This window comes from Apostichopus japonicus, chromosome 6 (assembly GCF_037975245.1).
Source record: "Apostichopus japonicus isolate 1M-3 chromosome 6, ASM3797524v1, whole genome shotgun sequence".
Lineage (NCBI taxonomy): Eukaryota > Metazoa > Echinodermata > Holothuroidea > Aspidochirotida > Stichopodidae > Apostichopus > Apostichopus japonicus.
This window is the reverse complement of record NC_092566.1, coordinates 5,050,756-5,542,455: the sequence shown is the minus strand read 5'-3', so window position 1 is coordinate 5,542,455 and position 491,700 is coordinate 5,050,756. Positions and strand designations below refer to the sequence as shown.

At 37.2% G+C, this 491,700-nt stretch overlaps 18 protein-coding genes, 2 long non-coding RNA genes and 1 other non-coding gene across 36 annotated transcripts; 9 read left to right on the top strand and 12 right to left on the bottom strand.

Annotated features, from left to right (window-relative positions):
• Positions 1 to 16,999: 16,999 nt before the first annotated feature.
• On the top strand, positions 17,000 to 28,608 carry LOC139969267 (sodium- and chloride-dependent glycine transporter 1-like; the record flags this gene model as incomplete). The annotated part of the gene is made up of 13 exons (XM_071974182.1): positions 17,000 to 17,012; positions 17,551 to 17,682; positions 18,738 to 19,083; positions 20,155 to 20,286; positions 21,220 to 21,262; positions 21,966 to 22,100; positions 22,544 to 22,647; positions 23,386 to 23,510; positions 24,010 to 24,122; positions 25,298 to 25,428; positions 25,795 to 26,010; positions 27,070 to 27,234; positions 27,722 to 28,608. Coding segments are annotated over 11 exons (1,317 nt in total), but the record flags the coding sequence as incomplete, so codon positions are not given.
• A 260-nt stretch (positions 28,609 to 28,868) lies between these two features.
• LOC139968774 (uncharacterized) lies at positions 28,869 to 38,013 on the bottom strand. Of its 3 annotated transcripts, none has more exons than XM_071973142.1 (3): positions 37,290 to 37,984; positions 31,024 to 31,367; positions 28,869 to 29,712 (listed from the first exon to the last, which is right to left on the bottom strand). In XM_071973142.1, exons 2-3 carry the CDS (start codon positions 31,326 to 31,328, stop codon positions 29,064 to 29,066), a joined length of 954 nt encoding a protein of 317 aa, XP_071829243.1. In that variant the 5' UTR covers positions 31,329 to 31,367; positions 37,290 to 37,984; the 3' UTR covers positions 28,869 to 29,063. The 3 variants fall into 3 exon arrangements, with proteins under 3 accessions (XP_071829243.1, XP_071829241.1, XP_071829242.1); XM_071973140.1 differs by lacking the exon at positions 37,290 to 37,984 and adding an exon at positions 32,401 to 32,724; XM_071973141.1 differs by lacking the exons at positions 28,869 to 29,712; positions 31,024 to 31,367 and adding an exon at positions 35,148 to 35,974 and having other exon boundaries at positions 37,290 to 38,013.
• A 10,803-nt stretch (positions 38,014 to 48,816) lies between these two features.
• Positions 48,817 to 52,270, top strand: LOC139968775 (uncharacterized). The gene is made up of 3 exons (XM_071973143.1): positions 48,817 to 48,938; positions 49,978 to 50,319; positions 51,615 to 52,270. The coding sequence occupies exons 2-3, from the start codon at positions 50,015 to 50,017 to the stop codon at positions 52,261 to 52,263; spliced, it is 954 nt and encodes a 317-aa protein (XP_071829244.1). The 5' UTR covers positions 48,817 to 48,938; positions 49,978 to 50,014; the 3' UTR covers positions 52,264 to 52,270.
• A 23,674-nt stretch (positions 52,271 to 75,944) lies between these two features.
• On the bottom strand, positions 75,945 to 89,404 carry LOC139968789 (CDGSH iron-sulfur domain-containing protein 2 homolog). Its single transcript, XM_071973180.1, has 4 exons — positions 88,955 to 89,404; positions 87,433 to 87,611; positions 85,869 to 86,882; positions 75,945 to 79,479 (listed from the first exon to the last, which is right to left on the bottom strand). The coding sequence occupies exons 1-3, from the start codon at positions 88,959 to 88,961 to the stop codon at positions 86,796 to 86,798; spliced, it is 273 nt and encodes a 90-aa protein (XP_071829281.1). The 5' UTR covers positions 88,962 to 89,404; the 3' UTR covers positions 75,945 to 79,479; positions 85,869 to 86,795.
• A 1,426-nt stretch (positions 89,405 to 90,830) lies between these two features.
• On the top strand, positions 90,831 to 172,458 carry LOC139968786 (protein FAM13A-like). Of its 4 annotated transcripts, XM_071973164.1 has the most exons (28): positions 90,832 to 91,084; positions 107,858 to 108,049; positions 118,542 to 118,751; positions 130,060 to 130,249; positions 137,463 to 137,700; positions 139,913 to 140,016; positions 141,460 to 141,561; positions 142,753 to 142,817; positions 144,487 to 144,559; positions 145,182 to 145,362; positions 146,579 to 146,676; positions 147,127 to 147,223; positions 147,439 to 147,497; positions 148,078 to 148,168; positions 148,684 to 148,742; positions 149,181 to 149,803; positions 150,892 to 150,994; positions 154,038 to 154,097; positions 155,527 to 155,586; positions 160,891 to 161,026; positions 161,654 to 161,735; positions 162,672 to 162,871; positions 163,506 to 163,589; positions 164,713 to 164,790; positions 164,943 to 165,047; positions 165,303 to 165,505; positions 166,488 to 166,644; positions 167,525 to 172,458. In XM_071973164.1, exons 2-28 carry the CDS (start codon positions 107,896 to 107,898, stop codon positions 167,600 to 167,602), a joined length of 3,690 nt encoding a protein of 1,229 aa, XP_071829265.1. In that variant the 5' UTR covers positions 90,832 to 91,084; positions 107,858 to 107,895; the 3' UTR covers positions 167,603 to 172,458. The 4 variants fall into 4 exon arrangements, with proteins under 4 accessions (XP_071829267.1, XP_071829265.1, XP_071829266.1 ...); XM_071973166.1 differs by lacking the exon at positions 141,460 to 141,561 and having other exon boundaries at positions 90,831 to 91,084; XM_071973165.1 differs by lacking the exon at positions 155,527 to 155,586.
• On the bottom strand, positions 120,799 to 124,208 carry LOC139968790 (uncharacterized). Its single transcript, XR_011793534.1, has 2 exons — positions 121,595 to 124,208; positions 120,799 to 121,170 (listed from the first exon to the last, which is right to left on the bottom strand). It is a non-coding gene; the product is annotated as an uncharacterized lncRNA (long non-coding RNA).
• A 3,542-nt stretch (positions 172,459 to 176,000) lies between the features above and the next one.
• On the top strand, positions 176,001 to 226,602 carry LOC139968772 (protein bicaudal C homolog 1-like). Of its 4 annotated transcripts, none has more exons than XR_011793532.1 (20): positions 176,001 to 176,837; positions 194,991 to 195,037; positions 197,620 to 197,689; positions 205,382 to 205,461; positions 206,758 to 206,973; positions 208,440 to 208,673; positions 209,550 to 209,756; positions 210,571 to 210,702; positions 211,496 to 211,649; positions 212,204 to 212,344; positions 212,936 to 213,988; positions 214,491 to 214,612; positions 215,576 to 215,748; positions 216,395 to 216,552; positions 217,266 to 217,411; positions 218,195 to 218,351; positions 218,878 to 219,050; positions 219,346 to 219,445; positions 220,318 to 225,123; positions 225,321 to 226,602. XR_011793532.1 is itself a non-coding variant. In XM_071973134.1 (19 exons), the coding sequence occupies exons 1-19, from the start codon at positions 176,534 to 176,536 to the stop codon at positions 220,407 to 220,409; spliced, it is 3,759 nt and encodes a 1,252-aa protein (XP_071829235.1). In that variant the 5' UTR covers positions 176,001 to 176,533; the 3' UTR covers positions 220,410 to 226,602. The 4 variants fall into 4 exon arrangements, 2 of the variants coding, with proteins under 2 accessions (XP_071829235.1, XP_071829236.1); XR_011793531.1 differs by having other exon boundaries at positions 220,318 to 225,255; XM_071973134.1 differs by having other exon boundaries at positions 220,318 to 226,602.
• On the bottom strand, positions 221,651 to 250,799 carry LOC139968773 (heparan-alpha-glucosaminide N-acetyltransferase-like). Of its 4 annotated transcripts, XR_011793533.1 has the most exons (19): positions 250,517 to 250,798; positions 249,278 to 249,498; positions 248,227 to 248,348; positions 247,290 to 247,411; positions 246,576 to 246,645; positions 245,978 to 246,035; positions 245,146 to 245,243; positions 243,859 to 243,935; positions 243,296 to 243,326; positions 242,314 to 242,450; positions 237,356 to 237,477; positions 235,282 to 235,403; positions 234,544 to 234,673; positions 233,682 to 233,768; positions 233,199 to 233,273; positions 231,005 to 231,075; positions 230,386 to 230,498; positions 228,688 to 229,602; positions 221,651 to 226,091 (listed from the first exon to the last, which is right to left on the bottom strand). XR_011793533.1 is itself a non-coding variant. In XM_071973138.1 (18 exons), the coding sequence occupies exons 1-18, from the start codon at positions 250,632 to 250,634 to the stop codon at positions 229,421 to 229,423; spliced, it is 1,956 nt and encodes a 651-aa protein (XP_071829239.1). In that variant the 5' UTR covers positions 250,635 to 250,799; the 3' UTR covers positions 221,651 to 229,420. The 4 variants fall into 4 exon arrangements, 3 of the variants coding, with proteins under 3 accessions (XP_071829239.1, XP_071829238.1, XP_071829240.1); XM_071973138.1 differs by lacking the exon at positions 242,314 to 242,450 and adding an exon at positions 241,243 to 241,379 and having other exon boundaries at positions 221,651 to 229,602; positions 250,517 to 250,799; XM_071973137.1 differs by having other exon boundaries at positions 221,651 to 229,602.
• Positions 250,800 to 255,604: 4,805 nt separating this feature from the next.
• On the top strand, positions 255,605 to 268,689 carry LOC139968770 (AN1-type zinc finger protein 4-like). Its single transcript, XM_071973133.1, has 9 exons — positions 255,605 to 256,273; positions 256,790 to 256,865; positions 257,155 to 257,222; positions 257,861 to 258,050; positions 261,916 to 262,063; positions 262,771 to 263,688; positions 264,088 to 264,139; positions 264,812 to 264,935; positions 265,569 to 268,689. Exons 1-9 carry the CDS (start codon positions 256,135 to 256,137, stop codon positions 265,702 to 265,704), a joined length of 1,851 nt encoding a protein of 616 aa, XP_071829234.1. The 5' UTR covers positions 255,605 to 256,134; the 3' UTR covers positions 265,705 to 268,689.
• Positions 268,690 to 271,191: 2,502 nt separating this feature from the next.
• On the bottom strand, positions 271,192 to 275,262 carry LOC139968771 (uncharacterized). The gene is made up of 2 exons (XR_011793530.1): positions 274,368 to 275,262; positions 271,192 to 272,071 (listed from the first exon to the last, which is right to left on the bottom strand). It is a non-coding gene; the product is annotated as an uncharacterized lncRNA (long non-coding RNA).
• A 2,489-nt stretch (positions 275,263 to 277,751) lies between these two features.
• On the top strand, positions 277,752 to 287,198 carry LOC139968769 (uncharacterized). Of its 2 annotated transcripts, none has more exons than XM_071973132.1 (3): positions 277,752 to 278,025; positions 281,204 to 281,389; positions 282,740 to 287,198. In XM_071973132.1, the coding sequence occupies exons 2-3, from the start codon at positions 281,276 to 281,278 to the stop codon at positions 282,938 to 282,940; spliced, it is 315 nt and encodes a 104-aa protein (XP_071829233.1). In that variant the 5' UTR covers positions 277,752 to 278,025; positions 281,204 to 281,275; the 3' UTR covers positions 282,941 to 287,198. The 2 variants fall into 2 exon arrangements, with proteins under 2 accessions (XP_071829233.1, XP_071829232.1); XM_071973131.1 differs by having other exon boundaries at positions 277,764 to 278,025; positions 281,207 to 281,389.
• A 1,656-nt stretch (positions 287,199 to 288,854) lies between these two features.
• Positions 288,855 to 294,462, top strand: LOC139968768 (prefoldin subunit 1-like). Its single transcript, XM_071973130.1, has 4 exons — positions 288,855 to 289,013; positions 290,006 to 290,172; positions 291,326 to 291,410; positions 292,306 to 294,462. Exons 1-4 carry the CDS (start codon positions 288,978 to 288,980, stop codon positions 292,393 to 292,395), a joined length of 378 nt encoding a protein of 125 aa, XP_071829231.1. The 5' UTR covers positions 288,855 to 288,977; the 3' UTR covers positions 292,396 to 294,462.
• Positions 294,463 to 295,352: 890 nt separating this feature from the next.
• LOC139968767 (low-density lipoprotein receptor-related protein 2-like) lies at positions 295,353 to 338,814 on the bottom strand. The gene is made up of 16 exons (XM_071973128.1): positions 338,311 to 338,814; positions 314,614 to 314,691; positions 313,847 to 313,978; positions 312,790 to 312,992; positions 310,685 to 310,869; positions 309,754 to 309,975; positions 309,151 to 309,338; positions 307,023 to 307,377; positions 306,212 to 306,316; positions 304,789 to 305,204; positions 304,282 to 304,410; positions 302,019 to 302,144; positions 301,487 to 301,781; positions 300,735 to 300,890; positions 299,963 to 300,122; positions 295,353 to 297,945 (listed from the first exon to the last, which is right to left on the bottom strand). Exons 1-16 carry the CDS (start codon positions 338,336 to 338,338, stop codon positions 297,586 to 297,588), a joined length of 3,138 nt encoding a protein of 1,045 aa, XP_071829229.1. The 5' UTR covers positions 338,339 to 338,814; the 3' UTR covers positions 295,353 to 297,585.
• A 13,885-nt stretch (positions 338,815 to 352,699) lies between these two features.
• LOC139968766 (non-selective voltage-gated ion channel VDAC2-like) lies at positions 352,700 to 362,711 on the bottom strand. The gene is made up of 9 exons (XM_071973127.1): positions 362,558 to 362,711; positions 361,247 to 361,353; positions 360,423 to 360,472; positions 359,208 to 359,292; positions 358,623 to 358,743; positions 357,582 to 357,692; positions 356,244 to 356,360; positions 355,122 to 355,330; positions 352,700 to 353,711 (listed from the first exon to the last, which is right to left on the bottom strand). The coding sequence occupies exons 2-9, from the start codon at positions 361,311 to 361,313 to the stop codon at positions 353,620 to 353,622; spliced, it is 852 nt and encodes a 283-aa protein (XP_071829228.1). The 5' UTR covers positions 361,314 to 361,353; positions 362,558 to 362,711; the 3' UTR covers positions 352,700 to 353,619.
• A 3,222-nt stretch (positions 362,712 to 365,933) lies between these two features.
• LOC139968765 (uncharacterized) lies at positions 365,934 to 372,414 on the bottom strand. Its single transcript, XM_071973126.1, has 3 exons — positions 372,171 to 372,414; positions 370,172 to 370,633; positions 365,934 to 368,554 (listed from the first exon to the last, which is right to left on the bottom strand). The coding sequence occupies exons 1-3, from the start codon at positions 372,286 to 372,288 to the stop codon at positions 368,052 to 368,054; spliced, it is 1,083 nt and encodes a 360-aa protein (XP_071829227.1). The 5' UTR covers positions 372,289 to 372,414; the 3' UTR covers positions 365,934 to 368,051.
• Positions 372,415 to 374,145: 1,731 nt separating this feature from the next.
• Positions 374,146 to 374,217, bottom strand: Trnap-ugg (transfer RNA proline (anticodon UGG)). The gene has a single exon. It is a non-coding gene; the product is annotated as a tRNA-Pro (tRNA).
• A 4,672-nt stretch (positions 374,218 to 378,889) lies between these two features.
• Positions 378,890 to 404,790, top strand: LOC139968763 (uncharacterized). Of its 2 annotated transcripts, none has more exons than XM_071973124.1 (18): positions 378,890 to 379,102; positions 381,060 to 381,319; positions 381,944 to 382,072; positions 382,531 to 382,697; positions 383,307 to 384,107; positions 385,040 to 385,171; positions 386,089 to 386,673; positions 387,572 to 387,818; positions 388,182 to 388,352; positions 389,630 to 389,928; positions 391,081 to 391,264; positions 392,192 to 393,465; positions 394,991 to 395,503; positions 397,497 to 397,656; positions 398,153 to 398,856; positions 400,707 to 401,436; positions 401,871 to 402,107; positions 403,535 to 404,790. In XM_071973124.1, exons 2-18 carry the CDS (start codon positions 381,067 to 381,069, stop codon positions 403,627 to 403,629), a joined length of 6,681 nt encoding a protein of 2,226 aa, XP_071829225.1. In that variant the 5' UTR covers positions 378,890 to 379,102; positions 381,060 to 381,066; the 3' UTR covers positions 403,630 to 404,790. The 2 variants fall into 2 exon arrangements, with proteins under 2 accessions (XP_071829225.1, XP_071829224.1); XM_071973123.1 differs by having other exon boundaries at positions 381,056 to 381,319.
• A 659-nt stretch (positions 404,791 to 405,449) lies between these two features.
• On the bottom strand, positions 405,450 to 410,695 carry LOC139968764 (nucleoside diphosphate kinase homolog 5-like). Its single transcript, XM_071973125.1, has 5 exons — positions 410,462 to 410,695; positions 409,603 to 409,808; positions 408,854 to 408,954; positions 407,769 to 407,887; positions 405,450 to 406,904 (listed from the first exon to the last, which is right to left on the bottom strand). The coding sequence occupies exons 1-5, from the start codon at positions 410,606 to 410,608 to the stop codon at positions 406,824 to 406,826; spliced, it is 654 nt and encodes a 217-aa protein (XP_071829226.1). The 5' UTR covers positions 410,609 to 410,695; the 3' UTR covers positions 405,450 to 406,823.
• Positions 410,696 to 412,098: 1,403 nt separating this feature from the next.
• Positions 412,099 to 476,148, top strand: LOC139968760 (uncharacterized). Of its 3 annotated transcripts, XM_071973117.1 has the most exons (42): positions 412,099 to 412,221; positions 413,248 to 413,426; positions 414,637 to 414,818; positions 415,402 to 415,560; positions 416,613 to 416,708; positions 419,655 to 419,772; positions 422,539 to 423,135; positions 424,113 to 424,348; positions 427,061 to 427,135; positions 427,790 to 427,964; positions 429,682 to 429,853; positions 430,614 to 430,905; positions 431,098 to 431,283; positions 431,644 to 431,717; positions 432,562 to 432,653; positions 432,947 to 433,544; positions 434,265 to 434,344; positions 434,806 to 434,979; positions 435,626 to 435,862; positions 436,858 to 437,762; positions 438,142 to 438,235; positions 438,663 to 438,929; positions 441,015 to 442,055; positions 442,372 to 442,583; positions 443,474 to 443,566; positions 444,569 to 444,799; positions 445,472 to 445,627; positions 446,275 to 446,799; positions 447,374 to 447,586; positions 449,098 to 450,546; positions 450,844 to 451,011; positions 451,456 to 451,547; positions 452,543 to 452,760; positions 455,595 to 455,738; positions 463,566 to 463,705; positions 465,044 to 465,328; positions 466,430 to 466,520; positions 469,804 to 470,009; positions 471,931 to 472,062; positions 472,417 to 472,635; positions 473,308 to 473,370; positions 473,727 to 476,148. In XM_071973117.1, the coding sequence occupies exons 2-42, from the start codon at positions 413,294 to 413,296 to the stop codon at positions 473,781 to 473,783; spliced, it is 10,677 nt and encodes a 3,558-aa protein (XP_071829218.1). In that variant the 5' UTR covers positions 412,099 to 412,221; positions 413,248 to 413,293; the 3' UTR covers positions 473,784 to 476,148. The 3 variants fall into 3 exon arrangements, with proteins under 3 accessions (XP_071829218.1, XP_071829219.1, XP_071829220.1); XM_071973118.1 differs by lacking the exon at positions 455,595 to 455,738; XM_071973119.1 differs by lacking the exons at positions 412,099 to 412,221; positions 413,248 to 413,426; positions 414,637 to 414,818; positions 415,402 to 415,560; positions 416,613 to 416,708 and adding an exon at positions 417,881 to 418,062.
• A 538-nt stretch (positions 476,149 to 476,686) lies between these two features.
• On the bottom strand, positions 476,687 to 482,605 carry LOC139968762 (NFU1 iron-sulfur cluster scaffold homolog, mitochondrial-like). Its single transcript, XM_071973122.1, has 7 exons — positions 482,447 to 482,605; positions 481,653 to 481,768; positions 480,856 to 480,991; positions 480,396 to 480,580; positions 479,888 to 479,991; positions 479,091 to 479,225; positions 476,687 to 477,978 (listed from the first exon to the last, which is right to left on the bottom strand). Exons 1-7 carry the CDS (start codon positions 482,512 to 482,514, stop codon positions 477,898 to 477,900), a joined length of 825 nt encoding a protein of 274 aa, XP_071829223.1. The 5' UTR covers positions 482,515 to 482,605; the 3' UTR covers positions 476,687 to 477,897.
• Positions 482,606 to 483,313: 708 nt separating this feature from the next.
• LOC139968761 (protein phosphatase Mn(2+)-dependent 1K-like) lies at positions 483,314 to 491,196 on the bottom strand. Its single transcript, XM_071973120.1, has 5 exons — positions 491,053 to 491,196; positions 489,029 to 489,586; positions 488,002 to 488,200; positions 487,361 to 487,478; positions 483,314 to 486,576 (listed from the first exon to the last, which is right to left on the bottom strand). Exons 2-5 carry the CDS (start codon positions 489,513 to 489,515, stop codon positions 486,322 to 486,324), a joined length of 1,059 nt encoding a protein of 352 aa, XP_071829221.1. The 5' UTR covers positions 489,516 to 489,586; positions 491,053 to 491,196; the 3' UTR covers positions 483,314 to 486,321.
• Between the last annotated feature and the right edge of the window lie 504 nt (positions 491,197 to 491,700).

The following is a 491,700-nucleotide window of genomic DNA, read 5'->3' as shown; positions in this document are numbered from 1 at the left end:
ACCAGTCATGCATTTATGATCCTTGTATTTGACATGTTCAATGTTTTGCATATTAGTATGTATATGCATTTTTACTCTGTCTGTATAGGCTATGCATTCAGCCAAGTCTAACAGTAGTACAATTTATGTTTTGACGAAGTACCGGCATTATTAAAACTGCCATCATTATTAATCAAACGTCAGGCCAACTTACTTTTACACGTTCTATTACACAGGCCCTCTAGTGGATAAGCAGTTTGCTAACAGTTTTATTTTAGTTTGATCATTATTTACTCATCGTTTTTCCTTGTTCATACTGTACCCTGCCAAATATTCATACAGTGTATCTCTTTTCAATACTAATAGACTGCTGCACATTATTATTATAACTTATAATACTTTGGTAAATACATAAGTTAATATATAATACTTAGGCAAATATATTTTTCGACTTTATATCCGTCCAATAGATTTCAAGAGCTTTTGTGATTCCCTTTCTATAGTGACAACTCCCTTCTTTAACTACAACGCTTCCGTGCTTAAGGAGATATTTTAAGTTGTAAATACCTGATATTTTAAGTTGTAAAGATGTGTTAATTTTCATGGTGTTTAACTATACTACGCTTCCGTGCTTAAGGAGATATTTTAAGTTGTAAATACCTGATATTTTAAGTTGTAAAGATGTGTTAATTTTCATGGTGTTTAACTATACTACGCTTCCGTGCTTAAGGAGATATTTTAAGTTGTAAATACCTGATATTTTAAGTTGTAAAGATGTGTTAATTTTCATGGTGTTTAACTATACTACGCTTCCGTGCTTAAGGAGATATTTTAAGTTGTAAATACCTGATATTTTAAGTTGTAAAGATGTGTTAATTTTCATGGTGTTTAACTGTAATACGCTTCCGTGCTTAAGGAGATATTCTAAGTTGTAAATACCTGATATTTTAAGTTGTAAAGATGTGTTAATTTTCATGGTGTTTAACTACTACGCTACCGTGCTTAAGGAGATATTTTAAGATGTAAATATACATGATATTTTAAGTTGTAAAGAAGTGTTAATTTTCATGGTGTTTTCGTATCGCTAGTGCTTTAGTTTCTTGTTGAAATATTTTCTTATGTAAATAATGTTGTGTTTAATTTCTTTTAATGTTAATTTCAAGCTTGTGTATTCATGATCATAAATGTGATTTATATAACCAATCATGAATGTTGAAATCTTTTCTTATGTAAATAATATTGTCGTGTTTCCTTTCGTGTTTCCTATCCTATCCGTGTTTCCTATCCTAAGAATGGACTTAACTTGTCTTAAGAAGAAGAATTCACAAAGTTTACTAAAGATCAAATTGAGTAGGCCTATAAAATGAGCAAACTATTATGATTAATTAGTAACAACAAATCCCTCCCAACGGACGGCAATTACATAACGTAAGTATTACGCAACTCTGATAAGGACATAAATATGTTAGCATAAACATACTTAAACAGGGGGTTAAGGTAATTAAAACCCAAGTATATATCTAAATGAATATTAACTTTTTCAAGTCATCAGTAAATATATAAAGTTATGAAGTCGCCCATATTTAATAAACAACATATCATGTGCAAACCTGCAATCAAGGTATCTACTTACTATTTGGAAAACAATTACATTAATAATGTCTAATTAACAATCTCAATTAACTGTCATGTGCCTTCTAGGCAAGGTTGTACAATAATTAACTTAACAAATAAGACAAAGAGAAAAACTTACAGATTATAAATGAGCCAGGTCGAAAACGTTAGCTAATGAAACTGTGTACGGTATGTAAGGCGGATGCGGTGTTGCCTACTACAATGCTGAAAACAGAATGATGTCTGTAGTGAAAACCAACACAGGTCTGTGTGAAAAGAAATAGGTGTGAATCTCCCATTACCATGAAACCCTTCTCATGTGTGGTCAAGGAGGAATGTTTATCAACAACTCTTCCATCCTGACTTGCCCCTGCTGACCTTTCATAACCAGAGCTGTGTTATAAAGTTACAGTTTGCTCAAACTGATCTGACCACAGAGCAGGCAGCATTGGGAAAGATAAATTGTCACAGGTGGCTTGAAGTATAAACAATAACATGTGTAGTACAGTGTAAAGTAGATTCGCCTACTCAAATGGTCGATAATAAATAACATTTACGTGAATGGCAGAACAGTTGCGAAATGGTCGCGCTATATCACTTCATTTTGAAATTTACACTCGAAGTGGATGAGACGCATTTTAAAAAGAATGTTTGTATGGAACGCGAAAATGGCAATATTATTATACTTTTATACTAAGTTTATTGTTGACTAAACTAACATTGTTACTGCTGTTTTACCATGTTGCTGTGTTGTATATGTATATGTATATATATATATATATATATATATATATATATATATATATATATATATATATATTATTAGAGAAAACCAGATAAATAAGATATGACTCATAATTGACAAATAAGGATTAAGTTTTAGAAAATATATTGGAATTTTCGGTCCCCTGGGAACTTCGTCAGCAATACTTGGCAGTCGAATGAAAAGTAAAAAATGTAACACAATGACGCTAGATAAGTGTAAGTTGCAATGATGGAATTAAAACCAAATAAACCATGACTATACAGGAAGCGGATTAAGGAGCAAAGAACGGATTACATATGCTTGTAGAACTGATAGTTGTTAAGGGGTCCCAAGTCTTTGTTGAGGCCGGTGATGTGAGATTTAATACGAAAGATCCAATCGATTTCTTTACGTTTACGTTCAGTAGTTGATTTTAAGTTCGAGGCAATTAAAATACATTTTAGGTTTTTTAGAGAATGACAAGAGTTCTATTGTTTACAGCCAATGCCTTAGACTTAAACGCATTTGCTCCAACCCATGTGATTTTGAACACCAGGTATCCATTTTAACTGGTTATTTCTTGAACGTCGGATACCCCCTTCACTTAATTAGACAGGGTATTTCCAGGGCCGTCAAGTTGAGCCGTGAGGACTTATTAAAATACAAGTCTAAAAGTCCCAACACACGCATTCCGTTCGTTACCAGTTACAACCCCCTCATCAAATCCTTCATTCGCTCCATCAAACAGGAATTTGCTGTATTCCAAGACGATCAGTTTGTAGGAGAATCGTTTAAGGTACCCCCCATGCTAGCATTTCGTCAACCCCCAACATTAACTTTCTACTCACTTCTTCCAGACTCCCCCACTCAGTTTCCACCTCCGCAGGCAATTTCCTTGCGGTAAACCTCGATGCCAAATATGCCCCATATTACCCCAGGCACCGTGGTCAAGATTCCAAATGTTGACTTTAGTCTAAGACCCCCTTCCCTCTCTTGTGATTCTATTAATGTTATTTACATTTTCTACTGTGTACTTTGCAAAGAGGGCAATTATGTAGGTGAAACTGGCTCCCGGTTCCGCTTACGTTTTAATAATCACAAGAAATCGATTCGTGATAATTTTGCAGGATTCCCAGTTTCCGAACATTTCAATCTTCATAGTCGTTCTCTAAAAAACCTAAAATGTATTTTAATTGCCTCGAACTTAAAATCAACTACTGAACGTAAACGTAAAGAAATCGATTGGATCTTTCGTATTAAATCTCACATCACCGGCCTCAACAAAGACTTGGGACCCCTTAACAACTATCAGTTCCACAAGCATATGTAATCCGTTCTTTGCTCCTTAATCCGCTTCTGTATAGTCATGGTTTATTTGGTTTTAATTCCATCATTGCAACTTACACTTATCTAGCGTCATACTTTCATTGTGTTACATTTTTTACTTTTCATTCGACTGCCAAGTATTGCTGACGAAGGTTTCAGGGGGACCGAAAATTCCAATATATTTTCTAAAACTTACTCCTTATTTGTCAATTATGAGTCATATCTTATTTCTCTTGTTTTCTCTAATAATATTTTCTTTTGGAGTAAACGTGGATTTTCGTTATATGATATATATATATATATATATATATATATATATATATATATATATATATATATATATATATTTATATATATATATATTCCAACATCACTGACCCCATGGCCGTGTACAACGAATCCCAATTTGAATAATGCTGTCAGCCTATCCTCCCAGTGTATGATCCTTCAGGCAGTGATCCACCTTGCATGCGTGTGCGGATCTTAGTTTTGGTGGGGTCTTGGTTCTGCAGTTGGTGGGGTCATAGTTTTGCAGTTTGGAGCTTAGTTTTGTAGTTTGATTCGCGTGGGCTTGAAAAAAAACTCCCGCTAGCTCAAATCAAAGCCGTATACTGAGACGGCTCTAGCCCAAAAAGTAGAAGCGCTACATGACTTCGTTGCATGATATTACGTTGTCACATGAACTTATGCCGTTGAATGACAAGTTTGTTTGAAATGCTATCGTTGTAGCGATCTACGTCGATGTATGTCTTCATTACGTTAAGTGAAATAGCGCCGCCATCTATGTTGTCAGCTTGTTATCAGTGCAGTTTACGTACACTAGAATGAATGACTCGACCTGCATTACTACCTAAACACTACTTTGCAACTCGTAGGCTTCACGTGTGTTTATGTTGTTATCGTATGCGGTTTACCCCTCATTACAATAATTAATGACGTTATTACATAAAAAAAAATGACGTTGTCATACTGAAATATGATATTAAAGTCTCAATGTGTGTCAGCCAAATTTTAACTTCGACCTTTCCAGCTTACTGCCCTTAAAGCTCAGTAAAAATAACACCGTTCTATGCAATTTTCATATTAATAATCATTATTTTTATTGAGTTATCTGTCGTTAAACATTTTGAGCTGAATCAAATTTCTTTCTTTCGATTGCGACAGTTTTCTCCATTAAACCCACCTGGTCAGAGTGCATTTAGAATAAGAATCATTGAATCTGCTTCGGACGTTTATTTTCCGAAATTCATCAGCAAACACGTATTGAGACTTTATTTTTGCGTTGCTGTTATACTGTTTCATGTGGCTGTTGTAGACGTTTATGTTACTGTTGCACATAAGTATAACATCATTACATCAAATCACGTCGTCGTCATTTGAATTTATATAGTCATCAATGTAATAAACGTTGATGTTGTTTGATTTTGCCCTTTTTGCGTTCCACATACATGAACACGCAATACTATAACAGGCAGTTGTTATGGACAACTTCCTAGTTAAAACGACCGTGACAACACGCTATAATATGCCTGTAATATGAACAAAAAATCAAATGATGAAACCGTTAACCATAAAAAAATGATAAAAGACTGAAGGGGGAAATTTGGCTATAGACTAGTTACCATATATCCAGGCCTGGGCAGCATGTGATAGACAATACATATGCTGTAAATGTCGAAAATCAAACAAAATACCAGCATAAAAATACTTCAGTGATGTGTAGATCATGCCGTTAATTCGGGAATCAAGTAAAACAGGTGTCTAGACAAAGTACCAGCATTAAAATATTCCACTCTATCTACTTTGAGCTGTGTGCATATGCTGTGAATGTTTGCAATCAAGTGAAACGAGTGACAGTAATATTACTAGAGCAGTTTTCTTCCCGATCGAACACCAATTGCGTGTAATATGTGACGTACTTTTACTAGTGTAGTTGTCAATATGCTATCGTACCACTGCCAGTACTTGTGAATGCTCTACACAATAGGCCTATGTATAGGGCAGATGCCATCTAGTGCCTTAGCTTCGCTGTTTTACAGGGGCGGCCCTTCCCGCCCCTCGTTTGGCCCACCCTGCCTCTCTTTCAACCGCCATTGTATACTTCCCGACTCGCCAACTCCGTGATAGCTCCATGCTTTGACCTTAAAGCGATTTCACCAATGACCAACTCTTCAAATATCCCCGTAAATGCAGTGTGCATATCTACATAACTATATAGCATGTCTTGTTACCTTGTCATTATAGTATCCAAGACAGGCTCTACTTAAACAATTAGCTGTAATCCATGATAAGATAAGATAAGATAAGATAAGATGAGATGAGATGAGATCAGATCAGATCAGATCAGATCAGATCAGATGAGATCAGATGAGATAAGATAAGATAAGATAAACCCGACAAAGGGTAATTGAATGCTCGTATAAAACAAGTATATATAACATCTAAAAAGATAAGAGATTACAAAGTATGAAAACATGTGTACATAGACAACAGGAGGAACGATCAAAAATCCGAAACAATACATTGCACTGTGAGGAGAGGACGGAAATAAAAACGAAAATACCAACAGGGCAAGCATTAACGTCTAAGAAGTAGGTTGTGTTGTGGTCAATAGCAGAGCTCTGGTCTAAGAAATTGAAATCATTTTGAATAAATCACCTCACGACGGGAAAGGTCACGTTTCTGGTCACGTGACAAAAGTGGTTCAATATCTTCTGTGAATAATCATGGAGGTAAACCTCCATGGAATAATGTGTACCTATCTCTTGGAAATCTATACGATTCTACCGTCTATCCGAATTCCAACTTTTTCTAACCTTTATAGTGATAAATCTCATTTACAATTCATCATTGAACACGCTGAGCCCTAATGAAACTACCGTATTTGCTATTTTGCCGTATACTGCTTGGTATTAGAGCACGTTGTCGCCCTTGTTTACCCCAACTGATCACAAGTGCCCATAAACCTCATACGTATATGGCAAGCCATGTGGGACAAACACTGCATAATATATCCGCGTATTAATTGGAATTTATAAGCGTATTAATTCGAATATATACGCGTATATATTATTAGCCAATCATATGGCTTAAATATATCCGCGTATTAATTCGAATATATACACGTATTAATTCGAATATATACACGTATTAATTCGAATATATACACGTATTAACTATTAATTCGAATATATACACGTATTAACTATTAATTCGAATATATACACGTATTAAATAAAATACATATGGGGATTAAATCCAATATATGCACGGATTAATTAGAATATACACGAAAAAACATTTCCGCTCTTGCTGTGTACATATACCAACGATAAATGTTTTGGCGGGCTCGCGAGATCGCTTCAAAAAGCGAAACTTTACACATGTAGGCTACAACACATGTATATTAGAATTAATACGCGTATATATTCGAATTAATACGCGGATATATTATGCAGTGTTTGTCCCACATGGCTTGCCATATACGTACACTGTGTATTGGGGACTACTATGGTGCACTTTGACCTTGTGACAACCCCTCGTCAGAATTAGTCTGTTGAACAGCTATGTATAAACTAAATTTGGGGATGATGGGGGCAGGAATAAATTTGGATAAGGATTATGCTTTTAGTGGAGGTGCTTATATAGGCGTTTTGAAAGCAAGGAAAGTGATAGTAATAGATAGTGCTGAGGTTTTCTTACCCAGGGTATGTTGTGTATCGTCAGGACGGGGGGGGGGGGGACTCATAATGGTATTGGCGGGGGAGTTTTACTGTATGTCAGGGATGATATTGTAAGTGTAGAGAAGTCTCAGTTGCAAGGTTCTATTGTCAAATCTGTCTGGTGCGAGTTGTCTACAGACAATTGTGATTACTATGGTTTTGTTTACCGTTCTTCTAACAGCGATGAAGATAACGATGGCTTGCTGTTTGAATCAATTATAAAGGCTGCTAAAGGTGATGTTGTTATAATGGGGGAATTTAATTTTCCTGACATTAATTGGATAGATGGTTCTTGTGGTAGGAAGGGTAATAACTTATAGGTGTTGTTCAAGATTGCTTTTAACATCAGCATGTTACTTTCCCTTCTGGGGGGGGGGGGCATCCTGGATCTTGTCTTGTGCTCTGATCCAAGCAATGTTGCTGATTTGACGGGTCTAGAAAAATTAGGAACTAGCGATCATGATATAGTAGCTTTTGATGTTGTTTGCAAGGTCGTAAGTTCTGTTAGCAAGGAAAGGTGCCTGACTTTTCGGGATCAGATACAGAGGCAATTGAAACTTTACTAAAGGGTACAGATTGGATTAATTAGTTTAGAGACATGAGTGCTTCTCATTCTTGGATCTGTTCAGCTGATAAGTTAAAGGTCATTATGGAAAATCATGTTCCGTGAAGGAATCGTCGTCGTAAAAGCAGTATGCCTTTCTGGATAAAACAAAGGTAGATGTGCGAATTGGCAAAAACGTAGATTGTGGAAATCCTTTAGAAGTACTAATTCTGAATTTCTTTTGGCCAAGTCAATATTCGTCAGCTGAAGGTAGAACGCGTAGTGTCTGAAGCAAAATTGAATTTCGAAAATAACACTGCCTTCAATATTAAGGACAACCGAAAGGCCTTCCTTTTTATGTCAGGTTAAAGCAGAAAGTTAAAGATGCGGTTGTTTCTTTTGGGGAACCACATGCAGATAATATAGTTACTGATAGTCAAGATCTTGCGGAACTTTTGAACAACTATTTTGTGTCGGGTTTTACAAGGGAAGATACGAGTAGTATTCCAGATTTTCAGGGGGGAAGTGATGGTCCTAAAGTGGGTACGGTCTTATTTTCGGATGAGGTTGTCTTCAAGGAGCTGCTTTGTCTAAATGTTACTAAAGCTTCTACATGGGCCTGATGCAACCCATCGGTATTTGTTGAAAACTTTTGCACACCATTTCACTCTCATTGCTTTTTAGTAAATTTATGAAAGAAGGTTATGTTCCTCAGGACTCAAGACGTGCTCATATTACCCCAATTTTCAAGAAGGGTGATAAGTCTAAGCCCTGTTATTACAGACCTGTTAGTCTTATTAGTGTTGTTTGTAAGGTCATGGAGTCTATCGCTATTAAGTCTATGGTCAGTCACTTTAGTAGTCAGTCTTTGATCAGAGAGTCTCAACATGGCTTTTGTTAAAAAAAGTCTTGACTCACTAATATTTGTGAGTTTATGGAAGATGTAACAAGCTCACAAATAAGCCAGAAGGCTGTAGATGATGTTCCTGGATTTCCAGAAGGTCTTTGATAAAGTTCCCTACCTGCGTCTTTTACTTAGGCTGAAGACTATGGGTGTCCATGGGAATTTACTGTCTTGGATCGAGAATTGACTTGGTAATAGGATACAGAGGGTGGTCATTAAAGGCTGTGCTTCTTCTTGGCAGGACGTTACTAGTGGCAATCCACACGGGTCTGTTTGGGTCCCTTGTTGTTTGTTGCCTATATAAATAATGACATTATTGGCGGAGATATTTTTTTGTATAGCCAAGACGTTTGCTGATGACACCAACCTTTATTCTGAGGTCTATTCCAAAAGCGATTCTGAGAAATTTCAAATGGATCTCGATAAGATTTTTTCCTGGTCTCATGGATGGCTAATGCTTTTTAATATTGATAAATGCAAGGTGATGCATATTGGTAGTAGTAACCAAAAGTATACCTACACTCTTAATGGTGAGGAGTTACAGGAGGTCTTTGTTGAAACAGACCTAGATATCTACATTGACTCATTTCTGCAACCTTTCAAACATTGTCTCGAAGCTGCTAAAAGAGGTAATAGGGTTTTAGGTATGATCAAGAGGAACTTCAGTTTTCTGAAAGAGGACATAGTTGTTAGGATTTATAAGCAGTTGGTTAGGCTTCATCTGGAGTATGCTGTACAGGCTTGGAACCCATATTTTGCTAAGGATAAGGATCCAGTTTTTACTTTGGTACAAAATTTTAAGATTTACAGTAGTAACTCTGTTCTATGCGTGTATCGGGTGCATAAAGGTTCACGACCCTAATAAAATCAATAGGGGTAAATTTGGAATTTGGCCACCCACCATTGAAATCGTGTGAAAGTCACCGGGGACTAGATTTGACATGACAGGAAAAGGTACAATACTTGCAATTTTAACAAGTAACCGCATAAATATTTGTTAACCTTTAATATCTCTAACATCATTAATAATTACTTAATGGTTCTGCTCATTTCGGTTTTTTTAATTAAGTGTTCTTGTCTTTTCTGGTGACGCACTTTTCGCAAAATGCTTTTACGTATCAAAAGAATCGTAAACGGTTGTTTTATGACCATATTCTGTGCACTGCAGTTTATAAAATCTCTCATGTCTATAAAATTGAGTGTAAAGTTCATACTTATTGTCAATCGTACGATAATGCCATCCTTATACTATATATTTATTACCTTGTATAAAATGGAGGGTGATTACGTTTACCTGTACAATTTCGTACTCTTTTAAATAGTTAAGTGTACTACAGGGATCGTAACTCCAAACTCATTGATGAACAGGATATTTGTCGAAAGATGTGTGAACAAGATAAACCTTACAGAAACTGATCGGCATCGTTTTAGTATTGTCTTTAAATCGCGATCGCATCAGTTGTAGAGGCACACTGGGACTTTATATAGAGTTCAAGCACTCCTCATAACGCAATTTCGAACATTGAAGTTTTAACTGTGTACTAACGACAACATCTCTAAACTCAGACTCGAGGTAAGCTAGTAAATAAAAATAAATAAAAAAAATGTACCAAAACCGGAAAATTCCGATAGCAACGAGATTTGGTTTCCACCATCGAGGTCCTCTCAGCAGTAAATATGCATGTTTTTACTAAAGCACCCCGATTAACACATTTCGTCTACGGGTATAGTTGCCATTGGCTTTGAAATCAGTAACACAATTATCCTTGAAACACAGCGGATGTGACTATATATAGTTACTAAGTTTCAGACTGGAGATTCCATTTCTTATATATAGTTTGGTCATCATATATGCAAGTTACTTAATGTATTCTGAGTTTAGTACATTCATGTTGATGACACTCAAAAGGAGATTTCACATATCACATACATCAAAACTCAGTATACGTAGCAGCTTGGCAGAATACTCATAGCTGAAGCCTAAAGTTTATCAAATGATGTAGGCCTATATGCCAACAGGTGGTAGTGAGCCGTATATAAGTTTACTGATTTTATTGTCTCAATGAAATCTACTTCTCGGTTACCCAGTATCAGTTTCTAGTCATCTATACAACTTCTATCCATACTAGTAGAAACGCATTTGAAAGCAGCATGCGATAATTGAACTCAGTACGACAAGAACAATTTGACATGACTGTCTTATATGTTCAAATTATTGTTATTTGATCTGTTGAATGTTAACTTGGTAATATATAGTTATAGAAATACAATATTATTAACGAAGGAAAAACAACTACTAAGTGGTTGACGAATGAAGAATTTCGTTGCAAAATAGAACATTTTGAACACTAGTTAAGGACAGACTATAACGTGCAGTTGTGGTATACTGCAGTGTTACTCAATTTGAAGACAATTCTTTTATAGACCTGTCTTCAACGCCATTTTGGATCGAAAAGTATTCGTTGCGCATTGTTACGGTGTTGATTCATTACAGTCGGTTTGCAAAGTCATAGCAATACATCACGTAATTTAGTAACAAAAGGAGAGGTTATATGCAAATTATTTTCATCCCTTAGTTTGTATTTTATTTGCTTGCACACAGTTCGAAATTGAAAGTTTTATTGTGGAACACCAATACATATTTCGTAAAGAGGGCCGCTCCGCTAAACACTTAGAGCTTGGGGACAGTTTTCTGAGAAAGGTATCAATCACAAAAATACTGTGTAAATGTCTATAGACATCATGGACCACGTACGATCAAACAACCATTTTGTTGGTGTAAATATACACTATGCATGTGTGTAAGGCACCCATAAGAAATGAACTACTAAAGGTACTCAGGAGAGGACTGGAATAAAAATTGTAAACGGGAATTTTCGTCATTTCCATCGAGTTGGGGTATAACTTTGAACAAGTTCACCCAAGTAGTGTGGCGCAATACCATGAATACATTTAAAGGTTAACAGGAGTACCTTGTAATCAATACGCAGTTTGACAGGTAGCCAATGTAGGTCATGAAGTATGGGGTGATGTGAGAGACAGGGCTAGTGCGAGTGATCAGCCTGGCAGCAGAGTCTTGAATGCGTTGCAATTTAGCCAGTTGACTATCAGGGAGACAAAAGAGCACACTATTGCAGTAGTCCAAGCGTGATGTAATGAAAGATGGATAAGTCGCTCGGTAGTTTGATTGTTCAATAAACGACGAATTTTACCAATCTTATAAATGGCGAGAAATGAGGCCCGGCAGATATTATTTACAGTGACACTCCATGTTCAGATTTTTTGTCAAATATGACTCCTAAGTTACGAACATGTAAAACAGGTGCAATCGAGGCATGTGCAACTCTAACAAGTGGGATAGGAGTGACAGATCTGAAACGAGAAGACAGATGAAGCACTTCAGTCTTATTATCATTGAGTTTCAGACTATTTGCAGTGGATCCATTTTTGATATCATTGAGATATGATTCTAACTTAGAGATCTCTTCGGTACGGTTATTACGTTTAGGAAATGTGTATATTTGAGTGTCCTCAGCATACATCATACTGTTTATACCGTGGGATTGAATAATATCCTCTAAAGGAGCAGTACACATAGTAAAACACATAGGACCAATAACTGAACCTTGTGGCACCCCTTCAGTTGGAACATGGACAGAAGATGTTTTTCTGTTTATAGAGACGACCTGGGATCTGTTGGTCATATAGGTTTTGAACCAGTTTAAGGCAGTTTCCGAGATACCTTATCTGTTTGAAAGCCGGTCGAAAAAGAGAGTATGGTTAATGGTGTCAAAAGCAGCAGAGTAATCCAACATCACCAAGACAGCCTCCTCTCCCCGGTCAACCGCTAAGAGCAAATCATTGTAGACACGGAGCAAGGCTGTCTCGGTGCTGTGGTGGCGTCTATAAGCACTCTGCATTTTACCATACAAGTTATTTTGTTGAAGGTAGGTCTGAATCTGATAAGCACAGGCACGCTCAACAGCCTTTGCGAGGAATTTCAGAATAGCGATGGGACGATAATTGTTTAAAATATCAACATCTGAAATTGACTTTTTAATGATAGGGGTTACATGAACAGATTTGAGAGTATCAGGAAAATTGCCATTTAAAAGAAACATATTTACAATTCTATATAGTTATTATGGGCAAAACTTCCTTACAGCACTTCTTGAGTAGCTTCGTGGGGAGAGGGTCGAGACTGGAAGTCGATGACGACGATTCCATTGTCTTCATTTACAGGAGCAAAACTAGGGGGAAATGTTGTATAGAAACTGTAGGACCTTTAATCTCACACGGAGGGGTGTTACTAATGTCGTCAATTATATTTCAAACCTTTTCACAGAAAAAACTCAGAGAAATTCTCAGCAAGTAAGCCATCATCGGTCGTTGTTGGTAGAACCCTGGAGGTTTTACGGATTGTCAGCTTTTCAATTTCTTTGAACAGCTGTCTTGAGTTACAATTCCATCCCGGTGGGTCGGCCCAGATATATGTTGTTCCATGTTAGATGAGAAAGTCATATCACGTAAAGAAATGGCATCATGGTGCTAGCAACTTTCGTAATAAAATCTTTATAACCGCGTTGATTTTAGCGATGTGTACGTTTGGAGATATTTCAAGATAAAGCAGTATCGACCATCAGCATATTTAACAACAGAGCAGTGCATGGGAGTCTGAACGTATTTCGTCAGTATGAATTGTGAATACTAAAGGGCTGACATGGGGACCTCATTGTGTGACGCCAACTTTTAATCTCAGAGGTAGAAGAACACCATTTCTATCATTTTGTTTGCCTGGACCATCCTTCTAGGAAATCTACCAACCAGTGAACAAGCCAAACTTCCTCCATACTACTACATAATTCATTGATTAAGCGGTTTGGTAAATCTGTGTTAAAAGCATTTGAAAATTCAAGAATTACAAGTTTAGATGCTTTAGATAGTCTCTTGTAAATTTAACTTGGACACAATACCAAGGAAAAGGGTAAGTATTGCATCAGTACATGAAACGCCCTGTTTGTATGAAAATTGATTGTGAACACGTGATGACGGATTGCATTAAGCATGTGAGCAATATTTTCTGCATACAATTAAACCCATTTTTTTCTGGTTAGTACGTCCACGCATGGGAGTCAATTTATAAACTCAGTAAAAGATGTGACAAGCTTTGCACTTCTGCTCTGTTGATACCACGTGGTCTCGTTGATCGCAACTTCCAAATATAATTTGAAGCACACATTTACGTTTACATTCTACGAAGTTAGCCTATACGTATAAAAAAGTCAGACTAACATCTTCACCTATAAAGTACCTCGGATGTAAAAGTGTCCGGATCACACTCGCATGGGTCCATCGGAATCCGTTTCTAATTACTGCTTAATACCTATAATGTCTCACAAATGTTATAAACGTTAAAAATGACTTCGTAACAAAATGACTTGTCGTAACAAGAGTGAGGGAGAGAGAGAGAGAGAAAAGAAGGAGACAGTGTATCATATTAACTCTATTAATCAGACATTGCAAGAGAAACACGTAGGGAGAAAAGGGGACTATAGACCATATATATATATATATATATATATATATATATATATATACTCTAACACGATATCAAAGTCGTCATGCTACTTCTAGCCTGCTTTGCGCCGAGGAATGTACCGTAAGCATTGTACAAATAGGTTGCATTTCAAAAAAAAATTCTAAAATACGTAGACGATTGACAGCTAGCCGAACACTCCAAGTATCTATCACATTTGAAGGATAAATTAGCGAGAAGTTTATCATAAGGAACTAAAGCTTTTAAAAGAACAATATGTTGTGATGACATCACATTCCACCTGCTGTTATCCAAACTTTCTCGCAAATGCTTTATATTTATTAAAACACACACTAAAAAGATTAATATATATAAACGTATGTTAAATTTAGATTTAAATCTAAGCCCTCTTTCTCACACAAATTTTTCCCAACGAAATGAGCCCCAACCCCTAAGTAAAACTTTTAAAGTTTGGCTACTGGTCTAGATCGTCGGAGATGCTTGAGTTTTCAAAAACCAAAGGGGAGTGTGAGGACTGAGTGTTTAATCAGCTATAGTATAGTGTTTCACAAGTATATAGGCTACTTATGTATGTTGTTCAATGACCACTTAGTAGCTAGGGATGAATCGTGCACACGTTTGACATACACTTTGAACCATACCCAGTCGTTTTCTTTTGTGGCGGAGACTGACTGCCATTCGATCAAGTTCGTTAAAACACACTAATGAAGGTATTGAAAAATTACTATGGAAACGTTAAGGTGCCATCAAATTGTTTCATTGTTTCTGTGAATAGAAATAGAAATAATTCAACAATATGTCTAATTGTTCAGAAAATAATGGTTATGATTCGTAAACAAACTGACAAATATCTGTGAATGTGATAAGTGAGGAATTCAACATTTTGCTGCGAAATGACAAACTAATTATTTATCAAATGTCATATTTCGCCATACATTTTGCAACAAACTGTTTTCAATATAATCGCAATTAACGAACTTAAATTCAAGTTTGCTTTAAATTATATCGAATCATATACTTAGACAAATCATATCAACTAGCTCTTCAGAATAGTCAAGTTCTGCTTCGTGAGCCATATTGGAATTTAGCATGTGCAATTATGCATGCCTGTTTTAATAAGTTTTATGGTATGACTTAATGCAGAATTATAAGGCGAAATGCAATTATATCTTCCTTAAAGTTTTGTTCTATAGATGGTAACGTAAATTATACTGCAAGAATGCTTGCAAAGTCTTTTATATGACTAAAGGTCGAAAAGTAGAGTATAATTATGCAGCATGCTTTTCACGCTGTATGTTAAAGTGAAAACGTGATTCTGCTTCTACTCTTACTAACTAATTTAGGTTCAAATCTAAAGACTTGTATCAAGTGACTGCTACATTAAGTCACAAGTCTGATAACAGCAATGCAGTACTTCAATGATTCAAGACATGTGTGCCACTGTAAGGTTATATTAATAAAAGAATTTACAAGCAGCACTTAAACACTAGCAACACATGGAATGGATATGAATAGAGAGGATAGCGAGATGCTTCTCCTATAAGACAGCTAACAACGCAATGAGGCTATACTACAGCAACACGCTCTCACGTAGTCATGGTATGCAAAAGCATGGGATGAGAAAGCATTATGCTCGAATCAGAATGTTATCATTTCATGAGTGAGAGCGAAAGTGCTTATAAAGCACCGTACCTTACAGTATATAACACCACCACCACAACCACCAGTATATATTACCGGCAACAAATTGTTTTGTGTAAAAGCGTTTGAGCTCACTATTTAAAAGCTTTTATTCGTTCTACATAGCTGAATTAATTACATCCCCCGTCGAAAAGTTGGAACCATCACGCTTCGTGGCTTTATCTGACTCGGATCAATACAGGGTGGTTAATAAAGCAATATATAGCAATCCATATAACCTATTTTGGTTTATTTGTTAGTTACTTTGTTGGCTGGTAAAGTTTGGATAAATAAAACTTGTTTAATTTCCAGGACTATATATCTTAACTTTTTGTTTTGTATTTGTTTTGTGACCATTGTTAGCTTTCTTTGCATCCATATCGACGTCAGGTGATCATTGTGCATGCATAACGATTGAGGTCATTACATGCCTGTTCGAGATATCATTTTCAAGTTGAAACGCTTTCCTCAAAGTATCGTGGTGACATAATGTACACAATATATATTTATATATAGGTATATTCCAGTGGGTGAAAGTGAGAGCTTAGCATAATTGCTAGAAATTTTCTGCATTCTATGGTAAAAAACCAAATCCTTGTAGGTTTTCTGTATGTCGTAAAAATATTTCAATTTCAACGCAGTGAAATTTGTGACTGCATCTGGCTGCCTATCCTGGCAATTGAGTTGCATCTTCTGAACCGTATTACTGCTACACTAATTTTCCGTCGCCGGAATATTCCTATAATATAATTTTGAAAGATTTATTTCTCCGGTCGATTTGTTTTACAGTTAAAAGAGAACAGAGAAAGAAATGGGTGAAAAAAGGTACAAGCGCGATACATGGAATAACAAGACTGAGTTCATTCTGTCTATGTTAGGATATTGTGTAGGCCTAGGTAACGTGTGGCGGTTCCCATATGTTACCTACGACACTGGAGGAGGTAAGAAACAATATACGTGATAATGAACAATGGCAGGTAACATTGTTCTTACTTCTAATTGAAGAACAGACATTTTGAAGGTTTATTCTATCTATAATCAAAACTTTAATGTTTGATAGATGTTGCATCGTGACGCTTTTCAAACAATATAGCATATATACTACTCTGATATTCGTAGCAATACGTTTTCATTCTTGATCTTTCTGTTAATGTTATGGAATGAATGTCTTCAAGTTATTCTGATTCTTCGTCTTTAGATTTGAATTTGTAAACATTTTCTCAATGCTTAGATTTTACCCATGATGGCCATTGTATAAGGTAGACAAATTTTCAAGTATATATCAGCCATTTGTTTCTACGGGTACGCAATATTTTATCATAAACCTGGTAATGTATACATACAATGAAATCTAGAAGCGATTGAATTATTTGACTGTTTTACTGTTATGTCAAAGTTAAACTTTTGCATTCGTAAACGGTGGAGAATTTTAATTATGATCATGATGATTTTTGGATACTTCATTCATTCACATACAAGGAGCCTTCTTGGTGCCGTATCTCATCATGTTGGCATTCGTTGGTATGCCCATGATGCTAATGGAGATGTCATTCGGTCAGTACTGCAGTCAAGGGGTTCTTACTATGTGGAACGCCATCCCATGTATGCGAGGTATACGTTTTCTTCAAGAATTGATTTACTTATGTAAAGAAAATGGCGATTGAGTATGACCATGAACTACATTAACTTCATCAAAACACCCTGATTTTTGTTTTGTTTTTTGGCTCTTTTAAATAATTGGCATTATTGTCAACTTTTTTTTCTTCATAATATTGTACCTAAAAGATGGAAAAGTTATCTTTAAGAGATCTTTTTCACATCACAGTACATATAGTGTAACAGTGAACATTCCAAATGACAGTTAAAAACCTTTTACGAAAGGGAAATAATTAACAGTTCAATAAGAAAGCATCTATATACCTTTGTATTATACGATAAATGATTGAATTCTCTCTCGTTCTAAATAGAACTTTGAACATTCAGTTTAATTTTACATATTTGAGGACGAATCTTCTCCATGGCAACAGTCTCACATGGAAAGAAATATTATCTAATTTCTGAGAATCATAGACTTGTATTACGTATTTAAACGGAGAAGAAGCAGAATCTTACATATGAAGCTTCTACCGTTCATAAAATTGGAATTCAGATTTTACGAAACGTTACAATTGTGGGTTCTTTCGATGTGTGTGGTGGTTGGTGGTTGGTTTTCTTTCTTTGATATTCAGGCAACTCTTTTGAGTTCATTTCGATAAAATGACATTTACTATATTAGAACTGATATCCCGCAGCAATGCAATTCCCTCTATGGCTTTAACTAATCAATTATTTATCAGAATAATCTCGAAAGAGTTGAAAATTTTGGGAAATACAGCTGTGCTTGTTGCTTGTCAATACCATGGAAGGCATGGAAGGCAAGAATAAAAAATACTTGTCTCGGTCATGCGATGGAACGCAATCATACAATTTTCTATCATTATTTCTTCATTTGGTGGAAAAAGAAAGTGCAATTTGATTGAAGGAGTTTTGGATGTGTCCAAAAATATTCTTTTAACCTTGCAAAACAAGGAGGAAAAAAGTGAATATATATACGACAAGTTGGTTCTTCGGTCTTTTTTGATTGGACATCTCACAGCTAATTTATCTTGCCTATTATGTACATACAGGGGTAGGATATGGAATTTTGATCGTCGTCACGATTTCCAGAATGTCTTCCATGTTGATAACGGCCTACAGCTTCTACTACCTATTCGCGTCCTTTCAAAAGACACTTCCGTGGACTGGTTGCCATAACGACTGGAATACTATTTACTGCAGTGAGTTGCTCAACGAGTGTATCGACCAATCTGGGATAATAGTAGGCAACGGTAGCTGCGTACTAACTAGTTCCATGACGTCATCAGAATTAGTAGACTACGGAATCCATCAGTTACCATCGGGAGTTTATGATTTATCCAACTACACAGATCCTTTGATAGGGCAAAGGTTGCGTGCCTCTGAGGAGTATTGGAGGTTTGTAGCAAATACCCAACTTCCAACAACTGAACATTTACTCAAGCCGAAAATGCTGCAGCCAGAGACATTACACAAAAGACTTGTAGAGAAGAGACAAACACAAAAAACATATTATGACCGACAGACAAAGAAATTACCAGAACTGCAACCAGGAGATAATGTTCGCCTATACAGACTGACAAATTTTGGAAACCAGCCACTATTGCATCTAAAGCTGACCAGCCCAGATCGTACTATGTAGAGACAGCTGAAGGTGTACAGTATAGGCGCAACCGCAAACATTTACTTAAAACTGGTGAAACATTTAGTTATGACAGACATGACGACAAAGACATAGTTAATTCTGACAACCTCTTCAGAGGACCAAACCACGAACACTAATTTTCGAAGAAGTATTAGAGCGAAGACAAAACCACGTTGGCACAGAGGCTATGACATGTGACAAAAGGAATTTAATTATTTTTAGTAGTGAAGCGGTATTAATTTTTTAACCTAGAATCAGTAGTCGAATCTTTGCTAGATATTGATTTTATACTTATGCAGCGTTAGGTCATGATCATTCGAGTATATTTCTGGATAAGTAAATTGTTTCTCATCAAAGTCCTTCCATTTATTTTAACTGAAAAAGGGAGATGTAACATATTGTACTCATTCTACAATATTGTATTTTACACCACCCTTTGGCAACTACAATATGTCATATTATTGTAACTACCAACCTACCCTAAGAAGCATGTGGCTGTGGTCACTCTGTTTGGAATGTTTGTATATGACATATGACGCATGTTAGTAGAAGTAGTTGAGAACAATGAGTATGTATAATGAGACACTCCAATACAGAAGTCAAAGCAATAACAACTGCTCTTTGAATCATATCTTGTATCATTACCATCAAGAATATTACATTGCTGAATTAACACGTATATAGTGAACTTTCTTCGGGACTTGCTGGTTGTTATGAAAATTTGAATTTGTTTTTTTGCCTTAGTAGTTTGGAACATGTTAACGAACTTCCTCGCCAACCACATGAACAACAAACATGATCAATGTCATCTTCTATTTCAACAGCTTGAGAGTTCGCCGTGAGTCGGAGTCGATGAATGAAACTGGCAATGTGAACTGGGATGTCGCGCTCTGCCTTCTTTTATCGTGGCTTGTAGTATTCCTTTGTCTTATTAATGGAATAAAGACTTCGGAAAGGTAAGGCTATATTTGGGTTATTTCGTTACTAAATCACCAGTTTGTTTGAACACTATATGTAAAGCATGAATCCAAACATGAGTCCAAAAAAGCATATATTTTTGACGAGTTTCTGATTTATAAAGCTAATTGTAACGATATTACACTTGCTCTCTGGAGTTCCTTAAAGCAAATTTGTCCTGCGTACAGACGATCTCACCTTGTGCTTTCGCATGGTACGTCTCCCGGTGTTCTTCTTCGGTGCTTCTGGATTTCCACCCGAATCTTGTTGTAAGAATAGTCACAGCTCTGGAAAGGGTACATCCATATTGTAAAACTTCACATTTACCAATATGAAATTCCTTCCCACTGGATACATGGCATCATTCCTATAGAGATGGACGCCTTGCTCTTTCTTCCCTCAAATCGCACACTGACGTTTCATCAAACCAGCCCAAAAAGTATCAGCCATGTTATTTTGCACCGACAGCACAGCCATGTATCATCTTTCAAAAGGGACGAACTACACTTCTCTTGATTCAGACCCCACATAATCTGTTTCTCTGCACGTAAACCAGACACTGAATAACATTCACCGACGTAACCAGGTCTTAGAAAACTGTAGTCACCAAACTACCCCAGGCGTAATTAAAAAACAACCTGGTGGTCCAGGCAGACCTCACTTCCGATAGCGGATTACTGCAGGTCTGGTGGAAATCGCAGTTTGTCGACCTTCGTTTGATCACTTCTTATAAAGGGCTCTTCTTATTTTCGTGGCATCCCAGATGTTCTCAGGATACATGAAGCTGCTATCACGCAAATTCTAAGTATATCATCGAGACTTTTGGCGTCTCTTTTCTAAACATGAACATTCCTCACAAGAATACAATGCAACAATCTTTGCAGCTCTGAGAAGACAGTGGATATTTCCCTCCCCCAACTTTTTTTGTCCAGCCTCATATCCCTCATCAACCTTTTTCTCACCACAACAGTGACAGTAAAATTTGCGGCAATGGGTATAGCAAGTTGTGGCCGTTCTAGGCTTGTCCGTGTTTACCCTTATACTTAGAGATCGTATCCTTCTTCCAATTTCTTGTCATCTTATCACTGACTGGTGGGCTTTACAATGATGACATATTTGTCTGGATCAGCTATGAGAAGAGTCTGCCGGTTTTGATTAATGGCATAATTTTCTTCTGAATACTTTCTCCTGCACCCTTACATCCTTGGTGGAGATCTGCACTGATATGAACGGGGATAGAAAACACAACTGCATTCACCCATATGTATCTTTTGTCCATTTAAACCCATTAGATCCTCTAACTTTTAAGTATTTTCTAAAATCAGTACGTTACGTATTTCATACCTGTTCCATATTTCATTTGGCTCACTAAGTTGCTCTTAAATTGCCACGATTCTATCGACTTATAAATTCATTACTTTTCATGTCTTACATTCATTTATTTATTTCCCAGAAAGTAACAACGTTCGTATCATAGAACGAAAACCAGCCTGTATACACATACACATATTGACCTTTTTACCTGCTACCGTTATCATACGCTACCACGGACGGTGAGATAAAGACATAACAGGGGATAGTCTTTGTTATACCTATGGTCTAATGATGGAATGACAAATCTTTAATAAATCTCCATTCGTTGGTGTCGTGATTTATTTTTTTCCTTATTTTTCTTCAGGTTGTCTACGTAACAGCAACGTTACCCTACATACTTCTCACAGTTCTGTTGGTTCTTGGACTGACATTACCAGGTCATAGAGACGGCATTTATTTCTTTGTCTACCCACGGTGGGAGGCTATTAAACTACCAAAGGTAAGACATACATGTTCTCTTTCTCTTGTAAAGCTGATGTGATCTCTTCTTCATATATACAGAAATGCCGTTCTGGTTGTACCACTGGGTCAGAGATCTTGTCTCACGGCTTTGTGATATTTGAGTTGGAGTAGAATCGGTCGGAGGCTTGGGGAAAGTTGGAAGGCTCTACCTGAATATGGTTTACGTCACCAAGCATTTATTTCATGTAGATACGTGTTTTCACTGCTTTATGTAACACACACACACACACACATATATATATATTTAAGAGGTTCACTCATTCACAACGAAGCTATAACATTTGTTCAAAGACAGTTAATGCGAAACTTGGTTGAAATAAAGACATTTTTAGAATCTAACCTAGTTATCCATGGAAACTAATGTATAGAGGATAATTTGTTTATTTATTCTTTTTCTTTTTCTTTGGTTCTTTAATTGAGGCTTGGCTGAATGCAGCGACTCAGATATTATTTTCTCTCGGGACAGCATGGGGCGGTGTCGTGACTTTAAGTTCATACAGCAAGTTCGACAACAATGCGTTTATGTAAGTATAGGGATAATTGGTATAATGGCTTTCCTATCCAATGTAGAAGGCCTTGTAAGCTTATGCCATTATTTCAGATAATTTAATCCAATGATCGCAATAAGTGCTTAACATAGGCTATACAGGTAAGTCGGCTGATGAGGTAACGGGGTCAACTTGTTACAACTTGTGCTTTGATACTGAATCCATGTGGGTTCCATCGATACGTCTTAATATGTAACCGTATTAACTTGTCATTTGAATGAATATACTTAGTATGCATCTGAAACTGTCAAACATTTAGAGCGGTCGTATCGTGCATGCTATTTAAGGGACTATATACTGAACTAAAAGTAGATGGAAGTCATTTTATAATGGCCATAAATTTTACAAATATCACAACTGGCATGTTATACCCCTAAGTCAATATGCCCCAAACTTGCTGTATACCCATCGCTCCATTACACATTCCTTCTCACGTTTCATAAGGATTACTGTAAATCTGTAGTAGTTTGTATTTTATATAGTTTCGATTATTAGAGACGTTTATGACACTATTAAATCAAGGTATGAGGCGACCTTTATGTAATTATACAAATATGTAGATCAAATACTAACAAATAACGTCTCAGACAACGAGTTTAGCCGAGTTAAGCCGAGTTTATGAATGCAGTAAATCTGCTATGCCTTAATTATTATGTTTATAAATAAAATTAAATCAGAAATCAAACAATATGTTTCTATATGTTCTTTTCACAGAGATGGCATTTGCTTATCCATCGCAAATTCAGCTACCAGTATATACGCTGGTTTTGCTATATTTTCCGTACTGGGCTTCATGGCTCATGAACTCGGAACGGATATCTCGAATGTGGTTTCGCAAGGTTTGTGAAATCTTACTTGGTATAGAAGTATAGAAATATAACTGTTATCACTACAAAACATATCAATTATTCTGGAGGTCTACTTTAGTATTGTATCCAATAATTTTGTTTGTACAAAAGTGTTATTTTAAAGATCTTTAACATTTAAGGTTGCTGACATGGGATTGATTTCACATATTAAAAGAGTTGTCTCTCTGACTCTGCATAATTACGTATTAAATTTTTCTTCTTGTATACTGTGCTATCACAGCACAGGCTGTTGTCAATCACCGTTCCTTAAAGCAACTGGTTGTGTTACAAAGGTTAAAATGCGCTTAGCAGAGACAGTTTTGAATGGTTCGTAGGGGCTTAGTATGTTACATCAGATTTTAAATTCTTTTACGACTACAATTTTCTCAGCAAAGCAATTTCGGCCCGTGTTTTTTTACTACTGTTTTATTCCTATCTTTCCTGGGTTTCATCTCTGTTCATGTACACGACTAAATTATTTCTGTTATAGGTTACGGTCTTGCGTTTATCGTTTATCCGGAAGCAATTACATTGTTACCTGCAGCTCCATTATGGTCAATCTTGTTCTTTTTAATGTTGATCAGTGTGGCCCTGGATTCACACGTACGTAAAAATGTTTCATTTGAAACCATTTTTGTCCTAAAGCAAACTTGTTATGAGGATGGTGTTTATCTGTGCATGTTAACATCATAAAGGTTTGCGTAAATTCCTTACTAACAATGTAGATATATCTTAGTCAGTACACGAAGCCTTCTAAGCGGTATACCTGCAGACGAACAACCTGGCTGAACTTAATATTCTGTATATATGTTGAAAACATACATTTTCATATATTTGGCGTTTTGACGATTTTGTATGATCTCGTCAAAAATATACATTTTCTGATTTTGTCATTTTGACGAGTTGGTGCATCTCGACAATTCATAAATTTTCAGGTTTTCGACATATTGATACTTTGGTATGAAGTCAGCAAAACGTCAGTTTTCATATTTTTGTAATCATGACGAGTGCATCTCTACAAACTCACATTTTCAGTTTTTCAACATTTTGCCGATTTATAATATGTCGTAAAAAGTCAATTTTCAAGTTCTTGTCATATTGACGAGTAGTTGCATCTCATCAAAACGTCAATTTACTTCTACGCTATCGTGTGAGACTCTATTTTCGATGAGGTCGAAAGTCAAGTCAGAGCCAATGGTTTTGCCACAGAATAAACTTCCGATTACGCATATGAGACAACAGTTCCAGTAGAGGAAATCCCGGTTACACACGTATATACTTTCTGTATTCGTCTTCTGTATTTCAAATTCCTGTCGACACTGCAGGAGTGTAAACGCTAAATATAAGATCCGGACTAATGTGGATTTTCGTGATTAAATACTGTCTTAAAAACTATCAACTAATGATAACATGGTCAGTGTCACAACTTCGCAGTAACACGACGGGTTGATACAAGGCCAGATCGAGGGAATTGGAAAGACAGGGAAAGTGACAGAGTTAATCAGATGTGCGAAAAAACTTGCATTGTTTGTGATAAGGCTTTATGTTGGGTGACTTTTGCAGACGCGGCAGCCACAATAGTGTAACATTATATCATTACAGCTTATAGCAAATGCTACTTACAATGATGCTGACGTCAATGAAGGTACTACGGATTGTTTATAAGTTATGATACGACAGTGTTTGGTAGTGTTGTTTAGTTGACAACTTTTTAAATTAAGAGGCTCTTTATGTACAGCCCTTTAATTAACTCGTTATTTGTTTTTAAATCTCCACAGTTCGCTGGTGTAGAAACCGCAGTCACTGCAATCGTTGACTCTCTACCCAACAAATGGAAATTTCATAAGAGGCTTATTCTCTTGGCTTACTGTACCTTGGATTCTTCATGTGTTTCATTTGTACAACCCAGGTAAGTAACTTTCTGCATGATAGGTTTGTGTGATTTCCTTTCAATCATCATGGGATTTATTCTAGCAGGATAAACAAAGTAGAAAGGTTTCCAGGGCAGGATGACGAGAGGTGTGTTGTGTTGGTGTTTGCGTGGGTGCGTGTGGGTGTGAATGTGAATGTGTGTGAAGGGGGTGGGTTGTATGTGGTACCATTGTGTGAACCAGATATTTGGCACGTTTGTTTTTTATGTTTCAAATATGCTCGTATTGTATAGAACACGACATCACCAAACGGAAAGAAAACGACCAACCAACGGGGGGGGGGGGGGATCTCACTTACCTCTCTAAACCTCTACAATTGTCTCTCCTATCCTTTCATTGTCTAGGCCGGACCATACTGGGCCAACCTCGTCGACCAGTCAGCAATAAGTCTCGGTGTAGTATGCTTTGCTCTTCTGGAGGCCGTCTCAATCGTCTGGGTTTACGGTGTCCGACGGTTCAAGAACGACATACGCTCTATGATAGGCGATAAATGGGTGGACCATCCAACTTTCTGGTGGTGGAAGTTACAATGGTGCTTTGTAACACCAACAATCTTGGTGGTAGGGTTTTTTGGTTTAACAAATGATCAAGTAAATGTTATAAGTATATATCATGTTGAAGAGAATGGACAACCACTGTGATCTTAAAACTTTGCACCTTTATGCATGTGATAGCATGTATAGACAACACTTGCAAATCTTACTCTTTTTCGGTAATTAGCTTATTAACAGCTTCAAATTCATGTCAGAGAGATGCTATTTTGTCATACATTTGTCAGTAGCGTGACGCCAAGAAGTAAATTACTTTTGCTTTGCTGTGTGTTTATATAGAATACATACAGATTAAGGACTGCAAACAATGAAGCCAAACGTTACTGCCATATTTGAAACACACCTGCAGCAATTATACTGCCCAGTTGATCGAAGTAAAAACATTTAGTATTGCATTAGAGATGAAGTCGAGTATAGATTCAAACAGAGGTGTTTCGTAGATGGTATATCCAGACATGGTCAAGTCCGTGATCATGGCAAAATACAGTGTCTTCCAAACGGACCTTTATTTATCAAAGGTGTTTAAGGAATTGCTGATCGAAATTATCTCTATCAGGGGTCAATATTGATGATTTCTGTTCTCTTCCCATTTGTCCTTTGTTATTTATTATATGTTCAAAAGTGAAGGTTGAGCTACTAGCCTGGGTAGACCCTGCCCTTCACCCTGTTTACCCAATACCTACTTCTTCATTGTAGAGAATTTCAGCCTTCAGATCTTAGATCCTCGCTTCAGACAAGAAAAAAAAAAGGGTTTCAACAATATGTTACATATTCACTATTGAAGAAAGGAAGAGCTTACATGGTCCCAAACGGAACGTTATTTTCAAACAAACTAGTACCTATTAATGTCACAAACATCCATAGTCCATATAGTCCATATAGTCCATAGTTTCATGTCCATAGTCCTGACGACCACTTACACCGGGGCTCCATATCGATAACCATTATTGGAACATTGGTAGAGAAATAAGAAGCGGCAGGGTGGACCCTCATCACATTGGAACACGATTATACATTGACCACTGCAATTGCGTTTCATCATATGAATCGATTTATTCACCTATGCAGAGCATCATATTGGTTAATTGCATCGACTGGACCTACCCAACATATAACGGACCGTACCCTATATGGGCGCTGTACATATTTTAGGGCATCATTACCATTAGTGTTGCACCTATTCCAGTCGTGATGTTATACACAGCCATCACATCCAGTGGCTCATTTCGTGAGGTAAAGATGGATATTATTGTTCAATATGTATCTATAGTATAGCGGGGTGCTTATCTATAAATGTTTCACTGCGGCATTCCCAAAACGTTCAAACTGTCATATTGTGACGTTTCAACTAATTAAAACAAAACAAGAAACCCGTGGTATCGGATATAACGCTGCTTTATGTATCATTGTTATGATTGTTACATATTTTGAAACCCCTTAAAATACTGTATACAACGAAAATTTTGCAGCCACATCGTTAGACATATCATAAGAACTTCCCTGCTAAAGGTCTATAAATTTGTTGAAATATTGTGCTTCTCCTAGTAATTTTAACAGAAAGTTTCTTGTTCATTTTCATGTTCGTTAATCCGAAGATCACGGGAGGTGCACCTCTCGACCTCACTCGCTCTCCTCTGCTGTCATTCACTTATCTACCCGATGTGTTCCTTAAACGTATATACGTATAACAGTTTCTTTTTATGATTTCCTTTCTTAATAGCGACTGGATATTATGTTTTCACCACAAAATAGTTGGGGACCGATCCTTCGTTCCGACCGCGACCATGCGTGGGAATGCCATGAACAACACGGTACTACCATGGGCGAAAAACTTTATTTGCACCCCTTGACGAACGAGGAGGACCAAAACATCGCGAAAACAGTCCTCTAGTTTTCAGATGGGGGTGTCACATGCTTACATTTTTTAGTTGGGGGAATTAGTTATGATATGTTAACATAGAATAGATCAAAAGTGTAATTAAACATGATAATTGGTATATGATGGTTCATCAAGTTAAACGAATAAATTATACTCTTAGTTCCAAAGTTCGAATCATCCGCTCCGTGGGATTGTCATATGGGTCACTACTATTTACAATAGGGAGCTGCACTAGCATCATAGAGTGACTTCCTTATCAACTAAATTATAGAAATTGAGTGCTTTAACTTTATAACCAACAGTTAATCGTGGCTAGGATTCAGTCTGAGGAGTGGAGGAGCAGGACGGTCGGTATTTTAGTACTGAGTTTGATGGAGATCCAAGTTGCATGTGGTTTAAGGATTTGTAAAATGGTTAAGCATGGCAAATTAAATTTGTAAGTTTGTGTTATTTTCGTACAATTGTTGACTGTCCAAAGAAATGTACGGTATCAGATGCTAGTTCTGGTCTCAAAATGCTCGAAATTGAAAGCAAACTTACTGCAAATTACGCAACATAAAAGCATAAGCTTCCAATCAATCTGAAATTACGAATAAAATGACAGATTTGGAAATAAAACAAAGAAACATATAGTCTTCGTTTTTTAGAACTTGTTACACACTATTCGTCGTTTTCATCCAATTTGGCACGAGAAACTTACAAATTATGTCAATTTAAATTCGACATGGGTCGATCGATATATATATATATATATATATATATATATATATATATATATATATATATATATATATATATATATATATATATATATATATATATATATATATATATATATATATATATATATATATATGTATATATATATATATATGTATATATATATGTATATATATATATATATATATATATATATATATATATATATATATATATATATATATATATATATTTATATATATATATATATATATATATATATATATATATATATTGTTCCTTTTTTATGATTACGGGAAGAACCAAATTAACAGGTCTATAGTATTCTTTTAAAGGTATGATGAAAACGAGGTTACATATATTCGGACCTGTCAATCTTTACACTGAATTATTTGTTACCATACTTTCGTATCATAAGCAAATAGGTGATTTGCTTTGATGTAGATGAAAGTACTTTTTCATTTTACTTCAGCCTATTTTGATACATTTCTTCATAAAACGGTACAGCGCCTTCAATGTATTCCTTCAGTTCAGGGGTCACTTTCCATTCTGGTTTTGATGTCCCCCTTGGTATCTGTGGTGGTTCGAATCCAGTAGACTTTACAGCACGAGAATATACGATAGTCTTCGGCTCTAAGAGAACAAAGTCGCTTGACCCCTTCCATTTCTGTCTGATGAAGTCATCACTACCTTCCCACTGCAAGTAACTCTCTTTGAACGGGATGCCAAGTTTCTCGAAGTATTTCGGAAGGATCACTTCTGGTTTTGTTAGGAGATCATCTGCATCGATAATAACGGGCTCAACTTCGGAAGTCTCAAGCAGATGTTGCCACAACTTGTGCTGAATCTTGTAGAAATCCTTGACTGGAGAGAATGGAGTATCGTTACCAACATGACATTCTTCCCAATCCATGCCAACGGGGTCCAGCCGATTACGAATCATCTCTTTGAAGGAAGTATACGCTTGCGCAGGATGCCGAATGATGAAACTATGACGGCAGGTAACATCTGGCAAATACGAAAGGTGATCAGTGATGGCAAGTGCTTGATCTTTTATGAAAATAATCTTCTTTGGAGTCGGTTTCTCCAGTTGCTGTTTCACCCAAGAATAACTGTAATATTAAACATCAAAGAAACGTTTTTTGGTAAATAATTTCTGTTTCTGCATGCAATTACTCTATAGACAGATTCTGGTAGTTGTCGTGTCAAATTGTCCACAAAGACAACAACGAAAGAAAAAGGAATGCAGCTTGTGGTTTCATACCTATTACGGATTCTTTACCTTTCAATTATGATTTATTTTTATTTAAGAACTCGACACTAAAAAATGGGCGTACACATGGAAACCGTTCAACACATTTCGTAGTTGCCTTTGCAAAACTTTGTAAACTTGTCATTTGAGATCATAAACTGCATATAAATTATTATCGAATGTTACACTTGCTCCCGAGGAGCACACGAACAACAAGTGCGCTAGAATAAATTGTCCATTAATCAGTTGGTGTTAGAATTCTCGAAACATGAAGTGGTACATGAAAGCACTTAATGCTTACATTAACTTTATTAAAACAGCCTACAAAAACGTCCTTCTCTCAAATTGTTCAATGTCGGGCGGGTGCGATTAGGCACGGTTGTGTGTGAAATGACAGCCCTGCAAATGCAATAACAACAAACACAAATACAGCGACTTAATTTGAATCGTTTGAGCGTTGTGATTGGCTGAGAAAAACATCGGCTGTATCCATGGGCGCAGATCGGTCTTGGATAATGGTAGGGACGCGTGTCTGTTCTCTGATATTATCTAAGCGGAGCATGGCGATGGGTTCGAGCGTAGCGCACAATAATTTTTTGGCAAATATCCCTCCCAGATCGTCGGAAGTAACACTTCCCAGACCCAATGATGCTCCCAAACCTTCTTAAGTTTTAGATCTCATGGCTTAGAAATTTAGTTTGGGGAAACACATGGGCGTCTGCAGAAAAATATCAGGGGCACATATAATCCAAGTAGACTTTTGTATACGATGGTTGTGTGGTCCGTTCCCAGAAAACAATTATAGACTGCCGCAAATGCGATTTCCGTCCTATATTTAACAACTGTGGATAAATGTAATAAAATGAGAACTGCTGCATGTATGCATAATGCTGGATCAAACTGAGGCTAAAGTTCAATACAGGGAAATTTGAATGCAGCGTTTGGTCAAGACAAATTGGTGGGGACACGGTATATCATGTCCCCACCACTGACAAATTTGGTGAGGACGCGTCCCGCTGTCCCCACCAGGATCTGCGCCCATGGCTGTATCTATATAGATCTGCATATTAAGTATTCGTCAAACGTGGCACATATGATTACTTTCATGTCGTTAAATGCATGCATGCATACCTTCTTTAAAAGAACTTTGGAATAATGAATTCTCCTTTACCTGATTTCTTTCTGATCAATAACATTAGCATTCTCTTTGACGTCATTCTTCATCGTCTCTCTGATTCCTTTCATGAAGTCACTCGCTTCGATCCTCGCCAGTGTTTCCCTCATCCTCTCTGCGTGAGGATCCCCAACCCTGAAATTCGGATTATAATACGTTTCGTTTAAGTAACTTGCGTAGTAGGGTTCCATCCAGACTTCGGTGTCATCTACAAACGTCATAAACTTCGAGAAAGCAGTACTGCAGGTCCGAGGTACGATCCAGAGAAAGACCCGTTTAGCGTCCGATTGTGATGACATCATAGCTATATACGTTGCCGTTCTTTTCCGAATGATTTTTATCTGTTCAAAAGACAAATACGAATTTGACATTCACAAAGTTGCTTAAATAATGGTTGGTTGGATTTTGTTTTTCTTGCCACGATTTAGTGTAGGCGTACGTTAAAATTGACAGTGCTGTCTGTAAACACAAAACAAAGTCTCGAAAAGCATTGAAATTATTATCAATAATGTTAGGTCATCATCTGCATATGCCCAAAATCTTCTCAAAACGATAGAATACGTCCTGTTCTGCTAACATAGATTGTTCAAGTTTTGTAATATAACAGTTTTGTGCCTATACACAAGTTTCGTTTGAAGGACTGTTGTGATTGTATTGAAGCAGACCCGCAGTACAATATAAAGTATATATATATAACCAGGGTTGGATAAGCTCGCAATTGGTTGAGGTCCCGAAGGCGCCGATTTCCTCCTGGCCTTTAAAATGTGTGTCGTCCGAGGTGCCGAATGCATCGTTTTTATTTGTTTTTCAATTTAGTACGTTTGATCACACTGTACAGTACGTATATGGAACATACTATATATAGATTAGTTGTGATGACCAACATCCTGCAAGGAACTGACCTAAGAAACCTTGTTAGGCTTGTCTAATAGGTCACTCCCTGTATAACACAGTTAAACTAATACATATGAGCAAAAACATACAGCCTATACTATGACCAAAACAAAACCAAACACCAAAAGCAATAAGGGAGTAGGGAAATGTGGTTATAGACAGTTACTTCCCATATAACTTGTTCTTAATTTTCTGCCGAATGATGAAACTATATCATGTTTAATGGTTTGAAGGGCCCCTACGCCACCGGTTGGATCAATAAAAACGCCGGTAGCAATTTATTCCCCAGTAGATGGTGCGTTTCTGTACATACATATATACCACATGTTAACGAAGCAGACTATGCTAAAAGCGAACTTTCCTTTAGCATTTGGAAGGTAAGATTTAAAGACGACACCACTGACTTAGTAGCAGATTGTTTTATTTTATTTTCATATATTACTGAAATTAAAATATGACTTCTATAATATTACACCTCACCTTTTTCTTCAGTGTGAGTCGACGGCGGATGTAGACCTATACACCTCTTCTTGTATTAATGTGATTCGCTGTATATGTTCGTATATGAAGAATGCTCACTTTCAGGAATGCTGACTTTGAACTTTAGCTTTTAAGGGTAGATTGTTTGCCATATATGGAAACGTATAGATGCAGTGAAAATGTTAAGTTGTAATAAATGTACCTTTTGTTAGGCTAACCTTGCTGACATTTTTATTACGGCTACCATGGCCAAAATGACAACAACATAACGAAAAGATCATTAAATATTTCTTCCTCTTCAAAACCTTCGAACTTTAACACTCTCAATCATTCAGAAGTTAGTTCTGACATGCTACATGAAAGTGATTTATTATCACTATCACTACCATTTTCTTGTTTGTCTGATCATGGAGCTATTCGGTAATAGCTCCTTGATCAGATAGATAAGAGCTACAAATACGACAACTTTTTTGTAGAAGAACTTTTCAGAAATTCTAACTAAACAACTCTCCAAGTTTTGTTCCAAACGTTTGAACTATATCTACTTTGCAAGGGATTAGTTCGCTCATTTTGTAAAAAGGTGATAGCACTTTTCCCCCAAAAAAGGTTAGTATGTTAACCGCTCAATTTATCATTTCGATAAATAATAATAACATTTTTACTAAAAGATGATAATATTTTGACGGCATCTTATAGGTACCATAGCAATTACAGGTGTCACGTCATCTGACCCCTATATATAGATATATATATATATATATATATATATATATATATATATATATATATATATATATAAATATATATATATATATATACACGCAACGCTTAATGCAGACTTTTTAGTATATAACACTTGGCAGTGGAATGCATTTCAGTAATATTTTCTTTTGACGTCGTGTGAACAACAGAGCACGCTTGGGTGGCGAATAAAAACATCACTTGTCCTTGACAAATTTGTAAAAAAGTTGTAAGCATGTTATCTAACGCCACAGAAGTCTCATATATATGTTCGTTGTGGGATTTGTACATCATCTGAGGAATTGAGCTGGTCTCTGTTATATCTTTGAAGTATTACTCTGATAGAAAATCATAGGAACACAGTAGAAAGTTGAACATAGCTTTATTTTGTACAGCCGACAGCCTGCATCAATAAACCACCTCTCTTTTTTTGGCGGCGGAGGGGGGGGGGGGTCATGTGGACTTTGCATTCAAAAATGGTCATATTTTGAAGACATCTGTATTTAGATTTCTTCGTGATTGGGGAAAATTTCTCAAAATATGGAATTTTCCTATCAAAGTTTCGCTAAAATTAGGTCTCATGTGAAATTTTTTTTCTTCCGAATGCCTCAACCTACCCGCAAGATTTTAAAATTCCGTCACAAAAAAAAAACCGTCACAAAAAAAAGCTCTACACCCAAAACGAACGAATTAGCAATAGCGCCACCCCCTTGTTATTCAACACAAGCATTTTCACGGTATCGAATTACGGTCAATCACATTTTCATTCCATTTCATTTATTTGTTCCCACATTCAAAATATATTACACAATAATAGAAGAAAATGTATGTGACAAATGGAGGAGGTCTGAGGAAGCCGAGGCCCTTACGAAGCAGACCCCACGTACAAAGACGAGAAAAGAAAAGAAATAATGCATGCATGCATGCATAAGACCAATGCATGCAATAAAATAAAGGTTGCACACACAAATAAACCATGTAAATGTACTTACGTTACATAAGATAGCATTATACAATTTAAAGAATAATCAAATACGTAATGACAAAAAAGGCAAAAATGAAAAAGACAAAAATATATGTATTATCTTAGCCATCTTAAACTGTTCAGTAATTGGATGAAAGTAAATGCTTCAGATATTTAGAAAAGATTTGCAAGTGATGGGACATTTTTAACCGTGTCAGTAACAAGATAATTCCATAATTGGGTACCTGAGAAACTGAAAGATTTTTTGAATGTTAGAGCGGATACTATATAAATGTAAATTACTCGAATGTCTTGTAAAATGGTCATGGATTTCCGAGTTTAAGCTAAAGTGTCTGCATAGCAGAGAGCAGAAGGTTATTGTTAACTTTATACATGAAAATACCTAGTTGAAATCTATGAATGTCAGACAAGGTGGGAATCTTTAAATCTTTAAAGAGGTGCGAAGTGTGAGCTCTATAGTCTGACAGTGTGATTATACGAATAGTTTTTTCTGAAGAATAAACAAGCCATTGAGGTAAGTGGGATGAGTATTATCCCATAAAATGTTATAATAAGATAGGTGCGAGTAGATAAGAGAATGGTAAAGCGTAATGAGAACATTCTTTGGAATAAAATGACTTATTTTATAAAGGACGCCTATAATTTTTGCCGTTTTGTTGCACACTGAATTAATATGAAGTTTCCAGTTAAGTTGAAGGTCAAGATTAAGTCCAAGGAATTTGACAGAATTTGTCTGTGTAACAAAGGTGTCATCAATGCATATTTTAAGATTTTTACACTTGTTGTGAAGTTGATAAAATAACATGAAGTTTGTCTTTTTAACATTAAGGGACCATTTGTTGGATTTAAACCAGTCAGAAACGCGCGTGAGTTCATGATTGATTACGGAGACATAACATAATATATATATATATATATATATATATATATATATATATATATATATATATATATATAGTTATATATATATATATATTATATTATATATATAGTTATATATATAGTTATATATTGTTCCTTTTTTATCATTACGGGAAGAACCAAATTAACAGGTCTAGTATTCTTTTAAAGGTATGATGAAAACGAGGTTACATATATTCGGACCTGTCAATCTTTACACTGAATTATTTGTTACCATACTTTCGTATCATAAGCAAATAGGTGATTTGCTTTGATGTAGATGAAAGTATTTTTTCATTTTACTTCAGCCTATTTTGATACATTTCTTCATAAAACGGTAGAGCGCCTTCAATGTATTCCTTCAGTTCAGGGGTCACTTTCCATTCTGGTTTTGATGTCCCCCTTGGTATCTTTGGTGGTTCGAATCCAGTAGACTTTACAGCACGAGAATATACGATAGTCTTCGGCTCCAAGAGAACAAAGTCGCCTGACCCCTTCCATTTCTGTCTGATGAAGTCATCACTATCTTCCCACTGCAAGTAACTCTCTTTGAACGGGATGCCAAGTTTCTCGAAGTATTTCGAAAGGATCACTTCTGGTTTTGTTAGGAGATCATCTGCATCGATAATAACGGGCTCAACTTCGGAAGTCTCAAGCAAATGTTGCCACAGATTGTGCTGAATCTTGTAGAAATCCTTGACTGGAAAGAATGGAGTATCGTTACCAACATGACATTCTTCCCAATCCATGCCATCGGGGTCCAGCCGATTACGAATCATCTCTTTGAAGGAAGTATACGCTTGCGCAGGATGCCGAATGATGAAACTATGACGACAGGTAACATCTGGCAAATACGAAAGGTGATCAATGATGGCAAGTGCTTGATCTTTTATGAAAATAATCTTCTTTGGAGTCGGTTTCTCCAGTTGCTGTTTCCCCCAAGAATAACTGTAATATTAAACATCAAAGAAAGTACGTTTTTTGGTAAATAATTTGTTTCTGCATGCAATTACTCTATAGACAGAATCTGGTAGTTGTCGTGTCAAATTGTCCACAAAGACAACAACGAAAGAAAAAGGAATGCAGCTTGTGGTTTCATACCTATTACGGATTCTTTACCTTTCAATTATGATTTATTTTTATTTAAGAACTCGACACTAAAAAATGGGCGTACACATGGAAACCGTTCAACACATTTCATCGTTGCCTTTGCAAAACTCTGTAAACTTGTCATTTGAGATTCTAAACTTCATATAAATTATTATCGAATGTTACAATTGCTCCCGAGGAGCACACGAACAACAGGTGCGCTAGAATAAATTTTCCATTAATCAGTTGGTGTTAAAATTCTCGAAACATGAAGTGGTATATGAAAGCAGCTAATGCTTACATTAACTTTACTAAAATAGCCTACAAAAACGTCCTTCTCTCAAATTGTTCAATGTCGGGCGGGTGCGATTAGGCACGGTTGTGTGTGAAATGACAGCCCTGCAAATGCAATAACAACAAACACAAATACAGCGACTTAATTTGAATCGATTGAGCGTTGTGATTGGCTGAGAAAAACATCGGCTGTATCCATGGGCGCAGATCGGTCTTGGATAATGGTAGGGACGCGTGTCTGTTCTCTGATATTATCTAACCGGAGCATGGCGATGGGTTCGAGCGTAGCGTACAATAGTTTGTTGGCCAATATGCCTCCCAGATCGCCGGAACTAACACTTCCCAGACCCAATGATGCTCCCAAACCTCCTTAAGTTTTAGATCTCATGGCTTAGAAATTTAGTTTGGGGAAACACATGGGCGTCTGCAGAAAAATATCAGGGGCACATATAATCCAAGTAGACTTTTGTATACGATGGTTCTGTGGACCTTTCCCAGAAAACAAGTATAGACTGCCGCAAATGCGATTTCCGTCCTATATTTAACAACTGTGGATAAATGTAATAAAATGAGAACTGTTGCATGTAATATGCATAATGCTGGATCAAACTGAGGCTAAAGTTCAATACAGGGAAAATTTGAATGCAGCGTTTGGTCAAGACAAATTGGTGGGGACACGGTATATCATGTCTCCACCACTGAAAAATTTGGTGGGGACGCGTCCCGCTGTCCCCACCAGGATCTGCGCCCATGGCTGTATCTATAAAGATCTGCATATTAGGTATTCGTCAAAAGTGGCACATATGATTACTTTCATGTCGTTACATGCATGCATGCATACCTTCTTTAAAAGAACTTTGGAATAATGCATTCTCTTTACCTGATTTCTTTCTGATCAATAACATTGGCATTCTCTTTGACGTCATTCTTCATCGTCTCTCTGATTCCTTTCATGAAGTCACTCGCTTCGTTTCTCGCCAGTCTTTCCCTCATTCTCTCTGCGTGAGGATCCCCAACCCTGAAATTCGGATTATAGAACGTTTCATTAAAGTGACTTGCTAAGTAGGGTTCCATCCAGACTTCGGTGTCATCTACAAACGTCATAAACTTCGAGAAAGCAGTACTGCAGGTCCGAGGAACAATCCAGAGAAAGACCCGTTTAGCGTCCGATTGGGAAGACATCATAGCTGTATGTTGCCGTTCTTTTCCGAATAATTTTTATCTGTAGACAAATACGAATTTGACATTCACGAAAGTTGCTTAAATAATGGTTGGTTGGATTTTGTTTTTCTTGCCACGATTAAGTGAAGGCCTACGTTAAAATTGACAGTGTTGTCTGTAAACACAAAACAAAGTCTCGAAAAGCATTGAAATTATTATCAATAATCTTATGTCATCATCTGCTTATGCTCAAAATCTTCTCAAAACGATAGAATACGTCCTGTTCTGCTAACATAGATTGTTCAAGTTTTGTAATATAACAGTTATTTGTGCCTATACACAATAATCGTTGTGATTGTATTGAAGCCGAACCGCAGTACAATATAAAGTATATATATAACCAGGGTTGGATAAGCTCGCAATTGGTTGAGGTCCCGAAGGTGCCGATTTCCTCCTGGCCTTTAAAATGTGTGTCGTCCGAGGTGCCAAATGCATCTTTTTTATTTTATTTTTTAATTTATTGTTTTTTATCACACTGTACAGTACGTACATGGAACATACTATATATTAATTAATTGTGATGACCTACATTATGCAAGGAACTGACCTAAGAAACCTTGTTAGGCTTGTCTGATAGGTCACTCCCTGTATAACATTAGTTAAACTAATACATATGAGCAAAAACATACAGCCTATACTATGACCAAAGCAAAACCAAAAACAATAAGGGAGTAGGGAAATGTGGTTATAGACAGTTAATTCTCAGATAACTTGTTCTTAATTTTCTGCCGAATGATGAAACTATATCATGTTTAATGGTTTGAAGGGCCCCTGCGCCACCGGTTGGATCAATGAGCACGCCGGTAGCAATTTATTCTCCAGTGGATGGTGCGTACCCAGACACGTAGGCACGACTATCTAAGCGTAGCGCTACCATCAGTTGGCGCAGAGGGTACAAGAAAAATTTTGGTTCTACAAACTCCCCAGATGGCCGGAAACGGCTCTTCCCGAGTGTTCATTTCGGTTCCCTGGCGTCTTGCTAACTTGAGACACCACATTCAATATCACTTTTAAACCCAAAAAACAAACGAGTTAAAATAGTACGTAATTCAATACTACATAATGTATTTAAAATTAGCAAGGTGCATGTACAGAGTAGTCTTACTTTTCAACTTCTGATACAGCCTAGATGACAGAAGAATAGGTCACCTAATTTAGCCATATTCTTGCTACGTTCATTTCAATAGTTTTCCTGTCTTAAACTTGTCGAGCAAGCTTATGGATTTGAATTATGTGTGTTTTAAAAAAAAAGATAACTTGGCCAAAACAAGTGAGGCCCGGGCCTACAGTGCTACATACTGGCTACGCCCCTGACATATATACCACATGTTAACGAAGCAGACTATGTTAAAATCGAGTCAGAACTTTCCTTCAGCATTTGGAAGGTAAGATTTAAAGACGACACCACTGACTAAGCTGCCAGAGGAAGAAATACCACCAGATTCCAAGATGTCAACCCCAACCATTCCATATAGAAAGGATTTTAAAATCCAGGGACAGATAGGGGAACCTGGACAGAAGGATAAACTTAGCTTTATGTCTCTTATGCACCAAGTGGAGAGTGCCTCCCATAAAGGCGTTCCAGAAAAAAAATAAGTCAATCAGCCCAGGACTGCAGTTCAGGATCTACCTAGAAGGTAGGGACAATCTCAATTTATCCACACAGAGACGACTTTTGCGGGCTCATTTTCAGGAGAGAGGAGCTACAGACCTCTATCAAGAGTTATGCAATGTTTCTCAGGGCGTACGTGAGTCTCCCCAGAGTTTTCTTCTGCGAGCATTGGCATTGAAACAGAAGGTCCTCTTTGCTTCCAAAGAATCAGATGCCATGTTTAAGTATGACAAGCCCCTTGTAAATGCCATGTTCGCCCATGCTGTTTCTACTGGACTCCTCGATGCCGATATAAGACATGACATGAAGCCCTCCCTGACAGATGGTAATCTCACAGATGAGGAACTCATGGAGAAACTTAATTTGGTGACATGCAGAGAGAAAGAGAGGGTGAAAAAGATGCAGCAGAGACGTCCTTTAGCTACAATGATTGATGTAAAGGAAAGTGCAAATCCAGAGAAAATCCAACCTGATGGACAAAAAGATAAAGGAAAGAGTTTGTATGATGAAGTGCAAGCACTAAAGGCACAAGTGGCGGAGATACACAGGGTGTTAACAACAGCAGAACCCGGTCATCAGTCACTACCGAAGAGACGCAGAGGATGCCCTCAGTGTCAGCAGACAAACAAAGGAAATAGTTGTCAACACTGCTACAAATGCGGCAATCTAGGTCATTTTGCACGGTTTTGTCGACAGCCGGGAAACGATCAGGGGTCCCTCCTGAGGGACGAGGAGCATCCCACAAAGGTCTAAAGTCCCAGGATATGCCTAAAGATTCAAAGTACAGAAGTGATGTTGTCTACCCAGTTGCAAACAGAAGAGTGGTAAAATTGGTTGGTGAGTCTTGTGCAGTGTAGTGTCAGATAGAAGGTGTTGAGACGAAGGTTCTGTGGACACAGGGGCACAGGTTTCTATTTTACCCGAGAGATGGTTAAGGGATCACCTAGTAGACAAGTCACCCCGACCGGTTGGCGAGTTATTAGACGGTTTGACGTTGGATTTAAAAGGGGCAAATGATCTTGATGTCCCATACAGTGGTTGGGTGGAGGTCAGTTTAAAGTTAGGAACAAAAGATTCTGGACTCCAGCCACTTACAGTACCGATGCTTGTTTGTCCTGGTGAACGTGAGATGCCTATCCTGGGTACCTATGTCATCCGTCATGTCATTGAGGATACAGAGGAAGAGAAGACTTTGGTTAACTCTTTGCAGAAACTGCTGCCTGGTAGAAGAGAAGGGGCCATTCGGTCTCTAATTGAAGCAGTCTTAGAAGGTGACCAAGTTTCAGCCCGATGTACGACAGGAAGGAAGGACATCTGTGTTAAGAAAGGTCAGATGGAATTAGTCTCATGTAGAGTCCATTTTGGTTCAGAACAGAATACTTTGTCTGCTTTCTTCCATCCTAATCCAGAACAAGGGTGGCCTGATGGGCTGGAAATTCCAGAGACGGTGGTCCCCGTTAACAAGGGATCTTCCTGTAGAGTTCAGATTCCAGTAATCAACACCAGTAACAGAGATTTTTGGCTCAGAAAACGCACCATGCTGGGTTGTGTGGAACCAATCAAATCTTGTCTCCACTTACCCTGTGATGACGAAGATGAAGAGATGACTTTACGGGTACAAGCAATTGTTAATGCTTGTGAAGGAGGTTCTGAGGTGGGCAAAAACATACATGAACGTGCTATTCCTGAAGCCAAAGAAAGTGCCAGTGAACAGATGGAACAATGGTGCCCTCCCGTGGATCTCTCAGGTTTAACTGTGAAACAGAGGGAAGTTGTCACACGAATGCTGAACGAAGAAAATGCTGCCTTCTCAAGAGATGATTTTGACCAAGGTTGTGTTCCTGATCTTCAAATGAGAATCCATGTAAGTGATCCAAGACCAGTGCAGAAAAACTATGCCAGCATTCCCCGCCCACTGTACAAAGAAGGTAAAGACTACCTTCAAGATCTCATCAACCGAGGCTGGGTCACAAGGTCCAAATCCAACTATTCTTCTACAGTGGTATGGGTACGCAAACGAGATGGTACACTGAGACTCTGTATCTCCTATCGAGAGTTAAACAGGAAAACTATCGATGACCGCCAACCGATCCCAAAAATACAGGATATTTTAGATGGCTTGGCAGGTAATTCATGGTTCTCTACCTTGGACCAAGGGAAGGCTTACCACCAGGGGTTTATGGCGGAAGAAAGCCAACATCTGACAGCCTTCATTACACCATGGGGCCTACATGAGTGGGGAAGAATCCCTTTTTGTCTAAAGAATGCACCAGCCGAGTTCCAGAGGGCCATGGAGAATTGTTTAGATGGGTACAACAATCAAATCTGTGTTATATGGATGACATTCTTGTTTTTGCCCCAACTTTAGACCAGCATGTCGAAAATCTCCGGAAAGTCCTCAAACGGTTACAGCTACATGGTGTTAAACTCAAGCCATCGAAATGTACACTGTTCCAAAGGCAGGTCAGATACCTGGGTAGTGTAGTATCGGAAGAGGGCTATAAGATGGACCCTGCAGAGATACAACCTGTCCTAGCTCTGAAGGAGAGAACGCCTACAACTACTGGTGAGCTTAGACAAATACTTGGTTTTTTGGGCTACTACCGGAGTTATGTTGCAAATTTTTCCATTAGAGCCAGACCACTGTATGACCTCCTTGGAAAATCAACAAAGACCAATGACAAAACGGCATCGAATGGGAAAAAGAAGAAGAAGACTAGTAAATTGGACACAAGAACCACAAAGTATTGTCGATGGTCTTATTGATCAGATTACCCAACAACCGGTGATGGCATATCCAGACTTTAAATTGCCATTTATCCTCCACACGTATGCATCGAACCAAGGCCTGGCATCAGTTTTGTACCAACGACAAGAAGGAAAGTTGCGAGTCATTGCTTTTGCATCCAGGACGTTGTCACCGGCAGAAAAGAACTATCATTCTAACAAATTAGAGTTTTTGGCTCTAAAGTGGTCAATTACAGACCGTTTCCGTGATTATCTGCAGTATGCTGTTAACTTCACCGTCTTCACTGATAACAATCCACTCACCTATGTGTTGACAACTGCCCGTCTTAATGCCACTGGCCAACGGTGGGTTTCTGAACTGGCAAGTTTTCGGTTCAACATTAAGTACAGACCTGGCAAGAGGAATAATGACGCCGACACGTTATCACGAATGCCTATTAACGTTGGTAACATGGAAGAATTGGTCAATGATTGTGTCATGGAAATACCTGATGGTGTCATAGCAGCAGCAAAGGAGTTTCTACAGGCGATTGACAAAGGCGATATTAGCTGCATTGATGCTGTACCTTGCAGTTTGGATGCGATTGAGACTGTTACGGCTGCAGCACGACCAACCCTTGGCTCTATAGATGTTGACACCCTAAAAGCTGCTCAAGGGAATGATGATACTATTGGAAAGGTGCTTGAGTACAAACGTCAGGGGCACCTTCCAAAACGAACAGAGAGGAGACAAGAATCAAAGGGGGTGCAAATCTTACTTGGAAAATGGAAGGAGATTGAAATAGATGACAGGGGACTATTACAGAGGAGAACCATAAATAGAAAGCAGCTCCTCCTTCCAGAGAAGTATAGGAAGTTGGTGTTGAAGGCATTACACAATGACATGGGTCATGTAGGAGTCGAAAGAACCCTGGAGTTGACAAGACAGAGGTTTCTCTGGCCATATATGGCTAAGCAGGTTGAACACTATGTTACAAAGGAATGCGAATGCTTGAAAAGAAAGAAGCCTGCAAGACACACAGTTGCACCCATGGTCCCTATACAAACAACTGAGCCATTTGAAGTTTTTTCCATAGATTTCTTGCATTTTGAGAGATGTAAGGGATATGAGTATATATTGGTAGTAATGGATCACTACACTCGGTTCTGTCAAGCCTACCCCACGAGAAACAAGTCTGCAGCTGCCGCAGCTGACAAACTGTTCAATGACTACTTCATGAAGTTCGGGTTTCCAAGGAAACTCCATCACGATCAGGGACGTGAATTTGAAAACAAACTATTTTCAAAACTTCAGGAGCATGCTGGTATCAAACACTCCAGAACAACGCTCTACCATCCACAGGGAAACGGACAAGTTGAAAGGATGAACAGAACCCTGTTAAGTATGCTGCGTTCTCAATCAGAAAAACACAGGAAGAATTGGACTGATTCACTCCAACAGTGTGTGCATGCCTACAACTGCACCAGATGTGAGACCACTGGGTATGCAACCTACTTCATGATGTTCGGGAGATCTCCAAAACTCCCTGTAGACCTACTGTTTGACCTAGCTGAGAAGTCCGAAGAAAGTGGAGATCCTGCAGACTATGCAGAAAGGTGGAAGAGGAAAATGCAGGAAGCTTATGCTCTTGCATCGAGAAATGCAATGAGGGCGTCAAAGAAAGCAAAAGACAGATATGACAAGAGAGTTCATTGCACCTTTCTATCACCAGGAGACCGAGTGCTTGTGAAGAATATGGCCCCCCCATGAAGGCCCTGCTAAATTACGGCCTTATTGGGAGGAACACATCTACGTTGTGGTCAAACAACTTCTACCCGATGTCCCTGTGTACGAACTGACTCCAGCGAGGGGAAAAAGGAAGGAAGAGGACGCTTCACAGGAACCTCTTGTTGCCATGTGACTCCTTGCCATTGGAGGAGCCACAGCCAGAGAGTGGTAAGACCAAGAAGGTGAAACCCAAGAAGTCCCAAAACCTGACTGAATCCGAGGGAGAATCTAGTGACAGTGACTGGGATGTCCCTATATATGTAGCCAGTCAAATGCCAGCTGATAATGTTCCTGGAGGAGAGATGTCACTGTCTGATGATGATGGTGGTAATGTCCAACAACTGGATCCGGACACTCTGACAGAGGAAGGGGGTAACTTGGAAAGAGTAATCCCATCAGATGAACCAGTACCTGAGAATGATCCAGAGGTGCAGCCTGAACAGGATGTGAGGACGTCTAGAATTAGAGTACCTAGAACTGTTTTTACCTATAACCAACTCGGTGTACCAACATATCGGCAGCATCACCCACAAGTTAACACTGTATCTGGTACCCCACCTATTGCTCCATATGATGTCTGGTATCCTATGGCACCCATGCAGCATCAGTGGTTTCAACAGCCGGGCTATCCACCTCCATCGGCCATGAGGTATCCTAGGCCTGTAGCAATGTTTTAGAGAATATTGGTTTTACGTGACTGTAGTATATGTTTTAAAAAAAAAAAAAAATTATGTTGAGTTTGGACCATATTCATGGTTAGACACATTTAGAGACTGGAAAGGCTGTTGATGCTTGTTTTACATGTAGTAGATGCTACCAATATGCATGCTGTCTTTATTGAAATCTTCATATGTGACATGGGCATTCACATTTTATTCATGTACTCAGTGATTATTGATCTTATACACTGTAAAGAAGTATTTCTCATTTGGGATTACGCGTTACCAAAGAGTTTATAACTTCAATCCTTCCCAGGCTCTACACAAGAATTATGTGGTAGTATTATTGCTCTACACAAGTGGGTTGTGTTGTAGTCAATTTAGGTTAATGCCTAGGGGAAGTCATACATGCAGTTAGTATAAATGTACAGAATAATTTGATAGGGTATTGGTCCAGGATGTCTGAGGTATTGGAGTTCATAGGGTGTAACCCTAGAAACAGTCTAGTGTACAGTTATTTTGTTTAATGTTTAGCCGTTATTTTATATAACATGTTAAAGTTAGTGTTCATCAGAAGGAATTAGTTTCATGATATTGTAATTAGTTTTATGGGGTAAGGCAGAGTGTATTTTGCCATGACAATATTTATTTCCATGTCGGGACGACATCTTATGAAGAAGGGGAGAGTGTAATGGGTGAACTATTTAGTAGACCCCCACAAAATTTTGATTGTCGTAATAGAGGGCGCAAGGACAGTTTCTGTTACAACTCGTTGCTGTCCGATCAATCTTACGATCAGCGTTCTTGTTTCTCTTCCCCTCCTTTATAGCCGGATGAGCCGCCTGGCCCCTCATTACCCCAGCCCCACCTAACACCTCTGGGCATATATGTTCGTATATAAAGAATGATCACATTCAGAAATGTTGAATTTGAACTTTAGCTTTTAAGGGTAGATTGTTTGCCATGTATGGAAACGTTTAGGTGCAGTGAAAATGCTAAGTTGTAATAAATCTACCTTTTGTTAGGCTAACCTTGCTGACACTTTTATTACGGTTACCACAAAATGACAACAATATAACGATACTATATATATTTATATATATATATATATATATATATATATATATAAAACTTCTATCAGACTGACCCCATCAATTCCAACTAGCTAACACATTACAGGACTCATATCAGGAGCCTCAAAGACATCTGTATTTAGATTTCTCCGTAATTGGGGAATATATCTCAAAATATGGAATTTTTCTATCAAAATTTCGCGAAAATTCGGTCTCATGTGAAAAAAATGTCTCCCAAATGCCTCAACCTACTCGCAAGATTTTTAAAACTCCGTCACAATAAAAACCGTCACAAAAAAAACTCTACACCTAAAACGAACGAATTAGCAATAGCGCCATCTCCTTGTAGTTCAACACAAGCATTTTCACGGTATCGAATTACGGTCAATCACAGTTTCACTTCATTTTATTTATTTGTTTTCACATTCAATATATATTACACAATAATAGAAGAAAATGTATGTGACAAGTGGAGAAGGTCTGAGAAAGCCGAGGCTCTTACGAAGCAGACCCCCCGTACAAAGACAATAAGAAAAGAAAAAATAATGAACAATGCATGCAATAAAACAAAGGTTGCACACACAAATAAACCATGTAAATGTACTTACGTTACATAAGATAACATATACAATTAACAAGAATAGCTTTTTTTCTGAAGAATAAACGAGCGATTAAGGTAAGTGGGATGAGTATTACCCCTTACCCCATACAATGTTACAGTAAGATAGGTGCGAGTAGCTAAGAGAATGGTAAAGCGTAATGAGAACATTCTTTGGTACAAAATGACTTATTTTATAAAGGACTCCCATAATTTTTGCCGTTTTGTTGCATACTGAATTAATATGAAGTTTCCAGTTAAGTTGGGGGTCAACATTAAGTCCAAGGAATTTGACAGAATGAGTCGGTGTAACAAAGATGTCATCAATGCATATTTTAAGATTTTTAAACTTGTTGTGAAGTTGATAAAATAACATGAAGTTTGTCTTTTTAACATTAAGGGACAATTTTTTTTATTTAAACCAGTCAGAAAAGTGCGTGAGTTCATGACTTATTAAGGAGATAGAGGAATTTGGTTTACTTGTTTTTGGTTTACATGTTCGTAAATCCAAAGATCACGGGAGATGCGCGCACCTATCCACCTCACTCCCTCTCCTCTGCTGTCATTCACTTATCTACCCGATGTGTTCCTCAAACGTTTTTACGTATAACAGTTTATTTTTATGATTTCCTTTCTAAAGAGCGACTAGATATTATGTTTTCACCACAACATAGTTGGGGACCGATCCTTCGGTCTGACCGCGACCATGCGTGGGAATGCCATGAACAACACGGTACTACCATGGGCGGAAAACGTTATTTGCACTCCTTGACGAACGAGGAGGACCAAAACATCGCGAAAACAGTCCTCTAGTTTTCAAATGGGGGTGTCACATGCTTACATTTTTAGTTGGGGGAAATTAGTAATGATATGTTAACATAGAATAGATGAAAAGTGTAATTAAACATGATAATTGGTATATGATGGTTCACCAAGTTAAACAAATACATGATACTCTTAGTTCCAAAGTTCGGATCATCCGCTCCGTGGGATTGTCTATGGGTCACTACTTTTTACAATAGGGAGCTGCACTAGCATCATAGAGTGACTTCGTAATCAACTAAATTATAGAAATTGAGTGCTTTAACTTTATAACCAACAGTTAATCGCGGTTAGAATTCAGTGCGAGGAGTAGAGGAGCAGGAAGGTCGGTATTTTAGTACTGAGTTTGATGGAGATCCAAGTTGCATGTGGTTTAAGGATTTGTAAAGGGTTAAGCATGGCAAATAAAATTTGTAAGCTTGTGTAATTTTCGTACAATTGTTGACTGTCCAAGAAAATATACGGTATCAGATGCTAGTTCTGGTCTCAAAATTCCTCGAAATTGAAAGCAAACTTACTGCAAATTACGCAACATAAAAGCATAAGCTTCAAATCAATCTGATATTACGAATAAAGTCACAGATTTGGAAATAAAACAATGAAATATATAGCCTTCATTTTTTAGAACTTGTTACACACTATTCGTCGTTTTCATCCAATTTGAGCACGAGAAACTTACATATTATGTCAATTTAAGTTCGACATGGGTTGATATATATATATATATATATATATATATATATATATATATATATATATATATATATAATAATAATATATGCATTTATATAGCGCTAATTTTGTACAAACATTAAAAAGCGCTTACTAAGGAAAAAGCCAACCAGTCAGGTCAATCAAAATAAGCACGATACAGATACGTTTTTAACTTTGTATTGAAAGCATCCAGGGTCAAGGTGTCGATACACATCAATTCCACCGGAAGTGAATTCCACAACCGAGGTCCTTTGTAGGCAAAAGCCCTATTGCCTTACGTATTATGATTGATACGAGGAAAATGCAGGGTGATTTGAGAATGTGAGCGCAAAGAGTAAGAACTAGACTTCACCAAGATCATATCACATAAATACTTAGGTGCAAGACCTTTAAAACATTTAAATACTTGCAAGATTAGTGTAAATTCAATGCGTTGCTGTACAGGTAACCAATGAAGAGATTGTTAAGTAAATGTAATGTGACAAAACTTAGGAAGAGCGTATATATATATATATATATATATATATATATATATATATATATATATATATATATATATATATATATATAGATAGATATATATATATAGATAGATATATATATATATATATATATATATATATATATATATATATATATATATATATATATATATATATATATATATAGATATATATATATATTTATGACGTGACACTTGTTGAAATTGCTATGGTACCTTTAAGATGCCGTCAAAATAAAAAAATAAAAAGTGCTATCACCTTTCTACAAAATGAGCGAACTTATCTCTTGCTAAGTAGATATAATTCCAACGTTTGGAACAAACAATTGAGAATTGTTAGTAATCTTAACAGTTGAATTTCTGAAAACTTCTTCGACAATAAAGTTGTCTGTAGCTCTTATCTCTCAGACAAACAACGAAATGATAATGATAGTGATAGTGATAATAAATCACTGTCATGTAGCATGTCAGAACTAAATTCTGAATGATTGAGTCTATTAAAGTTCGAAAGTTTTGAAGAGGAATGAAATATTTTATGACCTTTTCGTTATTTTGTTGTCATTTTGTGGTAACCGTAATATTAATGTCAGCAAGGTTAGCCTAACAAAAGGTTCATTTATTACAACTTAATATTTTCACTGCACCTAAACGTTTCCATACATGGCAAACAATCTACCCTTAAAAGCTAAAGTTCAAAGTCAACATTCCTGAATGTGAGCATTCTTTATATACGAACATATACAGCGAATTACATGAATACAAGAAGAGGTGTATAGGTCTACATCCGCCGTCGACTCACACTGAAGAAAAAGGTGAGGTGTAATAGCCTATTATAGAAGCCATATTCTCAATTGAAAATAAAATAAAACAATCTGCCACTAAGTCAGTGGTGTCGTCTTTAAATCTTACCTTCCAAATGCTGAAGGAAAGTTCGCTTTAAGCATATAGTCTGCTTCGTTAACATGTAGTATATATGTATGTACAGAATGGCCCTATCCTCTGGGGAATAAATTGCTCCCGGCGTGCACATTGATCCAACCGGTGGCACAGGGACCCTTCAAAACATTAAACATGATTTAGTTACATCATTTGGCAGAAAATTAAGAACAAGTTATATGGTAAGTAACTGTCTATAACCACATTTCCCTACTCCCTTATTGCTTTTGGTTTTGTTTTGGTCATAGTATAGGCTGTATGTTTTTGCTCATATGTATTAGTTTAACTATGTTATACAGGGAGTGACCTATCAGACAAGCCTAACAAGGTTTCTTAGGTCAGTTCCTTGCAGGATGTTGGTCATCACAATTAATCTATATATAGTATGTTCCATATACGTACTGTTCAGTGTGATAAAACATAATCAATTAAAAAACAAATAAAAACGATACATTCGGCACCTCGGACGACACACATTTTAAAGGCCAGGAGGAAATCGGCACCTTCGGGACCACAACCAATTGCGAGCTTATCCAACCCTGGTTATATATATATATATATATATATGCTTTGTATTGTACTGCGAGTCTGCTCCAATACAATCACAACAGTCCTTCAAACGATAATTGTGTATAGGCACAAAAATAACTGTTATATTACAAAACTTGATCAATCTATGTTAGCAGAACAGAACGTATTCTATCGTTTTGAGAAGATTTTGAGCATAAGCAGATGATGACCTTAGATTGTTGATAATAATTTCAATGCTTTTCGAGACTTTGTTTTGTGTTTAAAGACAGCCCTTTCAATTTTAACGTAAGCCTACGCTAAATCGTGGCAAGAAAAACAAAATCCAACCAACCATTATTTTAGTAACTTTCGTGAATGTCAAATTCGTATTTGTCATTTGAACAGATAAAAATCATTCGGAAAAGAACGGCAACGTACAGCTATGATGTCATTCCAATCGGACGCTAAACGGGTCTTCCTCTGGACCGTTCCTCGGACTTGCAGTACTGCTTTCTCGAAGTTTATGACGTTTGTAGATAACACCGAAGTCTGGATGGAACCCTACTGCGCAAGTCACTTTAATGAAACGTTCTATAATCCGAATTTCAGGGTTGGGGATCCTCACGCAGAGAGAATGAGGGAAAGACTGGCGAGAAACGAAGCGAGTGACTTCATGAAAGGAATCAGAGAGACGATGAAGAATGACGTCAAAGAGAATGCCAATGTTATTGATCAGAACGAAATCAGGTAAAGAGAATGCATTATTCCAAAGTTCTTTTAAAGAAGGTATGCATGCATGCATGTAATGACATAAAAGTAATCATATGTGCCACGTTTGACGAATACTTAATATGCAGATCTATAGATACAGCCATGGGTGCAGATCCTGGTGGAGGCAGCGGGACGCGTCCCCATTAAATTTGTTAGTGGTGGGGACGTGATATACCGTGTCCCCACCAATTTGTCTTGACCAAACGCTGCATTCAAATTTCCCTGTGGGCGCAGTTTGATCCAGCATTATGCATATCACATGCAGCAGTTCTCATTTTATTACATTTATCCACAGTTGTTAAATACAGGACGGAAATCGCATTTGCGGCAGTCTATAATTGTTTTCTGGGAAAGGACCACAGAACCATCGTATACAAAAGTTTACATGGATTATATGTCCCCCTGATATTTTTTCTGCAGACGCCCATATGTTTCCCCAAACTAAATTTCTAAGCCATGAGATCTAAAACTTAAGGAGGTTTGGGAGCATCATTGGGTTTAGGAAGTAGTATTTCCGCCGATCTGGGAGATATATTTGCCAAAAAAAATATTGTACGCTACGCTCGAACCCATCGCCATGCTCCGGTTAGATAATATCAGAGAACAGACACGCGTCCCCACCATTATCCAAGACCGATCTGCGCCCATGGATACAGCCGATGTTCTTCTCAGCCAATCACAATGCTCAAACGATACAAATTAAATCGCTGTATTTGTGTTTGTTGTTATTGCATTTGCAGGGCTGTCATTTCACACACAACCGTGCCTAATCGCACCCGCCCGACATTGAACAATTTGAGAGAAGGACGTTTTTCAAGGCTGTTTAAGTAAAGTTAATGTAATAATTAACTGATTTCATATACCACTAAATGTTTCGAGAATTTCAACACCGACTGATTAATGGACAATTTATTCTAGCGCACCTGTTGTTTGTGTGCTCTTCGGGAGCAAGTGTAACATTCCATAATAATTTATATGAAGTTTATGATCTCAAATAACAAGTTTACAAAGTTTTGCAAAGGCAAAGACGAACGGTTTCCATGTGTACGCCCATTTTTTCAGTGTCGAGTTCTTAATAAAAATAAATCATAATTGAAAGGTAAAGAATCCGTAATAGGTATGATACCACAAGCTGCATTCCGTTTTCTTTCGTTGTTGTCTTTGTGGACAATTTGACACGACAACTACCAGATTCTGTCTATAGAGTAATTCCATGCAGAAACAGAAATTATTTACCAAAAAAAACGTTTCTTTGATGTTTAATATTACAGTTATTCTTGGGTGAAACAGCAACTGGAGAAACCGACTCCAAAGAAGATTATTTTCATAAAAGATCAAGTATTTGCCATCATTGATCACCTTTCGTATTTGCTAGATGTTACCTGTCGTCATAGTTTCATCATTCGGCATCCTGCGCAAGCGTATACTTCCTTCAAAGAGATGATTCGCTATCGGCTGGACCCCGATGGCATGGATTGGGAAGAATGTCATGTTGGTAACGATACTCCATTCATTCCAGTCAAGGATTTATACAAGATTCAGCACAAGTTGTGGCAACATCTGCTTGAGACTTCCGAAGTTGAGCCCGTTATTATAGATGTAGAGGATCTCCTAACAAAACCAGAAGTGATCCTTCCGAAATACTTCGAGAAACTTGGCATCCCGTTCAAAGAGAGTTACTTGCAGTGGGAAGGCAGTGATGACTTCATCAGACAGAAATGGAAGGGGTCAGGCGACTTTGTTCTCTTAGAGTCGAAGACTAACGTATATTCTCGGGCTGTAAAGTCTACTGGATTCGAACCACCACAGATACCAAGGGGGACATCAAAACCAGAATGGAAAGTGACCCCTGAACTGAAGGAATACATTGAAGGCGCTCTACCGTTTTATGAAGAAATGTATCAAAATAGGCTGAAGTAAAATGAAATGAAATGAAAAAAATGAAAAATGAAATGAAATGAAAAATGAAAAAAATACTTTCATCTACATCAAAGCTAATCACCTATTTGCTTATGATACGAAAAGTATGGTAACAAATAATTCAGTGTAAAGATTGACAGGTCCGAACATATGTAACCATACCTTTAAAAGAATACTAGGCCTGTTAATTTGGTTCTTCCCTTAATCATAGAACTATATATATATATATATATATATATATATATATATATATATATGTGTGTGTGTGTGTATATATATATATATATATATGTGTGTGTATATATATATATATATATATATATATATATATATATATATATATTCCAGAGAATCCACGAAGATGCGTGCACAGCGTACAACGGGATTTCACGTAAACCGACGGGAACCGAGACCAGCGTGCCATCATAAGGAATATACCAGAACAATCGTGTATTGCTCATTACATAAATAACATTCTGACACCTAATTTCTCAAATATTGATTTGTCACGTAGGCCTTTTCAAATACTTTCTATATTATAATATTAGGTTCCTCGCTAGCAGTGACTAGCGTTAGGCTACAATGGGCCCTCGTAACCCCCTCCCCCTTAAAGGAAAGTTTGAATGAATAACAATTTTTTATCTCTTACATTCTGCTATATCTTATCACATATTCTATCAAACAATATGAACTTTGTTACACTTGAAAAAATTTTCGTTAAACATTTATCAAACAACTTTTAAGTTATGCATAATAAATAATTCTGAGTGTTATTTATACACATGCATAGTGACATTATCTTTGTCTTGTCATATATACAATAAATTCATGTGAATCTTGACAAAGCATCTGCCATCACATTGTCTTTTCCTTTTATGTGCCTCACATCAAGATTGTACTCTTGTAAAGTTAAACTCCATCTCATTAATCTCTTATTCTTATTCTTCATTCTATGTATGAAAGTGAGAGGATTACGATCAGTAAACACAAGCACAGGGTAGACAGTGGGTATACAAATATACATCGAAATATTGCAGTGATAACAGGAGTGCAAGACATTCCTTTTCAATAATTGAATGATTCCTGGTTTGAACACTCTGTTCATTTCATTTTTGTCATACCATAGTTTCATTTTGGCTTGACCTTGCTCCAATTTTTTTCTACCTGATTTTGTTGATGGAGAGGATCAAAGTAATCAATAATGACTCTACTAAAAGGCTCATCAAAAGCAGTGATTGGCTTCAAAGGTGCAGGCGGTATATTCTGGTTGGGCTTCTCAACCACCTGACATGTATGGCACGACCTACAGTAATCAGCCACATCACTCCTGATTTTGGGCCAACAAAAATGTTTTAGAAACCTATCACAGGTTTTCCTGACGCCTAAATATCCTGCCATTGGACTATCATGGGCCATGCTCATGACGTCACTGTGGTACACCTTGGGTACAACAATTTGGTGCACCACTTGCCATTCCTCATCAGCAGGCGCATCTAGCGGTCGCCATTTTCTCATCACCACGCCATTTTCTTTGTAGAAGCAGACAGGGTTATCCTCCGCTTCTTGTGGGGTCACTGCCCCTTTAACTAAATAGGTCACTTCAGGGTCACGACTTTGTTCTAAAATCAAGTGTTGCGGCTCAAAGGATCTTCCCTCCCTACCTTTTGGTTATCTCCCGAACTACTTTCTGTCTCATTCAACACCTTGAAGACATCACTCTGACAGCTCTCAGACGCCGCCACTTCCGAGACTGCCTTTTTACTCATTGCCCTAGTCATTACACACGCAGGAAATATTTTATCTTCCTCGTGGCTACCAACATTAAAGGGCGTATTTGTAACAATGGGGTTAGGGAGAACCTTATCCCCTGCCGGGTCATTTCCAAGCATCATGGAAACACCTTTTATCGGCAATTCCGACATAACTCCAACCAGCACTTGACCAGACACCAAACCACACTCTAGGTTTACTCTGTGTGAGGGAACACTGATCTCAATGTTTATCCAACGGAATAATGCACACGTTCCAGTCGAACTCTGTTCACCAAAGGGCAACGTTTCTTCTAAAATGAGCGACTGTGAACAACATGTGTCCCTAACAATCTTAATTTGTTGAGGCGAACAATCATCACTAATTGATATTCTACCCTCCATCACGAATGGTTGGAATTCCTTATTCACTTGATTTTTAGGAAATTCCTTCTTTTGGATTTCCTCGTCAATTCGATTCGAATTCCCTGTGAGGCCACACACCCAACAGTGTTAGGGGTGATTTTGAGGATCCCTCCTGTTTTCTTTGGGAATTTTGATTTTGCAGCAGATAACATTGTGACATGAGATCACCAGGTTTGTTACAATTATAGCAAGTAACTTGCTTTTTGAATCCACTCCCACTTGGTGGTTTCGTGCCTCCAGAATTCCCTTTGCCGCTATTTGCCTTTGAATCGGGTGTCCTTTTTACCTCTGGGGTTCCACCGTTACGTTACGTGACCGTTCTCATACTTAATGTGGAGAACAGATCACGTGGCATGAAACGGAGAACACAAAGATGGAATTATGTTCTTCCTCACCGGTTTCGAACCTCTGGACATACAATCAGCGTCCATGGCATAGTTGGTTTGGTCAAAATATATTACACAATAATAGAAGAAAATGCATGTGACAAGTGGAGGAGGTCTGAGAAAGCCGAGGCTCTTACGAAGCAGACCCCCGTACAAAGACAATAAAAAAAATAATAATGAACATGCATGCAATAAAAAAAAGGTTGCAAACACAAATAAACTATGTAACTGTACTAACGTTACATAAGATAACATTATACAATTTAAAGAATTATCAATTACGTAAAGACAAAAATGACAAAAATGAAAAAGAAAAAGAAAAAATATGTAATATCTTAGCCATCTTAAACTGTTCAGTAATTGGATAAAAGTAAATGCTTCAGATTCTTAGAGAAGATTTGCAAGTGATGGGACATTTTTAACCGTGTTATTTAGATAGGTCCATAATTGGAAACCTGAGAAACTGAAAGATTCTTTTTCATGTTTAGAGCGGATACTTTACAAATGTAAAGTAATAATACGACTTATAATGCGCACACACCACTCAAAGAATGTTCATGGAGCAATTAGCAATTTGAAATGATACAAATAATACATAATAATACAAAACAATGACAGAAGAAACCTAATGGTTCAAGATTATATAAAAGCTTTTGTCATTAAGTGGGTTTTGATGCTCTTCTTAAAGTTAGAGAGAGTAGCTGCATGTCTGATTTTTAAGGGGAGTTGGTTCCATAAGCGAAGGGCAGAAACAATAAATGCCCTATCCCCCCAAGAATGTTTGGACTTAATTTCTTCTAATTTCTTAATTTATAAACAATAAGGAGAATTTTATACATAATACGATATTTTACAGGTAGCCAGTGCAGGTTTTTTAAGACAGGGTGGATATGACAATGCTTGTGAGAATGAGGTACAATACGCGCAGCTGAGTTCTGGATAAATTGGAGTCTATGAATCTGTTCTTGTGGAAGACCGAGAAGTATGGAATTGACCATATCCAACCTTGAAGTGATACAAGAATGTACGATTTGTTCAGTTGCCTTATCATTTAAATATTTTCTTAATTTGTAGATGCCTCTGAGATGAAATGCAGCAGAACTTGTTAGTTTGGAAATGTGGCGATTCATAGACATATTGGAATCAAAACTTACACTAAGATTACGCGCATGAGTGGAAGGGCGAACCTGAACATTACCAATTGATATGCATGGAATATTAAATTTAGCGAGCTGATGACAAGAACCAAAAAGCAAAAACTCGGTTTTTTCTTCATTAAGCTTAAAAAAATTACGTCTCATCCACAAACGGATATCATTGATGCAACTTCCAAGGCATCTGATGGCTTTAACACTCTCATCTTGAGAAGGAGTGAAATCAATGTAAATCTGGGTATCGTCTGCATAAACGTGGTATGAAATATTGTGCTTCTTCAAAATTCTACGAATTGGAAGTGTATAAATAGGGTACCACTGGGGTCCAAGGACTGAACCCTGCGGAACTGAATATTCCATGTATACAGGATTGGATAATTCATCCCCAATACAAACATAATGAGGTCGCCTGTTTAAATATGAGTTGCACAACTCTAGAGCAACAGCATCTATACCCAAGAAACTATTCAATCGCGAAAGTGAATTTCATGGTCCACAGTGTCGAATGCAGCACTCAAATCTAAAAGTACCATAGCCACTATTCTACCATAATCCATTTCAAAAAGTATATCGCTGCTTACTCGAAGTAAAGCAGTCTCAATACCATGATTAACCCTATAAGCAGATTGAAATGGATCATAGACATCATTGGTATTCATTTGATCAGTAATGCGACTAGAAATAATGCGTTCAATAGTTTTCCCCAAGAATTTTAGGTTTGCCACTGGTCTGTAATTCTTTAAACATTCTTTATCTAAGCCATCTTTCCTAAGAAGTGGCCGAATGTGCAACCTTAAGGCTATCGGGGAAACACCTTGTTGAATGGATTTGTTAATGATAATAGATATATATGGCACAAACACATTTATACATTTCTTAAGCAAGTATGTAGGTAATGGGTCAAGTTCATGACTTTGAAGGTGAATTCATAATAACATTAACTTCTTGAATATTTGTTAGGCGAAATAAACATAATTTTGAAATGAGTTTGCCTTCCTTCTGAAATTCAGAAGAACCTTAAATGATTTACGTATAGTTTCAATTTCTGAAGAAAAAAGTCTGAAAAGTTATTTGCAAGAGGTTTGTTTGAGACAGATGTTGGAAGAAAAGTGTTTCTTGATCTATGTAGAAGACTATTCAATATTTTAAATAGTTTCTTTTGATCACCTGTGCAAAAATCTACTTGAGCAGAGAAATATTATATCTTGGCATGTCGGATCAAGTTATTGAGAATATTCCGTTGCTAACAATACTCTTGGTGGCAGGGACGTAGCCAGGGGGGAGCAGGGGGAGCGACCGCTCCCCCCCTTTCAGTGTCGATTTTTTTTTTTTTTTTTTAACTGTTGTTTTTTAGCATGGTATTTTGTCAGTGCTCTTTTGATCTTGAATACTCGTCAGCTCCGTTAACTCAATTATAATCGTAGTAACATTCACGCCTACTGATTCAACTACTTACTTAGTTTGGCAGATGCAATTATCTAAATTTAGCCTATAGCCTATTACAAGCCTACAGTTGGCCACTGCGTAATAAAATACATATTGCCTACCTAACCGCACTCTATGGAATGTCACGAACCGTATGCACAACAACGTCGACAACGTTCGTTCTCATCCTTTCTATGATTCGTCCTAAGTTGTGCACGAACAGCATGTTATGAAGCTAAGCTATAGCAATATGAAAGTTTATATTGTCCATCAGTTAAGTTCGTCAAATGTATTAAAGTCCAGACATTGGACAATAAACAAGAATCATCCTACTGGAAAAATTGTAAAAGAGCACTATGTTTGTCTTTCTGATATATTATGTAAAGAACATGTAAAAGAATTCAAACAGGAAACAAAATCTGCTGATAATATGATATCCGTGATCAGGGGCGTAGCCAGTATGTAGCACTGTAGGCCCGGGCCTACACACTTTTTTTTGGCCAAGTTATCTTTTCTAAAAACACCCATATTTCAAATCCATAAGCTTGCTGGACGAGTTTAAGAGTCCAGACAGGAATAACTATTGAAATGAACGTAGCAAGAATATGGCTAAATTAGGTGACCTAGTCTTCTAATTTAGGCTGCCATTTCTATCGCGTGCCGTTTCATTCAACACTCTACCCGCCGAAAAAGTCTAGAATCCGATCTTGTCAGTTTTTATAACATCTAGTTAAGAACCCGTTTACGCAGATAATATTTCAGTTGAGAAAACAGTTGAGAAATTTGCATCAGATGGCAATCGTCGGATAGCTCTCGCCTTCTCTAATATTAGGCTAACTTAAACATTTACAGTTGTATCAAAGACAATTACTGGCTATAGTTGTATCAAAGACATTTCTGGCCTATCTATATATGCAAGGGCGTAGGAACCGGGGGGGCTGGGGGGCGCCAGCCCCCAGTGAAAAATGTGGAGGGCGGAAGTATCATTCCGCCCCCCCCGCTTCGCAAGTCAGAAAACCCCTTTTTCATTTCCAAATGAGAAAAAAAATCTCATTTGGAGCACCAAATTGCATCTAATGCCTGGTGAAAATACAAAATTAAGTTTACAAAATGGAGTGGGTGTTGAAGTGTGCTATATTGCACCAAATTGCATCTGAGGCTACCTGGAAATGCAAAAATTTCCAAAGGGGAGGGGGACACCCCCTCCCCTTAGACCCCTCCCCCAGGCCGGCCATCAGTCTTCAGCCCCCTCCCCACTCAAAAGTATCTTCCTACGCCACTGTATATATGTATCTACAAGTATCAGCAGTTGAAAAGTAAGACTACTCTGTACATGTACTTTGCTAATTTTAAATACCGAACATTATGTAGTATTGAATTACGTACTATTTTAACTCGTTTGTTTTTTGGTTTAAAAGTGATATTGAATGAGGTGTCTCAAGTTAGCAAGAGGCCATGGAACCAGAATGAACACTCGGGAAGGGCCGTTTCCGGCCATCTGGGGGGTTTGTAAAACCAAAAATTTTCTTGTACGCTCCGCGCCAACCGATGGTGGCGCTCCGCTCAGATAGTCGTGCCTACAATTTTGAAAATCCATATCAGTGCTCCCCCCCCCCCCTTTCAAATTCTTGGCTACGTCGCTGCTTGGTGGTCAACCTCGAGCCGTGAATTCATCCATTTCCTTTCATGCTGGCGACGAATTTTTCGTGCTGAGCGGATTTCATCAAAGAACGAAGGACTGGATGGTCGTACTCGAAGAGGTTTTATCTTTACAGGTGTATGTCGATCCAAGGCGTCTCGTAAAAATGATTCATAAAGATTTACACAGGTATCCAAATCTTGATATTCAAAGTGAGATTCAGCGAAAGCGGAGCAAATATCAGCAGAATAATTGAATAGGTCTAAAGCCTTCAGATTACGAGTTTTAGTCGTAACTGAGGGTATAGGACTGAGGCTTTTGAAGATTCAGGTTGCATGAAAGAGCATAATGATCTGATAAGCCTGGTAATACAGAAATATCAGAAAGCAAGACATGGCATATGATTGATTAGGAAGATAATCAACAATCAGTTCTCCAAAGTCATATAAAAAAGATCCAAAAGAAGAATCTGGAGGACGGTAAAGGGCAACTAAATTCACAGTCCGAGAATTCACTGTTCTTTCAAATTCCAACCTCTCCTCCGGGTTTTTACTTTCTGTGAACATGTTGAAATGAATATCCAACTGGGGTGATATCACCACATAGTATGATATCACCTCTCTTAACCAAGTCTCATAAATGGCATCAACATCCAAACTCTTGTCCTGAACACAATAAAAAAAAAATCAGCTTTGTTCCTAACTGATTGCATGTTAATACAACAGAAAGTAAGTTTTCCAACAATATGTGAATGGCAGAGATTTTAAGTTATCAGAAGTCCTTATGGTAGAATGATGAACTAGTAATAGTCAGTTCTGATGAACGGTCGGAAATGAAAGTTGATATTTTTCTTTGTCTGCGCCTGCCACCCTTTGTCCCTCTATATGTTTTACGATTATGACAAGTAGTTTGTCCTCTGAGTTTACCATAATGTCTCAAGCGGGTAAAGAGTGAGTTCGATAATATGTTCAAAGTATGTAAAAAAGCTATTCGTATAATCACACTTTCAGACTATAGGGCTCACACTTCGCACCTCTTTAAAGATTTAAAGATTCCCACCTTGTCTGACATTCATAGATTTCAACTAGGTATTTTCATGTATAAAGTTAACAATAGCATTCTGCCCTCCCTGCTATGCAGACAATTTAGCTTACTACGATTATGACAAGTAGTTTGTCCTCTGAGTTTACCATAATGTCTCAAGAGGGTAAAGGGTGAGTTCGATAATATGTTCAAAGTATGTAAAAAAGCTATTCGTATAATCACACTGTCAGACTATAGAGCTCGTTAATTACTCTAATGTATTGTAAAATGGTCATGGGTGTCCGAGTTTAAGCTTAAAAGAGGTGCGAAGTGTAAGCTCTATGGTCTGACAGTGTCATTATAGCAATAGCTTTTTTTCTGAAGAATAAACAAGCCATTAAAGTAAGTGGAATGAGTATTACCCCATAAAATGTTACAATAAGATATAGGTGCAAGTAAATAAGAGAATGGTAAAGCGTAATGAGAACATTCTTTGGTACAAAATGACTTATTTAAAAAGGACTCCTATAATTTTAGCCGTTTTGTTGCATACTGTTAATATGAAGTTTCCAGTTAAGTTGAGGGTCAAGATTAAGTCCAAGGAATTTGACAGAATGAGTCTGTGTAACAAAGGTGTCATCAATGCATATTTTAAGATTTTTAAACTTGTTGTGAAGTTGATAAAATAACATGAAGTTTGTCTTTTTAACATTAAGGGACAATTTGTTCGATTTAAACCAGTCAGAACGTGCGTGAGTCGGATATAGAGGAATGTGGTTTACTTGTCTTGTAAAGAATACTGGTGTCATCGGCAAAAAGAGAAGAAGATAATTTCTTAGAACATAATGGAAGATCGTTAATATATAAAATAAATAACAAAGGTCCAAGAATAGAGCCCCGGGGCACACCACAAGAAATATCTCTAAGTAAAGATGAGCAATCATTAAAATAACAAGATGTTTACGGTTGGATAAATAATCACAAAACCAATCATGGGCAACACCTCGTATATACCCATGGAGCTCCATGGTATACCATAGTGAAAAGGTTTACTTAAGAGTATGTTATGATCGACAGTATCAAATGCTTTGGATAAATCTAAGAAAATGCCTAGGGTACAATGATTGTTATCAAAACCTTTTGAAATCCAATTGGAGATGTCTAACGCTGCAATATATGTTGAATACTTTTGACGAAATTCGAACTGACGATCGCTATAATGATATTATGCTTATTGAGAAAATTAATAGTTCTATTGTAAATAATCCTTTCAAAAATATTAGATACAGATGACAGAACTGAAACGGGACGGTAATTGTTTAAAGCGGATGGATCATCTGATTTGAAAATAGGAGTCACTCTTGCAAGTTTGGTTTAGTCAGGAACAATACCAGAAGAAAGTGATAAATTAATAATATGTGTAAGAGGGGCAGCAATTTTGTAACTATTATTCTGGATAATTTTAGTTGGGAAACCACCAATTCCAGGAGCAGAATTCTTTGGTAATTTGTTGATAATCCTAAATATTTCAGAAGGATTTGTTGGTGAGAGAAATAAGGAATATAAGTTAGTATTTTGAGCAAGATAGTCATCGAATTTGAAAAAGCAAACGGGTATTTTCTTTGCTAGGTTTGGACCAATTGTAATAAAATAATCGTTAAAAGCATTAGCAATTTCCCTATAATCAGTATTACCTTTTTCTTATGATTAAAACTTAAATTCATGGATTTGTTCTTATTTGAGCCAATTATTTTATTTATTATTTGCCAAGTTTTATTCAAATTGTGTTTATTTTTTCAAATACTTCAGCAAAAGAAGACTTTTTAGCAGCCCTAATAACACTAGTGAGTTTGTTTCTGTAAATAAAATATGTAGTTTTTTTTTTTACTGGGTGGGCTTACAAATATATGCTTTATAGAGTATTTTTCTTTGTTTTGATAGAATTTTTCATGCTTTTTGTTATCCACGGGGAAGGTCTATGTCTAGCGTTAACTCTGATTCGCTTTAACTTACAAGTACTGTTAAATAAAGAGGAAATTACATCAATAGACTTATTATAAGCAATATTCTCATCAGTAAAATTATACAAGAAATCCCAGTTTACCATTTCAAGTTTCATGTCAAAGTCATTCATAGCATTTAAAGAGGTATCTCTTCTGAAATAATATCTATCATCGTTCAAGGCCTGATCTGAGATTGGGCTACAATGAGTATATGTAAAATGGAATATACCGGAAAATGGTCACTTATGTCAGAAACAATAATTCCACTAGAAGACTTAAGGCTCGAGTCATTACTAAATAGTATTATCAATGAGCGTGGTGGTATATGGTCTGTTATTCTTGTAGGTTTCGAGATATGAGGTAAAAACGAGAAGGAATATATTTGATTAAGAAAATGTGTCACCTGATGATTGACACCATATTGCAAGAGGTCGAAGAAGGTTCTGATAATGAAGAAATCAGCAATGTCGCATTGGCAGATCTTCCTGGTAGACCACAATACAGAAATACTGCAGAGTAGTATAGTTATCGTTCAAGGCCTGATCTGAGATTTGGCTACAATGAGAATGTAAAATGGAATATACCGGGAAATGGTCACTTAGTAGTAAAGTTGAGAGTAGTATAGTACAATAGGGTTCGGCATATGGCTCATCGTTACGAAGGACTGAACCATTGTATTACATGTATAGGTCACGTAGTTTAGTGGGTAATTGATAAGATTAATAAACTTGAAATCGTTAGGATAATCAAGTTTATTGGGTTGGTACCGTATTGCAACGGAAGAGAAAGGAGCAATTAGTGTTTCAGTCCACCCAGGGAGTTGCCCTGGTCCACCCAATGCATAAAAATGAAAACTAGGCTCTTCGCCCCTATAATTTAGATACAAGGCATACATTCATGAGAAAAATGGGAATTGTATAAACTAGGATGCCCATAGCTCAACCGACTTATCTCCCGCCTTGTATAGTAAATATGTGTTGTGTTATAGCTTACCTTTTTTTTTGTATTTTTTTTTTTATAGTTACAGAATATCACTGTAGAACAACAGGAAGACCTGCCCATTCCTCCACCACCCCCCGAAGCAGATGTTGGCACTACTGGTGCAGAACAACCAGCACCGCCAAGAGACTGTCACAACCTTGATGGAGGGACTAGTGATTAAACTGTGAAGTGCAGGGGGGGGGGGTATAATGCAGAGTACTAGAGGGGGTAAATTTGGTTAAACATTGTCCTACGTTACTGTTGTAACCTTGATTGGGACTATTGATTATACATCTATTTACAATAAGCATATATGTTTTTACATTACATAGATGTTGCTATGGGAAGGGATTCATGTGGGTGAGGGAGGGGGTGGGGGTATTAGGGAGGGTGGCAACCTGGTAGTAGATATCATTGAGGGGAGAGGGATGGTTTAACTGGTTTAAATAAATAATACGTTTGAAGTCAAAAGCAATTTGTTTCTCATTTTTTGTGTATTGTTTATACAAATTTTAAATTATGCGCATACTAATTAGCCTTTTATGAGACCCTTGTTCCAGTTATAGCAACAACTGAGATGTCAAAGATGATGTGTAGGCACAACAGCCTCTACTTATCACTCCAGAAGAGCCCTTGACCAGCATGGAGACCATGACTTTGATATAAACCATAAATTCGAAAGCCTGTAAAATATTATAATTTATTCGTGAATGAAAATTTAACGAAACGTCAAAAATCACCCATATCCCTCACATTCAAACGTCAACTTATGTTTTAGTTATTAAATAACATGTCTTGAACTCATCAAACTATCAAAAGTCCAAAAGATTTTATCAAAATTATTTCAAATGGGAAAAGCAAAGTACAGTTTCTATAGAATGACCTCATTTGCATAATTGCATATGTAATTCAGGTGCGTATCCAAGGGGGGGCGTTGGGGGCGCGCGCCCCCCGGGTAAGAAAAAGAGAAGAGAAAAAAAAGAGAAGAAAAAAGGAAAAAAGAGGAGAAGGAGAGGAAGGAAGGGAAAAGAAAAAGAAGAAAGAGAGAAAAAGGAGAGAAAGAGGGAGTAAAAGCAAAACGCGAAGACACCGGGAAGAGAAAGAGGAACAGTGACATCATTACAGCGCTGAAGGGTAGCCAGTGACGGATCAATGATTTCGTAAAAGTGTGACTCACCTTACCCCTTACACCGACAACTCCATTTTTTGACGTTTCCATTTTCCTCTCTCACTAATGATCTATATATATATATACTATATATGGTCTATCATAACGCGTGTGTAGAATTGTGCTATGAAACCAACTGTGGCTGGTCTTGAACTCGACCGTGTCGTCGGGGAACATGACGCATTTTGGGATGGGGGCGACCACCCGCCCGCCCCCCCCCCCATTCAGCATTTTTTAAATGATATCGATAAGTAATTTCAAAATGGAAAGTGCTTAGAGGCAACTTACACGGCCTGGGAAGTGTCATTTCCAGCGATCTGGGAGACATTTTCGGCCAAAATTTGCTTGTACGCTTCGCGCTAACAAATGGTCCTGGGTAGTGCCATTTCCAGCGATCTGGGAGGCATTTTCGGCCAAAATTTTCTTGTACGCTTCGCGCCAACCTATGGTGGCGCTACGCTTAGATAATTTGCCTACAGGCTTCGCCCCTCCCTTGGCAAATTCCTCGCTACGCGCCTGTTTGAATTTGTAACGCAAACAGCAGATATCACATCATATCAGTGAGCATGAAAATGGCGTTCCAGGATGAAAAGCCTCAAAACTGTCCGACTTGCCTGAAAATATAACCAAAAATTCAACGTGCTCATGTCAATATCATATAAGCAAGCATCGGTTATTACATCGCATGCCATCATATACCGTACGGTCCGTTCAAATTGCGCAGTATAACGCGGGATGCTAATGTAAACAACGACATGTCTCATGCAGATGTATAAAAAGCATGGAGGTCCAATTATGTCAAAACTCTCTTTTACATTAGTAATGGCGAATTAGGGCCTGCACCCCCGCCGCGCAGTGGCGGAGCGTCCATATGGTCAGGGGGGCCGATGCCCCCTGACGGACTCAAGTGGACTGCTGGCGCCTTTTTCAGCTCTTTACCACTTTTGAATTATTCTAGATTATTGACTTTTTTATTGCGCTCTCATCTACTTATTGACATTTGTCACATTTTGTTGGTGTAATTTGGCGATGACACCTTATTCTTCGTTTATCTGCAAATTAGCCAGGCCCGGAAAGGGTCATTTCCTGCGATCTAGGGAGTATCTTTACTCAAAAATTTTCTGTACGCTACGCGCCAACCAGTGGTGGCGCTCCGCTTAGATAGTGTCCAGAGCCGTATATAGAGAGAGTTTGGCCAACCATGTAACCGATTTGGATTGGTCGAGAGGGAAAACGCCCACACAGGGTGGTAAAATAGGTCCACTTGAAAACTTTATAGCAGACGACACGCATACTCACAGTGTATAGACTATCGTTTGTGTACACGAAAAAAGTACGAAATTATGAAAGAAATGGTGCTGGAGATGCTGCAATCGGTCAGAACATGGATATTGTTGTTTGATTATCCGACTGACCATAAAAGAAGAGGAATTTTTGGAAGTAGAAAGAACAAGATGGAGATCTAATGAAAAAAAGTCTGTGTAGCCTAGGCCCATACTAGCCATAGGCCCTAGTGTAATACGAGTAATGTACAAGCAATGCGAGAATTTTACGTTCAGACTGGTTTCTGTAATTACATGCATGGCTATTCTCTCTCGTTTTACGATCCACAAATTCGATTTCATTATGCCAGCTCTCCTAATCATAGGCATGGCAGTTTCAGTCGCACATATAGTTATCCTAATTCCTAGTTATTGTATGCCTAGCCAGGCTAAAAAAGTATCACTTTTAGTTTAATGTAAAAGGGTGGGCTAGCCTCTAGGCATCACGTAAAGCCCTAATCCTTAGTTAAGCCCGAAGCATAAGTTAAGCCTGGGCTTAGTTAGACCTGGACCATTCTTGCTATTACTACAACTGTTATAGCACATTACATAATATGGCACAGTATAAGGCCCAATTCAACTAGGTCTAAGGAAAACAAAGTAGCCTAGGCCTAAACTAGTTAGGCTAGGTCTATACTCATTGGCAACTTGTGGGTTGTGTACACATACAGGCCTAATTATATAGACCCTTTTAGTATGCCATAAACAAGTGCCCAAATGGTTAAATGATCTTGGTTTGTGTTAATTGTCAGCATTGGCCTAGCCTTTTTAGGCTAACATGAATTCAGCCTAATTTTTTCTTCTTCAAAAGTTTAGCCTAGGCCTTGGTTTAATTTGGATGCAGTCAACTATCATTTATCAAAGTTGCATCAGTACCTCCTTATTCCCTTAATTGACACCCACATTGACGATTGAAGTTAAAAAAATCTTTTTAAATTATCTTTAGACAGTAAATTTTAATTCCCTGAATTTCAGGACTTTTTTTACAAATCAAAGGTGACATGTGCTCTGAAGAAAAACTCCTAACATAAAAAGCTACAGTTAGCAGACTGTGATAATGACAAACCTGGTGAGTGACTACTAGACTGAAATCCAGTTCCTGCAACCACAGCAATAAAGTCTTTGTTTTAATCAATGCACTTGTGTGTTTGAAACTTTCAAATGGACACTCAATGGCAGTTGGTTAAGATATAAGGTTTTACCTTCATCATGGAGAGTTGAAGGGAATCTGCCTCATCATCTGAATAATGGACTCAAGAATAGCAACAAATCATGATTGGATAATGATTTTGAGTAAGTAAATATCTGGCAATTTGAAAGTTTGTATTATTTTTTTACTTATTATTTAAGCTGTTTAGCTCACACACAAGCAAATGATCAAGTGACAACAACCGATGCAGTATATTTAAAGGTATTGAAGACTTGCCCTAAACCGCATGCCGCGCTCTGAAAAAGTTTACTTTCCGTTGCTTGCAAGTGAAGTTTTTTTTGTGTCGCTACAAAATGCAGACAGTAATGAAACCTGAGACCTTGTTATCTTTTATCTAGACCTGAGATGTCCACGCTGCTATGTGCACTGTGTTGTGGGTATTGACTGTGATGTTTGTATTGACTGTACACTAATGTCTTTTTACAGATGGTAGCAAGCTGTATGCGTATTTTCTGGGGTCAATGGTGGTGTCTAACACTTCTGCTACACCGCATTCGAAACTAGGTCAGATAACCGGCATGAGACGTTTCTTTGTGCGGGAGTCTCCACACCCTTTAAGGAGAAGTATTTTTATCCCATTAATAGAGAAAGAATTATGTTTCAATTGGTAGCATGCAACTTAAAATTTTGCAAACATTAGATACAATCAAACAATAACAAGGTTCATTTACAAGGTAATCTACTGCCCTTTATTTCACATTAGTCTGTCACATCAGAAGGTCACAGCTTTCAATAATTATACAAACAAATTCCCTTGATGGGTGCTTCGTTAGATTCCTGCAAGTTCTGAATGTGGCAATGTGGAGAAGCTTTGGGATAATCTGTGGATAAGACTGCCAGACTATCAACAAGATTCCACATCCATGCAACTCCAACTGCTTCCTTCACCTCCTTGCAGATGTACCACATGTCCAAAAAAAAGTCAGCATTGGTTAATGTAATTAAAATCTGGCTTCCTCCTGAGCTGGCAAATACACATGAATTGTCAAGTACAGAGGTCAGTGTGAAACCAATGAAAGATCTTCTCAGCTTTCAAGAAAACAAAGACTTGAAGCCAAATTGACAGAGGCCACACTGATACCATTCCACTCTCATAAGATGAAGGTATAACACACACTTCATTTTGCTTCTGCGATGCAGTGCCTGGTAGACTGTGAGGGTCACCCAATGGATGTTTTAACAACTGCCTGGTTTATAGAGCTCTGCAACAGATAACTCATCCTAATGTCTAGTCGTCATCCTGTCATGGCCTTGAGCAAGTTGAGCCCACTTCAACACAAAGCAGCTATTGAATTCGTGTCTAGGTACTGTCAAATCCACATCACCATCATTGCTGGTTCCAGCTACGCTGACCATGATAAAAGAGTACAATGAGGGTTTTTTAATTCACCCAACAGAGCTTGCATTCCAGTACCTTTGGGCAGCTGAAAAGATATTCAGAAATTGTTATATATGAGTGTGTTTGTATGCATGCATATGTGTGATTTTCTTGCTTTACAGAACAGCTCCATTTTGATAAGCTATGTAACGCGGAAACCTGCCAATCATATGTTTGAAATAGGACAGGCTGAAACGATTCTTAAATGAAAAGCTTAACGACTTCTTGCATTTTTATACATCACTGTTCAGGTAAGGCAAGTAAGGGCAGTATGAAGAATAAGTAACAATTAATAATTATCATTATGGCCATTTGCTGTCTGCATAATAACAAACTGAATGATGTCATCAGCCCTGTGCTCAGTTGACAACACTGACAAGTAGGCACACTATGTCAGTGTGATCCATGAAACCTTATTAAGGACATGACCGTATAGTATATATGTTAATGGAAAATACATAAGCTACAACATACACCAGTATTCAGTTGTTGCAGGTTTTTTTTTTCTCGACAGACCCATTCAATCTGTTGCACCTACTATAGCCTAGTACTACATTCCTGAGAAATTAACACCACAATATCATTCTTAGGTTTGCCCACAGACTCCCAACTATTGCTAACTCCTACACTCAAGTATATAGTTTAGTTTAGTAGAAAAAAAGACCAGGAGAGACATTCAAGTCCCCATTAAGGACCCTAAGGCTATATGAGAGGAATAAAACCGAGGACATCAAATGTCATACCCAATTACAATGCTTAATGTACTCATCCAAAGTATTCTTAAACCCATTCACACTACTTGCAATTCAACCTTCTCAGGCAAACCATTCATCCATTCACAACCCTTGTATAAGTTGTATTAGACTTTAGAGAAAAAGTTATGCCGAATATTAATCCTACTATGTAACTTCTGGAGTTTAATACAATGACCTCTGGTACAACTACTTTTTGGCAAACCTGAAAAGATCAGTGAAGCATAAATTGTCATTTTATGTGTAGGTCTACTTTATTTAATTGAAGGATCTATTAATGTAGGCCTGATGCTATAGTTGTGCGTCTGTAATCTAGCCTAGCCAGGACTGTGATGTGTGCTTTTCGTTTGTATGACTAAAGTAGGACTAGTAGTATGAGGCGTAAAATAAAACAAGTGTAATGACAGGTTTTCAGCTAGTTTTCTATGCATTTCAGGTGTGAAGATAAACGTAAATGTCATTAAATAACGCATACTCTAATTCATTACCTGATATCCATTTTGTTCCTCGTATGCCTGTCAAAATCTGACATTCTGAGTCGCTTCGTTTGTTCGCAACGAGCACAGTGTGCAAAGCTGCTATATATTGTGTGTGGTGTTTTTCGTGTTTCGCGCAACTGGTAACGACAACTGGACCTATTTTGATGCCCATGGTTTGCGTGTGACGTCACAAATCGCCAGTTGGCCAAACTCTCTCTATATACGGCTCTGATAGTGTCGAGAGCGCCCCTTCAGACCATTCTCGCCACTCCTGACCAATACCCCTAGCTCCGCCACTGCCGCCGCGCCTCCTACGCCTATGTGTGTAGTGTTCGGTTTCGGAAATATCTGCTATTTTTTCATTTCCTTCAACCAAGTTTTATAATAGCCGTTATAACAGGTTGCAATATTTGTACACCAATAAATTAACTGTGTCTGAATTTTCGAAAATTTCTGACCAACATTCTACATCACACTTCCCTCTACTCGTGCAATTTTGACCGGTCTGTTAGGGGTTGAAGGAAGTTTTTTCTATATTGGTTGTCCATAGATGAAATTTTGTACAAGATTATGGGTATGTTTTGAAGTGAGTTTATTCACGAGGAATGTGAATTTTCAAATTCTGAACAAATATGGGGCTTAAAACCTTGAAAAGTGGGCTGACGGGTATTGTGGGCCGCGACGTAGAATCACCTACAAAAGCAAACACCCACAGGAGATGCGATCAGGTCGAACATGATGTGTGCCGGGTTGACAATCTTCAAAAAGGTTATGGATGGAAAAAAAACTATTAGGAAATACTTGGTTCTCAGGGAAAAAAGTGTACATCTGGTTGGTCATTTCAAGCCCGAGAAGTGCCGTTTCCGGTGATCTGGGGGGTTTCAAAACCAGAAATTTTCTTGTACGCTGCGCGCCAACCGATGGTGGCGCTCCGCTTAGATAGTAATTCGCGCCCCCCGGGTTTGAAAATCCTGAATACGCGCCTGTAATTAGCTCAATTCTGAAAACCAAAGACATTTTTGGAAACCTCATTTCAATACCTTTCCAACAATACCTAGGTTCTATTGCCAAAAGTGACTGGATTCTTTAGTAATTAAGATATGTAAATAATTTTACCCAGGGACCTCCTATAATGGTTGTTAAAGTGGGGGGGGGGGGGGTTGAGCCTCAAATGTTTCAAGGGTCATTTGTCTGAGAGCTAAAATTAACATCAACTTTCTTTTAGCAGGTTTTGAATGTTCTACATCGTATATCAAAATTATTTGCCTTATAGAATATGTCGACAGTTTTTAATCGATGGCACCCAATTATCCCGGTTCACACTGGACGATTAATGTTATGGTTGATCTTGAAATTTTGTCTGGTGCTTGCTGTATGACAAAGTTTAAGAAAACGACATTTGCGATCATCTGGTCTTACATGTCCGCAACTACTGATACTATATAGATCCGTACTAAGTGTACCTTATGTATTGCCATGGTCAAATCTACTGTAATCTATTTTGATACATATCTTCGTAAAATGGTAGAGCGCCCTCCACCAATTCTTTCAGTTCTGAAGTCAGTTTCCTTTCTGGGTTTGATAGTGTCCCTCTCTGTGCCTTTGGGGTTTCGAATCGACTAGAATTTACAGCACGGGAGTAGACATTGGTCTTCGTTTCAAGAAGTACAAAGTCAGCCGATCCCTTCCATTTCTTAATGATAGAGTTATCACTAGCATCCCATTGCAAGTATCTCTCTTTAAAAGGGATGCCAACTTTTTCGAAATATTTCGGGAGAATATCTCTTGCGTTAGTTAGTATATCGTGCGCGTCAATAACAACGGGCTCGAAATCTGAAGTTTTTTGAAAATATTTCCAGAGTCTATATTGAATCTGGAAGAGATCTTTTATTGGTATGAACGGGAAAACATTATCAATACGAAACGGTTCCCTACCCAGCTCGTCTTGGTCGAGCCTGCGTAGAATCATTTCGCGATACGAGGTGTACATTTCAACAGGATGCCGAATCATAAAGCTCTGACGGCATTGAACGTTGCAGGGTAAAGACTCGAGACGATCAATAATGGCGAGTGATGGTTCTTTGATAAAAATAACCTTCTTCCCTGGTGTTGGTTTCTCCAACTGTTGTTGCACCCAAGAATAACTATAAAAAAAGAATACATATCAAGAGAGATATAATATGAGCCTAAAATTTCTTCCATGCATGTTACGCAAAAACTTTGGCAAACACTAGCATGTTGAGAGTAAGACCCTCCTATTAAAACTGTAAGAAATGTTCCCTATCCAACCCCCCACCCCACCCCCTGCCACACTTTACAGTAACATATTAATATGCACCTAAATTGCTCCATTGATCCGTCATCTTCACTAAGGCCATTATCCAGCGTTATCAGACCGATTTTTGAGAGTACAAAATGCTGTAAGACTTTTTCGTTAAAAATAACTTAAAAATAAAACAACGTGATCTTGGATGCGAATTGACACTCTATGCTTTGATAACATGTTTTACTACTCGTATATTAAAAGTCATCGATATTTTGGGATGGTTATACCTTATTTCTTTCTGATCGATCACATTCGGATTCCCTTCGATTTTTTTCTTCATCTTCTCTCTATAGTTGCTTTCATAAATTCACTGGCTTCGTTTCTCGCCAACGTCCTCCTCATGTCCTCTGCGTGCGGATTTCCAACCATGAAATTCGGATTGTAGAACGTTTCGTTAAAGTGACATGCGCAGTAGGGTTCCATCCAGACGTCGATGTCGTCGACAAAGGTCATGCACTTCGAGAAGGCGGTGCTGCACGATCGAGGTAAGGACCACAGGAACAGCCGGGTAGCTTCGGTTGATGATCGCGCCATAGTCATGTACTGGTATAGAATGGTTGATCAATTATTACAACAATTTGTTATCAGACAGTTCAGAGGCTTGATCGGTATCGAGTCACATGACTTGTAGAGCTTACGACGAAGAATTGCTACCTACCAAAATAACAGGAAAGCGAAAATAATTTTCTGCTCAACAAACTTTCTTCCTGAAACTGTCGAGTAGAGGATGGGTGTATAAGTATAGTCCCGACAACAGCTGCAAAGTTTCTTGCGGAAGCGTGGAACTCAGTTCAGAAATCCAAAGATAAGCATGAGAGAATATTTATAATGTTCAGTAACTTGTATTCTATCACTACTTGTATCCGCACACTGTCCCAATTCTTTCGCTCGATCTCTCAGGTCTCCATAAATTTCCAGTAACTTCACGCAGCCACACTCTTCATTTTTCTAACAGCCAGCACAACAACACAAGGCCAATTCCAAAGTCAAAGTGAGCTCCCTTTTTCTCACACAATATCATAACTTACCCAATACCAGTAAAAGAAAAATAATCGAAGCCCTTACCATTAAAGCCAGTAATAACTTAATGAATGGCTGTGCTGGACGTCAATTGGATATTTAAGCTTTTCACATCTTGCTGGTCCGTCTGTGCGCTCCGAATACAGTTTGTTCGCTGGTGCGTCTCAGCTCAGGGGAATTGGTTTTAAAGTTTTTACTTATATACACGGAGTCGGTAGTTTGCACCTCATTCCTTGATAAAGCTTTATATATATATATATATATATATATATATATATATATATATATATATATATATATATATATATATATATATATATATATAAATTAGGTAAGTGATTGGAAGTAAAACAGCCAATGTTTGGTTTTTGCAGAGCTTTCGAGCAAAACTAGCTCTTCTTCAGTGCATGATCACCGAAAGTGAAAACTAGTTCTTCTTCAGTGCATGATCACCGAAAGTGGTTACTTACCGTCAGGGGGGGGGGGCATCCGCCCCCTGACCGTATGGACGCTCCGCCACTGCGCGGCGGGGGTGCAGCCCCTAATTCGCCATTACTAATGTAAAAGAGAGTTTTGACATAATTGGACCTCCATGCTTTTTATACATCTACATGAGACATGTCGTTGTTTACATTAGCATCCCGCGGTATACTGCGCAATTTTAACGGACCGTACGGTACACGATGGCATGCGATTTAATAAACGATGCTTGCTTATAGGTTTAATAACATGAACCGGTTGAACGCGCGCGAAGCGCGCGAAAACTGTTGGTTATTTTTCAGGCAAGTCGGACAATTTTGAGGCTTTTCATCCAGGAACGCCATTTTCATGCTCACTAATATGATGTGATATCTGCTGTTTGCGTTACAATTTCGAACAGTCGCGTAGCGAGGAATTTGCCAAGGGAGGGGCGAAGCCTGTAGGCAAATTATCTAAGCGTAGCGCCACCATAGGTTGGCGTGAAGCGTACAAGCAAATTTTGGCCGAAAATGTCTCCCAGATCGCTGGAAATGACACTTCCCAGGCCTTGTAAGTTGCCTCTAAGCACTTTCCATTTTGAAATTACTTAGCGATATCATTTAAAAAAAATGCTGAATGGGGGGGGGGGGCTGGCGGTCGCCCCCATCCAAAAATGCGTCATGTTCTCCGACTACACGGTAGAGTTCGAGACCAGCCACAGTTGGTTTCATAGCACAATTCTACACACGCGTTATGATAGACCATATATAGTATATATATATAGATCATTAGTGAGAGAGGAAAATGGAAACGTCAAAAAATGGAGTTGTCGGTGTAAGGGGTTTGGTAAGTCACACTTTTACGAAATCCGTCACTGGCTACCCTTCAGCGCTGTAATGATGTCACTGTTCCTCTTTCTCTTCCCGGTGTCTTCGCGTTTTTCTTTTGCTCCCTCCTTTTCTCCTTTTTCTCTCTTTCTTCTTTCTTCTTTTTCTTTTCCCTTCCTTCCTCTCCTTCCTGCTCTTTTTTCCCCTCTTTTTTCCTTTTTTCTTCTCTTTTTTTTCTCTCCTCTTTTTCTTACCCGGGGGGCGCGCGCCCCCAACGCCCCCCCCCCCCTGGATACGCACCTGTATAGCCACACAAAAAGACTATGCCACCAAATATTGGGAGGGATATTAGATACTATATCCCCCCACCTAAAATATTGGTGGACATGTCCCCCCCCCCATCCCCCCATGATCGCCGCCCATGGTACAAAGATACGGACAGCCCTGACGTACCCTTCTATAGTGATATTGAAATCACCACATTAATATCCGTTGTTTGTGATTCTACCGCTATAAAGTGCTTATCCAGTTAATCAAATTCTCGCCAAATTAAAACAACAAAATCAAGAGATTTCAAGATAAAACTCCACTCTATGATATCGAACGCTTTTTTCTTTCAAAATCTACACAGAAAAAGAAGACCGCTTTTCTTGAAGAAGAAATAATTTTCTATGAAGGAATTTAATATAAACGAAGTTTTCACCAAATAAACCGATTCTTGATTAAACAGTCTGATATGCGCTTATAATAGAGTGTAGAGTGTGCTTTAATTCTGTTGGCGAGGACTTTTGCACATATTTTCTAGAAGATATAGGGCGAGTAGTTCCTAACTTAGTGAAACACTTAACCTAGATTCGGGATTGAAGTAGTGATAGCACGCCCTTGCTCTCTGGTGAATTTAGTCAAATCATAGCCATCGACAAAAAAGCTCCAATTAGCCGCCAAAGTGTGTATAAAATTCTGCTGAATGAGTCCGTCGCTACCAGGACTGGCCGTTAGGAAAGGAAACATGATATTGCAGTTTTACCGAACCAATGATGACATCCAGTAGCTTAACTAACAACCCTGCCCACCCCCCCCCCATCCCCCTATGATTCTTCCTCCCTACCCAGATTCATGGAAAGAAGTGACTTTTTTGTTACTATAGGGTCGTTTTATACTCAGTGTCAGTTCCTATATAATTCCGAATTGAACAGAAACAAAATCCCACCAAGGGTTTTATTCTCTATTATTACCAAAATAGAAAACTACTTTCCAGTGAAACAAACAAGAGACTATATATCAGCCTTGAACTTTGTGTAAATTCTATCATCATATGTCAGTTACAGGCCTATCCTGTTGCAAGTGAGATACCAGTATATTTATATTTTCTTCAGCGTTGCAACAAGAGATACCAAAATCAAATCAGGCAAACCAGGCAGTAGGCTTATCATTGATACTATATTACATACACGAGGCACCCATGGCTGAAAGTACATTTCTGAACAGCACGTCACACTTTCTAAATTGAAAAGATTCCAAATTTGAGTTAAAATGTTGAATTGGAAGCCACCCGACGTGTAAGTTGTAATCCATAAGCCCTTGCGGGTGTCTCCCACATTTGTGGTCGCTTAAGCGTCGTTAAAATAACTGCTGATTATTATTATTATTATTATTATACTTTCATTTGGCAACAATTTCTTTGCAGTTTCGTTGTATGTAATAGTATAGCGGTCATGTTCGTTAACTTCCAGAACTGACTAGTCGTATCTTTTGCGGGGGGGGGGGGATTGGGGGGAGGGGTAGGATGTCATGTCGCCTGGAGGGGGGATGGAATAAGGGGGGAGGTGCTACCTATAATCTTCCATTCCAAATGTACATGAACTCTCACAACGTTTGTTCCATGCGGCTGCTAGCAGGTAGCACAATGTCACACCCAGTACAAATATTACAAACAAATGAAACGGCAGAAAGAATTTAATTTAACTATTAAATTTATTCAAACTTAAAGCATACCTAAACCACCATCGTTTACTCGTTGATCCAAGGTTCAACGTATAACAGTTTTAAATCGTCACCATCATAAATATTTACTTCCCAAAAGAAATTAAAACATTGAGAAAGCATATGTTTTTTTTTTGTTATTATTTGATGATTATTTTTTTGCTTCTTGCATGTGATTAATGGTCTTATGAAAGAGGAATAATGAAATGTTGCGAATTCAATTAATTTCACCATAACTTTCTCACTTTGAAACATTCAAAAGGTGAAAGATTGCAGACCAGATGTCTTAATTTGACCAAATAATCTCATTTTGAGTAAAGATTGGAAAACTGTCAAAAACAAACACAAGAATCAATTTGAATAAGTGAACATCTAAAGGCACTTATTGATAGGACATGACGTTGAGATGACAACTAACATGGATGAAATAATTCCATATCTCACAAAAAGAACAGAAGAAAATGATGTCAAGGTGTAACTATTGAAGGTATGAAGAAAAATTCACCATAGAGATGGAATTATTACAATTATATTATTACAAAACATTGCCTAATTAAAAATCCAAGTCTCTGTAATATTAGCTCCATGATATTTTCCTTACACAATCAAATGTTTGTTAAAATGATGATTTGTAATGTATTCGTTTATGGTATGTTAGAGTAGCTAGCTATAACGTGAAGCAAATGGGGGGGGGGGGGGGAATAAGGCATAGAATTTCAGCAAAATGGTATCTTGCTAATTTTGTAACAGGTTTACAACAACATGGTAAACACAAACAAAGCTATGAATAATAACAAGAGCCCAAGGGCACTGTGGTTCCTTGCTTGGGGTATATGACAATACACATATTATCAAGCAAGATTGGGCTCAAATAGTCCAAGCAATTGTGGCCCTACATGTACGCATAAAGTAACCAACACTATAGCCAACACTTTTGTGATCACAAAATGTGATCGGATTTTTGATCAAAAGGCACTTTTGAGATCTAAATATGGCGTCGAAAATGTAAGAAGTATAAGGTCACCTACAAGCGGGTCAACAGATATGATAACATTGGTGACCACAGATGACATGACCTTTAAGTTTGAAAATGTTCCACCACCCCATTCACAACTTGTCCCAAATTATCAACCGTGTCACACCTTGGTATTGGGATTTAATTGCATTAAATGTCTAAAAATTAACTTTGAACTTGTATACATAACTTCACACACAAAGGTCACCCGTAGGTCAACCAATTGACATTTTTGATCGGTGAGACCTAAACGGAGCATCAAAACTCTAAAAATTCAAACATGTTTTCTTTGCCCATTTTCTAAATAAAAAATACTAGTTTTTTAACATTAGCTGACCTTTGGTGACCTTGGATAACATGACCGCTAAGTTGGAAAATATTCCCCTATACCATTCGCAACTTGTCCAAAAAAATCAACCTTGTCACACCTTGGCACTGGGAGTTATTGCCTGAAATGTCTGAAAATTAACTTTGACCTCGTATAACTTCACACACAAAGCTCATCGAGGGGTCAACCTGTTGACATTTATGACCAGAAGGTACCTTTAACATCTGAAAATAGCATCGAAACTGTAAAAATCCCCAAAACACGAAAAGGTCACCAGAGGTCAAATTGAGGTCAAGGGTCACCCAGATGTGGGTGGACAATTGGATTACGTAGAAGCAACTCCCAACCCTAACTGACAATTCGTTCTCAAGTTATCGCAAAAATACTAGTTTTTTATCATTAATTGACCTTTGGTGACCTTGGATCACATGACCGTTAAGTTTGAAAATATTACCCTATACCATTTGCAACTACTCCAAAAATATCAACCGTGTCACACCTTGGAACTGGGAGTTATTGCATTAAATGTCTGAAAATTAACTTTGACCTCGTATAACTTCGCACACAAAGGTCACACGGGGGTCAACCCATTGACATTTATGATCAGAAGGTACCTTTAACATCTGAAAATAGCATCGAAACTATAAAAATCCACAAAACACAAAAAGGTCACCAGAGGTCAAATTGAGGTCAAGGGTCACCCAGATGCGGGTCGACAATTGGATTACATTGAAGCAACTCCCAACCCTAACGGACAATTTGTTCTCAAGTTATCGCAAAAATACTAGTTTTTTATCATTAATTGACCTTTGGTGACCTTGGATCACATGACCGTTAAGTTTGAAAATATTACCCTATACCATTTGCAACTACTCCAAAAATATCAACCATGTCACACCTTGGAACTGGGAGTTATTGCATTACATGTCTGAAAATTAACTTTGACCTCGTATAACTTCGCACACAAAGGTCACACGGAGGTCAACCCATTGACATTTATGATCAGAAGGTACCTTTAACATCTGAAAATAGCATCGAAACTGTAAAAATCCACAAAACACAAAAAGGTCACCAGAGGTCACCAGAGGTCAAATTGAGGTCAAGGGTCACACAGATGCGGGTCGACAATTGGATTACATTGAAGCAACTCACAACCCTAACGGACAATTTGTTCTCAAGTTATCGCAAAAATACTAGTTTTTTATCATTAATTGACCTTTGGTGACCTTGGATCACATGACCGTTAAGTTTGAAAATATTCCCCTATACCATTTGCAACTTGTCCAAAAATATCAACCACGTCACACCTTGGAACTGGGAGTTATTGCATTAAATGTCTGAAAATTAACTTTGACCTCGTATAACTTCGCACACGAAGGTCACACGGGGGTCAACCCATTGACATTTTTGATCGGAAGGTACCTTTGGTATCCAAATCTAGCATCAAAACCAAACATTTTCTTTTTTGCTCGTTTCCTCCCAAAATAAGCACATTTTTTCTAATGTGACCTTTGACCTTTTGACCTTGGTTTCAGATGTAGTTTAATCTCCTGATTCCAAAAAACAAAACGAAAAGTCTGTGCAACCATCCTAACTCCGACCGAAAAACTTTGACCCCATATAACTTCGCACATAAAGGTCACACGGGGTCAACCTATTGACATTTATGTTCAGAAGGTACCTTTGACATCTGAAAATAGCATCAAAACTGTAAAAATCCCCAAAAACATGTAAAGGTCACCAAAGGTCAAATTGAGGTCAAGGGTCACCCAGGTGCGGGTCGACAATTGGATTACATTGAAGCAACTCCCAACCCTAACGGACATTTCGTTCTCAAGTTATCGCAAAAATACTAGTTTTTTATCATTAATTGACCTTTGTTGACCTTCGATCACATTACCGTTATGTTTGGAAACGATGCCTTACCCCATTCACAACTACTCCCAAAATATCAACCATGTCGGACCCTGTCAATGGGAGTTATTGCTGTTTTTAATATATTGGTTTTTGGCATCTAACTGACCTTTGGTGACCTTTGCGGGCACCAAAAACAATAGGGATCTTCCTCTTACTATGGGCTATCCACCCAACAAGTTTCATCATGATACATCATTTCCTTATTGAGATATCGTGTACACAAGCCAAGCGTCACATACACACATACCTGTTTAGGGCTCCAAACGGGGCAGTAGGTTTTTAAGGGGATAATCGGGGATATTTGTTCTAAGGGTCATATGGCTTAAATATTAGCTGCACTGGCGTCATTACCCTCTGACTCTTCAAGGTGGCTATTGAATCAGTTCAAATTATGCTTCCTTCCATGAAGGGTCCCTTACCACCCAAGTGTGGACACACATAGTATAGTGCCCTTAACATGAGATCGGGGCTTGTCCCCATTTTGTATGTTACAGTCATTTTAGTGTAGGAAAGGTACCTGTTACATTCAAATCGAGGACATCCTATTGTTCCCTCTGACCTATATCTCTTATCACAAGTTTTAGAAATAAATGTGAGGGCTGTCATTGCATGGTTGTCCATATCATGAATTTACATGACAATGTTGGGTTTTGTAAGCCATTAATATGTCTGCATGGCAACCTCATGTTTACATATACTGCTTGACATCCAAGGAGGACAATGAAGAGGTTCTCCTTTGGAGTGGTCCCCTACGTGCCTATATGTATCTTTCATTGTCACATGTTTGGTACATACTGCTACCATCAGTTTATCTAGACCTGGCCTGTTATCTCTCATTGAGACTTGCTCAACATCTTACATGAATAGTCATATTGTGGGATAATGAACTGTGCATGCTCCCAATGAACATTTAAAAGGTAAGCTGCATCAGCCCTCAATGTAGCATGCAACACTAAATAGGGATTTACTCAATGAAATAAAAACAACTATGGAAAGAAGTGTTCTTCATTCTACAACAAGCTAACATGTATTTATTTTAAACTCAACAAATATTAAACACATTTAAGAGAAGATAAATAATGGTTGTGTGCACCCCACCATAGTGTCAGAGAATAATTGTTGAAAACTCAAAGAAAACACAATTCATAGAAGCTATGACAGAACATGCATGGAAATGCTGAGTATTCTTTTAACAATGATAAATTGAAAACCAAAATCTGATGGATTAGCACCACAAACATATTTACAAGGTCTTGCCAGCTGAATAAATCACTAATTTAACATGCTCTATACCAATCAATGATAAACATGTATTATGTTCAACCTAAACATCAGGCTACCTTAACTACTTTGGTTCAACACATTGACTCTTTTTAATGTATGGTTATGCTTCTTTTGGAAGCCAGTAAAACTGACCTTTTTGCAACAAATGTACCTGTGTTGCAGCAAGTAAAATCCAACTATTACACTGTAAAACACTGTTAAAAAATTTTCATGCTTAATTGCTTTCAGAATAGCAACTTTCCTTCAAACAGTTACTTAAACCATTAAAGACATAAAGTTGATGAGGCACAAGCACATTCAGAAACCATAGTTTTTTTCTTTGACTTTTGCTTGATTATTGAAACTACACTAACACAAACTCAAAAACTGTGTCATTCTGCAGCAATAATCAAACATTTGTTATGAGCATATGAATGTAGAAGGTCGTTAAAAATCCAACAGAAAACATAATTTATACTTTCTAACTTAAACCAACAAATTAAGTCATCTCTAAAATAACAATGATGAAATAAAGCAGTACATGAGATTTCTTCATCATATTTTTGGTCCTGGCAGTTATATTTGGTGTTATACGTGCTGAGTGGTTTTGAGGTTTATTCTCGATTCCTTCGAGAGAACATGCATGAATAGCTTTCTTTTCAAGAAAATTTTGCTGAGAAATGTCTTCAACCAGATGACAGCCAACACAAAACTACCTTTATCACCATCACACTCACCTCACTCAAACAATCATGATGTCCTGTAACATATAATCAGAAGGTTGAATGAGGAAAAAAGCTTACAAAGCTAGCAGTTAAAATTACAAACAATGAAAAAGAGTGAAAGAAAATTTAAGGGCAAAAAGTAATAATACTGTTATCAGTATATGCATGACCTTTTCTCTCTGTAATTAAAGGCCAGGTAGTTGTACTCAGTGTGAATTCAACTGAACTTGCATAATTTGTTAACTACTTAAATGGAAAAAAGCAACAATCCTCCTTTCCCAATTTGTTGTCACAAAGTATGTTTGAATCAGTTTACACTGATTCCACCACCACTTCACCAACAATAGGCTAGGGATGACATTAGATGTCTTCCTGTCATTTAAGCTCCCAGAGGTGGTGAAGTGACCTAAACTGGACATTCTAGTATGTGTGTAAACTATACTCAAAAGTAGTTAGCCACATTAGGAACACACACAAATAATTTAAGGCACCCTGGAATGCAACTGGGAATATTAACAGTGCTCCCCATTTCCAGTGTGCGGTGACCTAGCGTGTTGTACACCTCTGGTACATTCACACCAAGGGTAGTACTAACATCAGTTTAGTCAAAAGTTGCAAACTGTCCACATGATTCACACTAAAACTCCGTGCTCCTCTAACCCCCCACCCCCACCTCTTGCTGGAACACAAAGGAAAAGTGACATGGCTTCCAGTAGAGAATAATACAAGGTAACCATCCAACTGGTGGCAAAGCTACAGTAAAAAAAAAAAAAGGTTTATCCAAGCTTTATCCCTGGCATGATAGTCACAGCAGCTCTCTTGTAAACTCCAGCAGCTCTGAACATCTTGTTCTGTACTTAAGGTCCTTAAGTATATACATCAACATTCACAGGACACAATGCAAATGTTTCATACTTGTTGGCATACAACTACGGACCAGAATATAACAGTGGTCCCCAATTTCAATGAACAGAACTTGTCTAACTCATATTCACACCTTCTGTTTACATTGTATTTCAAACATCACTACAGCAGCATCATGTCATCAACCTTAACAATGTGTTCAAAACTGATTTCTCTTGATCATGTTTTAATTAGCTACACAAATGTATGTTATAGCAAAAGACATACACATGTCTATGAACCCTAGCACCCAATGGGGATACTTATAACAGTGCTCCCCATTGTCAATGTGTGATCACCTGTGTACTCATTCCTCTGATTGGCCCACTTTTCATTTGAAGTCTCAACCTCTCAAAAGCCTATAAGACTGTCCCTAACGTATGCCTTTTATTGAAAATGTTACCATTTTACATTCTCACTGATGAAGCTATAAGTTAGAGTTTCACTAAGGTAACTATGAAATCAGTGAAAGAGACCTCTTCCTGACTTTCTAGCTCTTGGAGTTATGCTGTTTCGAACAAAGTCCTTAACGTTTCTCCAATTTCTTTTCTGAAGACACCTCTCTTTCTTCAAGGTCGCCTGAATAGCTTCCTTTCCTGGCAGCTTTTGCATAGCTATGAAGTTACCCAGGTGACGCTTAACTGCAGCCTGTTCTTCTTCTGACCAAGGTACTTTTTTGGGTCTAGAGGGCACTGCTGTTTTGAAGTTATTGGCTGTATTGGTGAGGGGTGACTCCTTGAATTTCTTCCTTATAGTCAAACTTTCATCACTGACAAGTGGATGTTTGGTCCCTATATCAGAAGGAAAAAAAGAGAAAAAGTAACAATAAAAAAGTAACAAATAATAATTGGCAGGGGGAGGGGGCGGTTGGTTTTTGTATTGTTTTGATATATTTTCCTTTGCATGGTGAGTGGCCCTACTTGTTAAGCTTTGCAAGGTTTTCTTTGCCACTCCCTCATTTATGTTAGTAATTCTTTACTGTTAAACATGTACATTGAGGAAAAACAAATAAATGAAATGAAATAGTTAAATGCTCTTCGATTAAACAATAAAAAAATCTGATTAAATATATGGCATATGTGGTCTTCCAGAGGGTTACTGTCTTTATCCTTAGACTTGTACTGTTCTCATTACAGGAAAATGTAAGTCATAAAAAAAGTGCTATTTCTAACAAAATGACAAATGCTGGGGATCGAAGTTAGATTTAAGCTTCAGATATTACATAAGTGGTAGTTTTGCTCTGCATACAACATTTTCCCTCAATGTAAAATTCTCTTTTCTAAGAAGTGGCATTTCTTAATAGCCTCATATCTGTAACATAGTAAAGGAGTAACACAATTGAATGTAAAAAGGCAACTGAGTAACTGCACTTGATTGAAATTGAAGCAGCAAGGGAACCAAACACTAAAGCCAGATGGAACAAATGAAAGTTTCCACTGTATTGCAGCAGAAACTGCCCCTTTGCAAATGATGTGGTGGTTATCACCCCTCTACCTTTAATCAAAATATTGAATGCCGAAGGATATTGTTAATAAGAAAGCAAATGCATGAAATGAACAGCACAATTAAAACTGAAAAACAGAAATTTTAAACATAGCAACACTAAATACTGTATGGCTACTACTAAATAATCAGTCCATATTGTGCCCTACTTATGGACCCAGGTAATCAACTTCCTGATGACAGCTTAGTTGTTCCTTGGTAACCTATTATGAAGCTACTATTTTGTCTAAATCATATCTGAAAGATGCTTAAGTTACTTATAAACAGTTGAAGAATTGTTATACTGTGAATACTTTTCAATGATTACATTGATGGAAGTATTAAATATTCACCTTTCTGTGCTATTTGCAGAACACAAAAACTAGCTTCTTTGTCTTTGACATTAATATATGTTAATGCCTCCTCCAGTGGACCTCCACGTCTTCTGGTCCTGGTCCTCATCATATTAACTGAAACAAAGACGTAAAAATGTATTCCAGAGTTATAACTTGCATGATGAGACATTTGAAATATCACTCAAGGTGAAGCGCAAACAACTGTTACTACAGGAGTTTGTTTCAAACATGCCCTTGTTACAATATCTAACTCTATGACAGTAGAGTTAGACCTTTTTACTCAATTCAATGGAGCTAACTTATACGCTACTTCCAGTTCTCAACGTATGGTTCGAGCTCCTTAAAATTTTGACAAGGAAATTTTTATTTTGTCCAAATTCAAAATTGCTCACATCCCAACCCCATTCCATGGCGTTACATTAATCAGAACTTGCTCACAACAGTGACACTTCTGCTGTAAAACTGTGATAAAAAATAAAGGCCTTAGAAATAAACTCCATGCATGTCTATAGCAGAATAAATGTACTCAAGCTTGCTGCTAGTTCTACTTCAGACAATGTCATGACGCCTATTACAGGTCACTGCAAACTTTGTGGGCCTAATACAATAGTATTAACATTTGTTCCACATATCACTGACAATTATGAATTGGCTATGTTCCCTAATTGGATTAAATATCCTAATAACTAGGTACAGGACTCTATGCAATGATAGAAAATACCTAACCTCAAACTTAAATCACCAGCTCTTTTCTCAGGCCAACTCTTAACTTAAGATAGCCTAGATATGGGCATGTTCAAAGTTCAAGCAATGAAAAATGTTGAAGTTGTAAACTGAAAGGAACGACGATTCATCATAAACAAAGAGACACCATTCTTTGAGGAAGTCACAGTATAAGCAGTTGTATCTATGGCCAAAGTGACAACACATCTCTACAATTTTGGCCATGTCACTTGAGCTCTTTAGTATAAAATGCCCAACCACTGCTGATGAATCAATATATGACATGACAACTGTGACATCTAACACTTTAATTTCCAAATAGCTGTCACACTGCTCACAGTGACCCTAACAGTCAGTAGTTTGTCAGCCACTTGAAAATAACATAAGGAAGACCTCACTACTAGTGCTACTATAGTGTGTCATTGTTGTTAATGGCAGTACCCTACGTAGAATAGCCTAGGTACTCCTACTCCTTGTACTAACCTAGTATGATAGGTTAGGCCTAAATGTTCAGTAGTACTAGTAGCCTAACGTTGTATCTAGTTAGGCCCGTGTAGACATGTGCTTTGACATTATAGCATGTCTACTGCAGCTGTAGTAAGAATTACGATGCTAAATAAACTGCGCAAAGTAACGATACAACTGCAAGTAGCCTACATCTAGCTCCTCCGGTGTGTAGGCCTTATGACAGAACAATGTTAACTAGCCTAACCTTTTACTAACCTATCATGGGCCTAACCACTGACGATCGGTGGAACTTTGCAGCGCTTAAGCTTACTGAGAAAACCCTTAAACTGCTGGGGGATTTCTGTCAAACATTAATAAAGAAAATCACAAGTGATACCTACCTTATGTAGCTGACAAGTAATCACTTGGATGAAATCGGGGACACACGTGAAGTGGTCATCATCTCTCGCGATCGGGGACGTAGCTTTACGGATGTGTGGTAATAGACTATATGCGACACTTACACACTTAACACACGCAAAAAGACGTTTTGACGGCCAACCGAGGATAGTGCTCAAACGGCCACGAAAATTTGAGGGCGTGCTCCAAGAAGTCTAAAAAGTGCTTTCCGAGTGAAAATAAAATCGGGGATATCCCCGTTCTGCGCGATAGCCCCAGTTCACGGGTCATTTTTCCAGTGTGTATCCCCGATATACGCCCTTTACAAACCCACACACACACACACACACACACACACACATACACACACACACACACACGCCAAGTTGAACGCATAGGTTCCTTGCTTTGCAAAAAGCAAGGAACCAAAAACGGGAACCTACTTGAAGGAAAGCTCATCCCACTGAGTCAATATCATTGTCTAAAGTATTTTGCTAAATGACATTTCCATTTCAATATCTTGGGATGAATGGTTTTTATGAGGAAAACAGCTCCCTGGCTTATATTTAAGTAAATGCAACCGTGAAGGGTCACTACTGTAGATAATCCTTTAAGATTTGTAATGTATTTGTTTATGGTATGTTAGAGTAGCTAGCTATAACGTGAAGCAAATGGGGGGGGGGGGGCGGAATAAGGCACGGAATTTCAGCAAAATGGTATCTTGCTAATTTTGTAACAGGTTTACAACAACATGGTAAACACAAACAAAGCTATGAATAATAAAAACGGGAACCTACTTGAAGGAAAGCTCATCCCACTGAGTCAATATCATTGTCTAAAGTATTTTGCTAAATGACATTTCCATTTCAATATCTTGGGATGAACGGTTTTTATGAGGAAAACAGCTCCCTGGCTTATATTTAAGTAAATGCAACCGTGAAGGGTCACTACTGTAGATAATCCTTTAAGATAAAAATATTCATCTTACTCATTTATTTGCTTTTACATAAGTAAAACCACCTCAGTACCCATTCTAAAAAAGGTGTTAAGTCATGGATGACTAAAAACTTCAAGAAAGTTGAATGGCCAATTGCTTTTAGGATAAAATTATGATTGCTTGAACCACTGCAATGAGTTCATTTTCTTGAGTTCATTTTCTTGGCCTGTATTGTACAGTTTTTTTTTTCTATATAGTTTATTGAAACCTTATACCAATTTTGAAATGTTATATAATTGTTTCATGGCAATGCTTATTATCAGGAACTCTAGCTCCTCCTGTTCAGCAGCAGAGGGCCAACATTGTCTCCGCAACCCTTGTTGTGTTTGTTGTGGCTTCCATCACAATAGGGAAACTGAAATAAACAACAACAGTAAAGAATGCAGTTAAGAAAACAGGTTTGGGAGGAATCATATTTCACACCTTGCCAATCATTTTTAATGGTCAATAAATATTGTTATCTACAGGTACATAAATTTGTGTAGAAATCCTACTATACATCTTTGCATAAATTTGCATGTTGCAATTTGACTAAACTTTTGCTGACTGTGCTTTAACATGTGAATAATATGCAGGCTGAAATTCTTCTCAAAAAGATTTTTTTTTTTTCCGTAGGTGCCTAAAAAGGCGATTTAAACAGGCAACTGTAGCAGTCTTGTTATGTATCATTTTCTTCTTTTTAGACATCCATGTGTATGTTCCAATAGTATTTTCAGAGATACTTACATGGATTACGGCATATATTGAATTAAAATTTGATCATTTTGTTTCCCTTTTATTTCATGTTTTGTAAACAAAAGAGGATCCAGCCAAATGAATCAGCGAGACCATGGTGCGTTACTAGTTGGAAAAGTTATTGCGCCAGGAGTGTGGCAAAAACCTTCAGACTAGATGAAGCTGAATACCTTTCCAGATTTCCAACAACGGCAGAAGGCAGTCGCATCGGATAAATCTTCTATATTGACCGTGCTCACCACCTTGGGTTTGTGTTTATCAACACAGCTATTTACATGATCGTTGGTAGATCTCTTCCCCAACATGTAAGCGACGACGACCAAAACAACCACACCGGCAATCAATATATCTGAAATAGCAGAAACAAAAGGCATATTTGACACCAAGTTTACACTTTACAGTAACCAAGATACTGTCATTCCAGGTGGAGAAAATGTTTCCACACATCACATATTAGCAGCTCTAAAATTGCTCAAACTTTGCTTTTGATTATCAAATACTTTTGTCAATATTTTAAGTTCACAAATTTGTTTGAAGATATCAAATAAGCCGTTTCACATGAGTCATTTCTTTCAGGGTTAGGTGCAAAAATCAGAGTGTGTAAAAAGCTGGCTAAAGTATGTCTTATTCCAATGTTATTGGGCAAACTGCAGCCACTGATAACTAAAGTTCAATATCTTCGACTATCGATCCCATTATTGTACATGCTGAGTTTTGCATTTGGTCAGCAATTTAAACAAACATTGTAATCCTCAAAATAAGATTGGAATACTGTTGACACATTTTCATTCAGGATGTACTGTCCTGAGCCTCAAAATTCAGCTTATTTAATGGTGCCAGTTGATTTTCCCAACTTGGCAGTAAAAAATGAAAGAAGGCTGTTGCGCATTTTCTGCCTGTACACATTACGAACTAACACACATATGAGCAACAATGATCAGTAAAATAAAATATCACAGTTTCCTTCCAAGCATGAACCCTGTATTTATGACAAATATATTGTGGTGCTTCCATACAATCTTTTATGTACAGTAACTATTCCAAGCTATAACAATTGTAAACTTCTGGGTCTGACAGTGTCATTCGGACAAAGACATATCACATGTATATAGCTGGATATGTTCCTAAATAAATTAAAGAGATTTAGGCCTCTATATGGGGCTACAACTATTTGACTGCTCACAGACCTAGAATTTCACAAAATTAAATTTTAGCAAAACCATGCATGTATACATGTTAAACATTCGGATAGGCTTATTTTATAAATAAATATAACCTAAATATGCCTTGGAGTGTACCACTTCAAATATTCTTTTTGGAGGTTGGGAAGAACTCCCTGATACCCCTCTCATTAATGGGAGTCCACTTCAATGACCTTAGGGTCACACCCTTCCCTTTTAAAAAGCCTGGATCCTCCCATGAAGGCTGTCTGAAACTACTTTGGTTAGTACTACCAGCAGCATGCCTATGCTACTCTTTTTGTACTTTGAACTTGGGCAACACACAGACAATAAACAGTTTTGTCAATAAACAGCTACAGTAGGCCATTGGACACAATAAGGCTTCACTCTTTCAATATACGTTTTGAATGGAAGGTGCCCAACGTGCAAATGTCTCCGGTACTACTAAGTTAGGCCTAACGTTACATCAAACCAACACCTTCACGACGTTGTGCCTATTTGACTAACTTACATGACATCGTGTCAGGTGTATCATGAAGATCGTTTAGAGAATCTGTAATCCAGTGCAGTTTTTGTTCCGCTGTATGATACGTTATCCTGTGTCAGGTTGATGTAGGTGCCCAGCCGGTGACAAATATATTTACTGATATAAAGTTGATTTGTACACCAGAAACTTTGTGAACGCTCTTCTTCTTGCACAGGTGGATGAGGAGGAGGCTGCTGATCAATCACAAAACTGGGCACAGTTCTCGTCTGGACAGCATGAAAGGATTCACATAGCTTGTCGGTTTTCATGGCTAGCCATGCATGGATATTCAAAGTAGAGTCCTTTAGCCGCGAGAATCTTCTGATCTTTCAGTAAAATGTACGTTCCGTCTGCCATGCATGGCAGAGTAGGTTTGCAGTTTTGTTGTTTTGTATAACCAGCTGTAAAGTGCAAGGACCCCTAAAGTGCAGGGCATGCAAGGAACCCCTGTGTGATTCTAAACCATTTTGTTTACAACTGTAGCGCCCCCTTTTCAACGGATCCCTATAAGTGCCATTGGCAAGATATTCATATTGCGGTAAACGGAATTGTACATTTCTAGTTGAGTTCATGCTATGTATAGTTCCGAGTCCAGAAATATGATATAAGTTCGTGGGCTTCAGTGTGTTTTTGTTTAGCTTTAGTTTTCGATATCGGCAAAGCGGTTCTAGGACGTATTGGTACAGTTCTCCCTCCTTTACATCCATGAGAAAATAAGTATTTTTTCAACTTAACTTGAACAATAAAATGAGTACCGATGTTATAATGCATGGTCGGAATCTGGATTAGCCAGTAGCAAGCTTGTCTTTCAACAGGCTTCTCAAAAGTAACTGCCGGTCAAATCAAAGGTGACCAGTCAAATGTAATGGTTACATGTTCTTTCTTCAATGTATCTGCAACCTCTACTTAGGCAATTTGCTTCATTGAAGAAAACCCCTTCTATTATTACTTTGACTGAACATTTTACTAACGTTTGTATACTAAAATTTGGGCTCAGTAAAGTTTGACCTACTATTGTAAACACGTGAACCCCGATAACCATGATAGTCTCTCTTCTGAATTATTTGTATCATCAACACTAACATAGAAACTGAAATACTCGCTCTGCTGATATGATAAAATCTTTATAAATCATAAGCTCCTTCCAATCATAAGGTCCCCAGTTCGAGCCAAGATTAATTAACGTCAACTTGAAGCTCGTCATTTCCAGTAAGAAAGAACTTTCCTTCCTTCTCAAGAAGGAACACTGTGGAGTGTTAACTCAGTGGTTAACGGTGTCTTTCAATCATAAGGTCCCGAGTTCGAGTCACTCCAAGATTAATGTATGTCGTCCAGTTACAGAGTTGTTGACAATCATAAGAGTAATAATCATGGACGTGAAATATGAATCTAAGAGATTGACTTCGGTCAGGCTTGCGGCTTTGAAAAGCCAATGAGGCTTCCTCGCGAGTTCCTGCTTGCAGGAGGATCTAAAAAAACTACATACATACAAATTCATGAAATACTTGATAAAAAGCAATCTACCCGAATACATTCTTCAACTAGTAATGCAGAAGAAATACTACATGTATTTTATTGCTGGCACTTTTTTAAACTATAATATGGTTCGTCCAGGTTCTCCCATTAACTTATTTCAAAAATAATGACTATGATGTAAGGAAAGCACATGTCACATTAACATTTTACTGCTTTTCATTTACACCAGAACCGATAACGTCCCTGACTTTTATTTATATCAGACGCCATCTTTTAAACATACACCAACCACTTAAAATTGTAACCGAGGAACTACACCTTCATATTGCACTAAAAGGCTTCCGTAACCATTCCATTTATTTGCTACCCCGTTGAACGCGGTTGAAGCACACACATACCACAAAACAAAACAAACCTTCTTTGAAGCCATTTTGTGGTCGTAGTGCATTTATACGCACAGAAGTTCCAAGTTACACACACGGTATCTTTCCTTAAAAATGTAAATTTTAACAGTTTGCCTTTCAGTGTTTCCAAGCGAACAGTCACAGGAAGCATTTTCTGCCGAATACTTAAGATTTCGAAAGTTGCTACCCTAGTTGTGTCGTCCATGACATAGTCTGAAGGATTGAAGTTTTCAAGGTAGGTTTAGGCTAGCAACGCTAGCCAAGGAGATTTGATAGGCTTATGCTAGGCCTAACCTTAGGCTACACTAGCAATTAAATATTGGCTAGATGTGCTTTGCATCGCTGCGCATGTCTAGGCTTAATTGTGCACTTTACTATGTCTGACAATGTAGGCATAGGGGTTCTTTATTTTGAAGAAAATGAATGATATATCTAGCATAACAATTAACATTAGGCCTACTGCCAAAATTGGAAGCCATATTCAGGCCTAAGGGATTGCCTAGGCTATGTGCAATCTTTTTCTGGGTAATTTTAATGGGAAATTCAACTTAGGTGTGCCTTGAAATTGAATAAGGCGTTCAAAAACTTGTTTGGGATATTTTTGAAATATTCGGTACATATGTGTGATACTAAACAAGTAGGGAAGAACCAGAGGCATGAAACTGGCCACTTTCGGCCAGTATTGGAGTTTTCTACTGTGTGGCATCCTCACCAGACTTACAGGATAAACTGGAAAGTATCCAGAGGAGATGTGCTAGGTTTAGTGCTTCCAATTATTCTAGTGTACCTGGATTTATGCGACCCTTCTTAAGTTAAGGACTGGCTGAGCATTGCAAGCAAAGTAGGCTGATTCTCTGTTCTAAAAGTGTTTACGGTTAGGTAAATGTCCCTTTAGACTGCCCTCCCAATCCTAGTCGTAAGACTGGAAATATACATGATATGCAATTCTGTCATTTGTTTACTTGGACCAAATTGTTATAAATATAGTTTCTTGTCAAAAAGTGTTATTGATTGGAACAGCCTTTCTGCCAGTTTTTTCTGTATTTCTGTTACACAGATTGACCCTGCTTAGTACATTAGCACTCAAAATTAGGACTTGAGTGACCACTTGGTGCAGTAAGGGCATTGAATACTCGTCCCAAACTGTGTGCAGCCATCTGAAAAAGTTAACTTTCTGTTGCTTGCAAGTGATGTTTTGTTTGTGTCGCTACAAAATGCAGACAGTAATGAAACGTGATACCTTGTTATCTTTAGCTGGACCTGAGATGTCCATCGCAGCATTGTGTGTACATTGTGCTGTGGGTATTGACCGCAGCTGTATGTACTAACTGTACACTAGTGTCTAATTACCGATGGTAAAAAGCTGTGTGTATTTTCTGGGATCGATGCTGGTGTCTAACACTTCTGTTACACCTCATTCGAAACTAGGTCAGATTACCGGCATTAGACGTTTCTTTTTGCATGAGTCTTCACACCCTTTAATGGTGAGCTAATCCAGTATCACACAGGGAAGTGCTATGCAAAGTGGGCAAATTGCTACAAACATGCAAATATTTACAGTACTTAGTTAGTTTTTGTACACTGAAACAGACCTACCATTTTTTTGAAAAGTTTAGTTCATAAACAAGCTATATCATAGAATGAACACTACTGTAACTCATGTTCAGTTCTGTTGATGTGGGAAACGTGTTTCATATATTAATATTAAAAAATCAGCTACAATATTGAATGCTTGACCATTGCATAACTGTACTTTGTGAAAAGTACATCTTTGTAAGGTATAGCCTTTCTGTGGGGGGGGGGGGGGAGGGAACCAATGAAGTATAGTATTTGGGAAAGAAATTTTTGTGTCTAGCACATTTCCTCTTTCCAGATTATGATATTATTTTTCCCAAGATAGACTTAAGTGATACGGTGTAACTCAGGCACATCATATAATTTGCAGCCCTGTGTTATGCAATCCCCAATCTGGTGTATGCTTAGATCGTATATCTTTCTAGCACATAGCTACCTCAGTAAAGTTGATTGAGCCTTTCATTACAGGGAATAAATGTATATCATAGCAAATTAGAATGCCACGAAAAAATGCAAATTGCTGCACAAACTGAGATGTACTGTACTATTTATGCAAAAGCATACATACATGATTTGTATTTTCAATGTTTATTGATAAACAAAACGTTAAAATTTAAAAACTCTTTCTTTGCAAACCTCAGACAGTAGATTTTTCCTTTAGTCATGAGCACCACTTCATTTTACTGAACCTTTCCTTATTACTGTAAGTAGGTTTGTTGTCTTTGTACTATTAGCAACTGAGTTTAGTTCCACACACATAACACTTTAACAATGCCTGGCAACTTTGATTCAGTTACGTCATCGGCATCTGTTATTTTGTCAGACAGTTTGTTTACGTTTCCAAGTGCTTACTACCTTATTTGTTTTGTTTTGTCTTATCTACAGTAGTACAGTAAAGTGTTTGTTTGTATTAAGTGATGGCATAAAAACATAAAACGTATACATTATCTGATCTAGGTTCTCATTGTTTGAACTTCTTTTCAACATTTTGTTTATTGTTTAAATTTGATGTTCAGTTTTTGTCTGTCAATAATCTGTCTTTATTCTGTAGAAGCCCCCATTGTTTGAATTCTTATTTGTGAACACCATCTTGAACCAACACCGGTTGGATCGCCCTTATGTCAATGAACTTCCCTTTGTCATTATTATAGGTAGACTCATTCAACTGCATAGAAAACATACTTGTTTTGACTTTTGAGGGTTTTCTGATAACTTTAGAGATGGCTAAACTTCCTGTGGAGCAACCAATGCTATCCTTGAGGGTAAAGTGGTGGGACTGGGGAGGGTAAAAGCAGAGAGAGGTACATCCAGATCTCTTTTTGTCAGCAATTTTGTACTCTAATATTGGTAAAATATGATACTTCATACTCCCATGATAATGCACTTTATTAAATTTATTCAAAATAACAAGCCAAATTTAGAAATGTTGCAAAAAGTGTCTGGACCACAACATTTTTCAGTGTTATTTATGACTCACTAATTAACATACATTTGTCTAGAAAGCTATCAATCGGTGTTTGAGAGGGACCGGTCGTTCAGTACTAGAAATCCTATTTTGAGTAGAACTGTAAAATTATGGTTAAATTGATTGAAGTTACAGTAGTAACTAAACAAAAAAAACCTAGTAATAAACTGTTTCAATTATAGGCTGTCATTTCATTACCTTCCAACGTTTCCATTATTTATCCGATCGGACAACCTACTTATATTTTTTTGACAGCCTCTAGGATATATCCAAGGGAGAAGCAGCAGACATTAATAACAGCCAACCCTGTCAGAATCATAGTTCCCACCCACTGGTTAATTTCCAATGCACCTACAGTAACTCACCTCTCTATATAATAGAGTACTGTGTGCAGTGATTACGCTCAATTTAATATTAATAATATTTGACATTGCAAATTAGTTACTACAGCACAGGCTTGGTCACAATATTTGTAGTTAGTGGAGTATTTGCAGGTTCAAATTATACAATTATTAAAATGTCAAATTGCCAATACTGTATGTATGTGGTATATAGTGTACACAGAACAATAGGTCAGCTCAATAAAAGGTCTACTCCCGAATACTGTATGGGCAATTACACTGTACTGGTACCTGTGACAGGGAATGTTGTCATAGCGATGATGGCATTCTTTATTCATAGTAATTAGATCAGGAAAAAAATAAAACAGACCTGTAAAAAAGGAATGAGACCATTGGACTTTCCAAATCTGTCAGTTTGGAGTATTAATTATAAATTAAATGTACTTGAAATAGTACTTTTATGGATTCATAATATATACCAACTGGTCATCATCTACTGTACAGTAGCTATAGGAATAAGGCACTTTGATTGACGGTAATACCCTCTCCATTCAATTCAGGTGGTAAACCAATTAAAATCCACATTCCAAAGGCAGTGTGATCATTGGAAGAAGAAGGAGATATTGCCATATTGCTTCTAGAGGGATTCTCCACATCGTTGTTTACCATTGTGGTCAGTGAGTCATTAGATTAAGCAGAACTACATTGTACTGTAGGGTCAGTCAGCATAAGATCTGTAAACAAAGAAATTGCTTCTGTAAGGGCTCTGTGAACTTTTCACCCAGTTGAGATTCTCACACCTCTTGCAATGGATTAGCCTGCTGTACAAGTGTGCTTTGATGTTTTCTTGAGCTACTGGAGTGGAATAGTTCTTCATTTTCTAGACAATTATTCCTTGAATTGAATCTTTGATAACAGATTACTGATACTTTATACAGTGTAAACATGGAGAATTTTGTATCATCTCTCCTACAAACAGATATTAAAACAATTAAAAGCAAAAGGGTTTGTCTCTCAGGTTGTTTTGTTATTTGCACTTCCTCTTTCTAAAGAAAGTTGCAAGTGTTTTGTTTACAATTGTTTTACTTTTGTTTTTAACCATGTTTATGATTTTCACTGGAGCGATTACTTCAACAGACTTTTAGTCTGATACTCGTCATTGCAGATACAGTGATTTGTCTACATGTAAGAGTATGTACATTGGGCAGCTATATCGACAATGACGTGTGGTTATAATAGACAAATACAACATCCATCTAAGGAAGTACAGCCTCATGAAGAGGGGCTAATAAAGGAAGTGCTTGAAGGTTGGAAAATGCTTGTTTTGTTACACTTGTTATTTGATATTAATGATTACAGACTGCTGCTGAACATTAACCCAGGAGGCACAGGGATAATCACTGCCCTTGAACTTGCCTGAAGGTTTATTACAGTATAAACATTATGTAACAACTTTAAATGTATTGATAAATTGATGACAAATTATATAGATACTGATAATAATGTGTATAAATCAGATGGTGTATAACTGTATATAAATCAGACCACATTCATACTTAAATCAGATCATATGCATTGATCACTTGACTAAAATACTGAAAGATTTCTGCATCTTTAGGTTAAAACAACATTCAGCATGGTTTGTATCTCAAAGATACGACTTTGTCATATTTTGGAAATATATTATGAATGAATCTGGCAACATCAGAGTTAATGACATCACTATGGCAATTGAACTGAAAAATGTTGTATATTTTCTTTCTAATATTTTCATCATTTAAATACTAAAAGTATTAAAGAAGAAAATGTTCTGAAAGAAAGTTGTTTTTTGATGAAATTCTAAGTACAAACATCCAAATGCATCACATTTCAAGGATAAATCAACAAGAGAGATTATAAATTAGAAAGCACTTTTCAGGTCTGAAGAGCATTTAAAGGGTGTGAAGACTCGCGCACAAAAAAATGTTTCATGTCGGTAATCTGACCTAGTTTCAAATAAGGTGTAACAGAAGTGTTAGACACCACCATCTATCCCAGAAAATACACACACAGCTTGCTACCGTCGGTAATTAGACACTAGTGTACAGTCAATACATACAGCTACGGTCAATACCCACAACACAGTGTATATAGCAGCGTGGACATCTCAGGTCTAGATAAAAGATAACAAGGTATCACGTTTCATTACTGTCTGAATTTTGTAGTGACAAGAAGAAAACGTAATTTGCAAGCAAAGGAAAGTTAACTTTTTCAGAGCGCAGCACGCGGTTTGGGGCGAGTCTTCAATGCCTTTAACCATGGTGACATCACAGACCACCTACTGTGATCCCCCTTTGTGGAGTATAGTACTGTAAGGGCCTGTTTAGCAAACCAAACTACATTTAATCAAGCATATATCGTGAATAAGGGCAAGATACTGAGATGTGTTTCCAACTAAACAGCTTGATATATATTATACAGTAGTATAACAGTGTTTGTTGCTGGAATGATCCCCTTTAATATGTAAAGCCTCTAATTGCTGTTAGAGATAAAACACAACCCTAATTTCAGCTAGCTATGTTTAACATCCTGTGCACCTTCCTGGCTAACGTCTTCTGTTTCCTCCAAATAGAATTCATGTTTGAAATGTGTCATTTACACTTTTATATCATTTGAGGCTAATGACAACCATATTGAGTCATTCCAACTCCAAGCTCTGTTTATTCATTACGTATGCGTGTATACATGTGCAAGTATGCCATCAGGTACGGTATGTGACAGAATTAGTTCGAGTACCATCGGGTCGGTGTCTATGGAACTGATAAGATGTAACAGTTGCAGTGCCAGAGAGAATTAGAAGTTGCACTGTATAGATTTGGAAAATAGTCCTCCCTACGGAACGGTGTGGGGACTCATTCCTGGAAGATTGTTGTGACTTTCGGTTCTTGGAAAGAAGGATGCTTTTTCAAGATTATTTTAGTTCCTGTGTGCCATTAACTATGTGGAGTGTTTATTTACTTTAGCTGCTTCGTTTGGACTTTTCATGAACAAAATGGTCAGTAGTTTGATCCATACATACATGCAGATATCGGAGCTGTTGCTGACTAACGCAGATCTTTAAAAAGGATTAACCCTAGCTAAAAGGTTAGAATTAATTTGCATCTCTTTGCAATCTGAGGTTAAGTAGTTTGCAATGTTTAATCAGGGATTCTAGGCAATGAGGGTGAGCAGCTCGGCAGTAGTTAACTGTGTAAAGTTTAATAGTAGTTCAATGTACTTTATATGTCTACAGTGTAATCCCCACCCCCCCCCCATCACACAGGCATAGTTTATAGTTTACACCTGTAGGTAGAACCGAATTGTATCATTTGACTGCCCTGTTGAAAAGTGTGGCTGCAGATGATTCATACTGTATGACATGTACCTCCATGAAATCTAATGCTACTCAAAATTATTTTGACACTTTGTGCATATATACAGTATATTCCAGTGGAACTTTAACAAATAATGTTCCTCAAACCTTTTCAGTAGGTATTGTGTGTTTTCTTGTGATTTTTGGCATTCTTGTCAAAAAATGAAAATATAGCAATTGTAAGAAATAATGCAGGGCATACTTTTCTCTTCTTTTTAAAATTAACAAAGAACAACAAATATGTACACTGTAGGAGAGATGTGTAGGTTTGGTGAATACAACACCAGCTTTAGGCCTGTGTGTGGATCATAGGCCTAGTACTACTGTTTATGTTATAAATATTTCAGTACAGTATCTCCAAAGTGATGGAAGCTGATTTTGGGTGCCTGAACAGAAACCTGGTCGTATCGGGCAACTGTTAAAAATAGTATTTAACTTATTTGTAACTGAAATACAAGCGAATCTGCTGGGAATTAGGACACTGTTTCCTTATTAGTGATTCTTGAACACTACGTTTAGGCATAATGCTGATTTAAAAAGGAATAAAAATCTGTAATTAGATGGTATTTATGGACTTGAGATATTGGGTATATGGATACAGTACTGTAGTTGTATTGTATCATGTACACATTTCAATATGCAAGTATTTAAAAGTTCGTTCTCTTATCCAGGCAGGCTATGAACGGTACTTCAGCTACTCCAGATAAAATATGGGAGTAGATTGTACATGATCCACTATTCATATTCAATTGTTCCTTGCAAAATGTAAGAGAGATAGAAAGTGCTTCAAATCTTTTGAGAATCATGTACAGTACTGTACATAGTGTTCTTAAGTGTCAGCTGAGTTGGATGCATGTAATGAAAGTTGATCAGAACAGTTTTGCTAAATAGAATTAATACAAACAGGAAATTTAAATTTAGAAACAGGTTGGAAACTATTGGTTCTGTTATGTTACTAAGTTTAATAGTGTTACAGAGAATATTCAGCTTGCTCAAATTCATGTTTTAGCTGTTGAAACAATTTGGAGTTTTGAGAACAGGCCCCGGCCCCTTACACTGTTGCATTGTCAGACATTTTCAAGCGGAGGGGGGGGGTGGGGGAGGTCTGGTGGGGCCAAGAATGTTGGTGATCATTTGTTGTCTGTCAAACACATGTAGGGCAGTGATTATTCACTTCAATAATTTAAAGAGACCTACAGTACTGTATGAAAAATTGTAAAGTTGGTAACCATCCATGCTTTTTCTAGCATATTATAGGGCAGTGCTAATTCATTACATTTAATCATACAGAACTATATAAATTGGAATGTTGGTGACCATGTGTCTGTGAACCTGGTCTGTCTAGATTATTATCCAGTCCTGAAGGCAGTGCTAAATGCTTAAACTCACTTCAATAAGTGATAGAGACCTATGGAAAGGTGAAAAGAAAAGGTGACCATTTGTGGTATTTCTAGGATATTATAAGAACAGCTAGAATTCACCTCATTTAATCTTACAGAGCTATAAAAAGTGTCAAGTTAGTGACCATTTGTGGTTGTTCTAGTACTTAATGCAGTGCTACTTCACCTCATTTAATCATACTGAACTATAACAAGTGCAAAGTTAAGTTAGTGACCATGTGTCTGCCGACTTGTGGTCTGTCTAGCATATTATACAATAGGGCAGTACTGATGAATTCACTGAACAATGAGTGATGGAGACCTATGAAAACTATAGTTGGTGACCATCCGTGGTCTGTCTAGCATATTGGCAAAGCGAATTAATGCACTCTGAACAATTAATTACTCACAGAGACAGAAGAAAACTCAAACAGTTGGTGACCATCTGTGATCCGTCTAGCATATTAATTGATATGTCAGTGCTATAACTTGAATTAGTCATATGTTGAAGCCTGCAAAGAATTAGACTGTTGGTGGCCGTCTCTGCTATTCTTTTGATATACGGTGAAGCATAAATTCTATGGTATCACTGAATGATTTAGTAGCCATACTGCACAGATCAACTTGACCAGTAACTTTTAAACTGCTTGCTAGATTCCTAGTGCTGGTCTATGTAGCATACTTTACAGCAGAACAATAACACACTCTCATTAATCACACAGATTATGTAAATGAGAGAACAAAGCACCTCCTAGGAATGTTTCTACTGTTTTCATCTTAGCTTATCTTGGCCTTTTCTTTCAATTTCTTTCAGCCAAGTTTTTAATTAAATCTTAAAATAATCTAATTGAGTCAGATTGAAGAGGGCTACAGTACTACTTGCCCACAGTAATCCCAGATTGTAGCACTCCGGTCAAGGACTACTACATCATTTGACAGTCAGTCATGCATGCAAGGAAAAAACTGCTAAGCTTCAGGAAATGTCTGAATGAACAGGAGACCGACCTTTCACTAAACCCTGCCAGGAAATAAGCCTTAGGCCTTGGCATTTGAAATTCTTGTTCAGTTCTCATGTATATATTTGATGTGTACTATGTATTTATGTATTTTAGATCCGCGCGAAGAAGCCTCATTGGCTTATCAAAGCCGCAAGCTGACCGAAGTCAGTCTCTTACATTCATATTTAACGTCCATGATTATGAATTGTCAATTGTCAACAACTCTGTAACTGGACGACATACATTAATGTTGGAGTTACTCGAACAGGGGACCTTATGATTGGAAGGCACCGGCATTAATCACTGAGCTAAAACTCCGCTGATGTGACGTACATGATCATAGCACTGGAACTTAAGTCTCAGTGTAAAGCTTTTCGATCCAGTTGTTCCATCTTCTTGCCAGGCGCTATCTTCAAGGGTAATTTTTTTTTTTTTTTGATTGTGTTTTGGTTGAAAGGTTAACACATAAAGTTTGAGAATGCTAATTAAGAAATAATATAGTTTTGCTAAACATTGTCAAATTTTGCAACCCCAGACCATTACTACTTTCTCGATTGAAAGGAAGTATCCGAAGAAAAGATTCTATGTAGATCTATATTGAGATCACAACAATGTACTAATACTAAGTCCAACATGAGAAAAATTCTTTCTCTCATGTTATGTAGGTATAGTACAGTTTAGAAATGTGCATTTTGAAAGGATCCCTTCAGTAGATTATGCCAAAATTTCATCAAGGCATCGATGAAATCAGCAGTATTGGCAAGGAATTTAAAAGATGATATTCTCAAAGTAGTGTTGTTATCTTCCTTCCTTTGTTTTTCCAATGATATCAAATTTTGGCCATCTACATCCATGGATCATGTTTTCTTTAAGTAATTCCACCTTCCCATTCAGTACTAAAAGTACATGTATGCTTTTCAGTTTTCACAAAGAACCGCCTGCAATTGCAAGAGGAACCCGATCCGGCAGGAAATTTGCTTCATTACTGGGCAACTTGGAGTATAAATTTCCAGCTGTTGAGCTGTTTTGGAAATTTGATATTGTCAAAATTGAAGAAAGAAGAGTGTTTTGCCTTATATCATCAGAATGACAAAATCTCAGCAAATGTTGCTGTTTTAGCTGCAAAATATTCATACAGTGATCAGAACAAAGTTTTTACCTTGTTGGGAAGAAGACAAGTTTTCATAAGAGTAAAGACAGCTGGAATTGACCAAACATTGTTATCAGTTTGTTGATCCGTTTTCGGACAATAAAATACATTGATTTATTCGGTTCTTTTTGCTTGCAAAGCTTTAGAAAACTCAGAATTTGTTGTCACCTGTGGTGATTCATCATGAAACTAGGCTTTTGCTTCCTTTTTTTTTTGAACTTGAGTCCTGTACAAAGGATTTCCTGTCAAGCCATGTCCTTTGCAAAAGTTTGTACTGTAAATGAGTTTGTTGATGTATGGAGGTTTAACTTCAAGGTACAGTAAGATTGGTGAGGGGCAGTATTCTCCAAAATGTCTTAAAATGAGTGTTTAAATTATTACTGGTAATTTTCAAAGGCTAAGTACAGTAATATAGTGTGATACAGTATATTAGAAAAACTAATTGATTGTTAAGAGTCACAAATTGAGTTGTTAGAAAAGTAATTCTAGGGATACTGCTGTATGAGCTTCACACTGTTATCCTGTACAGTAGTATGTAGATGTATGTCCACCATTGATTGTTACAAATACGGAGGGCATTTCTATAGATCTGCAACATTGGCCAAGAACCCCCTGATGTTCCCTTCGTCACAAACTTATTCTTTGACAAATTTAACTTGGTTGGATTGATTAATTGAGTCAATTATTTGATGACAAGGAACCACAGTACCTTTGGATAATTCTTTTTTCATTTTTTTTTCTCTTTTTTTTTGGCATTTTGCAAATATGGGAAGTGGGGAAGGGTTGTTTGCAAATGGAATTGGTAGTTGATCATGCACAGTGTTGCATCTATAGTTAAACAGATTCACTTCAAACCCCCTCCTGTGTACTTCTCGGGTCATCTTGCTGAATACATACTGTACATTGGTTAAATACACCTCAGGACTGCAATCCAATTATAGCTACATCAAACCTGTCTCTTCCTTCTGAATTCTCTCAAGAGTTTTGTTTCCTATTATAGTGCATTGCATTGGATAAAATGAGGTATTTCAAGGTACAGAGTCTTAATTGCATATATATATAAATAACTATCTTGGCCATGATATTCTTGCATACAGTACACAGAGCTGGCTTGATGTCTTGTACGCAATGGATTGGTGTCTTGTACACAGTGGATTGGTGTCTTGTACGTAGTGGATTGGTGTCTTGTTCACAGTGGATGTATGTCTTGAAGTCACACTTTAGTACAGGAATTAACTCAACAAGATCTGAACTTGACTGATAGTGCTTACTTTTACATACGTCATGTTTTGCCATTTTTTAGCCGGCTTTGGTCGTTAAAACAAAGTCTCATTAACGGGACTTTAATAGCCTACACTAATAATATTAACCTAGTTTGTAGCTTCTATTATAATGACAAGACAACTATCACAGTTTATGGTAACAACTAAATTTTGATGTTGTACTATGTACTGTGTTGACTTTTATACATGTCATACCTAATTTGTAGGCAGAGTGGCAATACATTCCCTAAAGTGCCCGAAAGAGTCTCGATCATATTGGGGCATGGTGCAAAATATCACCAATTTTGGCAGGTTGGGGGAGATGAATAAAGTTCATATTTCTAGTGCAGACAGGTTATAAGTATCATCAATTGCTGACAATTAAACAGAGACTATATATTAGAACGGTTTTGTGGTAGATCTGTAGACTCTGAAGTTATACATTTTCAAAATAGTGAAGAATCTTTGATGATACAGTTTAATTCATACTATGCTACCTCATGATACTGTAAGGAGTCCTACAGGTACATGCTCTTCTATCTGGGCTGTCCATGACCCCTGTCAGGTCGCATCTTTTCATACTGAGGGTGACCGTTACCGTACTGTAGCATTTCCATGGCTTCAAATAATGAAGATCTATGGTGGGTCAGATGCAGGGTATGTTACTGTATATGGGAGGTCTCAGGAGTAGAAATGGATATAAAATGCATACCTGAATACACATCACAAAGAGCAGACTTGATATAGGCGGGTGGGTATTTTCTATAGTAAAATGCTTATATGAGTCTAACAGCTAGACCGCCTCTCTTCAATCTCTCATCCACACCTTTAGCACCCACCTCCTGTTGGAATTTGGTGCATGCCATTAATATAGTCATTATTATTATTATCATTATTATGCTGAAGTTCACGAACTAATTAATTACCTATTAAATTAAAGACAGGAAGTGGCAGTTAAGGGATTACAAGAAAAATGCAGCTTTTTAGTGCAACTTTACGTATGGTCAAGTCATTGTCTACAGAGAACTAACTACTTTAGGGTACACAGGATTTTACAACACGTGTATTGTGTGTTGACTTCCTGTTTACTCATATATTTGTAAATCATTAAACATATAATGACAATAGAAACATATGAACAGCTTTTAAAAGTGCGTTGTTTTAACTACTGTATCTATGTTCTTAAAAGTGAGCCAGTTGCGTCTCCATTCTTCCTAAAAGGTCAACAGTTTTGAGTGTTTTTCCTGGTAAATGCCATTTTCAGCATGCACTTTTGTTCAGTGTGTCCAATGTACTTGTGCAGTGTGTAATCGTTCATATATATAGCTACATGGATATTACTGGAATCAATTTTAGTGTTCAAGTTTTGTGTACATACAGCATGTAACAGATTTGATGGCCCAAATTGCTATGATACCTGTCTAAAAAAACACAATAAAAAAATCTTGTACACAGTACATATTTGGACTATTGAAGCAATTTTGCAGCAGTATTTGCCATGGACAAAATGTGTAAAAGTACTCCCTGATATGTATCTATGCTGTACACAACAGAGTGAAACAGTACTTATCATATTACAAATATGATAACTTTATATGACTACTCATAATTAATGCAAAACGTGATACATACATAATTAGATCATTTTCTTGTCACCTCAGGAATATTAATACTTTAATATGGTACTGCACGTGCTGAACATTGCATTATTAAAGAAGCTACATTTGCTATGTCGGTGAACAGTTACAGTGTGAATTTTTTGGTGTACCAGTTACGTGGCTGGAACACCCTAGGATATGGAGTGTAGGACATCAGGTTGTCTCAGTGTATTAATAATTTACATGCACTGTTACTCATTTTTAACCTTTTAGGGCTCGTCTATAGTTAGATAAATGTTTGCAAATTCAATGTTGAAATCATCGTCAGTACTCTGTGGATGTATTCTATTGTAGCCAGGCAGGGTTCGGTTTCTTCCGGAAGAAACCTATTTCTTCCAGGGACGTGGAAGAAACTGGAAGATCCCCCCATCAACCAGAATTGCATAACTGGCCATACTGTGTGAATGATTAACCTGGATTGGCCCATGCACTGAGGATTTAATAAAATGAACACCAAGAAAATAGCCGAACTGTTAGATTTAGGCAACAGTTTAATTTCTGCAACTCCCTAAATTACAACTTGTAGTTAACAGGAGGAGTCATCCCAACAGCAAAAAGATCAAACATCTACAATTAAACACAGCTGGCCACGAGCCAGCCCTCATTTCACACTACAACTTCCAGTCGAATCTGTAACCCTCATGTCTTGAGTACAATCTCCACAAAATATGGTCATAGTGGTCAAAGTAATCATAGTAATGAGTGTGCATTGTAGAAGGCCTACACTAGTTTCCAGGGAACACTAGCCAGACGCGTAGCCAAGGGGTGGGGGGCGAAGGGAGCATATTTTTAAAAAAAATTTAAATGTTTTTATGATATCCTAGTATTTTCAAAAGAGAAAATGCTAAGATGCAACTTACAAGGCCTGGGAAGTCATTTCCAGCAATCTGGGAGGCATTTTCAGCCAACATTTTCTTGTGCGCTTTGCGCCAACAACCATGGTGGCGCTACGCTTAGAAAGTTTGCAGTGCCAATTCTACAGTTTCGCCCCTCCCTTGGCAAGTTCCTGGCTACGCGCCTGACACTTGCCCCTCCACTCAGAAACTAGTTTTCAACTAAGAAGTAGGCTATAATCAGGACCATTCTGGTCTACAAAATATTCCTTGCCCATAGTTATTCCCTGAATTGTCCGATGCTAGTAGCCTAGTACTATATTGTGTACAGTATATGCTGTAAGCAGGTCTCCAAACCTAGATATAGACTACCTAGATGACACTATAGTGCTTCTTGTCCATTTATTACATAGTTAGAAATCATTGCAGGTTGTTATGAAACTTTATCAACAGTTTTCCCCCAAAAAATGAGTTTCTTCCATTTTGTCCGGAAGAAACTGGAAGAAACCAATTTCTTCCGAGTGGAATAAACCGCGGTTTTTTCCACCCCCGGAAACCCTGTAGCCAGGTGAATCCATAATTGAGCCATCTAAGCTTGTGACATGTATGGTATTGGTACCCTTATCACAGACATACAAAGCTACAGTGCAGGTTAACGTTTCTTATCTAAAAATATGAAATTAGCATTTGTATAACAATAAAACCTAATCTCTTGTCAAATAGCTAGATGCTCAGACACACTAGCTTTGCCTTTTAATAATCTGTGTACATTTTCCTCTACCGTGTGTGCAATATTTAAGTAAGAGACCACCTACTGTATACCGAGAAATAAATTGTACCCCTAATTTATGGATTGATCCATCATGAACGGTATTGAAGCTGTTAGCTGGTTGTATTAAACGTTGTGTCTTTTCCTCACCCAAGCAATATTTACACACAGCTGTATATCTCTTAGTCTGGGAGAAGTCTATCTGTATGCCTGCAAGCGTTCGTCTGCTCATAAGTACATTATTCCTATTCCCCTGTACACCCTTATATTACTGCATATTACTGTACCCCTTATATTATCAGGTATATAGCAATAATTTGTGTACTGGTTTAAATTGTTTCTTTTGGACACTTTGAAACTGAGGCCTTATTCCATCAGTAACACACGTCGTCTGTACAGTTAGTGAGGTTTAAGTTTGGTTGCCACTTGCCAAAGTATCAGACAGTGTCTTCAGATACAGGTCTTTCTGCAATGAACATTTGAGTATGGTTTGGTACAGTGCCACCGAAGTGGGACAATTTCTCAAATACTCAATGCTATAGTAAAACCTTGAATAAAACTGACTGAAGATTAAATCAAATGCTGAATGCAATTCTAAATTGCTTCATGCCCCCTGCATGATCAACTATGTGAGATACATGTATGTTACTGTACATAGTTACCCTTTCTTTAATAGATCTATTGATGAATTGGTAGAAGATGTTAACGCTGATTGTCCTTTCTTGAATGATTGCTTTCCCTGGAGATCAGGTGCTAGGACTCGACAAAGCAATTAAGCGAACCTATGTAGGTGTGAAGTGATTAATCCTGCTGCATGGGGATATACTTCCAGGCTAATTCTCCCACATCAGACATGTACGTAAATCATTGAAGCTTGACCGGTTCACAAAGGAGAATAGATATTATTTCATCTTTCTGCAGAAAACAATTACCAAGTGCACTGAAATCTTTCGATCAAAGAAAGAAAAGAAACAGGAGGACAAAATTCTTACTGTATGTTAACACCAATTGTTTTTTATTTTTACGACGGCCCTGAAAGTGATAGCAGTCTGGTTCGCTTCTTTGACAATATTCATTAAATGCAGCGATGCACTAAATGCCATCGATGCACTTAAAGTACATCACCATTTCGAAGGTCATTTCATATTTTCATATTTCATATATATATGACAACAGGATGTACATGTCTGAGTTCTCGGCACAATTAATATCAGAAGTAAGACATGTATGTTTTTACTTACTGCTACAGTTTTGCTCCTAAAGGTAATGAAGAAATCATGTGCAAAAGCATACCACAAGATACTGTAAAAGACAAATTTATCTGCACCGTGCTCGTTCCGGATATTTCAGGTAGAGAGCTGTGAAATGAAGATAATTGGTTTGACAGATGATGGTATGAAGAACATTTATGATCTCATCTCCCTACATATAATGTATAGGGAGATGAGATATATACTGTACTTCACTCCACATCAGAAATGTGAGGAATTGTGTGTGTGTGCGTATGTCTGTGCATGAGTGTCAGTGTGTGTGTGTGAGCAAGAAGAGATGTCTGTTGTCGAAGCATTGGCATTCAATTCATTCCAAAGGGTACTGAAATGACTTGTTCAGAAACATATCAATTGCTCAGATATGTTTTTGAGTTTATACCTGTTGTTTGTGTATATATATGGTATGTATGGTACTATAAAGACGTGATTTATTTTGCGTCCTGATGTACCTGGCTACTGATATACCTGTCTCCTCACGCATAGATGCATACAGTGTATCATTTTATCATCACTCCACCGCAGATACACACAGGCGTGTTTTACACTCAAATGGAGGACTCCATTGTTTTTTCCATTGTTCAAATCCATGTGCCCTAACCTAAACAATACCCCCCCCCCCCTTACCCTGAAAAATAGAACTCTTCTGAGGATGGGGTTGTTCAAGTCCTCAGTCAGAATACAAAACCAGTGCATTTGAAGTGTACCATCCCCTTACTTTGAGCATTTAAAAGCTATGAATAAAAAATATATATATCAAGGATTCATACATTTTAAATAAATCTTGTTTTTACAGTGCAATTTAATTTGCATGATTTTTTGTTAAAAATGTTTTCTGGGCAGAGAAGGTCTCCATCACTCAGTCATGCTCTTTTAGACAGTATATGATACTTAAATTCGATCATTCTCTAAATTTCAGGGTTTTATAGGGAGACGGCCTCCCTGTAAGTAACCACCATGCAGAAGATACTGCGTTCTCCTGCCAGTATCAGAAGGAAGGCAACCAAAGGGACCTTTGGTATTCCATTAACAGAGCTGATACGGTCTCAGAATGGACAGCTTATGGTTCCCCATATCGTGGAGAAAATTGTGCAACATCTACAAGCCAACGGTAACTATGAATCAAGGATAACATTTTCAATTTTTAGTGGCGTAAGGTGTACAAATGTGTAAAAAAAAAATTGTAAACAGGAATTTTCTTGAGTTCTTAAAGTATTCAGTGCGTACAATTATTTTTTGTCTCTTCTTTTCTGGCACTTCTTTCTGTTTGCAATTTGAAAATCATTTAAGACATGATTCAATATTCTTTCTACTCAGGACATGTTTCCCAACTTTTGGCACAAGTGCATATTGTACGCTACTCTGAGTTTTAATACACATTGATGTGTACAGTACATTTATCCCACTATCATTTTCTGATTACTGGCTTTTGGTTTCTGTACTGCCATTATGCCACTTTCGTAGCTGATTTTCTCATCAAGTATCTACTTCCCATTCGCCAGGCATCACAGATTATCAAAAGCACTAGACATGAAAAAAAAAAATTATTTAAAAAAAAATATTACTTCCTCTTGAACGAATGAATTTTGTTTGTGTGATCTTTAGTTTTAGTGATTCATCAGAAGAAGAGAGGGAAAAAAAAAACTTTGAGGTACTGTTTAGGATCTGGTAGTTTTGATTCTAAGTACTATACATAGTATAATGTTTTGACTGTGTTGACAGTCATCCCTCATCAGCATGCACGGTGTCAAGTGTCAGGAAGTTGGCTGTCTAAACTAGGTGATTGATTCATAACGATTAGATTTCCAAAAAATCCAATGAGTTTGTTCATTAATTTTCCAAGTCCTCTCAACAACAAAAAAACCAAAACCCCCCAAAAAAATTGGAACAGACACTTGTGGCCTCCTATGTGTTTGCTAGAACATCCTCTTTAGAACCTTGGCCTCGTCTCTGTAATTTCAGTATTTTTTTTCCCCCTCTTCCCTTAAACCTGAAGTATTAAACATCCGAAACAGACAACCTGCTGTGGATCAAATGTCCACTTATAGCTTCATCACTGTTATAAATGGAGCTGGATATAAGGATTTGAATCTAGCCGACCTTTTGTTGGCCCAATAGATTCATCATAAGTGGATGGATATAGTTTGATGGAGCTGTTGCTCTGACAGAGTTGATGTCATAGTTAGTATTTAGAAACTGTCCAAGTCAAGCCAGATCAAATAGAAGCGGACAACTATCGTCTAGTGCAAAGTAAAATTGCTCTTACAAGAATTACAAGAAAGGTGTCTTACGATTAGTTAAACATGTAGATGCCCCTCTGTCCTCCCCACCCCCTTCCCCTTCCCTCAAACTTAGCTGAGCACAGTATGGCTACTGAAATTAAGCCATTTGAGATCAACAGATGTCAAATTCTGTAAACCTTACAAACCAGATAACTGCAAATATGAAGGTTGGATGAACTTCACTTAATTGATAGGCTAAGGTCCACATTAATGCAAGAACATTGGTGATCACCTCAAGTCAGTTTATTACAGTGGACACTTTTAACAATATTGTTTGCATGTGCTACTATGGCATTTTATATTACATAAGGTGGCAAGGAATCACTAGAAGTTTCTTTGTTTGCTGGCTGCTAAATATAAATTCCCAGTCAGTGTTTGGTTCTTAATATTCTTTTCAAAACACTGTACATTTAAACAAAAAGCCAAGTTGGTGCCTTTCCTGTTGCATTTCGAGTCATATAGAATGAAGCTGGAGTCTGTGATCATTGCGTTACAATACACAGTAAATGCAAGATAGTGTGACCTCTATCTTAGAAAAGGGTAGTGGAAGATTACCACCAATTTAGAACTGCATAGCCTCAGGTGGTAGAGCATGTGACTTGTGGATTCTCGAGGTCACATGTTCACACCTTACTCCAGACACTGACTTCTTTCGTTGCTTTTCTTCACGTCAAATGTTGTAAATTTGTATTTTAGTCTCCAGTTGTTGATGATCTGCTCTTTTTCTTGATGTGAGGTTTTTCGTTGTCAGGAAGACCCTTTGAAGGTCTGACTGTGTGTACAGTAACAGTGAAAATTGTCTGAACATTATTGAACACAAGCTTATCCCTGGTGAATAATAGACAACAAAGAATCAAATGTGGAGTCAAATAAAACTAAAACAATTCCATTTATATCAAGTTCAAAGTTTTATTGTGTTTCAAAATTGGTTTCTGATTTCATTTAGTTTCATTTATTATCTACTTATTTATCTATTATTTTTGTAAGCGCTGCACATGCACATTATTTACAATTCCAAGCACTGCACATGTACTTTAACATTAATTAACATTAATTGCAAACATGTGGCATCAGAAGAGAATATTTTCTCGGTTGTAATTGTAAGCAGTTCGTACAATTAGACACTTCCGAAGGAAAAGATTCGACTGCTTGATTGCTTAGTAATGTTACATCATTATGCGAGCACCCAAGCACGGAAGCCCAGCAGAATTGAAAGTAGAGCAGACAGGATATGAAAAGCGTGTTCATAGCAGTGTAACGGCGAGTGCACTCCCGCATCTAGTATGACAGTGGAGGATGACGCCTTTTGTTGATGATGTATGATGTATACAATCGAAGCGATCGCCAGACAGAGAGGTTGCGAATATAATATCCTATCGTGTAAACAAATTAACCCATACCTTAGATTGGCCTCACCGTCACAGTGGAATAAACGTTAGTTTTAAGGATGTTTGGCGGTCTTCCCCACACAAGACAAATGTAAGCTTGTAGAGTACAGTACCTATAGCTATCAGAAGGTTAAAATAAGTATGGAAGATTGAAATAGATAAAAAGGATTTGAATATAAAGTAAATGATTCACCATTAAAGAAGGAAAACATTGTGTGGAGGATATCTAGTTATGGTAAATTATGTTTATCTAATAACACCAGGCCCAGAATTTCCCTAATTTAAGCCACTTGATATAAAAATCTACCAGACCATCAAGAAACCTAATCGCTAAAATCAAATTCCTTCAATTGCATTTACCTGAAATTAATACACAAAAACCAAAAATCAACTTGCACTGGCAGAAAAATACCAGTGCATATTTTCTTCTACCGTGCAAACGGCACCTGTAGGCATTTAGTCAGTAAATAGTCTGAATTTCGAGATCTGAACACCACATTCAAATTTATATAGTCGTGAGGTATACAGCGTCACTACACCATTTTACTGTAGCTCGTCAATGGGTAGGTATGTTTGAGAACAAATATCACTTTCGATTAAGAGTAGTAGCAGCTCTAATTACTGTTGATGAACATCTGTATTGAATTAATCCATCTCTCTATGGAATGCATCTTGCACGTACCATGTTTGGTGGTCTACTCTGTCTCACACTTACTGTACGGACTACGACAAAACTGGCGCCTTTTGTTTTTGGGCGCATCACACTCTGAACCAAATTGAGTTGTAAAAACAGTTGGATCTACGGCTGGAACCGACAAGTCTTTGAGCTAATCAGTTATTAATTATATAGATATTAACAAGATCTGGTAGGAAATTTGTCGTCGCTTTTCGCATCTAGATTATAGAAATATATGAAACTGTCTCCGGGGAATGTAAAATATACAACCATTGATCAGTGCAAAGGTTACACTGATTTTCAAAAGTTTTGATAAAAATTTAGTGACATGAAATTTTGGTTAGTTTTTATCCTCCATTCAGTGAAAGAGCACACATGTAATAAACTGTTTACTTTAAACTCACAAAGCATTTCAAATTAGTCAATTGATATTCTTTACAAGAATTAAATATTTATTTTCTTTCCTTTTTAAGTCCAAACCCACTTTGCGTTGCTCCTCATGCTCACTATGGACCTTTAAATTTTAAAGGTATGCTGTATTGGCCCCAAATATGCTAGATATTCAAATATGGTCACCTCTGGTCAAAATTCTTAAACTGTTTTATTACAACCTTCGAGGAAATTTTTCTAACTGGGACATTCAATCATCTTGTGTGCTCCTGAACAATGTCTGAGCACAATTTGGAGAGTAAAGACCTCCAGGAAAGTACTTTTTGAAAACTTCTAGCAGTTATAGCGTGCTATAATTAAGTTAAATCTTTGTTTCAACTGACTAGATAGTTTATTGTACGGATTGTTTATTTGTTTTGTGTGAACAGAACCTGTGGTGGACTGCCACTGTTTGAAAGAGTTTCTAGAACCAAGGTGTTACAAGGCATTTTGTGATTGTATAGTGATTAGTCAGATAAGCAGATTCTGTGTTTATCTGTTGCTATGCTCACTTGCTGTGCAAGAATGAGGCATCATGGGTGGATGACATGAGTAGCACTTGTTCTCCTTGAGAAGCTCTCTGCCGCCTAAAAGCCAAATTTGCATTATTACTGTCTAATTTATAATGAGTTTACACCAACAGTATCCTTACAGTACATGCAGCTGAATACACACAGTATGTGGAAATTATTTATCATCATTATGGATGTACTGTAATTACCATACTTAGTGTAATAGAAATAGTCATAATAATAATATTAATAATAGTAATAATAATTATGATAATAATACATAGCGCTTTTACATAAAAGACTATATCAAGCACTTTACATGGAACTACAGTAAAGTAATATAAATTACAAATATAAGACACATACAGTACAGCGTTATAATTTAGGAATAAAGAAGTCAAGGCAAAATCAGAAAATAAATAACTAAAAGAACCAATCAATCAATAAATTAATTAATTAATAAAGACAAAGTGTCAGCAGCAGGGCGTTCCTTAGACATGTTGCACAAATATGAAAAGCTCCTATCACCATAAATCTTAGATTTACTTAGTGGTCGATTAAGGGTCGGGGCTTTCGAACGAAGAATGCTCCCACTACAACGCCATGTCAATAGTGCACTCATGTAGGTTGCTGCCTTGCCATGCAGAATTTTAAAACAAAGCATACAATTTTGAAAATGATTTGCTGTTTAATTGAATGGCAGCCAATGCAGTACTCTCAATACTGGAGTTCAAAGATCATGTTTCTTTGTTTTGGTGACTAAAACGAGCAGCATTACTGTAGTATGTACCAGTCATACTTTTAATGCCCAACTTAATATGATCAGCCAAGAATTTATACCACCCACCAGCACTTATTTCAATCTGTCACTGCAGTTAACCAGGACTGTTCATGAATTGAGTGGTTTCATGTTTCTCTGTACTGTATATTATTTGCCTATTACTGATAACAAGGAAGGACTTGTGCTGGTATGGTCTGTCACATTGTTTCATTTTTCCTGAATAACACAGTTATGCTGCAATATAAGAGAAATAAATGTACTGTACCAGTACATCACATCATACGGAAGAATATATGCTTCAGTAAAAGTCGAAATAGTAAAATATTTGTTTCCAACGTACTTAAAGGTACATTAGTCAGTATAGGCCCAAATTAAAGCACGCTATAATTGCTAGAATTTTTCAAAAATTACTTTCGGACTGGAGGTCTTTACTCTCCAAATTGTTCTCAGACATTTTTAAGGAACACACAAGATGACTGAATGTCCCAGTGAGGAAAATTTCCTTGAAGGTTGTAATGAAAACAGTTTAAGAATTTTGACCAAAGGTAACCATGTTTGAATATCTAGCATATTTGGGGCCAATACAGCATACCTTTAAAGATTTACTGATGTAGGATCCACTGTAGCCTCCACAGCCTCAATCAAATCGGTTTTAGTACCCTTGTATGATAAAGTTTTGTTCCTCTATTCTAACTATAACAATAAAACTGATCCTTTTGAATTTCAACTTCCCATAACACTGACAAGTTCAAATATTAATTTCAGTGGGACTTATGTAACATACTGTAGGTGGTATTCAGAAATGGGCCTAATATCTCGACTGTTTGTCTTTAAGGAGTGTGTGTGGGGGGTGTCGTCAGTATACCTTTGTGATTTTTGTTGTCCAAGATGCTGCCTCAAGAGTAGTTGTCCAACCCTCAAGAAAATGTCACCAAGACGTGACGTGTGTTTTGAATTTAGGAACATTTTCAGAGACTGAACCTCTCAGCCGAACAATCATGATTTATGCTCAATGTGTTATCATTCATTTTTAGTATCTGATGTGGAGATGCAAGTGCCGCCTTAAAATGGTCACATAGCAAATAATATCCGTAGGTCACTCAATTGCATACGTCCATCCTGTGTCACAGGTTCACAGCTATAAATAAGCTATCTTTGAAAGATCCATTAACAAGCAGCTAATCAAGAGAGAAGCAGCTTGTCAATTGTCGTTAAGAGAGGTTGATCCTAATTTCATTTTCCTGAAAGGATTTTCAATAGCACATATGTACAGTCTAATGTGTGTACAAACCTATAAAAGACACATATGTGCACACGGTGTAGGTTTCTTTTAATAGAGCAGTTTATTAATTAATTGGCTAAGAAAAAGGATGTTTAGGATAATTGTTATATCATCTCTTACTTATTGGACGTCCAGGTGTGCCGATAATCTAATTAGATGTTATATTGCCTATATAACTTCCACTAATATCGAACGTGTTAAACCACATATGAATCAGTTTCCAGGTAACCTACTTATGCTCCACATAATTTAGATCTGGAAGGAGACTAACGGGATGGCTTTATTTAACGTGTGTCCAAACCATCGAATTGCAAAGATTCTGTGATGTTCAACTATGAATAACAAAAGGTTCCTCTCTGCCTTAGCAGTGGATGCTGTATTGTTGGTTTCCTGGGAAACCTATGGAGTCGTTGTCCCCAAAAAAACGATTAAGAACGGAACATTCTCTTCTGCACAACTCTCCTGTAGCTTTGGAGTACCATACTGTTGATTCCCATGAGAAAACAGCAGTCATGATCCTCCTCCCCCTCTTCCCTCCCCCCCCCCCAACTCATGTGTAGTATATTTAACTTTTGTTCCCTCTAGAGGCCCTTAGGTAACGTAAACTGGTATTCGACCGGAGGATATTATACAGTCAGTATATATAATGGAAAAATGCCCCAAAAAATATGAGAATTTGTACCATCTTTAATATTGACGCTCCACTGACTTTTTTGGGTCATTTTGAATGCAAATTATTTTACATCTTCAAATTTACTTCGCTCCTTGCTTACCTGTCTCCCCACAACCTTAGCACTCTCGTTCTACCGTGTCCAGAATGAACTGGTAACCTTTTAACACCGTGCGCCCTCTATTACCGACCCACTGCGGTCAATGCCCACCCTTCTCATTCTACCACCGAAGTGTCTACATTGTTCGTTTTTTTTGTGGATTTATTATCTACTGCCTGACCATTGGGATGAATACCTTTCATGCTATCTACCTTCGATGTGAAGATGTGATACTTATTCAGATTTCTACAAAAAGTAAGTCACTTTCAAAATTCACCATAAATTGGAATAAAACTTTGACCAATCAAGTAGAAGTACAGATTTACATTATTTTATTATCACATTACACACTTGTTTTGACAATTTTCCAAGTGCAATGTGTTGTAAACAGTTGCTATGGTATACTGTGGAGCATTCAAATATGATGACATTTTACAGACCTTTTTTTGTTCTTATTCTGATACTATAGAGAAGAAAGATTCAAAGTCCTTCTTTCACATTAACCAAACCGCCCCTCAAAATAAGAAAGGTACTATTTCATGGAAACAGATGTAGCTAGCTACCTAAACTTGCTCAACAGCATGCAAGCTGGGAAGCTGCCCAAAGAAAAACCTCTGTAGATATAATATTTCTATGGTACCTCATAAAACCTGTCTAAAAGTTAAATTGTATAGTGGTGATGACATGATCAATCACCATCATGTCATTGTGGTAACCCCACACATAGTGATCATTCAAAGTTATGATATGCAGCCATCCCACTGTACCTTACTCTACCCTAAATGGTACATTTTGAACTCTGAGAATCAAAAGTATTACATTGCACATGTACATTGTAGTATACATGTATTAATAGCACTAGGTTAGTACTGAAAGGTTGCCCTTTGACATTTAAACCCAGGGTACACAGTTCTGTGGGCATGGTACAGTACCACCAATAAAGTACATGTTTGATATTTCCTGTTTTAAACTAACTTAAGGCACAGTTACTTAGATGTACAGTGTTTCATCCACTCAATCTATCTAGCTTTTAAACAAAAGAAAAGAGATGACCCCATTTTGAATGCGACGAAAATGAGATTCCTATAGTATATCCTGCTTCCTGTGATTGTTTCTGTTAATATTGCATTCAAAGGAGAACAATTAATAAGGCCAGACAGACTTAGCTTTTCCTGCTTATAGCCAGGTACAGCTCAATACTTAAAATACATACTCCACTCAGATACAGTACTAACTTGTACTGTAAAGTACTTAATATAAACAATGCTTAGGGTACAGGTATGGGAATTTGTTATATGTAGACACTATGTCACTTTAAAGGTTTGGAATTTTCACTTCTTTCTTGGGCTGTGTTCATCATAATACTGTATTTTTAGCTCTGGATTCAAATTGCATCTGATGCCTTTAGAAGAACCCATTTTTCATACTGTACATTTCTCCATGCAGCTGTACAATTAACCAAAAGTACTTCCCGTAGTTCACAATCGATGTTTCATTGCTCAACAATTTGTCCTGAGAAAAGGTTGGGCATGGGATTAAACCAGCTCATATCCAGCTGTGGGTAGAGGGATATTTGCTTCACTCCTCACTTACCTGTCTCCCCACAATGCTAGCACTCTCGTTCAGCCCATGCATATCCAGCTATGGGAAGAGGGATGATTGTGGACCAGTAGGTGTGTGGTATCAGTTTTCTGTGAGAAATCAGAGCTGCTACTCTAGTTAGAGTAGCAGCTCCCTGGAGAAATCAAGAACATGATCATAAAAGAAAGGTTAAATTGTAGAAAAAGTTACTGTCTACATATATCCCAAAGTGGTATCATAGAATACCCACTGTGTAACTAAATTTTTGTTGAGCAGAAGTCAGACAGATATAAGAGATATCAATTGTTAGGAACAAGATATCCAGATGGGTTTTGAATTAACAGATGTGGAATGTCTTCCTTGTATTAGAGTCAAATTGTCTGCAACCAGAGGAGCATCACCTTCTAAGAAAAGAGTTTTGGACAGTTTTCCATCATTAATCATCTTCGTCAAGGGTGAAGTTGAAGTCAACTACTTTTATGGGCCTATCAAGCATATAAGACCCATCATACTTCTGCTTGATAAGTACTGAGACACTATTGTTTACATAATAAGCAGATTACTTAAAGAATTAACAGTCCATTTATAAATACAATAAATCATGGAGTGTCACTATCAAGTCATAATTGGTATAGCAATCAAACACTTACGGTAGGCTAAGTCATGTTATTTTTGTCAAGATTGTGTATAATTATGATCTCATGGATGCACCTTAATTGGAACATTTTGGCAGTTTAAATGTGAGATGTCAAGATTGCCGACCAGTCTTGTCGTGGATCAATGTGCATATTTATGAAGGTGGAAAAAATATTCAAACATTTTATGGAATCTAAAAACATGGTTATAGAGTTACTTTACAGACCCGTGTGAATTGAAGATGTTCCAGTGTATTGGCTGTTTGTGAAATGCAACACTTATGTGGTGTAGCTCAAAGGGGTATGAACTTTTACGGTGACTGACCCTATAGGTCTTTGCAGGAGTGTAGTGTATAGTGCGAGTACCAAATGTCTGAGTAGTACCAGGTTGTGAGTACAAATTACAATGTTGCCAGCTAATATGAGTACATTTCATGTCTAATTAGTGTGAGTAGTAAAGGACACACAGCATGGTAGTAGGTAGTTTGATAAGTAATCGTTTAATACAGACAACTTAACCTTGGCAGACACTATGAGTAGGGACTGATGCAGCCTAGAATCTGCCATAGACTGGAGGGACATTGCTGGCCCTGGGGACGGCTATGTCACTGCATCCCCTTCCCCCCTTTTCCCTTTCTCTTTCCCATTTTCATTTTGAAATCTTCATTTCTTCTTGAGTATATTGTATGAAAAGGAGAATTGTTGTCTTTATATCTTGTATTTCTGTTGGTCTCCGTAATATGGCTCTACATGCCCCTGACAATTTTTTTTTTTTTTTTTTTTTTTTTTATAATTGTCATCTTTAATGAGAGTAGTCCTGCTCAGTGCATAAGCACTGCTTTCCAGAGGAGTCCTCAAGTGTGATTTACTTCGCTCCTTTCTTACCTGTTTCCTATTCCACATCTGCTGCATTTTCCCATAGCTCTATCTAAGTTCGACACATTGGAACGTTTTAGCATTGTGCCCTCGCTCTCAGGGAACCTGCCCTCCTGCTTCTCCTTCCAAATCTACCACTCAGGAAGTACGCTACACATTTTACTTAGCGAAATTTGCACTGGTCAAAATTTTTATGATTCTACTGTAGAATATCCTGTTGTATAATCTGATATGATTGTATAAACTCTTTGCTCTCTGTGACCTATAGATTTTTAATACTGTGCAGACCATATATATATGTGTGAATCTTTTCATAGAGTGCATAATATATCAGTATTGAAGCTACATAGTTTGCGTCATTAAATTACTTCATTTAAAATTTTGATTCCAGGTTTAAACCAAGAGGGCATATTCCGTATCAACGGTAGCACGAAGGCGGTGGATAAAATGAAGTCCAAGTTTGACAAGTCACAGGACGCCGACTTGAGTGAAGCAGGAGATATCATGGCAGTAGCAGGACTTCTTAAACTCTTCCTTCGGGAGTTACCGGACCCGTTAATGACCGAAGCGTTACATGAACAGTTCATCAGCTTGCAGAGAAGTGAGTCTCTATTACAAAGCATTCTTTAGAGGTCCAGGATTATGTATATTTATGGTTAAATGTGTATATATATGAAATGCTACTGAAAATATTGCCAAATTGCTACAAAAATGGAAATTTTCAAGCAAGTGGTAGAATTACAGAACCGTAGCATATTCAGTATTTAGTTATGAGAGGAAATATCACAAACATCAAAAGCTTCGGGAAATAATGTATCTTGTATCACACACTGTAGTACAATGCTATATGAAAGTGGTCAAACTGTTACGTAGATGAAAATTAAGCACTTTTCGAATAAAAAAAACGTAGCATTTTTCAGTATTTAATTAATGAGTGCAACTTAATTTCATAAATGTCTAAACAGTATTGTAGAAACAAAAAGTGGATTGTTCCCTGTACTTCAAACAGTGAAGAGGTTATGTATGGACTGTGAAGGTCAAGGTCATTGAAGGTCACTGATAATTATAGCAGTGTCACCTGTCAGTATTTTTACCTGTACCTAATTGATGATTAGGAAATTAGTATTATTGTTCTGAATTTGCTGCTTAAAATGTGTAGATTACTGTAGGTCCTTTAAATAATTAAGACCTGCTTAGTCACTACTACTGTACCTGTAGTATAGCTTGTCAGTTTTGGACTCTCCTCATTACAACTTCCTCCACAAGTAAACATTGTTTGGAATGAGTAGGAATTCACAAGGTTTACATTTGGGTTCCTGAGTAATTAAGTTCCCCATCGCTGCCCTATGAATTAAATGACCTGCCTATATGACATGACCTTATTGTACGAGTCCATTCCATGCACTCATCGTGTTCTAGCATCTAGCTGCACCTAATACTGTACAGTACTGTACTTGTCTTTGTAGGTTTGTACTCATTTCATGCTGTCCTGTAGTACACATGCATGTTCTGTATGGTACAGTAGCACTGTCATCAAGTAATAAATGCCCTATAGAAGAGCTTGTAACATACATATCAGGTTAAAAAAGTATCCATCAAGATCAACTTCAACTCATTTTAGTAAAATAACATTAAAAGTTTGGTTCACCTACTGTATCATGTCACTGTAAATGTACCTGTAGAGTATGCTATGTTGCTTAGCTTTATGCTGATTTAGTAGAAAACTTTTTAAGTTAGGCACTTGAGACAAGTTTGTATTTTTGTACATTTGTATAAATCTGTCTACTACAGTAATCGTCAATATTGTACTTGCTCTGTTTCATCGTGTTAGATGTTAACTTTTCAGAATTTTTCAGAATTTCCAGAATGGTATCTATACCTCAATTCACAGGCAGCCATACAGTAGACTAACAATACAATGTAGGTCTACCGTTTGACCTGCACAGTTCATACAGAGCATGATCAAGTTTTTCATCAGATTCCCAGATCTCATTAAGCCCCGCCAGCTTCGAGAACCATTAGTCATCTGTTCATACTGCCTTATAGAATTACATAGCTCTTGAAAGTGGTCAGCAACATTCCATAGTAGCCCATAGATTCCATTTACCCTGGCTATTTATATTGCAAAATGGCCACAGCCAGCGATGGCTTTATCGATTATACGGTGGGTTCGTCGATTCCTAGGGAAGATCCAGGACTCTTGAGACTCTCTGGCTCCACCGTAGGAGAGGTTGCACATTACTCTTCACTTACTCTGCTCTCAGTTCTGTGTGTTCTGCTGTTCTACAGTAGACATATATATACAGACATGATTTATGCACTCACTTGTACCGATCATTTCACCTTTTTCCTGGTAAAAAAAACTGTTCGGGAGCAAATGATTGAAGACTGAACACTTTAATTCAGTAATAGCCGGAGGTCTTACTCATCTCATTTTAATGATATCAACTCCGTCATACTTCTATGGTCACGGTACTGTCTGTGTCGTGGGCATATATAGATGCACTACTGTGTAGTGGTTTCTCTGCGTGCTTTATATGGTGTTCATCATCAACCATGATATCACAATGTGTTTTCATCATGCATTCTCCTGGAAGGAGTGCGATTGGGAAATGGGTGCAACAGTAAACATCTTCACTATATCCTCGTCCCTGAAGGCAAAAATATGTTGGTAACTGTATAAACCTCAAGGCATTTCTCATGAATGAAAATCTCAAGTTTCCCACATTTAAGTCTGTAAAGCTGCGTGAAGGCCCTAAAGGGTATACAGGACGTGTTCACCGAACGTTCATTTTAAACTGAGAGTGACATAAACCAGGATTGGCAGTAGATAATTTCAGTGAGTGGAAAGCTTTCGCACTCGAGCCTTTTATTGGGCATAAAATGATAGCAAGTCGAACAAGGAGTACAGAGCCTTTCGTTTCTACTCAGTAAACAGTCAAGAATGATCATGTCGAGTGCTTCATAAAGCTGCCTTTCGCATCAAAATGTTTTCACAGGCTGGGTGGTGCCAATCTCCACTGTTAAAGGAAGAGATATACTGTCAGGTATCTGAAAACATCTGTTACTTTGATTCCCACCAAATTTGCAACAGAGATTTAAAAAAAAAATCCACATTAATTTCAAAAGTTTTGTAGTAATTGGAAAATAAAAGTAATCCATTAAATTTGTGAGACAGAGACATTTTCATAATAGATTTAATACGGTTTAACTTAAAATCAGTACATTGGTACAGCCAAAGGGTTTATGACTGCAAAACGAATCTTGGTTAGATAGAATGAGGGGTATATCCGATATATGTTAGAATATTACATAGATTTTTGTTGAGCATATATGCTACAAAGTTACAAATAAAATAAAAAATTTAAAAAAAATTACTACATGCACAAAAAAAGGATGATGGGAAGATACATATACTGAATGTTCAAATCACTCCTCACTCACCTGTCTCCTCAAAATCTCAGCACTCTCGCTTTACGGTGTCTAGATCTGAACTGGTATACTTTTGATACTGTGCACCCTCTATGGAATTTAAAACAAACAATGGCACTGCTCAGTGCGTACCAATTTGAGAATGTTGGGAACACAATTTTTTCTCCTTTAAAGTTACGAAATGACATTTTAGAGTACTGCATGTACATCCAAGTTACAATAATAAGTCAAAACAAGAATTACTGTACTGACATACATGTTAAACTGTGTCTGTTCTCTTTGTGAACTTTAATGTTCATCAGGCATCTTTGGGCTATCAATATGTACAAAGGTATTTGATCAGCGGTACAGTAAGCCACATACTGGAGTAATCCTTGTGACATTGTGAAAGCATAAGCAATATGGCCAATATTTATCAACAGTATGGTTTTGTCACTACTGCACCTAAATATTATCCTGCAGATCTAACTTAAACATTCAGATCAGAAACAGTTCAGTTCAGTTTCATCCCCTGAAGGCTTTTTGTTTCTAGGAAATTGTTTGCGTGCAATAAAGCATACAATCATGTTACTCTCAAGGTACAATTTCCCCATGGGGTTAATATTAGGTATATCTGATATGAATTAATAATCCCTCCTCCCTCCCCCCCCCCCCCACCCAATTGGGAATTGAATAGAGGAAGAGATTAATTCAAGCAAGTTCAGTGCACACTAGACTAATTGAAATGTGCGAGTAACATAAATGACGCTGCTGATGGGATATATTCAAGGTCATTACCAGTTCAGGCCCCTAGACTCCTATTCTGCTTGATGGTTAGAGACATAGTTTGTGCTTTTATGATACTGATATGTGAGATAATCACAGATACTGCCATCATATACTGTAAGAGTATGGTGGACAATAGGCTAAGGCATCGGACTTGTGACCCAAGGATTGCTGGTTCGATTCCTGCCTAGTTCATTATGTTGTGTCTTTGGGCAAGATGTTTTATCTCAATTGCCTCTCTTCACCCAGGGGTTAAATGAGTACCTGTGAGGTTACTTGTCATTGGGTGCAGTACAGTATATTGTAGCTCCCTGGAGGGATTGTTTCTGGGACAGGTTATCATTGACCAGGGGTAATTATATAATGTCCGTAAAGCACTTTGAGACCTATTGCTGGTATAAAGCGCTACATAAATCAAATAAATTATATTTATTATGATATTATTCATTTCTATTATGAACAAATTAGCAGTATAAAGTATACCACATAGCAGCTGTCATTACTCAATTAGATGATATTAATTAATGACTTACAAACTACAATAATTATGATAAATCTGGAATTTTAATCAATTCCATTTTTGATTTTGCTCATCACTTTATACCCATGTTCAGTCTACATATATGTACTCTTCCTACCCACAAAGTACAGTAGGCAATATTTTATTAACACTGCGCTCTCTGTTAGTCTCCTTCACGTAACCAGCTAATTCCTCTCCCTTCCAAATATGCAGTAAGTTTGCAATGATTTCACAGATCTATACCAGTCATCATTAAACTGTACAATTTTAATCAAATGTGTTGACTCACTCATTATTTACTTTGTTCCTACCCCTGACCTACTTGTCTCCACTCGACAAACACACTGTCCATTTTACGTATCCTATAAAATTACTGTACTGTACAGTAAGTAAACATTTTATCAGTACTGCACTCTCTGTGACCCACCTTCTCGCAGGCACCCACTTTCTCTTCCTTCCGAAAATGCAGTGATATTCAGAAGTTATCTACGATTTCACAAAGCTTTTGCATCCAGAATTACCTGGTAGAGTAATGTACAGCCCTTCCATAGCTCGGAACTAAAGTTATGCTCAGGTGTGAACATTAAAATATGTCGTTAAGGGTTGTAAGTTGGTGATTATGTTCAGCAGAGAGACTAGAATAGGGTTAGAAGTTATATGCATGAGGGTAGAGGATCAGTCCTGGGGTTTGGGGAGTTTTCAGCCTTGCACAATTACTGTACAGTAGATTGGTGGTTCTCAGTTAGTTTTCTCTGTGGGCTAAAGAGACACATTTGTGATGGCAAAAGGACCTGTAGAATCAAAACCACACAACTGTACAGTAAATACCACCATGAGCAATGGGAAGGGGACAGTAGGCTCGTTGGCATGTCCATGCATGGCCTATAAGTGGCCTCGCGGAGTGTATAGCCTAGTGGTTAACGCCGGCGTCTCCCAGTCATGAGATCCCCGGTTCGATTCCCCGCCGACAGCAATGTGTGTCGTCTGGCAAGGGTGTTGTTCAATAACAACTTCCTGACATGGACGTTAAATGGATGTGTGCCGAGAGATTGGCTTCGGTCAGCTTGCGAGTCTACAAGCCTCCATGGCTTCTTTCGCGAGTTCCTGCTTGCGGGAAGATCACATATACATACATACATACATAAGTTGCATATTGAGAACTCAGGCTTCTGTTGACTATGTACATTAAAACAGGATTAAGCTGTTGTATGGTACTGATATAAAGCTTGGCCAGAAATCTGAAGTTAGACAGCAAATTATTAACTTAGCTCCTTGCGAACCTGTCTCCTCCACACAAGCTCAACACTCTCACTCTACTTCGCCCAGAGTGAACTGGTAACGTTTTTTGGTTCCTTGCTTTAGCAAAAGGAACCTATGCAGTCAGGTTGGCGTGTGTGTGTGTGTGTGTGTGTATGTGTGTGTGTGTGTGCGTCTGTGACGCTTGGGTACGCTCTATCTCAATAAGGGAATGTTGGATTGAGGTCAAACTTGGACTTTAGATCCGCCATATGGAGAAGGTGTGCCCTATTGTTTTTGGTGCTCACAAAGGTCACCAAAGGTCAGTTATGGTCCAAAAACCGAAAATATTAAAACTGCAATAACTCCCAGTGCCAATGTGCGACAAGGTTGATATTTTGGGACAAGTTGTGAACTGGTTAGGGGAACATTTTCAAACTTAACGGTCATGTGATCCGAGGTCACCAAAGGTCAATTAATGATAAAGAACTAGTATTTTTGCGATAACTTGAGAACGAATTGTCTGTTTGGGTTGGGAGTTGCCTCAATGTCATCCAATTGTCGACCCGCATCTTGGTGACCCTTGACCTCAATTTGACCTCTGGTGACCTTTTCGTGTTTTTGGGATTTTTACAGTTTCGATGCTATTTTCAGATGTCAAAGGTACCTTCTGATCATAAATGTCAATAGGTTGACCCTGTGTGACCTTTATGTGCGAAGTTATATGAGGTCAAAGTTTTTCGGTCGGAGTTAGGACGGTTGTACAGACTTTTCGTTTTGTTTTTTGGAATCAGGAGATTAAACTACATCTGAAACCAAGGTCAAAAGGTCAAAGGTCACATTAGAAAAAATGTGCTTATTTTGTGAGGAAACGAGCAAAAAAGAAAATGCTTGGTTTTGATGCTAGATTTGGATATCAAAGGTACCTTCCGATCAAAAATGTCAATTGGTTGACACCCGTGTGACCTTCGTGTGCAAAGTTATACAAGGTCAAAGTTAATTTTCAGACATTTAATGCAATAACTCCCAGTTCCAAGGTGTGACATGGTTGATATTTTTGGACAAGTTGCAAATGGTATAGGGGAATATTTTCAAACTTAACGGTCATGTGATCCGAGGTCACCAAAGGTCAATTAATGTCAAAACACTAGTATTTTGGGGGTAGAAAATGGGCAAAGAAAAAAATGTTTGAAGTTTTATAGTTTGATGCTCTAATTTAGGTCTCATCAATCAATAATGTCAATAAGTTGACCCAAGGTGACCTTTGTACGTTAAGTTATATGAGGTCAAAGTTAATTTTCAGACATTTAGTGTAATAACTCCCAGTGCCAAGGTGTTACACAGTTGATATTTTGAGACAAGTTGCAAATGGTATAGGGGAATATTTTCAAACTTAACGGTCATGTGATCCGAGGTCACCAAAGGTCAATTAATGATAAAAAACTAGTAATTTTACGATAACTTGAGAACAAATTGTCCGTTAGGGTTGGGAGTTGCTTCAATGTAATCCAATTGTCGACCCGCATCTGGGTGACCCTTGACCTCAATTTGACCTCTGGTGACCTTTTAGTGTTTTGTGGATTTTTACAGTTTCGATGCTATTTTCAGATGTTAAAGGCAACTTCTGATCATAAATGTCAATTGGTTGACCCCCGTGTGACCTTCGTGTGCGAAGTTATATGAGGTCAAAGTTAATTTTCAGACATTTAATGCAATAACTCCCAGTTCCAAGGTGTGACAAGGTTGATATTTTTGGAGTAGTTGCAAATGGTATAGGGGAATATTTTCAAATTTAACGGTTATGTGATACAAGGTCACCAAAGGTCAATTAATGATAAAAAACTAGTATTTTTGGTACAACTTGAGAACAAATTGTCCGTTAGGGTTGGGAGTTGCTTCAGTGTAATCCAATTGCCGACCCGCATCTGGGTGACCCTTGACCTCAATTTGACCTCTGGTGACCTTTTCGTGTTTTGGGGATTTTTACAGTTTCGATGCTATTTTCAGATGTTAAAGGTACCTTCTGATCATAAATGTCAATGGGTTGACCCCCATTTGACCTTCGTGTGCAAAGTTATTTGAGGTCAAAGTTAATTTTCAGACATTTAATGCAATAACTCCCAGTGCCAAGGTGTGACAAGGTTGATTTTTTTGGACAAGTTGCAAATGGTATAGGGGAATATTTTCAAACTTAACGGTCATGTGATCCAAGGTCACCAAAGGTCAGCTAATGTTAAAAAAGTAGTATTATGGGGGGAGAAAATGGGCAAAGAAAAAATGTTTGAAATTTTTATATTTTGATGCTATATTCACGTCTCACCGATCAAAAATGTCAACATGTTGACCTCAGGGTGACCTTTGTGTTTTACGTTACATACAAGTTCAAAGTTAATTTTTTGACATTTAATGCAATTAAATCTCAATGCCAAGGTGTGACATGGTTGATATTTTGGGACAAGTTGTGAATGGGGTGGTGGAACATTTTGAAACTTAAAGGTCATGTCATCTGAGGTCACCATTGTTATCATATCTGTTGACACGCTTGTAGGTGTCTTATATTTCTTACACTTTCGACGCCATATTTAGATCTCAAAAGTGCCATTTGATAAAAAAATCCGATCACATTTTGTGATCACAAAAGTGTTGGCTGTAGTGTTGGTTACTTTATGGGAACATGTAGGACCACAATTACTTGGACTTTTTCAGCCCAATCTTGCTTCATAACATTATGTGTATTGTCATATATATACCCCAAGCAAGGAACCACAGTGCCCTTGGGCTCTTGTTAATGCTTCGTGCCCATAATTTGAATCATCATCCTTGCACGGCCCATTAAGTATAATCCTTTTCAAATTGAGGGTCTTTTGGGCAGGTTTTGGTGTCTGCCTTTTTCCTGTTTTAATGGCCTTTTTCCTGGATACTTTTTAGCATTTTTGTGAATTGCATCCCCATCTATATAGTGGAAGGACAGTCTTTGCACCTTTCAACAGTACTTAGGCAAGTGCTTACATACAGTAAAAGGATAATGAGTGTTGCAGATTAACTGTGGTTAGGCTTAATGCAGAACCTGATGCAACTGTTGTTCTCCTCCAAGGTGACAGCAAACCACACGTACGTAATTTAAGTGATATTACAGCCTTTCCTGTCGATAATTAACATTGGCAGTTGTGGGAAAAGGGTTACCAAATGAGTGGAAAGTGATGTCTGGAGGAAAAGTGTCTCATTTGCTCATGGAGCATCATGACAAAGTTGACAACACAGGAAGAGAGTTTTGCTGATCCATCTTTTAGCCTTTTTAGTGGACAAAATATGATTGTCAATGATGCACATCAGACAAATGGTTGCAAAAAGCAAAATTTTATACCTTGGAATCCAGACTGACATTCAGTACTTACTGTAAGTCAATGCAGAAATTGAAAGTGAATATCACATATGAAATTACATCTTTGCCAATGTTTTTTGCATTTTAAACAAACCTTTGATGAGCATTTTAGGTATAAAAATGTTGTTTTTAGTTTGTGAGCAAATGCCATGTGATCTTTTAATGGGTTTATGCAAATATATGATAGAATTTATTCACAAACATCACATTTGCTAAAGAAAAACTGCTAAAGTGAATGGAGAGAAATTACAAATGGTAACCAAAATGAAACTGGACCCTTCATTGATTGACTATAGAGCCAGTGTAGTAGGGAAGGGCCTTCATTGCCTGATTTAGAGCCAGTGTAGTAGGGAAGGGCCTTCATTGACTGACTATTAAAGAGCCAGTGTAGCTGGGAAGGGCACAACTACTGACGCCTAAATGAGGTAATTTACCAGGTAAACGACTGCTAGGTACTGCTTATTTACTGCTGTACTGTACAAGTTTTATGGCTGGTTAGCAAGGTTTTTTGACAGGTGGCAAGAAAGAGGCATAAAATATGTAACCAATGGTGACCATTTTTAGTTCTCTCTATGATAGTCTGAGGGTATACTCTTTCTCTGTCAGATAAAGAGCAAGTTTTCCTGCAAAAATGTTATCGGTTAAATTCACCTTAGCACTCTCATACTACTGTACCTAGAATGAACTGGTAACCATTTAACACTGAGCACCCTCTATGACCACCCCTCTGGTAATCCTACGGTCAATGCCGTCCCTTATTCTACCATCCAATGCCAGCATCGTACGTTTTTCGTCTGGATTAATTTATACGGAATTCGTTCGGAACGGCAACCAATTATCCTAGTTTATTCTTCCATTAGATACTAAAGTACAGTAGCTTTACCAGTCGTGCGCAACTTAGCAAGTACTCCCAGGATACACACACACAGCTCTGTGTATACTGATGTTATCTCCCTGGTATATTCAATGGATTTGGATTATAAATTTTATCTTCACTTTATAAAGTGATTTGGAGTGAATGTGAGGTATAATATCTCACACTAGATGCTAATGAAACTAGCTCCTGTGATTCACTAGAATGTGGCTTTAACAAAATCTTAATACAGAAAATAAAATATTCAGCTTGCGGCTACTTAGACAAAGACAAGTTTCCTTGTTGTATTTACTTTTTAATGAGCGGTAGACTCAAGCAGACAGACAATTTCTTGTCGAGTGTTAATTAGTTGGATAATGAATTTAATTTCCCAGTGCAAGATGCTCAGTGTTCAACAATAATATTGATGAAAGTATAGTAGATCTTATTTCACATTTTGTGAAAGTTTAGCCAAGCTCTGAATAAGTAGGCTGAAGCAATTAGATGCTATTAGCGAAAAGATTGATTTCAGCTTGTTTTGTTTTCTTATTACGAAAGCAACTCAGCGCATAATTTATATACTGTACGGATCTTGGAGGTAAATTTCTTTGCCAAGCAGGAATGTCACAAGTTAAAAAATATATTTTGAATATATATGGAGCTGAGGATTTTTGTCTCCAGAATTGTTTTTTTTTTCATGGATTAAATTGAAAATAAGAAGGGAAAAAAACTGCCTACAAATTCGTACAGAAACTGTAGAATTAACATGTCACTTCACTCTATAGTTTGGTGAATACTGATTCCAATGGCAAATTCACCTACCCTAGTTCTGGTCAGAAGATGGAGTTATGCATAAAGTGACTTATATGTTGTACACCGCCTACAGTATTTTATTTTGATAGTTGTTTATTTTGTTAATTTTGCATTTATATATATATTTATACTTATTTACATGAGTGTATGTATTTATTCATTTTTTATTGATATACTTTCAAGTGGGTTGCCTGACTAAGTACTTCCTGCTGTGATAAGTGGTTAAAGATGTAAATGATGTGACATCGAATTTTCTCCATCTGATATTTCACGAATAAGGAGAGAGAGACCTTGGATTAGCAACCACCTTCTCACTTTTCATTCCTCCAATTTCACACGAGCTTTCTTTAGATTGAAGAATAATGTCAGAAGCCAGAAAGGGAAATAGAAACCTAATTTCTTCACTGAGGTTTAACTACATAGGTTTCATTTTTCCTCGGTGTGATCGATTCTCTCAGTTGATATTATATATTCGGTGCAATATAAGTTATGGTGCAATTAGATTGTTCTAAATTGATCAAATGATTGATGTGAGTTTTCTTTGTAATGAAGAAGAAGGGAGAAAAGTAAGATACTGTAGTTGAATTTTTTATCGGTGACTGGGGATTTTTTGTCTGTTTGACAATAGTACTGCTAAAGGTATAAAATAGAAAAAAGCAACCATGTAGTATGCTAAACTACTTTGATAGGTCCACAGATATGAGGTTGGGAAGGTCTCTATGGTAACCCATCCAAGCCTCTTTTTTTATCCCTTTTGGTTCCAATTTTCTCTACTACTACCCTTATACCTCGATTGCCATTTTCCCAAGTCTTTTTCGAACACCAATTCCAGGTTAAAAGTTCGCCTATGGTTTCCACAGCATAATTTTTCCGACAGTACAATTTTTTCTTTCTTTTCAATTTGACAGATTTTATGCATCAGTCAGACTCGCCAGATTACCTTCCACAGCTGAAGAATCTGCTTACCCAGCTTCCAGAAGAGAATTACTTAGTACTTAAATACCTCTGTCGTTTTCTGGTCCAAGTCACTGACAGTGAGAAGGACAACAAGATGAACTCAAGGTCACTGTCCATTGTATTTGGACCAAATTTATTCAGGTGAGACTTTTTGAGTTGCGTCGCGGTCGGCCAAGTCACAAATTATTGACAAATAGAGGTAGGGAAGGGGGGGCATCAACTTTTAAAGGGCAGAGAGTGTGGCAAAGAGTGGAAAAGACGAACATTCCGCTCTATATTAAGTTGAAAATCCACATCTCTAGATATGTTGTCCCTAACCCAAAATATGGTCCATTGGATACAACCTCATTAACTTCATTCCCCGCTTACCTGTCTCCCCACAACCTTAGCACCGCATTCTACCGTGTCTAGTATGCCCTGGTAATCTTTTAACACTGTGCACCCTCAGTGACCGGTCAGTCCGGTCAGTGACCTCCTTCTTATTCTACCATCCAAAGTCTCTCACATGTTTTTCGTATTGGGAAATATATAAACCAGTAAGTTTTATAATATTTAATTGGCTAGTTACCCTTGATTCGATCCCATGAGTGGATCGCAGTAAGGGTTCTGTGATGCCATAATGGCGATTGTTCTTTTGGTTACTTTTCTATTGTAATTTTCTTGTTGATTTTATCCTCCCAACCTTGATACATTTGGAATGTCTGCCTAGCTGTGAAGATTCTTGTATTTGGAATTCCTTCGAAATGCACCTTTTCATTTAAATATTATTTTCCTCTGTGAACAAGTGAGTGAAATATGATCAAGAAAAACAAGAATTTATTCACCTTAATTGCGGTGATGACATCATTAACTATGCTCCCGCCATAAGCATTCACAAAAATTACCACCAAATTTGAAAAATTCATATCTTCACCAAACCAAAAGCTATGAGAATGGAGTTTGTGAACGTACAGAGATGCAGAAAATTACAACCATTGTTACGAAGCAATTGACTCCAGCTGCCAGAATATCCCTCTAAACACACTAAGATTTTGCTGTTTGAAATTGAAAATCTATCTTTTTACACTCGCTGTATCCCAAGGAGGATGATGAACCCTTCTTCTTTCTTTTTTTGAGAAATGAGGAAATGAAACGCTTGCAGTGCAACCCCGCACGTAGTCAGGATGTCATATTTCAGGAACGATCTGGGCAGCCATTTCACATTAAGAGATGGAGTGCAACTTATGCAAAGAGAGTAAAGTGCTTTAGACTTTCATTAGATTCTAGTGTATGGCATCCTGTACTAAAGTGTATATGAAAACTGTTTCTTATAAGTTCCCGGTATGGTGAATAACATCCGTGTCGATTTTTTCCTGGTTTTGTTTTCATAGCCACCGAGATAAAATTGCTGGCTGAAATCCTAAGAATTTCTTGTTCACTGCTAATGAGACTGTTTCAGGAGCCTTTTGAGTCGATAAGTGTTTAATGACTAAATCCCTTTTGAGTTGATAAGTGTTTTATTGCTTTACATTTGCCTGAGCTCGGCAAAGTTTCACTTTGATTTAATGGCTCAGGAGAAACCGGACATGTTTAAAGTTGTGTTATTTCCTCTTTAGATGTGATTAATGCTAACTATAGAAAGAAAGAAAAAAGTGTTTTGGTGACAAAATGGTGTACAGAATTAAATCTTACTGTAAGTCTTTGCAGGTAACTAGCTCATCATCATAATAATAATTATCATAATAATGAAAAGATCTTGTAATATTAGGTTGAATAATATTCTGTAGCTTGGTTGAACTTGCTGATCAAATGAAAGAGTCCCCCCCCCTTCCCCCGGCTGAAGACTGGCCTTTTTATTAACATGTTACTTCCAAAAAAAATCAAACTTCTACCTCCAGTATTTCTTGTATTATATATGATTCATCTAGTTTCATCACAGTATTTTTGGCTTAATACAAAGAAATTAAAGAGAGAGGGAGCCATTACTATTTATGAACAAACACCAGAACCCCCAGCGTTGCTGTGCTTGTCAACTCAATTAATCATTTAATTAGCTATGAATTTCAAAACAGTTCGTTGGGAAATTTTGGACATCTTTGATATATAGTACTTAGCTTGAAAGGGATGATAGATCTATTCAAAAGATGGTACAATCAAGTAAAAGTACACTAACCACACAGAAAGCCTGCTAGATCGGTTCGAATAATATCAAACATCATAGCAGCCCGACTAAAGAAGTTGATAGATTCACAAAGGGAGAGTCTGTGAGCGTGACATGGAAGTTGATCAGCGTGAAGGCAGTGTGAAGGCAGTGTGAAGGCAGTGTGAAAATGTTACCTCTCTTTGTGTCTATAAGCTTGTCTGTTCTGGTAGAGGTAGTGTCTACAAGTGACGAAATATGGAAAATATGAGACGGTCATGAATATTAAACTATTAATATTCATAGGTTAGGTATTTATCAGTTGTTTTAGCTACTCTGGTGCAGTGTGTTAATTGGATTAGAGTGCATACTCTAGATATGTTAAGGAGAGACAGGTAAGTATCACTGTTTGTACAAAATAACCAAACCAGACAAGTAATGGGGACTTCATGTTATTTATTTTGTGCATTTTGACAGACCTAAAATTGTGCAATTTATTATTAGTATTATGCCAATCCATTTGGTTTTGAGGATTTATAATCTCCAAATCTGTAGTCTTAAAGGAGTTCATCCACAGGAGTTCAATTCTGAAAAAATTAACATTAATACATGCATACGATTTGTGGCGCAGACAGACAGTCCCAGTTTCCAAAAAAAAAATCACCAGGGTCGGCATGAGTTGAAAGGATTGAGTTATTCATCAATTAATTTGGAGAAAACAGAGAAACCATCAGCCAGAACATGAAGGGAGTGCTTGATCTTAGTTCTGTAGTCATAACTGCATTGCATTAGAGAGCTCCCTTTCTGCTCAATGAAAGCTGATAAAGAAATTAACGAGTTTCAGTCTCTTACAGAATATGTACCATGTGAACATAGTTGTTTTCGTGTGGATGGTACAGAGGTCTCATGTGTGAGAAAAATGACAGCAGAGAAGTGAAACAGAAAAATATGTCCTTGTCAACTCTTCAATTCATTTCTTCTTTTATATACATCTTTTAAAGAATCCTTTTGAGCTTCTTCTCCCTGAGGTCTGAAGTAATCATTCCTTCAGTCTGTTTAAGTGAATAAAACCCATTCATACACCGCCTCCTCTTCATGTTGGGTATTCATCGACGATGATAGATCTATCCCCTTTTGTATCCTGCTATTAAAAATAAGCTGAACTTCCTATCCTTAGCAAAAGTGAAACTAGCCTTTCATATTTGGAAGGGTGTTATTCAATAGCAAGTGGTATAGTCCTGATATAGCTTGTAGATATGTCTGTTCTTCATTTCCCAATATCTCCCTGGATAACTCTCAGGATTGTCAGCTTTTCCAAGGGTCCTGACATCCTGACAAAATATTTTCATAGCAAACAATCAGCTTCATATATAGTTCAGTTGTGACGGTTTGCCGGGTTCCCTTTAGTTTCCTTATTGATCAGGGAAATGGCTGCAAGAGAATTCTTAATCATCAACTTACAACAGGGTATAAAAAAAAGATGAAATAAAAAACCAAATATCACAGAGATTTTTGTGACACTTTTCCGTGTCTTTCGAGAGGTAGTGTAGTTGAATATTGATTATATGCAAGGATAGAAAGGGGTGCTACATATGATTGTATGGAAGGTTCACAGAGGAAGAAAAATAATCAGTTACAATCATTGTGATAATTTCATGATTTTGTTCAACACCTCATCAAAACATGACTCTCCAACCAAAATCAATTTTAATTTTGTAGCCATAGAGTATTCGTGGTCGTTATCATTACTAACCGAATAAGGATTTGTAGTCTAGGGATTGACAGCTTTGCGTGCTTAAGGGTTGGGGTACAGGAGAGGGGAGTAAAGAGGGTGAGGTACTGGACGGGGTATTGAATAGGAATTTTTTTTCAGGTTTGTTTCCAGTGGTATCCTTTTTTTTTTCTTCTTTTTTTTTTCTTTTTTAATTTCAAGTTTTCTACCCTCCAGTGCCTTTGGTTGCATGCATGCTTTACCCAACAGTGTGTTTGTATATATATACACGTTGTACTCTACACTGATTCACTGTGACACATCAAACCCAAAATGCATTAAACTGTCAAAACTTGATGTATGGAAGGCGATTTAAAAACCCTGCATCTCTCCCCCATTAAAGACCACTATCTGGTTTGTGGAAGCAGATGCTCTAAATAAATTTACAATATCACTTAAACATTGATGGCATTTTGGTGGAGAACTTTTGTTTAAAATTAAACAGAAAAACGAGAGGAGTCAGCTCGAGTAGAACAGATACTGTACTGTAGGGTACAACCTCAACATAAATCATCAAAATTCATAACCGGAGAGTCTTCTAAAATATCACGCCTCTCGGAGCACGTTTAACGGAGCTAGCAGCATTCTCTAGCTATGTTTAAGTGGAATCCATCAACATAATTAATAAATGTTCTGTTTTGACGGTCGGTTTTATCAGGCAGAGCAAGCAATGAAGTAATATAGAAATGAGGCCATTATCGCAGAGAAATTGATTTTGAGTCAGATAGTTTTGTATGTATCTTGAACATGCACCAGCCATCTTCAAATTAAGGAATGGTTGTCTTAATTGCGGTGAGCGATTGGATGTTAGAAGATTCATTTACCTACCACTGTATGGTATACTGTAAAACATAAGACTGAGAGTGGAAAATGAGATAAAAATCATGTATAATAGGTCTTGATATATATTTGGTTAAATTGCTTCAATCTAGCACATGTTGATGAAGTGCTACTGTACGAGGGAGAGGGGATCATTAGTGGATCTAATGGAATTATACTGGATCAATACTAAACATAGTTGTTCATATGCTACATTCTAGTGTGTTTATGAAAAGATATTGTGCTAGGGAGGGGGGATCATTAGTGGATCATTTGGAATTATACTGGATCAATACTTAACATCGTTGTTCGTTTCTAGCATGTTGATGTAAAGTTACTGTACTAGGGAGAGTTGATCATTTAAGTGGATCATATGGAATTTTAATGGATCAATACTTTACATACAGTAGAACTTTGTTCATTTGCTGCAATCTAACATGTTGATGAAAAGATACTGTACTATGGAGAAGGCATCATTAGTGGATCAAATGAGCAGCTAAAAGACAATTTTCTGGTCAAGATTTTGTTTTTGGGTGGTGGGGGGGGGGAGGGGTGGGAAGGGTCCATGAATTCTCTCCTTGATTTGCCAGTCCCCAATTATCCATAAATAATCTACATTGGGTCTCGAATTAGCAACAAGTATTGGTATGTTCTTTTAAGTTCATTTATTTAACTGTAGAATTAACTTTGGCCATTATGTGTTACAAACTTCCACTCTGTATCTTTTCATCTTCTCCCGCTAATGTTTGAAATAGAATCTGAAATTGCACAAATTCTGTGGGATTAAATATTCTTATAGCTTATGATGTAATTATGTGTTTGAAGTTTTTAAGTCGTGGAGCTGAAGTCTGGTAACGGCTTCCCGCGATTCTTCTCATTAAATTAATTTCTGCTCACAAGTCACAACCATGATCGTATCGGAGTTTTTAGCATCTGTCAGAAATTATGATAAAGAAATGTTCTCTGTATACTTGCGCATATTATGTGGAAACATGAGAACAGTGGAGAATGAAAAATGGTAAAAGTTAAAAGACAGAGCTGCCACGTTAAAACGAAATGCCAGAAGTGTCTGGTGTACCCTCTGACGTATAAAACAAACGGAAGCAATCATAAAGTACTTACATAGAGTACTTACACAGAGTACTTCAGGGGACAGGTTCAGATTGTGATAATGAAATGGTTGTATTTCTAATAATAAAGTTGGAATGCTCTGAGCATGTTTCAAATTTGGCATTCATGTTACTAGTCGCTCTTTCTATGGTATGTATGTCACAAATGTTGGGCCAGGTTTATGTTTGATGCAGTTTAATTAAGTTTAATTAAATCACGTTTGTGCACAACACTGCATAGTAAAATTGGTGGTATTGTAGTTTGAATTAAGTGAAATTGTTAGATTTAAACAATTTTTGCTGTTATTATATGGACATTTGAAAGTTGCAGTCATGTATTGGTATTTGCAGGGAATAGTTACTGTAAGTTTTCAAGTTTGGTGTAGCAGGCCTTGGTGGCTCTTTAATTTTGTCCGGATAAAGCACTCTACTGTAGTTCCTGTTTGCAAAAACTGATGTACACATCTTATCACTTGTACAGTATCTATCAATTTCCACCGACTTTTGAATAGCATTTTGTTATTTGATAACCAGATGCATTATATCCTGTATTATGACAATATTAATTGTGTTTTTTATTTGCTAGGTCTGGGTAATTAGATCAGCTAACATTACAAATGCTGTTTGCTCAATTGATCAAATTTATTATCATGTTCTTGATGTACTAATAATGTATTTGTTTGATATTACTGTAGCTTCAATGAAGGTACAATGTTTTGCTTTGTTAAACTTACAAATATAGAGATTCTTGACAGAATATTTGTAATACCAAGGACGTTCTTTCGATATGTCCATCCTGGGGAGGAATGTGATGGGAGGGATATCCTAGCTCTCCATTTTGAGAAAGTTTCGTATGGGTAAGGGTGCATAGGTCAAAAGCAATGGTGCATTATAGATACATTGCATCATTTTAACTACATTAGTGTGGTACAAGAATATCATTTGTGTTATTAAAGGTTTAGGCCACTTGGGAAGAGTCTGAAATATTGGTGTGCTACGTGGCTGTGGCCTTGCTTGTACAATGATATTCTCTGCACAATGATGCCATACAGTAAATGGACACAGTAAATCACATATATACTACTGTTGTGTATATTTACACTTATTGTGTACTTTTGTATTATCATTGCCTACCTCTATATTATCTTCGTCATATTCTTTGATCTTGTAATCACTTTTGGCCCTTTTGACATTCCATGGTTATTACCCTGCTTACATTGTGATAGAAATTAATGGAACCTATTGAGCACTACTCAGGCTGTTAATTGAAGTACTGTAATACAGAACTGCTATGTACCATGTGAGAATAATTCACAGGTATTTGGCCTGTGGCAGTTACTGTAGGTAAACATGTCGTGGCTTCCTCAGGACATCAGCCCAGATGTTCACTTTAATTAATAGATCATGCGCCCGCTCCAGAGTGGACAAGCAGGGTCAATAACTCTTGAATTTTCTCTCATGAGTGCAGGTATTTAAAAATAAACTCAGAGAACTCCGACAAGTATTAAGTATAAATCCATTTGATGTTTTTAACAGATGCAGCGATGGTGTGGCTGGACTTCAGGAGCAGGCCTACACTAACATGACTGTAAGAGCCATGATTGAAGACTACGACACATTGTTCAATAGAGGGAAGGAACAAAATGGCCAGTCAGTAGTTCCCCTACCAGATAACTCCAAACAGATCATGGTGAAACCAGCTGTGCAAAAGAGATCACCGCCAGTGAAGCCAGTATCTTATGAACAGTACCTTAAGGACAGATTAGGCAAAGCTGTAAGTGTATAAAATACTTAAACAGGTAGTCTTATATATTTATATTTATACATCAACCAACAGCAACAAGCAATGATGTGCAGTGCTGATTCGTAAAGGTAATCTCTGATCTCCGAAATGACTAAATATATTCCTTTGTTGGACATTCAAAAATGTCCTTCAGGTAATCCAAGCAACAGGGGTGCTCAGTTATACCATTCATTGCACTTTACTGTTGTACAATAAACCTACTTTATTGTTTGGACAATTTTTAATGCCTTGGTTGTCAAATGAACCATTAACCTCACTTTCAATATCACACCTGGGTTGCAAAATGCTGGAACACTCAAAATAAATTTTGACCATCAAGAGCACTTCCCCCAGCCCTCTCCCCTCCCCTCTCCCTTGCCCTCAAGTATTCTAATAAATTGGCAACAACAAACTTGGGATAGAACCTTTACAGATTTCATGCCGTATCAGTGGAGTTCCATCTCAGCTGTTGTCCTAGTTTGCTGATGACCAAAGTACCTCTTTTTTCTTCCTGTTACTTCATCGTGTCCTTGGCAACAAACATCACATTTCCAGGTTTCGAAGCCATCATCAGACTTACCTACGCCAGTACACAACTGTCGTCATTCCAATTCTGTGTTGACATTTGGAATGCTCTCACTTTCACTTTCACTGAAAGAAAGCTCAGTCCAAATGGTTTAAATTTGTCAGTACGCCAGTTTCAACTTGAAAGCATCTTGTGAATCCCTATCAGCAAAGTTCAATTTCCATCATTAAATGATGGAAATTAGGCTTCTTATTTAGACTATTGTTTTCTTCATGTGAGAATACCACTGAACTTTTGATTTTTAAGGTTGCCATGGCAACTGAATGACATTTTCTCCCTAGAATTGGCAATAAAACACATTCTAGTGTTGCCATGATTCATGGCATGATACATACATTCATGTATGTGTTTGAGGATTATTGTCAGTTTGTTTTAGTGTTAATATTATTTTGAATTTAGTGGTTGATGGGAATGGATTGAAGTCTCAAAGCATCCTCGAGGTGATATTGATCGATTTTTCGATGCTATTCGATACTTATCATGCCATGACTATATAAAGTGCTTGATTAGTTTGAATTCTCAAGTTTCATTTCAAATAATGCAGTAACAGTTGGGAACAATTTTTAAATTTCAAATCATGTATTTAACATGTGATTGTACCAATACTTTACGTCAAGAAGTGTCTGGCCGATGTAATGTTGCTCATGAATAGTTCATGCAGCAGTTAATTTTGATGAAGAAACATCTTGGAGGGTATTGTACTGTAGTTTGATCAGATTTGAATCTTATTTTGAGAAATACTAAGTACATTAGGTAAACTTGCAGACCAACCACTAAAAAAGTTGCTCGAGCATATGTATATGCTTTAGAATCGGAGGATTGTGACTTGTGGAAAATCTTCCACTCTGTTGTTTTCCAGAGGGTCGTGATTCACAGGTCATACATGTATGTCATTCATGATCCCAGAATCACATTTGCAGAACTTTGGACGCTTTTGACAGAAGTTTTTGTGACTTCTGAGTTCGAAATTAGAGGGCTCAAGTGGAAAGGAAAAATATATGTCACTTAAAATTAGAGCTACTTGATGCATGTATGGTTAGGCCCATAGGCTGGAGGTAACTATGCCAAAATCATTGCTACATAAACAAACACTCCCCCCCCCCATACCTCCCTCTCCTTCTGAAGGTGTGGATTTGCAAATTATTTTCTTCATGTAATCATCGCATCATTATCTCTGGGTTCCATTTTGTTTTTAATTATATTTTCTTCTTACCCAGACATTGGCATTATTTATTTGCCCTTTAATTTGAACTGAAACTTGACTATCCACTATCAACCGAAATGAATACTGCGTTGTCATGGTAGTTCAGTATCGAATAGCTTCAAAGCTGCATCAAAATTGATGTAAAAAAAGCTGCTTTAGGACAAGGAAGTTCTGTGTCTCGCTTTAGCCGTTTTCTTTCCTGATTTGTGAGATAGATCAAGTCAAACTGTAAAATTACTCACACTTTCCTTCCTTCTGATAGAAAAAGTGTCACCTCATCATTCAATCCAGTGCTGACTCTCCACTTTTCTCAGACTTTGTTAGGCATACAAATAGATCAATCAGGTTTATACCCCTCCACGACAGAAATGATAGCAAGGTGCGACTTGATTTGTTTACGATTTCTCTTACAGTTTGCCAAGAGAGATGCGGAGGAACGGGATGTTAATAGTAATTCCTTGGAGAAGAAGGATAAAGAAGATGGGAGGCTAGGCTTTGATCGCCAGGATGCAATGAGGTAACCTTGGTGACTGAAAAAAAAATCTTAAAGCTAAGAAAAGTTTGTGCTTCTAATCTTTGCTTTATATATGTTAGTACAGTAGCATAGCAACATAGATTCTTTGACAGAGTTGGATGCAAAACCTGTGATTTGAGCATATTATGGTGCTGTCCAATAAAAAGTCATTCTAGCAATATGAATGACCACTTTGCCTTGTCATACCATCTCCCTTTAAGGGGTGTTTCCATAAGACATAGAATTGTGCATACCTTTGTCACTAGAAATCACACCCTGCCACTTCCAAGCTCTTTGCATTTTTGGCTAGATACAACTTGTCATTGATTCACTGCATAGTTTGAAACAGGGGAGTAGATGCATCTTTTGTAGTCTGCGATAAAGTTGTTCACCATTGCTAGAAATTTCAGATACGCTTCTTTGGTATTAAAAGAGAAGTTAACCAAATCATCATAGTTAGCTTGTGTGATAGAGATCTTTGTGGAGAAGAAATTCGTCCAATATCTTCGGCAAATGTCACTCTGTTTAGGAGACGACAGGGTTTATTGTTAGGAGCTGTCATGTTGTAACTGTGTAATAAATGTCGAGGTGAATAAACCTATCCCACCATTTAAATTCTCAATAGTGAATGTAGGCATTGTGGACACTGGAACTAATGTTGGTATTAGGTCATGTAAGGAAGTTTTTTTAATTTTCAGCATTGAAAATATATCTTTATGACAGAAAATGGATGCGATAAATAAATAAAGAAAAACCATTAAAAATTCAAGCAGATGTGTCGTGATGATGCCAGATGTAGATTATTCCAAGTCTAAGGTCTTATTTCTGAAAAAAATGTTAAAAACTGTTAAATCGCCCAAAGGGAATGCAGATTTTCTTTAGCTGTTGGAGGACCTTGTTAAACAAAAGTTGTTTCTATCTCACATTGATGATTGATGATGGTTGTAGTTGGGTTTGCTTCTCTTTTAAGTCACAACTCATGCAAGTAAACAGCTTTCACATGTTTCCATAGCAACCATGCTCACCCGCTAGGATTAACATAATGTGTTTCACTTGCTCACTTACCTGTCTCCACACAACAACTGCCCACCCACTCTACAGAGACTGACCAGATCTTGACAACTCTATAGAGCGCACAATAAGACATTTTGGGTGGTAGAGAATGAGAAGGAGGTAGGTTGACCTCAGGCGACCGGTCACCATGGGTGGGGGGTGGGGATCAGTGCCAAAGGTCACCAGGTCACTCTAGACATGGTAGAGAGTGTGCAGATGTTGTGAGGGAGACAGGAATGTTTGTGTTGATTTGTAATTATCCAAACCAGATAAGTCTTGGCATTTCTCTTGACGTAATGGGATCGTGTCTTCTTAGAGGAAGTTCCTTTATTGAAAGAGCATCGCATCTCTTAGGGGAAATTCCTTTAAATGCTGTTTCCTCTTCTTTGTCAGTCCTTGCGATATCTCCAGCGCAGATGAGAGGGCACTGTCTCCATTCAACTTGGATAGCGACAGTACAGTACCATCACCCATCGTTAGTGATAGTGCAATAGAGTAAGTTTCCTCTCTCTCTCACGGAAGAGCTGTAGGCGTTAGATTTCACCCTCGCTCGCCTCGAAACTTTAGCGTGCTAAATGTGCTCGTTGCCCAAAATAACTTCCACGATAATTTTATATGCTCCAGGTTGTTTTCACAGTCGGGAAAGATTAACATGTACAGGAAATCATTATGACAAGTAACAAGGATTAACGGCAAGGACAACGAACTATAATTCTCTAATCAAACCTTTAAGATAGAGTGTCCACTTTCCCAATGTTGTGATCTGCTAGATGAAATTGATTTGTCAATCCATAATAGATAGCTAATGCTTATTAGTAATACAATGTTAGCTGTTTAGTTTAGGATATGTTCATGATCATTCATATGTTCATAATCATGTTCACAATTCATAATCATGGAAGTTAAATATGAATCTAAGAGACTGACTTCGGTCAGCTTGCAGCTTTGATAAGCCGATGATGGCTTCTTCGCGAGTTCCTGCTTGCAGGAGGATCTAAAAAATACATATGTTCCTATCATCAAAACTAAAAATTAACATTTCACAAAAGTTACAAAACAAGGGGAGATTCTACTTAAAAGTTTTCACAGGCCAGTGTGCATCAGATCATCTTCATTGTAACATTTCTAAGTTGGGTCTGTATGGGCAGTTTTTGTACATAGACTAGGCTATGTATGTGGATTTTATCATGTAGGTTTAATTATTTACATAAAGTGGGATGATCAGTCGTGATATGCCAACCCAAGAAAAGAACCTATTTCCCTGTACAACGGTTTTTTTGTAGAAGGTTAACTTCAAAGAGATAGAAAATCACTTCTGCAAACTTCGTACGTAGAGTTTGATAGCATTTTCCTGTTTTCAGTAATAACAAGGAAATGACTCAAATCTCATCTATAGAGTTTTGAAGACAGTTGAATCATGCATCAAAATGTCTAGATAGAGATCTTAAAGGTCACTGCAGCTGTTTTAAGAAACGAATTAGTTTGAAATAAAGTATATCAATGCACCTGAAAACAAGTAGATTCAATTTTCAACTGCCGTTGAATGTGTTTTGGGTGAAGGGGCTGGGGAGAGAAGAGCAAGGTAGATCACCTTCTAATGGCAATGGAAACCAGCAACATCTTTGGTACTGTCAAACTTTGGTTATCAAATGGAGACTGATTCTTTTTTATCTTTTGTTTACACAGGGTTGTTGACCGTGCCATTAAAGAATGTATCAGCCAACACTTGTTTGGTTCTCCTGAGAAAAATGGTAAGTATGTGATGTGTGGGGGGGGTGGTGGGGGGACCAGAAATCAACTTAACAAACATAAAAATTATTTGACCAATGTTAGAAGTGTATTAACTTTTCCTCTGATTCACCTCTTATGAAAGTGCTCTTAAAAATGAATGTAACTTAAAACTTGTCAGCAACATTCACAAGCAGCCTGCTGAAAATGTCATTTTTAGATTTAAAAGACGTAGATATGTAATGAGCATATATCCATAGGTGGATATATCCATCCATTCATGTATGGAAAATGTCCATAGATATCCATAGATGGAAGATGAAGATTAAAACATTTTTCTTTATCTTCCAGCATTGTAATTCAATTCCTGAAACAAGCCCAGAAGCTGAGAATGATTTAGCTGGTATCTGACAGTAAATTGCTATGCGGAATGGGAACATGTAAAAATGGATAATCACTTTAATACATACTTTTGTATACATGTATAAAAACATTTGGCTGACAAGTCTGTCAGAGTTTTAAACCGCCCGCACACTGACCGACTCATCATGACTTGACCCGAGCTGACTCGACCGTCATTATGTAGAAAATCCTGAATAGTGGGACAATTCGTGTGTGCTTAAGACTACAACTGATCAAGATTCAGTCAGTTTGAAGATGCTGTGGCTTTAGTCGGGAGGACTGAACGTGTAACGTTTCTGCGACAGGCAATGGGCAGTATGCTGTGGTTGGCGACTGAAACTGCACTGTCTTTACAAATGTGACCAATCATGGGTAGTCGAGCAGTATGTGGTATGCTTATTTGGCACGGTTATTTTTACAATAATTGACAATCTGTGAAACGACTAAAGCGTGAAGGGGTGTTAGACCCACCCCCCCCCCTCTCTCTTCCACCACCTCACACAGCACTGTCATGGTTGACATTCTCTTAAAGAAAATTTCCGGAATATCCTTCTCGTAGTCTTGTCACCAAGTAAAAGAATTTGGTCAGTTATTTCATGCTCTTGTGGGATTTCCTCCGACTCCCAAAGTGACTCATTGCTTTACCAACATTGCTTCTCTTCCTTTTCCTCTGTCATAAAGTATTTCTTTTCCTTATGGGATTCGGTTTGTACTCCTTTCTCAGTTTAGCTTCTTTCTCCACAGTTTTTTTTTTTCTTCATTTGAAAGAATCCTACAGGTTCGGTAATCTCTGAATCAACATTTTGGTTAGTGATTTCCTTAGAGAAAGTCTGAAGTCTGTAGGAAGGAAAGGATTGACAGTTTATGAATCTCAAAGGGTTTATTTAACAGTTCGCATGAGTTTATGACGTCATAATTTCTGGTTTCTTTTTTAATTGCCTTGAGATGTACTTATGAAATCACTGCAAGGGTCATGAAATATAGTCTACATGAACTTGCAGTATACCCAAGAGCAATATAAAAATTTTAAAAAAGCCAGTTGGCCTAATTATGATGACAATATTTTAATAGTTACGAGTTTTGAAAGACTAAGACTATGAGGGGAAAAAAACCATCCTGTTTTCACCAGACTTTCATAGTTTAATTCATATCTAGAGAAAGAGAATGACAAAATTGGTTTAAGTTAAATTGTAAACTTCTTCTTCATTGATACATTTTAACCAGGAAGTTACTCCAGCAGTAACACCCAGTGTTTCTTTCCTTCTCTTAAAACAAAAAACAATCCCGCAGCTCCAGTACCAACTCCTCGGACAAAGAGACTCCAGAAGAAAGAGAAAGAAGCTGCTATGAATTCATATCAAAGGTTAGCTCAAAGCAGGCTCATTGTATTTCATCATCTAAACTTAAAAAGATTCTCTCCAAAGTATATTCCATTAAACCAACCAACTGTAAAAGTAAATTAGTCCAAAGCTCTTTATGGACCAATTGCACTATTTTTATTTTACTTGACGCAGTTTGTGTAAATTGCCAATACGGTATTACTAAGTAAATGACAGTCGTGATCTTTCCTCTCCCCCCCCCCCACATGTCACCTTCTCCTTCCTCATCTCTTTCTGAAATGTCCTCTTAGCATAAATTGATTGCTGCGAAATTGTCTTTAGGCCTTCATTTACTATCTTGTCTTTAGGCCTACGTTTACTATCTTGTGTGTGTTTGAAAAGAAACACAAGCTGTTGCCAAGGTATTTAACATCCACCTTGACATTAATGCATTACGTAGCTTGAAGTTACATTAAGTGTTTGCATGTCAGCGAAGTTTAATTGTAAAAAGTAGCTTGTGCCTTTGGTTAATTCTTTGCTTCAGAACAATGTATCTTCCTTTGAGATCTGATTACGGAAGAACTTAAGAGAAAAATTCATTGCAAAACGAAATTTCACAAGTATAAGAAAGAAAAGAAAAAATTCTCTCGTTTGTGGTCTCGACAGCCAAGGAATTTCACACAAGCCAGGAGACTCGCCATCTAAGAACGTCGTGGACAGAGTCCGACAATATTCTTTTGACAGTGTGGACAGTCTGTCACCGCCTACGACGCCACTCCCCAAGAACGCACCAGACTCATCGGCTTTCAAGTTTTTTGAAACTCATGGAATGGTTCTGTCATCTTCGGTGAGTAAACGCCATCCTCTAGATTTTGCTCCTGAATACAGTAAATCTCTTACTTAAGTCTTCCTATATTAGCCCCAAAGTATAAGATGGCAAATGCTTTACCCAATTTAATTTACTGTTTCTATCCACCAGTTTATTACCAGATGTGGAGGAAGGTGAAATGAGACATTCAAAAGTTAGAAATGGGGTAAAACGTTTTGAAGACTGATGATGTTATAATTGGGCGCTGAAGTTTGATCATAAGTGTCCATTTTGCGTAGCATATTTGTCTGCAGTATTAACGACATAAAATGAAGATGTTATGCACCACCATGGATCGTGAACATCTTAACTTACATTCAAACCTACTGTTTTTTATGCTCAGCAAGAAATATCTATGCAAATACAACAGTGGCTCCACTCACCCCCCCCCCCCAGCCCTCCCTCCTCCATGCCAAAAATACCATCTAGACTTTAAACAAATCCTTTACCTACCCCCATCAGAGCATCTTACAACTCATGACATCTTCAAATTCCAGGAATCACTTTCAAAACAGTTATCGGTTCCAGATGGAACGACTTCTGGGACATCGAAGAAACAACCTCGAAATTGAATTCTGACACAAAATATTGAAATGTGACAATTCAATTATAGGGAAAAACTTTGTTAGACTTTACGGTGTCATGAAATTGAGTTAAAGTAGTGGAATGGGAAGATCTCTCTCCTTCTCTCTCTTTGCTGTCTGCTCTCATTTATATCTGGACTCATTACAGAGATAATAAACTGCTATTCATACATTTAGAGAGGAGATGAAAATGATGGATTACTGTAATTAAATTACAGTATTTTAAATTGAATGTAATAGATTCTTTTGGAGCCAGCTTGATATTTGGAAAGGATTCACAGATTGTTCTCATAGTTCTATGTCATGGAACCAAGTCAACATCCAATCCAATCCAAAGCCTGTTGGAGTGTCTCATTCAGTACTTTCAAACTGTTAATTTTCAGTATGGTGACTTTACACTCGAAAGCTCTGTAAATATCAATAGCTTTCATAATGTTCTTGTTACAGGGACAGTTGTACTTGTCTTTTCTTTGAACTCCAGGGTTCATTCTCTCCTGGAAAGGCTGGTAAGCTTATAATATCTAATTGTTAGTTTTATTACTCACTTTTCCAAAATTTTCTTTTAAATTTTCTTTAAACGATGTCTGTATTTTCTATCCTCCTTTTCACAGAAAGGGAACAGGGTGCTGCCGGCCAAACACGAGACCAAGAAGGGAGACAAAGACCTAAACAACACAAACGGACCTAGTTCAAGAAGGAAACACGACGGGTGAGGTTTCTATTTCAGATCATATTTGCGTTTACCTTAGCAAGGAAGGAAGGATGAAAGGGATTTTCAGTTTCTCTTTATTTTAATGATTAGAAACTTTTCAATTGGCCAAAAAAAATGGCATAATTAAATCGTCAGTATGTCCCCATTTTATTGTTACTCTCTGACAGTACTGTTGCCAAAGGAGGGTGAAGTCTCAATAACACTCCCCCCCTGCCCCTCACTCCCACCCCTTCCTCCACCACCTGCCTCCCACTCTCCTCCCTTCCATTGCAAGATTCAACTGGTAGGTAAATATTACTTCCCTGTGAGATGTAAAACTATTCTCCTTCTTACAGAAAAGACAAATTTCCATTACTGAACTCCACTCCATCAAGTTTGGTCTCAAATTCCTGATTATTTAGCAGTTCTCACCAAAAACATGTCATTTCTGTCTTCTTGTTCCAATAGGTTTCATGATGAGGACAATGAAGACGATGTATTTGATGGAGAAGATGAGGCAGATGACTTGCATCAAGTCGAAAGAAGTAGTCCTGTTTATGATAAAGTATGTTATCATTTTACAACAATGGTACCCCAAAATGTCTCACATGAATCCTCTGTTTCTTTGGGATTGTGTGTGCATTGTTTCATGTGATTACTGTCATTATTTTGTCTCTGAGATGCACCAACCCTTACCTGTGTCTTTCAAATGACTGCCATCATATTCATGTCTTTTTTGTGTTCATTATAATCATTATTAATATTTTTTTCTCCAAAAAGGTACCAGAAGTTAGAACCCCACCACCAAGAACTCATAGAAATGGCAAGAAAGGAAAGAGGTGATGAAACTTGTTACATAAATTTTGTAATCAAATTTTCTACTTTGTAGCAATTTCTTGGTCAAATTCCAGATAAATTGTCCCTTCTGTTATAAATACAATGTTCATGCAACTCTAACAAAACTCACAAACCACAGGCTTGTTTTATCCCCCCCCCCACCCCCTCCCCCAAGCACCAAGCTCTTGAGTTGTATCTTTCTCCATGGCTGAAAACGCAGTGGAATATTCAAGTTGATTATTACTTGCTCAGTCGTCTTTTGAAAAGAAACTGTGATACAAAACTCAGCTGTGTGACTGTTTACTTTCATACCCTATACCGGTAGTCTGGTCCTTTTCATTTCTACCCATTTCCCCTCTTTCTAAATATACCAGACAAATTTGTTGAAAGAAAGCAGACAGACTTAAATATGCATCCTAGTTTTAATAGTTTTTTTTTTTTTGACAAACAAGATTTGATACAGACAATTAATGCAACAATAGAAATGTCTGTAATACAAAAACAATAAAAATCACGTATGTAAGATGATCATAAAGGTCTGTTTATCGAAATCAACAACTTTGATAAATTTTTTGCATTTAGGTCAGTGGAGCAGACAGGGGATGGTGTTCCTACGCAACTAACAGAACTTGACCTCGATAGCGTGCAGAGAGACTCTCCCGTTTTACAAAAGGTTAGTGGAACGCATCTGGCGTACTACTCACAGAAATGACAGGACATTGAGAGAGGAAGTTTTGTCTAGAAAATGAAGAGAAGTCGAGTTCTTTAGGAGTGTTTTGAAAACTAGTTTATATTTGTGATGTACTGTTCTGAACTAGTTTCAACCAGTAGAAAATATAATAAACTAGTTTTGGCCTTGAGGAAGTAAAATGATTTAGTTTCATTCTTGCTTGATAGAACTTTAGGAACTTTTATAAACTAAACTAGCTCTGAAAGACCTTTGATCCTTTTATGTAGTTCTGGAGAAACTGCAATAACCTTATTTGGTCCTTTGAAGAACTAAAACAGACCAGTTCGATCCTGAGGAACTATTATAAACTGGTTTGGTCATAACTCGAGAAAGTTATCTACCAGAAAGAGCTAGGATGTGCAACTGAAAACATGGAGTGAAGATATGTCCTTTAAGCAGCACCTGATAATATTGTCATCCCTCTAAGAATAACTTACCTTTTCTGCTCTCTTTATCAGTTGACAGAGGGTCGTGTTTATCCACCGAAGACTAGAGCGAGGAGTAGGAGTCGTGAGAGGTAAACTGTTTTCTTCTTCTGGGCCGAAATGATGTATATTACTATGATGGATGCTGAATTGATGGTCACAGTGAATTAGTATCTTACTCACTATCATAGAAGAATTTGGGTTTACAAAAATTAATTTTTAATTCTTCACATTATATATTTATTTTTTTTTTTTTTGAGTTTATAATTACTTTAGGCCCTGCTTTTCCTCTACCATCTGTGGGTAGAGGTCTTTTGGATTTTGAAATTGCAGAATTGACTTCGTTCCTTGCTTACCTGTCTCCCCACCTACCTTAGCACCCTCATTCTACCATGCCTAGAATGTTTGGAATTTTTCATGTATTTGATGAAAATATTTTTCCAAGTTTCTAAGCCCCGTAGCAATCGAACATATTTTGGCAACTTCAAATAGGTTGGAACTGATTTATATAATTCCTGATTTCTCAACAGGTCTGAAAGTGGAGACATTTTCGAAAGTAGTACTGGGAGCGGACCCTCGGTATTGACCAATGGGAGTCTTCAACACTCGTCACATGATCATCACCCACAAGGCAAACACAAGATATCACCGCACAAGGCTCTTGCAGAGGCTGCTATGGCTACGAGACTAAAGAAGCAGTTTGGGACAGATGGTGCCCCTCAAGGAGGGGTGGAGGAAGGGGGAAGGGGCCACAAAGGGAAAGAGAAGAGGCACGACACTGCCAACGATAACCCTCCGAAATCAAAGAACGACCACACGAAAGATAAAAGTCAGCATGACCTAGCTGGCTCTCCAAAGAAAAAGGGCAAAAAGAAAACAAGACTATATAGCAAGGAAGCCAATGACCTCAGAGTCAGGGATGTAGATAGCCCAGAGGTTGGAGTCGTCGAATCCAAACACGGCAAGAAAAAGACGAGGTTAGCCGACACCGGCTTGGAGAAGTCCAAGTCGGGCCCATCCAACGACAGAGAGGATGACAGATCGAGATCGACCAGTCCGAAGGTCTCGAGGCCGTCACAGGAAGAGGATAACGAAGACCATCTGGTGCCATCGTTAGACCTCTCGAGTCTACACGCAAATGCAGAGTCTGACGGTGAGGATTTATTCCAGACTAATGCGAATTGACGTTTGTGTCATTCTGTGGCGGCGTTATAGGTTCGGTGAAATCCAGAGCAAGGTGTTGTCTGGTGTTGTTTGAAGAAAGGGATAAAAAAAAAAAAGTAGTGAAAAAATAAGTTATAAATAGGAGAAAAAGTAATTGGGGAAATTGGCAGTGAAGATTCAAAGGAGATAATGGATAGAGAGACATTACAAGTCTTATTATTATTAGCTTCATATGTTATTTTATTGTATGAATATGTGGAAATGTTGTTGATCAAATCAAGTCTGTCAAACACTTATCAAACCTAATTGTTAAAGTGTAACAATGTCAGACAGGGACATTTTTGTGAGTTTGTTCAATTACATCCAAGGTCGGTTATTAGATTTTTTTTTGGTGTGTTAAGTTGTAAATTTATAAAACTTTTCTTGTGGATGAACTGTATAGCACTGTACTCAAAGTGAAAATTTGTATCAAATAAATCCATTGTGCAGAATTAGATACTCCTCTCACCCTCCCCCCCCCAAAAAAACATTCTAAGTCAATCTTATATTTTGTCTTTAGTATCAATTGTCCCCTGAAGATATAACTGCCTCAAAAATACCATCCAGCAGCTAGAGCCTCATTGAGGGACTCACATACCTGGCTGTGACCTTTGACATGGTCTCACTGTGACCTTTGACTTTTGATGTGCTCACTGTGACCTTGTGGCACATTCTGTAGGCTATCACATTTTCCAATGGCTCTAATTGTTAAGTCAAATTCTGTATTGATATACAGTATCAAAGTTGAGTAGTCTCCCAAAGAAGTTGTTAGACTGTAAGGGAAGGGCGCATACTGACTGATGCATCGACACTTTTAATATTGATCAAATTGAACATATGGAACATACATACAGAGCATGCCTTTCATCACTACATCAAAAGTGAGTCTGTAAACTTGTAAAGTCGTAAGACATGAATACAGCAGTATTCTTACTAGAACTATGTAACATTAATGGGGATTGTTCATACAACTCTGTCATAAAACATGACATCATTTTGTTTTTCTTTGTTTTTGTTTCTTTCTCCCTCCAATTTTAGAACCTATACCGGCCTGGACTCTTCATCAACGAGCTGATTGGCTGAACAACATGGAGGAGCTCACCATTGATGTCAAAGCTGGTCCAGTGGACAAAGTCTCAAGGTGAGCAAAATAAGCTGTCTCAATCTCATTTATTACTTCGAACCAGACAAAAGAAGAAACCTTTCATTAGTAATGTTCTGTCTGGCTTTGGTTGGTGGAGAAACATTTATCCACAGGGTTTCTCAGAAGTTGGAAGTTCTTTCTTTTCTTATCTTATCTTAACTCTGAGATCAACATCACAACTTTGTTAGTCCCTGGCATGGCCTGGTATGTTGGATGATGCTAAACACTGACAAGGATTGCAAATTACTAACTGAAGACAAGATTTGCAAACATGCATGTTCTTGCGCAAAACAATTTGTCTCTGCCAGTTCTTGTTACTCCGAAGAGATGCAACTTTCCTTCAAATTTTCTAAATTGTCTTCCTCACTCTGTAAAGGCTATGTGTGGTTAGTAACAGAGATCTTGATCTTACAACCAAGAATACAGTGCCTTCACCTTCTATCTTGGCTAGTGGTATCGATAGGGCCAGAACCTACATGATCACCTTACAGACAGCATTGTCAATGTACCAACAGATGTATGAAGAACTGCCCCAACCTACGCCCCCCCCTCCTACTCTTATCTCCCCTTTACTTATACTGTCTATTTTATCATCACTCACAAACATTGTAACATAAAAAAATTGAAACCCAAAGCATACAGAAACGTTAAGCACCCTCATCCCTGAGCAATTGGAAAAGTAGATATTTTTTCCCCCTCAATATCTTTAATCCTTCATTTTAGTATGATAGTACATTCTGTTCATGCAAAACAACTGCATTGATTTCTTACAACCTCAGGATTTGTAGTTTGTTTGTGTTCAAACCATACAAAACATTTTCGAACCTGCAGATCATCCTGATAGTGGTGATACTTTCATAACGAGAGAAAATATTCCTAAAGATTATTCCTCATTGGCAGCTTCTCTAAAGGAAATTGATACACACAGAAGCTCTTAATATTAAACTCTTTGACTTGTATCACAACCTCACATCCAATGCGTTCATGAAGATACTCTTACCAGCATGCCGTATGTCTGTCTATGCATGAAGCGGCTACGCATGGGTCAGAGTCGCAAACATTGTTGGTTTATCGAAGAGGGATAAGTCTCTTACAAAGTCAGTTACAAATCTGTGATTGTTTCAAAGGTTTACAAGGTTTGGAACATTCCTTGCATAAGTGCATGAACATATGATGTGATTATTTGCTGGTTACATGTCACCTCAATAAATTCAAAAGTAGAAGTACCGTAAATAACTTTGTTTGGTTTTTTTTTTATTTTTTTTATTACAAACGTGGAATATCCATTGGGATGGAGGACACGACTAAGACAAGGGAACTTGAAACACCTTTAAGTTTCTTGATTGTAATAGCAGCAACATTGTGTAGGAAACACATTCAGCAGTACGCGCTTAAAAAACGTCTCTCGGAAGATTCGGTACGCTTATATCATTCCGTACATTAAGGTCCTGTGGTGCTCTGCTGTTCATGAACTGTTCATCTAAACTTAAACGAGTTAGTCGGTAGAAATATTTAGGAGGATGATCGATTCAAATCGGTGAAACAAGAGGTTTGATTATAATCAAAATACTGCCCTCACCCATTATTTTCTCTACCCACTCCTCGTTTCTCTTCACAGTTTTACCTTCTTTTTTATCCTTTTCTTATATATATATATATATATATATATATATATATATATATATATATATTTTTTTGTAGGATATTGCTTCATATTTCATGATTAATAAACAATTGTCGGCTGTGTGTGTTCTCTTCGTGGTTGAAGTGCCATTTTCTTGTGTTCGTCGATATTTGAAATTGCCACAACTTTTATGTGTTTACTCATATTCATATATTTACTTATTTTGGTTGCCATGTCATCAAATATCATTGCCTTAATTTTAGAAGCTTTCAATTTGAAAACGTATCGTTCCTACCTCCTGGTTTGCTTCTCATTAGATATATCTGATTGAATGTATGATTCATATTTACAGATGTTTACATCACTGATATGCTATATAATTTTTACAAAATATGCAGGCATGTTTCTAGAATAGATGTACTGTATGTGAATGTGTTTGTAAATTGATGCTTTAGAATTATTAAATCCATTCTAAGGGTTGGTGTCAAGCTCATCCCGTCTCCATCTTCCCTCAATCTTCGTCTCATATCTTCCCAGAAATTGTTTCCCATTTCCCGATTTGCAATTTTAGTCAGTCTCCCAAAGTGTGAAATAATGTGAACTTAGATGTTAACGTATTGTAAATAAAGTTGAACGTCTGAAGCATCCTGCAGAATGACTGAATGCTTTTGTATCGTTACGGGTGACGGGGGAATATATGGTTAATCTATTAATGACAGTGTTTCAGTTTTATCATAATCAGAAGGGGGAGGGTGATGGGTTGTAGGTACCCTTAGAGTGGGAGAATTACCATCCCAGGTTGAGTTGTTTTAGTCAAGTCCAACTCCTCCCCACCCCCCCCCCTCCCATTACAGAATATTTGAGGCTGACCTTTCTATTGTCATTTAGGCCTTCTGTTGTCATTACTCCAATTATTCACTTCACCAGCTTCGACAATTGAATGAGTCGGTGATGTTTGACATTTCGATTAAACGATGGATGTGTAATTTCCATTGACTTTCAAAGATATTAAGTTTACTCCGCACCCACCTCTGAAACCCTCTCCCAGTTACCCCCTCTTCCGACCCAACCCTCTTGATTGGATGCTTCTTTCTCAACAATTAGGAGTTCCATGAGAAAGCATTTCACAAATTTTTGAGTGTATTTTAGTTGAATTATTTACTACACTGTCGAGCAAATAAACTTAATCTTCCACCAGTCAGTACTATATTATGTATACCAGATTCCCTGTTTCCTGTTGGTGGGTTTATTATTCATATTGTGATTATGTAATAACTTGCAGTCCTCACTTCATGTTTAAAAAGTAGCAGTATTTCCTCTGTATTCTACTTTTCTGTGTTTTTTAATTGTACTCAGTGGTAAGTGTTGTTCATTGTCCTTTGGATGCCTTTTTTCTCTCCTTATTGTTTCTCACAGGAGCTGGGAGGAAGCCCCCCTCTCACCCAGGGCCAAAGATACACCCCCCTGTTGGGGAAGGTGAAGCCTTTGTCTTTTGTTTTATTTTCACCTTTAATTTTCCTTTAAAAAAAAAAAGAGACATCTTTCACCCTCTTTGTTGTTGTAATTGTTTTTTGGTGGGTTTTTTCCTGCTGTCTGTGTTGTGTTTGTTAATGTGTGTTGTCGCCATGACATAACTATCAAACTAACGCCACCAGTGTTTGACTGTCACCGTGGAAAGTGGAATTAGCCGGGTCACACGTATCAAAATCAAAGACTTCTCGGAGAGAGTTTTCTCCGCCGGAAGCCTTCGCAGTTTTACATCCATTTCTACTCCCTGGCATGGACATTAATCATAGTCAGCCTGGGATGCAGTCATTTCACGACGTTAGGCAGCTACATGTACGTCGGGGAAAGCCTACATACTCGTAGCTTTAAAACCAAACACTGGCCAGCAACCCAAGGAAGAAGTGAACTTGCATAGTGCAGACATTTCTTGGTATCCCTCCAGGAGGAATGCCTTTACTTAGCCTGGTGGCAGTAGTTTGCTATGGCAATCAAAGAAACAGGTCTACACTTGCGGCATACTTTTCTTATTTGTTTTCATCCCATTGTTGGTGATATTGGGGGTGACAAGGATCACTCAACCATTTCTTAAACACAAAGGAGAAATGCACAGACTGGACAAAAGGGCTCCGGCTGGCATTTTATTTCTCCTTGTTTTTCCCTTCCTTTTTAATCTTTTCATCGGAAAAGTGAAGCTAATGTCTATATCAATAAAGTAGTGACCTCGTATGGGAAAAAAATGAAAAAAGACGACTGGCCATTTTGTTTATGTTTATTTAATATAACAAAAACCTGGGGATGCTTCATAGTGTTATTGTATCACCTCCCTTGTTTTCACTTTTGCACCATAGTATCTCACAGTTGTGCAACATTAATTGTTTTTTTTTTTTTTATCTTCTCAAACTATGGTTTATAATATATCTAATCTTTTTGTCATTTTTATCAATATTCACAAATGAGCAGCTTGCATATCTTTTGTTACAGGTTTTAGTGGTGAATCTTTCATTCTTGTTTTCAAAGTCTAGAAAACCTGTGATCTTCTTATTGTATAAATCCCTTTGTAGTCTTGTTTTGGGACGTGTAATTTCTTTTAGTCGACTATTGCAAAATACAACACTGTTGAGGTGTTTTCTTCTGAATACAGAGTCAAAATTCGTTTTTGTCTTCCCTAATTCTTCCTTCATGAATATTCTTGTAACAAGAAAATTCTTCTTCTCTCTCAGCTCAAAATGCTGAAATTGTTTTACTTTTATGAGGTGAATGTCCACATTTATAGATTAGTTGCACGATTCCTACTTTTCTCTCTTTTTTTTTTTTTTGTCTGTCCCTTCCTTCCTTGTTGGAATTCTTTGTTTTTTTTTCTTTGCAATCAGTTCTTTAGATCTTTTCCATTTCTGTTTAGTTTTTGGAGTGACATCAGTATGCCTCCTTCACCTCCATCCAAACAATATGTTTCTTTTGGGTATGTATATGCATTGATAATTTTGATGCAATGCAATCCCACTGTTGCAACCATGTTGATTGCTGTAACCATGGCAGTGACTGCTGCAGCTACTACCCACTGTTGCTACCATTTCAACCACTGCCTTCAGTATTCATGGTAGTTTATCAAAATTCTTAATTCTTTCTCTTGGTTTTTAAAATAGATTACCAAACAATATTTAGTGTAAAAGTAAAACACTGAGGGGACAACCTGTATTTCTTTCTTGTACTGGGGAGGGGCATGGAGGAGGAGGGAGGAGGGGGAACAGTCCTTGAGTAGGCCAAACAAGGAATAGCACTTTTGAACAAGACATTTTTCATATCTTGGAAAATGCAAAGCATAGCTATTCTAGAACCTAGGTATTAATCAGTTTCATTACTAACACAAGGAAAAATCAGTGCCAACTCCTTCTCGTTTTCATCCAAATGCCCATAACTGTATACCCAAGCCTTGCTACATTCAAAAATAATCCGAAGCAGAATTTGCTTATATACTCTGAATATTAATCATTACTAGAAGGTAGTTCCAAGTTGCTTTTGCTACTTTTCCTGTTATGCAGTTTTTCCTGTCATTTTTTTATATTTTTTTATATATATATTTTTTTATGTGCAGCATTATCATATAACATTCTGCTTCTTGCAAATTAAATAGAGCCCAACCGGGAAATAATTATAACGTTTTTCTAGAATATTTTCTCCCTGGGTACTTCTTTTTCATAGTCATCTCAGTTATGAAAGCAATTTTAAAACAGAATCTGCTAGGTGGTTCAAAACATTTGGATTATGTGTATTAATCTCAAGATGATTACGTGAGATCCCATTTAGATAACTGTTACATGGCTTTATGGTTCATGTTAGGATATCTAGGGAGAAGAAGCAATGGCTACAAATTGTGTATTAATCTCAAGATGATTACGTGAGATCCCATTTAGATAACTGTTACATGGCGTCATGGTTCGTGGTAGGATATCTAATGAGGAGAAGCAATGGCTACAAAATGTGTATTAATCTCAAGATGATTACGTGAGATCCCATTTAGATAACTGTTACATGGCTTCATGGTTCGTGGTAGGATATCTAATGAGGAGAAGCAATGGCTACAAAATGTGTATTAATCTCAAGATTATTACGTGAGATCCCATTTAGATAACTGTGACATAGCTCTATGATCTCGTGGTAGGATATCTAATGAGGAGAAGCAATAGCTACAAAGTGTATGCAGAAGCCCACAATTTTCAATAACATTCAAGCCTAGATTAATTGAACCCAAATGAAAACTATAGAGTTAAGTATTAAGTAATTAGACCAAAAATGTAAAACCCATCACTCAAGAGATAGAGCATTTTGGAACGGAGTTGCTACATGTTTTACCCTTCAGATGATTAAATTGATGGTGGATAAGATATTTTCATTTCAAAAAATTTGTCTCAGAACTGGAACTTTTTTAATTATTCAAGATATCAAAACTTGAATGTAAACAAGCTCTGTGTCTAGAATAATTAGGCTAAGGAAAGTTATGAAAAAGGTAGCAGGCATATGCCTATTCCCTCTGTCTTCTGTATCAAAGTTATTCTTCTCTCTTAAGTCTGTGGGTTACCTGAGAAACTCTTTGCAAATTTGAACTGAATGTTTGTTGCTAATCCCTTGAAATTGTTGGAACTTCCAACTTGATGAAACTGCAAAAAAAATTGATGTTGTGTTTTACCCTGATTTATACCCTCTGCTCTCCTACTCCTCTGCACTGACATCCACCCAACCTTCCACCATAACTTCCTCTCCCCATTCCCTCCTGTCTTCCAATTTTTACTTAAAATGAAAAGATTGATGTGCTGCCATTTTGAAGGTGATTTTGTAGCCTGCTATTCTTCACATGATATCGATGATGGCTATTTGTTGCTATTTTGTGTGGTTTAATCATTACGCCAGACAAAGATCAGCATCCAAGCTCCCTTTTGTTGTTTTTTGTTATAAAGTTGGTTTTCTAAACACAAATCTGTAGGGACAAGTGAGATCAGACAGAGAAGTTGGTACATGCATATGCATGTTTTTGATAAGATATTTGCATAATATTAACTTAATAAAAAAAGATGTAACTAAAGATACCCAAGACACTGTATGTAACTGGAGTTAACCTCTTGATAGTTGTTATCTGTAGGGACCAATGAAATTAGACAGAAGTTTATATCATGCATATGCATATTTTTTAATATGTTATTTTACATACTATTACCGTAATGTTAATTTAAGCAGAAAAGTTAACTAAACAACACAAGAGACTGAATGTAACCAGGCTTAAACCTCTTGACAGTCTTTATCTGTAAGGACCAATGAGAGCATACAGAGAAGTTTATATATATGCATATGCATGTTGTTTAATCATTACTTTGCATATTATTGCATAATGTTAATTTAATGAGAAAAACTAACTGAAAGAACCAAGTCACTGCACGTTACACTGGAGTTTTAACTCTCGACAATAACGACTGACAGAGACCCTTTATGTGTGTTGCATGTAACCAAGGTTAATGAATAAAACCTATTTCCTTTAAGCCTCTAAAACTCTCATGAAAAAGTCATGGAGTGAATACACAGTTCATTCATCAGATGGAACTGCAGATCTTTGGGAATCCTTTGTGATCAAGTAGTATTCTAAGTGGGAATATGTTCCACCATGAATCCATGGTTTGCATGCTCAGTGTAATATCATTAGTGGCCTACCAGAAAACTAAAGAGTAATGATACGTTCAGTCAGTATTGCATCAATTGAACGAATCACTTTTTAAAGATAAATATTACCGGAAGGAAACTTGAAAGTCTCTCGTAACCTGGACGACATGTGTTCTGTGAATATTCACATGATGGAATGTCACTGATGGAAAGTAACATCATAGTTACAAGTTTGTAAATTTGTGTGACTATGTTCATATGGTGGCAGTTTACTGGGGGGGGGGGAATAAACGCTGGTGCCTTTCAATCATAAGGTCCAGAGTTTGAATCACTCCAAGATTAATGTATGTTGTCCAGTTACAGAGTTGTTGACAATTGACAATTCATAATCATGGACGTTAAATATGAATCTAAGAGACTGACTTCGGTCGGCTTGCAGCTTTGATAAGCCAATGATGGCTTCTTCGCAAGTTCCTGCTTGCAGGAGGATCTAAAATACATACAAATATACATACATAAACCTGGAAAGTGAATTGCAAGCTAGGTAACTCATATTGTGGGATGGGAATTGAAGTGACAAGTAATGACGTCAGATTTATTATTGACACCTTGCCTTTTCTCTGTCAGCAGTGAGTCGCACAAAAATCAAAATAAGACTATTGTGTAATGGAAGATATGAGTGAGTGTTTTTAAATGTGTATTTAATTATGGTTTATCTCTCATACACTGGTTTGTATCCAGGCTGCTCTAAGAGGGTATCTGCTAATCTTATATCTTCAGGTGTTTGCAGCAAAAAAGTTGTATGATTGCACCCGAACTGCCATATAATACCGCAAATATTCACATCACACAAGCCACTACAAACCCTCATGAATATGCATGATACCTCCACCAGGAGCAGCCAGTAGGGACAATTTAAATATGCTTAATACCACTCTATACTGTCCTCCCATATGATGCTTCAAAGCACTCATACTGACAGTACAAACACTTCCGTCCCTTTTTCTGATAGAAACAGGGTATTCATATTGTTCATACTGTTCATACTGTTCATACTGATAATGTAAGTGCATTGAAGCAGGACATGCAAGTTCAGTATGGAAAAGAATTGTCTCAAGTGGGTGCCAGGAGTACTGAACTACTCACAGTGTCCAACGACACAGAGGATTAAAATGATCAACAAGAGCATTAAATAAGTTTGATGTATCTCAAACACTGAGATGTTATCATCAACTGTGAACTTTACACTGTATTCATTGTTTATGTAGCTTTCTTTCTTCAGTTACCAGCACATATTACGGGGAGGAGGGTGTGGGGGGGGGGGGAGATAGGAATGTGGCTTGGGAAGCTGACAGTCTCAGAAAAGCCCCTCGGATGAGTAGGAACTACTCACCTCAGGTCTCATATCCTACGTTCATATCATCTTAATGGTTATGCTAGTTATGCTAATTTAGCAGAGAAGTGATGTAATAAGTCATTTCATCTGTTGATGAAGTTGACTTGTATCATTTCTAACAACATTAAATGACCAGGATTGAGTCATAGTTAAAGTCACTTATGATCTATGGGGGCAAGGGGGAGGGGGTTCAAACCAGCTTATGGGAGTCATTTTTAGAGTGAATCATTTTTTACTCCTTTTATAACCTGTTAGATATCGTAAGATACTGTGTATTCTGTATTGAGTTACATTTCATAGCTCTCATAATAGCATAACCTTACATAACTGATTTAAAGTAATCTTGTGAGCAATGCATAACATTACGGGGACACACAATTAGGTCCAAGCAGGATCTAAGCTGATCCTACCAGGTTCAAAACAATGGACCGACCCTCTTACTTCAATACATTTCATCTACAGGTGGCTTTTCTGCAGTAGATTAGCAGATTGTTAACACGTTTTTTTCTCTCTCTTCAACTTTGTGAGCATTTTCTGAGCAATACTAATTCTTCTTCTTTAGAGATTCTGCTCAATAAGATTTCAGAACCTAAGCTCAATTTTTTTTGTCTAACAAATGCAATGCACTGGGTGAATGATTGTAATATCTCCGTAATTAATTAATCCTAACAAAACCCTCACAGTTTACGGTACCTATGATAGCAGATTGTATCTGTGGAAGACAGGGAAATGTTACAAATATCTGTTGGAAAACTCAAAACTTGTTGAACTCAACAATTTAGTTCTTCCTCAGCATTATTTTATACTGCTTTGTTCAAGATCTTAAAATTGTAAATCTATTCTTTTTTTTTAAATCCATCAGAAGTTTCTTGGTTGGTTTCAGATTGACCTGGGTATTTTGGTCAAAGGTGTGTTTTTGTGGGGGGGGTGGGGGTGGGGGAGGTTGCTTGATTAATTTTAGGGTTTTAAGAGAATTCCCTTTCCAAAGCTTGATCATCGGCTTTCTTACTCATTCACCATTCAAATTTAGTTTTTCCTCCTTCTGGTCAAATTTTACAATTTCCTCATATCATGATATTTTTCTACTCACCCAAAAAGGAAAATAACATTTCTTTGTTGGGTATCATGGGTTTTCCAGCAAGTTTAAATAAAGTATGTATTTTTTTTTTTACAATTTTATTTCTTTATAACAAAACTGGAATTTTGTCTTTTCCCGTGCAGCTCAACAGCAGACAGAACCCATGAAAAGCCCTTAGACAAAACCCAGAACATTAAACAGCTGACGAGACAAGTTCGGAACTTGAAGAGGAAGATACGACAGTACGAAGAAGAATACATCGAACAGCACGGTCACAAGGTATGAATGCTCATCGTAAATTTACAAATCTGAATGTTAGAGAGAAAATGATTTCATTGTTTTAAAAATAATTTTAATCTTGTCACAGTACTGACATGTACTCCAAAAGAAAATATTATCAGACAAAAGCAGAGAAATAAGATATGACTCATCATTGACAAGTAAGAAGTACTGTATAAGAACATTTTTGTAAAAATATTTTCAAAAATATTTTCTAAAACTACACTCTTTATTTGTTAATTATGAGTGATATCTTATTTCTCTGATTTTGTCTAATAATATATATAGACAGATGTTAATAGACTTAATGTGTTCATAACATTAGTTTGGGTAATAGCTGGACAGCTCATTTCAATTAAGTAATGACAAGTTGCATACTTATTATTATTACTATTATTTGATTTGAATTATTAATTGCAGAAATGTACATTACTCTGGAGGTATGTAAGACTTCGTAGGTCAAGTAAATTGGCTGGAAATGAGCTAAAACAGCTGGTTTAAGTTTTGATCAACACACCTTTATTATAGTAGCCGAACAAGTTTCAAATTAGCTTAAAAGTGAGTCTCAAGTTTGTGATTATAATTTGAAACATAATTTTGCCGTCCATATTTCTCTCGCATCTCCAGCCATCAACTGCGGAGAAAGCTGCCGAACCAGAAGTCAAGAAGATGATGAGGGAACTCAAGAAAGCTGCAAAGCAACTCAAAGGTAGAACATATTCTTCCAACTTGTCCTTGTTTTTTTTGGGGGGGGGTGGGGGGTGGGGCTTTTTACAAATAATAAAAGGGATACTTAGTAATAATTAGTTGCAAGTTTTTATTGAATTATAAGTGCTGCTTAGGAAGAGGTCAGTTGAATTGGATTGTCTTTTTGTCAGTTCATCATGTGTATAAGTTGAAACAGATGGTTGTGTTTGGGATGCCTTGTCTACTCTTAAAACACTTGAAGGCCAGTTAATACTTTCCAGATACTAATCGATACAACAGGCCTAAGTCTAAACTTCTTTCAGAGTAGAATTTTCTGGACGTAGTCAAGTGTACATGTGATAGTGATTTACGACAAGACAAATTAATTTTCTGTTAGCACCCTTTTTGGGCATATTCAGAGGAAATTCAGGTTTGGGTTGGGTTGAAAGAATGAACTACTTGCTTGAGTGAAACATGAGTTATTGTGGAAGAGAGAAGTATGTAGTACTCTGAAGTGGTCAATTTAAAGAGATTGTACAGTTTGTGAAACTGGTCTGTTTCCTCTCTTGCATATATATGTAGGGGGGGATTCTGATGATTAAATTCAGTAAAAAGAGTGGTTTTCCACTACAAATTGAGTTGCCACAAGTACTTTATTAAAGGGGCAAATCCTCAATGTCATTGTCAGACATGGCAAAGTTTCATACGAGACAGGAAGCCATCCTTATGAAGTAGAGTTGTCATAAAAGTTGGCCATCTGTGATGGCTCTGTTGTAAACAGGACACATATTCATCCCAAGGAAGCAAAGATTCATTAAACTCTGGTGTAACAATGCAGTGTGTTAAGTCACCCTTCAGTGTACAGTGTAAAGCATATTCATGCGTATAAATGCTGATGGCATACATCAGATGAAAACACTCCCTAAAATGTAATCAATTCACCACTTCTTATTTCAAGCTGCCAAGGAACAGAGCGAAGAGAGTAACAAGCCTCTACACAGCACTCTCCCAGCCAGTATGACGGGGAAGAAGAAACAGAACATAGACGAGAGCAATAGCGAGTCAAGTCTGGTGGAAAGTTTGAAAGATGCCATGGACTTGGCAGAGGAATGGCTCAAGGAGAAGAGAAAAGCTGCTGGGAGGATGGACGACATCTTTGTGAGTCATTCTTTCATGCTTTCGAAAACTTTCAATAACTCAAAAGCAAAACAAATTTTAAGAAGTTAAAACCATTGGGGAGCAGTCTTACCTGTACTCAATTCAGTTTGTCCGTTAACATGATGGATTGCTGCTTGGTTTTCTTTTTTCGTTTTATTTATTGTTACAGAGCTAATGAGAAAGGTTGTCAGATTGGACCTAACATAATGAATATTCAAAGGGTGTGTGTATGGATGTTTGTTATGGGCCTCGATATCATACCATGTTAAATTCATGACATGAGTCTATGAAAGCAGTTGGATACTATGAAATACTTAAGTTGGTGGGGATCAGGTACCTAACTGAACCAGCAAGCTTTATCAAAGAGAAGGGGACCTTCATAATGTTATGAATATTTAAACAGTAATAGCAGCCTTGGGTGGGCATTGCCGTCCAGCTTTAGGTTTTTTTTACAGGTAATCAGTAAAAGTTGATGACAGTTAGTATGGGAGACAATTAACATATTCCTAGTTGCTAACCAATAGTAGGCAGACTATCTGATGGGGTGTTCCCAGCATCATCTTTGCTCCCACCCTCCATTCTTCTTCTCCCTCCCTTTCTAATAATATCCTTTCTTCAATCTTGAAACCATCAGGAGATGAGCAAGAGCGAGGTTCACGATGAAAAAGTCTCAATACAGAAAGTACTTTTGCAGCTGGAGAATAAATATGGTAGACCGGTGAGTTGAGCTGAGTGTGTCTTGTCATTGTTGGTGTTCATTCAACATATAGTAGTAGTTACATTTGTTGATATCACCAATGCTATGCTGACACATGAATGTTGTCATTCAAGCAAATACTTTGAAGTTACAGTAGAAATGTGAATTTCCTGTGGAACATTTAATAGTGTTCTGTATAACTGTTAGTGTTCTGTGTAACTATTAGTGTTCTGTGGAAATGTTAGTCTTCTGGGTAACTGTTAGTATTCTGTGGAAATGTTAGTGTGTTCTGTGGAACTTTTAGTGTTCTGTGTAACTAGTATTCTGTGGTAATGTTTGTGTTCTGAGTAACTGTTAATGTTCTGTGTAACTAGTATTCTGTGGTAATGTTAGTTTTCTGTGGAAATATTAGTGTTCTGTGTAACTGTTAGTGTTCTGTGGAACGGTTAGTGTTCTGTGTAACTGTTAGAATTAGTATTCTGTGGAAATGTTAGTGTGTTCTGTGGAACTTTTAGTGTTCTGTGTAACTGTTAGTGTTCTGTGTAAACTTCAGCTAGTTCGTTGTTTCACATAATCATATTCCATTTCTCACCATATTCACGCAAGCTTTTTTTTTTTGGTTTGGTTATTTTTTTAGTCTAAGACAAGCATGATTTATAGCCAGGAGTTAAACTCATCATTAAGCAACAGTAAACAGATGTAACTCTCATTATGATATCAACAGTAGTCTAGGCTAGACACTGCTGCAGTTAAATTGTAAATAGGTATAGCATAAGTGCTGATGTTTGTATTACAGAGCGACATACTATCTTGTGGTTTATACAAACATCGGTTTGTTCTTTACATAACAAACTTTCTGGTCAACACTAAACTGCATATGTAACCAGTTATTGTAATAGCCTCCTGGTTTCTCTTTTTTCTTTTTTTTTCCATATTTTTCCTTATTTTGTCCTCATTTGTTCTTTTTTTGAGAGAGAGTGGGGGGGGGGGGGTGGCGGTGGGTAGTTGGGTAGCATCTATTACTCTGATAGTTCTTTCAACTCTTTTATAAATAACCACTATTTGCTGAGTTTTTCATCTTGGATGTTCTATTTTATATCTTCTGTTTATCCTCTTCACGTTTGTCTTTTCTTTTAATTCTCAGACCACGAGAGAAACCAAAGAAATTATGAAACCACTGTACGACAGATATCGTAACTTAAAGAGGCTGATTGCAAAGTTTGTAAGTTGTTTTTACTACTGCCCGAGTTTTTTAATGGGTAATATTAATGAAGTGAAATTGAAAGTGTACTCTCATGGTTTTTTGAGCTTCATACAAAACGATTGATTGAATCGACAAGTTTCTTTTTACTGATAATTTTATCTTTTCTTTAGGAGGTAAGAAGGACATTAGCTGAGGAAGTTGTGTCATCATCCCCGCCTAATCTAAATACAATCGATGAACACGAAGAGACAAAGGAATTTACTCCCAAGCAATTGGTATGTCATCATCTTATCACAAATCCATCTCAATTATCTGCCTATATCGTTCTCTCTTTATGTCTTGACGTTTGTTTCCTAAAGGTAAGTTCCTGCCCCCCCCCCCTCACCTTCCTTTCTTTTTGTATCCACTGGGATTAACTTCATTTCCCTGTTGAATATTGTAAATGGATTTCATGTAGTAGCTACTTCAGAATGGGGATAGTTTTCTCCGTTGTTTTCAACTAAATCTAACTATTGCTTCCATATCCACAGGGTACCATTCATACACTGTACACTGAGGATGACCTAGAACCCTGCATGGTCACACAAGAAATACCATCAGGGGTCAGAGGTCAGTATAAATCTTTCGACCCAGAGGAAACTCTTCAGAGTCCGGTGGACTTGAGTGGACGAGCAGACAGCCCATTATCACCAGACTCATCTGCAAACTTTAAAAACCTTGCTGATGCCTCACTGTAAGTTTATGTCTTCTGGTGAACACCTCTCCTCTCCTCTCCTCTCCTCTCCTCTCCTCTCCTCTCCTCTCCTCTCCTCTCCTCTCCTCTCCTCTCCTCTCCTCTCCTCTCCTCTCCTCTCCTCTCCTCTCCTCTCCTCTCCTCTCCTCTCCTCTCCTCTCCTCTCCTCTCCTCTCCTCTCCTCTCCTCTCCTCTCCTCTCCTCTCCTCTCCTCTCCTCTCCTCTCCTCTCCTCTCCTCTCCTCTCCTCTCTCCTCTCTCCTCTCTCCTCTCTCCTCTCTCCTCTCTCCTCTCTCCTCTCCTCTCCTCTCCTCTCCTCTCCTCTCCTCTCCCCTCCCCTCTCCTCTCTCCTCTCCTCTCTCCTCTGTGGAGTGACGACCTCTTTCAATTTGTGTGTCTGTCTGTCTCTCTGTGTGTCTATCTGGCTCTCTGTGCATCTGCTAGTCTGTCTGCTTCTCTCGTGTGTCTGTCTCTGTGCAAGTCTGTCTCTCTGTGTCTGTCTGGCTTTCAGTTTGTCCATCTGTATCCCTCTGTGTCTCTCTCTCCGTCTGTCTGTCTCTCTATGTGTCTCTCTGTCATGTTACAGAAATTAAAAGCAGCTTATTGAGTCGGTGATTATTTTGACCGTCAGAGGTTTATTCACAAAGTGATTATTATCGATCACAGTTAGGTAAAGACGTTCCACTATTTATAGAGGAAGTTGAGGAAGAAAAGAATCAGCCGAAAGCAAAAATGAAACAAAAACTCAATGTTAATATTTTGTGTGGATGTAAACGAAAGTCTTCGGCTTGCCAGATTTGCATCGGGCTAAAATTTCTGCATTGTTACAAAATCAAATTCAAATCTATTCAAACCACAGATGAACAATTCTGAAGAAAAAAATTGAAGATACATTGCTATATATAATTGTTCTTGAGAAATACTATAGTATTTTTTAAGGATGTCTCTTTTAAACATGTCAGAGATCATTTCTTTAATTACAGATCCGAACTCATCAAGACCCAGAACCAAGCCTTAAGCGACAAGAAAAGGGTTCGTAGGCTTCTCAAGGAATTTGAAGATAATTTTTTCAAGGAGAAAGGACGGAAAGTTCAAAAAGAAGACAGAGGTCCCATGGAAGATGAGTACAATGAGTACAAGGTAAACAGATATTAACATCCAAAATCTACCTGCAACTTAAAATCTGCTCTTCTTTTTTGGCCCTTCTTTCATTCAAGCTCAGAGAAATACTGTCCCACACCCCCCACCCCCCCCTCCACCTTGCCCCAAGTAAATATAAAAGGATGTCAATTGGTCACAAGTAATAATTTATCTTTGGGTGCATTTACAAGTGAGTACAATGTAAACAAAGTAATAACAACATCAAAATGTATCCAGGAACAGATATGAGAAAACTGCTCTTTTTGTCAGCCCTCAAAGAAAAACAGTAGCATTTCCCTCCCACAGCCCTATCCCCAGGTAATGCTAAAAGGTTGTAAAATAGTCATAATGAATATTTTTGAATCAAGTACAGCATAACATATGGGGATGCAAAACTTGCTAAAAACATGAAACAGAGTTTACCTTTTTGGGTACACAGAGAATTAGCACTATTTGGATTTTATGTATAGTGAAATTTATAAACCACAAAATATACACGAAACTTAAGTACTCTAATTTTTCCCTGGGTCCCTGTAATATTTCTCTGAGTCCCTGTAATAGTTCCCTGGGTCCCAATTATTTAACACTGGGTCCCTACAATTTTTCCCTGGATCACCTGTGACAAATTAATTGAATACTTTCATTTCTCTCTTGGTCCATATAACTGTTCCCTGGGTCCCCGCAATTTTTCCTTACGGTCACCAATGACAAATGTTCTCCATTTTCTGAAACAGTTTGAGTGAACCTTGTTACTTTCCTTGCAAATACAACAAAAAAAACCCACAAAAAACCAAGATCTTGTTGTAAGTATCTCTTAATTGATAACGAAGCATTAACTATTTGTATTGTTTTCTCTCCCTCTCTCTATCTCTGACTTTAGCGTGTCAAGAAACAGTTGAAGCTGTTGGATGCTTTAATGGAGAAGCACCAATCACAGACTAATACCGGTGTCACATGATCTCCCCTACAGTCTCTCTCATGATCATCATTTTCGTGTGCAAGCTACATTAATTATTACTATGTATGGTGCCAATATTTACTAATTTATCGACTGACGTTTACAAAGGAATGCTAGGACAACTGCAATACTTTTTCTTTTCCATTTTATTGTTTTCACTTTTCTGTTTAAAAAATGTTCATTATTTGTTGGAGGCATTTGTTTCGTCGTTTCATTGAAGTTTGAAAACAATAGAGAAGACTACAAAACAGAAAATAACATTTATCACAAACAATTACAACAACAAAAAACAACGATTGGAAAATAGGTCTAGAATTACTTGTTGCCTTGAAATAAAATAGAGAGGTTAACAAATAAATACAGAGATAACCAATAAGAAGACAATTTTCACAATTGATTAAAAATCTGTGAAATAAGTTCAACGGAACTGGTCTGTGGGTTGCATCACCCTGTGGCCACATCCTAGCTGTTTCACTCAGTTTTATACCAATTAAATAAACATCATAAACTGCTTGAAGCTGTTTCCAGGACATTGAAGAAAAGGGTCTTTCAGAAAATTTTCTCAAATAAGAAGAAACTTGACATTTTAATATAGATTTTTGCTAGAACAATGGCATAAATTACTTATAAGCAAAGAAATTTTCTAAAAGTCACTGGGCAAAGGTGGCTAAAATTGAGAGACATTTATTGGTGAAGAAAATATGAAATATAAATGCAAATAACAGATACTAAATATAAAGAGAGGCTTAAAAATTTAAATATTAAAAAGCAGATAAAAGCAAGATATTTGTCATCAATAAAATTTTGTGAACAATCACAATGACAGATTATATGGCATGTAGTTGATTTAGCTTTCACATATATACTGTCTTCCAAACGGTATCACAGATTTTAATATTATCGATATGATAGAGTTAAACTTTTGGTTGATTGTTGTTCGTTTTGTTTTTTTTTCTTCATGAAGAGAAACTAGAATTTAATGATATAGAAAGTTATCAAATTTTTGCAAAATTCAGGTCTTTAAGTCATTAAAATCAGTAGTGAGAGGAGATAGATGAAATTTGGCTAATTGAGTGAAACCATCGCTTGCTACCGGTACCTTGGGAAGGATCTGGGTACAGTATGCTTCCTAGTTGTAAATTAATACTTTCAACAAAAGTCAAATGTTTAATTGGGCTTTGTATCACGATGACATGAACTTGGCCCTCCTGATTCTATCTTCAGTTAGATTAATTCAGATTTACAAAGGAAAACTGAAAGCAAGTTGAAAGATACTTTTATTGCAGAGGATAATTTGTAAGAACAGTGGTCTGCCTTTGAAATACAAAACATTCTAACCCACCTGCTTCATTTATCTACTAAATGTGATGTTCCTGTGTCTGTTTTGGTTTTTGTCTTTAGATGGAGGAAGGGGGGGGGGGGTATCTGCCCCGTTTCTTGGTCATAGGATTAACTGGGGCAGATATAAGTGCACTTGGAATGGTTAGGTGTAAAGAGTGATTGTTAATTGTTGTTGCTTGTTTCAACGTATCAGTAATGTGATCATTTATGGATAGATCAATACTTTGATCAATAGCAAATCAACTGATGTATTGATCATCTACAAATGTATGAATAATGAGTTCATCTACAGCTCGAACGATACTTTGATCAGCTGCAGATAGAGTGATGTATTGATAATCTAAAAGTATATCAATACTGTTTTCATCTACAGAGAGATCAGTACTTGATATATCCTGCCTTGTATTAAAAAGGTCATTTCATTGGCTGTTTCTGTAATTGTTATTCAAGTAAACAGATGTTTGCAGAGTGAAATGTTAACGAAAGCAAATTCTGCCAGTTTCAAAACTTTCATGATCACTTGACATTGTTTGTTTCACATACTTGGCATATGAATGTTTGATAATTGTTGTAAAGTTGTGGAAATAACTTGACCTAAGTTAGTTTAATGTTTTCATGTATTATTACTAAAACTGACATTTTAAAACAGTATCAAGTGTTGCTGCCTTTGTGTGTTTGCCATCAAGCCTTGTTTTTTTGTTTTTTTTTCCATCTTTTTTCTTTTCCTTCCTCTTAAATATAATAGTTGTGTAATTTCAAGGATACCTCCTACTCCGACCCCTCTCCCACCCTATACCCCACTCCCCCAACTAATGATGAAGTTTCTGTTGAGTTTACGATATATAACGATTTAAAAAAACCTTTGTATTGAACATTCAGAATGTAGTGAAACTATTTCTGTGATATTTTAAGTTGCCATTATCACCCATAGTTTTGGGGGTTTATATTTTTTGTCAATCTTGCCAGTTTCCGGACACTTAACGAAACAATTTCAGGAAAGTAATGAGTATAAATATCTTCTGTTCTGTTGCATCAACCACATACCTTTTTTTTTTAATTCTATGTTAAGTTTGTTTGTTTTTCAGTGGCACTTTTGTATCACTTTGTAGTATTCCCAATCTCCTGATGTTAAGTTTTCTATTGTTATGTACATTAGATGACCTTGTAATTTAATAGTCCCAATAGGTAGATTGTTGAGATTCAAATTCAAACATTTTCAAAATGGTTCTTCATAGCACCCAAAACAATCTTACATTATGACAACATTTCAAAGAATGATACAGCGACAGATTGGTGAGCAAACTAGAAGCGGTTAATTTTTCTCACAGACAGTGAAACTAACATCGATTATTTTGATTGCATTTATATCAACAAAGCCTAAATATTGTGTTTTTAATCTGTGTGTCATTGGCAGAAGTAGGTACGAGTGCAGTCATCTATGCTAGAATACAAGAGAGAAATACAGACTCAATTCCAGTCTGCTATCCGGTAAATACACCAAAGCAGTTTAAAGGCATTGAACACTCGCCCCAAACCGCATGCGGCCATCTGAAAAAGTTAACTTTCCGTTGCTTGCAAGTGACGTTTTGTTTGTGTCGCTACAAAATGAAGACAGTACTGTAATGAAACGTGATACCTTGTTATCTTTAGCTGGACCTGAGATGTCCATCGCTGCATCGTTTGTACACTGTGCTGTGGGTATTGACCCCAGCTGTATGTAATGACTGTACACTAGTGTCTAATTACCGATGGGTAGCAAGCTGTGTGTGTGTATTTTCTCGGATCGTTGGTGGTGTCTAACACTTCTGTTACACCGCATTCGAAACTAGGTCAGATTACCGGCATTAGACGTTTCTTTTTTGCAGGAGTCTTCACACCCTTTTACTGTACTCTGTGAATGACTTCCTATTGATAGCTTGAAACAGTTAGCATGCATGTCATATTCAACCCTCAATGCAATTGTCTTGATTTTCATATTTAATATTTCTTCTGTCTTTACCAACCAATCTATCATCAATGCAAACCAACTATGCTTGTCAGAGTTCACTTTTCTTTTCTTGTTGCATGATTTTTTTGTTTAAACATGTATTATAGCATGTTCATATAGTATCTAAGATGATACATTTGTAGATGAAAAATGCTGTATTAACCTCCACCTTTGTGTTCATAGTTCACACCTTGTAAGCTACCTATTTTTCGTTTTGAACTTTTGGTTTTGTGTCTTTAAAAGTAAAACTGGGGACTTTTTGTCCATTTACATTTTTTAAAGGATGAACTGGCATTGTTGCCAGGGCATCATTAAATTGACACAATTTTTGCTGGTAATGATGACACACACATCATCTCAAGCTGTTGTATGTTTGCATTGATAGAGAAGAAAACATTTAGAAATATTGACAAGAATGATGCTCCTGAACAGATGAAATGTTTAGATCAACATTTTGATAATCTGCTACTAGTTTCCTTGGGCATTGCATTCAAAAAGTAACCTTACTGTTGTCCTAACTTTAAAAGGAAAACCAGATTCACCAAACTTTTTTACCAGTATTGAAGACAACACAGCCTGACCCTCCCACCTCTTAACGATGTGTCCTTTTCCACTGTCCCCTCCCCCCCCCCCGCACCATTCCATACATCTGTCATTTACCCCTCCAGACGAAAACCAATTGTGCCCCCAGGAATGGGAATCAACATTTAGATAAAATTTCTTTGCTTTATGATTGTATGGATAATCCATATTACATGTTTCGTTACATTTTCCAGAAAAGTCATGTAACACTTAATATTTGTCTCACACTGATACTATGTACTACTTCGTAATGAGTAGTACTCGACTGATCGAGTGACTGGTGCAGTTCGGCTTAAACTAGTTTAAATCATTATTGCTACAGTAAAGTTTGGAAAGGATCGTAAAAAAGTTTTTATAAAAAATGGTTATTTCGTTTTATAATAACATGTCAGAATTAGTGGGGTTTTTCTCTTAGCAGGATTGTGAAATCTTTAAGAAAATACGCAATCAGGAAGAAGTTTGGGGTCTGATATTTCTTCTTCAAATTGTGTCGGTGGGTGTACTTCTGATGTTAAATGATTATTTACTGTTTGATAACTATAATGCAAAGACCTTGCAGAACTTGATGTGACTTTAAAAAAAAAGGGGGTGAGGGGGAACAATATTAAATACTTAAGTGTTACAAGCATTTTCATAACCCACCTGACAGATTCACCGTGTGTTTGTGTCATTATAGAATTGGGAGTGTATCTTTTGTCTTCATGTGTGGAGTATTTAGAAACAGTAAAGTTTAACATTGACGTGTTTATTTATACTTTTTCAGACTTGATTTACAAGTTTGATTGATTTCTCTCATTCTCTCTCATTCTGTAGATATTGTAAAATAAAACAAATTGTTAGTTTCTGTATTTGATAGAATATTGTAAATTACATGGGCTCTTTTTCTTTTCTTCAGCCGTCCAAAGGATCTTCTGAATTAAAAGTCATGTGACCAATGAAAATTTCTCATTCCCTTCTTCATTAACTTATTTGTATATTGTTGCATAGTGATCATCTTGGGTGACTTTGCAGCTTTTGCGAAAGTTTTAATGTCCATCTGGCCCATGCATTGGCCTCATGTACTGTCTCAACCCCCCCCCCCCCAGGGCTCCATCCAACAACCTGCCAGATGCCAGAATTCTTTGCTTCTAAAGACACCACCTTTTCAAGACTCCTTTAAACCTGGACCAAGTTCTAATCATAAATGTTTAAAATTTGAAATGTTATCATAGTTTTAAGATGAAGCCATATTGTAATAGCGCCACCATATTAGGATAAACCAATTTTTCAGAACAAATTTGGTTTTCAGGTAGGTGTGGTACCAGGGAACAGTTTGTATACCACTGAAGTCTAACTTCTCCCACCCGGCCCATCTCAAACCTGTTTCGAGATCACTTACATGATTTCATGTGATAGTACACGATGACTGTTTGGTTACGAAGGCTCAGTTACCTTTGCAATTGTGCTGGCGTGTGTGTATGTGAAGGCTAGCTTGTAAACACAATATCTCAATAAAAGTTGGTATGGTGATGTAACAACATAGTATATGTACTTTGCAAAAATTTATCTCATTACTATTCATGAGCGGGTGCGGCTTACTGAGTTTTTACATAGGTGGAAAAGCACTGTAAAATAAACTGTGGAAATGTGAGAACAAGATCATTATTGAGGGGAAAAAACATGGAAAGATCTGAGATCTATTGGAGATAATTATAACTATTGTGAAGCAATTTTAAAATTTCCAGCTATATTTCTGTTACGACTTTGAGAATGTGTGTCATAGTTGATATTCTAATGAGATCTCAGAACATATAGGTGTCGCACCACAATTAATTGTTACAACGACAAACACACTAAACTTGTCACTTTTAAGACTTGCCGAAGAATAGGTAGAAGTTTTCAACTGGCATATCCTACCCACCACACGATAGCTGAGGTCTTGGCCTGTCATGGCACTTGCAAACTTCCATATCAAGATGAGATTTGAGAGGAGCAAGTTTAGCATACTGCACCCCCCCCCCCCCCCACCCTTCCATCTGCTTGCCGGAGTAATATCAATATTTAACCAAAGATTTTCTAAAATAGTTTATATCACCTTCAAGCCTCCCTATTTTCACACCATCTGTTCTTTGAATTATGCTCTTTCACAAAAAGTCAGAAAAACAATGATGGTAACTGATAGGTATGCTAAAACAAGTATTACATTAGGTCATTTTAGCTCTTTTTTTCCGACAAAGGCTTACTTTTCGAGCGGATGTAAACTGCTCTAATTGTGGTGTGGTACTTACCGTGGTTAAGAAATAAAAGCAAGTTGCTGCAAATTCACTTAATCATAAAAAAAAAGTTATAAGTATATGAAATAATTTTTTTAAATGTGATATATATTCATGACGTTATGACGTCAAGTAAATCAGCGAAAAGTAAATTACTTAACAGTAATCCACTCTCAATTCCAGTGCCCTTGCATCGAGACGGTGACCGTGTGATAACCGTCAGATGTGTAGCATGGGTACCCTTGGAAAGAAAATAGATACTAAACATGATCTTAGCTAAAAGGCCCATAGAATATATCATGATCAATCTCACTATACTGACATTTAAAAAGTTGCGCCGGAATTTATATCAGATTTGCGAGATTCTTCCCGTGAGAAAGATTACCAACTTCATTCATGAAGCACGCCACCTTTATAGGACACGGCAATGCTGACCGGAGAAATTAAAGGGGTAGTGCCATCACATATGGAACTCGTGTATAATAAATACAGTTAGCCTCAGTCTGAAGAAGATCCTGCAAGGATCGAAACGTCAGGCCCTCTAACTTGGATATATGTATAAAACAGATTATTTAAATTCAACATTAGTATGTCCTAAGTAGAAAGTTACTTTTTGAATATAAATTAGCGATTGGCTTTCACAACAATCCTCATATTCGCCTATTTCGAAAGACCTGTAATTTTGCTTCCATACATTGAATGTCCCTAACACAATGCTCTGGACATGAAATACCAAGATTGAAGAGGAACAGAGCTTGTGACTACGGAACAGTCTTAATATAGAAGTGTCAGGGTAACACTTCCATGGTTTGGACAAAGTCATTAGTTAAGTACAAATACACAGAATTAATCGAAGTCCAAAGGAATATCTTGGAGGGGGCGAGTGGAGGGGGGGGGGGTACCAAAGACGTTCACTTATCTTAAGTTTATTTTGGGAAAGTTTATAGTGGAAAATGGGATCATGAGGGACAAAAAGTCCCAATCGAGGACCCTATCAGAAAAAAAGCTGGACACACAGTTACCTCAAATCCTGTTGAAATTCTTAGAGCAACCGTTGACACATTTAGAAAGGATAACGGACTCAGACAAATCGTTCAATTAGTTCACAACCATCTAAGAAAGAGAAGTTCTCACCAATATTGAAAAGGATTTGGAAAGAATATATAAATCACTAAGTGCCAAGTTATCAAAGCCGTGGACAATCTTGTAATACCCTGAATTTTACATCCAGGCTATTAGAATATGGCTTCAGTATTTCCCTCTTAGAAAATGAAAGGTTCACACCAGTTCGTTTGAAGCGGTGTGAGTGTTATCACATAGGACAAACAATCCTGTACAAAACAGATATTTATGAGCCACAACAGGTAATTCATGAATTCATGAAACTCCCGCGTGCTTCTTATAAACTAGGTTTATAATGCATCTTCTTTCAAATTGTGGTGAGCCCTGGCTACATCCGATTTGTATTAAACAGTACACCGTAAAGTTTTCATAGCCTATATAATGAGCCTATCATGTTTCACAGACATCTACTCTGAGTTTAAAAACTTATTTAGCTGAGCTTAAAGAATCCTTACTGAAATTGCTCTCCACCTCTCTCTCCCACCATCCACCCCCCCCCCCCCCCGTTCCCCGCACCTAAGATTTAACTTCCTATTTTCAATTCATGTTCGATCTCGATGTTGTTGCATTTTTTTTCTAAATGGGACGATTTTTTTCACATCACCCTATAGTGAAGACTAATACCACTCCTGCCCCTCTCTCACATTAGCCCATCCCCAACACGCATAGGCCCGATGTTTTTGAAAAATCACGGGGCGGTGAACAAAAGTAGCGAATTTTGATTAACAAATTCTAGTTTGCAGATATGTTATCACTTTCATATTTTAGCAATTGGATATACTGTTTGCAAAATGCTGGCTTAAGGTTTTCAAATACAGATATAATATTTTTTTTTTTGCAACCCCGCCACCCCTTCCCACCTCCCCCCCCCCCAAACATTTACCCAACCCCACTTCTCAACAAAAAAAAATCCGGTATGTGCTTCCAAATGCAGCGTCTACCAATTAGCCACCCCGCAGATTGGTCATTTTTTTCATTTGTTGCTCTAATTGTTGAGCTTCTCCTTTCCGTAAAAGTAGTAACAAGTAGGCGGGCCCATAGTTTCGACCAATCAAAATGCAGCACCTTCTCCGTTCCACTGCATGTAGTATGCGTAGGTTGACTATAAACATGTATACGTACTATAGAGGGAGCAGCGCTTATAATGTACTCCCGTATAACGGTGTAACCAATAACCAAAACATCGACAAGCTGTTTACCTGCGATGACCTTTTCACCAAAAGACGTGAATTACCAGACGATAATATTTTACGAGTTTTTCTGAAGCAGTAAGTGCTATTGCATATCGGACTGTTTTTCTGTTTACAGCGAAACTCGCTTAGGTCCTTTGGGCTAGCGAACTAACATCACTTAGGCCCACAAAGTCGTGAGAATCTGGCACGGAAGTGTTCAATACATTACTTCCGTGGAACCTGGACGGAAATAACATTGCGCAAAAACACGCACGGAAAGCACGTGGAGACTATAATGCCCATGCAACTAACGTGTCGCTTCACTGACAACCTGCCACTCATCAAATAGTTAGGCTTTGTTTAGCCTAATGTTAAACCTCGACAGGAAATCAGCAAGAAAGAACAGTATGAAAATGACTAAGAGATTTAATTGATCATAGCCTTATAAATACAGATTTTAAGACAGGACCCTATCATGGCGAATATCAATGACGACGACCCTGCATCCCGTTCAGGAGAACTTGCCATTTCTGAAACTGAAAGGCGAAAGGACGATTTCAACAACGGCTCTCTGTCAGACGACACCAACTCCACTGGTGATTCAATAGAGCCAGCTGTAGATACTAACGTTAGTAATATCATTATTAATCAAAATGAAATACAGGTTCAGAAAGCAGGCTATTACGAGAGAGTTGAACTTGAGCCAGGTCACGTAGAGGAACGCTTTAGGGTGGATCGTAAGAAACTGGAACTTATGCTCCAAATCCAAATTTCACCTGGTAAGACTCAATTATTAATAATTTAGCCTATCCATTTCTTAGTTTAGGCCTAGGGCCTAACCTAACTAGCCTGGGTCAAAGCACAACTTGACTTGAGGGAGGCTAGGGTTAACTTATCCTAAAGGTGTTAAGAAACATAATTAGTGCCTAGGACAATATGATATTTTCCACAAATTTTGTCACTGTCATGTTTACGTTGAACTATTGAGCGATGAAGTGTCTGAAGCTGATGATGATGATGAAATATTTATGAAAAGTCTAAAAAATTTATGTTTTGGAAATTTAAGGTTCCTTAACTCATTAGTCACTCACCTTAGTATTTCTTAAGTGCATGCAATTGATGATTTAAATGTGGAGCCTTTGGAATCAAGTTATGTGAATTTCTGTTACAAAATTGAACCCAATGGCATGGCACAAATACCACATCTTGCCCAATCAGCTGTTTTTACCTAACTTTAATCCTCTGATAGGATAGACCAGCGTCAACATTGCACGTAAAAAATCATATCTTAAGCTTAGGGGCTAGACTTTCAGCTCAAAGTAATATTTTGCTTATAAAAGTTTAAGTTACAGCTCTGCGATTCAGCACCAGGCCTAGGCCTATTTACAGGTTTGGTCTTACCATACTTGGGAAAGGAAAAAACAATTTACTTTAAGACCTAGCATTTTAGGGAACCTTACGAATTCACTAATCACACTCATCTTAAAAGCAAAGGGCTATTATTTGACTGAGTGAGCTCATATGTGTTTATTTATGGGCCTAGTCCTATAGCATCTGACTGAATATGCATTTTTACCTACATTAGTTTCAAATGTGAGATGAGTTTCTACAGCAGGAAGGTTGTCATAAGTATGAAAAAGATTTTTTAGTAAAGTAATCAATTCTAGTTTACTTTGGTAGGTTAGTTGGAAGTATTTTTTCACCATGGGTGCTTTAGTAACTAGCTGTGAAACTTTTTGTTTGATGTGTATATTTTCTCACAACTATAAAATTTGCCATATCCTATATTACATTGTGTCAGTTAATACAGATTCACAGTGTAGGCAGAAATTCTTGCACAAAGGCAGTGCAAATTACATTTATTGATTGCCTTTTCATATACTCCTTAAACATTTGGTACAAGGAAAGACGTCACTTACTATTGATTAAAGAAAAATTTTATTGACTGCTTTTCTGTCTTGTTATCGGGATGAGGAAGAGATCTATTTCATCGTAGAAACTTGGAAGGACTACTGTAGTAGAATAGCATCTAAATTAGACTACAGTACATGTACAAGTTGAAATATAAACAATTAATTAAATTTTTCGTTTTGCATTTTAAATTTGACAAGTTTGGTAGATTGTTGCTTTCAAGTGTGAAAAGGCTAGAATTTAAACCTTTGGATACAGAAAATTTGTGTGAAATTAATTTACAATGTTTCCAAGAATTAATTGTTGAATTTGAATGTGCTGGATTTTAAAATGAATTCTACATTGACACCAGTGATGTTCATAGTTTGGAGGTCATTAATATTGCTCCCAAATAGGATAGAAAATTCAATATTGGTTACTCTTACTCAAAATTTAACAATAATTTTATTTTTCTCTGAGGTATTGAATTGTTTGGTATGAAAACCAACCATTAGTGTCTGGAAATAACAGGGAGGGGTCAGAACCTCCAGCGGAAAAACTTTCAGATTTCTTAGAAAATTTTAGAATCATGGCATAAGCTTGCAGATCTTTAGGTTGTGCTTAAACCCATTCATCCTCCCGATCAGAAGTTTATGCATTTTGTCAACAATCAGCCATGAATTAGGTAAATGAGGTGAAGTCCTAGAAAGTTTCATATTGAAAAGTGCAGTGTCAGAATTGTTGCACTACTTAAATTGACAAAATAAATCTGTATGTCTCACTTGAGGAAACAAAATAGAAAGAAAATCTTAGTAATTAAAACCTGGCAAAGTGAGACCAGTACCTCCATACACTCCACCCCCTTTGTCACATTAAATCCTTCCCATTGTGTCTCAAAGAGAAAGAACATGAGTGTCATTAAATTAACAATTTTTCCACTGATTGCCCAAATAAAGCTATACACCCACACTTACATGCAGGAAATAATTCAGTGTTGACATTTGGAATAGCTATTTTGGTTTTATGAATTTCATTTTTCATAAAAATACTGAAAATTTTATGTTTCAATGTGCAACAACTGCTATACATATTTTCATGTGTGTAGCAACTTTCATTTCATTTAATTTATTTTGTTTTCACAACATGCATGTTAAATGTTTACAAATAACAAATGACATGAAGTAGTAGTGAATAATACACGAAGTGAAGGAAGCCACTCCCTAAAGTAAACACACAGAGAAGGAGGCCAATCAAAAGTACAGTTAAGCAAAATACACAATTACATACAAAAAAGGACAAAAGAATATAACATTGATTATCTTGCATAGCATTTTCCAATGCGGATGATGGATAAATTATTCCCTAACGTGCAGTATATGTATACAACTTGAGTCTGTTTTAACTAGTTCTACTGGAGGGAGTGTGATGTCCCATGACTCTCATTGTACTGTATGTGTGGAGATTGATATAATTTATCTTGAAACCTTGATAATTTCCCTTAATAACACACCAATGATTGAATCGAATTATGTTTTCTTATTTATTTTATGGGAGGGATAAAGAATCACCTCCCAATGCAATGTATTTGGTGGAGGATGCTATCAAAACAGTTTTATTTTTGTCAAAGTTTTGTAGAAGAAATTAAGTCTGAATTTATATTTCATCAGTCTTCACTCTCTATTAGCGATTTCCTTGGAGTGTTCAAATCCATTATCAGGTCTGATTTTGTGAAATATTTGAAATCAGGGCTTAATTTCAATGATAAAGGTCATTTTTACTAATTTCCATAATTTTAAAGTACTCTGGATTGCTGATATAACTGGCATTGCCATTGACATGTTTATTGCAGCTGCATTTTACAATTTTTTTCTTCTTTGATATTTAGAAGAGTTCCAAGTTTTTTAAGTTGTATGATTTATTTTACTGTTTACTGTACAAATTAAAAGTGTAGTTACTTGCTTTTCTAGTTTTATCTACAGTATTTTGTTTGTGAATATTTGTTGTGTTGAAGTTTCTCGAGACATGCATTTGTGTATTGGGTAAAGAAGGAGAAGTGGAAATTGTGGGGGGAAAAACAGGGTACTCTTTTAACATCAATCATATAAAAATTTCCAAGAACAATGTATTCTTAGCAATTTTATTATAGATATTTATGTAACTTCACATATTATAATAAAAAAAAATTTAAAACATGGCTAGAGATCTTTTATAGTCATATACATGTGAGGTAGGAGGAGAATCTTGACAATAGTTACTATGGTATTCCTTCTGTGTAGTGTAATAAAGGTGTTGTTATTTTAGAACTTGGCAGAAGGATTTCACTAAAGTTCATGGTTTCCATGAGATTATGATTTGTTCCTGTGACAGCTGCTGCACACTTAAACCTTCAACTAATGTCGTACAGTACCGTATGTTGCATGTGAACAATAACACGATATACAGTAGCAATGAAATGTTTACAATAACTGTACAGCTCTATGCGATCCCAAATGGTTTAAAAGTCAGGTATTATTTTTCCAACTTGTTGGATAGATTGCCAAATTCATGTCGAATGTCCATCTGGTTGACTAAGGTGACCTACAATTGAGCTTCTTTGCTCTGTCATAGATAGTACATAACTTTAATGAGCTATTTAATAACATTGCTCGTTATGGTGCACAGCTGTATACCAAGGAACCAAGGATTAAGTGAACATTTCAATTTTGTGTGAGCAGTTTTGATTGTGAAAGCTCTGCTCTTTGTCTCCAATTAAATAGTATTATGCCTGGGGTAAGAAGAAATGCTACATCTTTGCACAGCTTGTATAGCAGTAGCCCCTTTTCGAGTAGCATTCTAATATATTATGCATCTATGCATATATATGCATTATATGTGTAAGAGATGCGAGAAAAGGGCAGGAAGTTGTTTACTACAGACAGAGCAAACAGGTAGAACAAAGAAAGTAATGTTTTCAAAGTTTAACTACTACTTATAAAGAGTAAAATGAACACAGCAGATGAAGGAGAGGAAGAAGCATAAATATATCTATTTGCATATTATGCATATATTGCATATGCAACACTAGCTACATTAACCCTGCATGCAGTATTGAAAGTCAACAAGAATATGATGAAAAAGTCCATGAAACATTATGCAGTACACAATTCCATTCAAATTGGAGTTTGTTGAGGACTTGTAATGTAACACTTTAGGTGAATTTGTGAAAAGATTCTTTGTTGACCCTGGAAATAAACATTCTCATGGCAAGGAGACCTCATTTGTTTGCCCACAATGCTATGCTATTATTACCAATTACAACCTGATAATGTCCGTAAGTTGGCTGAATAGAGTGTGCTACAGAAGCCTCTAGAGCCATTTTTTTCTATAACTGAACTATAGGTTTAACAAACAAACTTTTTCCTGCAGTTTACCTCTCATTTGCATGTTGTTTTTAACATAAAAACTCTTGAATATATCGTGGAGAAATTCTGAACTAAACAGAGTGAATTAATTTCTAAACTGGTATCATTGGTTCATATATATCAGAGGCTTCAGCAGAGCCCGGGGGGAGGGGGGTGGGGAGCATGCTGTAAAAATCCTCCAAGTGCTATGTTTTTAAATTGTAAGCGCCTGTTTTTTGTTAATGAAAATTGCCCAATTTCAAATTTTCCATTAAAATTGCTCTTTCATTACCTGAAAAATGCTCTTTTTATTGAGAAACTAAGAAAAAAGTGATTAAAACGTGTCATTTTGTTTATAAAATTTTCAATAATTTTGTGGTTAATTTTGCCTCTGAAATCAAAGCTACATATTTCAATGCTCCCCCTCCCAATCCACTGTCCCCACCCCCCCCCCCATTACCCTCATCTTTAACAATTGATAAAAAGGAAACACTGTAAACCAATTTAAACTAATTGACAGATAAACTGAAACTGTTTAACAAACTCCTTTGGGATACCATGTATTACTAATGATTGGATTTGGAAACCAATACAAGATTTACTCACTTTTGGTATGAAGTTGAAATTATTTTAAATTTTCACGGTCAGATAATATGTCAGCAATCATTTTGGGATTTGGCATCATTTTCAAAAGCAGGTCATTTCAGTTTCTGTGTTACCTCAAGGGTGCAGAGTATATAATATTAGGGAATAATTAATTTAGCTGTAGTTCAATGCATGCAACTATTTTGACACATCCCATCCTGTCCTATAAAAAGGAGTGCAATATGTGTACCTAATTATATGTGCCTTGTACTCATCATCTCTATAGGCTCTGAATAATTCAACAAAGGCAGTGGCGGAGCCTCCATACAGTCAGGGGGGGGGGGCGCATGCCCCCCTGACGGACTGAAGTGGACTGCTGGCACCCTTTTCATCTTTTTACCACTTTTTACTTATTCGCGATTATTGACTATTTTATTGCCCCGAAAGGGTCATTTCCCGCGATCTAGGGTATATCTTTACTCAAAAAATTTCTGTACACTCCGCACCAACCTGTGGTGACTCTCTGCTTAGATAGTGTCCAAAACGCCCGTACAGACCATTCTCGCCCCCCCCCCCCCCTGACCCATTTGTTTATGTGTTATGATGCTGTCAATCTTCCAAGTGCAGCAATTAAGTCCACACAGAATAATTTCTCTGGTACCGCATCATAACATGCTATGCAACATGGGCAATCTTGTTATACAAGTTCAAAGATGTATGGCAGGTTTATTAGTACACAGGTACACCACTCGTTCTGGCGATCCTGCCTTTTCTGTCGCTGCCCCTTCTCTTTGGAACAAACTCCCATTTCACGTTCATGACTCTCCCTCCCTTTGTATTTTCAAGAGACAACTTAAAACATTTCTGTTAATTTTTTGTTACGCCTTGGTTTCCTTTGTCTCTTCCTACTTTGCAAAGCGCTTTGAAACGCTGTATTAATCGCTCTATAAATGTCATTTAGTATTATTATTATTTTCTTATTATTATGGTATTTTGTAAGGGAATGTTCAGAACCTTTGAAACTGCTATACAAAATCTGAACACTAAATTAATCCCTGATGTCGTCGTGTGTACGTATGTTATGCACCAGAGACTTTAACATAACATATATATCAGGAGATTTGATTCGCAGGAATTGCTAACCAGTTCGTTTGCACACAAAATGTCATTTTGATGCGAACCCGAAAAGTTGTTTCCCCATATTTCGATATCATTAGGTGATGCTTCCCTCTGCTTCATTGTATACAGTTCCTGAAAGGAAAGATAAACACCCCTGGCACTCTCTGAGGTGCATAAAGTGGTCTTGGTGTTTCCAAAGTTTATCTCTCTTAATTAAAAAATAGCAAATCCTCAAGAAGAGCATAATTTGTTTTCATGACAGAGATATAGGTCATTAAACATTTTAATATTTCTAAATACTTCAGAGGAAATACATAAAGTATTTGCTTTTAGCTATTTTGTTTTCATTTTGTCTGTGTGCATCATTTCTTAGAAAAATTGTTCTTAAATTCCAGGTCATATTTGCCCTAAGTCTGGAGGCAGTGGCATTCTTGAAAGCATAAAAAGTCAGTTGGTGTGTTTTCCAAAGGGTGATGGAGAAAAACCACAATTTTTCAACTCTTTTAGAATGCTGGTTATTTAAAAGAGACTCTTTGGAACAAATGAATTATTATCTGATTGCATGTATATTATTACAGTTATTTACTGGTTTTTACCATATTTTTTAAAAATTCAACAGATAACTTAATTTGTCTTACTGCCACAAATACCTAAACTTCTTATTTTTGGCATTGCCTATAATAGTCATCATCAACTCATAAGTGATTTTTGAAGTAAAAAAATTAATAATTCCTATAATTTCCCAGTCAGTTTTCTGTTTTTCATTTACAATTTTATATAAATATGATTTCAGAAGGAACTACTGTACCTGTCGTACTATTTCTGCTAAATGGTAGATGACTTGGTTTTGTCCGGTTAACCGCAAGAAAACTTGCTGCTCAACGTATTCGAAGACATCATTTCAGTTCTTTCCTACGACCTTGTCAAATTATGAAGAACTCCTTCAAGCAGACTACCTTAATTCTGTCTGCCAATGGCTATACTGTATATGGTTCCAAACAATGAAAGAAACATGTCAGAAAGTGCCAGTAGCCAAAAAAATTATATTTCAAACAAATAAATTGGGAAACTGAACGTAAACAACTGTGAACCTGCTTACTGTTGAGAGTAAACTGGAATGTGGAAAATGTTAGCATAGTTTACTTCAGTTTATATTTTAATGTTTTGGAGATGTTACTTGAAGTGTATATAAGAACTGATCATTGACAATGTAAAATCTAAGGGGGTGAAATCTGCCTAAGGTTTGGTTAAAGTGAAGGTATATAGTATTATTAAATAAAAAAAAACAAAGAATTGTGTTGGCCTATCAAAGTTAGAGTTTACTGTCTCGGATCAAGGCATTGCCTTCTCAAATGACTTTACGACAGTTACTCCCTGGTCATTAGTAACTTGTATAAAGTCTTACATTATAGTTGAAAGTTTAAGTAAACGTAGATGTCTTTGCACATGATGCAAACTGGAAGAATTCTGTCTAAATCAATGAATCAAGTTGTGTTGAAACCATCTCCATAGTACCAATGGTACACACTCCCTGAGTCGATCTATCCCTCAGTCTTGTGGTGTTCCCCTGTATACGGCATCCGGGCCAAGCACAACATAGTCAAAATGTCTATTTACTGAACACACTTAATTCTCTATTTAAAGTGAATCTACCCGCACCAGGTGGGGTTTGTGATATCAACCACAACCCTTGAACAACATCGGTATACTACATTACCATGATTTCTACAACCAGCCTGTAGGTATCTCACTACAAAAATATATAGGCATACATTACTACAATACTGTATTAAATTGTACAGGAATGTAAAACATTGTAGGCCTACCCCCCTCCCCCGACTAACCCCTACCCCCCTCCCATTCACTGCACAATATAGCACCTTAAAATCATAATTCATGGTTCATGAGTACTTTGCAAATTTCAGATTAATCTGATCAACCCAACCATTACCTGCAGAACTTGTGTTAATTTTGCTCTCCCACCTTTTTATTTCATCTTAATTTTTGTTTTTGGGGTTCTTTTGCTTGGGGGAGGGGGTGGTTAAAGGTAGAAAGGATATGGAGGGGACAAACAAAGCTAATTGAAGCTGCAATCCTCCTCCCCCTCCTCCTTCCCCTAGATTTTGCTGTCACATGGCCACCCTCTTCAATGTGTCTGATGCTGGCGCTGCCACTGCCCTGAAGTCCAATGCCGTCCAATCACTTCGTCTCCGTCGTCGTATATTTTGACATATTCCCTCAATCTGATGACTTTTAAAACTGGAATGGAGCCAGTCCCTTTGAATTCACCTCTTCATCTCAGTTTTCAGAATGTAGGTCTTTCTCAGCATGAATGTCAAATTGTGTTAGTTTTCAATCCTTCCATGCAGGTATCTCAAGGTCTTTGCCAAAAGGATTCTTTTACGCCCCCTGTGCTGGGGCCAATGCCGTTCCCTAATGGCACATTGGCTGCTGCTGAGATGGTCTGTATACATACATGGACTATTCCGTAATTGACTTCTGGAGGATGAACTCTTAGAAGCTTGACAGTTACTTCAGTATAGAAAATTTGGGTGTCTTCATGTTGTTGTTTTCCCTGTAAACTCAGTATGCACAATTGTGGCGAAGAGCTAACAACACGAGCATGCCGTGTTACTCCTTCCACTCACACGCTGCTATAAAGGAGGTTGGCACTGGTACTTGAGAAGACGCAGAATTTTCTGCAGGACTTCATGTTTCAATGAATAGAACAAGAATGGAATTGTTTGTTTGTGTAGTTGCTATGGAAACAATTTGTGACTGACATTTACCAATTATTGAAAGTGTCTTAATTTTCAGTCTTGGACTTTCTACTGTACCTGTGTCATAGGACAACCCACCTCTACTAGGTCTATATTTATTGTTTGCTGCATGTAAGTATATATAATAATACTTTTTACTTCTGTAGGGTGTACAGTATACTACTTCACCTGACCCTGGGTAGGTGCATGTTTATAAAAAAAATATAATATTCAGGGTAATGTTGACACTTTGGGACCCTTCTATACTAAATCATGCTAGGCATCTCTGTGGGAACAGGTGAAAACTACTTTGGTTAGCATACAGTAGCATTCCATCTATACATAGTAGCATGTACCAGTACAGCTCTGCTGTGCTCTCCACAGTAGTCTACTGGGTCATGTCAGGCAACTGTGGCTAATAAAACGTACCACTCCTACTGTAAATGTTCAAATGTTTTACAACAGCTTCTAGTGTTGCAAAACAGATGCCAGGTCTCCATTTTTAGTCCAGCTGTCACTGAACTATTGCCTGTATAGCTTTCTCCCTAAACCTCTTTAGAAAACAAGAAAGAAAAAAAAATCTACCACAATCAGGGAACTAGCCAAGGCAATGGGGGGGGGGGGAGGGGGTCAACTAGAGGGCAAGGCATATTTTTGGGGGCAAAAAGTACAACACTGATATGGTGGAGGGATATAATGGGAGGTGTTCCCTCTCTCCTTTGGGAATTTTTCTGCAAGTAAAGTGACTTAGATGCAAAATGGTGCTATCATTTGACAATTTTTCACATTAATGCATTGCATTGGAAGCTGTTTCTAATACTATTATCCTAGTTCTATATATTTTTGGATAAGTAGCAGATCTGATTGGGGGCACCGAGGGGGGGAGGGGAGACTCTGTGGGGACATTGTTCCCTCTTGCCACCCATAGCACTGCCACTGTCAAGAAACAATTTATGAGGAATCGCAAAGAAAAAGGCTATGTCAGATTGCTGCTATACAAGTACAAACTACAAGGATATTTACCAGTTTTTTTACATAGGAACCGTATAGTATTATATATGTACAAAATCCAGAGCCTTAAAGACTGCTCCGCAATATTTGAGAAACAAATTATTCTCTGGACAATTGACAGTGACAATGTGTTAACTTAAGTGTAACTTTTACCATTTTGTTCTGAATGCCCACTGGTCTAGTCATTGGAACTATTGTGGTAACTAGATGTGAGCTGCTATAATTAACACATCCTATTCATGGCCTAACAGGTAATTTACATGTAACAGTGTCCGATTGATAGTCTCACAATGCACCCTTTCTGTATAGATGTGTTTACTCATATTCAAACTGCTTCTAATTATAAATTCTTCTAATTCAATGGTAACCCACCACCCTAGAAAACAGTTCTGTTGTAGAAACCTTTCAAGATTAAGTTACTTATCCATTTGAAGATAAATTTCCTTGTGGGCATGTCACAAAGTTTGAACAATTTGTTTGGCAGAATACAATGAAGTGTTAAGGTGTGATTTCTGCCAAGCTAAATCCTCTTACTGGACAAGCTTGTCCTAGGCTAGCAAGAATGACCCTTAGAGGGTTTACTCTTAGAAGGTTCCTTTGTGTTTAGCACTTTTTTAAGCTTTTTGTACTTTTTATGGAGAAATGAATATTCAATTTTATGCAAAAGTCTTGAATATTCATAAAACCAACCAGTTATCAACATCTGTGGTGACAGATATCTATAGGAAATGTTATCATTTGTGAAGGATATATATACACAAGAAAGTTCTCTGGTTCATGGATATTCATTTTCTGTCAGATAAACCCTTAAATTTATGCCTAACTTTCTTTATCTTTGAAAAGATAAAAAACAAAATGGAACTGAGCATGAAGAAATAAACTAGTAAATGACAATGAGGATTTATTCAGATTTAAAGGATACACTACTTAACTAGAGAGGGTTGTGGGTTGGGGGGGGGGATATGCGGACCAAGATAGCAGATTATTATAAAGAATTTAGATTTCTTAGTTAGATTATAGGTTTATAAGTATGCTTGTGTGAGCATTACACAATGGATTGGTTAGAATGAATTATATTACCTTCTTCAGGTATTAAAGAACTGTTATCGGTATACACAAAAATAGAAAACCAAAATATTCCTGGTATAACTTTATTCTAACTCTGGAATAGGTCACAGAATTTTGGTCTACGACTTGCCTAAATTTGGACACAAATTTACGGCAGTCCAATTTTGATTAGCTAATTGAGTTATAGTGCACCATTAATGTGATATCATCAAACATATTAAGGCACACCACTGTATTTCTCACTTAGCCAAAGTTTACAAAGAAAAAAAGGGATATTGCTACAAAATATCTTTCAAACTTATTCTCTGACTAAAAACTCTGAACATGCAGAAAAAGTAAAATTATAAATGGTATAAATCTACTAGAAGACTGTAAATTGTAAACTGTCATGACATGTCTCGGTTTTTCTGGATTAGTTAATAAAAGTTTCCTGTTTTCTTTCTATTATTGTTTGTTTCCTTCTTGGTTTTTATTCTTTACAGCATTTGCATCTATGGAAGTGGAACTGATTGAGGCATTGTGTAAAGTACATTGTCAGGCATTACAAATGTAAATTTTCTAAATCATATCGAAAAAGATCCCCATTTTCTTGAGTCTTGAATTTCTTTACTCAGGTATGAGGGGGTGGTTATGCTTTGTGGTGACACAGTTTATCTCATGTGGTTATCAACTTCCTCCAATAAATCTCCTTTCTGAACCCAGTAAAATGACTTCTTGAAAAAGGCTGTAATTTGTAACAACCAGGTCATCATCACTCATCACTTTTGAGGTTTTGGAATATCAAAATCAAACTCAGCCAAATGTTTTCAGATTGTGCATTATTAAAAGACAATGTAATTGTGATAATATCTGGTGGGGAAGGGGGGTGGGGGTTCAGAGGGAGTTTGGAGAGGGAGAGTAATGTGAGGGGCACGAATACTTTTAGTCAACAGTCTTTGAGTGTGGCATTGAATGTGGCATTGAAAGTAAATACATAACCTTTTCCAGATAATTTGAATAAAATACTTATCTGACTTAAAAGTACAACTGCATACGCACATGTTAACTCATCCAGAGAGCCTAACTTTGTTTTTATTTTGGGACTTACTAGACTATTTGACGATGGAGAGGGAGTGGGGGGGGGGAGGGAGAGAGGGAGGTGGGAAATGGATTAGAAGAAGGTTACAGGGTGACAAGGGATTCAAATGTAGGAGAGGGAAACATGCAGGAAGGAAGATGTAATTTTCAATAGTCTCAGAGTGTGTTTTTAATGTATACTTTTTTTTTCTTCAAATAGTGTCATGAATTAATTTCAGTAATGAGTATTTTTTGGGGGAGGGAGGGAGATGAAATAGTAAGCTTGTTTCTTGGGAGGAAAATCTTTGTTTCAACAATCTTAGAGTGTGGCATAAAAATCGTAATGTTTTTTCAAGAGATTGTACATACCCTTCGTACTCTTAATTCATACTCGAAATAATAAATTATAAACGGTTGAGTGGAAGGAATACTGAAGCACTTTTCCTGCAGAAACTCAGATTTCAAGGCATGTAGGTGTAAAGATCATAACAGCCCTCATCCACATGATGTGGAAATGGTTCCACAGTAATTTGCAAATATTCCCTATCAGTATGTTGTTTTGCAATTTGGCAATGGGGTTAAAGTTGTTACATACCATAGCATACAGTATATGCTTTCAGGAGAGTGTTGATATGTGACAAGCTATACTTGATACAGTAGGTACTGCTCATCTGTGTTACAGAGTGGTCTTAAAGTCTAGACAATATTGTCCAAAGAAAGCCCACTGTTTCCTTGAAAGGTCTGCTTTTGAACCTATATATCAGTTGCTGACATTCTACAGCTTAATAAAGATTATCATAAAGAATTTCAGTAATTTATTAAGTAGAAATTGTCATTTTATCAAAGATTTTATCAACCACTAAATGAGCTTGTTAATTCCTTGTCCTGACAGTTGTTCCCTTTGGCCATTTGGCACCCCTAGGTTTAACAAATGAGCAGAAGTGGTTTAGAGGTTTCGATTGTGTCACCAATGGCAACACATGGTTAGCCACCTTGACCATAATGGGTGACAAAGCCACTCCTAGTAGACGTACTGGGTTACCACATTGAAAACAGATTCACAGTTGTGGTAGAGATCGACTACTGAATTTATGATGTCCCCTTCCAGGCAATTGGACAACATTTTCAATGGTCCCTCCACTCAAAATCAATATTGTTTTGCCTGACCAGAAGAATTAGGGCTCCTCTAGTCATGTAAGTTTAATGGCATTTAATTTTTGAAAGAAGAGAGAGAGGGGGGGGGGGTTGGGTCATAGCAAATCAGTTTGGAATATATTCTACAAGGAGTTCTATAGATATCTAATTGTAGCAATAAACTCATGTTTCATCAAAAATAATTTTTAATATATTGCATCCTTGTCAGATAAGTAAAGTCTATATGTGTAGTTCAAAAAGAGAAACTTTGGCCTGCTTGTTATGAATAATCTTCAGTACATTGGCCTGTCTTACACTGAGTCACTGTTATTGATTTCAAGCATTGCATTGTTTACCATTAGTTATTTATATCACCCCCTAGTAGTGTTAACAACAACTCCTATCAAAGCATTTGCACATTATTATTTACGTGCAGACTTCTATATATTCATTCAATACTGAAGGGTTCACCCCTTCTCCTCCCAGTTGACCAGAGGTGGATTACCTCATTAACATTTAACGGGGAATGATTTATGCTCTGAAAGGGTGATCCATTATGTGGTAAAGAGGATCAGATCAATGGTTATCAATAATTAGAAGGTTGGTCAAATCAATAATGCCTCCCAGTCTTATCTGTGGTGTGGTATGAATTCATGCAGGCAGTACTGAGAGATCCATCTCTGTAGAGTTTGGGATTTATACAAATCTAATTGTTATTATTCTTGTTGTTGTTAGGATCTAGGTTAGTAAAACTGACTGTAGCAGATTGAGGTTAATGAACTGAGAAGATGATTATAAGTAATTGTAGGTAATTGCAAAGGTATCACCCCAAAAGCTGGTTTTCTATTCACCAAAGCTACACATCTCTCCTACAGTGTACACATTGGTCATTGTTATTTTGCTACATTTTTTCGGACGACCAAATTTGCTTTTTTGGATGACCAAATAGTAAGGCCTGGTAGTCCTCATCATACCAAGGAAATTCTGCATGTTTTTACTATTACTCTTGCTGTTGTACCGGTACTTAAAAGTCTACTTGTATGCAATCCAAGGTTTTATGTTGTGCAGTATATAGCACATGTTTTGTGAAAATGATAATAACATGTCAGATTTGATTATTTTCACAATTTGTTTTTTTAATGTATATGTTGAACACAGCCTGACATTTTAGGATCAAACCTATGGATCTCCTATTCTTCTCTCTCTTCATTCTTTCTCCTTTATATTCCTACCATTCTCCCTCCCCCTCCCCTCCCTCCCCTGCCCCATCTTAAAGGAGAGTTTAATTGTTGAAAGAGTGCGTAGCTTGTTGCATGCACGTTCAAAGGTAACTACAGTAGAGACATTGATATGACTTCAAGAAATATTTTGTTGCTTAAAATTTGTGAGGCATTTTCCCAGGTTTATCTATTCACAAATTTACTTTCTCATCAACCATAGTGTTGAAAAACTGCTATTCATACTGTATTTGCACTTGTGTAATAATTTGCCCATTTTGCAGCTATGCTACTGTATATAAATTATTCTCTGAATTTGTAAGTTATCAGAGTTTGCAAAAATTTACAAACTACATTTAGTGGGAATATGATTTGAGTATGGTTGCATGATCTCATTTTATGATTGAAACTTGTGAAAAGAACCTGAAGTTCATGGCAAGATAATGTAAGCGTGTGGGACCATATTTTCAAGCTACCATATATATCACCTTTGAGAAAACTGATTTCTTAGGTGCTTTTTCTGTAAGAATCATATGGCCTACGGGCCTCCGTGTATTAAGAACACTAGGCAGGTCTTCAAACTTGTGAAATATATCATAAAAGTTGAAATAGTCACCTCTGTAGGGCTTATAATGTCTTGCAGTAACAATACAGCAATTACAAGTGGTACCCATTGTGGGTTGCTTCACGGGCAGGTACAGATGACTTGTTTAATCGATGACACATGCCAAGAGTAAAGCTATCCGTCTTTATTTAGGGTGACCAATACTCTGCACAGGGGTGAGAAGGGGTGGAGCTGGGAACGGTATGAACCTAATTTCTCAAAAAAGTACATTTAAAAATCTGCCCTTTAGTAACACTGCCGTTCATTTTTCGCCACTTCCCATTTTTTCACCTTTCAAGGTGATTAGGCTGGAACTTTAGCCTTTGTGTTACGTTATCTATTCGCCAAGTCTAGCAAAGGGAACGAGCATGGAAAAGTCACTTCCTCAGCTTAAATTTCCCCAGATCTACTGCGAGAGCCTATTCAAATGCCAGAGGCCGGTAAACTGTTATGGCAGTGGTATTAAAGGACCCATTTTGAAATAGGTCTTTTTTAGGGTGCCCGGTCCTCTGCACTGGAGTGGGAAGGGGGGGGAGCTGTGTACGGGTTTGAACCTAATTTCTCAAAAAAGTACATTTGAAAATCCGCCCTTTAGTAACACTGCCGTTCATTTTTTGCCACTGCCCACTTTTTCACCATTCAAGGTGATTAGTCTGGAACTTTAGCCTGTGTGTAACGTAATCAGTCACCTAGCCTAGCAAAGGAAACGAGCATGGAAAAGTCACTTGCAAAGCTCAAATTTCCTGTGATCTACCAGCGAGATCCTATTAAATTGCCCGAGGCAGGTAACTGTTATAATGGCAGCGGTATTAAAGAGCGCATTTTCAAATGGACATTTTCAAACAATTTGTGGGGGGCCTATGTTCTCAGTCTCACATCATCCTCTACCCCCTCACCCAGCTCTGCCACGACACAAATATACTGATAGGAACAACCACTTCTGCCCATAACCCTTGCATGAATACTTTACAAGCATTATATAAGGTTGTGCTTTGAAGCAATTTTACAAACTGAGCTGCAAGCTGGTCTTGAAGTGACTTTTTCTGTAATGATCGTAACCTCTTCCTCCTCTCAGTAAACATGAATTTAATTTTGCCAAAAAGTACTTTTAAGAGTTGAATTTTCACAGCAATAGGGTACTTCTTGTGGTTGGGTGGACAGGCGTCTCAATATCCATGGTCGGTGGGCTTCACAGGACACATGTTGACCTTTTTAATTGTGAGAATGAAGTGCAAATGTGATCCATAATAGAAACAACAATTTCAGACCAGAGTTCAAAAACCAAATATGAACTTATGACACCCATCAACCTCCAGGATATATCTTTACATTGTTGACTGTGGAATTGAGGGCCTGTTGTCAGAAGGGCTATAACTCAACATGGATAATTTGTCACAGCAGAGAGCAGGGAATTTATATGAGGTAGTGGGCGGCTAAAGGAGGGTTTAATGGAGGAAGCTATTTGGGCTGGTTTTCATAAAATGATGCAATGAGAAGCACCTGAGGTAACATCAGTGGCGCCCTTTTATGATATTCTGTACGAATCTAGTGCATATCAAGACAGTAACCCTATTGAAAGAGATTAAGCCAACCCCCTCATTATCTTTTATAATTTAATTTAAGAGATATCATGGTCTAAAGGCAATGCCAGGGTGTTACCATTTGTTAATCCCATTTAAAAGAAGGTGTTACTGTTTATTTTCAACTTATGCTTTCACATTTCAAGGAGACTAAATATTAGCAATGTTGGGCATGGACACTAATTATGCCAATAATAGCTAAAAACATTAATGTTGCAGATATGCGTGCATGCAATTTGTACCACTGTTACACAAAATAAACTTGAAAAATCATTAAAAATTCTACCATGCCTGCTGTAACTATATGTCATGATTTACACTTGCTCAAGTTTTCAGTCTTGTGTGGAAAACATCAAATGAAACCATGATTTTCACAGCTTTGAATAAGGTTTTGCTCGGCTATTTGACAATGGTTGTGTTTCATCTATGAAACTCTAGTATCTACCTATTTCCATTTTATATTTTTCATTTAAGTTTAAAGTTTCACTTTTTTCTGCATAGAAGTGAGGTGCAAAGGATGGGGGGAAGGTTTGCAAAGGGGGAAAGTTCGGGGGGTGGGGGGTTGAATACCATGTCTCCGTTCTCTTATAGAACAATTAGGCATCACGAAGCCTGTCACCTTTCTGGTTAACAATTATCTTTCGAAATTAGCTACTTTAAATCACTCAGAGTGTTTTAGCTTTGAAATTTAATTTATTTAAATTACTTAGCAATCAAAATAAAAAGCAAAATCAGATGGATTATTGCAGTGAAATCACAACAATCATTATCCCAAACATTGCAATCAGACGAAAAAGAAAGAAAAACGAAGATCTTTGTAATCGTTGTAGAAATGGTCCTGCAAGAAACAACTTGTAACTCAGTGTTGTACATCAGTTGTCAAAACAGCAAAGGTCATGTATAGTCTGTGATAATCTCTTCAATTTGGGGGTGGGGGGAGGGGCTTTGGTACTGGAGAAGAACATAACCTGTGGTATTCAATAAGTTTATGTACATGCCCTTGTCAATTTTATAAGGTAATGAAAGATCTTAAATGCTTTGCTTCCCCGGGCAGTGTGATGATGGCACCTGCTGTGTTTCAAAGAATTTGAGGTTATGATCTTTGAACCAGTATTCTGCTGTTGTTATGAAAGATGAGGTTACAATGATTCTCCTGCAGTTAGAAGTGTTCCTTGAGCCAAAACAGAGATCTTTAATGAACAGCATTTTAAAAGACAATGTTTGAGCCAGGAGATCATTTGATTGTAACTCAAGATAAGTTTGCCTAATAATTTCAAGGCATGTGCAGGGTGTAATTAAATGTTTAGTAGGGGGGAGGGGGAAGAGACCTTGAAATGGGTTTCTGACTTTAAATTTCATCTTTATCATAGTTGCAATCGGTTTTTTCAAGTATTAGACGTTTTTGTTGAATTCAGAAACATTTCCTCCATCTATCCTGAAACTCATCATTGTAGAATAAATATCTTATGCAGTACGTTATTTCTCTCCAAATTGTAGCTTCAATTTCAAATTATTTTTTTATTTTCCAGATTTGGCTGAATGCACGTTTGAGTCGGGTGAAGAGTTCTTCCAAAGAGTGAGTAAAAAATAAACTATATTTTTTTGCTTGTCTGACTGGAATTCACCATCTATTACTGTACAAAATGGCTGCGGTAACTTGTTTATCTCTTTGAGTAATTAACCTCGTAAGTAAAGGGCATTTAACCTAAGAAAGTGCTTGGAAAAAACAATGGTCTACCTTCTTTAATTAAGCATTTATAGATATTTTGTATACACTGGCATTTTTCATCAAACGGCTAAAACTGTGAGATCCTAGGCCTGCATGTGCAGTAGTAATAATCGCAATGTTGAGAGACATTCCTTCTTTAATTTCTTGAACAATCCTGAATTATGTACCTGGCAACTTTAAGAAATCTGCTTACATGTGTTTGTATTAATATCAATTGTCATTATGTTATGAGTTTCTATGTATTGGCACTATACACAGAAAGGCCTGTGGAGCAATGACCTACGGTACAATAGAGCTCAAAACCATTAAGTTAAACAAGTACCTGGCTCTAAGAGGTATTTTATGCCTTCAAAATCACTTAAATCTACATCCCAAAAGTGAAAAAACACCTGTTTTCTATGCTTCAAGGGATTAGCAGATCCACTGGGGTTTGTTTTTGTGGGATGATACGCCATTCCGTTATCACTGGCAAGTTCACTATTGGAGTTGACAAAGTTCATAAAGGTGTTTCTGTCACAGATAGTTATAGTATTCGAAGTGTTAGAGCTCTTATACCTACATTACATACATACATACTGTACTGTACTTGCCTCCCATTTAGTATTGCACAGATTTCAATCCACCTAGACAGTCTTCCAATGTTGGTAGCTTCTGTGACCTTCTCTTAAAGTTTTATAGCTAGTGCTATGGGGGTGTAGGGGTTGGACAGGAAGATTGAAGAATTTATTTTGTTTTTGTTTTCTTATTTATGTTCTTATATTTGTGCTAAATTTTTCTATCATCTTCTGCTTAGGGAAGTCAACGTACAAAAGCTCCATCAAGCTTCTTGTTGTCATTCCCCAATGTCTCTTTTATCGTACACAACAAGTACACTGTATATTTTCATAAAAAGGAGATTGAAATATAAAAGTTTGGTGAATTGAAATTGATGTATGAAGCTTTATGTGAAAGCTTGCTTTATTGATGCTATACTATAACAAGGTAACAAAGCTGCATATAAGTTGGTGATTGCACTTTATGTTATGTGTGGAAGTGCCAATTTGTGTAATTCTAAAACATCAAAAGACAAATTTTCTCACAATTTGCAATAATTGTGATAGATGATATTGCGAATTTGAGATGAATTGGAGATGTTCAAATGTTTTCGAACGATTATCAGCCACAACCTTTCCATTCAGTTTTCAACATCTACAGTAAAGTATTGGAAAATCAAAATGTTTTAAACTTTTTTTTAAAGTTACTTTACCGTATTTTAAATGATCAATACAAAATGGAAGGGAAAACCAATTTTTTTTGGGAGAAATGAAACAACGTTATGAAGGGATTTCGTTTTCGAATCCCTTCAAATAAATATCAAAAAATCAAATGAGAAAGCTGCTTTAAATTTACGTCGCTCTTCTCTCTCTCTCAATAAGAAGATAGAGAAACTTGATCTTCATCTCCCGGGATCTCGATATTTCTCTTGTAAGCTCTTTCTTCTTTCTAGATCAAATAATTTGTGGAATGCAAAGTGGCATGAGAGACTGAATACATTAATGACTTATCAAAATACAGGTTTCTTGACAGAGATGGTGGTCAAAAATACAGCTTTATTTATATTAGATCATGTCATGTCTGTAATAACTGATATGGTGAATATAGATCTACCAGATCTTGAAGGGATGATATATAGGATTTCATGCATAGCGTGTGATTTGATTTTGCATCGCCCGTGACAGATGAGTTAGCGACTCTTGGCAGGATGGATGGAAGAATTTAAAAAAATAAAGGTCTAGGGGATAAATGAATGTTTTATCACTTTTGATATGTATACTTTATTTAAGCCATGGTTGTCATGGTTATATGTATGACTTTACATGTGTAGCAAGGACAGCTGACCTCTTTGCCACTTCTCTTTCAACTGATTAAACATTTATCCTGCAGTGATCTTTTCTCTCCTTCAGTTTAACATCTGTTTAAGTATTCTAGATTGATTGAAAGCTGAAATTTCCTTTCATAGAAACAGCTGAGGAACACATTGGCATAACTTTTATTCTGTAGGAAGCCCACTCCCCATGTCCTTCCCTCCCTTCAACCTCCCAACCCCTTTTTGTCATCCTCCCTCCTCACCCCTCATCTCAATCCCCTTCTCTCCTCTTGTTTCCCTGCTTTTATTACAACAGGATAAAACGAACACAAGAGAATCTGGTTGTATAATTTTAACACTGTGTACATTGTAAACTTCCAACTCTTCAAAGTTTACATAAAGATATATACTATATGCCCCCTTTTCTGCACCAATGCTATGACAATTAAGGCAAGAGTAATGAAATGAGACATGTAGTGACATCATTTCTTTTGCATTTTTGTTCTGGGCTTTGGTTGCTTTTATTGTATTTTGTATTTTTGTCTTTTCTTTTTAACTATTTTAACTCCTTTCTCATGTATAGATCATGGATGAAACCGACACCACAATATCATGGCCATCAAGGTTAAAAATTGGTGCCAAATCAAAGAAAGGTTAGTATGTGACATTTTCCTTAAAATATTACTCTGCATTTTCTAGGAAGGATATTGGTTTGAACCGGCTATGTGTGTTTTTGATGTTAGTGCTGTGTTTTTTACTAGCGCCCTCTACTTACTATCGAGAAACACAAAATGGGGGAGAATATTGAGGGCGGGGGGGGGGGGGGGGGAGCTTCCACAGTTAGTTACTTAGTTTCTCAGGGATTGAACACATTGTTAATCACTTTTCAGAGGAAATTCCAATTTTGAAGATAAATTTTCAGTTTTCAAAATAAGGTTCAGGTATTAAACTGTTTATTGATGTGTCCTTATATGCAACTATCATTGCCCCCCCCCCCCCTCCCTTACTTTTCATATGATTATCTACTACACAGTACAAGTATATCATAGTACAAGGCATAAATCATTAGTTCCAGATTTGGATGAACTCCAACTTTCACTTAAAATCAAGCTCTAGAGGTCGTCCTAGGAACTACATGACTCTGTTCCATTAAAAAGATTCCTAAATGACAATTAAGAAAGTCTATTTCACATTTGCTCTGGTTTACAAGGAATTTAAACTGTTCAAATGGCAGGTGTTTCATGTATTCTTTTCACATTAGCACTGTATGTATGGAGACAGCACTCCATTTTATCCTGTCTCCAAGATAACATGTACAGTGTGGGGATAATTCCATGTTTTATCCTGTGTGAATTCACTGTGCAAAAAGTCTAAAAACTGAAAAAATAAGACGTTAAAACAAAACAACAGCAGAGGGTTCCAGTGTTTTATGCCTTATAAAATAGTCTTCTGCATGAATTTTGCTTTTTTCATTTCTCTGCTTCACAAACAGTAGCAAAAAGTCGCCTGTATTGGCAACATTTCCGCAGTAAATTCAGCAAAGTTTTCCAACTATGTTAACATTTCAGTACACATTAAAACTAACAAATATGAAAAGATCACCCATGATATATGAGCAGACTTAGAGTGAATCACAGAGTACAAATTTTTATTGCCCCAGTCAAAGTTTAAGTGGGATTTCTTTTCTTTTATGTTGATGAATTTGAAGTGTTGGGCTCTGTAAATATTTGATAACAACAACGGGTTACTCACATCATGAAACTGAAGGAAATACTATCTTCTTGTCTCATATTTCTTAACAAGTTATTAATTTTTTGGTGTTCTCTTCTGGGTAAACAATCTATACCATGTACTATATTGGGAAGCCTCCAGATGAGCTGTGTGTTTTGCAGGGCTGCAATATTTCTCACCAAAAAATGTTTAAAGGAAAAGAACTATTCAAATACAGGATGTACACTGATTTTGTTTTATATACAGTTTCATATTTGGCAAGAAGATTTTTAAATTGTACCATTGTTTGTTTTTGAAACAAAACTTGAACATATTTTGTGATGAGGTGAAAAGAAATAGTTTTGAAGAGGAAAGCTTTGAGAAAGAATACTTCATTCATTTTGATACCTATTAAGCAAAGGTTAATCAGATGCTTGATAATTTAAAGTGTTATTTAAATTCTTTTGGATTGGTTTACGTAGTACTCTGTTGCTGTATCAGTAGGCCCTCTTGTGTCCTCTGAAGTTACTGTATCATCCCCATCTTCCATGGTTTATTTGCCCTTCTTCTTTAGGGTTGGAAGATCCAATCTGTTTATTTTATTCAAAACCTGGGTCCTGTTGGTAATTGATGTTTTCCTAGGTCGAGTTTACTCACCTGAGAAGCATTTAGTCCCTTCCCAACAACTGTATGAAAACATACCAGATCTGACAGAAGGTGTGAAAATGTCTGTTGATTATACCCATAGGGCAAACGGCTAGGTCTTTGTCAGATAAAAATAGATCTCTTTTATAACGCCATCTTTAAAGGAGTGTGCAAACCAAGTATTACCTCTGCCTTACAGTTTGTGATAGGATAGGAATGTGTAGGCCCAGTACTTGTCATGAGCCAATTCTCAATCCTAATAGCTAAAAAACATCGTGTCAGGAGGCTGCCATTTTTGTTCATGTGTGATCAATATTTATCTTGTTTCTCGTCTGATTTCCTAAGTTGCACATTTTCAATAAGAGTGTAAGAATTATTATTACTGATAAGAATGTCATTAATAGGCAATGGATGTTTAAATAAACAAAATGCATGTTAGGAACAACATTTGCAAAATACCATCTGTGTCACAGAAAACTTAACAATGGAATAAACATAGAGAAACATTAAAAAGTGAAGCATTGGTTGCTATGTTGATGTCATGTTTCGACTTGCTCAAGTCTCCAGTGTAGTCCATGAATGAATATTCCAAACATTGTCTTCCAAACTGCGCAAATTATTTTTTAGCTGACTGGGATGCTGCTTGTCCTTATTATTTAGGTCACAATGTTCAGTGATGAAATGATGGTTTAATTTGCTAAAGTTCTCCTTAAAGTTTGTAACATCATGTTGTACAGTACATAGGTTTGTTCATGTTCAAAGTGATTGCATGTTACAATTACAGCCACCATCATAACTCTCCTTCCATGAAATATGTAGTCTTACCTCATGTTTAACATTTTAGCATGTATATAAGCCCATTGCAGTACTATAGTTACCATTCAGTTCTTGATTTATTTTTTGAGGGTCAGGGTAATTTAACCTTATAAAGTGAAGGACATTGCTGTGTTACAGAGTACAAAGTAAAATTAGTTAATAATAAGAGGAGATAATTTAGTTTAATAAGTTTTGCATTCAACATCTCTTCCCTATTCAGCAAATATTGAGGTAAAGTACCATTCATGATGAAATCGAATAAATTTGCATCATCGATAGGAGCAAATTGGGGCAAAAGCAGAATAACTGCATCTTTCAAAATCTTACATCTTGTAATTGCCTCTTTTCATCCAAGGCAAAGTAACTTACGTGAATAAATTCTTAAAAAGGATTTTTGTTAAACTAAATATTGGAAGTGGCTGATTACAACAAAAATTTATCAAATTGAATAAGTGGGCATAATTTATCATATTTTAGGGCAAAAATTATTTTTATAAGAAATGATAATAAATCTTCATTTTTTCCCCAAAAAACTACAAATTTTATATTACATGATCTATACATTTTTAGTATATATATGAACTCAAAATACTGTTGCAAGGTCTCTTCCCACAAAGGTACAAATGTGTGTTGCATTGTATAAAACATGTATATAAGTACTGCAAAATCATGGACACATGTAATACATACATACATACTTTTATAAAGCGCAAACTCCATATGATCAATGGGCTAAAATTTACAAGAAAAATAATACCAACAAAATGTACAATTAATTAAACAGGTAAGTCTTAAGTTGTTTTTTGAACAGTGTAACATAATTAGAATTACGTATATGAGAGGGAAGAGAGTTCCACAACACAGGATCTGCACTGGAAACAGCTTTTTAAACACAGACATGATATTTGAATCCAACCAAGAAATATCTAGTTGGATTCAACTATTTGCCAGATCCTCATTAGCAAACTTGTCGTTTACAGTTGCTTAAATTGATCCAGAAAATTTGTGTCCCACAAATTAATATCATTTTATTTCTTTATCTACAAACCTTTAGAAATATATGCTTTTTAAATGCTTTGCCATTCCTGAATTGAATCAACAAGTTTTCTCCAGGGAGGGGGAGGGGGAGGGGGTGTGTGCATGAGGGGGTGGTGGGGAAAGGTGTAGGTTGGTGGAGTTGCTACTTATGAAGACTTAGCTTAGTGTACAGAGCATTGCTTTGTTATTGTACATTGTAATGTCCCTTACCAGCTATATTGAATACCAGGCAGTAATAAGCATTATCCCACTGTTCCATTAGGGAGACATGAACACATCTGCCTATAACTGCATCTATATCCATTCTAACTTTAATTAGGCATTCATTTGTCCTTCCTGAAAGGATTCTTTCAAGAATTCAGTGTTGTTTGGTTCACTGGGTTAAGCCCTCATGTCAATGGTCCATTTATAAAGCCTCTTGAAAGACCACTAGAAGCTATCTCTTTACAAAATCCGAAAGCAAATGATCTTTCTCAGGCTTGAACTGCTGGTCATGAAAAGGAGGAACAAGTTTCAGTTTATTTAAGCTTCTGGACTTTGAGAGCTCTTCAGGTCTCAATGGTGTACAAGGTCGATGGATGAGTGAACCGCAGTTTCATCTCCTACGACACATTTCACTGTGACTCAACCTCTCGTACGTTTTGTCATGGCCCAATTTTAATCTGTACAGCAAAGTATTTAAGTTTGAACTACCTGTTTAGATTACTCGACCAAACAGGGATGTTGTTGACCAGGCCCGGTTTCTCGGTAAATCGAGAGAGGGACTCTTGTCACTGGCCATTTCGGACTTAGAAATGTTCAATCGATGCTTGCCGTTCGGCCATGTTTTGTTTTGGAAGTTGAACTTTATGTTACTGTTCTTCTTGTAAATGGATTTCACCTGTAGAAGATAAAAAAGGTTACTTTGATCAATTGTTGCGACTTAGTATTTCAGAACTTGTCATTTTCATAATGAATGGAATGTTTACCACTTGTCTCTGAAGTTGGAGCAGTTATAGATTGTGTATGTCTACAAGACTGAAAAAGGATATACTGTAGCCAGGTTGCAGTTCAATCTTGGAGGAGAAACTCAAATTGGAAGACGATCACAGCGGCAAAATGTTTGTTTGTTTTGATGCGTAGTGTGGGTATCACCGGTACTCTATTCCATGAATTTTAGTTAGTTTATGGGAATAGAAAGACCACAGACTCTCTTTAAATGTAAGTAAATATGAGATATATTGTGTTATTTTTTGTGTAGTATTAAAAACGAGAGGAATTAGTCATTCCACAGGAGTGTTACTTTGATACACTCTCAAATGTTTGCTTGGGGTGGGGGGGGGGGGTGGGAAGTGGTGAGGATGGGTGTAGGGGTAGCCAAACTGGTATTTTGTCTGTATTCTATTACTCAATAGTTAGGAAATACATAAAACTGGCACTTACATGGAGTGATATTGTGACTATGTTTAATATGGGTTTAGTCAGAATAAAAATATTCACAACCAAAAAAATAAGTTTTAGAATTTGTGTCAACAAAAGTTTGTTCCTGATACCCCTAAGTTTACAGTAATAATTGTTTTCACAAATTCCTTCAAGATTTTAACCTCCCTGTAGACACTGCAGTAATCCAGGCACTCTTGTTGTGTTCTGTTTAAAGCTGACTTATTTATTGGTGTCGTGGGATGTAAGCGAACTTGAAAAACAAACTATAAAATTGGCATGTTTGTTCTACAGTTTCTCGTAAATGCATAATTTCATTCTTGAAGCTAGCTATGGCTATGAGACTTAAAAGTACAAAATGTCATGATTTTTGGCATAATAGATGACATCTATAGCAGATGTTTACATGGGAGTGTCTTTCACGGTTTTAAATATTGTTCCCCCTCCTCAAATTTTACCTTTTTAACAAAAATTACTTACAGATTTGAACAGCCGCTCTGTATTTCAAGGTGGTTTTAAATCTCCAAATTATTTCCAGACAACGAGGAGCTTTAAAATTAGGCAATTTATTGTCTCAGTGAGGATTTTTTTTTTTTTTTTGAGGCTCAGCAGTAGAATGCTTGTCGAAGTCAGAGCATGATTGGACTTTTATTTAGGCCTACCTTTCTAGCATAATTTGAGCCAATACTGATGACCTATTAACAGTCACATCAGCTCCATCAAGTACTGATTTCTTATTCAAATTTGTAGATTCCATGAGAGTGAAAACAATGACAAGGAAAGTTCATATTACACAGGATTTCAAATGACACAAAGTAGTATTTATTTACCCTTCCAACATATTAACCATAAATATCTACTGACTGAAGTTACTGGACGTGTCCATTCCCTTGCTCGAACTCCCCTCTCTTTGCTATAACTTCCAGCTGTGACATACTTAAATATATCCCAAATCAACATAAAAGTGATGTATGCTGGCCAAAGGCGTAGTGACCCTGTAAGATAAACAATATACTGTATATAACATCTGCAAACATGTTCTAAACAGCACAGGGCAAATTTTTATCTGTGTAGTCCGGTGGTCTGAATTACCAAATTTCTGTTCGGACAACCAAAGTCAGCTGTGGAGGGTTGTCCCGATGGAGGACTAGCTGTTGACATCAAACTTGGATTGCATTGTAACTAAATACCCCCCCCCCCCTCAACAGGTAAAGTGATAAATTGGTATCACCCCCAAAACTGGTGTTCTATTCACTAAACCTACACATCTCTCCTACAGTGTACATATGGGTCATATGCGATTGGCTATATTTTTGGGGCAACCAACTTCACTTCCGATGTGACAAACAGAAAAAAATCCTTAAAAAATTGCCCTGTTTTACTATATACCAGCTGTGCCACAGAGACACACTTAACTAGAACAGTACCAAATAAAGCATATAACACAGAGAAGACTTCACTAAGTTACCTGTTTACAATCTTACAGTACTATTTTAATAATGAAAATGTTTTCAGTAATCTTTCCTCCACTGAAATTTGACTTTTATCATGTAGTGTTATGTGCAGATGATTGCATATTTGCTGCATTCTTCTATGCACAGCAAACTTAACTTGAACTTGAGTTCTCTGAAATTTGAGGTCAGCAAAGGCAAAACTATAATTTTGAAATTTGAAACTTTTTACAACTGGAATGCGATACTAATGACCTCATAAATTTTGGGAAGTGAAACCGTGAACTGATTTGTTATAACTTACTACTTTTCAGAGAGAAAAAAATCTTTGTTTTGGTAAATTACAGCACCCCATCACTAAGAAAATTCCTATGGGAATTTAACGTACTGCCCATCTATTTGTGTACAGCTGTTTCCCAAAAGTGTTAGAAAACTTATACATTGTGCATATTAAATGTTCAAGAAGTAGTACCAAGTAGTGTGGTGGGCCCTGCTTTGGTTATGAGATGTCTTCATTTCATAACTCTGTGTATTTATAGCATACTGTACCCTCTTAAGTTTGGTTCACAAAACAGTCATTTCATGGTTTTACTCATTGAAGAGGAAGTAATTAATGAATAAATTAATAAAATCCCAAGTTGCTTTCTAAACATTCCTTGACTGAAGTTTCTTATAAAACATTTCAAATGCCTTATTGAGCAGCACTAAAGAAAGACAGGTTTAAAAATTTCTTATTAAATATTTTTTGTTTTTTCTTATCATTTGGAATAGAAGCTTTGAGTCCTTTGACTAATAGTGATAATAGTAATTGATAAAAAAAAAATCGATATTTGTGCTCTTTGTTTTTCTAATTTCTTTAAAGTCTAAGTTACATATAATTGGACTAAGGCTCAACTAATGAAGGTTAACCATTATTTTGAGTAATTGTTGTAATAAGACAACTTTATAGTTGAGTAAAAGTGCACAGTGTGTATTAAGGAATACAGTTATAAATTACAACATCTACATATATATCACATACAATTTTTATTTTTGGGACAGTTTGATTTTATATTGACAGATATTTCGTCATTAAATTTCATTTGTTTTGACTTATTCTCAGCCAGTGGTGAATGACTATATAGGATGCAGACAGGTTTGACAATTTAGTTGAGAGGAAACTGATGAGGCGTGTATTACTGGTGATATATTTTTGCTTATTGAGAAGAATTTTTGGATTAATTTATTAATGTAGATGTATTATTATTTACCTTTCTCTTCAAATAGATCCACACATCAAAGTAACTGGTAAACCGGAGAAGGTGGCTGCTGCAAAAACTAAAATCATGTCGGTCTTAGATACAAAGGTAAGTCTCTGCAATTTTCAGAGATGTATATATGTTTGTTTTTGGTGTCATTTTATGAAATTTGTGGATTTGCAATTTCTTCCTTTAGTGGCTGATGGTTGCACTGACATAAAAACTCAGTGACTTCCTTACAAGATCTTTTGTGGTATTCATGCAACAAAACTAGCATTTATAGTTCTTTCTTCTTCAACTTTCCAAATCTTCTTCATTAATACATTCTGAAATGAAATTTCCATATCAAACTAATGAACTGCATTAGTATCTGATTTTAATATCCATGTGGTATCAAAGATTGACCATTATCAATGCAAAATAATTTCACTTTTCTATATCAAAATCCCATAACATTGTATTTCTGTTAGCTTTACTAGTTGTTTCGTGTGCAATAACAAAGTATATAACTTATATATAACAAAGTATAACTCTACCCCCCCCCCTCCCCCGATTGTTTTTTAATTTGTCAATTTACTTTCAAAATGTGATTAGTAATAATTTGAAAGTGTACAGATGGTAAAATGTTGAGAATCCTCTTATATGAATTTTCCCTCCTTTTTCTGCTGATCACTCATTAGCATTCATTTGGCAAAAAAAATGTATAAAGTATTTAATTGCCAGAAATACTCAATAGACTTGTCAAAGTTGTCACCAAATGAAGCAAAAGCATATTTTAATTATAAAAGCTGGTGATTTAAAAGATTTTTAATAAATTCATGTCCTGATCCTGTGTGGGCTTCTGACTTTTGCAATATCAGGGTACAGGCCTGGAGATTAAAACAAATTTGATGCTTACATAATTTTTTTTTTTTTTTCTCTGGCTGCTTGGTTGGAGTGTTACATATATGCAGACCCACTGCATAGTTGTATATTAGTTATAATTGGTACTGGTATGGAAATCAGTAGGTTTGGTTTTTCTTGGATATGAGAATTAGATAATGTGGCTTATCTTGTTGAGCTCAGTATTAAAGTTATATCACCGCTGCATGGACTGCGGTAGTTGTTCAACAGAGGGCATTCACTTCCCTCAGTCAAGTATTTTAGAAGTGGACAGATTTGTGGATAAGCTATTTTTGGGGGGTGAGAGGTAGACATTAAATAACTGTCTGAGAAGCCAGTAATTAAATGGCATACAAAAAGAACATGGCTGCCTTGTATTTCTATGAAAATGTCATCAGAGATCATCACAGCTAGGGTTTCAATTAAGTCACAGTAAGGCTTCTTAATAGTTGGATTCCTTCACAACTATACGACAAAAACCCTGCTTATACTTACAGTTTGCTCCAATCTTACTTCTGACAGAGTAACAGAGTCACACTAAAGATGGATGTCTCTTTCACCGAGCATTCTCACATCATCGGCAAGGGAGGAAACATCATCAGAAAAGTTATGGAGGAGACGGGATGCCATATTCATTTCCCTGATTCTAATCGATGTACCCAACAGCAGGAGAAAAGTAACCAAGTCTCAATCGCTGGCCAGATCACCGGTGCTGAACAAGCTAGAGCCAAGATTAGGGTAAGAGATTGGTGGATCCAGGGTGTTAAAGGGTGTGAAGACTCGCGCAAAAAGAAACGTCTAATGCCAGTAATTTGACCTAGTTTCGAATGAGGTGTAACAGAAGTGTTAGACACCACCATCGATCCCAGAAAATACACACACAGCTTGCTACCGTCGGTAATTAGACACTACAGTAGTGTACAGTCAGTACATACAGCTGGGGTCAATTGATACCCACAACACAGTGTCCATAGCAGCAATGGACATCTCAGGTCTAGATAAAAGATAACAAGGTATCATATTTCATTACTGTCTGCATTTTTTAGTGACAAGAAGAAACTTTCACTTACAAGCAATGGAAAGTTAACTTTAATCATCAAAATCTCCATTAAAAAAAAGGAAACCTTGTGTTGTCATGTTTTGCACGGAAATAAGGTTTGTGATACTCTTGAATTGTAAATATCATCATTGCTGTCACAATATTTGACTGATTGTGCAATTTTTTCATTCTCCAGAATGTGAATAAATGGAACTCTTGTCACCTCTCTGTATGCATCCCAATTTTCAAGATATTGAACTTTGTTCAGTGTCGAGAATGTTCATTTAAGGCCAAATCAATGGAGGCCTTCTTAGACCATGTAGGCCGATTGCTAATGTTAATCTATGGCTTTATAAATATAATGATTGTATACTTGTCTGTTTTGTTGCTTTTTAGCTTCATATTAACCAAAAAAGCAACCAATGATGGAATCCAACACATTTGTCCTTGAAAAACTTGTAACACACATTAATCATATTTGGTGGATAAATTTGTCTTTTTTACTTCATTCCTTTCTTACCTGTCTCCTATACATACATCTGGTAAAAATTCTTGCACTGTGCCCTCAACAACCCTCTCTAAGGTCACCGACCTTCCCCTTCCAAACTTACCATTCAGAAGTCGAATACACTCATTTTTGTGACAAAATTTCTTCTTCCCATTCGTGCCAGGTTCCCTTTTTTATTTCAGGCCATAAAGTTTTTAAATTTTCCTATTGAACTTTATGTTGACTTTAGAGAATCGGACCAAGTGTTCTGCTTGCTAGACTAGGGTGTCCAGCCGTTTCAAATAAACATTAGTTTTCTTAATATTTAAGAACATTTTTTCACGTTTGGTTTAAAAATGTAACCTGCAGTGTATATATGTATATTAGATCCTCCTGCAAGCAGGAACTCGCGAAGAAGCCTCATTGGCTTATCAAGCCGCAAGCTGATTGGCATTGATGGAGGCCTTTTGATAGTATCTGATACTTTGTATTACCCAATTTTTACTTCCCCTCATCTATTGTCTTGTGTGCCAGACTGTTTTGATTAGCTCCGAAAAATCGTAACATAGCACACAGAGTGATTTTATTTTATAACATATTCATTCAATGACATTCATTACCCATTTAGAGGAAATGATCTTTATGTCCAAAGTAAAGCTCCTTTTTTTCTCCTTTTAGGAACTTTTACCTCTTGTCTTGTTCTTTGAATTACCAATTTCTGGTGGTCTACAACCGGACATGAATTCCCCGACAGTCCAGCACGTGGTGCAAAGTTGTAATGTTGCGGTTAATATGAAGCAGAAGGGGCGAGGATTTTCTACAACAGTCACTGTGAGGGGATCAGCCAGTAACACTGGAGGTGTTAAAGATGCCTGTGTGAAACTGATGGACCATCTCGCTGGAACTGTCGGGGTAAGTTTCATCATTATAAATATCATCGTTAATGTTGTCGTCATCTTCATCATCAGCATCTTTATTATCATCATCCTCATCATCATCATCATCATCATCATCATCATCATCATCATCATCATCATCATCATCATCATCATCATCATCATCATCATCATCATCATCATCATCATCATCCTTATCATCATCCTTATCATCATCCTTATCATCATCCTTATCATCATCCTTATCATCATCAATGTACCGAAGGCAAATTTTTCCTATAATACATCTTTTTATCTCAACACACATATTTTCTTGGGATTAAATCTATTGCTGTGCTGTAAGATATTGATTTGAGTTATATTTAAGTATATTATTTCCACATTTGTAAGGATGCAAAGGGAACATACAAGAAAACAACGTTTAAATAAATTACGTAGCAAACAAATATCAGCAAATTCTGTTAAATTTACACAATCTAGTAGACCCTTCTGAATATTATAATCATCTGTTATGTCAGTATTCCTAGATACTTTGACAGTAGTTTCAGTTTCAGTTAAGAAATAGCTATCTGAGAAAGTACTGACTATTTCATTACTCTATTGCATTGCTTTTTTTGTTATTTATGTGTTTTTTTTTATTAAACTTTGTTATACTTGGAGTGACCTACTCGACTAGCCTACAAAGGTTTTGTTTAGATCACTGCCTTTAACATTGTATGTCATCATCATACTAATTAATATATATTTGTTCCATATATGTATGTTGTGATAAAACAAATAAATTAAATTAAATGATATTTTATTGCATAGTAAAGTATATTACATAACCATACAACCTTTATTTACCATTCTTTGCCACTACTCTCTTCCTTGTTACTTCTCTCCATGGTAGGGTTCATTACCTGTCAGCATGCAACTGGAGATAGCACCTCAGCATCATCAGTTTATGCTCGCTCGAGGAGGATTCAATATCAAACACATCATGCAATATACTGGTGCTACCATTCATTTTCCTGACCCGTCTACCGCCCAGAGGAAAAGTTCGGTGTTCATCTCGGGGAGTATAGACGCTGTTATCATTGCAAGACAGCTATTAATGGTAGGTACCCACCCCCCCCCTCCACCTCTTTACACCCCACCCTCCACCCCTGTACCGCCCAATCTTTGTTCAGACTATTGTTACACCTGTTTGTTTTTTATGTGGTATATTTGTATTTTCATCTTTGGTACAATATTTTGTATTCTTTGATTTTAAAATTCCATAAAAATATAGTTGATTAGGTTGCATGGATGACGTCAAGGTTTGTTACAAGTAATGAAGAAAATTGATTTTTTTTTTTTAATTTGTCGAAACACTCTTTGAATATGTGATAATTGACAATATGAGGAAATGTCTTGGCCAGAAACCTTAATCTTTCAATGATCCCAAAAGTGGTTAGCCCTCTTCACCAGTAATGCAGAGGCCGAAGCAAATCTGGTGTGGGGGAAGACAGATCTTTTGTTTTTACAGCACCACTTATTTGGAACAGATTACCTCCAGAAATCAGCCTGGCCCCAAGCATCAGTATTTTTAAGAAGAAACTCAAAGGCATTTCATGGCAGCTTTTTGTATTTCTTGTATTTTGGCTTTATTTGTTGTTCTATTCTTTTTTGCCCGGGAGCGTTCTGCAGAGTGAGTAGGTGGGCATTTACATCATCATCTTCGTGGTCTGCATCATAATTATTATTATTATTATTAAGATGATGAAAGTGTTAGACAATGAAAATAAACAACATGAGAGTTGATTGTATTAAAGCTGAAATATCACTTTATCACTGATTTAAAGTTATAAATCACATATAAAATAATGAATTAACTGCATATTCATCCATATTGTATTAAATTCTTCTCTTTTTTTTTATTTTTTATAAAGGGTTGTCTGCCTCTTGTCCTGATGTTTGACGTCAAGGAGGACGCTGATGTGGACTCTAATACAATATCCAAACTGATGGAGCAGCTTGACGTGTTCATCAGCGTTAAACCAAAACCTAAGCAACCAAGCAAGGTAAAACTCTACAAATATTCTGAGACTTATTCAACAACAAAATGGCTTCTTTATCCATCTTGCATACTTTGTAGAGTGACATTGAATCCTAGTCTAGTGGGGGGGAGGTGGAAAAGGGTCAGTGGTTGTACTTCTAGCTTCAATTTCATGTCACAGGGAACTTTTCTAGCCACAGGCAGGCTTAAAGAATGATTCGCTGAATGCATGACATGGGAAGTCTATCATCAACTCTGTGGGATTTGGTTTGCTTTCCAGAGTGAGGGAATGGGTTTGTGTTCATATCCCTTGGATATTCTACATCATGCAGTGTGATTTCTAGAGTATTTTGTGACAATTTAAGCATTAGCAATGCACAGTGTTAACCTTTATGCAGTTTTGTCAGCAGGACTTAATGCAATATGCGGGAGAAGGAAGCTAGGAGAGGCCCGGGGGGGGGGGGGGAGAGGGAGTGGTAACATGCAGTAGTTCAGAGTAGAGTCCTTCTTAAATTGCAATGTAGGTGTAATGTTTTGAAAACAGGTATTTAAAAAAATTGAAAACTTGAGTATTAAGACATAATTTTGCCACTTTATATACCAAGAATGGTTTATTTCTACAATTTTACCAGCACATGTTGGAAATGAACCATCCGTTTGTCTATGGCACTTCTTGTTGAGTTAACACATCATCAGTTATGCTTTGTTGATTTAAATCAAAATTCAAGGACATGTTACGCACTTTAACTATATTTGGCTGTTTCACTTTTTATTCTGTTTTATTTTTTCCATATTTTTGTCTTGTTACCTGTTTTCAGAGTGTCATTGTTAAAAGTGTTGAAAGAAATGCTGCAAGCATGTACAGAGCCAGACAGACGCTCCTTGGACAAGAATGTGAGAATTGTGGAGTACACCTCAAGAATGGTAACACAGGAGGTGTACAATTATCAACTGTTGGGATGACATCGCTCGGTAAGTACAGTATGTACTCTCACAAAGTAGTTATACACGTAGGACATGTTTGAAGTGAACTCATTGGTGAGAGTAAACAAGAAAAAAGAAAATTGTGGTCAAGTGGTTTCAGCTATTGGATGCCAAAATTGAGCTTTGAAAATTTTTCTAAGATCAATTCAAATGCTGCTTTAAAGTAAATCTGTATTAATTGGCTTCAAACTTGAGCTTGCTAAGAATTGCTGAAAATTTTACAAAAAAAAGGTTTTACTCCTCAAAATATTTAATGATTGTATGAAATGGGATGGCTGATGAAATTTGTTAAGATCAGCACAAAATGTTTCTGTTACTCATGAATCATAAGCGGTGAATATAGAAGATATTGTATCCATGGTGATATTTTTGTCTCAGTATTCATATCATTACTCTAGGTACTTTACAAATATGTTAGGAAATAATCCTATTTTGAGGCAAACAGAGCTTTTTTTTAGCAAATATTTGATGTGTTTTTATCCCAATCATTTGAGCTGTCGATTCATCTGTGTGATTAAATACTGATTCACCAATGTTCACAGTTGACATGCTCGGACAGAACAAGGTTGGGTTGAACGGAACAAACATTATTGCCTTGAATCGTCTCAATGGTATTCAGATGGGGTCATCGGCTCGCCATGGTAACCATCCAGTAACTTCAACAATGACAGTTCATAACAGAGGTAATTACATCATTGCTGATGCTGGGTAGAGCAGCCTTACTTAATAGGACTAATTATATATCATTACTGGGTGTTTTGCATGACTTGAAGTAACTGGGTGGAAGGTTTTCATTATTTAAAGTAAGTTAGAGTAACTGGTGAGGTTCATTACTTGAAGTAAGTAGGTTTGTTTCATTACTTAAATGTATCTGGGTCAGTTTCAGTACTTAATGTTACTGGGTGAGTTTCATTATTTAAAGTAAGTGGGTGATTTTCATTACTTAGAATAACTGGGTGTGTTTTATTGATTAGAGTAACGGGTGAACTGCATTGCTTGAAGTAAGTGAGTGTGTTGCATCACTTCAAGTTACTTTGTGAGTTTCATTACTTGGAGTTAGTGGGTGTGTTGCATCACTTAAAGTAACTGGGTGAGTTTCATTATTTGAAGTAAGTGGGGCGTGTTGCATCACTAAAAGTAACTTGGTGAGTTTCATTGCTTGAAGTTAGTTGGTGTGTTGCATCACTTAAAGTATCTGGGTGAGTTTAGGGTAGGCTATCTAAATCATGTGACTATGCTCTACTATGCATCCTTGTCTAACTATTTCTTTTCAGTAATGCAGCACGGAATATCTCCGCTTGTCATACAGTCTCAAGCGATGAACCCCATTATGTTGGCCCAGACAGGGACAAATGTCCAGCCACCTAACCATGTCATTCAGAACACAGTGCCGACAGGGGTCACAATCAATAACCAACACATCACCTCCTCCGCCAACATTCTGCCTCCAGCCACTTGCAGTAGTCCGACGTTAGTGTACACCCTACCGCAGAACAGTCCACCTGCCTCTACCATGTACCATCATCATCAGCATAGCATAAATCCACAGGTGATTAGGATACCAAACACAGCTCATAGGGAACCCACACCACCACCACCATACCCACAGCCATGTCATCATGTATCACAACCACCATACAGTTTACCATCACCTCAGTCCTCTCATCATTTGATGCAATCTCCGTATAGTTTATCTTCATCTTCAATGATGACCGCTGCTCCACCACAAGTAATGGGACAAGCAACTATTCCAAATCAACCATCAGCTACTATTTCTCAAAGCCAGACAGCTACTTCTAGGCCCCCGGTAGTCCCATCCACCATGATGATGACCAGGGAGTCGTCTCTGTGTGGTGTGACATCACATAACACCTTGCCGGTACCCACCACTAGGGTCAGTACACAATCGTCAGCACAGGTGTTAGGGACTCCCCACAGAACGAGTAGCCCTGATGATGCAGTGCCGTTGATACAGGACAAAATGCCCACAAAGAGTGTAATGTTCACTTCCACTGCCAGGAATACCAGTAGTCATAATAGTACAATTGCTAGAACATCTGGACTGTCAACCCAGCCCCCAAGTCATCACATGGTACAGATGTCAACGCCAATCTCACCACCTACCAGACAACCCTCTCCACCAGGGGCTCTACCAAAACCACCAGAGACAGAGTACCAGAGAAAGGTGCCAGCGCCACCACCAGGTTTCTCAAGACCCACTCCAGAAATTGTCTCTTCACAGTTAGTTCAGCTGCATCTTTCTAATGGAATGAGAGGTGGAGAAGAGAAGCCACCCCCTTCCTCAACCCTTAAAAGCATCCTCAGAAGTAAGTCAAATCATTTTCAAATGTGTTAAGTGAATGAACAGAGGCAAAACTGGAAAATAGCAAGCCATCTTTTGTTAGAAATGCGATCGGAATCAGCAGTTACCTCATGGTTAGAGAACAGGTCTTGTGACCCAAGGTCACTGGTTTCCAGATTTGTTACAAATATTGTATCTAAGAAATAGTTCTTTTGCAAAAACCAGGTGGTTAAACTTACCAATAATCAAACTTTAGATGACTGTTGGATATGTTATAATTTGAAGAGAAGTTTGAAGCAGCACAGAAGTTAATGGCTGGGACAGAATCTGATGACTGTGGTTAACAGCAAGGAGGGGGGGGAGGGGCGAGGGTTATCAAATTGTTTGAGTATATGTAACTATTTGTTAACTTTTGTAGCATACTTGAGGACAGTACTTTAATTTACTTTAAAGAAAAATACGAAACAAATCTGATGCCTTTGGATTCAATGTTTCTGCTGTTTATCTCAATTTCCTTTGACCTTTAGCATCCAGTAAAAATGAAAGTGCAACCAAGAATTCCAGTTCATCCAATATATCGAGCTCATCTCACCTTCACAACGATTTGTATCACCCGCTACGTCGATCGGATAGTAGTCTAAGTAAACAGGTAAGTCCTTTCCTGTTGTTTCTGAGGAATGGTGGTTTGCGATGGAACAATCATGATCAGTTTAACTTCAATTATCTCAAAAATGGTGCAATTATGGATGCAGCATTAGCAAAGAGGGAACCTTCTTGCCGTTATAGATTGACAAAAATTAATCAAAATCATTAATCATTAATCAAAACTTATGGCCGAATCTAGTTGCTATATTATGGATGTGGGGATAAGGAAAGCAATATTGGCGTTTGTACTCTAGTGTATGCCATATAGTGTTTGATATAGCATGAGGGGTGTCCAAATATCGTTCACAGTTAGTTCTACTTCTACCCCATAAATTCTACCCCATTTTTTTTTCTTTTCTTCAGGGAGTCTCCTACTTTGTTAAGTCTTTTTAAGACTTTATAGGAGACTTCCTTTCCCATTGTACAATTGGTGATAAAACACATAAATGAATTTACATAAATGTGTCTGGAAGTTTTCTGGGTCTTGTGAACAAGTCACATCATCATCTAGCACACCTAAGGATATGAATATATTATTGTTGAATTAAGCACTTTCATAGATGGGTGATTAGAATTCGGATCCGAAAAAAACTTAAGACCACTTGACTGTATGGGTATATGGCTACATAGTCAGTTTATGCTACATTAAATGTTGTACTGATGAAATTTCAGAAATAGTATTTGTGGAAAATTAAAAAGCTAATTTTGAAACAGCAAGGAAATAATTTGGTTAGGAAGTGATTTTAACCAATGGCCTCGGGAATACCAATGCTCTCACAGCTGACCTTCATAACCTTAAGGTAGCAATCTCTATGACATTTCTTTGCCAATATGTGAGGGGGGGGGGGGTGGGGAGGTGGGCGGTTCCAGTCAGAAGCCATGTTTCTTTGCATACCAGGTAATCAAGGAATCTATTTTTTGTCATTTTCTGTTAATTTTTCTCCATTTGTGTTCCTTTTACTTGTAGAGCAAATCTCCAGGTAGTAGTGGACACTTTTCACCAAGTAACAGCGGCCATTTCACATTAAGCAATAGTGGCCACTTTATGAATGGTAATGATGGCCTTTACTCCCCACCAAAGGTCCGCCCCATGACCCCTCAAGAAACCCTGGCACATCTTTTGGGAGACAGAAGCTCCAAGTAAGTTTCTTATTCAGAGAGTAAATCAATATTGCTCCCAAATATGCTTAAAAAACACCAAAATGGACATGTATATCTATATTTTTTTAACTGTTGCCCCATGGTACCAATTTTCCTCTGTTATAACAGGAATCTTTGAGTCTGCCAGAGGAATCACACTAAGGAGTATATATAAGGCACAACTTGCACAATCATAGGTGGACTGACTGGTCTGCAGTAATCAGGCAATGTTCTAAGAGCAGAGAAAATAATATGATGGGCATTGCACCTGTAAGATAAGATGTGGATGTATTATACAGAATTGTACTAAATCTTGAAACTTTGTCTTAGGACGGGATGTCTGTAAAACCTCGCCTAGTTCTATAATGCTGGCTCTGCCATTTGACCATTTTTGTCCAGAGAGCATCTGTGCTCAATAATCACAATATCAAACAACTGAACATAATGATTCTTACCTGACATTTAGCAAAGTAACTGAATATTTGAAGATAAATTTAGATGAGACACTGCAGCTTTGTTGTGTTTTACTTCTCGCAGAGCTGTGTACTCGTACCCATAATTGCACAAGTACTACTGGTGCTGTGGTGCCTGCACTACAAGACTGATCTCTTTTAATTGACTGTAAATTCTTGTAAAATCTTCACAGCGGTCTCAGCCAGGGGTCATCCGAATCTGAGGTTGATTCAGATAGTTCTGACAAGAGAGCACCAGGCTGGGAACGAGCAGAGAAACAGAAAGAGCTGACCAAACTGGAAGAGCTGGTCCAGATGGACTATGATCAGAAAAAAATTCTTGCGCAAAAAGGTTTGCATGCAATATTTAGTTGATAGCTTCTTTTTTCTCCAAAATCTCAAAATGTTTTCAGTGACATTTTAACAGATATCCTACTAGGCAAGTGACTCTTGCATAAACAGATCTAACTAGGTCCAATTTGTATACAAAAGGCTGATCTTAAGTTTCTTTTTGCAATGTGTGGTTATAAAGGTTAGTCACAGGCTGGTTTTTGGGAATCTCTCATTATACATAAGTTTCTTCTATTTAGTACTATTTTGGTGTTGGTAAACAAGATTGCTGGGCCACAGGTTAATCTTAGTTTTCAGTTTCATGTGTGTTTCCATGAAACTTAATATGATTTATTAAAACAGTATGTAATTAAAGGTATGATGTATTGGCCCCAAATATGCTAGATATTCAAATATGGTCACCTTTGGTCAAAAATCTTAAACTGCTTTTATTACAAAACTTCGAGGAAATTTTCCTCACTGGAACATTCATTCATCTTGTGTGTTCCTTAAAAATTGTCTGAGAACAATTTGGAGAGTAAAGACCTCCTGGAAGTATTTTTTGAAAACTTCTAGCAATTATAGCATGCTATAATTTGGGGCCTATACAGACTACCTTTAAACTTAGGCATGCCATACAAGTTTTGTCTCTATGAATTCTGAGCTATCAGAACTATGACTGTTGATACGTATTCCTTTTCTCATTTTTCATTCTGAATCAAACTTCTTTCTCAGCTATGAAGAAACTACCTGTCTCCAGAGAAATTAGGACCCCCACAGATACTTGGTCTGGGTTAGGGTTTTCAAAGTCCATGCCTGATTCCCAGTTCAGGAATATCACCAAAAAAGGATTCTCCTCCTACCTACCTGCTACTTATGAGGTAAGATGATGCATCTTTCACCTTGGTGATGATAGCAAGTCATAATCTGCTACTTTTGTGTTAAAAAAAGAGCTTTATCATAAAATATTCTGAAATGACAATGAGGCAAGGTTAAAGATTGACTGGAGTGCCCTTGAAGGTAAATTGTGAAGAATAAAAATTGACAAATTAATTCCCGCTTTTATTTTTTGAGCTTGTTGGGAGACACTGATGAAGGCCAAGTACCGTGAATTTTACAGGAGTGGTAGTAAATTTTGCTGGAAGAAATATAATAGATGTGAACAGAGTTGTTATCTTTAGGATAGATTTGAGCATACTTGAACCAAAAGCTGTCTAGCTCTTTGCAAACTGTGATAAGTTATACTGTATCAACCTTTTGGCTTCAGGGTATAATTTACCAGATAGCAAAAACTACATATTCAAAATGAGGACATTTGTACTCAAATGCAATTAGCAATTAGCAATGTATAGCAATTATTGAGCACTTTTAACATAATATTTTCTTGTCTTGCAAGAAACCGGAAACCTGCTCCACAAAATGCGAACACTAAATCATCCCTTGGTTACTGTTTTAAAAAATTTAAGATTTTCACTTCACTATTCCTACATTCTTGACTCTTTTTATCTCTCAAAGATGTTTAAGATCATAATTACAACGATACTGATGATATGGGAGATGAATACAATAAATGAACATGATTGGTTGGATTCAACAGCGATACAAAGGTACCAAAATATGTCTTCACTTTTTTAACCTTTATGAAAATTGTTCTTTGTTTGAAGCAAGCCGAGCCAGATACAACGACAACACCGGGGAGAGACTCGTCGGAGGTGAACAACGACTGGCCCAATACACAACACTCTGGAGCCATCTCACAAACTCCATCAGAGGCTGCTACCATGAGACCAAAGATGACCGATTACAGACCCAGGCGACATGGTAAAGTATTTTATTATTGGTAACAACCTGTAAGACCAGGTTTGATGGAGTTTATACTCATGGACAGATTTCACTTGCCTTTTTATTTTATTTTTGGTTTTTTATTTTTTATATTTTTGTGGGTGACCTAGTATAAAAAGCAGGTGCTTGAAGACACATTAGTATTGGTAACACCAAAACTGCACTAGCATGGATGATGTTTAATACAAGGTTTTTCTGAATCAAATATTGTGGGACTCAAGATTTCTTGTATTGCATTTTACTACGATGGATACGTTATTAATTAGAAGCGATAAAAAAAATTGTAACCGCTAAGATCAAAGTACCTACCTAGAAATGGGTTGATATCCAGTTATTTGTAAATATTAGAAATCTTGGACAGAGTGACACAAAATTACAAGCCACTGCAAGGTAAAGTTTAATCTGATGAGTAGTAAATTGTGCTTTCCCTGCTAGCAGTTTATTTTGAATCTTTTTAGTAAATTTGTTAATCTCTTCTACTTGTTTTGTCTTATCCTCAAAACAGATTCGATTTTGAGTTGCAGTAATTACATAGACAGTACGACGCTACCAAAGCCCACAAAGGGTCTCTGGTCTCAGAAGGAATTGAATTCTTCGCTATCGGTAAAACCGGATCTTTCGGAACTGTTCGTTAACCTTGGACTCGGCAAATACACCGATGTCTTTCAACAGCAGGAGGTGAGATTTTTGTTGGGTGAAACTTGATATGTCTGAATGACAAAAAATGATAGTGATCAAATTTTTGAGACAGTTATCCATGTTTATATCCAAAAGATGTCATAATAATCATATTTTTGGTGCACATGATGTTACGATTGCCTTTGGCCGAAGCCCGCATGATTATTCTCTTAGTCCAAGGCTTGGCTGCTGAAACCACTTGTCTCATTACTGAGTCCTTCCATCTGCTAATTGTTTCCACGATATCATTTTAAACTTTCCATCCGTCAAGTTTGTTTTGTTTCTCATCTTCTAGATTGATCTTGCAACATTCTTGACACTCACCGATAGTGACCTAAAGGAGCTTGGAATTGCTACCTTTGGGGCCCGACGGAAAATGCTGCTCGCAATATCTGGTAAGTATTTATGTTAAGTTATTAGTACTAACTTGATGAGCACCTGTTTACACTAAACTCACTTTAGGGACAGAGATGAAACCTTCTTCTCATTACACAAGTCATGAAAAACAGCATCAAAAGAATGGTTGTGTCAAAGTACCTGCCCGAGTATCGATGTAAGTGATTGCAAATTAGGACCAGGCAGTCATACGAGGTCAGAAATTTCCATGTTCAGGTCATGAAATACTGACTTGAAATTTTAAAGTACATATTTCAACTCTTTCAAAACTTCATTTGTGATATAAAATATTTACGTGTCAGATTGACTTCTAATCAAGCCCTCTATGAAATAATTTATTAGTTGCTTACTCTTTAATTTAATTATGAGCCTTTCTTGCATGGGTCTTGTCTCACTGTAACCCTCATTACCATTTTGAGTTCAATATAACAGCTGGCCAATTAATACAATTATCATTTTGAGTCAAATGTAGAAAAACGTTTAACTTTTTGCTTGAGTAGAGCTCATTGTGAATATGCCAAGATATAACTGCAAGGCCATTGAGGAGATGTATGTGTGTATTTATGTATTTTAGATCCTCCTGCGAGCAGGAACTCCCGAAGAAGCCTTCATTGGCTTAGCAAAGCCGCAAGCTGACCGAAGTCAGTCTCTTAGATTCATATTTAACGTCCATGGTTATGAATTGTCAACAACTCTGTAACTGGACGACATACATTAATCTTGGAGTGACTCGAACTCGGGACCTTATGATTGAAAGGCACCTACGTTAACCACTGAACTAACAATACCATATGAGGTTACTATTTTTGAAATACCGAAATCTCTGATCTCCCATTGAATTGTCTGTCAAACCTTCTCTTCCTGTCAACAGATCTAAACAAGAATCGTAACAAAGCTTTCAATTACAACGACGGTGCACACGTTCCCAACCTTGGACGGTCTAGTCCAGTGTTGTGCTGGTGAGTGCTGATGGAACAGTGTCTTATATAAAATGGCTAGAGCAGAAGACCAGGATGGGACAAGATGCAAGTCCACAGATATGTTAAGAGCTCCTCTACCGGGATTTGGGGGGGGGGGGGGTGGGAGAGGGGCGAATCTCTCTCTATTCGCCACTTTTGATTGTTGACCTGAGTCCCCAAAGTCTAGGTAAATTATTAATGGTAATGGTAGTAATTTGAACATACTCTTTGGGCATTAGAAGTCAATAACACTTCAAGTCTGTCGTTTAGGATATTTCATAAGGCATTTTTTACTGTAAATATCCTCGTCAGACTTGGATTGTAAGCTGAGCAATTTCATTATTGGCTGGTTGTCGATTCTTTTCTGTCATGGCTACACAAGCAATAATTATTTTTGTGATCAATGAACCTCTCGATTGTGGTAGTAAAAGTTTCTTTATCATGACGACTGAAATTGATCCTCAACTGAGACATGTAAAGTTTGTGCCTTACAATGCATAGTGAAACTCAAAAATCAAGAAACTAGAAGCAAATTTGATATTAATAAGGAGTTTATATTGATCATCATCATAGCCTTGAAATCTGTGGCCTAATTGTTTTGGAGAGGATGTTTGCAACTAATAGGGTTCTCCATCATGTCTCTATTACAGAATAAATCTTCTAACTTTCTTCTGCTCTTTTACAGTTTTAAAACACATTGATGAAAGAGTGTCTGTTGTTTAAATCCTAGCATAATCTCTTGAAAAAGCATACTGACTACCCATATCTCTGAAAAAGATTCTGCTAGAAACTAGCAGACTGTGTAAGTGAGCTATACACAGATATTTTAAATTGAGACTTTATATATTTGAAAAGTTTGAGAAAGAGTCCTGGCAAAACAAAATACATATAAGGAAATAAATGACAAGCCTTACATCATCAGCCTTTCAATTTGTTTAAAAATTACTACTTCTTTTTTTATCTTTGTTTCTTTTTTGGTCTTTTTTCTTACATTTTTCAGTGATGGAATTAACAAAACTGTTAAGTGGCTTGAAATAAACTCTTGCCTTGCTGTTTGGTGTTTATGCAATCATTTGCTGGTCATCATGTACTATTGTGAATGAGGATTTTTTAAATCTTTGTTCCCTTTCTTTTTTTGGTTAAGACACTATCCCAGTCCCCCACCCCTCCCCCCCCCCTGCTTCTTAAACTCTTAGTTTTGTATGATAAAAGGGGAATTCACAGTTATTATAAATTAACAGTTTCTAATAACTTGCATGCACAATGGCTGTCTAAGAAACTACGAAAGGATCACCTTTTGTCAAATAATAAAGACAAAATGTATTATTTCTTGACGTTACCAATAAGCAAGGCATAAATACATTCATGATAGGTAATTTGACATCTCAAGAGAATCCTTGTTTTATTGTGTTGTGGTCCCTTCTACTTCTCTCTGTGCCACATGAAGTGAGGCTGATGTACAGATGTTCAATGGTTGTGTATTTATAGAAAATCTTTTATTCATGAGTGTCACCTGACTTAATTATAATGTTGCACTAATTAGAGAATATCAGAGATGTATATGTGTTCATTGTTTTCTCACTTGGAGGGTATTCTTAAGTCTTTCTATTGTTTTTCTGAATCATTGTTTACCAATAACAAAGACCTTGAGTTGTATAGAGGCTATGTACAAATGTTCTTCTGAAGTTATAAGTGTTTTCTTATTAATTATTAAAAAGCATATTTTATCAACATATAGCTACAATGATAAACGTTAAACTTGTTTCTTAAAAAATAATAATATTAACCAAACTTTTTATACTTTTCAACTTTGATATTAAACATTTACAGATATTTTCTTTCACATTTTATGTCGTTCTATTCTTCGTTTAGAGAGAGTACATTTTCCTGTTTTTTTTTTGGGCCATAAAGTATATTTCAAATCCAAGAATTTCTAGTCTTGTTGTTAATACTGTAATTATGAAAGTCTTGAAAACTTTGCACAATGCAATTTTAATTCATATAATGTTTTATATTATCATTGACAGTGTGGAATGTACTCACTAGAAAATGACTCAGATATAAAAATTTGACACCTGTTTGCATCCTTGCTATCCATCTGTATTTACTGTGCCCTTATAACTCTGTGGTTTTAAAGGTCTTGACATGGCACATTTAAATGAACTGATTTGGCAGAAAAAAACACCCCTTATATTATAACATACATCAGTAAAGTAAATATTAAGTAAGAAGTCTTACAGATTTCAGGGATTTTCAAAAGCCCAGATACTAGATTTGAGCTAATTGGGATTCAAATTGTGAATCTGGACCATATCAAAGAGAGGGACATTGAGAGCTTCAATGGGATGGCCCCAGGGATAATCAAATCACCAAACGTCGAGTTGAGTAATTCTCTTTTGAATAAGTTTTCCTGGAGGTACTGACACTCCAAAGTATTTCAAAATTGCACAATTGTGAGGTGGGGGGGGTGGGGAAGGAAGGGGGAGGAATTACTGAGAGGTTGATAGTAGAAGGTGTGTTCAAATTTGAACTTGAGTGACCTCTGTGTTGCTTCTAGTAATACTTTACTAATACTTTATTGAAAGTAAGTTTGTAACAAATTCACATTTTCTGCTGTCATCAGCAGTATGTGTATAAAAGGAAGTTTTGATATGTAAATGTTACAACACATGTAAAGCATACAATCTGCTGTTGTATCAGAGCAGTATGTTCTCATATGAAGAGATATGTTGCCTTAATATTAAGCTACTTGTGTAAGAAATGTTTTGTCAACCAGGATCACAGCATGTAGGTTTACCATTGGTTGATGTTGTCTTGTAGTGAACAAGATATTGAAAAATATTTCACTTTATTATAATTATATTATAATTATTTTAATCATTATTTGTGAGTACGAGTTGAGGTATTTGGACGATTTGGTGATGCGCTTCGGTTTTGTAAGATGTGCATGTTATTAAAAAATTTATTGTTATTGTCTTCAAAAAAAAAAAGGTATTTCCTCTTTCTTGTGTTTTAAGAATTTTATCATGAATAATGATGTTAACCTCAGACTAAAAGTCCTTTTGGTCAAATTTTGATGTAAAAATGTTACATATCTTTAAACATTATCTTTATCAATTATGTATTTTCCTTATCGTGGTCAACCTCGTCGTGAGGTTGAACAGTTCTGACGATTGAAATGAGATGGTTTTGTCAATGCAACTTTCTAATATTGTATTTGCTCAGAAATAAGTTAGCAAAGACGTCACATTTTATACTGATGTGTTTAGGGAGGGGGAGGGGTTATGGTGGATATAGACATCATTTATGTCATAACAGACTGCACAATAGTGCAATGTATTGAACATTTAAGGAATAACATGGGATCATTGAAGCTGACTCCCTTTAAGGGCAGTCGGGGGGGGGGGGTCCCCGCCCGGAAAATCAAATGTGACACATGAAGAGATGTGCATTCTGAGACACATTTAGGCAATGGGTCTATTATTAGGTCTGCCAGCAAGGTTATGCTAATAATTACTTGTAATTTTTTATGTGGTGGGGGGGGGGTTTAGAAGGAGGAACCCCCCTCACATGATTACATCCTCACCTGAAGGGGAGTTAGGATCTCAAGCAAGAGTTGATTGTTGTAAACAAGTTGAATGCCTCGTTGTGGTATGTGTTTAATTACTTGAACAACAAATTTGGATCCCACACATCATTTTCAGATTTTAAATTTTTAGTTGAGCTCTGTTTAGAGACGATTAATATAAAACCTTTCTATTACAAAACCATCCGTCCACAGAACGAAATGCTTTTATGATCTTGTGAAATTCAATTGCCTTGTGAGTTCCATCCATGTGTTTTTTTTTTCTTTTTCTTCTTATCATAAAATGTTTGTTCTATTTGACAAGAGTTGTTTTTGTAAAAATTAAATGTTTATTTTGAGAATTTAATATCAGCTGATATATAAAACTTAATCCGTCTGAAATTGTGATATGCTTTCTGATGAAGTGACAGCTGTTTTGTTTGTATTCATCTTCTAATTCGACTTTTCAAAATTTTTAATTTTTAAATTCAAAGATTATTATTAACATTGTTGATTTAAAAAAAAATGTGTAGAATTGCAGCTTTATATGTGTACAGTAAAATCAAATTTGTATATAAGGTCAATGTGACCTCATTCTGTTTCTCATTTTTGGGGGGGGGGGGGTGGGGGTGGGGGAGTTGGATTGAATCTCCTTTATTATTTATTAGTTTGTTTATTTACAAACTAATTTCACATTATTTCTCTATTGAATCTTTATTTTATTTATTTTTTCGCTTGGTGGTTTGTAATAACGTATGAAAAGGATTGAAAGCATATACAGAACACAACATGTTCATACCTCACTCCAGTCAAGACGGTGAGTATAGTTGATTCAACATTGATTGGTATTTGTTGAATAACATTCTAAACACAATCAGTCCAGTTGCATTTTGTGCCAAATCTCAGGAAGAGTGATGTCTCTACAAGCACAGCTTCTGACACATCTCTCTCTCTCTGTCAGTAGTTAGAAGGTAGCCCATTGGTCAAGAAAAAACAAAGTATACACATTTAGCCAATTCAATGAGCCGTTTCAAACTGGCTGAAGGGTTGGATATAATTATGTATTAATTACTTTATCATAGATTGATGTTACGATATGTTTGGCTACACATATTGTTTCCTTAAACTGCAAGCACTGCTTTGCTTGTTGAAGGTCTTATATAGGCTGTCCATTACATATTATTTCCTTAAACTGCAAGCACTGCTTTGCTTGTTAAAGGTCTTGTATAGCTTGTCCATTACATATCGTTTCCTTAAACTGCAAGCACTGCTTTGCTTGTTGAAGGTCTTGTATAAGCTGTCCATTACATATCGTTTCCTTAAACTGCAAGCACTGCTTGCTTGTTGAAGGTCTTGTATAAGCTGTCCATTACATATTGTTTCCTTAAACTGCAAGCACTGCTTTGCTTGTTGAAGGTCTTGTATAGGCTGTCCATTACATATTGTTTCCTTAAACTGCAAGCATTGCTTGTTGAAGGTCTTGCAAGACCTTTTAGGCTGTCCATTAAATATTGTTTCCTTAAACTGCAAGCACTGCATTGCTTGTTGAAGGTCTTGTATAGGCTGTCCTTTTCACATTGTTTCCTTAAACTGCAAGCATTGCTTGTTGAATGCTGTCCATTACGTATTGTTTCCTTAAACTGCAAGCACTGCTTTGCTTGTTGAAGGTCTTGTATAAGCTGTCCAAAAATACCAGATGTTTGCATCTAAATCATATACATAGACAGTGTTATGATGCCCATTTAGACGTGTAATACATAAACCTATGGTGTATCATGTGTCTGTACCAGGTTTCCAAGTTTGCACAAAAGAATAATTGTTATCAATTATGGCTGTAATCTCCATAACTCCTCACAAGTAATTCATCTTCTTTGACAGTGTTTAATATCTTCACAGCTCAGACACAGGAATGAAACATGACTTTACTATCATGTTTACTGTTAATCAATCAGTCAGGGCCAAACATTTTTGATAATTGTTAGGACAACTATTTGTGCATAATATGTGACTTGTGCTAATAGTATTTGTGCATATGAATTCTTTTCTTATTCTATTACGGATGGTCCTATTTGGTTTCATTTGACGCCGATCTTGGCCTTTGATCTTTCTTTAATCTTGTTGCTGGATGAGAAGGAAGAAACGATCGCATTATGTTCCTGAGATTATAGAAGTATCAAACTTTTAAATATTGTTAAGTGTGACAAATTTTATTGTCAAATTTATTATATAATAAAAAAGTTAAAATATTTGATGAATAATTAGTTATAATTAGTTTTAATTAGATATTTGATTAATTTGCATATTGCATATGTAAAGTTGCTACTTCATTTTTTTCCCCCTTTTCTTAAAAGTTTTTATTCAATTTGCATATTGGGGTTGTTTTTATTATTATGATACAAGTTGAAGATATTTAATGCCCTAATAACAGACAGAGCAAATGAGCCTTTTTTTTGACAAAACTTTATTCACAAAGGAAGAAGCAGATATAAATTACATTCCACGGTACCGACTGTTATTTATTGACAATCCGTCCAAGTATTCATAGACTACAACGCATTGGTTGCAGGGTCCTTTTATCGTTACTGAACAATTCTACAAAAGAGTTATTAAAAAAAGAGGCTGAAGTTATAAACCTTGTTTGCAGTGTCTTCTTTTGTGTATGTGTCTGTATGTTCATTTGATTTTGTATTTGTGTCATTTTTACTATTATTATAGAGAATAATTGATGTATAAACTTTTAATGAACAACTTGATAGTGCAGAGAGAAGGTATCAAATAACATTCCTGATATATGAACATCCCTAAAATTACAACAGTTGTATCAAAGAACTACAAGACATCCATAATAACTTCCTCTTTGGCTATATTTGGATATTTAAAATGCAAATGAAACAAATAAAAAATAGTTACAACTTTCATTGTGAAATTGTTGCACACTTAACTGAATAATTCATCAGCTACTTAAATAGTATATATTTTTAAAGACAAAATGGTTCAATTTGATTCAGATGAGAAGCTAATGACAGTCTTCACAAGCATCATATCAGATTATTTGTAAAGACTCCTGCACTAAAGTCTGTTAGTCACACAACTTTAGTGAGAAAAGTGTCTTCAACTAGTTAGCAGCATTTGTAAAGAAATTTGTCTATGAATTTTAAAAGGGGAAAAAATTGTGATGTATTTTACAGCTTATATCTATTTCTTTCTTATCTTTGCAGAGATCTCAATTACTAAAAGCAAACATAATTTCACTAGAAAAATAAAATGTTAAATAGGTTCTCTCTACCCTGTGTGGTAACTACAAAAATCATCCTCTTTTGTGATATTAAATTTTAAGTCAATGGCAGTTATGCAGCAGTATAAATCCATGGTAATCTATACATCCCCCACCCCCCCCCTCCCCACCAAACCCTCCTAATATGCCAGGACACCAAGTACCATCACTTGTGCTCCAAATTTAAACACCCTGTACCACCACCCATGCCGGCACCCAAACATTTCTGTGAAGAAGCGGACAAATCCAGCCAGCTACTCTAGCAATCTACCAATGTCATTATGGCTTTCTTTCTATAAGCCCAGTCTATGTAAACTTCCACGGACCATTTTGTCTTGAAGTATGGTCATATTCTAAACTTAAATACATACTTTCTTATGCTGAAGATACTACAGTTTTTCAGGTGTACCGCAATGATATCCTGATTGCTACTTGTGTACATCAAATTACAGTGTACATCAAATTAGACTCCTAAACTCTAAATGTGTTAAAAAAAATATACAAAAAATAAGACTTGAAGTTGTCAAAATCATGGCTTGGTTACAGTCATATCTGATACCTGTAATGCAATGACACAAAGGTAATGCCAAAAATACCAAAGTGAAAAAATTATAATAATAATAATAATTCCAGGCAAGACTTCATTAAGGTACCACCATACCCTAACCCTTGTTTTCAAAAATTCCACTTTCTACAAATTTACTAGGTGTCAAGCTACAATGTACCTTTATGTAGACAAGTGCCAGGACTAAGGTACTCTTTGGTAACTACTGCTGCTTGTCTCCCAGGCCTCCTCTTACAAAAAAAAATCTTGTATCCTGCACTGAAATGACTTGAAGGATAATAAAGGTCTCTGATAGGCTAATGGATACAGTTTATGGAGAATCAGGAGCTATGATTGGCTTGTTCAAAACACTTTAGGAATATCTGTTTTGCGTCCACAGTTTAATAATTGCATACGTTTTTTTTACCATAACCTTATACATCATAATGATTTTGTTCACTTTTCTGGGTGGCTAAAGCTGAATTTGAATCAATATTATTTAGGAATTTAATTTAAATTTGACATTAAAAATGGCATTATGCTACAAGGTTAACTACTAACAAATAATTTAGTTTCCATGAGTAAACTTTTAAACACTGTCAATATGAAAAGCTCATAAAATTGAAAAATTATATCATGCATTAACTTACTGGCATTTGAAATTGTAGACTTTGAAGTAGTATTGTAACAAGGCCAAAAAAAAAAAAAAACATGATTAAAGATGTAAGATGAAATAGAATATTTTTTTATGAATGACAGTAATTTGCTACATGGGATATTCCAGTGGCTGGAAATGTTTGCTTAACAAAAATGCTGAAAAATTTCATTAATTCAAAACTGCATCCTCAAAGAATTTTGGATGGTCATGATATGACTTTTACAAATCTGGTTATACTTACTTTACAAGTGCCATTGCAACAGTAGAGTGACAATAGTTAAAGTTAATTTTCTCCACCCCAGTGAACACACTACCTGTCCCGAAACAAGTTGTCTCAATCAATATATGCTGATAATAAACAGAGTACAAATGAATTACCGTAATAAACAAAAGGACTGCATAATAATTTCTTCTAAGCCATTGTTAGCAAGAGTATTATTAATACAGTTCTGTACAATTTGGAACATTTTAGTACAAGATGATATAATTAATTGTAAGAGTATTATTTACTCACAATTGTGTCAAAAATTCACAAATAATGCAACTGAATCATAATGATTGTCAACATTTTGTCTGTGTCTCACAGTTATTTCTATGTACCATTCCAGACATAACTGCTTCAAATCCAACTTGAAGGGCATCAAAAATACAATGTTTTCAGCAACTAAAAGATATCAAGTATTTCGAGTTTCAAAACCCTTCTTAAAACTACACAATTGTTTTATAATTTTTCCAAATTAATAGAAATGTAACTAAATTTTGAAAAAAGGAAGGAAGCTAAGAAATTAAGTTATCCACTGTAAACTTTCCTCATACATTAAAAGCAAGAGATATGATTTCTTTCATACACAAAGCCATTTCCTGAGATAGTACTTTTTATTTTCCATGTATTTTGAAAAAATAAATTGTTTTCTGGAGCTCATGTTTTGGAAAGGAAGATGGTTTTAAAATATTTCACTCGTCATTAAAGCATTTCAAATTTTCAAGAAAAATTCGATGTAATACAACCACATGGATATGACAATCCAGAGAGATACTCCAATCAGATTCATAGCCAGATGTTCTGCGTGCGTGTCGTGGATGGCTTTCCATGAGAACGGAAATGCAAAGGTGACCAGAATCTCATGGCCGATGTAGATCAAGATGGAATTCATACCTTTGAAAGAAGAAAATAAGAAAAATTATTGTACATAACAGTTTTTTATTTATAGCAAAAGATTTCAAAATGTCACAATTTTCTGGGATATTTTGTTGAAATGTCAGTCACTCCACTGTTGCCAGATACATTCATAGAGTTTCATCGAAATTAAAACAAGCATATCTGTTAATTAAAAAAAACAGTCAGGGGGGGCGGGGGGGTGGATGGGAAGCTAATGGTACATGGATTTTTACGTATCGATGCAATCATACCGATTTTTTTCTTGGTATAGTTGTGGTCAAGTGTTTAAGGCAGTGGACTTGTGATTTAAGGATTACAGGTTCGAGCCCTGGCCAGATCATTACGTTATGTCCTTGGGCAAGGCACTTTATCTCCATTGCCTCTCTTCACCCAAGTGTATGGAATGGGGACTTGCGAGGTAACTTGTAAATATAGTTGTGTGCGCCGGTTTGTGGCTGCACTCTATGGGAAGTCCCCCGGGGGACACGTGGTTGTGGTGCCCCAGGAGAGATTGATTGAATTGTGCACACTTTGGCGTGTAGGTGTGACAAGTTACCAATGACCAGGGTTAAATTGTAAAGTCGTGTGGGAAGGCCTTGGCCCTGAACAAGACTGTAAACCTAAAATTAAATTAAATTAAATATAGTTTTACCTTTGTCCAATCCAATTTAAATGTGCATAAGTATTTATAAGACCTGTGGTAATGGTACGATAGTAAATGCAACGCAGACAAATAGCAATAGGTAAACGACATCTTTAAGGTTACCATGGTAACTTTACCTGCGTAAAAGAACGGTACGCCAGACCACCAGTTCATGACGTCGATGACAAAGTAACAGAAGGCAAGAAGAATAAAGGCCATCCCTGCTGACGCAAGGACGTACGATGGCGACCTGCGGAAACAGACCACACAAAAACAAGTGAGAAACGGTGAGGGGTAAGATATGACAGTGGGTTAACAAAATATTATTGGAACAGGGGGTGTGTTGGCAGTGGGAGAAGGGGTAAATGTATTTAACCATTTATAATTTGATAATATTTAGTTTCCTATTATTAAATTTAGTTTTTTATACTGCTCAAAGCAACAACAAAAATTGAGGGGGGGGTGGGGGCGGGCAGAAGGGAGATTGGCATATATTTGAGGTATGGACATTTCGAGACAGTAATTTACAAAGCGATACAAATGCTATACATAAGGATCTTCTTCAAGGTGAGGTGGGGATCTAAAAGTGGCATTTAAAAGTGGAAGCGAAGATGAAGACTAGGCTGAGCACATGTGACCATCGACAACCAATGACAGCTTAAAAAAATGTCAGGCAAATTACTCTCTCAACAGTATTTGTTGCTTCAAACTAACAAAAAACTTCGGACTCTCTTCCTTTTTATTGCTTGGCCTTACCATAAATTCTTGTTAATTGGTATCCAACCATCATTCTTGGAAACCCCACAGAGAATAGCAGCCAGGCCACCCTGAAGATCAATGAAAACCAAATAAACGATAAACATATTTATTGCAAAATTAAGCAGAAAAAAGATACAGTTTAGAAACTAAAAAGAAAAAAAACATAAAAAATAAAAAATAAGAAAGATTCACCATTTGTTCCTCCTTAGAAGTTTTCAGTTAATACAGAAGTAAAATGAGAGATGGACAGACAACCGACTACAAAATTACAAACAAAATTTGAAAATGGGAGCTATAATGAGCACAGAAAGGTTTTGGCTAGAAGAGGATGTGAACCCCTGACCTCAGGAATACTAGTCCTGTGTTCCACCACCTGAGGTATCCAGCCCTTTGTTGGTGGCAATCATGAAATACCCATCTCTCTACTGGCGGGAAGGGTTTCGGGTGGGTGCTGTCACAAGTCACAGTATTGTGACATATTGTATATACAAGGATCACACTCCAATTTCACTCGCTACAACCTAGAATTTGAGTCTTTCAGTCTGGTAAGGGCGGGTCATTCCAATATTAATGATGAATCTTAATGATGAATAAAAACATACAGCAAATCTTAAATGTACATCATTTCTGTGACGATATTACCAGCAACAACCCCCCCCCCCAAAAAAAAAAAACTGTTTTGTACATATTTTGTAGCATAAGTTCATAAACAATAATGCTACACCGTCATTTCAACATTATCCTTTGCAACAGAGTTGAGACAACGATACAATCTATGACAATAATTCCTTATTGTCGACATACCAAGACTTCAATCCAACTAAATTCTTCTTTGCTCAAATTTTTTTATTTCAAGAATTGTTATCAAAGGATCTTACACAAAATCCAAACAAGACCTGAAAGTGGTATTCTGGTAGCTGAAGTTGATAGCTTAATTACAAAAAATGTGAAATTATCTGTATCTGTAGGTCAAAACCACTTCCACATCTCATTTTTTATGGGAAAAGTCATGAAATTTCCAAATTGGTTGTATTTTGTAAATGCATCTGGAAACAGCAAAGCTAATGATGTCACAACAGCAGTTAAGCTGAAAATGCTTTTGTTTTTCTTTACAATAATAAATCATAATTCTATGACAAAAGGTTGCATTTTGATGAAAATCCATTATACAGAGAACCTCCATAGCTAAACAAACATTCCAAATATATCAGGTTTCTAGGATAAATCAGCAAGCAGATTTTTATAGGCAGGGACGTCGCTAGAGCGGGATGTGGGGGGTGTCTCACCCCCCCAAACTTTGTAAAACTGACGACAGTTGGAAAATATTGAGTGCAACAGTCGGAATTTCCTACTGTCGCACTCTTATTTACCTAGGCCTATTCATATATTCCTGTGATTGTGAATGACCCAAAGATTAAAAAATTTCGGTCAAAATTGACCTTTAATCAGTCATATTTACCACGTTTTCCTTGCCACTTTGAGAAATTGTATCTCGCGATCCTTATACTCCACCATACAAAACTTTGTATGATTTTGAATACTCTAAAAAAAATGCCTAATAGAAATACTGTACAGCGTTCGTCAGCTTCGGTTTATATAGGCACTAATTTTGCTATTGGGTGGGTTGACCCTGTTCGTTAGCTTCAAGTAAGTTCAGGATATATATTGTCTCTATGGTATACAATTAAAGTTGACATTTTTCATTAAATTGTCTAGATAGTAAGATCAGAAAAATGTTGGATTGCTCAGTTGCTTTAACTGAGCAAGTGAACAATTTTCTGCAGAATGTTAAATTGACAACTTATCATATCTCGTCAATTTGATATTTTTCTCCAAAATGTTTAATTGACAACTTATCATATCTCATCAATTGGACATTTTGCTGTAAAATGTTCAATTGTTCACTTCATTCCAACTGAGCAATTGAAAAATTTTCTGCAAAATGTTTAAATGACAACTTATCGTATCTCGCCAATTCAACATTTCTTTGCAAAATGTTTAATTGTTCACTTCATTCCAACTGAGCAATTGAACAATATTCTGCAAAATGTTCAAAATGCTCAGTTGGAATGAAGTGAACAATTGAACATTTTTTCATGTGAGTAATAAACTGTAAGCTAATGTGTAGGAAAAAGGGCTTAATAGTTGATTTTTAGCTACAAGTTAGATTAAGTATAACTTCTTTCCTTACCGTAATCACGCCCCAAATAAGGAATCGTGAGAGCCGACTGGTGGGGCTGTGGTAAGTACTTATTATCTTGCTGGCCTGTAAGTAAAATATCAGCAAGAAATATATATACATATATGTATGTGGCAGTTTAGTGGCAGGATAGATTTATTTACAATGACAAACAAAAAATAAACGGACAAGCAAAGATGTTCAATGACCATTCAGGAATTGGATCCCAAATTCCATCTGCATTTAATTATTATTTTTTTATTCATTTAACTTAGTATTTGTAAGAAATTATGTATTAAACTACAACAGTGGTACTGTATAAGTCTCACAGTTCTATCTTCTTCTACACTGACTATGTATCTTTACATAAAATAATATTTAGCCACAATTTCGTTTTGATTTTGCGCTTATTTTGTAAGATTTCTATCTTTGGAATATTTGGTATACTTTTATTAATCTTTGTAAATATTTGAACAAGAATGCGGAGTTATTTACCTGTATTCCAAGGAATGTGAGGAAGATTGAGGTTATTGTACCCAGAGCGCCCTCCGGATCATAAGGAACGCTGGTATTGTAAAGAATCTGAAGAAACAAACACAATGAAACAAAGGACTGAGAAAATATTCAAGTAGCAGTCATAATGACACTTTTACAAAAATATCCTGATCCAAACATTTAATGGGGGTCGTCCTGGGGTACATAGCCTGATCCGAACAGTTAATGGGGTTCTTCTTGGGTACATAGCCTGATCCAAACAGTTAATGGGGTTCGTCCTGCGTTAAACAGCCTGATCCGAACAGTTAATGGGGTTTGCCCAGGTGTAAAATATATTAAAACATGAGTAGATAGGGAACAATAAAAACCTTACCCAAAACTCAAAATATGGTATTGATAATTGATTTAATATTGCCAGAAATGCCCTCGGCCTCTAAAGGAAATTAAACATAATTCTGCTGTTGGTATGTACAGTCATTAAAATATGTAAATTTAAATATTATTTTCCTTTCTTAGCACTTAGCTATGGCTATGAAATACAAAACAAATGTTTCCTTTGCACTCAATTTACTCTTATTAAGCCAAGGTCTCATGAATATGCAAAGAATATTTTGTAAGAATTTTATTTCCTGTTTAGATAAATACATTAAATATATATGTATATATAAAGAGAACCCTACTTTTCAGTTGACATGATAATTATGATGTCACACACTTAGCTGTTGGCAGATATATTCAATAATTTACATCACACTGTAAAGAATAAGTATTTCAGCAATGACGTAATGACTTGGTTTTTTAACATTAATGTTTCAATTTCATCAATCCTACTACACATTGCAACACCATTGTTTCCACTTACGATACAAGTAGGTCGTTGGTAAATGTGGTTCTTTGTAAATAACCATCTGTCGATCGCCCCTGCCACACCCCCTGTGCAGCTGCTAAGCGATGAATCCTTTAAGTTGTCTCCACCAGGACCCAGATAACCTCTGCAGGAATCAGAAGATCAAAAAAGAGAAGATATCAGGTCACAACGAAAGAAATTCATAGAAAATATCAGTTAATTAATAAAACTCAATCTTCCCAGTTTCATATCATCAAGTTTAATAATATCACACAGAACATGATGATATCCATACTGAAGATAGAAATAAAAGACCCTGATGCTGGTCCTCTGCTAGCTTTGTACAAAGAAAATAATATCTAAAACTGGACATGTATAAAGTGTATTAGAGCAGTCACGAAACTGAGATATCCCACTTGAAATATTGAGTCAAATATGACTTAAATTATGTTTATTGGTCACTCTGTCTCGTAGACGACTGTTTGACATCCTCAACACCCCAACTTACTTTCCCCATGCCCCTTCCTCTATCCATCCATCCCAACTTCTGTGCTACATAAGTCCACAGTCATGATTTGAAACACCTACTTTGGGCAACCATCCACCTTCATCACCTGTCAGCAAGCAATATATTCAACTAGATCCTCTACAGCAACTTTTGCCAGCTCTCTGACACCTCTCCCCCTAACCCCTTCACAATCTCCCCCCCCCCCTTGTCCCACCCACCCCCTCTACCACCTCCCCTTTACTTACTTTGGGCAACCATCCGCTGCAACCAGGTAAGACACACAGCAGTAAGCCACCATGGAGAGAATGATCAGCACCCACTCATACCAGTAGTCAAATATATCGGCAAACAAACGGTAAAACTTGTTCTGAGGAACGAAAAAATGACCGGATAAGAGGTCAGCAGAATTGATCTACCGTGGACATCACTTTATCACACATATAGCCTCTATCTTCCTTATTAATTTATCTACCGTGGACATCAATTCATCACACATATAGCCTCTATCTTCCTTATTAATTTATCTACCGTGGACATCAATTCATCACACATATAGCCTCTATCTTCATTATTAATTCATCTACCATGGACATCAATTCAACACACATATAGCCTCTATCTTCCTTATTAATTTATCTACCATGGACATCAATTCATCACACACATAGCCTCTATCTTCCTTATTAATTTATCTACCATGGACATCACTTTATCACACATATAGCCTCTATCTTCCTTATTAATTTATCTACCATGGACATCAATTCATCACACATATAGCCTGTATCTTCCTATTAATTTATCTACCGTGGACATCACTTCATCACACACATAGCCTCTATCTTCCTTATTAATTTATCTACCATGGACATCAATTCAACACACATATAGCCTGTATCTTCCTTATTAATTTATCTACCATGGACATCAATTCAACACACATATAGCCTGTATCTTCCTATTAATTTATCTACCGTGGACATCACTTCATCACACACATAGCCTCTATCTTCCTTATTAATTTATCTACCGTGGACATCAATTCAACACACATATAGCCTGTATCTTCATTATTATTGAAAAGTTGCTGTAAATCTTTCTGATAAAGGAATATGACACTTTAAAAGTTTCATTCAAGAAGTATCAGGCAGCACCAGGGCTGCATTTAAGACCATTGATTCCTTCTCCCTCAAACACCCTTGAACATACTGTTAAGGTTCTTTCAACCGTCATGTTGACTGTAGAACAACGTTAATGTATCATGAAAGAAATGATTGGATGCTATAAAATGCAAAGAGGAATTGTCTTATGGATAACTTAGATGACATGACATTCAAACTGTCTCAGACCCTTTGATAATAAACTTCTAAAATCAACCGTGATTCTGAGCATCATAACAGTTCAGCATTCACAAGCCAATAAGAGAGTCTTGTCAACTACCATGCACTTTATCATAAAAAGAAACAACAACCATTAGCAAACTGCTTATCTACTGCAGAAAGCCTGTGTAGATAACTCTATAAGTTTAGAGGGCCTGATCATATCGATCCTAGCTAGATCATCTTCATAGGCAAACTGAAACAAAAACACAAAGGACATCTGACAAACCTGAGGCCTTCTACCTTATATACATGCAATTAACCATGTAAAAATTTGACAGTGCAGCTGGACCCTAATAATTCAGATAGTATTAATAGTATGCATGGAGTTCAGATAGTATTGATAGTATGGATGACGTTCAGATAGTATTGATAGTATTGATGACGTATTGTTAGTATGGGTGGAGTTCAGATAGTATTGTTAGTATGGGTGGAGTTCAGATAGTATTGTTAGTATGGGTGGAGTTCAGATAGTATTGTTAGTATGGGTGGAGTTCAGATAGTATTGTTAGTATGGGTGGAGTTCACATAGTATTGTTAGTATGGGTGGAGTTCAGATAGTATTGTTAGTATGGGTGGAGTTCAGATAGTATTGTTAGTATGGGTGGAGTTCAGATAGTATTGTTAGTATGGGTGGAGTTCAGATAGTATTGTTAGTATGGGTGGAGTTCACATAGTATTGTTAGTATGGGTGGAGTTCACATAGTGTTGTTAGTATGGATGGAGTTCACATAGTGTTGTTAGTATGGATGGAGTTCACATAGTGTTGTTAGTATGGATGGAGTTCACATAGTGTTGTTAGTATGGATGGAGTTCACATAGTGTTGTTAGTATGGATGGAGTTCACATAGTGTTGTTAGTATGGATGGAGTTCAGATAGTATTGTTTGTATGGATGGAGTTCAGATAGTATTGATAGTATGGATGTAGTCGATGCTTACCCTGAGTCGCTCCTCGTTGGGTGGCTTCAGAGACAACAACTGCAGAGTTGCTCCTACAAAGTATGATGCAGCAAGTCTTTGAAGGACACCAGGTACCCTGTACAGTGAAAGATCGTTACCAGCTGTCCCAAAAAGATATAATAAATAATGTTGATATCTTTGGGGCAATAGAGAAGACAACTTAGGTAAACTTGCCAGTACCTCCTTCTCCCCCCCCCCCCCCCCCACCCCCTCGCTTCCTTATTATGAAATCACAGTCTCAGTGAAATAAGTGATCTATAAAATGACTAGTTTGCAAGTCTGTCATTTAAATGTATCATGTCAAATGCCAAGGAGAATGGTCCGTAGTAAATTTAAAAATGAACTAAGCACATAACTGTTTAATTTGGGTAGATACTATCAACAACATTATGTATAAAACAACACACTGGGCAATATGGATTCATACAGTACAGATATTGTCTTTAAAATATAACATCAAATCTTAACAGCAATAGAATATTAACAAATGTTGAGAGGGCATAAATGTTATATATTGTGTTTGTCCTCATATCAGTGAGGACACCTTGAAATAAGATGTAGGCATGTACCTTCACATGAAATGATAACACCTTTAGAAACACACATCAAGTTTAAAAGCATGGAAGGGTAAGTGTTAACCTGCATTGTATCCCTAAAGTCACATAAAGTAACTCTCAAAATAGTAAAAAATGATCATAAATTATGAAATTATCACTATTTGAAAAGAAATAGAAACATATGAAAGATCAAAGATGGGAGATATAAGCACATGAAAGATGTATTCTACACTATTTTTCTTTTCTCAGATTATTTTCTTATGAAAGGTTTGTCGACAATACAATGTTCCATGAATTGACAGTGGCTATTGCGTTCTTAATTCTATATTATTATAATATTATTTTTTATTACAGACTATCACTGTTGAGTCACTCCTGTGGCCTAAATGTTTGTGATATTTTGCTAAACATTTTTATTTCAAAATCTTTCAGGGACTGCAGTTTTAAAACAGCAAAAGTACTTTCAGACCTGCTTTCTGATTACAATTATTTAAATCTGGCAACCATTGCTTGTATCAGTCAGGAAGTGTGGCATTGTAAATCCCTCAGACAGGGAGACTGTGACAGCCTTTAAAGAGACTATAGGTGATTGTGACAGTGCCTAACCACATAGGGTAAATGTGACAGCAATTCCAGAGCAGGTAATTACAGACTAAAGAGATCTAAGTGGGCAATGTGAGCAAGATCCCTGACGCAGTGTACATGTGACAGCTCTGTCTGGGGTAGAGTCACAATGACATCACACCCAAACGTCAAGGAAATATGGCTGTGATGCTAATCTAAAGATATACGTATGGATGACCTGACCACAATCCCTGAATGTGACAGTCATGTTACAGGTAAGGTAACTGTAGCAGCTTACTAAGAGGTAAGGTAAATATGGCAGCAATATCCAGAAACAGAGGTAATGTTAATGAGATGCTATTAAATCTAAAGAGAACTGTACTGGTGACCTGACAACAATCCCTGAATGTGAAAGTCATGTGACAGTCATGTTAGAGGTAAGGTAACTGTAGCAGCTTACTAAGAGGTAAGGTAAATATGGCAGCAATGCCAGAAACAGAGGTAATGTTAATGAGATGCTAATCTAAAGAGAACTGACTGGTGACCTGACTGCAATCCCTGAATGTGACAGTCATGTGACAGTCATGTCTGAGATAGGGCCACTATGACAGAATAGCCAGAGGTTAGGTGAATATGGCAGCAATGCCAGAGATAATGTTAGCCTGCATGGGTGAACATGAACCCCGGAGATAATGTTAATGCAACAGTAATGTTTGAGGTGGGGCCGCTGTGACAGCATACTGAGACGTTAACTGACATGACATTGAGTCTAGGTTAAAACTGCAGTCTCCGAGATTAACTTGGGGTAATGTGACAGCAATTCCTGAGAGATTCATGTGTATACTAAATACAGGCTGACTATGACCTGTGACAGCAAGGTCTGATTTATTTGGGTGACTGTGACACCATTCTCAATGATAAGGTTAATGTGAGAGCAAAGCCAGTGATAAGGGGACAATCTTGAGAAACCTAATGGCAAAATGTGACCAACGTGTGACCAACATGTGACCGACATGTGACTGACATGGATTATGCAGGGTAACACTGAAGTCTTTGGGAGAATCTCCAGCAATTGAGTCTGGTTTCAGGGATGTTTCACCAAGAAGGATTGAATCTCCCTTATATCTTCAATTTCTGACAAGGTTTTGTGCCATATGTTGAAGACATTTCGACATGTTTCATCAACAACGTTTTTCATGCTGTTAGGTGATGTCTGTTACTTCGTGATCAAAGTTAAAAACAAATGTGGGTGTACACTGGTCACGTATTTTTGGCTATAAGTAGGCTCTCTTGGGGGACAACTAAATTTATGTCAGGACAATATAATTCCACGGACAGGTCGTCAAAATATTCCTTAAAAATTTTGCCCTGATGATGGAGGCGAGACACTGAAACATCAGATGGTTGTAAGGGCTGAGATGGAATGAACGTGACAGCAACATCACATGACAGAGAGAATGTGATGGCAATGTCACAAGAAAGAGAGAATGTGACAGAGAGAATGTGTTGCAACGTCACAAGACAGAGAGAATGTGATGGCAATGTCACAAGACAGAGAGAATGTGATGGCAATGTCACAAGACAGAGAGAATGTAATGGCAATGTCACATGACAGAGAGACTGGAACGCAACGTCACAAGACAGAGAGAATGTGCACAGCAATGTCACAAGAAAGAGATTGTGATGGCAATGTCACAAGAAAGAGAGAATGTGATGGCAACGTCACAAGACAGAGAGAATGTGATGGCAATGTCACAAGACAGAGAGAATGTGATGGCAATGTCACATGACAGAGAGAATGTGCAGCAATGTCACAAGAAAGAGAGAATGTGTGGCAATGTCACAAGACAGAGAAATTGTGTGGCAATGTCACAAGACAGAGAGAATGTAATGGCAATGTCACAAGACAGAGAGACTGGAACGCAACGTCACAAGACAGAGAGAATGTGATGGCAATGTCACAAGAAAGAGATTGTGATGGCAATGTCACAAGAAAGAGAGAATGTGATGGCAACGTCACAAGACAGAGAGAATGTGATGGCAATGTCACAAGAAAGAGAGAATGTGTCGCAGCGTCACAAGAGAGAGAATGTGTCACAGCGTCACAAGACAGAGAGACTGGAACGCAACGTCACAAGACAGAGAGAATGTGCACAGCAATGTCACAAGAAAGAGATTGTGATGGCAATGTCACAAGAAAGAGAGAATGTGATGGCAACGTCACAAGACAGAGAGAATGTGATGGCAATGTCACAAGAAAGAGAGAATGTGATGGCAATGTCACAAGACAGAGAGAATGTGCCGCAACGTCACAAGACAGAGAGAATATGTGGCAATGTCACAAGACAGAGAGAATGTGATGGCAATGTCACAAGACAGAGAGAATGTGCACAGCAATGTCACAAGAAAGAGAATGTGATGGCAATGTCACAAGAAAGAGAGAATGTGTCGCAGCGTCACAAGAGAGAGAATGTGTCGCAGCGTCACAAGACAGAGAGAATGTGATGGCAATGTCACAAGACAGAGAATGTGATGGCAATGTTACAAGACAGAGAGAATGTTTAGCAATGTCACAAGAAAGAGAGAATGTGATGGCAATGTCACATGACAGAGAGAATGAGATGGCAATGTCACATGACAGACAGAATGTGTGGCAATGTCACATGACAGAGAGAATGTGTGGCAATGTCACAAGAGAGATAATGTGCACAGCAATGTCCAGGCGGTGGTTCAATGAGGGCATACCTTGTAAGATCAGGCCTATGCCAAACAAAATAATACTTCGCTTCAATATCTTAAGAAAGATTCTTCTATGACTTTCGCCACGTCGATATTGGGCAGTCTGCGATAACTTGATCGATGCGCCCATTATGAACACAAACCTACGAAAAATTAAACAAATCGTATAGTTGCAAATCTATAAAAGGTTTTCACTGAGGCTTTTGAGCTAATGATCAATATCAGTTTCATGTGGAATTTAATTTCACATTTCACCAAAAAAAATATTTGTCAAATAAGTTTACGTAGATGTTTTCAGAAAACCAAAAATTGCTAAAACATTCAGATAGAGAAAGCTTAGCAGATTCCTTTTTTGGTTTTCTAGCCTAATGGTTAACTGTACTGGTAACCACCATTATGGATTTGTACTCCTATTTTCACTCTGGGTATTATTTAAATCTAGTATAGATGCTAATGTAAGATTGAGTACTCACACTTAATCTTGTACTTGTGCTGGTACTCAAACCAAGAGAAACACTGTTTGTATTACAAGCTTATAAAGTTCTACTCACACCAAAAGTCGGTCACATCTAAGATATATTCTTTGTGTGTAATTAAGTACCATTCTGTGAACATAATATTGATCATTAGCTCTCAATTTACATGTAATCCACTTGCATTTTATTGATGCAGCATAGTAAATTTTCAAAGCAAAGAAAAAAATATTGGACCTAGCTGACTTAATTTGAACAATCAAGCCCTCTTCATAAGACTTTTGATGGGAGGGGGGCAACGTACATTTGTTCAAATTTGAACAATTGGAGACAAATAGATTTTGTTGATTGAAAGTAAGACAGAAAACTCTGTTATCATCTTAATATTATCAATACATGTTCAAAGCAATTCCAAGGAATTTGTCAATCATACCATATTGTGAACAGTAGATCCAAATAGTAAATTTAGGCAAAATGCTTCTGAATTCCCTCTGATGTTTAAGTGGGATATGAAAACGGGAGGACTTTTCTTCTTCAAACTTACTTTGCTGTTTCAATATTAGCAGTGAGCAACAATTTCCTTGAGATAATTTTCAAAACTTACCGTCCAAAATAAGTCCCAAACCAAACAAAATAAGCGTTCTTGTTAAAATCTTTAGAAAGATCTTTCTCCTTTTGACACCCCTGCTGTAGAGGCTGACTTGAGATAGTTTTATTGATGTACCCATGATAAAAACAAACCTAAGGAAAATTAGCATATAAAGTGATGACATCACATGTCAGTTTTAATATGGAAAAGTAAAAGCAACACAAACAAATAAACATATAACACTGAATCAGGACAGTTTTTAATAGTCTGCCAATGTTGGCTTCTACCACTAAATTTGTCCTTGAGGCTCATCGGATGGACGAGTAATTTCCAAATGTTCACAGAATAGGCAAAAACTTAACAAAGAATGCCAAAACATATATATTATTCTTGTATTTTTCTTGAGGAAGTAAGTACTTTCTGACCATCAACATGTTTCATTGACAAAATTGATCAGCACTAGCAAGCTCTTTGATACGATAAAGTGATAAGGTTATTCACATGTACAATTCAAGGGTGCTGGCTGATGGTGTGCGCATGTACGTGTCACTTTTGTTCTTGGGTTGCTTATGGGAACTACTTCTTGGACAACCAAATTTGCAGTGTGGATAACCTTATACTAAAGTACATGGTGTCAGTAAGTACATTTGTACATTTAATCTCCTTCAAAAATCAGTCTGGAATATTTATGTGTATAATACATACATACATACACACATACACAATTTTTAGAGGCATTTTTAAGTATTGCAATGAAGAAGCCTTGCAAGTTCCAAGATTCCAGCAGCACAATACAATTTTGGCTGATAATTTACATGAAGCTGATATATATATGAATACAGAACAGACTTTAATACTCAACACTCCAAGCACGTCTGGACAATATTGATGATCACAGAACAGTTCATTTAGCTCCGAGAGCAGGAAATGATTAAAATAAAACAGAAACTAATCATTCAGTGACTTTGCATTTTCTCAAACATATTTTAACTCTTACCATGGAAACGCCAAGTCTGCCACAGTAATGCCTGCAAGAAAATTCACAAAAGACACTGTTATATATAGATTCCAAAGTGTTCTTTTACAGAAAACAGTCAAAAGTTGGTACATGTTAGGCATGTCGATTAATAACACTTGTACTAAGTTTTAAACTATATATACATTTTATTCCTAAATTAACATTAAATTTAAAGATATGGCAGGAGATTTTACTGACTCTCCCTCCTCCTACCCCCTTCCCCTGCACCTCCGCAATCCTGCTACCTACATTACTGCCTTGTTACTATTATTCCAAGTTCTGATGTGTGGATATATAGAAATACATTTGTCAGGTGGTGATGGTGATGGTAATCAGTAATCTTGTTTGAATTTAGTAAGAATGGGAATGAACTTCCATGAACCAATTATCATGAAAGCAAAAGACACAGAGGAAATTACTTTTTCTTTTTTGTTTCATTTCATGACAATCTTTACTTCATTTACATATCCTTCAAGGAAATGTTGTTATCCTTCAAATTATTTCTCATCGTTGTATATCAATGTCTTAATATTGTGACGTACCATTCCATCTGGAGTGAAGGAAGAACCAGTACTTTCCGCCTCCGTAATTGACAAAGATCATGATACAGATGGCAATACTGTAGGAAAGAGAACGCAGGTTAAAACTTATCGGCTGGACGTCTTTGAGGCAGCTTGCCAAAAAAGAAATGCTGCAGCAGCTGCATCTTCTCCTGCAGCGAGGCTGAATCATCATCAAACAATACTAGAACCAGCAGTGCATATTGTGCGAAGATTTCATCCTGCACAGCCTAGCTGAAGAAATGCTGCAGCCCCCTCAGCATCCTACTTTTGACACAGTGTCAGATTACCAAATTAGACATTGAGGTTAGATAAAAATAGAGCAAGCTGATTTACTGTTAATACATTCACAGTAACAGACTTTTGTTCTGGTCAACATATGCCATTGCTTTTAACTTAAATCTTGCAATTATTTACATTTTCAGATTTTAATTTCCCAGATTTTTATATAACATTTTTTTATTTTTCTATTTAATATCATATTTTCTTATTTGCTATATTTTACATTCACTTGATTTCTGATTCGTAAAATTGTTTTCTTGCTGTATATTTGTTTTACTGTTTATCATGTAATTATTATATTCTTTAATCCACTATTTTAACTTAATTTAACTTGATTTTTTTTTTTTTTAATTCTTTCTTATTAATGTTTTATTCTTCATCATGTAAAGCGCATATGAATATATATATTTTATAGTATTTGCGCTATATAAGGAACCATGATAATAATCATAATAATAGATAATGATCTCTGTAGAAATTATTTCTTTAAAAAAGTAGACCAGATGAACAGTTACTTTGAACTTATGACAGAGGAAGATATTATAAGTATACTGGTGGAATCTGCTTTCTATGGTTTTGTAACATTTTCAAAATAACATGCAATTTCCTTGCAGTGCATCCAAAATGTCCTATTTTCATATTGGGACGACTCTCAACATGAATACACTAGTCATTGGTGTACTGCTATCTTCACATTGCTTTTGATAAAGTTGGAGCCTCATCCAATCCAAGGTCAAACCATAAAGTATTTTTCTTTTAGCAAAATAAAACATTTTGATGTCAGTGTGCAACTATCACATCACACCTGTTTACTTCCAAGTTGACTTATGGGTATAAATGGAGACACTTTCAATTACCAGTTCCTAGAAAAATGCTAGGAAATGCATTCAAATTTCAACAGGAAGCTTAGAATATGTTCCTCTTTCATTGCTCAAGAACAAATTTTTCCACTGGGCTATCCTTTGCAAGCCAAATCAAGTTCTTTACCCTCTGAATGTGTCCAAGGATCTCAGACGAGTTTTCTTTTTGGCTTTACTGTTGTTGATGGTTATCTCAGTTGCATTCAACGTCGGAGTGCCCAGATCCTGCAAAACAGATGTTGCAGGACTAGAATTATTCTCATTCGATGAGATTTGAAAGGGAGACACATTAGAAAGAGCTAATTGGTGCGACAGTCTACCAGTACCAGTTTCACCTTTTTAGATTTGAATGTAACATTTTCAATATAATTAACTTTGCAAATTAGTGAGGTTTCTTTTTTATTTCAGATCAATGTCCATTGCAAGCCCTTGAAAGTATAATATGAAGTATATTTTGGGTTTCTTTCTCCCTCATGAACTTGAAAACTGGAAATAACACAGTATTGGTAGTAAACAAGGCCTGGACCAGGACAGGCTTCAAATATGGCAGATATCTATGGAAAGTTTTGGATCAACATATCTACTAATTCTTTGTGTAAGGGTCGGGGGAGGAGGTGGAGGTGGAGGGAAGAAGGGGAGGAGGAGGGAGGGAAGGAGGAAGCGGGAGGAGATGAGAGGGGGAGGAGGGGAGGGAGATGAAGCACACTGCATGCATTCAACTTCAGTGATGTGTTAACTATTGGTCATTGGCTCAGTATATCTATTTGGGGGAGGGGAAAGGAGAGGGGCGGGAGAGGAGGGGAAAGGAGAGGTGGTGGGGGAGGAGGTAGTTGAATTGCGCAGCATAAATATTACATTCGTGATGATGGTTACTTCAAGCCAAACAAATCCTTTTATTTTTACTAATGGTTGTTAAAAGAATGTTTACTTATGAATAAGCAGAGATATGCTATACTCACACTATCAACTAATCTATCCACTGAGAGACAGGATAACAGCTTTGTAAACAGTCCAGATCTATTAAGAGAGAAAGTTATCAAAGAATTTTACAAGAATCTATGACAGAAATTATAAAAACCTGTGATTTTTCACAATATTGTGAAATTAAGGCTGCTTTTTGTGTTGGCATGTAACTATTTGATAGTCTCACTACAAGAAGTAATATTCACACATATTATTGGACACCACTCAATCTTAGTACCCACATAGCTACCATAATTTAGATATTATTAATTAGAGAACCACTCCACCCCCCCCACCCCCACTCCCCTTTCCTCTTTTATGCCTGATTTCATTATTCTGGTGTGATGTTAGTGGGCTCTAGTCACAGATTTCAGTTTAAGGTCCCCCACCCCCTCTCTTTCACATGATCACTTAATATTGAATTCAGACGACTAAGGCTGAAAATTTCAGATTGTCACAACAATGTGTCGGCAATCACCAGTAATTTTTCTTAAATGTCAGCCATTTGCTTTATCTGTTACTGGACTACACTTCAAGTCAATGAAATAAATGGAGTTGTGTACGAAGTGCAGGTCATATCTGGAATAAACTTACCTTTTCAGCTGCAGCAAAATGATATATATCACTGCAATACCAACATACACAGAAATGGCAATGTAAATAGCTATGAAGGAAAAAACAAAACAAATGAAAACAACATTAATAATAATGACCCTTCAGGTCATCGCTATGGTAATTCTCTCTGCTCAAGTTCTGTTATCATTACAACTTTTTGTGTTTTTTGTCTACGTCCTAGATTTTCCACTTAACGAGGGAGTGATTGACCAATGTTACTCAAGTCTCACGGGACATTCATCATGTCATTATTACTCACATACAAACTATTGAAAATCTTGGAGAAAAAATTGAATCTTGCACTTCATCATAATTTCAATCTTGATCTGTAAAGTTTACTTAAACATCTGACAGAATCAAGACATTTTTCAACAGAGAACTCCAATAGCTGCTTTATATCGGGGGCGCACCCACGTACACTACCTCTTTATAAAATACATGGAAACTGGCCAATCACCCAGTCGACGGGTCATAATACAACACACGTCATCGAGCTACCAGCTTGATAAGAATTCCAAATTCGATGTGGAAGCTTAAATTATTATTCTTTTGCCTAGCATCTTTACATTTACACCAATTGATGCAAAAAGGCAGCTGTGGGCATTTCAATTTCTGCCAAAGGAAAACAAAAACAAGCCTCATAGCCTAGTTTTTATTACTACCATACACGAAAGCATGTAATCTGTGACTTACGTAGGTTTGCATTCTGGGGCCTGCCAGGTGTTGTAAATGTGCAGTTGGCAACAGATCTCTGTGCGTCTATAAAGGCAATCGATATTGTATAGCGACCATTTTCTCCAAAGTGGACAGTATTACTAACAAGAGAGGAATGGGAAAGAAATGAAATGAATTTTGCTTTCATCCAACTGATGATAGAGAAAGAAAAGTTCAATGTATTTCTTGCAGGTTGTGCTTGCAACATATTTACTCTTCCCATACACTAATGTAGACAGACACCACATTAATAATTTTGTTGCACTTTTGTCACGGGAAATTGTCCAATAATCTTGAGAACAAACAAAATGCTTTTTTTTTTAAGAAACTTTTAATACTTCATCCTTGGCCCACTACACTTTTGTAGCAGAGGTAAACCTTACCAATCTACTTTGCATATTAGAATCTGGGCTGACAGCATTATTGTCATTTACACCTGCTGAGATTAATCGCCAACTTTTTTCACCATAAAGAACTTTGGATGCAAAAGTGACTTCCAAACCTTAAAGGGTGTGGGGACTCGCGCAAAAAGAAACGTCTAATGCCGGTAATCTGACCAAGTTTTGAATGAGGTGTAACAGAAGTGTTAGACACCACCATCGATCCCAGAAATTACACACACAGCTTGCTACCTTCGGTAATTAGACACTAGTGTACAGTCAGTACATACAGCTGCGGTCAATACCCACAGCACAGTGTATACAAACGATACAGCGATGGACATCTCAGGTCCAGCTAAAGATAACACGGTATCACGTTTCATTACTGAATGAAAATTACATCAAAAGTTAAAAAAGTATATATCCATAGTAACCACTTGCTTACCAACTTCACATCTATAGTTATAGCAACTGATCAATTTGATTCTTTTTAAAAAAATGATTTCATTTTTGGACTAATCAAAGAAAATACTTACTTGCAATTATGAGCTGTTGAGATCGATGTGGATGAAATTAACCACTCAGTAGGCCATGCTGTGTCTACCTTGATTGTGGTATTCATCCTTGCATCAACTGTAGCAATATGCAGCAATTTACACTGAAATTAGGTAAGAAGAAGAACAAAAAACAAAGAGTCAGTCATTTAAATTCTTAAAGACAATAGAAAAGAAAAAATGTTTGTAAAAGAAAAATTCAGAAAAAAAGGAAATCATCTTCTATCGCCCCCTGAATGTCTCAAAGTTAACTGCTTGGACAGTGTGAAATATCACCCTACATGAAGCACAGTAGGCAATGATCAACAATTTAATAATTTCACTTAACTAACAACATTTTTAATAACAACTAAGGTGATCTAGAAATGCTTCTGAGAAATAACTACTACCAACATTTCTAACTCATAAGGCAAAGTGTTAAATATAAATATTTAGTTGTCAATTCCAGACAAACAACTCATTCCATCACTTAAATGAATTAAGCGGTCACTTGACGAAAAGAAGGCTTGGTACATTCGCAATTAAAGGGATAGTATTTGCAAGTGAAATTTCTTATGCACTTTACACTTTTAGGTAGACTTCACTAAATAGTAGGTATAGATACCTCACCATTATTATGCAAGGTATCGAAACTGCACCATTGTGAGCAAAGATACTTCTACCGTAATTACCAACATTGTCATTGATCAGTATTTTGCAAAAAAATACACAAAATATAGTTGTGAATGTTGTTCAGACATTGCAAAAGATATATGTAAGAATACACACAATTATATAACAATGAGTATAATTTGCCATTTCTTAGAGTACACCATAATTGACCCTACCATGCTAAACAGCCTCACATAACTTGAATGTATTAGTATTCTGTTTGGGCTGAACTAGACCTAAGCTTATTGCCCAGTGAAATCTATGTAAGTTGCCACAAGAAAGAAAAAAATAAGAGATCATTACTATCATCCAGGTAGGCATGTATACATACTTTCAAACACTTTCTTGCCTGACATAGTCAAATAAAGTAAACTTGACTTACTTGATAACATTCTGTGGATTGAAGACTAACATTAATGGAATTTTCCATGGTATTCGGTAAAGAGTTCTGTATGGTCACCTCAGCTGTATCATAGCCAATGTGATGCAATCCAAGGACGTCCCGCTCTGCTTCAAAATAATTTGAATCCTGTCCAACATTGCATGAATATTCAGAGAAGCAGATATCATCTGACAGATGGTCATCTTGGGCCTGTGTCACACCTGCAAAGAAAAGGACCAGAGATACAGTACGGCTATAGCAATGGGTCCATCTGCAGATACTGACACACAAAATACAAATCTACACACCGGAGATCTGTGTTCAGCTGACTTTATTCCAATCTTCCCTTTATATAGACTCTTGTAATCACTATGTTATTTTAGTTATACTTTACTGTAGTAACAAACTGAACATTTTATTAACATTAATATATATAAAGAGGCTATAGCTTGGACAACCTGTGTTGTGCTGATGCGCTCCAGTGTCACTTATCCCTGCCAGCCAACCCTGGATTGTAGATATATTTAGGGCTCATCACTACATAAAACTTCTACATCTCCCCCACTGAATGACACAGGCTGGGTATTACTTTCACAGGTCACAGGCCGATCTTGTACTAATTTTAATTGCAGCTACATGTGCAACTTGATTACTCATCCTCTCTTCACCTACAATTGCAAAGTTTATGAAGGTTAATTGTGTATTGAAATTTTGATAGGAAACAACATATTTGAGGTGAACACTGTAAAAAACTAAAATCAAATGTTGCTTATACTTAAGTTATAGGCCCAGATGCCTTTATTAAAGCTTAGCAGGAAAAGATACTGACCTAGGCTAGGCTGGGCTGCTATTGTTTTAAACTTAATTAGTCACCAGTAGGCTACATTTTGAATTTGGATGACAAATGGCACACCATCTACTATAAATATGTCATTATATTTCAAAGAAAATGGCATTTTTTGTTAGTCTCTTTGAAAACCCTGTGAAATCCGTTACATGGCGCTGCTGTTGTTGTTATTGTGAGCCTGTAGTCCAAGTATATGCCTACTTATGCCTAGCTAGGCTATGCCTTATGTAGCCTAACGTAAGTTCTACAACGACATCCATATTCTGGCATTCATTCTCTGCATGAATATTATCGGAGAGTAAAATACATGGAATTTGCAATGATTGAGCACATTCTTGTACATTAACGTTGATATTAAGCGAATTATTTCTCTCCATGTAAAGCATTCTTACCACACTGTAAAATCGAAGAAGCGAGCAAATACAAAACTATGTAATTCGCCATATTTGTTATGGGACGTTCCATATTTATGATACTGCAGCCTGGGCCACAGTTGAAACGGAGTAACATCAATCCACTACACTAGTTGTTGGACGATTTGCTCACTGTCTCATGATAATTGGAATATATCTAACAAACATTGAAGCTAAAAATTACGGGATACCAAAGTTATAAAATGACTAACTGTAGAAAAATTCATCTATGATTGTACAGAGATTATTGTTTTGATAAAGTAGGGGGCGTGTCAGGCGGACTTCTCATGTGATCTTTCCGCTGGTATTTTTGAACAACCCCACAGATACCACTCCAAGAATACATGTTTTGTTTTTTAAACAAAACAACTAAGCAGCACTTGTAGTCCATGGTTTTTAACAAGGGCGTAGGAACCGGGGGGCTGGAGGCGCCAGCCCCCCCAAGTGAAAAATATGGAGGGGCGGAAGTATCATTCCGCCCCCCCCCCCGCTTCGCAAGTCAGAAAACCACTTTTTTCTCATCCAAATGAGATTTTTTTTCTCATTTATTGCACCAAATTGCATCTAAGGCCAGATGAAAATGCAAAATTATATACAAAATGGAGTGGGTGGGTTGAAGTGTGCTATATTGCACCAAATTGCATCTGAGGCCACCTGGAAATGCAAAAAATTCCAAAGGGAAGGGGGAGACCCCCTCCCCTTAGACCCCTCCCCAGGCCGGCCATCAGTCTTCAGCCCCCCCCCCCCCCACTCAAAAGTACCTTCCTACGCCACTGGTTTATAATATAGACAACAGATTCTCATTTTCTAAATTTCGGAAAACAGCAGTAGCGGAATAAAATATAGGTTGACTTTTGATAAGTATACAAGGGCGGCGGAACCGGGGGGGCACAGGGGGCACGTGCCCCCCCACTTTTCCTCAGGTTAAAAATGTGCCCTTTTTCTACATAAAAATTGAGGTGTCTCAAGTTAGCAAGAGGCCAGGGAACCAGAATGAACACTCGGGAAGGGCCGTTTCCGGCCATCTGAGGGGTCTGTAAAACCCAAAATTTTCTTGTACGCTCCGCGCCAACCGATGGTGGCGCTCCGCTCAGATAGTCGTGCATACAACTTTGCAAATCCTGGCTACGCCCCTGACTTTTAATGAATTTCTGTGGGCCAAACTCAAAGCTATTTCGAATGGAAAATTTTTTGTTAAGATATTAACAAAAAAAAACTCTAATTCGGAAGATTCCTACATTAGCAACTAGCATGATTTCACCTCATTTTGTCTCAAAAGAAAGCTTGTTCCTTGTTTCCCAATTTGCACATTGGATATTGCAGTGCTAGTATGCATATTTTCTTGGGGGGGGGGGGGGGCGTTGATGGAGTGATGTGTATACGCAAATAAGATAATACAATAAGAGTCATAAAGGGTACTAAATATAAGGCTGCATCAGTCCAATCGAATTTCTGCAAAGTGCCCTTTGATGTCGGTGCCCCCCCCCAGATTAAAAGTGCTTCCGCCGCCCTTGTAAGTATATATGAGTCAACGATAAATATGAGGCAAGTGCGCAAAGGGGGGGGGGGTGGAGTGTTGTAGAGGTGTATATCCCCACTCAGACCGCCGTTAGGGGGTAAATGGTTCAGTTGGGTAATTTTTGGACCATTTCGACGGGTTTATCCCGCCACCTCCCCCTTTTTTCATCCTCACACAAAGTACTTATAGGCAACACCTTGCGTTGAGCCCAGACTGGGTCTTAAAACCGGCCCGGCATTTCTTCACCTAGATCGGCCCATTATTCATTGATATGTTACTTACATAGTGATCGCCGTCCTGAGGGAGGGGTCTAAAGGGAGGGGTACCCCCTCCCCACTGAGATCTTTTTTTTTTAAGTTAAGGAATGCCTAAATTCAAATTGTGCTTTACTAGTTTCTCAATTTTGTTGTAGGTTACAATAATCCTTTTAAAAAGACACAAATATAATTTTCCCGAATTTTCACAAATTTTCCTTGATTAAACTAAGAAAAGTTAAGAACGTAAACAAAAATAGACGAAAATATATGTTTTAAACTGGATTTTATCTTGTTTTTCAAGCATTTTGTTGACAACATGCTTGAAAAATATGGGAAAAAAAACCTAAATAAAATCCATTAAGATTGACGGATTGCCTTCAAGTTTGTTACGAACTATAACAGACTAACTAACATGATGATTTCATGAGCTGATTCCCACAGTTAAAAAAGTATTTCTACACAGCTGTCTGCATTCTATTAACTACTGTGAAAATGGGCTGTAATTTTTTGCCAGGCTCCCCAGCCCATCGGCCTACCGGCCCATTGCCCAAATGACCGTGTGCCCAGTCCGCCACTGATTGAGCCTTTTACTTATAGATCTGATGTATAGTCTAAATATGCCACAGAATGTACCATTTGACATCTAATCTTTTCTTCTTATCTTCTGATAGACAACCCAGAACCCCCTATATAGGAGATGTATGTATGTATGTATGTATATGTGATCTTCCCGCAAGCAGGAACTCGCGAAAGAAGCCATGGAGGCTTATAGACTCGCAAGCTGACCGAAGCCAATCTCTCGGCACACATCCATTTAACGTCCATGTCGGGAAGTTGTTATTGAACAACACCCTTGCCAGACGACACACCTTGCTGTCGGCGGGGAATCGAACCGGGGATCTCATGACTGGGAGACGCCGGCGTTAACCACTAGGCTATACACTCCGCCGATTGGCTTCAATAAACCCAGGTAGCACCCCATCCGTTATAAAATCCTTCATTCGCCTCTGACCCTCCCATTAAGGTTCAGGCCCCTATCTTAATCAGTAGGCTCCCCCCCACCCCCACATTATAAAATCATGTACACGCCATTGGTCAAAGCCCAACATTTTGACCACGGCAGTGTTATGTTTGTAGGCTACGTTGGTTACTCTGGGTTTCAATGAACTGTATCACTGCAAATTTGATGATATGCGTCAGTTCCTTTGTTTCTGTCGAGCTTATTTAATGGCCATAATGTAGCATGCTAACATTGTTGGTAGTTTTCCAAAGCCCATTCCTATAGAAAATCTAGTCATCTAAAGTATTCCAAGATTCGGGGAAATAAGATGCTTGTTTAAGATTGTCGTGCATGGGTGACTTTTTTTGTCACTGTCGCTTTTAGCTCTAATAATTTTATCCAAAAGGCTTTACTCCCTTGAAATAGTTTTACCCGGCCTTCACAGTTGAAAGAAAATTCCCTTACGGTTTTGATCATTATTATCAGCCATTCATGAAGCTTTGTACACAGTGTACGGTCATGCTACGGGAAACCACCGTGACATTCCCGTGAGTTGTTTTCTAAAAGTGCAATAGCGCACAGTTTTTAGTTCATGAAACTGAACCCAGCAGCGCAACTTAGCCGATATGGCCGCCCAGTCTGACAACTTTTTGTAATGAAAAACTAATCATTCATCAGTCCCCTGAATTGGCGTGTATTGATATTAACAACGAAACATGCACCATGTGCTATTTGGCATTGTCGCACGGGACCATTTCAGTTTGGGGGGCAGAAACTTTTGTGCCCGAATGTTCCCGTGACACTATCTAAGCGGAGCGCCACCATCGGTTGGCGCGTAGCGTACAAGAATTTTTTTGGCAAAAGATGCCTCTCAGATTGCCGGAAATGGCACTTCTGAGGCCTTGCAAGTTGCATCTAAACATTCTTTATTTTATAATCTCACGTTTTAGAAATTTACGCTTCCCCAAAAATTTGGTAAATTAGAAGAAGATAAAATGGTAACATCACTCGTATGCCTATGCTATTTGGGACCCAATAGATAAGCATCTAGATCCTCTTGGAGATACCCTTCTGTATATAGGCTACCATCGGGCCCACCAAAGAATAGTAGCCCATTAAGGCGGCCAGTACAGTAAAATGCTTGGAATCATTGGAATCATTGGAATCACAGCAATCATTGGGCCCTTCAATACGAAGTCGGGCGCACTAAAACTACAGAAAATAAATATCTATTTTATGTTACTCAAATTGGTTACGTGTGTGTATATGTCCGTTCATTACATTTTAATAAGTAATAATTATGCGTATTCTGTTCACTTTTCTATTTTTTTTTAAATTCAAACTGATTTGTGAGTTATGAATATAAGTGATAGAAACTTGACTGCATGTTGTTTTCGTAATTTGCCATATAGTTTCAATAGAAGTGAGCGCTGTAGAAATACCGTACCATATATTCATTAGGTTGACAACGTTCATAAAGGGTCATGTAAAGTTAAATTCTGTTGAACAACTTTTTCTTTTACTTACTTGGCATTACCGCAACAGGGCCCGTACCGGACTTCAATATCTCAACCATATAAACATGTTACGTACACGGGGACCAGCTAATGTATAAGTCAGGTGGCCCTTTACATTGCAGCTTATTATATCTCGATTACCGTAGCAACGGTTGCCACATAAAAGCGTGGTTTGGAAAGTTTACGAATACTGGGAGGTTAATCAAGGGAATATAATACGAATAGGTGGTGGCTTCCATGTGTCCGTATGTGTGTTTGTCAATGTGTGTTGTACTTTGTTGTGTTAGGGGTAAGCACTCTAGGTGTGCCGCGAACGCCACTACAGTTTGTTCAGATAGTCAATTGAGGGTGTTTTTAAGACATGGTTACTCTTGGATATTACTTGTACCAGAAATCAAACGTCACATTGGTAACCGTACTATGTAATACTGTATGCAACAATATTATTGTGGATGTATCATATCATATTATAAATGATATATTATTATGGTATAATACTATGTGAAAAGGGTGGATGATTTGCCTGATTCGGTTTTTGCTTTTTAGAAAGTTTGGATGCCTATTTTAGGAAGTTCAATTGGGAATTGAGGTTTATGTGTTTTGATTGTTTTCATATGGGTCCTTGATGGGGAATTCATGTCCCTCCTGACCCGTTTTTTTCCATTGAACTAACCAATCTTACTAAACTTTATTATTTAAAGGCTACCGTAAAAGGTTGAAATGATCTTTGTTTACACTGTGTCGTCATTGATTGTCCTGGCAACGTGCATCCGGGCCTTCCGGAGCGACAGCTAAGTAGTGTTTTCGCGAATTCACGCTCCTCAATACAGTATAGGTCAACACCGGTTCATTTATTTGTGTCACAAGCAAACTATTGGCTTTAAAACGTGGAGAAAATAAATCAAGAAAATTATATCCATACACTTTTCTCTTTGAATGTTAACGTTATCACGTTTATATGATTGAATTTTACGATGGAACGTGACCATCCTCATCGCTAAACTGGATGCGAGTGGAATGTTCGCATATCGCCCTGTGTTAGGCTAACATAGTCAGGCTAGACCTATTCAACTATCGGCCTAACGCCTACCTGCTCGCCAGTGTTATTGTTAATGCAAATAAGTGGCGTTCGGTAGTAACAGTAGGCTGCCTAGTGTTCGTTGATTAGGCTAACATTAGCCTCCTAAGTCCTAGCACTATAATGTGGCTCTTATAATGGTAAGCGGCAAAGCCCACACAATACACTAACCTAGCAGGTGAAAGTGGCAATTTAAATCGTTTTGGCGAAGTTTCATGGAGTTGCAATGGAGTACTACGAATATCCAGATTACATAGACATTATGGAACTGTATGTGGAAACACTTACAGGGACCATATTTGAGCTTCATGTGTCACCATTTGAAACAGTGATTTCTGTGAAGGCCAAAATTCAACGTGTGGAAGGTAAGTTAGTGGTTCCTGTTTGTACACGGTTTCAGTTATTCTTCGCACAGAGTACTTTCCGCTTATTGCTTTCCTATGAGAGTTCTTGTGCGGAAAACTTTTTTTTCCATTCACATGTAACACTATATTTTAGGATACCAAATTCACGATGATGTATCAAAGAAAGTCGATAAGGATTGTTAGACTGAGTGTCAGGAAAGTTAAGCTGCTTATAATTTACCTGAGGAATGGGTGTATGTAATTGGGGATTATGTTAAAAAAACAGTATTTTCCCCTGACTAAAACATTGTTTTTCGCTGGCAAATTTGATGTGCGGAAAGCACCGTTTCGTGTAAAATACCATGTGCGCAGAATAATGGTACCCTTTGTACACTACTATTAGTATTACAAACACTATCCTAGGAGTCAGCTAGGACTATTTATAGATGCATTTTGCTTGGATCTTTGACTTTGATCCGTTTGCATACATACAGTACCTGTAGCAAACTACCGATGTTTATTTTTGCTTTCTTTTAGGAATACCGATTGGGCAGCAGCATTTGATATACAGGTCTATGGAATTGGAAGATGAATATTGTCTTCAAGATTATGGGTAAGAATGATGTGATTTGTTATACTTAACTTTGTTCCTCCTTTGATTGTTTTTTTCCAACTTGTTATCTCCTTGAGTGTCAGAAAATTATGCCATCTATTTCATTTTCCTGTTAACTGTGTGCTGCAAGACCTTTCCATAAACTTGTATTTTAACTCAATGATAGTAAGTTAAAATCTTGTGTATTCACGTAAACATTTACATAACTTTCCCCTCCATTCCATAATCCATGATATCTTTAATTTCAGCTAAGATCTGTCTTATCTTTTATAATTTTCTTTCCACTCAGGATTCCTCCAGGGGCTTCATTGAAATTGGTCTTGGCCATGAGGGGAGGCCCTATAAATACACGTAGGAGTGAGTATTTGCCTTCTGGTGAAATGTTTTGTTAAATTATTCATATATTATATTGTAGCATATTTTCATCCTCTTGTTTTTTTTTTTTTTTTTTTTTTTGCTATATTTTGCACCCCCTTGTGTTGAACTTGGATTGGGTAGGCTTCCAATTCCAATTTTACTAAAAGGTGATATAAATGTGGTTTATTCATATTGTGGTGCATTCCAATTGTGATGAAGACAATTAGATGTGCAAATTTAAATGAAGAGAGATATAGGTCACTGCATCTTTTTTGCTTCAACTTCACTTTTGATGTATAACATGAATTAACATCAAATGTTTGTATCTCCAATTGAAATGTGGAAATTGCGTAAAACTTTCACCAGAATGGATAGTATATCTTCTTCTGTCATCTGCCAAATGTATTTTTACATCCGGACTCTGGACTAAATTCTTTTAAGAACTATTTTAATATTATTTGAGTCAAATATGCTCAACTTTTAATTACAAAACCTGCTATACATTATACAAATTGCACATGTATGATAATATCAGGTATATACACAGTTTTGAAAATATCCTTCTGTACGTTTGCACCTAATTCCATGTTGTGTCCCTAACGATCATACCACCTATATCTATGTTCACATTTGACCAGTACCGATGGAAGACCCTGCTATAAGAGAAATGGCTGACTACATGGAGGCAAATAAAGATGAGATTTGGGAGAAGCTCCCAGGAAACAGACAAGTCACGCTACTGGTCTTCAGGGAAGGGGATCAGTTGAATTTCTTTCGAGTCGTGGACCGAGGAGATGGCACCCTTACACCCCTTTCGGAGTCTTTAAGGTCAGTCAGTGTACTGTAATGTTGTGCATGAAAGTCTGTTACTGATGTGTGTAATTATGTGTGTGTTATGATATGTTAACTCATTACGAGCATAATATCATAAATGGCTGTGTAAATTAACTCCCCTACAGTTAGGAATAACTTTTGATACAGTTTGCCTGGACTCACCTTTGATGTTTTCTACATAACAGGTTTTGAGTGGGCAACAAGATTAATATGTGATGGAAGATATTGCTCACACATAAATTACTGTACACAATACCTGTTTGTCCCTAGGGGCACCATCACAGATGGGTTTGGGTATAATCACTGACCACTAGTCTACAGGTCACAGTAAGCCTCGTACAATTCCAAAGAATGAATTTAAATATGTTGAGGTGAAGGTACAAAATGTGGTCTGCTCAATTTCCTTCACTATTGCAAAGACTCGATTCGCAATAAGAGGTAGTTTTGTTTTGGAATCAGCATTTTGAAGGTAAGCGTACCAATGTGCGAACAGCTTTGGAATCCACATTGTATCTACCATGTAATAGGTTTGCACGTTAGAGAGCTGTCCATTCTCCACAGAGATCATTAGAAAGGAACAGAAAGTCTATGGTTTGGGAGTACTTGTGACAATTTTTGCATGATTTTGAAATATTATTCGTGTTGGAGCATATGAGAAGTGTTTCGAGAATCACATTTGTAAATAGAAAATCTTGGCCCAACAAATATTTGCAAGAATTCTAGTAAGAGGCAGTCTCCTTTGGAAACAGAACTTTGTGTTACCTATATGTATAGTACTGTAACTAAGCCAGGTAACCTACAGATGGTTGCAAGTGCTGGGAGTATTTTAGTGTCCCAATATTGTGTAGTAGGTTTGAAGGCTCAGAGATTTGTCTCTTATACTATAATATGGTTTGTATGGGTGAAGAACTACTATAAATCTATTGGACTTGTACAGCAACTTTGAAAATTTTGCATATCCTTTTTGTGAAGCTACATACTGTACTGGATAAATTATTCCCTGGGTCGTCTTGTTACATAAAAAAGACGAAATTAAGTCTGTTGTATAAGCTGTTGACTTGGCAATGAGACAATAGCTCCTAATTAATTGTTTCAGTACATACACAGACCTCTGTTATACATATATGGAAGCAGAGTACATACAGAGTACATACCAGAGTTACAGTATATATATATATGGAAACAAGAACTGCATTTAACTGTAGATCCCCTGATAGTGATTAAACTATAGATTGGTATCATTTTAATCCCATAAGGGAAAAACCCCAATGAGTAAATTGTAAATATATGTATACACATTACACAATAGAATAGCAGATTGCTGTCCCGCTTCACTGCTCACTAATAATGTCTCCATTGAATCATGATAGCCAGGGATACATTTATTTTAAGTGTAATTATATTTTAATCTGAGTGAGTAGTAACCATTATCAGCATTACCAAGTGCTCTCATGACCTTCCCTCATCATTGTGTCTTATGTACCTTCACCATCATGCTGCTGGGAACTGTTTTCTTGAGCAGGCTTTTTGAGCAGACAGGTCTCCCCTATCCTTTACCTAGATTCTAGACTTGCATTACATGCAATGTTACACAGAAAAATGTACATTAATTTTGGCATTAGTTGCTTTGCATATTTTATTGGGAAAATATCCAGTGCTATAAATCGCAATTTAATAACACCAATGTTCATGTATCTTTAGTAATGGTTGCTTGTGATACATGTGTACAAAGATCTTACTGGTGCGTGTGTGTGTGATTGGACAACTAGGTGTATGCTGTGCATAAGCATATGATACTTCAAACTTCCTAGGTATGGATATTTTCAGTTAAGTATTGGTTGCGCATGAACACATCATTCAAAGTAACTTCTTATGATACTTGTTATGATAATGTTTAATGATACTTTAAAATCAGGTATGGATATTTTCAGTTAACCATTGGTCATGGATGTTGACATCATACAAAGTAACCCCTCATGATACTCCTTATGATACTTCTGAGTTCTCATGACACTGTTTATGGTGTTTTCGATTCCTGAGTATGAATATGTTCAGCTGTAACTGTTAGTTGTGATAACATACAAATTTCACTCCTTGTGATAATTCTTATCATAATTCAAAATTCCTAGATATATGGATATTTTCAGTTGAATATTGGTCATGCATGGTCACATCATAGAAGTTAGCTTGCATCTCTTTGGTAATTACCACTTGTCTGCAGAATCAGCTATTTACTGAGGTACTAGTTTAACTGTACATGCTGTATTGATTTGCACACAGAGCCCTAACAAAGACCGCCTATGGAGATTAAGTACTGTGGTGTATTGATTTATAAGATTGTGGTATTCAATGTGTATAGTCTAGGGTTATCTCTAACACAATCACATCCTAAAGAGATTCATGATTGTTGCCTAGAGATCACACACAGTGTTGTGAATAGAAACAGCCCTGATGATTCACAACAACATTTCATACACCTGCACATTTATAATTAGCTTACAAAATCAGTTCGCTGCACTGAATGAAGGCTAGTATGTTTATGTTTGGTCACCTACAGTAGTGTACCTTAGCCATATGAAAAAGATGATAGGGCTGCTCAATAGTGAAGACGTCAAGGGATGTTATTCAAGTGCTCAAAGTTTTGTGTAGCTTGTTTTTTTTTATGCTCTGGTTATTGCCCTCATATTTAAAAATAATGTGGTCCCTTTGGACAAAGAAGTACTACTTACTTTATTGCACTTGTATAGCAGCTTGTTAATTTGCATAAATACCATTCTGCTCTTTGATACAAGATAAATTATTCTCTGGAAGGGTTGCTTTGCTTAAACAATAAACCTATACTAAGATTCTGTAGTAAAACTGTGAAATGTCCTCCTAAAGTCCATAATGATGCCCATGTCCACAATGAAATATGATAGTTATATTGGTCTGATATCATGTGTTTGTTTCTGTGAATGTTTCAGGATTAATTCTAAAATACCCTCCGCTAATCCTTTACCCATGTCCATAATGGTGAAAGTTGTGTGGAATGTACAAGGTGTTTGTTTCAGTGAATATGAATGGATTAATCCTAAAATGTCCTCTACTAATCCTATACCAATGTCCATAATGGTGACAGTTGTGTGGAATGATATAAGGTGTTTGATTCAGTGAATATTAATGGATTAATCCTAAAATGTCCTCTACTAATCCTATACCCATGTCCATAATGGTGACAGTTGTGTGGAATGATATAAGGTGTTTGATTCAGTGAATATTAATGGATTAATCCTAAAATGTCCTCTACTAATCCTATACCCATGTCCATAATGGTGACAGTTGTGTGGAATGATATAAGGTGTTTGATTCAGTGAATATTAATGGATTAATCCTAAAATGTCCTCTACTAATCCTATACCCATGTCCATAATGGTGACAGTTGTGTGGAATGAATAAAAGCGTTTGTTTCAGTGAATATAAGGGATTATTCTTTAAACATCCCCCATAAATGCTCAAATGATAACCATATCCAAAGTGTGACAGTTACATTGATTGATATCAAGTGTTTGTTTTCATTGAATATTAGGGATTAATATCTTGGACAGTACTTTTGCAGTCAAATTTAGAATCTTTTCAATTTAGAAAGTCATTTCAGATGGGAAAACCATACTGTAGGTTGCTCTTGGATGAAAATCCCACCTTACTATGACCGGGCCGGGTATCGATTGCTAAGCCTGATTGCTTCAAATGCCACCGCCTTTATCCACTAGGCCACAGCACCGGTACTGCGCTGTTACTACATATACTTTACATGTATATAAACTTATATGTGTGATTAAACAGGTCAAGTTATATCATCTCCTTATCTTTCCTACTACAGTGGTGCCTCTGTGCATAACGGTGAATACGAAGAAGAGGTGGAGGATGCCAAGGAACTGACCGTAGAACAGGCCCAAGAGAACGACGCTGTCATGAACAAAATGAAGTCGCTGAGAGCCAAGATGGAAAATTTAACGTTGGTGAAAAAGGTAAGGTACAACTCAAAACAGGATGGTTCATAAGACATAATGGATTCTTTTAAGTATGATGGTCCTTAATGGACACTGTATGCCATGCATTCTTAAGGTGGAACAATATCATAACATCATATATTTCCATATATGTAATGTTGAATTGCCATGACGCTGTAACTTATACTGGTTTTTATCTTTACAAATATTGTCAAAGTGTCAAGTTGCCACATTTCACTAAACTAGCCAACACGTTTTTCATGATCACTGCAAAAAAATGCCATTGCAAATAAAAACACAGTATTTGTTAAAAATTCTCAAGTGACACTAACATGACATCTTTACAACATGTACTAACAGAGTATAGTTATATCTGATGTGTCCCTTCAGGACCCCCATACATTAGTAAGACCTCACATTCAACACACGTTCCTACTCAAGTCTTTCAATGTAAAAAGAAGTCACAAAATATTGAAAATAAACATAAAATCAGTTCAACTTCAATGACACATTTTTTTGTTGGACGTATTTTAAAATTTTATGACCATCTCTGACATTGTCAAGACTTATATACTATTGATTGTTTTACGTTGGAAAAACTTTGAGAGGGTATGCCTTATTTCCTAATTTTATTGAAATATATTAAGAATATTTTATAGCAAACTTTAACCTCAAGCTGACCTCTCACTGTCTTCTTTTTTTTTCCACCTTATAATTTTGTTCAGCAATCTAAAATTCCACGGCCACCATCGAGACCCAAGAGTACCTCCAAGAGGCGTGTCGCCTCTGTCAGAAATGTGAGGGGTAGCATGAACACTATGAGTAGAGTGGAACCACTTCCCCCCGTCAGGGGTAGTCTTGAAAGAGACAAGAAGCTCGAGACTATAGAACCAGCCGACCTGTTATCTAATCCTGGGACACGAAGTAGGAGCGGCCCTCAAGTACGGCACTCCTCCAGCCAAGGAGAACTGGAGGGTGATCGTATTCAAAGTGGACCCAAGTCAGTCCAAGTGACTGCCGGTGCCGAACAGAGAGAACTTAGTTTGGAAAACAAAACTACCGTGCCTAGTTCGCCCAGGAAAAGCGAGTCCATGAAGAAGAGCATGATCAGGCCGCGTGTGCTATCGGGAAAGAGGACCCGTCTAGCAGTCGGTTCTTCTTCCAGCCAGAGACTCAATACGGCAGAAAGGAGGCATAGTCCTCTGCCGAATGTACTGGCCCAACAAAATCTAGAGAAACTCAGTGCTAAATTCCATAGGAATCATCAGAAACAATCCACAAGCTTGCCTCATTTCGCTCAAGGAAGTCTGCTGGAGGATCACATGGGGCCTGCTACCAGCTCCCAGAGGGTACCGTCCACCTTGCCAAGTCAACCCGACAGCGGCTCCGCAGCCGAGAGGCTCGGCTTAGGGACCGCCCCCGATGCACGGGTCGTGACCGACCTCGTCAATCAAGCTAACAGAGAAGGCAAGATCAATAACATCGTTCGCACCTCGCAAAGGGACCCCCTGACGGGGCTGAGTAGCAGTCGGGCCAGGATATCACCGAGTCCCGCGGTATTGAATAGGGTCTTCAATGGCAGTGCCAGCGTACATAGATCCAGTGAAAGACTCTCCACCCCGGAAGCCAGGCAGGCGCTGATCGTGAGTCCATACATTTATTGCCCTTTTTTAGGTCCAATTGTAATAGTTTTTTTAAAAAGAGCAAAGAAAATTATTGGAAATTATTTCAACCCGTGACCTTGTGATTGAAAATCCTGCGTTCAGAAAACTGAAAAACCAGCCGACACAGCTGGTTGAAATCCATTCGTAGCCAATAATTTCTCTTATACTTTCAAAATCCGTATTTATTACTTTTCCCAGATTGCTGTTCATGACTTGCACTAGTTATCAAAAGTGTAAATTTTCCCTTTTCAACTATTTATCGGTTGTCAAGGAAATACATTACAAAGAAAAAACAATGTACTCTGCTGAAGACAATAGAAACCAATATATTGGTTCAGGAAGTAATCTCTTTCTCTTTTTCCTTCCTCATTCACACAGTCTGCTCATAGTATGAGAGGTAGATTGTCTGGTGGCAGGGATGGTCGTATCGGTAAGTACATGACAGTTTACCCCCCTTCACACCGTTGAAAGCCTGAATAACTGTTTAATTGTAAATTTTGAGTTCAGCCATAAACATAAACTTCAAACATGTGAGACGATCCATAAAACAGTATAAAACAGTAAAAGCTGTTGATTTATTAATATTTCCATAAGACATTTGGAGAACTTGATAAAAAGTTTTGGGGTGCACCATATGTATGCCATTGGTAGGCTAGCAACTCAGGGAGGGAGAGGGGGAGGGTTGAACTTAATGGATGCATTGGGGCATAAATTGCTAATGCCTCAGTTTTCCAGCAAGAGACTGGGGGCCTTGAAACAAGCAAAGTTGAATTTCTTGAACAAACTAAGCACCTTTGATAGCCAAGAGGAAATCACCCAGGCCACCCCAACCTGGCATCAGTGCCACAAAATGTTATTAACATTAACCGAGTCAATTAAAAGACCAGTGACAGTCAAGATTCAATGACTGCTATTAAGAAAGTGAGAAAATCATTCAATTATTTTTTTTTTTTTCTTTCTTCTTGTTTTGATACCAGAGTTCTGTGAATTTCAGTCAGTCTCGACAGATTTCTCTTGCAATGTTTTGCGATAATAATCTTCTTTCAAACTTGATACGGCTTAAGTTAAATAATGTTTTACCCCATTTTTTTTTCTCTGGTAGCGGTGTCTCCAGTCTGTCGTCTTCCTCCTGTCGTGAACTCGAGCATTTCACCAAAGAAGAAATCCAGCAAACGCTGTTACCTATGCAACAAGAAAACAGGCCTTGCAACAAGCTACCAATGCAGGTAATTAAAGAATCATCATTATTGACTTCTCTACTCACTTACCTGTCTCCTCGCACCAACTGTAACCTCTGGCAAGCTACAGTATGTTACCTTTGGCACTGCATACCCCTTATCCTTGCCCCCCCTCCCCCGCACACCAACTGTGACCTCTGGCAAGCTACAATATGTTACCTCTGGCACTGCATCCCCTTACCCCCGCCCCCCACACCCTCCGAAGGTGGCCCATCGGATTTTGTGTCATCATTAGTTTATCCTGATGGGTCCATTCAGACTTTTCATAGTGCTTTCTCTGCTCTCATTTACCAAGAGCATTCATTCCAGCAAATTTGTGGTCCTTTTTACAATGTTGAGTGTCTTCTGAAAACTCTTGTAAGATGGGGGTTAATAACATTTTGTAGCTCCTAATATTTTTGTCAGAGTACCCAGTTATACAATACTACAATATGGACATTCCCCACCCTCACCCCTTTTTATTTATGTGGACTTTTATGTTCAGTTTTTTATTCCTCATGTTACTTAAAGTACAGAAGGCATTGGTATTGGACCCGGGCTGGAATTCTTAAACGGTAAGGACACAAAAACTAGTGAATTAAAAGATGTTACGCAGCTAATTCTGTTTTCGTTATTTCGCAGATGCGGTCATAACTACTGCGCCTCCCATCGATATGCCGAGGCACATAGCTGCGGATTTGACTACAAATCAGAAGGAAGGAAACTGTTAGAGCAGAACAATCCTCTCGTCAGCGCACCGAAGCTTCCAAAGATTTAACGGTGGAGCAACCACCATTTCAATCATGTTTTTAATGAAATTAAAAACTATCGAATTATGCATTCCAAATTAAATTGATTATACCCATAAACAGGGAAAAGAAATCAGCAAAATTTGTCAAAGTGACGAAACAATGTTTTTATCTCGTCTTCTAAAAATTGGTCATAAGAAATGTTTTTTAAATCTGGGAGAAAATATTTCAAGTGAATAATGGAGAAAGTGAAATTGTAATGTAGTGGGAGGTTGGCTCGGGAGAGGAGAGGGACATGGGGAAAGGGTGGATGGCAGGTAGTATTGTGGACCACTTAATTTTGATTTTTCAGATGAGCTAAATAATTTCGTAAAAATCGAGTGTGAGTCTCCCGTAGGGCTCCTGTAGTCATGGAAAAATCTTGTTGTTATGAATTTGATGCTTTAACTAACAGAAAAAATATCGGAAACTGTTGTTGTACTATGTAAGTGTGCATCAGTGGTAAGGCCCCAGTAAACTTTCTTGAATATGTGAGGAAAACTTGCATTAGGTCTAGTACAAGAATGTTATAAGTCTTCTCTTGAGAGATTTCCCCAAGAATCTCTACAATTAATAAATATATTAAACATTGTAGGAACTGATAGGACTCTTTCTATTTGGATTCTTGTAGGTTAGGACTTTAAACTGTGCGTTCATATCTCTCCCTCTCTCTTTCCACCCTATTACAATATAGCAATTTTTATATAGCAAACTGCTTCTAAAAATAAAACCTTGCCAAATTTGATAAAGCGACAGTTTGGATTAATTAAACAAATTACCTGTTGGAAGACCGTCGAAGTCAATTCAAACTATCGATAAATGTCTTCCTCGTCCTGCTAGAGAAGACATATTTGAAAGCAGGAAGATCGATGACTTTTGTTTTTTCAAGCCAGCAATGACTAATCCACGATTGTGCCAAAAAAGGAGGTGAACAAATAATAAACAGAAGATTAAGTAGGAACAAGGGACACAGGTAAAACAAAATAACAATAAATGAAAACGATGGTGGCAGAATACTCATACATTAGTGAATATTATTCATTTTTATGTTCATTTAACTAAACTTTTCTTGGAGAAAGATTTGAAATATCTGATCTCCTCTCTTGTATCAAGGCCTTGAAAAGGCTGTAGATTTCATAGAGTATTGATTGGTTTATCCAAATAGTGTAGGATAAAGGGAAATGGTTTGAGATGTTGGAGGGGGGAGGGGAGGGGTGGAGCTTTTATCAGTTCCCTGATCAAATCTGTGATCAGTCAACATTGTGCCTATTACACATGGATTGATTGGTAAATTTTGTAGGGATCGTATTTACGAATTCTGTCCTTTTCTTTGTATCAACTTTCAATCTGTAGGAAAACCACTTGTATTATCAAATTTTAACATTAAAAAAAAACACTATTTTTTGAGCAAATATTTTGAATGATTTTTTTATTTTTAATTCTTTAGACATATTACTCTTATAAGCAGATACAGTGCAATAACTTTATCCTTTGTGTGTGGTTTTATTACCTTTTTATTTGTATTTTTTTCTGTCTTTTGTCTGTTTTTTTTTGTTTTTTTTTGGCTTCTGTCATGATTATTCCTTTGCTACATTGAGCTCTGTTCTATAGCAATTAAGCAATTTCTTTAAAAGAAAAACAAAACGCGCCCTTTTATAAACTTGATGGGAAAACGCCTTTGTTTTCTCAATGGAAGAAAACTACAAAGCTCACTGGTTTAATTGTGTCCTGCAACCCCCATCCCCACCTCCCATCACATACCCCCATTCCTGGTTTAATATGAAGTTGTTATGTCAGTATGTCTAAGGTAAAGTATCTATGATGTGTATCTTTCCTGAGTACTATATATATATTATGTCATTTCTCATTTTTTCTATAGAGTTTGTCTTCAATTTTGGTTCACCAAAGTATAATATAGAATACTAAAATTGTCTTGTTTACTAATGGCAAAGAGTGTTTTCAAGAAAGGTGATAACAATGTCTGAAATGTTTCTAAGACCAATGGCAACTAAACCTACTCAACTTCCTCTCTTTTTGAGTGATGGGTAATGAGAGGAATGATGGAATGTGTATATTCTTGATGTAGATTGCCTTCATCACAAATGCCAATTACCCAGAGTAAAATATGTTCAAAGATTAGTTACATCCATGTGTCAGTTTCTTTGTGTCTTCAAACGTAAGTTGAAAGGGATATAATCTGAATAGGGGATATAGGCCAGGACTAACTATTCGCTGGGTTGTTTGGCAGTCTGTCAGTCCAAATGTATCTTCTGTAGAACTGAATACCCAACTTGGTTGAGATCAGTGGTATTTTTTATTACAGAAGGGTTTGAACCTGAAACGTTGTAATTTAATAATTTACTTTTGCATAGTATCAACCAAGTTTTCGACCTCCATGTATTTCTATCCTATGCAACGCAGTTTTGCTGTTGAGACTAGTGGAACATTAGTAGTTGTTAGAGCTATCAACAGACAACTGTGATGATATATATTTATATATATATATATATATATATATATATATATATATATATATATATACTGTACACACATAATAACAGAGAACTTGCTCTAAAGATTTAATCTAATTTAGTCAGGAAACTGTATTGTGTTCAGTACCATAGCTGTAATTCAAGTATATAATCAGCCATTATCAACCAATCTTGGCTTGTCTCCATCATTTTATAGTGTGCATACACATTTTACAGAATGTGTGGATATATAAATGTATGTATGCGTGCATTTACTTGTGTGTGTATGCATTTATTAAATATTACATATATCAATAGAGCATATAATTCATTTCCACGTGGTCCCCTAAACCTATTTTAATTTGTATCAGCCTTGGCTAATAGTGAGTACTGCTGGTGAACGACAGTTTTCAAAGGACATTAAGAAAACTACTTACTTGTTGAGTGCCAAGTCTTGTGTGTGTGATCATAGCGAATTAATACAATAAATGATTGAAAATGGTACCAGCTCTTTGTGATATCAGTTCTCTGTGAATGTCTTTTCGCCATTTCTGTTTACATAATGATTCACCCCTCCCACGCCCCGCTCGCCTAATTTTTATTCCCAGGACGGATAAGGGTTTCAGGTTTTTCAGGAATTTACAAATTCGTTTGAAATCAGAGTAAGGGTTTAGAAAGTGGGTTAGGGATCGATAAAAAGAAGGATTGTCGTTCATAATCTGGGGTCAAAACTAGGAAAAAAGATTCAGAACATGTTTTTTGAAAAAGCGTCACATGTTTGGAATCCAGGGATTTGATTGGCCGATGCCCTTATTCGTCCTAGGGAAAAAAAATCACGCGCCCCGCTCTGCTCGTTGAACCAGGGAGTTGAACACACTTCCCAACATACTAATAGAGAATTAGATTATAATTAGTTCAATGGCTATTAGTTCAACCTTAAATTGAGTTAATCCGAACTGTTCCCTTTTGCGTTATATGTCAGGTGAATTTTATTTGCCAGGTGAACAACCCGTGAATTTTATGTCAGGTGTGTGACGCCCTGCTGCTTGTAAACACTGTATCTGAAGAAGACGTATGCTGCAGGTACCACACTACAATTACTGTATTTCAAGTGTATGTCCGCCTGAAAGGTTACATTGTCGGGAAATTCCCTCTTTTTTTTTTTTGGCAATTTGTTTAGTCATCATCATTTTTTTTTTTTTTTTTCATGCTTGGATGCTAAAGAGGGTGAAATAAACTAGTATTGGTCAGAGCCGTATCTAAATATACGGCTCTGCTATTGGTCTAAAAATCTGGATGATCGCAGGCGATTTAAGCATTTTAGAAATCCCGGATGAATCAAGCAGATTCCGCGGCAAGAGATGGCAGATGGATTAGGGAGCACTATGCTAACCTTTGACCTCTTGTAGCTCAAAATCTAAAAGGTCACATGGTGGCAAAAGTTGAATGTGCTGTGATAGCCCAAGCTATTAGCTATCATATGGTGGGTAAGAGATACCAGTTTATTGGGCAGTGATAACCCAAGCCATCAGCTATCATGGTGAGTTTGACACGTCAGTTAACAACTTCTATCTATGATCAAACAGCCTTGGAAAATGAGCAATTTAGTGTGTAAGTCAATGGAGCAATTATTAATATTGTAGTACGACACTAGTAGGTTCCTCGCCGATAAACATGAAACCAGTTCTGTTCATGCATGTCGCACACAAATAGAACCAACACAACAAACATGCGAAAAACAAAAATTGTGGATTTTACTCAATGAAAGATATGAAACTATATGCTTTGATTTTCATGTAGCTTTTTTTTTTTTTTTTTGCAGACAAAGCAACAAAGAGTGATCAATTATTTATTCAAATATATGATTTACAACGAGGATCACGTGTTCCTCGTAAAGAGACTCTATATAAGGAATGCAATACGCTTATTTACACTGAAAATTTTCCGGGTATTTTCCCGTTGTTTTTTCTTACGAGGCATTGCACCGTTTCTCGGACAAAAGAGACGCTTTTCGTCCACTGCCAAGTATTGCTGACGAAGGTACCAGGGACCAAAAATTCCAGAATTCCATGATTCGTCAATTATGAGTCATATCTTAATTCTCCGCTTTTGTCTGATAATATTTTCTTTTGAAGTATATGTGGATTTGTTTTATTATATACATATATATATATATGTATATATTTATAATATATATATATATATATCGGCATACATAGGCTTATATATAGGCCTTTATCTGTACTCCTATAAATACATTCTTTATATACAGATGCTTTATATATAGACCTACTCGTATATTGAAGACTGCAAAAGGAAAGCCGTAAACAGGATAGCAACAACAACAACAAACTCCTCAAACGTAATACACTCGGAACTGTTAGACACCCCATACCTTAGCATATAACTGTGTGACGTCAGTAGGGTATCAGAAAATGTGTCTGTATATCGTGCGGAGTCGAACTGATGACTCGCTTTTACCAAAATGAAAGTTTACGGATATAATACAACTTTAAATAGTTTTTTTCACAATGATATATAGTAACCTCTGATCCCGACTCATGCCGGATACATTGCTTGAACTTCCCCTTTCCTTTCTTCTCTTTTCAATTTTTCGTTTTCTAGTTTTCTTAATATGAACAAATAAATGCATATAACAACCATCCCTCCCCCCCCCCCCCAAAAAAAAAATAGTAATGGCACTTTACATGATGCTAAGCTGATCATGTTACATTCATGGATGTATTTTGCCTTCTCGGGCGGTAGCTGATCCAGGATTGTTAAAAGGAAGGGGCGTAGGTCTGGGTAGCTGCAGCCGACTCCCAACAAGGGGGTCTGGGGGGGGGGGGAGTCCTCACCCACTAAATTAATATTTTAGATAACAAATGGTACATACTGAGGCATATTTAGACTATCATATGTTTCATGATTAGGTCTTAAGGCAAGACTGTGCTAATAAGTATACTTTTGATATTTTTTTAATTTTTAAGTGATGTTTAATTATGAGTGAGGGTGGGAAGGGAGGGTGTGACATACCCCATACCCCCTCTATCCGCCCCTGTTTCCATCCTTAATTTGTAAATTATTCGAGAACCGTCCATTCGGTAATAATGTTGGTGCGAGGCATATGCCTTGCTTGACGTACTTCATAAGTTACCTTCCTGTTATAGTGAAGACAATATAATAAGTAGAGCAGGTCCAATCAAAAGCACCAATAGCACTATCAGAGAACAAAGAACAAGTGAGAAATTCTTCCGTCGCTTGTTGTTTACATTCGATCCAATATTGACACGTTCTCTATTAGGACCACTTCCTGCCGACAAGTCAACGATAGTTTGGTCACTTCTAACAAGTTCCTGTTCTGTCTGTCTGTTTTCAATCACCACTCGTTCCCCTTTCGATTCACGGCTTTTTGACTCACCAAAGTTTTCTAAAATGATTTGCCGCGGACCAACAACAAAACATTGGAAAGATTCCGCCGCGGCGTTGCCTTCATCGTTTCCATGGCTACTGCGGACATCAACGATGTGATCGCCGCCGAATGCCGCTGCTTGTTCCGAACATGAAATTTGACTCTCCGAGGTCGCCTCGTTGCTATGTTGTGAATCCGAGTCCTGTATCGGTAATTCGACTACTGCAGTGTTGTCAAGGTGATGGCTATTTGTAGGTACATCATTTGTGCTGTGAATATCGCTACCATTACTTTGCGTATCGCTATCAAGGATGTAACACATTTTCTTCTTCGTTTCTTTTCTCTTCTTCACGACGAGAAATTAACAGTTGTTTTCTAAAACCAATTTCTGATTTTGCCTGTCTGTTCTCCCCGATTCAGTTCGCAACCGAGATCTCAAAGCAAAGCTTTCCAATTTCCTTCCATGTTTATTACCTTCCGAAGAAAAAAATAAGATTAAAAAAAAATCAAATTAGGTATGTTTTTTTCCGGCAAGTATTACACTTGCTCAGGTGTCTTATTTCAAAGGGAAGGCAGCGACAAAGTGCTATTTATAAAGTAGAAGTACCCTTTCCTCCAAAGGGAGTGAAGACTCGCGCACAAAGAAACGTTTGTTGCCGGTAATCTGACCTAGTTTCGAATAAGGTGTAACAGAAGTGTTAGACACCACCATCGATCCCAGAAAATACACACACTGCTTGCTACCGTCGGTAATTAGACTCTAGTGTACAGTGACTACATGCAGCTTCGGTCAATACCCACAACACAGTGTACATAGCAGCGATGGACATCTCAGGTCCAGATAAAGATAACAAGGTATCACGTTTCATTACTGTCTGCATTTTGTAGCGACTAGCAAAAAACTTCACTTGCAAGCAACGGCAAGTTAACTTTTCAGAGGGCGGCACGCGATTTGGGGCGAGTCTTCAATGCCTTTAAGGGGGAAATGCAGGGAGGACGGGGTTGTTTACAGGCAAGTATCACAACACAAGACAGCGGTAATACACAAACGTACGTTGGACTTTGTGCAACTGAATTTAAGACACTACAACAACCATAAAAGCTAATTCACACACCAACACAAAAGGAATGAAACTGAACTGAGCAAACATATCTAGTCACTCTAGGACAGACAAATGTTTTGATATTGAACAAGCCAAACCATACAGCAACACCACAATACGTTACAATCTATGCATACAGGAAAAATTGTTTCCTTATCTATAGACAAACGCTCTGAATTGATGTCAATCGAATTTCAGGCATTCAAGAAAATACTAGCTGCACACCAAACGCACAAACACAAAATTCAAATGACACACTTTAACCAGGGAGTTTCCATAACAACTCCCTGCTTTAACAAAGTCGCATACTAGCGTGCCCAATTCAAGCAATGCGTCGTTAGCTCGATGATAGGTTTTTAAAAATATTGTAAATTTTTGCACCTACTTACAGTTCAGTTATTTGATAGATGCACTGTAACATTCAAGGTGATTGCTACTACGCTAATAAATTGCATTCGATTTCCACCTCAGATCACAATAATTTACTGGTCATACCGCAAAGTATACTGAAAAGAAACGCGCTGTTATAAAACAAAAACGCAAACAGCTAGACAGGGATCTTTACAGAGGACATATTAATCAAATGAAAGAAATTAACGAAACTTCGGACTGGGATTTCTTTAGTAAAAGTTGTGAGAATATAAACGATCTTACTAATGTGATATTAGGATATATCGGTTTTGTAAGCGACCACATGTGTACCATTTAAACAAGGGGAACCAACAGAAATGATGAGGCGACTATACCTGCAGATAATCGGATTAAGCAACAACGATCAATAGAAAGCCATTGAGAACGGAAATAAAAGTCTAAGAAATAAAATCCAGAGAAAAATACACAAATATATTCTTGACATTCGAAGTGAATTTCTCGAGAATGTTTTTGTTTTGTTTTTGGAATATTATTCAATAGTATAAGAGAGCCCAACACAAAATGGTTAAAAGAGTATTGATACAGAGTTTGGGAAGGTATTAAGTGAGCATTTTGGACGTTTTAATCAATCATGCAACAGAGATATCTCATTTAATCTAGCTTAATCTAAAGACGACTGTATTTTATTTGATGCCAGGCTTGTCAGTAATCAATTTAGTACAGTAAAAAGAGGTATATAGCGTGTGGGTTAGATAATATTCCTTGGTGGATTTTTAAATATTTTTCAAAATGAGTTAGCACCAATATTTACATCTCTCTTTCAAGAAAGCATTCAAAATAGTGAAGTACCATGGAAAGATTTTTTGTAACAGCTCCTGTCCCGAAGATAAAGAATCCATATATATACTGCAAACGATTTTCGACCATTTGATCTAGCCAGTATTGCTTTCAATAGTATGCAAAAGCCCCTTCTAAATCGGCTGATGCAGAATAAAGAGCAATTTGGGGAGAAGTGACAGTTTGCGGCCTATATAAGAAGGGTGCACATTGCATCGATGCTGTACTTTTATTAATCCATGATATTACTATGTCTCACTTAGGTTGTAAGGAAACCACTATAGCAAAGGTTCTTTCTCTTGACTTTTCAAGTGCGTTGAATAATGCCTTGTCAATTAATAATTGATCTTTCACGATTTTTCAAAGAAACAAGAAATATTGCTTAACCCCAAAAAATCAAAGGGAATATGGTTTAGAAACAAAAACATAAACTATGAAGGTCTCAACATAAATCTTACCATTCTTTATGTACTGGTGTTCGTTAACGAAATATACTATGAACTTCGCTGAAGTTTCCTCCTGTTGCAGCCCGTCAGTGTAATATCTATATTAGCACCCGAATAAGAAACTCTCGTATAAAGTTTATGTGGCGCGTATGCAGTATTCACAGAAATCCAAAAAAGACAAGTGGCAAAAATTCGATCGCAATTGCAACATAGCCACAATCAGACCTTTAACTAGTCACGCCTACATCGTATTCGAACACATGTTCACCAACTGTGAAATTCAGTTGGCATTCAGCCTTAATACAATATGCCTGCATATTTCGGTAAGTTCCGGTTACGGTAATGCCTAATAATGCAGCAGTGACAAGTTTATTTTATGTCAGACCAAAGTAAATCGCGTCGATATTACTTTCGAGTTTGGCATAAAATGTGAGCGCTGGTGTATAGCTGACCATTATAAGACATATGGAGCATATGATATTGATATATCGGAAGTTCCTTCTGCAGTCATTAATTGGCATGTTTTATACTGAAATATGCTAGATACTCAAATATGGTCACCTTTGGTCAAAATTCTTAGACTGTTTTTGTTACAACCTTGTAGGAAATTTTCCTCACTGGGAAATTCAGTCATACTGTGTGTTCCTTCAAAATGTCTAAGAACAATTTGGAGAGTAAAGACTTCCAGGAAAGTACCTTTTGAAAACTTCTAGCAATTATCATAGCGTGCTATAATTTGGGCAGGGCCTGTACTGACTACCTTTAAACAATGATTATTTTGAACCTTATTCCAGGCACGGTGTTGTTAGTTGTGCTTACTGAATGGTTCATTTGTAACAACTGAGGCTTTTAATGCACTCGTCACTTCTCTTACAGTTTGAGTCACCATGGATTGCTTCCTGCTACACTGTTGTTCATGAAGAAAAAAATGCAGAATAGTGACAACAATAACATGGGATTGAATATGTATATAATTGAATATTAAAATAATACAGTGCAGCTGTTGAGGCATAACAAAGATCATAAATCATAATAATTGGACAAAAATACTGTCGAATCACGAAAAACATCAACGTGTATACTTTATAGTTATTGAATACGTGGGTGCACTGGGTATATATATACGTATACTCAAGTCTGAGACGCCGCGTGTAGTAAAGGCGATTACTTGATTTTATGGCTCGAGTCCCAAGTCCTTGTGGACTCGACTTTATAGGACATGGGTCAAGTCGAGTACATACAAATACATACAATTGGGATCCGTGACTGTGAACCATCATACAAAACTATACTGACAGAGAACGAGTAAGAAACCCAAAAGAGTATACTAACCAAACCCAAGTTCCCGTCTATCAAATTCAGGGTGTGATAACGACGACGATGTCTAGTGCACAAGTGGTCAAAAGAGACACATTTAGAGCCCTCCTGATAAAGCATGATCAGACTCTACTCACCTCCCAGGTGCCCGGCGTGCCCCGGTGCCCGACACGTTCCCGGCCCCTGTTCATGATGGTAAATCACTCAATTTCTTGTTATCCAATGAGTCACAACCCAACATACATTTTTAGACTATATGACAGAGATAACTGTCAAGAATTACTTCCCCGCCCAAAAACAGCTGGGAAAATTCTTATTCCATTTAAGGGATTTCACATATTTCGAGTTATTTCACACACAAGACTGAAAACTTGATCAAGTCTAAATATGACATCATCGAGCCACACGTGTCACATTTTCTTTTTGTTTTTCTTTATTCATTACGGCCAGGTGTTATCTTGATGTCTTGTTATCTGTGATGGAGATGAGTTTTGCATAATTATACGCTGAATCTAAAATACTGAAGATCTTTACATTATAGCCTACCAAATGATGGCATTAAAGGCATTGAAGACTCGCCCCAAACCGCGTGCGGCCATCTGAAAAGCAAGTGACGTTTTGTTCGTGTCGCTACAAAATGCAGACAGTACAGTAATGAAACGTGATACCTTGTTATCTTTAGACCTAAGATGTCCATCGCTGTATTGTTTGTACACTGTGCTGTGGATATTGACCGCAGCTGTATGTACTGACTATACACTAGTGTCTAATTACCGATGGGTAGCAAGCTGTGTGTGTGTATTTTCTGCGATCGATGGTAGTGTCTAACACTTCTGTTACACCTCATTCGAAACTAGGTCAGATTACCGGCATTAGACGTTTCTTTTTGCGCGAGTCTTCACACCCTTTAAGTTGGTTTTAGTACCAGCACTGCTAATACTCTACATTGAAAATATCGGAAAAGCAAGAGACAAGGTTTCAGATCCCTGTGGAACTATGGCATCACATATTTACAATATTACAGCTCGTAAACACGACATTTAAACTAGGATATTGTAATGTATTCGGATAGATTCAATAAAGATATGTTGACACGAACTTTGTCAGTTCACAAGTGTGTTTTTATTAGTGTAAGCTTACTTGCTCGTACGGTGCATGACAAGGGTTATAGATATGTACTGACATGGCTATATCATACGTACAGTGCCATTATGTTACTATGCCACAGATATCTCCAAAACGGAGAAATATTTGTTTAAGCTGTTTTGGGTGAGTTGTTCATCACAAAGATTTCTGTCAGATAAGCTAAAGATAATGTTTGGATTTCTTCACCGAGAAATTTCTAAATCGCTAGTTTACTTTCATAAATTTGAACTTTCCTCGCTACAGTGGAGCTTGCCAATCATAGCATCCCTTGCAGCCCCAAAAAAGAAGCGCCGCGATGACGTCACAGCGCTCATCGTTCTTCACTGTCCAAAAATATTATGTGAAGTTGGCGCGAGGATCAAAATTCATTTCTCCTGAATCATAGGATGAAAAATCCCCGAAATAGGACTGTGGCGATGAAAACAATTATGGAGTTTTTTCCATATGCCCAATAGACTGCCACTAAAAAATTCCTATAAAACGTTCAAAAATTCCCTTACTCGGTTTTCTGCATAATATGTTGTTTCCTGTCTATTGTATCAAGGCCAAGCTTACAGTGAGATCTTTTGTATACACTGCCTTACGCGAAGTCTGTATACATATCTGTGTAGTTGATCAAAGCCAAGCTTAGATTGAGATCTAATCGATTCTGACCAATGTGCGGCACTGACGTCACGGCTCGACGTAAGTCAGTGTTAGATTCGAATTTTCTGGCAGGACGGGCCAACATTTCAAGCACTCTATCACGGAAACAAAAATTCATCACAGGGCAAGGCTTAGGGCGATACAAAGACAAAAAGTATATGACCGAAAGGACTGGATCCCATTTTCACTAAACAATTCCTTCAATAAAGTCATGCCTATCCTATAACGCATCAGTTCCATATGTCTTTAGCAGATGGCGTCTCATGGAGTTCATCACCAGAGTCGTATAATCTAAATATAGGGTTGATCACAATAGCAACTTCAAAACATTGAATATTGTCATTATTTTGTTACGTACCTGCGTTATGGATATTTGCTATGACCGTTATTACGTCACTGCTTTTTCATAGCTATTTGTATTACACGCACAACACAACTTAAATTTTAGAGTTATCAATATCAGGTCAAACCAAGACTGAAATATTTCGAAGAAAGTGGTAAAACTTAAAAGGCCAAAAGCTTCTGATGGCAATAGCTAAATAATGCTGTAAACCAAGATAAAGTAAGTAAATATATATTGACGTTACTGAATTTGCTTGGTCTAACTTACGCTAAGTAGCCTAGTAGTAAGTAATAGTTAGCTAGGCTAGGCCTAGAAACCTTACTTCAATTTCTATGGCTAGGCATAACTAGTACTAGGCCTAGCCTAAGCCGAAGTACAGTAACTTCCAATAAGCTAGGACTAACATTAGTAAAGCACAGCGTTAGGCCTAGTGCCTAAGTTAATTAAGCATAACAATGTACATAACATTATTAAGTGCCTAAGCATGTAGCCTAAGACTATGTACTTAAGCAGTATCACACTTTGTTCTGGTCGAGTCATTGGGGGGGGGGGGGGGGAGGGGTGGGCAGGGTGAGAACTTGAAAATCTTATTTAGTGTTTGCCCTAACTCGCTCTACTCAGTTTAGGCCACGAGAATGGAAGTTATAGATTTGCGTCCACCGCCCGCATTCCTGAAAAGCTACCGCACGAAAATTTTCATTATTTCCAAAAATTTCATTATTACAAAAAATTTCATTATAAAAAAAAAAAACTTTCCAAATCGCGCACAGCGGAAAGACGATCTATTTATCACGTAAATGCAGCTATGAAAACAGTATCATCACTTTGCCAGTGTCGCGGCGTCATCGGGGTCATAGGTCAAATCGTTCCAACCGCACCGACCAATGAGCACATCGGATTCTCGCAATGTCTCCACGCGCACGCGTGCGTTGATATCATGCATTGTTCTTACCTATAGTTTCAAGACTCGAATTGTTGAAATAAAAGGGCTAAACTATAACAAAGTTTATTGACATTGCATACGATATACAAATATTGATGGATGGCATGATCAGAATGTGAAATTTTACAATTCAGTGGTTAATGTTCGGCGGTGTTTTTGATCGTCTCCAAATGTTGTAATGCTAAAGCATAGGATAAAAAGCAGTCGATCTAGGCCTAGCCTACGTACGAACAGTCTGACTACGGAGTCAGACTGTTCCAGGTCAATGCACTGTAGTGACCAAGTCATGTAGGCTTTTATTGTCACTGTGTACATCATGTTGCAGACAGGAGCCCGGTATTTTAACATTTTTATAAATTCTATGCATCCCCATCCAGCTAGCCTAGTACTAGTAGCAGTTGTGTTTCAAAGCCAGGGTTTTATTCTCCCCTACTGTGATAGCAAACATGGCATTTTGAAGTCGTTTATATACCACTTGCGTGAATGGTTTATGTAGATAGCTACGCATGCGCAGTTGTAAAATAATGAATAATGAAAAAAAGCCTCATGTGTTTTCAAAAAAGTCCGGACACAAATCTATAACTTTCATTCTCGTGGCCTTAGAGTATATTTAACTTGTAGAAGGTCAAGGCTAGCTTAGTTTTATGCAATACAATGGTAGGCCCAGCCTAACTTGTTAATATTACTAACACTAGCATAGGCATTAGACCCCAAGGGTCATACTAATTAGCGTCAACAGGCCCATTTCACGACAACTCAAGACAACAAGTTTAAAATACCATCAAATACAATGGTTGTAGTCAGAGTGTATCTGGAAACACGGTTAAAACTGACTGAAACCATAGTGCATACTTTTTTTTCACGGGAAAAAATGTTTTTGTCGTAAAAATAGTCAACTTTCTCCGTCCGTAGAATTGGACGACGTGATGCTATTGCGCTTGCGCAATGACATTGGACCGGACCATTACACTACAGGTAAGTAATTTTTTAGTCAAGAATGGTGCCCACACACTCGTGTCAATGTAAGAAACTCTTCATATTATAGTTTTATTTACATGTATTTCTTTCTTTCTTTCTTTTGATTTTTAACTCTTTCTTCTGTCTCAATTTTTTTTTGTCCTTCTTTCTTCCTTTCCTTCTTTCTTTCTTTCTGTCTCTATTTCTTTCTTTATTTATTGTACACAAAGGTAGTTCCAAATCCCTTACACAAACCCATCCATATCATAATGGTGCGGTCCAAAGTCATTGCGCAAGCGCAATAGCATCACATCGTCCAATTCTATGGACGAAGAAAGTTGACTATTTTTACGAAGAAGATTTTTTTCCCGTGAAAAATATGTATGCACAATGGTTCCAGTCATTTTTAAACGTGTTTACAGATACACTCTGATTACAGCCATTGTATTTGATGGTATTTTAAACTTGTTGTCTTGAGTTGTCGTGAAATGGGCCTGTTGACGCTAATTAGTATGACCGGACCCCAAGGCCCTATCACTATATCAGTGTTGAACTTGTAGTAACATTATGTCGTCACAATGGCAGGTACTGTAGGCCTAAGTTTGAATGTAGTTAGTTCGTAAAGTGCTCTGGAATAGTGATGCTTGTTTATTATTCTTGTTGGTTCGAAAAATATATTAGAATGACACAGATATCCAAACTGTGTGGAGTCTTATTTCGTCCCGGCTCTACGGTATATGGCTAGGCCTAGGCCTATTTGCTTAACAATCATAGTTTAATAGAAAAAAATGAGAGTGGTAGGCATAATGATAGTCATAGAATGTCATCAGCATAAAATTGAATTCAGTATTTGAAAATGTGATGGTATTAAATGTAAGGCTAATTAAAGGTGAATTGAACATTGGACAAAGAAATCCCCCTGATGACGTATTCGGGATGATCCGGGTGGCACTGTCTGATGATGAGAGATATTTTTCAAGAAGTGTAACATACACTAGCTTACAGTTTCTTCGCAATGTTAGAATAGAACTGCAAATATTCTTTTAAGTACATAGATTTTCATAATCTCTCAGATGTTGTTCTGCAGTTTAGTTTTATCTTCAAATATAAGTGATTTCATTGATGGCTTGATAAGTTTCAGCCAATATGAAAGAATTTCCTGTATTAGTTATGTAAAGGGATAAAATAATAATTCACTGAATTGAGACAGAATGCAATACTGATGTTTACTTCTTTCTCCATATATAATTATCTAGCCAGTTTTCAATGATTGATTAAAAGAATGGTTTGAAAAGTGGCTACAACATGGCTTTGTATCATGTATTATACATGGCAACTACAGAGTTTATCAGTGCATCTACTGTACATGTATGTAACACAGTATGCAAAGGGTTTGGAACAAGCACAGATGCATTATAACACCATTTTAACAACTATGAAAAAAATATTTGTGTCTGTGTGAAATGTACAAGCAACTCTTCTTTCCTTTTTGATCTGTAGTTCTGCCAGTTTTGATTGGAAACAGGTTGTCTGTACGATCTCAACTTGTTAAGTACACAAGACTGAAAGATGACTAATCCACCCCCTTACTCAGCATACCCTCCTCAGCCTCAGCCGTATCCACCCCCTCAGACTTTTTACCCACCAGCACCAGGACCACCTGCCACATATCCGGCTGCCCAGGTACAGTTTTAAATGCTTTATAGTCCCAATATAAGGTTACCATATTTCTATGGTTGAAGAAAATGGGACACTGTGTCCTATGGGAGGGTTCCAATGGGAGTATCACAGTGTAGATACAGTCAGTGTCGGGTTGTCCTTGTTGAAACTATGCAGCCCACTTAAGACAGCTTTTGCAGCCACTTGTATGTATGTATGTATGTATGTGCATATGTATGTATGTATGTATGTGTGTATGTATGTATGTATTTTAGATCCTCCTGCAAGCAGGAACTCGCGAAGAAGCCATCATTGGCTAATCAAAGCCGCAAGCTGACCGAAGTCAGTCTCATAGATTCATATTTAACGTCCATGATTATGAATTGTCAATTGTCAACAACTCTGTAACTGGACGGCATACATTAATCTTGGAGTGACTCGAACTCGGGACCTTATGATTGAAATGCACTAGCCTTAACCACTGAGCTAACACTCTTGCACTTTGGACAGCTTTAGACAGCTTTTCTCACCAAGCTTTGTTGGGCTAATTATGCAGCCATCATGCAAGCTTATGTGATGTAAACAAATACATATCTTCAATCTTCTGAAAAATCAACTATAGTGATGCATACTTCATGTGTACATTTTTGTTAGCCTAGCATAAAGATAGATGTTTAGAAAAGTGGGATAAGTTCATTTTCCTATGGTACGATATATTCGCATTGGAGAAAAATCATGACAGTCGCAATTTATAGGGGTGTATGGTAACCCTATCCCAATGTTATGATGATGTCTCCTGTTTTGTTTAATTCACCATTATTACGTTTGTTGATTGCTCAAGTTATGAGCATAAGAAAGCGTTGAACTCTTTAGTTGAAAACTGCCAAGTTCTCATAGAAAACAACTCGAGGAAGTAGGCCTACTCTAAGTGTTAAATGAGTGCATGTTTCTAGTCTATACTTTGGCACTGTGACATTTTATTTCTCATTATGTAAGTTTATGACCCTCTCACTGAGTTATTTCGTCACACATCAAGGTGGACAGCCACGCCAGATATATCCTTATCTACTTTATCGATGTTGCCCCTCATTGCTAAAGCAAAGGTGTATGACTGTATGTGTGTTCTGGTAGTGCGTCATCTCTACAGCTGTCTGCCTTGGAGTGTGACCAATAGCATTTTCTGTTCTGAAGATTTCAGTTGTAGTCTGAAACCAGCGGAGATGTAACTTTTAGTTTCTCAAGTTTTAATGATGATATTTCAGTTACTATAAACATCTATAACCGCAGTTGAGTCGTCACACTTGACATTTCTCATTTCATGATATACTATATGAACAGTTTGTTCATCAGTTTGATGTTTCATCCAATCAACAGGGCCCTTATCAGCCATACACGGGACAACACCAAACTTACGGATGCCAGGGATCCGTTCCACCGCCTCCTCAAAATACGGTTTACACAGACCGGACAGTTGTCTACGTCGACAATCGGAATCGACGCGACGATGATACCGCAGAGAAATGCTGCCTGATAGCTATGTGCGCCCTCTGTCTCTGTTGCCTTCTCGATGGTTGATCTGGATCCCAGGTAAAGGTGACCTTGAAAAGGTCATGTTCTTCGTTTCAGGTCAATTTAGAGACATCTCAACACTCATGAAAGAAGAATGGTGTGATTAGCTATGAGAGTAAGTCAGAAAGCAGATAGTCACAGACGGAGTAGAGATCCTGCCACTTTGAAACAATGTATATCTAATCAACTTTAGCTAATGATTAGGTTTATTGCCCCAGAGTTAGCCTGAGATGGCTGAAGTTTTCATAGTACTCCCACTGCAGTTTTTGATCCTTTGAAGTATTTCAAATCATCAAAAAGGGTTAAGTCAGACATAGTTGTTTAAATGCATCGGTGCTGTAAATGCGCTGAAAATTGCAGTACAAGTAAGTTTTTTGCATCTTTTTCTGTGCACTGGGCATTTCTTAGCAAGTGGCTAATTTTTGGGGGGAAATTCTAGACCTGTAAGTTGCCTTTCCTGATATATATATATGCAAAGGTAGATTAAAGAAACTAAATATATAAAATAATGAATTTCTGCCAAAGTTATTTTCATTGTTATTTTTTTTAATAAAAATTGGAACTTTCCTTACTGGAAGATATTTCTTAGGAAAAATTTCTTTATTTATCGGTATTCAATAGAGTCATTTAACTTTATTTCTTTTCTATTAAGATTCTAAACTAGTGATGGAGAAAATGTCATGTGTTTAGGGAATAACAGGGGGAGGAGGGGGGTGTGAATCTCTTGATCCAAAAGCATGTAGCCGTTGTTACCATTGAGTGAATGAAGTGTAGGGTGGGAAAGGGATCGCAAACGTTTACTTTACACACTGGTTGGTTGGGCACCCATTCCAAGGATGCATGGACATGGGACATTCACTCAAGTTTATCTTTAAGATATTCTAGTAAAAGGAAATGTAGGATACTGCAAGCCTCCAGTCAACTAGGTACCTATCTCATGGACATGCGATATTAAGGCAAGCTACTCTTAAAAGTTTTTGAAATGGGCCATATCAAACCAATTTAGGGGATAGGTGTACAAGTTCCCTCTTGTATCTTATGAAGAAAAATCTTCATTTCCATTTTAATGTCATCAAATGTTATAAATTAAGAAAAACAACAAAAACATAGATCACCTTGTAAGAGCTTATTATGAACTTGTTTTTCGTTAGTAATCTTTAGTGAAAGATGGTTAAATCTAACATAGTTTCTTTCCCTTGCCTGCAAACATAGTACATATTCAAATGTTGCCTAACTAGAGTATTGCTGTACACCCATACGGCCCTTCTTGAGTGCTCAGAGAGAAAGTTCCATTATCGAAGACAGTTGATACTTCCTGTACGATATTTGGCCAACAAAATCTGTCGAGTCTTGAGTGGTTGCATGTTTTTACATTCATCAAATATTTACCACTTTGTTCAATACTCTCCTTCTCTCACACAAGACTTTTAGTTACCCATCATCCCAAGATATATCTTTGCATTCTTTAACTTCAATGTACTCAGTTAATCATCATTTTTAAGCTGAAAGTCATGTTCAAACTTCGTGTGAGCTAACAGGGCTTAATTCTGAAGTAGTTGTCGAATATGCTGTGATAAGTAAAATGACACCTAATTGGGAAAAACAAAACATCCCCTAAACTTCCATTTGTTGGAGTCATCTGTAGGCAAGCAGTTCATTTACAGTAAATTTTCTGTCGGCTTGTTCAATCCATTATAAATATATATATCTTGGTCTTGTTGGAAAATTTGCTTTTTGGGGTCACTTGCAGAGCATATGGTCAAACTAATTCTGGCAGATTTAATATATATTTATATCAATGGTATTTATACAAGATCAGATATTGAACATTTTGGTTTGTTGTCCAGATGTGATTATAGAAGGAATTGAAAATTGTATACAAGTTTAGAAAGAAACTTTCTGCACTTTTTTTTATCAAAGGGCGGAAAGGGGGAGGGGGAGGTTGGTTGAGACAGTGCTGCAAAGTTAAGGAATGACAGGTAAATGAGTTGAACAAACATTGATATTGTATTCTTTTGTCATTTACAAATTTTAAAAGTGAGCTTTCTCAATTATCATGTTTCTCTTAATGTTTGCTTGCTTTAGAGAGAAACAATCAGTCTATATGGTAGTATTTAAAGTGCCACCAAAAAAAGGGGCAGAATTTATCAATTAAAATTTATCATTTAAGGTAACCACAATTAGTTCAAAGTTTTGTTAACATCTAAATTGGCAAATATTATATATTTTTGATATGTTTTCAGCTGGTGACTGTGTTTAGTTCCATTGTATGTCCTGCTTGTGTTACATGTGCAGTAAGCACACAGTTTTACTGCTATAGGTTTGGATCTACTTTGTTTTAGAATTGTACTTTTGGTTTGGCATCGTGGGAAAAAAACCCAAAAAAGGAGAGGGTCGTGTTTTTCAAAGTCTCTTTTGTACAAATATGACCTAAGCAGAAACTATGTTATTATTTTTCTGAATTCCTCTCATAAGTGCATTGCCTTTCCAAATCACCCCCATTGACATCATATCATACAATATTATCATACCCTACCGAAGACATAATCTTGAACAATTCTGTAACAATGTAACTATTGTCTCTATTAAGAGTGTTGATATTGTATTGCTACATAGTGGGTATTAAAATATGCATGGTATGATACGATGGTATTGTAAATATGCATGTGAATTGTGCTGACAAAGCATATACATACCACCATTGTGTCTTAGTCTATTGGCCTACAGTTGCTTTCATAGCAAATCATGCCTATGCTAGCACCTAGCCTATTGTGCATGTACAAATCTGGAGAAGACTCTGTGCATAAATACTGCACCTTTTTGGTGGTGGGAGGAGGGTGGGAGGTGGTGGGATGTAGAAAAACTACACCATACTGCACCTATATGGAATATTGCACTATTAATTTCTAAATCTAAAAGTTTTGCAAGCTGGCTTTAACTAAATATTTGGTAAGTTTGTTGCAACAAGTGTCAAATTAGATCCTTAAAAATACCTTCGAAATGTCTTACTTTTAGATGCAAATGTCAATACGTGTCTAACAGATCAGTTGAAATATTTGGTGGTATTTTGCTCAATTTAGCTAAACACCCATATTCTATCTTCTTCCTATTTTGCTTTCCACTTCTTCGTTTATCAGTTCATTACAAAATGAGCATTTCACACGATTTATATGGTTGTTTCACTTAGCAGCCAGTGTATGGCCACTCATTAATTTAAGAGATTTAAAGAGTACAAAGAAGGGTCTAGCTTTTCAACATTTATGGTTAAAAAATTCATGATTATGGTGATGGCAATTAATGGTTAATCTTCTGTTGATGGCTTGCTTTTTGATTTTCCTTTTTTTAATCAGTTCAGTACAGAATGAAAATTTATGAAATTGATATTTCTTATGGTTGAAAAGTACTGTTAAGATGTGTATATTTTCTTGTGATTATGAACTTGAACAAGTTAGTTAATGGATAAACTCATATGTAGTGTAAATCAAGTCAGCCTATGCTTCATTGTTCTGTTGATCAACTCCTAGCCCTGTGCACGACTAGTACAGAATGTCTCGATGGTTGGTACAGCGTCTGTTGTGTAGATTTGTAGATGGTTAATGGTAAGATAGTCATAAATTATTCACAGGATTGTCGGGTGGTGTTTTTGTTTAAAAAAGAGAAACGAAAAGCTGTAACAGCAGTCGGTAATAAAACACACACTTTGGGGTATTGCATTACAATGACACTTTTATCTCACTAATTTTACGGATCTGGGAGACGGGATGTTTGTGGCATCATCAAATGAGACTAACAAGCTCTTTGTTTCATTTTTTAATGTGCAAGACCAAACATCCATAAAAGAAGCTATTATTCTAAAGAGAAATAAGTTTTGGTTACGATCAAAGTACAATTTATTACGTCATGTGTTACAAGACATGATAAACGTATTCATACTTTACCAATGCAACTGTTCGCTTGAAGTTTGGAGTCATATTTATCTGTAATAGATGATTTTGTGAAATGTGAAAAGGTTTGTCATAGAAACGCTCGGTACAATCAAATAGCTTATAGAATGCTAGATGACCTATCACATTTGGTACCTTAAGTATTGGTCACATGCAAACACATGTGGTAATTGTTTATCAGATCGTCCACCTTGATTTGTTTCAGTTTGTGTACTAAATTTTGTTTGATTATCAGTTTCAAGTTTTATGATTTATAAAATTCATATTGTAGTGCAATATTTTTTAAGTCCTTGTCTTAATAAAATTAAAGTTAACTTAAACTTGTGTCCGTCATTACTTTTGTCCGGAATTTCTCCTGCTGTGGTCAAAGAGTCACTAACAGGCAGTGCTATGAGTCGAGTCACTAGATTTTCACGTCCAAATGACACAGAAGAGTTCCATTTGCTGCCTTAGAGATGAAATGAATGAGTCCAGGAATCCACTCATGCGAGGGCGCTCATCTGGGAGTGACTCGACCAATAATGCAATTGGACTCCATAAAACTGCCAGCAAATTGATTTAGATTAAATTGTTGATAGTTACCAGTCAAAAACGTGCTGCTGCAGTCTATTACCATAAATACTTTATAAACATTGCGCTCTAGCGCTTCTGTTTGATCGAGTTTGTCGAAGGAATTTTTGTTTGCCCTTTCCCAATCAATGGTGGTGAGGGGATGAGTCCTTACCAATGACTCAAGATGATACATAAAACATGTTGTAAGTAATAAAAATAATGAATTGCATGGGAAGACAATGCTGAAAACGTCTCTTTGGTAACAATACCCTTTTGTCAGGCTTGTAGCCTGGTATTCTGAGCAACAACAATTTCAGAATGGGCAACAACTATTTAAGGAGGGCAAAATAGTAGTGTGCTTTAACTTGTGATATTTTTTTTCTTTGTTTCTTGGTATCATGATGGTAGCCCAGATGGGTAGTCTGCACCGGGTAGGGAGGGAGGGAGCTGGCTAAGGCCCCGCCCTCGATTCTATATAGCATATCTTCATGACTCTTCATGAAGGTTGTTCTAGTAAATAGGCTACTCTTGAATTTTTGTCATGTCGGGAGGGGGTGGAGGAGTGGTCCAATTCTTCCCCACTGCCGGGTTGTAGAAAAGCTAAACCATGTCCCCCTTACTCACTTGTTCACGCTAGTGCATGTGCATATAATCTCCCCTTCAGTGTTTCAAACCCAGTTTGAAGTCTGACTCCTGGAGGGCAATGGCGTGCAAAACGGGAACAACTGCCGATTGCCAGTCGGGGGGGGGGGGGGACACGGTTCGGTCGTGGGACTTTTAACATTCAGCCGGGAAAGAATTGGACCAATACGAAGGGCTTACCACCGTCGCCCTATATTTTCAACCTCAAACAAAGTATTTATGTGCAAAAGCGTTTTGGACTACTTATGTGGACCTCATTTATAGTATAAAAAAATGCCCCACTTAACCTCAAGGTAGTAGCTCCCCCTCCTTTATAGAATCTGTGATTTATTTCTGGGCCTCCCATAAAGGTTCAGTCTCCTACCTAAATCAGTCGGAGGAAGTAAAACTGTCGTAGGACACGCCAGTATTTCGCAAAACTTACACAAGGGTTAAAATTCTCGGGTGATTCTAATACAGGGTTGTCCAACCTACGGCCCGCGGGCCACAGTCCGGCCCGCCGCAGGGTTGCGTCCGGCCCGCCAGAGATGCTCTACTGTGCGAAATTTTAGTGAGCAGATTTATTGATAACAATTTGAAGCTATATAATCAATCATTCGAACCTTTTGGGTCCAAAAAACTGCATACAGGTCAGTTTGTGTGACACTCTCTCAGCGGAGGGGGGGGGGGGGCGGCTGAACTTTATTCATCTGTTTTATCAGGAAGGAAAATAAATTAGTGCGCTCCGCGCAGTGCTCACACTTTGTTGCCTTGCGCTTCGGGCAAAAAATCGAAAAATTGAGCGTAGGGTTCATGCGGCCCACTCCTTCATCATAATCATTCCATGTGGCCCTCCTCTGGAAAAGGTTGGACAACCCTGTTCTAATATAACGACTGGAGCTCTCATTCTACAAATCATTAACAAGATGGCTGCTTCCACGGTAGACATGGAGCTCAGAAAAGTAGGTTATTTTGTTTCGTTTACTTTTTTGGCTCATCGCTTGTACTTGAAGACATCAGAGTAATATCAAGTTAATGAAGTATTATGAATGGCACAAGACTTTGTATATAAACGAAACCTATTTGTGATTATAAACCACTGTAGTGTAACTTGTAAGCCTAGCCTAACGTTAGGCATTTATCATATACAATAGCCTAGGCCTATGACAAATCGGGCCAACCAAGGTTATGCTAAGTTAGGCCAGGACTACAGTGATGGCCGTATGACTACTAGACCTGGTACTAGTTATGCGAAATTTCGATGGCAAATCTCAGCGAATGTAGGGGGCATTAGCCTATACACAAGCCAAGGTTTTTTGCAAATTGATGTTCTGTTACAGTTACACTAAGTTACATAGCCTTGGCTACTGGTTTAAATTGATTTAAGGTGCGGCCTAGTGACACAGCGTGGCTACGTCTTTTCTCTAACTGGGGTTGTTATTGACTTGACGTACGAGAGTCTTTGATAACATACACAGCTAAATTCTTTTGCAAAATCGAACTCCTTCTTGATTCATTGCGATGACCTCAAAAAAATATACATCATTATTTGGTTCTTATAGAGCTGTAGGCCGAACACTAGGGAATAGCTTTTCAAACAAAGTTTTGCAACAAGTCACACCTGGAGGTCTCAAAGCTGAACTTGTAAAGTTAGGGTAATGAATAAGTATGAATATGTCTGAGTTACAGAAAAAAAAATAAAGAAGCTTTGATTGCTGCACCATTAGATCAGCTTGAAGAACTTCCTTTGGAGATTTTACATGGTTGAGCTTTATCAAATTTAAGGTTCGTATTAGCCTTAACAATTGGCATTGTCAGGTATAGCATTATTCACTTTAGATTTTCCAAATTTTACGTATTAACAAATGAATTTATCTCAATATTTTTGTATATTTTCTGTTATCATTAAATGATGATCATGGTTGTCTTTTTTTTACAATTGACAATTTGACAGGCTTTCCAAGAACTACAGGTGAAAATGGTGGACACACAACAACAGTTAAAGCTTCTAGATATGCAAGTAGAACAACAAAAAAGACTCCAGCAACACGCCAAGTTGACAGAATCAGAAATCATTGCTCTCCCAGATGGAATTAAAGTTTATGAAGGGGTTGGTAGAATGTAAGTAACATAATTTCCGCCTTGAGTGACATTCAGGGAGTCTAAAATGTGGCTGCATTATCTGTTGAACTATTGCTCGGATTGTAAAACGTAAAGTACTCACTGTTGCTGTGTCGCTGTCATAATTTTTCTAGTGACTTCCAGGGATGTGCCCACGCTGGGCGGCACTGGGCGGCCCCGCCCAGCACTTAAAATTACCGCCCAGCACTGTCTTAAAAATCGTGAATCCCGCCCAGCACTATTTTTATCTAAAATCCTGACATTCCTAAACAATATATTCAACATAAATTGAAAAGAAATTAAAAAATGTTAATTGTTAGCAAATCTAGTACTTGTGTATGTACTTATAATGCTACACAAGTGCCAGCATTTGGCATCTGAGCACCTCCAAAAATCGAATCATTTCTCAAAGGGGAGGGGGACACCCGTTACCCCTTCAACCCTCCCCCAGGAAGGCGATCAGTATACCCTGCACTCAGGAAATCCTGGGCACATCCCTGGACTTCCTTGTCATCTAGACGTTCTCTCTGACATCCATCTTAACCATTAAGTATCATGTCCAGTCTGAAAGTTATATGCATCATGAATGTAAGAGACATGTAAAAACTGTTTTTACTCAAAGCTGCTTTTTTGCTAATTCTTTGCATTTTTCAGGCTTCTTTGTGCTATTTTTGTTAGTTTTGCTAGTTTGCATTGTTTTTGCAGTTTAATTTTAGATTTTTTGTCTGTGTGCTACTTTGCTGTCCTTCTTGATAAGTGTTACCTCTATTTTGTTTACTTCTTCTTTGTTTGTAATTTTACCTTTTATTTGTACATTACCTCAGAGCATCTATATTCCATTGGATAAGGCGATTCATAAGTTTTTAAGTTTTATCATCGAGATATGAGTGATGGTGACAGAAAGTCATCTAGAACTGAAACTCTTACAATGACGTACATTTGAGATCAAAGAAAAGTTGAAAAAATTGCTCTTTTAATGTTTGTTGTCCTCTGCTCATAATATAAACATGTTTGATCAACAAATTGAAGAAAATCTGTGTATTGGAGTTGTTTGAAATGAACTGAATTTGGAATTCTTTATGTACCTTTGAGAATGAACAGTAAGCAACCCCAGGATAAGTCTGTTACATTTTTATTTCCTTCTTCTTGTCAGGTTCCTTCTACATGATAAACCTACTATTAAAACAGTCCTAGAAGACAAAGTAAAGTCTTGTGACGACAAAATAAAAAATTTAGAGGTGAGTCAATTTTTTCTACATATTGTACTGATTGGTGGAAAGATGAAAGGGGAGGAGGGGGAGGGGGAGTATGAGGGAGGGTCACCATACACAGTTTTTATAGTACAAAATTCTTGCTGCAGTTGCAGGACAAAGAATCCTCCTTTGCAAAGAGGGAAAATTCAGGGAAGTTGTCATGTCAAAATGTTGGAACTCAAGTTGATAGTCATTGGATCTCAAGGGAAGTCAAAACTTAAATTTGTTTACATGGATAATAGGGATGCAGTAAATAAAGTAAGTAAGAAGAAGGAAAAAATTAAAACGATCACATTTGCTTGTGTTTTCGCATCGTTTCAAATTCTGGAGTATTCATGGAATTCCCCGCAATTTTCTGACAGGATATGTGTTTGCTGGAGGCAGAGTTGCGGTGGTGAAATCATTATAAAACATATTAATTCATAAACGCTTTTGAGAATGACACATCTCCCTAACAGGATATTTTTGGCTGGAGTTGGAGATGTGGTGGGGAAGTGATTATTATGAGATGTAAATATATATTGCTTTTGAGTGTGACACATCTTCCTAACATCTACCAGACTGTGATTAGTTATAAGAGTCTTCCCCATGTGTTCACATAGCAACCAATTAATTACAGGAAAGTACTCTTTATTTTGTTCGTAAATATTCCCCTATGTAGCTTAACCAGAAAGTAGCTCTTAACTACAGTACATGTTGATTTAAATGTGTTTTCATGGTCTGACAAATGATTACTTGTTCCATCAATCTTGTCTCGTCAAGTCTTTTACAGACGCTCCAGTAAATTGCCAGAAGTTATTGAAACCAGTTAAGTTACAAGACAATAGAATTGCCCGCATTGACAGTGTTAATCATCTTTTCTTTCCTTTTCTTTTCACAGGGAAGTAAAGTATACTACCAGAAGAAATTGAAGGAAAGCGAAGATAACCTAAGAGAAATGGTGGCGCAGAGACAAGCTGCCAAACCATAGTGAATTCTTGTCTATCTGTGAATGTGGGGGGATCTACTGGATGACCTGTTGTAGGTGAGATGCAAGCTGACCAGAGGATGGACTCCATCATGGTAGCCATTCCTCACCTAAAACACAGCTGGTTTGGTCAAAAAGGAACTGCATGTGTAGCAAACTGAAGCACCATTGCCTGATGGTACCGAACTTCATCGAAAGGCTGGTTTACTCCAGTGTCACTATATTACGACTTTTGAAGAAACAAATTTCTCTGAAATACTTGAATATTTTAGATGTGACTGTTTGAAAACACCAGAGAATTGCTCAAGTTTTGTTGTAATTTTCATAGCATTGCGATGACCAGTTTAGCCATTTGTAGGTTCAATAGGAAGTCCCTTTAAGCAATCACCTTTAATATTTGGCATTTTAGAGAATGACATTAGATATCAAGATTTTCATTAAAAAGTGTACAAAATTATTATAGCATGTGTCGTGACCTTTTGTGTAACAAATTGACTGCGGTGCTTCGTCTTTTGCTGTTTGGTTAGATATTGTGGCATATTACTGTTATGTGTTATCTTTAAATGTTTGCCAATCCCAATTTGCATATCTGTGAGTATTTGAATTCTCTTTTATGTAACTTTACAAAATCTACCATATTATTCTCAGTACTGAATGCATGTTAGGCTAAAGTGTACCGATTTCACAGGAGTTCTTGGCTAAAAGCTTAGGCCATAAAGTTAGCACCCCAAAAAAATACCTCCAGTTAAAATGTGATGAAAATGATGAGCTGAAGAAGGTTGAGATTAACTTGAATAGTTTCTGTGAAATAATTGAAGGATTTTGTGGCCAGGTTCCTTCTTGATTTCTTCGGTATCTCCATATCAAGGGTTTCATATGTACCCTCCTTGGGAAGTCAAATGGTAAAACTGATATATGTAAGATTTTCATTCCATATTTACCTTCAAATATCATTTGTATCATCTTTGTAATGCTAGCTTTAGTCACAACTACCTGACATCATGTGTATCCTTCATGGGAGGCCAAATTGGACAATTATTTGGTGTCCTAGTTTATCACAAGTATCAATTACAGAGGAAAAATGAAATTTCTTATACTTGTATACCATCAAGGTGTAGTTTAGGTTAGGAGATACTTAACCTTGATATTTACTTTTATGATTATTACTTTTGTGCATATTATCTAGGACGTTTCTGTCAATTGTTAAGTGTTGGGTAGGCTAGCAGACTAGCATGTTGGATTGTTCTTACCATTCTTGCAGTGAAGTGTGGAAAGCTTACTGTAGATGTGATATCAGAGAACATCAACTAGTTGGGATAATTTGCTACCACTCTAATCTGTTTATATATTTCATGTCAACCCTTCAAAGCAATTTTTGTGGCAGTTTTAAACAGTTCCAAACCTTTTATCTAATAGCAAAAAGACATCAGTACTGCATCGTGACATGATATCACGCTATGTAAGAACGTACCATGACTATTTACATCTGTGTTGAAACTGAGACATCGGAAACATTTTCTTCTGAGCAATTTTTTTAGATAAACTTGGTCAATTATATCCACCAATTAAGATGATCAGCATATCTTCAGCGACATCTGCTCATAAATGCGTATTCAGTATCTGGGGATTGGATTGGTAGAATTTATACTCTTGCAGTGGAAATTTGTGATTATCAAAAAGTTGATGTATAGTTATTTCTGTGTTTTGCACTGTTTTTAGGTGTTCTTCAATTGTAGTATTATATATAACAGTGGGAGATTTGCCAAACATTGGCACAAAGGAGAACTACCCTAAACATAAAAGTTTTAGTTATCGGTTATATTTTGATACTAATGGACACAAGAACTCAATAGCTGGTATAAATACGCAGATTTTTTTAATGAAAAAAAAAGAGTCGAAAAATGTTAATTGTTGATTTGCATTTTAGATACATGGCTATTGTGTAAAGTGTCTTGGCACCGAAAGTTCAGTATAAAAATCAAGGATACGTTTTTACACTGACCATACTTTGGAACGTACAGTGATGAGCTTCTATACTTTGCAATTGGATAAATACACTTCAGAAAAATATCCTGTATATTTTGGTTCTCATTCAGATTTTGTCATATTTAAGGGCAAGAAGATAAGTGTTCTCGGAGAATGGAGGAATGGGATTTATGGAGGTTGAAAAATATATCGGATTAGCTTGATGACTTTATTGTCACTAGGGTCTATATTTAATTAGTTTTAAGCAATATTATGTGCAATTTTTAGCATAGAACATATAACATTGAAATAATTCCATTTCCAATGGGGATATTCTAGAAAAATATTGAAGAAGTCTCCAAACGGACTTCAGTCAATGGCCCGAGTCGAATTTGAAATTAAATAGACTCATATGAACCTGTACAGTAGCATAGCTAGGCTACGGAAGTTTAAAAGTGCCATCAACATAAGATAACTTTGGCCCAATAAGTCAACATTTTCCAGTAAATTGTTTAGATGACAAGATAATATCTTATCAAAAATCAGAAAAATGTTGGATTGCTCAGTTGCTTTAACTGAGCAATTGAACATTTTTTCTGCAAAATGTTTAATTGAAAACTTATCAGATCTCGTAAATTGAACATTTTTCTGAAAAATGTTCAATTGTTCACTTCCAACTGAGTAATTGAACAATTTTCTGCAAAATGTTGAATTGATCACTTATAGTATGTCGTCAATTCAACAATTTTCTGCAAAATGTTAAATTGACAAATTATCATATCTCGTCAATTCAACATTTTTCTGCAAAATGTTTTAATTGTTCACTACATTCAATTAAATCTAAACGGTCATGATATGGAAATTTGCAAGTGCCATGAGAGGCCAATTTCTCAGCTATCATGTGGTGGGTAGGATATACCAGTTGAAAACTTCTTTATATGCTTTGGTATGTCTTGAAAGTGACGAGTTTATAGACAACAGAAAACTTGAAAGGATGAAAAATACAAAATTTATTGGGAAACATATTCTGATGTAGATACAAACAACAATTATAACAAACAAATAAGAAAGAAATAAAAAATAAACATTGAATAAAAATGATGATGGGCAGTGATACGTCATTGTCGAACTACTATTTAGAGAAACAGGAAACAAATTTGTTCGTTTGGGGGTTTACCCTAAGAAAAGAAACTAAAGTCTAAGATATGAAACATTAAAATCTCATGCATTAAATACATTTCACACACTCATAAACACCGCCACCTATTTCTCGCGTTCGATATAAATTACGTATCGTAATCGTAAAACATATATCACGTGATGAATATTAAACGACATATCCAATTCATCGATTTGGGACATATGACCAGCATATTGTTATTTTTTTTTTTAAATCTTAATATTGTATCAAACTAAAACACTACGTATAAAAATGACTAAAGAAAAAAAAAAATTTAAGAATAATATATTTTTGTAAAAAAAAAAATACCGCGGTCGAGATGATTTAAGAATAGATCAATCACATACTAGTTATTTCGTTCAACTTACGGTATATCACTAATTTGTATATCTGAGAGAGATTTGAAATATATTCCAACCTGATTACACGTGTAGTATTTAGATGTCATAATTGGCATCCGTACTGTGACGTCACACTTTCCTGTGTCAGACGTTGCCTTGATCATTATATTATAGTCCAGTGCATAGCATTAATATTGCATGCTGATCACATTACTTTTAAAATGTATACAGAATTTTCTCTCAACTTAAGCGCTCTAAAAGGAGGTTCTAAATCTCTTTATTATACTTAGAGTCAAACGAGTTGAGAGTTTGGTCCGTCACCCCAACCTCAAAAACGTAGAAAAGTATTCACAACACTGTCGAAAGAAGTATCCGCGAAAGAAAAAAAGTAATATACAATGTTTACAAATATAAACTTCAAAGAATGCACCTCCTTCACACAGAAGAAAAGAATGCTCAACAAGAAACGTTTCCACTTACTTTGGTATAATGAAGGCGTGACCTTGAGCCATATTTCTTTGCCATATCGTTACAAAAGTATCTGGAATTAATGTCACATGATATGTTTCCCACTCCACTGCCCCCCCCCCCCCCCCACCAAGCTCCTTTTGACTTAAGTTGAAATGTCATAACAGTGTTAATAATAGAAAAGACGGACTGAAAGTACTGATGTACAATTAGATGAAAACTTGTTAAGACCATAATCGGGTTCCCAATATTGAAGGAGGGGCAGGGAGGGGGAAGGGTTGAGGAAGGGTGAACTTATTCATATACATCCTTAATAGCAAAACTCTATCGGTTACAAACACACAACTGGCTATATAAAACTATAGCATATTTGAACAGCCTGTAAGCTGTAAAGGTCAATCGACAACTAATTCCCACCCAGCCTCCAACTTCCCGTCCCTCGGGGTTCCCCCTCCGTCATTATCACACACTCACCCAAAGTTGCTTGTTTATTTATGACCTCTACTTGTTTCGATATGATTGTCGATAGGAGCAGTTTTCGTGATTAAAATCCCAGAAGGTAATTGTTGTAGTTGTTAATTAACTCTTTATACCAGGGTTTCCCTAACTTTATCCCCCCACGAATCCCCTGTGGATGTCAGAGTTGTCCACGAACCCCCAACTATTCGAGACACGATCTGAGTCATTATTATACTATAATACGCATAACAGTGCTTCGTAAAAGATCAAGTACATAGTTATATTGTAATATTGTAATGAAAAAACAACAACAGATGAACAAATAATTATTTGGAAACTTCAAGATCAGATTAGATCAGCTCTTTATCTTCACGACGTACTGTTGCATGCGTACACCAACTTCACCAAAGTCATGCAGCCTGCGTCTGTTTCATAATTCAGTTATTTATCACATGCATGGTACGGTACTACTATGGCAACATATGCCTATGGGATGCGAAAAAAGTTTGTCGATAGGTACGACTTTTGCACATTACTAAATTACATGATATAACAGATTTTAGTTAAACAAAAAGTACTCTAGTTTTGACTTTCAGAAACGTCTCACAAACCCCCTGGGATGGACTCACGCACCCCCTGGAGGTTCATGCACCCCAGTTAGGGAACCCCTGCTTTATACTCTACGCATACTTCAGCGTCTCGGCGGATATACGTTCGTTTTCATGCTACGTTTTCGATAACATATCCAATTTCTGCCGTTCAAGTTCTTAATCTATTAGCCTAAATCCTGGTCTGTGAATAATGCTTTGCAATTGTGCTACTGTATTCATGCCCTTCCGTAGACGAGTCGTCCATACTGATATATGAGCTAGTGTCTTTCCGCGAACTGGGCTTATTGCCTCGGCTCATATCTTCATAACCACTGGTAAGCTTATTGGTTTCTTCGTGTAATTGCTGATCACGTGGAAGGCTCTGGCAAGTCGATGTGACGTCATTGGTAGTAGTAGTAGTAGTAGTGGCATCAGCAGCGTTGTTGTTATTTGTGGATTGCACTGGCGGTGCACGTCGTGGGAACGTTGAGAACTGTTCTGTCGTCCGTGGTTCAGCGAGATGGAATGAAGATCGATCGATTGTTTGCATCTATTGATTAGGAGTTCAAAAGATAAATAATTACATCAATTAATTCATAAATCGTATAGAATAATAATAACACAGCCAGTTGGGAAAATTTTGCAATGTTAATATCCCTCCTGACTGTCCTTCCATATCATTCTTTGAAGCACTCGTATTGACAGTATGAACAGTTCCTAACTATTATCTGATAGCAAGAGGATATTTATATTGCTCATATTGTCAGTACAAGTTCTTTGAGGCATAACTATGTCCCAAGTTGGAACAATATTAGGTAATATAAGATTGAAAGGACTGAACACAAAGTTACGTGTCTTCATAACTAGAATAACATTTATCAAAACTCTATGGGCCCATGCTAAAGACTTCGCTTGAGAATGGACTTGCTAATAACTAGAGCACCAATGGTGCAGTAACTCGAACCGTTCAATTTGATTTAGTGCGAATTTATTGTTCCAGCGAGGATGTTACGCTCCAATATTGGCCACATAATGGCTGTAGTCACCTGTAAACAACCTTTGACCGTAGTTTCCCGGTGGTCGAAAGTAGCCCAACATCCAACGATCATTTTTTTCTAAGTTTCATCAAAATTAATCGAAGAATGAGCATTCAAGATCACTTGATTTCTTAAAAATTTCCGGGTTTTGACCTCTAATGACCTTGGATCCAAAATCCCTGTACACCCCGAAAGAGGCACTGCCCAAGAAATATTATTCCCAACTTTCAAGAAAATGTGCATGGTTCTCTGGGAAAGAGGAGATAGATTTTGAAGGGTTTCCACATAATGTCATTTAGTGACCCCTAAATGACCTTTGACCTTCCCTTTCCGGTGGTCAAAAGTATCCCAACAGTCAACAAACATTGTGTCTAACTTTCATAAACATAGGTCGCTCTGGGAAAGAGGAGATACCTATTAAAGATAAACATAATGGCTTGTAATGACCTGTACATGACCTTTGACCTTAACTTCCTGATGTCTGAAAGTAGCCCAACATCCAACGATCCTTGTGTCCAAGTTCCATCAAAATCAATCGAAGAATGAGCAGTCAAGATCACTTGACAGACTGTAATAGAGATTTTCAGGTTTTTACCTCTAATGACCACTACCCAAGAAACATTATGACCAACTTTCAAAAATATGTGGTCTTCTGGGAAAGAGGAGATACGTTTATGAAATTTTCACATAATGGCCTGTAGTGACCCCTTAATGACCTTTGACTTTCATTTCCCGGTGGTCGAAAGTAGCCCAAGATCCAACCAACATTGTGTCCAAGTTTCAGTAAAATGGATGGATGGATCGGGTGATGGTGGCGGATCACGATAGCTCAACCCAGCATAGATGGTTTGATCTAACAAAATTTTTGAATCCCATTGCGTTGGAAAGTTATGTAATTTTTTATCACGCCAAATGCACCCAGCTGGAATTTAGCCAGCTGGTTACTGATTAAATGCAAATTAAGTCAAGCCAATAGGGGCGTACGCAGACATGTGTTTCTTTATTCAACTTCCGCGCTGTGTTGACGATCTTAATATGAAATGAATGCAGTGGCGTAGGAAGGTACCTTTGAGTGGGGGGGGGGCTGAAGACTGATGGCCGGCCTGGGGGAGGGGTCTAAGAGGAGGGGTGGAATTTTGTTTGCATTTCCAGGTGGCCTCAGATGCAATTTGGTGTAATATAGCACACTTCAACACCCACTCCATTTTGTAAATAATTTTGCATTTTCACCTGGCCTTAGATGCAATTTGGTGCTCCAAATGAGATTTTTTTCTCATTTGGAAATGAAAAAGTGGTTTTCTGACTGGCGGAATGATACTTCCGCCCCCCAGCCCCCCAGTTCCTACGCCCTTGAATGAACGTGTACTTCTATTATGGATGTATTTGTAGGGATTGGAAAGAGGAGGAGGGTATGGTGTTGCATGTTGTGTTGGGCTGCATAATGAAGATGATGGTTAAGCACGGAGTGGATGTATTCTGTGGCGGCGTTTTAGGAAGAAATAGGAAACAAAAAGTTTGTTTGACACATACCTGGATGTTATTTCGAGGTGGGTGGTAGACCGGATTATCTATGTGTTCACCTCTTTGGTGGTAGGAAGTACTTCTGCGCAGAAAAAGATCAGTTGAGACTCTACCATCTGGATGACAATTCGTTGGAGAATTATTCGACTTGCATGACCCAGTGCTCAATCTGAAAACACACACAAAAAGGCGCGAATGTTTTAAGAAAATCTACAAAAGTTCATAACATTATCATGAACGTAAGCGCAGATGATAACCATAAGTAATGACCATTAAAACACACGTGGCAAAATAACCAAACATTCCACTTTAACTGAAAACAATGTCAGAAAACAGTGTCAATGATTTCAGTTGACCTCTGCTCGGAATAAGACGCATCATTGTCTGAAATTTTCAACACATGCAGCAACTGTTGAATCAAGCAACAACAACAAATAACCAAAGATAGTCAGTAAGAAATTATTTTAAAAAATTTTAAAACTGAAAGTGATTACAGAATTTCCAGGCAAAAAGATCACAGTACTTAACATATTAGCTACGAGGCTGAACATAGTGGATCTTGTGTCACGTAGTCGTGAATGCGTGGTGACTGTCTCAAAGCCCTCCCAGCCCCCCCCCCCCTCCCCACACCACTCTCTCTCTCTCCCACTGCCCTATGCATGTCCAAATTAGGGCAGTTTAGATCTGCTTCACACACACACACACACCGCACACATATACAAAACACCATATTCTGAGGCAATTCTATTGAAATAAAGAGCGTATTTGTAATATGGTTTACCTTCGACAGAGGAAGCAACCTGCAAGTAGAGAAAGGATGCAGCAAATGGGAAGAAGAACACCGCCAGAAACAGCTACCGCCACCGGATTATCCAAGAACCGCGATATAAGCGTTCTGGTATGTCTACAGCGAGCACCAGTATACTGTGGCGTACAACTGGTTGAAAAGAGACATATAAAAACAGATTATAACGAATGATTATTCCAGGTCAGATATGTCGTGTCATATTACCAGCTTTTATGGTGACATTTGGCAGAATTTTGTTATAGTGTTAATTGTTATAGTCTAAGTAAATAGATAAATGCGAGTGTTAGCTGTGCTAGTGATTAGTGAAGTTTCTATTCCGGTTATCCCGTTTTTTTTCAGGCTATTCCGGTTTTCATGATATTCAGTTTTAAAATATGCTAAATGTTCCATTTTTAAGGCTTAGTTGACGATGACGTCGACTCCTTTGTAATGCAGTCCTTAATTGTTAATCGGGAAATCTAATTTGTTTTATCAATTCTAAGAACTCAACTAAAACATGTTATTTTTAACTTCACTGATATAAACGATAACCCCATTCGTCTTTGACAACTTTGTTCATGTCCTGCAAAAAATGAAATTGAAATTTGAGTTCATACCGTCTCATGCCCCCCCCCCCAAAAAAAATCGTGCCTTAGGTCGTACTGTATTGGTAAAGTCGATCAGGAAGTGAAATCCCAATTACTATACGCTACTATATACCGCAACAATCAGCTGATTTTACGTACGTGCAAGATGGCAAGTCGAGGGCAGTGATCCATTTGCACGATCCCCCGTTAGTACAGTAATCTGTATGTGAGATAGGACAAGCGGCTAAATGGTCTTCCATCGTGGTCGATCTGAACGTTGTCGTCGTCGCACCTTCCGTGGTTGTCTTGTTGACTTGTTCAATGGTCGTAGTCTCAGGTGACGACAGCGTAGTCGCTGCTTCCTTCGTTGTCGTTTTCACTGGAGTCGTCGTTGGTTCAGTTGGTCGGTTCGGTATCGTGACGAGCACAGGACCTAGCAGAGGAACTTGTATTTCTGCAAAACAAACAAACAAAAAACAAATAATAAAATCAGTCATACATTGTACGTCCTTTGAACGCCGTAATTCGGAAATCCAATAGTGAGGCGCTTAATTCCATTAATTGTGACTTTATAGCGATATATTATATAGTAACATGCTGATGAAGATAGCCTAATGCTTAAGACAAAACAACAGATTAATATTTTCATTATAAGTAGACACACACCCTCCTCAGGACCATAAAATCTTACCTACGCAACCATAATTTAGGTCATGTTCATATCCATTGTTACATATGCAGGTATAGCCACCGGATCTATCACTCAGACAAAAGGCATTATCTCCACATACCGCATCGCCACTTTCACAGGGATTATCTGTGATGAAAAAAAAACAGAACAAAACCAACGGTCGTTTAATTTTAACTTTTGAGAACACTTGACTGAAGAAACAAACGTGAGCATTAAAATAAAATAATCTAACTTGACATCATCATTGGCAACCCTGAGTGTCCCTAATCATCATTGGCAACCCTGAGTGTCCCTATATCAAGAGTGTGGTCATGTGATCATGACGTCATTAGACCTTTGGAGGCATGACATAATTATCAGAGTAAAACCATCCAGCCATTCAGAGGCATACAATGTGCGCCAAAAGTGATCCAGAATTGTTGATTTGGTGATCATTGGTGACCGAGCTCTTAATCCGATATTGAACATGTATTGTTTATTATAAAGATATATTTTTTCATGACTTTGTATATACTGCCAATATTAACATATGTCATATGTATATAACTTAGTTTATATATATATTATTTTATATTATATTAACCAAAGAAACGAAACACAGAGGCAACAGTTATATATATTGGTTTGTTATCATTCAATCGGTAGAAACAATTTCTTGTATGCTTTTCCATACCCTACATTGCCTCCTTAGCTGGTGTTAACTAAACTACAACGAAACAGAGCAGAAGGAATCCCAAGTTCGTTGCAGCAAACTTATATTCCATCATCGTTGCCAAGACAAGACCACACACATGCAAGACATTTTCTATCGACTGGGAATGCAAGCGGAAGGCACCGCATCTCCACCCCCACCCCCCCCCCCCATCCCCCCCCCTCATCCTTCCACAAGACTACTTCATCTAATAGCGCAAGTGCGGTTTACAGCTTTTTCTACCGCCAAGAGTAAGCCTTTACCAATATAAATCATACATGTTTGGAGTCAGATGAGACCCTTTGAAAAGTTTAATACAAAACCAACTTTAGACACAGGAAAGAGCATCTGCAAATATTAAGTATTAAACATATGAAGAACTCTCTCTATTTGCCTCGATTGACTATTAAAGTAACGTATGATAACCTATACCAAAGTCAATTTTCCTCAAGTAACTTCTTTACTTACTATATACAAGCAGAAACAGCGACGATTATACAGGAAGTGATATTTAGGTTTAAGTAATAAGTACGTTTTATCGTTGATATTATGTTAATAATAAATTTGTAAAAGCATATATGAATTTATTTATTATACAATTACAAACAACATTAACAAGTATAAGCCCAGACAGGAAGTAATATTGCGTTTGTTTATTACATCGAAGGAAAGTTAAAGCAATAATATTGTCAATTTCTGTTCAACCGAAGAAGTAAAGACTACAATTTTCCAACGCAACAGCGAACGATTTGTGTGCCTGCCCTTAATTGACACATTATTTGAAGTCGGAAATACTAGTATAGTGTGTTCATTGAACAGGTAGACTACTAAACATATAAACAAAATCATATGGTTAAAAGTTTGATTGGAATTCCACCGATATATCGATACACGAACGGAGAGACTAATACATAAATACTGCTTTACTGCCAAATTTTCCCCTACCCACCGACGCCGACACGCCCCCCCCCCCCCATGACGGTTAAGAGTGTTCATTCGTAGAACCTTTGGGAGAATGAAGCTGGTAGTTGGTGAACTCTCAGGTATAACCTATACCTTCGTGTGACGTAATCGACGGTCTCGTTGTGGTACGAATCAACATTAAATACTTCTGTTTAAGAAAAGTCACCAATAATAGTGCCTGGTCCTTATACACGAAACAACTTTGATCCACTGTTAAGCCCGTCCCGTTATATCGAGACTACCGTATAAATATAACAGTGTTACGTCAAGTGAATTATGACGAAGCCCTGTGAACGGGAGTATACAAGATACTGCACAAGAATCCAAGATTTATGTAAGGTGCATGTCTGGCCCTGTGATAGTTTAAGCCGGTTCTACTTGTAAGAGGACTTGTAATAGAAACTTAGACGTCAAATGGGGCCATTGGGGCATATTCAGACTATATTTAGGTCTAAACGCAAAAATGTGGCTACAGCTAGTAACTGCTCATGAATTTTGTGAGAGGTTGACAAGGGTAGTGTACAACCAATCCTTACAACCCCCCCCCCCCCTCCCACCCCCGGTCTGGATCCGCACGTTTGAACCGACGTTCTCGGATACTAAACTTACCAAGGAGACAGGTGCGGCCATCTTCCAAAATCTGGTATCCAGCACGACAGCTACACGTGGCTTGGTTTTCGGCGGCTAACGTACAAATATGGTCGCATCGGCCATTGAATACATTACACGGATTGAGACCTATAGATGGAATACAAATATGACGTCAGCGTTAAAATACCACACATTTGTATAAGTTTTTAAGTTTGAACAGCGGGAGGCCGTTATTTTTACATATAGCATGTTTACAGCCAATATCTGACACCGTTAACATATTACAGAAACATTGATATGAATTTTGAAAAACGATTTACATTTCAGAAATTCTCGAGATGGTAAATAAATGTTTTGCAAGACAATGTGGATGCACCACACAAGCAAGGACACATTCTGTGAGTCAAGTCATTGGGTGTATTGATTTGTAGTACAAACCCATAATACAAACATGCTTCTTTCATAACAGAGAAAAGAGACACAGAGGGAGAGAGAAACATCTAAAGAGAGAAATAGAACACTTACTTGGCATTCGTCTCCTGCGTGGATCAACTGCTTTGATACCAGTGGGATGCCAAAGGTCATCACCCAGAATATCCATGGTATGGTGATTACGGTGATCCAGTCGTACTAACATGTCATCCTCCCAGTTAGTATACCATATGAACTTATCAAAGACTTCTAAACTATGCGGCTGAATATTTGCATGTCCACTTTCTGCTAAACGAAAGAGAACCTTTCGATCTAATCCTTCTAGCGATGACTGTTCGATGACCGACAGACCGTAGTCCACCCATAGTAATTTATTCTGCACGAAGTCGATGGTGATGCTATTCGGGTAGAAAAGATTTTCGTCGATGATGTCTCGTCGGTAGGTCCCGTCATGAAGAGAAGCCACAATCTTTGATGCACCTTCGGCAATATCAGTCCAATAAATCCAGCTATGGAAGTGACAGATAAACAAAACATTGACTATACGCAGCCTTGACAGAAGGGATCAATAAGTGCTATCGACTTCTCACTACCCCTCGCCTCCACCTCCCCCCCCACCCTCCCCTCGGACCCTCACTCTAAGCATTTGGACAGTTTCCCCTTTCCTTCCTCGTTTAGAACAAACTAAAAAACTCTCTTTTCTGTTTTTCTTTTCTTTTTTTGTCATGTTTATAGCCAACGCGAAATCTTATATACAAAACCGTCCTTTGAAATACTGCCTAATTCTCTATGGATAAATGTCTCTTTTCACATAAAACGATCCTTTTTTTACAGAGAAATGACCTAATTATGATGAACCTTTTCATGTTAGCTGCAACATAACATGTCAATGAAAATAACGACTTGTCGCCTTTCATCTCTTGTGACAGCTTCAATTTATCAGAGCAAAAACTGATGCTGTATTATAATATAACAATGAACGCTTTGAAACTAGCAATATTTATTATCCCTATTATTTCTCTGTTTAGATAAGGGGGGAGGGGGGTTAATACTAAAAGTTTCAGAATAACCTTCATAGCATGTATATACTACATCGCCCTTACATTAGATCGTTCTCACTCAGCTCAACTGAGCGGTGTACCCACCATTTTTGCACTGCAGGTGAGTGGGGGAGGGGGGGGGGGGCAGAGGGGACAAAGGGTGTGTGAGATGTTATGTGTTACATTGGAAGTATCCACCTTTAATTTGGTAAATTTTGGTTAAGTGGTGGGTAGATGCAAAATGGGTGCCAAATTTTATTTGCTGATGGAGGAGGGCTGTGTCCCTCTTTATACTATTGGGGGAGGGGGGGGGGGGTATTCACCCCAGAGGTGTACTTGGTTGCGTCCCTGACTTTGCGACTAATAGCTGTTATAAGTGGTTCATTCGAGAATAATTTCATATACCCACACTTTAATGACAACATACAAATCGCTGCAGTTAAACCATAATCGCTTGATTGTCGGTATGTACTTACTTCAATGCAGGATAAACCGTAATTCCACGAGGCTGGAAAACACCGGTATTGGCCAGGATCCGTATCGAGCCACCGTGTGAACTTGAAGCAGCAACGTGGTGCAAGCTATCAAGATATGACATAATAATTAGTTCTTAACGATTATTACCAGTTACCGGTTTCCCACACCGTTATTGCGCCAGAAGAAATTAGAAAATTTAAAATTACGTGTTAAGTCCATTTATCTACATGAAATGTACGGGTATAAACTCTATCAGAATGAAACCAGGCGCCATCACACTCTGATAGACTTTATATCATTGTGTTATTTATTCTACACTTAGCACAAGGCTGATCTGGGGCATAAGGGTGCATTTAGTGCAAACGACGAAACTGTGGGATGGGTACCTTTGACTCGGACCCAGGGGGGGGGGGTGGACAGGACATGGTGTAGTTATTGTTCCTTTACATGGTATCACTAAACCACCCTTATGGTAACAGTTCCAATGAAATAGATTTACTTTGCACCCAGTTTCTTCATGTCTTCGTTTTCCTTTAACATATATTATGAAAATAAATTTAATTTCTTTATCCCATATTTCCCCGGTCTGTTTAACCGGTCCCGGAACCCCGGGGTTGTACCACCATCTGACTTTCCCCACCCCATCCCTCCTCAGATCAGTCATGCCTGACAGGTATATAGTATATCGGATCAGCGAATTAAGTTCGATCTTCCGTCGGTATATGGCGACCCCTGCACCCACCGCGACCACCCTTACCATCCCTCTCCGCCCCTCCCCGTCCCTGGTGCTTCGTCTGAGAGGGCAATTACCTTGAATCCGTCCAGTAAATCTGTCTATGCATCCAGTCCAGTGCGATTCCTTCCACGGTTTCTATGTTGTTACTATTAACGATTACTCGACGTTCTGTACCATCTAAGTTGGCGCTTTCAATTACGCCCCTCCCGGCATCGGCAAAGAAGATTTTACCCACTCTTGGGTCATAATCCACACCGACGAGATTGTAAACGTTTTTGGTGATGACGTAGTTGTAATTACTGCCATCTTGGTTAATCTTACGGACGGTATTATTGGTCGTAAACAAAACGAATGGTTCGTTGGTCGAGACTCGTTTTTGGTGCGGAAAATTGTAGCAGCTATTCCAGGACGAACAGTCACCGTGATAAACTGATGAAAAATCAAATACATGAATAATCGACTGTAAATATTATTTCGACCCTAGCAGTATTTTCTTCAAACGCCAACAGGCACGAAATGAGACTATGTACATATTTAATATACATAGACAGATGGGAAAACGACTAAATTGGACCATTGATGAAGCTTCGGAACTGCTCTTACTACCACTTTACATATGCTTTGAAGTATTGCGTAAAAGAATTGACTATATACATCAGAGAAGTGTCCCAACTGTTTTTAGTTTCAAAATGTTTTATATTTTTTTTTATGATATGAAGTTCCTATGTGCGATACCGTACAGTTAAAATGCATATTAAACATCTTCCGGAAATTGCCAGATGCAAATAACATGTATCATACTTCCAAATAAATTGAATTAACATTATAAAACAGTTTCACGAACAACGTTCCCACGAAATATGTGAGTTTCATGTAATTTACATCAAAAGAATAGAATTGTTGACATTTTCTCCTGCAATTTCATTAAACCAGACATTTTTTACCTTTTACGAGTTTGACACCCTTCCGTTGTGGTTTCAGCAGTCAACGTTAACATGACTGCGGTTTTCTAAGTTGTATGTGTAAAAATCTACTGTAGGCGTTAAGATTCTTATAATCGGCAAGGTGTATAATGATATGCCCTGTTAGGTAGCGGCATGTTACAAATATAATAATGTATCCGTATAAGTCGAAACCACAATGGATATAACATGCCATAATTAATTTTAAAGCCAAGTTATGGCTTTGGTCGTCAGTTAAGAATGTTGCACCCTTTCGAGTTTTACTGACGTTAAAAGTTTGCATTAAAAAATCTATAAAAGTAACACCAAAAAAACAAAAACGTTTAATGGTTCCGATGCCTAAACATATTCTTAGTGTGTTAAGCCATACATGATATTATTCATGAACTTGCGCACACCAAAATGACGAGGGATTAACTATTGCGGCAATATATAAAGGAAGGTACCAGGAATCAGTTGTTGGCAAAGTCTATTTAGTGACAGCATAAAAACATATATATGCATGAATATTAACGAGGTCAAATTTTATGATCTCATAAGCATGTATCTATATACTTTCATTGTATTAATCAAGTACATGTATAAAGCTAATTAGACATACAATTTCAAAGATATCTGATTAACAACTTTATGTTCACTTATTAATATTCATGATGTTCACACAAAAAAGAACACTGCTTTTTTTCGGCGAATGTAGTGTGACAAGGATGCAAACCATGGAACATTTGGTTCTTGTCTTGTGTTTAAAAGCCATTTCTTGCAATATTATGATGACCAATAAGCGCATCAAAATGGAGACGTCATGAAAATGTGCATATTATGTACCACATTACCATATCAATATCTCATTATGCCCCACCCCCTAATGAATATTATTGAGGTTTAAATTGGTGTTGCAAAGGACATGTAAATACTGTGTAGTGACATCACCATACTAGGTATTTGCTTACTCGGACATATATTGCAGAGATACTGACATTCCAACCATTTTATGGTGAGCCCGCCCACTAATTAATATGCAAGAGATGGTAACCCAAACAAACGGGCACATCTGCTCATCATTGGGCATTTACCTACCAAATACGATGTTGATTCTTGTAGTGGTTGAGATATCGTGTTTACATGGCTATCCGTCACACACGCACCCGCACCCACACACGTGCACGGTAACAAAGGTTACTGAGCCTTCGGCATCGTAACCAAAAATGCAGAAAGTTTTTTTAATAAATAATATACTTACATTGTTGACTTGTTGGTTGTTTGTTTTGATGCATAACAACAATGTTATTTTGTCCGGACAAGAAATAGTTCGAACGGAGGCGTATTTGACGCCGGCCTGTCCTAATATCCGCCCTGTGGACAGAGGGCGGATTCGTCCCTAACCAATAAATAGAGTCAGCGAGAAGTGATAACCCAGTCGCCTCAGTCCTGTTAATTGAGAGATAAAGACCTTACATTAATTTTTTTTTGCCTTTTTTGTGTGAATAATCGCTAAAACCGTGGGGATTTTTCATAAATTCTATAAGAGTTTTCACGTCGAATATGATTGTGGCTTTACCTCCCTTCATTGATACCACATCCGACTTCTCTATTGGCACCCCATCAGCACCCAATCCCTATAACATGCTGTAAAACTCAACTCAATGCCCAGCCGCGACGAGAAGAGGGTAATGGGAGAAGGCGAGGGGAAGGGGCGCCGTCAGTGTTTTCTACTTTTTTTATATTATATTTTAAGACAGAGAGACTCTTATAAACAAACATATATATATATATATAAGCGAACGTTATAATACATGGAGACCCATAGTTTGGGAAATGTAACAATAATGGTGTATATATATACCTGATACCGCTAACGAGAACAGTACGGTAAGATCCCTGATAGTTGACTGATTCTATCTTGCCTCTCTCCTGGTCCAACCAGTAAATTCTTTTATCAATAATATCAACATCCAGGCTGACAACTAATTCCAGTTCTTCTCTGACGATGAGTTGGCGGGTAGCACCATCAAAGTCAGCTCTGTAAATACGTTCTGCTTTACCACTCGTACTCCAGAAAACAAATCTTTGAGAAAGGAAAAAAAAACGATGAAAATCTCTGAATTTTCCAAGCCTTACAACAACGTCTCGTTTCAAAGCGAGTCCCACCGCCTCCCACACTCAAACAGATTGGTTACTGTACTTATGGGCTGTCTCGAAGGTGTAGGAAGCGTCATTGAGAGTGGGCGGTTGTGGTGCTTTGTTGGTTACAAATAACTTAAAAAGATGTTTGAAGCAGCTTTCGCATATCCATATCATTGGTAAGTTCAGTAAAGTTAATGCAAATAGGTTCTTTCAAGGACCAGTACGATTCCATTTAATTAAGTTAAGATATGTATAACACGCAGAGTACGTGGTGACGCAGAGTGGTGGGAGGGGAAATTAATTGGGATCGAAGGGTGGGGGAGGGGTGGGGTGGAAGGGAGTAGCGATGTACGTATTATGATAATATGAGCAAAAGTAAAACAAAGTTGGGGTGAAGAAAGCTTAATAAGGGAGTTAATTAGCCTACCTTTATGTTATATGAGAGGAACCACCTTTACCGAGTAATGGACTGGAGTATGGTGCCGAATAATGATATATATATTACAAGTGAATAGTTAAATAATATATCTACCTCTTGGGAGGGGGAAGGGAGGAGGAGGGAGGGGGAAAGGGACTTTTCTAGACTACCTATCATCTCCACGGCACTCCACGAGCAGGAAATCCATTGGTGATGGGGTAGTTTTACTTACCTATCGATAGGATCAAGAACAAGGGCCTTGGGTTTCTTTTGGGATGTGAGCACCGTCTCTTGGTCTGTTCCGTTCATGCTACACCTAACGATGGCCTTAGATTTAGAATCCGTCCAATATATCATATGACCAATCCAATCGATCTTTAACGACTCTGGCTTCACTAGATTCTCAATATTGAAAACCTATTAATTAATAAAAGGCATAGAAATCAAATACTTTATTGATTAAAAAAACAAATACAATATACGGTACGAAAATGATGTGGGACATACGTGCATGGAGAGGTATAGAGTAGCTTCTGCGGGAGTTGGGGGGGGGGTGGGCTCAAGCGCCAAAGCCCGGGGTCAATATGTAAAAGAGGTGGACCCTGTGACACAAGTTTTCCGGGTCCAACTAGACCAGTTCGGGCCACTGGCGAAGCATGTAGGTTGAGACTTCTCGTTTTGACGGAGAAAATTATCCGCGGCTATCTGGTTATTATTAGCCTAATCAATCGATCTCGAATACAACTTTAACCCAGACTTTCATATGCAAATTAGGTGAAATAAAGATACATATAGATCTGCTACGAAAGTGTGGTAGGGCTGAAGACTTAATTGTGTTAGGCTTATATCTTTGTAAAAGATTTTCTTGCGAAACTTAATATCTGCTTTTTTAAGTTGTGGAGATTATAATTCAACAAACAATGTTCGATTATGTAATAATAACGTGGGATAGGTTTCGTCAGAAAAACCAACAATACAGTTATTAAAAGCACTACAATAGTGACGAAATGCTAAACATTGGATTTATATCACCAGTTAAACATTGTGAACACTAAAAGAAGCACAGATATATACGTACAATGGAAACAAGCATATTCTTAACTGTCGGAAATGTCTTGCAAGTGTTCGAAATTTCTTCTTTTTTTCGTGTGACTGTATAGAGTCCCTTTAAAGTCTAACAGGTTAAAATCCAGTAAGATATAATAAGACGTTTGATAACTACTAATTCAGTCGTACCTGCAGTCTGTGCCCTACGTCATTTCCTCCTGAGATGTTAACTTGAAACGTTTCATTTTTGTAAATATTTATTTGTATTAGCTATAAAACTGCCTGATTGTTATCAATATTTTTCAAGTAAAATCTTTTGAGATATTCCGAGGAAAGATCGCAGACATAACTTCCGGTTGATTTTTTTATACGGTTGTTATTGTGTTGTAATTATCTACACATCTGATTATCAGTTTAATTGTTCACTTTATCACCTCTCGTATGGAAAATGAATTCAGTTATAATAATATCAAATCTGGATTATTTTGTTTTGATCTTAGCAAACGGGGCATCCATTTGTCTGTAAGTTAGGGTATCTAAGAGCTGCATAGACCGTTCGCTGTATGGTGAAGCCCAAAAAAAAAACATTGATACATTTTACGTTTCTTTGCGGGTATCTTCAGGCCTCACGAGGGGGAAGGGTCATGGGGGGGATACAGCCCTGTGCCCGATGGTTATTAGGGGGCCAAAGGAAACACACGAGACAGAGAGAGGTGAACGCCAGAGCTAGCGGATGAACGGGATAAAGAATAATGCACTCTCATTTGCATAACATACGTAAGAAGAAATGAAGATTTCGAAAGAGTAGTCCCGGTGACATAAATGTCCCTTGGGCTCGACCTAGTTCTACACACTCATGTGTACTTTATAAAGCAGTAGACCAGCCATAAGTGTAGACTCGGCGGAAAATATTTCTTTTGATTTTTTCCTTAAATTGATGGTGCCATGTAACGCTTACTTTTAAGTTTTGTATGGTACAAACTAACTGTGTATTACGATACTAACTCATTTTGTTTTAAAACACCACCATATTATATAGAAACGGCTTATATATGTTTTATTTATAAATAACGCAGGACGACTAGAACCTCAAATGATGGTTTGCATGTAAACGGTTTGAGTTGAGGAGGGGAAGGGGTGAAACGGTATACCAGTAAACCCTTGAATATTGTAGCCTCATCTCATATTTCGGGATTTTTTCCTCCTACACCACCAGAGATCGGTTCTTTAAATCCTCAAATCTAACCAACTGTCCCCCACCCCTCCTTCACCGATTTTAGTAATACATACCTCTGTCCTTCCATTTTCATCGAGTGGCGACATACCGATAGACGGGACTCTCCCGTTTATCCAGTAGACGGATTTCGACTCGTAATGCACATCAAAGGATCTTATGTTACCGACACGTCGAACAGCTATCTGTGGATGTAAGCCCGCAGGATCTACCTGGGCGATGTCCTTCCTTCGACGGAAGTAGATAACCGGATCTGATCCTGATAAGAATAACAAGAATGATTTGGAGTATACAATGAATCATGTGAATAGTTCACATTAAAATTAAACTTGAAGATAGTTGACATAAACATCGTAATGAAAGAATAACGGAATATTCGGTTTCGCCAATTCGGCGATGGGTCTGAGATAGAGACATTATCGTTGTCAGAAATTGTTTTAGTTTGAAAATGTATTGATCAAGGCGGAATTCGACTGTACGTGTGCGTATCGGAGGTTGGCATAGTCAAGTCACGTGATATATGTTCGCAAGTGTGAATAAGCACGTATAACGTATATGAAACATTGATACAATCCGTGTTGCGTAATCAAAGGTATCGAATATTTGCTCTGCCTCCCAGTGAATGGTTTAACTTGACGTTTGACTTGATACCAACTTGATACCAACTTGGAGGGCGTTGTGGTCAAGTGGTTAAGGCAGTGGACTGGTGATCTAAGGATTACAGGTTCGAGCCCTGGCCAGATCATTGCGTTGTGTCCTTGGGCAAGGCACTTTATCTCCATTGCCTCACTTCACCCAGGTGTATAAATGGGGACTTGCGAGGTAACTTGTAAATATAGTTGCGTGCGCCGGTTTTTGGCTGCACCGTATGGGAAGTCCCCCGGGGACACGTGGTTGTGGTGCACTGTGGTGCCCCAGGAGAGATTGAATTGCGCACACTTTGGTGTGTGGGTGTGACAAGTTACCAATGACCAAGGCTAATAGCGCCTTTGAACAATTTATGTTGACTTTGGCGCTATATAAATGTCTTCTGATTGATTGATTAGATTGATACAAGTGCGGATTTACTACAAGTCTGGCGTCCACATACAGAAAACACTAAGTGATACTTACCATCTACAAGACATGACGTGTTATCCGATGAGAGGATGTACCCCGACAGACAACCACATCTGAATGTCCCAGGTTCATTGGCGCAAAGTTGACCACATTTACGTTCACTAGAAGCGCTGCATTCGTTAATATCTACACGAAAAATATATATTGAACATATCGATGCAACTTAAGGAAATTCTATTAGGCCTACTGAAGTTACTGTTGTTGTTTTACCATATAACATATATAACATCAATCTATTGTGGCATATTGCGCCCACTTCTCCCACTTCTCAATATACAATTGCTATATGGCATGTGCAGAGGGTTGGGGGGGGGGTCACCAGTTGTCACATGTCAACTTATCCAGGTATTATGTGATGTATTTAAAACATGACCTTAGGATGCACCACCTGCAGTGTAAGCACTGATACATCCCAAGATATCAAACTTTATATTAATGGTCATACGTTTCATCTCTTAGACAATTATATTTTAGAAATAATTCTCTTTCCACAAGATAATGACTTCGTTATTTGACCTTCACTTCATTTCTCGGAAACGTTTCAGAAGGCTAGAAATATCCAAATGCAGGTGACCTTCAGTGCAGCTGTCTGAATTTTTATTTTCTGATTTGACAGCTTTGTATAATTTAAGGAAATTGTTCTAAATGGTTATTACATAATATGGGACGTTACATTACGTGACGTAACGTTATACAAACTCCTTGATTTATAGTCCCACAAATAACACAGGGATATGTTGATTCATTCATTTCAACGTTACCTCTGCATCCATTTCTCCTTATTTGTTCGTAACCATCTGGACAGTCAGCACGACACCAATGAAGTAAGACTATAAGGCCTGTAGATAAATAAAAACAAAAATACTGTTAAGTATCTCTGGCAATATGAAAGAAAAATTGTTTTCATTTCAGACAATGGCTAACTAAACTCTGCCATGTTATTTGTTTTTTAATTACTAATCAAATTGCTTATTCAAATAGATCAATTCATACCGTATAAGACAGACATATACAAATCCCAAGTGACATGCACAAAATTTCTAAGGAATTGATTGGGGACAATTCTTATCCTCCCACCCGACTGACTTAGTTTAGGGGCATGAACCATTATGGGGGGGGGGGTGGAGGGGCGTCCTGGGCTTAAATGGGTGCCCGGCATACTTCTTACCGACTGGGTGTAAAAGGTTCCAGACTGAACGTTCAATTACCATCGATGACGATTGAGGATGCGCACGTCACTGCAATACGTACAGACAACGTATGCCGATGGGGTAGGTTGGGTAGCCTACCACGCGATATGTATTATTAAAGGAGACCCCATCCAAAGCACCAATATTACACCTGTATACATAATAGAAATGCTAATGATGAACAAATCCCCCTAACAGCTAAGCAATATTACGGTATTTGTTGCCTTTCATGCTGTAAGTTTATCCATACGAAAGAGGGGATTGTATTATTGAAAAGTAAATTGAACCGAGAAACAACTACAAACATTTTAATCGTTCCAACTTCCACGCTGACTCATAAAGAATCGATGTTCATTAGTTTACTTTGTTTTCATTTCATATAATATAAGACGCACTTATGACGTCACCATTTCCTTCGTCATGGCTAAAGCAAAGGAAGAATTGATCCCATGCGGACATCCAGTACTTGACCTAGACTCTTAATCAGTCGTTTAATTGTTTGTTTAAGAGGAGGAACAATGTATCCCTCAAAGTTGTTTACGTTTAGAATAATATTATCAAATAGCCTATCGCTATCAAGTGAAAAAGTCTTTCAAGGGTTACTAATGTCTCTCTTGAAGTTCTCAAAAAATCTAAGAAATTGTTCTTCATCCTTTTAAAGGAAAACTATCCCAACCATAATCTGTGACTCGATGATTTCATATCTAGACTTCCTCAAGTTCGTCAGTATTGCATGTGACGAAATAATAAAACTGTGATATCTCCCAAAATCAAATAACAGTTTTCGTAGGTATCTGAGGGAGTTAATTGTATATAATTAATTGAGTTAATTGTATATATATATATATATATATATATATATATATATATATATATATATATATATATATATATATATATATATATATATATATATATATATATATTTAACCAACAGTTTGGTTATTGGAACGTTTGGTTCACCCTCTACCGAGTCGAATTTGTAGTCGCTCTGTGGGTGGGGGGGGGGGGGTTCCTTCCTTAACCTATTCTGTGTTTGTTTTGTTTTTGGCTTTGCTGTCGTGAAAGTTTATTTACAGTTTCATCGTCCTCTTTGGTTAGAAATAATATCAAAGTTTTACAACTGACAACGATCATTGAAGGTTTAATATCGCTCTTTAATTCAACATATTATGAAAATAATACGATAACAGGCTTGTATAGTAGTCACTGATTGAAGAAAATACTTTCAGAAAAGTCACCCAGGAAAAACTAGTTCACGAAAAACATCGATTCTATCGAACGGCAGAATGTAGTGAATGAAGACAATCTGTGATAGCCTGTATAAGTCTTATAAGTTCTTCAATTTGAAACTTTTCTTTTGTAACCAAACGAGCGATAGATTTTTATACAATTGCCAGAAAACTGGGCTTAAGTTAAAGCAATGAGTTGCTTTAAGCAACCATTAAATACTGGCTTTTACCATTGGCCACGGTAGAGCTACAAGCATTACTTCACTAGCGGAACTGAGCCTTGTGTTATTTAAGTTGTCCACACTGACCCTAACTTTAGTAGAGGAAGCATATAACAATTATCTAACCCTCTTTGTTTTCCTTTATTGAGAGGTAACTACCTAACGACAAAGCCTAAACTTAAATCACATCCGCCAGACCGAAACCTGAATTACCTCATAAAAATCATTTCGCTGTAGAAATTAATTTATTACTTCTCCACAATCACTGACCACGGACAGGGTCGTGTTAAGTGTTATGGTTTAGATAGCTATACATAAACAATCAACTGAAAGGTAAAAGTTCAAGTTCATTTTTATGACCACCAGTGAACCATTTATTAATTGCACGCATGCATCTTCTTTTCCGTTAATAAATTACAACAACCCAGCAGATCCCATGCCCCTTTCCCAATAGTGAAAGTGAGCCGGACCCACTTAACAATATATATATATATCCTATATCCATATCTGTATGTAAGCATCTTTCATTACGTGATTGTATGAATGACTACTATACAGACTAGGTTTTAACATCTTTTTTATTACGATTATATAATACATGTGACAGTGGCAGAAAAGTGACAGAAGAACACGTCCGTTTGGTACAGAAAATATAAACTGACTCGGTTTTATGCGTTTGACTCGGTACACACAAGGTTACACAAGCAAGGTTAAAATAAAATTAAGCGAAAACAAAATGACTTCGGATGATTGATTACCAATGAGACTCCTGAGTCTGTCAATACAAAGCCGTGATTCTATTTTCGTATGTCATAAATAATAATAATTCGATTGTTAGTGTTCATATATGCTGCTGCTTTAAATAGGTTGTAAGTTTGCGCGTGTCTTAGGGTTTTCGAAGTGTTATACTTCCCGGACAGTGAAGGGATTTAAAAATGATATCAAATTGAAAACGAACAAGCAGTGGTATTGTTGCTGGGTAAATTATTTAATTCCGTGATATAAACATTTGTCCCCACTTCTCGAAATTAATTATTTTTTGATTAATAGATAACAGCTGGACACAAATCTAACCATTCTGGTGTAATTTGCTTTTAATTCATAGTAGGTTTCCTACAGGCCTACATTTCGAAATCATTACATTTGAAGCACTTTGTCACTTTTTGTACCAAAAACTGAGCATAAAGCAGGTAGGTGTTAGGTCATAAGATCGCCCAACTCTCTAGATTTTGTCCTTTCGCTACATTCCATAACAACTTTCGATCCCTCACTAAAACCTACATTGAGTATACAGGTCTCCAACCAGGCCGGGATAAGGGGGAGGGGAGTGCCATGGTGGCCTATCCGGCATGCAGACTACTGTCACCGCCCCCTCCCCCACACACCACCACCCAAACCACGAGTATTCTTCCTTCAATATTTGGTGCCACTCCAAATAAGAATTTCTGGCTACGGGCCTGAACCAATAGGATCTCAAAACCCTATATTGTTTCGATAAGCGCCACCACATTGGAATGTCCCATTTTGGTTGCTATGCATATTCCACTGTATAGCTAACACTACACCTCTCTTACTAGACTGTTCCATTAAAGCGCATTCCACTGACACACTCCAGTCAAGTACTAAATGGTGTATTAGTTGCCCAGTCAACATATATGCGATTCTTCTCCCTTTCTTCTTCTTCCTGTGGATAAAGTTAATCCTTTTACCAGACAAATTTCCTTCATGTATATACCCTATAGCTCCAGTAGTATATATGGTAAAATTGCATATACCAAACTATATTCAGTGCACCAGTACATATATTCTCGTTGTCAAATTATCTGACCTTTGACTTGTCTTTTATATCCAGTCGTTTACAGTAAATCCTCCACATCCGGGTAGGTGGAGAGAAGTATTTCGCTTAGTCCTGTACAGCCCATGTAATTACTCGTCACTGGCGAACGTTTGGAGTAGATTTTTCTTGACTTTTTTTTAATCTTTTTTTTTTTAATATGTCGTTATTCGGTGACTTTAGGTTGAACTTGAATGACTAAGAATCATGCACTGAAATCGTTTGTCTGGTGACGTCATTACAAGACTTGGCGGTTATGCTGTAGGTGGCATAAAGGCTAGACATATTACCCGTTTAATTCTCAATGACCTAAGAAATAAAGCAATTTATTACACTTTTTGAGGTTAACAACTCACCATAAATACTGAAAGATAATTATAGAACAAACTCCGGTCGTTGTAACTGAAATAACTTTATATAGTTTGATTAAAAGTGAACTCTGATTTGACGGTAAATGATTGAGTACCGTACTGCGCATGCCTGTAGGATCATGTTTTCGGTTGCTAGGGTGACAAAGAATTAAACTTCTAAATAACTTATTCAACGTTAGGTTCAAGTAAAGGTCATTAATATTATATTCCATGCCATCTACATCAGTGAGTACATGTTCATTTGTTCGAAGAAAGTTTAATCCTTTTGTTGACGCCACCAACATATTTTCAAGCACCACAGAGGTATCTATTCTACTGCTTGCATCAATTCATAAGTAGGATATGATAATTATACACACCAAATTAAAAATAAATACAACAAATTGTATATGATGTTCGCCCTATTCAGACAACGTTAACTCAAGTGGTAAACCATGCCTTTCTTCTCTCCGTTTTATTCTCCTCTTTCTCTTTCGTGATGTTTTGCATAATTTTGTAAAAAGGATCTGCTCATAGATGCCTTTGTTTCTTCAGTTCTCCTCCTCCACCCTCCTGTAGCCTATTACTTGAACCACGACTTTATATCGTGGAACTAATAGAATTTGGCTGACATGCTGATTGTATGCAAGGAGAACGCACGGAGTTACCGTAACACTCGTCGTGCCTTGCAAGTTTACCATTTTCGGGTATAAGGCAATTCATTTTACATGCATGGTAAAACATACAGTATGCCTGGTTGAATAACTAATCATTATATAAGTCATGGATGTCATACAATTTCTATTAATGCACAACACAGAAACTATTTTTGACATTAGCTATATATACCCATATAGTTGACATAACGTGATTTACACAACTACGTTTGTATATTCATACTTTTTTCCTTATAAATGTCTGGGGGATCACTTTGAGTTTTAGACGAGACATCGTCAGTCACGCCATTAACCTTGGAAACCAAAACATTTCGCCATCTTTTTAATGTGTAAATAGTAATACTGTACAGCCTATACCCATTCATCGTCCTCCGTAGGCTATATATATGTATATGTGTGTATATATACTGTACTATAAATTATACACATGGTTATGTCGTTAATTTAGAATTTGGGCAAAGACACTCGTGTGCTGTATTTAAATAGTTTAACAGGGTATAAAATGAAAGCAAAAGCAGACGGAAAAGTTTCGTATCAGGGTGACTGAGCTAGACAAAAGTTTAGTCGACAGCTCCGTTATATGCATAGTCTCTGCGTTAATTGTATACAAGGGTTATTTATGTATGGCTGAAACAAAATATGACGCCTTGTATTAGGTCATTGCGGTGAGTTAAGCCTTACTTTAATTTGTTCATGAAAATCATTCATTATTTTGCAGAATGCAAAAAGTCAATGACCGACCCAGCCGGGTGATCGACATATATAGACAAGATGGTTGCTTAGTACAGATGCATATTATAACATAGCTGTAAACATTATTATGTTTATGATCAGGAACGATGAAATTAGGCTTAAAACTTGGAGAGTTGTAAACGAAACAAAAGTTCATTCGATGTAATGTATTATTGTCCTCCTCAATCTGTTTGCTTTTATTGGCTGATAAACCATCGATAATAACATCATTAGAAACAGTCAAATGGTTCGGCAACTTAGGTTGAGAGGCAGAGACGTCGAAGCAGGCGGAAAATCGGGTAATATCCGAGGGCCCAGAGCAATTGAGGGACCAATAATTCCATATAGCCTCCTAATAAAGTATACATATACATTTATGTACACTGTGGGCCTTATCCATGAAAGGAAAGGTCGTATTCAGAAGTGTGGCGTTAATCCCGACGCTTTTTTTAGGAGCATGGGGAAGGGGGGGGGGGGGCTTTGAGGACCCCTCACTTTCGTTTCGCTAACTAACCATCTGATGGAGGGAGGCGCAGTGATAGTGAGGTGCAGTACGCTTCGCTGTCGATCGTTTCGTCGTACTATCATGTGTAATGTGATGTCGCAACTGCTGTCGCAATGTGATGTCGCAATGTGATGTCACAACTTTCAACTGCATTTCGGTTCTGAGCAAGCAAGTGCATTTGTACTTGCACACTTATGGCCAATATAATGAATAAGCTAGTCACTGAAGTTACTGAAATACAAACTATCTCAATGGTGACATCTCTATGTTCCGACGTCTCTATGTTCCGACGTCTCTATGTTCCGACAAATTGTTTGGACTCTAATTTTTTTTGACCAAATTTTTTTCGGACCCAATTTTTTTTTGGAGACTCAATCTTTTTGGTCCCCCATTTTTCGGACCAATTTTTTTGGGGGACTTAATTTTTTTGGGCCCCAAATTTCTTGGGACCCAATTTTTTTGGGGGGGACTCAATTTTTTTGGACCAACATTTTTTTCTGACCTACCTTTTGGGGGACACTAATTTTTTAGACGCACCAAATTTTTTCCAGGAAAAAAAGGGCTCAAAGTTTGTTATGACCCAAATAGTGCTTGTGACCGAAAATTGCTTGTGACCCGAAATTTAATTGTTTGTACTCAAATTTTTTGGGACCAAAATCAGTTTGGTCAAAAAAAATTTGGGTCCGAAAAAAGGTTGGTCCGTAAACATGTGGTGTCAAAAATTTTGGTCCAAAAAAATTTGGTCATAAAGATATATTGGTCTAATATAATTTTGGTCCGAAAACATGTTGGTCAACAATTTTGGTCCAAAAAAAATTGAGTCCGAAAAAATTTGGGTAAAAAAAATTAGAGTCCAAAAAAATTGTCGGAACATAGAGACGTCGGAACATAGAGATGTCGGAACATAGAGACGTCGGAACATAGAGACGTCGGAACATAGAGATGTAACCATCTCAATTGGCACTTACAGAGCTACGTACTTTGTATAGCATATATATTTTTCTTGGAGAAAAATATTTTTCTGTAAGAGAATATATATATTTTTCAAGATTAGGATTTTTTTCTCTTAGAAAATAAATATACTCTTGGCATAGACAAAAAAATTGTGTTGGAGACTATACATTATTAAAGACTGTTTACTGTATAAGAGAATAGATATAGGTTTGCACAGAATACATACTTGTTATTAGAAAATATTTTCTGTACGCCTGGAGAATATATAAATATATGTTTTAAGGGAATAAATATAATTTCCAGAGAGAATATATCTGTATACATAGGTTATATAATATATATGAATATGACATGTTTTTTGAAGTGAACCATGTATGTATTTCGTCAAAGTAAAGCATATATAATTTTTGTACGTGAATATATTCCACTTTCTCGAGCCATATACACACATGGCTTTAAATTTAGAAAGTGGGTTGGAATGAAGACCTTGACACTCAGACGTAGTGTGCGTAACTGATGATAAAGTGTTGTTCGGTTACTAAGCATTAAATCGAAAGCAAAGGAATCAACAGTGGATTTCATCACAGCCGGAGCGGATACGCTCAACCTCTAGAAGTGATATAGTGGGTCATGGTTTTACTTTAACACGTACCCTCTTGGTTAATTGACCGTGAATATAAATGTTAAAATAGCTTCCAGATGAAATTAAATGAAAAAAAAACTAAAATTGAGAGAAAGGTTGTAGGCAATCCTGCGAAGTTTTCCCACATTATGAATGGTTATATGATATATACGTTATAGAGAGTGCTATGCAATGTGCTACTTGTTTTCTGTGTGACATTCGCTCAAATCGATCATGGGGCAGAAGAGCTTTTGCTGCTGCCCCTTCTCTGTGGAACAGCCTTCCAGAACATGTAAAACACAGTCCATCTCTTGCTTCTTTCAAACGCTCTCTCAAGACTCATCTGATGAAAACTGTTTAATTAATTGTTCATTGTTGCCCATTTTCGCTTGCATGTTTGTCTTGTACTATGTTTACTGTTTCTGTTTTGCTGTCGCACTGTTTGTGTCACTGTGCCATGAGCGTCTTTTTGACGGATACCGGCGCATTATAAATGTCCATTATTATTAATATTTAGAAGTGAATATATCTCCTTCTAGGTCTTCGGTATATATAGATTCAGTGCCCTGTTCTCCCGAAATATCGAAATATGTTCGGAGGTCAAATAATGGTCGCTTTATAATTGTTCACATTTCACCAACCATCCAACCAACCGTCAGCAATTTTAATCATTCATGGCTGCCCTGGTCTTTTCGTTTCTTGTTTTTCTCTTTATCTGTGCGGAGGGTTTATTTGATTCCTCTTATAGCAGGGTTGTCCAACCTACGGCCCGCGGGCCACAGTCCGGCCCGCCGCAGGGTTGCGTCCGGCCCGCCAGAGATGCTCTACGGTGCGAAATTTTAGTGAGCAGATTTATTGATAACAATTTGAAGCTATATAATCAATCATTCGAACCTTCTGGGTCCAAAAAACTGCATACAGGTCAGTTTGTGTGACACTCTCTCAGCGGAGGAGGGGGGGGGGGGCGGCTGAACTTTATTCATCTGTTTTATCAGGAAGGAAAATAAATCAGTGCGCTCCGCGCGCAGTGCTCACATTTTGTTGCCTTGGGCTTCGGGCCAAAAAATCGAAACATCGAGCGTAGGGTTCATGCGGCCCCCTCCTGCATCATAATCATTCCATGTGGCCCTCCTCTGCCAAAGGTTGGACAACCCTGTCTTATAGCAGCAGCAACAGAAAAGGGGAGAGGAAGAATCTTAAAGATATATATTTCCAGATTTTATCTGTCTTTTTTGGTTACTTTCATTCGTCGATGTTTGGCCACTCTGTCTCGAAAGTTACTGTGCATGGTTTACTTCGTAAATGTTGAATAGCAGAAAAGCATAAATAATATAAATGGTATGGCCATAGCTTCCGGTCTCCGATATTTGGTTACTCGTGGTTACATTCTTATTTTCACAGCTCGGCAATATTTCTTTATATATACATACATGGTTCTCACATTAAAATGTTAACACATACACTTAAAACGAGCAATACTTAACTGTTGAAAGATTACTTATAATTTGTCAAGTACCATCGAGGGAAGGTTGAATAACAATTCCAAGTCCGCCAGATATTGAAAGAAAAACAAACACGTGACATACGATATTTCGATAATGCAGGGGAAAAACCATCTACATATAAAGAGAGACAACTTAACGAAAGATGGCCTGTTCAGTTAAACACCATAAGTGTACAATTTTGTTTTTCGACCGACGAGAAAAAAAAAAACCCTACATCAAATATTAGCCTTGAGGAAACAGTCGTTATTTTCATAAGAACATATTACTTTGATAAGCAAAGCAAAACAAAACTAAACTAAACATCAGAGAGCATCATCTCAAAACTTTTCAACAGGATATTGAAAGGGTTGGAACTCAAACTAAGGCACTCAGGTAGACCTCTCAACACCCCCCTTCAGGTGTACGAGAGTGTCGTTAACCCATCGTCCGTCGCTGTGGTCAGGCATTGGTCAACTTCACGCAATGTTTCAACTAACATTTGATTTGTTTTTTTTTTCCTTCTGTTTTTTGGTCAACGGCTTGGTAAATCCTTTTGGATAAATCATCGCACATAAACATAAGATGAATGCCTTCTGGAATAACTTCAAGGATGCACTCCCTTAGCAGAATATTATGTGTTTATGATGTCATAGTCCAACACAATAAGGAACTTATTTAAACACTGAGGACAGGTAATGTTTCAATGTGTTAGATTTAAAGATATTTGTAGGCTCCTTTAATATATATGCTAGGAGCATGTACTCCTACTTCTCTACATGCATGGAAAGTTTTATTTGTACTATAGTACTAATGCACGCTTGTTAAAATCTGCCGGATAGAACAGATATAAGCATGATTCTTAGTCATATAACACATAAAACCCTTAGCGATTCAAAAAAACTCTCCAACAATTGTTTCTGTGTTTATTTGTGTATGTGTGTTCTGATATGGCGGAGTTGTTCATTTGTCAACCACAAACAACAATCACTGAATCTGGTGGTTTCCTTTCCTGATGTTGTGATAAACTGTCAGTAGATTATCACGGTTCAAAGATTACATATGTAGAAACAACATTTCCGAGAAATTTTCATTCGCGGACAAACATAAAGTAAACCTTTCCAATGACAGAACGAGGTTAATTGTAAAAGTATCGGACTTATGTAAAAAAAAACTATTTCCAGGTGTCATTATATGTATCCTATCTATTAAACTGCTGTATTATAAATTAGCCTAAGCTTATGGTAACTTTAAAACGACAAACTTAACATCAAATGTCAATTCCGATTGAGCAGTAGCTCAGTGCCCTTAATGTAAACTTAATTCATCTTAACGATATTCATGTGATTCTGGTGACGAAAAGTCTGTGTCTTTACAAGATGACTGTCTCAGTAGGTTATATACTAGTCACAATTACGCCCACAGACCGATTTGGGTCACACTGTTCTTTCATACAATCACAAAGCTTTATGCAGTAGCCTATACTATCATATGCAGACGCTAACTAAAAGTACGCCTGAAAGGCCACGCCCTGCAATTCCATATGAGCGTATTAATTCCAATGATAGGTGTATACTTATTTAAACGAACAGATACACACAATACTGTAAATGAATACGCATAACACCTATAGATCCCGGCCAAAGATTGTTTTTATATGGCCGTTGTGTTAAATTGAATACTGTACGCGGTACGCCTGCATATTATGCTGCATTGTCCCACATCGCATTCCAAAGGCACTACCACTCGGTGAGAATAGAAGCGATTGGTGAATACCTACAAGTAGCGTTGCGTATGTAACTATACATTAATGTATGTACATATATATAGTGAACCTAAGCCCGTTGATAATTACCCGTCCCCCCCCACCCCCTCATCCCAGCAGTCATTAGGCTACTACATATAGGGCAATACAGTGTTGAGCATGGAGTCGGGAGTTGGCAATCTCTAATATTTTCATGTGGTCTGCTTCTGCCAATTCGACATGCCACAACTAAGAAGACCAGCAGGAAATTTGTAAACAAGTTTCATATTTTTCACAACTGACTTCAGGAAACGATTGAAGAGATCTAGAATTGATATCATATAATCACGTAATTCACCCGTATCTGTTGTGACGCCTGAAGTTTGGCGAATTAATCTATCTTTTGTACATCTCTTTTGCAAATTTGGTTTTGGTTCTCGTTCACTACTGGACAAAAAAAAAGTACAAACAGAAAGGTACAACATTTAGTGCGCTCAACGTTTCTGAGCATATATCTCGTTAAAATTGTATTACGAGGAGCCATGCAGACTAAAAGTGTACATAGGCCTAAGTTGTGTTCGCAAATTGAAAATTGCACCAGGCAGTGATGGTTGCTACGTTGTAAGGCATTTACTGTGTTTTTCAACATGGAAACATCTTTTCTCGTCTGAATACAACAAAAAATAAGTTTCATAAGACAAACATGCATGTTTTAAACAGAACATCACCGTGCTTATGAATGTAGAAATAGCTATTATAAGTACGTGACTTACATTTAAAATAGGTTTTTAGATATGAAAATAGTCGAGAAGAAACAACCGGTATCACTAAGCTTACAACTACTATCTAACAGGCTTAGTGTGTAGTATGTATATGTATTATGTACAGTATACATATTACATACCATACCAATGCATTACCATTATCTGTACGGTATACTGCTGCCGGACCATGGGGATAAATCAATACAGGCAATGAGGTACTGATTTTACGACGTTAAAGGTCTACTGTATGGACCCAAACTGTAGCACACCATAATGAAAAAGTTTCTTGAGATTACGTAATCGCAAGTAAAAACTGGTCGTAAAATGACCTCTTTTTACCAATTAGTCTGCAACGCCTGCCACATATATTTGTTCTTGTATGCGGGTCTTTATGTGAACGCTGTATGATTAACTACACTGTAGACGTGAACATGTTTCCATAGTGTTTAAACAAAGAGCCTAATGGTGTTAAGAAGCTATGCAGGCTAATTGTAGAGCCTGAGGTCGATTTACGACCGTGGCAGGTCGATTACGTAATCATAAAACTTCCCTGGCTATATAGCGTGCTATAATTGGAGCCAACAAAGCAGATTTTTTAAGCTACCACGAATTTGGTAGAAGCCTGCAAGTGCTTATTATACACCTTCAACATTTTAACTCAAATTTGGAATATATCACTGAACCTTGAGTAGTATGTATGTGTTACACCGATGATGCCGTCGCTGTTAAGTGCTGCATATTCATGACTAAACTCACATCTAGGCGTGGTCTAGCTCTTATAATGAGAGACGTTTTTTATCTTCAAAAATGCCTTCTAAATGTTACCGTTTTTAAGCCGTTCTCGTTAGATTTAACAACTATGATTTTCATTTTCTGTCATGAAATGACATATGTTCTTTCATGAACAAAACCGGTGGTACATTGGAAAATAACGACAAACATATAAGATCCAACATTATCTTATGTATTTCCTTTTTCGAAAACGCACGTAATCCCTTTAAGAATGTCAATAATCGAATTACATCGAACGATGACAACAAAATTCCATTTTCGGTGTAGCGAGTATGGTGCCTATATTGTATTTCCATGGTAACCAACAAGTCCCTGGTTCAAGCGACTTCTCGGCCATTGACATGGGCATCTGGGATGGCTACCCCGTCTACAGATCTTTCGACAAGTCCGGTTCGACGGTTTGCTTTTGCCTGGAGGATGTTACTGATGTGTGAGAGACTTCACGAAACTACAATCCATATCTACGTGAATCGGGGGTATATACACAGTCAGCATGGGATAATCATAATATACGTACTTCCAAGCTGTTATATAGTGCGGCCTGTAATAATTATTATGCATATGGATACCAGATTTGTAACGTGACTCGCTATATAGTAATTCCGAGTGCAGTAATCACTAACCAGTTACTACTGATGGTAATAATTATTACTAATGGAAACATATTTTTTATGATACGTATATATTATATAAAGTTATTAGTAGCCAGATACACCATGCTATATAGTACACATATATCATACTATATCATATCCATTGCATATTATATGTGACAATCTTAGACTACGTCGTAATTATACCATGCATGGAAGTACCGTATTATTTTTGCCCCATATAGTATTATGAGTGTAGGCCTGCCCTATAATGTCATATGCCCATATACCAGAACACTATATGGTATTTGCGGGGCAAGGTGATTTTGTCCCGGGTGCAGGGGCACAGCTATGTATATGTCTGGGGGTTTTAAACCCCAGAAATAAACCTGAGGCTCATCCCCTCCCCCTCCCCTCACTGGCAGACAGAATATTACCCCACAAAATGGTCGCTTCTTGTTCTAGTTATACCATGAACGTGTTATAAACCCCTTTCGTGCCCGTCACCGGACATCGGAACGATAACATTAGGAACATGCACAGTGAAAAGTGTGTAAATGTGTCACTCCATGCTAAGTATGGCTATAGCTCTGTAGATGAGTATAAGTCGTCGACAGATATATTTTGGAATCTACGACAGTTCTAATAAAAGTTCATTAATTCAAGCCGGAGGTATCTGACCGTTTAAGTACCGAACTCATGACGGACCCCTTCAATACACTTTGAACATGAAGCTTAAAGCCTTCCGCCTCGACGAACAATGTTTCTCTTTATTACGTAATAAACTTCCTATATCGATTTGAAAGAGTTCGAATGAGTCCCAGCACAATGCGTGGTGACTATTAAAGTGTGGTTTCCGCAAAGGATTGGAGAATCACCGAACAATTTCCCGCTATTGTCGTTAACAGAGGCACCTTTATATGTATCTCCTGCCAGGGCTGTACAACCCGCGTAGTAAAAGAAAACAGAAAAAGAAGTGAACAAAAAACACATGTTAAGTACAGAATGGCGGCCAATATCTATATAGGCCTACACTACTTACAGAGAAGCAGTAAATCTTAGAAGCAATCCGTCTGCAACAATGATTAGGCGTAATTATAAAATAGGAAATAAAAACAGTTAATTTCGACAGAGTTCAGCTGCAGACTAGGTTCGCGATGGTCAGCTCGTTACCGTATAGGCTATAGTTATTATTTATGAAAGTGCAAATTATTGTTCATATCGTTTGATTTATATCGGGTCAGTAACTGTCAAGCGGAAGAATGGAGACTGCTGACCAGTAGACAACAAAATCGGATTAATCGGAGTCAAAACTGTTATCTTGAGTCAACTGGTTAATGCATAAAACTGTTGTTTCCAATATGCAATAGAAATACGAAATATAGTCACGTTGTTATCTGTTGTGGGTATACCCTTAAGAGCATTAACTAATTATTTGAACACTCTCTTCTGAGAAAATAAATTCAAGTTTTTTGCCGTAACCGAGGTATGGGCCGCCCCAACTCCTCAACTATAAGTCGCCTCCCCCTCTACACTCGCAGTATAACCTCTAACCTTCGACAGCGCGTTCTCGAGAATTCTTTTGCGCGGTTGTCAAACTTCGAAGTCGCGTCTGATAAACGTAGCACACGAGTTTAAACCTGCACTCATTGGTCGTGTTTAGCACGCGTAGTATACAACCATTATGGCCATATTGGCTTGCCATAGACTCCGAGAGCTGATAACGTTTGACGACTCGAGTTGTTACTTTTTTATGTAGTTTTAGACCAGAGTCGAATGATTCTCAGACCTCTCGACAGTTTTCCAATCAAACGTACCTACCGCATTACGTGTATGATGCGCGCATCTACAAGTTTACTAGATAGTATCGTATGGCTATGAGCCCATGACGTCACACTTGTGTACGTTATCGCTATGCGGAAAAGGGAGTTGAGAGGGTAAGGCGGAGGAGAGGAGGGTACTAGGGGGGGGGTCCCTTTTATTATGTAAAACGTTTGAGGTGTACGGTTTAGGTTTCATTAACAACCCACTTAAATGACAAACAACCACTTCAAGTGAACCTAACAATTTCTTTCCTATGTACATACAAAAACTTAATTCAAAATAATTGCTAAATCGTGATAAATTAGTCGCAGATGTTGCTGAATCGAAGAGTTGTTGGGCATACCATTAATACCAAGACTGTGTGGGTGCCTTTGTACTTAGTGTTGAGTAATAGGGGAGGAAAGGTCGTGAATGCTATTGAATTTAAATATTTTATTACACTATAGATTGTAGATCGAAGGTCGTGTGGTACACATCGTATAGAAGGCAAGAAGGTGAAGGTGTCAGTGTGATGTTTCATTTCCTATAACCCGTCTGACTGTTGCCGTATCGTCCGTCAACAGGTCGGTGACCAATCCTTTCCTGGATTCAAGACTTTCCGACACGGTTGAACCGGACAGAGTTCGTTTGGGAAAGAAACTTGAGACCTTCTGACGTCACAGACATCAGTAATGAAAATATTGACGAAAAACATCAACATAATAACCGGAACGGAGAAGAAATAAAATATACCGTAGCACTGTAGCGACATTTCAATTTTCAAATTACGTGCCAGTTGGTCGTGACGAGGTTGCTATTACATATTATTATCTTAACAACCCAGGGCCAGGGGAGGGGGAGCGGAATGGTGAGGGGACAGGGGGAGGGGTATGGGAGGAGAAGTCCAAAGGCAACGAACTAATCTAAATAGAACGTGTCCATGTACAAACAGACAGCGGTACATCAAGTTGCCCTTAACCCTCCCAGAAACATGACAGTAAAACTTAACCAGTACGGAAGTGCATATACATGGTATGTTAGTTCCGTAAGTCATGACCGCTAGAGTTCTTTTGTTGTCTAAAAGTAATATTCTGAACTGAATTGGGTAAATGTCTATGTCATATATATGCTAGGTAACTGTTCTAATATAGTGTGTAGGCGTTCTGCGGTCGTTGTTTACTTGTTGATGTCTTTAGTGAACGCTTAACGTTGATAATTCAGCAATGGTAATAGAAAACGAAATTAATATTTGTCAAGTTTATGAGATCAACAAAGGCCGTTTTCTTTTTCTTTCTTTTTTTCTCAAGTGAAACAGCTTAAAGAAACTTCCTCTCTATTCCGATGATCAGTCTATTAAGATTTCTCATTGTGTAATAGCCTAGGTATCTTTATTAACCTCATATCACCAAGTTACAGCAGTGTGCAGCTGTGTATATAGGCTATATATGTAGGCTATATATATATTGGTGGGTGCATGTGTGTTCTGAACTAGGTATATATAGAGTTTGACTTTTAGCAAAAGTTGTTTGAAGTAAGTACAACGTTCCCCACGAGCATCATACGAACCCGGACACGAAAGTAACCTATTAACTTAAAGGCTTTATTATGTGAAAGAAATTAGCACACATAAAATAGTGCTTAGTAAATCATTAAATGTAGAAACTATATGGTGAATTAGAAACATGTCATCATGGCACGTTTCATGATAGTATAACCTGTTATGAATTTGATAATGAAAGGGGGTTTTAATTCATCATTCTATAGGACAGCTACTTTTATATAATTATAGTAGTAGGTTACACTGAAAGGGGTGCAATTTATATAGACAAATGGATTTCTTCCTTTTCGTTTCTTGGTTAACGTAAAGCACAACGACAGATATTCGCTTTTGAAAATTTATAAAATGTCTCGAATACGCAAAAAAAAAAAAAAATGGTGATGACGTCGTTTCATCGCAGTCTAGCAATAATTGTGTCATATCTTTTTCAAGACTCTATATAGCCAAGAAATAAAATACATGAATAAACATTTCAAATTTTTGAAGTAATTGTCTTTGTACCCAGTAGGGTACCGTACATCATGAAAATGATAATGTATTTGTTATGCGCTCAGTATCCCATAAAGGGATGGGCTAAATGACTCCGAGCCCGAGCCACGGGTCTGCAATAACCCCCCCCCCCCCATTCCGCTTCTACATGTCGTCAAAACTTGACTACCAGAATATTCAAAGACAAATGACACATCGCTTTAATTAAAAAAAACATATTTATTTTCTTTTTTAGCCTTAAAGATTCTCGATCTTTCAACTGACCATGTGATTGGAGATCTGATCGATAAATCTCTTCGTTTAAAGCAAACATCTCCGCCTACTTAAATAAATTTAAGAGTTCAACCCTGCTATAAAGATAGTATGAAGAAACTAATACAGGAATTAAAGATAAAACAGTTACACACGATTAAATTTGCTATACTGTTCCCATGGTAACAATAAACCACGGATATCATTCATCATCGCCCAAATCAAACCCTCTGCCGCGCAGAAACATCCATAAATTGATTTCTTTGATTTTCTCCAGGAGGCCTTGTTACTGAAAAGATTCTCGGTTGATGAAAGAACCTTTAATACCGAAACAAAGAAATCTCTGTTTCGCCGTGACACACTCTTTGCAAGTTCAACAGCATAAAGAATATAGTTATATACACCAATGATAAAGTTTGACATATGTATGATGGCTGGCATACACCAATGATAAAGCTTGACACATGATGGACATAGGCCTATATATACATATGTGTTTGATCTGTGGGAGAGGGCGGGAGAAGGTCGGGGGGAGGGTGAGGGTGAGGGGAGGTGTAATTTGTCGGAATGATTTAGAAGGTTTGGGTCGGTAATTCGTCGGTGACCAAAGGGATTCGTCTTTAAAGATGTTACGTCGTCTCAGCGGAATCCAAAAATATTGTAAGCCAAGTTTTTCGTGACGTCACATATTTCCCTTTTTTGAACTTCGATTAAGAGCCGATAGTAGTGACAATATGGATAGTAACCCCCCCCCCCCCCAACAGCACAGTAACGATGAAAACTAATTACGGCAATATCGTACGCGGCAAAAATGGCATCTGGCATCGTCAATATATACAGTACTGCCGATTCAGCAATATAAACTGCCGATTCCTCATCTTTAAATATGTTCCTTGTGTTGTATACGTTGAAATATATGTCTCTCAGCTATTAAATCTACACTGACAGATGGAACGGGAAACGAAACCCGGAAAAAACTTTCAGCGTCAAAGATGTTTTTTTTTTTTTACTAAAACTGCTAGTTCACCGTCCCATCGGTCTCACGATGTCTGTTGCGTTCACACTATTTTAGAATGATAGTCGACATGAAAACAATAGCAACGACACCATTTAAATAAATACAAAATAATGTGTTAATTCATTAAAAGACCTCATTTGGAAATACACTCGACGCCGTATGGGTGCTATCCACACCCCCACCCCCACCCCCAAGCTCTTCAAAAATTGGCAGAAAATGTTTTTTTTTTTTTTAAATAGGTCTTGCCTGCCCGACCTAGCAAAAAGCATATGCCCGACTCCCTCTTCCATAACAACAGAAGACTATAGATAAATTTCATTACTGTTTATTTCTATCGATATATTAATTATTGATTATTTCTATCGAGTACTCCATACGTTTCTCGTGATTCGGGGCCATTGTTGCAGACATGTTCGCTGCTATTGGTCTATTAGTACTTCATTGCTGATAATTGAAAAACAATAAACCAATCTCTGCATAACGATACAAAGATGTTCAGTTTTGCTTACCCTCTCATCTAAGATTTCCGAAGACCAACCAAAGAACCAATTTGTTGTTCTATTTTCACTTTAAGGAAGTTGTTTTTTAAGCGTCGAAGACAAACGAAAGCTAATAATGGCAATAAAGTCAAATGAAGGAAACAGTTGTAAAAAAATCAGATGATTTTTCCAGCTGCCAAACCATTTCTTCAAATCAAATACTACTACTAATAACAACAATATTAACTTGAAACAAAATTTACACGCTTTGATCTAACTGCAATAAGTTTAAAAAATTCTTATATTTAACAGTTTGTAATTTAACCAAATGCCGGTGATATTATCAGCTTCTAACGTTTATTTTGAAACTAATTCGGCCATATTTTTTGTAATACATGCTAGTAATACTACATAATTTCTAGGTTACTTTTTTATTCACCTTTTAGACGATCTCCACTCAAGGAACTTAAGACAACAAACTTGTAACATGTTACAATGAGCCGAGCACTGAATAGGTCTGTGTTCTTCTCGTATATAGTATGTCAAGCTTATGCTAATAACTTAACGATACAAAACGCAAACGTGTCATTTTAAACGATCGGTACAGACAGGTCTTTTTTACCAAGAGGCTACCCACTCTTACCCTTCTCCACCTTTACCTCTCCCGTACCATATCCCCTATCCCTTTCAGTTCTTCTCTCCCCCTTCTCCTTCCCTCTTCTCCTTCACCCTTCTCCTTTCACGTTTTCCTCCATCGACAGGGTATTTTGTTTCAGACGATTTGTAAACACAGACCACGTCATGGCCACGGCTTACCACTTAACCAGGCAAACCGAATTAATAAAACTCAAATCATTTCATACCGAGCTTTATAAACCTCTATATATACCACCCCCCCCCCCCCCCCTACGCCATCTTCCAGACTCGCATAAAATAGCCACCATGCATGACATAGCATTCTCGCCATAAATTCTTCGCTTCCACTGACTCGAGAGTAATTTGATCTTGTCATTGAATAATACATTACGGCTGTACATATAACGACAAACGGCCTAAAAACAAAGTGAATATATAAGTTTTAGTAAGTAGTTTTGAGTGGCTTTAAAAGAGTTCATGAATAGTTTTTGGATCAGAATAATCCTATTTGAGTGATCCGTTTCCTTCCGAACCTCATTACAACCATGTCTGGCACGGTTTTACAATCCGTTGTGTCTCGGGTAAAACTGGATGATAGCTGCTTTGCTAGTTACATGATGAAGGGAGTTTGTTGCATGCCAAAGCAGCAACTGCATGGGAACGTATATATATAGTTTGACAGTTCCAACAACACCGATATGCTAACACGTATATATATATACATATATATATATATATATATATATATATATATATATATATATATATATATATATATATATATATATATATATATATATATATATATATATATACTGAATAGCTATAGAACTATTCATGATCAGTGAGTTTGCAATGAGTGATAATAAAATTCTATGTAAGAATTTGGAAAACGTTTCTATGGAAACAGGCTACCCGTCATGTATACAGGAACCCCGAAAGGAAACAGATTTGGGATCGGGTGGAGATGAGAGGGGGAGGGGCGTGGGGAGGTAGGTACCCAGACTTATGTTCAGTTTTGTAGACTGTACATGGCGGTGCCACGACAGCGTAAAAATCATTTCTCTTAATATCATTGCGGGTATGTCCCCCACCCCAGCGACAGATCCGAGACTTACGAATTGCGGGTAAGAAGTAGCTTTAAGCCCAGGTTTAACGCTTCCACCGAGATACCGGGTGTTAGGTATAAGAGACCCTATTACAGTCAAAAGAACCCTGCTCCCTTAAGACAAATGTCCGTTGGTGGGAACGTTAAACCTGGTGTTAAAAAAATGGCGCACCATGTTTGGTCAAGAAAATTAACAGCTATTTGCACCTCAACAGACAAAATAGAGTTTTATAACGTAAAATATGTCACTATCTGACGACGTCTGCATTGTATTTACTGGAAGAAAGAGAGGAAAACATGCTTATCAATATCAAGGCCGAAACTCGATACGTTTATGGATAAATAGTTTACTGTCTGGCAATGCCATTTGGCATCCGTGAAGTGTTGTGTCTAAGAAGTGAAATAATATACTCTTATCGACGGACATTAGCCTAAAAATTATAGATAATAAAGATAAACAACTTGTCTGAAACAGACAGAATTACCGACAAGACTGGACGTTTAGACATTAATTTGAATTTATGACCGGTCTATATGAGTCATAACTAGCTTCAATGACAGACTGGTTGCAGAGAAATCAGAACGATGGGAATGAATACCACGAATGCAAATGGTGTAAGCGCGCATGCGTACAAGGGGTAACTTATTACACACTGAGTACCTACTATTCAAACTATCCGGGGTACCGGTAGGAGTAGAAACCCATGAGGACTCGAGTACAAGTTAATTATATATGCTAGAATATAACAACGGTCTCTGTGCAAGACTGGAATATACAGTAGTTATCAAGTTTCGAAAGGGGCAGATGTTTTAAGTTTTAAAGGTGGAAAAACGACAGTCTGTAAAGATTTCATCTGTCCGTCAATTGGACGTATAAAGTCAAAAGTCTCCTTCCTGGCGTTTTTGAATAGAACATATATTTTTAGCACAGACCCCATGCGCTGGCTGTACAGCTGCGCGCGCACGGTTGTTCAACTCGGTGCTTTAATCCATACGTAACTGTACTCAATTGGTTTTAAGAAACCATAAGTTAAGGTCCATAGGATGATGAAATAAGGATGTTTAAATTCAGAGAATATTTCGTGTTTGCAGACTAAATTCAATAATATTGAAGAAAAAAATGTACGACGTACCCTTGAAGTACGTATCATATAGTACGTACATGGGCTGCAGTGTAAAGATTTGGAAACTTGGCCAACATGCCGACTGATTCACTATCTTTAATAACACCAATTAAACTTGATATAAAAAAGGTCAGTTGACATTTCTATCGTAAAAAGCCCTCTAAATTTAACTATATGTCTCTCCTCTTAATACTTTACTAAAGTAATCAGTCCTCGTTCCTCCCTTCCCACCCTCCCGCACCCCTACTCTTCCCTCAGGCTGACAAATAAAATGCACACACAGCAAAAAAAAAACTAACATGAAAAGAATGTAATGCGTATCGGATCATGATTTCGACTAACTGACTTTCCCAGCCTAGAAAAAATCGGTCCTTTCTTGAGGTCAAATCCCTATGGCCCACTAAATTTTAAACGCTAGTTTCAGACTTCCATTTTCGACTATATAATATACCGCTATACACACAATAAATTAACCCACAAACGGCACAGCACAGAGCCCCAGCATTGTTTACGGTCACGGCGCTGCAGTGACAAAGTCAAAGTACTCTCTACCCGAATGATTGGAACAATACAATGGTATTCACAAAACAAAGTTACTCGCCCTATAATACTTAATTAATAAATCTACACACACCGGACTTTATTTATTTTATCAATTACAACCGACGCTTATGTACAGACCATTAGCTTAGAGGATTCACTTTTAAATATCGCTCTTAGAGTACATCCGTTGGCAGAAATATTTTACATCCTACTCAATCTATAAAGCAGTATTAGGTTATAAAAAAATATTTCAAGATGAATTAATTTTTGTCAAGATTAAACTTCCATCGCCGTAAGAAAAAACAAATTGAAGTTGAAGGTCGACGAATAGATACCATTAAAGTACGGAGAAAGCACAGAGGGCATGACATGGTTGCTCTGATCTCTCTCTTTGGTATACTTAAGTATATTACTTCACAAAATGATAACTTTTTGAGGCCAAAAAAAAAACATGTAAATACAAAATCCACGTTTTAAATTCCCTCCTAAAATATAGTACATAGGACACAAGTTTTCAGTTGAATCCGAGGATATGGCAGGGAGTGGTTGGCAAATGGGGTGAGGAAGTGTATGGGATGGGCTCGGGATGAAGAATGTAACATACCGATACTCACATTTGGTCTCCTTCAGAGACGGTTGCTGAGGGCATTTTCCCGTGAAAATTTAGTCAAACGGTTTCTCCCCCTCCCCCCTCCCTCTACCACACCCCTTCTGGCATCACACCTTCTCATAAAAACAAGTTGATGAAAGGGTCTACATGGAAAGGACTTCCCAGTTTGCAAATTGGACCTTGATATCTTACAAGTCCCTCCCCTCCCTATCCCTTCCTCATTCAGCCTTCTCCAAGATTTCTGTACTGGCGCTGGCGACGCTGTAGTGATCACGGGAGCATTAAATAAATTATATTTCGACTGTTTCTTATAAAATGATTGAAAAGGAGCAACATATACGCTGAATTCGATACCAATGAATAGTAGACCTATTACTAACGTCAATACTCATATAAACGTCTCACTTATTACAATTTTTTGAGGGGGTGGTTTTTTTTTGGGGGGGGGGAGGTGGATGGATGGAGGAGTGATACTTGTGAAAGAATACATTAAACGAACTTGTTTATTGCTGCCTTCATTGCCTTCCGAAATATGATTAAAGTAGAAAACTGAACCAGACCAAAAACGATAACACTTGAAATAAGTTAAATGTTTCAAACGTTCATTATAAACGTTGTTAATCATGCAACTTGCAATATGCAAAGCATCTAGAAAATGAGGGTATATTTTAATGCATATTTTGAAGAAGGCGTAACCCACCTGAGAGTAATGAACAAATTCTACCTTGAATATTACATTGTAAAATATACGTTACGATAACTTTTATCTCGTCAAAAACCGTTCCTCATGTACGAGGCAATATATTTCTTTTTTTTCCCGAAATCTTATCGTTACGAAAGATCAGGCCCGTATAGCCAGGCCGGGCAACAGGTGATAGTACAGTATAGTAGTACTTTGAAAATACATTGCACGATTATCGTACCCCTTCTTAATTGCTGGTGCCCCTCCTTAAACTGTTTCTGCACCCCACCCCCCCCCCCCCCCCCTTCAACTCGAAATTATTTGCTACGGGCCTGCAAAAGGCATATATAGATTTAGTATAAAATTCACATTGTTATTAATCAGTTATGTACAAGCGAATAAACCTTCTAGGAGAGGAACGGTTGATGACTAAAATCAAATTATTTTTTTTTTTGTTTCACTTACCAAGCGTTAACTGTAATATCTTTCCCATCTTGTAAACGATGAGTTCTCAAAGCGAAAAAAATCCACGAAGCGTTTTTGTACGCACGTCTTAGAATTCCAATATTATCGTTCTTCTAATAATGTACTCCAACGAACTCGGTTCTACCCTAGTTCCAAAAACGTTACGAAATCTTTCTGTCTATAATATTCCCTGTATACATTCACTGGTTAATAATCCATTGCAAATTGTTCTAGCCACAAGTATGGCAAGAACAACTTAATTAGAACAATCTTGATTTCCTGCTTTCTCTCTCGATCTGATCTTTCTCTCAAACTGGCTACACGGTCGATGTACCACTTGTTACGAGTAACTTAATTCTGCTTATCGATGTCAAACCGCGGCGGGTCTGTAAACTACTACCTGTGATTTATTATATCTTTCGGAAAACATTAGCAAAGACACACGAGTAAAGTCAACAAGCTGAAAGTTCCGGGGGCAACTCTGCGGCGTCGAGTTTGTTGTAGATAGCTTAGCCAGAAGTGTGATCTTGATTACCGAGCACGATACGTGCCATAATCAAAGTGAAGTAGAATTTAAACAAAAAATCCTAAGCAGCAACTATGTAGTCAGGAACTATAGCCCGTCCTATAGAAGCGAAGTTACTTAATGGATTGGAACCTGTTTTGGTTTCCCGAAAGGGAAAACTATGGAGTCACTCTTTCCGACCTTTCAAAATTGTGAGAAGGACCACAGATTGCAAAGTCGGCAAGGACTACAACGAGGATCGCAAAGTCGGTCACTACTATTACGGTTAGATTCGTCCAACACGGCAGTATACAAAAACGTTGTACTCAAAGCCGAAGCCAAAGTGAATTAATCAGGTCACACATCCGGAGGCTATACATGCTAAGTTCTTCAATACCGCCCTCAATCTTTTCTAGGAAACATTTTCATACTATAGTTTTGATTTTGTGTTATAGCCATTCATTCAATTGTAGATTCAAATGCGTATCCACGTACTTCCATGAGGGTGGGGGTGGGGATGAGGGTGGGGATGGGAATGTCACAAGTTGGCCTCCCCCTCCACCACCCCGCATCTTCCATATCAGTGGTCACTTTCTCATGTAAAAAACAATGCATGAATAGGCATGAGAGTTTGATCCAAAATTGTTTTTTTTAAAGATTTTGTAAAAAAGTCCGCGTTTTTACACCACCATATTATTAGTTTTATTTTTCAAACGTGTTCCGTTTTAGGTTTAACGATGGCAAAGCAAATGAGGCACATATAGAACCAGAATTTTCCGATATATTGGGAAAACGACTACGATACAATTTCCTTCAGTTCCTGCCCGGGACCTCCCCTCCCCTTCTGCTCCATTTCTGCATCCCTTCGCCCTCTCTCCCCTTCGGCTAAATGCATCATTTGTTAAATGAGCGAAATCTCTATAAAAGTACAATTATGAAGTTAAGTGGATCACACTTTAAAATGGTATATGAGGGTCTAAAATGATTATAAATAAACTGCTGAGTCATTGTTGTTGTTTTTACAGAAATTAATTATCAAATTCTCTGAAACGCGGCTTTAAATATCTGACCACAATGTGAAGGGTATAGGAAATAACAGGAGAGTTATAACTAAAATATTCCGAGTCAGCGACTTTCTAATCCTTTTACAATTCTAAGGATTACAGATTAGTAAACACGCTGCCAAAAATTGCTGTGTTTTTATTTGATAATTATTCTTATTTTCGGAATTTCAAATGATCTGTTTTCCAGATTGAGTCCTCCCTTTGAAAATGATATTTATTTTCTTTGCGTGTGTTTTTCTGATACGATATCGACTCGATAACGTGCAAAAGTAACAACAGGGGAGCATAAAACCTCCACCCTACCCCCCCCCCCCCCACCCCCATTTCCCCGTCCCCTCTGCCCAAGCTGATTTAATTAAGCGTATGGAAGGGCGTCCTGGGCCCGGGAAAATTTCTAATTCTTCTCCGACTGAATGTTTACCCCTGGAGGTGCGGTCGAGGTGCAGTCATGGGCCCCTCCCCTTCCCTATACCCCCTGCACACGCCACTGTATAGACCGTTAACCTATGTAGCATTTGCAGGTGGTCATCATATCAAGTGTACCAGCAATGACATTGTGATTATTAAACATAAAACTCCCTGCCAAATAAATTGGCAATAATGAGACTTTACGAGTTTGTCGCTCAGACTCTTCTCAATGTATAGGAAAGAGCAAATGAAAGACGAAAGTTGTGTGAAAAGAAACATGATATTACACATGCATATAGTCAAGCTGAACTATATTATTTTAATTTTATATCTCCAAGACTAAATGAGTGCGGAGAAACCTATATCTATAATTTGACAGAGGTATAAACCTGACGCTCCATATATACACCACGGAAATGTATTAATTTATGGGATGTACACTCGATCATCACCAGTGGCATCTGAAAGCAGCAGTTAGTTACTGAATATTGTCCTTGTTTGCCGTTTTAGTAGTATGCGTCCTATAGAATGGTTTGGTAGCAGAACGGGTATAGTTCAACCCCGGAAGTATTCATTTGACCTTGCATGTGGATGGAGTCATCCAAGCTGATAATGATTTTGACATCAGTTGTTGCAACATGAATGGGACGATACTTGATCAGGAAGCCTGAGATTCCATAACAACTCCCTGACTTGACACATGATTAGGTATTCAGTATAAATAGACAGGTATACCAGTCTGTGTCCGTTTACTGTAGAGGCAATCCGAAACCATTCGGTTTTTTTTTAAAGGGGGATATAACCCCAACAGTCATACTGTGACGATTATCACGAAAAATGATAATATGACGAATATCACGAAAATGTTGTTTCGTTAGGAGTTCTAGAACTTAAATGTAATGTAATGTTTCATACTTGATCCAAGTATCACTTGGCAATATGAATATCAAACAACCAGATAGGCCTATGTTCCAAACTGTGCGAGATTTTTATGCCATTTTCGCTTGATATGTTGTTCTGCCACCATATTTCTATCATATGAATTATAGGATGATAATCGGGGATATATCTCCCTTAATATAGCAGATACTATTACTTTAAACTTCGTTTCGTATAAAACCGCTTCCTATATCAATGTCTGAGTGTGCAACCAACCGTAAGATACAATTACTGAAGGTCGTGACCGAGACACAGTGCATCATGGGAGTATACTTCCGCATCCTGTTTCCACCTTGAATCAACCGTATGCCTAATATGGTTTTCCTCGGTAGATAAACGAAAACAGAAAAAAATAACGGAAAGCAGAGACGCATTGTCTGTATTGTTCAACACGGTCAGGTGACAAATGCAAACATCACATTTCGCAGAACAGGCATATAGACTTTCTACATTACGAAGAACATCCTCATATCCTTATCATGTTAGTATTTTAAAATGAAACAAATAATATGTGTCTACTATAATGTATATGTATTAAAACTTACGTTATGGTCGAGTTTCGGATTCTCCGAAATATTATAATAAGAAAAGCCTCATAAGATAATTAATTAAATCAATCCCGTAAGATGTTTTTATTGGGGGGGGGCGGTGTGCTGAGGTAAAAGCTTCATGGTCGAAGAAGCCGCATGATTGGCCGTTAAAAGTTCAACTTTGTAGCATATTTTGCTTTACTCTTTCCATGTGATATGTACAGGGTGGTAAAAGCCTTGTAATCAAATTTCAACGGATGCTTGCATATGATTAATGTTTATTTGGTTGATCCCGAACATAGACGAATAGCTTAATATTATGCTTTCTCATAGCGTCCACCAGTTGTTTTATTTTCACCCACCCTGTTGGTGCCTTCCTGCTGTTGTTTTCCTTTCCAACTCAGATATCGAACGCTATTTCCTAAATTCTGTACTGTTTATTTGATAACACCGGTAGAAGGTCTAACAAAAATAAACATAAAACGTATTATACATTTCTATAAACCCACTGGACCACGAATGACTGAAGACACCAACAGCGTCGACGAAATTATCGGTGTGTGTGTGCTGTATGACGTCACAGATTATTGCGCAATACATCGATCCAAATATATAAGGTGAATATATCTCAAAATCATAGCAAGTCACTATGTAAGCTGGGAATTGGATCAATATGCTTCGTTTCATAAGCTCTGTATTATTTACATATATTTTTATGTTTTCAATGAATTAGATCTTAAAGGGTTATTCCGGTCACAGCCAATTGTGCAGTAGGAAAAAAATCAGTGATCAATATTGCTAGTTGAAACTCACATCTTAATATATGTTTTAACACCATAGATAGTATATCTGTTTGAAGGTACTAGGTTTTATAAGATAAAAACCTTCTTCTTTGCCGGGCCCTACCCCCGAGGATATGGATAATTGTGCATTGGGGTGGGATAGGGGTGGGGAGGAGGTCTGCTGTATCATCAAAATACTCCACAGGATGCGAAAGATAACGTCATGAATCAGGAACGTTCTCGCACTTGGGCAAAGAAGGAACAACAGTTGAACATAACCGAGGTTTAATCCAGAGCTATTGATGTATCCAAGCCTTTATGACGAACATGATTCCTGAGTGGTAAGAGGACGTATACGGATGAGGGAAATGAGGTGGGGTGGGGATGGCTAGTCGGGTGGGGGAATGGAATGTTCTCCATCCTCCCTCCAGACCCGAACAATAATTGATTAACGCATCGGAAGTTATGGCGACCGCTAACATTTAACGATACCTTCGGTAGATACGTCTGAGTTGGCTTTTAAATGGTAATATACTATATATATGTTCGATGTCACCTCCTACATTGTTTTTGTCGCCTTCTGTTGAGAATTTTCGTAATGAAGAAAACATAGCTGGAAAACATGTGTGTACATGGTTTCTAATTGTGCAGCCATTTAATGCAATGATCTTGTTTGAGAGTCAGAGAGTAATCTTAAACATATATACTTTCCAAACAGCCAAAGAAGTTATCATAACTCACGAGTAAAGTGACCCTTTAAGCTTCCGTAGGTTTTCAGTATCCGCTCTGGTACACACTTTCTTTTTTGGGGAGTGGAGATGGATGGATCTTTTGAAGTTTGATCAATTATTGCATGGTGTTACCGATGCTCTGTGAATTATACATAGTTCAATGTGTAAACCATTGTTCTTTGAAAGTATTACATCCGTTTTTAGTGACAAAGGCTTTACAACGGTTGTTTTGTATGTTTTGTAACTTCCTTGACAGTTAACTTTGTAATTTCCTGAAAATTCACTCCAAGCTTGTCAGGAACATTGGCGGAACTTCCACAAGTTTATCATTGTTTTGATTGACAAATACTGGAGACAATAACACTTTCATAAAATTTCATAATTTTTTTAAATTTTTGTTTTATTACTTTGGGATTTTTTTCCCTTCTTTTTGAATACAACTCAACTTCAAATGATATTATTAACAAACTCTTTAACAGAGAGCTGAGAATTGTTAACTTTTCGCCGTTTGCGAGATATCGTGGTTTCAAAAAGTGCCAATGGCCAGCTAGTGTATCAATGCAGTGTAATATCGCAGTACAACTATAGGAGGTATACATCCTTTGATACTATCATCATGCAGTACTATTCTCTGACATTTTCAATGAGAACGTACACGGGTTCATTAATTAAACCAACGTCAGTATATAGTCATCTTTAAAAACTTCAATATGTTAAATTTGAACGTTGACGAAACCTTTTATCTATAATAAAAAAATGAAGGTCGAGATAATAGAATAAAACAATGAAACTTCAAGTACCATTGTTTATAATATATGATGTCATAATTAGACTCAGTCAAAGGCTCACTTCTCGACATTAAAACCATGCGTGATATACGGCAGATTAGAAGTGCCAACAAGATAAGAATATCACTTTATCCCTAACAAGTTCATATTTGGCAGAAAATTGTTGCAATGACGAGATAATATCATCGTTTAAACCTTTTTCAGAAAATTTTTGAATTATCGAGATACCAGAAGTAAACAATTCATATTTTTTTTTGGGGGGGGTGAAATATTATTTTGCTATCTGAACAGTTTGCTGTAAAGATGTCACGTTTCGGGTCAAGATATTTTTTTTATCTTAATGGCACTTATAAGCTGCCGTAGTGATATATTCTTTTCATGATTTTTAGTGTTTTTTTAGCAGCGTATTACATTGTTGGGTTTGCCTACCCTTAAACAAACACAATCATATTTATAGTGTATATCACCCCCCCCCCCCCACCTCCCCTCTCCACCCACATACCCACACACACTCCACTGGGTCGAGTCGAATGTCCATTTAGTTTGTAAGTTCACCTTATATTTAAGATTTTATATAAGATATTTGCCAAAGTAGAACGAGATGGTTTTCTGTTCTGACCTATCTATGCCTTGGTGATTTTTGCAAAAAGAAATTACCTGAAAGCGAATTCTTAATGGGCCTTCCCAGACACTAAATCTATCTTAAGTGCATTTAAAACCTAAATGGCCTTCCTAACTAAGAATATTTCGCCCAGGTACTTCCTAAAGAGACATCTTCGCATGAATCATTTACTGTGTAAGTTATACACAAAATTAACGTTTGATGCTATAGTTGTTTATGTTACGTTCACATTTGTGGTGTCTTTATAGAAAAATGATTTGTTCCTATAAAATGCCGTTGGTCTAAAATTATCCAACCTCAAGTCAGTGAAATGTAGTATACCATATCCGCTATACTCATAGTCGTTTGGTTTGACTATTCAACTGGTGTCTATAAAAGCCAGCTTAAAAGTTGTATATTGGTTGGGTTGGCTAGGTAACGAGCCCCCGCGATGCAAATACATTTCAGGATAACACATGCTTCTTAGTTTGCTCAGTGAATTTTGTGTTAAGTTTGCTCACAACATACGTATGCCTTAGAAGGTCATGACTGTTGGCTACCAAGTTTTACACACTAAAATTACTAATTATTTTCAAAAGTACCCTCAAGTATATGATACTGCATGAGCCTACAGATTATCTCCAAATATGGATTGTCTAAGTCTCAGTCAGGGAAAATGCTTAAAGGGTAGCAGTTATGAAGAGTTTTGAAGCTTGAACATGGGTGACCATTATTAGACTTTCTAGCACATTTCAGGCCAGTACTGTTGAGCTCTTTAAGTCTATATAGAGAAAATCTGTTATATTTCTAAAGAAATATTCAACACCTAGTAACCATGGCAACGTCACCCTTGTAAACTCTCTTGGAAGTTGTTTATTGTCCTTCACCGAGAAAGCTCTTTACCAGTCTTTTATTTTTTTTAAATCTATTTATGGATGTTTTCATATTATTTTATTATGATACAAATATTATTGTATGATTTTATGTGAATAGGTACTTGGTATTTCTCTGTGGCGGTTGGCGGTGGCGAGAGACCAGATGGTGATTCAAGGGCGAATCAACCTGCATGACGCTATTCAATATCCAATGCATTTGTTTTCTGTTATCCTGTAGCCTGCCTGTGACAATGAATGAAGCACAATAATATATAGAACAATAAGGCATCTTTCTAAACATCCTCTTCTAGCAATTCAATTCCCCTAACTGAACCCCATATTAACCCATCATCAGGAATCCTACATACGCTTCTTCAACAATATTAATCACTTCGAACGTTCGAAAATGTTCCTTTAACGTTATTTAATTATCGCCTCAATTTTGGTCAACGGTCCTGTTATTTTGGGGTTAATATACCATCTACCTCAGGTCCTCTCCCACAACCCTTTCCCCTCCCTCTACACCCCCCCCCCCCTCGTCCTCACTCCTAACATCCAGACATATACATCAGCACCTATTCAGTATTTCGCTAACAAAGCTGACATCACAGGAAAATAACAGCAATAATTCGGATAGTTGATTCTTCATAAAAAATAAATAAATAAGTCAAAATAAATAAATATTATGGGCAGTGGGGGAAAAAAAGGGATTGTGGTTGATGGATATCTACTCTTAACAGATAAAGAGACTTTCATCAAGGAAGGGTGTTACCTGTGACAGGTAATCCTGACTTTGCTTTCGCATCCTATTATTACTGTTGTAACGTGTAACGTGCACGTATGAGGTTTCGCTATACCTTTAGGAAATCAAGGTCATCTGAAAGTGTCCGTTGCATATACTCAGGTAGCAACCGAATGGTCTAACAGTTTGTGTTATGTGGGTTAATCTTTTTGTGTTACGGATTCACAAAGGCTTAAAGATGGTTCAACATTGTGGACATAACTAACCTCATTTTCTTAAATACGATATATCCATTGGTATTTTACACGATATATATGACATGCAAGGACGGGTAGATATAGTTTTGCGTTGATCATATATTGTTATATATGGGACAAGCAGGGATTACTGGGCGTGACATATGACGGAACTCTACAAAATGCGAGTTTTAGTATCGCAAACTCATATTTTATCACACAGTACTGCCTGCAGTCTGTATTGGTGAGCCTATATGATACTACAGAGTTCATCCATGTACGGGATGTTTTTGTTACCAGTGTATACCTTGCGTTTAGACATCGGGGTTCCAAATGACCCCCCCCCCCTCCCTACACACACTCATGAGACATCGGCTTCGACGATCCCAGGGCTACACCCACCCTTCCTTTAATTATAAAATCCAGAATCCGCTCCTGACTGACGTGTATGTTGTATATGCCCTCCTGATCAGCGCCTGTACGTACATATGCCTACATGGCAAATATATACATTGAGTGGGGATTCCTGTTGAAGTCGGGGTAAGGGCATATATATATATATATATATATATATATATATATATATATATATATATATATATATATATATATATATATATATATATATATATATATATATATATATATATATATATATATATATATATATATATATATATATATTTATATATATATACAGTTAGTTCTATAGAGAAATAGTATATAGGGGATTTAACAAGGCTGAATATAATACGGCTTACATGTATTTTTCCAAGCATATATTCAGTTAGTTCTATTTTGTGGTAACTTTCAGAAATCGTATACGCCTATAGACGACAAATGTTATGAATGCATAAGTTATCATGCATTATAGTTATGAGAATATCGTGGCTATATAAGGCTGAACACGACGAATATATTCATGATTCTTACGCTAAGTTATAAGATTCATGTAATATATATATATATATATATATATATATATATATATATATATATATATATATATATATCTATATCCTATGTGAATTCAATCTTATCAAAGACGGAAATAATTGAGTGAAGTTCTCCACCGATACGTTTCACTTCCGTCAGTCATGTTAAGTAGGTCGGATGTACACGAGTCGTCTTGATAGCGGGAAGTAACAAAACATTTACTTTAACATTATCTATGTTATGTCAGTTATTATGGAATATGGTAGTCTCAAATTCACACGATAAGTATTTAGGCATTAATACGAATAAAAGGAGCAGGCTTCTGTCTGGGCCTCGAAATGGAATATTCGATCATTGCGGATTTGTTTTTTTTCCTTCTCATTTGTATGCTTTTATGATCTGTCATAATTGCGCACAGTATGTGTCCATTGGTAATTTACAAGGGGTGAGGGGCGGAGGAGGAAAAGCAATTACCCCAATACCCTCTTCCGTTTCACAGCACCCCGAATGCGCCGGGAACCAGACCAGACGCGGGGACAGTCATGCCACTCATTTCCCACTTTTTGCTTTCCTTCTATACTTAATATTTCATCGGGTCCCCAAATCGAGCCCTGGACAAGGTTGTACCCACCCCACCTCCCTACCTTCTTGGTCGCTCCAACCCCTTCGTCGTCAGGCCTGAGCACCTCTGTTGCTGCATTCATGCAGTATACTTGAAAACACTGACCATCACCACAGCTTTATATATTTACTCTTTTGCTGTCTCTTATAATAAAGGAAACATTAATTAGAAAAAGGATCTAAACAAATAATCAATGAGACACAAGCATACATTATATCTCAATTGAAAAAAAATGTGGTCTGTGAACATGTTGGCATGTGGTATTTTATTCTTAGTCTAACCGAGCTCTCAATATTGGCTGGCTGTTACTGGGAAATAACCGAAGCATCTGTACAGGCTAGTAAACACTGAGTACTCAAACGATTTAACTGGTCACGTGCCACCCAATAGTTAGTGCGAACTGGGTAATTGATAGCTACGGTGGGTTAGGGTTGGGGGATTGTATAGTATAAGATAGGGGGAACGTAACAGCGACAGCTTTATATCCTGTAGCTACTTTTACTTCTTTTGAGGCTATGCGCAGTTGGCTTCTACATTCTTGGCCTCCATATAGAGGACACTGGTTGTGGTCATGCACGACTCTACTCACCTATGCCCCTATTCCACACCCCTCCCTTCCTCGTCATCGTTCACCTCCCTCCCCCAAAACCACCACCAACATCAACTCACCGTTTCTCTAAGCTGCTGCAGTATATCACTTGAAATATTAACCTTACAATGTTACTTTCCTTTAAAAGTCTTGTATTTAACGCCCCCCCCCCCTTCCAACACTCCCTTCTCCGCTCAACGTATGTTATTTTTTATAGGCGTGGCTTGAGAGTTGAACCAATTTATCGTCCCAAAGAGAGTTAACTATACCCACTGAAAAGACATTCATGATATATCGTGCGCCAATCATTTCCACACAGACACAAACAGTTAGCTGACGGAGAGGAGCTAAACATTCCGTATGGTAGGAAGAACGTTACACATTTTATGTAGGTATTTCCATGGTTTCATCGACTATTACCAGCAGCGAAACCCTACTCACCCTTCCCCACCCTCGCGTGGCCCCGCCACCATGGTTGTACAATTAACCATTCCTACTTGACCTGCCTTCTTTTCGTACCACGTTTATCACATAAGAGAAACACATCATAATATATTGTTGTTTTCTCTCAGTGAACAACATACTGTTTGCATTTTGTAAATTGCATAAATTTTCATCATGCCAGAAGATTGATAATTCTTAGCCTCGGGATAGATTTTGGAGTTTTCTCTATCCTTTCCACTGGCCAGAACTTCACCCCAGTACCAACAAACTGTGTCTTATTTATGATCTGTTAAAGTCATTAACATATTAGCCTCTTACATGTTGAAGACCAGACGAAGTTATCAAGTGAGTCATTTTTACAGACATTGGACAATTTCAGCAATTTGTCACCTTTCTTGACCCTCTGATTTATCCTGAGGAAACACGGGGATCGACCCAGTTAAAAGGAAGAAATTTTGATATACGCATATATATAAATATATATATATATATATATATATATATATATATCTATATTTATATATATATATAGGTGTATATATAGGTGTATATATAGGTATATATATATATAGGTGTATATATATAGGTGTATATATATATAGGTGTATATATATAGGTGTAGATATATATATATATATATATATATATATATATATATATATATATATATATATATATATATACTACTTAACTGTGAATTGCCTAAAGTGATTTACGATAACGCGTTATTAGTAACCAGAAAGTTAAATTTTTTGTACAATGACTGGTGTCACTCAGTTACTCAGTCACTCAGTCACTCTGGTGTCACTCAGTTAACCAACTACACGGTGACGTCATGCAAGCAATAAAATCATAAGAACAACAAACAAACAAAAGACAACAATGTATTTGAATACAAACTGCCCAAACCGTTATGTTAAATGATCTCTTTTGAACTACTGCATACATAATGTCAATTTGAGACTAAATTTTCTTTTTTTTTTTCTTTCCTTCTTTGTTGTTGCTTTTTGATAAGAAAGTGTCATTGTCCGTGGCAGAATAAATACAGTGATGTGTTTTTCCACCAGAGAGTCATCAGGTAACGAGTTACAGCTATAAATATACCCTCTTCGGCCTACAAAGGAAACTCCAGCAAGTTTTCTTGTTATCAAGTTTTTCCTCAGGGTGATTCATGAATGGAAGTATTAAAATGATTCATCCCTTGAATGCACTTTCGTTGATTCTACCAGTTGGTGTTGAATATCAGGAATAGGCCTAATGCCATAACTTTTATAGGGAAACCACACTTGTTTGTGCTGTGTATGGGTATATTGGCGGATGTTTCGATAAAGGGACATCAATTTTGCTACAAGAGCAAATTCAAATGTTTACTCTCTTTTTATATCATATTCACACTCTACTGCATATACCCGGTGCCAACGGTGGAATAGAAGGCAAGGGTTGCGTTCCGGAGTCGTTACAGTCAACTCCAATTCAGGGGAGTCTGGGGTGGGTCTTCTTTAGAAAAGTATTTATATTTGTAGGCGTGAACTGGAGATTTGTCCACACTGAGGTATACTTACAAGGTTGTGCTAACAACTACTTTATTATGTTTTTGTTTGGAGTTAAAATGGCGGGGAGGGATGTTCACCCCAGGGGATCCAAAACGCCCTCGTTACCCTCTTTGGCACATCTTCCTAATATCTAAGAATAGTTTGAAGGGTTAGAACCGGTTGTGTAGCAATAGGCGGATCACTAAACCGGGGGCCCAAATGTCCAGCCCCCCCCCCCCAACCAATCCCAATTAACCCAAGGGCTGGTTCCGAAATTTTGAACCAAACGATCACAAATGCTAGTCAAGTAAGGTAACTTTTAAGCTCGCCGTTTACCTTTGATGGATTTGTGCCATGCGCTGCTAAGATGGAGTAAGTATATGAGGGGGGGGGGGCAGTTCACTCTGTTGAACACGGGCCCCTACCCTACAGCAATGCCACTGGTTAAAACCGCAACTGAACAAACTCATGGCTTGCTAAAATTGGGGTGGGGGGATTGATGCGGGCCCGTGGCCATGAATTTTGAGTTGGGGAATGAGGTTGGTAGTGGGAGACACGCAAACATTTAAGAGCTGTTAAAGGTGGGGTCCCCGATGTCTTGTTACATGGTGGGACACACATGGGGCAGCAAAATAGTCTAATAATACCCTGGTTACGAGCCTGTGTTGATGGCAACTTCAGAGTATTAGGTAATTTTGTCATGTGGTTAATATGCCCTGACATAGGAAAATGGTTGCGATTCTCTACCATGTCTCACTTTCCACCAGACTTACCAAATGTTTATCGTTGTGTTACGTTCCAGCGTTGCCAAGCTACAACACTTTTGTACGAAATAGCAGACAGAAAGGGAGAGGGTTGGGGGGGGGGTCAGATCAACTGACTGAGCTAAAACCTGTTGGTTGTTCTAGAATTACTACATTAAAGGAGGCACAATGCCAAGCTCTTCGTTGGTCTTTGTGATAGAGATAGTTTATGAACAACTTCACAAAGTAGCTAAAGGCAAATCTTCTTACATTTCATAGATGTAATCTTCCTTCAAACACAAAGGCATAAGACTTGGTTAAGTCTAAATATGACATCATCGAGCCGCATGAGCTTCAATTACTCTTGTTTTTCTTTGTTTATTACAATATTTTATTTTCTGTAATGGAGATGGGTATTTGCAAATGCTGAATCTAACATATCAATTGAACCACCTCTTAATACGACCCAATGAAGTGTTTCAGTATCAACACTATTCATTCTACACACAGAACATATAAAACGACAAGACATGGATTCTAGTGACACGGTGACATCAGATTCAAGCTCCCATACACAACTTTCAAACTAAACTAGCTGTGTCGGGGGGGGGGGTCGTGGAGAGGAGGGGGAGTTAGTTTTGTCATATCAACCAAAGATGCAGTTGAATTTGTGTCCCTTTCTGGTAAGTTTGCCTCGCATTTATTTTACTGTCAATGTGTGTCTAGGTTCCTATATGTCCAATAAACTCGTCCGGCCTATGTTATCCTGTGCATAGAGCTTGGCTGGCCAAGTGTCGGTATTTCTCCAGAGTGTCAAGTTGTTGGGAGACAATGTAACAATGTCAAGCAAGAAAATGGTGTCCATGAATGACAATTGGCTACTTTTGCGGAATTACGAAAAATGTTTGTTTCTAGGTTTCGTGACCAAAGATAAAACTACAAAATGAATGAGATGACAAAAACAAAACGAAAAAACAACAAACAAAACAAAAGAGATTTTTTTTTTCTAGTGGGCAGATGTGTAATAACTCTGTCATCCTTTGTCAATATCTCACATACATATTCCATCTCAACATATTTTGTAGAAAAGACAAATTGCTTATTGGTGTATAGCTTACCCCTTCCTATATAGCTCTCATTGCAAGATACAACCAAACATTTCCACTCATACCCCCACAGCACAGACTACAGCAGGCAAGAAAGCATTGTGAATTTGTTTACATTTTGTCTTCATCAAAAGATCCCCTCCTCCCCCCTCCCCACTTCATCAAAGTTTTTCTTCAATCATGTTATACTTGTTTATTAGTTGACAATCACCTTGGTTAACTATAATGGGAATACACAGTACTTGCAAAGAATACCTCAATAATGTCTTCAATATTCCCCAGAATTAGTTCAAAAAACCAAAAAAACCAAAAGAAAATGAGCCAGTATCCTTTAGGAATTCATTTCTAATAAAGCATTCCACTGAGAGGCCTCTAACTGTCATTATTCACATTCAAACAATTCAACATCAACTTCACAGAGCCCCTCTTAAATTTATGAAACTGTAAGGTACACATAAAGAGGGCGCTCAACCAGATTATCAGCAATTAGCATAAACCATCGCAACATGCTGCTGATGAGAAAATTCTGGGTATGCAATTATTATGTAGCACAGATTTATTCTGCTGGCAAATGATTTGTCTTGCTTTTCAACAGTATTAATTATAGCATGAACAACTTTTTTGATAAAATATCATGCATCATTTATGGAAAAATAAATCAGCACACCTCCTATAAATATAACTAGCCTACAGCAGGTGTGTGTGCAAGGGGGTGGGTATATGGGAGAGGGAGTTGGATGGAAGAGAGACCAAACAATGTTTTTCATCAAGTCCTTCATTGCCCTTAGAAACTGATACAGCATCTCAGAAATCAAGGGGACTTGGATGACAAATTACAACATTTTATGTTTGATACAGGATTAGTGTAAGCAATACTATATAGAGGGAATATTTGATGAGGCATGGAGTAGTCTGGATAGGAAGACCGTATATTGCTCCCCCTCCCAACTCTCCCCCAATAAAACAAAAAACAAACACACAACGCAATGACTAGGAAAACAACGAGTAAAACTCTGCCACACAAAAACACCAAATTGAATTGGGTTTTATCAAGTTGATTGGTTGTTATAGATACTTCTTCAGCAATATATCTGTCACGTTTGCACCCCTTGCTCCCTTAATTGTTAGACGAGCCATCAGGCCTTGAGGTCCAGGCCGAGGCCCAGTTTGTGTCCACCTTGGTTCAGGTTCTTGCCGTCAATGAGAGATGACAGAGTTAGTTTCACACCTGATCGAAAAGATGGAAAAGATCAAAAGTAGAACTTAAGCCATGTTGTAAGTCAACTAAACTGATTACATTAAAAATTGGTGCTTCACTTATATCACTTATATTTGTGAGGGGTCACCACTCCTAAAGAAAACCACCTAATGTGAATAAATTCCACCAAGTCGGATCACAGCAAAATGGCAACCATAGAAATTTCGACCAAATTTGACAAAAACCTACAACATTTTTGGTAAACATGTCCGATTTGTAAATTACATTTACTGAAACAAAAACTCAATTTCCTACTATTTCTACCAAGACTTCTTTGAACCTTAGAAATGCACAGGGTGAACAGGTGCAAGAATTGATACTGGCTTAGTGATCCAACTGGTCACACTAGGGCCTTCAAATAAACAGCTCAATTGGGACCATGGACCAAACTAGCACTTTTGCTACCTTTGGCATCTCAACCTGATGCCCCAGTCTCCACAGTAAGATGGGTAGATCAATCTGGCCCTGGTTGTGCATGTTTGTACAAGAGATGGGTACTGATCTCAGCGAGCTTTTGGCTGGAATTAATGATTTTTTTATTTTTTATTGCTTTCATTCAATTATTTAATTGTGATTGATGGCTTTTTGGGAGCCATCTTTCCTGGCCTATCAAGTAACCCATAACCCATAGCATACAATCTACAGCCTGCATACTGGATCTGAGAATTGACATATACTGACCAATTTTCCATTGTTTTTATCGATGTAGACAAAATGAGCTAAACATGTAAATTCCAACACTCGACAGGTTTGGATAGTTACGAGTGACAAGCTTACCTGTCTCCTCACGACCTCAGCACCCTCCCTCTATCATACCTATGAGTGAACTGGTAATCTATTAAGCACTGTGCACCCCCTCAATGACCTTCCTTCTTATGAGCACATAATAAGCTTGCATGTGAAGCCGGTTTTAGTATCGTAACCGGTTTATGCCGACCGAATTTCGGTACTATATTTAATTTTAAGAAACCGAAAAACCTGAAATTGAAATTGCAAATACTGGATAAAACTAACTTAAAGCTTCCATCATTTGTTGACTTTGGTTTCTCCTATTTGCTGTTCTTTTTGCAATATGAAAGTAAATTGCAACAAGAGAAAAGCTTTTCTGCCTGTTTTTGAGCCAGATTCAATTTTTTTGCTAGCAAATTTTTTTTTTTTTTTTTAGTTTTCACGGAACCATGCAAGCTTAGGATATAACCCTAAAAAGATAACCAATTCACTCTAGACACGGTAGTGCGAGAGTGCGGATAATGAGGAGACAGGTAAATGGGGAGCGAATTAAATATTGGATAGCCACCACTAAGTTGCCGTGCAAGTAAATCCACCTGTCAAATAGCTGATTCATGTTGGTGAGGAGAACAAACCCATCGAGTTACTCACCGTCTCTGAGAGAATGGCTGTAGCCGAGTCCCAATTGGCTGGTGTTACTGATTTTAGCACTGAAAGAGGAGTCTTTGTCTACTGTGTATTTAGCACCGACTGCAAAGCGGGTAGCGTTTGATCCAGAGGTCCAGCCTAGGTTGAAGGCAGTTTCCAGATTGTCGTTGACCTTCTGGTAGACTGAGCCACAGAAGTCGCTTCCATCGTTCCTGTGAGAGAGACAAGTGACCAATAACTTGTAAGAATAGAGATACGACGAGATCAGATCAAATTATTTCAGAATAAGTTGGTTTAGGTTGAGGTAAAGAACATGACCTTTTATCTGTCATTAAAAAATCATCTCCAAGACTCTTTTTCACAAGACTATGAATTATTTTTTCAAAAATGAACAAAATGAGAAAAAATTGTCTTCATTATTTCGATGAAATTTGAACCGTCAGGCTAATGGGATGCTTTGTTTTGGAATTTTTAAAGTGAATGATATCAATTATTCAACAAACCCAAAAAGCTGGAAACAGATCTACTGTCTATTACTGTAAATCAGTGGTCCGAAAACTAACAGGCCCACATCCCAGGACCTTCCTTGAGGGGCTGAGCTACGACTCTAACCCTCAAAGTCCATGCTCAGAATGCATGACAGCTAGGTAGGACCGTGGACTTGATGTTAAAATAACTTAAACATCTCTATCAGGCAAGTTCTGAAAACAGACTTTTAACGACTTCTATGTTCCTGCCGGATGAAATATACAAAGACAACTGCTATGTGACTGCACTCGTCCTCTAGTTCCTAAACCTACTCTCTCTACACCTCTCCCACAACCCCCCCCCCCCCCCCTGTCTGTTCTTCTGCAAAAGGGCCTTACCACATAGAAATTGAATACACTGAGACAAATTTACTGAAGAATGGCAAATGGAGATGACTTGCTAACAGGATGTTTCCTACTGCATGTGCTGGCCTTACACAGTACAACAACAAAACAGAATCAGTGACTTCACTCTCCTTGGTTCCCAATATCCTCTCTACGCTTCTCCCTTACTCTCCTGTCCACCAGCTAGAGGCATTACAAGTACTACAGTAAACAAGGGTAAGGTTCATGACAGGATACTGCTATTACTACTTACACTGAGGCATGCAGCTGGAAGTCATCGGTTTTGTAGCCGAGGGCAAAGTTGTTTTTGGTAAGTTTGGACTTGGACGAGTCAAAAGCAAACTGGTATCCGGCTAGCCAACCTTCGTAACTGAGAGAGGAGAAAGCAACATGACAATGTAACAGGTTTTTAGTGATTTCTGTCTATCTCTTACTGATAACAACCTACACAATGTTAACAAACACTGAGCATTACCCTTTACTAAAACAAGAAAAGGCTTGAAATAATGATATCGAATCAGAACAGACATACTTTAATTATCACTTTACGCAACACGACTTATTGCATACATACAGATATAAATGTAATTATACGTACATACCAACTATCAGTTTCGTTTTCCTTATCTCAGTAGGTTATGATAAGATCAACTTATGTAAACAACGATGCACTTATTTCAACTTACAGTAGAAAAGGTCATTGGCAGAAAGAATAATTTAAAACTAGGCTCAGCATGTTACACACACAGAGCGACGGTCTAATGTGCAACTCGTAGCAGACTCTAAGGAAAAACTGGTCTCTTCTACGTAAATTAGAAAACTGACATTTTGAAAAAATCCTCACAGAGTGTACTGTCCATACTGCCCCTTGTGTCAAACAGACATATGAAATAAAGTCACCCAAGATAAATTGAAGGTTACAGACTCACAAAGAACACTCAGAGGATTCTTAACTGTCAACTAGAAGTGCACAGTACCTGTACATTAAGCTGGCGTCCATCTGGAAACAGTTCACCCAAAACCAGTGGAATACCTCTAAGTACTGCACCACAACATAAGCATAAAACTGTCCGCATACACTCCCACTTGACCAGCAAATAACTCTTTAACACACAGTCCAGAAACAACAAGAATACCAATGTCCTACGACAAAAGGTGGACTACCTCTTTAAGTGCACCGTACCATACATCAAAAACACTATTGTCCACAGATAATCGCCCTACGAGAGCAGAAAAGACTCTTGCAGTAATCAGAACCATACATCAAACACACTATTGTCTTCAGATAAACGCTCTACGAGAGCAGAAGAACCTCTTGCAGTACACAGAGCCAAATATCAAGCACACTATTGTCCTCAGATAAACGCTCTACGAGAGCAGAAAGAACCTCTTGCAGTACACAGAGCCAAACATCAAGCACACTATTGTCCTCAGATAAACGCTCTACGAGAGCAGAAGAACCTCTTGCAGTACACAGAGCCAAATATCAAGCACACTATTGTCCTCAGATAAACGCTCTACGAGAGCAGAAAGAACCTCTTGCAGTACACAGAGCCAAACATCAAGCACACTATTGTCCTTGGTCACTCACCCTAAGACTGCTGCACCATTGATTGTTGGTCCAGCAAATTCAAAGTCCACATCTGCGTTCACGTTCATGTAGTCCCTCTTGTAAACAGTTTTGACCTGGCCGGTCTTTTTCCTGTATAAAATGGGATCCAAAAAGTGGTTTGTGATCAAATGAAACTTCATTTCTATAATTTAATAACATTCATTTCCTCAGCAATGACGAGACATAGAGCACCAAAATCTATCAAATCTCTATTAAAATTCTGGGAAAAGTTCTATATCAGGCTTCCGGGCAATCCAAATTTATAAGTAATTGATAAACAAGCGCTTCTGTCTTAGATGTTTGGCAAATGTTCACAGGCCTACAAATTTCAATAATTCAACTACTTGCTTAAGAAATGCCAGTGCATAAGAAAGCTACTGGCTAAAATCAATTCCACACTTGCATTTTCCTTGGTATTAATACAAAAACAACCTTAATTTTGCACTGGCAGTAAAACGCTAACAACTTTTGCATCGTACTGGCAAATGACAAAATCAAGTTAAATTTAATCGGTAAATAGCCTGAATTTCGAGACAAGGTTTAAGGTAAATCATCTGATAAAAAGGAGGTTTGAATGAATGTGTTTATGTTACCTAAGAAAAGTTGAAGCAACATGCTACTGTAGAGAGCAAGCTAGTACAAAAAAAATTCTCAGAAAGTAGTCATCTCATTTTGGGCTGCATAACTTTGCCTCCATTGGGAGGCTTGTGGAAAATGAGCTTCCCTCGTCATTTAAATCCTAACGTTCTGTAGTAAGACAGCCATAAACTGTGTATGAATTCTACCCATATGGCCTCACCACTAACAGTGGCTACACAATTTTTTTGGCTGGTAGTCATTTTCCATGCATAACTCAAACTATATACCCACATTGACTAAATTTACACACACATGGAGCTTCTGGATGGGAGCAGTCTACATGGTCTGAAACCCAAGAGGCGTTTACTCAAAACAAACTGAACAGTCGATATTATTAAATTTTGACATTTTAGTATTGGGTCTAAGGTGGCTGGAACTTACCCTGTGTTTGGGGCAAAGCTCGTGTCAAAGGTCAGTTTCAGTCCACTAGCAATTTGATCTTCTATGCTCACTTCAGCACAGAGGGTGTTGTCTGTATTCCATTTTTCTTTGAATGAGAGACCTGTGGAAAGAATACAAGAAAAAAACACATAATGGCACAACATAAAAATCTGGGCAGGCCAAAAAATGCAGGGTGGACTTTTAAGTTTTTTTTTCTGGTTGTCCCTCAGAAAACCACGCCTTAAATTTTGGTTGTCCACACAGAAAACTAGGTTTCGGAAAAATTGTACCAAAGATAACAATGACCAGTATGTCACTAAGATGCAGAAGATGGATAGGTTGGTGAACAGAACACCAGCTTTGATGGGTGATAGAAATTTATCAATATTTTGTCAAATCTGATGTGAAAGCTAGACTTAGTGTTGTTTCTGTACAGTACTGTACATCATCATTGTCTGTGCTTCTGTTAGCAATGTTTTTCTGCAACCAACAAACAATATATTTGTACTCAAGCGTGTATTGCCTTGGCAAGAGAGAGCACATTAAAGGCACAAGAGTTGATTAAACCGTCAAAATAAAACGTACCATAATCTTTCCATGCATATTTTGTTTCTAAGCTGCCATCTACCTTTCCAGAATCATTATTTGAAGATCCGCCAATGGTAAATTCCTGTAAAGAAAAAAAATTGAGCAAGTTTTTTTTGCGAAACTGGCAACACTTTGGAAGGAACTTAAATAAGAGCACCAATGGTTAAGAGACTTATACCCTACCTGACATTATAGTCAAGGTTCAACTGACATGACTTCAACAATTGTTAAGACTCACTAGGTCTGTTACATGCTACACTGAGCCACATCACTGCCTTTCATAAGCTTCTAACTTGACTGTACTATGAAATAATCTAACTTACTAGGGTACGGTAAAGATTCAAAGGTCAACAGGGTAGTATTATATTGCCAATTCACAAAAACAGTCATGTGTCAAATCTTTCCATACTTGATTTTCTTAAGTAGGTTTACAAAATTTACCCAAAATTGAACTGAACTGTGACAGTGTGAAGACATACATTGTCATACATTGGGTAAATCAAAGTTTTAAGAGTTCAACTTTGTACTAAATAACAGGCTGGATATCTGGCCAAAATGAAGGCTTTGGGCATTTAATCCGGTAGAGAATTTATCAGAATTTGTAAATTCTTGTACAAGCCTTGTCAACTCAACCTTCTCAAATTACCATGTAGGATATAACAGCCAATTGGTATATTGCCTGTACACGCCATCATAATTGTCCACACTGTCACGCATTACATGTACATAAATGTCAAGTTCAAACTGCAAAACAACCAAACAACCCTAAAATGCAAATTATCGATGCTACTACCTTAAAAAAGATACAGCAACACTGCATACAGACAAAGTTTTTTACTTATTCAGTTGTTTTTCTACAAAAGTACAAAGTGGAGGGAAAACTCCCATAAAGCTTAAAAGCTTAACAGTGTGGAGGACTCCCTGAAGAAATTCACCATATCAAATGGCATACTGTAGACTCAGGAGCAAGTAGCGGCCACTCAGTCTACTCTTTGAAATACAAAAGACTGACGCTGAAGAATTCATCACGTTCACTGAGGCTTATGAGCCAGTGATGCTAATACTATCACGAATCTTATCACTTCAACACTTGACGTATTTGGGGTTTCTTTGTATGAAAACTAAGAATATATTTGAAGTTGAATCATCAATACACACAACAATCACTGTGGCACAAATGGTCTCAGACACCATCAACTTTGCATTACTCACCACTCCAGCACTTGTTTTCGTTGAAATGTCTAGTTTGGCAAATCCAAAACCTGTGGTAATGAAAAGGAATGAAGAGAACTAGATTATTTTGATGTTAATGACAGTTGGTAAACTTGAAAATTTAGAATTTGATTGAAGTTTGAAGAAAAAGAAAAGGAAAAAAAAAAAAAAGGAAAAAAAAAAAAAAAAGAGAATACCTGTCCCTATTCGATACCAAAAAATTCAGGGTCTTTATTTTTAATGAATAAATCATTTCTTCTTTTTCTTTTGGCACAATTTGTGATGTAGTTGTGCATTTTTCATGAATAATGTCACAGTCCCTAACTTGTAGCAGGGGCAAGTGGTCTGCCCATCTTGGCTCTTAATATACATTCATTTTGCAGGTTGTGTAGGAAGTTAGGATATTACCCATTTCCTGTAAACTACAAAAGCATATTGGTTCACTGATTGGAAAACAGATCATGACCACAGTGCATTTGCAAGACGGTCCAACGTCAACATTTTTTGTCCAAGAATTAGATTTACTATGGACTACAGAACCAGAAAACTGACTCTAAATATTGCTTCATATTATTTCTAAATATTGTATCAGGATGTTTCACCATAGAGAGATCCTCTTCTGTTTAAAATAATCTTCAGTCTTTAAAATAAACTCTGGTATGAATAAAGGTACTTTTAATTCTTTTCTTTGATACCAGAACTCCTTTCATGGCTTAGTGCCACATAGCCGCTGCGATGTGCTGTAGGTGCATGTTTAAATAAATACAGGCTTTTCTTCCCAGGGGTTTCAATACTGTGAAGTTTTTATTCCCAACTACACTTACCATAACCTTTGCTGAAGAGGTCCCTTGCAGCTTTTCCTAGATCTGAATAACCTGGTGGAATAGCCATCTTTGTATGTTAATTGTAAGTTGATAGAACTAGGATGAGTCTATAAAGATGAAGAGAGTAAAAAACATTGATTTACTAATGAAAGTAAAAAACTAATGGGAAGCTCCAATGTTGTCATTCCAACTACTTTCAGATGCCTGCCATCTATCCCTTTTCAACTTGGTACTGAAGGAAACAGATGAAGGGTCAACTTGGATAAAAAACATTAATTTTTCACATGTAAATAATTAAGTATTTGCAAACCCAGAAACTGACACAGCATTTCTGGTAATCGGTATGATGTATGGAATTTCAAACACTAGTAGCCTAATCCATAATTGACAAAATTTACTGAAAATAGTTGTCAGAGTGATATAACGTGATTAAGTCAGACATTAATGTAGGCCATACTGTAACCTCTTTATGGATTCCATGGTTAACTACAGCCATTTTTGTATAGGCCTATGCACTTTCAATCAAATGCACTGGCTTCACAACTACAGAAATTAAACACCTATGTTATTTCATTGTCAAAAGTAAACAGTGTAAATACTGATACCAGGGATGTGCTGTTACTGCCAGGCGGCATTCAGAACTACCGGGCGCAAACTCCCGACGTGAGCACCTCCCTGTGATACCAAGTGAAATTTCTGCCCAACCACAGAAATATTTCCAATTGGTAAAGAGCGTCAATGCTGATGTCAATTTTTGGTTCGCTTTACCTATTATTGGTTCGCTAAAACTGTCAAGCTACTGTTGCCTGTAGGCCTACGCTACTGAAAATAGAGGCTACGCTACAACTTGGCTGGGTCATGCTCTTTCACCGTCGCCCAATTTCAAAAGGTACATGGTCCAACACCTGGTTACACCTAACCTACTAAACAATCTCGCCTCACGGTGGCTAGGCACAGCAGGGGTAATTTTGAAACAGGAACCATCCATAAGAATAGGATAACCTACTTAGGCATAGCGTTAGACTAAGTTAGGCTAGGTCTAGCCCAACGTTAGTGAGTGATAGGCTACACAGAGTAAGCACTGGCGAGCCTATAGTATCACATTCACAGCACACACATGGTCTGAAACAGTGCAATGTTAACAAAACTGCACTACACCCATGATTCCTTTGTGCAACTCAGTTACCAAAACGATTCGCTGTATCACTCGATAATAAGGAATATTTACTCCCTATCAATCTCAAAGAAGCCTATTCATTTTAATGATACCTTTTTGGGCAAAGAAAGATGACAAAAGGAAGCTTAATTTACCTGTGTAGTGTAACTCTGTGAGTGGAACTCTTGCAATCAGAACGAGATCTTGCGTTCGTACGTGCTGCGTTGACGTAATGCCCAGTGACCTAACTTGACCTGGAGGCGTGACGGGTTTCCAACTGTTTGTCCCCGAAGTTTGCGGATCTTTAGAGGGCGCTGCTAAAAAATACATTACAGAGCCGTATATACCGCACATAACATGGAAGATTTTGTTGGTGACAGTTGAAGGAACCTGAATTTTGACAGATTAATTTACCAAGCTCGTTACATAAACGATTAATATCGTTCAAATGAATTTTTCTTTAGTGCCAAGGACATATCCGCACAAAGCAGTGACTTTCGCATGATTTCGAACGTGTGAGTGGGTAAGGGGAGGGCATAGGAGGCGGTCCTACATTCCTTCACTGATTTAGGCAGAGGCATAAGCCTTTGCCTTTCGAGGAACCTATTGAGGACTGTTTTTTCTTCTTCTTCTTTGACTGCAAAATGTCGCCCGACTGGTGATGGAAGTTGGGCGCCATCCTCTACTTCTTAGCGCACGCCACTGGCATAAGACTCAGGCTAGACTGGACAATTACAATAATTACCGAACGTGTATTCACAAAGCCTAACATCATTCAAAGTGTGTAGACTGACCCCCCCCCCCCCCCTTACCGCCAGCAAAGATTTTAGTACATCATCACACATACACCGTAACATTGTTGCGGCTAACGTGTCTCATAAATGATAAATTATGATAATGTAATGTCTGTAGATTCGCGTTCCCAGAGTCTGTCATCCAAGAATGCAGTTTCCATATACTTGGCGGTATGCCTGGGGTTCTATGATTAGAATGGAATGTGTGACGTCAAGAACTCACGATGTTCAAGTGAACCTTATGTAAATACGGGGTAAAGATATTGTTACAATTGCATAGCTCTAGGTTTGTTAATTAAAACAAATCTAACATGATATAGACATGTTATATACACATGTATCTATCTCTCTGTGCATTCATATTTACTTCTTTAGCTGTTTTAATAAGAAACACGTGATGTTTTAAACATAAAAGAGGGGTGTAAATACAACAAAATGGTGATGAATACTGATAAAACGAGAACGGTTTTAATATGCTTAATTTAGCGACTAGCAACACTTTCAAATGTTGGGTACACTCCACGTAAAGATTGATGGCACGGCTCTTAATAATGTACAATTTGATAAGTTATTAGGGTTAAGAATTGACAGCAACCTAACATGGCAAGCACATGTAGATCATATATGTAAAGAGGTAAATAGGCTGTCATTACTAAGACGTATCAAACCCTTTATTGCAAGGAACTAAATAAATAATGTGTTTATCAAAGTATAGAGTTCTCGTCAAGAAAATGCATTGTGTACGTTAGCATGGCGATGGGTTGAATACCACGTAACAGCAAACTGATTCTCTATATACTATATGAATTGCCAGCATTACACAATTTGTGGCAGTTATGATCAAGGAGGGTTTATACCCGGAAGTGATGTATCTTGCGAACAAGTTTAGGGTCAACGACAAAAGTCGTGTAACTTGAAAATGCCTGCCGGGTGTTGTGCTAATTTATTGCAGTGTATAGTGCTGTAGTTCTCGAGTACTGATTTGCAATCACTCGGTACTCACACTCGATCAAAAGTACTCGGATGCGTTTAAGTATTCGATTTAAAGAACTTGATTCTTGCTCAGGGCGAGTACTTTACGTTTGAGTACCTTTAAAAATCTAGTCCTGGCCAGATCATCACGTTGTGTCTTGGGCAAGGCACTTTATCTCCATTCCCTCTCTCCATCCAGGTGTATAAATGGGACTTGCTGAGGTAACTTGTAAATATAGTTGCGTGCCCCGGTTTGTGGCTACAACCTATGAGAAGACCCGATAGGGGACTCGTAGATGTGGTACACGTTAGTATCCCCAGGAGGGGTTGTTGTGATTGTGCATACTTTGGTGTGTGGCTGTGACATGTTACCAATGATCCGGGGGTTAGTGTTGTAAAATCGTGTGAGATGGCCTTGGCCTTGGACGAGACGGTAATTATTCAACTTGAAATTTAAAGAATGATGATTTTAGTATTTTCGACAAATTAGTTTTATTTTTGATCAGGGATTGTCATCCTGCTTTCTTGAATACGTTTTATTTATAGAATGCCAATTATTAAGTGCTATAAAGCCTACGTAATCTCATTTTGTTTCCCTTTTCTTATGGTGATAGTGAATGAACACCAGCATATGTCAAACATAACTCAAGACTATTCGATGAGAATTATGAGGCATGTGTAAACAGACAGATTCCTGCTCCTCTAAACATCACATCAACATCCCCGTATCTTAGCCACTAGAGTTTGCCTAAATGTCTGACCCCTTTCTCAAATACCAGAGGAGATAAAGACACTCAATTCTTCGTCAGAGTAGCAAAGCTTTATTGAACAAAGTTCTTGAAAACCTTTTTTTTTTTTATACTCGACCATTTTAGTGAGCCCTACATGAGTAATTCCATCATCAGACTATTGCCAGAGTATTTGCAATATACGTTTAGGAATATTTGTCACTTTCAGCATGTTACCATGCATTTAACATGAGCAAGTAAATATCACATTTCATATTTTATACTCTACCCATTAAATACAAGGAGAATAAATATGAACATGCCAAACCAAATTATTTCTATTAACATGATTTACTTGTGTTGAAAAAAATACAATTTGAAAAATTTCCATTTTGAAAATAGAGCATTAACATAACATTCTATAAGCTAAGAAATTTTTATCAACAATCAAAGAGGGTCAATACAATCGTATGTAACATTCTACTCATAGTATGTATACTAAGATTGATACCAATTTATGAAATAGTCAGTTTCTAATATGTCTGAAATAATGGAAATAAGAATTGACAAACATGATGAATTCTCTCTTCAATATTGTTTTTAATCAAATAATAAATAACGATCTGTTGGATATTCTTATCACAAACCATATAGAAAATAAATATATAAACAGTGTAGTATTTCAGTTTAACCTGTTGCCAGGGTCTCAAGTTATCCAGTAATATTTAGCAAGCTGAATCAGATGGAAACAAAACATATCACTAACACAGTTATTTGCTCTATTACTGCAATAGCTTTACCAGTAAAGGTACAGTCTAAGCAAACAGTGGATGAAAGCTCAATGGGTTTTAATGCTAAAAGTTTCCATAAAATACTTGTTAGTTGGAGTAGTAGAAAATATATTCCTATGGCTTTAAAAGAAGGCCTAGGCAAACCTCCAGTCATTGTTTTTCCTTCTGTTTTTCTTGTGTGTGTAAAAGTAAAAGGGCCTGACCTTCCGATCCTAGCAGGATCTTCTTCCGGAAGATCCTGCTAGGATCGACACTTTAGTCCCTTTTACTTCTACACATTCTCTCACACAGGCCCTTTTTAATAGTGGATAAGCAGTTGCTAACAGTTTTATTTTGATTTTTGTTTGTTTGTTATCTACCATCATCATCTCGGTGAACGAGACCAAATTTAGGTAAACTAAGGAATTTGATATAAATGCCTGTAGGTTTGGTACTTTCCATGAAGTGGATTAAAAGGTTATGTGGACAAGTACCTGTTAATAAATAGGACAAACAAGAAGTCAGTAAAAAATATGGTAATTCAAAGCTACCTTACTTAATTCACCATATTTATTTGGTACATCCACGTTTAGACCAGTCGAATATTTCTCAGAACGACTCGAGCTTGCCGGGCACCTATTGTAATTGTCATAGGAAGGTGTGATGACATATGCTTTGAACTATTATACTCACTGAAGGTTGCAAACACTCTACCGAGACATTTATGACACACATAAAAATATACATCATCAGTGCATTTTCAAAGTACTGTCTTCTAAACAGTGCTTGAAATACAAATAACAGTGACACATAATTAAAACTTCAACACATTTTTTTACTACAACCATCCCAAGGAAAGTTCTGTTCAAATGCTTTAGCACACTAACTTGATGGCTTTCATTTTTGCCCTTCCAGCCCAATTTTACATGCTCTGCCAATACTAAGGAACAACCACTAGCATACATACATACATACAAACACGCATACACACATACATACAACACACATACAAACACCCATACACACATACATATACACATATATACATACAAACAAACAACGTACATTATTGGCCCAAATCATCTCTTCCAGCAATGAAATCAACCAATCAAGTACACTCGGACAGTATTTCTTTTCCAAATTTTGTTTATTTTTCAATCCAAGAGGATAATTCAAATGCATTGGCTGGAAATTTGAGATACTAATCATTCAAGAACATTGCCTTCACCTTTGTTTAGAATTTGTTTGTTTCTCTCTTGCTAAATATGCAGTGAAATTTTTGGGGGAAAAAGGTACCTTGTTGTGGAATTGTGATAGTATGATTTGATGGTTACATATTATCAGGCCTGATGAGATTGGGGAACAGAGCAAATTTACTAACGACTTGTAGGCTACTTTCATAAATTTAAATAAAACTACTTCACATGTCAAATAGACATGGTTGAGGCTACACTGTGTTCAAGCAATACAAACTTCATTTGAATTGTAAGCCATCCACATACAGATGTCTATTTACATATAAATATGGTAAAAAGTACAAAAAAGGAAAGTTACCCAACACATACAAAAATTAGAAAAATATAAAACTTCCATAGAAAAGTAGCAAATTACAAAACTATTTCAAACACGCAGAGTATTTGAATCATAAAATAAATAAAAATGTGCAAGCAAGAAAAATTTGAGATGAATTAATTCAAAGTCAGAGCTCCGAAAATATTTTTTGGTTGAAAGAAAGATTCACACCTTTGGAGACCAACTCTCCTCTGCTACTGTCACTTGTATTGAAAAGTTTGGTATTACAAAAGACATTATTGCATGGACGCTGTGAGGACATATTTTAGTCCTCTGAGTGTTAAATCTGAACAATCAGCAGATTTTAAAGGGAAATTCCAATGGCAAGATGAGAATATTTAACACTGTTATTTGAAAACCACGTCTTCAATATATTTTTCCTAAACTTTTGGTATTGTTAATAGAATTTATACACTTTTTATATTGAGGAAGTGGATCATAGTAGTTGGTACTCATGGCATATGGGCTTTTCTTTATTCAAAAGTTTTAACTTCTTGACATAATATTACTGTTGATTTATCAATGAAATCTGATAGTACATTTGGCATATATGCTTGGTCATAAATGTTCCATGAATTTGGAGGTTCATCAACAAACAATTTAATTCTAAAAAGTTTTTTATAATCCTCATAAATGATTTGAATATCAATATAAAGTCAAGCAAAGAAAGACATTTTCAGCTCAAACTCTCACTAATTTGAAAAAAAATCATACTATATATCCATACAAAGTTTTACTTATGATGTGATAATTTCTAACAATTTCACTAACCAATGACCTTGTGCCACCAGAAAATCCCTTGAAAAAATAAAATCACTTTGGTAAATCAGTTGCTTCTTGTTTCTCCTTATACTTGAGGTAGGTATACCCCATCCCACCCAAGGTGTTTATAGAAATTCCCGTGATGATGAGAACGGTGGGTTGTATACCGCCAAAGGTGAACATACCTATGACCGTTGTCACCACGCTCTTAATGACGCCGACGATACTGGTGGTCAAGGCAGAGTTCAAGGTCGTACACAGGAACAGAGAGTAGTTTAAGACACAGCCCATGGATATGACTAGCAAAAATACCAGGATGAACTCAAATGTACAGTCCCGTAAGAAGTTGACCGCATCGACGAACTCCCAGGAGAGGAGGATGTACAACAGGAAGAGAGGGATGCAGTTGATACTGTTAACGTAGAGGAGCTCCAGAGCTGTCAGCTGCTTCTCGATGCCGAGTTTTTGTACATAAGTCAAATACAGACCTTGCGAGAAGATACTAACCAAACCACATAGATATGCAGCCAGACTGAAATCCAAATCACCAAATCCTGAAATGTCAAAAAAAATTAATAATGAAAAAAATTAATAATAACAGATTGATATAAATGAATATTAAAGATACAAGGAATTGTTTTTCCATGTACCACCGGTGTTGTTCATAAACGAAAAATGTCATTTAATGACTGAACGTGACAGTGATAGTTGTTAAAAGTAACGGAACAGCTTGAAAACTGTAAACAAGTTTGAAAACATTTTTGAAAAAACGGGTTCTCATTATAAGAGCTACACCATGCCTAGATGTGAGTTTAGTCATGAATATGCAACACTGAACAGTGATGGCATCATCACTCATCAGTGTAACACATTCATACTACCAAAGTTTTAGTTTTAGATTCTACATTTGAGCTAAAATGTTGAATTGGAAGCCACCGACATGAAAATTGTAATCCATAAACCCTTGCGAGCTTCTCCCACATTCGTGGTTGTTTAGCGTCGTAAAAATAACTGCCTCATGACCTATATTTATTTAATTAGCTCCATGGTAGGATCAACATGATAATGCATTGCATACTGTACATATACAATATATAATAATCCTGTTAGATAGTTGTTTTCTTCTCGACTTAATTCCTTCTCTTCTATAGGTTTTATCACTGGACAACTATTTTCATATCATAGGAGATTGAAAGCCAGATTACTGCTGAATTGAATGTACAACAAAGATGGTGAGTCAGTGTTCCTTCGATCAGCATCATCGAACTCAGTTTGAACTTGAGCTAACTGTTAGCAGGACTACTATTACCAGTAGTAGCCTAGGTCTTCATATAATATTAGTAGCCCAGTCAGAGACCTAGTTCTAGTAAAGGTATGCAATTGGGCCTAGTCAGAGAGAGATTGTGAAGATGTCTGAAGGTCTGTGATACCAACTGTAGTACTATGTGTTACCATAGGCTAGGTTTTACACAGTATACTGTTGTCACTAGTAGGCTAGTCCCATTGGCGATCAGCTGTTCTTTGAGAAAGGAGAGCTTCGTTGGTACTGAATATGCATTCCAGTGCGTTCTCTAATTAGTTTGTTTAAATCAAGAGTCACGGCACTTCAGAATACATGAATGAGATCTGTCTTCAGACGATAAAGTGTTCATACTTTTGATCATTAATTTCTTAATTAACGAAATGTTTTTGGCAAAATTAGCTTAGTGAACTGTTCTCATTTTTCATGATTCATGAGATAAACAGATTATAGGAACTCCATTTTTTGAATTTGAACAGTTTTATGTATTTCAGTTTTTGAATGCCCAGAATCAGTTCAAGGCAAATTTTATTTTTTGCCATAAAATATTTTTCTTAATAATCATCTAAACAAATTTGATTGCTTCTAGAGGTGATGTAATCAACTGTTTTAACCTACAGGACTAATAATATTGATTAGTTGGAAGAGAGTGTGGTTTTTTGGCAAAAGTAAATAACTGCAAATGTGGTTAATTCTCTAAAGTATAACTCTACCAGGTATCTTATATTATCTTTTCACCCAATCATATCAAGTCTGGTAAACAATAAAAATGTACAATTTTGTTTAGTTTCTATGCAAGTTCTCCTGTCTACCGTACTCAATAGTTAGAACAAAACTTCAACATCTGAAACCTAATTTAGTTCCTTTTTACCTGCTATTATGCAACCGGAAGTAATGACCACCACGGTTGATATTATCTTCCAAGATGGCCGCCCTTCCTTCAAGAGACAGGATGCCAGGAAGATATTCACGAGTGGCACACAACGTTTAATCACATTGTACATCGGGATGTTGAGATCGCCGAGTGCGGTCAAGGCAAACATGGCATGGAAGGCATAAAACAAGGAAGGTATGGCACAGTTCCAACTGCTTTCAAGAGAGATACCGGCAAAGTTAATCTTTCCCGCAACTTTCAGTATCTTCAGGATACTTGCTGTAAAGACCATTTGAGCAAACAGTATGAATGCTGGATATCTGAAGTCAAACGTGGTCACAGCTAGTTTGTTAATGAAAGCTAGGGAGCCGGAGCAGACCCCATAAAAGACAGCAGCTGGGATACTCATTTTTAGCCACAATTTACCAGCACCTGTCCTGTAGCAAAGTTGTAAAACTTCTGTGGAGACAAAAACATTTTGAAACGTTTTACTTTTGAGGTAACATTACTTATGGGTAAAGTCACTCTGAGAGATGTTATAGAAGTTTTCAAGAATACATGCATATTAACCCTCAAGTAAGGACAAAATAACTGAGCCTTTTCTTTTTCTTTCCTTTTCCTTGGGATTACATTTGCAACATTTTTCAAAAACCTTGCAACACATACAATAACTTGGCAGTCTGAAATTGAAATGGGAGAGTGGACCAATTTTCTGAATCAGAATCAAACAAACTTTATAAAACTAGACCATTTAATATCTCAATTTTATACAACACCTAATTCCGGCCATTTGATTGGTCAATTGCTTGTCGATTGCATGCAAAATCCGCTCTATTGCACTCTATGAAATAGAACCATGTGTTATACTTTTTTGATAGCACTTTTTTCAATGGTAAGAGAGCAGAGAAACCTGTCTGTTCAAAACAATCTGTTGCATGAGTGCATTTTACATCCAATTATATCCAAATTTGATGGTGTTGTATAAAACAAATAATGGTTTCCATTCGTGCAATAGTGCAAATATTTCATGAGTTGAAAGATGTAATTTGTTCCATTCAACTCGGCTGCGCCTCGTTGAATGGAACATTCCATCTTTCAACTCATGAAATATTTGCACTATTGCACTCATAACCATTTATTATTTGTATAATAAACTATTAAAAGTTAACTTGGTACTGATAAACACAAATTTTACCGATACAATTGTCAACCTGTGATCTGCATGTGGAGATTGGTAAAAAGAAATGGCAGGAGAAAGAGACTATTCTCAGTACCATTCTATTAGATACCATGAATTATTGTTAATCTTGAATCTGTCAAAGCATTGTTAGGGATTTACTGGAGAGAATATTGTGGATTTGAAGGACAACTTGTCATTCAACTAGCTTCAAAGCATGTTTTCCAACAAAGTGTAAAGTAAATGCCGATCATGGTCAACGTGCGTTTCATCCTCTGTCATCAAGAGTAAAGATTTTAGACTCTGCCCTCTTATTGGTTAAGTACCTGCCAGACAAGTAGTTGTATGATTTGGCCCTAGGTATCACTATTACCCCCAGCTGTCACCGTCAGCAGAACAGCGATGTTTACATAAGTATTACTGGTTCCCAAGCATCAACATTTTGTTAAATGATTTATTTATCAACAGCATTTAATATAATCATATAATCATCGGTCGGATTTCCAGCATATCACAGAAATATTTCTGGTTGGCTTTGAGTTCTGGCATGTAATTATTCTGCTAGTCTAGGCTATAGTAAATCTATCCAACAATACAGTACTCCTGAGCCTGTTCTCATTAGAACGAACACCCATTTAATTAATTTGAGGAATTTAAAACAACATTGCAGTACAATTATACGTAAATTACAGGCATATGATATAGCAGTAGGTATAGTTAAGCAGTGTACACTTTCGAAGTTCTGCAAAAAATTCTCAAAGGCCTAGCCTAGGTCATATATTGACATAGGTTTTGCCTACGAGTACTACGCATAGTTACCTATTCCACGAATCTCTCTGACTTTTGAGAATTCGATCAGGGAAATAGGTCTACAGTAGTTTTTTCTTCTTCTTAGGACTAGAATAATCAGCTGGGTCGTGTGATGTTTAAGAAACATTCAGTTTGCAATGCAGTATAGAATCCATCCTAATTTAAGTGTAATTTGGGAGGTCCTAAAAACTTTTACGTACGCATCCACGGCCACGTTAAACTCAGTATGGCACACCGGAAACGTCGCAAATGGTATTGCGCAATAGAACTCCGCAATGTTTGTAGGACATGACTAATACACATCACAATATTATCGAGTTTCGACTTCACTAAATTCTTTAAAAAATTCAATATTAACTTTGCTCTTGTCCGTTTTAAGTATTGTTCGACTGAACATAAGTGAGTGCAACAAGCAGAAACTTCTTTTTCTTTTCTTTCTACAATAACATTGTAGAACAACTCCCTAATTTCTTTCAGATTACTGACAATTTCACAAGGATCGATTAGAATGTTGCGCTTAGCCAACAGCATTGCTTTTTAAAATTACATACGAGCATATCCGGGAATCGAAACCGGGACCTGTCGCACCCAAAGCGAGAATCATGCCTCTAGACCAACGGCCTATGATTATAAGTAAATTCACTTGAATGAATCCAAATATATACATATGTACAAATATGTCACAAAAACAGAACTAGCATTGGTCGATACAGGTGACAAACGCCTACAGTGGAATTACGACCTTCCTTACCGGTTTCGAACCTCTGGACATACCACCAGTGTCCATAGCCTAGTGGTTAAGGTGGCCGCATATAAAGCCGGGTTCGAATCCCGGTGGAGACTGGAAGTTGTGTCAACTGTTCTGGAGTTTCCAACTCACTACGATTTCAATTATATATATATATATATATATATATATATATATATATATATATATATATATATATATATATATATATATATATATATATATATATATATATACATATAACTGAGTGCAACACAGAGAAGCATGCTTTTTGCTTATGTACAATTTCAATAAAGAACAAACCAACCTACCCGGGAATCGAACCGGGGACCTCTCGCACCCAAGCAAGAATCATGACGCTCAACCAAAAGCCGTATGATGTTTCAGATGGACATTTACTGTCGACCATAATGGAAGGGTAGCACAGTTTAAGCATGTTGGTGAAATTTGCATTTGATTCCGACATTCCGACATTTTTCGAGATTTGAAGTCGAGTAGTTTTGTACCCAAAGTGAACTTGAAGCGAACAGGTGTGCATGATGTCATAAAATCACATTCACAATTTGTTTCTTTTAGTTAAATTCAATTTCATATAAACATGGAATATATCTCAATATGAATTACACCCCATTCGTTGGGATACTGTTAACTTCACATTCCCTTTGGGTAAATGTGGAACTCTATAGTCAATCCATATCAAAACAATAAAGTGAAGAAAAATGCAAGAAAATGTGCGACTATGACATCACGACTGTTTGCTTCAAGTTGACTTATGGGGTAATTTGTGACAATTTCAAGTATCAAAATCTCGATTGCACTATATGCAGGAATTGCTTGCAAATTTCACCAGGATGCTCAGAATGTGTGTTCCAGTTTCATCCGTGATGTATTCATTATATTCTGAATTATTAATCAGAATACGCAATGTATGTACAAAAACGTTTCAATGCATCAATATACTGACTATGTTAACTTAGTAACTTAAATTAACCATTTTTTGAAAAAACTGTGTCGCCATTCCTAATCATGCAACTAAAAGTTTAGACAACTTCACTGAATCACGAAATTATACACAGTTTTAGAAATAAGTAGGAAAAGCAAAATTTAACATGTTTTACATCTCATGCATCACAAAAGTGCATACACAACTAAAGCATTGCCACAGCTAGTAGGAAGTAGGAAGTGCTTAGATTGAATCGACTACACGTCAGAAATAAAATGTTAGCAAAAGGATACGGGCCTATCCGGGAATCGAACCCGGGACCTCTCGCACCCAAAGCGAGAATCATGCCACTAGACCAACAGGCCGCTTGTATAAAATGATAAATTAACACTATTAAGATGTAAACCACTGTCGGTTTCAAATCAAACAGTTTGGAAGGAGAGGAAGTCGTTAGGTCACTGAGTCTACAGAAGCAGGCATTGATTGCTTTCCGCGCTGGAGTTTGGCAATACACTGTGCTCGTTTTCACTGTTTGCAGGTTTCGTCGGCTAGGCCTATTTGGTATTTACACTCTTACCACCTGTTCAAAACAGCTGGGCACGAATTATGTTGTAAATCTCAAATTTCTATGCAGGCCTAGTCACTTTTTTTACGTAGCATTATTTATTGTCAATTTCATGAAACAGTGCTTTTTTTCAACAACTTCTTGACAAGATTCAAAATTCAATAGGGGAATATCTACCACTGAGTAAATAGCAAGGAAAGGTTGATGGCAGTGAAGCTGGAGTGGGTATATGTTGGAGATCTCGATAAGTATTGAGCAAAATAGTACTTTCGTTAAAATAACAGGGGCTTATCAGGGAATCGAACCTGAAACCTCTGGCACGTTAAGCGAGAATCTTGCCTGTAGACCAAAATGTCCGCTTGGGAAGTCATTGCAATGATATATGCCTCATTCATGTAAGGAAAGTAAAGCTAAATGTGTCACCAAAACAGAACTAGCAAAATTGTTCACGTGGCAAAATCCTACAGTGAACTGACGACCTTCCTTACTGGTTTCGAACATCTGGACATACAGTTAGCGTACATGGTCAAGTTTGCTATAAGGTGTCCGCAGATAAAGCGTGAGGCGTGGGTTCAAATCCCAGTGTAGGATGGAAGTTTTTTCACTGTTCTGGATTTTCCAGCTCATTATACAATTTCATATATAGCTATATATACTTGGGGAAAAAATTCAAATCAAGTGACTTTGTTTTACTTTTTGGCGTGAGCATGTTTGAAATTCTAGTTGTCATTCACACAGCATTACTTTCATAATTTAGAGCATCACCTTAACTACTTATGGTCTAAGGATTAGCTAGTATAAAGAGAGTTAAATCTAATATAAATCTCTCTTATGAATATTGGGATAACTCCACGAGAGAAGATATTTGACTGGAAATGAAAGCTTAATTTTCTCCTTGTTTATTTTAACATACAAGTACCTAAGTTAGTAGTTCAAACCAGCAGCTAGCATATGTTCATGACTAGCTAAAGGCCCAATTATTAGTTATTCTAGGTTGTTCGGTCGAAAAACCTGGATCATCGTCTTCATCGACCGATTATCCTAGAATATCGACCTATAATCCTGGAATATCGATCGATTATCCAGGTTTATCGCCCGATAATAAAGATTTATCAACGGAAAATCCAGGGTTTTCACCAGGCTTTATATTTGGATTATCGATGGAAAACATGGATAATCGTTTGAAAAAAAACCTACATTTATCGCGGGAAAATCCAGGTTTATCGGTCGAAAATCCTGGAATTTCCACCGATAATATAAGTTTATCGAACGATATTGTATTTTTTATTGGTCGAAATCCAAGTTACTTTTATGTCTTGCCTTAAAGTGTTCACGGAGAGCCCATCGACTTCAGAGGCACATTGACATTGGAGTGGTATGTGTATGTGGGGGGGGGGGGGGGAGGGATGGCGCTCAGTGGCGGCGCCAAGGGGGGCTTGGGGGGGCTTTAGCCCCCCACTGAAGTAGTCAGCCCCCCATTAGCCCCCCAACTGAAATAGGCAAAAACAAAAAACCTCATTGAAAGAATATAGCCTACCCAAATTTTGTCAGCCATAACGCAGTGCTACAATGGTCAATGGAAATTTTGATGAATTGTTCACATGATAATAGTCAGTGACTCAGTTGTGGTGCAGGAAGCCTTGTTTTATACAGACTAAAACAGGAGTTGTGTCAGAGAGCACGATATAATAATTGAGCAAAGGAATTGGATCTTTCACAGCAGGTAATATTTTAGTGATACGAAAACTGTGAATTGGTATCTTCCATTCTAATTTGACTAAAGTTACTCACAAAAAAATGCATATTTTTGGAGAAATTTTCAGGTGACAAAAGCCTCGCTAAATACCACCATTTTGCATGTAGGCCTTTCCAGGATTGGGAAAAATTTCAAAAGGGGAGGGGGGCACCCCCTCCCTTTATACCCCTTCCCCAGGACGGCGATCACTCAGTCTTGTAAGCCACCCAAAAAATTGGCTCAGCCCCCCCCCCTTAGCCTCCCCAACTAAAAATTCCTGGCGCCGCCACTGATGGCGCTATATGTACTTGCTTCGTCTGTCTATTGGATATTCCGTTGCAATCTCACACCGGTGCATAGTGCGGGATACCCGATTCCAGCGGGGAAAACGTGTTAATATTAAACCGTATGGAAATATTCGTTGCATAGTCGAACGTGCAAAAATAACTTTGCTTCCATTGGTGCTATATGTTCTCCTATTTAGTTTGGAAGTACCTTACTATTCTTGTACAGTCATTATCGAGCACAAACAATATAACCAATACACTGGTAATGGCTGGTACCTGAATGAATGATAAAGAGGTGTCAGCTTGCTTGTTCACTGGATACACGCGTATTGTAATAAGACCGCTTTTGTGTCAAATATTGTGAAATGTGTTAAACGCATTGTCATGCAAGGGAAGGGGGGTCAGGATCGGACAAAAAAAGAGAAATAAGATATGACTCATAATTGACAAATAAGTAATACTTTATTAGAAAATCTATTGGAATTTTATATATATTAAGACCTATATATATGGGTACCAAAATGGCTCCTCCTTTTGCCAACACCTGTATGGGTAACCTCGAGAAAAAATTCTATCAAACACGTGGTTACGTTTCATTGACGATATCTTCATGGTGAGGCAAATCTAAAAACTATTCACTGACGACATAAACTCGTTTCATCATACAAACAAATTAACTGCAATGTTTTTCTTGGTATGACGTTCACTTTCTGGACACCACTGTGACCCTACAAAATGGCTCACTCAAACCAGACTTTTTCAATAAACCGACGAACCAACACAACTACCTCTTACCAAGCAGTTGCCATTCACTTCATTTTGTTAGAAACTTTCCATACAGTCAAGCGTTGCGCATTCGACGCATTTGCTCCTCTGAAAGCCAATTTTCATTTTCGCACCAAAGAACTGTCACAATACCTGTACTGTAAAATCTCAACAGACAGTATTTTCGGGGTTCTATTCAAAATGCCATCAACATGGCCAAAAGCAAACCCCGCACTGAAACAGTGACGTCCAAAACTCGTCCGAGCAGTTCCAAAAGGGTACCACTGGTCACTGAATTTCACCTAGGTCTTCCACCACTGGTAAATATCATTCATAAGAATTTTCACATACATTAAAGCACCGAACGTCTGCAACCAGATTTCTCAGGACCACTTGACATTTCATTTACAAGACTTTATATACATTTTAGTTCGGACATCTTAGTTTTGGGCATATTTCCAGGATGACACCTCATCAGAGGCAAACAAAACAGAAGTTACAGGATCATTGCCCTGTACACAAACTTGCAGGACTTCTTTCTGAATTGTCTCTTGTCTACTTGTCTTTTGTTCTACTTAAGTAGAGTAACAGGAATTGAATTTTATTTGTTATAGGGAAGAGTGTCGACATGGCAGTGAAGTCAATGCGGCTTACTGATGTATGCTGGATTAGCAAAATTTATGGAAAATCGGATTACTTTTAATCCGTGTAGGATTTTTTTATCCGATTCCGCCGTAACTTCAAAGGAATTGTTTTTGACTTATCTGCATGAGATGGCAGGTCGTTGCTGATGTTTAAACCGAATGGTGTCGTAGTCTTTAGGTTTAGTTCCCAGGTATTTCCGTTTCCTTTTCTAGATGTGTCTGTCCAAGAATCGTCAATGGCAATAACACGTAAATTAATTCGTTTAATTCGTCAGCTATATACATAGAGAAGTTTGCTCAGGCAAACCGTTAGCGTGCAATTTGCATATATACGTTTGAAATTATAGCTAAAATGATCGGCAAAGTCATGGTATTCTAAGTGATTGTTTATAATGTTCTTTTACACAACCTGTGACGTCACTCAATATTGGGTGATTTTCCTCAAGACATAACGACTGTTAAATCTTTCGGACTTAAACAGTACTATTTTAAATTATAGCTTTATGTATGTATGGGGCATTAATTTCTCTCACGTTTGACCATTTACATCGAAACATCATTGTAGGTGTCCATGACATGACTGACCGACTCAGCACGTCTAATAATTTGACCTTACGTCACAGTGACAAAACACCTAGTTTTTCTACCATTGTGAGTATGGTATATTTAGTCTGAACACAATGATTATGTTAAGAATCCTCTTTGGCAATCTTCCATAAAAGACAAGAAGCTAAGGCATCGGCCTTGCTATTGCAAATTACATTCCATCAAGTATGTCCTTGCTAACATCCATGAACCATACAAGCAAAGAATCAGGAATAGGTTCTTCTCAAATAGACCTGACTCAAGCAACCCAAAGCTTTGTCAAACTCAGAAATATCAAAGTTGATCAATCTGCATGTCACGGCTGCATTGCCGTATAACTTGTGTAGAATATACACGTAAAGTGTTACGGCAACGTGTATTGTGCATATCCACTGAAGTGTGACCGCTTTGATCAACACCCCTGGCGTCCCTGAACCATGATGTTCTAGAGACGATGGCAAACGACCCTATTGAATTCACTTTGCTTGCACTGTCAATGAGCGATCAGTCTAAATAGAGTTTAGTCGACATAAAGGTAACAAAGTCTCTACCATATCGTTAGAGAAGAAACCTTTGGAAGGAGGACGAACCCCTCCCCCTTTCTTGACTGTACTGGACCTACCGATACCTCTTCCGACGTTTGATTTGGTCTTACGAAGACGTTGGGAGGTAAGTTCTTTCTTTTCGTTGAAATGTCTGTACTTTTGATCGCTTTCTATAATGTTTCATTAGACACCCGTGACACCTGTATCCTCCACTTCTCAGCAGATAATAGGCGGAGGATGACGGAGCAGGGAGCCTTAATGGCTCATATGAGCTCCCACATTACTTCTCAGGAATTTGTCCATATATAAGAATCATTTTTCTGTAAATGTAAATAACCACTACAGACATAAGTAATTGAATTACAGGTAAATCGTGTCATTATCATGCATGGTGCATACATAGAAAGTGAGCTGAGCTGGGTTATGTTTTTCAATCCCCATGTGGTGAAATGTGTTAAATAAGGGGTGGGGATGGGACTCAGGACCGTACGCAGGATCTTCTATGATGTTGTTCGTTTAGGGGAGATTTAGACCTTTCTATTGAACAGCCCTCCTTGGGAGTAGTCATTTTTTGTAAGTTATGCTTAATATGCAATTTGTTTAGTGACCCACAATATGAAAAACCACTCTCTATTCAAGAAACTATATGGGCCGTTGAAACGGGGAATGACCTTGAATATATCTGTAATGCATGACAATGAGTGAGTTCTTGTCCAATATATATTCATTACACTTACAGAGTAAGACGGGAGTGATGGGATTCATGTTCTAGTTCGACTTAATTTAAGATAATCTTACCCTGTATACTACATAGAATACTGTTCCAATCTATGAACTTTTTATTATCATACGTTGGTCGTATTTCATTAAGTTGTTTTCAATGATTATTGTATGGGTATATGTATGTAAGAGGGCCTCACGTCTCCGAGTATCACAATAGAATCTTCGTCAAACTAAAAGCAAACTGGCCTTTGGAGAAGTTTGCCTTTTTGGTTTGTGCAATACATTCCCATTCACCTGTGTATATAGGTTGATCAATCAGGGGGAATAGATGTATTGTTATAAGAACAAGTCACGCAGTCATTGTCATTAGGTACCCGAGCTGCTGACTCACCACGCATATTTCACACTATCTAGCTTGCTGTTAACAAATAAAAAATCTTTGTCATAATCCAAGGTAACTTTGGCTTATGCTATTGGCAGTGATTGTGAACGTTGGTTAGATTTCAGTCGTTTTAGTGCTTTAGTTATTTTGTTGTTTTGACAAGGTTTTATATGGCACAAATGACATATATACAACAGTATACAATACACAATACTCTTATACACAGTACACACAATACACAACAGTACAGAATACTCTTAATATGTTTACTCAAAATAAAATGTAACCTGTCTGTATTCTGTGCGTGTTTTTGTCCCCTCTGTTACTGTAACTTGTCATTTAGTCTCTGAAGAAGATCCTGCTAGGATCGAAACGTCAGGCCAACTTACTTTTACATAATATGTTTACTCGTATAAAAAAAAACTTCATGACTAACGCGTAACGAGACTTTTCGACGTCATAGCTGTGTGACACTGGTGGGGGGGGGGGGGTGGGGGTATGATGAAAATGATGAGGATGATGATGATGATGATGATGATGATGATGATGATGATGATGATGATGATGATGATGATGATGATGATGATGATGATGATGATGATGATGATGATGATGATGATGATGATGATGATGATGATGATGATGATGATGATGATGATGATGATGATGATGATGATGATGATGATGATGATGATGATGATGATGATGATGATGATGATGATGATGATGATGATGATGATGATGATGATGATGATGATGATGATGATGATGATGATGATGATGATGATGATGATAATGTGGTTTCTTTTGGGTTTCTGTAACTTGGAATCAAGAGGCAGGTAAAGGAGATCGGAGTTCGCATAACAATTGTATTAGTTCACGTAACATATCAGTGTGTTGCATAAGGCACAACTTGCCACCGTTTCACAGTGGCTATATAAAGATACTTTCCGTTTTTTATTGTTGCTTCAGCCAGAGTAAAGATGATGTCGCGTTTACTCATCCTTACATTTGTGATAGTGGGGGTTAAGTGCCAGACATGTCCATACAGAGATTACGGTGTAATAGCAGGCGACGTAACCCTTGGATTTATGTTCTCGTATTTATCACCACATTTTCACGGAGACATTTGCAGCCAAACTATTCCCGACTATTCCGCTATCCAGCTGGTCGAAGCAGCCATTCATGCGGTCAACATAGCGAACGAGAACAATTCCGTTCCAGGTGTTACTATTGGTAAGAAGTTAGCCTACTGTAGCTCGTAGTCCATTATATTAGTACTGTGAAGTTGGTGAACGCTATCATTCAGAATGTCAAGAGGTCGCCTAGCCTAACCTAAGTTAGACTTAGAAGTTAGAGCAAATGACAACTCCCTGGTTAGTTAGGTTCTTCCATAACTTTTCAGATGACAAAATATAACCAGGGACGGAGCTCCCATTTGCTCCCTGATATGGCGTAAAGATCAGAGTGTATCAGGAATTTGGTGGATAAAACCGCATCCATTCAGTTAGCCAGCTGCACTTATCTCACATGTGATATATATGGTCAAGGACATAACTTTCCTTACAGGCTGTGGATGTGAACATTGCTAGCTGTGGGATTATAGAACGTAGAAAATATGGAGTCTCACTTGTAAAATTATGTCATCAAGCCTAGGCTCTCAACCTTATCCCACCCACTGACTACTAGAGACAGCAAATAAATGTTCATGGCCCAGACATAGCCTAGAGAATATCACTAACTTGCAGCTCCACCATGGTTGGGGATGGGGAGGGGGGGGGTCCAAAATAAGTTGTTTTTTGTTGTCTGAGCAGTATACTGGATTGTCCCTTTCATCATTCTTCAATTTTATTTTGATAGGGCTGGAAGCATGGGACTCTTGTTACTCTGCTACTGTTGCTACAGATCGCAGCATCAGTTTCCTTGGCGACAGAAAGGTCTCATATGAACAAAATGTTGGAGATAACTGTGGAAGTCAGCTTAAAGCAGGTATGTCAGTATATGCAAATCTGCAGGACTTGGTTGAACAAAACAGCACTCATATAGTTAAGGATTTGTTTACTTTTTCTTTTACTTTGTCCTAATTATTTTGTCAATTCACCTTTAATGAATTGGCATGAATAGCCTAAAATACAATGTTGGCTATTATCTTGCTCTTCACAAAACCCCTCCCCCACCCATCTTGCATCCTTCATACATGGTGTGGTATGGTCTACTTTTCCTCACTCTTTTCCTTTTTGTATATTGTATTTATCTCTAATAGATTGATTTTTTTTCCTGATTCCCACAAGATCTACCTAGTTCAGGCTTTTTTCAAAAGTGCTATAAATATTGTTTTGTTTTTCTTTGACTCTTTGTTAAAGTCTTAAGTTGTACTTTTTGTTTCCTAAAGGCAAGTAAAGTAATGCCTCTTTAAGCTAACAATATTATACTGTCTGCTTCTATAGCGATGATCGCAGATCTTAGAGGTGAAAGGGGACCTGCAGTTGCATCCCTTCTTTCTGATGCTAAGTCTCCAGTCATTAGTTATGCTGCCACCATTCCAAGTCTCACTCCGTCTTCTGGTTATGACTTCTTATCACGGGTAGTTCCACCGGACAGCGCAGAGGCAAAGGTCAGTGTTCCAACTCGAAATCCATAACATGTTAAAAGTGTTCACATTTTCCTCAACCTCTGCCTTCAAGACATGGTATTTTGCTCCCAGTTCCCCCCCCCCCCCCTCTAATTGGCAAGAAAATTTGATGGAAAAAACAAGTTAAAATTAGTAAACAGTGTTAATTGTCAAAATTGACTTATAAAGTTCGATCTACTCATGACGCTTATGTAAATATGTGAACATGTTTAATTGTACACTGCTATTGAGCTAGTTCAAAAGATATGTCTCATTCTAGATGACAATTGTCTACATACAGTATGTTTATAGTAACTGTTAGGGTGAAAAATAATTACAGTGCAGATGTGCCTTGTTTTCTAATACTAATCTAATCCAACAGAGCTGAAATGAAATGTACCTGTCGCTCTCATTCCTCGGGAACGAACTATAATTATGGAGCAATGACCACCGAGTGAAAGACGTCTCCACAAGGCATGATAATTAAGAGCATGATGAATATGCATATTCTCTGCTTTGATTAATAAATGATGGAACTATGGAATCTTTATACAAGTACTTGTTTGTTATAATGCATGATTACCATTTCTAGACTGATTCCTTTCTCCATAGGCTATCGTTGGACTTTTAGTCTCTCAGGGATGGCAGTACATCTCACTGGTTTACTCTGACACAGCTGAAGACCAAGCGGAGGCAAAAGCTTTCCAGGATGAAGCAAGAAATGCTAAGATATGTATCTCTTATACTAAGGTCATCAGCTCAGATGCTTCCCAAGCTGTGTCTGATTTCGAACAACAGCAACAGAGTCCTACCATAGTCGTCGCCTTCCTGTCCTCGATGTCATTTCTATCAGAATTTGGCCAACGAATTTCAGAATCATCGAGGTTCCATTTCATCGTTGGTCATAGATTGCTCCCTGATTTAATAAAACCAAACTCGTTCTCCCTAAATCTAATGGCAGTATCTCCTTCCACATTGGATCTTACGATAGTGAGCACATTTGATGACTACTTCAAAGGTCTCTCACCAGATAATGTCAATACTGATGCTAATTTGTGGTTCACATCATTTTGGGAACAGTCGTATCAATGTCTGTTAGGAGTTTCGTGCGGCCCTGGCCAAGAGCTACAACACCAACAAAATTACAGGAGAAACCCGTACGTCTTGCCGGTCATAGAATCAGTCAACACTGTCGTGAAAGCTCTGAGAAATTTACAAGTCACAAAGTGCTTAGGTTCTTCGGGTCCTTGTGAAAGTTTCATGACAACTACGCCAAAGGAAATTCAAGATGAAATTAGACAAACCAGTTTCAGCACTGGCTCACAATCGAGCAATTTTAATGGAATGGGTAGCCCGGCATCCGAGGATTACTTCATCTGGAGGATTGAGACAACGAATGGGGCTCAAACCAAGGTAAGGATTAGGCTTAATCTGAATTTGGTACAAATGTAATAATATTAAAAGTAATATTTATATAGTTCATACTCAGCAAAGCTGCTCAAAGCACTCAAATCGTAGAGATAACTTACAAACTTAGAGACAAAGTTAACTCTAGAAAGACGTTTGCAAGAGTAATATTTCTTTATTATTCTTAATGTCCAAATTTTAGTTACATTCATCGAGGAGTTTCAAATTTAATGAAAATGACTGAAAGTGACTCAACAAATTGCTAAAACTATTCTGACAATAACAAATTATTTCCAGTTAATGATGAGGATTCAATCAGCAGTTTGAAACTGTGTATGTGAGAAAAACTATTCTTCAAAGTGTTTGTTTTTAAATTTACATTAGTTTATATTAGTTTATATTTATAAGTTCAAATATAAAGATTACAAAAGAAATCATAAATGTAACCCTTACAACAAATTTCATCTATGTTTAGGAGAGAGTGGAACGCTGATAGGGCAGAAACTAGCACATTGCTCAACTAACAATGTTAGGGATGGCGACTGTAACACCCTTAACTGGCTGCGATATTCCAAATCCAAAGAAAATTATAATTCATTTCATTCACTCATAGAACTCTATTTCAGTCGCTTTTGAAATAAACAACATAATAATAATACACAGAACCTGATAATTTTAAAGAGAAAGAGACTGAGAAGTGCCCACCAAGAAGCTTGAAGTGGCTTACAAACATGAACACACCCCTTTTAAAAATACAAATACATCTAATATATGAGACAATAAAAAGAGAGAGAAAATAAAGCAGTGTCAACAATTTTCAAGTTACTGGATCACAAATGTGGATTGTATGTCTTTGCCGACAATGTGTGTGTGTGTGAATTTACCATCTTGAAAAATACTCTTTTGAATCTACAAATTTTCTCTCTCTTCAATGACAGCTGGGGCAATCTCTTAGTGGTCAAACTTCATTCGTTGCAGACAACGTTCTGGATTCCATTACGTCGTCTTGCGGAAATCCATGCATGGACCCAGTCTGTCTAGCCTTGGAGGAAGATGATGATGAACTCACGGTTAGTTGGGAGATTTAGATCAGAGATTAGTTCAGAGGTTTGACTGATAGAAAACGTTATATAAACTGGAAAAGCTGAAGCAAAAGTCACACTGACCAGTGTAGCAATTGACTTTGTATGCTACAGGTCACAGTCATGCTGGGTGAGAAGGGAAGTGAACAAACTTTAAGAGTACACAGCTGACAGAAGTTCGAATCATGTCTAGGGATATATTCATAAATGGTCTAATAATACCATTGTTTGATATAAGGATGAGAAGCTCACGCTTCTTCATGATATCAGATATACTGGCAGCATGATTTGTGGATGGGAGGGTCTTTGATCATGAACTACCACAAACATTGGGTGGTCGTGTCTGTGGGGGATCTTCAAAACTGTTTTGAAGACACACCTGTTTTCATTGTTATAATTGTTATGTTTACTCTTATTGTATATTGTGTACATATCTTTCACTTTCTTTTGTACAGCGGGCGAGACTTTATTGTAAGTTGCGCTATATAAGAACTGTTCATTATTATTATTGATTACCCCTCAGAGCCCACAAAGTAGAAACAACAACCTGTGAGAGGAATAATGCTGAGATGATAGTCTAAGTGTTTTTAATCTGACTTGGAAAATTATGATTCAGTTTTTAGTGTTGCGATGCCTTAATTTACAATAAAACTAATCAGTTTAGATGAGATCCCATATATATGCATTCTATTAATTACTCTCCCAAGTAACTTTTTTTTTAATTTTTTAAGCTGTATTAGTACTACTACACAAAATAACACAATAACTACACAGACTAGAACTTGCTGGACTATAAACAAACGGGTTTGGGTTGTGACGAATTATCCTCAAATTTGATATGGTCTCGTTAGAATTTGTAAATTTGTATCTGTGTCTTTGTCTTCCACTCTCTACGTGATCTACAGGTACAAATTGAGGGCGATGTGTTACTCGCTGGCTTCTTCTCTGTCAATGAGTGGGATGCAGATGCTATGACCTGCGGTGCTCTGTCATTCGAGGGCGTGCTTCGTCTTGAGGCTATGTTGTACGCTATTAATCAAATCAACCAAGATCCAAATATCCTGCCAACAGTCACATTAGGGCTCGAGGGTCTCAATACTTGCGGGGATTCCCAAAGAGCAAGCCATCAGGCACTGAAATTGGTCTCAGAGTTTGAGTTTGGTCAGAGCGGGTCTGGATCTCGGGTCGCCGATGGCAACCAGAAGCAGCATCTGTACGGTATAGTCGGGCCCGGAGGCAACGAGGAGACCGCCGCGGTGGTCTCAGTGGTTAAGACCTACGGTGTTACAGTGGTTAGTTACGAGGCGGATTCACACCTTCTCAGCAGCAGCTCGTCCGTGCCAAACTTTGCGAGGGTGGTACCTACCTACATCAGCACCTTTTTTCCAGTTGCAGCAACCTTAGCAGAGTGGAACTTCCTTTATGTCAGTACACTGCTTTCTCCTGAAAATTATCCCTTGAACACCGTCATCCGATCATACTTTGAACAGGTAAATATAACTTTGATTCTGTTGCTGTGGTGTTGTGGTATAACATAAGTGTATCATAATATATAGAATATCTTTTTTTTCTTGCTTCATCTTCTATAAGTTTGTTCTGATCCTGTAAGCTATATTTATTATAAGTAAAGATCCAGAAATACTGTGTTAGTTTGTACCTGGGCATTCAATGATTTATTTTCAGACAGAATATTAAACTGAAATGCAACAAAAATGAAAAAAAGTGGAGTAATGCTGATATTACTCACTCGGTAAACTAGATTGACAGTCTTAAATTTATACGTTGAAAGAGTCCGGGCTGTAAACCTTTTTTTGACTACTGCATTGCCTACATAATGGTGCTGTGTGTGTGTGCAAACCTAGATTGTCCAGCCACTTTGATTGATGCCTCTGATATCAGTTGGTCTTCTTGAAAGGTCATCATTATTGCCCCCCACCCCCCCCCCCCAGTAGGTTAGAATGTGAGATAATGGTCAACCATGCTCAAGTTTAAACAAGAATTTTCCTTCACCACTAAATGTAGTTATCCTCTCTGAGATATCCAATTGTCTATTCCAATAATAATAAATGGGACTAGTTTGCAGCCACTAGGAAAGTACATTTAAAATATTCTAGCAGTTTTTATCATTGCTACAACTTGGGGCCAATACTAATGAAGTTTACAAACCAAAACCTGTACTGAAAACTGGACCTTTTCCCGTTTTGTCGACTCAAATCCCAAAGTTCAAGGTTGACAGATTTCCATGTGGGTTTGGGTTTTGTAATTTCACACCAAGATGGCATCATTTCAAGTTGTAAACTTGACAGGGGACAAAGCTAGGTTTTTGCTTTGAAATTCCCCTCCCAGTTTATTTCTGATTTTCTTACTAACGATTCTTCTTCTCTTCAGTATGATGTCTGCGTCGCCCAAAGCCTTCAAATACCATCAGAAGACAGCGGTTGGGATGCCATCTTTGACGATCTTTCGTCAAAGCCAGAAGCTAAAGCAATCTTCATCTCTGCCGGACCGGAAGAAATTCAGAGGTTCATGGGCCAGATAAAGATGCGCAACTTGACCGGCCAGTATTTCCTGATTGCGGACGATAGTTGGGTCTTGGACGATGATTTCACCTCCCTCTATGAAGATGTTGCTAGAGGTGAGCTACTATAAGGACATCGACACACTATATTCACTAGTTATGTTTCATAGCTCAACCTTGTTTCTTTACTTAAGACTAAGTTGACTAAATTTCTTGCTTCTAAGATGACATTCTTCATACTGCTTTGCGGAACCTTTCAAGAATGACGATACAATTTTGCCCAGTTGGAGTAATTTCTCATCTTGTCTCTGGATCAATGACAATTTCCGTACAGTTAACCTATGGAAATTTGTAGATTTGGGACTTGAGGAAGACTTATTCTGTAATATTTTGACGACCGTTTAAGTCAAAATCCAATTTGATATACCCGTCGTAAAAATGTCAATAATTTTCCCGTTTTTGTTGTTGTACGTATCATAGGTACTTTAGCTGTGAAAACTAGCCCAAGACAGTACGATACCTTCCAGAGATACGTGGCTGCCCTTGACCCCGCAACAAACTCCCAGAATCCTTGGTTCAGGAAATTTTGGATGCAGAAGTTTTCGTGCAATCTGCCTGGGGAACCGTCGGAATTTACCACTCCCTGTTCAGGTGAGACATTTTAGCAAGTTGTGTCTCTCGTCTGAGAAATAATTCTTGACTTAAAAAGGAGAGATCAACTTAATTTTTTTCTGCATGTCAGAACTGATTGCCATAGTCAGCAAAGAAAACATTAGAAATGTTACCAGATGTTAAAGCTCGAAAAGTCAATCTCTCAACGAAAGATCAGATTGGATGGAGGACTGTTGATAATTGTTACTGCCAAAAAATTTGTCTGTACTTAAAATTTGGAGTACATTGTCAAATCACTGTCGAGAAAGGTTTTTCCACTGTCTTTGTCAAGAGTTTGTAGGAACTACGTGAATACTTTTCTCGCAATTTTTAAATTCAAATGCTCAAGTAGGATAGCAAAATAAGAACTTATCGGGGGGTTAAAACTGGACCTAAGGTGACATTGCATTCTGTGATATATACAAAGAAGCTCAGTTTAAGGGTTATTTTACTCATCAAATTTTATAGTAGGTGCAAGTGCTTCTCACATTTATCTACATGACCATAGCAATGATGATTGCTAGGTTTTTTTTTCTTTGGAAGTAATTTTCATTTCATCAATTCTACTATCGTATAGTACATCATTCCTTATATTTCTTTATTCCCGGAAGCATATCTTGACAGACGGAAAGCTGTATTTATCTGAAGCTAAGTAGTGAGAATGGAGGGTGGGTGCTGGGGGAGGGGGGAGTGGAGGGGATTATATTTGGACAATTATGCAATGTTGCCACATTTTAGGAATTATGATGACATTCTAGAGATTATCATCAATGTTCATGGTCCGTACAGAAATTTTGAGTGGTCTCTATTTTTTTCCAGTAAATTTGGCCAAGTACTGGAATTCACTGCCACTGTCTGCTAGAAATTTGTCGGCAGTTGTGAGATGATTTCTCCAAAATTGAGGACATTTTCTTTTTATTAAGGCCTTTTAGGATGTTTTTGGAAGTTATACTTTGGATCCTTCCTTTTTTGAAGTTGTCAAATATCGCTATATATATGGAATATTGTTCTTGTTGCCTCTGCCCCTGTTGTGTTTGTCCTCATCATCGTCATTACAACCTCAATGATTAAAACAAACAAAAACACAAATCAATCGTTTTAAACTAACCTTGGTTTTCTTCAAAATTAATAAAATAAAACTGTTAGCAAATTGCTTATCCACTAGAGAGCCTGTGTAAGAGAATGTGTAAAAGTAAGTTGGCCTTAACTTTTGGTTTTCTTAAAGGAAATATCACTTAATAATGTTCGTTTCTTCTACATGTTGTCATATTTGACAGGGAACGAAGCACTTGATCCTAACACAGATGTCAATGATGAAACCTTAGCCTATGTTATCGATGCTGTGTATACTCTGGCAGAAGCCCTTCATCGTATCCACTCCGAAACATGTGGATCGTCGTATGTAGGAGTCTGTGAGGCCATGGATATTTTGTCAGGGGACCAGGTGTTTTCAGAAGTCGCATCCAAAACATTCCAAAGCAAAAATGAAGATGGGCTTTCAATTGATATTAGCTTTTCTGGTGAGGGCACAGTCCCATTTCATATCTTCAACATTCAACAGAATGGACCTGTAGAGGTATGTCAGGGGAACAAAAAAAAGGTTGTGACCAATTTGGTCTGTAGTACTCTTATATTGTCTTATCTTTTCCCAAATGCTACAAGACAAAACAATAAAAAACAGTGGCAATTTTTAAGATAATTTTACTGACCATTCAGCAAAGCCCTGTTTTTTTAAAACTTGAACCTTCCATGCAGGTACTTTGCCCTCTTATATTCCTTATTCTTTTATATGCGAGAAGTTAGCAAACATTGCAGTCTAGTAATGTATCAAGGAATGATTTATTCAGTATCGAAACACAAAACGCCATACAAAATGAACAAGTTTTATTAAAGATGTATAAATACAATTGTACACAGAAACTATACTAGAAAAGAAGTCAGAGCCATTGACAGTGCTACACAAGATATGAACACTTAATAATTCCCTGGATATTAATCATTGTAATAATTTTTGATCAAACCAATAAAATGTATTCAACTACTAGAGTTGATTTCATATTGATAAAAAAACTCTACATTTTATTCATCAAAATATAAATTATATAAATTAGGTCATAACCAATTCTGTTTTACAATCATATCATATCATATCATATCATATCATATCATATCATATCATATCATATCATATCATATCATATCATATCATATCATATCATATCATATCATATCATACCATACCATACCATACCATACCATACCATACCATACCATACCATACCATACCATACCATACCATACCATACCATACCATACCATACCATACCATACCATACCATACCATACCATATCATATCATATCATATCATATCATATCATATCATACCATATCATATCATATCATCTATATCATATCATATCATACCATACCAGATCGTATCATCTATACCATATCATACCATACCAAACCATACCATACCGCACAATATAACACAACGCAATATAATATAATATAATATAATATAATACAATATAATATAATATAATATCAACAAAAAGAACCTAGCTGTCATATTAAACCAACGTAAATTATATTTGACAAACCGGTTTCTTCTTTACAGCAAGACCTTTTACATCCCTGTCATTGTCTGTCTCAATCGTGATGCTATTGTTTTAGTGTCAATTGTTGCGTATCAATCTTTGCCATATTTTTTTAAACATTTTACAGGTGGGAATGTTCGCAAGGTTCCAGTTTCTCAAAACCCAGGCAGCTGTTTTCTATACCAGCGATGGCTTCATCAGAAATACTGGAATCTATTCAGTCTGCAACGAGACCCAATGTCTGGAATGCAAAGAGAACGGACGAGATTCTGTGGCTACCAGTAGTTCTAGTGGAGACATTTGGATTGGAGGTGAGAGTCACTGTTTTAAAAAAAAACAACTTAGGTTGCTTCGCAAAAACAAACAAATCCTGGGAGTTAATGCAATCAAGTCCTTGCAACCTTTGATTAATGCACGAAGAAAATTTTCAAACACGATTGATTTGTTGACCTTCATGTATCTTTCAATACACCTGATATAGCATTTATCATAATAAGCTGATAGGGCCTTGCATTGTGTATCATGGTACGATATTTAGGGTCCAACTATGTGTTTGTTTAGGCAGTGCTTAATTACCTAGCTATTAAATTTGGTTTCTGTTCATTGTTGTCTTATCAGGAAGCAAGGAAGTGCATGTTAAAAATAGTTTCAGGGTTTCTTTATAATTCAGACCCAAGTTCACTCATGCCATGCTGAGAGGCCCATTTATCCATATATTGTTTCTCTTTGTATTGAAGCAACCAATTGTGATGGTTTTTAGCCCATATCTAAAGTCATCAAAATTTAAAATTTCTTAAAATTTGGGAGTCATTGAGAAAGGTTGAGTATTAAACAATATTAACTTTCTGTAAGGAAGAAAGGCAACAACCTTAAAGGGGTCAAAGGAGGTTTAATGCCCCCAAAAATGTAACCAATTGTTGTGAGAGAGGTAGATTGTAGTGCAATTGTGAAGGAGGCAAGTGAGCATTGTGGTTCGTAACTATGAAAACCTGTCTTTTTTTGGACTTGTCAAGTGAATGCTCCCAAGGGTGAATTTGACAATTCTTGGTCTTTGCTTGATTAATAAGGAGCAATATTGATCCTCCATAAACTGAGTGTATACAAAATATGCACAAAAATTCTCATTTATCGACCAATGGGAAATGTGTCCTTCTACGTTGTACACATCTGTTGAAAATATTTCACAACCCTTTATGGAGGGTATAGAGAGTTAAGCATTCTATATTTCCCATTTTCAGGTTTCTTTGATATAAGTGAACCAGAACCGACACAAATCGAGTGCTCCGATCGTCTGGTACTGTATAACATGCAACTGCTGGAGGCATTTCTCTTTGCAATCGATGAAGTGAACAGGGATGTCGACGTCCTCCCGGACCTAAAACTCGCCGGATTAGGTTTCGACTCGTGTTCCAGCAAGAAGCGAGTCGGTAAAGAAGTCGGCAATTTTTATTCTGGCACGGTCGATTATCGACCGGGTTACAATCCAAACCGGATAAGCATCGCTGGGATGATAGGGGGATCCACGAGCGACACCACCCAGGCGATATCCAACACTCTGGTAAACCTGGACCTCGCGACAATAAGCTATGGGGCCACGTCGACCATATTCAGCAGCATCAAGGCATATCCTCACGTACTCCGCACGGTGCCGTCCGATGAAAAGCAAGCTGCTGCAATGGTCAACGTTTTGATGGAACTTCAGTGGAATTACATATCCATTGTTTACTCCGATGACTCCTACGGTAACGACATCCTCGAACAGTTTAGGAAAGCGTCCGAAACGTCGAACATCTGCGTGGCGATGACTTTAGCCGTCAGCAAGATGATGTCGTCCCCTAGCGCGATCGACGGTCTGATCGACAGTCTACAGACTAATCCGCATGCCAGGGTGGTTTTGCTCTTGACCTCTGACCTACACACTAGGTCCGTCCTGCAAGCAGCAGAGCGTAAGGAAGTGACCGACATACAGTGGGTCGGGGGAGACACGTGGGGATCCAGGGATTACGTTTCGCAGGGGGCAGAGAGGACCTCACTGGGTGCTATCACCATACAGTTTAAGGAGAGTGAAACCACAGGGTTCAGGGATTACTATACTAGCTTGCTTCCATACAGTAACCAAAGGAACCCCTGGTGGAGGAACTTTTGGAGCGATAACTTCCAATGCAATGTGATCTCCGGCCGGGACAACTATGATATTAGCTGCCCCTTCAACTCTCCCAGTCTGGCGGAAGAATTTATGCAGGCTCCAGAGGTCACCTATGTGGTCAATGCGGTCAAGGCTTTAGCCACTGGTCTTCATAATGCTATAACAGAACTGTGTCCTGGTGTTACAAACCATCTCTGCTCTAACTTCAAAAACAATCCGGACAGTTTTTACGACATCGTCAGAACGGTCTCCTTCACCGGTGCAGATGGCGTCAACTTTCAGTTTGACTCCAAAGGTGATGGCCCTGCAGAGTACGACATTTTAAATTTCCGTCCAACGGAGGATGGAAGATTGGCACATGCGACGGTAAGCTCTTCCAGGTTGTTATGTCCAAGTTTCATTCCCTTTCTGAGATTTATATCTGAAACTTTGTAAAATCAGTATCTTGATATTAGTTCAAAATATTTAATTTAGTTTTGAATATAGATGTGTTTCTGTGTATGTATGCAATGACAATTTTTAGGTTATAAATCACAGAGGGTTCATTTTGATAGGTTAATAGACTGTTGAGAAAACTGTTATCAGTTTAGGTTGTTCTGCTGTGTATCACACTGAACAGTTGAGTAAGGACCATTTAAATGTTAAAGGCTCCTCAATATCATGAAATACACAGACTGCAGTTAGGTCAATTCTTCATATACAACACTGAATAGGAAAAACAAAACATTTACGATGACCTCAAATAACGAGAGCGTGGTGGCCAATTGGCTAAGGCGTCGGACTCGTGAGCCAAGGATTGCTGGTTCGATTCCTGCCTAGTTCATTATGTTGTGCCCTTGGGCAAGATGCTTTATCTCACTTGCCTCTCTCCACCCAGGGGTTAAATGGGTACCTGTGCGGCGTAGTATATAACTGCTGCCGACTGGAGGGATTGTCTCTGGGACAGGATATAATTGACCAGGGATAATATAACGTCTGTAAAGAGCTTTGAGACCTATCGCTGGTATAAAGCGCTATTTTAAAAGCAAATATTATCATCTTTCAATAACATGTTTATAGTGAATTAGAAAAAATTTGTTTAGGACAAACACCCAAAGGTGCTCTGTTGCTCATATGTAGTTTAAAAAAAAAAGCATTGGGGGTTGAGTTATAAGAATTTATAGAACCAATGGATCAGCATTAATATTCTTCACTGAAGAGCTGATGGCATCATCAATTTACCCTTTAAAGGCATTGAAGACTCGCCGCAAACCGCGTGCCGCACTCTGAAAAAGTTAACTTTCCGTTAGTGAAGTTTTCTTCTTCTTGCTACAAAATGCAGACAGTAATGAAACGTGATACCTTGTTATCTTTTATCTAGACCTGAGATATCCATCACTGCTATATACACTGTGTTGTGGGTATTGACCGTAGCTGTACGTATTGACTGTACACTAGTGTCTAATTACCGACGGTAGCAAGCTGTGTGTGTATTTTCTGGGATCGATGGTGGTGTCTTACACTTCTGTTACACCTCATTCGAATCTAGGTCAGATTACCGGCATGAGACGTTTCTTTGTGCGAGCCGTCGCTCCCTTTAAAGGAGCATTTCACAGATTATTGAAAGTTAAATATCATGAATGCCAGAATCACTATAGAAAATATTGAACTACCCCACTCGAAAGTTTCCTTTCTTCATGTGGACTATGACATGTTAAGAATAAAATTCTGCCAAACAAAAAATCCTTTCAGATCGTCTACAATAAAGTTGATGGTAATCGATTGTTGTCCTAAAAGGTTAACCATCGACTCGTCAAGAACATATAGCAGGTAGCGATGGATACTTGATAACTCAATACAGGACATCGAATAGTACTACTCAGCTACTGATATTTGTCTTTCTTATTTTTAGATCGGCACGTGGATAGATGGCATCCTCACTGTTACGACACCCGACTTGTATCGCGGTGGGGAAAAAATTACGTTGCCCGAGTCGTCAACGAGTTGCGTCGGGAGATGTGACGAATGTCTCCCTTTGCCGGAATCAGCGCGGTTGGTGGCCAGTCTGCCCGGAGAGCTCCAGATTCCAGCCGTCGTGGGGGTACACGAATCCACTCCCCGTTCATCGCAGACATGCGGAAGTCTACGAGAAGCTGGGGTCGTCAATGTGGAGGCCATATTGTATGCAGTGAAGGCTATAAATAGTGACGACACGATTCTGAAAGGCGTTCAGCTCGGAACTACTGTATTTGACAGCTGCCTCAGCACTGGACAAGGCATAAGGTCCCTTTCATCTTACTTGTCGAGAACGGGCGAATTCAGCGACGACAACACCTGGCGACATATCGCAGGCATTGTGGCGGCAGAGGACCAAATGGTTACAAGATATATATCAGATTTATCGGAACAGTTTCAATATGTACAGGTTAGTTACACCACTTTTTCCTTTTTCTGCTTTCTGTTACCATGGCTACAAGTCAGTTGTATCATTATAAGGAGTGATAAATTTACAGCATTCTTTTGTTTTTTTTGTTTGCATGTTTGCATTATTTAGTTAAGTTAATGGACAAAGGATTGAACTAATGATTTTTGTTCTCTTTCAATCAAAGCTAGAGCATTGCAATATAAACTACTGGAGTTCGTTTGTTGACATATCCTCTAAAGACCTAAGAACATGTAAATAACAAAAAAATGTTAAACTTGTCTTTGCCACTGAAAGATGTTATGTCGTCTCAGTGGAATCCAATAAATATTGTATGCCTGATGTTGCGTGACATCACATATTTCCCTCTTCTGAAGTTCGATCGAGAGCCAATAGTAGTTAAAATATGGATAGTATAAATGGAAAAGCAGCACGGTAACCATGAGAACTAGCTAGTTACGGAAACAACATAAATGGAAAATATGGTGTCTGGCATCATCGTTTTTTGCTTATATGTACTGCCGATTCAGCAATATGCATTGCAGATTCCTCATCTTTAACAATTTGTGTCAGTGTTAAGCTACGCAGTAGTTTGCTAAACATTTGCTCTAATAGTAAGCGAATTGATTCCATTCTGATTCTGATTTCAGATTTCTTAATTAGTGTAGGTAGTATTAATTATGTATTCTCACAAATTCGACAATTTTTTCGACTGCGTGATTTGGAATGAAAAATGAACCTTTAAGAGTGTGTGAGATGTATTTTGTGGTGGAATTATTTGGCATGGCAGGACTGTCTTCAGATTCAAATCAAAATTCTGCTCTAAAGCAATTAAGAGGCCCATCTTTTCATTTCATTCTGCACTCATAACTAAGCTCTCAGGTGCAAGTTATTTTGTACTGTCAACTATAACCACACTTTCCAAATTGTCTTAAGTATCAGAGTTAACATTTCTTGGCTGTACCTACAAAAGAACCCTGTAAATGTATCCAACACTTGTGCAAACAATACCAACCGGATAATGCAAAGAGTATCCTCTACAAATGTTTTATTAACGGCTAAAACATCATAGTATATTCCCACTTCTGACACCATGCATCCAATAATGTGAACTTAGACAAGATAAAGAGTATAACCTTTAAATATGTGTATTTAACAGCTAAGATCTGATATTTTTATCTTCCCACTTCTGATGCCATATTTAATTGCCAGAACCAATGATATGAGCCCAGACAAGCCACAGGGTGCAGTGTATTAGTAATTATTTACTATTGACTGGTCAGATATTCAAAGTATACTAATGAAGGTATACATTTGTGTCATAAACAGGATGGAGTTCAAGTCCATAGACTTCAACACTTAAGATGGTTAATACAAAATGCAAACTGACTGTATGTCAGTACATTTTTACAGTACGGTATATGTCATACAAACCGTCATGCCATACGTGTACAATGCCGGCTCCCTATAGGCTCATACATAGCTTTCTTACCCAGTGGTACTCCTTCATGACGTGTATCAAAGCAGTTGAAGCCTAAGACTGTGATTAAGGAAGTCCATTCATTCAACATTGTCTCAGAACAAACTTGATGAAAACAATGATCAATAAACAATAAAACAAGCTGTGCGGTATTAATATTGGATGATTAACAATTTAAATACTCAGAATTTTATGATCTGTTTTATTCATATTTGATTAGTTGAATCATAGTACTGACTATCTTATTCAGCTGTTCAATGTTGCTATGCAGTTTGGATACACCATGTCCTCGACTTGGTCAGTTCTGCATGTTAAGGTTTTCATTGTCAGAACTTTGCTACGTGTTTTAAGTTATTGAACACAGATGTTTCAGACAAATTTCAAAGAGTAAATTTGAAACTTGAGGTAACAGCTGATCATGAGGAAGAGGGAAGATTTGCAGTTTGCAGTCTTGGAAATAATGTGTAGTTTCACACAGAAACATAAATTCTATATTGCTTTCTGCAACCTTCACAGGTGGCCTACAGCTCTGTTAACAGCAGCTCTTCAGAATTCCTCATGCAGACATCCCATAGCTTAGACCAATATTACACAGTGATACAAAATATTCTCCAAATGTACGAATGGAATCTGGTTGCTATAATTAGTGATGGGAGAGATGTGCAACATCAACAGTGTAAGTTTAAAATAGTAATTCACTCGTTTAAAAGTAACGTCTGTACTTTCAAAAAGGTTTATGATTGTGGACATGCATACTCGAAAAGTCATGAAAGTTGAAAGTGACAATTCACTATTGTCTGAAAATTCTTCAAACAACCCAACTTTAATAATGAACTAGATGACACCAGAGTCAAGGTGTAAATTCAAATGCAATTTTTTATTAAATTTTTGATCAAGTAAAGGTGTAGTTAAGAATTTCGCCCAAGTATGGTCCTCAAATGTCCAGGTGAAACCAATAATGACCATCGATAATTCTTGGAAGAGTGATTGAGAAATCGTCTCTGCATTTGTTTCAAGAATGGTTCAAAGTCTACAAGATTTAATTTCATTTAAAAAGTTTTGTAACCATGGCAACACAACTTTGGGAGTCTTCATAATTAATGGAATAGCAAGATCTCTTGTCATAATTTGTAAATTTAGGAAACTCCTCTCTTGTGATGTGTTCTTTGCAGTGGCAGAATCCATATTTAGCGCACGAGAAGAAATCGGAGTTTTCGTCGAATTTATGCAAAGTTATGACTCCAACATCGATGTAAGCTCTATTCAAGATGCCTTGAATGCAAGAGAGAGCAATGTTGCCATTTTAGTGATGTCCCTCTCGACTGCAGAAGATATATTAACGAGAATGGAAATAGATCGTCACATAACCTTCATCATCATCGACCCCTACGGCCCCTCTCCCTCGGTGACGCTGCCTTCCCAACTCCACGGTGCCCTCATCGTCTCAACAAGGCGTACTTTAGATGATTTTGATGACTACATTACCTCCTTGGGGGCTGGAGAGAACTCAGATAATCCATGGTTTGATGAATTTATCACGACCAATTATGGATGTGTCTTGACCGGGCAGAACAGCCGACGGTGCGATACCTCGGATCGGATCCAAAATTCGTTGGCGAGCATTAATGCGCAGAACATTATTGACAGCGTTTATGCCCTAGCTAGGGGCATCGATGCCATTAAGAGCGAAATGTGTGGGATTGGCAGTGAGGGTCTCTGCAAGGCATTCTTTCAGGTTACCCCAGCAGGGGTGAAAGATATCATGGCGGATCAGGAGTTCGAAAGCGAAGGTGGACGTATGGTAACGATGAGGAAAGGCTCAGCTGTTGAAGGCTTTGACATATGGAACAGCAATATGAATGGAGAGGTCTCTCAGGTATGCATATTCATGACATATTATATACTTTTATGCATATTCATATCAGTGTGTCTTCTAGACAAAAATTTGTTATGTTGTACCCTTATAACTACTTCAATTTTGAGATTTTAATCAGACCATTTCATCTCTTGATGAAGCAAAATGTTATCAGCTAGGTTGGCAGTAAAATGTTAGTTGTAAATGTTAGTAACAAAAACCAATATTTGACCTTTTAGCATATTTAAGGGCAATGCTGATGACCTTCATAGCGTAGCTGGTTGTGTTTTGAGCGTAATCTACATAGAAATCTTCACTGTGTCACACCTGAATATAATCATCATCTTCTTCGATTTTCATTTAGGTAGAAAAGGTGAGGTGAGATCAGAATCTTCTGAGAAGTTCACTTGTTAGTTTATCTTGAATAGAAAATTCTAGAAAACAAGTCCACACCACACCCTCCCAACTCTACAATAAAATCAGCCAGTTGAATGTTGTTTACTCTCAGTTATCACTCTGGTGTTTGGCCAATGTTTGGCCAATATGTGTGGCTGTAGTTATGTATATATATTAGTGTTTGCACGGGTTATCCGGGTACCCGCCCGACGCGATACTACCCGGTTCTTAATTTATTACCCGAATCCTAAGCAAAGTGTCATTTAAAAAAAAAAAAATGGCAAACCGACGGTTAGGCAGATTTCCCATTGACTTAGTGTGGTGTTAGGCTACAATGTGGTCGAAGATAACAGCAATAACGAAGAGGCCCACTCGAAGCGATACTACCCGGTTCCTAATTTATTACCCGAATCATACGCAAAGTGTGATTGTTTAAAAAAAATTGCAAACCGATGGTTAGGCTGATATCCCATTGACTTAGTGTGTTGTTAGGCTACCATGTGTTTGAAGAGAACAGCAATAACGAAAGCTTTCAATAGATATCTTATAACTGCGTCACAATTTCAGCTGATAAACAGATGGCTAGGCTAGACTACCCCCATTAACTTAGTGTGGTGTTAGGCAACCATGTGGTCGAATGTAACAGCAATAACGAAAGTATTCCATGGATGTCTTATAACTGCGTCACAACTACAGCAAATAAACAGATGGTTAGGCTTAGCTAGATTTCTCATTGACTTAGTGTGGTGTTAGGCTACCATGTGGAAGAAATTATTATTTATTCATTCGTTTATTTCAAAGCAGGAAAGGCTGACAAGGAATTTTACACGGTGTTTATGGATTATAAACGGGATAACAAAAAAATAGTAATCACAAGTGGCTTTTTACTAATCGTTTATTCCAAATGCGATCAAATTGCGCGAATCGCGCAATCTCGCGGCTAATGCGAACCCTGGGCCTGCATAATAGATAGTAGTAGTATTAAAAACTGTTTAAGAGCTTAATTGGATATTTATATTGATCCAATAGACGTGCACGAGCTAGCATAAGCAGCGGCGGCAGTGCGATGTTAGTAGTAATGCTAATTATTATTAAATAATTAATTTATTAACAAGTTAATGAAAGAAACAGAAGCAAATAAAAATTATTGAGGGGGGTTTCATACGATATTTTACACCTACGTATTTGAACATGAAAACATAATCAGTAGAGAATATAATGCACTTATTAGCTTACAGCATCCAATATGTAATTTCTTGAAAATCGTGATACACGAGGGTAAACAATTTTTTTCGGGTACCCGGATACCCGACGGGTAACGGCCCTCGGGTACCCGGTTCCCGATTTTTGGACCTGTGTAAACACTAATATATATATATATATATATATATCTATATATATATATATATATATATATATATATATATACAATTATATTTGTCAAAAACATATTTTCATTTCCATTCATAATACAGGTTGGATCATGGGAGGATGGCACACTGACCATCAAAAACGTTTATTTAGAAGACACCAATTCTGTCCGAGGAACAGTCAAGTCTTCCCAAACCACTTGTAAAGAGTTTCTTTATCTACCAAGCCTGAAAGACGAATGGTTACTCCCGGTGGTGTTTCTCTCTGCTGCGGGTATCATCATCTCGGTGATGTTCATCTTTGGTGTCTTGATCCAGCACCACAGTCCTCAAGCTCAGGTCTATTCCGTCTTCCTCACCACCGTTCTCCTCATCTTCATCATCTGCACCTTTGCTCAGAATGCTTTGTTCCGCTTGCCGCCGTCGCCTCTGGTATGTGGGGTGAGGAGGACAGCCTACAGCGCCGTGCTCACCTCTGCCTTCCTAGCGGTTTTTCTGATGACAGTGAGGATCTACCGAATCCTGGCCAGAGAGAAGAGAATAACGGGTCCTCGCACCCTCTACATCAACAACAAGAGCCAAGCTAGACTGTTCCTTTGGTTGTCCGTCATCACGATCATAATGGTCCTTCAACAGTGGCTACTTCAGCGTCCTGCGGTAGTGTTCGACTCCGACTGTGTCGCATACTGTCAGTTTATGGACGGCCATTATGCAATTTCCCTGCTCTTTCTGTTTGTCCTGATGCTGGCCACTGTCTTTGTGTCTATTCTAGCTATGTGTCGGAGTTCAACTATCCTATCCATAGAAATCTGGCTGGGATTCATCTGCGTAATCTGTAAGTAATATCGACTTCTGCAATATCAATTATTTTTTAAGCTTTTGATGATAAACGTCAGCTCAGCAAGGGGTTTTATGATTATGATTATGATTTTCTTTTGGGGGGGGAGGGGTTGGGGTGTGGATGTTCTGTCAAAAGCTTAGATAAATCAATCATTTACTATTCACTTTTGGAACAAAAAGACAATAAAGTCCTTAAAGGCTGACTTAAGCAGAATTTCAGTCTTGACATTTTAAAGTCCAAGCAAAACCTCTCATATTTAAAGGGTCATTCCTCAAAAATTAAAAGTATTATAGGAATCCAACCTGGAGTGATATCAGGGTTCTTTTAATGTGGTCTACTACTTTAATATTGTGCTTAAAGTCATCCTTTAAGTTTATAAGGAATATATTTGACGAACCAATCCACGATACTTGTCTCTTTTTAACAAGCTTGTATTATCTTGGTGGTTGCCTGGATTGTCCTTGGAATCATCACTGACATCTTTAATGATAACCGCATGTACATCATCGCAACCTCTCTGATGTCGATTGCTCTCGGCTACCTGCTCTTGTTCTTCTTCGTCCCCATCCGCATCTTCAACTTGTGGAGGAAACATGACCCGTTCAGCGACAGTGCCAGTGTGGTCTCCGGAGAGTTTAGAGATGCTAACCGGAGGGAGAGGATCGGTATGTACAATCATTGTAATAATAACAATAGAATAAATATATTTGGGTAAGCTCCTTTAACTCCATTATAACTTCCCCAGAGGGAGATAAGCCCCAGATTTTAAAGGGTGTGGAGACTCGTGCACAAAGAAACGTCTCATGCCGGTAATCTGACCTAGTTTCGAATGAGGCTTAACAGAAGTGTTCGAAACCACCATCGATCCCAGAAAATACACACACAGCTTGCTACCGTCGGTAATTAGACACTAGTGTACAGTCAATACATACAGCTACGGTCAATACCCACAAGACAGTGTACAAAGCAGGGATGGACATCTCAGGTCTAGGTAAAAGATAACGAGGTATCACATTTTATTGCTGTCTGCATACTGTATTGACAAGAAAAAAAACTTCACTTGCAAGCAACGGAAAGTTAACTTTTTCAGAGCGCGGCACACGGTTTGGAGCGAGTCTTCAATGCCTTTAATGCTTCCATGTGAGGATTTTTTACTCCAGCGTCTCACATTCCATTATGGTTTTCAAACAAAGTGGTTTTCTAACATATCTAAAATCAACCCTTCCAGAACAAATGGAAACACAGACATCATGGCATGTATTTCTAGATGGGAACGCATATAGACAGAGCTTATTTACAAGTTTCTTAGCTTCACTTGTGATTCAATTGGCTCTTTGAAAGCAATTTGCTAATTAAAGAATTTTTATAGTGTGCTTAACAAACATTCCATAATAGTTTTCTCCACCCTCCCCCTCCAACAACCTCAAGATGTACATGATTGCCTAGAAGATGAAAAGAATGAAAATGAGAAATCAACTTTATCAGCTGTTCCCTGCCCTGTTATTAAACAGGAAAAGTATTGTCAGTTTGAAGGTAACTTTGAATGCAAAGGTTTTGGCTCGATCTATATCACCTGAATTCTTCACACCCTTGATCTGTTATATATCTATAAAATATTCACGTCTTGTATTGCCAAAAGATGTCGGAATGAACGTGAGGTAAATTTGGAAAATGTTACGACGACAGTATTACATTATTTACACGTTGAGTCCCAAAACTGTAGTAACTTCTAGGCTCTTACAGGATGCAACTGACAAAGGAACCCCCCTCCTCCCCCTCCTCCCCCTCCTCCCCCTCCTCCCCCTGGCATACCTTTACTTTGCTCTCTCCTGGTTAAAGTACAAGATATGCACAGGATTTATTCTACTAACTTGTTGTTTCATAACAAACTTTTATAAAAATTCAGTTCCGAACATGCATAAATTATTTCTTTTATTGTTTTTTGTAATTGTTTTTTTTTTATTATTATGATTATTTTTAATTTTTTTTTAACTTTTTATAAATTGTTTTAATTCTTCTTAATTGTTTCTTAAATGTTCAAATGTGACTACCAACATTATCAGTTTTTTCCTTTTGTTTTTGTCCTTTATAGATTCCAATTCTTCAGAGGTGAATGGTGCTACAGGTGGACAAGACAACCATACCTACGACGATCCAGCTGCAATGAAGTATGAAAGCAAAATGTAATCAAGCTCGAGAAGACTTGGGGGGGGGGGGAATAAGAATGGGGTGAGGGAAGAGGGATGATTTGTAATGAGGCAAAAATGTAGGGAAATTGTTCTTTACCCCTGCTGGCATCCCATAGATACCACTACAACATCCCACAAAGTTTTTCAAGAAAAGTCCCAAAATCGTTTTGTCTTTTTCATGAAGCAAAAATTGTGTGTATTAGTAAACTATATACAAGTTAGTAATGTTAGTAATGATAACTGGTAGCAATATCGTTTCCCGTAATAACATGTTAACGGGAGAAAAAACTTTGCATGATAAATTAGATAGTGATTTTGCTACATGGGAAGAAGATGTCATTTACTGATACAGATTAGCCCCCACCTCCTTGTACAAAGAATGCTGGATTCCGGGATTTGAAGGAGGGTGTGTGGTCCTAATGTTGTTGAAGGCAACTAATTTTGAAGGGTCTATGGGGCCCCTACCCCTCCAGAAACAAAGTTGAAATTATAGATGTAAAATTGTGCATATTTAGGCTATGAACAAAGTGTTTTTACTAGGTCTACATGCAAGGTTGTGCTAAAAGCAACTTTTTAATTTTCTTATGTGGTGCTAAAGTGGGAGGGGGGGGAGGGGCACACCCTCTTCCCTGGTTTTATGCCTGGTTTAGTATATTTTGCAGCAGAGTTCTGAAAAGAAGTATTAGTGCAGCTGTAAATCATAGCTAAAGGAAGGGCTTTCTAGTGATATCTTTATTTCAAGATGGGAACAACTTTTTTGTTTGCTTTAGAAACGTTTGCTTAGAAATACACATTTAGAGTTTTTTTTTATAGCATTTATTTCTAAAAATTGGTTTGTCTCTCCTCTGTTTTGTATGTAAGTGTCTGTTTTTGTATTTTTATTTGTTTTGTTGCAATATGCATATCCATCAATTTCTCTTGGATTTGTATCGAAGTGCTGTTTTATCCAGCTAGCTGGCTGTTTCAAAAAAAGTAATGCCTCCTGTCAAAAAAAAAAATGTGTGTTGGGTTTGTAGGTTGATTACAACAGATGATTAACACTCCAACAAAAAATACTGTTACTTTAGAGTTCCACGCAATGTCTGATATAATTACACATTGTCTGAAAGTCAGTAAACAACAACAAATTACACATCTGTGAAAGACTTGGGAAAAGGAAGCAACTTAACATGAAGGAAATCTACTGTTTCCTTCGGTAGCATTTGCTTACCGATTATTTTTCTTCGCATAACCTGACTTGCGACAGACTCTAAAAGCATGGCAACTCATATTGGGGGTATGCGACCCATAGTCTAGGAAGTGTGCCTTTGAAACGTATGTGTGAAGACATAGCTTAGGTCTAAAACAAATTCCCTTACCCGGCATATTTTTTCGGTAAGAACCAGGGGAGGTTTTCAATATTTTCTATTGATGCTAAATTAAAAAGTTTTACATGAAAGGAAATACTTAGCATTTTGATGGGGAATAACAGCATTATAGGTACCTGTTTGAATCTGGTGTTAATGCCGGTAATGTTAATTATTATTAAGTTGGTGATAAAAAATGGCGAGCAACAGCACGGTGGCCGTGGGTCACCTTTTTACAGTACTTTTTGGTGAAATAAAATTCTATCAAGCACATGTATTTTTATCTTTCTACACCTTTTCATAGTCTTTCATAAAATCAGGGTAAATAATAATTGAACTTTAACAAGTTTGATAAATGTGCTTTTATGTTTTTAAATGTCTGTAGCTAACAATATGAATTGCACTAGAACATTTGCGTGTTGTTTTGATAACACAGGAAGAGAAAGCTTTAAAATAAAAGAAAAGCGTAGAATCAATTTCTTTGGTCTGTTCTTTATTTACAATATGTCTCAATCCAATAGCAGAATAATAACTGAAAAAGTTGTGAGGAACTTGAACAGAACTAACAGTATATATACAATATTTGTTGAATTTCCCTCATGAAACAAAACAGAGAATGATATTAATTTTAGTATATCCTTTGATGTACAAGAAAGAATCAATAACAAAGAATGTATACCGAAATCAACATCTTAACACGGGTTCACAAGAAGAAATTGGTTTTACAATTTTCAAGAATTTAAAATGTCCATGTTGTATGAAAATGCAAAATTTGTAATAGCACTTTTGCTTGTAATATTCAGTTTAGATCTTACTAATCATGTTATCATGAGTTATCCATTTCAAGGGTGGAAATCAACTGGAGCAGTATTGAGGCAACTTTCTGCACTCATAAACAAGATGTGGGCATTAGAGAAATTCAATCACATACTTTTCCAAAGTGAGAAAATATGCAACAACTTTTTTGTAACTGCCTCAAATTTCTACTTTTTTTGTTAACAGTGCCAATGAAATATACATCTTCAAAGGAAAACTTTTTCATATTGGTTTTGATGTAGTGAACTGAAGGAAACACAGCTGTCAGTTCATGTTGTACTTGAAGTTCACTTTTGATTTTTTAGAAATATCCCTTTTAACATCTGAGGCTTCTCCTTCAAAGTGGCTGGACTACTTAGCCTAACAGACGATTCAGTTCGTAAGATGCAACACAAAACTTGATAGGAAATACAAGACATTAACGTTTGGAGTGCATTACAAATTCGTAAAGGGACAAACCTTTCTCTAACTTTTTATACAAATTTAAAGGAACATGTTTGGATGGAGTTTTTGGAATGTATAAAACCATTGGATTAAACATTAACAATTAGGCCTCCACTGAGGAGCCAACACCATCAGCATAAATCACTTTTTACTTAAAGGAGTATACCATAGATTCAGTAAATATAAAGCTGAATAAATTTAGTATCTTGGACCTCTGGATGTTCATAAATTGTTATAAAAACCTGAGAATTTTATGTGATGCATTTACTCATATAGATGACAAATGGGTGAAACAGCGATGTGAAAAACATGTCTCATATCGGTTTTAATAGTTTCAAGAAAACGTTTGAATAGTTTCAAGTTTGAATCCTCATTCAGAATGTTTCACTTTACAGTTGGAAGTCTTTGTGAACTGACAATAACCAAACACCAGTCATGGGGTAAGAGTTTGTCCAGGCCAGAAGTTATCCATCTTGATGGCAGCTTCTTTTGTCACAATACATGAGCTTTATTATTAAGTACTTTGGTCAAATCTGGATTTTCATATCTTTGTAACTCCTCATTATATACTATCTTTTGTGTGAGTTCACGACTCTTCAACCTTGTAGTTATCGTTGATCGTTGGTTTGTTGGGATTGTTGGCTATTAACCAGTCTGCTAACCATTTCTGTAAGAGGAAATGAAAAGGGACTCGTTATTTAGTATGTATAGCATTCAGAAAATGCTGCAAATATCTAACATAAATTTTGTAGTGAGTTAAAAAATGAGATCCTACGAATATAAAGAAGGGTCCAAGCGACTGACTGAAGTCACAGCTGACAAACATGAATCAGACCAAAATAAATAGTTCTCTAATTAATGACTCTTATTAATCAGGATATAAGCAAAGTATGTATTCATACTAACACATATAAACAAAAGGTGATCTGTTTTACATATATGTACACTGACCCAACGATTGGGTTTATGGGACACTCACAGTTATTAATAAGAGAACAACTGTGAAACCTCATCTAATTCCACATCAGGTATTCTGTTGGTCGGAATTTCACTTTTATAAACATGCAGAGCCAAAATTAACTGCTAACCATGCAAAAGATAATTCAAAATTTAAGACCACACAACTTGCCTTCTGCATCAGTTTGCAAAGTGAAATTTAGTAACTTTTTGACCAAATATTGGCCAAAAATTAATAATTGGGTAGCCACTTGCTATGAAGTTACCAGCCGTTCAGGTTTCTCCACATGCAGAATGGGGCTGCTTAACATAGTACAAAAACTGCCTTCCATGCTGAATGTGAATATCTCAATATGTGATAGTACATATAGAGATCAGAGAGAGAAGTTGATGCAAATTAAAACAATGGTCGTTATTACATTTGGTTACCATATGCTTTGCTCTTATACAAACATGATAATGTTCATACCACAGATAGGTGCAAGTTCTAGTCTACTGTCTGTCTAAGTATTTGGTTCAATTCCAAGCTGAGATTAAACATGATAAAACTGTCAAGATTACGTGCAGAACTCACCACTGGATCTTCTGGTTTCTTTTTGCACAGTTCTGTCAAACCTGCTAGCAATGTAATATTAACTGCCCTCTCCAGGTAATCTTTAGCAGCCTGCTTTACAGGAATGGGTTCCACAATACCTACAAAGTTGTGGGTAAAAAACAAAATTAAACAATTATATATATGAGAGCAATTAATGTATAGATTCAGATTAGTATGTAAGTGCTATACATATCTTAAGTTCCTATCTACAATTCTAATTGCAAAGTTCTTTTGTTCATGATAATATTATTATGGTTCTCATATTACTCAATGTACAGCCTGGTGATTGCATGGCTAGCTTTAAGTTAGTTTGTTAATTGAAGAAGGTTTACAACAACAAAAAATTCTTATCTAATCTATAAAATATAACAAGACATTAGGTGTCAATTTTCTTATTGAGTATGAGACCAACACTTGCTTTCTTCTCTCCCTCTTACAAAACCCTGTTATATCATCGTGCCACTACATCACAGATGTGAGCAGAAAAATAGATATCACATAAATATGATGAATATATGAGTATGACACATAATTTGTCTCATAATGATCTCACACTCTCATGTTTATTCTCAGTACTAGCACCTATATGCAATTGGTTTAAATAACAAATGCAATCTGGTCCCAGGTTTGCATTTTCCATTTATTTGTAGCTTAAAGTCAAATGTCCCAGAGCAAATTTGTAAGGAATTGTTTCTGCAGTCTTTACATTTTGGTCATCTGAACAGCAAATCTGGTTGTTCGAAGAAAAAAAAAGGAGGCTTTTGGGATGAGACTGTTACCAATTTATTATTCTACCAATTTGGGGGTATATAGTCCCAAGGAAAATCTGATATCCATGTAAACAACTATTCATCCATCAGGCAACCTCCATAGCTGATTATGTTCATCCGAATAGTAATTTGATCATCTTGGACGACGATTAAAAGTTTGTCCTGTGTCCTAAGATTTCCTTTTTCATCACTCACATATATTCATTTCAACTGATAGACTACTTTAAATAATTGGCAGCGATATTAAGGACCATTTGTAACTTAATTTATTAAATTAACATATCTTTAACTTACTGTCATTGAACATGAATCTAATTTCTCGTTCTGCATTGACTATACCATCACTGCCGTGGACTGCATTCCTTTGGTCGTCTACTCCGTACAATGCCCTGATACTGTACATGACAAAGTAAACTACATGTTTAACAGAAAAGCAACCAAAAAGCTTCATTCGGAATAGTGCAGAAGCAACTGAAATTTTAACAAACTGTGAGAATTTTGAAAGGAGTCCAAAGATCTAGTCTACAATATCTCCTGTGAAATGTCATTGATCTGATGGTTTTCTCCATTTCTCTCTCATTTTGTCTAGAGCTTACTAGACATGGTTAGGCTTTATTCAAGGTGAAGCATCCACAACATACACATAATAGGCTACACATAACAATCTGCTTGCACTTTTCTGTCAAATCATAAACTTCTCTTTGAGAAAAAGATAAGTGAAATCCAGACAATCATCGTCTTGGATATTTTAAATGCATCCTGCCGTTAGGAACATGTACATTTGGATGGTAGTAAAACTTGTGCAGTGACTCTTTGCAGGGATTGCTGGCAGAATGATATTTCCAGTGCTTTAACTAAGGTCTCTGCAACTTTAAAATTTAGGTTACACTTTCATCAACTAATGATGTACACAGTTTCCTCAGGTCCCATCTCAACCTGGTTAATCTACTGTATTATGTTTGCTGTGAAATCAAGGAAATACTTTTCTTTTTACCATAATTGGCTCAAAAAGAAAGGTACACAGAAAGAATTTTTTTTAATACCTGTCAGGATGGGTTTCTCTGGCTTTCATGCTGTTTGTTGGACCACAAAGTTCCCTCCAGTATGGAATAGCATTTTCTTTTGCTAAAACCATGACAATAATGGGACCGCTGCTCATATATGCAACTAAACTAGGGAAGAACATCTTGCCATAGTGCTCTGCATAAAAGTCACTTGCTTGCTCTGGTGTTAGATGTATTCTTCTTTTCTATTAAAGAAAAATGGTTAATTCAAAATGAAAGGGAATGCATCTAGCTAGCAAATGCTTAGACAAGAAATAACTAACCAAAGAGACACAAATTCCATCACCAAAGATCAATCGTCTGCCAACCAATAGTACTTTACTAATGGCAAGATAAAACATTTGCGATGAAACCAGAAATATGTTGAATCACCAGCCAATCATTGAGAAATCTCCATAGTCAAAGTAGCACTAACTTTTTGAGTTGCAGTACATTTTGAGCTAGCCTAGGTTACAATTTTTATTTCTTTCCAGAATTTGAAATAGCGACTGTAGGCCAAAACAGCCCTCGTTCTGCTAGAAAATGAGACATAAACCGAGCCAAAGTTATGAAGAAGGCCTTTTCATATCAGCTGTAGCCTCACTTTGGCTTCAACTGTTTCACTCTGATACGTCCACATGCAATACAAGCACAATATAGGTCCTAGCCTAGTAAAGTATTGGTATAACAATCCTGCAGTATTTCAGGCTCAATGGAGGCCAACTTATTCTGAGTTCCATATTGTGAGTCAATTGTTGTTGAATTACCTCATTGATGCTTAAACGTGTACACTGACTAAGTGAGGCCAAGCCTAACTTAGCCTATAGACTAACCTATGCCTACTATGTAATTTACGTACGCTTAGTATTGTAAATCCAGATCTCAATATGATCTCTTCAATATTTTCTGCTTTATGAATCGCGTCTGGCTTGACCATGGCTAAGGTCCGTTCCACATAAATTTGCGGAGGTTGCATCATATTGACATTTATTTCTTCTTCTGTCATATTGGCTTATGAATTTTCAACTACCTAGGCTTTAGAAGACCGTGTAAACGTTGTGTATATGCCGAAACTACGTACCTACACACAGCCTACACGATTTTCGCAATCTAGCTGTACGTTGCTTGGCAACGAGATCTGTCAACACCTATTGGGAGTATTGGGATTGATAACAACAAACTACAAACAGGTGGGTCGACTGAAACCAGATAGGGGTTAAACTGATGTGGGCAATGGGCATGTTTAAAATGATAGGTTGATGGCTGACTCTTTTTATCGTTACGATCAATACATTTCATGTATTTCGGTAAACCAGGTGTTGAAACCAATAAATTAACTTGACTGGTTTCGAAATCATCAGTAATAGGCAGAATAATTCATATGCATCTACCCTGTTAATAACGTTTGAATGAAGTTGTTTGAAGCTTATAAGGCACACACACAACAAAAAATGTTACAAAGAGGATTTATTCTGAAATTTCTATGAGATCAATCTCCTGCATTAAATTCCTTTCCTCTTGATAACACAATATTGGGAACTCGAGTCAATTGGATGATCACAAAATTCATACTGCTCCTGCTCTTAAAATTTATCAATGTAACCTTATATTTGTAACCATTCCGATTATGTGGTTATATTTAGAGCCATAGAGATTGGCAGTCTGAGGTTTTATGATTTTCCACAAACTTGACAGCAAAGTGAGATTTGAAAAGAACAAATGAAAACTTTTGCCTATAGCTTTGCTAAAAATAAGTATTTTATTTAATTATTGAAATTTGTAAAAAAAAGTCAAAAAAATTACACGGCTATTTATATCTGGAGTGTTGGGGACTAAATGGCTCCACTATAGGAAGGTCACCATAATGGACTGGATTGCAATCCGACCACCTCAATCATACCCATTCCCTCTTCATCCCAGAAGGCCCAACTCAGTATAACTGTCAGTGAACCTTGATCAAGAGATAAACCTGGTTGCAATCGGTCGAAATGTTGATATTGTCAATGATATTCCTGCTTTAATAACTTGGTAAATCCAGTTTATTGAATCTACATTTACTTTCAAATCTATTCAATTGCTTTGAGCACATATAATTTGCTTTGACTGGGCTGTCAGGGACTTGGAACGGATATTTCTCGTCTGAAGTTAACTGAGATATTTGTTATGAACGTAAACTCGTTCAGCATGCCCAGCTGATATGACTGGTAATAATTTGTGTATACATTACAGAAACACTGTTTACTGAATGCGTTGCTCAAAGCTTTGGAATGTCCAGGTCAAATCTTCCAATATAGTTTAGGGGAAAAATTATAATATAAGATAATTATAATCTTCATTTAGGACTAAAAATTTACTTTAAAAGATTAAAAATAGTTTAAATAGTTATAAAAAATTAAATAAATTTACTAAAATGCATATAATGGTACATAAACTATATTAAATAAATACAAAATAATAATATTTACCCTTTTTAGAATGAACGGTCTTCGTTCAAAATTGCTTTGAAGTTATCGATTTAATCATGTCCGTAGTGCCATAGATTCCTATCTGCGAATAATCATCGGCTGGAAGAACATTTGAAATGTAGTAGTTACTTCCTGGATAAATCCATCTCGTCCGGTAAGTCTTCTATTAACGTAAGAATAAGAGTCTTTCAATAAACGTCGTTTGATCGTGGTAGGCATAAGGTACATACGGTTTCCATGGTTTAAGGAAGCCATTTGTCACTGCTGCTGACATGTGTGTAACTCAGCTTACGCCTTACGTTAGGCCAAAGATTATTGTTGGTAGCCTCCATAGGCCTAGGAACTCTAACAGTTGAGATTTTTATACAAGTGGGTATGGGGTTATTTACGTTTGTATTACCTGATAAATTATACCAGTGTGAACTGTGACAGAGGTTGCTATTGTCCTGTGTACAAAAGGGTAAAATGTACATGGCCTAAGGCCATAATTCCTAACGAAGGCTAGGGCTTGAAAGTTGTAGGCTGCAGCCTTTGTGGTAGGCTGTAACATGTTTGTGTTGGCGCATTAAGCTAAACATCACATTAATTTAGCACAATACTCTATTGCCTAAATGTGATGGTCCTATACTTTAGGTTTACTGCGGTATTTGGGAAGTATAGCCTATATGATAAACATACCCTAATTCAGTCATTGGTAATGGTATTGGTACAGTGGTTGTGTGGGCCATGACCTGTAGGTTTTTTTCTGCTACTGCTATCTACTTAATTGCCTGCAGTATCCTACAGTAACCCTGACACTAGCGTATGCATGACATGTACCATGTACAGCCAAGGAATCTATTATGATGCAGAACAAATGACACTTCGGAAATTTCATGATTTTGCAATAGCAACTCCAATGGAGAGTAAGCCAAACTTGTAGTGAGCTAGCAAGTCTCCCAATGAGTTTTACACAACATCTGCTAGATTTACTTTTCAATGTAAAGAATGAAAGAATATCTCTATATTAATGTTTCTAAAACAGTCAAGAGCATGTCATATACAGTAGAAGGGGGGGGGGGAGTTTGGTAGATTATGTCCATTTCCTATGAAGTGTGAGAGTTTCCATTCTCTGCTTTGCAACAAAATTTGTTCTCTATAACATTTTGTCAGGCCTTGACTTTTTCCTTCCGATTTAAAGCTGTGAATTTTCTGGACGTTGTTACTGTTGAGAGGAAGAAAGCATCATGCCAGGAGTAAACTCTGTGCAAATATCTTTAAGTGATGCTTTGCAAGTAAATGGAAAACCATTACATGAGGAACAACTCTGGAGTGTCTTGTGTCAAAGTACAGAAGCAATTCAAGATGTTTTTCTGAAAGGTAATGCTGAAGGAAAAGTCATTGAAATTAATTATGTAATGGAATGTTTATCAACCGCATCCTTTATCACAACTTTTTTCCTTATGGTGATTTTGCAAGATGAAATGACTAGAAACATTGCAAATTGTATTAATGGTTCAATTGAAGTTGTAGTAATTTAAATGAATGCTCATGAACCTTGTAGTATCTACTGTGCATACATAGCATCAGAAATTTTTCAAGAGAAAGACATGTATTTTAATTAATTAGTGGCGGGTTGCTGCTGTACAAACTGTTTTGTGTTTCAAAATTATTTTGCATTTGAAAATAGATCTATGTTTATATTGCAATGACTTTAAAAGTTTCTTAATATGATAAACACAGTTTTGCAATTTGAAAATGAGGGTATAGCCCAATAGGTGGAATTTGTCAAATTACAAATATTAGGTTTCCAGTCCAAACTTAACTTGGAAACATGTTCTCATGACGTTTTTCAAAATTGCTGCTATGCAATGGTGTTGTGTAGAAACGGTTGTACAGGATGCCTTCATCTCTCTTTGTATGAAGTTGGGTAAGGAGTGAAGTCGAGGGAAAGAGATGTTTGGGATATCCTCTTAACCATCGGATGAGAACCTTACCTGACTGTGATAGGTTCAATAAAATGGATAGGCTTAATACAAGCACCTGTTTATGATCCATTACTATACATAGACTGGGTTTTATGGGAAATAATGCCAGGCTTTCTACTACTTATCTAAATGTATTCTTTTACCTTGTCAAAAGTGACTGCTTTTGAGAGCTATTTATAAACTGCTATCACACATCAAACCAATTGACTATTATCTGTAGCTGTGAAAGAGCTCTATATGTTAATTTGTCAAGTGGTTGTCTGTAAAAGTTTGTGAAAAGTTGAAAATGTCCTTCATTTGTGGCTCCACTTGTTGAGATGACATACATTGTAGAGCATCAGATCTAAAAGCAATAGTTTGAATATTTTCTCCACATTGGAGACTTCTTTGGATTTCCAGTAAAAATAGTTTTTGAAGATTGAGCATCTTAATTACCATTCTTGTCATTTTAGCATATTTATGGGCAATGCAGATGATCTGCTAGATTACAGAATTCAAAAAACATTTCAAAATGTCCCTTTTATAACTGTAGTTAGAGATGGCTTTTGTATTGTTTACTGTGCAATGCCAATATTTTCCAAATTTCCTTATTTTGGTGACAGGACAAGCTTTGGCAGATGATGGCCCCAGTTGCGTGGTCAGTCCTTATACTCTGCTGTTGTGTACCGATGGGAAGGTGACATTTACCGAAAGTATTGATGTATCTGTTCCTGATCTTCGAAATTTCATTCCTCCAGAGGGCTTGGCTGGGATTAATCATTTCTCAGAACCAGTGGTTGAAAAAGTTAGTAATGAATCATTTTTGTGTTCTATAGCAGCGATGTTTTAAATTGGTATGATCGTTGAATATATATGACTGACTTGTTCAAGTAATAGCCATTGCTCCTTATTGGTTGATTCTGAGGTATTATTAAATGATAAATATACATACAATGTTGTATCTTTTGGTTTATATTCATTGCACATTATTTTTATTAAATATGCTTCAAAATGTACTACATATGCAAGGAATTTTAAGGGCCACAGCTGATAGGAGCCCTATCAAATTGTCTGTACTTGTAAATATTGAAAGGTAGAAAAAAGAAATTTACTATATCATTTTTTCTTCCAGGGAAGTTTTAATTCTTACCTTTCAGTATGATTTCAAATTGCAAGGAATAATTTAGTGCTTAAAATCTTGGCGTAGAAGGGTTGAAGGCTCTGAATTTCTGTCTCTTATAAAATATTATGATTCTTAATGTAAAAATAAATGCTCTGCATCTCTACATTTGAATAGCAATTCTGACCATTTTGGGGATGCAATACCAGATAATATTCCCTGAATTGTGAATTTAGCATTTCTTCCTTATTTGCTGTTATTTTTATAGATGTACATTTATGCTCTCGGACAAACTCTGAGATGGTGCTCAGATTATAACAGGTCAATAACACTTCCTGCTCCCCCAAGCCAAAACCTGCAGTCACTCGTTTCCTCAATGTGCAGTCAAACTCCGGAACAACGGATTAGTTTGGTACATATATTAGAAGTAAGTGATTTTCTTTTTTGTCTATCAGTTTATCAAGTTTTCTTTCTTATGATGAGGCTGTAGACGACCGCTATTAATATTCGTGATGATCCAGTTTATTTGTATGTCACTAAATTATTTGAAAATTCATATGCCCATTCTTTTAAATATTGAGGAAATCTCATTCATACAAAACTGTGTTAAAGATTGATGGTATCTTCAGAGCATGAAATTAGATTTTTGTAAAATATACTGTTTTATGATCATAGTGATGTTACATAGCAATTTTATCTGCTGCCACCAATTAATTTATAATGTACTCAAGAGCTTCTGTTTTTTTTTTCTGTCAGGGAATTAATTGTTAGAGAATATATTAAAAAGACATTTTGATGTTTTCTGTATGTTGGTTACCATTAAATGCTAGAGAATTAAGGAAATTTTAGCTGCACATGATTAATACCCACAGTGTGTACAAAAGTGTTATTCATTATTGCATTTTGGTAGCAATTTGTCCATTCTGTGCAGCATTTGGTTTTGTGATAACTGATAAAATTATTCCCTACATTTTGCCATGCAACATTACTCACCTTCAAATACATAGGCCTACATAATGATATACATGTTTGCACTAATTGCTTTATCATTATTGTTTCCCAGGACAAGATGTAATTATTCCTCTGGGTCAGCCTAGCTAATGCTTTTGTAAACAGTGGGGGGGGAGGGTGGGGATGAGGGCAAGGGAGGGGCAGAGATGTTGGATAACATATTGCCAATCACTGAACACTTTTACAAATTTAGTTGCATGCAAGCAGATGTGATAAAGCTCTTAGAGCTAACCGTGTGGTTTCTTGATTAATTGTAGTGACCAGCGACAGTATACAGTTCTATCTAAATATAGCATAAATCCTAGTTAGATGTGGTCATCATGCACACACATTTTGCTTACCATACATTGCCATAAACGAAGAGTTTACGAACTAAATTGATGCAATATCTCCTTCTTTTACCTATGCAAGAATTGTTTATATATATTGAGTTTTCTAACTCTTTTTTTTTTTTTTTGCCTTTCACAGGCTTGTGCAATTCATGCAAGGATGAAAGGCAGTGCTGTACCGTACTCTCTGCATGTCACAAGACTCAACAAGATTATCCTTGGCAGTGTTAGTGAGGTATGGTGACTTTTGCTGAACAGTCTTGAATGTGTTTGAATTGTGTAGGGGCGAAGGGGTGTGGGAGGGGTACATGAGTGGAAGGGAGGGGCGAAGATGTTAGATGACAAATGCTGCAATATATGGCGAGTAATTTTTCTGTTGTTCATTTATTCATTTACTAAAGAGTACCTTTTTGCAATTGATTTTGGTAAAAAATTTTCAATTGCTTTGTGATTATAAAATCTCATTTCATTTGTTCATGACTGTCCAAATTTAAAAATTATGAAAAGAAGTGTTTAGAAAAAATTAAACTATTTTGGCTAACTTTGTGCATTTGACTTAATACTGAATATAAGAAAAGTTATCTGAGTGACAAAATGTTTGTAAGTTATGGTAACCAGGAAGTGCTTTATATTTTGTGAAATATGTTTTGTTTACCGATTGCACCCTTAATGTGATTAATACTTGGTTTGTTAAAATTTTGAAAAACTGACAACCATCTGCAGAAAGCTACCCCTAACTTAGGTCAAAAAGTTGAAATAGATTATAGTGGAAACTCTAACATCGACCTCTACATTCCCCCTTCCCCAAATTCACTTACCCTCCTCTGCCCCCTAACCCTTGCTATGTCAATCTCAACACCCCTAATCAGCACATAGACATCATAAACAAAATTGATGGAATCAAATAATAATAATAATAAATACTGTTACATTTTAATTGGCATTGTTGAAATATCCCTTTTCGAACCAAACCCAAAATAACAGTTGTTCCCTTGGTGACACACTGTAGTTTACTCCCTACTCTCATCGCCAAGTTTGAAGTGCCATAAACTGACACCTCCAGTGCCCTTCAATTCAACATATATTTGCAGATCTTTTATTTTCCTGCAAAATGTTGCGATGAAAATTGTAAAAAATCAGTGTCTCCTGTTACACCACTTAGGCTTTAATGCTATGATCTAAGGGTTGCCATGAGCAACCTACTTACCGGAATCTTTATGGTTAGAATCGACTATTGTTCCGAGTATTCCGTCCCTTTCAGAAAGTGCAGTAACCTCAAAAAAGGGTTTATAGAAAAGGAGCGGCAGTTGTGTGTTACCCTTCAACTCTGTGTATCATCAGTGGTAGGGACAAGTCATGCGTGACCGACCGTTAAGTACAGTCTGTGGAGAATAATATTGAGGAATATCTATCCCTGTAGTGTAATATATCATTGTAGTGGTATCAGTCAGAAAGTCAACACATATATATTGCTGTGCTTTGGACAAATGGGGGTAAAAAATTGCAGAAATTTTCAGTTCCGTGTCTTTTCTTAGTCTACTGTTGGAGTAAAAATGGATCTGGCTTGGGGCGACATGAATCAAACTTGGGTAAATGATTGGTTTTTAATATGGTTTAGATAAATATCAATCAGACCAATGTAATTGGGTTCTTATTCTATGGTTTAATATTTACAAAGTGGAGATAATCATGTTGTTTAATTTTTAATTGTTAATTTTTAATCTCTTTGCATTTGCTGAATAATTATTATTTGTAATATTTATGATTGTATTCTTATGTAATTATCATATTGTTACCTAGAAGCCTTGTTGTGTCATTTCACAGTCCGACAAAACTGAATGGCACATTCTTGAAAAATGTTAACAGTACTTCCTGTTCCTTAAAGTACTACGGACGCCTAGCCAATTTGCTCCTTATGCAGTACATTTGTTGTGTGATAATCTCATTCAAAATTGGTTGGGATCTTTTGAAAAGCTCTTTTTGTTCCAAAGATATACACATTTGAAGTTTTGATCAATCTGGTAAACTCATTAAATATGTGCAAACCATATGGAGTGTTGGGCTCATCAAAATTTCTTATTTTAGCCCTTAATAAGTAAACTCCTAAAATTAACAAGCCCACACATGTCATTTGAATAATGTGATGTTCCTCTTTTCAAAGAAGACAATTATTTAAGAAAACTGCCTTAGGCCACAAACCTGTGTTCAGTGTCCTTGAAATAAAGGTTGTGAAACAAAGGGGTAACATAACAGAAAATTAGGCAGTCACTCCCTTTACATCATCAGTGTGCATAATTAGCTCAAATGTTTATTCATAAATAATTTGAATTAAGCAAAGACTTGTAAAACGGTCAATCTTTGGATTTTTGTGGGATTTTCATGATTCCCAACACCTACTAGAGTAATTAGGACAATGTTGTCCGTAGACCTTCAATAGTATATATTTCTGCTGCAGCATCGACTCGTTTAAAACTCTACTTTACACACCACATATGCAAATTAGAATATATTCACCTCAACAAAAATGCAACGTTAGAGATAAATATGCAGACTTTAATATCGCAGTTGTTATGGTATTGAAGCTGTATTTGAAAGTGGGTAGTAATGTTAAGCCACAGAATATATTCACAAGTAAAATGGATACCACTCTGGTATAAGATGCATGTAGTTTATTATAACAATTTTTAGCTGTTCTTAATTAGCAAGATAACCTGGCTTTGAATTAATTACAGATAATATTGTGTCCCACCAATTCAATCTAATGGACTTTTGTCATGAAAAATGCTTGCAGCGTATGTATAATTTTATCATTCCTGGTGAGGTATTGGTGGACTTATATACGTTACAGATGCAGTTTTCAAATGTATTTTCCTCTAACCTTGTGGCTTGGTTTCACAAAATAGGATTGTTTGGATGAAAAAAGATCAGTATATAACCAAATTTGCCTTAATTTAGGTGAACGCTTATCATTAACGAGCTGTTACCTTGGGGTTTTATTTGTTACCATAGTTTCATAAATTTTGTCTTCCTTAACTACCAATGTTCCCCCCCCCCCCCCCTCCCCTCTACTATCAAACAAGTAAAAGTCAAATGACATAATGAAAGTGATCTAAATTGTTTTTTTTCAATCACTTTATGGAATTGTTTAGTTTATTTTTTTCATTCTTACTTTCTATTAAAGCTGGATAGGATAGGACAAGATGAGGATCAATACTATAATAATTCGAACGGAAATAATAACTCAAGAATGGATGACCGCTCATACTTCAAGAAAGACTCCTACCAACACACAGCTCCCGGTAAGTTCGGACAGGTCACCCTTGGGAATTGAAGTTTTTCAGACGTTTCTATGATATTTCTGCTCGTCCGTTGGTTGTCAAAAATCAATGTACCAAAGAAACCTAAAAAAAACCCAATGAATATGTATACTGCATGATAGATGATAAAGTTTGTGGATTTAAAACTCCAGCTTTTGGCCAGTTAAGCTCCCTTCAAGTGGGTAATAGGCCTGCCACTTGTTTTGGTTTTATTACAGTATCTTCAAAGTGATGAAGGGGGATACCAACTTACCTGAAACCTGAAGTAGTTTCAAACAACTATCTGTTGGCATAACAACCTCCAAGCCGACTTTGGTTGTCCAAACAGTAATTTGGTATTCTTTGACAATCAGACAACTGTTAAACAAAAAATGGGCCCTGTAACTAGTACAATATATGTATCAAAAGGAAACTTTTCCAGGTTATTATACAGCCATTAAGTTTCTTTCGCCAAATTTGGGTACATTTTGCAAAAATGGCCACTTGTTGTCATAACTTTGTTCGTATAAATTCTTTGACCATTGGCAAGACATATTAAACTTTGGAGATGAAAATAACAAAGTTGATAGCAAGCCCATAGAAATATTTCCGAATGGCATTTGATTGCAGTAATATTTTGTATATATTTGGTAATGTTGCTATTTGAACCAAGCAAAGTACTTTTAATTCTAATCTTACAGATTCATCCATTATTATCTGTTAATTAAGCAACATCTAAGTCTGTGATATTACTCGAATTGGATCTTATGTTTGTAATATATATTATTCCCTTGCTCATATTTACACATACTCACTGGGGTTTTATTTGTTGTTTACATCTGTTGAGAGTAATAGCAGTATCCCTACTAACCTCAACCTGCTTCTGATACAAAAATGTAATGTATTATTGTATTTTTGTTTTGATCAGCCATTCAAAGTACAATCAGATGTAATTTGTCTAATAATTATGAAGGTCTATTGTCTCCTTTTAATACTCTTAATTGCATCCTCCCCAGGGGATTCTGAAGAACAATTTGAAAAAAAGAAAGAAAAAAAACCCATGGCCAATAGCCTATTGAGAGTATTCTAGAAGCTTTGTTCTGATGTAGACAAGTATCATATCTGTTTTAATTTAAGAACTGGATGGCTCATGTAGATAGAGTTTTAATACCCTTCATTTAAAAATAGTTAAAATATATAGTTAAAACATATGGAAAGTTGGCCTTGCCATACTACAGGAGTATTCTTACTTTTTAATATGACCCATTCCAACTCAACCTTATTGACCTTTTGTATAAAAAAATCATACCTATTGTTGGCATTAAACTTGAGTAACTTTAGACCTTTTCTTTACTCGTGGTGTGACCACTAACTGTTTCTAATCACCATTTTGTTCCCACAACCTGTTGTGTCATACTGAAGTGAGTGCCATTCTTTATTGATAACCTGTCGACTGTCGTTGCTTGTTCATCACTGTGCACACCTCTTGGTGAATTAATTGAATACAAAGTAAGGCTACTCTTTATACACTGTCAATTGTCCACACACTCAATGGGAGGGTGTCTTGCCACTACCCGACCGAAAAGCAAACAATTCATGGAACAGATGGTTCTAATTTTATTTGAACAGTTTTTTTATTCCCTTTCTCTTTAGGATTCAGTGATATGTCTGAAGTGTTTCGTCATGTTGGTTTTGTCACATACTAACCTACCAATATGAACTACATAAAAACAAAATTGAATATATTTTCGGTAAAAAGTTGTGGGGAGAAAAAAAAATTCAAAAGCGTGTTCTGTTCAGTGATAAGATGACACTTAAATTTGCTGAGACGAAACAATGTGAATGTCAGGATGCTTAGTCAGCAGCTCATAATTCTGGTAGTTTGAGTACAGTGGTCGGGCAGAAGAGAATGAGTACAAGTATCAAGTCCCAAGTAGGAGTATGAGTACATTGCCATGAGTGTGGAATACAAACAGTCTTAAATGCAGTTTATTTTGGCCGAGTAGGAGTGTAACATACATACATAAGTTCATGATTTTTTAATTTTGCTAAAAACAAATATAAAGTACAAACCCATGAGTATGAGTACACAAGAGGACAGAAAAATGTACTCGAGTAATGAAGGTCTAGTAAGTACCAAAGTTCTGGCAACATGTATAAATTTAGTTACACATATCCCAAGCTAAACTTGAAGCATACAAGCTCTTGTCATAGATTATCCTTAAAAAAGAAAACGGTTTAATGTAAAGGTTGTCAAAATAATGCCACTTCTAAAATGTCATTGCTCCTAATACATTTTTGGTGGAAAGGCATGTACTGGTGGGTTACATGTACAGATAGCCAAAGTGTTTCCTTTGCTATTTTTACCTTTATAACTCCTCACAATTTCATCAAACTCTGTCGCTTGTGTGAAATATTCTACCAGATTTTGATAGGAATACTCTTTCCATAAATAATAATAATTCACTCTACACACAAAAATCTGAACTGAAATTCTTTTAGAGATCAAAAATAATCTTCCATAAAGTGCTCCTGTTGTTATAAGGCAGGTGAAGTTTTTGTCACCTGTCAATACAGTATATATATACTACATAAGTAAATATTGCAATTTTCTGATAAATTTTCTAGCTCTGAAGAGTTATGAACACAGTTATGAACACAGAGTTATGAACACAGTGATCTGTGACAGTTCGGAAGAGAACATTTAAGAAGATATTTGAATGACATGCATCGTGTTAAGGACATTGCCTCCCTTGCTTATCTCTGCAGATTTTGAGAAACCACCAGTTCACAGTCGTTCACCACAGAAACGTCCTCATTCATTCCGTCAAGTTGACGACGAGCCAGATTTAATGGAACGTTCTTCCAGACGTCCCCCTCGAACGAGAGATAACTCCCATTACAGCAGCAGCACCGCCGACTCTCACGAGAGCATGGAGCCTCTTCATCCTCGGAAACGTTCCAATCTGGAAGAGTCCTACCTCTCGGATGAAGACGAAGGCAGGTCGTACCACTTGTCGGATATCATCTCGTCCCCCGACGTTTCACCCTCCCGCTACTCCAAGAAATCCTACCAGTCGTCGCCGAGAAGCCGAAGAGGACCCAGGTCACCATCTCGTTGGGACAGGCAACATTTCCGATCCAGTCAGGTGTACGATCGATTACGAGAGAGGAGGGAGAGACTCGGTCTCCTCAGAGAACAGCTAGGAATCAGACAGCCGAACCCTCCTGCGGTCTTTCCGGTTTATTGTTCAGAGAGCGACGCAGTGCAGAGCGACATCGATGACATTAAGAGGAATATAAGAGAGTTGAGAAGGAAATCGAGATCTCAGAAGTCTCTTGCTTCCATGGAGTCTGCTCAAGAAGGTAAAGGAAGTTTGTTCTCCCATCCTTTAGTATGTGATTTTAAAATTATCTTAATGTCCCAAGAGGTTACATAATAGGCTTGACAGATTTCAAAACAAAAAACAGTTGCCATTCTTGTAGTATGTTTTAACCCAATCTGAAAAATGTTTTCTTCTTATGTGCAACATTTCAAATAAAAACGTTGCATGTACACGCATACTTGTAATTGTCAAATGGGACCTAGGTATATATCTCTGAAGAAACAACCGAATGTTGGAACTTTCAATTTCGCTTGATATCTTCACAAAACATATTGCAATGAATTAACTACAAGTACATGTCAATGTAAATGTATGTCTTTACACATGTCTATGTGCGGGTGTTCAACCTCTCTACATGTTTACTGTCTTGGTTTTGGGGATTTAATAAGAAGGCTTTGTAATGTGAGTTCCTTTTTGCATGACATGTTTCTGCCCATATCTTGTAGTATTCCTCCTCCAGCCTGTGTACTGTGTAAAACACCACACTCTTTAGAATATAACTAGACAGGATAAACCTTTTCATATCCTTCAATTTGTTTTGTTAACGATATAGAAGAAATTAGTAAATATTTACGCCACAAAGGTATTTATATTTGATGGTGTATTAAAGTATGTACTTTAAGTATCTTAGTTGGACTATGTGAGCTGGTTTCACTGTCCAAATGGAGAGAACAGTCCGTGTATAAATGATTTGTTAGAAAACAAAACAATTACTCTTCAGTATAAAATTCAATTCAAGATAGGATTTTCATTGTATCCAGTTTATTTCTTAACAAAAGTACAAAAAATACAGAGAAGTTTCAATTGGGAATTAAAGTAAATATCTTTGTGGTATTATCTAACTAGATAAACAGTCCCAAAATGAAGAAATAAGTCAAAGAAAGGTAGCAGCAGAATGCAGAATTTGACTTAAATCTTTTAAACAACTCCTGTTTTCTTTGCCCCTTTTGATTCTAGGGAGTTTTCATCCCGATCATTTAACCCCTGCCGCATCGCTTCCGTCGATACCGAACGCTCTGTACGAAGAGGGGCGTCGCAACCACCACTTCAGGTTCCATAGTCCGCCCCGCTCCCCGGGAGTAAATCCCTACTGGTCCGATAATCACGTCAGGCAAGCGAACGACAGGCCGAGGTACAGAAATGGAGATTTAGATGATAGAAGACGACCTAGGCACACACCAAAGAAATTAAAGGTCAGAATCTTAAAACCACCTGTTTTAAAGGATATTTTTCTGTTAAAAAGTGTGAAGGTGGAACTTATTTTAATGCTTTACATGAAAAGAAAAAAAAATGAAATGTGCTGATCATTTGTTATAATTTTTTTTTCTTTTCTAATTTTTCTCGATTTACAGTAAGTGCTGATATTCTTTTGTACAGTGTACAACAAAAGGTTTGGGATACACTGAGTTGCCAGAAAGCACTGAGCTTAGATCATAAATAAGAAAAATTATGCAGCATTTGTTTGCTGTGTTAGTATTTTTTGAGGATGTTCCATTGTGATTGTGGTGTCCCACAGGGTTAAGTTTCAGAAATTGTTCTCTACAAAACATCTCTGGAGTGTAAACATTAATCTGTCATGGTTGGAATCATAAGTTATGTGCCAGTTATATGTCAGGGTGCAAGTGGGGCTGGTTTAGCCATGATTAAGTTGTACATATGTAAGAAGTCCACCAGTAGATGTATACTAACATGCTTGTGTTGAATGACGGAAAAACTAAGAGGTGGATTTTGTAGTTTGTTGGAGTTTGGTAGAAGTGAAGATGCTTCTCTGTCCTGTAATGTGTGTATTGGTGATGTCAGTAGTTCATTGGTCGTTGTCTGTAATCTCTTTCTTTTCTCTTCAATAACAATCATGGTGTTATGTCTGCTCATGTATGACAAGTGTACGTAGGTCAGCATTATTCCCCATTTACAACATAAGAAAGATCCTTGACAAACTGTCAACTGAGAACTGGTTCATACCCTTCAGTTTTAGAAGGAAAAAAAAAAAAAATTACGATGAAAACCCCCCTCGGATGTGGGAATACGACTTTAGCTGTCAGTTCAACAGCAAATCAAATTCAAACTTTTGTGATCCGTTGTAAAAAATTTGCATGGAATGGCGATGGAATTTCGATAACTATTCAAACATGATATTGTGCTGGATGTATTTGACCCTCAGAGCTTCCAACCAATATTTTAAAAGATTTCTTTGAGTCATTAAATTGATATGATGTGACTTCTATGCAATGAATTCACTGTATGTGTAATACAGAGTATTAATTTACATTGCAACAAGACATCTCACCGTTAACCCAGCAGCTAGACAACACACATGTGTTGACTTTTTCAGATCTTTTCAAAAGCATTGAATATTTCCATAGCCTTCACTGTGCAGTAGGTAGTTAATTAAAAATGGAATGTGGGTTGGTCACGTTTCTGCATGACTAATGCTATTGTAAAGTCACCTGTCTGTTATGACTTGTTGCTGTGAAGGCCTCTAGTCACTATAATAATAATAATAATAGTAACAATGAAACTAACCTACCGTACAAAGGCTAGACTTCATGAATATGTTTACAAGAATGTTAAATATCCATGGTTGTGGGAATTTGGGAAGTGTAACTTGCTGTTGAGTGCAATTTTCATTATCTTATGAGATATTTGTAAGTTTACCAGCAAGTAAAACTTTATTTCTCCAAAAAGGAAATTTGTGTACTCGCACTACAAAACAATAAAACGGATATCAAATGTAAATTTATATAAGATGTAAAAATGTGGGTATATACAGATAATACGATAGAAAGGATAAGAAAAATCAACATCACAGGATATCATTATAAAGCTTCATTGCACGAGGAATAAAATAATCCTGGTATCTGTTGGTTTTTGGTCCAGGAAGTCTCAGCCTACCAATGTCTCTTGTCATTTGACTGTCATGCAGAACTTGATCATGGAGAGGTGGCTAGATTCATTCCATATAAAGTCTAATTTAGACTGAAGAAGGCAATGGTAGACCGAATCAAATGAAGGCAGTGATACACCAACCACCCTTTCTGCTTTCTTAATAATGCAATTGATATGATTCTTTTCTGTATTGTTAACGTTACCACCCCAACAGACCTGTAAAATAGCCTAAGGATCATGTACTTTGATCCAGTAGTTCAAAAATCCATCCTGTTTCATGTTCGTGATGGCGTGCTTAGATATTTTGGATTAAAGCGAAGAAGTGATTTATGTATATATGCATGGCAAGCACTAGCATTAAGTGTGATCATGTGTAGGCTCTATTTTTGCATTAAACTTAGTAGTGCACTTCCCAAAGTTCCTGTTGTAGTTTTGCACAATATTAGCATCATTCTTGAACTTCATGAAACATGTACTGTATATTAGACTCAGAGCCTTCATTATGAAACATACTGTTGAAGAATTGTCTCAGTGATTTAAAAAAATTAACATGCTTCGAAGGAATCATTTTATCTTTCACTTTTCGTTTGACCATTTCCATGAGGCTTCGTCAATTTTGTTTGCCATAAACCGTGGTTCTAGATTCACAACTTTTTATACATCTTTCCATTTGGGTATCAGATTCCCCTTTTTGTATATTGTGCAATACCAGACAGCTTATTCCCGCATCTGTAAGGCTGTTTAAAAATTGTTCTATATTCTTGCAAGCTTTTTCCAAAGATTTCTCTAATGGTTTGCTGTTAGACTGAGCAATTGTAATTATTATAGCAAATAAGCTATGATCAATCTGCTAGTTAGTTTGTCATAGCTACTATCAATGTAAATTACATGTTGGCATATCATGAATAGCCTATGAAAATTCCATCTCTATTTCTGAGTGAAAACAAAAAATGATTGATACGACAATTACGGATAGATGTAATAATCAATTTTTGATGATATTTTTTTATTGCTTTCAGAAATTATTTGGACCTGAGTTTGTGGTTATGAGCAGTGCTCCAAACGAAACTATTGATATGGTACCATCTATGATGGTAAGTTTTATATTTCTTTCTCATTGCCTACAAATTTGACTTATTAAGTCTCGAAAATACCTTTAAATAATGACTATTTTTTTATATTTCAATGTTTGATATCTTTTCTATGTTTGAAATGTTTAAATCTGTTGATGGGAAGACTCTATTGACTTCACCCCTCACTACCCTGTCTACTCACAACAACTGCACACTAGCTCTGCCATGTCTATAGCTTGTTTAAAAGTTAGTTGGCCTGACGTTCCGATCCTAGCAGGATCTTCTTCAGAGGCTAAATGACAAGTAACAGTAAACAGTACTACTTGTCATTTAGCCTGTGAAGAAGATCCTGCTAGGATCGAAACGTCAGGCCAACTTACTTTTACACATTCTCTTTACACAGGCTCTCTAGTAGATAAGCAGTTTGCTAACAGTTTTATTTTATTATGTCTAGAGCTTGACAATAAATGCTTGAAAATGAATCTGTTGGTAGGAAGACTATATCTGTAACCGCTCGAAACCTTTATCGGCCAGAATAATCTGTTAGAGTGGTCTGAAGATGACTTTTGATAATTTGCCAGCATCATTTAAAAACCAGGGGGACCTATGGTAATTTGGGTGTAATGTATACTGTTAGTAGCAGCCTTTATACAATTTCTGTCAATTCTTTATCAGTGCAAGGCAGGAAAGGTACCCCCGGAGCGTAAGCAGGTGGTCGTGGTTCTCCTGAACGGAAAACGTTTGCACCTCATGTGCGACCTTGGTACCTCAGGACAGGAACTCTTTGATATGGTCGCTTCTCATCTCGATATCTCTGAGAGGTTTTATTTTGGATTGGCATTTATTAAAGGTACATGAGCAACTTGTTTTCTCTTCAGTTTCATAGTGTACATGGAAAATAAAAACAGATAAAGATATAAGAGCAGAAAGATTCAAGATATGGAGAGGGGTGACTTAGGGGGGGGTGGGGGATGGGGGTGGGGGAGAAGGGAAGGTGGGGCATGAGGTATCGTATCAGGTCAGGAGGTCAGATCATGAGGTATAAGGATAAACTGTGATTTGACCTTTTGATATTACTTGAGGATAAATTGTAAAAATATTTTTGTGAATTGTTTGTTTTGATATTATGATATGTGATGTTATGGTGTGGTATGTTATGTATGTTATGTTATTCTGTGCTACGCATTGTTATACTGTGCTATGCTATGTTATGATGTGCTGTGTTATGATGTGTTGTTAAATTACCCAATGTTATGGTATGATAGTTTTATAGTTATAATGTGAAGGGCGGCAGTTATAGACCATACTGCAGTCAAGCAACTCCATGTATCCCATGCTATGATCATGGCATTGGGTTGGATCTTGTTTAATGATATTATTATTGGGAACCTAATAGAACATAACTTCTGAGGTTTTTAATTTGCAATAACAACTTTCAAGCTGCCATTGGTAAATAAAATGTTCGTTGTCTGACCTTCCTGTTAAACTTCAAATGACTTACCTCGAGTCCTTGACTGAGACCTATTTTGTCACAGGGTGAGATAACAATGAAGGCTTTTCTTCTGCTTGATGTGCAAAATCTTTAACCAATGACGGTCGGTGTGTTTGGTTGTGCTCAACCAAGCACTGTTGAAACACCAACCTGTGCAAAGGGAAACTTTCAATGGAATCATTTTCAAACCAAAACAAACTGTACAAATAACAAACTGTCGAGTCATTGATACAAATAATCCTGCTATCGAGTCTATTCGTTCAAATTCCCCTCAAAAGTATCACATCGGTTACCACAGTTATTGCATGAATAACCCTATTCATGCAGTAACAAAACTGGTTTGTTTTCATGCATGAAGTACACTGCCATTACTTGGTCTGTGTACTTTCTAGAATATTTTACATTCCTTCAACTTTTGCCAAGTTATCGTTAAACACAACTTGCATGCATACACAATATTCCATGCCATTATAGTGTAGGAATGGGTAAGCGTTTAACAGGAACTGTTAATGTGAAAGGAAGGCAAATAAAAGCCTTCAGAAGTTGTCGTAATCTTGCGAGGTGACCATTAATTGATATCGCAACAAGTCAAGGTTTTAGAATCAAAAGTGATCGGACAGACTTGATCAAGTCTTACGTTCTTAGAGAATCTCAGAGAAACAAAACTTCTTGAGAGGAATAATTTCAGATTTTTGTCAACAGTCATGTTAGATAAAAAGTGATCAAGTGATCTAAATGAATTGTTAAGCAATTGTAATTATATTGAAACAAACATGGTAGATGAAACAGTTCATGCAATATCTTACTTCTAATCCAAGATCAATTTAGGAGAAATTATGCTGTAGTCAACAGATATCACTAGTGACATTCATATTTGATAGTATAGTCCAGAGGTGAATTTAAAATTGACTCACTAAAGTGTAACATATTCTAAGCATCTGTATGAAATTTGCATGCAACTTCCTGTATACAGTTTGGAGATGTGAAGGGTAACAACAAGTCATCTTTGACTTTTTTTCGTCAGACAAATGCATGATTTGTTTAAGAGTTATGTCACTCTTACTTTCTTCTGCAGAAGGGGAATATCTGTTTCTAGATCTCGACTCAAAACTGTACAAAGTCGGACCGGACTCATGGAGAGCAGAAATGAAGAAAGGGACGTTACGATCCACGATATCCAGGGACAAACTGACTCTCTTTTTCAGAGTTAAATACTACATTGACAATGTGAACATCTTAAAGAATTTGTGAGTGGATCGGTTGGATTTTACCTTTTCAAACAGATTCTGTCAGGAATACTGGGAAACACCGAATCTTGCAAAAATGCTACTCAAATTAGCTTCAGTTTTTGAACAACATGCCAAGATGTAAAGGCAGTCTCTGCCTACATCATAATCTTTAGCATTTATAGTATTTTTGAATAAAACACAAATCGGATAACCTGAAACTGACTTATTTTCCCGATATGTCAATGTGTTAAATTGGTATACCCAGCCTAGATTGATTCCAAATAAATTTAATGAAAAAGGAAATATTCAGCCTACTTAGCATAATATGCAGAATTAGACCAGCTGTAAAATATGGATTGTTGGCTTGCCCTAGACAACTATGCTTGTTATTGTAAACTCATTGTAATGGTGACTTGTTTCAGGTATTACACATAATATACAGATTACCACTCAACCCTTTATCAAGGATCTTGTGTGATATCTATTCCTTTATTTTAGAGACTTAGTGATAGCTGACCTAGCTATGAGGTAGCACTGCCGTGAACACATTGTTTTTCTTGATGTAAGGGTACTGGTAAAGCAAGATGGATCAAGTTGCTTGAGTTTACATAGTTTTCTTTGGATGAAACTTCTTTGAAAGTATTATTTTTCAGTTGCGACATTATTGCACCAAAACTTGCAACTCATGTCTTTGTTCATGGTCATTTCTCTTCAAGTTCATCCAACCAACTGCTTTTAGCAATCGATCGTAAACTGACACGTCCTCCATTTTTTTCAGAGATGACACAACAAGACACAACCTGTACCTCCAACTGAGACGAGATATCTTAGAGGAGAGGGTGAAATGCAATGACGGGGAATCCTTGCAACTCGCGTCCTTGGCGTTACAAGTAGAGATGGGGGAATACGACCACGAGAGGATGTCGCAGAACTATTTTCTGCCAGAACATTACGTTCCCGCCGGAACCATTGAGAGTATGGGTGTGTCTGCCATCCGGAGAAAATTACCCATCCTGCATCAGGATCATGAAGATATGGGTGATGAGGAAGCAGAATTTGAATTCTTGCTGGTAAGTTGGTGACAATCAAATGGAATCATTTAATCAACCATTTTTATTTAGTTTTCCTTAAAAGAAGAAATCAAATTTGTTTTTAATTCAAACTCTTGAGTGGGTTTTACGATTTGACTTTCGAATTGTTTCCCTTTTCCTGCTTGTTGTGTGATTTTATTTATCTTCGAATGTCTGGTCTTATTTACACAGGAAGCCAGAAAGTTATCGGAATATGGCATTCATTTTCATAAAGTGTCAAAGTCCAAGAAATCATCCAAGCAAGCTGTTTGGCTGGGAATATGCGCCCGGGGAATAATTGTCTACGACAAGAGCGGAATCACAAGATCGCAACTTCACGCACATCCATGGCCGATGACGAAAAAAGTAGCTTTCAAGGTTAGAATCCTGTCTACTTCAGACGATTACCTTAAAAAAGGGAGGGCAAACAATGCAAAATGGCATTGTTTACAGTTCTGTGACTGATGTGCCTACCATTAGAAACGATTTTGATATCAAACTGATCTTAAAAGAATAGTCCAGGTGAAAAAATTTTTGTGATACGTTAGAGAGGAACATAATTTAAGCATTCTGGTGAAATTTGCATTAAATTCCTATGTTTCTCTTTAACATATCAAAACGAAATTTTCACCTGGACTATTCTTTAAATTATTTACCTTGGAGTGTTTAATTGTGCTTTAAGGTAACCTTTGTATTTTATCTTTAATCTTATTTTCTTCGTACATTTTTAATTTACAGAGAAAGAAGTTTGTGGTGGAACCAAATGATTCCAGTGGAAGTAAATTTGTACACTATACTGACAATTACAAAAAGTAAGAATTAAATTTACTATGCTCTATTTATGCTACAAATGTATAAAATATGGAATATAAATGGCTGGATATTCAATTAAATTGGAAAGGCAGAGAGAGAAAGAGAGAGTTCAGGGAGAGGGGTGGGGGTGTGGGGTGGGGGGTGGGGGGAGGTAGCTAAGGGCCTCAGGTTACATTAAGCTTTACAAACTTTGGTATATAGTGTACCATGTATTAAAGGTATCTACCACTGCTGGTTATGTTTCATTTATACTAATATTTGCCGACCCTTGTACACTTCCCACTGGCCTCACTCTGGCATATGGAAAGTAGAAAAAGGGGGGGGGTTGGGGAGAAGTGGGTTGGGGAGGTGGGAATAATTTGGGGTCTCAGGGTACAGTAACAATTGTACAACCATTTTGCTTTTCCCTTCAGACTCACCCTTTACATTTATTCAAGCAACTAGTGAGTGGTTCAATCCATACAAACATCATAAAGTACTTTCTATAATCACTCAAAGTGCATTCAACTGGTAATTTAACCTAATCAAATGACGAAAACGATTTAATTTCAGTCAAGTGACAGTAGACTAACACTTGATACATCAACTGTGAGAGCCTGGTTGACCTAGGTCAAAGCTGATGTTATTCTGTTGTTTTTTTTGTTTTTGCCTTCTTCCTCCATTCCATTTCATTTCTGATTGAACTTTGAAAAAGTAACCAAAAATTTTGTATTCATATAATTTTTTAATCTTGTTGAAATGGAATGTAGTACACAAAACCAATTTCTTATAATGAGTATTTTGAAATAGGCGTTAATTTTCATGCATTGTCTTCTTTGTTTTGTTTTATTCCATTTTCTTCAGAGGAAAATACTTACTTCAGCTCTGTAAAGCCCAGCATAGATTTCATATGACCATGAGGAACAAATCACAGGTCGCTCAGAGGTTTCATGAAGGTAATGCAACATTTGTACATGTTATAATTCATTTTTAAGCTGATTTCACAGAGAGAATCAAGTAATTTGAAGGAGGCGGTTTTTGCTGTTATTGTTGTTGTTGTTGTATATTAGTAAAAATGGTACACATCTTTGAAGGTCGACTGTTGGAAAGACCATTACAGAAGGAAAGTTTGCAAAGGTGGTTGCATCTGAATAGCATTTATATTTCTCAAGAAAGAAATCTTTTTATTACCAAGAACTACTAGAAGAAATAACTAAATATTAGAATGGTATTTTTCTTTCCCACACAGAGTTTCGGTCGCCCGTAAAGTACGACACACCCGTCCGACAGCCGGACTTTGGTTACGACGTCCAGTTCAGCGACGACGATGACGAAGAAATCATCGCAGACGATTTCATCGACGATTACGACCCTCCGTTACAAAACCGAGAATCGTATCCTGTCACGTCCGAGCCGGTACTGAACGTGATGCGAGATCCGCCAGTCCAGTACCAAAGATCCCAGTCTCATATGGAGGAGAGAAGAGGAGGGGAGACCCTACCAGAATATGAGAGAGGCAGAGCCTTAAAGGGAAGACGATCTCACCTCTCCAAAGCAAGAAGCGTGGATACTGGACGTCAACTCCTCGACGATGGGGACGACCCTGTTTTAGGCAGAGAGAGACCACTCAGTAGTCAGGTCCGATCTCGAGGAAGGAATTACGATTCTTATTCGGAGGATGACTTTAGTTCGCAGGATGAGCTGAATAGGAATGACGACTATGACGACGACGAGATCGACTGGCCGAACGTTGTCAGTAACGAGTACATGAGGTCGACCGGGCCTGCAGATGAAGAGGTAGAGGAAGGACCGTATGCAACTATCGATAGCATCAGGGAGAGGAAGAGGTAAAATTATCGGAAGAGGCCAGCTGCTTATGATTTTATTGATAGCTGTGTTGTTGTTATAGTCACAGGTTTTGTGAATTCTTAACAATTATTCATAAAACTATGAAGTGCATTATTATGTGTGTAAGTGATGAGTGCTAAGTGATGAGTGAAATCATATTTTTTCAAGAATGTTCATGTGGTGTAATTTGAAAGAACCTTATTCCCTCAAGCAGATAATTAAAGATCCTAGTCTATGGAGATCAGCATCGTATGGGTACACAGAGATCCATGGATAGGTGTCAGGTCAATACTGATGTCCAGTCATATAGTATCACACACAGTAAGGTAGTCGCTATAGTAACCACCCAGCCAGTGTTTACAGAGTGTCAAGCCATTGTCTTATGACTGGGTGAACAGGAAGTGGGGAAGTCATTAAAAGTGTAAATTGGCAAAGTTGTTACAGGTTTTAGTGTCCTAGGTTAAGTTGTAGTGACTGTGTCCTAGGGCCAGTTTTAGTTTACTCTCAGTAACCATTATAATACCTGACAGTTCCCTTTGATAAAATGCTGATCTCCTAGAGTTTAAGCTGTTGGCTTAGATTTGCCAGGAAATTCTGTTAGAAAACTTTTACTCAGTTTTCCCCCTGCTAAATTTAAGGATCAGTTCTGTTAATGCATGAAGTTTACCTTTTCATCCTTCTTCATCGTTACAAACTGTTTCTGCTCTTTCCGTCCTCAGAGAGGCAGCCAGACAGAGATCAAGGATGAACGGTTCAGTCAGACAACAGAGAGGTGATAGTGATCAGCCATACGTGGTCGGTAAGCATCAAACTAATTATCAGTGCTTTTATGGGTTAAGTAAATAAATTAGCATACTTGTTTTACTCTTTGTCTAGCCCTTCTATCAATTTGCAAATGTCAGTTCTGTATTGAGTCTTCTGTTCCCCAGGGGGGGGGGGGAAGAGACCAACATTAGCTCACAAAATTGTTTCCATAGCAATAGGACAGCAACTCAAGTCTGTGACGTAACCTGGAGTCTAAATCAAGTCAGGTTTATGATGTGATGGTGTGAAGTATTTGTATACACAATCGGAAGGCCATTTCTTTGTTAAATAAAGTTAATGTGGGCATGATCACAGCAAAAAATTGTCAGAAAGAATAATATTAAAGTAAACTTGCTTATACCTAAATTGTTAATAGCTTAACTGAATTCTAAATCATTCTAACTCTATTGCTGTGATTAATTCTGTATTTCTTCCATTTTTGTCATTTTTGCATAGATACAAGTATTCACACTAGAGGCGAACCGTACAAGAAGCAAGCCATTCCACAAAACTTCAACAGCCCACTCAGTGACACGCTTCAAGATCGTCTCAACGAGATGCCGAGCCCAGAGGTCCCCGAGAGGGACATCGTCATAGTAACCTTGAGGAAAGATCCACATCTAGGGTTGGGTGAGTGACCTTTGACCGACATGACAACTTTGTAACTACATCTAGTAGTTCTAGTAGGGAAATTATTGTTAAAGTGGGGTCTTCAACTGTCACTTTTGTAAAACATTCTTCATCTTCTTACACCTGGTTAGACACCTTGTTTCGTTGCAATGATATATTCAGGAAGGAGCGGTAAAAAAATAAGCCGAGCAGAAAAATCTAAGCCAGTAGAAAAATTGACAAGATTTTCTTTCGTATGAAAGTTGTTTATAAGATTTGTGACAGGGCCTTCTTCATGTACACCTGATAGACATTCATAAATCATAGAAGAGAATTGTAAAATCCTGTGGGGAAGGTGGGGGGGGTGGGGGGAGGGGGGACACATACTCATCATAACAAAATTTTGGTCCATCAGCATCCCTTTCCCTTCTCCCTAACCTGATTCCACACACATCCTTATGCTATCCAATCATTAGTTCCTTCTGGACAATGTGGAAATTCTGTGCCAAACCTTGATGATGACGGTGCCCCTCCTATGCCCCCATCATTGCCGAATAAAATCGCGACCATGCCACAAAAATATCAGAGGATTGTGAAAAAGATAACTTCATTGGTTCCAGTACAATAATTTACAACATTCTTCTCGATGTAATCTTAAAATCGACAGGTCTCACGATCATCGGAGGCGAAAATTCTGGTAGCTTGGATCTGGGAATCTTTGTCAAGGAGGTGATAGAGGATGGTCCAGCAGATAGAGACGGACAGATCTACAAGGGTGATCGAATCATCTCCATCAACGGACAGAGTCTGGAAGGAGTCAGCCACAAGGTGGCCGTAGAGGTGATTCAGAAGACATCGGAAGTCGTTCAACTCATCTTGTCGCAGCCAAGGAGGAACAGAAAGAGTAAGACAAGATTTTTTAGAAGATGCATTTTGTTTACTTCTTGGGAACAATTCCTGTAAAATATAAAAGCACTTCACATCTCTTTTTTGTCTTTTCAAGTTTTTGTAGTAGATTCAATTTTTAGTTGCTTCAAATTTTGGTATGTTTCAATTTCTTTATAGAATATTTTGTAAAATATTTAGTTTATTTTCATTTTGATTTGGAAACAAACATGTCAAATGTATGTTGTATAATACCCATAGGCCCGTAGGGCATTGAGCGACTGAACTATTGGAATTGATGTGTACAGTAAGATTATCTTGGACAAATCATGTTTTAGGGCAATTGATGTCTCTCCATTTGTCTTCGGCAAAGTTTGATTTTTCAGTTCTGAAACAAAAAGTATCTAACTGATAACATACCTGATCATAAAAGTCAAATTTACTATTTGTCATAATACTTGTATTATGATGTTTATTGGCTCCATAGGAATGTTTGGAAAACCTTTATAGTTGTTTACATTTCACTGATTGCAAGATGGAAATATTTCTTAGTACCTTCTATAGAAAAATATCTTTAAAAGTACAGCAAACTGTGAGACAAAAGTACCAGAATTATACAAAAATTCAAATTAATTTCAAGCCTTCTTCGTTTAATCATTCCCTACCTCTTATCAGGAAGGTCAGTGAATGTTAGGGAAAAGTTTCTTGATCAGTTCCATCAAATATTAATTTTCTCCTGAGTTTATAACCTTTTTTGTTGTGATAGCCTTTGTTAAAATTAAACCCAAGTTAGTTATTACTCTCAAAAATATATTTTTAAAACTAACTGGTTTCATATCACAGTTAATGGAATAGGTTACTTGTTGAGTGTTTGATGAGACAGTTAAATGAGCTTTTAGGAATATTTCAGGAAAACAGCTAAACCTAAGAGCAATTAATCAATTCCTATCCTACTTGTACCATACCAAGCCCCATGTACAGTGTCAAACCAATATCTTCTTTTTCTGCATGTAGGTCCACAACCTAAGTTGGCTAAAGTTGCCACACCCCCAGAGGCCCCCTATGCAAATATTGTGGAACTGCGGCGGCACTCTTTAGATACCCGACCAAAGCTTCCTCCAGATCGCCAACCCCAGAGGAGTCATTCCACAGTCTCTGCCTCTGGAAGTATCTCAAGACAGACTCCTCCCACCAAACCCAAGAGGAAACCCCAGAGCTTTGGCTCCAACTACAGCCTCGTGAATTCAGATTCTGAGGGTGTCATCTCGGAGACGGACAACAGAAACTCAAAGCGCGAGCCGGCGAATAAAGAGCGACTGCCTGCTAAGAAGAAGGAACAACCTCTTCTTTCTCATTCAGCTCAGGAAACGGGTAAACGTTCAAAGGGTAGATCAGGCAGACCTCTTAAAAATGAGGGTAATGGAGGGGCACGCCAGATACCTCACTTCCCTCCGCAAAACTTGTCGGAAGCTTTACAGACTCTGGAAGGCGATACGCACATGGTTATACTGCCACACGGAGAGGAAGAAGTCACCGCCCAGCTGGAGAGAGCCATCCGGGGATTTTCCCCGACCTTGGACATGGATTTCGATGATGACAATATCTCAGATGACGTACCCACGCCCGAAAGTTCGGAACTCGAAGATCTGTTCGGAGACGAAGACGAGAAGAAAAGAAAACCGGATTTGAATCTGAGGAAATCGATGAATATGTCTCCCTCACTCTCTGCGGATGCCGATAAAAGGGAGGAAGGGAACTCCGAGAGGGATTTGGGGACCAGTGAGAGGAAGCCGGATACCAACGCAGAAGAAGATGGTGGAGATAATGATGTGGAACTGGTAGCCAGTGCACTAAAACCGGGAGATACCTTCACGGTGCAGTTAAAGAAGAAGAATGCCAGTCTTGGTATCAGTGTAACAGTGAGTTTCTAGTTTCTATACATGTATCTTCACTTTTGGTGTGTATGTTTGTTTGTTTGATTATTAAATATTTATTCATGTACTTTTTTTACTTTTGAAATATTGATAATTTTACTATCTACCTAATGAAATGTATCTCTTCACTCTTACTTTTAGTTTTATGTTCAAGTAAATTAAGAATTTTTATACTGATTGATATTCAGTGTTAAAATGTTTAAAAAAAATTTGTCCAAGAATAATATCAACAAATACATGTTATTGCAAAGTAGAATGAATCATGCAAGTTAAGAAACAAACAGGAGACAGTAGAAAGTATTAAAGGAGAAGAACAGAAATTGAATGGTTAATATTATTTTTGGTTTCTTTTTAATTTTTTTAGGGTGGTATCAACACCAGCGTGAAACTTGGAGGTATTTATGTTAAAACCATGGTACCAGGTGGTGCTGCAGAGGAAGAAGGACAAATAAGAGCAGGTACTTATAAGGTTTCCCATACATTCAGCCACCTTCATTCCCCTCCTCCCCTCCCCTGTCCTCCCCATCATCCATTCTCCATCAAGGTGAAAGATATCTTGCACATTTTTCTTTTTTTTTTACTTTTACTCAACCACGAAATCAATGATGCTTTTAAAATAAACATGTTACATTTAAGCATCTGTCATGTAACTCTTTTATCGTCCTATCTCTCTTGAGGAGTGAAGGGTTAATTTTTTTTTATGTTTCTGAACATAAATGCTTTAGTTTGTTTCCTTATGTTTGTAGTAAATACAGGAGATACAAACATATAACGATTTTTGTCTACTAGAGTGAGGGGGGGGGGGGAAGAGGGAGGTGGCATATATTTTGGTGAATTATATGTGATCATATTTTTGAATAAACAATTTTGTTAAAATGTCAACAGGTGATAGGGTCCTGCAAGTCGATAAATATTCCCTGGAAAAAGTCACTCACAAACAAGCTGTGGAGATCCTCAGGAAAGTACCCGAAGTCTCAGTACTCCACATGGAGCGGGGTCACCCCCCGGCCAGGGTGAACACCCTTCCCCCTACCCCAGTCCATTTCAAGGATAACCACGAAACGCATACAGAAGGAACAGCGACTACCGATGCCGAGCAAAATTTGAACATGAAGCCCTCGGAAAGTAACGACTCAACAGGACGAGACTATGGTAAGCTTTTTGTATACATGTATGCTGTGACTCATTTGACTCTCTTCATATAGTTCAAGAAAAGGTCAGTTCTAAACAGGACTGACAGTTTTGAGCTATCATTCTGTAGAAAAACAGGAAATATTTTTCAGTTTGATGATGTCATTTAGACCGAACTTTGCATGCTGACTAATCTGAAAAGGGAAAGTGTCATCTTCATTAAAATATGAAAATATGAGAGGGTGAGATAGTGGAGAGAAAAGTATGAAATTAATCACTAATAAAGTTCTGTCAGACTCGTCGCGCGAGATCACCTCCGTTATTCCTAGTTTTCATCTTTACATAAAAAGTGCAGTTAAAAAGAGAATTATTAATATGGGAAAGTCTGGTAACTAAGGAATTTTTAAGTTGCAAACAACCAAATCTTACTTGCATTTGCATAAACTTGGTCTGGTTCCCTTGATGATTGAATTTGAAAACATATTCTCCAACTAATAATTGAGAGCATAAAAGTATGTATGTATGGGTGTATGTATGTATGTATGTATTTTAGATCCTCCTGCAAGCAGGAACTTGCGAAGCTGCAAGCTGATCGAAGTCAGTCTCTTACATTCATGATTATGAATTGTCAACAACTCTGTAACTGGACGACATACATTAATCTTGGAGTGACTCGAACTGGGGACCTTATGATTGGAAGGCACCGGTGTTAACCACTGAGCTAAAAGTCTGTACATAACAACTTCAGTGTACACTCCCGAGTGTCACACTCTTTGAAACAATAAAAAAATATAATACAACGTCATACCCAAAGTAAAAGTTACTCAAATATATTAAAGTGAAGAATCAACTACTCTTCATGAAGGCTGGCTATAAAAGTTTAACGATTTGGAAACTGATTACGAAAGTTGTATTTGACATTAACCAATGCTCATCGGCATTTGGCTATTTTCAGTTCAGGTGGATTAGCTATTAGTTTTTAATTCCCATTGAATTTGTTGACTATACTAACTATATTTTTGAAATGATGCATGACAGGAGTTGGTTGGTTTTGTTTATGCATAAAAAACGGGGGTCACCATAGAGTAGGGTTCTGTCATACCTTACTGTATTTAACAGTATGCATCTAAGTAGTTCCTACACTGAAAATTGTTTAGAACCAAATTTCATTCATATTTTTATCATCACTTGAAGGTTATTAGTACTCTCAGTTCATATTGGGGTCTTTTTTTTCTTTTCTTTTCTAGCTTTAAATAATTGATTTTCAACTTTAAAGTAAACAAGTACTTTCAATTCGTGCTGTGATATGTTTTGTAGGGTAATAGACTATTCTCCTAAGTGTTCACTTCAAAGAAGAGAGTATTACTTTCATGTCACATAGAATATATTTTTTTATCAGTCATACTCAAAGTTCACTTGTTTGGGAAGGTGTTTATAAATACAGCGAGTGAAAGATTAGGGTGGATTATTTCAACGTTACCGAAAAGGTAATATAAGTTTGCTTTATTATCTTGTACTATGAGGTTTATCATTTTTTTTTTACTTTCAAGGAAGTAGAATTATTTAGCTATCGTGATATTTGGAATTATAAATGAAGAGATTTGCAGATTTATCAGTGTTGTTGGAATTGTTTCAGAACAGTAAAACAGAATGATCACTTGATGCTACTAAATTTATTGAAAAGGTTTTACCTTGTCTAACTATGAAATGGTACCGTACATTGTGCTGAATGGCGGTTTCTGCAGGCTGTGAATAATTGCAATTAAATATTGCCACCCTGTCTAAGGAAATATTTTAATGTATGCTGAGAGATTTTGGTACAAATTGTGTTAACTTTTTACCATCTTCATCCAGTTGGTAGGCTTTAAATATTATTTAAATTATGACTCTCCCTCCCTTTGTGTTTTCAAGAGACAACTTCAAACGTTTCTGTTTGATTCCTAGTTTGTCTTTTTCCCTGGTTTCCTTTGTCTCATTCCTTCTTTGTAAATCCCTTTGAAACACTGAATTAAGCGCTATATAAATGTAATTTATTATTATGATTGTTATTGTAGTTATTTTGTGATATTGATCTAACTATCTGACTTTGTCTCTTTCTGTACTCAGCAAACATGAATGGAGAAGTGGCAGGGAATGTCACAGAAGAGGAAACACTCAACGAGAATACTCTGCGATTCAGTCCGCCTCCAGACCAGAAAATTGTAGATAGTAAGAAGGCTTTGGAAGATGCTGCTTCTCGATTGGACTCTTTAAGAGCTGGACATGATGGACAATCGCCAGGCACAATAACACCTACGATTGAAGCTCTCAATGATGAGAATGGAGAATCCTCCTCCTCCTCAGAGGATGAGGAGGAAGAAAGCGGTGGTGATGAAGAAGAAGAAAGCGAAGACTACAAGAGCAACGAGGATTCGGGAAGCGATGCTGCCGAATCCGACGTACCGTCCGACAACTTCCCCGAAGACGACGACTTGTACGCGGAGATTGCTTCTCCCGCTCTGAGCACCAGAGAGGCAGACACCCTGACACCAACGGCGCATCTGATGACACCGACCAGGGGTCTGTTTAGTGCGAGGAACCAGGCTAGCATCAGAGGTCAGCAGAACTGGGTCCATAGGAAGAGCATCGATGACGACGACCGGTACTCCTCGGCCATCTCGGAGAGTACCAATGCCAGATCTCCGTCTCCTTTATCGAGTAATCATCCAGAAGAGGAAGCCAATAATAGGTCTGGATTCCAAGTCTTCAGGAGACCCGGCGATGCTCAGAGTGGTGACGCCGACTCCTCATCGTTTCGAAGAGTCATGAGAAGCCCGTTCGACAGCGGTCGAAAGCCCCTTGAGATCGAGCCCTCGATTTTGCCGGTGATGGAGGAGGAACCGTCCGAATTGGATGGCATCTCTACGAAGGCGGAGCAAAAGGAGAAGCAGAACCAATCAGAGAATCCAAAGTCATTTCCCTCTCCTCCCCCAGAGACCAACGATCAAAGTAGTTACCAGCCTACCATGGTCACGATGGACAGTAATTTAATGTCCCCAATGTCCACCCCGGATAGCGTGGGAGCTCTGATGCTGACACAGACACTCATGTTGGACCCAGATGCCTCTTCAGACGTCAAAATACCGGATGTTCCTTATGCAACCATAGGTAAGGTCAAGCCTAGTTAGCCTTGTCTTGGGTCAATAGAAGAGAAAGTGTTGGGACTCAATAGTTTAAACAGAGCACATCCGTTGTCATATTCTATTGTTAAATTTCTATTGTCATATTTGGAATTATTTTCCTCAGTAATATAAAGAGGACTTTGGAGAAAAGATTTTTGTTTTTCTCATTAAAATATTATATATCTGTAATAAAGTTTTCATGCAGGATACCCTCCCAGAACTGAAATGAAAGGACTCTTTTTATACAAAAGTTCACTTTCATTGTTTTGTTTTTTTAATTCTTTCATCTTTTCTGTTCTCAGATAATTGTTTTGAAGCAGAATTGAGCAAAGATGTGCGAGGCCTTGGTTTCAGCGTCCAGGGTGGTGTAGGGGCTCATAAGGACCCTCGCCTCTGTACTGCTCGCATCAAGAAGATATTCCCCGGTCAGGCCGCTGCCAAAAGTGGATTGTTGAAAGAAGGGGACATCATTTTAGCTGTCAATGGGGAACATATCCACGATGCGGTTCATAGTGTGAGTATATACGAAACGCCACAGAACACTCGGCCATTTGGCTGGTGATTTTTAATCTTCTGTAATGAGATAAGCTTATTTAAACTTTGTTAGTTTGAAGTGATTGACGGAAATCCTGAAAAGGAGTAAACTAAAAGGAATGCTGTCCGACCCTCCTCACCCGATGGAATTTTTGTCATTAATCTCTTAGATCTTTCGACAGTGTTATGACAAGCTCTTCAATAGAGATATACGAATGCTTTTATTGATTAATTTTGGGAATTTTTGTTTTTTTTATGAGGGTAATTGATAAGTTAGCAGTATATCTGTGATGGTGTCTGTTTTCAGATCCCACAGATATTACTTTAAATACTTGTGTATTTTTAGTACATTGAATATCATTACTGTTAATGTGTGTTGTGTATGTGTCGTCTGTAAAGTGAAACCAAAAATGACGTTGAATATTAAACTGTTCTGTCAGTATCCAATCGAGCTAATTTGATGTTCGTGTTCTATGTTTGGAGAGCATGGACATGTTTCTACGATACTCCAGATATACCCAACGGTTGTCTTTTATGATAGGGACAGAGTTCATTGTTAGAACGAGAGGGACGGCGGGGTTGGGGGGGGGGGATTGACATGGCAGGCAAACAACGTACAACTTACCCTTGTGGGCAGAACATTACAGAAGAATTGGACATTTAGATGTGTTCCATTCCCAAATCAAATTTCTCAAATAAAAAGAGTGCATTTTGGAGAAAAAAAAAATGACTTCCATACCCCCAGTCATTTTGAAAAGTTTTAAGCTACTTCTGACACTACAGTAACAGGGGATAACCTTGCCTACACACACTTAGAAAAACCAAAAATAGTAACAATTTATTTTAACATTTTTCACCATTTCCATTCAGGATGTGGTTGCTAAGCTACGAGCCTGTGCACGTACCTTCAGATTATTGATATGCAGACCAAGCCAAGAGGAACTTGATACTTTATTACAACAGGTGAGGAAATGTTATCTAGATTAATTACCAAGCTTGATTGGACTTAATTATACAACTACTGTAGATTCTTATAATTTGTTCCTTCTCTATCTAGTATTGCATGATCATTTTGGTACCCCAAAATATTTTTTAAATTCTTTTAGAAAAAGGTCAGCAAGAGGAATATTAACCGATTCAAACATATTTCTTGTTAAAGAATGACTTTAGCCACAAACCTAATTTGTTCTAGACCAATAAAAAAAAATTGCTACTGTTACTCCATGTTATATTTCTGTACTGCGTTTTAATATGTGTTAGGCTCATTAATTTAAGTGACTGGACTACTAAGTCTAACACACAGACCATTTTGTCAGTTCCTTAGACGCGACACAAACCTCAGTCAGGAAACATAAAGACTGAGGGTTTCAAACATTTACATTGCATTACCATTACCACACAAGGGTAGTATTCTTGTGCACTTGTTTATATGAAGTTTGAACGAAAACATTTGTTGGTTGAGTTATCAGTAAATATCAACCAAGGAGAGTGTGGTGGCCAATTGGCTAAGGCATCAGACTCGTGATCCAAGGATTGCTGGTTCGATTCCTGCCTAGTTCATTACGTTGTGTTTTTGGGCAAGATGCTTTATCTCACTTGCCTCTCTCCACTCAGGGATTAAATGGGTACCTGTGAGGTGACTTGTCATTGGGCGCAGTAAATAACTGCTGCCGACTGGAGGGATTGTCTGTGGGACAGGTTATCATTGACCAGGGGTATCATAACGTCTGTAAAACGCTTTGAGACCTATCGCTGGTATAAAGCACTATATAAAAAGCAAATATTATTATTATTTCATTATTATTAAATATTAACATTTAGACTTGGATTGGGAAGCTGAATTCACCATCAATAAGGTCTTAAAGGAGCATTTAGCATATATGTTAAAGCTTAACATCTTGAAATCCAGAATAGCACTCTAAACTATAGTAAAGACAAACTTATCCTCTCGTTTATATGTAACAGGAGAGAGAGACAAAGAAACCATTGTTGCAGAGAGATACTTCTCCGAGGAAAGACATCCAGCCGCTGACAATTACTCCAAGAGCCAGAGTGACCAGTCCTATCAGTTCCCCCTTACTATCTCCTACGGGCAAGTCAGAGATGACTTCCCCTCATAATTCTTCCATTGAATTTGGCAGCAATGAGCTTCTATCCGTTTCTGAGAGTTCGCCAAGAAGAGCACTTCAAAATGATGTGAGTTGTTAACGCTGTTTTACTGCCTTGAAATTCTCATGAAAGTTTAAAGCCCCAAACTTCTATAAATGCTCAGCTGTTGTTTTACTTTCATCTATCAATGCTTTTTCCCATCCTTCTTTGCATCACCCAAGCAGGCCTTATAAAAGGAGGAGGGAGAGGGGTGAGGGGCTTACAACCTCGGGACCAAGGGTCAAGTTATGGGCCTGGGGCAATATGGGAATATAAGAATAATGTATTTTCATTTTAGTAATATATTAACTAGAGAAATGACTTCAGAAAGGTGACCTGGTGACATACGACCTCCTAGGGTGTGCTACCTGGGTCTTGATGACACTGCAACAAAGTTATTAATAATAATAGGAGGAGAGTGTCTGAAAGACTGACTATGAAGAATGCAAAATGGCTGATAGATATGTCATGATACCTATAAATATATAGATATATTCATTTATTTAGTACTTGATGATATTGTTCTCATTGTTCTTATGATATATATATAAATATATATATATATTTATTTAAATATATATATATATACATACATACATATATTTATATCTACATACATACATTTATTCATTTATTTATTTATTATTTGATAATATCATTCTCATTGTTGTTCTCCTGATATTTATATATGTATATATATTATTTGTTATGGTTTTACAGGATACTACAGAGGTTACTCTGGTGAAGCCAGTGAGAGGTGGACTTGGCTTCACCGTTGCCGGTGGAGTCAATACAGGTGGCTGTTATATAAAGGACATCATAACAGATCCTGCACTATCAGATGGAAGGTTAATGAAAGGAGACAAAATACTCAGGGTAACTCTCATTGATTGCATTCACACAGCAGTGGGCTCCTTATATAGCAGTGGGCTCCTAATATAGCCTGTACAGCTATTTCCTGGTGCACTTTCCATTGAGCATTCTCACACAGCACTACTGATCTGATACGGTTGCAATTCAAACTGGTAGCTAACTTCTCATGGAGGGGTAGATAAGGGAGGGAGGGTGACGGGGGGGGTGGGGAGGATTAGATAATATGTAGGTAGTTAGCTATATGATGCTGTTGGACACTATGAACTTTAAGGCAATAAATATGCCAAGAAATGGCACTGAAGGGTATAAATATGGAGATTTTTCCTTTATTCCAATTGGTAAAAGTTACTAACTTATTATTCTATAAGAGACAGGCCTATTGTCCTCTCGAGCTGTATTCTTCTAGTGCTTCTTGTAGCACATTCGGAACAAGGCAAAGATGGGATAAGCTGTTTGGAGAAGGGGGCAGTGATGGTTGCATATTCGATAAACCCATTTAGCTTGGTTAGAAAATCTGTCTGCTTCAAGTTGGGTACTATTATTCGTCTGGCAATGACAGGTTACTTTGGGAACTCGGATAGAAATTTTGACACAAATTACTCTGAATGTTCATTCATATCCATTTTTCATCTTATGTTTTCATCTGTTAGGTTAATGGCAAAGACACGACAAAGATGAACCACTTTGAGGCTGTGACATTTTTAAGAATGACTCCGAGGGAGGTCACGTTGACGATCAAGAGACCGGTGAATCGCTACGACCTTGCCTCGCCATCTCCCGAAAAGCATCCTCCTGCTTCCGTGGCAGGCATCAACTCTGATGCAGTCTCTTCTAGAGCGACTCCTCCACCGGCTGAGGAAGACAAAGATGATATCGAAGAGGAGGTTTCGGACGATAACGAACCGCTCAGGACAGACGAGATCGAGAGGTTGACACCAAAACACGTCCTGGTTAAGAGTAAAGCCCCGACGGAGACCAGAGAAGTCCCCAGGGATCAACTTCAGGAACGGTCAGATCAGTTAGATTTGAAAGACAGTTTGACTTCTACTAATGCGACCAAACTAAAGCAACGAGATAACCAGGCGGCTACACAGAATACTCTCAATGGAAAGAAACCGACTCAGGAGGATTCAGATATCGACCTAGGTGACCTGTCAGCAGAGGATTCTTGGGAGGTACGATGTTGGGGTATTACAGGGGTTGTATGAACATGAACAATCTCATGACCTTTGACCTTATCCATAGTTGTAAAAACTATTGTGTATGTAAACTTGATATATTGAGATTAAGAGTAACATGATATTTTGAGCAATGGCATAGCCACAGTGGGTCCAGGAGGAAGTGCATATATTGCCAAATTTGTAAGCCTTCTCACACAAGCAGCAAGAAACATTACTGAAATAGATGAATGGGGTGGGGGAGGGGGGTGGCATGGGATGAATTGAGGGTGGAAGCACTTTCTTGGCACAAGTGATGTCACCATTAACAGATTCCACCAATAATTTTCAACATTGGTCAATATCTTTACATTTAACTGATAACCAGTTTCACCTTGTCCCCTTGGACAATTTTATCTGTACTGTACTTTCTTGTTGTGCTTCAAAGCACTTGTACTCACAGTACAAGCAGTATGAACATCTGGTTTCTGTCAGATGAAAGTTACAAACTGTTCATACTGTCAGTACAGATGTTTCGAAGCATGATAATGGGAGGATCAGTTAACCACAATTTATGAATATTCATTTCCAGGATTTGTCATCAGAGAATGATTCCGGAGAAGATTTAGATGCCATACTGGCTGCCTTAAATCCACTACAAGCTGCTAAAGAAGAACAATTAAAAAAAAATGTCCACGTCACGACTAAGACAGACAAAGACAAATTGGAGCCAACCTCACAAACAGAGGATAAACAAAATGTAGAGGAGAAAGTAACAGCCAATGAAGACGATGTATCTACCAAGGTAATGAATATTCAATATAAGTGACATTATACATAGTGATTGCCAAGGTAATGAATATTCAATAAAAGTGACATTGTACATAGTGATTGCTAAGGTTATGAATATTCAATATAAGTGACATACATAGTGATTGCCAAGGTAATGAATATTCAATAAAAGTGACATTGTACATAGTGATTGCTAAGGTTATGAATATTCAATACTAGAGACATTTTACATAGTGATTGCTACGGTGATGAATATTCAATATAAGTGGCATTGTACATAGTGATTGCTAAGGTTATGAATATTCAATACTACAGACATTATACAAAGTGATTGCCAAGGCAATGAATATTCAATATAAGTGGCATTGTACATAGTGATTGCTAATGTTATGAATATTCAATACTAGAGACATTATACATAGTGATTGCTAAGATTATGAATATTCAATGTTAGTGACATTGTACATAGTGATTGCCAAGGTAATGAATATTCAATATAAGTGACATTATACATAGTGGTCTCAAGAAAACACACATCCTATGGATTTATATCCTTCACAAACAAGAACATTTCCTATGGATATTTCCTAGAGGGGATGTGAATGATATGAGTGTAATGACAATGCACGTTTGTTGTATTGTTGGTCCGTAACTATAAAATGATTGTTCAAATTGTCCATTCAGGTATGAATATTGAAACAAATATTGTTGCTTCTGTAAGTCTCTTTCATTTTTGGCATAATACAATGACTTCCTCTTTAAACATTAGTGGTCGTTGTAGTTTCCTTCCTTGGAAGAATTCACAGAACAGGATGTTATATTGGCTTCGGTCATGAGCTTCCGATACTGAAGATCTTCATCGAGTTTTGTAATGGCTTTATGCGGTTCCTAAACATTTTCCCTTTGTCAGGAGAACTTATTTTTATCAGCCTTCCATTGTTTTCAAAATACGTCCCATTTCCCAGTAAACTTTGTACGTAATAGTCGCCTATGAAACCAGTCATTCACACACACCTTTGCAATACTCACAGAGCTCCTATATTGGCATCCTGCGATTCACTTTGAAAGATGTTAATTACCTTTCAGTTTAAAATCATGCAAAAAGTCAGTTGAATAAGGTTTTCTTTTGTGTGTGTTTGAACTTTTGTAAGTGTTTTAATTTTGACTTGATCCCATGGTTCAGAGCTTTAAAGCAGTAACAAAGTAAGTCCATCTTTTTTTTGACATTTTCTAAAAATTCTTTGTTGATTAAAGTAGCCAGTGTCATATTTAATCACTAGAAACAATAATTTACACTGTTTGACGTTGCCAATTTTTATTATATGATTATTTCTGTATCTAAAATATTTCTTTTTGGGTATGCTAATGCTCCCATAGTTAATACTTTTAAATTAAAGAAGTATATTTGTTCTTTTAGCAAAGTTAGGGCCTTTATGTGGACTGCCAATAAGTACCATCTTGATTTTCACACATTAGAGTAATGTAGCATTTAAAAATGGCCATCACCTGTTTGCTTACATACAGACTTCCAACGAGATGAACATGGAACCACCACCAGTTCCCGAGGCCCCCCCGCCACCACTGAGCCCAACCACAGACCACTCTTTCACCCCTCCATTGCTGCCAAATTCTTCGTCTGGGGAGTCTCTCGATGCCTGTGAAGAGCGTCCCGAAGACGAAACGGTAAACCAGAGTTTACGCAGGGAGATGGACAAAATGTCACTTCGAGATGGAGATGGAGAACCGAGAGGCGAGGAGGATGAAAGTCGCAACTCTGAGAAGAGGAGACAAGAGGAAGATGCTGTAGAGCAGAGCGTTTTGGATGATTTACTGAATCAGGACGACTCCATAGATGACATAACATTTGCGGACATGTTGTCGAGCGGCGACGACTACGACGAAGAGGAGAGCGATCTGCCGGAAGAAGAAGAAGAAACCGATCTTCCCGTCAAAGCAGAAAAATATGTCGGAAATGTTGCAGAGAGACAGAATCAAGATGAATCTAACAAAGATTTAAACTTGCTCAAAAATGATTCAGTTTCAAGGGCAAATATTTTGTCGTCTCCTCGAAAGTCACTGGATAGTGATCTCTTGATCAAAGATGTGGCCCAACTTTCCGTGTCTGATCAGTTAAGCATGTTAGCGCCATCTCCGGTAGTTGTTAATCCACCGACGAGGAAGTTAATCCCCCCTCCCCCAGATCAGACGGACAGTATTTCCGATAGCGAAGCATCTTCATCGTTGGCTCTGCCTTCGATTGAAGATGATGCAACTCAGAATTTACCTCCTTGCTCACAGAGATCAGTCAAAGCAGAGGAGAAGGCTACGAAAGAAACTTCTCAGGAGAGGACGGAAGCATCTCCCCCGAGTCTCGATGATTCCATCGCAAGTGAATTCTCCGTCTCTGGTGAGTTTTCATTCGGGGACGATGTCCTTCCGATGCCATCGTCTCCCAAGGATGAAAAATCAGTCGGAGGGGAAAGGAAAGAGCCGCCCGAGGTAGCAGAAAAAGTTTGGAGGAAAGACAGATCTGATGTCATTCCTAAACCTGCCGTATCCCAATCGATACCTCAGAGAAACCAAAGAGACAACGATTCTGGGAACGAAAATAGTGGAGAGGAGAGTTTGCACGATGGCGACCAGCTTGTGCAGAATTCTCCCGTGTTACCAGAGGACCATGACGACTCGGAACCATTAGGCAAAACATTCTCCGGGAATGCTTTACCCGATAGAAGTCGCGCGACTCATTCTGAGAATTTTTCCGCCGGAGATGCTCTTCCACCGATACTGGGGCAATCTGAGAGGAAAAGGGAGATAACCTCGCCAAGAGTCATTAGTGACTTGATAATACCAAAGTCAGTTGAACAAAATAAGTCTGTGCCTGATGATGGTGACTCTGTGGTACCGTCAAGGACCATAACACCACTTAGGAGACCCCCGTCGACAACCAGTGAAGGCCTGTCAGCCGCTGAGGTGAGTGGCGAATCTTTTGTGGTGTTTGAAGTAAAATTGTGAGGGGTATCCAGATATGCATATATATATTGCATCTTGGCTTGTTCACACAGCTCGTACATTTTTAAATGCAGACACAGTCAAAATAACTTATAATATAATAATTTCCCTAACCTGCTCTCCCAAATTATGTTTATGCTATGAAGATATCAGGGTTATAATCTTCCTTCGAATGCAAGACCCCTTAAAAGTATCATTTTGCTCGCCCATCAATTGCATGTTAACAATTATAAAATATTTCTTTACCTTCTCCCCCAGGGTGGTGTTTACTGGGTAGAGATGGAGAAACCAAACACAGGTGGACTTGGCTTTAGTCTGGTAGGAGCAGAGAAAGGAGGCAAGACCAGTGTCTTCATCAAAACTGTCACCCCTGGAGGAATCACCCATCTGGATGGCAGGATAAAAGTCGGAGACAAGATGTTACAGGTGAGGTTTCTGAGTGTTTCGATTCCTGTGTCTATTTTCTAGTTTTAATGAGGTCATTCCAAAAGCGAACGAGCCTTATTAAATCAGAATTTTTTTTTTTCTGTTGTAATCCCCAAAGACCTTTGATATCATCTCCCCTTGCCTCTAAGTTTAGCTCAATAATCCATAATTCATATCATGTAACTAATTTTGATTTCCATTTTTTATGTTTTTCTTTAACTTGTATACTGTAATTGGTCCACTTGTTGTAATAGGAGATCCATATTCTTTATTAGTATTTAAAAAAAAAAAGTCCTAGGGTTGTAATGTTGATTGTTTCTTTTAGCAGATTTTCTGAGATAAGAAATTCAAGCAAAACCTTAAAGACTCATTTGGAAAATTTAAATAAATATCAAGAATGATGACCAGATGTATTAACACTATATTTTGATTTTAATTTTGTAGGTAAATGGACAGAGCACAGTAGGTATGACACAGAAGAAAGTGATCAGTCTTCTGAGAAAAGCCCAGGGAACGGTTAAACTTGCACTAGCCAGGTATGTTAATTCAGATTCATGCCAGAAGCAACATTGTTGAGTCCACTGCGGTCTGCCTCAACGGAACCCATCCCCACTGACCTACTTTTTGGTAGTGGCCAAGATCCATATACATAAGACAGACTCAAGCACCCTCAAGAACTGAGGAGTGCCAAAAAGGACTACCTTTTCTGTTAACTACCAGTGCTGGTTTAGATCACATGCAACATATAAATACATATATATACATATGTAGATATTATATATATGCATATAGATATTATATGTATGTAAATATATATATATATATACATATATAGATATTATATGTATGTATATGGATATTATATGTATGTAAATATATATATCTATGTTTAGATATTATATGTATGTATATAGATATTATATGTATGTAAATATATATAGATATATATATATCTATATATTTATATGTATGTATATATGTATATACAAATATACACATATATCTATATACACATACATATGAAAAGGTTTAGATAGATATAGATAGATTATATCAAAAGAAAATGGTTTGATCTAGTTGTACCTGTTTGTCGTATACTCCTGAGTATTTGCAATGTAGGTTTCTCTTCTGGTGTTGAATTTCACCATTTCACTTGTTGCTGAGCTGATTAACTTGAAGTATATGTAATAAATGGTACATACGTTTAAAACTACTTCAAACCGATACTGAAAGCTAATTATAATTCCATATTATTTACATTTGCTCATGCTGTGAATGATATGTTTTGAATTGTATTTCTGATGCAGTTAGCAGAAAACATATTTGTGAGCTCTTCCTTGGTTAATTTTGGTTTCTTTACACTCATATCTGCAGTATGTGTGCTCACTTGAAATGCAGTAATATTTTCCTTCTTGCGAAGCAGCACTTGTTTGATGATATCGCAACCCTTGACTCACTCGTCAAAATCAACAGATGAAAGCTTTTGTGATATTGAACAGATTTCTTTGTTAACATTATTTATCCTGTGCAGTGCGAAGCCTCTGCCTCGTCCAGCCAGTTTCATCTCAACGGACGTAGGCGCTGACACCGACCCAGAGCCACCGACCGTACCCCCGCTCGACTTACCGGGGGACCTAGGAGGGTCTGATTCAGATCACGAGAGGAAACTAGAAGAGAATAATAAAGGAGAACTTTCATCCATGGATTCATTCACGGAATCAAAATATACAGAATCTCAGCTAAAAACCGGTAAGTTTTGAAATGTTCATATTATCATTAAGTATCCAGTACTCTGTCTAACATAGTGCTAATAATTCAGTTTTAAACATGATCAGGGGCACAACCAGGTGTACTTGTAGGGTTGCTTAAGCCCCCCAATAAAATCCGGGGGGACCAGCCCCTCCCCACTGGCAGACAATATTACAACTAATCTAACTAAACTTGTGTACAGTACATAGATATATAACATGTTTATTTGGTACAACCTAAACAGTCAAAAATGATTCAACATTGATGAAAATATCTCAAAGGGGAGGGAACACCCCTTCCCTTACACCCTTCTCCTGAACGTATGAGTCCCCCCCTCCCCTGCAGTACAAAAAAAGTGGTAGCACCTCTGAACATCATATGTTACAAACAAATACCAAACTTGCTCGAGTTATTGAAGTTAGTGGTTTCTCTCCCACTAATCTGTCCCTGAGTTATTAAATATCAAAGACCGGTTCTTGCAAGCCCAGCTGAAAAGTCTCAGTGAAAACTATCATTTTGTTATCTCATTTCCAAGTAGTTTTTTGTTTTCTTGTGTAAGTTTTTATAATATCATTTTGATCATAATTTGTTAAATGGAAGCATAGGACTTCACATTGTGCAGTGGCCGACTCAAATCATTCCTGCCTTGGCTAATTATTATTGCTCTTTCCAAATTTGTTTCATAACAGACAGATAGACAATTTTCTGATTGTGTTTTGACTAGTCAATACACTCAATTGTAGTCTGTTGAAGGACAAAGCAAACATGAAAACTATAAAAAAAAAAAGGGATTAGTTTGATGAAACCCATTTCTTTCTTTCTTTCTTCTTCTTTTTGTTTTACCGCATATTATGAAAATGTATTTATGTTATTTAAGTGCGTGTGCAGTTTTATATTTCAGTGGTTTATACCTTTATGCTGGTAGTGTCTCATTATGCAGAATGTGCAGATATAATTTAGGAAATTGTCAGGGACATGTGTAGTCTGTTCTCAGTGAATGTCAAGGAAGAGAGAACATTTTTTCTATTTTCTATTATTTCATAAAGGTTCACTATTAGTCTGCAGGAAGGAAAAAATCATTTTTTTTGTGCAACCAGTGTTTCTGTAAAAAATTTAAAAAAAAATTGTTTCTGCACGTCTGTATTTCTACTGGTATCTGTAATTCATCTTACCAAAAAAACCACAGCCCTATATTTTGTGTCTGAAAATCTTGTAAGTCACAGAGGCCGCCGCATGTTTGTGTAAATTTTCCCCAACAATATATCATCCTAGTTTTCTTAAAATAAAGAGGAAATAATCTATAAAAACGGCTTTAACTGTTCATCAGATGTGCAAGTTTATGTTTACATGAAGAACAGGAGAGAAGTAATTTGCTATTGGGCCGAGTTTATCTTTGTGCATGCAGCTGTTGTGATTCAGTATGGATATGTCATGTGTACCCCTAATGAAGTTTTTTTACAACCTTTTGTGAAAGAGTAAGAGGGCAATGCAACAACTTTTCAGAACAAGAGATACTCCATATGATTACAAATGGCTTTGCTAGTCCTTTCTTTCAAAACTACTAAATAACTTTTCAAAACAACTTGGTCAATCTAGGTTTGCTCTTTATTCAACTTGGGCATTAAACATGTTGCAAAGTTGTACTTGTTTTTATGAAATGACTCATACTATCTTGATATGAGTCAAAGCAAAAAATATGAAACAGGGAATAGATGATGTAATTGAAGATGGTTAATGAGTCTGATACGAGGGGACAGGATGTTGGGGGAAGGGGAAATGGCAAAGAGAGGTTGGGGGGGAAGTGAAAGAAGAGGGTTAATTTGATTTGTCGCTGTTTGTTTTAGATGTTCAAGATGCATGGTGTAAGATTCTTAGCCAATATCTTCTGAGGGAGTACATTAGTCGATTAGTGGGTCAGTGACATGCAGAATCATGTCCAAACGTCAGGCTCTTTAACTTTAATTTCTTTTGTGTTTCAGCCAACAACAACTTTTAACATTGTCTATCTTTGATATGTAATTTCATCAGCTTCGCAGGAAATTTCCAAATATTCAATCAAAGCCTATGGACGTCTATTCTCTGTACCTCAAAAGTGTTTCTCATTTATCAAATATTTTCAGACATTATTCCGATAAATGATTTGCGAAGATAATCAGAAGTGACAGGGATTTGGTACTTACAATAGATTGAGAAACTTGGATGCATTAATAGCTGTCATTATTTTGTTTTTAATTATGAATTATTATTAGTCCCATTAAAGGAAAGACGAGCCCAACAACCATCATCACAGATGTATGTGCTAGAGATAACTGTCATAAAAATGTTATTGGTAAAATTGAGTGTTTATTATTCTTTGATGGAGAGATGTAACTTCCAAATGCTGAATTTAAAAATATTGAATAGCCAGACATGACCTAATGATAATGATATTTGGGTTTAATGTCAACACTATTATGAACTATTCTACCTTGGAAATGTGAAAGGGAAAACAAAGAAAGTATTTAAGGTTTCAGTTCCTGGTGGCACAATGACATCACAGATTTAACAACAAAAAACAGGACAGCCAGCAGACATGACTTTTAAACTAGGATATCTCCCAAACAGAACAAGATTTTCATTGTTTGTTTGGGGGAGTTGTCATTTGCAAAGATTTCTGTCATATATAAGCTGACAGTTGGGTTTGGTTACGTACAGAAACTTTTTTTTTTTGGCAACCCTCTAGGTTTCACAATATCCTGTATCAACATTTTGTTCTCATTCGTGGATGATATCGTATTCGTATGTTATTGTTTAAATTGTCACAGATTGTCGTTTGACGTGATTTTTGCCCACAGAAAATTACCTGCTGCAAAATGATCAGTTGATCACCACGGTGACCTACGACTCCTCCCTTCTCCACACCCTGAGTTTTGAAAATTTACGTTCCCTCTCATTATTGACCCCTCCACCCCCCGAATTTGACGCCTCTGATTCCACAGGTAACCCAACGTCTGCCTCTTGTTACACTTTGATTCCATCTCAAACCTCATCTCTGCATAACGTGCTGCTGCAGCTGCCCAAATATAGGGTTACCATATTTTTTATCCAAAAGAAAGGAGTACAAGTTGTCACTGCTGCCAGTAGTTACAGCTAGTACTTACTGCCAGTAACTTAAAGGGCTTCCCTATTCTCCGCCTCTATGGGTTTCAAAAAAATTTTTAAAAGTGATTTTGAAGCCAGGGTACTCTTATAAAAATGGCAGTACCAGATTGAAAGTTTCATTGTTAGATCAGAATACTGGCTGAAGGGCTGTCTACTATTGACACGTCCCCTGTCTCTGCCAGACGGCCAGATCACTCTCAAAAAAAAAAAAAAAAAAAAATCTACAATATTTATTACCACTTTGTTGGAACTTAACCTAAAAATGTGATTTTTTTTTTTTTTTTTTAAATTGTTGTAATTTAAATCCACCCTCAATCATAAATCGTATTTGATAGAAAGCAGAGGCGATGTCCTATGGTAACCCTATACTCCTACAACTTCACACGCCGTTTCATCAAAGTCATAAATTATTGCATGTAGCACAAACAATTTGATCCATTACCATGCTGAGTACTTTACCGCCTATTCGTCTCGTAGCAAACGTTTTCTTCTGTCACCTTATTCGCCCTTTTTTTCAGCTCTTAAATGTGTTAAACGTGTTTGGAAAATATCACTTTTCGTGGTTCTCTAAACAGAACCCAGCATTCTATGTCTCGCTGTGATTTTGCGGGGTTGACATTCTTTGTCATCTCTAGAATCACAAAATGTTTCAAACGACATCATTCTGCATATTCTGTGTATATATTTTCTGTGACATCTTTTCCTGAGAGATATCGTATTAAAAATTACACTCTCGTAATAAGTGAACCATTACAGTGATATTTATTGTTAATCAATTGTCATTAGTTTAATATAAATATAGCACTTTCCATACCTTCTGTTTCACTTTTAAACAGCCAAACATTGGTAACCTCATTTTACAATGACTGCTAATTGCGAGAAGTTACAATAAAAGAAATTATAGTTATTGTTACATAGTAAACACCTTTGCACACACTATAGCATGGGTTAATTAATATTAAAAGGGGCAGACAGAGTAAAAACTCTACTGTACGTTAAATGAGCAGTGTGCAGGTTAGGTTATTAAGAGGATTAAGCCAAGGGCATTAATTGGGATCACATGCACCCCCCCGCCCCCCTTCCACCCGTGTGCCTCTCAGTTTTGTGGACAATTTCAAAAATGCACCTTTTCATCAATAAGAAGTCCTTTACAATGAATGAAATGTACCCTTTGTAATATGTGACTAATTGATGGGCAAATTGAGGTGGATTAATAGTTGGTTTCTTCAAATCAAATTCACATGTTCTACTGCCTTTTGAGGTTGTACCTATCAGGCGCGGCGGAACGGAAATATTATTGGGGGGGCTAATGTGTGGAGACTATCTAAGCGGAGCGCCACCATCGGTTGGCGCGGAGCGTACAAGAAAATTTGGGGTTTTTTTCAAACCCCCAGATGGCCGGAAACGGCACTTCCCGAGTGTTTTATGCTGCGAATACCTGGCCCTAAAATATGGGTCTCAAGCCTGCAATTTCTCAGATTGCACGTAAAGTCTGTAAAAACATTGTAATTTGTATATTCGATGGTGTTTTAAGAGAGTAGCTATTACTCGTAGTGTACTCGCAAAGACGTTTTTGAGTGTAGTAAGGGCAGTGGCGGGGCTAGGGGTATTGGTCGGGGGGGCAAGAATGGTCTGTAGGGGCGCTTTCGACACTATCTAAGCGGAGCGCCACCACAGGTTGGCGCGGAGCGTACAGAAAATTTTTGAGTAAAGATACTCCCGAGATTGCAGGAAATGACCCTTTCCGGGGCCTTGCTAATTTGCAGATAAACGGAGAATAAATAGGTGTCGTCGCCATTTTGTCGGAAAATACACCGACAGAATATGACAAATGTCAATAGGTATATGAGAGCGCAATAAAATAGTCAAAAATCGCGAATAAGTAAAAAGTAGTGAAAAGCTGAAAAGGGCGCCAGCAGTCCATTTGAGTCCGTCGGGGGGGGGGGGCATCCGCCCCTGACTGTATATATGGACGCTCGATCCGCCACTAAGTAAGGGGATGTTGGAGAACTGGCTGAAATGAGGCAAGTCATTGGCCTAATACGAAGTTGTGTTACGCTTACCGGTACTCACACTCACTGCTTCTACTTTTCACGGGTCGTGAAGACGCGGTTGGGATGACAATGTGGTCTATAGCCAAGGGACGGGCCGAGGGTCCCCAGCAATTACTAAAATTATTACACCTATAGAGTATACGTGTGCATCGGACAGATCGACAAGTATGCATTGAAAAATGGGCAGATGTACGTTTCGGAGCCTTGGTAAATATTGGGGGGGCTAATCAAGCATTTGCCCCCTCAACTTTTTTATTGGGGGGGCTGAGCCCCCCCAAGCCCCCCCGGTTCCGCCGCCACTGGTACCTATACCCCCCACCCCAGCCCCCTCCCCCCATCCTCTTATTCAGGTTGACTCTCTTTCGATGCCTCTGCCCATCAGTTCTTTTCTGAATACTTTCATATTCAATTCCTTTCCATCTGGAGTCACCCATCCTCATCTGGAGATCATAACAAACTTGGTGTTTACTCGATACACGAAAGAGGTTGCATTGGTAAACTTTCCTAAAAACATGATCAATAATTTAGATGAAAGTAATTGAAACATAATTAAATTTTACATCTTTAATTTATGGAGTAAGAGTATGGGGAATGTGTTAACACAGACGAGTTAACCCAAGATGACTTTGATTGATACACGTGTGATATATGCGATATATCCTAACCCAGGGAATTGGGAACAACTTAAAGGAGTACAGTAATTTCAAAGAGAGCAAGAAAAAGTTAACAGACTGCTAAATCTACCTCAAGAAGCCTGTGTAGGTATAAAGGGTAAAGTGCTTCTTCAAAGACAAACTAAAACGAATTGAAAACAAAACGAAATCAACATTTAAAATAAGTAACAGGAAAGAGGAGAGAAAAGGGCTTAGAAGGTGACAGGGTCGAGAAGAGAGATGAAGCAATGTGAATAAATTAGTATATGAGTTGGTACCTGTAGGACATGGGGAATAAGAAAGAAATGGGGAGGAATTGATGAAGAAAGAAGGGGTGGAGCAAGGCCGGCGGGGGGGAGGGGGGGGGAGGAGGTTTACATTGCCTCTTCCCTATCATAAGGTCTTCCGGCTTAGTTTATATCTGTCCATTTAAATTACATGCATTAGGCCAGCTAGTTTGTTGCATCGGTTTCTTTGTCTCAAGAAATGTTTATCTCTGGAAGAAAGAATAATTCCTAAATTGCAAACTAACATTAACACTGACAGCCTACAACACTGTTATAGCTTCTTTCCCTAGGCCTACATTGTGATTTCACATTGTGATTTTATTTGAAGGTAATGCTTTAAAAGTCTTATTTCAATCCTGTATGCTATATATACACATATATATATAGAGTAGGTTGGTTGGCGTCTCTCTTGGCACAGAGTGCTCTCCGGGGGACAGAGCGGAATTATATGTTGAGACTAGTTGAGACTAGTGGAACACTAGTAGTTGAGACTAGTGGAACACAACTACTAGTGTTCCACTAGTCTCAACTAGTCTCAACATATATATATATATATATATATATATATATATATATATATATATATATATATATATATATTTACTTGCTTCAGTGATGAAAATGGTCAATTAAAATAATCATTCATTTTAATTAAAAACCCAATTAAGAAGAACTTTAGAGACTATATAATTTATAGAAAAAACATATCAAGACTTGTTCTTTTCATCGTCTTAAATCCTTATATGTTATTTATATCATATTTGTCTTTTCCACACAAAATTACCTATGCTCATTCCATTTTACATATCAAATAAAATAACAACCTTGTTATTAAAAAAATCAGTTTTGTTTTCCATCTATTATTTTATGCACAACGGCAGTGGGAAAATCAGCACCAAAAAGGAAATGGAAGCATTATACTACATATTGCCTGTAAATACCCATAAAGATATTTGAACTAAAACAATTACCCACTTAATTAATCTCGTAACCGTCTCTGGTGTCACTCCCACTCTAGTTTTACATCCTTGAATAAACTATCGATAGTATCAGATGTGTGCTTCTTTGATGTTCTGTCTTTCAGAGGTCTCCGAGCCTCTTCATATATCATTTGAATAAACTGCAACGCTGGATGGTTTGCTCTGAGGCATTTTGTGTTCACCTCATTGCACACTAGCTTCCAATATCATTCAGTATATTTAGAAACTGGTACAGTCGCACGACGTCGTATCGGATTCAAAGGCTCTGTAGAACGATTGGTCTGTCTTTCAAACGAAGTATTCACTGTAGCGTCTGAGTTCTCTGGTTACTGAGGCCTTCAATGCAGTCGGTTACTCGACGTAGCGTTTAATTACCGTGTCGTCGAGCTGGTGCCGTGGGGTTGACTTTGGAAGATCTTAGAAAAGATTTAAAGCTTATGATTATTCTTTGGGAAAGTAAACACTACATTTTACTTCTGTAAGTTACCTTATCTTAAATTCTGTTGGGTTTTAAAATTGTTACATCTGTTGAGCATTACTAATAAAATTTGAATTTTGCTTGATCTATTTTTATATAAGATTGTATATAATATTGTTTGTTGCTCTTTTGTCTTTTATATGGAGCAGAAAAAATGTCAAAAAAAGAGAAGATTTAAAAAAAATCCTGTTCAGTGTCCAATGAATGGTTGATCCATTTATTACTGGAGTTGTCACCTGCTTTGACAATATCATAAACAATTTTTTAAATTAGTGAATGATTTGTTTATTGTCACGGGTGCATGTTGTCACTAAAACAAGAGGGCTTTCAGATTGGACCTTCAAACCAGTATTTGTACATAATTGCAATTGCTGACCCTCACAAAGTTGTTGTCAATCAAGTTGAAAGTGTGGACAATGTAATTTTGCAAAATCAATTATATGATCAAGCAACACATCTAAGAATCTTTCATAATATTTTCACAGGCCTTTAATTTTTTGAGCAACTTTTAAAGGATTTTGCATTGTTAATGTGATGTTATAAATGTAAAAGTGGGAAAAGAGGACAAGGGGTGTGGGGAGGACAAGGGGTGGGGGAGGACAAGGGGTGGGGAGTGGGTGGGGTTTAGTGTGGGTAATTTAAGTTCAATACAGAGCCCAAACCCAAAATCTCTTTTCGAAGAGATGGGATGGAAGTAGCAAGAAGTTTCTGACAAACTTCCAGTAGCAGTTTTCAGTAAATCAAAATGGCCTTAAGTTCTGTAACTGTGGTGTACCACAGCAGCCGACATTAACTTATTTATAATTTAAATTTTTTTTTGATGTGTGAATGTTCAAATGACATGCCAAGGACACTGCGAGCTATTTGATTCTAAATTTCATTTATGTGAGCTAGCGTTGCAAATGTTATTGGAAATGTCAATCGAGCTATGTAATATTGCTGTCGTTCTAATATTGTTTTTTTTTGTGCAAAATGTTAAAGGGATTGTGTTCTTGTGGGTCAAAAAATGTTTAACATAAAATATACATATTCTCGCAACTATGGCTTCAGCGTTTGTGTAGAGCTTTCAGAGATATAACCAGGAGTGTTTAAGTTAGTGTGGGAATGATCTTAAGATGCTACATTTATCGCACAAAGCCACCCATATCCACACCCCACCTTCGATCTTTTTCTGTATTTCATTACCGGCATTTAGTCATTTGCAATGCATACATGGATACCAGTAACATACAAATATTCCTCACTAAGTCACTGTTCTTTCTACCAATTTCTGTGTTTTTGTGTGTCTGTGTGAATATCGCCTTTTTTCCAGCATTGTTAGTGTGTTAAATACATACGTCACTGTATACTGGCCATATGGTAGACTTGTTCGTTGATACTTCTCTGAGGCTATTATAGTCGTTAGTTACAGCTGAAGTAGTAGTATCTTGCATGTGATTTACCGTGACATATCTTCATTCAATATTTTATATTTTCTTTTTTCCTGCGTTTACTTTCATCGCTCGAAATTTCAATATAATTTTCATAAATTCACACACAAAAAAATCAGCTTATTATAAGTTGTCAGAATATATTTCACCCTTTGCATTTTAAATTTTTAAATAATCGGAACAGTTGGAGTAGCATAATTTTCTGATACTCTCCTGTTCTTGCCACCCCCCCTTTTTTTTTGTTTTTTTTTTGTGGCTCATATGCATTTTAGATAGTGTAAATTAATAATATTTGTATATATTTATTATGTATGATTTGAAACCAAAAATCAAGCATTGAATGTCAACTCTGTTATAAACCACTGTGAAACTTGAATAATTTGTGGAGTTATAAAAATTAATCAAAATTAGGAAAGGTTAACTGTGATTTGTATTCTAAGGAGAGATTAAGAAATGTAGCAATATTTCTTCTTCTTCAGCGATCATAAGGGTGTAAAGGTAGGAAAGTTGTTCATTTTGTTTGGAAAATAAGACTTTTTAAAAAAAAATTATTCTCCTCTGCCTGCTGGTTGTCTTGTTGATACAGGACATCTTACACTACACACACAAACACACCCACGCACACTCACGCATAAATATATATATATTTATACAGGCCAAATTTTTCAGGATTATTTCTGACCGTTCCCTGGACAGCCAGGCGTTTCATATTGGTTTTCCAAACATCACACTTTATTGTCTGAAAAAAATGTTGCAAACTAGAAATTACCACAATGGTATGTCACTGCACAATGTACGAATGATATGTAGGTTGGTGAACAGAACACCAGCATGGGGGGGGGGGGTGATAGCAATTAATTATTATACCTGTTTGGGTAAGGTATATTTAGTACAATGCAATTTTAATTTTATGTTGTCCAACTAAAAACTTCCACAGCTGATTTTTGTTGTCCTAACAGAAAGTCATTTGGTCTTCTCAGACTACCATGTTCAATAATTTGCCCTATATATAGCATAAACGGATCCGTTAGATTAATATCTTCACTGTGCGGGAGGGGCCTCACATGTCTGCTATCTGCTGCTTGCACATTTACAATCTACTATCGACAATATAGACCTAGGAAATGGTAAATTTGGGCTGGAGAGAAAAGCTGCAGGCTTTGCTGTGCGAATTGGGTCAGTGTTCCCGCAGTTTCTGAGTTGTCAGAAATTTGTAGACCAGTTATATGTGACGTTACAATGGCAGGGAGGAGAGAGATACGGTATCGTCGCTTGTCAATATCCAAAAACCATTAAGTTTAGGGATATTTATCAAAAGAGATGTTTCCTACCTCGAGAATTTCTGATACTTTTCCAAATTAATGATCAGAGTTATCTATATATCCTGGCGTTACAAAGTTTCCTGTATTCAAATCAGGTATACCTAGGCATACCCAATTTTCATATATTACAAAAATGTGTGCAGAATACATTATAGTCATTGTATCTTTAATTGGGCTAAGAAGATACAAGAAGTAATATTTAGCGTCCATACGGAACAATGAATTAGACAGTGCTCAGTTTCAAGTAAAAAATATGTAATATATCTGGAGGTGGAGGGTATGAAAAAGGTTGAAATTTGAGCAAGGACATGTAATATACAACCAACCAGCAGCTTTAATGTCCAAAGACTACATGCAGCGTAGCAAAGTAATCATTTTCACGTTGATTCGAGGGCATTTTAGTTTAATTTACCAAACCAGCGAGACTGATGTACATCTCTTGTTTAATTGTCCTCGGCAGACCGCGACACAGACAGCGACATCGACTCCACAGCTGATCTCCCAGATGATTCGCTCCTGGATCTCCTTGATGACAGTGGCAATGCTGTTGCTATGGAAACCGCTCTAAGGGCCACTAGACAGTTCGGCAAAGTGCTGAAGGTAAATCCCAAATATTAATATTGCCATTGGATATAATTTCTTTAACTCCCCATTGGATCATAGCATTTGACTTTTACAGTGTTCTAATGATTGTTACATTTGATTTGAATTGAATTTTTTTTTCTCATATTTTTTTGGGGGAAAACTGATTTTGTTAAACAAACTCCAGAGGAGTGCGAGTATCTTTGGATGGTCGATGATCTTAGTATATAACAAAAATTGTTCAAAATATGTACATTTTGAGGAAGAAGCTCCTTCAGGGTTGCCTGTGCTTGGGCTTCGTGAGTAATAATTTTTTTGCCATCACTGTGGTTTTCAAATTTTAACCGTCATCTTCTCCAGGAAGTAATCATACAGTAGGAAACAGGAAAGATTTGAGTAAGATTTAATGTGCAGCCTAGCTTTATGTTCCTTTCATTCGATTTACAGGGAATTGTTTTCAATTTTCATATTTTAAAAGCTTAATTACTTCCATCGTCCAATTATTCTTACTGTAATGGCTGTGCAGTAAGTGCAAGGTTAGAGGTACCTCCTTTTTTTTTTTGTTAATGATGTTTTTTTCATCTGAATGTTTATTTATTAATATATCTTTACTTGAGGAAATAATATTTCTGTCAATAGTAATGCTTACCCAGGTATTTGAACCTTACCTTAATAGCTTGTTGTTGATGGTTTTCAATTTTGTTGTCGTTTGTTAACATTTTCGTTTTCTTCGAGAATCCTCAAGTTCGAGCCTTCCAGTGTTGATATGTGATAGATATGGTAAATAACAAATTACCACACAGGAACATAAAACTCTGTCCCCTAAAATGACCTTTCTAAATTGCATTTGTTTAACCTAACTGTGATAACAGTCTGGGAGTTAAACTATGCAGTTCAGCCACTTTGATAGTTTTACCTCAAGTTTAGGTTCAAAACATTAAAGGTTCAAACCTTTCAAGTTCTCATAGGAGAGTAAATTGGATTAGTCATAAGTCATTATTATTTCTTAATGTTATGTAAACACATTATTATTATTATTTTTGTAAACTGGGCTCATTCTCTAGAAGCATGGACCTTTATGTAACAATCATTGATTTAAACTTGCATAACAGCAATGTAATATCTTATATCATGAAATTGAAATTTGCTTACAGTTGGAGTTTGGGAAAGTTGAAGGATTCCTTTTAAAATGATTGTTCACTACCATGCATTCAGCAGACCTATATATGGATCGATTGATTGATCTATTTGTTTATTGTTACCTGGTTACTTGGTTAAGTTACCTGGTTAAGTACCTGGTTAAGTATATAGCCTTGAAACTGTGACTTGATTTGCATACGTTGTTTCCTTTTTCAGGATAAAATACAAGGCAAAGACGACCTCTCATTCGGTAGTGACATTGGCTTTCCGTTGTCTTCCGAAAATAGTTCTCTGCCGTCAGAAGGCGAGAGTTCAGACAGGTCAGCGAGAGGTCATTCCGAGGTCGGAGCCTCTGTCATCACGGATCAGGAGCTGGCAGCGATCCAGATTCTTCAAGTGCCTTCTTCAAGTTGTAAGCTCTACTCTGGGAAACAGTTAAAGAGTATTATCACCAGTCTCCAGAAAAAAATCGACAATTATGATCCGGAAGAAGAATTTAAGGTAAAAATGTTCGAAACTAATATTTTTTTTAAATCTATTTTAATTCTATTTTACTCTTTTACGCCCCATCTAACGGTTTACTTAAATAATTTTTTCACACCCTGCCTGGCTGTGGCCGAAATTGCCAGAAGGTAACATTTAGTTTGGATGATTCATCACTTGTGGCCCGTAAATATGTACCAAACTTTACGCATTATACTTTGAACGCTGTAGTACTTTGCATCTCATTTGCATATTCATAAGAGGAACACTAAAAGTTACTACCCGTATACATTGACATATTCCTAAACAGGTTTCCACAAGGCTTGGAAACTGGAATTGTATTTTCTACAATAATGATGTTAAAAAGGAGAGATTACAAGATGTCACTTACTGATCAATGTTAAAATGAAATGACATTGCATACACAGTATGTCGTGGTTTCATTAGTGGTCAAAGATATGCAAAATCCTGCAAATATCAGAGAATCTTTGACAGAAAGAAGCCTTTTAATGTTTAAAATGAAATAGTTCATAAAAATTGACAAAGTACCAAAAAGGAAAGAGAAATTTTTTGGCACCGAAGTCAGAGGAACCCTGATATATGAGCTGCATAATTAACTTGTTTTACTGCATGTGCCATTAATGATACGGAGAGCTTAGGTTTACTCCACATTGTTGTAGTGCTCTATTGAGTTTCACCATTATGATGCCTTGCAGCACCCCCCCCCCCCCCGCTCTCCCATCCTCCTACCCCTCCATCAATCTTTTATTCCAAAACAAAAGTGCACAAAAGTCATAATCAACCATAAAGAAAAACCTTATAATATGTATACCCTTTAACTAGTTTTGTTACAATTTTAGGCCATCTTTTAGATAACTGTTCATCCATGCAAAATGACAAATTTTTGCCATGTCCTTGTCAATCTCTTTTTTTATTTTTTTTAATAATACCAGCTGGATCACTAATTCAGGTCATTCTTCTGTTGTAATGTTATTATGTTACATTAATGTTATTGTGTTACATTAATGTTATTATGTTACATTAATCGCACATAAAAGTGCTCTTAGAGTCCGTCTGGTGTTGATAATGTTATTTTCCTCTCCTCGTTGTTTACATCAGATGCTCAGACAAGTGAAAGCCGCAGATGCGTGTGAAGTCGCTAGGAAACCAGAAAATAGAGACAAGAATAGGTTCCGGAATGTCTTACCATGTGAGTCTCGCATAACATACACCCATTGTCCTTACCGTATTTAGTCTCTTGTTACATACATGCACAATTGAAAAAGTGAAGTGCCTGTACCTAGAAGGTTCAATGTACCCCAAAAGATACAAGATATTCGAAAGCTTTCATTCATCTTGTCTGTGTGATAAAGATCTTGGCGCACCGGTAGCATTGTGTAATTTTATACAGGATATTTTATCACTCCGCGAGGTCTTGAGATTGGTGCAAATGGGTGATTATATTCCAGGATTGAAGGGTGTTCAAGTCATTTAATCGAAACGTAAATCCGACAGGACGAACTCTGTGATCTTTTGAAGTCCTTTTAACATCATCATCATCAACTTAGAGGTATATGTTACTAGATTGGTTTGGATAAAGTACCATCATGTTTCTGACCCATATTTTGGGAGGTTTATTTTTTAGTTTGAGAGGTATCAAATTGACCCATTAGACTCTGACGTCTTTCGAGATCCTCAAGACATGAAATTTTGCGGTTAAATATAACTGCATGGCCGATGGTTTACCAGACGTCTAGGCTATCATCATATTTCTGATCCTAAGTTTGGGGTGACTTTCTTCATTCGCACTTGAAAAAGAAAATTGATCAAAGGACCTTTAGTAAATAGATATATGTTTACTGGTGAGGTATTACATTATGGTGATGTTTTTTGATTGCTGAAAATGAATAGTTCAATAACCCCTGCCCCCCCTCCTACCCCCTTGGTAGAATTTATCCTGATAATTTTAATTTCTTTCAGGGCTTGCAGGCATAGGTGCAGGGGTGGATTATTAATGAAAAATTAAATAGTTATTATCATAAAGAATTGACACTTGACTTGACATTGTTTAAAAGTTTACCAAACTTGCCCCCCCCCACCCCCATAAATAAAAGATACCACTGGGGAAGACAGGCAGTGGTAGATTTGTAATTCAAGAAGGTAACCAAAGAAACCTGTCTGCAGCATTTAATTGACTGAAACATGGAGCGAGGCCTCGTTAACAAGATTTGGCAAAACAGCTGATGTTAACACCCAGAGATGGATGTGCACCTTTCTTAGCTTTACACAGTGCTTGCCCACAGCCAGTATATACTGCTAACAGTGAGAATCCATAGCAAATGAGCATGATTGTTTGATAATTATCTCTATGGATAACGAAGTATGGGATATAATAATTTAAATTAATATTCGTTTGGTTCCACCAAGGAGGTAAAATTTTTTTATCTCCATGGTTCCACCAAACTGTAAGGGAGTTTTAGGTTTAACTGATAAATTGCAAACAAATTTTAGATCAATAGTCCTTACATGGTATTATTAAAATTTTGGAAGTTAAGCAATTAAGTACCTAAGCAATTAAGTAATCAAGCAACTAAATGCTAAGTGCAGTATTTTTCATAGGTTGCTTCCGTTTTAGTTTCAAGTGTTGAGAAGTCTGTCGAAACAGATTTGAATTGACCCTCAATGATTTTGCACCTGCTGAGACTATGATAATCTTACAAGTTAATTAGGTTAATGGAAAAAAAGACAAAAGAAATTAAATCCTCTTTTAATAAATAGTTCTTTGCAATTGTTTATAAATTTTCGGTCAGTTTGCCATTGTCATTGTACATATCAATTTGTACATAGTTATTTAGAGTGTAAATAATAATCTCACTATTATGTTAACTGATTAGCAAATATTTTTTTTAAATTTGTCATCTGGTCACATTTTTTTTCCTTCATTTTTACCATAAACAAATTTTCTTAATGTCTATTTCCTTCATCTTTTGAGATTTCATTATTTGCAATTTCATTTTTAACTACTGTGGCAACTGATTTACTGTACTGTTACGAACAGTATCGTAAAATTTACCGAAATCAGCGAAGACAGCTTTTTGATAGATTGAAAGCGTTTGGCTGAAAGCAAGATTTCACTTTGTCAATCTCTGCCCACGTTTTGCCCTTAAGTTGAGTACTTTGACATTTCAACATACATTTAGATGTCCCAACCTTTACGGTTTCCCTTCGATACTCTCGCAATTAAAATAGCAAAATGGAACTCCCGAAAAAAAGTGTGTGGGTACTTTCCAAATTTAATTGTACCGATAAACAGCAAATTATACACCTATAGGGAGCGTGTTTACACATGTCACATGCTTACATGCCCCCCTTTAATTGGTATTTCATTGCTCTTGTGGGAAGCTGAATTGAATTATTACGTTGATTGTGCAACCGCGTTATTCAATAAACTTGAAGCATTAGAGAAATTTTAGTCCCATCAAGCCTGAATAAAGTTTCGTCAAACATGAACCAAGTTTTCCTTTAGGCTATGTGTTTTTTTACATGCTGTGTTGTGACATTTTTCAAGCACTGATTTTGTAACTGGTTGGAAATGGAAATTTGAAAATATATCTTTACAGTAGTGTGCTTTAAACATATGGTTCTTTTGACTCAGCTTATGTGTGTATGTATGGCATACACTTCTAGAAAATTCATTCTTCAGTGTATGTCTTTCTGTATGTCTGTCTGTCAGTGTTATCATCTAAAGCCAATTGTTGTCAGACCACCCCCCCCCCTCAACTTATCGCTAACTTTATTTTAGAGGAATATTTGGGACGGGGGATCTGTGTGGGATGCAGAGTAGAAACTTCCAAAGACTTTCACATGTAAACAACATGTTAATTTTGTCATGATTAAGTAATTCTCTGTCAAAATAAACAGTACAGAAACTACCATGAAGACAAAAACAGAAAAAGTTTTATATTAATTTCTGACTCCATCATTAATCAAATGTTACCTTCTGTGTACTCAAGAACATGAAAAGTAAAACCCCATCTATTTTGCTACAAAAAAAAAAAAAAAATACCTTGAAATGTTTGCCATGTGACCTTTGCCCTCTATTTGACACAAAATGTCCAAATCTAGAATAGCTTGACCGTTTGAATTTAACAGAAAGTTAATGGCAAATGACTTTTCAAGCAAAAAATGAAGTAATAATTCAAGAGGAAGCCTCATTTTTCAAGAAGATTATAACCAATCATTTTCATTTATTTTTATACAAATATAATCATTTCCCACCTTGCCCAATGTAGGCTACAATGTGTGTCTTTCTGTTAATTATGCACATTTTGTAAAGGCCATAGCTCAAATTACCTCCTCCTCCCTACTACCCCCAACCACCTTTGACACCATCTGTTGCTACTTCATTTTGTGCCCACCATAATTTTAAAAAATGCCGTTTTAATTAGCATTGATTCTAATATGTTTGTCTTTAATTTTCTACTTTTGTACAGACGATACCACCCGAGTTGTTCTCCAGACAGGAGATTCCGATTATGTGAATGCGAGCCATGTACACGTGAAGGTGGCCTCATCGGAGTATCACTACATAGCCTGCCAAGGCCCTCTCCCTCAGACAACAAAGGATTTCTGGGCTATGGTTTGGGAGCAAGGGGTCGAAGTCATTGCCATGGTAACTCTGGACTTTGAAAATGGCAAGGTTGGTATTTTACAAACCATCTGATCTTTATCCCAGAAAGAATAGTTTTTTTTTATTGAAGAATATAAATTCTTCCTCTGTTATGGAAACATTTGCATCACCAACAACTATGGTCTCACTTTAAAATAGCCTTTTGGGTTAAACTGTCCAACTTTTCTACATCACAGTTTTCTACATTTTATGTAAGATCTTATGGAATTAAACAGTATTTCCTTTTTGTACTTTCATCTCAAGAAGATTTGTTTCCACGTTGAACTTGAGGAAAATAGAGTCTACTTTCTTTCCTTCTCAGCCCCAAACCAACTGTTTATTACTGGTGTGAAATAGTTTAGCATATTGCCTGGCCTATCTTGCATCTTTTACAGATTTTGTTTAGAGTCATTTTTTTGAGAATCTGATCTATTTCAACATGGGCTGGTGTTGTTGTGTTTGGTTTCTTTGCTCATGTCTAAATGCTGGATCGAAAGGTTGAATGCTCTGTTGAATAGGACGTTACAAACAGAGGAGGCTAAAGACGTCCCTTCATTCGTTAACCATTTAGCATTTGATTCGGAGTCCCAGTTTGGCATTCCTAATTATCTGATTTGGGTTGCAAATAAGTTTCAGCTTTTCTGAGACGGAACTGAGAACAGCTGTCATCTCGTCGCTTGACATTTGAAGAAACTCCCGTGTTTGGCCTTAATTATGCAAATGGCCATCCCCATTCACAGAGCAGTCATTCCCATCTGGACTTTGTCCCCAAGGGTTTCTGAGTGTCTTATATATTTTTGTTAATGAGATTTAACTGTATTGAAGGTTCTTGTAGTCGCTGAATGTCAAAAAAAACTTAATTTGGAAGAACTTTAGCAAATCATTTTAATGGTGGAATTTTTTACTGTACAAAAAAAAATGTCGGTTGTCTTTCAAGTTAGTTATATTCTGGAATGATGCAATAGTTCAAATTATGACTCTAACCATTTTAATAACTTAGAATTTTCTCTGCTATTATGACTGTAACAATTTAAAAAAAAAAAAAAAATTCTCTCCTTTTCTATTCAATTGTTTATAATGTGCCAGCCAGCTTTGCATTGTTGATTTGCTAACATATTATGTAATAAGTCAAATTTCTTGGGAAATCCCTTCCCTGCCACTTTCTGGGTTATATCAAATGAAACTGGCAAGGTTTGAAGGTAATGTGGCTTCAGACTGTCACCCTCACCCCCCCCCCCTCCTCCTCCAGCAAAGGATACGTCATAAAGGACTTGTAATCCTGAGTTAACTGGTTTTGAATCTAATTTTATCCTAAAGTTCTTTACTCTTTTCTCATTGTTTATAATTGTCAGTTTTGTCATTTATTTTCTTGTAGATATGTAATATGACCACTGGTATTAGTTTTGTTGAATGTGATTGTGATTTTTTTTTATATATCACCTAATTATTATTTTAAATGAAGAGCCTTTCAGCCCTTGAACCACTATTCAGCCCTTGGTCAACCATCGAGCCCTTGACCCACTATTCAGCCCTTGAGCCGCTATTCAGCCCACGACCCACTATCTAGCTCTTGACCAACTATCCAACCCATGGTGCACTGTTCAGCCATTGGACAGCTACCAAGCCCTTATCCCAATAGTAATTCAGTCCTTGATTCAATATTAATCCAGGCCGTGACCCATTACCGAATCCGTTATTTGAACCATACTGTACATACAAAGTTTCCCATCAAATACAGCAGAAATATCTTGGCCCTACCATTTTTTCACACAAGTATTTATATGAGCCGCTTTCTGTGTATTAAAGGCTGATGCTGTCTCCATTATTTAAAGTAACAGTCTAGAAAACAGGTTAAACATACTAAGTGACATAACATGCACATGTCTTTACTATTCAATATGATACATACTTGCCATAATTAATAGGTTTTTCATTTTTTGATTATTTTCAGGTGAAATGCCACAAATATTGGCCATCAAGCAAAGATGATGTTCTGAACATTGACGAGTTTGAAATCAAACTCGAAGAAGTCAGCAAGCTAGAACATTTCCATATTCGTCAATTATTGATGACACATAAAGAAGTAAGTGTACTCATCGTTGTCATTAAACTTGCTCGCTAATCAACCTGACGGGATGTCATCTTAAGAAATTTTATGCATAATTTATGCCAAATTTTATGCCTAATTTAGGTAGTTTCCTTCTCATTATTTCTGTTAACCTTATAATGATAGTTTCATACTACAGTTTATAATACCAAATAAGAGCAAAAATATAATACTAATACTCTTTCACTGGCATAATAAAAAACAGAATTGGACATGGTGTTTTTCATTTTGACCTCTTCCCTCACATTGCACTCTCCATTAACACCCTTAGCAATGATTGGTTTCCCCAAATGTAAATTAATACCTGTGTCATGTGACTTATCTTTACAGTCCAACGTTACCCACCATGTGACCCATCTGAACTTCACCTCATGGCCAGACCATTCTGTACCAGATTCAGCTATGCCTCTTCTAAGATACATTCGCTACATGAGGAAGCTCAGCGGAGAATTCAACCCGGTGGTAGTCCATTGCAGTGCAGGGATTGGTCGGACTGGTACCCTGATGACCATAGACAGCTTACTCAATATGATTGATGCTGACCAGGAGGTACAGACTAGTCACACCCTATTATCATCATCCCTGCTAAGAAATGTTCTGGTTTGTGTGAAGGATATATGCAAAAGAAATGAATTCCTTTCTTTTTTTTTCGATGGAAGTGAATTTTCTGTCAGATATATCCATACAATTGACCTCGACGAACCATATAACCTTTAGGTGGCCGAGTTTAGGTAAATTCTGCGCCAATGTGTTATCTCTCTATTTTTTTTCCCTTCTAAATCCATATTGGGGCCATAAATTTTGTTGTTAGTCATGTCAAACTCATTACCATATCATAAATATTCATGAAAGAATCTTGTAACAATTTTAATTTCAAAACTTATGACTTTTTTTTTTTTTGAAATGTTGTTGACCATGTCAGGTATAAACCCAATAGGAGAACTGTGTAGGATTTTTAGGATTATAGTTTCACATTGTGGAGTCATGAAACAGTGGAATAATAATGTTGCCATGGTAACCTGAAAGTGGCATTTATATTATGACATGTGTATCACTTATCAGTTGTTGCCTCAATTACTGACAAGTGCCCACTACTTATAAAGGTTCACATTTTGCTGCCTTCCTCCTCCTTAAGGTTAACTATAACTGATGTTGTTTAAATTAGACACACAGTTTTTGAATTTTTCCTTTCATTTTATTTGTCATGTGTTCTCTTTGCAGTTCAAGATTGAAGAAATTGTGAAGGATCTGAGGTTACAAAGACAAGGAATGATACAGACAAAGGTATAATCTTGTTTTGTTTTATTGTTTTTTCCTTCAATATATTTGTTTTTTAGATATTCTTTGTCCCTACTGCGTTTTACATTAATTCAAAACGTCAATCTCAAAGACTTTTTATTGCGCACCAATTTCCTTCTGGCTCCTCAAGTCATTATTTCCTAAAAAAATATATATTATTTTATGTCCTTCTTAATGTCACCAAGTTGTCAGTTACCGGGCAAACTTTGAAGGATTTTTCCTGGTTGTCCATAGATTTGTTTCTCTGAACAACAAATGAATAGAACAAAAGCTTAAACAGTAAGGTTGAGCTTCTCATTTCCAAGTTTCATCAATTTATTTATTTTTTCTTTTATTTTCAGGACCAATATTTGTTCTGTTACAAAGCTGCCGTGGAAGCGCTGAAGACTCTACTGTAAACCAATCATGACACATAGAAGGATATTATCAATTATATCAATTAATCAATCAATCGACCCACTTGTTCATTAGTAGAAATTGAAACAAAATTAAAGCTATTGTGAGAGAACTTAACAAACAAATTTATGGTCAGACAGACAAACAATGATCATACTTATTGTCAGATTGGGGATGGGCACTTCTAACTCTCAGGATGGTGTAGGGTAGCACTCAACTCTTACTTTGATACCACACACGACTGCATCACAACCCTGTATGCCCCCCTACCCATACCCCACTCATCATATTAAGAGGGTTATTTTTTAAGAATGTATGTGCAATTTTAGTAAAGTGCTCCTTCATGTTGTTTTTTTATCAATTTTTTTTTATGTATGTGTATGTGTGTGTTTTTCCCTCCCTATGATTTTGATGGTTTCAAATGTGGCTCAATTAAGAAAGAGCCACAAACTTGCAAGACACTTGGAAGTTATTGTCATATATTTAGAAAGTCTTACTCAGTAATCCAAAGATTGTTTCTTTCAAGTGAAACATATCTTTGAAGGTTTCATATTCAAGAAGATGGTATTCCCAGTAAAATAAGTTTCCAGTTTCTTGGATAACAAATGAAAAAGCATATGCTTAGTTTGATGTGAGTTTCATTTGTATCACTTCATCAGAGATTTGGGTTTGATGTCGAGATGTAGATGTGTTTCAGTCTTGATGTAAGAAATACTGGAAAAAAATGTTTTTAGGGGAGCTTTGGGAAAGGGGAGGGGGGGGGGGGGAAGGTGAGTGGGTGAAGTGTTAAGGGACCTTACATGTAGGACTTGATATAATGTTGTTTCAGGAGCTTATATTTACAAGCAAAGGTAAACAATTACTTCACCAAAGTACAGGCAAATTGCCAAGTCTTGTACTTAATCGTTTATGCTGCATTCTAGGTGTATCTCGAACCTTTTGAAAATTATAAAAGTCCTTACATTTATTTGATTTCTGTCTTTTTAATATATATAATCAATACATATATATATTTTTGGTTTAGATTTGCTTTAACATGTGGCAAATAGGAGTCTATTATTTAAATTTTACAGTAAACTACATATGTTCTGGCAGTCTAACACAAGCCCTACACTTGTTTTATTGCATCAGTTCTCATTATTTTTAAGAATATTTGCTTGCTTTTTCTGAAATATTAATATTCCGTAAACACAAAGATCAACACTTCTCGTAGGAACTGGCTAGACTAATTTGCATATCAGATTTGGGGAAAATATTTTTACGGTCCGAAAGTGATTAGGGTAATTGAGAAACCAGTCATCGCACCGTCTGGCCCAGGCCAAAGTGATTCAGAGCTTCAGAAGACAACATAGCCCCAAATCCTGGCAGTAAAGATTAAGATGAAGTTGGTAGATTAATTTAAATTTTGGAATTAACACAATAAACTAACACAGAGACCATTGGGTCAGTTCTTCAGTTGCACCACAAAAGTTGATGTTAAACACATTATTATTTATGGCCTCAAACGACCTGCTTACACTGTGTGACAAACTTTTTCAGGGAAGATGGTATCGAATGCCATCCAAAAGTTAAAAGAACATACAGTCTTGGTTTAGTATATAATTTACCAAACAATGGATTAACATGATTATTTTGACCTGCACAGAGAAGCTGGGTAATCATCATCAAATTTAGCCTTGAAAGAGGTACTCCAGAGATGTAGCATATTTTAAAGATAAACATCTTGAAACCAGAACAGCTGTAGAAAGATTTGTAGCACTCAATTGGTTCTTTTAACTTGGCCTATAACAGATCAAGTCTGCCTCAAGACAACCTTTATAGAAAATTAAAAGATTATGAATTCATTTGACGTCCTGTAGATAGTGTTTGTAATTAAGTATGATGTCTCATATTGTGTGTACATATTGATCAAGTCAACATTTTGTATAGGAATTGGGGAATAAAGAAAGGAGTACTTTATATGACTATGTGTAAATAGTTTTAGATTTGTGACATTATTTCTATGTCCAATATGGATTACCTTGTAATGTCTATAGGGTTGACAAAATGGTCCAGAGATAAAAAAGAAAGATTTATTCGTAAATACATATTACTTGATATTTTTTACATGAAATGTTTCACAAATGAACAATTATTTTAGAACAATTTATCTCTATCTGTCTATATAGGCTTTATCATGTAACACAGAAACTTCCTTACTGTTAGGGTAATGTCTGTCAGATAAATATGAAATTTCTAATGTAATATTTTAACATTGCAATTCTTTACTATGTACATCAAAAAGTGGATCTTTATTGAAATTTGGAGCTCTCATTCCCAAAAGTTTAAAAATGTCAAATGAAAACAATGAAGAGATTTATCACTTGATATCAATTTTTATTGTCTCTTTCTTTTTGAGTTTGCTTTCTTTATGTACATAATATACTCTCAATACATTTCCCTGTATCCTAGCCTGACCATACATCAAAACAGGTCAGTGACATCAGGTACCTGTTCCAACAAATAAAGGATTGGGGAGGGGAGATGATGGGGGCAGGGGCGGATGCCCCCCCCCCTGACGGACTCAAATGGACTGCTGGCGCCCTTTTCAGCTTTTTACCACTTTTTACTTATTCACAATTATTGACTTTTTTATTGCGCTCTAATCTACCTATTGACATTGGTCACATTTTGTTGGCGATGACACCTATTTATTCTTTGTTTATCTGCAAATAAGCAAGGCCTGGAAAGGGTCATTTCCGGCGATCTAGGGAGTATCTTTACTCAAAAAATTTCTGTACGCTCCACGCCAACCTGTGGTGGCGCTCCGCTTAGATAGTGTCGAAAGCGCCCCTACAGACTATTCTCGCCCCTCCTGACCAATATCCATAGCTCCGCCACTGGATGGGGGGAAGGGGGAGATGATGGGGAGGAGGGGGAGATGGTGCGGGGGAGGAGGATTCCCTCAAGCAGGGATGATTCAGGTTCTATACATCTTGCAACAGTATTGATACATGAACCCAATGACACATAACTAAATTTCAAAGGTGGTGTGACTCAAATAAGTTTGTGAAGGATTTCCTGTTATTTAAAAGTTTAAATTTGCACTCAACTTTTGGAGTGGGTAGCCCAGTTGACAACTCTAAACTATTATGCCCCGGGGTCACTCCTTTACAGCCTATTCTAGTTTTTATTTTAAATGTCTTTTAAAAGTTTCCCAGTTAAGTTAACGGTAAGGAGCCCGAGCAGACACATCTCAACTTTACGACAAAAGTCAAAGTTTTTGATCCAAATTTGCTGTTAATGGTAGCTCCTCTTGTCCCATCAATTTTTTTTTTAAAGGAGTAAATTTGACAAAAAGACATTGAGATGGGATAGGTAATGCACTTTGCAGAAGTCTCTGGAATTATCAGAACATAGAACAGCTAATTTTCAAACATTGACAAGCACAACTTTTAGTGTTGCAACTTTGATCTGTCTTTATTTCTAAAGTTAGAAAGTAATAAGAAGAGAAGCATATCAAATGTTTACACCATTCAATAATCCCTGCAATGGATAAAAGTCATCTTTAACAAACTTCAAAATGTTAGAAACTGAAAAGGTGGTGAACTGAGCTACCCATTATAGATGGTGACTACCAATTTCAAAACATTTCTCTTACTCTAGCCAAACTCAATACACAACACTATCTATCACCTTACTATGTGTTGGAATGACTTCATCCCCTTTCTCCACAGCTAGTTCTTAAATACTTTGTTTACTTTTAAACATCACCTCCAAATCACTGCTTTAAAACAATGAACCTTAACTTGAGTTACTCTCCATTAACACCAGACAACCATATCCCCAAGATAGATGATCCATAAATTATTTTTCTTTTGATATACGTAACATAACACCAACCAAATAGAATACAAATATACACTGCATATAGGGTGAACAGGCACAATACAGATATTACCCATGGATACGTGCATGCATTTTCCTTCTCTCTTTTGGTACATTGGAGTTAGGACTACCTATCCTTCATTGTGGAACCTGTTTCGAATATCTCTTAGCATGTGTATCATGATATTTGATAGTCTCATTGATGCAGACTCATGTCTTTCCTGATACATGCAGACTGCAACTTCCGATTTACTTGTCGGGCTCTGCGTTTATCGAGGCTTCCACTTTCTCGAATTCCTCTTGCTGTAATGAATCGGCTTCATCTTCAATCTGTGAATGTATCAATGAATCAGTCAATACATCTATCAATCACACCAGACAATTGAGTCAATAGATCAATGAATCAATAAGTCTGTCAACCAATGGAAATTACACCTAAATTGTGTTGTAGATATTCAATTCTTTACGACAGTTTAACAGTCATATGGGTGAAGTTGAGGTAAAATATTCTGAATTTGTGTAAAGATGTGAATTAGAAAACAAAGTGCTGCAACAGTCTCATATCTCAAAGGGCAAAAAAAAACATTCCTGAGAAGACATAGATTTAGAAGAGGCAATGTCATGATAGAAATTACTATTCTTCTACCCAACAAAACTATCGTGCTCTATAATTAAGGATTTGCCTCAAAACCGATTTACAGTATGTTTTCTGCTCAAAGGTAAGTCGCTTTAGATTTGATCTACAACCAAGAAAATGGTTTCTGAGATCATCTAACAAGGTTTGGAACTTTAAATCAACTGGCTTTTATCCTTTCAGTCTATGCAGGAAGTCTTAAAAGAGGTTCAGGTAACATTTTAATGGTTTACTCAGCTTTAAGAATCACACCAAGAAGCATACATCACATTGATGTCTCAAAGAAGGGAAATTTATATGAGGCATTGCAACCAGCAACATATCTTACAAAGAGGTCAAAATCAAAAATAAATAAATAAAAAAGACCAGAGGAGACAACATTATTCTACAGGGGCAATTCTCAAGTTTGCCACAAATTAAGACCTATTAATGGAGTTGATTAAACAAACCTAACTGGAAATATTATTTTAGATATTTATATAAAATAAAAGTACAATACCATTCAAAATTAAATCCTGAATACTACTAAAAAAATATGGCTTGGCAGCCTTAGCAGAATAAACAGTAAAGGATATTTTAACAAGGCTTGCAAGAGATACACATATAGTTGGATGGTTCTTAAGGTGAGCAACAAAACAGTTAACAATATTCAAAATGTTGGATTTCTATCGGAAAACCTGACCTCCAATGGCCATGTCAATAAAAAATTTTAACACAGCAATTAAGGAAATTTCATAACCACCCCTATACCTTCCCCCACCCCAATTCACTAATGCCTCTCACTGAACCAAACCTTAGTTACACAGACCTGCTCAACTCCAAGAACTTCTGGGATGTAAAACTGCATCATATTCTGAACTCCATTCTTTAAGGTGACGATTGAGCTGGGACAGCTTGTACAGGCTCCTTGCATCTTCAATTTGACGATACCATCTTCAAAACCCTGAAAAAAAGTACAATTTTGCTATGTTTACAGTGCTGATATCTTATGAATTTTGTTAACAATGGTTTCAGAAATTTAAATTGAAGAGCAATCTATCGTTTTCCCATCTGAAATGACTTTCTAAATTGAAAAGATTCCAAATTTGAGTTAAAATGTTGAACTGGAAGCCACCCGTTGTGTAAGTTGTAATCCATAAGCCCTTGCGGGTTTCTCCCACATTTGTGGTCGCTTAAGCGTCGTAAAAATAACTGCTGATTATTATTATTATTATTATTGCTTCAACGAATTTTGTTATATTTGTTGCCTTTATGTTCACAGAGCATACATCACCTAATAATGAACACAGAAGAACTATGCAATGTTGTATTAGACACTATACATGTCTCTCTGCTCTATTTGATGGCAATAAGTTCAGCAAGCAAACAGTAAATACAAAGAAAGCACTCTCTTAATATTCCTCACACAGTTGTAGAGGGACCGAATGCAGAAACACATTTATAATCTAAAAAAAAAAAAACATATTTACAAAATGAACAAAATTAATCATGAATAAAAATTACGCTTGAATATCTTTACTAATAGAAGGCATGTTTTCTATTCATCAGGTTGAGAGAAACCTTGAGAAGAAATTTTAAAAAAAGAATCAAAACTATATTGAGTACCATATATACAATATCTCCTCCATCTTCCTGCACTGTAGGGCGTATCCTGGTGTCCAAGAGCTCTTTGATCAAAGCTACAGTGTCATCATCTTCCTCAAGTATTTCTAAAAAAGAAGGAAATGCAATTGTTAAAACAGTTTTAACAACAAGGTGAGGTGAACTGGGTGGGGGGGGGGGGTCATCTTCCCAATTTAATTGAATCTGTGAAGATGCTAGGGACATAACATATATCTTTTTATCCCAAAGATAAATGCTATGAAAAGTAGAAAAATAATCACACAAATGAAATGCATATAAACTTTAAATAACAGATTTGGTATTCCTAAATTTCTTTGCATATATATTTCAAAACTTTATGATACAGATAGCATTTTATAAAGCTCACAGTATATATGCCCTGTACTTGATAACATTATATTATATCTAGCAGGAAAGTATGAATACTCTTAGACACTTTTATTGTGATGTTCTTTCAATTTCATTCATAATCTGTGACAGATGAAATTACCCGTATCTCCGGGCGGTTTCTCCTCGGTTAGAATAGGTAGACCACTGGCAAAGAAGTCCATAATAACAGCATAGATCTCTGCTTTCAGTACTTGCCACTCTATCGTGTCATCGTCTGTTTTCGTCACTGTGATAAAGTTCGGACCAAAGAAAACTGCCTGAACGCCATCTACCCTGAACAAATTTCTGTCAAAAAATGCAAACGAGAAATAAATAACTTGTTCAGGCGAGTTACTTCAGAAAGTTTTGAGTTCACCTTCAGTGGGAAAAAATGACTACAAGAAAACCTCAGTACAGGAGGAGCCAACAAATTCTTGACAATTTCCCATTTTTCCATCTTACCCTCTCCTTATCTCTCCCACCCATTTCTTCCCCCCCCCCCCCTTCCCAACCCCCTCCATGATATATGACAAGCATGACTGAAATCTGGTTTTCCAGCAGTATCTTATAATGGCCAGTACCTTGCTAGAGGTGATCCATGTGCACTTCTTGAAGTGGGGAAGTCCATTGTGCTGTTTCCCAAGACATCCACGCCTGGCATGAACTTCAAGCTGTTTGGGTTCGGGGTGTCCTGTGTTTGGATGAACATTGTCCTTGCTAAGTATCAAGCAGAAAGTAAAGAAATATTATTACACATATTATTATTATTATTAAATCAAAGTTTGCCTTTTTGGGCAAACTGAGTCTTTTTCAGGCAAACTAGCTATCAGATCTGTCAATAATTTGAAAAAAACTGTCATATTAGAGTATCAATGTTTAGAAGAGATATAATGGCCATATAGTCTCCTTTACAAGCAATTATGTCAATATCGTAGAAATGTGTTTTCAGGAAAAAAATGTTTTTATTCATTAACAGAAGAAGACACACATTAGGTACAGAAGCAGGAGATAAGACCTAACATAGTTTTAATGGCTATAAAAAGCCATCCACAGAAGTATCAGTTCATTATTTATTTCTCTTTTTCAATGTGCTAATATTTTTGAGCAGATGACTAGATACTTTCATCAGTGCAACTGCAGGGACATATCTAGATGCTCTCTCCCTCACTTCAGAAAAAGAACCTGGGAACTTGTACCACCAAAAAGTAGTTAATAAGATGTAAATTACAGCATCATTGTGCAAAAAATGTTTAAAAGGGATGGGGATATCCTTCCCTTACACTCATCCCCAAGACAGACATCCGACAAGCTATGTGCCTCCTTCCCACCTCAAAAAGAAAATGTATCTCTGGCTATAAGCTGGAGGTAGATACTGTACCTGTCATGTTTCTGTGCTGGCTATGGTGTTGAAGAAGTGACTGGCTCTGTTTATTTAAAACTGCTGATGAACATTTCCATTGTACAAGCTGTGGTGTAGGTCTTGGATAAGAAGACCTGATAAGGGGAGAGAAATACAATAGGAGATACAATAATGGTGGTTGCACTGACAAGTGGAATTCCCCTATCACATGTATTTATAGAAGTCAAATATATACAAAATCTTTCAAACAGTGAGCAGAAACTCTTTTAATGAAGTTGGAGAGCAAGACCAACATAACTTAACTAAGACTACTAACACAATTCTTGTCTTAGAGTCTTATTTTACATTAGCTTTATGTAACTTAAATTATCTGACACTTGTTCAAATGATCCAGGAATACCATCCTCATGATATGCCCTAACTTCACCTTACTATATTTGTTCTAACATTATGATTAAGCCTTTAAGGATAGATGCCATGCACAAGAATTTCTAATGCATTACTCATGAGAGTAAACGGTGCTATAAATTATAAAACGGTGCGAACCTTCACAAAAATTATTTCTTTGGGAATTTCATGGTTTCATTGATATCAAAGTCGGTTATGGTAAATTCTTATCAATATCTTCCATTGCGTTTTGGACATTTTTTGTTTATTGTAGGCTATGCATATTGAATGTCGCAGATCTGGTACCCACACTTAAAACGAAGGCCTACTGTGGGTCAATCACAAGTATTGCGTCAGTTCTGTGAATTTCATAATTCCCACATTACTTAAATCAATTTTACTACAATTCCAATGGGTACCCCTACCTCTCTCTAAGAAAATTTCGGGCCACCTTGCCTGCAAAACGCGCACTTTGTCTGATGCTTGATGCCATGTTTCTTTTCTTCCTTCACTGTGCGTAAGTTGCTGCGTAATTACATAACATACGGTTATTTACGATACGGCTAAGGTCTGTTGTCGCAGTTTTGCCTGATACAAAGTAGGGTAATGTCAAAAGCTACTACTACTACTAGAGGGCCGTATGTGCTTACCTCCGCTGTGACTGTCGACTATTTTGGCATTAACTTCTCGAAGGCTCAAACAACGAGCTAGGGAGAAAGATTAGGAGTAAAAGGAAAAATTGTCCATGTGTGGAAAGTTTGTATCAGCCTTAACCCCTGATCAAGTATAGGGTCGTCAAAAATAAGACAACTGCAAAGTTTCAGCAGCAGAAAACATGATGGGATTGGGGAGGGATGGTTCATGGAAATGCAGGAGAATAGAAAATGGGGACAAGGAAAATGGGAAGAGAGAAGGGGTACAGGAATAGGTGGAGGAAAGGAGAATGGAGAGAGAAGAGGAACTGGGCAACCTCAAACAAAGTTAGAGATCCATCCAGATAGTGACACTGGCAACATTCCAGTTATATTCTTAGGGTACAATGTTTATTAGCAATGCGCCATTACACACTTAGGTATGAAAAAGCCATCAGAGCTGGTTATGATTTCCATTGAAACCAAAATATCAATCAACTTATACCAGCTCCATATATTTCACTACTTGTCACTATTTTAATATTCCCATTGTTATTTTCCCAATGTCCACCCTGGTCCAACTCGGGGTAGGTTAATAGCATCTGAATCCCTACCGAGTGTAACTAAAACTGATGAAAATTAAGAAATGATACAAGGATATGATATTTCAAGATGACTTTTCACAGTTTATTCAGTCAAATTTCAGTCAAACAAACAGATACAAGCTTCAAAAGAATGTAAGAGTCAGCAGAAGAAAGAGCAAAATTATATTGAACTGCAATATCAAATAGTTACGTACTAATACCTTATAAATAGAGTAAAGAGTAGGGAAAGGAATATCTTTCACTTCATCCGGTCAGTCTCATATTATCATAATATCTGAAGGGACAGTTTTGGTAAGGTGACCATATGTCCATGATTTCCATGAACAGTCCCTGGATATCCTGTGCCCAGTTCCGCAGATTAAATGTGTCCACAGAAATGTCGGGCATATAGTGTACTGTCCCCGAAATATCCCCAAATGTATAACATCGCTTGAATCAATACAATTTAACATGTTTGGTACAGTACTTGAAGAAGTAGCTTGGGCATAAGCCGTTATTATTTATAACTACTAATGTAAAGTTGATTACCGACTGTAATTAGATCGAAAATCTCTCATTATTTTTGGCATTGGATTTATATCTGGGACAAAATACTTGTTTCTAGATCAGGTGTTCTAAACTCTGAGGCATTTGACCATTATCCTTGAAAACAGAACCACCAAATACTGAGAGGCCTTCAAAATTCCATCCAGGCCTGTAAACTTAAGTACCGGTTGACCTTACATCAGATAATATTGAAATTTGGTTTATAGAAAATGTGAGAAAAGATGAAAAAATTCAGCAAAGTCGAACACATCTACGGACAAAATTAAACCATTTTTGTAAAGATTGCAGCCAAATATTAGGAATATCAATGAAATTATTTGACAAAATATATTTCACATTCAAAACTTCATGGCAAAGGTCAAAGAATTTTAGGACAGTAATTTCTCAGTCTCGTGTGTAAAGAAATAGGATGAAGTGTAAAATAACTGGAGTTTGCCCCAGTAAGTGTGTTTATTTACAGAATATACACAGATTCCAAGCAACAGATGCCTAACATTAACATCGTTTTGACGTAATATATCCCAATAGAAGATTCCTTTTTTTTCCCCTCATTCTAACAGATCCTGTGTTGCTGTTACCTGCCTGTTAAAATGCTTGAGAGCTTCATCAAATGGAAGCTAAAAACTACAACTAAAGTTATAACAGCATTGTCGATTTTTAGTTGCATTCCAAACACTGGCTGTGAAATTTAATCAGCATGTGAGAAATACAACCATCAACAGGCAGTTAAAGTTTTATGATTTCCGATTTTCAGGAGAGCTATCATTATTAAATAATGTAACATTATTAGATTCTGTGTAAGCCTGATACAAAGAATCTGTTAGGGCTACAAACCTGGGCTAGGTTCTAATGCTTCAAAACATGATTAAACTTAAAAAGAATCATTTTGAAGCATGTGACAGCTGTCACATGTGACAGATGTCAAATGTGAGAGCTGTTTAAAGAACCTTGACTGAATCAATGCCACGCTAAGTCTACATTAAATATATAGATAGTCAAATTGCACATTGAAATGAAGTTGATCATGTCTTAATGATAGCTCAAGGATTTAATAAACAATTTTGAAAAGTTAAGAAGAGTATTTGTTCTAAATACAAAGCAAAGTTCTCACGTTTGTTAGAGACGCCAATAAATGAAGTCAATAGTGCTTGATGACCAACTTTCACACTGCAATTAAAATCTACTTTTTAACATTTTTTAATTTCACCATTTTAGTATCACCTTTCATACATCAAATAGCACATGTTTCATTCCATTTTCCAAATGCATCACAAAATGGCTCCGTGTCAGCAAAGTTGTTGCTTCTTTTACTACAGAAGGAAATTCTCCTGCGGAAAGGAGTAATCTAAGATAACTGGAATTACCTCATACAATCAACAAATATTTTCTTGAAAAATGTTGAGTATAACCTCTGTTGAGATCTGATGTCTAAAAAAACCCTTAGCATGGGGCAGGGGGGGGGGGGGTGTGGGGAATCACCAATTGATGAGAAATGAAACGTTGTTGTATTATTCCATTTTCATTGTAATTCTGGTAATAGTGGTTAGTTGTTGTTCAAAGGATGGAAAATCAGCTGAACAGCATAACAAGGTACTTGAAAAAGTTTATAAATAGCAGACATAAAGTGTTTAATATCACAAATAAAGTTCCTCAAAAAAGAAAGAAAGAAAAAAAGGGCTGTTCTTTAAATATATATACTTTGCAAGATATTTACAATACGATTTACAGGCTCTTGGCCTAACAGCAGAGATTAAATATATGCTGCCCTTCTCACCAGACCGCAAGGTTGAAAAGATGCTGGCTTATCAAGGTAAGTGTGCCAAATTCATTTAATTTCTACTAACACCCATTGGAAGCATAACATGCAGCCATTTACCCCTTGCAGATTGTAATTAACAACCATTGGAAGGATAATCTGTTGGACATTACCACTTGCGGATTGTAATTAACACCCATGGAAGCATAATCTGTAGAACTTTACCCATTGCATATAAGTTGAAGGTTGATTGTTTTTTCATTTTAAATGTAATTAACAGAAGAAATTATTTTGATTTCCTGCCTTTTCTGATATACCTTTCATCCAGGCAGCAATAGAAATTATGAATTTATAATTCATCACAGGAAAAACCTTAATTAACTTCTCTTCCTACTAATATTGGCACTTATTACAAACTTTCTTCATAATTTTCTGTTATAGTAAAGTAGCTAACACACAAATATTTCAAAAGGATTTTACAATACAATATGGTTTATGAATTTCTAGAAATAGCTGCTATGATTATGAGTGAACCCTGTTGAGGTGATTAACTGCCTACCCCTCTCCCTCCTCAGCAGTTACCCCCCCTCAGTGGTAGGTATAGATGAGCTACTGCTCTCCATTGCCATATTCTGAGAGGGTGGTGTCGCTGTTGTTATACCCTAACCCCATGACAGGGAGATGGGGTAGCAGGGCTAGAAGGCTTGGGAGATAGAGGACCAGGCTGGGGTATTTATGATACCACTAGTAATTGTTCATGGTCAACCACCCCTACCTTGCCACCGTAGGGCTGGAATGAGGGTGGTGCTGCTATCCTTACCCCACTGCCCGAATGGTATGACGATGACACTGGCATTGTCATCGCTGCCATATTGTATAGCCTGGTCGGTCAACGTCGTGGCGGCTTGTTGAGGCGTGTGGCACTTCCTTATAGTATCACAGATTTCTCCATCGCTCATGGAGAAGTGAACACCATCGGTGATCAGTAGCAGGAAGCTGTCATGACCATGTTTAACCTGTATTGGGAAAAGGGAAATTGAAATTTTTGTTATTACCCAAGGGTCTATGAAAGCAAGGTTAGCAGATAAACAAACTTAATTAAAGGGATACGTAAATGGCTGAATTGGATTGGTTAATACCTTATTATGCATTCAATCTCAACGGTCTATAGATTAATTCTTGGCAAGTACTATTGCTAAGTAGTATTGTGAAGTAACTAATCACACAATCATGACAATCCACTCATCTGCCAAAAAACTTCAACCTATTTGCAGAGATCTATGGAATGCAAAATTTGAACCAAAACATCCTATGTTTTGTCTACAAAACAGTCCAAACCAATTACAATTACCGGCAGATGTATTGACCAGTACATTGGGCGATACGCAGGGATACAAATTTTTACTGCTTTACCCATTTTACGCATTCGCTGAGCCTTATGAAATGTCTGTCTCTTTCTACCTTTCTTTCATACATTTTCCTAGCAGAGTGAGTCCTTCTAAGAACACGTTTAACAGGGAACCTTGACCATCAACTATTTTGCTGGTAGTTTTGGCCAGCAAAAATTCGCTGTGTACACTACAAGGATATTCACATTGGGTTTTCACCTGACAAGTGGGGAATATTTTTTTTCTATCTTGTGCCCAATAACACGTTTATGAACAGAACATACACAATTGGCAATCCTTTGCTTTAAGAATGAAAAACATATTTCATTGATGGCAGGCATGGATTCCATGAAGAAACATTTTTTTAATTTTATATACATATATATGTTAAACATGTAGAACTACCATGTACCTTTATAGACCTTGTTTCTGGTGTTGCTATAACTCCATATTGCTTTAAATAAAAGTCTCCAATACTTCTGGTCATTGTTAACACACCGTTGACCAGAGGAGTGCCAAGGCTGTTGGAACTGAAAAGTAAAAGTAGGTTATACTGTCATGTTAGGTCAAAAGTGATCTGCCACAGGTTAGTGCAGTATACTGTCCTTTATTTGCATCAATCTTCATCATGCATTCTTATGACAAACATATTACATTTAACATGTAATGATGAAGACGAACACAAAACATCAAACGTTAGCCAAATAAAATACAAAAGAATATCTACAATAAATATGTGGTTGCATTTATCACAGAACAACATAACATAAAAATCCTCACTGTACATTACAACGAATTATTGAATGTTCAAATTTAGTGTAGCAGTCCCGAAGACTCTGGGTTTTCTCTTACATTATAAATGCTATGGCTCCTGTGCACACAAAATTGCTATATACTGTATCTTTGCACATGAATGTTGTACAGTACTTACATTGCCAAACTTGCACAGCAGTTTGTGACACGGATACCAGATAACTTATCCCTGCAGAAGAGGTAGAAGTAAAGCTACTCTATAGATGCTTTAACATGATAAACAGCTTTGTATGCACTTACGTTATAAATCCTTTACATTCTATGATCCGTTCCTTCTCAGTGTGATTGTATTCCGGGTCATGGTCCGTCGTCATTCTTATGGCTTGTCCATCTCGAAATAAGATGGCCCTGCTGTCACCAACATGGCCCAATGCTAGCTCGTTGCCGTTCCTCAACAGACAGACAGTCGCAGTCGTCCCTGAATGCTTGACACTTGCACCTGCATTGAGGGAAAAATTGTTGACACTAACTATAAATACACAGATGAGAGGATGATTTTGTTTTGAATTTTTCATTCGCTTGTTTTCTGAGAAAGGGCCATTTTTTTTGTTGGAAAAAGTACCTTGTCAGGATTGTGTGATTGTGTAATATAGAAGAGTTACGAAAACAAGATTCTTTAGACCCTCATGATCGAATGACATAGTGAATATGTTATCATACAGTATGTATAAGTTACTCATACTGTATGGCTTAGGTTCAAAGTGTAAAATTGTAAATGAAGGTGATTGTATCTATTTCTCATTAATAATTTTTTTGTTCAAGCTGAAAATAACAAATAAAAAGCTCCACTAGCATGATAACAAGTTAGCAGGACAGTTTTAAAAACAAAATTTTTCTACTCACTATTTTAAGTAAATATTTGCCATTTTTATAAGCTCAAATTAATGTACAATATATGGAATTTGGATAATGTCATTTATTGAAACCTTTTTTTGCTATACAAACAATGCAAATATCTTTCTAAGTAAAGATGTCTAAGTAGGTTCTTGTTGGTCAAAAAAATAGATTTCAACAAATGGACATTTAGTGTAATTGCGTCGTTGTACAAAAGATTACACCTACAATACTACAGACAGAAATTCCCACCACTGGAACACAGAATTCCAATTACTATCAGGTGTGTAGGTGTCCTGCAGGTAAATGAACATTTGAAACTTTTACCGTTTTTCATCAATCCACTTTGATAATACAATACATACTGGTAAAATACTAGCAAAAGCTTTTTAGCAGCAAGGACTCCAAATCCTACAAGATGTACTGTACTCACTTTGTTTTTGAGCAAGTCCTGAGATATGTTCGCTTAACTTCTTGTTAACATCCAGAAAGGCAGCTTCCAGGACCTTCTGTAAATCATGTTCTTTCGACAGATGGGAGTGGATGCATTCTACCAGATGCTCTTTTGTGAACTCTGCTGCCAGGGCTCCAGCATGGCCATCAAAGATGCCAAAACACAAGATGTCTGCCTCCAATTCCTTCAAGAGGATACGATCCTCATTCACTTTCCGCCTTCCGACTATAGAGGCGAGCCCTGCATGTTCTAGAGACACGTGTGGGATTGGAACACCATGTTTTATACTCTGTTTCAACAGAATAGGTTCTTGGATCCGATCATCCCAAGTTCCAAAATTGGCCCATTCATCATTGGAAGAGGCAGACGAGTGAAAAGAAGATATGGGTGAAGACTTGAATGTACACCTGAAAGTCGGTGCCTTGAGACGTCTCGCAATTGTAATAAGACCAACACTTGGAAACATACTGCACTTAATTGTCAATGAAGGGAAAGGCACAATTTTCAGCAGAAGATGAAAGATGCAAAACTTTGGTTCTGAGGATACAAAAAGAATGATTTAATTAGCATATGTAGACATTGTATATATATACATATGTTGATACATTGAGGTAATTATTAACATTCGTCCTATCTTCCAAGTTCCAAGTAATTTTGCGTATGAAGCGTACATACTTTATGAAAACCAGTTGTCTGTTAATACCGGTGTTAGAATTAATTACTGAACAGCCAAAATCGTGCAGCCCGCCCTTAGAAGCAAGGCAGGTAGTTTCTTAGTTTTCTATATTTCAAACAGATACAGTAGTTGTGGCTTAATTCATTTGGCAGCTCCTAATACACCAATTATTTAATAGGTAAACTCAGATCAAATTTTTGGGGCATTCCCAATTGATGCATTACCACATACCAGAATTCATAAGTCTTTTGCCTAATTTCACATACAGACCTGTGTTTATTCCTCTTGTTGGAGAAGTCCCTACATCTGTTCTTCATAAAAGTGAGAACAAATGATGAAATTTTGCAAAGATAGTTCCCAATCATCAATATCCAGTAGGCTAACTAATTTAACAGTTTGTGTTAGCTAATATATCAATTCAAACGATGTTTATTTGTGTACAATAATGTAAGGAATGCAGAAATGTTTCCAAATTTTCTAGACCTTCCTTAGTGTACCTGTTATATTTGCATTAATAAAAGAAAAGGAACGATAGACCATGTAACTAATTAAAGGTCATCAAAGTCATTGTCTTTTTTAGGCCTCAGTTGACTAAGTTAAATTTACAAAGTGCATATTCTTACGACTAGTTGTAAGAATAATTTCCGACTACGCATGCGCAGTTGCTATTTTCATGACCAGGAGTACTATTTTTGCGACGAGGAGTAACAATAATTTCCGGTTAGGGTTAGGGTAAGGGTTAGGATTGAGGTTTAGGGTTATGTTTAGGGTTAGGATTACCCCTACTATATGCGCAGTTGCTTTATTTACTTTACTGCGCTTGAATTTGCCTTTGTCGTAAGAATAGTTTATAAATAATTGTTACGACTAGTCGTAAGAATAGCCACGGCCTTAAATTTAGCCTTTAGGCCTGGCTATTATTATTAACAGTAACTTAATTGACACCACTGCCTAATTAATAGAGGCCTACCAAAAGTAAAACATGGGCCTAGCCATTGTTACTTAGCAAAGATATATTTTATCTAGGGTTAGGCTAGGCCTAGTGAAATTGCCTTGAAAACTGAATTCACTTGGCCATATACTAACTTAACCCTGCCTACGCCCTAGGCCAAATTCAATGTTATTGTTTTTTTTTTTATAGTAGGCTAGCGTTAAACAAACTAAGCCTATCCTTATTTGAAAAGACACGTCTGTGATTGTGAACTACACCAGGAAAAAAAAAGGTGAAAGCAACATATTGCGAACAAATATAATACACCAGATTCCATTCCTTTTAAAATGTTACATCATTATGTACTGTTCTTGGGCTTGCTTTGACTTAACCTACCTCAAGTTCAACATAGGTCCAATAATATAGTAAATATTGTATATATCTGTCACACAGTAATGCATAAATCTCTGTAGATATAAGCTAGCTCACAGTGCAAAACCTAGTCAGAAAGATCAAGAACCTAGTCTTTGGTTTAGTACGGCGGCATATAAGGACATTGGCGAGGGGGAAGTGTCCCCAAGTCTCAAAATATTGACTTTGCATCTCACAATTTTGACTTTTTGTCTCTAAATTTTGACTTTTAATCTCAAAATCATGACTTTTTATCTCTAAATTTTTACTTTTTACCTCAATAAGTTGATTTTATATCTCAATTTCTTTCTTTCCTATATCCCTATTAAGCCACCGTAGGTTTAGTGCACGTTGACGAACGAAAATTCATGGCACGCCAAACAAGATGTTTTTATGAATAGCCAAGTAAGCATATATGTGCATAGTAGTAGTCGTAGTAAGTTGAGTCTCGTCTATCCGACATGCTCAGTGATTAACCTCCGCCACGTATCACGATCTTGCGCAAGGTTTATTACTTGATCGAAATTGTTAATGTTAAAGTCCTTAAATTGCGTATACGTATACGTTGGTTCGTAACTATATGCTTAATTATTATTAACCTATATACGTAATAATTACAATGACACATTACAA

Bases quoted from the DNA above. Each gene is read 5' to 3' on its own strand.
- LOC139968774 (XM_071973141.1), bottom strand. From the start codon at position 37,594: ATGATGTCTTCCCAATCGGACGCTAAACGGGTCTTTCTCTGGATTGTT. The intron at 35,975-37,289 runs GTAAAGAGAATG...TTAATATTACAG, and splicing joins ATTGATCAGAAAGAAATCAG to TTATTCTTGGGGGAAACAGC.
- LOC139968775 (XM_071973143.1), top strand. From the start codon at position 50,015: ATGATGTCATTCCAATCGGACGCTAAACGGGTCTTCCTCTGGACCGTT. The intron at 50,320-51,614 runs GTAAAGAGAATG...TTAATATTACAG, and splicing joins ATTGATCAGAACGAAATCAG to TTATTCTTGGGTGAAACAGC.
- LOC139968789 (XM_071973180.1), bottom strand. The intron at 86,883-87,432 runs GTATTCAGCTTC...TGTTTATTTCAG, and splicing joins GTTGTTGGAAATCTGGAAAG to TTTCCCTATTGTGATGGAAG.
- LOC139968786 (XM_071973164.1), top strand. From the start codon at position 107,896: ATGCAGAAGATACTGCGTTCTCCTGCCAGTATCAGAAGGAAGGCAACC. The intron at 154,098-155,526 runs GTGAAGCCTTTG...ATTTCTGTTTAG, and splicing joins ACACCCCCCTGTTGGGGAAG to TTTTTGGAGTGACATCAGTA. The intron at 161,027-161,653 runs GTATGAATGCTC...TCGCATCTCCAG, and splicing joins TCGAACAGCACGGTCACAAG to CCATCAACTGCGGAGAAAGC.
- LOC139968772 (XM_071973134.1), top strand. From the start codon at position 176,534: ATGGCGAATATCAATGACGACGACCCTGCATCCCGTTCAGGAGAACTT. The intron at 195,038-197,619 runs GTGAGTAAAAAA...TCTCATGTATAG, and splicing joins GTGAAGAGTTCTTCCAAAGA to ATCATGGATGAAACCGACAC. The intron at 216,553-217,265 runs GTTTGCATGCAA...CTTCTTTCTCAG, and splicing joins AAAAATTCTTGCGCAAAAAG to CTATGAAGAAACTACCTGTC.
- LOC139968773 (XM_071973138.1), bottom strand. From the start codon at position 250,634: ATGTTACTCCGTTTCAACTGTGGCCCAGGCTGCAGTATCATAAATATG. The intron at 248,349-249,277 runs GTAAGTCAAGTT...ACCTAATTTCAG, and splicing joins AATCCACAGAATGTTATCAA to TGTAAATTGCTGCATATTGC. The intron at 246,646-247,289 runs GTAAGTCACAGA...TTTCCTTCATAG, and splicing joins GCCCCAGAATGCAAACCTAC to CTATTTACATTGCCATTTCT.
- LOC139968770 (XM_071973133.1), top strand. From the start codon at position 256,135: ATGGAGTACTACGAATATCCAGATTACATAGACATTATGGAACTGTAT. The intron at 264,140-264,811 runs GTAAGTACATGA...TTTCTCTGGTAG, and splicing joins TGGCAGGGATGGTCGTATCG to CGGTGTCTCCAGTCTGTCGT. The intron at 264,936-265,568 runs GTAATTAAAGAA...GTTATTTCGCAG, and splicing joins GCAACAAGCTACCAATGCAG to ATGCGGTCATAACTACTGCG.
- LOC139968769 (XM_071973132.1), top strand. From the start codon at position 281,276: ATGACTAATCCACCCCCTTACTCAGCATACCCTCCTCAGCCTCAGCCG. The intron at 281,390-282,739 runs GTACAGTTTTAA...TCCAATCAACAG, and splicing joins CCACATATCCGGCTGCCCAG to GGCCCTTATCAGCCATACAC.
- LOC139968768 (XM_071973130.1), top strand. From the start codon at position 288,978: ATGGCTGCTTCCACGGTAGACATGGAGCTCAGAAAA. The intron at 289,014-290,005 runs GTAGGTTATTTT...ACAATTTGACAG, and splicing joins TAGACATGGAGCTCAGAAAA to GCTTTCCAAGAACTACAGGT. The intron at 290,173-291,325 runs GTAAGTAACATA...TCTTCTTGTCAG, and splicing joins TATGAAGGGGTTGGTAGAAT to GTTCCTTCTACATGATAAAC.
- LOC139968767 (XM_071973128.1), bottom strand. From the start codon at position 338,338: ATGGGAAAGATATTACAGTTAACGCTTG. The intron at 307,378-309,150 runs GTAAGTATATTA...ATTTTTCATCAG, and splicing joins ACAACCAACAAGTCAACAAT to TTTATCACGGTGACTGTTCG. The intron at 302,145-304,281 runs GTAAGTTTAGTA...TTTTCATCACAG, and splicing joins TGGCCGCACCTGTCTCCTTG to ATAATCCCTGTGAAAGTGGC.
- LOC139968766 (XM_071973127.1), bottom strand. From the start codon at position 361,313: ATGGCTATTCCACCAGGTTATTCAGATCTAGGAAAAGCTGCAAGGGAC. The intron at 357,693-358,622 runs GTAAGTTCCAGC...CATTTTATACAG, and splicing joins AGCTTTGCCCCAAACACAGG to GAAAAAGACCGGCCAGGTCA. The intron at 355,331-356,243 runs GTAAGTAGTAAT...TCTCTCTCACAG, and splicing joins TTCCAGCTGCATGCCTCAGT to GAACGATGGAAGCGACTTCT.
- LOC139968765 (XM_071973126.1), bottom strand. From the start codon at position 372,288: ATGTTTCTTAAACATCACACGACCCAGCTGATTATTCTAGTCCTAAGA. The intron at 370,634-372,170 runs GTAACTATGCGT...TTGTCTCCACAG, and splicing joins CAGAGAGATTCGTGGAATAG to AAGTTTTACAACTTTGCTAC. The intron at 368,555-370,171 runs GTAAAAAGGAAC...TTGACATTTCAG, and splicing joins TTCCGGTTGCATAATAGCAG to GATTTGGTGATTTGGATTTC.
- LOC139968763 (XM_071973124.1), top strand. From the start codon at position 381,067: ATGATGTCGCGTTTACTCATCCTTACATTTGTGATAGTGGGGGTTAAG. The intron at 381,320-381,943 runs GTAAGAAGTTAG...TTATTTTGATAG, and splicing joins CGTTCCAGGTGTTACTATTG to GGCTGGAAGCATGGGACTCT. The intron at 386,674-387,571 runs GTAAATATAACT...TCTTCTCTTCAG, and splicing joins TCCGATCATACTTTGAACAG to TATGATGTCTGCGTCGCCCA.
- LOC139968764 (XM_071973125.1), bottom strand. From the start codon at position 410,608: ATGACAGAAGAAGAAATAAATGTCAATATGATGCAACCTCCGCAAATT. The intron at 409,809-410,461 runs GTACGTAAATTA...TTTCTTTAATAG, and splicing joins CTGGATTTACAATACTAAGC to AAAAGAAGAATACATCTAAC. The intron at 406,905-407,768 runs GTGAGTTCTGCA...TTCCTCTTACAG, and splicing joins AGAAACCAGAAGATCCAGTG to AAATGGTTAGCAGACTGGTT.
- LOC139968760 (XM_071973117.1), top strand. From the start codon at position 413,294: ATGCCAGGAGTAAACTCTGTGCAAATATCTTTAAGTGATGCTTTGCAA. The intron at 419,773-422,538 runs GTAAGTTCGGAC...TTATCTCTGCAG, and splicing joins CTACCAACACACAGCTCCCG to ATTTTGAGAAACCACCAGTT. The intron at 435,863-436,857 runs GTAAGACAAGAT...TTCTGCATGTAG, and splicing joins GCCAAGGAGGAACAGAAAGA to GTCCACAACCTAAGTTGGCT.
- LOC139968762 (XM_071973122.1), bottom strand. From the start codon at position 482,514: ATGGCATCAAGCATCAGACAAAGTGCGCGTTTTGCAGGCAAGGTGGCC. The intron at 480,581-480,855 runs GTACTGGCCATT...ATTTTTTGACAG, and splicing joins CATGGATCACCTCTAGCAAG to AAATTTGTTCAGGGTAGATG. The intron at 477,979-479,090 runs GTCTGTGTAACT...ATACATTCACAG, and splicing joins AAGTTCTTGGAGTTGAGCAG to ATTGAAGATGAAGCCGATTC.
- LOC139968761 (XM_071973120.1), bottom strand. From the start codon at position 489,515: ATGTTTCCAAGTGTTGGTCTTATTACAATTGCGAGACGTCTCAAGGCA. The intron at 487,479-488,001 runs GTAAGTGCATAC...TTTACTTTTCAG, and splicing joins GAATGTAAAGGATTTATAAC to TTCCAACAGCCTTGGCACTC. The intron at 486,577-487,360 runs GTACATGGTAGT...TTCCCAATACAG, and splicing joins CAGAAACAAGGTCTATAAAG to GTTAAACATGGTCATGACAG.